This window comes from Pithys albifrons, chromosome 4, assembly GCF_047495875.1.
Source record: "Pithys albifrons albifrons isolate INPA30051 chromosome 4, PitAlb_v1, whole genome shotgun sequence".
Lineage (NCBI taxonomy): Eukaryota > Metazoa > Chordata > Aves > Passeriformes > Thamnophilidae > Pithys > Pithys albifrons.
The window spans coordinates 91,445,002-91,943,586 of NC_092461.1; the positions used below are offsets into that span (position 1 = coordinate 91,445,002).

General features: G+C 40.1%; 7 protein-coding genes across 17 annotated transcripts; 4 read left to right on the top strand and 3 right to left on the bottom strand.

Annotated features, from left to right (window-relative positions):
- The first annotated feature begins 144,921 nt into the window (after positions 1-144,921).
- NR4A3 (nuclear receptor subfamily 4 group A member 3) lies at positions 144,922-174,225 on the top strand. The gene is made up of 8 exons (XM_071554960.1): positions 144,922-145,410; positions 147,895-148,059; positions 150,639-151,525; positions 153,704-153,833; positions 154,835-155,007; positions 160,323-160,522; positions 161,693-161,871; positions 171,240-174,225. Exons 3-8 carry the CDS (start codon positions 150,641-150,643, stop codon positions 171,500-171,502), a joined length of 1,830 nt encoding a protein of 609 aa, XP_071411061.1. The 5' UTR covers positions 144,922-145,410; positions 147,895-148,059; positions 150,639-150,640; the 3' UTR covers positions 171,503-174,225.
- A 28,922-nt stretch (positions 174,226-203,147) lies between these two features.
- Positions 203,148-236,863, top strand: STX17 (syntaxin 17). Of its 5 annotated transcripts, XM_071554962.1 has the most exons (10): positions 203,249-203,482; positions 204,032-204,111; positions 204,496-204,642; positions 210,103-210,284; positions 219,741-219,806; positions 226,271-226,490; positions 231,384-231,502; positions 231,586-231,636; positions 233,589-233,675; positions 234,375-236,863. In XM_071554962.1, the coding sequence occupies exons 4-10, from the start codon at positions 210,162-210,164 to the stop codon at positions 234,612-234,614; spliced, it is 906 nt and encodes a 301-aa protein (XP_071411063.1). In that variant the 5' UTR covers positions 203,249-203,482; positions 204,032-204,111; positions 204,496-204,642; positions 210,103-210,161; the 3' UTR covers positions 234,615-236,863. The 5 variants fall into 5 exon arrangements, with proteins under 5 accessions (XP_071411065.1, XP_071411066.1, XP_071411063.1 ...); XM_071554963.1 differs by lacking the exon at positions 204,496-204,642; XM_071554964.1 differs by lacking the exons at positions 203,249-203,482; positions 204,032-204,111; positions 204,496-204,642 and adding an exon at positions 203,148-203,207.
- A 2,141-nt stretch (positions 236,864-239,004) lies between these two features.
- Positions 239,005-298,426, bottom strand: ERP44 (endoplasmic reticulum protein 44). Its single transcript, XM_071554971.1, has 12 exons — positions 298,157-298,426; positions 276,489-276,561; positions 274,652-274,691; positions 272,370-272,485; positions 261,075-261,259; positions 260,505-260,620; positions 256,195-256,252; positions 254,771-254,887; positions 245,830-245,941; positions 245,228-245,369; positions 241,821-241,923; positions 239,005-239,601 (listed from the first exon to the last, which is right to left on the bottom strand). The coding sequence occupies exons 1-12, from the start codon at positions 298,211-298,213 to the stop codon at positions 239,500-239,502; spliced, it is 1,221 nt and encodes a 406-aa protein (XP_071411072.1). The 5' UTR covers positions 298,214-298,426; the 3' UTR covers positions 239,005-239,499.
- A 27-nt stretch (positions 298,427-298,453) lies between these two features.
- On the top strand, positions 298,454-393,614 carry INVS (inversin). 4 transcript variants are annotated; one of them, XM_071554967.1, is made up of 17 exons: positions 298,454-298,515; positions 302,483-302,653; positions 308,823-308,989; positions 339,445-339,618; positions 344,543-344,710; positions 354,208-354,388; positions 357,927-358,036; positions 362,200-362,371; positions 366,410-366,565; positions 368,000-368,229; positions 369,201-369,307; positions 372,432-372,644; positions 379,600-379,901; positions 382,093-382,894; positions 388,758-388,990; positions 389,947-390,027; positions 392,741-393,614. In XM_071554967.1, the coding sequence occupies exons 2-17, from the start codon at positions 302,548-302,550 to the stop codon at positions 392,854-392,856; spliced, it is 3,318 nt and encodes a 1,105-aa protein (XP_071411068.1). In that variant the 5' UTR covers positions 298,454-298,515; positions 302,483-302,547; the 3' UTR covers positions 392,857-393,614. The 4 variants fall into 4 exon arrangements, with proteins under 4 accessions (XP_071411068.1, XP_071411069.1, XP_071411067.1 ...); XM_071554968.1 differs by having other exon boundaries at positions 298,480-298,520; XM_071554966.1 differs by lacking the exon at positions 298,454-298,515 and adding an exon at positions 298,539-298,910.
- A 232-nt stretch (positions 393,615-393,846) lies between these two features.
- TEX10 (testis expressed 10) lies at positions 393,847-451,457 on the bottom strand. The gene is made up of 16 exons (XM_071554970.1): positions 451,374-451,457; positions 450,701-450,901; positions 447,261-447,449; positions 445,782-446,488; positions 440,121-440,364; positions 437,979-438,091; positions 436,925-437,163; positions 432,972-433,107; positions 429,532-429,707; positions 426,307-426,484; positions 411,338-411,426; positions 410,055-410,188; positions 398,510-398,590; positions 395,937-396,118; positions 394,762-394,972; positions 393,847-394,080 (listed from the first exon to the last, which is right to left on the bottom strand). Exons 3-16 carry the CDS (start codon positions 447,438-447,440, stop codon positions 393,967-393,969), a joined length of 2,784 nt encoding a protein of 927 aa, XP_071411071.1. The 5' UTR covers positions 447,441-447,449; positions 450,701-450,901; positions 451,374-451,457; the 3' UTR covers positions 393,847-393,966.
- A 2,086-nt stretch (positions 451,458-453,543) lies between these two features.
- LOC139671440 (uncharacterized) lies at positions 453,544-478,656 on the bottom strand. The gene is made up of 19 exons (XM_071554268.1): positions 478,584-478,656; positions 477,096-477,515; positions 475,759-475,847; positions 474,820-474,888; positions 474,349-474,379; positions 473,258-473,317; positions 472,853-472,933; positions 472,524-472,660; positions 470,619-470,741; positions 469,080-469,122; positions 466,295-466,414; positions 465,383-465,494; positions 463,372-463,417; positions 463,003-463,062; positions 460,223-460,330; positions 459,133-459,229; positions 457,941-458,141; positions 454,996-455,116; positions 453,544-453,981 (listed from the first exon to the last, which is right to left on the bottom strand). Exons 1-18 carry the CDS (start codon positions 478,654-478,656, stop codon positions 455,037-455,039), a joined length of 1,950 nt encoding a protein of 649 aa, XP_071410369.1. The 3' UTR covers positions 453,544-453,981; positions 454,996-455,036.
- On the top strand, positions 476,681-486,481 carry MSANTD3 (Myb/SANT DNA binding domain containing 3). Of its 4 annotated transcripts, XM_071554976.1 has the most exons (5): positions 477,312-477,589; positions 478,630-478,748; positions 482,930-483,233; positions 483,327-483,375; positions 484,661-486,481. In XM_071554976.1, the coding sequence occupies exons 3-5, from the start codon at positions 482,961-482,963 to the stop codon at positions 485,068-485,070; spliced, it is 732 nt and encodes a 243-aa protein (XP_071411077.1). In that variant the 5' UTR covers positions 477,312-477,589; positions 478,630-478,748; positions 482,930-482,960; the 3' UTR covers positions 485,071-486,481. The 4 variants fall into 4 exon arrangements, with proteins under 4 accessions (XP_071411076.1, XP_071411077.1, XP_071411074.1 ...); XM_071554973.1 differs by having other exon boundaries at positions 482,930-483,375; XM_071554975.1 differs by lacking the exons at positions 477,312-477,589; positions 478,630-478,748 and adding an exon at positions 476,681-477,258 and having other exon boundaries at positions 482,930-483,375.
- The last annotated feature ends 12,104 nt before the right edge of the window (positions 486,482-498,585 follow it).

Here is a 498,585-nt window from a genome sequence, read left to right on the forward strand (position 1 = left end):
GCAACTCCATGTATTAGGAACATGATTTGCCTGATGGTGGAAGGTACAATGTGGACGTTTACACAGGAGTTAATCACTGTAAATTGTTATTGGAGTCAACGGGCACTTAGTCCAATTAACACAAACTATGGAGTTACTTTTCTCTGCCTTGAGCAGATTTTTAAGGTAGTTCAATGAATCCCATGCTAATGGTTCTCATTGCTTTCCACTGCCAGCATGGATGACAAAGACTGCTGTACTGGCGTGAGAGGAACCTGACTCCAGGTACTAAAATGTAAAACATAACAGATAGACCTTCAGCTTCACCTCAGTAAGTGAAATCTTGGGTTTTTGCAACCTTACCTTCTCACTTGCTTTACATCAGGTAAGAAATCAACTCACTTCTCTTTTTGTTACTGATGGGACTCACAAGAGCTGGTAGGCCCTTTACTGAGCTGTGAAACTTTCACATACCAACCCAATTATTTCTGCTATAACATAGGATATAGAATTAATGTCACCTGACCAGACAATACAATATCATGTATAATGACTGTTATGGCTGTCACCTTCAGTGGTCTTGGAGTCACTGCAGAGAAACAGACCTTTCCAAATAATGGTGCACTTGACATATTGTATACACAACATATTTTCCAAAAATGCTTTATTCTCTGTATAAACCCTAAGAACACTAGATATCCAATGGAAACACGGATTTCTGAAATTGATAAACATAAGGAAGGGCAGACTGATTTCACCCACTCTCTCATTGTCTCAAAGATTTGTTGTGACCATTGCAGACCTGGCTGCATAATACTATTATAGAGTCATAGAACAGTTTGAGTTGGAAGGAATCTTTAAAGATCATCTAGTCCAACCCCTCTCCCTGCAATGAGCAGGGCCATTTTCGGCCAGATCAGGTTTTACATAAAGATGTTCATACCAGCCAGTATTTGGGTTGTACTACTCTTCTTCTCCCCTATGCTATCTCTTTTTTCTTTTTGTAATTGTTGTGTTCACAGATTTTAGTAATGGAAAAGACATATCTGTTTACCTCTGAGGTTGCCTTTCCAAGGACAGCAAGAATTACACTGAAGCTGAACTAAATTTCTGACTGTTGTGGTGATGAAAGAACTGAACACAAGAACTTTAATACAGGGACATAATTTCTTGCAAAAAGATCATTCTGCAAGGGAAACTAGTCACATTTTTATATTATTTTTATCTTCTCAGAAATGGGAGCATTGTTTTCAATGAAGATAAAATTCTGAGAAAGTGTAGGAAGTGGATTGGTAACCCTTTCTTCGGTTATGAAGAGTTTCCACAATCTCTACCCAAGACCTCTCTACAAGATGAACAGCTCCTTATAGAACAGAATCTCAGTATAATTTAGGTTGAAATTACCTTTAAGATCATTGAGACCAACTGTGCACACAGTACTGTCAAACCCACCATTAAACCATGTGCCTCAGTGCCACATTTGCACATCTTTTCAATATCTCCAGGGATGGTGACTCAATCATTGCCCTGGGCAGCCTGTTCCAATATTTGACAACCATTTGAGTGTAGAATTTTTTTCTAATATCCAATCTAAACCTCTCCTGTTGCAACTGGAAGCCATTTCCTCTTGTTCTATCCCTTGTTACTTGGGAGAAGAGACCAGAAAAAACAGTCAAGAGGTAAAAGAGGAAGCCAAAAGCTTTTGATAGAGCATAATGCAAAGATCCAAATCCTAAAGGCTGCTGTTTTCCTATAGTTTTGCTGCTATAATATCTGAGCTGGTATATCTTAAAGGATATTGTACTATCTGGTGATACCAGCCCACTTCCTTACACAGAGTATGCTTACCTTATGACAGCTCCACTTAGGACTGATACAATGCCCAGTCAAGATGATGATGAGCCCATAGTGAAGCAAACCAAGTCCAGAGAACTGCTGCAGAGATTTAGGAATCCAAAGGGTTTGCTCAAAGGATTGGTAGTAAATCAGTATTTCTCATTATCCTTCCCAGAATATACTTCCACTTTCAAAAGCCAAAAAGGCATAAATGCTGCTCTGCCTTAGACCTTTTTCAAATTGAAGGTAGAGATGGAGCATGGGCAATATGCCACCATTCCAAGCTCAGTGATAGGTTTTTTGTTTGTTTCATTTTTTTTCACTCCTATTTGTAGACAATACAGGTTGCTAGTAGAGATTTTCCAACATATTTAAATACTCAAGGATAGATAAAAACATATATAGTACTCACAGTAAAACCTTTCAGATACATATTTAAATATTTGGAACCTTACCATAATTAGTTAGGATACCTAGCAGAGGCAACATGACTCAGGTGGGGCAGGTTGCCCTGAGCCAGCAGCAGGACATGTGTGACTCAGCTGTTAACAGATGATAACTCAGTTTCATGTAGAACTTAACACCATGTTGCTGCCCACTACTTTGTTAAAAGAACGGGTCAGTTATTATCCTTTGAATTTCAGAGCAGCAGACTGAGTTTCCATCATTTCACTTGAATGTTTCAAGAGTGAACTGCAACTTGTGCAGAATAAGCCCTGTTTCCCAAGTCAACTACAAGTCTTGATAAGTTTGATGAAGCAACTTCTCTTATCTTTCTCATAATATAACACACAGAATGATTATGAAAAGAAAGATATGGAATTCTTGATTACTTGATATGGGGTCTTAGTATGTATTTGATTGGTGTACAAAAGGACACAAGTATCTTGGTTAAAATTAAATTCTTTAGTTAAACCATTCAAAGGATGGCAAGAACCCAACAATCACCAGTCAACCATGTTTTACAGAAAATGAAAGGCATAAAGTTGTGGCACTTTTATCTTATTGCTGTCACAAAAGTAATATCAAGATACCAGCTACAGGTAAGGTTTCTGTATTGTTTCGTAATGTGTTATATCATATTGAAAGCTGATTAAACAATCAGGAGAAATTACTTCATGCTGCAACACTGAGAACACATTGTAGACAAAACTAGGAATGACTGTGGCAGTGATCAGTTAGTCATGTCTTTGCATGTGTTCTCACACACACACACTTTCCCTCTCTCATAAGTATTGTGGTTTGTCCTAAGATAACACTAGGTAGGTATTTCAGCATGAACTGCCTGGATACTCACATCATCAATGTGTTCCAGAGATGGGGAACTGACATGTCTGTGATTGGCTTTGATGCACATCAGCCTGAACAAGGGTATAAAATGCTGCTGAAGACTGGGCTGGCTGTGCAAGCTGTTCTCCTGAGCCTGCAGACAGCTTCTGGGAGGATTCCCACTCCTGGCAGGGACACCTGCAAGGTATGTATGTCCAGTATGAAGATGGGAAACACTCACTTCTGGATGGGTGACTAAAAAGCACTAAGATCTGGTCACATATGGAGATAAAATCCAAAGTAGCCACATAGGTGTATGGTTGTTTTATAACTGGGAACTGGCAGGCTGAAAAACTTCAAACTTGTATGTTTGTAGCTGAACTTTTGTATATTAGAACCCTTTAGATATAAAGTGTCAATCAAATCTAAGTGGACCTAGCCACATCTAGATACTTCTGAAAGCAAAAGGGTCTCAGTGAAGTTTGTGACACAACAGGAGGGACCATGACCTGCTACTACTATAACCCTTTCTAGCAGGTGATGGAGCTGTTATTTAGATACAGCATTGGAAATATCTAGATACTGTATTAGTAATAAATCTAATCATAAACACTGTGCTCTATTTCTCATGCATGGCCAAGAGCCTTCTCTTCACTATTCTGCCATGATGACAAGATCTTTTACATAAGTATTCTTCTGTGTCAAAAACTGTCATTTCTGAAGAGATTTAAAGCTCTGATTGAGACATTTGTTTTTAAGAAATGATGGACCAGCCAGCCTCAGATGCCTACAGATTAAAACAGCAAAGAACCTCGCAGGCAGATACATGGAAAGAAGCCTGAGTCAGCAGGATTTGGACTACAGCTAGACCTACAAATGTTCTGTCCTGATTGCACTAAGATGTCCTTTGCAATCACTCTAGAATTGTTTTTGCCTTATCTTAATATGTCATAAACCCATAACACAATACATCTTACATAAATCAAAATAGAAGTAATTGCTTTCACATGAAGATTTATGGTCACTAATTCCTGGGAACCAGAACCACAAACAACAATGAACAATTGAAAAATATTCAAATGTTAAAAGGGAGATGATTTGTTTCCCAATTGGATGATAACCAGAGATCCACTCATATTCATTCAAAGCCTTCTCAGAAGTATTTGTACCCTTTTGACTGGACCACACAACTCATCACAAACTGTACAAAATAAGCTTTTTATTGCTTGCCACGTCTCTTCCTGAAGCTGAAAGATCCCAAGAAAGAGACAGAGAAAGTGACTGCTGCATGCAGTGACAGACCTTAGTGTTAATTAAGATCTTCGTCATATGAATCAATGATCTGATGCAGAGGCTGGTCAAGTGATTAAATCAGTAATTACCCCTTGAAGAAATCTAGGAAGATCACTTTCAACACCCTGAGCTGCTCCTTATATCAAAGTCACTCTTCTGAAAGGCCCCACACACAGCTCGTTAGTTGCTGCAGGGAAGGCTCCAGCCCCCCAGGCTCTCCTTTGCTTCCCGAGGTCATTAGCAGTTCCCACTGAATGCTGTGCTTTCCCACCGTGGCTGCACGTGAAGCGAGGCTTGGTCGGGGTGTGCACACACCTCTCTGGTCACAGTGCTTGGAACACAAACCACCTGCATGGACCTTCTCTTTGCCTTAGTGCAGACACAGCAAGTGGGAGGCTGAGCTGAAGGACATGCCTGCCTGCTGTGCAGCCAAAATAAGGAGGCTTGGTCACTTTTGAGGAGGGTTTCTTGATTTACCAAAGTGATGACAAGGAATGATAACCCTGTCTACAGAGCAGTACTGTTGCCATAGTCACTATTGGTGCTGACACTCCTGCAATTGCTATCAGGAGCAGGAACTTCTGGGTATATAAATAACAAAAATATGTGGGGCCTGATCCTCCTGTGGCTTTCACTAAAGGCACTGCCACTGCTGTCATGCATTATTTCAGACTGATGGAAGGCTTAGCAGGAGAATTAGACCTGGAAGCAGACAGTGTGATAAACATGTAGAAAATTTTCAGTCACTTAATCTTTTAGTAATTACTACTAAACAAATATACAGCTCTTAGAAAATCAGTCAGAGAATAACAGAAGTTTGAAGTCAGAAAAGACACTTGGAAGTGCCATCAAAAAAGTGTAACTGAGTGAAACAGCGCATTCTCCAGAAATGGGGCTCCGCCCGTTTATGCTAAAAGAGGACCGAGCCCAGCATTGTGGTCTGTGTTCAGCTCAAGCTTCCCCTCACAAACTGAGCATTCCAGTTGTGTTGAGAGTGTCCCTCTTTTAGAAATCTGATACTTCCCAACCTCTGGAAGGTAGGAGGAGGGACAGGAAATTTGTCAGTCTTTCTTTGGGCTCCCCTAGTTGCATACATTGGTACTTTGCCCTGGAAAGACAAACTTTATGGAAAATTTTACAGAGGTTCCTGCTGCTTGAAAGATCATACAATTCATTTTACTAGCAGCAACCATGAGCACCTAGCACAATTTCCTCCAAGAAGCTGGCAACAGACAATTCCAAAACCAGCAGCCTTTCTTGGGGAGCAATGCAGATAGAAGATCTATCTTAATAGACATATTCTTTGCCTGATTGCAAAATTTAAGAAAAAAAAAAGAAGTCTGTTTAGACAAGTATTGTGCTCAAAGTTGCAGTTTTCAGAAAGACTATCAAGCTACTTCACAGAATTCTGACTGATGTGAAAATTTGTGGCTCCCATGACATATCAAAAGGCAGTTTAGCCATTTGTAGATTTATACTCCTCTAGTCAGTTACAAATCACAAAAGAGCTTTTGTACATTAAAGAAAACATTAAAGCAACGAAGTTAAGTCACTGTAACAAAATTGTGGAATCAGAATCATGAACAGAGTTGTAGAATCAGGATCATGTCAAAGTAGATACTACTTTAATGGACTCTCAAATTTGTCTGATATCATAGTCTTATAAATGAGCTTGACAAAAGTGTACGCAGCAAGTAATTTGGCACAACAGGAGTAGACACAACTAGAGGCCTATGTTCAAAGACATCAAAAGAACCAATCACTAGTTTGGACTCCACCAGTCTATGGACAGATTTGCAGAACTTTCTGTGTATACCTGGAGCCAAAATTCAGATCTAGCTTCATCTCAAAGGAGTCTAGGTCACACAGTCCACAATCTCCTGTGAAACTAAAGCAACACATATAAACAGGCCAAAGATAACCCTGCATCTCTGAATCAGATCATACATGTAGACACCACCAGAGCACTTTGCACACAGACTAGTTGATAATGGTTCACTATCAGCCTGAAGACAGTACTGAAAGGAGAACCATGAAAAGCTGTTCTGGATTTAAAGACATTTGATATATTCATTAACACTTTATATTAAGAAACAGAGAGGAGGTTTCCTTATTAGCCAATGACACAGAGGAAGAGAAGTCTACAAGTATGCCGGATGTCTACAAACTGGAGAATTAATCTGAAAAAATATCCTGAAATTCACAAAGCCCACCTAATTTAATTTTAATGGAGCATGAACCTACCGGCTTCACACTACTACATTAATAAGAATTGTAGGAAGACAATATGTCAGAAGTGTGCCAATTTTGGTAAGAGAGAAAAAATAGAGCTTTCATAATATCTGATGCCATTTGTTTTTGTTGGCCCTTATCTATGACAATCTATTTGAGGGGCTGTGTGGAGCCATAAAATGTGTGAAGAATTGATGCGTAAAATGCCTTACATATCTGAAGCAGAGCTATTAACTATAAAAATACAAGTGAAATGTATATATTAATATCTAGCATACAAATTTGAGTGCTAATGTGACAGCACAGATTCACAAGCTGTGTTCACATTTAAGGGAAGAGGTGCAAGAAGAGATTGTTTTTAAAAGCCAGTTATTCTATTTAAATGGAGGCTTCCTTTGTGAACACTTAAGAGTTTTCATGAGAGATAACATAGGATTTAAGCTGATTTTTAAAAGAAACTGTGAGTGAACTTTTATATAAACAATTCCAGCTTCTTTGTACATAAAAAAAATTTTTTTCCTCCATGCCCTAGCAGACGCCTTTGGTCTGCTGGAACATGAAGAAAATTAATTCAGGTGAATGAAGAGCAAGTTTTAATTGACGGAACACAAGCAACTGTAGGTAAAAAAAAAATGTGGAGTGCAAAATACTAAAATCAACATTCGTGTATCTTGTTAAATTGTGTGGTGCACATCACTAAAATGCTAAAAAATTCTCATGGTTAGGTGATTTATTTAAGAGATAACACTTCATATTTTTTGTATGTCTGCTTTAGCTATGTAATTTTTAGATCCCTAAATTAGACCAGTTTCATTCCATTTAATGTTACTGCTTACCAAGTCTGCATTATGTTACAATTTCAACCATGCAAACTATAATTAATCTTGCAAGCAAAATGCAACAGATCCCTTCCTTGGGCACTTTGAAGGATCAGGATGCAGCAACTACTTGTGGGATCACCCTTTTCATGGCTCCCAAACCAGCACTGGCCACAGAGCATGTTCTGAGCGATGTTGGCCTCCGTGTGCTGAGAAGCAAAGTGCAGCACAAGCACAGGTCTGTACGGAGCACACTGCCCTCTGAAACAAGCCCCCCTCTGCCCAGGGGCTTGGCCCTCTGGGATCAGGGCCAGCTTCAGCAGGTGTTGAACCCAGACAAGAGCTCTTTGAGACTGCTAGGAAGCCTCAGCAGCCACTGTTGCTTTTTCTGACCAGAGCAGCATTGAATCTGAGGGTCTCAGCTTTGGTTAGAGTAGCTGCATTGTAGCTTGCCCAGTCCTGGCCACCATAACCTGGTGATTCACACCTCAACTGTCACCTCCTGAGCTGATTCCCTGGCTTGACCATAAACCTGCCCTATCACTATGACCAACAGATGTATCTGACCCTGACGATCACATCCAAGTACAGATATCCTACCACTGACTTTCTGACCTGCTTGCTTGACTTTGGACCTGCCAGGTCACTGTGGGCTTCTCTGAAAGCCTGGACTCTTTTTTAGCTGAAAAGTTACCATAAAGAATGCTCTGCTTGCCATGTTCAAGTGCTGCAGGATGGCACTCTTGTTGATGAGGATACTTTCTCTCTCTGTGCTTACCATGCTCAGCTCCTGGCTGTTCTTTCTACTGAAGCCTGTGATACTGGTAAAAATGGGGGGCAATTTTTGCATGAAAAGTTTGAGTTTTCAAACTGTCATCTTCAGATGAGCATGAATTCACTTTTAAATGGTCTCTTTTCCAGAAGCAATATTTAATGTGACACAGAATTATGATAGCTATGACTATAGGTATCTCTTAATTTTTCTTCCAGCTTCACTTTTCTCACAATCCCCTCTGGTGCAGGGTAGAAGGACTGCAGCACTGGAAAAAAGATGACACTTTTGATAAGTATATCCCATATGTAGTGTAAAGTGCCACTTGTTTAAAGTCCATTTCTCAGCTGTGGTCTGGAAACCACCAGCCCAGAGAGCTCTCCTGACACTGTACAGAATAGCAGACATTCCATCAAACAGTGAAATGGAAGGTTTTGAAGAAAAATTGAGGACTCCTATGAGGATTTTCCTCTTTGTGTGAAGTGGTTGTCCAGATGAGAGTGCAGATCAGTCAATAGCATTCCTAGAGCTACATTTTCTTTGAACAATACAAGTGGGTGTTGCGTCTCTGTAAGTGGGGAATAAAAAAAAACCAGCTTCCCACAACTCCCTGTCCCTGTCAATGTTGACAAGTCCATTGCATCTCCTGTTGCCCTGTGTACTAATGCTGGGTAAGAATGCACACAATACACCACAGCATGGTTTCTCCCCAAGCTAGTAGCTTCTAGGCTTCTTTGAATTAAAACTTCTGAAAGCTCTTCTGTTCGAAGGTGAGTGAATTATAAGGTATGAATCACTTTTTGTTCTGTTTTCTGAATTCTCACTCTACTCTCAATGAGCCTTCTCCACAAGTCTCACTCATTCAGGCACTTTAGCACATAGAGAATTACAAGGAAACTTCAGACATGTTGATCATTATTTTGTGTCTCCCGAACTACAACTATCTTCAACCTACTTCAACATCGAAACTAGATTTTTATTAAACAATCTGATTTTAAATGTAAGATTTAAAGGTAGTATAGGCAAATGCTTTTGAACAACTAAACAAACACATGTGTCTTATCTGAAGTAAAATACCTAAATATTAAAAGCCTTTCAGGTGTTGCCAGCAAGCTGTGTTAGAAGAGAAAGCAGGCATATAAAGCAACCGAATTTCCTCAAACTGTTAATGGAGCAGTATAAGTTCACTACTCATGGTGTGAGGCTTCTCCATCATTGACTGGGAGCATAAACTTTCAAGGGAAAACTATAGATCAAGGCAGAAATAGATACAGATTTTTGATTCTTTATAGAAATGATTGAGTTTGTAGAGTACATCATCCCTCTGTCTCTTATGGTCCTTTTCTGAAGGAAGTGGCTGAAAAAGGATTTCATAAGATGATCTGTAAGGGATACACATATTTCACATACCTAAAGAATGTCTGAAGACAAAAATGAGTCCTACTATGGAGTTCAGACCCTTCTGTGAGTTGGTAGCAAGTAAGCAGTGGCTTTTTGGATTGCAGTTTTAAATTTGAGCACCTACATCTTTTACCAGATTGAATTCCAAGGCACTAGAAGGAATTAAGGAGACAGAATCCTTCAAGACCTCCCACTCTGACCAGAAGAATTGCACTGTGGGTGAGATGATATTTATTTAGATTTATTTAAATTCCATAAATTTTGGAAAGGCTTCAGTTCTCAAGTCAGTATCTTCCATTTGAGGTTGGTGGGCAGCTACAGCAAACAAGGATAACCCAAGAGAAGTTCCAAGCAAAAGAACATAAACAGTCTTTCTATGGAAATTCAAATCACAGGATTTTTCTCTCTTCCTTGGCCCCTCAAAGTTGTTGATTTATTGCCCTGAATTTCCAATCAAAGTATGCCATTCAAAACCAAGAAGTTAAATAAACATTGAATTAATGATTTGTGTAGGAGAACTTGCATCTAGAAATTATGGCCAAAATGTAGAGTACACTGCAAAAGGAGAAAATAATAACTTTCTAAGAGGAAGGTTTATTAAACTTGAAAAGTTAGTAGAAAAATGAGAATCAAACATGTCTGCCCTGTCCCAGTCGTATTCGTTTCTCCAGATTTTATTAATACCAAACCCATCATTCTTCTTATGTCCTAAAAGACTACACTTTCAAAATAAACACTTTAGTTATTGCTAGAAAACATGTTTAGTTAGAGCTCTGTCCTGAGCCATGCCAAAGGAATCTCCAGGCACCAGTGTTTGCCCAGGCAAAACTCATATTTGTTCATGTAAATGTCCAGCTAGGACACATAAATATTGATTTGTTTGCATAAGGAAGATATTTTTGCTGGCAAAAGTTTTTGAAAGTGTGGCCTGATATCTAGGCCCAGACTATTTAATGGCCTTTAAAAACAGAATGTCAGCTGGTAATTTTTTGGAAGTTTGTAAAAATCTAACAAATTTGAAAAACATACATTCAAATATTCAAGTTCAACCATTATGAATTTTGAATACAGCATTTCATACAGAGTATGTTTCCCCAGAAAGAAAGACAGTCTCTATTTAAATCAGGAGCCTGGGAAAATGAAGACATATGTTCAGTTCCTGTTACTGCAATAAACTTTACTGACAGTGGGCAAGTATCCTAATCACTCAGTGCCTTAGTGCCCAGCTGGAAAAAACAGGAACATAGTGCTTATTTTTCCTGTCTTGCTTCATTTGCCTTGATGGTCTTGGAAACAGGATTGCCCCTAGTTATGTGCAGTTAGTGCTTGCAGGAGTGAGACTCAGATCAGAACTGGAAGCTTCAGGAACTGCAAGAGCAGGACTGGAGGGTGTGCAGTTAAAAGGGTGAAAACTTTCAGCACAGCATTTCTGAACACATTTCCTTAAGTGCTCCTTAGAAAACAGGGAGAAAAAGTTCTAGCTTTCTTTTATTTAAGTTTCAATTAATGAAAATATTTACAGTGTCTTTTGAACACAGAAAAAGAAATACCTGTTAGTATATTGTAAAAAAATGTCAAGTGTTTTAAAATTTAGATTGTGCTTCAGCTATTTTATGTTTTTAGAGAACTACCACAGTAATACCAATTTCTGCTGCTACTCTTCCAACTAGTGGTATTGAAAATTACTTTTTTCACATGAAGATCTGGAAGGTTATGCTAGATGGGGGAAGCAGGTAAAGATACTTTTCTCTTTTGCAAAGATTTGCTTATGAAAACAGGAGAATAGAGCATGATGTAAGACAAAAATTGAAATTATTTTTTATTCCTTTGCAATAAAGATTGAACATTTATCATTTTCTTGGGTGCACAGTCTTCCATAGCAAACCAGCAGTGTCATGTTAGAGATAAAAAAAACCCACTTTTCCTCACAGTTTGAAGTTTGAATACTTATAATTATGCTTCTTTTCCATGATGAAATAAAACAAATTGCACAGTTTGAGGTCATGGATAATATTTAGGTTTTCAGTAAAATTGTGTCATAAAAAAGGAACATCAAACATGCAAATTGTTTTGAATTGTCACCAAACTGAAAAGCAGTTTTTACTGGTGCAGCACAACCCATTGAGTTATGTCATCTGAACATCAGCTACTGGCTACTTTTTTCCACAGTGAAATAAAAGAGTGAAGGCTGTTCCACTTCATATCAAAGTAAACTGTTAAGCTTAGGTGGGTGAGGGTTTTTTATTTGTTGTGGGGTTTTAATTTTTTTAACTTTTAATTTATTTCAGTATTAAATGTAACATTATGTTTTAATAAAAAATAGAATTTCTCTTTGTAAAACATTGATGAGGTGATAACTTTTGACTTAAAACAACCTGTGTTCATAAATATTTTTATTTACTCTGTGTACAAAGAAACAAAGCAATCAAAAATGTTTCACTCAACTTCACTTGGCAACACTAGACATCTTTTAGTTTATGTTACTGGCATAGAAAAGATTTGCCAGTCTTCCAAAGCTCCTGAGATTTACTTCACACCATCAATGCAAATATGTATGGCAAAACTACAACTATTTGAAATCAAGAAAAGCCTGACCATATTCTTCTCGAGAGTGACATAATTTCAGGGTGCCTGAACCTTACAGAATTTTAGTATAAACCTGGACTCACCTAAAGGGAGCTTTGCAAAAACCAACAACTAGAGGGGAGTGAAGACCCACAGTCTACTCAGATATGTTACCTCCTCAGGAGCTGAAGAAGTGGTGACTGAGCAGCACATGCATCACTGTATGGGATAACCAGCATCCTCCATTTTGGCCAATTAAGTGTTCTGATACACCTTTTCAGGTTCAAAAACTTCTCTTTAAGTAGTTGAATCAATATGATACTTACGGAGAAATCATAGTGCTAATGTTGTTTTTTCTTTACAACTCTTCTCTTTCATGGCCTTTATTATTACTGTCATTATCAAAATTAGATGTGGACTTTGAGAAAATAGAAGGGTGCAGTTTGTTTTTTGATATGCATACTCAGAAAACAAATCACTGTTCCAATAAATTGACCACCAGCTTCCATGGCTATTTCACTGCAGAACCAGAGCATTTATGAAACTACTGCTTCCACTTGCCAGCCATAACTCTCCCCTAAATTCATCTGGTGAAAGACCTGTTTTTCTTTAGCAAGTAGTCAATGAAGAGCTGAATTAAGTGCTTCTCAAGTCAGCAAAAGCTTTTGAGACAACCATATCATTCTTTTTCCTTCCTTTCCCCCTTTTCTTCCCCAAAATAGGGCCAAGCAGCACCAATGCCTGAAACATTAAGCAATCAATGGATGTTGTATCAGATCACAAACCAGAAAAGAAAATCTATATGATAACACTCATCCCTTATTTCAGAAGGGACATATTTTGCCTTCTGCAGAAAGATCTGTGCCATTTCCAGCCAGATGTTACAGAAAGTTATACAAACCTCCTGGTTCCACATGTTTTCAGGAAGATTTTACATGACTAGGTTATGCTCATAATTTATTTGTTATTTTATAGGTTTTTTTCCTCTTCAAGCAATTCCTATCATGCTACCCAGCACTTGCTATTGATTCCAGCCAAGCTCAGACATCCCTCGGGTGGAGATACAGAGGCAGAACTGATATATCAGTTTAACGGCACCTACATATCCTTCTTGTCATGAGGATCTATGTGTAACCTATTAGGAGCAGCTCCCTGTCCATTTTTGATAGAGAGCTGCACAGAAGGTCAGAGAAAGAGTGAGCAGGATGTGTCCTGAAAGGTCATTTTCTGATCTTAATTATTCTGATGTAATTCCATTGAATTACAGGTACCATTTTTTGCCTGTGAAAAGATGATCTAAAGCCTGTCCTGAACCCTGACTTTATAAACATGGCTTTCTTAATCTCCCTTTCTATTTGTCTAACAGATGGCTTTATAGAACCTCAAATACCAAGGAAATTTGGTCTGCTATAAGGAGTGGTACAGAATAGAATTAACTTTTGAGTTGTTGTCTTTTTTTCATTGAGTATAGGAAGCAATGCTAGGCCTACTGCTAGCTAGCAATGTTCAAACAGTAAGATGCACTCCAAATCTCATGAATTCAGTTACTCGCTGTGCCTGGTGAATGGTGCTGCACTGTCCACATGGTTATGATGCTTATTGTAACCACAATATAGGGGTTAAGCACAGGGAATAGGATTTTTAGACTCTTTAAGAAAATGCTCAAACAAGTGTAGTAATACCGCATATATAAAAATATATCACTCAGGAAAATACAGATTTAAAATATCATTTGAAATGTAATAGTATATGTGCCATAAATAAAACATTACATTACCAGATAATTTCAAGAATTTAATTTTTTTTCTTTTCAGTGAAAAATGAGTGGATTATTAATTTCAGGTGATATCTTCTAATACCAAAACCAAACAACAAATATTTGCCTGCCAAATAGCTCTTTCAAAAAACAGAAATACATATATTACTTGTTACAGAATTAAACCAGGCAAAGCAGAGAGGGCAGGAAGAATTCTTTTGTACAGAGCTGGTTCCTTCTTTGTTTCATGTACAAACACATTGGCTTCAAATGCTTTCATATAGCTTAATCCTAAGCAGAACTGCATCCATATTCCACTGTCCCCTACAAGTAGATGTTCTTTTAGTCTACAGCAAACATTCTTGGCCACTTGTCATTCCTTATCTCAAGCCATATGAGTCCTTTTTTTCCATAGTCTCCTCCTTCAGATTAATCTGAAATCATACCACAAAATATGCTGTGAGTTTACAGTCAATTAACTCATTTTCAGTGATTGAGAAATCTGATGGTTTGTTTGGCTCAGGTTAACACCTGGAATTGGTACAAATTCACTGGATATTTTTTAATTTTTAAAAAGGAAATAATGGAAATGTAATTCTAGTAGATCTTGTTTCTGTTTGTTTCTGCTCACACAGAAGCAGCTCTGCAGCGCTTCACATCCTGCTTTGCAGAGGCTGCTGAGCTTTACAGGCTGAAGTCAGCTTGCAGAAGACAGAAGTTCTCTACCAACCTGCATCTCAGGAAGTCTTCCATCATCCTCACATCACCATAGGCAATTCAGAGCTTAAGTCAGTCCAGCAGTTCACCTATCTGGGAAGTATCATTTCCTCAGATGGTAAGATTGACAAAGAGATAGACAACAGGCTGGCAAAGGCATACAAAGCCTTCGGAAAACTCCATAAAAGAGTCTGGTTCAATAAACACCTGAAGAAAAGTACAAAGATCAGTGTCTACAGAGCCATTGTTCTGTCTACTCTCTTATATGGGTCTGAATCCTGGGTCATCTACCACCACCACCTGCGGCTTCTCGAACGCTTCCATCAGCGCTGCCTCCGTTCAATCCTAAACATCCACTGGTCTGATTACGTGACCAATGTGTCTGTTCTTGAACAGGCAGGGGTCAGCGGTATCAAGGCCATGCTGATGAGAATGCAGCTGCGCTGGGCAGGGCACGTCTCCGGGATGGAGGATCACCCACTGCCTTCCGAAGATTGTGCTCTATGGTGAACTCGCCACCGGCTGCTGCAAGAGAGGAGCCCCAAAGAGGAAATACAAGGACTCCCTGAAACAGCACCTCAGCCTTGGCCATATTGACTGCCACCAATGGTCCACTCTGGCCTCCAATCACCATTCACGATGCTGCTGCTTCTTCTGAGAATGCACAGAGAGTCAGTCTCAAGGAAAAAGGACAACACAGAAAGAACCGTTCCTCACCAGTATCACCTAAAGAGACGTTCCGCTGTGCCTTTTGTGATCGGACCTGCCTATCCCATATCAGTCTTTTTAGCCACCAGCAGCTTGCAGCAAGCATGGTTAGTGCCCTTCTCAAATCTTCACTCACAAAGCCTAGCCATGATGATGATGATGATGATGTTTCTGTTTGTGCACAGTGGTCCATCAAAAAGATAATATTCAAACACTCATTCTTGTTATATGTGCAATAACAAGAGCTATTTTAAAAGAGGCTTTATGTACAGTTATTACAGTTGTGAATCTTCATTGACCTCTGTAAAATCTTTTTCAGAGTTTTCTTTGTATATATCAGCTGCTCTTCCTCACTAAAAAGCGTGTCTCAACACCAGGAGTTTCTCATCTTTGTTACAGGTGCTTATCATTCATTCACATAAAAAAATGCATAGACTAAGCTACAGAGGTGCAGTATTGCTTCTCTTCAGTGGTTGTTGGTGGCTAAATATGACTAAAAATCATGCTTCTGATGCGCATCTTAAATTCAGCCATCCACAAGGCGTTATTAGCAAGAAATGTTTCCAAGTATTACCTTGTCTGGTTTGCTGGTGGTATGAGATTGTTACTAAGTAAGCTTACTCAGCATCTCCTCATAGTTTTAGATATATATGGGGGTTCTTGACACTTTAAGCACAGCTTTCAAACATTTGTTTATACCCTGGTTTTGTTTATTTCATTGATCATCAGCATATGTCGGCACAAACTAGAAGCCAATAAAGGCCACCTACACCAAAGGCAGAATTTTGCGAATATCACAGTACTTTTCCATTCCCATTTTAGAAATTACTTCCTACCTTATCATAGAATAGAATCATTAATTTTTTTAGATTGGAAAAAGCCCTTAAGATCATGGAGGCCAACTGTTCATCTAGCACTGCCAAGTCCTTGTGCCTCAGTGCCACATCCTACACATCTTTTCAACACTTTCAGGGCTGGTGATTCCACCACTTCCCTGTGGCACCTGTTCTGATGCTTGACAACCCTTTCAGTGAAGAATTTTTTCCTAATACCCAATCCAAACTTTTCCTGTTGCAGCTTGAGGCCATCTCCTCTTGTCCTGTCACTTGTGACTTCAGAGGAGAGACCAACACCCACCTCATTACAACTTCCTTTCAACCTGTTGTAGATTCAGAATAGCATCACTTCTCAACAAATTAGACAGAGATCTCATTATCATTACCCTCTGCAAAGACAAAGCTCAATACTTTTCCTGGGAATCTAAATTTTTCATTGTTCCCACAATACTGTCTTGAGCTGTCTCATGTCATATCTTCTTGTCAAATCATATATTCTTATTGCATTTCCATCTTTTCTCAAGCAACTGACAAACTGAAAATATTTGAGCCACAACATACTTGTTTTTCTGTAATGCCTTCATATTTTCTTACTAAATCCTCTGTGTAATTGTTAAACATATATAAAACTGTAAAATAAGATGGGATCTTGTGAGGGGAGAAGGTCCTTTACCTACAAAAATCCTACTTTGCATTCATTGGAATATTTTGTTTTTCAAAATTCCTGGCATAATAAAGAAGTTGGTAGATCTTTGACTCAACTTACACCTTCCTCTATTTTAGTAGATCATCAGAAATGTTGTTGTTCCTTTATGGTCTGGCTGCTTCCTTATCCTCTTCTAAAAAATATTGCTTTCACAAGTGGGTCAGCTGCCTAGAAAATGTCTCTGAATCTTTGTCTTTATCCACTTCACTACGATGATGCTCATTGAAACAGTCCATCTATTCTCAATATGACTGCACTCCTTATAACAGCTACAGTATCAATACTCTCTGCACATTTCAATCAATTTTTTTTAAAGCCAGCCCTTGGTGACCAACACTATTGTGTGATTCTTGCCTGTTCTTTGGATTGTCTGTTTTAGCTGTGCCTCATCTCTTAACTTATTTAAATATGCATTTTTCTGTCTTGCACAATAGTGGTTTGAAGCACAAGGGGCTTCCCTTAGGCTGAATGTCAGTCTGTTGTCTTAAGTGGATATGCAGTAGTAAATACCTAGTAGTAGTAGATAGTAGTAGTAAATATCTAGTAGATAAGAATTCCATTTGTGAATATTAATATATTCTTGCAAATGCCATTGTGAGTGCAATGAGATGGTATTTAGAACTGTAAAGCTGATTAATCTGATCCCCCTGTAAGCAGCTGTGCTACAGGTATAGCTCCTTCTTGTTTTCCTACTTTAAAACCATAGTTTAAGGAACATGTTACTATCAACACTGGCAGCTGGTATAGGCCCCTTCAAATTCTCTCCAGACTCAATTTACTGTTTCTTCAGTGAGAACACACATGCTGATACCAAGTTTTCTTGCCGCTTGTTTCAAAGGCAGTAACTGCACTGGCAGATTTCCGTACCCAAGGGCTCCATTTCTTTTCCATTCGGCTGAGATTACGATGTACTTTCGAGATAGTTGCTCCACCATATTTGGCTGGGATTTTTGTCTTTGATGAGATCCAGATGTTCCATGTTCTCAGTTCTTAATCTGTTTTCCATACCTGGGTAATTTATATGTATTATCATTTATCTGCAATACTTTTTGGGCATTATATCAAAAGGAGATGAGTGTTCAGACTTTGCCCAAAGGCCAAGCTGAGAAGACCAGATCCTGACTCTGGCCCATCCTCTCCAGCCTGCCCTGCTCAGCAGGCTCTGCTTGCAGCAGAACATGTTTGGCACAGCTCCCAGGGCCGTGGGAACACACAAGAGCTGCCACTATGACTGGAGACTAATTTAGAGTAACAAATATATTCAAGGAAGACCAAAGCAGCTCACAAACAAGCGGCAGGCAGAGACAGAGCTAAATTTGTCAAGCAACACATTCTGTCCACTCATTGCTCATTCATCTCTAACAACTCTGTTTGTGAGCATAATTATGTTCTCCTGCAGTAGTTGTTTGAGAACATTTTTCTGACTATATCATGGAGCAATATTCTAACTACCCCAAAATAAAGCTTGTTTGTTTGTTTGTTTGTTTGAATAATTAAATTCCAGATGAAAGATTTGGCTCCTCCAAGGATGGCATAGAAGATCCTTTATAATATTCATGATAAAGTATTTTAAATCAGATTTGTTCCTAATTTATAACTTGCATAAAATCATTCTTAATGTAATTTTCTGGGGGTTTTAATAATAAAATAAAATTCCAAACAAACTTAAGGTATCTATGAATGATAACTTACTGTAGCAGAAAATAAGCAGGACACTTGACTCCTTTGAAAAGCAGAACCATATTCATTCACCATTTTTATTTATGTCTGCTAAATTACTCTTAAGCCAACCATTATTCCAAAGCCAAGGATAATACTTTACCAGATGTGCTGCAAACAATTTTTTAAAATATTAATTTGTAATATTAGAATTGAATATTTATGGAAAGTAGTAAGTATAACTCAGAAAACCTGAAAAACATGTAACTGTTAACCTAAAAGGGCAAAAAGGAGGAATTGGATACGACTGAATGAAAGCTGAAGTTTTAAGTTGCCAACAAAGTATCATAAGTAGCAAATGAGCAATATTCCACTTACCTTAGCTGTAGAAAAACCTACTCAAAATCTTCTAGACTCACATTAATTTAAAAAAAATCAAAAACAAAACCAAAAAACAAACCAACAAACAGAAAAAACCCCAAAACAAATATAAACTACTTTTAAATAACAGAGAAATATTTTTAAGTGGATCTGTGGTCACACTGCTAGAATTTGATGCACATTTAAAACATTTTGTTCCAAACTATACTTAAAAAAAATCTTGTGCCCTTACTGAAGCTGAGAGCTCTATCTTGTCACAATATAATAACTTTAATTGTGAGAGTCAGGTCCAGAATGTTTATTGGGGAAATTAATCAGCAGAGTATAAAGCCAACTACTATCTTTTACACTGCACTTGAAGGATTTGATTCACTGAAGACACTGACATGTTTGGTCGTGCAAGGCAGTATGTACCAAGCTCATTCTGAAAACTGATGCCTGTTTTGAAAACCAGGGCTTTTGTGAATCTCTTCTAGGCTTTGATAGATGTCATCCTGGGATATCCAGAAGAATGTTTTTCCCTGCAGGGCCTCAGCTGCCCTTGGGTGTCTTTGCTGCTCACCACCACCAAAACTATCAGCTCTGGCTTAAATAAATGGGAATTTATGGAGAGCCAGGCAAACACTGAAACCTCACACTCAGCTCACAACCACTACAATTTGTAGAGCATGCAATGAAATGAATACATTTAGAGCCTTGGTTTTGATTGTGGCTATTTGAGACAATAAGAAAAAACACAATCAGATCTTAGTCTTTTGACTTGATGACCTTTCCACTTTCTTTAACATGCTTCTCATTACAGGGCAATTAGCAAAAAAAGGGGACATCACAAAGTGTTTGGAAAAGAACTTAAGAATTAAACTGCAATTAAAAACATGACAACAAACTATCAACTCACAAAGAAAACAACAGACAGGATTAAATAGCAGCAATATCTTTGAATCACAGCCCTCATGAAGTATTAAAAATAAAAACATGACTCATAAATACCTGTTTGAATTCAGAAGCAAAACTGTATCTGCATTGAGACAGTTACTGGATGAGCAGTGTCCCCTAGAATTTGGATATTCAGTCATGTATTTTGCATGTTATTGCAGATTTAGAGCTTTTGGTGTCTTGTGTGGCCACTCACTCCCTCGTTGTTTAGACTTGCAGATTCTGGTGAAACAGATGTCTAATCCAAGAAAGAATCTTTGAAGGCCAGTAGAAGGCTAACTGGCAAGACATATGAATGGCAAATTCAAATTTGCCTCAAGAACAGTGTTTAGGTACTAAAATGTAGGTAACACCAAAAATATTTTTTCTATATCATGAACCTTTCTTCATGTGGCAGCAGCAGAAAACCTGTTAGAATAGTATCTGGGTTTAATACAAGCCATTTAGAAAAATGGATAAGTAAGAATAAGCAGAATGAAGGGGAAGGAAAGGAAGGGAAGGAAGGGAAGGAAGGGAGGGAAGGGAGGGAAGGAGGGAAGGGAGGAAGGAAGGAAGGAAGTAGAAGGAAGGAAGGAAGGAAGGAAGGAAGGAAGGAAGGAAGGAAGGAAGGAAGGAAGGAAGGAAGGAAGGAAGGAAGGAAGGAAGGAAGGAAGGAAGGAAGGAAGGAAGGAAGGAAGGAAGGAAGGAAGGAAGGAAGGAAGGAAGGAAGGAAGGAAGGGAGGAAGGGAGGAAGGGAGGAAGGGAGGAAGGAGAGGAGGAAGGGAGGAAGGGAGGGAGGGAGGGAGGAGGGAGGGAGGGAGGAGGGAGGGAGGGAGGGAGGGAGGAGGGAGGGAAGGGAGGAAGGGAGGAAGGAAGGAAGGAAGGAAGGAAGGAAGGAAGGAAGGAAGGAAGGAAGGAAGGAAGGAAGGAAGGAAGGAAGGAAGGAAGGAAGGAAGGAAGGAAGGAAGGAAGGAAGGAAGGAAGGAAGGAAGGAAGGAAGGAAGGAAGGAAGGAAGGAAGGAAGGAAGGAAGGAAGGAAGGAAGGAAGGAAGGAAGGAAGGAAGGAAGGAAGGAAGGAAGGAAGGAAGGAAGGAAGGAAGGAAGGAAGGAAGGAAGGGAGGAAGGGAGGGAGGGAGGGAGGGAGGGAGGGAGGGAGGGAGGGAGGAGGGAGGGAGGGAGGGAGGGAGGGAGGGAGGGAGGGAGGGAGGGAGGGAGGGAGGGAGGGAGGGAGGGAGGGAGGGAGGGAGGGAGGAAGGGAGGAAGGGAGGAGGGAGGAAGGGAGGAAGGAGGAAGGAGGAAGGGAGGAAGGGAGGAAGGGAGGAAGGGAGGAAGGGAGGAAGGGAGGAAGGAAGGAAGGAAGGAAGGAAGGAAGGAAGGAAGGAAGGAAGGAAGGAAGGAAGGAAGGAAGGAAGGAAGGAAGGAAGGAAGGAAGGAAGGAAGGAAGGAAGGAAGGAAGGAAGGAAGGAAGGAAGGAAGGAAGGAAGGAAGGAAGGAAGGAAGGAAGGAAGGAAGGAAGGAAGGAAGGAAGGAAGGAAGGAAGGAAGGAAGGAAGGAAGGAAGGAAGGAAGGAAGGAAGGAAGGAAGGAAGGAAGGAAGGAAGGAAGGAAGGAAGGAGAAAATCACTTTCTCCAAAACACCTCCAGAAATTAGAAGAATGGCAAAAAATTCTTTATGTAATGAAGGACAGAGAGCAGTGAAAAATAGCATGAGAAGGGACAGAAGTAAGAAAGTATATAGTACTTCTAAGCATATTGATGTGGTACTGATGGAGAAATAGTAAATTTTTATCAGCTTAATAGGGTCTCAGCAGGCAAGTTTAGAAACATCCTAGATTAGCAACAAAGGATTTCACAAATAGAAAAGAAATAAAGCAAACAATGAGTAAAGGGTTTCAAGAGCTGCTAAACAAACCCACACCATAAAAAAATATTTAAAAAATACTATCTCAGGAAGAGAATTGCAATATATCACATCTCAAAGCAAAAAAGGAGTCAGTAAAAGAAAGTACATCTAAAAATTTTACATTTGAAGAAAATTTTACCAGAGGAAGCTGCAATGTCAGGACAGTGGGGAAAATGTGGAAATCCACCACAGATACACATTTCTTAAAAGAAAATACTTTGGAAAAATGTTGGTATTGAATTAGATGTATTACTAATATGCACTAAGACTTGCCAGAGTTCAACTATTCATTGCTTTTAATGTTATCCATTAAAAAAAAAAAAAGAAAAAGAGAGACAAATTTCAAAGAAAATCCTGAAAGGGAAGCCAGTTGTTGAGACAAAAAACAGAGTTAAGCTAAAGTGTATCTCTGTAAAACAGCACTGAATGGGAGTTTACGGACTTTAAAGCAAGGGCGATGCCAGAGGCAACAACAGAAACAGAGGTGTAACAGGGCCATCTTTTTGCCCCTGGCAATATCATGGAAGCACAGAAAATTTCTATTCCATTTCTTGCATGCTAGAATATTCAGCTGCTGTGTAAATGAAACCTCTATTATCTTTTTGTGCCATGATAGCATTTCTCAAGGGGAAAAAAAAGAGCCTTCCTAACTTCTGCATCTGTTTCGGTGTGTATAAGATAATGATACAAAAGACGCATCATTGAAAAAAATCACCCTACTGAGTCTGAAGTGTGGTGCACTCCTGGAGGTTGAAATCAAACCCTGGAGAACAGGTGGGAGTGGAATCAATGTTTTTCTTCAAAGTCAAATTCAGCTCAGTGTATCACTCTTACTTCTTTTCAGATGCAAAGGTCTAATACTGTGTCACCCTCAGGGATTGGATTTGTTACAAATAGAACATTCTTCTAGTTAACTTCCTGTATTGTGCACTTTACATATGAGATTTGCAATTTTACCTCTTGTCAGAATGTACATGTGTAGAAGCTTTTCCACTTTATATTTGGGTAAAATCTTGTATATTAATGAAACACTGTGTGCATGTGTTAAGTAATGCCCAGAGCACAGTGTTTAGGTGCATACTTGATTTTTACATCATTAAACTTGACTGCCTTCCTTAGTTATTAAATGTTACTGTGTCCAAAGGAACCTGTTGAACTGAAGTCACAAAGAAGGCCGTGCTTGATGGATGAAGATGGTACAAGACAGGTAGGTAGAATTCTTGTTCACTGTGGAATATAAGATTCTGTATGCTGGGTGAGCAAAAGAAAACTTAAGGTAAATTTTCTGTGGTTTTTTTCATTAAATCCTTTCTTTATGTTTGTTTTAGCACATTACATCTTTAATTGTAAATTGTTTTACATTTTTATATTTTTTCTAAAAAAGAAAAAATTGCTTACAAACTTCTGTTTATGGAAACAACATTTTGTATACATATTGGCAAAAATTCATTTTATATGTGTATTGCAGCAGTTGAAGTGATCCACAATAAACACATTATTCTAGGAGGGAAATGGTCACATGGCATTTCAGAATGTGACCTAAAGAACATGACAGGATTAGTTGTCATTCTTCGTAAGTTTAACTGAGGTAAGAAAAAAGAGCCAGTTATTACACATAATATAATATAAATTCTTGCATATAAAGCCTTATGAAAAATGTTTATGTTATGCTACAAGCTGTCAAAAATCTCCATTAGGAGAATAATAAATTTGCAAAGTAAAATTTTATAAGTTGTGTAGTGTTGGAAGTAAAATTTCTGTGTAACTTTAACTGAGTTCCATTGTACTTTCATATAGCAATGAATAAGTGAAGTAATTCATTTTGTACCAACTTTACTTCAGGATTTCTACCTCAGTTCAAAACTGAGTGTGTCAGTCAGTGATGAAAACTGTAACATTTTAAAATTAATTTTCCATAAGCTCACTAATGGCATTCATCACTGCAGCTTCTGTGTGGAAGTTATTTGAAAATGTCAACTGATTTATCTTTGCAGCATTCCTGTGAAGAGACAGAGTTGGCTGTCCCCGGTTTACAGTGCCACGGAAGAAACAAAGAGCAATTAAAGACAAAAACATTCAGTAAATATGGATGTCCATTTTGGGATGCCTTCTACTCGGATTTTTAAGAGCACTCAATGATATATATGCAGCATTTTATGCATCCAACATCAGGATCCTATTGATTCCATCCCATCCACTGACAAGAGTGTAAAGTGGTAGCAGAACATTTTCAAGTGATCATGCATGAAACACTTGATTTAGGGAATTCTCTCATGTCTATAACTAATAGAATTCAATTATCTGAACAGCATCCAGTTCTCTTAGAGGAACCTTTGTTTTTCACACACACACATGCCTGCCAGTGGCCTTGTGCATCTTCCAATTTCTGCAGCTAATGAAGGAGGACTACAGAGAGCAGAATCCATGGCTGTGCAAGCCCTCTTCACTCTGAGAGCACAGTCTGTCCTGTGTGAAAACGGAGAGAGGAGCAAAGAATGGGCACAACATATAATTGGAGACTCTTTCATAATCCACAATGAACACTTTTTCTAACTTGTTTTCTTTTTTCTTTTCTTTTTTTCTTTTTTAATAGTAATTGCATGATTTAGCTTGGAATCCTGCTCTTGTAGATTTTTGAGACTTGAAATAATACAATCAGTTTACTTACCTTTGGAGGACTAGCTTATGATGTTAAACTACATTTACTGGTAGAAATTTGTTAATACAATAAATGTTGGAATAAACACTTTTCAGAAATGTGTCAGCAGATATGAGACATGGCCTTGTCATAACCTGGAAAATAAATTATGCAGAACATCTCTGGTATTGTAAGAAGAAAAGGGCTAATTTATGTTCTTCTGTTTACTCCTAAACTCCTAAATGAGAAAGTTATGTCCTTTCAGTAACAACCCAGGGAGTGGCTGCTGCTTACTGGAAGGAAGGAGAGTCATAGAATATATCCCATCAGAATAGGGGTTTTTGATATCTCAATATATTTTAATAATATTTTAAAACATTTAAGAGTCATTCTTGGATTGTACAAAAATCATACTACATATATAATATATATAATCTAGGATGATAAATAGTGATTTTACAAGTACCTCTTTTCTTTTCTTTTCTTTTCTTTTCTTTTCTTTTCTTTTCTTTTCTTTTCTTTTCTTTTCTTTTCTTTTCTTTTCTTTTCTTTTCTTTTCTTATTTTGTTTTCTTTTATTTTTATTTTCTTTTATTTTTATTTTATTTATTTTTTATTTTATTTTATTTTATTTTTTATTTTATTTTATTTTATCTCTCCTCTCCCTCTCTCCTCTCCCTCTCTTCATGGTTCACTCCTGAGCACCTTCGTTTGAAGACAGAGTTCAGGTCTGTATCACAGAATTAAGATTTCTTCATTATTCTCTTCTGGAGACTGTATAACTGCTCTCCATAAAACCGTTGCTCATGGCTGCTTTTCATACTTTTGGGTTCAGGCTGTGACTTTGAGAAGAAGGTAACAAGAAATCATCCTCTAAAAGGCAAAGGGGATGCTTCTGCCATGTCCCCTCTATTGCTTGTGTTGAGAAAGGAATTGGTAAGGTTACAGACATAATGAGTCCCAAAGGATCAAAGATAGCAAGACTAAGTGAGAATTTCCTTCTATTTCTCCTTCAGCCTCACCTGCAGCTATGTTTTCTGCTTTCTCATTACTTAAAAATATCTGAAAGAGTTTGGGGTGCAAATGTATCATGCAGAGAAGATTCTCATGACCATGCCAAATAAGCAGAAAACTGACTACCTTAGGAAATAAGGTGACGTCTGTGAACTGATGTTAAAAAGCATCTTTCAACCAGTAAGTAAAACAAAACCTGATAGAGTGACCTTTGAGAGACCACAGACATGGAGGTCCTAGATGTCATTCTCACATATTCACTTTAAAGAGCAGAGCTGCACTTCAGTGAACCAAGTTTGAATGTTTGTCATCCAGCAGATGTCCACATATTTAAATTTTCCCCATGGGTAAAAGAACTATGTGGGCTTGAGTACCAGATGAGTAGATCTGGGATATTTTATTATTCTGATCTAGCCTGGTGGTCCCTAGAAAACAACAATTCTATTTTCAGCTTATTTTCCTCTTTCTTAATCCTCCCATAAGCATTTAAATAAAAATTGCCATCGAATTATGTCTCACAGTTACTGGACACATTTCTGAGTTTTGATGGCCTTCTTTTATCTCTACAGTTGTATTCAGACATTTCTTTGGTGCTCTGGTTTTGCGTGTTTACAAGTTCCCATATGAGCAGGAGTTTTCTGCATCTTCATATTGTTTCCTATCCTTGACAAAGACTTCAGTCTCAGACAGATTGCTGACAGATTGGTTCAGAGCCAATGTGTAGGTGAAAGCACTAAGAGAAGCCCTTGATTTTGGGCTTTTTATGTCACTGAGCTGACAGAGCAGATACACTACAGCATATAGCTAAGGTCAGTTTTATTAATATAGCTCTTGAGCCCAACCAGGAAGACAATCCAGGTCAGTTGTAGGCTGGGTCCAGCGTACTTCTTGATCGGGGAAGAAAGAAGCCCTCTTGCTCTCCTTCTCTCGTTTGGAATAAAAATTAAATATTTTCTAGATATACCTCAAAAAGAGAATCAGGGTGAAGAAAAATATTCTTTCAGGGTACTACTGTCTAAGTATTCTGTTTCTTAATCTCCCTACTGCTTTGAGCAGGACTCCACAACAATTGTGTATATGTCAAGGAAATACAGAGCCTTTCTTCTGCATCGGGTAGGGGATTAAATTAATACGGGAACTCTACATGTCTGTTCATGGCAAAGGAGAATATGTGAAAGCAAAGGAAATATGAAAGAAAGCAATCATCACTCCTGTCTTCAAAGAAAACAAATGCAATTTCAAGAAGGACCAGCAGGATAATCTGGAGAACTGCAGCCTGGTTCCCTGTGAATCTGATAGTACCTAATTCTGGAAGCCCTTTCCAAACATACAAAGGACATGAAGGTGATCAGAAATAGTAAACGCAGATTTACAGAGTAGACTTCATGCTTGAGCAGGCAGATACTCTCCTACAACAAAATTACCACCTTACCAGATGATGAGAAGAATAATAAACATTGTTCGCTTCAACTTTCTTGAGGCCTTTGGCACAGTCTTCTGTAACCTTACAGACAAGGTGGCATTTTATGGGTTAGGTAGGTGAGGTAAGTGGACAGCCAGGTGGATGGAATGCGGCTGAACAGCGAAGCCCAGCGGGTGATGATCAATAGCACAAAGTCCAGTTGGAGGCAAGTCACTGGTGGTGTCCCCCAGGGGTCAATATCGAGGCCAGTGTTGTTTAACCTCTTAATTAAAAACGTAGCCAATGGGGTTGAATGCAAGGCAGTAATATACCACAATAGCAAAAGTGACCAACAGCATTTTGGGCTGCATCAGAAAGAGCATTACCAGGAGACTGAAAGGGGTTAGGTTACCCTTTCTTTCTACTCAGTACTGATAAGGCCATATCCAAAATACTGTGTCCACTTCTGGGCTCCCCAGTACTAGAGAGATAGGAACTCACTGAAACAAGCCCAGTGAAGAGCTGTGGAGATGGTTAAGGGACAGAAGCACCTCATATGAGGAGAGCTGAGGCTCTTTTGCCTGGAAAAGAGATGACCCAGGGGAGAATCTCTTAATCTCCTGATGGCAGGGAATGAACATCCAGAAAGGCAGACTGTTCTCAGTATCTCCCAGTGACAGGACTGAAATATTCAAATATTGGTTTGGACATTTGGAAATTTTTTTCAATAAATAAAAGATCCAATTACTTTTTTAACATTTCAAAACTAGGATAAATCCAAAATATTATTTCTAAGAATTTTTCATTCATTTAACTACATGTTTAATTTGTTTTGAGAACTATAAAACTTTCATTTTTAAAACAATGAGTTAGGGACTTCTGTCAGATACTTTTCATGTAACTAGAATTTCAGTTTCCTGAAAAACTCTGACATCTTAACATTTCACCCCTTCTAAATTGAAGCAAAGCAAATGTTTCCCCTAGGACTCTTTTTTTTAAAGTCACCTAGGATAAACTTATATGCAAAGTTTTAATTCTGTTTTTTCCTAATTTATAATTTCAAACACAATCCTGAATGAAATGTGTTCCAAAATGAAACACTCAAATATTCTGTCATGACAAGAGTATAAAAATGTTATTGAAAAGCTTTGTTTTGATTGAAAGCAAAACAAACAAAGTATAGTCAATCCTCACACATTCCCACAGAACATTTACAACTGAATTAATTGGCATTTTCTGAAAAACATTCTGCTCAAAATTTCCGAGCCTCTCCACTGACAAGTGTATAGAGACACTGCTCTGTCCCAGGCAACCCACCACACACGCACATCCTGTTGAAATGAGAGATATCTATTGAGAATGCTGGCCTTTTTAAGGTGTAATTATGTTGCTGTAGTTCTATCACAAAGGTAGAATGAAGAGGAAAAGCAGAGGAACTGTTCACAGAGGGGTGTCTCAGATTAATAGTTTCTCCTTCTGCCTTCCCTCAGACAGCCTTTTATCCATTGGTTTTGCTCCAGACCATATCTAGAAGTAACATCGAGTTCTTTTATAAGTCATTGATTATTATTGCATGATTACAAGGAAGAATTTAAATATTTGTCACTTAATAAAACTAACCTATGAGAGGGGAAAAATCATAATGGAGTTAATGTGGTGCTTTTAAACCACTATCTTTAAAAATGTTCAAAAACAGTCACAAAGTGTGCTACCAGAGGGATATGAATTAGCAACTAAAGCTTGTTGATGCACACCAGACTTCATTTAACCATGGTAAAGCATCACACGTGTTTTACCATGATTTACATGACTTGCTGCTGTCAATTGTCATAATTACATTAGCTTTTGAAAGGTGATCTACGTTTGAAATTTATTGTGTTTGGTTTGTTTCAATAATTTCAGATAATAAAATTTTAGAAAAAGACACGAAAGTAATGCCTTCCATTCCTCTTCATCCAACTCATCAGAGAATTTATAAGGCCAGAAATTTTCTTTTTTTATCCCCTCTTCCTTTTGTAGAGGGACTTGCTGTAAAGAACTCTGCCTTTACCCTTAGACACAAAGGTTCATGCCGAGCACTGTTGAAAACTGAAAGGTAAATATTCACAGGGAATCTCTTCAGCAGACTCACTTCACCGCTGCCTAAGGTCTTAAACGCTTTGTTGATAGTAAATTTTAGATTATTCTATGACCATATTAGAAAAGAGAGTCTCACAGGAGGTGTAAGACTGAAGATACATATACATCATAGATACCACTTACACATAGTGAACAGTAACTGGCACAAGCAGAAAACTTTAGTCACAGTAAAGCAGAATATTGACAAAAGAGCTTTCATTTTCCCCTAATGTCATCTGGTCATGTCATTCATCACAGTTAAATCCAATCTCTAATTGCAACAAGCATTATGAACAGCATTTATGAATTCATTATGTGGTGCTATGCTAAGCCTGCATTTGAGTGAATGCTATAATATTTCTACTTCTACAATTTTCTCTGTCTGCAGTCCTCTTCACCTCAAAAGGACTGAGCTTATTAAAAAATAAAAGTTGTGTGCATTTTTAATGCATAATAACATAAAAAACATAAGCACAAATATTTCCTTGTCTGCATGTGTACCCTCATCTTCATTCTATTATGTTTTACAATTTCATCTGTGGGAAGCATTGAATTTTTGAAACGCAGGAATCTTGCACCTGTTGCTCCATTTACACATGTGGAAGATGACTGCAAAATGCAAGCAAAACACAATATTGTCAATATGAAAATGTTTCACAGCCACATTGCATGAGCAGAGGCAAGTGTAGGAAATGACAGTAAATGAGCTACTGTCTTCTGTTTTGCATCATTCACATATTGGACACTATAAGTCCTTATGAACTCATCAAGGCTGCCATGTCTATGAAAGCCTCTGCCAAATGTGCAGCTTTTTTACACAACCAGACACTTGGAAAGGAACAGAAATATAAATGAGAGTCAGCTCATAATATTTTAGTGCTAAATAATAGGATTGGATGCAATATTGCATATCTGAGACCAGTAAAGACACAAAATGTCTACCAGTCATATGAAATGTACCTTTATTATGATTGTATAGCAGCTGTATTGTTCTGAAACATAAAAACACAGGCTACCAGATGCTGAAGTTCATGTGACTTTTTAATGCTTTTCTTTAATGCTGGCAAAATCAAAACTGAAGAAGTGAATGTTTGTATTTGCAATGATTGGTATCGGCCTAGTTTAAACAATTCAGTTCTAGATCTTTTCTCCATTTGCTCACATTTTTCTACCTAGAAGATATCAAAATCACAAATTAAAATCCATTTTATTGATAATTGCTCAGGAGGTAGAAGATAATAATTTCAATCTCAAATCCCATACACATAATTTGCACACACAAGACTTAGAAGACATTGATTTTAGACACCAAAATGATCTCTGTTTTCCTATTCTTCAAACTCTGTTTCTAGGTGAATCATTCAAAATGTCCAAGGACTACAACACATAGTGAAACCATCTATTAAAATGAAAAAGCAATTTTCAATGCTCCCTAGGTGGTGGGATCTCAACAGAACCCTTTGGAGAAGGGGGAAGAGGGGTGTGAGCACAAGTGATGTTTAGCAGGGCAATTTGGTACAGAACATGAATAGCACTGGTTATGAAGTATCAAGACAATACCATATACATGAGTGCACAACAAACCTAAAACTGCCTAACAACCATATTACAAAATTAAGCATATACAGAAGGTCTTTTACAACACAGAACAGTTACAACATAAAGTGATTGGTACAAGGTGTGGCCTTTGGTGAGGTTTTTGCTCCCTCTCCTCTCTCTCATTGAGTCAGAAGTGTGGCAATTCTGAGGGAAAAAACCCATGCATCTGGAAAATTATATGCACAGGTACATGAAAAGTTACAAAGTCCTTCTAAAGAGCATGGACTTTTCCCCCCCTCTTTTGTAAAGTATGGGAGTTAAATAATTTCAGCTTATTCATATTATCTTTACAAAGGATAACCTAGAGTGTTCTTTTTCATCTAACATTGTCTCTCAAACCTCCATTCTGCAATGCCACTACTATATATCAGTATTAGAAAAATTAAGAAAAAAGTTTGAAATTACAATATCAGAATCTTCTACAGTTCTTATGAATATTTTCCTTTTCTGGAAAAGAAATTTTCTAATCTCCCTACACAATACATATAAAATGTCCATACATACAAGGTCCATACAGACAGGGACTTCTGACTCTTTTCCTTAAGTCATTATTTCTTGTTTTAATTTTCCTTGCTCAGTCAGTCAATATTTCCAGAATAAAGGGGGGGAAATAGAAAATATTTACTAGGGCTTCATTATTTGATCAGCTAATAATTAATAAATGACTGCTGGCAGATTTGGGTGAGTGCATTTTTCAGCTATGTCTTTATCATTCCTACTAAATATCTTCTTAAATTCACCCTACACATATAGAACAAGGATGCAAACAATACTCTCAGGAATATTTTCCAGTACTTTGTTGCTCCCATTAGTCTGTAACTTGGCATGATTTTTTAAGGAATTCCTTATAATTTTAAGGCCTACTCCTCCCATTCATCTTAAAAGGGATGCCTATATTGGTAAAAGTTAGTATTTCAATATATGTTTCTGTCTCAGGATCAAAACCATTACATTCTCTCATAAACATTCACTCCCTCCTTTCAACTCAGTTTCTGGGGTCTTTAGAAATTATTTCTTCCTCATGTCTATGGGGATCCTGCAAGCTGTGAAGAGACTAACTGTGGACAGAAAGAAAGATCTTTGTACAGGGTATATTCTCCACTTCTTTCCTGTCACAGTTCCGTTCAACAGCTCCTTTGACACACACGGTGCTCTGCCTCTTTACACTAGAGCTTGACCTACACTTCAGCTGCCCTTTCTCTCACACTGGATACATCCATTTTATTTTTGATAGGTACTTTCTTAATACTTTTAAGAAACAGGAAGTAATGATGATTTCAACCATACATTCTGAATGTTTCACATGAACATATCCACAGAAATCAAAAGAGAATTTGCATGTTTGCACTTAAGACTGCTCTATAGGCTGCTGAGCTGCTGAAATATCTTAGACAAACAAAACTGAATGAAGTCATAACATCTTAGTCTTTTCAACAACTTCCTTTCAACTCTCAGTTCTGGGCTGCTGTCTTGATATACACCTTGTTCTCCATGTGTTAAATCTTATGACTCTTTATACCTACAAACAAGCTACTTCTCTGCCTTTCTACTAATTTATTATTGGCATTAACTTTTCACTTTCAGCAAGAAAAACAATATGCAATTTCCTTAACTGCATTTAATGCTGATCACTTCCCCATGGCATGCAAGTTGCCACTGCTGGTGTCCCCCTGAGTCCTTTCCTGTGGCAGTGCTTTAGCTTCTTCAGAAAGGTACCCATGACAAAAAAGGCAGAATTTCTCGACACAATTTCTCTTTCTTTTAAAAATCCTTCAGTTTTCCTTGTCAACAGCTCCTACGCTTCAGATACCTCAACCATCCTCCCATTCTTGCTGTAGGTTGCAGTATTTCTTCAGTGACCTCTTTTCCTTGTTACCCTAGGGATGGTTGCCCAGGCTTTTCCAAACAGGGATATAATCATGTTCAGCTGGGTTTTGGTTTTCTTTGTTTAAGACATGGTCTCCCTCAAGTTAAAAAGTATCCATGAGTAGCAAACCGGCTCAGGTCTGACATACCCAGCCAACAGCAGCAGAAATGCAGATTTTAAGATGGTGAAAAGGCACTGTCATCCAAGTTTGGAGGGATATGAGCAGGCACAGAAGCAAAGGGAGCAAGCTCCTCTAGTGCTGCACCACATGTGACTGCTCAGTGCCTCTGCAGCCCAGTAGACTCTGGGCTCAGCTGGACAATGCTGTCAGCTCAGGATGGGGAGAGGCGCTAGCACAGGGCCTCAGGCTCACAGTAGTTTGAAAGCCAGAGAGGGGTGGTGAGAAGCAGGGCAGTAACATGAAGTCCTATCAGTCCACACAGCACACACGGCATGTGGTGAGCCACGTGGTGAACAAGGTAGGAATCTGCAGCTGAGAGCATACAACACAGCTGAACAGTACTGTCCCTGGACTGGCCCCTTCTCACTACCTCCTTCCAACCCATGTATGCCACGTTTCCCTTTGGAAAAGAGCTGCTGTCTAATGTTTTATTGCTTAGAAAGGATTGGCAGTAGACTAGGACATTCTTGTTTTCCCCTGTTTTACTGTCTTTCCATTTTTACTTTGAAACTGATAGATGCTTTCTTCTACTGCTGTGCTGGATCCAGTTTTCCTTTTCTCCTCCACTCTCATCTGAGTTTTTCTACTTCCTTCCCCCTGCTTAAAGTAGAGTCAGTTACAGCAGGTTGCTCACAGGTGTTTCAAGTTAGATTTGTATACCTTCCAAGATGGAGACTACACAACATTTCTGGGCAACTGCTTCGTGTTTTACTATCCTCACATTTTAAATATATATATGTATATGTGCATATGTGTGTATGTGTGTGTATATGTATGTATATATACGTATATGTATATGTGTGCATATGTATATGCGTGTATGTGTGTGTGTGTGTATGTGCATATATATATATATTTATATGAATTTCTTGTATTATGATTTGTGCCCATTGTCTTTTGTCCTTCTACTGGGAACCACTGAGAAGAAGCTGCCCTGAAACTTACAGCCCCAACCAGTTCTTTCTTATTCGGAAGAATGAATTACAGCACAGTGCCTCCCCTTGTCAGCTCCTTAATCAGCTATGTTAGAAAGCTATCATTAATGCACTCCAGAAAACTCCTGGATCACTGGATCATTTGTGCCCATCTCTGTTGTCCCTCCAGCAGATTTTGTGGTGGCTAAACTTCCCCTGTGAGCACCAGCAGCTGTTAACATAAAGTTTCTTCTTGCTTTCTGAAGAAGTCATTATTTACTTCCTCCTCAGAAGTGATCTATAGCAGACATCCCCAGCAACATTGCCTACATATCTCTGCCATCTAACACTAACTCCTAAGCTCTTGACTGGCTCATGCAGAGCCCATGCATTCCCACTGCTCTCTTGCATGAAGTGTACATTTCCCCTCCTCATTTTCTCAATCTGTCCTTGCAAACAGCCAGTATCCAGCCATGGCACCACTCCCTTACCTCAGCCCTTTGCCTGAGCAGAAGGAACAGCAACAGAAGCCAGTTCATTTGCATTTGCTTTACTTCTGGTGCTTAGGTTAGCTGATTCCACTGGTCTAGCTTTACAGCAAGCATTTCTGTGTACGTAACATGTTTATATGTTCCTGAGAAAGGCCAGAGGGAGTAGTTCTCCAGATCAGAAAAAGATAATGCAATATGATATATATGTACACCTATAATCACGAGTAAACAAAAGCAAGGTCCACAGATGGAAACATCTGCAAAAAAACCCACAGGCACACCAGAGAGTGAACTACAGAGGGATGCATGTTCCAACCCTTTGTAAGGTCTCTTCCGATCCATGGCTCCATAGGAGAAGACAGGAAACATAAAATGGTGAGAAAACAAAGGAGAGGGAATACAAGTGGCACCAAGGGTAGATAGGCACAGGCACCACAACAGAAATGCTCTGCCCAGTTTCTAGCCCAATGAGAAACACAGCATATCTGTCAGCAGATAGTCTACGTGTGGAGTCTACAATGAGCTCTTATTATGATAAAATTGCCAAATATATTTGCTCTGCCCCACCCATTTTAGCACCTTCAGTAATGGAGCAGATGTGGTGCATGCCCTGCAGGCCAGACAAATTGTTCACATGTCATGTTTTGTGCAAAGATACAATTTGATTGTCAGTGACTTCTTATGCAAATGTAAAAGCATACAAAACATAATGGCTGTTTGGTTGGGAGGCTGCAGTGAGTGCAGCAGTTTCATTACAACATGACACACTTGTGAAAACTTGCAGCCACACAGTCCCAAAACAGAAATCACAAACCAGGTGAATTTCTCACCTGCAAAAAGCTTCAGTGATGGTTTCTGCAATTTGAACCATGGAATTGGAAGGGGCCTTAAAGAACATCTCATCCGACTTCCTCTGCCATGGGCAGGGACACCTCCTGCTAGACCAGGTTGCTCAGAGCCCCATCCAACATGACCTTGAACTTTTCCAGAGATAGGGCACCCACAATTTCTCTGGATGAGCCAGTAAGGACTTTTTAGGGGTCAAGAACAGGGCAAAAAGGGGCAATTTATATATTGAATGCACTTCTTACAGAAAGCCTACAGGTAGAGTTCTTTCTAAATGCCTTTTAGAGATGTGTAATAATAATGAGTTAAGGAATGTTATCTGGGCTACATCATCCTCTTTGTTCTCATGGTCAAAGAATAGAATGACTGAAATTACAGCTGCATTGTTCCATTTGGTGGACGCATAACTAGTTGAACCATACAATGAATTAGTCATGGCTTTATTTTTAGATCTTCATTTCAGGTAGTCCTGCAACTATCTGCTCTGGCAACACAATGCATGGCTAGGGAAGTCAGACCTCCAAAAATAGTAAGCATTCTACATTTTTAGTGGGAGAGCATATTGGAGAGCACTCATACTGTCATACCCTATATAATCCTGCCTCTCTTGCTGCTCCAGATACCATCTATGAGACTTCTGTCAGCTCCTAAAATGGAACCAAAACTATGATCATCTTCTGTGTAAGAGCAACTCATAACTGGCAGAGGACAGTTAAAGCAGCCTTTAGATTACCAATGCACAGAAGAATCTCTTATTAACTCTTCTCTCTTCTACAAATATTTTTTATTTCTCATCCCCTTTCACTGTAAATAGGTCTTTGTCTCACTGATTGCTTCTGGTTAACTGCTATCCTCAGATTTTTACTGGATACTTTTGGGTAACTAGAGAGATCATGTTGAAGCTATGATGTCAAAAACTATCCTTTAATATTGGCACCTCAGTTACTTGTAAAATCGGTGGCATTTCTGGCATCATTCAAACACTTTCCTAGAAAAATACATTGCCTTTTTATCAGCTCTGGAAAGGAGTAATATATGATGTATGCCTTGCCATGCCATCTGTGCAAACTTACCACAATATATAGCAGTTTTCACATCTGTAGTTCCAACTATCCATTTTAAAACAAATACATTTTCCATTCATTCCAAAACTTTTGTTTTCTCCTATCAGTATTCTTTCTTTGGTAAAGCAAGAAGCACATGCCTAACCAAAGCATGTAAGCAGTTCTACTCCTTTTCAGTGATCTTTACATGTGTGGAAGCTGGAATCTTGGTAACTGGAACTCAAGGGCCAAATTCTCTGCTAGTGCCATCCTGTAAGAACCATGTTCTTCAACTCAGCTCCACTGATTTACATGCCCAAACTGTATAATGAAATTTAGCCAACTGGAAAGTGGGATATAAAAGCATTATGATGTTGTCAGGCTTTACAGTAGAAAGCCTTGTAGCTAGCATTTCTTTGGAAAAATAACAAGCCCTGAAGATGTTGGCTAGATTTCCTTAACAAGTCGTCTTATTAATGTCAATCTTCTGTGTGGAGAACACTGTGTTAGTCCCAGGAGTTTCAACGGAACCAAAATTATATTAATATTATTTTTTATTTGTAAAGGTTTTTTGATTTAAAATTAAGCTCACAATGACAAGACTAGCAAATAGGTGCATGGTTCCCTCACAAGCTGCAGTTCCCCACTGTACTCCCTTGTTCTCATAAAGCCTCAGGATCAAGAGTGTGATACAGCAATTCCTGATTAATTATCCAAGCTTCTAATACTACTGTGCACAGGTAGTGGTTTCAAGGAACACTAGAAGTTCAAAACAACAATTGTCTTGAAAGACTTAGAAAGCAGAAATCACTCTCTGGCTCACTTGCTGGTAGTTTCATTCAGCTGGGTGTTCTGTTTGTTTCCTTTGGCTTCATTTCTTGCTTGTTTTTTTCTGTTGTATAACTTTTGCCCAGTAAAGCTTCAGACTGACTAAAGCTCTGCAATGTCCGCAAGAAGGTGGAAGGACAATGCACTGTAATGTCTGGGCTATGCCAGAAGTGCTGTGTGGAACAGTATTTTGGCTTGCAGTTCCCTGCAGGTTAGGTACAAACATCTATGGCTTGTCTTGTTCCTAAAATCATTCGGCCCTCACACATTTTCCTATACCACAGGTGACTCCAATGTTTAATATAACTCTAACGTAAAGAGTAGCATGGCTAGTTAAACAGACAAGAGTACCACTCCAAAACAAAATCTGTTTGTATTTATATTTGAAAACAGGAGGTGTATCCTCTAGCAGATATTCCAGTCTGCCTGGAAAGCATATATGTGCTATTAAGGGAGGCTTACAAAGGTTTTGACGATTCCTATGGTAACCCAGTAGAAAGGCTGTTTCCATGGGGACTAGCCAAGCCTATATAAACCTTCTGTCTTCATTAGAGTATCTCTGAGACCAAATGCTTTAACAGTTACTGTTCTGGAATAGTTAACAACAATCTCTTCTTTGGGGAAAGAATTAATTCCTTTCTGGTGGAAGTCCAGTTATTTTGTCAGCTTTCACTAATACTCAACAGCCTGAATACCTGTCATGTACCAACATAGCAAACAGGCTAAACAGTGGTATATGCTTTAAAAAGCACTTTGATTTGCCACCCACAGCATTACAGTATACCTACACTGTGTATTTTAAAATGCAGTTAATTTAAGCATAAGGAGAGCATAATTCATACTTCGTAAGTTTCAATTAAGGAACTTGCATCAAAAATATCTGGGTGTATGTGTGGCTGATTATTCGTGAAGGTTCTGATTCCCATACAGATTCCCCTTCTTAGTTATTCACAACTCCTTCTAAAACAAAACAAAAGTATTTCTTTTGAATATAAATGTTGCATGCTTGATCTCAGCCAAATTTGCTTTTCTCCTTACCTTTTTCCTTTTCTTTCCTATAAACTCAACAGTTTTTGAGTCATGCCAGTAGAAATAAAGCTTTGTTTCTTCCATATGCCCTACACAAAATGTTTATATATTCACAACTCAAAAATGCTTGAAGGAAGAAATTTCAAACTTGATCTCATCAATTTCTAAGGCATCATTAGTTTTCCCATCTCTTTCCTATATATTAATTAGACTAGTTTCTCTTTTTTATTCCCTTTTCCTTTGATACAAGTCTTTTTTATCACCTTCTTCCCATATCCTTGGGATATTATTCTGCATGTAAAGACATGCTGTCTAAGCTATAATATGCAGACCTCAGAGTAAATAAATCAGAGGAACAAGCTAACTAAAATCTCTGAATAATCATTAAAGAGTTTAAAAATGTGCCCCAAATTGTCCTTGTCTTCAGTCGCAGCACCACATGTGCCTAAGCAGTGTGAGTTCTTGATTGGAGTCTTAGTGTCAGCTTAAAATAGATTCAAATTATTTCTCTCTACTTTAAAAAAATAAATGTCCAGGTGCCCTTTGCAATAATACTTGAAATCTTGCCTAAAATAATTTAAATAGCTCTGGTTCACTTGAAGTTCATAAAGAAACTAATTTCTCCTCTATTTAATAATGAAAAGTTCTCTTTAGAGTAGGAATTCAGCATTTTTCAGAAAAAGAAAACCAGACAGGACTTGTTTGTGGTATAACTTTGTCCCATGCTTGCAAATTTAAAAACAACAAAGCATATCACAGCAGCCCTCTCTTTTGGATGGGTAATGATACCAATGATGATTGATGCACTCATCCAGGACCACTGTATCTCTGCTCACTTCATGGGCTGTTGATAAGAAGCACCTTCCAGTATGGGATGTTTAGAGAACTCAAAGCTTTTGCATATCTATTTATGACGCCAAACCTTGCTCAGCCTCAGCAGTTGTGCAGGCTTAGGTTCTTCAAATAAGATACTGCTTGGACTAATCTGTCACTTATGCAGCATATGTGATAAAGCCAAAAAGTACCATCACACTTCACGGCTTTACTTTCTGTAAAGATGTTTGGGGTTCCTCCTTGAAGTTCAGTATATGGTGAAGACAGAAATTAAAAAGGATTTTGCCATCTCTCATGTTTATACCTCTTTTCCATGCAGTAGCATGCTCAGAACAGCACTGCACTCACCCCATCTGAAAAACAGATATTTTGCCATTTGATTTTAACTGCTTATTTTCTAGTATGTGTTTAGACACGTTGCCAAAGACAGTATCTGAATGATAAATTTGATTACAAGTAGCACTTGATTAGGGATTACAGGGTGTAAACACACCTTCTGGCATGGTATAGTCTGACACAGCTTCTGGATCACTCACACCGCTTTGGATCACAATGATTTTCTTCTTCATATTAATGCTGAGGTCCAAACTCATCATTAGCTATCCAAACTTAGAGCAAAGTTTCGTGCACTCACTTCAAGTCAGTGCAGCAAACAGGAGGATAAAAAAGGCTTACTTATTTAATAACTTTCTGATTTCAGATATGCAGTGCCTTTTTGAAAATAAATGGCACCTGATTAGGAAAAATTCAATTAAAAAGAGGAAAAAAAGAGAATAATAGGTAGTGTACACAGTAATGCTAGTTTATGTCTCAGTCTATGTGAGGATCCAAGTTCTCAGGCTAGACTGGTTCTCAGAACTGCAATGTGTGTACAATCCAATTTAGGGTGAGTGCTCACTGCTCACTGAATCATTAGGGGCCCTGGCACACAGGCCAGTAGATATATATTCCATCCCTTATGTTTACATTTGATTGCAGTTGTGGATGCACTTATAGCAACTGCACATGCCAGCTGAACACACAGATGCTTATAACATTCTGAAAAATCTGGGTCTTAACATGTTGTGAAACAGGACAGAATACTAACCAGTGTTCAGTGATCCCACAGCACACTGCTGGGCAAGCAGTCTCTGTATTGCGTTGAAGCATTGTCTGTCCCTATCTCCCTGTCACCATACTCTGCAACTTCACAAGCATTCAGAGTAAAATGAAATGATACCCAAAAGGCATTGCAACAGAACCCCTGTGAATCTGAACAATTAAAGCAATTCTTTTGAGGATGAGCTCTACTAAGGAGATGCCACATTTTACAAAGCTCTTAAAATTCCAGTGTTTGCATAATGGCATAGTTTTTTTGTATTGGATAAAGACAATGCATTGAAATTTGCAAGGTGCATGAGATGGGCATCACTTCCCAAATTCTCATTGTATTTGGAGAATCTATGTGGCTTAGTTTAAAGCGTATTTTTAGCTTTTCAGCTCATCTTTTCTACTAAGGGCTCTACAGAGCACTGACACCATGATATCTCTGCTAACTCAAATGGTAACATTTAGACACTGGCAATACTACCAGCACCTCTTTAAGCAGAGCCCAGAGAATGCCCCTGAATCAGCAGTGTATGTGCCAGCTGGACAGAATAAGGTCATTTCTCTCCCTTACATCTCTTTCACAGCAAGTAATTGCTCAAAGGAGCAAGCCTCATTTGATGTTCTTGTAGTCAAGAAATCGCTGCCAATTACTGCAGCTGTGAGTGATCCCTGCCCAGACTGGAGAGGGCTCCTGAAGCCAGTCCCACAGCCAGGACTGATACCAATGGCCTAACAGTATCATTAAGGGAGAAGACTGGGTTGTGAGTGATACGCTCTTTCCTTCTGCGTGGTGAGACTTACAGTTCGAGATGATTCAGTTAGGGAGTATGTCAGCAGAGAGTTTTTAATCTCGTTAAAGAAAGCAGCCTTCCTTCTTATTGGATACCTACCAGCAGTCTCTAGAGAGATGACTTCTTCCCAGTGCTGCACAGGATCCCACCGCTTGCTGTGCTGGGAGGAATGTGTCAGAACTAATCTTACAATAACAAGTTGCACTCACTGCTGACATGAATCTTGGCACTGACGTAAGCCTGAGTTGTTTAATTAGTATTTATGAAAGATGAAGCGATACCACTCTTCAAAAAATGGTAACATTCTGTTATCATAATCTGTTATCATAAACTGATATAAAGATTTCAACTAAACCAAAATTACTTGAGAAGGGGGAAAGTTTTTTTACAGTTTAATAAAGCAGAGAAGGAATTTGGGAGCACATCACTAGACGGACGTAAATACATAAGCTCAGGCTTCATGGTATATATTTCCTATTTAGCTCCTCATTAAAAAATAGTAATTTTGAGATAAAAACTCAGCTTCTTATTATGAATGCATTCTGAAAATAGGTGACCACCACCAATCTTGTAAATGGTGACATTCCAGCAGTGGTGTATTCATTGGTCACATCGGCAAAATAAGGATCACTATTTAGTATCTCCCTAATTAAAAAAGAAACTCTTTCATGATTCATAGGCCACTATTCAAAATGCAGAACTTCATAACAACATAAACTAATAAAAATATCTCCAATTAGTCTTTGGTAGATTTCTTTAAATTGTTTATTAATGCTAAATTCTTATAGATGGATAATAACATGTACACACAAATACAATATATTCTTCCATCTTCAAAGAAAAAGTTCATTAAGGAATTGTTACTATGAAACTCCTGGGGATATTTTCAGGGATTTTTCTACTGGGGTAGCATTTGCTCACGATAAATTCCGCTCAAGGCTTCTAAAATGTTTAATTTCCCACAGTCAGATTGCTTTCTTCCATTGAAAATCCAATGGGAAGTGTTTTGAATAAAGGGATACTCAGCAACATTCCTCCACTGCTGTATTTTTCAAGCCAATTTGTGCATATCTCTAGGGAATGACCAAAGACACAGGGCTACCCTCAAGGGTGGGAAAACATTTGAGCATGAGTACTTAGCTCAGTGTTATTCTGCATTAGCTCTTCTATGAATTTACATTGGGAATGAAGCAGACAGCTCCCAAATGTTAGACTTGCTCCTCTTTCAAACCTCTTTCCCACACACCTGTTTATGTATGACAGAGGGCTGCTGGAGGCCTGGCAGAAAGAAGTCTGATATTATCAAGGTAAATAAGTGACTTTCTTTCCATGCCTCCCATCTTTCTTCCATACAGATAGGGAGAAATCTGTGTTTATCAGGTTTTCAAAAGTCTTTTTCAGGAGACTTTCCTCATGTCTTGACTACCTAGATCAATCTATGTTCTTTGCAGTTAAGCTTCTGTACAATTTTTAAAATACCCATCTCTCTCAATACTATGTTCCTTCCCAGTAGTCACCATTCTCCACACATTTGGTGCAATTTAATCACGTGTTGAATTGTCTCCAGGTGAAGCCTTTATATTCACTAAGAGATTGGTTTTGCTTTAATATGTGTCCACAATAAATGGTATATACATAACATCACTTTGATCTTCTTCTTCTTTTACCTTAACTACATATAACAGTGTAAGGATCATAGAATCATGGAATATTTTGAGTTGGAAAGGACCTTTAAAGGCCATCTACTCCAGTCCCTCTGATATGGGCACAGACACCTTCCACTAGACCAGGTTACTCATCATCCCATCCAACCTGGCCTTGAACATCACATTTTACTTTCCTCTGAGAGCCCATCTGCCTCACCAAGTCTCTTCTACCCCACTACTATGTAGTTGGTTTCTCAATCAAAGTCATTGTCTGCTCTCCAGCTTTCCTGGGTGGGCTGAGAACCACAATGCTCTCATGATTCATCTACTCACCATCTTTTATTCAAGATCCTTCCCTTTCATATAATGCCTCACACTTTCATCCATACTGTCCATTTCATACATTTAGCCTCTTTGTGCTGGTTCCTGGCCTACTCAACCAGTCAGGCGCAGTCCATTTCCATTTCTATTACTGACTTTAAAATGCCTCAGAGTCATATACAGACATATACACACCCACATACACATGTCTTAGACATGGCAGAAACTTGAAGACTTCATATATGAGACCACAATACCACACAGAGTTGAATATCGCCTCTTTATTGAGATCTGCCTGTACCTGAAATGATGTTCAGGTATGAAAAACAGCCCTTTGTCCAAGGAGAGAACACCAAAGGCAGTCATGGGACACTCTTCCCTGCCCCTTACTGTTAGACTGATACCAAGGGAAGCAGTGACAGCACTGAACATGTCACATTAAGATTTTTATCACCAAAAGGTAGAAAATGTTTAAGACAAATGCACAGAGGAAAAGTTTACTTCTCAATGATCACTGAAAGAAACTATTGAGTGCTGCAGCATCAGTAGGAAACAAAACTATGTATTATATGTATTTCTGTCCTGCACTACTTCTTCAGACTCCCTCCCACCTCTGATTCACAGAGGGTACAAATCAATCAGAACCCTGGAATTCATGTCATTTTCTGGCATCTTGAGGGTTTAACCGCCACATCTTATTCAGCTCCAAATGATATGGAAAAGCCTGTACAGAGACAAGGCAATGGATGAGTCCTCTCTAGCTGAGGGGTTAGGAGTCTGTTTCACGTATCTGACAGCCTTACACACCAGATTTGCAGCATCAAGACCCTCTCAAAGTCCTCCTGGGTCAGTACAGCTTTCTGCCACCCCCAAACAGGCGGGTGGTTGTCAGGCACAATCTGGCCTGGACTGTTTTTCATTGTATAAAGTTGCTATGGTATCACCAATTAAAAATTCTAAAAAATAATCTGCATCTGTACAGCATGCTAAAATAACCTACGAAATGACACGTCCTTTCGTAGAAAGCGAGTCTACTAATTGCTGAGGGGCAGATTCCTCCACCCTTCCTCTCGCTGAACAGTGCCTTCAAGCTGCAAATACTCCCACTGCTTTCAGCATTTGCCAAGCCTAAGTTTTCCACAGAAACCATGAGTCAGGCTCCAAAAATCAGGATCTAGGCTTAAAAAATAATGAGATTTAACTGCAGCAGGTGAAGTATTTTGCCCTGACAGTGGATTTGGCAGAGCAGGCATTCAGCATAAGAGACAACCTCACAGCTGAAAGCAGGTGATCAGCAGCTTCAGCACAGTGAGACCAGGCACATCTGAAAAGATATGGTCTAACACTTCAAAAGCTTTTTGTTAGTGTCTAGCAGAAGAAAACTGAGATTCTAGTTTCTCTAATAATTTTCTTCCCTCCCCATTTTAATCTTTCTTCTGTAATCCTTTTTTTTTTCCTTTTTCTGTCTCTCCACCTCATTTCCAAAGGCATATCAGTAGACTGGTCATTGCAGGAAGATGAAAGTCAAGACTCAGATAGCAGGAGGGTTTTGGTAGCCAGGGGTCTGACAAAGCCATGGATGACTGACGTAGCCTGTGAAGGTAGCACTAGGTTCCCTGGGAGAGAAGAACTTGCTGACCAGGAGGCAGAGCCTGGCATACACCAGTGACCCGGTGGACCTGAGCAAGGGGACAATTTCTAGTTTTGCAAAGTTTTGGCTTCCCTTCACTGACCCATTGGCTTAATATCAAGGGCTTGATATCAAACAACCCAAAAAGTAAACTTCAGTCAACAGTACGTGAAGTCACAAACTCATGACCTGTTTTGTCTCTTCCATCTCACAAGCTCCTCCTTCACAGTCAAGGACTCAAGCTCCTGTCCCTGGCTGAGCACTGCACACACATGCTGGGGCCCTGGGCACACCTACAGCCCACAGGGGCCCCGAGTGACCTCCATAGGCCCTCTTCTCATGGCTGAGGGGCTCCGTGAACCCAGGCTATGTCACTTGGTAGGCTTGTCCTTAGCTGCCCTTCTGGCCCTGGAGTGCTGACTGGTCCTCCTCAGTGAGAAGGTCAGAGTCCATCCTCAGTGGTGTCACTATTCCTGCCTTTATGCTGCCCACCTCCAGGTTGGTTGGGGGACAGAAAGGCTCATGTCACAACTTGGAGCAGTCTGAAATTAACCTTGGGTCGATCATGTGTCAGGAGTCCAACAGAGGGTCTGTGGCAGCCATGGACAGCAGAGCTGAGGGCCATCATGCCTTCTATGATGACATGAGTGCAAGTACTACATGCTGAACATGCAGACGAATCAGAGGACAGATTTAGACCTGGTCAGACTTGATGCAATGAGAACCTCCCACTTCATTTTCTTCCTCCCACTTTTCACATCCATATGTATTACCAGCAATCTTTTATGCCTTCCACCAGAATAGTGACCTGGAAAATGGTAGTGCACAGAAAACAAGACCCTGGCACATTTCCTCTTCAACTCAAAAATTTCGTGTTTTCCACACAGAAAAAGCCTGAAAGCTCTGCAGCATCGGCTTGTCAGTGAGGAATGATTTAGCTTCAAGAAATTATCAGCACTGATTAATTTCATGAAGTTTGAAAGCAAAGCCCAGAATCAAGTTTGATCACATGAGTTTTACAAGGTTAAAAGATACAAGCATTTGTATATGTTCAGGCTATAAGCTTCCTACCTATTCATTTAACCAGTTAAATGCATATTTTATTTCATAGGTGTTTATTACACTTTGGTCACAAATATGTCAGTTGTACCCTTTACCCAAGGGAGCAAAAAAGTCCAAAAAGGCACATGGAATTTGGCAAAAAACCCCATGGGTTTGGAAGTTCATAAAATCAGAAAGCTGTTGCTAAGTGTGATGAAACAGAAAGACTTAGGTCATCTTCAATAAGAAAATATTAGTTTGCTTTTTTTCAAAATGGATGTTGAAAAGAGCTAAGTGAAAAAATGTCTGTCTGGGTGCTGTAAGTGGGAACATGTCTAGATGCTATAAATTTAGAGATGAATAATCTTTCTTTATAACAAGTATAAGAAAAGTACAGAAAAGATGCTGCATCTCAAGAAAAGTCCATATAAGCAGAATCAGCTTCCCTATGAGGAAATAATTACTGCAAGCTGCAAAAATAGAAATAAAATCTCTGACGAATGGCTGGTGTATGAATTCCTGTTACAGTTTATTTATGCAGACAATATAGTGTCTGGGATGAAACAGCTCTGTTGGCAGAACAAGCATGAGCCACTGTATGTGGGCTCTCAGAGCACTGCATGGGAGTGTTTACTTCAGCTCTCCTGGAACCATGGAGAAGTGACGTTACCATGCTAGAGCCTGAAATAAGCAGTGGTACTGCCAGCACCAAGAGAAAGCCGAGCCTGTGGCTGAGATATTCGTCATCTAACAAAAAAACTCTCAACCCTAAACAAACTTAAGATGAAAAAGTATTTGAAGCATCTTCCTATACAGATCTCATTGAATTCACAGAGGGGCTGCTAGACTCAGTGACTCCCATTTTGCCACTGTGATGATTTACCTGTAGTGTTTTTTGCAGGACAGGACAAACCATTACTATTTGCCTCTTCATGTCTGTATGTTTATATTGCCTTATGCTTCTAAATTAGAGTTAAAATTGTACTGGATGTTGTCAAAATACCCAGTAATCTTTTTCTAATCTAAAGGATGAGTCTGAAATTAAAATGTAATAAATAGGATCACTTTTACATCTAACAGACATGCTAACCTACTATGTTAGAAGATACCATCAGTAGACCTTTTCATAGCACTATTGCTTGGAACAGTCACAAATGAAAAAGAGGGGGACAGAGCAGACCCTGGAGAGGCTGTCAGCATGTTCCACTTGTTTGTCATCTCCCATCCACAGCACCATCACATGCTGTTGTATAATCCCACTGAGCTCTGCATGCCCTCACTGCACTTGTAGGCTCATGGACAGGCACAGGTTAAGACCAACCTTGGAAGAAAAGTGTGAACACCCACCACAGGGAGACTACAATGTAGCTAGAAAGAGGTAGAGCAAAGAGGGACAGACAGACCACAGGGTGCTGTGAGAGCACAAATGAGCAATGCTGCTCTGTCCTCCCAGGGGAGGAATTCCCCATCAGTCAAAACATAATTCTTAGAAAGCAATGGATCAGGACAAGGACCAAACTCCAACTCATAGCCCACCTGTTTGGTCTTGCATCTCTTGAAGTAAATGACTGTGCTGGTTTAAAGGCGAACCAGCAGGAAAAATGAACTCACCACAAGAGAGAGATTATAAGTCAGACCTAAAATTTAATAACAATATTACAATAAAAACACTGACACAAAAGGGAAATTGCTTTCAACTCACAAAACCCCAGCAGTATAACCCAGTGTCCTGGGGCACAAACCCAAAGGGGTTTGTTCGCCCTTGTGCTGAGACCCCTGTGGCTCCCCCAAGTCCAGAGTAAAAGGAAATGAAAAACCTGTTGGTGCAGGCGAGGGCTGTGGTCTGGGCAAGAGCGGTGATCTCCTGTCGAGGTCCTGCTGCTCCTCTGGATCCAACGAGAAGTTATCAAAGTCTTCTTACCCATCACTTACGTACCCTCGGGGAGCACCCAGTCCCTCCCCCTGGGCGGGGACTCACACAATGGGTGATTAACTCTGGGAGCCAGGGGTTATTGAACTGTTGATGGCCCATTAGCAGCTCTGCCCCCCTCAGGCTGAGTGTGAAGGTGTTAATGACTCCCTGGGCAGCTGCTGCTAATGGCCCATTGTCCTTGGGGAATGAATAGAGGGGGTAGAATACACAGCTTTGATCACCCTTACACAGTGTCAGCTGGTCCCTCCTGCTCAACTAGGACAAGGACAGAAACTTCATTGGCTTCAGGGAAAGAGCATCATACCTTGTCAGTAGGAATGGCACACAGTTGTTTCTTCAGACACTAAGTTTCTGCAAAACCACAATTTTCTTTTGCCCTTAGTGCTCAGTTGTTGGGAGATTTTTCTGTGAGTCACAGTAACATATTTCTGAAGTGCCCCACGCAAAACTTGAGCATGGCCGGAGAATAGCCACTTGTGGATGTGCAAGGCTTCCTGGTGTATCCACAGATGGGCTCAGCAGTGACACAGCTGAAGGAAGAGAGCTATCTGAACTACTTAAATCTTAGAAGTTTGCTGAAGTGATGTTTCACTCCCTTCCACATTTGGGGTCTTCCCGTTGATTGTGTAAAAATAGGACTGATCTTTGGGGTTAGCTTAGACAATATATTTGTCCCTACAAAAGAGATTGATACACCTCAAAATAAATGGTTATTTAAAATGTATTCTAAGGGGCAGGTGACTGAAACAGACACACCTGAGAAGAGCAAATTGCTCCTGCCCATTATTATGACAAAATTATCAGTGTTGGGCAGCACAGTGGAAAATGATCAAAAATTCATGTGTCCGGCTGAGGAGGAAGAAGAAAAGGCATGGAAATAAACATTGTAACACAGAACATGCTTTTTCTGCCTCCAGAAGAAGAAGAAAAAAAAAGGGGGGAGGGGGGACAAGAAAAAAAACCAAAATCAGAAACAAAGAGAAAAAATGGAAAAAAGGGAATACAAGAGGAGAAGTCTATTTCTTCAGGGGGGTGGAAGAGAGAGCGAGAAAAACCCCACAACACCAAAAAAACCCAAGAAGCACCATAAGGAGGAATCATTTCATACATTTTCAAATTCAAATACTCTATGGTTCTGTGTTAGCATCTCTGTGAGTTTTCCAAGCACTGCTTTTGCCTTATATGAATTTTTGGGTTTGTCAATATGTGCAGTGAATATTATTACTTTTAAAATACTCCGATTTGACCTTGTTCAAAACTAGAAAGAAACTTTCCTGGGGTAAAAAATAGGCATTACATTAATCTTCAATTTATCAAGCTTCATTAAAAGAGGAAAACATGCAGAACATTTACTCTATAGCAGGACAATATAAGTTGCTGTATTTTTTAACTGTCTCTTCATTAGTAAGGCAGGAAATTCTAACCCAGTGTCTTCACTGGTAAAAGAGAAAATTCTGAGGCTAGATATTTTGTACATGCTAAAACAGTGACTGCTGTAAAACCCTTTATTTAAGTCTTAGAGATCTAAAATACAGTTATTTTTTGGATAGTGAAAGATCTTTATAACATCTACAACAGGCATAAAAGCAATAGTAGCTGATGGCATCAGCCAAAGCAGACAGAGTAGATGAATGGGTAGTGTCAGTGAGCATTGAATGATAATTCACAGTAATTTACAATAAATTTGGTGCAACTGCAGGCTAAAACCTATAAGAAGGAAAGAAAAGCTGCTCAGTTGTATAGGTACCTATTCTCTTAATTCCATGTAGAGATATCTAATTACCTGCATGCAAATACATGTCAGTTTTAAGATACTGTGCTTATTTCAGAATACGATGTAGAGATTCTTTTCAGGCACTTAACTGTCATTTCTGCTTCTCCAAGTGTTCCTACTGAACAGTATTACTGTTAAAATTTCTCAGGGAGTTTTTAAAAATTCCTGAGTTCATATATCAGCAAAGCATGGAATTTTGAATATATCCATTTTTGAGCCTTTTAATCACGATCTTATTATACGAATATATTTAGTCACTATGCATTAAAGAAAAAATATCTTTTTTGTATAGATATCAATTATAAAACAATCTAGATCTTCAGTAATGCCTTTCCTCTGTATCTTTCATGACATTATAGATGTGTAGTCTCAATTTGTTTACTTATTTTTAATAACTTCTAGTAACAGAAAAGGATGTATTATAATGAGCATGTGAAGGGCTGTATCTAGCAAAAGCTATATCTTTTCACAATAAGAGTAGAATGTTCCTTGAAGCACCCCTTGGTAAATGACATTAGTATTAATACCAAAACCTTTAGACAGGAAGGATGGGTTGATAACTTCTTTTTACTTTTATGTTTATCATAAGAACCCAGTTCATTTCCAAAGGGCTTACCTTAACTATTAAGTAGTTCTACGTTTTTCTAAGACTGTTGTTACAAACGTGTAACATTTGACAGGACCAGTAAGAGAAATGACTGAGGTGGTTCTCAGCTGGCAAGAGATACAATGGGAAAAGGAAGATAAGCTATCCCACAGAAGCACTTTGGAAGCCCATCCAGGGAGGGCTTCAACTGCTTTAGAGCAGTTTGGGGTATTATAAGAAGACACCACAGAATAAGAGGAATGTCAGCATGCCCTTGCCAACAAAAGAGCACCCATGGGAATAGCTAACTTCTCCCATCTTCTATCCCAGCCCAAAACAGATTGTCCATGTACTAGGATTGTGCATTCAGTTACCTGACTTGCACCTAGTCTCTGAAATAAAAGGTTTTAAACTGGCAGTATTCCTAAAAGAGAGCGTATCTGCCTTCCTATGGTGGCTCCTGAGTGCACTCCAAGTCACTTGCTCAGGCCAACAGGCTTTGGATGTTTTGTGGTGCTAAAAAGGCACTGCAATGATATATTTAAAACATTTGGAAACTGGACAAATATAAAAATCTTCAAGACTTATGGAGACTGATTAAGGGATAGGCTTCTATGCTTTGGAAATAGCTCCAGATGACTTAAAAATTAACTAGGAAATCCCAAAACTGTAGACAATTTGTAATACTTGAGATAACTGATAGCTGGTATAACATTATATGTACTTTTACAGATTCCTGTAGTATTATGCTCATGCAGAAAAATCACAAAAGGCAAGATAACACTGTTTTCATCACTGTTGATCTTTTCAGTGGATATTTTGCTTCTTGGGAGCATAGGATTATTGTCCTTCCTCCTGAAAGCTGAGATTGTGTTGCAGTGAGCTGCCACATGGGCTGGATGGGAAGCAAGTCACTACCTGCAGATACACTAAAGGAGTCAAAATCCAGAAGTTGTTTCATCTTCTATTTTTAGGCAACAGTGTATTAAGAGGGACAAATAGTGAAATGTTGTAGGATGCAGCTGGGAGCTAAGACCACACAGTGTGGTTGTACAAATTAGATGAGAAATGAAAATATCAGTTGGAGAGGTAATTTTAAGCACTGACCTCACATAATAGATGGAATGAGAGTAGGAGTTGCAGTCATCTAAAAGAAGAACCTAGCTGAACATAAAAAAAACAAAACCAAAAGTGGTGGGCTTTTGTTTGTTGGTTTATTTTTTTGTCTTAAATGACTTTTTATGTTTTAGGCATAGCAATGTAGACCAGATCAGAGCAATTTGTTGATGATGCTAGTTACTCACTGTGAAAGGAGCAAAATGTCCTTTTAAGGGGTATAAAGATAATTTGGAAGGATCTGGGAGTTTGTCTGCCCTTGTACAGAGGCCTAAATCACCGTGGGGCTGTAGCATAAACTAGAACAGAGATGAGCTTGTATATTCTTTGTGAATGCTTCATGCTTTCCTGCTAGCTGCACGTTCTACGAGATGCCTTGCCATCAGAGCCTTGTTCATGCCATTCATTTAGAGTCTCACAAAGTCCAGCCCAGTTGGCTGAAATCAGAGGTGTCCACGTAAAGGGGTATAAAGTCTAAAGGCTTAGATATGAGTATAGATTAGCTATGGGCAACAATTCTGAGAACTAGAAAAGGGAACACTGCATCACCGGATGAGCTCTGAGTGGAACAAAAGGATTAGCTTAAACACATGCTCAAAATAGAAAACAATTTTAGCAACGCTGTTTGACTAGGAGGCTTTTTTTTTCTCAGAACTGATCTGCAAAGAAAAAACTACAGCAAAGCACCTTCTCTTCCATTGAGCTCTCAGGGCTAAATTCTCTTTCAGTACAAGTTCTACAAACTAATTTAAGAATCTCAGACAATGGACTGGATGATTTGGTACAGTCACATTATCACAAGCATTGTGAATGTTGCCAACTTACTTTGCCATTCACTTGCCACCCAGCGGCCTGGCTGGCCTGTCAAGCAATGACTAAGTCTTTGGGGAAGGTTTAGAATTTGCAAAAGTGAAAGCATAGTTTAACTGCATGTATACCTTTCCTTCTCAGAAGGCATGTTGTAGTCAAGACTATAAAAGTCACATCCGCTCTCTCCGTTCCTGTTAGTGCAGATTTGGGCAAGAGAACAGTTGTGTTTATGGGGACAAATTACAGTCTGATGTGATACATACAGCCCTGGATCAGAAAGGCTGCCCACTACGATATTGGACTGATCCTATTTCTCCTACAGAATTGCTTCACAGTGCTTCTGACTCAGAAAATGACCCAAGCACATGCAATTAGGCAAGGCTTTCTAGAACTACTGTATTTTATCCAAAGCAGGAACAGGACACCTATCACTGGGTGTCAAAAGTATGTACTGCACTGATAACTCCTCACAGCTCCTTTAACAGTTGGAGGTTAGGGAGTAAGTTTAATATAATTAATAAATAAAAAAATAATAATACATTATGATCTTTTCTCACACCTATTCTACCTTGCCTGTCTCCAGGAGATGGACACATCTTCACAACTCAACCCCCTAGCTTCATTTAAACAACTTAGGAAGTCATCTTCCCTTTCCAGACCTTTAATGCCTGTTGAAATATGATTCAAAACTCTTTAATCAAGCCAAATAAATTCCATAAAGGTATACCTAGCAGCAGATGTGCATGTTTGTTACCAGCACTTTATTTGAATGTCTGTGCTACTCAAGTACCTGGCAGTTCAATCAGCCTTTAGAAAGAGATCATTAGTTATTTTCAGCACCTCAGTATGACTTTTTTGATAGCTTTTAAGATGACCACAACTTTTAATGGTCAAATGTGGGAATCCAGTTTTCCTGCAAAAGCCCAGAGTGCATAGGACCGATGTTAAATGATTGGAGAACACACTTCACAAATACTGAAAGCTGATCAGATTTTTAAAGTTCTCACCAGCTTGGCATTTTGTTGCAGTCTTTGTTTGCAATTACTCAACTTAGTTCAGTTTGAAAGGATGTCTGAGAAGTGACACACTAGGTGCCATTCAAATATTTTAGTTCAGAGAACTCTCTGAACTAGGGATGTAAATTCATCCTTTCTGTTTTTCCAAGTAAAACTCAGTCCACCATCACTTCTGGTTTAGTTAGACTTTCCTCTTCTGATTTTATTCTTTGCAGCAGCAGGAAGGATTTTGAAACCAATCCATTTATAGCCTTAACCCATTGAATTACTTTCTGGGGAAGTAGTTAGGAAGATTTTCCTTTGAAAGAACTAGTAACAATGTGTAAGCATTCCAAATCATATTATGTGCACCAACGAGGTGCTGGATTTAAAAATGCCTTCATTTACTTGTGTGCACAAATTAAGTCAGTGGGTTTCAAATTAAATAAAACTTGGCAATTCTTCTCAAAAAGCCATATTTTGTTTTGCTAGATCTGCATAACTCAAAACTCCTTAAGTGAAAGTTTCTTGCAGATAAGAGAGATGAATTTAGCACAAGAAAGAAATTCTGTCCTAATTTAAATCTCCAAGGCAAACAGGTGTTAGTCTGTGAAGAATTTGGCCCTTCGGGCCCTTTTATTCTACCTCTACATTTATGTTCTTTCTAAAACAATTGCACAATTTCAGCATTCACTCCAAGATAAAATATGACTTGTCACTCAGAGACCAAGGCATGGATCTCTCAGCTCTGAACAATGTCAGTCCTGGTAAATGAAAGACACAGAGAATAAATGCAATGTAAAATAACACTCAAGAAAGCCATATTTTCTTATTTTGATTTTTTGGTTTTGCCTAAGATATGAAGAAAACAATGGAAGTATTGCAGACTTTTTTTTTAATCACTGTTCAAATATGTCTAGAAAAAAAAAGCAATAAGGATTAAACACCCTTTTTCCTTACAGTTTTTATCATCCTGAAGTTATTTTGTGATCTCAGAGGTCTCAAACAAGAGCCACCAATGTTTGTAATTACATCATTTATTCCATAAGTTGCAAATAAAGGTTTTATTTGCTTTTACTTTAATATGATGAGTTAAGATTAATTTCAAACTAGGTAAGTAATGACAATACATTTATCACTGAAGTGTATAGAATATAAGTTAGGTTGTAGTACACAGGAACCCCAATACTCCAGCAGTCCTGCTGGAGCATTTAAAGCATAATAGTTTGGGGTCTTTTGAAGGAAGAAAGCAGAAATCTTAGTTCTGGAACACATGAATCTGGAGATGCGTAAGTGTCTTCTGTTGTACAGCAGGAACCAAAGAGTCTCTCTGGCTGTCTCTGTGAAAAGATTGTTGGGAGCAGACGCTCAAACTCAAGGCTCCCCAGGGAGCCACCAATTATTATATTTGAAGAAGTGGGATAAAAATAAATCTTATTTCTTTCCTGTCCTCTATTTCAAGATGAAAGAAAAAAATGGTCTAAATGGAAAGCAAACTCCTTCGAAACAGAAACAGCAAAACCCATTTACCTCATGTTCACTGTTACATCATAAAAGCACCATGTAGATAAGAAGGAAAAGAGGGTATTTCATGAGGAATTTTTTTTTTTTTTTTTTTTTTTTTTGGTGAATTCAAGGGAATATATCCCTAATGTGTTCCGGAAATGCAGAGGAATGGGGTTGGGTCTGGTAGTATCTGACATGCCAAAGAATTGACTCTGTTGCTGCAGGTGGTCAGCAGGAAACAATGTTGCAGTGTTAATAAATCATTATTAATTCCAACTCCTGAATAACAGTGAGCTCTACTAACTACCTAGCTATTCTCTAACAGTGAGTAAAGAAATATAAACCATATTTGAGAGTCTTTAGAAAGGACCAAAGCATAAACAGCATTAAGGTGGGCTTTCTGCTGAGCTGTGCTAGTTTATCTCTCCTACTGCAGATCTAAGCAAATTCCTTTAGTCTTTGGATGCTTTGCAGGAATTTTTACTAATTATATTACAAATATGGCTTCTGTGGATGCTCTTGTGTGTCTGATATCATAAGGTTTGATCATTCTAAGGGAAGGATTTAGAAGGTATTTTCAGACTAATTTTTTGAAGAGATTAGTTTACAAATGGCTTCATAGAGAATTTTATCAGTTTGAATGCAAGAAGAATTTTGATATTCTGTTAATGTACAGAGATGTGACAGATACACCCACAGAGTCTGTGTACAAAGAGCAAGAGGGACAAACACATAGGCACTTTGTTCTGGTGGTGACTCCGTAGCTGCTGTATTGTCCGTGACATGCCAAGTTCAGGAGAGGGCAGTCCAATAGTGATGCTAATCATTGATTAGGAAACCAGGTACACCAAAGACATTCCCTGTTCTTCAAAGAACTTTCAGGAGATGGATTTAACATCTGTATCTTTGGGCTTCATAATCCACAACACTTTTTTTAATAAGACTAGGATTTGATCCAGTGTCTTCAGAATTTTTGTCCGTCCAGTATTTTCCAATTTATGGATCTATGCATAGGACTGGCCATAGAGAACAGTTAACACATAGTCTTATTCTCAATTTTTCCTCTTTGCCATTCCCCCTTATCTTGTGCTATAATGCTGAGACTACATCTAAAGTGTAGGAAACATGAATGAAAAAACTCACTGGGCAGCTCGGAAATGTTTATTTTACACATGCTGGTTTATGCTGTTATAAATCAAAAAAAAAGGGAAGAGGAGGGGGAAAAATAGCTGAGACAAGTTTACAGATGGAAAAATAAGTATCTGGAGCAGTGAATTATGTCTAGATACACCTGGAGTCAGTGGTCACTCCAATCTATGCAAACATCTGCTCACAGAGCCAGTGCGGTGTATGCAGGGAAATAGGAAGGTGGTGGTGGTGGGAGAAGCTACTTAAAATCTACTTAAATCCCTTTCAAGCTGAAGGGTAGTATTGTCTGTCCAAACATGAGAGGTCTGAGCAACAGCTCCATGTGCTGCTCCTTTGCTCTTACTGAGAAGCTGAACTGCTAGCAAAGCTGTGATGGCTGGCTTAAAGTAGTATCAGAGCAAGGAGAATGGAAGTGGTGAGTAGCTAGTGCAGGACAAAAGCAGTTCTGATTAAAAGATCACTGGCAGCTTCAATTAGGCCAACTGACCCATCTGCATCTGACACTTGTCCATCCCACACTGAAAATGAAGTACTAGAAGTACTTCAAGGGCATTGGGAAGCCATGAAGTGACTTATCAAGCAGTCTAAGTAACTGAACAGCTGGACTTCAGGGAAAAAGTCATTGGACACTGCATGTTACTCTGTCAATCTGCCTTCCTATTTCCTTTATTCTTTTGATAAACTTCTGTTTGTTATGTCAGTTGAATCACACATGTCAAGGGGAAACTAGCACCCTGAATAACAGAAAGTTTCATTTAATTTTCATGGGGTGATTTTTTTTGTTTGGTGGAATGGGGACAGAGGCTCAAGCTGGTTTGTTTGTTTTCTTTTTTTAGTATTTCCTCAAATATAAGCCCAGTTCACATTGTGGCTAATCAAGACTTGTCAGAAGGGTTATAACCAAATGAAGAAAAGATGCAAGGAGGACCAAGATGCAAACAGTTTTCCTCCTTTTTTTCCCCCAGTGCAAATCAGAATACAGCCACATTCCTACTCATCCCTCTCAGAAGTCCAGGTCAGAATACCAGATAAACCCAGAACACCACGTTTCAGAGTTTCATAGAGTACAACCATTAAATCAAAAATATGCCTAGAGAATGGGACCTATCAAGGGAAATGCTATCATCCACTCTTCAGAAAGACTCATCTCTCCTGTGATTGAGCATGTCTTTAATAAGAGTCTGTCTGTAGAAGAGGGACACTGGTGCAGCTATTCTTAGAGATCATCCGACAGGACGAATAGGCTTGCATGTCATTCCTGATGGCTCAGGAGGAGTTTGGATACTGAGCTTATCAGTTCTGACAGGGATTCTATGATCTGTGTCAATGTAAGTAGCATTCCTCTTGTATCTGAAGGCAAAGCAAAAGGAAAATGTAACAATAGTTAACTGCTGTTCACAGCTAAGCTGAAGTCACAGACCCTAATCTTTACCTTCAACAAGAAGAGCCTGATTATGGTAGGGAACAGCAAAGCTGGTGTCTACAGAAAGCTATTTAAATTCCAAGACACCTTGTTTTCTTAGTTTTGGTACCTTGTGTTTTATGAAAAAGCAGGCAACAGACAACTCAGAGACTGTGCAAAGCACACGTTTGTTTCTTTGGCTATCCCAAGACTAACCTGGAGAGTCCTCTGCTGCCTTGCACTACAACAATTACATAATCCCTAGCAGAAGCACTTACAGACCCTTTGGCTAAGTAGTGAGCAGTCAGTATTTCTGGATAACTACTTGCTACCTAATAAAATGTCAGCATACTGCATACTTGTTTGCAGAGCAAATCACTGTCATAAAGGGTTACTTGATCCAGCTATAAGTTAACATTTTCAGCAGAGAATGAGAACAAATGTCACAGTTGACATCCAGGTGTGTGTAGTTACATAGCAGCTACTCTGTTTTTTTGCTAGAAAAACATTAATATTTCATCTTTCTTTATCCTGAATCATCAGTGACAGCCACTTTTGGAAAACGATTCATACTTAGGGGACAACAAGTGACAACTCTTGTTAACCAGCATGATCCACATATCTTGTAAACACTACAGTGAAAACAAACTTCAGTCTTCAATAGCTGCACTTTTCAAATTAATAGGTCACCTTACCTCTAAGAAGGAAGAGGGGAATTATGTATATTAAGCTGTGCAATGCTTCACTGAAGAGTAGGACATTCTCCATTAAAAGCAGCTTGGAGAATTTGTCTGGGCAATCATGAGTTAGGCTACATAGAGACTGCTAATGTTTGACCCTGAGCTTCATGTAGCAGTTAATGAAGACAATTAGGGCTTGCTTCATAGATACTGACTTGCTAAGCTCATCTGCGCTAACTGCTATGAGGAACAGTATTATCTTCCAGATTGCATCTTCACCATGTCTCAGGCTTCATTTACTTTTTTTTTTTTGCATGCTGACTAGCTTGTTTTTTATGGTCTCTTCCTCTTTTGCTTTGTACACAGTTGTCTGTGTTCCTTTAGGCACAATCCTTTTTTGGTACCTTAGTGAGTGACACTTCACTTTCTCACTTTGTGCTAAATGATGCTACACTCTGAATCTAAGATATCCTGTCTTGACTTTGCCATGTCCAAGTCCTCAAGATCAGAATATGTTTGTGATCCACAGCTGAGGCCCTTTACTTGGGTGGATTGTCCAGACTCAACACAGAGGATTTTGCTCTCTGTTCATTCAGACTCAAATGCCTAAGGCTATAACCAGCTCATTGGTTAAACAACTTCCTACATCACAGCAGTACATGCCTCAAACCACTTCAAGGGATGAGTACTTACTTGAATAATCTTGCACAGTGATGGAAATATCACAGGATTTCTTACCTACGCTATCAAGTGTTCTGCAATTGGCAACACAGCTGTTAGCACAGTTGACTTTTATAATAATTTGTAGCTCTTTTGTAGTAGTAACAGATTTAATCTGACTAAAAACCAGCCAACTTAAAATCATCTGGATACCGTAAGTTACTCTCAGTAGCTGTCACTATCTGGCCAATGCTTGGAGATCTATGTCATGAAAACAGGCAAGCTCTCACGAGTCAGGTCTGTTTTGCAGCAGCAGGTTTAAGAAAGTGAGGTAGGTTTAAGAGAAGAAGAGCATTTCTTCCCCAGCTGTACAAGTAATTCCACAAGATACAGGAAGACCCTCAAGCAGCTATTACGGTTGCCCAGTTCAGTAACTGAATTCTGAACCGCATCCCTCACCCACTTCTGATCCCAAATGTGGCACTACCTAGCAATAAATGTAGCCTACCATTTTATTTATAAATTCTGCAGTCTTAAGAGAAAATAAAAAGTTTTGTCTCAGATAGGTAAAGCTGCTTTGTGTTTTATTTTCATTTGTCACTCTCTTTAAAGACACAGTAAACAGAAAGCAGTATTTACTGACAGAATTTGAAAATTACTTTGCTGATATCCATGGTCATATGTTAATCTATCATAGATCAAATCTGTCCCTTTTTCGTAGTTCCACTCTCTGTGGGTGAAGGTCAGCCATACAATATCCTTGATTTTTAAGACCACAACTTCTCTATATGTACCTGATCATCCATTATTAGTGTCTGCATAAACTCTCTTTTTGATGCATTATATTGCACTAGAGATGAGCCAAAGGTCAAAGTAGTAGTTCTGTGAGGACAGATGGCAAATCTTGGTTGCAGAAAGTGGTGCTCATGGTGAGAAGACATCTGTACAAGTGATCCTCCTGGTTTGTGTTAAGGAGACAGAAGAGTTATACCTGTAAGTCATAGGACCCCATTCACTAGTATGGGCAGAAAGGCAGGATGACTTAACTCTAAGTGAACTTTTTTTAACTCCTTTGAGTTTTTTAGTTCTTAGAACTGCAGAAAGACCACAGAAAGAATTATGGCATTAGAAACTAAGGAGAGAGCAAACAAGAGTAACATAAGAAACATACAGAATTTATCTGTAGTCTAGTGTCCTAGCTACAGTGGCCGCAACCAGCTTATCTATGTGTTGGCGTAACTAAAACTGTGTATTTTGCACCCGCTATGTCATTTCTCATGAAGTGTTAATAATGGATCATCTGCAGCAGCTGCCCAAGGTACACCTGACCCCTCAGGCTACAGGCTGGGTGTTAAAGAACCCTGTGAGACAGGGGAGTGTTCCTGTCTTTACACCAATGATTCAGCCATGATAACTCCCTTCCGAGGAGTCTTTAGCCCCTTCAGACCCAGACTGAGGGATCATGTCTGCTAATGGGCCATCAGAGACTCCAAAAATACCCCATGACTCACACCCATGGGTTAAATCACCCATTGTGAAACTTCTGGCCCAGGGGGAGGTGCTGGGCATTCCCACCTGAACTTAATCTTCAGGTTTGGGGACTTCAGGTACCACTCATCGGATCCAGAGGAGGAGCAGAACCTCAACAGGACTGTGACTGCCACTCTCAACAAGACTGCGACCATCATCCTCATCAATAAGTTTTCCTTTCCTTCTACTTTGTGCTGAGGGGAACCAAATGAGGCTCAGCACAGAGGCTAATGAACACCATTTTGCTCATGTCCCAGGGTGCTGGGTTATACTTCTGGGGTTTGTGGGTTAAGACCAATTTTTTCTCTGTATCATTGTATTTATTGTAATCTTTTTATTAAATTGTAACTCTGACTTGTAATCTCTCCTGAGTCGAGTTCATTTCTCCCATCAGTTTACCTTTAAACCAGCACAGCTAGCCATGGTCAAAAGAAGAAGTAGTCTACAGAAGGCAAAGAAGAGATGGGAGAGATAAGGAGAGAGGCAGGGAGAAAGTGAAAGAGGTAGTTTGAGTACAAGCCCTGAGATGCAAACCGAGAGGATCCCAGTTGTCCTACAGGACTCATTAAGATGTTATAATCTGATGTGGAAGCTAAGAAATATATGCAGGACATTATTTTTTTTCCAATTCTATAAATCTTTTATGCTTATAACATAAAAAATTAATTGGATTTAGAACCCTTTGCAGTTTCTCATTGCTTGTCTGCTTCTTCCATAACACATCTGAAGACATAAATGTAACGTTCAGACACCCAAATTGGTTAGAGAGATGGAAAAACAGTGAGAAATAAGACAAATGAGAATTTTATTTTGAAGTTCTAAGAAATCTTGGTCTATGAATTATTAGTTCTGTGAAAAAGTGATAGCCAGAGAGAAGCTGAACCATAATGGCGACGGTAAGAGATTCTATGGTTCGCTTTTCCAAACACATGCAGTTCAATTAAGCATGTCCAGCATGATGGCACTCAACCACAGTTATTTGTCACTGTCAACTGGAGGGTTCTCTCCCAGGACTGTATGACAGAATCACCTGCATTAGGAACAACATTGTCAGCAGGTCAGGAAGATGATCCCTCCCCTCTGCTCAGCACTGGTGATGCCAAATTTGCACTACTGCATCCAGCTCTGAGCTTCACAGTACAAAAAAGATACAGACTTACAATAGCAAGTCCAGAAAAAGGCAGAAAAGGTGATAATGGGACTGGAGGCAAAGCTGAGACGGGTAGAATTGTCAAGCCTAGAGAAGGCTCAGGAGAGACCTTATCAGATGTATGGTGAAGGAGTCAGGCAGTTTACAGTACTGCCCAGGGACAGGACAAGAGGCACTGGGACACACACTGAAACACATAATTTTCCATCTGAACACCAGGAAACACTTTTGACCTTGTGGCTTGTACATATCATTTGCTACAGATGAGGCAGAAAACTTAATTCCCAGCTATGTGAAGACTTTGTAGTACAATGGCACATGCCCAAAGCATCCCTGCAGTACTGACTGCCTAGAAACACTAAGGTTTGCAAATCTAGTGTGGTCAGCTGGGAGGAGCAATGCATTCAGCTCTCGCCAGTTGAATGTGCCTGTGGAGAAAGAATACAGGGGAGTCTCTTGGAATATTTGCTCTCAGTTTTGCGGCCTTTTGGTGCTTGGGGCTTGATCTAAGTCGTTTACTGTAATTTACTGCCCAGCAATAACTATTGACCAGAAGTTAGACCTACAAAAATTAACCAACTCTCTACAAAAAGCTGCAATTTATTTATTTAATGAATGCCTAGCTTTACTACTCAAAACAATCAATTCCACAAGATGAGTATGTTCCTGAGTTATAGCTGTTTCACACAAGTGGGTTTTGAGAGAAACACATAAAAAATTTTATTCAGAGCTTTCAATATTGAAGACATTAAATGAGTGGGACAGCAGTGTTGATTGTTGCTCTTAATTATGACTTAATTATGAGTGGATAATTAGAACTGAACCCAGAATTCTTTGTATTGGTTTTGTGCTGAGCAGTATGACTAATCTAAGGCCATTGGGATGCCTGTGTTGTCTTGCAAACACATTTTGACATCATGACTGTGGAACCACATGCTCTCAGCTGCTGCAGATATGCTGCTCCCACTAGAGAGGACAGCCATTGTGTCTGTGCACAGTCCAAGGGCAAGAGCCCACCCTTGTACAGAGGTCAGTGCAGGGATAAAGAAGAAGAAAGAAGTGCGATAGAAAGAAGTGTCATACTACAGTTCTCACCACCAGAGGGAAAAAAAAGAGAGGACACTGGCTACCTTTCTCAAAAAGAAAATATTGTGGCAATGATTACCCTTACACCTGTGCATTGATTACCCAGGCTAGAGTTACTCCTCCTTTGGACTATTCCATATCTGTAACTATTAAACAGAACAATAACTAAAACACTAATGCACTTTATAAGGCAGATCAGTAGCATTGTCTTCATTTAGCAGGGTGGAAATAGGGGCAGAGGAACTCGCCCAAGGTCCTCCAATATTGCCAAGTAGTGGAGAAAAAAATAGAAAGCTTTTTGTTTGAATTCAAGCTTTGTGTTCTCTCTACCGCACCTCAGTCAGGATTCCTCCTACATTTCGGAGACATGTGCAAGTGGAAAACTCAAAAAAGTGAAAATAGTTATTAAAACAGAATAGTATCAGCAGGAGAAGAAACTTTCCCAAAGTCGATAACCTAACTGTTAGTTCAGGTAAGGGAGACAGTAGATGGCAGTGTCCCCCAATACTTCCTAGGGAGACACAGCTCTCACACTCAACAACCCCGCTACAGAGCACGGACCCATACCCCAGCTAATGACAGATGCTAGACAGGACAGAATTCACTCCTCAGTGCTAGTTAAAACCAGGCAGTGTCTGGAAGAGTAGTGCTGTTCAGACTCGTAACTCATTTCTCCTTAGGAAAGCCTTGTAGCTCACTTTTCCTGTCTTGCAAGTTAAACTCCTATAACTGACATCTGTCAGATGACAGTAGAAGACAACGACTATTTCTGGACTGAAGGGAACACTGGTCAGTCAGCTCATCAAATATGTTCTATAGTAATAAATCATGACAGCTTTCCATTTTCTAAAGTCCTGACATCTGGCCTTCAGACACAAGGTATTTAAAGCCAGGAAAAAGTCCTAGGGGAGAACAAAGATCTGGCTTCAAATTATGTGCTTCCACTGGCTTCCTGTGTCACAACGAACAAGACGCTCTGTCTCTCTGCATTCTGGTTCCTGTTGCAATGCAAAAATCTCTGCTTTGGGATATATACTAAACATTAAAAAAATTCTGCGCTCTCCATCAATGAAAGAATTCAGAATAACTCAAATGACTCAGAGAATCAGATTTCTGTGGCAGATATCTGAATAGCTGCTGAAATCTTCTCACAGGAAATTGTCAAGATTATTCCATTAATATTTGTAAGACAACCACTATGTAGAAGCCCTAACAGAAACCTAGAAGAGAGATAAAGAAAATAAATAATGTAAAGAAGGAGCATTTTGAAATGGTTTTCTCAAACCAAAATCAAATCAAAACTGGGAATAGTTGTGGGGCAGATACCTTTCAAATTTCTCTGAAAGAAGAGGAGCATAGTAAATTAAATCAACAGAAAGGTCAAGAATTAAAACAACTACTACTTCCAGTGCTGCTGGATATTCCATTCCCTTGGAAAAATCAACATAACTCTGTCAACCACAATATTGACATGTACAAGCTGGTCATCTGGTATAATTTTGAACTCTGAAGACTTTTATTAGAGCACTTTGCAGCAAACCAACTGGTGTAGAGCACAGTGATGTGAACTTCTAACACCGAAAATGAGACTAGAGCAGGACATAGGACCTCACAACTGGCCTTGGGTTCAGGGATAAAGAAGAATGGCAAACTAAGCCAACCTGACAGGATATGCCACCAGCATTTCAAATTAGCCTTAATGAGTCATCCAGACATGTGCTGGAAGAGCAGATCCCAAACCATCCACGTTCATGGCCTCCTTCCTCTAAAGCTCCAAAGTGATACAAAACTTTTAATTACAGCACGCAAGTGATCTGGTTTAAATATACAAAAGGAGATAGAAAATTATAGCTTTAAATATGCTCAGAATATACTGTGATGCATCTCATGGTAGTGAAGGACAACACACACAAGGCTGAAGAGAGATAAGGGTGGGGGTGGGCTGGAACAGATTTATAAATCAATTTTGATTACTAAATAATTGCAGTGCTCTTTTTTTTCCCAGCATTTTAAGGGAAAATTTCCCTGTAATTACAACAGCACAAAATGAGGAATTTCAACACTTCCACAGGCAGGATGGGGGAAGATTCTTCTGCAGAAACTGGCGAATTGCTGAATTAGCAGCTATGGTCAGTTGGAGGACCACCTCACACGGTGCATCTTACTGTTTTGTTTTCAATAGCCCAGTCAGTGGGGCTATCCTTGTGGGGAGAGGGGAGGAAAGAGAAATAAGGGCCAGGCAGCTGCACCTGAAGCTCTCTTACATGCTGATTTTAGAGTTCTTGCATGGTCTGAGTTGATTCCTCAGCTCTTTCAAAGAGTGAGGAAGATAGACTTCCCCTTTTGTGCTCAGAAAGATTGGTTTATGTGATCTTTGCCAGATACACTCACTTGGTGATATATGGGCATCTCACATTTTGTGGAATTAAAAGCTTGCCTGGTTTGTGTGTCCAGAGCTAGAAGTTTCATGGACTAAGCAAACACTCAGTAAGAATCACTGAAGGACATAAAAAGAAGAGATTGTTCAGCTATTTAGAAAGAAAAGGAAGTATACTTGTACATTAAACCCTAATTTTAGGAGTCTTCATGGTACACAGATACCTTCTAAAAAGGCATTTTGCCACAGACTGAACAAGGTATGAATGGCAGAAGAAAGCCGTGTCACCAGAGAAACTTGAAAAAAGTTGCTTATTTATTAAATTACCTTTGCCTAATGCTTTTAGACCTATAAAGGCATTATATTATAGCTATCCTACATCTCTAAGCATTATTCTTCCTTAAAATCCCAGTACCATATATGAAGTTAGGAAGAGCTTTACATGCTTTATTTAGTAAAAAGTTGTCTAGACCATTACTGTTTTTTTGCACCACCCAGGCACACTGCAGTGTACTGCTCCTCCTGGACTCTCTCCACCCTGAAATGTCCTCAACATGCTTCCTCTTGCTGTGGGTTTAGCATCAGCTTAATGGATGAATAAGCTTTTCTCAATGGCATCAGCGGCAGTATCCCAGGAATGTGCTGGCAGGTGTTCAGCATCATAGATCTTGCATAACTCATCAAGATGGATTGCAAAGTAGTGGCTTGGGCTGAAGTTCAAGAGTTTTTTCTGCTGGCACTTTGAGCTGTGCTACTGGTGACACTAAAGACAGGGAAGGGTTCCAAATTTAAATACCTGACAGGTGTTGGCCAGGAGTTTGAATAACAGGATTTAGAAACCTCTCAGAGTCCTTTAGTTTTCTTTTTAAAAAAGGAAGCCTTGGGTTCATCTTGATGTTACAGAAGCCAGTGACTTTGAAGATTATGACATTGATGGGGAGTCTTTCTGAACACAGGCCATAGGGTAAAGCTTTGAAACAAACCACAAACAAAACTACAAATCCTTGTCTCTTAGATGTGTCTGTGTTTTCTTTTTCTCCCTGAGCTATCAGGAGAACCTAATCACTGCCCACTCTTCTAACCAGTGTGTCCTTCCAAGTCACCCTTCAGCCAGTGTCAAGCCCCTGCAGAGTAAGAGCAGCACATACGACATGACCGCGCAAGGCTCAGCTGTGCCCTCAGGCTTTGATGTTTGCATCGAGCATACCTTGCCATCAGACTGTGTCACATTTTGTCCTAGTCTGTGCAGGCATGCTTGTGTTACATGTCACATATAATAAAGGATTGTCTTATTCTGTAAAGAGTTGCCCCATGTATACAGGTAACAGAAGCTCTTGCTGCCTGCTTTCACTGAAGTCTGTATTGAACAGGGCTATGCCAATGCTTGATAATTTTTTTTAGTTCAGCAATATAAGCAAACAAAAAGAAAGATGAAGTTATACTCTTATTAACCAGGATATAATTTTTTTCCTCAATTCCCCTGCTTTCTTCAACAATTACAAAAGAGTATCACAGAATCACAGAATATTCTGAGTTAGAAGGGATCCACAAGCATCACTGCATTCAACTCTTAAGTATCACACTAATTAGCTACCACACTTCTTTCCCCAAATAGATGATGCCCTAAAAGAACAGACCTCTACAGCTTTTACATTTTCCATCTATTCTTTAAAAGGACATTACATTCTTTTTTTTTACTACATGATGTGCCAGAAAATCCTGAAGAGTGTAAATCACAATTTCAAAGCAATATTCCACAAAATCCATGAGCAGAAAATTTAATTAATTAATTTGGTGATCCAATACTATGGCATCGTTCATCTCATCTTCTGGTTCAAACAGCATCCAATGTTTGCTCTGCTCTTTTATCAGTCTTTTAGAAATTAGTTTAAACATGTTGAGAAAAATAGTTTGGAGTCCTTTCCATCCTTTTTATCTGTTTTCCAAACAGAACTTCAGCATTTACCTTAATTGTTTTGCTTTGCACTTTCAGCTCTAATTAACAAACCAAGCTATTTCAGTAAGAAAACAGCAAGTAATGTCTGTACTGCATAAGGTTCCAGAGGGCCCTCCCAAAAAAATCACAGTTTCACTTCCTACATGTTATAGTAAATCTACTGCCATCCTAGCTAAGGAGTCCTCTGCCCTCACTGGCAGGAGAGAGCAGGACTGGAAAATGAGAACAGTATGAGAGGGATAGAAGACTTTCTGCTATCTCCTATTCTGAGTGCATTCCACAAAGAGTGAAATGCTTATGAAAACATTTATAATGTATTTTTACTGGAAAACTCCCTGCCTGTGGTAGCAGCATGCATTACTTCAACAGCAGCTGTGGCACTGTGCAGTGCAAAAGGAGTTAAGAGACCTGACTGTCATCCCTAGATGACCCCTGACTATCAACAGTTTACAGACTACTCCCTGCAAAAGCATGTACCCCAGCACATAAGTCACAGCAGTACAAAACCCTGACAGGAGCAACGTTTTCCTAGTAATTTAGAAATCTCAAGAAATGTCAGTCTCAGTGTGTTCTGTTTCAGGGAACCTATTAAAACCCATATTAAGATAAATTTACAGACAGGATCCTCATGGTTTAAAACACCCATGTCTCCCCTAGCTTTAATATGCCCAGCAGTTTTAAGTCCTGGCCATACCCTGGCTTTGGTGTTTCAGAACATGAAATTTAACTTGATGACTCGCCTATTAATCTATGCTAAATAAAATCAAAGCTAAAGCTCAAAACCAAAAAAATCTAAACTTTGTGAAGAAGCTGATCTTTTCTGTTTTTTTCCTTTTTGCTTGATAATCATTATACTCTGTTGAATAACCAGTATATTTCTTAATATAGCTGCAAGGGGTTTCACAATAGCATTCATTCATTTTAAAAATGGAGAGAGTCAAAGCTCTTCTGTCTTACATCACTTTCAATGAATGCTTTAGAGCGAAATGGCAATCATGAGACCTCCAGCCTACACGAGGAGGAAGTGGTTTTGCAGGCTTGCCAGATTAAAGAGTGACATCACATTATCTTCGTCAATGCCGATTCCAGCTCTTCGATAATCAGGCATACATGGAAAGTGCTGTTCTCGTATCACATGGTCAAACATCACTTTCCATTCACTAGTGGAGCTAGCACTGCTTGCCTCAGCAGAAGCCCTGCCTCCTCTACTGTAGGAAACTTTCAAAAGCTAAGAAAATGTGGCACAAAGAATGGCCATTTCTACTCCTTCACTGATCTATTCAACATGCACATTACAAAGACACTTGCCACTTGTTTATGTCACAAATGAGAAAAAAAATGGAATCCTATCCCTGCCCAGAAAAGACTGTTATGTACCATCATTTTCAAATAAGTTGTGATTTTTGCGTATAATGTTGAAACCCTCGGAGAGCTTCAGGTTTCCAAATTGCTTATGAAACATGGAGTTAAACAATGACAGGAAACGTTATTGCATCCCCTTTCTGAAAATATGCTAGCACAACCTGCAAATGATGGCCATGGTCCCAACCACCAAGAATTCAAGCAGTGTTCCATGGATTTTTTGGTGACTTGTTTTTTCAGCAGAGTGCCAGTAACTCCCAGACTTTTACTTTGCTATGACGGTTCTGCACCGAAACTTTGCTGAAATGGAAGATACCTTGAATTCACAGCAGACACTTTGGAGACCTTTCCAAGGTTATAAATGTATTGTTTTTGTTAACTGAAATTTGGGCTTAACCTGCAGCCCTTTTGAAGTGAAAAGGCAGGAATGTCTTTCTATAGTCATCTATATAGAGGTTCTGGCATTATTACACAGAACAGCTGATACATGCTCCTGATCTGCCTGGGGAGGAAATGATCTGTCACATATGGTCTCAAAATTACATTCATTACTGTCCCTAAGACTTAATGGTTTTTACCACATAGGACACTGCATAGAGATGGATTTGTTAAATACTTTTCAATTAATTTTCCATGCAACTCAAAAAATCATGCAACATCTTTTAGAGAAGAACAGATGTGGTTGGTGCCCCAGGGATACTCAGAGCTCTTACGCCTCTCACATAAGTAAATGTTCCACAACAGTAACACACAGAGAACACCAGTGGCACAGATGCAAGCACAAGGCTTTCTACAGAAGCCCAAGGTATTCATCCAGAACACAGTACGAGGCAGCAACCAAGGTGAAGGTGAGGCAGCAACCAAGGTGAATGTGAGGCAACAGGTTTCTCTCTTCAGCTCCCCTGTGGACTTTTGCTTTATTCATTTCTACTCTTTGATGTGGAAGGTTGTAATTGAAATTCCTCACTGTGCATCTGGACTTAGAGAAGGGGACAGGCATGGAGTCTAAAGGGTAAGTCTGCAGCTGAGACTGGGCCTTGAGAGAGCACTAGACCATGATGCCATTGCATCAACCCAGAATGAAGAACTCACATTTTCTGCAGATTTATACTTGTCTGATTTTGAAATCCAGTTAGGCAAGAAATTCAGTTGAAACTTTTTTCATGGTTGAGACTTTGATAACATTCCTCTCTTTAACTTTCTGGTGTCCAGAAGGAAATCAGCTCTCCAGAGACAGCACTTTGATAAAGGCACAGGTAAGCTTGTTTGTTTTATGGAGCTTCATGATTTCAGTAGGGAACACATCTCTTTAGGACCTGACCTCAACCTTTTGGTTGTCTGAGAACCTACTGAAGGAGGAAAAGGTATGGAGAAAGGGGGCAAGAACACTGTACAACTGCATAACCAGAATTTTTGTAAAAAAAACCCTAAAGCACCAGTAAAATAGAAACCCTGCAGAAATTCATAGAGTATAAACAGGCCTTCAAGTAAGCACAGAACACACACTCAAATATACATATGCAGCACCACCACAGGCTGCAGTGTTGTTCAACTAACACCTGGCCAGGACATGACTCCCAACTATGAACCACCAACTATGGGACGAATGAGAAATGGCAGGACTCCAGGATGGTTAATTTTCTCCACTTCCCAGGTTTCATATCCTAGTCTTTAGGTGACCAAGACACCACATACAATGAAAAGCCCCAGTGGGGAAGAAAGATAGATGGCACTATATGATTAATCAGAGGTGGGAGATAATCCCCCAAGGTCTCACTTGTATTCTGTTATTCGCTGAGCCTGGAAGCAGTGGTACCTCAGGCCAACTTACCCAATGCCATCTCAGCAGCAACTCCTGTTCTGCTTCCTCCCACAGAACCCCATCTGAGCTCATCCCATACCAGCACAAGTTTGCTGTTGGCCTGAAGAGATCCTACCATGCTCTCTCATGGAAATTGTTCAAAAAACACCTTCAATTGCTCACCCATGCATGGGTTCCAGGCCTAAAATATTTCCACTTTGTATCAAAAGCTTCCTTGATTGCTAAATAACTCATTAACCCCCCCCCAAAAAAAATCTAAAGTGTTCAGTATTACTTTTTAAATGGCAGGATTAAAAGTTCAGCTAATCTGATCTCAGTTTACTCACACTGTTTAATCTCTAGGAACTCTGGGTAAGCTTAGAGGTGAAAGACAGCAAATCTTATCAGAGTAGAAGCAAGTTGTTCCCTGAAGCAAACTGAGTTCCTTTTTCATTTGCACAGCTACGTCATAGGTGGTAGAAGAGGAAATCTCCTGAGCCTGTCAGACCCAAAAGTGGTATCACACGACAACGCCCACAAGGTTAAATAAGCACCATTCTGATAAACCCCTGTCAAGCAAAGGAAAGAATTACTGCTCCCTTTTAAAACTGAAAGTCCCAATCAAGGTTATAATCCCCAGACACTATGCACCAAAAATAAAAATTAAAAATAAAGTATGTATACAAAAGTGTCCATTGAAAAAATCAACCAAGGAAGTTTATCACCAGTATTATTATGTGCACACTCATACAGTTCATCTGAACTGAAGCACTCTACAAATGAGTGCATCTCCCCAGGAGTTTTGATCATAAGAATGAAATTTCTTAGCTCTCAGGAGGCAACCAACGGTAAGTCATTTAGGTTATGAAACCTGGATAGCTAGCAGCAAGTTCAGAGTGCATCTTGTGCAGAAATTCACTTCCTCAAAGTAGTGGCATTTGCACTGAATTTATAAAAATCCATTTTAGCCACTTCTCTTAATCCAGAATCTTGGGTTCATGATATATGAAAATGCTCGGACCACAGACATTTCCTAACTGAAAAGGAATCAGGAAGTGATGACAGCTTCTTCTGTCATTCAAAGGCTTTGGTTAATAAATGTAACTTTAGGTTCATTTGGAAAAAATCACATGTAATCACGAGACATTTACTTATTGCTTTTGTGGATATTCTTTATTTGGAATCTAAAGATCTAAAGGAGAACCAGACCATCATGCTACACAGTATGCATACTACTGTCATAAGCAGATTATTTTCTGAAAAACTTATATTCAATCAGACATTCAGTTAGAGCATTGGTGGAGGAAAGACTGGGCTGTGGACCTTAGGAGAGGTAATAAGAATTACATTAACTAGTTTTGCACAGCTTAGGTCTGAATGTAACTCATCGTGTAGAAGAACAGTCCATAGCCCATATCCTGTGCCAGCACATTATGGGTAGCTTAGATGCCAGGTATGCACTTTTTCTGTACTACTGATCTGACAGATGAAAAGTGTGTCATCTCTACCTGGTTTCTCCTAAAATCCCAATGTCTAAAGAACATGAAAATTGTGAGGCACCTTTACTTATGCATGAAGAGAAAAAAAACACAGTAAAGTAAAACAAAAATATCACAGGGAAAAAGTTAATCTTATTTTCTTAAGACTGTATGAGTGTTACTCTAGATAGGCATCCTTTGGAACACACTATGGCAAATGGTTTCTTCAAGGAGTCTTTTCTTTGTCCATACTGATCTCTTTCTCCCTGACCTTGCCAATGTCAGGGCCTCTCAGACCCTACAGCTAGCATATCAAACAGAAATGAGCTTACCTAGCCAGACCTAGTCTGAGGCAAAGACAGGGAATTTGATTCTCTATGAGGGCAGCGAAACACTTATTCAGGACACTGAGGCATCCTGGACAACCTGATTTTCTGGAGAAACATTTGGGGTAGAGTTAAAACCAAAACAGTAAAAATCTAATCTACTGTGCCCAAGAGAAAAAAAAAAGTCCATGGTCCTTGGCAAGCAACCAGGACAAAGCTCCAGTTCACAGGAAGTCAGCCAGCCCCATCGCCCCCTCCAGAAAAGATGAGTACAAGCATACTATCTGCACAGAGAGTTTCCTCCTCTTGCCGTCACAGTCTGTTAGTGCTGCCTTTTCCTCTTTACAGCTCAATACATAGGCATACCCTACAAGACAAAAAAGAAGAGCCTCATGTTGGCTATATTTGATTGGGAGTAAGGTAGGAGCTTGCCTTTGGCTTCTGAAACCAGAAAGCTCTGTCAAAAAAAGACTAATATGAGGCACCGTTAAGTATGGAAAACGAATCAAAACATTCTAGTCAACAGACAATCCTCTGTCCAAGTGCGAGAGATGACACAGTAAGATGTCATGATTTGTCACTGCCTACTTACAACCTTTACTGCACTGATTTGTCTTCTGATGTGCTATGCACTCCCTACCCTCCTCTGGGCTACTTAAACAGCTCAGCAAAAGACAGGTGCAATGCTGCACTGCTCAGCAACCATTCTTCCCAGTAAGCACATACTGCTGAGGAAATACCACTCCAAACACTTCCAAATTTCATGAGAATAAGGTTTCTTATGAAGATTTCTAACACCTCACTGCTTCAGTGAGTCAGTAATGCTCTAGAAAAAGCATTTCTCATGGCAGGGCAATATTTTCACTAATGGTTGAAACCAGAAATTAGACACATGACCAGAAATTAAGGAAAAAGTTTAAAATGCTGAACCTTCAGAAAGGTCATTTTCCCAAAGATAAATGAAGTCTCTTACCAGAACTTTCATCTGTTTTCTGTGGTCAACAAATAGAAAATTCTCATAAAACCTCCCCCAGAAAATTTTCTTAGCTCACTGTTCTGCCACAAAAAGGCACATGCCCCTAAATTCTGCCTGGTAGAAGACATATTACTGCTCTGACAACCAAAGTGATAAACAAGAGATTCTGCAACCATAAGTATCCATCAAGACCACATAGCTGCATGAAAACAAAACATAACTAAGGACAGTAAACAGAGCCTAACAAGAGTTCTGTGTTTTTCATGACAAAAGTAGTTAGCAACTGGACCAGGTCTGACTCCCTCCCTTCTTTTGTATAAGCAGAGCAATGTTACTTGCTCTTAATATTGGAGCTATGTGCAGAGGCAGGTAACCCACTACAGCTGGACTTTTCTTCTTACAAAAGAGTCTCAGCACACACCAGGTTTATCATTTGCACAAGACTAGGAAAGTGAATGGAGGAAGGTCACTTTCTGATGTGCTGACCTGTGCTCACAGCAACACTAAGACAGCAACCCTACAGCACAGCCAATAGATTAGCAGCTTGCAGTGCCTTTCCTTCAGGCACTGGAATAGCTTCCTTGCTGGGTAGAAAACATTCCCATTAAAAAAGCAAAAAGAAACTTCTGAGTTGTAACAGGAGAAGAAATATAAAAATACTTGTACATTGAGCACAACTCCTTAAGAAATAAAGATCAAAGTTGCCAGCTAGAGTCAACTGCTTTCCAAAATAATGTTTATAGCTGCCAGGAAAACCACAGTAAGCAACGGCCAAAGACTCACCTCTTCTCCATGACATGGAAGTCCACAAACACAGGTGGAGTCAAGAGGGTGCAAATGAAAGGAAGTTCCTCTACATCAGTAGGATGGGCACACCAGGCTGCTGTCTGCTTCCTTACAAATCAGAAAGCCTATTGTGAATCGGGAACTGATAGCTGCTATCAGAGCTAGAGTGCAACTCTTTTCACAGTCCAGGTCCTTGATGTGTGAGGTGATCCTATACTGAAAATTGATACAGGGACTGCTACCGGTCATAGCAAGACATATTCCATCTTTGGTTCTACATATTTGAGGAGGAAATGTAGACAATGCTAAACAGCCCATCCATCAATTAATGACACATACAACAAATTACGAAAGACTGTAGGACTATATATTTGACCAAACAAGCTGTGATGGGACTATAGCACAGAAAAGTAACATCTGAAAATGACCATGGATGTCTGTCAGTCCAGTTTCTCTAACTAAAATGAAGATCTGAAGATGCCTATGTTTGGTGCCCAGAGAGCACAGATGGAAAATTCCCTACTTTTCTGGATGAGATTGCAAAGAAAATGAATGAGTAACCTTCATGTTGCACAAAGTTCAACTTCTTTCCTACCCAGAATTTGGCAGGCTTCTGAAGCAAGAGAAGGGAAACAAAAAATGAGTTACCAGCTGCTCTGGAGCACCATCCGCTTTCTAAGCAATATCATTTCTGCTTCACCTACAGACCAGCCTTGCTCTCTGGTACAAGAAGACCTGGTTCTGAGCTGAACAATGTTCTACCTTGTACAGGGAACAGCCGGCACAAAAAGAAGATGCAGACTTTCCACCTCTCTCCTCTGCTCCACAGTCCACAGAAAAGTATCGTCAATGATTTCTAGTTCCTTACATATGAAACTCCGCCGCTGAAGACACCTACAGTCAGAGCAAAATAGGATTCATGATAGAAGAGAGTCACTGATATTTGGATGTGTATGGAAGAGAGAGAGAGGGTGATGGAAGAGGAGTGACAGAAATCAGGCAGAGCTTTGTGTTTGTACTATGTCCAATTATTTTCAGAGTTTAATGTTCCTAGACTGTTTATTCAGTTTAGGCTCTTTCCATGCCTGAGGTCTTTTGAGTTTTCAGTAACTGAAGACACTAGATCTCTCTAATGTCACATTTGTGCAACTGCTGATCAGTTCCTTTCCTTGCTTGTGTATTCTGGGAGGTCATACCAGATACACCAAAATGGGGTCATTATGCCATATGCTTATTTACTATGTGTATGTTAGAGCTTTTGTGTGCTATTTTTCACTTGTTATCCATCATTATATGTATTTATCTTCAAGTACCATATGGAGCAGTAGGATGGGGTATATATATGGAGTCAACAGATGGTAAGACTGTGTGTGATTAATATGTTCTCATAACTTTTTATTGTCTCTTTCTCTTACATGTTCTACTTTCAAAGTGTCATTACTTTTGTCATCCCTGTTCTCGTTCCTTTATTCCTGTATACTGTTAGACAAAGATAAAAGAACTTAATGTCTGGATTTGAGATTTGTTTTTTTGGTGTACTAGGTGCTACTTTTATTAAGGTGATTCATAGGTTTTTCAGGCCAAAAGGGCCCATGTGTTCTGATATTTTTGTATAACATCAAACACAGAATTTTACCTTGCAGCTTCTTGAGAAAAAGAGTGTTGCTCCCAGCTACTGCAAGAACACCATCAATATTTTATTGTCTATATTTCACAAGGCAGTCATTCTGCAAAATGATAAAAAATCATTTATAAAATTAAACAATAATTCATGCTATGAAATTGCAACTTAAATGCAGACAGAAGGATGTCCATAGAGTTGGACTGGAGGCACTGCAGAAACCTAGTTGAAACATCTGCATGTGCACTGGGACAAATGACAGGGAAGCAATTGTGCACATGCTCTGGTCTGACCCCACATATCACACCTCCCAGACAGCTTCACCCTGTTTCATTTTGACTGTCCTTGCTCAGTAGTACAATGGTTTCACTTTCCAGCTGTGGCACAGGAAGCACAAGTATGTTTCCCCAGTGAATTAATAGTTTCCAAGGAGTCTTTTATATCTCCCTTATCTGAATGGGTGGGCACACTATCAGAAGGTCTCAGCTTAGTTGCATTGCCTTTCCTGCCAGGTATATTACTTCCATTACATGGAAACTATGTGTCCAACACTTGCTAAAATGACTCAGAACAACTGATCCTAATGTCTATTGGTTTTCATTGCCAGGTTAAAATGCTGCTTGAACTGCCTCCTCTCCTTTAAGACATTCTGAAAACAAGGATGACTCTTGATCAAATTCTTTAGGGAGGGGTTTTTCTGTTTTGTTTTTTTTTCTCTTATAGCAGCATGATTAGTTCAGGAAATCTGTATGGCAATAAGTGCAAGCAAAAACTTCCATCTTGATCTGTAGGTATACAAAGCTTCATGTCTTTATTTACCTTTTATTTTACTATTAGGTGAAATGTAAACTGGCTTTCAGGCACTGCTGCTGAAAATGAGATTATTGTGAAAGGTCTAAGCACAGGACGTTCAGAACAGACTATGTCCAGATTGTATAGGAGAGGTGCTGCAATTCTATGCACCCATGATTCCCCTTAAATATGATTTCTAGAAAGTTTTTTATATTATAGTTTTCTCTAGATGCACCACACTTGACACAATATTGTTTAACAGTAAGCTACCAATTAGTAAAAAAGGCGTAAGCAGCTTGCAATTACATACAGGTTTAAGAATATCATCAACAGCCTGCTATTCTCTAATCCAGAAAACTGCTACCGAAGTCAAAGGGGATTTTCAGATATTAATAGTATAGATTTGTGTGAAAACAAGACTTATTTCAATGTGAGGTTCTGCCTATTACTATTATTTTCTTAAGATGATACCATGCCTATTTGTAACCAGACAGATCTCAGACAACAACAGTGACCCAAAAGCTGTTTTGAATACTAACATAATTTCAAAGTCACACAGTCCTGACATCTCAATTACACCCTCTTCAGATCATACAAGGAAGAAACACATGAGTTTCTTAATTAACTGTATTACGTGGACAGGGTGAACACAAACAGCAATCTTAGATGACTGTCAATCGCTGTCAATATTGTCAATGACTATCAAAAGTTAGACTCTAGGAGGTAATCAGAATTTATGGAGGGAAGCAATCGCCTGCAGTTAGTCATTGTGCTGGGGCTTTCATTTTGCAATGGTCTTAAAATTGTGTTATGCTAGTATTGATCATGAATTCATGTTATATTTGACTGATGAAGGAAGATAAGTGGACACAGGACCCAGCCAGTTAGATGTGCAGGTGTGACCCTATGTGTTGCAGAGAGGTTGATATTACATAGCACTCTTAAGCTAAAGCTCAAATAGTTGGTGAATCAGACTGTCAGGCTTTGAGTGAAAACCAAACACCCACGAGCTGAATGAGACAAAGTAAAAAAGGAGACCAGAGATATGTCATCAGAGTTGGTTCTCCTCATCTATGATAGCCTGATGACAGTCACTATTTCATCATCTTTCTACTAGACAAGGCCCTACTAAAATAAAAGGTAAATTTCACAGCAGATTTATAAATATGGAAGACAGTGAGAGAGGACCATGAAATTTTAGTGTATCCGTTACCTATTTGCTGTCTGACGATTGTTCCTTCCCAATAAGTACCCCACACACACACACAAAAAAAAAAAAAAAAAAAGCAAGCAAACATGCTAACTCCTTTTTTGATTAAACTGCTTTAAGAAGAAGAAAATATGCTTTTAGAAATCCAGGACATAGGTTACTGCCTTTGCTGACATCCCAGAAATGTTAACATTTTGAATACAGGGAACACGCTTGTTGTATCCGATAAACTAAAGTGAAGAAAGTAATAATTTTCAAGACCCCTGAATGCATTATCTGCTGAGGATTTCCCCATCAGTCTTCTATATGTCCCCAGTCAAGAAGGATCTGGCAATGGATCCAGATATATTCTGAATGTCTTTCTACTTCTGAAGGCTCATGTTATATAAGCACAGCACAGCATGTTTGCACTGAAGGAGGGGTAGTTATGTCAGAAGAAGAGGTGAGGAGAAGAGAAAGACTGTGTATATATATATGGCATAAATATGTGTTAATGCTGTGCTAAAAATATGCTGTGATGATAACAGATGTTACAGCTGTTACTTTTCATGAACATAATGTATAGGCAGCAGCAGGAGTGTGAGTATGGCAGTATCCTGGATTAAACTTTCTCAGAAATAAACTGCTTTTACACAGCTGTTTTCAAACTATTTGAGAATGCATGCTTTCATTGCTTATGTGATCACTATAAATATTTTCACTGTAAATAATTATTTGGTATCTTTTGTTAAATAATATCTGGTTACCTATATGTAAGACCTGAACTCAGTATTTTAATTTTGTGTATGGAATTTTAGTCTGTTAGGTATCCTAACATATGGTTCAGTTGACACATCTTTTTCTTGCGCTGCAGAAAACATCTAAACAGAAGTAGGAAGAGAAACAATGACTGTACATGCTACATGTTGGTATTCTACTTATACTAAATAACTTCCAAGGCAGAATGTGTTGCACTGATCAACATGCTCCAATTCTAAAGGCTTCTTTATTGTCTATGAACAGCACACTTCATTTTCTGGGACTGCATTTTCAAGATTGTTTTCTGTAAAGAGCTTTGGTTATTCAGCTAGATACTGAAAAAAACTTATCACTTGAATTACTCTTAGTTGTTGATTTAAAAAAAAAAGAAAAAACAAACAATCTGAGATTAGAAGATGTCTCTTCTATGTTCCCTGTTAGACTGATCAGGAACATGGTGCCAAAAGAAAGAGAAGACACAGTTGGAGTAGGCTAATAGAAAGATAGAGGGGAAAAAACCAGTTTTTTGATGCAGAAGCCAAACTTAATTTTGCACCACCTATGTTGACAAAGAGGGACATACACTACACATAACACGTTAAAGAGATCTCCTCACTAATCTTTAATCAAACCCCAGCTGAGCCCTTCTCTAAAGTTTTCCTTGAGGTTTATACCATGTACTAGCCTTCAAACTGCAAGCAGGTTCTTTTTCTTCTTCTATATACGCCCAGTTTGATTATTTCTCCACATTGGTTAGTTTTTAAAGTTTCTTGTTGTTCAGTGTTTTAAATAGCTTTTTCTAAACACTCATTCATAATCTTTTCCAAATACAATTTATTTCTGTTTCATGAATGCTTTATTTTTTCAGAGGAGCACAAATCTTTCTTGTTGCTGACAGTTGACAAGAAAGAATTCCCATCAATCAGTTCTGTGCTCAAGATCAGGTAGGAAATCTCAGTTTTCACTTCAGTATCATACACATACTAGAATATAGACTAATCTGGCCTTTCCTTAGGCAAGACATTGAGAAATCATTGCTTTTAAAGTGCTGGCCAAAATTGCACTTTTGCTTACACTGACGTAACACAAAAACAAAGAAGCTCTCTTAGAGATCCCATGGTCCAGACCAGGTTGCTTATGATCAGCTTATGACCCATTGTTGTTTCATGTCCTGATTCTGGCTTTTTTCTGGAGAAAGGAATGAGTCTTGGGGTTTCAGATACAGAGAGGTTTTGGTTTGCAGCTTATCTTGTCAAGGAACGTCACCACCCTGCGTGGAGTGTACTGAAGCCACAGGGTGAGGAGGTCCATTTGCTGCCTCAACTCAGTCTCACAAACACTCCTGTCATTTCCTCTTCAGACAGACCTCAAGCAGATTCTCTTCACCCTGTGCAGTGCTTTTTTCCACTAAATATCTCCCCAGTGTACTTGGAAGTAAATCCACTGATTTGCATGGGAGTTTCACAGGAATGAAGCACTGCTCACTGTCAGTAAGTGGGACAGACACCTACAAAGGTGCTGGCCTGAACAGGTTATGAATTATGACAATGTATATTTGAAATAAAACCAAAATGGTTGCACAGTATAAGCAGCTTCAAATGCAAAGATGAACACTTGAATTGCAAACGATATCTTGATTCCATTTGGACAGACAGGAGTGTGGTGTTAAAGCAGAAAATTAAAACATTTCCTCCTTTTATTTTAGTTTTGTGCTGGCATGAGACCAGAGCCTTGAATTTTCTAGGCACAATTAGGGAACACATTCATAATGATTCTTAAATATAGCTATAACCATATTTAAATATTTCCTCACTGTTTATTACTTCACGGTCAGCTATAGCTGTTTCCAATTCAAGAGGATTACGACATACAGACGAAAAAGCTGAAGGGGAGGAGGGAACAACTTTTGTTCCTAAACAGCTTACCTCTTCAAAAAAGAACAATGTTTACTGAGATAAATGAAGAGAGGGTGGTTGTTTTAGATCACTATGACTAATGTTAAGAAACAGCTGGTAAGGAATATTAGGTAATCACATACACAGGCTGCACATTGAGAACATTACGCTAACATACCTACTATAATTTTATTCCTTTCCCCACGCATTTATTCAAAGCTGCAGCTGTGATACTGGCTTTTGAACATTAGAAACTATCAGGAAAAGCAGCATGAATCATCATCTTTTGCTTGTGTTATTTAACTTAGTCAAGAGCAGTTCTTCCAAGAGAACAATAATAGAAGGAAAATGATAGTTTCTTTAGAGACTTGTGAAGACTGTCTTTCCTTTCCTTTTCCCCTTCCCTTCCCTTCCCTTCCATTTTTTGTTCCTTACTGGAGATAACCACTAGGTTCTTCAATTAATTCAGAGTTCCACTCCCACACAGCAACTCAGATATTTTGAAAATCTCACCCAGGACCTCAAACATGAAGTTGGGTTCTGCAAAGAAATATTTGTGGTGGTCCTCATTTCTCTACTGTGGGATTAACCTAAATTTTCAAGGCAGTTTATGCCTTTCAGATGGCAACACTTCCGTTCTACTGGTTCACAACAAACCTGCTGAGGAATGAGAGAGACAGAGTTTTATTCGGTACTGATGGTAGGTTGTATCCTCGCTACTTCTGTTCCCAACCTCTTTAGAACAAATCCTGACAAACCAATTCCATCTCATGTCAAGATGTTTCTAGCGGCTTTGTGATTAAACAGACTATTGCTCATGAGGTCATCCATTTAACTAAGGCCAGATGACAATTATTTTTTACACAGCTGAAGGCAGCCCTGCAGCCCTAAGCAAGCTCTTCTTTGCCCATTTCACCAGCCTGCTGTCTCTGTATCAAAACAGCCATTTCCTTGCAGTTTTATGCCTCTGTAAGCATGAGTAGGCCATAGAAGTCCATTCCCTCAGAGAAGTGTCTCTGCTGCTTCTGGGAAAATGCAACTACACCCAAAGAAGCCCCCCTAAAGACTGGAAGGTTCCTGGAAAACTGTGGTTCAGACATCAGGAGTAAGTGCACATACCCACAGACACCAGCACGAGCAACCCCAAGGACCACTGAGTATTGTCAGAGAGGGAGAAGGAAATTACAGGACCAGCACTTGACACCTCAGGTTATTTTGGGTGCTCTGTGACAGTGAAACCACAGTTCAAGATGTCCTTACCTTCACTGTATGGCTAGTAGAGGGCTCCTATCCCAGGTTCTCCCAGTACTTCACACACACACACACACACACACGCAGAGCAGATCTGGCACTGTGTCCTACTTAGAGGAGCCAGAACCAGCTTTTCTCTGTGTGTGTGTGTGTGTGTGTGTGTGTGTGTAAAACCAAAACTTTGTATTCTGCACCTTCTACGTAATTTCTAACAAACTGTTAATAATGGATCATTTGCAGCGGCTGCCCAGGGCACATCTGACCCCTCAGGCTACAAACTGGGTGCTAGAGAACCCTGTGAGATAGGGTCTTCACATCAATGACTCAGCTGTGATAATGCTCCTCCGGAGAGGTATTAGTACCTTCACACCCAGCCTGAGGTCTGCTAATGGGCCATCAAGGATTCCAAAAATATCCCGTGACTCACAGAGTAAATCACCCATTCTGGAACTCCCCACACTGGGGGAGGTACTGGGCATTCCCATTTGAACCTGAGCATATATAATCTTGGGGTTTGGGAACTTCTGGTACCACTTGTTGTATCCCGAGGAGGACCAGAACCATAACAGGACAGTAACTGCCACTCTTGACCAGACTGTGACCATCATCCACACCAATAGGTTTTCCTTTCCATTTACTTTGGACTCAGGGGGACCATGTGGGGTTCAGCAGAGGGACTAACAAACACCATTCTGTTTGTGCTCCAGGGTGCTGGGTTATACCTCTGTTTTTTATGGGTTAAAACCAATTTCTCTTTGTTGCATTGCATTTATTGTAATATTTTTATTATACTGTAACTCTGACTTGTAATCTCTTTTGAGTTGGGTTCATTTCTCCTGCCAGTTTACCTTTAAACCACCACACACCATGTATCACAGTTTAACCTCCAAGCAGGGAGTATTTGAATAATTAAAAGTGTGGTACCATTTCTACTTTCAATTTGCCCAAGAGGACATCGTAGGAACACATGTACACAATATCTGCCCATGCTTTGACATTTTATCAGTAGCCTTTCAAGCCTCTCCCATCCACCATATCTCATTTCCCTAGCTAAGACTTTTCTTCTGGATCACAGGTATTAATGCAAGTTTACTGAGATTCTTGGAACAGCCCTGTGCACTGTCACAACAGGAGGGATAGAAAGCCATAAGGAATAAACAGGCAGTGTCTTACATACAATAATTATGAGTTTGTAGAAATAGGCCTATCTTACGTTTTCAAAGCAAGACACTGAACAGAACAAGACTTTTTCCTACAGAGCTGTGCAGAGCCAAATAGGCCAAGATCCAGCCAGTAATCTCTTTCCAACCTGAAACCTCTGGGATCTGGGAAGGATCATTTCACTTACTCACCTGTCTCTAGTTTTCAGCTTCTAAATCCTCTCTTTGGCATCCAAAAGATGGAATCAGTTTTTGTCCTCACAGAACTTACTATATTTTAAACCTGAGGAACCAGCTTTATCTTCCAGAACTTAATACTGGAACAGCAAGATCCCCACTACACCATTTAGCACTCTACAAGTACTTGGCAGAGCTAAGTAAACCAAAACCAAGCCAGACTTATGGACAAAGGTTATTAGGATTCCACAACTACTTACTTCATGCCACAATAAATACATTAATCTATGAAAAACATGAGGCCTTTCTCCTTTCCACCATCCTATCGGAGCCTTCCTTTAAGCTCAGTTCTTTTGAACCTATACAGAGAATTTCCAGCCAGATCATATTCTTATCCTGGAACATGAAGTATTCCCAAACCATCCTATTTTTTTTATTCCATCCCGCCCATTAGAGAGTCTTACCTGACTCCAATCTTGTTTCTTCCTCAAGACTTTCTGTGTTTCCTCACCTATACATGACTTTTTTTTCTCTCTCGGATAGTTTTCTTTTAATCCAAACAGTCAGTTCAAAGACAAGACAGAGAGAATGATTTGTTCTAAGCTTCAGACAATCCTTGACTCTGATGTTTTCTATTTCAACCACTAGCCACTGTAATTCAGGAACTAACTAATGTCCTTCATTGGAAAAGATGTGACAGTCACACCTACAAAAATGGATGCACATGGGCAAAAAAGCACTTATGATACAAAAGAGGCATAGTCAGAGCCAAAAAAGAACTTCATAATACCAATCAAACTCGGACAGAAGTTTCTCAAATTATGCAGGTCAGTGGGGTAGGGATTTTTAAGAATACCCTGTAACTATTTTAGGAAATTGATACTCTGAAGTATGCCAGGGGTACAGGAGAAACAGAAGTGGTCACCAGCAGGTCACTTTTTACTACCAGGCTCTCCCTTGATTCTACCTCCTCCAAGATGAGTGGCAGACAAATTCTGGAAGCTTTATTTAGCAGAGCTGAAAATATCACTGTAGTTTGTTAAATGCCTCTTTTCTGCACCTCCCTGCCAAAGATTGCCACCTTGATAGTGCAGGCAGTGGTAGAAGATGGGGATCTGCCTGTCAGTCCACTACCTAACACAGTTGTATAAAATGTTATAGAGGTGGAGTTTATGCTGAAATACTGGATAGTGACCTGGGGCAGCCAAGAAACTGATGTGAACCCTGCTTTGCTACCTTTGCAGCAGAAGCAATAACCTCTGGGACATGACACAGCTGGGGACCAGCCATCCCTTCAGACCTCCACAGATAAATCCACCAGGGCTAGCCCGCAAAAACCAAGCGGCAGCTCAGATATTTTTTGGCACAGCTCCCATCTGTTGACCAGTGAACTCTTCAACGTGTAAACCATCTCGTAGCGCTCCCTTCTTGCCCTCAAAACCTGCTCCTGCACAAAATCACTATGGAACCTTACAGATCCCCTAAACTCCAAAAGACAAAATGCTTGCTCTCAAGAAGCAGTATTTCATCAGTCTACTGGGACATCATTTGAGAGCTCACAGGGGATAAGAACAATATTCCTGAGTTCACTGCTCCTCTGAGTTGCCTCCCACCAGCCTACAAACTATTACAGTCTGTCACAACAATGACAGAACAAGATAGGAGGAGGGATAATTCCTCCCCACTACTGTCAAGTTCTTTTAACTTAATGAAATTTTGAAAAGTTCTATAATTGCAGAGAGTGAAAACTACAAACTTTGTTAAAATTAAACACATAATTTTGAACGGTGAAAATTTAGAAATTTTCCATGCATCTAGGTATATCAGCTGGCATATTCAGTGTGGGTACAGGCAAGTAGTACTACCTTCCAAGTCTTGAAAATGTTTCTTTTAGCTAACAAGGCTGTAAATACTTGGTTGTAAATAGCACTTATGAATCCACAGGTGAGTGCAGTCAGGGCTGTCTGGTAACTGCAAACTGGGTTATTTGGAAGGGGGGAGGGGGTAATTATTCTGCTCCATCCACAGGAGAGAAATGTTAACTTTCAAATGATTCACCTGAAACACTAAAATCTTTTTGTGCTCTCTGGTTTAAGTAACTTGTAGCAGAGATATCTCTCACAATATTAACTATTTGAGATTCCAAAGGCAGTTTCTGCCTCACTGCCACCACAATCTCCAGCAATCTCCCCAAAAGTTTAGCTGGGACTACCAGAACAGGATGTTGCTACATTACAAACAGGAGTCTCACCCAGCTGCACCTACTCATCACCATTATTTCCAGATAGGTGAAAAATGCCTTGTTAGCAGTGAGATTTTCAAAGGGCAAATCAATATACAGCTGATAGTTAGACAACATACGCAGAATCTGCTGTGAGATTACAAATGACACTTTGCTTTTCAAAAATACCATCTGGACAGGTGCATAGGTCATAAGGAAGTATTAAATGCATGTTTATGGACACTGGCTGCTGTTACACACACTTCCCCATCCAAGAGACACAGTCATTCCCATAGCAAAAAGCAAAACAATGCATGAGAAGAAATCTCTTACTGGCATCAGTGATAATCTAGTCTCCCAAAGTGAAGGGCTGCCTATTACTTGTCCCACACCAGACCAGATCTGGTTTTTAGAGTCACTGGTTCTCAAACTGTGTCTTTTGGCTTACTGGCAGGACAACACAAGAATGGCTAGATTTGCCTAGGTTGCAGATTAAAAAAAATTTTATTCCCATGTACTCTACCCAGTCATGCAATGGCTTCTGAATTCCCTCAACACTAAACTAGATTAAAGAAAAAAAGCAATAGATTTATTGCAGTAATGCAAAGCTTATTCTTCTACTCATATTTTTCTAAGTCTCACCCTTATCATATACCAGAGTTATCTGAAGGGGTCTTTAGATGAATGTTTTCCAAACATGCTGCATTAATGACCCTTCTTTGTGTTAAGGGAATTATGTTTACCCAAAACTGAAGAACAGATAGCCATCAGAGGTCCCTTCCACTACCTCATATAGTTCCTGAAGTTTGGCCAAAAAAAAAAACCAGTAGTGGGTTTCACTGCACAAGGTTTACACTGGCACCTTTTGACATTGGCAGGAAGTCACTAAGAAGATGCCAGTGCGCTCAGGCACAGGACAGGCATAGTCACAGTGATTCCAGGATGCCTGATCTGGCTCAGGTGTTCCCTGGCTAAGGAAAGCATGCTGCTCTGCTCCTCCTGGTCTTCTTTTCCAAGAAATCAGGTTTGATGCATGTGCTATAGTCAGAACAAGAAGTTTGTTTTACTGCCCTGGTTTAGTTCACAGTGATAAAGTATAGGACTTCCCAGCAGGTATTCCCAGACAGTACAATTAACAACTTGCTACCTCTCATATTCCCTTTTCTCTTTCTCACTCTCCTCTGTTTCACCATTCTCACTCTCTCCCAAATAAACACCAACCACCGCTGCTTACAAAGGTACAAGCTGCAGCTCTTGCCAGCTTCTTACTTCTTCATATCATATTCAGGAATTTCTAATTTGAAGGTCAATAATCTCTCTTCTGCTAGCCCAAGTTCCGGCCAGGACCTACTCAGCGACCTTGTCATTTGCCTGCAGCCCTCATAGTTGTAATGCTCAGGACTAGCGATAGTAAGTGTCTTACTGTGATGGGCTAAATTCCATATGGACACAGGTAGAAGAAACACATCCATATGAGTCAATTTCATACACTTTAATATACAGATGCACATTATTAATGTTGGCATTACACCATCTCCAATTTGTTACTATAGAATATCTTATATAAAAATAAGCCTTGATTTTTTATTCTCCTCTCTTTGTTCTTTGTTATTTATTTCTTTATTTATTTGATTATATATTTTAGAACGTCTTTTCCTGCTAACACTTCTTCTCTCACTCAAATCATTGGAGTTTCTTAACAAGACAGCTAAAACAAATTCCTCTTCCAGGAGCAGTACCAGTTTTACAAATAATATTAGAATCTCATATTTGCACAAATATCATCAATAAGAATAAATTTAAATAGTATCATCTTCTCTTTTTCGTGATTCCTTGACAGCAAAAAATGATCCTACAAAAATACTCCTAGAAATACAATTGCATTGTGCACCATTTCTACCCACTTCTGTCTCTGACTGAATGCAACTTAATGGAACCCACTCAGTCCTGTTTTGCTTTAAAATTGAACAGTTAGAATCTGTGATTGACCACTGTGGGAAGGCCCAACACAATGGAAATGGAAGGCTTAGAGGCAAGGAACCTTTTTTCTGCAACAAACTCATGATAATGTCTATAGTAACAGCACAAGCACAAACCTTACTGTTACAATGAGCTTCCTAGTTCTTCTAGGTGAAACTTTTCCCCAGGATAACATTATCCCTTGTTTGATGCAAAAGGGAAAGAAAAAATTACTTGTCAGGAAACACCAGAACATCATTGGCAGGGTCAGGAAGAGTGTACAGCCAGCTGAGGTCAGCTCAAGACAATAGTCTATGTGCTTATGTTCAATCCCTCATGATAGTCCCATTCCCTTGGCCTGGTATCTCCTTGTTGGTAGGCTTACTGTTGCAAGTGCCCTGGAAGGTCTGAAATAAATGCAGCCTTCTAGCAGAACTTACAGCATAAGTTCTTGAAGGTCAGTCAAGCAGAGCACCTTATGTGAAGCTAATACGGTCACTAACAGAGCACTTGATTTAGCTGCTCATCAATTGCACATATTTGTGGTTTTCTGTTGTGTGGGAAGCACACATTCAAAGCTGGTCATGTCCCTTTCTTCCTCTCATGTGATTTTATGTGGATTCCTTATCTACAACACATACTGCAAAACAAATTACATATATATTGTGGCCTATTGCTTTTTTAGCTCATGAATACTAACGGAGAAAAAAATCACCAACAACAAGTAAACAGAAACTAAGTCTCTCTTCCAGCCAGAGATGCACCTGCAAAAGATTTTTGTGCAGTTAACACAATCAAAAATGGTGCAGTTACACCACTCTTTGTGGAAATTCAGAGATTGTTCTTTCTACAGGGCAGGAGTCTGGCTAGCGGGTGTTATAGGGCCATGCATTTACCTGAGCATCTAGCATAGAGGTCATCTTCTTCCTTTATTCCAGGACAAAACAGCCCTCATTGCTGCTACTATTCAATGAAAACTTTGTGGGTGATCATATTTTACTTACTTAGCTACTAGAACCTGGCATGGTCTCAAGAAAGTGGACAAAGTAACAAATCATACAGTTTCAACAATACCATAAAACCTCTAGAGACACCAGCAATCGTAAAGCAAGCTTCTCCACAAATAGTGTAAGAAAGCAGCTAGAGCACCACATTCTTCTGACAGAGCTTCTGACTAAACCGCAGGCAAGGAAGTCTATACGAGTCTACTCAAGATCCAAACAGACACCTCAGGCCTGTGACAGCTTTGTTAAATTGTACTTCCTTTGTTTTTTCTTAAAACTTGTGCTTAGACTAAAGACAGATTTTGATCTTTCCAAATTGAAGAAAAGCATGCACATGTTGACACCATGGAGGGGCTACTGCAGAAACTCTTTGTGCCATGTCAAACAGCCAGTGATCTCTGGAATTGCCTCCTCAGGCATCCAAATGCCAGACAAGGTACTTACAATCGTACAGGTGGACACTACTCCAACTTGAAGCAGAGATACACAATAGTTAGTGTACAGAAGTGGGTCTTTTTTGTTCTTCTGCTAACTAAGGTGACTTTTTAAAAAACACAAAAGCATGAAATAATAAAATAAGGTTCAGGCTCATGTTCAATTTATTGAAAAAGTATTAAGCCACAGATTAATTCACCGGAAAGGTGAATTTGCCTTAAGCCTACAATTCATTTGATCCCAGCTCTTGTCTTCACCCTTTGGCCACAGGGGACTAAGAGAACAGGAGCCATCATTCCCTAGAGCAACACAACCCTGAAATGTACCACTTGAATGACAGTTTCCCCAAACAGGACTGAAAAAGTTCTTTACACCTAAAGCCTTTATTTTACTTTCAAGATGGTTTTTATCTTTAGTGCAGTTTCCCATTATGGCAAAAAACAGACTACATGCAATGGATGATAATCCATTATTTGTACAGTCAGTAAACATCAGCTATCTGAAAAAATGGACCAGTGCTATTTTGGTGAGTATTAGTAGGGATATTACAGGAAAAAACCCAAAATCATTACTGCAGTCTAGACAGCAGTGACTAGGCCTTAATTGGAATAAAGAAGCTGAATTTGAGTACCACAGCTCTAGAAGCTGATTATTAAAAAAAAAATCCCTCCAAAATAAACCAAAGAACAATCAATTAAAAATATAACCTATAAAGTTCATTAACCTAGATATATTCAGTTGTTCTCCCCACCCACCCAAGTGAAGCTTATGCATATTACTACTTGTCAATATAGCAGAGATAAGACCTGAACAAATAAATGCAATTCATTTATGAGTAGAAGCTTAATAAAGATCAAAAATGTAATATAACAAGCTTCACAGCTGAAAGCTGTGCAAGTTGAAACTACTGTCACTTAATATGGACGCCTATTTATTAGGTGTAGCTTAAAAAGATGAGTTTTGTTGTGGTTAAAGGGCAGACCTGCAGTACAGTTCCCAGAGATCCATATGGGATGCCATATTCTTGACAACGCAGCTTTTAATTGCCTCAGAAGTTGGCTTATCATCTTTCATGAGTGAAAACATAATAGAAAAGGGAAGTATTATTTCTCATCCAATTTCCTCTCACTCAGCATTCCTGTTGCCTTCACTATTTTGCTATCATATTAAATTTTTTGAGATAAATCCAATAATAAATACCTTTTTAACATTTCAATTCTTAAGTGTTTTTTTAAATCAATTTGCATGTCCTTTCACATGTTCAACTGAAATTAACATTAATATGTAGCTTGGGTTTAACAGAACCTATATTGAAAAAATTTCCATACCATCTGTTTCCAAAAGAAAAATATTCTTCAGAGCATGCACCCAAGTTAGCAGAGGGAATGAGAGCTTAAGGATAGAGCCATGGACAATTTGCTTCCACAAAGCTCATGTGACAGGTGTATTATTGACACACTCACCTTCCACCAAATTCATCAGGAAAAGGTTCCTGATACAGACTTGAAAGTTCAGCCTATCTCAAATATCTGTGATTTCCTGAAAATCAACACTTTTTCCACAGGAAGCAAATGGCACAGTTTAAATTTAATTTTGTTTGTTGTGGCTTTAACACAAATTCAGGTATTTGATAGGTGAATGAAATGCTTGGTGTTTTTTCTGCTTTGATACAAAGTGTTTTTAAGAATTAGACTGTGATTCATGAATCAGTTTTCAATTCTTTTCCTAGCTTACCCTTCAGAGAAAGCATGACATCATTAACTCCAGCACACAGACAAGCAGGTTTTTATGATTTTTAAGTGTGTCATTAAAAACTCCTTTAAGTAGTTATTTAGTCATTGAAAGCACCACTCCCATCCTCATCATCCTTAAAGAAGTTATAAATTGCAATTAAACAATCTTCACCTCATGTAGAAAGCTAACTTGTAATAGTGAGAAAACTTTTCAAGACCCCTTCAACTCCATAGTTAACACATTTATCTTAAATTAATGGTGAAGATAATAATTTTGTGGAGTTATGCTTCAGTAGTTCCAAATATTCAAGGCTAATAAAATGAAATATCTCCTGTGTCTCTGGAATTTTTTAGGCCATTGAAGAAAGGTGACTATAAACATCATTGCATTTTTTTTAAAAAATCTGAATAATTACTTCTGTATGACATACCTTGCTGTGTCATGGAATCAGGAACCTACTTGTGTTTCTGGAAAATCAGTATTAGCCTTCTGAGTATAAATGATAATATTGTTTTCAAAAGACAAATCATTTGAATGCACTGTACTTTTCCCATTTGCAACTATTCCTAACGCAGTTTCATTGCTTCTTTTTAATTAATCTATAAACAGAGGGGGTTTGCCTTTTCAAAGTTGTGCTAATGATCAGTTACCAGAAACATTGATATTCTCATCATCTGAGATTGTGGCCAGAAAGACAATATATACTCTTTTCAACCTAATTGTTTTGGGTTTTTTCTCACATGAAAGATGAAATATTATTAGCATGCACATGAAGTTCTATTTCTACCAAGAAGTACTATTTTACTTGTGGTTAAATCTTGGAAGAGAGCATGTTTCAAATTTTTTGTCACATATGAATGGCTCTATATAGTACCAGTATTTCCTCAGGATGAGCTCCACAGTGAAAGAAAGGTTTAATCAACAGTGTGTGTCTTAGCATCACTCTGCAAATGTTTGATTCATGTGACAGACTAAAGAAATAAGGAATCTCCTTTAAAGGACAGAAAAGATGGTCATCCTCTCCAAAAGGGGAACTATTCTCAGGAAGTTTGACATCTGATCTACATCTACCCCACATATCTAATACAAAACCCAAAAAGATTTGTATTCTATTACTAACCTCAAAATTGCACCTGCACAGTGACAATGCAGTCTGTATGTCATTAGAAAAACAAAAATTAGAAGCAGTTTCTGAAAATCACTTTTTCAGGTGAGCCAAGGACTGAACTTCAACTTGGACAGGAACTGTGAGGTACATTTGCTTGAAGTTGCAGGATCAACTTCCCTTTCTCCTTCCAAAAATGGAAGAACTTTTCAAGTTAAAAGCCAGCTTCTATTAAAGGGCAAACAAGAAGAGTTAACTTTATTTAGATATAAATCAAGTGATTAGATAAGACAGAAATGAAATTTTAAAATGGTTTGCAATAGAAGGTCCTCTGCTTATCTTATTCTCCTGAAGTACCTCCTTTCTTTAGCAATCTAGCAACCTATTTCCTTGAGGCTGCAGCTCAACTCTCTGTTGTGCCCTCCTGATACTGAGAATCACTTGGGCCTAGTTGTGTGTTTGCTCCCTGCTCTCCTTAGCCACCTCCTATCTCCTCAGACAGCTTTTAGTCTCAGACATCTCCCCTCTGCCTGGACCATGTGTATCAGAGCTTTTTTCTCCCCCTACACACTCTAATGATCTCCAGGAGTGATTTGGCCCCTCCTCCAGAGATCTCTGTGTGACTCTATCACCCTCTTTTTGTAAAGGAGCTAAACATCATAGCAGCAGAGTAAATATAAGGCACTATCCATCACTGAGCTTCAGCCTAACTGATTATTCAGCCTAACTTCCATTTGTTACTCACATGCATAAAACTGATAGTTTTCAAGCATAAAACTCCTCTTTCTTTCAATCAGTGCACATTTTGTCACAGATCCATAGCCAAGACAGTGAGCACAGTCAGGCCTTTCAAACCTTTGTGTTCATGGAAATACAAAAAGAAAACAGTCCTAAGCAGAGCCACCATCCACTCATATGGATTAGGCACTGCTTAACCAACAGCATAATGGTTTTGAAGCAGCTGTTTGAATGCATGAGGCAGAAAACTCAAAAAGAGCTCAAAATTTGTGTGTTTCTTAAAGGAAGGGAAACTTTGATATGGAGAAGAGACATGTTCACATTGCAAATACAGATTTGATTATTCTAAGTAGGACTACGAGAAGTGTTCAGCATTGATTTCCCTCTGCTTCCACTGGAATCTAATAATCTGAAAATATTTCACCACCATGATAAGGATTTAATCCTCAGGACCCTGTGATCTTTTTCCAGATACAGAATAACACCACAAGGCAGAGATTTTAACAACTGCTGGAAACTATTCTAGTCATACATGTAATATATTCTTAGGTTATCAGCAATTATGAATGGGTAACAGCTCTTTTTCACTAAACAACTGGAATGTCACCAGCACAAACGTTCTGCAAGGTTTTAACTCTGCATCTCACCTAACTGGTACTTTTCCAGGAGCTTATGATTCTTCAGAAATATGGCAGTAGCCTTTGGAGCCTTGTAATAACTGACAGGGGACTTTTGAAAATACAAATGCAGACCACTTAAAATGTTCACATACATGGAGCACACGTGGTCATGCCACACAGGGGTCTTGCCTACCTTTTAGCTGTTCATACACAGATGGCAAGATGGCTAACTGCAATGTACTTCGCGATATATACTCCTACATTCTGGTATTTTACCAAATTTCTGCTACTGGAACATTATAGATAAATGAGGTGACTGAAAACTGAATGAAATGCTGGCTCAAAGGGTTGTCATCTACTGATTTGTATGAAGTCCAGCTGGATGCCATTCACCATCAGTGACTGGCAGGTTGATGCTGGGTCTAATACTGTGTAGCATCTTCAGTAAAGACCTAGGTGATGAGACAGTGCACTCTCAGCATGTTTGCAGTTGATATAAAATTGTGGGAAAGGGCGATAGGTCCAGTGAGTGTGCTGCCATTCAGAGAGACCTTAACAGGCTGGAAAAAGGCAAACAAAAATGTTAGGAAGTACAACAAATGAAATGCAAGGCTCTGCACCTATTGGTACATGCTGAGATCTGACTGACTAGAAAGAATCTTTGCAAAAAAGAACCTGGAGATCCTGGATGACAAGTGGAAAATGAGCCAGCAAGTCACACTTGCAGAAAAGGCAGCCAGCACCACCTTGCTGCACTAGGAAGAGCATCTCCAGCAGGTTAACAGAGGTGATTATTCTGCACTGCTTAGCTCTGATGAGACCTCTGGAGTGTCGTGTAAGACAGGCATGGAGATACTGGACTGAGTCCAACAAAGGGCCATGAACACGGTTAAGCATTTGGAGTGTCTGACATAAGAAGTCAGGCTGGGAGAGCAGTGATTGGTTTCACCTGGAGAAAAAAAGTCTGGGAGGATAAGGGGCACATCTTAGCAATGTGTATAAATGTCTGATGGGAGGCAGTAAAGAAGACAGAGACAAACTCTCATCAGTGATGTCCAGTGAAATGACAAGAGGAAAGGAACACAGACTGAAATTCAGGAAATTCAATTTAAATACATGAAAAAGCTTTCATACTGTAAGGGGTAATAGAACACTGGAGCAGACTGCCCAGGCCAGCTGCAGAGACTAAATCCTTGGAAATATTCAAACTCTGACTGGACACAGTTCTGAGAGATCTGCTCTGGGTGTCCATGATTTGAGCAGGGTGGTTGAACCAGATCTCCACAGGCCCCTTCCAACATCAGCTATTCTGTGACTCTGAGAAAGCTGTGCCCTCCATTATCAGGCTGCTGCTCCTGCCAGCCAGGCACCTGCAGAGCAATAGCTCAAGACAATCAGGAACAAACATTCTCATGGCCAGCCCCTTACATTCCCTCCTGTTAGACAGGACAAGCAAAATCCATATTGCTGACTGCCCATTGGCACAATACAGAAAGTATGACAGGAAAAGGGCTTTGCAAGAGAAAACCTTCTAAAGCAGGGCCTTGGTTTCAGGCTATTTGCCTTATCTGTTACAGTACCCATGGTTCTGAAGATTTACACATACCTACAATTGAGCGTATTTTGATTTTCCATGGCTGACATTGTATTATTCACTCCACGACATGACAGGACAAGGCAATACAAACTTGTTCATTAGAAAGAAGGAAACCTTTCACTACATATCAAGGACTAACATGTCTAGTCCATTAAATATACAACAAAACACTTGTAATTTCCTTAAGTTTAATATAAATTTCTCAACATCACCAGGGGAAGGAAATATCATAAAACTAGAAAATAATACCATGACATATAACTCAGCCCTCAAGTTTTGCATTCTTCTGAGCATGCATGCAATCTTAACTTTGCAGAAAAAAGAAGCAAGTTGTGGAATTTTTCCATAGATCCAAACCCAGCTCTCTTTATGAAGTTGAGAATAAAGATATATTGCTAATAGAAAGAGGGAGGAAAAAGGAACTGTTGTTTCATTCTTCTCATCCCTTTAGCCTTGTTTCTGGCTGCAGAAGCATTTGATCACACAGAAAACACAGTGATCCTATTCTTCCACAAACATCATCAGCAACTAACAGGAGAGTAAAACAGTAGAAAACTTTGATAATCCTCTTCTATCTATGGGATAAATCAAAGTTCCCAAACTTCTCTGGAGCACTGAATCACTCCAGGAATCTTGTGGATCATCCATGTGGGACTTGTCACATGCTGGAGAGGTAATGGTCATGTGAGGTCACACAGCAAGAAAGAAATATTGCAGCAGAAGATACTGGTGGTAGACTACATGTACCACACAGCACTGGTTAGTTCATAAACATTGTATTTCCATGTTGTTCAGCAGATCTGCTTCAGAAAACTTACCATGGCCTTCCAAATCACAAGTGATCAAGTACTAAACACCACCAAATTTCTATCCATTACACTTCATAAGTAACAGCACACAGAGGACCTGTAAATGTGCTGTATATAATACCTAGCAATGATAGTGAGAACCAAAACTCATACCTGAGCTTCATTCCAAATTTTGCCAGATACCCACATTAGCAATTACTTAAATTATCTATGCATCATTTTCTTTGGAAAAACAGGCTGGACTGCATGGTGTTTTCATCATTCACCCATTCCTCCCATTGCGAGTGGAGAAGACTTTTTATTTTTCCAGGGGTATGGAGATGCAAAAGGTCCATAAAAGAAATAACAAAAATAGTATCTCACAGAGGTATTCAAAATTTAGTGAAGTATATACTCCATGACTAGTCCATTGCTGGTACATATAGGTCTGCCAGGCACCATGAGCAGCTGTCATACCCATTAGCCAATTTAGTGATCTATCCAGCTCCATTGTGCCCTCTCCTTCTTTCCTCCTTCACAGAGAGTTATTACTTGGAATAGTATCCAAACATGAACTGCAGACTGGCCCCAGAGGGTTCTGCTGTCATTTCTCTTCACATCCTTGAAGGTCCCTTCTCCCTCCCATCCTCACTGAACAGCTACCTGAAAATGCTGATGAAATTCAGGGCATCTTTAGGGGGTAGCACAATTAATCCTAGAGAGCAGCTACTCCAGTGCTTTGCCAAGACGGACTAAACCTTAATAAGGGGAAAACTCGTGAAGCTGAGAACAAAAATCTTGAAGGCTGAGTTACCTGTATTGCTGTTTTGACTTCAAGATTATCTCAACAGTTTCTTGCTGCAAATAGAGATGCCACTAAAATTATCATTTTTACATGTTACGACATAGCCATGGTTCTTTGTTATAAGCGTAGCTTCTGGGTTTGGCCATTGCAAGACAGCTTTGCCAGTTTTTAACTGATGTCTGACTTGCTCCAGTAAGTTCAAAGTGCATCAGCCCAACTCTTTCAGCCACACCAGTCACTCACCATCCATCATGCTGACTGTCAGCTTGCATCAGAATGAAATGACTCCTCTTTCTTTCACAGTTCTCCATGGGCTTTAGGTTCTCACCTAAAGGAAAAAATTTTCTACTGAAGCTTTCTCAAACAGTGAAATCCACAGCCTCAGTACCTGAAGTGTGCTGACAAGCCAAAGAACAGTCTAGACTGACTTTTGAAGGGCGCCTTGAGAAGTCTCTGTCCCTACAGAGGAACCAGAAGGGGGACACCAGGAATGAATCCAAGAATTCCCAGGGGCTCAGAGTGGCCTAAGCCAGCCTGCTGGTACACCAGGCACAACCAGAGTAGCCAGCTGTAGACTGCCTGCAAGACAGCATTGTGTTCCAAGGGCAAAAGACTTCTGTGCAGCATTCTTAGGGCCACCTACCAAAAGCCATGCAGAACAGTGCTCCTCCAGTGACTGCATCTTTAGAGGGATTCCTCTAGCAGAAAGGCCAAATGAGTGTGAGACCCTGTGGCTTCAAGTTTGAAGGCAAAGCTCCCTTTCTGGCATGCCCTTTGTCATACTAAATCAAAATATTCTTTTTTAAAAACATGGATGTTCTGTACCTGTAATAGAAAATTATCTACATTGCCTGTAGTACTGGAATAACTCACAAACCTATGGGGTAGACATGTAAAAACAATCTTAATATTTTAGTTATCCCTTCTACTTCACAGTAAATCAGTATAATCTGTCTTTTATTAGGTTACTGGATGCTGTGGCAAGGGAAAAAAACCACATTTGGCTTTTAAGCACTTTGAAGTGAGTACTTTGAAGCCTCAGTAAGTGATAATCAAGAAAAATGGCACTAACATCTTATGATAAATCTTCTCTATATATTTAAGTAGGATTACTTGTGAAGCCTCAGAAATTAAAATGATTATATATAGCCTTATTTAAGACTTGAGTTTAATAAAGCATGTGATATTGGATTTCAAAATCTTCTCTGTTTGAGCTAAGGCGGCTATAGCAATGCCAGTCAAACAAGCTCTTCTGTGAGCAATAGAATTGATGAAAGATGGTTCACTTCACCCCACAAAGCTACTTGACACCACCACTTCTTATCATGCCACCCCAACCAGGCAAGAGAGCAAATGCAAAGTGATAGTCCAAAGTTAGACTTAGCCCACTGCTGCCCAGTAAAATAGTGTTTGCTTTCTGCCTAACTTTTCCCCAGCAATATGCTAATTTGAGTCTCTTTCTTCCATACAGCCCCTAACTTTTCATGTGACTTGAAGGGACATAAAGCAAACTAGAACTCTAACAGGCAACTCAGATTTGGTTGAACGTGAACAAGGAATTCAAAAATATTAGTGTCAGAGTGGCAGATGGACAGACAATGCTACAGCATCAGTCTCTTCCAAAAACCTTGAAATCAAGTTAAAAAATAACTTCTTTTAAGCAGTTTCTTCAACTAGATTTGCTACCTGAGGTTTCAGTTTTCTAAAAGAAATTGTCTTTTTTACCATTCCAAAATTCCTCGTCGATTAACAAAAAAAAATTTAAACAGCTCATGAAATCTCAATTCTCTTAGCAGATATAAGATTTTAAATATGTTTGGACAGACATAAGGTTTATTGATTCTTAAACTAACCAATAATTCATAGACTCCGCTTAGTTTCATGGCTGGAATGATCCTGTTAACATCGAACTCTTTTTGTATCTGAAACAGACCTGGACTTGTGTAACAAAACCAAAGCAGTACCCTCTGCTACTTCATCTCTGACAAATTTTTTTCAGATTTTTCAGGAAGTCTTTTTCATGTTGAAGCTCTATATTTATTTTGAGGAACTGCCACTCTGCTTCTAAATTTTAGTGATGTGAGAAAAACACAACCCAGGCAATTTCTTCTCAGGTTATCATAGAATTCAATGGGAAACAGAAAATTACCTAATGACTCTTATATCTTGGCAGATTTGGGACTAACCAATGTGCAATAAAACTACAGGTAGGGGAAAATGTCACTGAGATTTAATTTACGTACATATCCCACTATGCTTAATCACTAGGAGCTGGCAGAAAGTATTATGATGATGGCAATGACAATGAGGATAACAATAACAATGCCATCACCTACCACCACACTAATGACACTAAAACCATCGCCTAGTTGATGCTGACATCAATAATCTTTTCATTTCTGTGTTGATATTACAAATCTTTTCAGCAAAAAATCCTTTTATGCCATATTCATTCTATCTGTAAGTTATAAAAAACTGATATTACCTGGCTCTTAAAATTGATGAAGACTTGTAAACTAGTCCTAAAATAAAATAAGGATTTGAAATTTTAAATCCAATCTAACCAGACTAAAACCCCTGAGCTAATTATGATTGCTGCTTACCAAATACCTTTAACTGATTCTGTCCCAAACTTTGCTAACTCTTACATGTCAATTAACCACTACAGACCTACTAGCAAGACAGATATTATATTACTTCATTTTTTTTCCTAGATTCTGGCCTCGGTCGGGTAGTATTAAATAATTTTTTTCCTAAGCAATGTATGGTTCACTTATCCTACCTACTAGACTCAACTGTACTTCCAGGATGTCTATGTTTTGGAATAATCTCTCTTCTTCATTTACCAAGAAAGAGATCAAAAATTAATATAAAAATTCCTTTTTATACAAAACTCAAGATTGTATACAACTCTTTCTCTCCCATTGCAATCACTATTTGTACACACAGTATATTAGTGGCCTCAAATAGAGCAACACACATCAATTAACCTTTTCTTTCTTTTTATTCCACAGCAAGCTGAATGACTTCAAGGGTGCTGCAAAATCCAGTTAAGTGCACTAACATGAAACAGAATTAAGATGAATCATAAATCTCAAAATATAAAGTCTTGTCTAGACACCCTCTTAGTCTCTTTGTAGGAATTATTTGGCCACCTATTCACCCTTTACCTGTTACATATTGATTTCCAGTTGAAACCATGTATTATTGAAAGACTATAATGGCTTTGTTCCTGTCAGAGATGACCAGTTGCTTAGTTTATAATTCCATGCTTGGTTTCATAAACTCACAATTGTTCCCAGATGCAATCAGGTCAGTGTCAAACACCTTGCTGAAACATATAGCAAAATAACAGCCAAATATTGCTTGACATTATTGCAAAGACATTATTGGTTATTTGGGCTAAGTTTCCATGCTGTGAATGCCAAAATCAAAATTAATAATAAGTACACCAAGTGAAATAATAACAAAATTAAAAGAATTCATGGCTAGCATCATTTGGTTACAGGATAAAAAGTATTACTGGATGCCAAAAGACCAAGTTCTTTTGTCGTAGCAGAACTACAAGCAAAGACAAATTAAATAAATGCATTAGTGGAACTATTAAGTATGGCCAAAATCTACATTATTAAAAAAAAAACCTGCAGAAACTCCCAGTGTTCACTAATAACTGTTCACTAATAATAGTTCACAAAACAGCGAAAGCATCTTGTTTGCTTGTTTCTCTGTTTGTTTGGTTTTACAAGGCTCAATGAGTACAAAATTTCCTCAGTTTTCCTGGCATCCTTCTATGGCTACAATCTGGAAGGAATAATCTTTTTCATTTACTTCCTTAAATTATCTTACTTTTTAAATCGTAACACGGAACATTTATGTTAGTCTATAGTAGTTGCAGGTTTTGTTTCTTTGTCCAACTACTGTGTAAGAGACCAGTCCTCAACATCTGATATCTAAATGCTTTCAAATCACTCACTAATTTTTGTCCCTTTTCACAATCTTTCATTTTCAGTAAAGCTTTAAGGTTTTTGTCTCACATTTGACAACCCTTGGGTTGTTATACAACAATTAACTGTGAGATGAAGGAAATTCCTACCACTTCAGGGAATCACTGTGTAACTGGAACTGAACCAGGTCTCATGTACAAACTTTTCCATTCTGCTACTATGATGTTTGGTTTTTTTTTGATTGTTGCACTGGCTGATACTCACCTGCTGACAGATTTTGCCTTCCCTGCTTCTCTTCTAGCACAGCTCCTTCCAGCAGCTTGGACACAGCTCTGTAGGCACTCAGAGAAGGCAGGCAAGAGGGCATGCAGCACTTAGCAGGCACTGGTTTATAGGCAAGATGCTGTAAAAATGATGTGTAAGTACATGCAAAGTCATGCATAGAGTATATAAACATCACAGAATGGCAACATGAGAAATGAAAGGTCTGATGGGGGAAAAGACAACAACAAAACTTACCTCATGTCATAACATTGTCCTATTTGCAGTAAATGTTCCTCTTGATAAGAAGCAGAAAGGGGTTTTTTTTATAAGTGGCAAATACGTATTAAGCAGGGTGAAAGTATGATATTACTTAATTATACTAAGAAAGAAAGAAGATAAAGAAAGCAATTACATGCTGCCTGTCCAACACAGAAGTAGTAGAAGTTTAGACAAAAACAGAGACAGTTCTATTGCTGAAGAAAGAAAACTATATTGCTCCAGAAACCACTGGCAGAACAAATCTAACTTATTCCTCACACAAAAATAATACGGCAAATAATTTTGGAAGTCAAAATAAATGAACCATAAAGGGGTTACAGAATGCAAAATGATCACATTACCTGTGGGAAGGTGGCTAGAAATCAAGTGCTTGTTGGTTTTCCAAACAGAAGTAGGGGTCATTAATAAAACTAGCAAGAGACAGGTTCAAAGAAATAAAAGGACATGATTCTTCACATAACAGGTGGAATTTGTCCAAAAGCTTTTCTGCTATCAGCACTTAATTACCAGAAAAACAGACAAATTGGATTAAGTTCAAAGAAAAGCTACAATAAGGGGAGACTAAATTAAAAGAAAATAAGAAAAGAGAAATACATGTACAGTGCTGGCTAAGTGGCATCAAATTACATCTACAACAAATATTTAAAATGTGCAAACTACACTGGTTCATTAGCAGAATCATTCAGGGAGTACAAGAGATTATTACACAAATATCAAAGAAAAATTAAGTTATGAACATTGGAGTCCAATAGTAGGGAAAATTTTAATTGACCTCTCAAACTCAATTAATAGGCATAATAGTAGATTTAGGAAACACTAGTATTGATAATAATTTGTGAATGATCCTGAACTGCAGTAGGCAAATCCAGGGAATATGGTAAGAAGAGGTTTCAAGGTTTTTTAATCAGCAATTTAGAAAAAACATTCAAACCAAGTTGATAATTTTTCAATGAAGCTGTCATTTTATTAAAACTTTTTATTTTTGTTAACATTTCAGATTGCCATATTTTGAGAATTTGGGGGGGGATTGCAAAGTATAAAATGGTGGGAATGTATAGAGTATATAGAAAACTGTCTAATTGTTTCAATCCTTCCAAAAATTATTTTGAAAAATAGCAAGTACTCCCTCACCTCTACCATAATATGTTAAAATTCTGTCACTGTCATTTGCAGTTACAACTCCATTTCTAGTTCTCTCCTTCCAGATGTGCTCTTTCCCTGTCCCCTGCCTTTTTCTAGTCATTTACCTCCCTGTTATTGCCCACTCCCTTCTATCACAATCCACTGCAGCAGCACTTCCAACAGGCAGTATGCAAAGGAGAAGTATCTACAGTCACAAAGGTCTCTTTGCCTCTCCCTCCTCAGTATTCTGTCACCAGGGGACAATGAAACAGCTCTTCAGAAAGAGGACCTCATCCATGATTCTCATAATTTGGCATTTCTCCATGTCTGTCAAAAACACAGAGATTGTGCCATCTTAGTGTCAGGCCTTAAGCTTTTGCAGCTTAATTGTCCTTTTTTTGAAGGCAGATGGGGGAGTGAAGAACTCTCCAAGTCTTCAAAATCACCACAATGTGAAAAGGGAGTCTTTTCAAGAAGGTAAAAAGAAGGTAAAGACACCTAGTAAAGTAAGTTCCTCTGCCAGTCACATTCCAGTTTCCTTGGGACTTAAAAAAGCTCCTTTAATGAAACTTCTAGCAGCTGCATCCCCACACATTCAAAACTAAATAGCACTATCCTGGCCATGCTCACTCCAGGCTTCTTGTTCACCTCCTTGTTAGCAGAGCACGGGAAACTGAAAAGTCCTTGACTTAGGGTAAACACTTCTTAGCAACAACTAAAGCATCAGCATGTTATCAACATTATTTTCATACTAAATCCAAAACACAGCACTGTACCAGCTAGTAGGAAGAAAATTAACCCTATCCCAGCTGAAACCAGGACAGTATCCACTCCTTATTCTGTGCCATTTACATCATGCCCAGGTCCTACACTTTCCAATACACCATCACTTTCCCTGTCTTTTGCTATATACACACAGATTCTGCCACATGGGACATGCACACTGGACTTCATCTGGATCTGTGGATGACTGTCCATTGTTCAGGTCATAATAAATTATCTCTAGCATGACTAATTCCCTGGTACTGGATATCTCTCTCCATGGTAGTTCATTTTCCTGGGAGACATATAATGTCCACCTTGAAGGATTAGCCTTCCTTCACCCCTGACAGGAGTTGACTCCAGAGGTTAAGGACTTGCACCCCTTTTCCAACTGCCTTGCCAATGCCCCCTTCCCTAGGAAGTGATTGCAGCTGTTTGGCTTCCCTAGTCTGTAATTCCAGGCTACTAGCCACATCATCCTATAATCAGAGCAGCCAGGCGATAATGTGCTCAACTGACTGGCAGGTAAAATATTTTGTATATCCTGCAGCTCACTAAGGGATAGGTATCAAGTTGTTCTGCCTCTTTCTCATGGTCTTCTGGTGGCTCTGCTTAGTCCTCCTTCACTGAAAGGTCTTTAGTGTTCATTTCTTCTTGTGTATAGGGGCACAAGTTGGTTCTCTGGTTCAGCTGCAGTGCCTGTCACAGGGGTTGGAGCAGTCTATTGTTTTGTTGTCAGACCCAGAGACCTTCTTTTCCCCTTGCAGGCAACAAATATTGTCAAACAGGGCTCAGAAGGCTTGGGCCAGGCGCCAGCACTTGGCAGTGATTTTTGTCTCTCCACCAGGGTGACAGCACACCTTTCCAAATATTTTACTAATTTTTCTGGATTCTGCACTTGTTCAGGGGTGAAGTTCAAAAACACTGGAAGTGCCCATTGTCATAGGTACTTGCCCACACACTCTGCCACTCGTAACTGGCCTCAGGGTAAATCACTGTGGGGTATTCTTAAACAGTTGTTTAATCTTAAACAAGATCTGGAAAACACTCAGAAGACATAGCAATACAAACATGCTGGTTTCAACATCCCAAGGATATTCAGAATTCTCAAGAGCCATTGTCATTAGCCTGGAGGAGAAAAGGAAGATGAAGGGAGGTGTCTCCACCATGGACTGGATTTCTAGGAGAAAAGGTAAAATTATTAACAGTTTCTGATAGATGGCTTCCACAGTATGGAGATGACAACAAGACTGAGTACAAATATCATATTAATTTCAGAGCTAGCAACTCCATCAGATTATAAACCAGAGTTACAAGTACAACAACATAACCTTAGCCCACATCCCATGGGTGACAAACAGCACAATGAGGAACTCATACTGCAAGTAAGGTATCACATAATGCAACTTTAAGAACAAGCACATCAAATTTGAGAGCAAATGGATCACCATTGGGACCAGTGGCTACTAAACAAATATAATGAATGCTTATAACAAACTTGTTCTAGTGCATTTTAGTGAGGTTTGTTGCTATCCCAACCCATCATGCTTACCCTAAGTCAAGGACATTTCAGTGTGCCATGCTCTGCCAGTGAGCAGGTGCACAAGAAGCTGGAGGGCAGCACAGCCAGGACTTCTGATCTGAACTAGCCAAAGGGATATAAACCAGCAGGAGCTGGCTGGGAGGCACCAGTCACTGGCAGGGACAGACTGGGCATCAGTCGGTGGGTAGCGAGCAATGGTATTATGGATCATCCCTTGTTCCTTTGGGTTTTATTTCTCTCTCTTTTCTTGTTGTCTCTGTTTTCTTCAACATCATGATTACTATTATTATTAGTAGCTGCATTATTATATTTCAATTATTAAACTGTTCTTGCCTCAACCTAGGGGTTTTGCCTTATTTTTCTAACTCTCCTCCCCATCCCTCTGTGGTGGGGTGTGAGCAAGCACCTATGTTGTACTTAGTTGACAGCTGAGGTTAAATCATGACAAGCACCTAGTAAAACATGAATCTGAAAGACACAAAATGCAAAGAACACCAAAAAAATCAAAAGTATTGCTGTGTAGTGCTACCACAAGTTTTGGCAATCTAATGAAACAAAAAGAATGCTTAAGAATTATCTGTTGGGAAAAAAATTTCTTAATTGGCTGCAAACACAGAACACAAAATATTAAATAGAAATCCCAGGGCAACAGCTTCTGGCAGATGGGAACAGCAAAATCTGGGCCAGAGGTTCAGCTCTGCCACTGCACTGCCACTGCTGTTTGTGTCACATTTGTATCCTCCCTGTTATGGGTTTAGCCAGGTGGGTCTAAATTTAGGTTTTAAAGTTCAGCTAGGCCTAGGATTGTCAGCTGATTTAAGCTGGGCTGAGCTAGCTAACAGCTGACTTCTTCCAGCCAATAATATTGTATTCCATACCATACTACATCATCTCAAAGGGTGTAAAATCCAGTGTGTGGGAGTGGCTTGGTTAGTTCCATCATGGCTGCACTAAGAGGAGGACACCTAGCAGCTCCTCTACTATGCTAGGCCCTGCTCCTGTTGCCTGTGCTTGCATTTTGTTTGCATTCAGGGAAGTAGAAATATTTTGTTGTTACACTTTCTCTTTCTTGCTGAGTGTCTTTTGGAGTGCTTATGAATTTAGAGTAATGGGCTTTGTATTAATTGGGGAGTGGGGAGTTATTCCTTGTTATATATATGCATAACTTGTGTAAGTGTGTGTTATATTGTAGTTTCCTCTTAATATTCTCTTCTCTGTATAAATACATGTAGTTAGTTTCAGCATAAACCTGATTTTGAGGGTTTTTCTTTTCTCTCTCTCTTCTTTTTCCCTTGGCTGGTTGGGGGGAGGAGGAACCCTTTCACTCTGTCCTGGACAGTTGGCGTTTTGCCAGCTCAACCCAGGACACTCCCTCTTCACCTTTGTAACACATCAGAGTCATCCAGCTAGAAGGTCATCTAGCCAGGGCCAAACCACTATAAACAGCAAAAAGAAATATATCGTAGCAGGACATGGTTAAAAATGGAACCACTTATTGTAATCCATGAACTAAACATAACCAAATTAAGTAGGCAATATGTGACTTCCAACTTTTAAACCTGAGGAGATTCCACAGGAAACCTTATCTGTAGTTTAAAAAGCTTTCTCCTGAAGTACCAAAGTTGTGTGATAAGAATAAGATCAAAATGGCAATAGTTAGTCCATCAGTCTGGGTTTATACCAGTATTGTCTGCATAGACTATCTAATGTGTTTAGTTTCTATGAAGAATTTGATAACAGCAAATGAACATTGTCCTTATTTAATAATATAGCTGCACTCTATCCTGCCAGGTGGAAATAGTCAATTCTGACTTTCAAACATCTTCATTTCAGAGGTCATTTTATCAAATGGGCAGCATTAAATAAAAAACGCCCAAAACAGAGCAAACGCAAAAGTCTATCCGGATTTTGTTTGGTAAGAGAAATACACAGTGATATGTCTTTTGTCATGCAAATGCATCCTGAACACACAGGGTGACAGAGTTGTGTTGCACCACGTTTACCTTGGATTACAGCGATTCCTATTATGGGCCCATTACAGAGACAGAGCCACAGTGTGGAGGGTTGGTCTTCTGAAAGGTGGGCAAGAGCTTCCCTGGAGATGCATCCCAGTGGTGCAAGGATAACGGTGGCAAAATGGCCACAGGGATCAGCCAGCACTACAGGACAGAAGAAAGGCCATAGCTAGACATGCTCCTTCTTAGGCAGGCGACACCCTCTGTCACTGCCCTCTGTCTGGGTCCTGACACAAGCAAGGGACATTTCTGAAACATGGCATGCTTAAGATTCTGTAATTTGTCCCATTAACACATCAGAAAAAGTGTTATCCCACAAAAATGCAAATAAGAAGGTCCTGTATCCAAAACACTCTACTTATGTACTCAAAACTGTTAGATGGAAGACAACAAGAATCTGGATACACCAGATACTTAGCTGTGCACACAGCTACTTTTCACAACTTCACAAGCAGAAAAAGGGGCTAAGAAAATGCCCTTCTTCTCTAGACAACTTGGGTTGACAGCAGAGGGGTTAGTTCTTTGATCTGCCTCTGACCACAGAAATAAAATGAGTACTTTGTCTGTACCAAAACCTGTCTAGAAGTGGTCTAGATCTGGCAAGCGCTTCATTCATCACTTCTAAGGAAAGGAGCCTGTTGCCACCTCTGCCTGCCAACAAAAAGTGGAGAGGATGCTGCTGCTTCAGAGGGAGAACATGATTTCCTGGGACATGCTGGAGCACAGATACCTTCAGCATCAATGACAAGAGCTCAGTACTCCTCACCCCAATCAATCAGGGGCAACTTCTGTCTTTCCATCTCACAAGGCTCCCAGGCTTAACAACATTATGCAGCTTTGCTGGACAAGGCTCAGATGCTCAGTCCTTAGCAGGATCAATCCATAGTGACTTAAAATTGAAATCATGGTTACCACTAACTAAATGGAAATAGTGTTGTTTCCCAGAACACAGTAGATCTTTCACAATGGGCTGGAGTGCATGTTTTTCGTCTCCACTGAGCTATGAACAATAGGCAACTCTCTGCTTTTATTAAAAACTTTGAGGGATTATTATTTTAGTTAAGCCTTTAAGAATTCATACCTATCTGGAAAGGGCAGCTTGTGTAATGTACTTCCTGTTTTCATCATAGCTGGATACTGCTTTTTGCTGTTGCCTGTTATTACCCAGTTAATATGAACTGCTTGAAGTTTATTTTTAACTCACTTGAGCCTATTGTAAGGTCTGTTCAAGAACCTAACTTTCCAACCAGAAAACACAACTCCTGCATCTAATGCTCAATTTAGGAATATATTCTTAAATCCTTTTAAACAGCCAAGACACAAAGTGAAAATAGATAATGAATAGTTGTTGAATATCAGCAATCTGTTCAACTCAAAGATTACATTTTATTTTCAAATTATATCCTTAATTTCTTAAGTAAGTATTTATTTGATAAAGAAGTCATGCTCTGTTCATTTAATTGCCAATTAAAACAGAGGAAATGAATAAATATTTGCCAAAATGAGCAGAGGAGTATTTTTATTTGAGGAAAAATATGTAATTATCTAAACATCTTGAAATTATAGTCAAAAGCTTTAAAGTCTTCTGTGTCAGACACAATTTGTTTCAACTCTATGAAATCACATTTAGCAGAAGTGAGAAGTACTTAAGACTGAAATGAGATTGAATGTAAGCTCTGGAAAGGACATTTTTTAGAACTTCTTAAAGAAAATAATTTTTAAAATATAATAATAATAATTATCATAATCATAGAATATGCTGACTTATGAAGGGACTCAAAGGGATCATCAAAGTCCAACTCCTGATCCAAGGACAACCCAAGAGTCACACCATGTGCCTCAGCATATTGTCCAAACACCTCATGCACTCAGACAGGCTTGGTGCTGTGACCACGTCCCTGGGGAGTCTGTTCCAGCACCCAACAAACCTCTGGGTGAAAAACTTTTTCCTGATATCCAAGTTAAACCTCCCCTGACACAACTTCATGCCATTTCCTCAAGTCCTATCACTGGTCACGAAAGAGAAGAGATCAGTGCCTGCCCCTCCTATTACCCTCAAGAAGTTATAACTGCAGTGAGGTCTCCCCTCAGTCTCCTCTTCTCCAGGCTGAACAGACTAAGTGCCCTCAGCTGCTCCTCATACAGCTTCCCCTCAAGGCCCTTCACCATCTTTATTGCCCTCCTTTGGAAGCTCTCTAAGAGCTTAATATCTTTCCTATATTGTGGTGCCCAACACTGCACACAATATTCCAGGTGAGGCCATCCCAGTGCAGAGCAGAGTGGGACAATCCCCTCCCTTGACCGGCTGGTGATGTTGTGCCTGATGCCCCCAGGACACACTTGGCCCTCCTGGCTGCCAGGGCACTGCCGACTCACATTCAACTTGACATTGACCAGGACCTCGAGGTCCCTTTCCACAGCACCGCTTTCCAGCATCTCATTCCTTAGTTTGTACATACATCCGAGGGTGCCCCATCCCAGGGGCAGAAACCCACACTTTGCTTTGTTAAACATCAGATAATTGGTGATTGCCTCTCACTAATTTGTCAAGGTCTCTCTCTCTCTTCCAATAATAATGTCATCACATAGAATCACAGGATAATTCAAGTTAGAGGAGATCTCAAGTCCAATGTCCTGCTTAAAGCAGAATCAGCCTGGCAGCTCCATTTAATCTGGCCTCAAAATCCTCCAGGGATGGAGAGCACACAACCTTGTCTGGACAACATGTTCCAGTATTTTGAGTCTCCATATAGTGAAAAGGTTTCTCCTCACACCTGCTGTGAACTCTCATTTCAACTTCTGCTTGTTGACTACTGTTCTCCCACACTGTGCCACTGAGAAGTGCCAGGCTTCATCTTCTTCATGACCTTTTCCTGGGTAGGGGAATCCTGCAATCAGGGCCCTCCAACACAGTGTCTTCCTTCTTAGGCTGAACAAACCCTACTGTCCCAGAGTCCCTTCACTGGGCAAGTGTTCCAGCCTCTGACTGTGGTTCTTGTTGTGTTCCAGCGTCTGACTGTGGTTCTTGTCTAATCTCACCCTGGTTTACCACTGTCTTTCTTGTCGAAAACCAAACACAGTATCCAAATATGGTCTAACAGGTGCTGAGTAAATGGGAATAATCACTTTCCTCCACCTACTCACTGCACTTCTGTTGTTACAGTCCAGAGTGCTGGTGGCCTCCTTTGCTGCTGGGACAGATTGCTGGCTCCTGCTCAACCCAGTGTCCATGAGCCCTCCAGATGCCTTCCACAGAGCTGCTCACTCTGTCCTCAGCCTGTGGTCCTCATGGGGTCCCTCTTTATCTGGTGGAGGGTTTGGCATCTGTCTTTCATGAATTTCTATTAACTTCATTATGATGGATAATTCCATGAATGGTTCTTAGACAGGATCTTTTTCCTCCTTTCTGTTTTACTCCACTATTGCAGACTTATTTCACTACAATTTAGCTTAAAGAGGACAATTACATAATTCAGAATAAATTTAAAATCTGATTAGATTAAAATGAGAGATAAAGAAGTCTGTCCTGTTTTTCATGCAGAATTCCTTTTTCACTGTCTTCCACTTGGCATGTGTGTTTTTATGTTTGCTGCTGTAACTACTTTGGCTTTGACAGACTCAGAAGAATTACAGAAGCTCTATACCAAAAAAAATCAACTTTTTGTCCCTTGAGCTAGTCTGATAAACCATGAGTCACAATACTTTCTATAAGTATACATTTTCAACAATTTCAATATTAAACCTTAGCTATGATAATCCTTAAATTATTTACCTTAAATTAATTTTATATTAACAGTAAAAAGTATTTGGAAGGAAAAGCGAATACCAGTTGGAAAACAGATATGTGGAAAAGGATTTACAGGTGAGGGATGCAAGTTTGACAGGTTAATTAATAGTAGTTTCTTTAAGTTTCAATTGATTGCATGTATCAGTGAATCTCAATTTTTTGTTTTGTTGTAAAAATAATTTATTTCTGGCCAACTGCTGCCTGTGAAACTTCACAAAGGATATCACAGTTGTCAAAAAAATGTTCTAAATTACAAAACTGAATACATATTATAAGGCCTATAAGGATACTTTTCTCTGCCCTTTCAAGGACAGTGTGTGCAATCCCAAGTGGCTACATCAAACTTAGTTCAAACATTTTGGAAAAAAATGCAAAAGCTTCAGGATTGAACTATCAAAGCTAGCTATTACAGGCTGTTGAATAAAGGAAACTTATTTTCATTTCTACAGCTTTGAATTATTATTTTTTTTTTTGCTACATGTCACTGACATTTTGATTTTATTTTATTAACTTTAGAAAATTTACCCTGCAGATAAAAGCAAAATTCCAGACACATTCTCATTACAAACTTTACTGGACAATTTTCAGTGAAAGTTACTTGGTGCTTTGTTTGTCATTTGAGTATCTATTCAGTATTACATCTGCTTTCTTGCTCACCTTCTATTTACATCCCCCTCAAAAACAATTACACATCAAAAACCTCATCATCAGGAGTAACACACCAGGTATTTAATTGAATTAGAACATTCATAGTCCCCACACATAACAATATAAAATAAATTTATGGTGGGCTGACCTTGGCACGGTGCTAGATGCCCACCCAGCAGCTGTCTTACTCCCTTCAGCAGGACAATGGGAGAAAATAAGATGAGAAAGGATTAGGACAGGGAGATCAGCCATCAGTTACTGTCATAGGCAAAACAGACTCAACTTGGGGGAAATTAATTCATTTTTACTGACAATTAAGGCTAGAATAGGATGTGGAGTAACAAAGACAAAAGCAAAACTGCTTTCTGCTCGCCTCTCTCTTCTTCCTAGGCTCACCTTCACCCCTGACTCCTCTACCTCCTCCTCCACAAATGGTGTAAGGGATGAGGAATGGAGTCTGAGGTCATACCGTAACAGCTTCTCTCTGCTGCTACTTCCCCCTCATCCTGTTCCCTTCTCCAGTCTTGATCTTCTTCATGGGCTGCAGTCCTTCAGGAACTGGTCTTGACATGTCTATCCTCACTTGTTACAGCCAAAAACAATAGATGCACTGTTGTTCTTCCACTGTCTCTGGTCCAAATACTAATTCCCACACACCAGAAGACACTTGCTCAAATGCAGAAGCTGTGTCCCGGGACAAATTAGAAAACACATAAAAATTATATGGTCAAAGTCAGAATTTGTCTATCATGCTGATGCTAGCAAGTCTTCTTCACTCGTCCTGCCACAGGATATTTAATGTCAAGAAGAAAGCATGGAAATAATTTAACTTCACCTTCTATATCAGTTTAACTCAGTGAGATCATCTAGGGCAGAAGATAACCCGCCATGAGAGGTCATAGCACTGAAATGCTTTATTTACAGGATGAGGAGACAAGAAATCAAGAACTGTGTGAAAGCCTATGATGCCCTTCTTCCAGCAGGGCAGAGGGAATCCTGGGTCATTACAAAATACTTTTTCTTTGATATTCTGATGTATAATCTGTTATGCCCAAATATGACACCATGTTACATTAGCCAAAGAAAATATATCCCACACTGGACTCGAATACAATAATCAAACAGCTTTAGATGTTCACTAAATTGACAACTATGCACCACAATTCTGGTACGTCAAACCCCAAACTCCATAAAACTGCAATATTTATCTCCAAAACCATAACTGTCTAAACATTTACATCAAGTTTCTTCCATAAAACACACATTGAAAGTTTAGAAATGTAGACTGAATCATTTCCTGTGACTCAGTGATTTGCTATTGCATCTGTGCAGAACACCAGGAGAGCTGTTTTTAGCTTGACAATTTTACAATTCAATGGAATGTTAATGGCCTCTTAAATTTTATATAAAACAGCTTCTTATCACGTCCTTAATCTCGTATCAGATATTATCTAGAGTAAAGTAACTCAAGGCCAGATTATAACCATGGAGAGAAGAAGCAAGGAAATTCTCTCATGCAGCTGATCTCAGATTAAAGATTAGCAAGACTGTGTGCCAGCTATTTCCTGTGATTGATCAGATACCTAGAGAACCTTACTCTGTTCCCCTGCTGTATGTTACCCAGCATATAGGATGAGAAGAGGGGTGTGCTGCTGGACTTTAAAGTTGTAAACCTGCTCCCAGTAGCAGCTAGAAGTACTTTATCATGGTCTGGAGTCACCCTTAGAGCAGTTCATAGATGTACAGTCTGTGGCATTTCTTCAAAGGGACTACATCACATTGAAATCTAACCAAAGTTGGTTTGAAACAGGGCAAATCCCACATCTGCCCTTAAATCTCTTGGGATATTTGCTGTGGTTTTACAGTACGGATCCTCTGCTTTCTTAATAGGCTTCACATCCCCCACGAACACAGGCAATAATCACAGAAATAAAAAAAAGTGCATGTCTGTATAAAACTCTTACCAAAAGAGTGAAACTGAATACCCACACTGTGCTGGCACATGGACAGAGTAAACAAGCTGGAGAGAGAGAAAGAAATAGAGATCCTTTTCCTCACTCTCTCTTTCCAACTCTTCTATTTACTTGAAATTTAAAGTAAGTTTAAAAAGTAGGTTAAAAAATATTGGCAACTTGATGCCTTTTCATTTACCCTTCTCCATTAACACCTTTATAAAGATACTCAGGTTTTAGAATGCACTGTTTGTATTAGGAGAAGCTCTTGCTGAGCGATTGCTTAGAGCAGATAGGATTGAGCGAACTGCGTGGCTTTTGTTGAGCCTGTATTTTAGAGCAAATATCTTTGAAGTACAGCCTACTGAGAAGAACAGCTTTTCACAGGAAACAGAAGAAACTACTGTGTGCTCAAGACAAATGGGATTTTCCCAAGGCAAGAAAGACGTAATAAACATCTCAATACAAAATTAGTTAAGAAATATGAAAGGTTGCCGGTTGATCTTTGCTTTTACAAGGAGAAAGGATGAAAACATCCATGCTAAAGGACATACAAATTCCTCTAGAGCAGATTTCAGATATAAATAAAAAATTTAAATAAATGCTCTAATATATGCCCGCAAACCAGCCAATATGACAAGAATGTGCAAGGAACGGCAGAAATGTGGATCCCATTCCTTCTCTATCATATCACACTGACAGATTAAAGCAGTACAACTGCTGTAGCATGTTGCATTCCCATTCCCCCCCTTTTCTCATGCTCCTCGTTTTCCATGTGCACCTTATACCTGCATTTCCCCTTCCTCTCTGGTTATTGTTCTGGATGACCACATCTTTGTTTCCCTGCTCCTGAGATGGAGGTCTTTGACTCTGCAGGTTGCACTTTCACTGACCCCAAGTCACAGTCTAGCCCCTTCCCTGCCAGTGGGTCTGTCTCTCCCTTGTCCCTTCTTGCTGCCAGCTGTTTCAGTGTCCACTGGTCACTACAACTAACAACAATTTAAAGACAAAGAGTCTAGTCCCATCCAGAGAGCAAACATAGTTTTGAGTTAGCATGTAGGGGAAAAGGAACCCTGAAATACCTGCACCAAAGCTCTGTGCAAAACACCTAGGGCCACTGGTGAAGGTATGCAGCCAAGGTCTGAGCTGGCTGCAAAGATATGTTATTCTGAACACTTTTTTTCCCATCTCTCTTTTTTGTACTTAGTGCCATGGTAAAGAGAACCACTCCCTGACAGCTATTCTAAAGTCTAAATATAGGATCCCTGCATCGATAATGCTGATACCACTTAAAAGGATACTGCTAAAAAGGATTCTTGTTGGTTTTGTATTTTATTATCATTTGACAAATACAATTTTTAAAAGAACAGAAGTATAATAGCCCCAAATGTAAAACTTAAGCTTTCCCAGATTTCTATTATGAAGAGAAGAATCTTCAGTGGTGAAGAATCAGCTACAGTCACCCGTGAAAGGGACAAGGTTTTTTCTGGTCAACAGAATGCTGAAGTTGCCAGTCATTCAAGTCAGTTTTTTCACTGAAAACAAGAACTCAGACTTATATGACTTTTGACTTTGCTTTTCCTAGTGGGCTCTGAACCACATAAAATTCTCTCTGTCCTTAATTATTTTGTCTAAATTTAGGACAATGCTTCTATATTTAGCTGTTTGTGTATAGTACTCATGAGTCTGAGGCTAAAATTGGTGGTTGATATTTGACCTGCCTTTCCCTATTAGTCATTGCTTCTAAAGACAATTGTATTTATGGCCCATCTCTTCTTGCTCTAATCTGAATGTCCACAGGAACAAAGCAAGCAGTAAAGCAGTGAAGCTTACTCCACATTTTAAATCTGAGTTCCATGTGGCTGATACTCAGTGTTCTGTTACTGTTTGACTTCTATTTGTCTCTTTTTCCTTTAGCTGAGGACTTTATTAGATAGTAAATGATTCATGTGAAAAAAAAAATTACAGAACACATGGAACATACCTCATAAAACAAGAGAAGACCAACATCTAGGTCATGGAATTCAACAAAGTTCAGAAACATTCAGGCACGTGAAGACCTAAAAGTGCAGTTTAACTATCAGTTCCTCATGCAAGCAAAAAAAAAATAATTGAAAAAACAGCATTTACAAAAATTAGCAAGGAAAACTTCAGTTTTAATTGGAAAAATTGTTTTAAGTGGTATAAAGACACGAAAAAGTTTGATGGGTAGATAAACCAAATAAATTGTTCCCTGCAGCTGAAAATATGAAGCCTGTCTTCCTTTTTCTTCTTCTCCTGCTTCTCTCTGTGAGTCAGCTCCTACCTTCCTATTCCCCTTCTCAAAGCCACCCATAGTCCACTATCACATCTTATGGCTGAAATTTCAGAAAACTATCCACAACAAAAATACCACAAATGGTGTTCCATTTAAGTGAATTAAATCAGTTCTTGGAGAAATGCAAGTGTCAGAGAAAACACTAAGTATATGATAGGAAAAGAAAGGGAGAGAAAGGGAGAGGATCTCATTTTTTTGGTAGCAGTGAGCTGGTATGTCTGCTCATTCTGTCTCTCAAGACTGTCCCCTAAAAAGATACCAGTTGAGAGAATGTGGTTTTGTCCTACACATTCCACAACTGATGTAGACCCACAATTGATCTCTGTGACACCGTAGCTATCCTGGAATTCCATCAAAAAGTACCTTATTTACTCAGGAATCAGACATCCTCCTATGGCTTCAGAGCACTCCACTCTGCTTTTCTCCATAAAAGAGTGTTTCGGTTTTTTCTCCATAATTCAGTGGAGCTTCTTTTCATAACAAGGATGGAAAACCTTCTGTCTTGGGTTCAAAAGCTCTTTTTCTGGTTTTGGAGTAACAAGAATCACCTACACTTAGACGGTCACACAATATCACCCTCCAAAGAAGCTTCTGTCCAATATTCTTCAGGTCTCATGGCAGAGGAGATGCACACAGTTCTTCAGCTACCTCTCGGCTCAGAAAGGGTTCTATACTCAGCTCCATGTTTCCAAAAGAGATCTGGAAAAAATGTTCTTTGTCTGAATGTTATTGTTCCTTGGGGGTGGCAGAGCATGCTCCTTCTGCAAGGACTCCAAGACCCCCCATGGCACACAGCAGCTTCCAGGAAATCTGTGATAGGCCAATACCCCCCGTAAGCCTCTAAACCATCCACAATCCCCGACAGCCACCATGTCAAATGACAATAGTGCAGAATCCCCAAAAGATTTTCAGTCTTCTGACAATGAATTCAGAACTTTATTACAATAAGTAGACTAGAATTCCCCTTAGGAAGGCACTCCCAAAGTATGGTGCACCAGGCCAGGCTAAAGGCTCTAAGGCTGGCCTGCACAAGTCTATGAAAACAGTGTTTTCAACACTGTCTCTTAAAGGTTTGACGAAACAGCCCAGTGGTGGTACCAGAGAAAGAATGAGGCTAACAAGCATCCATCACTCAGAAACTTTGACAACTACCACCCTAAACTGCTTTTTCCCCCTATCCTACTACTCCTGGCAGATTTTTTCAGTCCCCTTCTACCAGCCATCCCTCAGCAAAATTAAAGATACAGCATGTGTGCACCCTCACCAGGGTTCCCCTTCTCCATCAAGGCTCTAGCTCTTCTGAGAGCAGCAGATTCCAGAGCCACACCAATGTTCAGCTTGATGACAATCCTGCTGACATGAACATCCCTGCCTAGACAAACTGCCTTTTCAGTTCTTTCGGGTATCAAATGTCACAGAGGTGGACCTCTTTCAAGAGACCTTTTTCTAGGGTTCCAGCACGACTAACCTTAACCTTGGCAGCACACCACAGCTCAGTAAAGTTTACATACTTAGTTAAAGGCAGTCACATACAGTCTGTCTAGCAATACTGATGTCAACAGGTATTGCCCAATATTTTCCCTACTCAGTTTTACTGGCTCTAGATTGCCTGATTTTGTCTTGCGTAAGATTTCTGTGGTTAAGAAAGAGAATGATGGATTTTTGACACCTACCAGTCTCCTGTTATTTACAGGAGGGCACTTGAAATGAAAGTGGTGGTGTCTCCCACTGCTGACTATGCAGCATGCCTGACTATATGATTGTCCTTTAACCAAGAGGAGGTCACACCAAACAATGTTGCTACAGATGTCTGTCCTCTTTCTTACCAGTCTGCTCCCTCATAGAAGGAGTGACCAGAATGTTCTGTGCTTGAAACCACGCTGTGGTTTCCACAATGCCTGGGTCATCACCTAAGAAACTGCTCTTAATCATGGCTATTCCTTCCAAGTACCAGAAGACAAAAGATGCCTTTCTAAGATACATCATTGTGGTTTTAAGATAGAAGTGTGTCTAAAACTCTAGATCAGACGGTAGTTGCGACACAGGTAGATCAGAGAAATTTATTGTCATTCAGCACATAGTGCTCAAACTTGAGTGCAAATCTCACAGCTGGTATGATTCTAACCTCTGCTCTCAATCTAGCCTGCACTTATGGACAAGTTCAAAAACTACTCTCATAAAAGTCATATTTCTTCCTGCCACATGCTGCAGTATTTTCTATCAATTTCTTGTACCAATATGGGGACATTTTACATAGTTTATTCATTCATTAAATGAAAAAAACCCACGTGATTATGGAATAACAAATACTGTGTGATTTGTCTGCCAGGATATGTAGGATCTTTCATGTTCATTTTGGGTATTTTTTGAGATGGAGATACTCTAGGTTGTAATTTTTGTGCAACAATTAGCATCCAATTTGGATGCCTGTCTCATGGTGTTACAAATTCCACGATACCTGTCATTAACATCTCTAAAAAAACTAACTTTCTAAGATTCTTTCCTTGACATGCAGATAGAGAACATACCAGCTTTTTGGTCAGTACAACACTTAAATCTGACCTTGACCATATCTCCAAGTATCTCCTGTTTAGAACCAAAACAAAGCAAAGCTGCTCCTGAAGTATTAGAATTTGGTTTGCTCCTTCTCTGAGAACTATCATCATACCTCAGAACTAGACTTGCTGTCATTATACTTCCTTGCTTATTTCAAATTTTGCCCTAGTACTCATAAAATATGATAAGGGACATATTAGAAACTTACCAATATGAGAAAACTAGGGACAAATCAGGTATTGAGAAGCTAAATCACTGAATGTGCTTTGAAACATCAAAAAGTATTAGCTTTTCTTAACAGATTCAGTTTCCTATCCTTTTCCTGTCCTTGGCACTACTATATTCACCTTTCTGCCTTTTCCTGTACTCACCAGAATGACTGACATGTCAGCAAGAAGCACGAAAAATGTGAAGTACTTGTCCTATATTCTGTGAATTGTCAATAGTTTCAAAGAATATCACTGTTGAAAACTACTCCATCAGAGCTCCTAAACACCCTTAGAACAGCCTCTTTCCTTAGCACAGTGTAAGAATCCCATAAATACTGTTTAGGCATATTAGTCCCACCAGCAGTGCTCAGCAGTGCAGTCAACAGCAGAGAGCAGAGAATCAGAAGCAGCTGTAATAGGTGTTGTAAAAACTGTGGACAAACATATACATAGGGGTTTTTTCTCCAGCTGATATGACCACTGCAACCAAAAGTGCAGGACAACCTCAGCTGTAAGCAAGTACAACACTGTTAATATCGAAGAAACTGCATCATGCATGGTTTGGGGTTTTTTTCTTATAAGACCTATTATCATAAATAAAAACTACACCTGCTGGTAGCTCCTCATTACCTCAAAATCCCCTTCAGAGACCTTGCACAGTTTCTTCTTCATTTTATTGCTTGCTACCTTTATAACATTTCATTTATGGCAGAGGAGTTAATTTCAATATGTGACACAAAGACAGTAATAGATTTCATTGCACTAATAAATTTCATGAGGGAATTGCCTGTGAAGCAAGATGTCATTAAAAATAGTCTCTTTATACTGAAATGATTGTGAAATCTTTTCAGCAAAGGTTATGCAATATATACGTTTTTGCAATGCTTTTTGAAAAGAACAAATATATATGTATTAATGAAATAAGAAAAAGCTCTCTAAACTACAGTCATTCTGAAATACACCATTCTCCCAGTCATGAGTCTTGATGTGCCAAGGCAACTCCATCTGCTTCTGCTAAACAAGTAAACTTGCAATAGCCTGTAAGTAGGTATGAAGCTTTCCTTTTCAGAACATTCATGTTCCCCACAGGGTCCTGCCACAGATGCTGTAAGAAGTCTGTTAGAGATTAAAACAAATTCAAGTTGTAAAATATTTTTCACTTCCTTTCCTGAGTCTCTCTTTGCAAATTGCAAGCCAGAAACAAAACCAATACACAGTCAAACAAGGATTAAGACACCTTTTAAATATTTGTATTGAACAGGTAAAAATAAGTATTTATACTGTTTATTCTAATGTATTTATTATGAGTAGCCTACACTATTTAAAAAGAAAATGTATTCTGACTTACTATATTAATTTATTTACCAGTCAAGAGAAACGTTACTGAGAAACCACATAAATACTCGCCTATATATTTTTGTTGTTGTTTTTTCTAGCCACATAAAGATTTCAGTAAAGGATGTGACGTTTTTAGCAAAACTGTTAGGAGATATAGACCCTCCAGCACAGACATACCAGTCTGGATTCATGACACTGGCACAGCTTATAGCTAAAATGCAGCACTGCATAGCAATACTTGTGTTTGGAGAATGGGAAGCTGTAGTCTTTTTCCCATACTGATATAAATTGAAGCCGTAGCACTCTGAGTAAGAATGAGCTCTTCTGCACGTATGTACCCTCTTTCAGGTCTAGCGCAGGATGAAGCTGCTACCCCTCCTGGTTGGTCTCCATAGTCCATTAGTTCCAGGTTAATGCTTGCAGAGACCTGCTAACCAAAGAGATCATATAGGGCCCTTCCTCGTACACATTAGTCCAGCCTGCAAGGTTGTCACCTGGTTTAATCAAACCCCCTAGATGGGCCTGTAGTGGATAAAGTAAGCAGGCTTATTTCCATTACAAGATTTACCAGGGTGATACACTTCAGCAGCAAGACTGGCAATGAGGAGGTATTTTAACATTCTCATCCAGTCCAGCTATTTGCAAAGTCAGCAGCTGCCAACACAGCGCAAAGCAGAGTGACTGTGACTCAGAAGAAAACAATGCCTGGCGGGATTCAGTATTTAGCCCTGCTCAGCCTGCAAGGCATCCCCTCCAGGTTGAACCATTAAAGTCTGAAGATAATGACTGATAACCTCACACCCACATACTTCTACAAGGATAGGTAATATCCCCTACCATAAATATACAGATACATATAAATCATTATTTGCATTACTGATTGAAATCTAGTTTCTGACTCCAACAGGGACATACTGTTACCCTGTCTTCTTAGGACAGAAATACACCCTCATGTTCTGTGGTAACAGCCTCAAAAATAAGAGGGTGTCAGTGAAAGCTTGACTATTCCATTATTCTGCAATTGCATCGTGGCACCACAGTAGGAAAGTGATGTCATATGCAAACAGGTAAGAAATCATTCAGTCGCATCAATGATGAACCTAAAGGCAAAACTACCATCACCTTTAGTTTTCAAGGTATCCATAAAATACTTAGTCAAACTTCTCCAGTCACCCTATTGTTTGGTTTGAAATGTTAGTAGCTTCTATGATGTCATTCAAATTCTCTGCTAACACTGAAGTTTTAGCATCAGAAGTAGAGTTCATTAAGTGAAACCCATGAAAAGTAAGTTGCTTTTTCACATCTTTGCCATTGTGATTTTTGAGCTAATGATTCTCCCCCAAGCACATAATATGGCACTCATTACTAAAGATGGCCAATCTTGGGTAGAGCTTTTGTGAGCATTTTAGAGTATAATGAGGCACTACATTGCAAGGCCTAATACTTTGACTTGAATCCTGCAGTAACAAAGCAAGTGGTTAAAACAAGGCAAATCTTATGTATGTATGCTGGTTTGAGTAATTTATTTCTTCAAGTTACTGGACTGAATTTATTTTGTCTGTGCACATAATGTCACACATCTCCTGTAAACAGGTCTTTGCTGAGGATTTTGCCTGTTCATGCTACAGTTAAGACAAGTGATTTTCAGCCTTTCAGTTTGAAGACCCAGAAAAGTGTGCAGGGGTGGAAGGAAGAGCAAATTTAAGCCTGTGCGATTTCTCTTTGTGTTTTTTAGGTCCCTGAGTCCACCAGTGCTTTGAGGGTCTTCAGAATTTGAAACAACTTAGACTCTTAATGCTTATGAAATAAATAAATAAAAGCTCCAAACCCCTTCTCTGTATGGCCGTTAACAATTTATCCCCGAGAATGTTGCTGACTTTGCCAATAGCTTGTTCTGCATATTTACTCATGCATCGACTGGAGACAAGAGTTTTTCTTTCAAGAAACTTGCTGGTGTATGTGTGACAGGTGATGAAAGACAGTCTGGTCTTCCTGTGAGTCCTCCCCACACGCCCTCCCCCCTTCTCCCTTGTGATTGTCTCTGATGGGCAATATGATTTGTCCTAAGATAAAATATCCCATGGAAATTGGAGGAGGAACTCTCTGGATGCTCTCATTAGGGAATACATTTATTTTTGGGTGGGTGAGTAGAAGTGCTAAAACATAGTCTCATATGGAGATAAACCTAAAGTAGCCCCATAGGTGCTTTGCAATTTTGTGTTCTGCAAGGTCAGAGACTGTAAACCTGTATGTTTCTAGATGGACCTTTTTATAGTATAACCCTTTAGACCTGCCTATATTCTGTACTGCATTGGCAATATTCAAATACTGTCTTAGCAATAAATCTAATCATAACCATCCATGTAATCAGTGTCAAATTTATCACGTCTGACCAAGAGTCTTCTTTCTACTACTCTGCTGCAATATATTTGATCAAATTTAATTATTCTGGACTAATAGAATCCGTTTAAGTTTTCCTTTCTGCAATGCTAAGGAAGTTATGAGCTGTTAAGAAAGCTGCTATTCTCTTCAAATATTACTCCATAAATTCTTCATTATTAAAACATATAAACTACCTCTGTAGGCTAGTCCTCTCTTTCCCCTTTCCCCTTTTCCTTTTCCTTCTTTGAGAATTTAGTCAGTTACCTTCTACTGGAGGCCTTTACTGGTTTGGGCAGCAGATCAGATGTACTGGTCTTTGGCTTCTAGAATTCCTTTTCAAGCCATTAAAAATTCATTTGCGTTCTGTCATTTCCAGAGGCTGAAACAGACTGAAGTGGTAAGGTAGTGACAGACATGGAAGTTTTTATGACTTAGAGAGAAGTATCTTTACATCTTTGGTTTTGTCCTAACCTGTTACAAGACAGGATTTAGCTGTCTCCAGGTTTCTGTCCTAGTGTTCAAATTCCCCTGGCCTTATAAAGAGCTTTGTCCCTGATAGCAATGACTTCTGACTATAACTGCATTACGTTGTAATTAATATAGTGTAAAACCTCCACAACTTAAACCAAAATCCAAAAGGTAGACAGCTCATAAGAAAAGACCCTTTTCCTCGACCTCATTCTGGTAGTCAGCCTGTTAAAGGAGAATTCTTATTAACGTCATTGCATTTTGAACTTCTCTGTAAAATTGATTTCTTTAGTAAACACTGTCTTTGCTGGTCCTTCACATGCAACTCTGCCACTCTTGTTTTAATTTTAAATCCGAAGCATGAAGGAACATGAAGTTGCCATGTCCTTTCCACGGGGGGACTATGCACTTAGCGTCCCTATTTCTAACACTTTCTTTCTCTTTGATCTGCTTGCTCCATTATGGTTTTTTTCCATTCTGAGCGGGAATCAAGAGGGCAGGAAGGTAGAGGAGGAATGTGTTGAGGAGAATTGGTTTCCCTTGATACTTTCCTAAACAGGTTTTCTGGAAAAGAAACACACCGTTTCAGGCCATGCATTAATAATGTGATGTCCAGCCTCCACATTTGGAGGATACCCATTTGGCTTTGTGGTTTTTGCAGGGAGCTTTTGTACAGAAACAACTTGTCCAATGAAGTAGTCGCATCATGTGTGAAACTAAACTGGGCCAAATAGAGAAATTTTGCCAGCTAGGTGGAGCTCCCCCACTAAATTTCTTCCTGTCTTGAGTTTGTACAGCCTTAATCACTATTGCTGAATCTGTAAATTCCATTTTAAAGATGACCAGTTTACAAAGAAACTAAAATCAAAATGTGGGAGAAGCTCTCTCCTCTGTAGACTTTGCCACAGGCAGAGATGAACTCACCGTAATCCAGGATTGTATGGATCCATGCTGTTCTTGAGCCTGTATCTCTGGGATGTTTTTATTCAGTGCAATTCTGGAAGTGCTGATAATACTCTAAGTAGTTTTCTTCTTGGATAATAGAATTGTAAAAATACTGTGTGATTACTAAAATATAGCCCATAGGTTGCTGTAAGATAAACTTACCACGTAGCCATAATAAACATCTGTTCATGGCAAGACTTACTCTTCCCCCTGAAATCAAATAGTAATTCTCCATGCTTGGCATCCTTTGTTTCTGTACTTTCTAGGACTCCAGAGAGCCCAAAATCAGGTGATTTCTACCTATATATGACAAGGATGTAACCTTTCACTGCAGCCTGAGATGTGAGTATCTGATGAAATTCATCATTCATTCTTATTCTGAATCCACAGTAAAAAAATTGCAGAACATTTTAGGCATTGATGCAAGAACATAAATTTTCTATAGGCCTTTAGTGATGCTGAGGACACTTAGTCTTTAGTAATTTTCAGTAAATACATGAAGTGAAGCTTAGTACATGGTTCTACTGATAGTTCAGGAAGAAATACCAAATCTAGATTGCTGTCTTACAGCAAGTTTTTATTGTGAAAAAACATGGTTGCTTTGTTGTGGCTGCGAGAAGAGCCTAATGCATATCCTCCTCAGTGTTCAAAAGTGATGATTTTGTTGAAAGCACACGTGGGGTCAGTTCCTGTTGCTCAGCTGCTGAACAGTAATCATTATACTACAGTAATATGTTTATTATTTGCTGTGATATCCAAAGTCAGGGTTCTGGATTTGAAATGTAATAAAATACAGCTAGCAAGAAACTAATTTTTTTTCCACAGAACTACTTTTTGTAGTATATGTGAAACTTTAAGGACCATACTGAAGTATAATTAAGTCAAGCTTTTTGGGATAAAAAAAAAGAAATAGTGAACAAATAACTCTCTATGCCAATAATCAAAGACATTTGTTTGAAACCAAATTTCTCCAACAGAAATAAGTATATGTGTTCCAACTGCAATATGACACTAGATTGCAGACTTGTGTGATCATGTAAGAAATACATTGAACCACCATTACTTAATTCACCAAATAACCAATGAAAAGGAGAAAAAAAGTATCACATTGTAGTATTAATCATGGCAAGTCTTTTTTTTCTGAGAATATGCATACATTAATCCAATGTCAAAATTAGTATTTTCACCCTCAGTGTGTGGGAAAAGTTTAAAGAGTTTGAAGAATCCCTTTAGTTCAGATGAAGGCATTCTCTGAGATGCCCACTGACTGATTTTTGAAAAACTGTGTTCTAAGGAGCAGCAACCTTCTATCAGTTAGTGTCTCACATTTTAATATCTAATGGTGGCACGATAACTCATTTTGTCACAACTTGGGTGTAACATAGAAGATGAGACACCAGAAGGTAGGAATTTGGGGAAAACATCAGAAAGTCATTTGCACATGCCTGATGAGAGTGGTAACTACATTTATGATGTTGTGGAAAGAAAGATATTTAAATGCAATGCTAATTTAATTTTATAAATACCAAATTGTATCATGAAGCCAAAATCTATTTTTATATCTTTCTTATTCCAAAAACACTGGAAAGTTGTTGACCCTAAAATGTAAATAATTGTTAAAGATTAGCAGTCTGTGTATTCATTTACAATTGCAATTCCATTCACTTACTAACAAAAGATACTTTTTATTAAGAATTAAAAACCACTTAGCATTGTTCATTAATTGTAGAAAGTAGTATCCTTGCATGGAGCATCTTTGTTCTTCATATGGTGCATTCCCCTAGTTATCTAATTATTGTTCCTTTTCTAAAGTTGGGAGTTGGAACACCAATACACAGAACTGGGTCATAGGCAGAAATTTTTGGCCACAGAATCTCTCGTACTGCCTTCAGCCTGATTCAGGAGACACTTTTCATCGGGGCAACTTCTTGATATTTTCTAACAGATGCTGAGCAGACTGTCACTAGAAAACATGTATTCCAGCATTATCTCACTTGTTTCTTATTGTTAAAAAAATCAACCTAACAAAAACAAATAAAAAACCTAAACCCAACCAACCAAAGAAAGAACACTTTAGCAAGAGTAGAGTAAATTCCAGTGTGAGTGATTAAGTCTTGAATAGGCAAGAAACAGTAACTTTTTTAGTTTCATTTTCTCTTTTTATTATTAGGCTGTGATCCAGTAAATGCATCTGACATACATGTATTCACACGACTATCTTCATTGCTACGATTTTCCCCAAGTCCACAAAGTTAACAAATCCAAAAAAGTTCAGTAAAAACAACTTTTTCGTGCCTGCCTACCTTGCTTTTTAAAGGCTTCAGAGTTGAAAACAGGTACATCAGCACTACAAAGATACAGCTGAGACTGTGTGGCCTTGGACCATCCACAGAATCACAGACTATTCTGAGTTGGAAGGGACCCAACCAATCATCTTCCACAGCCTACTAAAAGCTCATAAACATTTTGATATTATAATCACTCATCAAACCACTGTGTGGCATGTAACAAACCATGCCATGGTCTTCTGTATGATTTTACACTGAATTTCAATCATTTCCATCTTTTTATATTCAGAAACAAAGCATTCCTTTCCTCAGCGGTTACATGCACACACCACATCCTGTGAACAAGGTGTTTCCTCCACTACAGGCCATGCTGCAGAGCATCACACCACTACCCCTGATGTCAGGGCTCAGAACACAAGGCACATTCCCCGCAACAGACTCAATTTCACCAACTGCCATCCCTGAGAGTGGCCAACACTGACGACTCTGGGAAAAGCACAGCACCGTCCCCCTTTAGTCAGTCAGTTAAAGATCCTTCTGAACCAGAAGTGACATCACTACCTTTGTTTGTGGAGGTTTTTTTTCTTTAGTACCTTCTCTTGCTTATTCTCAAGCTTGCATTCCGAAGATTTCATCTTTCTTCATGATTTATTACTGAGAAACTAATTATTTCCTCTGTATCCTCCCATCCACTATTTATCTCTCTGCAAAGAACTATCACATGCAACCCCTTTTCCTTGAAATCTATTATTTAAACGGAAAAACTTTTCTGTCCTTATATGAAAACTGTTCCAATGATCCTTCATCGTTTGTTGAGGGTTTTTTTTCCAAATTCCACTCTACCTTCCCTTTGATAAGGTGGCCCAAAACACATGCAGTTTTCAAGATCTCCAGGAATTCATATACCAATATGATGGGATTTTCCTTTTTTTTCCCACTTTTTGTTCTTTCTACCTCTTCCTAACATTGTACTGCTTCTCTTTTTGACCCCTGTTGAGTATTGAGCTGACATTTTCACAGGACTATTCACAATGAGTCCAGGATCCCTCCTGAGCGATAACAGGTAATGTAGAGCACATCGCTGAGTGTATAAGAGTGCATGTGTATTATTTTGCATTTATCAGTTCTGAATTTCCTCTGTTATTTTCTCACCAAGTCATGCAGAACTGCAAGATCTTCTGCACTGTTTTACAGCCAGCTTTACATTTGACATCTCCATAAGCTTTGTCATTCCCCTGATTCTCCTTGGACTGTTTTTGAACATAAAAATATAGACAGCTGCACTGTGCCAGACCAGTGATCCCCCTGACCAAGCATTCTGTGCAATATTGATTTAAAAAAAAGAATCTCAAGCAACAAGATCAGAACACAACCCTGGAACACCTTCCACTCTCAACCCCTCATGAGCTTGCATGCTGTGTCTTTACAGCTTTGGCTTGTTTTCCACACTGCTGCCTCTTTGGACACAGGCAAACCCCTAGTATTTGTCATGTCCTCGGGTGTGGAATTTCAGAGCTTAGTGACACATTGTACAAATAACCACCTCCTCTTGTTCTGAACCTGACACCCACCAGCTTCCTTTGGCACTGCAGACACTCGGGCCCCAGTCACCCTCTCACAACACCCATGATTCGGTGGACTTCTGTTTATGAAGACTGAGCCATTTGTTAGCTATTTCAGAATAGATTCACAGTTTCTCTAGGCTCAGGCTCAAAACTGAACTATCAAGCAAAAGGACTGTGACATCAACATTGTCCAGTGCTTTTCTGGAAAAAATTGTCATGGGTATTTTCTCCCTCCAATTTGATCTGCTTACTCTCACTCAAATGCTGCTTACAACAGATTAGCAAGGTTCTTGTTCCAAGAGCAGTTGAAACGCTCCTGCAACAGTTAATAAACTTGACTCTTGCATTTTAACAATCAATAACACATCCATAAATAAAAAGTATAGTAAGAATAGTTGTGAAGAGGAATAAGGGAAACAGAAAAAGTTAACCTAAAATTTTTAGAAACATTCTTCTGTATTGCTTTTCTGCTTGACTTTCTATTGTCCCTCTTTGGGATATTTCCTCACCCAAAAAACAGAGTCTACTGCGGGCCAGTAAAGTGAAAAGCATTGAGAGCAGGAGTCATAAGGTAGACTACCAAAAACTGCACAGGAAGAACAGATAAAATATACCCTATTTTTTCTATAATTTTGTATACAGTTATTTGGGCTTTTTCAAAAGAAACCGAGATCATCTTTGTCTACACCCTAGAGATTTTTTTTCCTGGTCATTGTGGAAAGTCGAGGTAGAAGCAAGTGAATTTTACGCTTAATTCCGAGGACAGCGAGGTTTATAGTCACCCTGATGTGTTCCAGGAATCAATTCCTCAGTTGTGGGCTAGCTGCAGAAGCAGTTTGTCTCTCCCATTCATTCCCCATTTTGCCAACAATGCCATTGTTCCAGTGGAATGCAGCTGTCATGAGCGGCCGTGACTGCAGAAGGTGCTCCCTCAGGCTGCCTGGGCCACCGCCATCAAGCATTGTAAAGTCTAAGACCAAAACCAAAACCTTGAACTCGCTTTGGTACTCAGCAGGGTTACAGTGCAATGAGCAGAGCTTCAGGGCCATATGCTTTCAGCAGCCTGTATTAGGGAGGAGATGAATTGCTCCATTTTGCGTCAGCTTTGCAAATCTATACCATATGACTGGCTACTAAAAGTCAGTGGCCAACCAGAGCGCAAGGATTTGTAGCTTCTAAAGTTATTGTGAAACTATGGAGGGAGGGAGTGGGTCAGTATTTATACAAGTGAGAGGCACAATCTGAATTCAGGAAATTGTTTAAATATAAATAAATCTGTACAATTATGGATCCATGCCTCTACTGTATCCCACACATTGTTCAGACAAGAATTTACTTTAGCTTAGTGCGTAACTCCTTTCTCCAGTTTTAAAAAACAATTAGGACAGTTTTCAAAAAGCAAACATTTACTATTCTTGTGAAAGCGTACATCCAAGTGCAAATCTTTACATCTGTACAATTATTACAAGATGCACAAACTGATTTTATGAGAGCAATTCAAGCATCATTCAGAAGCAGTAGTTAAACATCAAGTTTTGCAAAATTTCACAAAAAAGAGGCTCTAAATCAAAGTCTTTTTTCAAGTTGTAGAACTTTGGCATGACGTTTCCCTTAGTTTTCTCCTGGTTCATAGGAAAAAAAAAATCTTCTAATGCACTTTCTCCAGCCTTTACAACCTGTAAGAGATCTTTCCCAATATTACTGAGACTTCTTACCTGCTATTCCTCCTGTTTTGTTACTCCTACCAAGTTCCACCAACAATGACTTTTCAAATAATTTCTCTTGTTCATCCACCCTTCCCCTACCCAACCATCTCCACTAATAATAGACCCAATGTCTGAATGATCACAGCCAAGAACAATCATTTAAATCCCCAATTACCCATTTTCTAGCTTTTCCCCCACCACTGACTGAGGAAATTCAAATGAAATTACAACATATTGCAGATGGCTGAACTGGTTATTTCTACCTTTCTTTATTTTTGTAGAACTTTTTCCACAACTAAGCACTAGCACTTAATTAAGCACATCATGCACTTTCTACATACCAAATTTACTACAAGAGACCAACCAACTTACCCAAGCATATTTCTGTAAACAAATTACTGAGAATGCATAGAATACCAAATCACTTTGACACACAGAAATAAATGAGCCAGTGTGATAGTAACCAGTGCCCCTCACACAAAGAATGACCACACTGCCTCTCCTCACATAGGAGGAGTTAGGGGATTAGTCTTTCTCCAAATCAGCTTGGGGGAATGGGAAATGGAAAGCAGTCACCACTCCTTTGTGACTACTTGTTGCTCTATGGCTCTAAAAGCCTTAAGAATAATAAAGAAGAGAAGAAACACCTCAGACTCACGTCTTCTTCCCAGTGCAAAAGTCTTTACTTTGCCACAAAAGACCGAGCAAGTTGCAGACCTAATAAATGGAGGAGGAAAGATCTACTCGCTAGTAGGAAAGGCCGTCGTGAGTAAAGGCATGTGGAAATCTCACCATTCATGAGTAGTTCTGTCTCTGTTACATGCCAGATCTCAGAACAGAACTCATTTCTGGTTTTGATTCATGGCTGAAGTCAGTTCTGAACGGCCAAGTCAGTAGAAGAGTATATAATGAAAGCCAAATGTAAAAAAAATTTAGAAAAAGGCTGAATGTAGGAAAGTAAAAAACACACATGCTTTAGACATCAACGGGTTTCATTAGCACTTCTCCCACAAGGCAATCAGATTGGAAAAAAGGTAAATATAAGTGTCATTAAACCCCTAAAAAGCTAACATGAAATCACTTCTTAATTTTAATACATAAACAAAAAAAAATTAGTCAATTGAGGATATGTGAAGCAGGAAAGTCCACAACTGGCCTAGTGTGGAAGGAAAGAGACCCAAAACAGAGACTGGAAACTCTAGAGTTACGAGGCAGAAGAGAGAGTAGACTGAAAAGAAGAACAGAAAGCAGAGAAATTGAGAAGGGCATTTTAAAGTGTGACCACAAACATAAGCTGAAGGCTGACATTAACAAACCACATTATCTTGTGCTCGTCTGCCTACAACATCCCACTCTATCCCCTTTTTGCTTCTCATTAAATGAAAAACAAGGGAACAAGGAAAACAAGGCCAATTAAAACTTTTTTAGAACATGGAACCTTTGCACACAGTATTACTGCAATCATATTCAAGAACTCTACCAAGCCACACTTTTTAGTAACTCGAATACCAAACTAGATTTTAATACAATCATGAGCATTGTTATATTCCATCCAAACATGTTTTTCTTAACTTCATTTTCTTCACTTCAACAAATGAAACATTTCTGGAAAAGAAGCAACAAGAATTTGCTCAAGATAAAAGTCAGCAAATCTGCTCCTAGACATATATCACAGAAGGAATAGAATGCTTTTCTTTTTCAGATTAAAAAAGTGTATCTGACTCATTGAATTCTGTAAAACAAACTGGAATGTCTTCACATAAGTATCCCAGTCTACCTGAAGTTAGATAGCAAAACTTTGGAAAGAATAGTTATTTAATTTTTTTTAACAAATAATAAAATAAAAACAACAAAAAATCCTCACCACACTTCATCTGAGATACTCAAAGAATGTATAATATCATCACACCAATATCTGATTTTCTTGTGATCAAACGTTACTGCAAAATATATTTTTACTCTTTACCATTTGTAATGACAGAAACACAATCAATCAGCCTGATCACAAGCAGCACCACTGTAAAGGACATTTACTCCCAGTAAACTTCAGTAAATTAAGAGGAGACAGCTATAAAGGAGACAAGCTTTTTGCTGCATTACCATACACTAAAAAGCCATTATGACTTTGTGTCATACTCATCTTTCTCTGCTTTCCCCTAAGCTCCATCTTTGTTTGGTTTGTCTTCAATTCAAAGAAGTCACTATACCAGTAGAATTACTGTCTACGAATGTGAACTGAAAGAGATGCTACGTTTGTGGTTTGGGGTGAGCCCTGCCAAGATCACCTCTAAATTACCACCTTTTTCACCCTCCTTAATTCAAGGCCTTGGGACCCAGCATTGAGAAGTGACACGGTATTAAAGGCAGCTTTTCTCGGTCCACTGTCAAGTGTTCCAACTCTAGACTTTCCGCAGGCATAGAGTTCACTGCACACCCAAGTGCTTTTGCCTTCAAAAACCTTAAAAGCAGCCAACTAGTAAAGCACCTGAACCTTGTGGGAGACCTTTAGACAACAAATGGCACAAGGCCAAATAACAAAAAGCTTGAGATGAGTTTAAGGAAAGCTTGCTAACAGTGTTTTTGGGCAAGCACATCTAAAGATCCCATTTTGTCCACTAGTGGCACTGTAAGAATAGATCTCAGCAATGTTCTCTTTGAAATATCACAGAGCAGAGATATCAAGTCAGCTTTTCCTGGAAGGAGTGCTCCACTCAACTCCACCATTTTCAGAAAGTAGGTTAGTGTGCAGCGTTGTTCATAACTAGATTCTTTCATCTTTTTCATTCACCTCTAGAAAGCTGCCAAAGGCTTGGAATTCATACTTCAGGGATGACTAGGTAAAGACACCATCTATCCCACTGATGATGTCACAGGAAATCTACCCTATTGCAACGGTGGAAAACATCAGAGGGAATCTGCCACAGAAAACTGAGCTGTTCCTAGTTTCAGCTCATCTGTGCAGCCCTGTGTCCAGCTTAGGAAAATTCTCCTCCTTACAAATACATCAACTGCAGAACCACTGAGTTTCTCTCTATGAATGCAATTAGTGAATTAACCATTTTCTTTGAGAACTGAAGCTGATATCATCAGAGATGATGGTAGAAGGTTGACATCGTCTCTGCATGATGTTCCAACAGACCATGTACCTCAGGGAAGGGTATACATCAAAAAAACTCTGAGATTTAAAAATGTTTCAACTTTTGCAAGAAATTACTATGTCAAATACACCCTAGAAAGAGGACTAGCAATTAGAAGTCACAAGTATCACTATTCAACACACTGCTAGTTGCAAAATACTTTATCTACACAAAGAATTAATTTGTTTACTCTACCAGGGCTAGAAAACACATACAAAACTCCCCAGGTGAACAGAACTCAGTGGAAGCCCTGAGTCACTGAAATGGCTAATTCTCTTAGTGGGAGAAATTGCTTTTCTAAACTCCACTGATACAAAAGCACAAGACAAGAAAAATGCAACCTAGTACTTTGCAACTTATAATTTCAGCAAACTAATCAAGTTTTAGATGTTGACCTACAAAACGAAACACAAAAAGACTATGCACTACAAAACAATTAAAATGGCTTGATTTCCTGAACCCCCAAGCATAGAAGAGTCATATTAAGTAGATCTGCTATTTACATTTTCTTTGTTACTGCTTTGCAAAGACTCTCTGAAATAAACACACACTGGGGTGCAAGCAACAAGGGGCATGAGACAGACTGTGATGCTCCCGTACCCAAAAAGCTTGTAATAAAAACCAGGTAAATGTTTAATTATCATGCTGTTTACTAACAGTTTAAGTATTAGAATTGGATTTTTTCCCCATAATTGCTTTTTCAATAGGTTGTTCAGCTCTGCCTGTCTTTGAACCCAGCCCTACACACTTAGGATGTAACCGAGATACCCAAACAGGAAGGCCAAACACGCTGCCCATGCCCATGCTCTCACCCAGGGAAGGTTACCTGGCACACAGCCCTGCTGGGAACACACACAGAGGTGCTACCAACCAGACTGACCTGCAGATTTGTCTACCCACCCTAAATCACAGGCTTCCCATATACTCACAAGAAAGTTGTCCCAATGCCTAAAGCAACAGGCAGGTATCTTCTTTCAAATACTACTGCAACAGGTAAATGTATTATTGCCATATAATGCTGCCAGCATAGACTGGCAGAGACAACCAAGTCCAAACCTTCCTCAGCAAGACAGAGTGCAGGAATCCTCCCTAGGGCGCCTCAGGCAATATTAGTGCAGTCCATCCAGCTGCTTATCCAACATCAGCTCAAGAGCTGTGGGGGCGGGAACTCTGGCAGAGGAAAGGCAGCAAATCGCTGGGGGAAAGTTGCATCTTCAGCCAGCACAGCTGCTTGCAAAATGAGCTCTCTTGCTACACTCCTAGCCCTGAAGGGTCCAGTGCACAGAGACCAGCACCACAGCCACTTCCACACAGCAGACCACCAGCTGGAGCGCTTGCCTAGACTGTGAGAAGCTGACATCCACTTCCTCCCTGGACACAAAGAGATCCAAAAAAACTATTGGCTACCTTGTGGGAGACGGCTGCAGCCAAGCCTATGAGACACCCATGGTATAGCAGGGAATAGACCACCTGTAACAACCAGCTAAAATATACACAGATTCCTTGTAGCCCTGCCTGGGATCTGAGACTAAAAGGAGTACAGCAACATCACCAAAGTTACCACTTCTGCTGTGCATCCCCCTCTCGGCTGCACATGGACTCGGGCCGACTGCAGAGCAACTACTGAGTCACTAACTCACAGGCAACACTTAAACACACGGTGATTTATGCACCTACAAAGACAGGCTGAGAAAGCTGTTCAGCGCGGAGAAGAGAATACTGCGTGGAGATCTCACAGTAACCTCCCGATGTCCCAAGGGGACTACAGAGAAGCCAGAGATGGACTCATTGAGAGCTGTAGCGAGAGGACAAGGAGTAATGGGTGCAAGCTGAAAGAGGGGAAATACAGGTTACAGATTAGAAAGAAATCCTTTGCTGTGAGGGCAGCAAGACACTGGAACAGGTTGTTCAGAGAAGATGTGGATGCCTCATCCCTGCAAGTGTTCAAAGCCAGACTGGTTGGGGCTCAGAGCAATCTGGCCTGATAGAAGGTGTCACTGCCCATGGCAGGGGTTTTGGGATTAGGTGATCTTTAGGGTCCCTTCCAACCGGTTACCATTCCACGATTCTGTGACTCAGAGCACACGGCTGCGAGCTGCCGCCGCTCAGGACGCGCTGTGCCGCGGGGCAAAGGCACAGTCAGCATCACCTGCTCCCCAACACGCAGTTCGGCCCTCCCAGGAGGGGTGAGCTGCGCGCCCGGAGCCCCCCGAGGCCGCCAGGACCTGCTGTTCCCGCGGGAAGCGGCCCCGGGAACGGCCGCGCGCGCCGCTGGCACCGGCCGCCGGAAGGGTATTTATAGCTTGGCCCGGATACGCGCTGACGTCACGGAGCGCACCGCCCCCGTGCGTCAGCGTAAGGCGCACGTAATGGGAACGTGACACACGCACGGCGCGCGGGGGCTATTTATAGCCGGGAGAAGGCGGAGAGGGGAAAGGGAAAAAAATTACCAAAAAAAAAAAAAAATAAGGAAAAGGAAAGGGGCTCCTGTTCGCCGTCCGCCCGCGGAGGGACGGGGGCGGGGGGAGGGCGCGGGCGCCGTCAGGTGACGGGCCCGGGCGGGGGGAGCCGCGCGTGACGGGGGCGGGAGGCGGCGGCGCGTGGGGGATTCCCCATCCTCCTCCTCCTCCTCCTCCTCCTCCTCCTCCTCCTCCTCCTCCTCCTCCTCCTCCTCCCTCCGCCGCGACCCGCCGGGAAAACCCACCCCGCGGAAAATAAATAGCGTGAAAGAGCCGGTGCTCGGGTTTCCGGGAAGCGGAGCCGCTCCCGCCCGAGCCTGGCGGGGCCGCTCCGCCGCCGCCGCTGCTGCCGCAGCCGGCATGGGACGAGCGGCGGGGCCCGGCAGCCCCGCGGCAGCTCCAGAACGCCTCCCACCGCCGCGTCCCCGCGGGGAGGGAGCGGGACTGCCGAGGGGCCACGGACCCCCCGTGGGGAGGGTGCTGAGGGGGTGCCGTGCTGGGGACGAGAGTGCCCCGGAGCGGGGGTGCAGACAGCCCCGACTCTCGTTGCAGCTTCCCGAAGTTGCCAAGAGGCTTCTCGGAGTTTGTCCCTACCCCGAGAACAGACCAGAGGGGTCTGGAGCACCTCTCTTGGGAGGAGAGAGTGCGGGAGCTGGGCCTGTTTAGTCCGGAGAGGACTGAGCGGGGATCTCGTCAGTGCACTTAAGCATCTCCCAGGCGGGTGGCAGGAGGATGGTGTCAGAATACAACTATTATTGGGACACATTTTCAGGTTCTAGCACGTTTGTTGGTAATGAATAGTGATGTAATAGACAAGGGATGCTCTCCAATATCCCTTCATTAAAAAAGGATTTCCATTTTTATTTGTTATACTTTACTAGAAATTCTTCTTATTTCTTAAATATTCATTATTCAGTCTCGCAGTATGGTAGAAATGGAAGATTTTTCAACACAACTTTGTCTTCTACACTGGAGAAACAAGTAAGGCTTTTCTACTCTGAAAACCAGCTTTTTCTTAAAACTTGTCTGACAAATGGCCAACTAGCAGTAAATCCAATATTTGAACTTGTAATAGAGTGTTGTGTCCTATCAGCCACCTCCACGGGAGATTTTTCCTTTGTGCCTTTATGCCTTTTTAGAATTGGGATAGGTAAGACTAAACTTTTTTTTAAAACTTGCTTGAAGTTATTGGTTATGTAAAGATGGTTTTCTTTGGATTATGGTATAATTTTCATCTAATGGTGTGCAAATGAAGAATAAGGCAGCATGTGTTTAGTGAGTATGTGGCCAAACTTCGCGCATGAAGATTTGGGCAGGGCTTTCCCCAGGTGCGTGTGCCCTTCCAGCCTGTGCAGTGGATTTTTAGGTGAGGCTCAGCGTGCGCAGAACTGACCCCACCGTTTCAGTCCCAAGGTCCATCTGCCACGGCCGAGCGAGCTTGGACAGTGACAGTGAAGTCCTCGGGACTGTCACAGCAGCCGGTACTAACCGGGGCTGACCCTGCTGAGCATCCGAAGTCTGATGGAATCGGATGGCAGGGAGGCATTGAACTGCCCGGTACGGTCTCCACTGAGACTCGAACTCACGACCTTGTGATCAGAGTCCGGAGTGCTCTCCATTACACCACGGGACCGCCCATTGTTTAGTGAGTACTGTTCAAAAATTCTGTCACATAGAAATGAGTCTCAGATTAAAAATAATTCCCACCATAACAAATGTCGGCCACAAACTAACGCCACAGGTTCCACCTCAACATGAGGGAGAGCTTCTTTACGCTGAGGGTGGAGGCGCAATGGCCATAAACCAAAACACAAGAAGTTCCACCCCAACATGAGGAAGAGCTTCCTTATGCTGAGGGCGGCAGAGCAGTGAACAGCTGCCCAGGGAGGCCGCGGAGTCTCCCTGTCTGGAGACATTCCAACCCCCCTCCGGACGCGTTCCTGCGCACCCTGCCCTGGTTGCCCCTGCCTTGACGGGGGGGTTGGCCTCGCTGATGTCCCGGCCGTGCCTCCCCGGCCGGGAGCGCCGCGGGTGTCCCGGGAAGCGCCGCGGGTTCACCTGCGGGCGCCGCCGCCGCCGTCACGCGCCGCTCAGCCGGGCGCGCGCGTCACGGGACCGGGCGCGCGTGCCGTGCCGCCGTCACCTGCCGCGCGCGCGGGGACGCGGCGGGAGAGAAGGGGGAGCCCCCGGGAACGCGGGAAGCGGAGCGGCCTCCCCGGGAGCGTGGGGGGAAAGAACAGGGACAGCGAACATTCCCGGCCGGCGCGTCCTGCGGCCGCTCTGCCTGAGCCCTGCCGGCGCTGCCCCGCTCGGCAAAGGGCGGCGTGCGGATGGATGGGATGCGTCCGGGGAAGCGGCTCCGCCGGCGCGGTTTGAAAACAATAAATAAATAGGAACACAGCGCGTGAGCAGAAGTGAGATATTAACGAGGCTTAACGGAGAGCGGTGGTGTGACACAGAACCTGCAGGTAGCGTGGGACCCTCCAGAAAAGTTTGTAACACGGAGAAGTGATTAAAGAGCCAGTTGGACAGCCAGAAAGGGACTGGAACATAAGTCCTATGGGGAGAGGCTGAGGGAGCTGGGGTTGTTTAGCCTGGAGAAGAGGAGGCTCAGAGGTGACCTCATCACTGTCTAGAACTACCTGAAGGGAAGTTCTAGCCAGATGGGGGTTGGTCTCTTCTCCCAGGCACTCAGCAATAGGACAAGGGGGCACGGGCTCAAGCTCTGCCAGGGGAAATTTAAATTGGATATCCAAAAAAATTTCTTTCCAGAAAGAGTAATCAGGCATTGGAATGGGCTGCCCAGAGAGGAGGTGGATTCACCATCCCTGGAGGTTTTTAAACAGATTGGAGTGGTGCTGAGTGCCATGATCTGGTAAATGGACTGGAGTTGGACCAAGGGTTGGACTTGATGATCTCGGAGTTCTTTTCCAACCCAATCGATTCTATGATTCTATGAAAAGATGGGATCGTGAAATGGCACAAATTTTAATAAAAGCCTATTTACTATAGTGTTCCAGGTTCTTGTCATTATTAAATACCATGCTAGGAAATGGTATAATGAATGATAAGAAGGTGAAGCTCAGTGGTGTTACCTATCTATTAAAACACAATACCATGGCTTAATTTAAGAGCAGCAGCGTGGAAAATAAAGGGAATTGCCTAAACTCTTTAAGAGGTAGGAATACTGAAAATTCAGCTTACTACTTCATTGGCAACAAAAACAATAAAGCAGAGAAATATAATAGGAAAAGATTCCTAACTTAGTACCGATGGCAGGAAGCTTCCCCTCCCCCCCCTCCCCCCCCACCTTGCATGGAGCCACAACTTCACAGAATGATCGGTGGGGAATTTTGGTATAGGTTGAAAATACTGGAGTTATCTTAGCACTCAGCACATGGAAGATTGGTGAAGGAAAGAGAAAATTGGAATGAAATTCACTTTTTAAATTGCCCAGAACTTCTAATTATTTTCTCTTGCCAGTTATAACTGCAACATGACAAAGCGTTTGCCTCATCATCCCCAACAAACTTATTATAAAATACAAAACATATGGTACCGAAAAACAGAAGACTATTCAAACATTAATTCTCTTGCTGTGTGATGTGAGGTTCCGTTCCCTTCCTGTAAGGCAGAGAATTGAGGCTGGCCAAAACTATCCAGGATGATGTTGACTTGAAGTAGTCTTCGCAAAGACCTTTACTGGTCTTCTCTGTCAGAGTCACAGAAATTAGAGAGAATCTATTACTATTTCACTGCTTCTCAAACGGGGAGGTCCTTTTACTCGAGAAACACATAGAATTGTAAAATCAGAGTGGTTTGGGTTGGAAGGGACCTTAAAGATTCTCTAGTTTCAACCCCCTTGCCATGGGCAGAGACACCTCCCACTAGACCAGGTTGCTCAGAGCCCCATCCAGGCCAGTCTTGGACACTGCCTGAGCTGGGGCGTCTGTGCAACCGCAAGCAGCTCCACTGATTTTCAGTTCCACTGCAATGCGTCCTGTTTGCCTTTGCAAAGCTCAAACACTCAAAAGAGGATAACGAGCAAGAAGAAGATGAGGCATGGAATCTCTCTTCTCTGCCATTCTCCCTCTCATCTCTGTCACTGAGGCATGCATCCTTTCTGTAATTTTGGATCTCTGCTCTAGGTAACGCAGAAGCAATGATGGTTGTTTTCTAAAACTGTGTTTAGATGGGTTTGACTTCCACTTGTTGGTATTTCAAATTTTTTGCTTTTTGAACATCACTGTCTCATACAGCACTCCACCTGTAAGTTTTTGCATGGCATACAATTAATGACAGTGTAAGACTGTCAAGTTCCTTGCCTCCTCAAAATGGGAGGAAACAGTCAGGAATTGAGCTTCTCTTTTGGTTTAACTTTCAAGATTGACTTTCCAAGACATTTCAAAGCTCAGATGTTTTCCTGAAGAGTGTGAGGTAATAGCATGCTCCTATACCTTTCTCACAGCATTTTCTGCAGAAATGGCAGCAGGCTCCTCCTCTTTGGTAGAAGAGCCAAGCTTCCCTAATTACCTGATTTTGGCTGGGAAGAAGTTAGTTTTCTTCCCAGTAGCTGGCATAGTTCTGAGATTTGGATTTGAGATGAGAATAATGTTGATAACCCACTGATGTTTTGGTTGTTGCTGAGCAGTGTATACACTAAGTTATGGACTTTTCAGTTTCTTGCACCAAGCCAGCAATCAGTGGACTGGGGATGCACAAGGAGTTGGGAGGTGACACAGCCAGGACAGCTGGCCCCAACTGACCCAACAGACATTCCATACCATATGGCATCGTGCTCAGCATATAGAGCTGGGGGAAAGCTGGTTGGGGTGCACTGCTTGGGAATAGGCTGAGCCTGGGTCAGCAGGTGGTGAGCAATTGCACTGTGTATTGCTTGTTTTGTGTATTCTAATTAGTGGCAGTGGTAGTAGCAGTACTTTCCCTTCCATTTCTGTCATATTAAACTGTCTTTACCTCAACCCACTAATTTTAGGGTTTTTTCCCCCAATTCTCTTCCCCATCCTGCTGGGGGGGAGTGTGAGCCAGTGGCTGTGTGGTGTTTAGCTACCTGCCAAGTTAAACCACAACACCAAAGCAGCACACCTGTGCTCAGCGCACTTTGCTCCTTTTGTTTGTAAGTTTGTTTTGGCACTCCTCACTCCCAGCACCTCCAGAGGCTGAACAGAGGAGCATGTGTAACACAGTTCCAGGGATGACATTTCCAGCCCGCTACAGGCTGCGGCAACATGACTTGCCAGTTTCATTCAAGTTTAGATTTCAAGATGATTTTCACAACCCCAAGGACTAGACTCTGAGCTCATCACCCTATTCCTAGAGCCAGGGCTCTAAGTTCAGGCCTAGAGTGCATACACCACGATTTGGTCTTTCACATTAGTGCAGGGGGGAGGAAAATGGAACTGATTTCATCAGCTCACTCTAACAGTGTAACTCAGCTGATTCAGAGATGCCAGAAGGTTTAGACATGATTGAAGAAAGCTGATGCTTAAACTCTCTTAACCTGTGACGTGATACTAGTGCCCACTTCTGATCTTTAAGATATGATAAGCCTGAAAGAAATAGTCCAGATCACCTCAGGTAAATGATTCATTTCTTTATATAAGAGAAAAAAAGGGATCATTGCTATTGAGGAGTCTGAGGCCTTGTGTGTAAGACATAAACAATAATAGCAATTAGTTTTCATTTCTGTGCCTTTATTTCCTAAACCCCCTGTTGTAAGTTTACAGATGGGGAAATGGAGCAGGCAGAGGAAGATGGCACAAAGGAACAAAGCAGGACAGAGATGAAGCAAAAAACAAACCTGGACAGTCGGTTGCTGTGGCAGCTGGGATGTCCCACTCCTCTCCTCAGACCCCTCATCCTACCGCAGCAGAAGAGCTGGTACCCCTTGGTTCTTGGATATGGGCAGTTCAAATAGCACAGTAGTGAGAATGCAAAGAGACAGACAGGGGAACAGTATGAAAGAGAGAAAATGCAGTCCAGGAAGAGGGAGAGAGACAGTAAATGAAATGCAATGCTTGGTAACATAGGTAACTGGTTTGGAGATCATTAGGAGGAAAACAAACAAGGTAATCGGAAAGATGATGTATTGAAAAGCAGATGAAATTTAAAGGTTCTGTTCACAGAAAGATGTTAGAAAAAGTAAATAAATAACAAGTTGATGTTTTTGAGGAGCCATCCTTTGTCAACACAAGGTCTGCCAAAAAGACAATGCCTGCTGAACAAGCCTGAATTATTATCTGGTATAAATTATTATTTTTTTTACAGTTGTGTTTGTGCAGTACTCCATGTAGGTAAGTAAAGAGATTTCTTCTTAGGAATAGAGATTGACAATCCAGTCAAGAATTAAATTTAGAAATGAAGGGCCTCAAAAAGAAACCATGATAATAAATAATAATAATAATAATAATAATAATAATAATAATAATAATAATAATAATAATAATAATAGCTATTATTCTATTGCTTATAAGATGGATGAAAAACATTAAATATTAATTTAAAATATTAACGAACTTACATAATTTTATAATATTTACTAAATATTATAAACCAGCTCCCATGGCCTTGATCCTTTATTAAAATCCATCTCTGTAATAAACGTTACAGTCTTTGAGATATTTGCCTATGATAAGATGAACTTGAGCTTTTTTATTTTCTCCCCCCCCCCATTATTTTAAGTGAGCACAATCAAGTAAGATTGTCTTTTTCAAAGTATCAAGGCCAATTCGAAATGTGGCTCTTTTGTGTCCATTATAAATCCAGTTTAAAGCTGCTTCATTATTACATAATTACTGTACTTAATTTAAGATCCCTCTGAATGCTCCTTCATCTCCTTATTTAATAATCTGCTATGCTTGCATGTCTGAACCTTGTCTGGTCCTGGCTTCTCCCATTCCTAATCAGCTCTTACGTGGGCAGCAGGAATTATACTCTCAGCAGCCCCTCTGTTTAATATGATCACAGTTCAGTCTGTGGGTTTGTCTAAAAGGCAGTCGTTCCATTTGTTAATATGTGACTTCCTTTACTCCTATTTTTCTATCTCCACCAGCAAGAAAGAAACATCTATTGTCTTACAAGCGAGGCAAAGTGAACAGGCTGAGTCAGTCCAGGAATATTCAAGCCTCCCTATCTGTGGTATTGCAGAATTCCAGGGCAATTCCACCAGTTGGTGGAGCTTCTGTCTGGGAAAACAGAGCTATTGTGAACAAAGCATACTGTGCATATTTCTAACATTCATAAAAGACTGGGTTTGAATCATTTGAATCTTTCTCAAAATTTCTTCCTTGGGGCAAAAATTTCCAATGCGTGGCCTCAATCCAGTTATAGTCATTTGGAAAATCTGAGCGTCAAGCACACAACCCTTTCTTCAGCTAGTTGGGAAAAGAACTTTTGACTGTAAACGTGTGACAGCAAGCTAGATTAGATTGAGACTTCGTTTAGTCAAGACTACAACTCAATTTTGGCATAGGGTAGGCTAAAACAGGCCTTCTCTTCCCCATGATGACCCCTCTATGACAAGGACTCCTTTCAAGCAAAGGAGCTGGAATGAGTTCCTCTTCCAGTTTGGAAACACAGCAGTGTATCCTGACAACCTATTGTTGTAGCATGCTACCTTGCATCTAGAAACTTGCTGGTCTAACCATGTAAGGCAGCTGAGGCAGAGCTGCTGTTCTAGGCTCTTGGTTCTGTTCTAACTCAGCTAAATGTCATTTTGACCAGGATCATGTCCTGTTTTCAAGACTTTATTCACTTTGATCAGTGCCAGAACCTGTTACTTTTATTTTCTGAACTTACCTCTGAAGGGCAGGATTCTGACTCAGACCTAAATCCAGCAATGTTTTGGTAACCAGATTATAAACTGTAGTGTTTTTTCTAGTGCCCCATCCCCACAAATTCAGAAATCAAATAAATCATCTAACTCCACATGGTTGCAGGGTTAGAAAAGGGTACGAAACAGACTAAATGCAACAAGTTGATAGGGGGCATATCCCAGATCCCACACCTCTGGAGTATGGACATGTAGCTTAGGACTGCAGGAAGTTTCAGAGTATTAGAACCCTACCTCCAAGATGCTCATTTATGAGCTTTTTCAAAGACAGAGTTGGAAGGAGACAGGTGCTATCTTCTGTTGACTCTGTAGCTTTTTCAAGCACAGCACTCCCTAGAAAACAGGAGATCTGTGATTCAGCTCCTTTCTCTCCTTAAGGAGACTCATATTCACACTGACCTTTAGTATCTGAGAGAATGGCCTCATCACCAGGTTATTGGTTGTCTAGGAAGGTATGGAGGGGAAAAGGAGCTTTTACATAGAAATTGTGCTCAGTCAAGCAAGAAAGTTTGCTTAAGGCCTATTTTTATACTATAGATGTGTGATATGAAATAACACAAGCTATACTTGGAGCAGTAATGGATGGGCAGATCTCCATCCCGGCAGACAGCCTGAAGCACTAGACTAAAGTGCTCGCACACAAACCTGAAAGTTGCTTCACCACTTCAGACAGGTGGGTGAGATACCACTCACAATGATGCAGGGATTACAGTAATCTCATGGGAGGTGGGGAATGTATGTTGAGTTTCCCCATCCCCACCCTCGCCCTCCTGCCCCAGACAAACTATGTGAATCTGGATGTCCTATCCAAGTGCTGAAACTACTGAGCTATCACACAATTTGGATGCACCAACTTGACTCCTGTTTTGGAGTTTTCCTAGAAGGTGGCATTTAGGCAGAGGAACAATTAGTTTCTACATCCTGGAGGAAGATAGGAAATTAAAAAGAAAAACAAAAACAAAAAAACAAACCAAAACCCAGAGGATAGTCTTTGCATTAGACTAGGTGCCATTTCTATGGTACTACTGAATCTATCAGAGAATGGTTTGGGTTGGAAGGGACCCTAAAGATCATCCAGTTCCAACCCCCTTGTCATGGGCAGGAAACCTTCCACTGGACCAGATTGCCCAAAGCCCCATCCAGGCTAGTCTTAAACATCTTCTGGGATGGGGAGTTCACAACCTCTCTGTCTGAGCTTTTACAGTGCCTCAGTGTGCTCAAAGGAAACAATTTCTTCCTACTATCTAATCTAAACCTGTCCTCCTGCAGCTTAAGGACATGCCCCCTTCTCCTGTCACTGTTCAATTTAGGTGCCTCCAGATAGATGGCAGCCGATCAGAATTTCTGGATTGTGATTTTTGACTTGAGTATCTTATGGTAAAAGCCTAAAAATAGTGACATTTTCATTGCCTTGGTCCCAGAAATTTGCATCCTAAAGACTAGCCTGGACTGTACAAGCTTTGGTCTTGGGGAAGCCAACTGCAAATTCTGATAAGGAGTTATCATCAAGTTATTTGGCCATAAATGCAAATACATGGGTGGGCACTGGAAGCGAACCCCTCAGCCTCTCCACATTGTCTGCTCCCAGTGCCCCTGTGCAACCCTCAGTGTCCCCAACCCTGGCAGCACCCAGCAAATGTCCCTCGACAATCTTCCCCACTTCCTGGAGCTTCATTTCTCCCAAGGGCTCCTTCACACACTGCCACCTCCTGCGGATCCAGCTGTGTACACACCAGTTGGACAATTTGCCTTGTGTTGTTCCTGGCCCCTTATCTCTCTCTGCCTTGGTGTTTATGCTTATTAATTTGGAGTTCCTTGCACAAAGAACGTCCTTTTCTCTGCTTGGGAGGCACATGGCACATAGTGAGTGACCTCTCACGTCATAAATAACTGCGGGACAGCAGACCGTGCTCTCCCCAGAGGGAATTGCTGCCGTGGGTCGGGCGCTGAGCGAGCTCCGTGCTCCCTGCACTACACCCGCATCTCCCCAAGCGCGTAGATTTCTCGACGCCACTTTCTAATCATTCTCTCCAAATATCCCGTTTCCTGTGTAGCAGTTCTTTAAATAGAAACCTCCAAGATTATTTTAAAGGCTTTCAAAACACTCTTGCCACCGGTTTTGGGTTTGGAGTGGGTTTTGTTGGCTGGGTATTTTTTTTAGCCTTCTTGCATGACGATATTTTCACGTCGTGGGAGACAGGAACAGCTCGAGGAAGCTGCGAAGTTGAATGGAGTACCCGGGGGAGGAAAAGCGGATGGGGGGGAGGAAAAGGGGGGGTACGGGCAATACGGTTTCTAGGACCATCCACCCTGGCACCGACGTTTTGCTCTCTCACACGCTCTCTGTGCGAAGCTGCAAGTTTCGGGATGGCAGTGGGACCTTAGACCCCCGGGGGTAGCCTGCCTGGAGTGGGGCGAGGGGCAGAGACGCTCCGCGGAGTCCCTTTCCCAGCAGAGAGGCCGAGATGCAAAGGAGAAATGACAGCATGGAAAGCGGAGTATTTTTATCAGGGCCGGTGCCCGGGTGAGCGGTGGGCGGAAAGTGCCACCCTCTCTCTCTCCCCTCCCTTGCCCTCAGCCGCCCACGCCGGCAGCGGCATCAAAGGGAATCTCCCTTGTCGCGGCATGTCAGCACCGAGGATGAGCGCACCGGCCCGTCATGGCATTTTCGCTTCTCCCGGCGCTTACTCAACAGGCGGGAGGGGAGGGAGGGCTGGTCCGGGGGGGCGGCGGGGGGAGGACTCCCAACCAGCGTCTCTGCTGCCATGAGGTCACCGCGGCGCTATGCGCCGTGCCCGCCGCCGCCCCTGCTCCGCTCCGTTGCGTCAGGCAGGGGGTATCCCCGGCGCGGCGGCCGAGCGGGGCATCCCCGCCGCGGAAACACCCCGCGCAGCCACGCGTGTCCCTCGCCGGCGGGGTGGGGGGGCCATCCCGCCTCTGTCGCCCCCCGCCCTCCCCCTCCGCTGCAGCGGGCGCTTGGCCGCCGCTCGGGAATGTCAACAGTGGTTCGCCGGTGGGGCGGGCAGGGATGGGATGCGATGGGACGGGGAGGGAAAACAGCAGCCTGTAGCGCGGGAATCGCCCCGCGGAGGGGGAGCCCAGCCGCCTAAACGCGGCCCGACGCTGCTTGTTTTTTCCTTTTTTGAGTGGTGGGAGTGCCGGGTCTGACGCCCCCCGCCAGCGTCCGACTGCGGCTCTCCCCGTCCGGAGGGGCCGCGGGCGGTGCGGGTGCGCGGCGGGTCCCCGCGCTGTGCCCCGCACTCCCCCCTCGGTGCAGAGGAAGCCGCGCGGGGGCGTGGCCCCGCGACAATGGGACTCGCCGGCGCTATAAATACGCGCCCGCATCTATATTTGGTTTGGCCGCATCACGGCGCGGGGGGGGGGGGGGTGTCCCAAAAATAGCGGCGCGCGCCCTCCCGCCGCCGCCGCGCGCTCAATGGGCCCGGCCCCGCCCCCGCCCCCGCGCGCGATCCCGCGCGCCCCGCGCGCCCCGCGCCGCTAAATTTAGCAACGCCGCTTGCGTCAATGACGCGGCCGCCGTGCGTCAGCCGCGCGCGCCCCGCCCCGCGCAACGGGGCCCGCCGCGTCCTGTGCGTGGATTGGCCGCGGCGCCGGCACGAGGGCGTGACGTGGGGGCGCGGGCGGGCCCGGCGGGGCCGGAGCGGCAGCGGGGGGAGCGAGCCCGGCCGGGAGGGGAGCCCGGCGGGTTCCCCGGGGGGAGCGGCCTGGCAGCGCCCCGGCAGGCAGCGAGGGACGCCCCGGCGCCCGCGGGGGGACGGCGAGCTCCGCCCCGGGAAGGGGATCCCGGGCTCGAACGTGGCCGCTGCTCCGCGGCATCCGCCGAATCCTGCGCCAGCCCCGGCTTCGCCTCCCAGGGAGGGAGCGCTCCGCCGCCGTGCCCGTGGAGCGCTGGCACAGCCAGAGGAAAAGCGAAAGTGCCGTCGCCGCCGGTTCCTTCTCCGAGGGGCGGCGGGCGCCTTGCCCGCCCCCGACCCCCGTCCGTCGGGAGAGCTCGCCTGGCGGACCCCCTCTGTGCGAGGCACCGGTCGGCACGGCCGCCGGGACAGCCGCACACATCCCGGCTGCGGCAGCGCATGTAAACACGGCACCGGGCACGGCGGCGGAGCGCCCCATCCGCCCCAAGCACGGCTCCCCGAACAGACACACGGACACAGACAGACACCCACAGACTCTCACAGACGCACGGAGACAGAATGACAGACACATGGACACAGACTGACAGACACAGACTCTGACAGACGCACGGACACTGACTGACAGACACATGGACACAGACTGACACAGACTCTGACAGACACACGGACACAGACTGACAGACACATGGACACAGACAGACACAGGCTCTGACAGACACACGGACACAGACTGACAGACACATGGACACAGACAGACACAGTCTCTGACAGACACACGGACACAGACAGACAGACACAGGCACACGGGCGGCAGCACGGACGCTCTCAGGGGCCGCTCGCACGAGTGCCCGCTCTGTGAACGGCACCTCCCCGCAACCTGCTCCTTGCTCCTGCGCACTGAAAAGTTTCGAAAGAAAAGAAAAAGAGTGAAAAAAAAAGTATAGAGGAGAAAAGAATAGAAAAAATTTAAAGGCAAAAAGAAAAACGTAAAAAAAGAAAAACCGTGAAAAAGAAAAAAGCGAAAGAACTTTTAATAATTAATCCTGAAAGTGCCACTAAGTAACAAAGCAAAGTTCTTCTCATTTGAGCCACTCCAGTAAAGAGATATTTGTGTTGTTACTCGTATTATCATGATCATGAAAATAATTAACAGTATCTGACTTGGGAACGACTCGCCAGGCTGCCGCGAGCTGCCGGCCCCGGGCCGCTCGCCCACCCCGTCCCGCTGCCGGCGGCTGTGCCGGCGGCTCGGCACGGCTCCGCACTCTCGGGCGGCTGTGCGCGGCTCGGCTCGGCACGGCTCGGCTCGGCGCGGTACGGCGGGAGCGCGGCGCACACACTGGGGCGGGGGGGGTCAGTAGCGTCAGGCTCCCATGGCGTCACTATTGACGTTTCGCATTCCAGCCGCTCTATGGAGAGGCCGCTAGGGCTCCTCTCACATAAATGACGTTCAGAGAGAGGGAGCGGGAGAGCAGCGCAGAGAGGCGCCTCCGTCCCCTCTCTCCGGCGCAGGCACACGCGCACCCCGGGGCACTCGCACCGGGACACGGGCACAGGTCCCGGCCCGGCTCCCGCCGCACACACACAAAGGCACATCGCAGCGGCGGCGGCGGCCGCTCGGCATCCCTCGCCCGCCCGCCTGCTCACTCCCTCTCTTCGCCCGGGGACGGGCTCCTGGCTTCTCAGTCTTTTGCAATCCTTTTCCATGCCTCGGGATAACGCACCCTCTGGACCTGCAGCTACCGGGAGTCTGAGGGATTTTGTGTCTCGGGTCCTGCCGCTGGACAGCGCCTACACGCGCCTTTAAGGAAGCGGGCACCTACAAACTAGATGTAAAGACGGAACCTCCACAGCAACCGAGTACGTATGCGAGTGAGCGGGAGCGGCTGAGGGAGAGGGACAACGCGACGTGTCCCCACTCCGTGAAAGTTGTGCCGCCGGGGTAGATAGATCCTGGGGAGATGCCGGCGACGGGCAATACAGCTCAAGCCGACGCGCTGCCGTGCCGGGCTCTCGCTGAAACTTTTCCCTCACCTTCCCCCCCGCCTCCCCCATCCTCCCTGTGGATGCTCATTTGTGTCTCGGCTTCCGAGACTCCCTGCCGGCTCGGCAACCCCCGCCGTGGCCAGGGTATGTCTGCCCCTCGCAAACGGGAGGGCAGTAGTTGAGAGGAGCGGGAGCCGGAGCCGGTGGTACTAAGGTATTTCTGCTAGTTGTTGTCATGGAAATGATGCTGCCGCCGGCGGCGGGGAGTTTACAGCGCCGGTGATGAATGGCAGCAATTTGTCTCCTTCCTTTAGTAGCCGCGCTTGGGAAATCGGTGGTTATGTTTGCACAAGTTCAGCTGTCTAATAGGCAGGTTGAGCTCATCTCACTTTGGGAGACAGCAGCCCCCCTCGGCAGCCCAAAGTGCTCGCCCGAGAGGTAATTGCTGGAATGTGACATATTCTATTGAAATTAGTTGGGATGTTTGCTCGGCACGTCTGCCGGGCATCTGCTCCTCGGAAATGTGCACTTTTCCCTTCGGAGGTCAGAAGTGGTAACGAGGGGCCGCGGTGCCCCGGCACGGGCGGTACCGTGCGGGGAGACTGGGCTCCGCCGCCGCTGCCCCGCTCCCTGCCCCCGCGGCGCCTCTCGCCTTTGCCTTCTCGCCTTAATAGCTGCGAAAGAAGTTTCAGTCTTGGAAAGAGGCGACAAAGCGCGGGCGCTGGGTTGTGCTGTTATGTCGGGGGACGGTTATCGGGGCAGCATTATCGCGATACTCTGTCCCGGGCAGAGATGCGGCTCACCTTAGCGCGGCTAGTTAAGAACGCTGTTACTTAACTCGCAATTTTTGGATACGATGGATTCTGTGCGAGGATGTTTCCCAGGGAAAAGGCGGAAAATGCTGTTTTATGTAGGGGAGTTGGTGTGTTGGGATAGGATTTTTTCTCCAAGAAAAAAAAAGTTTGGGAATGAATCACTAACTTTTATCCAAGCCGCTTCACTCGATTACATTCTTCGCCCTATTTTTCTCCCCTCCGTGGAGACCGTTGTATGCTGGAGTCAAGCCCCGGTAAAAAACAATGGACTAAACTAGACCAGACGGTTTCTTCGGAGGTGAATCTCACGCGATCTCGTGGATATTTGCTGGAGTGACCGTGCGCCTCAGGGCGATCCCTCCCCCCTCAAAAAAAAAAAAATTGCCAGCTAACCGGCGGTGGAAATCGAGCTCGAAACTTTTTAATTGAATGGAGCTTCCCCCTCCGCGGTCCCTCCCGGGTAAATGAAGGTTTCGAAACTCGCTTGAAGAAGTCACAATCACAATGGAGTATTTCACGGTTTCCTCCTCATATTACAGGGTGGGGAGGGGTGTCACTCGGGGCTGAATGTAAAGTGCACAGAGGAAGAAAAGAGCTTTGACAAGGGTAGTTATTTCCTCCTAATTTACAGCCCTTACGGCCCTGCGCTCCTGGCTCGGGCGGCAGCCCGGAGGGGTGCTGCGTGGTTAAAAGCGCAGCGAGTGTCTCTAGGTAACCGGCAGCTCAGGGGGGGAGCAGAGCAGCCCTAGGGCGCTCCGCGCCGAGCGGGAAGCCACCTCGCAGGGGCTCGGGGAGCAACGAAACGCTCGGAAGAGAAAGGGATGAGCTGACAGGCACTTAACATCCCGGGAGCTGGCGGGGGTTCAAAGGCGAGGGGCGCGGGGAAGGGAAAAGAAAGACAAGGAGTGGGAAAAAGAGTCGCCGGTGAGCGGCTCCCGCAGGCAGAGGTCGGCGCGGCCGTGCATCCCCCGCACTGCCGCCGAGCCCCGACCGGTCTCGCAGCGCCCGGAGGGTCGGGAGGAGGCGGCGGGGCTGCGCTCCCTCCCCCGCGCCCGCAATGGTGGAGCGGGACGCGAAAACACCGCAGGCTAGCCGGGATGTCAGGATACCCAAGTCTGGCCGGTACCTTGCTTAGAAACTTCCAGCCGCTCCCTGTCCCCAAAAAAGAGAAAGTTCTCGCGGGAAAGTGGACACTCGGAGATGCTGCCCCGGTTGTTGTAGTCACCCCGCCCGGGGTTGCCCTCTTGCCTTCCCCAAGCTCCTCTCTCGGAGAACAACCCGTCGACTCCGTTGTCCCAGCCCGGTGCTCTCTGCCTTTTGTGTGATGAGGGAGTGGGAGCCGGCAGGAATGAGTGCGCTCTCCGTGTGGCTCCCGCTTCCCACCCGCGGGGCGAGGCGGGGGGTTGCCGTGCGGGCGGGGGGGAAGGTCCCCCCACGTTTCCCCGAGGTGGTCCGCAGGGGGGGGAGGCGGGGGGCGCCCCTCTGCCCCGCGGGGCTCCGCCGCCCCCTGACTGTGCCTTGTCTCCCCGCCGCCGGCGGACAGAGCCCGGGTCGGAAGAGCGCCCCCCGCCCAGGCCAGGCCCCGGGCCCGCCTCCGCAGAGAGGTCCCAACCGGCACCCACCCCGCCGCCGCCGCCGCCGCCGCCGCCCGCCGCCGCCTCCGCCCGCACCTCCAGCCCCACCATTCAGCGCGCAAGATACCCGCCAGGTAAGCTGCGGCTCCGCGAGAGGGGCAGCAGGATGGGGAGGAGGGAGAGCGTGAGACAGCCCCTGCCGCGGCCCCTGCGCTTCCCAGATCCCTTTGGCATCATCGGTCCCCGATGGCCCGGGGCGTTTAAATCCCAAAAGGATCAGGGCAGAGCCTGCGTTTGGCACAGCGCTTTTGGCGATGCCGTGCCTGGTCGCACGGGGGTTGCAAGCCCCCCGCCAAAGACGTGCCAGATTTAAGGGGAAGATGGGTGGGATTGCTGGTGTCCCTGTGAGGAGCCCAACTTGCCTGGCGTTCAACTAGGTACCCCTTACGTCAAGTTCTCGCAAAGGTAGCAGAATACTGGGATACTAATTCCCAATGTCCCTATCTTGATTCTTTTACCCATTCATTTGGGCTTAGATGACAGGTTGCTTTTTAATGCATCTCCCCGTGGGGCTTTTTTTTCCATTTTTTTAAATATTCTTGGATAAAGAAGAAAAATTCCCTGGTTATTTGCTTTGCAGGGGAATTAATACTGGTGCCCTAAGTGGAAAAGTAGAGGTTAGAATTAGTCAAGTGCGCTGGCAAAGGGTGAGGTAGGAGGAGTCCCACAGAGACAGGAGAGACCAGACCTTTAGGTTAGGGATATTTTTTCAGTCCTCAGGTCAGAGTTATTTTAGACTTCTGGTTTTTTTTACTCCAGTTTGCACAGAATTCAGTGACATAACCCTCTTATGCTCAGAAAAATGCAGGATAAAAAGGGCATAATGATCTGTTTCCCTGAACTCCTGCTCATTTTGTGAGCTAGCAAAAAAGCTTTTTTCCTTTATAAAGCTGTGTGTCAACATGTCCATTTGTCACATTATCTCTCCAGTTACTCAGCTGTGTTCCTCAGTCAGTTTTTAGTGGAGGTGTGTGGAAAGAATTTCTTTCTTTCCCTTTTTATTTGATTAAGCACTGATCAGTATATTTTAACAGACGGTCCTTAAACTAACAAATGATAGTGATACGATTTGCCTGGAAATGTGTGTGCATGGAATGGAATGGACAGGAATTGACAGGGAAAAAAAGAGAATGGTAGAATGATATATAAATAACATTTGGAGGCAAGGCTTGGGAAAGGGTTGTCCTGCTTTTTCTTCAAGCTTTTGGATTTACAAGCAGGAAGATCTTTATTTCAGGAAACAACAACATTTTTTTTCTCAGTTTTTAATGTTTTCTCGAGAAGAAAGATCTGAATAGTTTGTGACAGCATGATAATTGAAATCTAATGCTTAGTTTACATATGTTTATCTGCAAAGCAGACAGGAAAGAATTGAAAGTTGATTTAATACCAATTATTTGGATTCCTGCATGCCAAACTCAAGTGAATATTTTAAACTTGTAAGTGAAAGGAGTTCTTAAAATAATGAGGAAATAACCTCATTATTTTTGAGGCAGTTTTAGGGGGGTTTTTAGCATGAATTATCTCAAGTGCTTTTGGAATATAAATAACCATGATTAAGAAGAGATGAACTGCACTTAATTTTGATATACATTTAATCCATATTTACTTTTCTCTTTATGAGAAAATTTATACTAATTGATGCATTTTATTCCTCTGCTGTGGAACCAAAATACATCATACACTTTTAGTTTGGGTTACAAATACTGGGCTACAATCTCACAGTGTTTAGGCAGGCAAACCTCAATGAATTGCACAACTGGGTCCATTATTTCCTGTGACCAGCAAATGAAGCAGCAGACTAGTAGGAAATGTAAAGGGTAAAACAATCAGATCATTAGAGCCAGGCACTGTGTTGCTTCAGCTATCCCAGCTATCAGTGAACTGCATTAACTTTTATGATTGATGGATAAAAACAACTGTATTAGGGGCCTCAACCTTGCTTTCCCATAAATACAGAAATACCACATACTTTTTATCTTACATTTTTGGAAATTTAAGGATATATTGTACCCTCCGCTTTTTTAAGGAGAATGTTCTATCACAGACAAGCTTTAAAATGAAAAAATTAGACAACAACCTGCAATTATTAGGTGACCAGAAATATCCTTCAGAAGTCCAGAGCTGAGTAAATAAAATTGATACTTGCAAGTCCTAAGTAGCAAACCCTGTGATTTGAGTAATTCCTCTGACCCATGCTACAGATGCTTCTTCTTTTAAAATAAATACAATTTTCAATATTATGCATTTGATAATCTCATTTGCCCTTCATGAAAATTTTACAGCATGATTGCACGCATACAGAGTTAGAGTCATAAACTCTTCTCATTCTACTTATCTAATTCTCATTGACAACTATGTATATTACACAGCAGATGTAGGGCAGCTTGAGATGGATTCTTCCCTCTCTGACACTGGTATAAATGTGAGTTTCTCCTGTGACTGGATAAGAGCAGGCTCTCTAATACTTAATGCTTAGTCGATCCCTGATGCATATTTCTTGTTGAAAGGCAATGTGCTCTGTCCAGGCAAGAATGGGTGTCTAACTGAGCTCTGAAATGTGGGAAAGCTTTCAGGAAAAAAGTGTGTGAGGGCCTGGGCCATGGCCTTGGTGCACTGGGCTTGTTGTTAATGTGCCCCTTTGCCCTTGCAGATATGCCCTGTGTGCAAGCGCAGTATAGCCCTTCACCACCCGGTTCAAATTATGCATCTCAGACCTACGCATATGGCTCGGAGTACAGCTCAGACATCATGAACCCTGACTATGGCAAGCTGACCATGGACCTGAGCAGTACCGAGATCACTGCCACTGCCACCACTTCCCTTCCCAGCTTCAGCACCTTTATGGAGGGTTACTCTGGCAGCTATGAGCTCAAGCCTTCCTGCCTCTACCAAATGCAATCTGCCTCCTCTGGCCAGAGGCCCCTCATAAAGATGGAAGACACCCGGCTGTCCCCATACCAGCCTTCACTGCCCCCCTCCACAGATGAGGGGATGCCCAGCACTTCCATGTACTTCAAGCAATCTCCACCCTCCACTCCCACCACACCTGGCTTCCCTGCTCACCAGAGCCTGTGGGATGAGCCCCCACTACAGCCCACGCAGCCCTGCCTGCCTCCCAGCCACCTGATGGACACCACCCCCATGAAGACCGTGCCTCCACGCTTCCCTCTCTTCCACTTCAAGCACTCCCCTCCGCACACGCCGTCCACGGCCACCCACATGTGCTACGATCCTGCCTCCCTGAGCCTGCCCCTGGGCTCCGACAGACCTGCCGCCAGCCAGGCTCCCATGGAGGGCCATTCCTACGGGCTCCACCTGGCCAAAAGACCAGCCACCTTAGCCTTTTCACCGCTCGGCCTCAACCCAGCCGCCTCCAGCCTGATGGGTGAGAGCAGTGGAAGTGGCAGCAGTGGCCTCCCATCTCCGCCCAGCAGGAGCTCTTCATCTGGGGAAGGCACCTGCGCTGTCTGTGGAGATAATGCCGCCTGCCAGCACTACGGGGTGCGGACATGCGAGGGCTGCAAGGGCTTTTTCAAGGTGAGAGCTCTGTGGTTTGCTCCCCTCCCCACTTCCCTCCAACTCACTTCCCTCCCCACCTGCATGTTCCTGGTCCTGACCCCGCGGTTCAGGGGCATGGTTTGTTAAAACTCGGGCCCCCCATCAGGACAGGATGGACACCTACCCAGAGTTGTTGAAGAAAGCCCAAGCAAGCCCTCTGTAAGATCAGCCAGTTTTGGTTGAGATAAGGCCATGGCAGTGAACTGGGCAAACCACATCTCTGGTTTGCCAGCATTCCTCAGTGGAGCTTGGGTCACCCCTGTCTGAGCTATAAACTTCATTTATTCTGTAGTGAAACTCTCCTGGAATACATTCCAATTGGACCTTGCATTTAAGTGAGAAAAGCAACCCTGAAGTCGTAAAATTCACTTGATATTTTAGGTGATGGCAGCGGTGCTGTTTGTTGCCCTGGGCTGGCTGGGGCGAGGAGGGCTGCAGGGTGGTTGCATCAGGAAGAAACTGTTTTCACACATGAGACAAACCCAAGCACTTCTACTTGCATTTGCTTGCTGCTTTATTGTTACCCTTCAGTTCAGGAGCCCAGGGAGTCCTTATCAGTGGAAAGCTGTTTGCAGAGCAGTGACTAGGAACCACACAGGGTCCTGGTGTCTACTCTGCAGCCAGGGCAGCTTTGCAGCTGAATAGCAACACAAATAACTTATACACAGCAGTTTCTCCATGGAAACTTTGTGCTTATATTTTTAAGAATTGAAAACACTCTTTTCCTCATAGATTTGAGTGCTTTTTAATTCCCATTCATCAGGCTGAGTTCAGATTCCAGTATTATTTTCAGAAATAGCTTGTTTGAGTGAAGAGGTTGGGATAGACTTTTAGTAGGATGGTTCTGGGCAGCAGGTTTAAGATTTGATACATTTAGGGTTGATTTGGTATATTCCTTCCTGCTAAGATAGCAGTCATGCCCCTGTTCTGGTAAAAGATACAATGTGAGCAAAACCAGTCCCAAAATATTTGTGGGGAGGGCTTACAACATTTTTTTTATTGTAGGTGGAGCTGGCAATGTTACTTAATAATAATCCTTTGACAACATGGTAACATACACAACTCCTATAAAACTAATTTGTTATTTAAATATAACTAGAAGGCGGAACACAAATAACCTGGAAATAGCAGCTTTTATGAGCCCAAACCTGCCTCTGTGGAAATTAATAGCATATCCTTGATTTGTAACAGTACCTAGAGCTTATTCTGAAAAATTGAACTGTTTATAGCTCCAAATCACAATGAATAATATTTGCTGTGTTTCTTATATTTAGTAAATTGAGGCAGTTATTTGATAACAAACACAAATTATGAAATAACATTTTATCCATTCGTTTAATTAGAGGGAAAATTTATTATTGCATGTTGAGTTGATAAATTTGTTCCTGATGTCTTTCCTGTTAATGTCTTTTTTGATGTTATTTATTGATGTATCTTTGATTTTAAGTATGGAAACACATTACATTTTTGGATCAATATTTGTTACATTCTTACAAAGCTTATCAGGTTTTCACAAATTTAAAATTTATTGTATTATTTTTCAAGATAATTTTAGAGTTCATTAAATGTACATAACTGTAGTATAATTCTGTCTGGTTTTTTGGTTTTTTTTCCCAGGTCAGGTTAGCTTTCCCAGAATATTTAGCTAAACACTAAACACATTTTGTAATGGTTTCTGGTATTTTTTTCTCCCTGATGATTTTAATGGCTAACCAAACCACTTATTGTGGTATTTGACTAACAATAGTGATAGCAAGAGAAGTACATTGCAGATAATTTTGATTTTATTTTAATAAGGTCAGCAATAATCAAGGGAATGAACCAAGTAGAAAATTGTTCCCAAAGGGATATTAAAAGTGGAGATAATCTAATCCCCAAAGGTAGATGTGATGACCTGGTAATTTCAGATATGATTTTATCATTCAAAGTTGCCTGTCTCCAGAGACTTGCTTCAGAACAATCCTAGATGATTTTCATTGTCAGCAGCTAACACTAATAAAATTGTTTTTCCTGCAGGCTAGTGTGTTAGGAAATTAATTTTATCTAATTATATGAATTGCACTGTCACTTTTCATGTTGTAATTAAAACACATTTTGTCAGGTTCTAAGTTGCTCAGAAAACAATCAGTTTACTATATTTGTGTTGCATTTTCACAGAGAACAGTTCAGAAAAATGCAAAGTATGTTTGTCTGGCAAATAAAAACTGTCCAGTGGACAAGAGACGTCGTAACAGATGCCAATACTGCCGGTTTCAGAAGTGTCTCAGCGTTGGCATGGTTAAAGAAGGTAAGGACTATGGCTGGATAATCCCAGAAACTGAAATAGAATGTTTAATGAATCTGTGTGTGTGTGTGTGTGTGTGTGTGTGTGTGTGTGTGTGTGTATGTGTGTGTGTGTGTATGTGTGTGTGTGTGTGTTTGTGTGTGCACGTGTAAACATGGATATATTTACAATGAATTCGACAGTGCTGGGATTCTTACCCCAATTGTGCTTTTATGTAATACTGTATTGTATTTCTGCTTTTCACCCTTATTATCATATTTAGACTATAGACCCCAGAGTTCAAGAACAGCAGGGTCACAAGAGGATAATTTGACACTGGCCAAAATGTCTCCTTTATTAACTTTGAATGTCGCTCGATAATGCTGTTGGCTTCCCCCTGTCACCTCACTGGGGGCTGCACTGAATTGTGTGCATTTTGACATAGGATCTTGTTTCATTCCCATAAGCTGATTGTAAATTTACAATTAATTTAAATGGAAACAGGATCAACTCATTAGTTCCAATTCTGCAAATATTTAAGTATGTGAGTAATATTGTGTGAGCAGTCCCATTGCAAATACTGACATGGATAATATAACCTATATAGCAAGACCGAATTCAAATGCTTCAAGAAAACTAAAATTACTTTGAATGAACAACTCTGCCATTTAAAAGGGACACCAGGAGTAGGAACACTAAAATTTGTCTTTCGCATTGAGGTTTCTTTCAGTAGTGGAATGTCACGGGCACACATACACGAGCACACAGACGTGCTGCAAGCAAAGCACGGACACAAGGAACACAGCTGGGCTCTCAGTAAGGAGCTACATTGCTGCTTATGGTCATAGGTCTGGCATGGTTTTGGTGTCATTTGTGTTCCTTTGCAATCAAAGGCATCAAGAGCATGTGCTGAAACTGGAGAACACTTTTACTTTTGCTGTGCTGGCCACCATAAAGCATAGTGTCCATTCTGATACATCATTTGTTTGCTGGTATTTTCCCAACTTGGGTTTTTTTCCCTCTAGTCGTCCGTACCGACAGCCTGAAAGGGAGAAGAGGTCGGCTGCCTTCCAAACCAAAGAGCCCCTTACAGCAAGAACCCTCTCAGCCCTCCCCGCCTTCTCCTCCCATCAGCATGATGAATGCCCTTGTACGAGCTTTAACAGATTCCACGCCCAGGGAGCTTGACTATTCAAGAGTATGTCTCACTTTTCTTTCACTATTTGCTTTCTGCATAGAAATGATTTGAGAAATGCATTTCTACTTACCAGCCAGTTTTGCTAAAATGAAATGGTGAAATTTGGATGAGGGTAGAAATTGGTCCAGCCAGCCATTGCCTTTCTGTGACAGGTGGACAATGAGAGGAAAGGAAGTGCAGTAGAAATTAGTCTTAGTAACTGTTCACTGTGAGGATCTCAATCACAAAATTATCTGTAGTATATTCTATGGGTGAGTGAAAGCAAAAATATGTGGATAAGTAGAGCAGTCTTGTTGCAAAAAGGCTGTGCCAAAACATGAACAATTATAGTGAGATTGATTAACCTACCAAACTCAGGAGTAGTACTCATTGTCCAATACCCTGACTTCCAGGTACTGAAGGCTAAAATTTAATAACACTTCCTTTATACTCAGATATAAAGTTTGCTGGATGGATAGGAAAATTTCTGTTGAAATCAATAGGAATTTTGCCATTATTTAAATGGGACCAGAATTGGCTTAGGATACCCTAGCATGAATATTTCTTAAGTTAAATTCACATTTTTGAAAGAAACATTTTAAAATCAAAATTCTGAAAAAATTATCTTAGCAAAGCTTTACTAGAGTTTATATATTTTTGTATCCTTGTTCTTTAATGTATCATAGTCACCATTTAAATAATCATGGAGTATTTTGAAAGCTGGAAAAATGTTCTATGGTTATTAAAATACAGCATTGAAATGGCCTGTTAAATATATTTTTTGGCATATTGATAATAGGAAAAGAAAAAATACAGCTGAGGAAAAATAACTCAAATTCTTTCCCCTTAATAAAATATGATTAAATCTGAGATTGTAAAAAATAGCAGCTGTACTCAGACAATATCTGCATTGGCCATTTATCACTTGTTGCTAAGTAATATGTAATCCTAAAACATATTTGATCATAATTATATAAAAATTACATTATTCTATTTTAGACTATACTTAAATATATAATTTAGCAATTATAAACATGCTGTAACATATTTCCTTCAAGCTAATCTGTAAGTGCTAAATCATATAATTTTCCAAGTTACTATTAAGGATCTAGCTGTTCAGTATCTGACAGCCTTCTAGGAACAGAATGCATTAGCCATATTTCCACATACCTTCACTGACCTAGAATGTCTCAGGGGTCATTCTGCAAATACCAAGGTGTGTGATGAGTGCTCTTTGACAGAAATCTGATGGGTTCTACAGAATTATAGACATTTATTAGGCCAGGCCATGAAAGCAATACCTAACCTTAGGTTTTTATTTAATTATTGATAGAAAGTTCTTTTGCATTTACAAAAATTGAATGAAAACTACATGCTTTTATGTGACTTTTTTCTTTGTCCTGCAGTAATAATTTCTCTTTTAATGAAAACAGCCTGTAGATTGAATTGTTGAACAATTCTGTTGGACATTACCGGAAGCATATGATTGACAGTAAATTAATTTAGTCTTTGTAGCTTAAGATTAAGTATGATTGTCTGTTAGAACATATTAATATCTAAGTTTTTCTTTACAACAAAATATGTAATTGTCTGGTATGCCCAGAGATACTGAAAACATAAAAATATTCTACAAGAAATTAATAGATTCTTATATTTTTCATAAACCCTTATACTTATTTTGATAAGTTAGGGAAAATCAAAAACAAATGCTGTGTGAAGAACAAGACTAGCTAAATAAAACATGCCATAAACACACTGCAATGCTAAAAAATTCACTTGAAGAGTAGTCGTGTACCTGTAGAGACCAACTTACGGCAGTTCAGTTAGGCTGTGACCCTGCTGAGCACCACAAATAGGCAGATCTGGAAGCCTGGCTTTGGAATCACTCCTGACACTTCTGCAGATGTGACCTTAATGTTTAGCATGGTCTTCATGTTTACGAAGCTGTAGTGTCTGGACCGTCTTAAAAATACTGATAAAAGTTTCAGAGAGAAACATGTATCCCTTCCATCTCAAAAAACCCACAGATACAGGCACAGCCACATATGAAAAACCAAAAAACCCAAAACCAAAAGTAAATTTCATAAGCTACAAAATTTCACCAAACATATTGGAAGCAGCTTTGTTCAGAACATGGCTGCTTTTCATCTGAGCGCTGGTTTTAATTTACCAGTCCACAGCAGTTGGTATATTTAGGTACTTGGTTTCAAAAAGCAATTGCCAAGGGCCGTAGCCCGGTCTCACGCCTGTTTACTGGTACAATTCCCTGTTTACACTTTTAAGTCGGTGACATGAGAAACAGACCCTATATCTTGCTGTCCTTATTCATGCAGAGTAGCCACCAACTTAAATAGAAATGTTGCCTTTTGAAAGGGGGAGTGCAACATTTAGGCAATAATGCCCCCCTTCCCCAGCCACAAAATTAAGCACATGCTGTGGCTTTTGGAAGAATGAGCATAGCTTCTCCTCTGTGCAGAGAAGTTACTGCTGGGCTTTCGCAGCTGCAGCCGTTGATGAAGGACTGATGAAAGCAGGCAAAGGGTAGAGCTAGGTTGTGTTACTGGGCTTCCCAACATCAGGCTTTTCAAAATCTCTTTAGATGTAACATGCAAGTTAATGTTAGTTGCTACGCATGCAGCCCCCTCCTTAAGTAACAGTTGGATTTCATTTAATTCCCAAAGGACGTCTGAGGAGGGGAGTGAGGCAGAGCTTTGACTTTTGGCTTTCTCCCCGTTTTTGTCTCCAGTTTGCATGGGGCAGGTTTAGAAATACAGATAGGACCCCTTCCGTACCATGGCCTCCTGACCAAGGGTGAGCTTACCATCTGTCTCGGTCACAACTTAGGTGAAATATCACCTCTTCTCTGAAGTAATCATGGAAAAAACCCACAGATTTTGCTGCATAAAATAGAACCGTGCATATTGTTCGTGGATATTTATATCCTCATAAGTCTGTTACAAGTAAATAACACTTTAACTTCCTTTAAAGTGCTAACTCTTTGAACTGAGTGGTGACATATTGCAGCAGCTACAAATGATACAATTTCATATAATTTTTCACCTTTATTCTAAAATTGCTCTCATGCGATAGACTATAATAACAAATACAAATTATAATTTTTCCAGATGCTTTTAATTTAATTCAGTGCCCTATGTGGGCTATACCATACTGTAGCATTCACAGTTATGTGACATAATACAGCATTCAGCTTCATTAACAAATGTTAAAACTTTGCCTTACTTTTGCCAAAGGAATGTTTTATAAATATTGGGAACAAATTAACACCTGCCATAATTACACTGAGTTGTGATGAGTTATATTTAGAATGAACCCATTCGAAATGGGTAGTATCGCTTTTTCTTTTATGTTTCTTTTCCTTTCTCATTACTGCTCAAAGGATCAAGGATGTGTCTTGCCTTAGGAGTACCTTTGGTGAGTCAGGAATTTCCATCAGCCTGTTTGGTTTCCCTGTGTAGAAAGAAGGAGGCATAGGTCAGCCCTGTGCAGCAATGCACATCTCCCAGAGTCAAAATGCACACTGTTGTGGCTTGCTTTGCAGCTTCACTTTAAGGGAGCCCAGAACAAGCATAGTCTCTGAAAAATTATCTTTTTCTACTCACTAATTATCTCAGTTCATCTTGCTGCAGTCCAGTGCCACAAGTAGTTGGTTCATGCTGCTTGAGCATTCTCAACTGCTCCATTCAGGTGAGGGATTGAACACATAAAAGATGCAGCATACAGATTTTTCTACCACTGCTCCACATCTCCTCTGTAGTGTGCCCTCTACATGCCTCACTGCCACAGGATCCTTTGGAGTAGCTGGGGCAGAATTTGTTACCACATGTATTTTAGAAGAAGGGTCTCACATGTTTCACTAGTTGACTAGGCATGTGAGCTGGAGCTTACCATGAGAAAGTCATGCTGTTAGTGCTGGGTAAGCAGAACAGAGTCATTAAGGGCTTGTACAGGTACTTCAGATACAGCCAGAGGTCTCTAGGATTGCTGTGGTTCTCCAGTCAGTCAGCAGCTCTGACACTGTGCCCTTCATCCCTCATCTGCCAACAGCAACCAGCTCCAAGTAGGAAAGGCAGAGAACAGGACAGCTACCCAAGAAGTTCTGCTTGCTGCCCCCAGCTCTCTGTCCCACACAGAGGTGACTTTTGGGTTGCAGTTAGCAACTTGAGTGATACCTGCAGCCCAAGCGGCATGGGTGTAATAGGGTCCTCCCAGGCTGCCAGCCCACTGTTATTGGAAAAGGGTTCTGGCTCTTTCTGCTTCCACTCTGGCTTGGGGAGTTGCTAGAGCGACCTTCAGGCTGATGGACTGAAGCCCTAACTGCACATGGGAAGTTGTTTCCAAAGGGTGTGCACAGTTCTTTTAGCCATGGAGGCTACCCCAACCTTTTTTTGGCTGAATCTCTACAAGACTATAGATATTAAGTCTCTCCCAGAAATAACCCACCAGATGTCTGATGGTGAGGATGTTGTTAAAACAAATGCCACGCTATTATTCAGCACCTGCTCAGAAAACCAACAGTGCTTTTCAAGCACAGAATCTGACTAAGCCATGAAAGCTCCCCTTGTGTTTTCTGTCGAGAGACAGCAGTGTCACCGGGGTGACAGGGATCCACTGGTGACAAAGAAGGAGATAGTTGGGAGGGAACTGTCAGAGGGTCCCAGGGAAGTTGAACAAGCTGAAACTGCCAAATGGTGGCCTGGAAGAGTTGTGGCCATATAAGCAGGATAATAGGTTCTGCTGAACCTCAAATGCTCCTATTTGAAGGATAAGAAGTGATGCAGGGCAGCTGGTTTACTTTGAACCAATTCTGTATTCAAACGAAGCAATGCTGCATGTGTCAGATAAAACATGATTTATCCTATGTGTTGCTATCACTGTCACATAAAATGCACTTTGAGAGGTTTTGGAAGAAATCTGCATTTTTGACATACTGAGGCAAATTCATCAATGGGAAAAGTGTTTAATTGTAGTAAGCCACATAGTGTTCCTCTTCTACTGTGATGAAAATTATCCTACCCACCAGGTTTTTATTTCTGTTTACTAATAGCATGTAGGTACTTGTAAAATGTGATACTATATTTTAGTTATAAATTTGAAAATATTTCTACACATATGGAAATATTTTTGCAATATATATCTGAATAGCAAAATGCCTGTAGATAGCCAAGTAAGTAGATAGATGCAGACCTACTTTTTATGTCTATGTTAATAATACCAGCTTTGCCACAGAAGGAAATGTTGTCAGGCAAATAATGCTGTATGTTGCACAGAATGCCCTTAAATGCATGTAACGTTGCTTTCTGTGGCTTTCATTTTAGTACTGTTCCACTGATCAGGCTGCTGCAGGCACAGATGCAGAACATGTACAACAGTTCTATAATCTTCTGACTGCCTCCATTGACATAACTAGAGGCTGGGCAGAAAAAATCCCAGGATTTACTGACCTCCCAAAAGAAGATCAGACATTACTCATAGAATCAGCTTTTTTGGAGCTGTTTGTACTAAGACTCTCCATCAGGTAACTATTTATTTCATTTCCTCTTAAGATGATGTGAAAAAATCATCCATCTAAATATTTTTAAGTAATAAATACGGCACTATCTTTGAACATTGTCAATTGTACCAAAAAAAGCACAAAAAATCAGCAAAGTTTGCATCCAAAGGATGTGGTGTTTGTTTTACACTGCAGAAAAAACCAAGAAGGTGATTTAAAAAGAGAGCATAGGTCTTGCTAATCTGCTTCTTTTCATTTGATCTACCCCATATTCTTCTTACATAGTAATCAAAATTGTTCCTCGGGTGCTATTTGAGCAAGTTTGGTTCATATTCATAAGCATGAACTATAGAAAAGCACCTTCATTATGAAAGTCTTTTGCTTTTCCCCATTCTTTTACACATGCACAACTCTGTCATCTGTTTTTGAAAGGAATGAAGATGATTTAAAATCTTGTTCAGATTGTTTTTCTTCTTAATGCCAAGTCATTTAATAGAGTGAGATGCTATTTGTCAGTCTAGCACTAGTTAAGACACTATCCAGAAACAGTCTCAGGCACTGGTAAAATTGCAGACTGGTGATTTGAGTTATGCCCATGTTTCTTTAGGTTGAAAATAACCTTTGCATGTGTTTTTTAATGGGGATATTGGCAATGGGGAAGGGAAGGAGAGGAGATCTTGGCTGTAATTTCTGTCTTACACACGTGTTTTTATGTGTATTGTGGTGCATTATTGCATGCATTTCCATTGGTTTTTTCCTTACCAATTTTTACAATCTGAAAAATACAGATGATACTAAGTAAATGCTGAGAGCTGCAGAATCTCTCCTTTTATTAGTTTTGTATTTCAAAATGCACTCACTTGGTATTCCTTTGGTTCAAACATACAGTATTTAATGTAAAATGTCTTCTCTGTTTATGCCTTTGGGCAGGACCAAAATCTTAACTAATTAGACAGTCTACACCACATGCTACAGCTAACCTCAGGCTTATAACTCTACGAAGTAAGCAATCATAGAAGCTTGTTTGTTGTACTTTGGCCCCAAGGGAGAAACATATTGTCAAACGTGAATGCCCACATATGTCTCAGGATAATATGCCTTGGATTTTAAATGACAGACGCTTCAATGCTGGTTATGCATTTTGCTGTAAAGTAGAAGACGCATTTATAATTTTTTCAATTGTTTTTATTTGAGGTCTGATACTGCTGAGGATAAGTTTGTATTCTGCAATGGACTTGTGCTTCATAGACTTCAGTGCCTTCGTGGATTTGGGGAGTGGCTCGACTCTATTAAAGACTTTTCCTTAAACTTAAAGAGCCTTAACCTTGATATCCCAGCCTTAGCAAGTCTATCAGCTCTAACTATGATTACAGGTAAGTGCTCCTTTGTTAACTGAAAGCTTTAGACTCTAGTGCTTTGCTTTAATGTGCATTCAAGCAACTGCAGTTAATTTAGCTATGATCAGGGTAAAGTGACTATGATTTTTAAGTATTGGAATGACCACACTGAAACTGAGGGTTAACATTAGGCTGTCAGACACCCCTACTAAAATGTAATCTATTTCTTTGCGATTTATTTTTTTTTCTTGGAATAGTCTCTAAAAAGCAAACGGCTTCCAAGCAAATTGTATAGCACCTACAAAAATATTCAAAACACTTGCTAAATTCCCCAAAAACCCTAATGAAATGACCAGAGCTAGGTCTTCTGTGTGGGAATATTAATATCAAGGCACCCTGTGAGCTAGAAGCTATACAGTTAGTATAGCTCATCTCTCAGCAAGGATAGCTAGACCAGAACGAGTGCTTCATGCAGCAGGCAGGCTGCTTTTGGTAGCCAGGCTACCCTAGGTATTCCACATACTGCTTTCCTGAGAGAGAAAAATCAGAGAATAGTGGGAGAAATGTCATATTGTGCAGCTGTACAAGAGCTTTTGGATGTGCATGTGACCATATCAGCCCCTCTGCCTGCTGGGATGAACAGCAGGAAACTAATGTCAGAATCTGCCAAATCTGGCCAGTAAGTACAAAACAGGGGGGCATAACCTTTTAACATTCCTGAAACAACTAATTCTCTCGAAGTACACACTGCATGTCTTGGGCTTCTTGCAATTGAAGAGGTATAGCTGATGGCAGCAGGAGGACCTGGGAGTAAGGGTGTCTAATAACCACACAGCAGAAGCTGGAGCAGCAGTTGTCTCTACACATTTCAGGAAAGCTGGTAGTATAGCAGTGCAAGTGTGTCATCAGTGTGAGACAGAACTTCAGTGTGCCCTGAGCTGGATCTTCCCAGGGATGCTATAAGCTCCACTGGGATAGATACTGATTTCCTTCTGCATTTCAGGCATCCACCACTTTGCAGGCAGTGGGCTCAACAATACCAGCTGCAGTCTTCATTTTACTCAGAGCAAGATGATGTTAGGGAAACACTGAGATAAAACACTCAATGACAAATACAAAACCTAAAGTTGGCCAATTCCTGCTGACATTTGTGGGGCCAAGATTTTGGCTTCAGAATTTGCATGGTACACTTCCTTCCTACATTTTGGTGAAGGGTTTGCATATGTATGTAACTCTTTGTTTCTTAGGAAAAGCATTTTCAATTTTTTTGATTAATTTCTGTTCATTTCTTCTGGAAAGGGTACTTTAAGGTCCAGATTGTAGTTTCTTTGTTAACACATGTAAGACCAGAATAACTCACTGGAGTTGGCTTTACTCTCTATAAAAAATTTCCAAAATGAGTAGTATGTTAAAGTGAGAAAGAACATTCCCAATTTATTTTTTTACTCCTGTATATAAGCATCCACTGAACATATGCTCACATCTACTTACATATATGTATTATAAATATATACATATATTTGTATATGTATACATACTTATATACATGTATTTAGGTATGTGTATGCATTTAGGTACCTCTAAATCAAGGACAGGTGCTGTCCCTCTCCATATATGCTCACATGTATATAGCACAGATCAGTGAGTTAGACCATTTGCTATATATTAGATATGTCTTTTTCAGATAGACATAGGCAGTGTGTTCTTGCTTATCTTCCTGGAGGTCAAGCGGATGCAGGTCAATAAACAGGATTCCATGCAAGCCAAGTGAATGTAGAAAAAGCTAATGTGCAGGAAGAAAACTTACTTTCCTTAGAAACCCATGCCCTGTTTTAACATGATAATTTCTTCAGTTAGACACTGCTTGTTTGCCCCCACATAAAGAGTCAAAGTTGTCCAGGGGCTGGCTTAGGTCACCCTAAGATAATTAGAAACAGGTTTTAATTGGTAACACCGCGTGTTTCTTCCTTTCCTTCACCATAATCTTTCCTGGAGTTTGCTGTTTTGTGCTGGTCTTCCCAAAGTTTCTAACAAATGGAAGCAACTGCTGCCTTTAAAAGGAGGCTCTTGTTTTTCTCACCTCTATGAGATGGTGTTTAAAATGAACGGAGTTTTCTGCTTATTCTTTTGTTTCCTGAGGCTGGTGTATCTCTGTTGATTTGCTCTTAAGGACAGAGTATACTTTCATGTGATCTAAATTAGACCAAAGCTCTAGTGACTATCCACAGGTTTCAGATGTCCAAGGGCAGTTAGCAAACTTAGGGGCTCAGCCAGAAATTTGGTCATGTGAAAACAGATGGTACTGGGTTATGATGGACAATATTAAAAAAATAATGTAAGAGGATATTAGGTGATTGTGGCTAAGAGAACACTACAGCACAAAATGCTGGTGGTCAGGGTTCTTTTGAGACTTTCTCAGTGATAGTGTGTTGAAAGATTTTATTCAGGAAAGCCTTGAGGTTTGCATCTGGTGTGGTGTCCCAGAATGAGAAATTGCTTCTTGTCTCCTCCCTGCAGTCTGAGTATGACAAGTCATGTGCTGGTTTTCAGCTAGTCACACCAAAAGAGAAAAAATAATAAAGAAAAAATTTGGAAATCTGAAACTTGATAAAATCTGCAATGTTCAACATTTTAAGCATTGTTTTGAGGTTTGGCTTAGATTTGGATGGGTGTTTCAGGTGCCATTTTTTAGCTCTGGGGAAGGTACTCTTTTCTCCTGTAATGAACTCTTAGAGGCAATGGGTAGTTAGTGAACCCTGGCTCAAGCCCTTTCTGTGAGTCAGACCAAGAGAGAGTGATGTTTTCGAGGAATGTAGGATGTCTGACTACTGAGTATCACTGTCTTTTGTCTTAAGACTACCTGATATATTTCACAGGCTGCAGAATAGCTGTTGTGTCTGATGATCTGGGGACAAGCTGGTGGTCAGAGCGACACTTCAGGCCCAATCTCTGGTCTGATTCCAACAGGAAGGCAATCTGACCATGGATCTCCCATGTTTTGGGTGGATATCAATGTCATTAGACTTCAAAATACGAAGGAGCAGGAAAGCTCTGTTTTGTCAATCTAGTTGTTTGCCTTTAGTAACAATTCTGCAAAACCAAAATGCTGACTTGAACAGGATTTTTGTGATTATTACACAGCTTTCTCCAGTTCTTATTTTGCATTAGACAACTGTTCTTGACTTGATGTTTTAACAAAAAAAAAAAAAGGAAAAGACAATAACCCCATGATCTATAATAGTCATAGCCTGTTTTAATACTGTACGGCATCTTAGGTAGCATCAACTTCAAGAATTGTCTCTCCAGGTAAAAAGAAATTGCTTGTGGGAATAATTTTTCTTGATTTCATTAGTGCTGTCCATAGTCCAAACAAAGCTGTGGTCTTAGAAAACAAACCTTCTAGTATACTAGTCAGTTTCATTGAGGGAGAAAAGTAAGAGAAGTCACCACTCTCATATTCTCTCTCTTGTTTTGCAAGAGTGGTAGAACTAACATCTGTCTCCCAGTGAAAGAAGAGAGAATAAATGCAAAATTCAGTTCTGGAGACTAAAAGACTTTCTACTGTTCCCAGTGTCCCAAGATATACTGAAGGCAGTTCTCTCATTTTGGGATGTCAGATCGTCTCTCCAGTAACAGCCCCAGTAGTTGCAGTGACCTTTAACTAACCCTGCTGACTTACATGGAGCTGCAAAGCTTCATGTCCTATCACACAGCTGCAGATGACAGCATAGGATGCATGGTTATAGGCATGTATGGTCATTTGTTCTGTTTAGTAATTTTGAAGAGAACAAGAGATCTTGTGAGTATCACAGTACTCACTAGTTCACTACACTGCTTGCTTTGAGCAAAACTAAAGGTGTGCAAAATATTTTGCATTATATAATCCATCATAAAGTCCATATATTTGTGCTTTTTTCTATTTATTTTATTTTTCCTGGTCATTGCCTAAAAGGAAAAGAGTTTTGTCAGATTGCTGCTGAATTTTCAAGTGTTTTCAGATAAGACACCAGTTTGAAAGAGCACCCAAAATGAAAGAAACGACATCTGGTTTATGGTGGTGGCTTGTAAACAGTTAACTTAAAACTCTGTAGTGCCAAAACGCATCTTTTTACTTTAAGGTATTCCTTTAGTATCTTCCTCTCTCTGTCTCTCTTCTCTTTTTTTACTTCCTTCAGTTGGTTAAGAAAGGCTGGACAGAACTTCCTCCAGAGCACATCAGTGTCGCTCTAAGCATCACCCAGAAGAAGGTAGTTAGGAAACAACACATGATGCTCACCCCACACCTCCATGAAAACAAAACCCCCAGTTCTGTCATGTTCTTTTTCTTTGGATCACTTATTATGTTGGTATGTAGGATCTAATGAGCTAAAGAAGGGTGCCAACATGGAAAGAAAATGCTGGGCATCTTGGGACAAGTTCTGTCCTTAGTTCTGCATGGACAATTTTATCAGTTTAGTGTGTTTATGATCACAAGTGTTCCTGCACAACCACTCCATGCTGGACTGTATAGTATTGAAGATGACCAGATACTAGCTCAGCCTGTGCTTGAAAATGCTTCCTTAACTTTCCAAATCACCATTTATAATGCTCTGGTTTATGGTTTTTTTCTAATAGTGTGAAAATATAGACTTGAGGGTCCAGTGCAGATCATCTCAAGGGCACACTATAATTTAGCCCCAAATTTCTGCCTGCTAGAACTGCAAGTGGTTTTTTTCTGTCTTTCTCTTGTCAATTCACTTTTTCTCTCTGTCTCTTCCTTTCCCTATCCACATCAGACTATTATTGTTTTGCCCACTTGACACTCTCAGTGGGATGCTGCTGAGTACGGAGCATTCTAGCTCTCATTCAGCCAAACTCTTTCAGCATATGTTTTATTTTAAGTGTGTTACAGACCAGCCCAGAACTATTGTATATATTGGACTTATTCACACTCTTAATGCTTTGTTAGCCTGGCACGAGACCATTGAAGAGTATTGTGAGGTTTCAATTAATTATGCGTTTGTGTTTGTCTTCCTGCTGTTGGGCTTTCCATTCCAGTTTATAAACACAGTTTTTAGCACCATCAGTCATACCAGAAAATAGTAATGAGTCCAGTCTGGTTAAAAGGAGTCTGGCTACTGAACATGACTTTGTCCAACCTCCCTATGGAAGGGACTCTTACCTACTCCTCAGCAGCAAATATCCTTCAGTCCTCTTGCCAGGATATCCTCTGCTGTGGGTGCTTCGTGTGCTGGGTCTACATACAAGCAGGTGGCAGACTGGAGGAGTGTAGGAGAGCTAGTTATAAAAAACCCCCTCCAGATTGCATTGTCTGCCTTCCCCCTGCCACTTAGCTGAGGGAAATACTGTCAGCGTCAAAGTGAAGTACTCACTCCTCCTTTTTCACTCCCACCTTTTTGCTGAGGCAAGAACTCTTTCCTCTACAGCAACCAGCAGTCTCCGTGTTACATTGTGGTTTTCCCAAAGGAGAGAGCAAACTATGGTGTTCAGGGTGGTCACTCAGCTTACCTGACCTTCAGTACCTTGCAGAGCTGATGAAAAATACAAGGTCATTCATTCACCTAAAACCGTAATAATCTAAAAATGCCCATCCTTCCACTGATGTTAGGAGGAGCTTGAGAAGTGTGTGCATCTAGGTTGGGGATCCTTGCAAAGTAGTGGAGAGTTAGGCAGGACAAATAAGGGCCAGATTGCAACAGGAAAGGAGACTCTTGGATGTGCCGAGTTGCAATCTTTGTGTGTAACAGCGTGTGCATGAGACAACCAGAAAGCTGTAGGCAACTGAGCCTTGTATTTATTTGAGTTACAGAAAGGAAAGAGAACTGTGCAGGGGGAAGAGAAAATCATATAACTACATTGAAACCGAAACAACCAAGAGGCCTATTTTGAGTCTGCAGTGTTAATCTGTTGCGTTTCTGGTCAGACTGACACCTCAAAATTAATTAAAGCTAAAAGTGACCCACCCTGACACAGAGCATAAAGCCCAGGAGTCTTTGAAGTACTTGCACTCTTTGAGAGACATATCCCAATAAAGGTAGTGCTCAGTCTGCCTAACCCTGGCATGATCTACGTTGTGTCAGAGGTTAGGGAAAGAGGGATTAGCACAGATGGTGATACATTTTCCTGCTTTTTTGCTTTCTACCTATTGAGTTTTTGCTGATCAGCATAACGATGGCACAGAATTGCATTGAGCTTCCTGGGGAAAGGAGACTCATATTAAAAACTTGCTGGGTTCAGTTTTCCAGAATGAGCTAAGTTTGCAGAGCTTTAGAGGCAAAACTTTTGACAGGCCATTTTGACAGCATCTTTGCCATAAATCACCATTTTTCTTGCAAAAATCCTAAAACTCAAGGCTGAGAAATCCTTTACATGTGCCTTTTTAATTGTCATTATAAGAAAGTCTGAATATAGTAATATTTACATACTTTCCCAAATAGTTAGAGAAAAACTATTCATCTAGATCAGCTGTCCTGGGGATAAATCTTGGCCTTATTATTCCCATGTGAATAAGAACATCCTATAGAAGATCATGAGTGATTAGAGGCCATTGGCTTCAGTGCCACTGCACGCACACACCGCAGGTGCCATGTGCTGCTCCCTCTAGGTTGTGTAGGAAAGAATGTGGGTCTTGCTTTGTGCAATCAGGACTGGACGTGTGAAAAAGGCAAAAAATTGTGTTATTTGAGCCCTATTAAATTTAGATCTTTGAGTAAATTAGGCCCAACACTCCTCAAGTCTACCAAGGAGAGGAGGTATTTCTTAGATGAGTACATACTTCAGAAATTAGTTGGATGCCAATACCAGAGACTGCAGTGGCAGCAGAAGCGCTTCCACATAGATGGCTTTGGCTTTCTGTGAGACTTCAGCCTTAGGGGCTGAAGACTGAAACCCCTGAGGCAGTTCCAATCATGAGAAATTAACCTTTGTAGAGATTTGCAGGTAGAAAAGGCCATTGTATGGCAATTCACTCAGGAGAAGGCAGTTTGGTATCTCAGTGACTGCTTTAATACTGTGGCACCAGAAAGCAGTGTGTCTTGAGTCAGAGTATCTCTTACTTCTGAATTTCCATGCTTAAGGACAGAGTATCTGTTAATTCTGAATTCCCATGATTTTGTTATGTAAGGTAAGGCTACTAATATGACAATCTTTGCTTGTGTATTGTTTTGCATTGGGGTTTCATGGCTATTCACCAAAGACACAATTTGTTCATGACACCTGCTGAAATTGTCAGTGGAAGACAGACTGTTTAGTTCTGGCTGTAAATGTCAATAAAGTTGTGCATGCTCCAGAGCCAGAGATAATTTTCCATACTCAGCAGCAAGGTACACACCTACTGAGGCAGTAGTTTAAAAATGTGCACTGCTAATTTGTAGTCAGGTTTGGGATCCATTCTAGTATTTCAGCTCCCCAGATCTATAAAAATATCTTCACTTACACAGCTAGGACACAAAACAGATTAAAAGATAGGAACTCTTCAAAGACTGCAAGATTAATTTAATGTCCTGCAGATTGTCACAGTAGGCTAGTGGTTAAAAAAAAAATAAGCCCTACAGCTTTTCCAACCTGTATAAAATATTTATCTACCCAGATTTTTAATGGCAGAATCTGCCTAAGTATTTACTCTCAGTGACCTGTATAGTTAAGGCTTACATAATTACACTGTACACCATTTACTGGAAAGGCTTTAAATATTCATTTACTTCTCCTGTTTTAATGTAAACAAGGCACTTAGAATACCTAGGGTTTTTAATTGCTGCAAGGTGAAAAGGATGTCTGAAGCAGATGTTACTGCTTGGGCCAGTGTTGCTCTGAAACAACAGGGCAGATTGATTGTACTTAAAGGATAGAGCACAGAAACTCCTGGGCAAAGACATTCATGTCTGCACGTTTCTGATTCTGATCCCAAATCAGTATCATTCAGGAGCTAACTCTGCCTAAGTAAATACAGTTGGAAAAAAGTGTAACATGGGGGAATATCAGTGGAAAAACAGACCTTTACGTTTCTACCTTCATTGAATCTGGTCTGTTTTATTGGTTTTTCAAGAGCATCTAGCCAAAACAGGTGGGGAGTGGAGGCAGCAAGGAGTTTATATACACAGGCCTGGGCAAGGCACCACTGCCTCTGGTGCGGAAGGAAAGAAAAATGTACTCTTTTCACTGTTCCTTAGGGGACAGGTAGAGAACATACCTATTGCTTGCTCCTCCTGGCACAGAGAACAAGGCTTGGGGACAATGGGCACAATATGGCCAGTGGCTGTCAGGGATTGGGCCAGGGGCCAGGGAAGGAGATGACTTCAAATGCATCAAATACAAGAATGGCCACAATTACTGCCATTGTTTTATATGTCTAATTGATTTAAATTAAGGTAACCTGCATTTTCTTGGATTCCCCCATTTGGCATAATTCTATTTCCTCTGTCATTTTTTATGACTTTGCTATGAAGCCAGTTCTTACTTACCTGTGACTTTCAAAGTCAAAGGCAAATCAAACACCACAGATATGAGATTTTTGTTCTGAACTTTTTTGTTGTTATTTTAATTTACCCACTAAATCTTGATAGCAACAACACAGAATTCTTTCCCCAGTAAAAAGCCTGCTTTTAATGAATCACAAATCTGATTTGTTATGCTTAAAGAACTATGAATGCATTTAACATCATTGTAGTATTTTAAAAAGGTATTTGAAGGGGTACAAACCCCAGCTCCCCTTCCTTTTAGGAGTGCTGAGTTCTTTGTGATGGGTAACACAGCAGCCATTCACTTTAGGCATTGCTCACTCAAAGCAAAATAGTTAACTTCCAGGCTTCTTTTATCTTAGAGCTTTTAAAGATGAATAAACTAAAAAGCAGCAGCTGATCAAAATAACAAAGGGCAGTAAGGTGCCTTTAGTTTCTTATAAGAGTGTCTGCAAATTCCTGGTGGAATTCTAGGCCGGGCACTGATGGAGCTGGCTAAGGATATTGATCGCCACTTGAATTCACTGAATAAATAATGGTTGCCATAGTTATTGAGCATTCACAACTGGTGGGGAAGCACGGAAATCTCCAAAACACCTCCTGTGATAGTTTTGCTGGAAAATCACCCAATTAATTCTGTCTCATATCACAAAAATTATGTCAGATATGCAGGATGCTTGGACTCCTTGTTCTAGAATTGCAATCATAACTGAGCATCTCTGTTGCCTATTTTAGCAGCTAAAGAGAAAAAGACACTTGCTGTCTCTTATTTTGTGTGGCAGAAAGGTTCACTGACATCGTATAACCCCAGCTGTTCTGAGAAATCTTAAACTGCCAGAGCACTTTTTGCCTTGGGTTTCAGAGTATGGATCTGGGTTATTCTGAAGAGAAGAGGTTCTTGCCATTTGTGGCAGGGATGCTGATGGGGTTTTTAATCTCGCTTTGCAGAACGGCATGGATTAAAAGAACCAAAGAAAGTGGAAGAGCTATGCAACAAGATCACAAGCAGTCTGAAAGATCACTTAACTTTCAGTTGCCAAAACAAAGGACAACCGCTTGAGTCTGCAGAGCCGAAGGTACTGGGTGTTCTGGCTGACTTGCGTTCCCTCTGCACACTGGGACTGCAGCGCATCTTTTACCTGAAACTGGAAGATTTGGTGCCAGCCCCTTCCATTATCGACAGGCTGTTTCTGGACACCTTACCCTTCTGAGTCAAACCACCCTCGTGAAAGGCAAACGCCCACCAGAGCAGGCAAATGGATTGTGACTTACAGCTAACATTTCTGCCCTCACTTAACAGAAAAGCAGCTCCAAGTCTAATATGAGGTCTTTTCTGGCGCTTTGTCCTTACAACCTGAGGCCTGAAACTTACTGGCTTACTGGTTTGGGGTTGTGTTCTTTGTTTTCTTTTGTGTGATTTGGGTTTTTTAAATGGCTAATAAGGCACTTTTGGACAATGCTATCCCAGCAGCAGTAAGAGGTTAACATGACTGTTTTAAATCTGTTTAACACCTCATGCTCTATGAGGAATAAAATTGTAGAAGCTGTGTTTGAAAACAAGAACAGCAAATAGTTGTTTGCCAGGGTAGTATGTGTTTTGTTAGGATACCTTTAGCATACTTCCTGCATCAAGGGCACATACATCAGCACAATCTAAACAAAAATTCACTTTTTTAGCAAAGTACGTTCAATTAAACATTTCATACAAATCAAATATAGCAAAATGACAATGGCTGTTAGCTCCCATGTTCAAGTGCAATTTTTTAAAGTGCTGTCTTACTAAGTCTCGTTTATTAACTAATTTATTTTACTAGGAAAACAAATGGAAAAAATCAAGTGAGAAAATTACATGCACTAACTTACCTGACAGAGTTTTCCAAACTTGATTCCATGTCGCGTGACTTATTGACAAATGTATGTGGAAGACACGGGAGCAATTGTGGCTCAGTTGTTCCTTAGCTAAGGAAATCCGAGTAAGTAGTGACTGGAGCATACAGGGTCAGCATCAGGGATAGTTCAGTTTCAGACTTCTAACCTAAGCAACTAGTTAGTAAACAGACAGAAGATGGTTTTCAAGAACAAGCAAGTCTTGTAAAATAGTATGAATGTAAGTGCTAGGAAGGATATAGTGGGCTGCGTTTAAACATTCCGTGTTCGTACTCCTTTTTGTATGTTTATACTGTTGATGCCATATTAATATGAGATAATTTGTTGCATAGTGTCTTTATTTGTATAAATGTTTGTATGCATGGTATATTGTAATGGCTTTGCCTGTATTTATTGCAATGACTGCCAGCTCATGGGAGCCCTGTTACACATGGTAACTAAATGGGGTGTTCACACTGACTCAGATACACCAGTTGGAAAACTATATACATATATATAATGTGTATATATATATATGTATATACCTATATTTGTGTGCGTGTGTGTGCGCGCGTGTCTTTTTATTAACCATTTGTATATAAAATATCTGTCAAATCACAAGCAGAGTTATTTTACAGTTTATTTGCAGTGACTTCTAAGGCAGTACTGTTTAGCACTTTGATATTAATATCTTGCTCATGTTTTGCTAAATTCAAATAATATTTAAAAATTTTAGTTCTAAAAAACTTTATATGCACTGTATTAAGTCAAAATTTTGTTGGTCATTTTGCTAAGGAGATTTTTGAATGTCAACCTGATGTCACTGTATCTTTTGTTAGCTTTAAACATTCTAGCTTTTGTCTTTTTTTAAACTATGCTGTTTATATGGAAATTAAATTATACAATCAAACAGATGCCAAATGAATTGCCTAATTGCTGCAAAGGATAACCCAGATATCGAGTCACTGTATGGTTTTCAAATAGTAATCTGGTATTTTATCACTTACTATGTTTGGATGTGCTTTTATGAAAAAATTATTCTTATATCAAGATTTATAGTAGTGTCAATAGGGAAACAGACTTCTAATCACTATAGTTAATATTTCTGGTTTACCTGCAGATAATATTTGGAAAAGTATTGCTTTTTGTATTGACTTTTAAGCTTATGTGCAAACATAATAGCATAATTAAATATCAGAGAAGCTAATGTTTCTTGTAGGTTGCTGTAACAAGCCTGACCAGCAAGACAAATATATTTTGACTGAATTTGCTTTTGTATATACTAGATATATATATATATACACACACACTCACACACATGTGCGCATACAAAAACATACAGACACAAACCCTGAAAAAAGTATGTTTGCTTTTGTCTCCTTGTGTAAGACACAAGGTCCCTTGAGAAACTACTTTTATCTAAGGACAAATCCTGCTGGGTGCTGAGCACCAGCCAGATCAGGGCTTGCAGGAGCTTTTTGTGAGTGGGCCCTTACCAAGGATTTTCAGGCAAATCAGCATAGTACAGTAAAATTTCTTTTTTGTTGAGCAAGGTTTATTTATTAAGTGGAATGTGAGTGGGAGGTAGCAGGTTCAGAGCCCCGTGTGAGATTTCACGTAGTCTGTGTCCTCCAGTCTTCCATAGATAGTCTTAGCTGTGATACTCTCCCAAATCCCATCATGTGTGGAATTGTCCTTCATGTCAACGTCAATACACTGATTCATCCTAGAGTACAACCAGTGACAGGTCACAGTGGTCAAAGAAAGAGTTAATGCAGAATAAATCTACTACTATTCTTAGAGCTCTCTCAGTGTGAACATGCCTTTGTCTAGGCAGAATTCAGGAATATATCAGGTGTTAAAGGGAGAGTGCCTTGCTTTTATTTCAGACAACAGTGTCTCAAAAGTTTCTTCACTCCGTTAACCAGAATACTTTTTTCCTTTCTTTTTCTTCTTCCTTTTTTTTTTTTTTTTTTTTGTGGTGTTAACCTGTGGGTTGAAAGAAATGGTCATGTACATATACAATGTAAATTAAAATTATTAAATTGAATAACATTTTTGCAGAGGCCCCATGTGTGTTGAATAAGTATGCTTAATTCTGTTAAAATCTGATGTGAATTTTTTATCATTTATAAAACATTAAAAAAATTGTCTACTTGAGTCTTAAAAGTGGAAAAATTGGTGAAGCATGCTTAAGAACACTGGCAATTTAATGGCTAGTCTTTTGATTAAAATAGCTTTTATATAAATACATGCCTGCAGTATCTGGTTATGCAATCTCAGTTAGATATTGAGAGTTGGACCATGGTTGTCCCAGAGGCTGAACTACAGGCTGAACTGCAGAGAGACTATTCGCCCCTCACTGAATTTCTCCTCCATGACATAAAGGGACTGTTATTAACTCCCAGCTGATGAGGCCACAAGGAAGAGTGGGGATGGCTACAGGGCTCATAGTGCATAGTCTGGCTAGAAAGAGGACAGAGCTTCAATGCTGCCTTCTGCCCCCTTGTTTCACTAAGTCCTGGTGAGACATCACTCCAGCAGGCACCTGCATCACTTCCTTTAAATGTACATCCAGTTCTTTTCCTTACCATGCCTTTGCTTTGCAGAAGGGATCACTTATCCCCTGCCAGACAAAACTGTTTGGCTACAAATGCATTTTGCACAAGAGCAGTTTTGAGAGTCATCTGCTGCTATTCCAGGTGTTGCCACATGTGCCGATGGCTCTGGCTCACCTCCACAAGGGCTGTTCTGCAGAACTGCTTGGCTGGTGGTTACATCAAATGATGTGCTGGGCTGGGCTGCAGGATTGGCAGCTGCGGGATTGGCAGCTCCTTCCTTGGAGATGTGGCAAAAAAAAGGTTGTGCAAACTCTTCCAAATTATTTTCTGGGTTTTTGTCTATGCCTGATTTTTAAAATGAAACTATGAAATTTAAAATTGATAATGACAACGAGTTTTGCATTCTGGTCCCCTATTAAGCAAAACATACAGACCTTGAGAGGAACCCACCTCAGGGCCTGAATTTTCACCCTCCAAGACAAAGTTTATCCTTACTAAACTCACAGGTATCTCAATTTGTAATTATTTTAGGGCCTTAAGTTCTGTCATTACACATGAGAACAAACCTATGTCCTGATTTAAATCACCTGCACTTGTGTCTTTATGTGTGCCTTGTGTGCTTATACTCCTAAACCACACCAGTGGCACAGCCCTTGCAAAGGGATGTGATGCCCAGTGGTTAATTCGGGCAGTGGAAAGTTGGGCTAACTCTGGGATATAATAGAGGTTTCCTCTAGTAGAGACCATCCTTGGATACAAGGCTAGCACCAAGGCACCAAAAAGTGAGAAAATTTGACTAGAGGTGAGTCAAATCTCTTTCTACATCTTTCATATTTTAGTTTTCACGTTCAGGTTTATTTGTCCAATATTCAAAGGTAAAATTTCAGTTATGCTGCTGAGAGGAGGGGAAGAGGGGTTCAACTGCATAAAATTAAGCATGGTTTTGGAAAAACTCTCTCTATGGGCACTGAAACATGTCTTTTGATTAATTATTTGTATTATAGCAACACCTAGAGGCCACAGCAGAGATCAGGACCCCATTTTGTTTGCTACCCTAATTAGCACCTCCAGTACCCACCCAGGAGAAGCTCCAGTCCAAACAGACAAAATAAAAAGAAAGAGGAGAATGCCACGTCCAAGGGCATACAGCATCTCAGTCACAGAGTTGGGAAAAAAACCTTCTGTTTGCTGAGCTGGTGTACAGTGAATGCTCTAATTCTGATTTCCTTTTCTTTGCATTGTGCTGCCACTGTATTGAATTATGTGCAAACATGATAAAAGCATTGAAAAATTCAAAATAAACCAGGTATTCGAGCTGACCTTGTTTACACTGCTTATAAAAGTCATCCATCAGACTATTCAAAGTCATTGTTAATCACATGTTTTGTGATACTAACTAGATAGTATTTAGAAAAGAGATATTTAGCTGTTCTTTATTAAATTAATGAAACCAACCATTAGGAATATTGCAAGATATGGATTAAACAATAATTACTAATGGACAAAAAATATTAACTTTCAAAAATGCCAAAATATTGCTGTAATTGAATAATTGGAGTGTCAATTAACCAAATTCTTTGCAGAAAATTACATATTTGAGAGTTGTATTTAAGACCTAGGTTAGTGAGAACTACCAATGTGGTGATTTGTTAAATAAAAGAATCTTGTTTGCTACATGGAAACACAGCAATTTTTATTCTGTTTTCTTTTTTAACATCAGACACCCTTACGTTTATAATATTAAATGTTCTGGCTGCATTTGATTATGGAAGTTTGAATACTTAAAATTGCGACATGACTGTGAACGGCAAACAAGATCAAGATTCTGACCTAAACCCACAAACCCAAGGATTTTCTTTAAAGAGAAGGGTGAGATTCCAGCTTGTGCTGGTTTTGGCTGGGGTAGAGTTAATTTTCTTCACAGTAGCTAGTATGGGACTGTGTTTTGGGGTTGTGCTGGAAACAGTGTTGGTTATACAGGGATGTTTTTGTTACTGTTGAGCAGTGCTCACACAGAGCCAAGGCTTTTCTTTTTGCTCCTCACCCCACCCTGCCAGCGAGGAGGTTGGGGATGCATAAGAAGTTGGGAGGGGTCACAGCCAAGACAGTTGACTCCAAATGACCCAAGGGATTTTCCATGCCATATGACATGCTCAGCAATAAAAATGGGGGAAGAAAAAGAAAGCTGGGGACATTTACAGTGATGACCTTTGTCTTCCCAAGTCACCCTTAGTGATGGAGCCCTGCTTTCCTGGTGATGGCTGAACACCTGCCTGCCCATGGGAAGCAGTGAATGAATTCCTTGTTTTGCTTTGCTTGTGTATGTGGCTTTTGCTTTCCCTGTTAACCTTCCCTTATCTCAACCCACGAGTTTTCTCCCTTTTACTGTTCTGATTCTCTCTCCCATCACACAGCAGGGAGGGAGTGAGTGAGTGAGTGAGTGAGTGAGTGAGTGAGTGAGTGAGTGAGTGAGTGAGTGAGTGAGTGGCTGTGTGGGGCTGAGTTGACAGCTGGGGTTAAACCATGACACAGTTGTAATAGCTGTTCTGTATATGGCAAGATACTTAGCATAATGAAGCTAATCAAGTAGTGCAATGACTTCAAAGTCAATGCAAGAGATGAGACCACGAGCAAAGAAAAAAGAAAGCATTTTTTTCACATTGCTTAATATTTTCATAGAATCATTGAATCCTTTAGATTATAAAAGACCTTTAAGATCAACCACTCTGATCCTTAACCCAGCACTGCCAAGTCCATGACTAAGCCATGTCCCCAGGTGCCACATCTACACATCTTTTAAATGCCCCCAGAGATGGTAACTCCACCACTTCTCTGGGCAGCCTGTTCCAATCTTTGACAACCCTACCAGTGAATAAAGTTTTCCTAATAACCAATCTAAACCTCCTCTGGTGCACTTTGAGGCCATTTCCTCTTGTCCGTCACTTGTTACCTGGGGGAAGAGACCAACACTCCAGTCTACAACCTTCTTTCAGGTAGTTGTAGAGAGTAGTAAGTTCCTCCTTGAGCCTCCTCCAGGCTAAACACCCCCAGCTCCCTCAGCAGCCTCTCACAGGACTTTCACTCCAGACTCTTCACCAGCTCCATTGCCTTTCTCTGGACATGCTCCAGAACCTCAATGTTTTTCTTGTGGTGAAGGGCCCAAAAGTGAACACAGGATTTGAGGTGTGGCCTCACCAGTGCTGAGTACAGGAAGACAGTCACTGCCCTGGTTCTGCTGATCACACTATTTCTGATACAGGCTTGGGCCTTCCTGGCCACCTGGGCACACTGTTGGCTCGTGTTCAGCTGCTGTTGACCAGCACACCCAGGTTGTTTTCTGTGGAGCAGCTTTCCAGCCATTCTGACCCCAGCCTGTAGAATTGCCTGCGGTTGTTGTGACCCATGTGCAGGACCCAGCACTTCATCTTGTTAAGCCAGTTGGCCTTGGCCCATCTATCCAGCCTGTCCAGAGCCCTCTGTAGAGCCTTGCTGCCTCCAGCAGATTGACACTCCCATGCAGTTTGGTGGGAGTCTGTCAGCTTGTTGAAGGTGCACTTGATCCTCTTGTCCAGATTGTCATAGAATCATAGAATCATAGAATCAATTGGGTTGGAAAAGAACTCTGAGATCATCAAGTCCAACCCTTGGTCCAACTCCAGTCCATTTACCAGATCATGGCACTCAGTGCCACGTCCAATCTCAGTTTAAAAACCTCCAGGGATGGGGAATCCACCACCTCTCTGGGCAGCCCATTCCAATGCCTGATTACTCTCTCTGGAAAGAATTTTTTTCGGATATCCAACTTAAATTTCCCCTGGCAGAGCTTGGGCCCGTGCCCCCTTGACCTATTGCTGAGTGCCTGGGAGAAGAGACCAACCCCACCTGGCTATAACTTCCCTTCAGGTAGTTATAGAGATGAAGATTAAAGAGGACTGGCCCAACACTGAGCCCTGGGGAACACCCCCTTGTGACTGGCTGGCAGCTGGATGTAGCTCCATTCACCACCACTCTCTGGGCCTGACCATCCAGCCAGCCTTGTACCCAGCAGAGAGTACACACTTTCAAGCCATGGGAAATGGGTTTCTTCAGGGCAATATTGTGGGTGTCAAAGGTTATGTAGACAGCATCCACAGCCTTTCCCTCATCCACTAAGTGGGAAACCTTGTCATAGAAGGAGATCAGTGATTACCTGCCTTTCATAAACCCCTGCTGGCTATACCTGATCCCCTGGCTGTCCTGCATGTGCTGTGTGATCACACTGAAGTTGATCTGCTCCATTTTGGATTGTTTATCTGTTTTTTTTAAAGAACAGAGAACTCTGGATCTTGGTAAAGTGGAGTTTAATTTTAAATAAATAAATAAATAAATAAATAAATAAATAAATAAATAAATAAGCAAGCAAGCAAGCAAGCAAGCAAGCAAGCAAGCAAGCAAGCTAAGAGTCATTTAAAGGAAGAAATGTGCTTAGGTAGCTCAAATAAATAGCTGAAATAATCCAAAGTCTTTAACCTGCTAAGTAATGCATTAAAAAACTCTCTCCATGATAACTTCCACTGTGGTCTGTGATAAAACATTACTGTAGAGTGAAAGTGAATTACAGAGATGCTTAATACTGGGGAAACTTTCAAATAAAGCAGAGAGAAAACAGAAATTATTTTACCTTTCATGGGGTTTTATAATTTATCTTGCTGTGTTTCCTAATTAATTGACGATATTGATGTTTACACAGGGATTTGCTGCTTTCCAACTTTGCTTGATCCTGTGAAGAAGTCAGAATGCTGCATTTGTAGTATCACATTTATTGCCATGGCAACAGTCAGGGATTTCAAAAACTCTAATTAGTGTTGGCAGCTTGGAATGTTTTCAGTACGGTCCCATATAATTTTCCCTCTTTTATCCATTTCTCATTATACCTTACTTCAACTATTGACTTCTTCAGCATGTGTATGGGCTTTTTCCCCCCAACCTCAGGATTCGGTTAATACCTTCTCTGATTTACAGCCACCTTTCTTACACCTCCACACACACCTAGTTAAGAAGCAACTGCAGTCCTACCTGCATTCGTGTTAAGCTCCATTTCTTACACTTTAAATTAATCCAAGTTTCGGTACAACCAGATGGCTTCTACACCAGCATGTGCAAAAGTAGTAAGAAAGGTATAGAGGCTTAGCTTCATCTTCCAAGTTACTTTTAAAGGTAGATGCTAAATCTTGCTCAAGGCGCAGTACAAGCCTTCTGTTCACAGAAGCTCAAGTTCTGTGAACGTCCGAAGATCATATTAACATTTTAATTCAAGCATATCAAAAGAATGCACAAACATTTAATTTACTATGTAATAATATGAAGACCTGGGTAGAAACCTCATGAAGTTCAACAAGGCCAAATGCAAAGTCTTGCAGCCCTGTGGAGTATTGGTGGGTGAAAAACTGAATATGAGGCTGCAGTGTGTGCTCACAGCCCAGAATGACAATTGTATCCTGCTGTGCATCAAAGCAAGCGTAGCCAGCAGGTTAAGAGAGGTGATCCTTTCACTCCACCCTCATGAGACCCCACCTGGAGTGCTGTGTTCAGGATAGGGCCCCCAACATAAGAAGGACATGGACCTGCTTGAGTGGGTCCAGAAGAGGCCCAGAAAAATGATCAAGGGCTGGAGCAGCTGTCCTGTTAGTACAGGCTGAGAGACCTGGGGTTGTTCAGCGTGGAGGAGAGAATGCCTCGGGGACACCTTGTTATGGCCTTCCAGAACTTTAAGGAGGCCTAAGAAGAAAGGATGAGGAGGGACACTTTATCAGGGAGTGCAGTGATAGGACAAGGGGTAATGGTTTTAAACTGATAGAGGGTAAATTTATATTAGAGATTTGGAAGAAATTCCTTACTCTGAAGGTGATGAGATACTGGAACGGGTTGCCCAGAGAACCTGTGGATGCCCCATCTCTGGAGGTGCTCTAGATCAGGTTGGATGGGGCTTTGAGCAATCTGGTCTAGTGGAAGGTGTCCCTGTCCATGGCAGGGGGGTTGGAACTAGGTGATCTTTAAGGTCTTTTCCAACCCAAACCATTCTATGATTGCATGACTAATCATGTATTACAGTATTCCAACTGAGTTACTGTCCTCATTTACTCAAAAGTCTTATCAAATCCTATGTTGGGAATGAAGTTTTGAGCATTTCAAGAAGCAAAGCATATTCATTTGTTAAAAAAGAAAGCAGGTAAGTTTCTGATGACATCACCAGCAAGAGGGGAGGCTTTACTTCATCATGCATGCTCAGTGTAAAAAAGAGATGTGCAAAGTAAAAGATTCCCATTCTGCAGCTCACTTGAGAACAAGTCCCAGCTGGTTGTCAAACTGGTTTCACAATAACAAAGATACCCAAACAAAACCAAGGAGACAAAATATGCCAAAATTGTCCTAATTTGGAAAGGAAGATGATACATCACATTGGTTAGAGTATATTTATACTCCAAGCCACTAAAAATGACTAGAAGCAAGAAAAAATAATGGAACCATCTGACCCATCTTCATTAGGCTAGAGATGAAATCGTAAAATTTGTTTCTAGTACAAGAAAGGACTTTGTACATTATTAACAGAAAATGAGTGTTCAAAGAATAAATTCTAAATCTGAACACCATCTTCTTTTCGTATGTGATGGGGAGGAAAAACCCTTTAGATCATGGAAAAATGTGTCGCAAGGTGTAAAGAAACCAAGAGTTGGTCTTGATGGTGAATTACTGAATCTTTTTCGATTATAGTTGAAACCAGAGAAGAATTACTATACTGGATAAGGAGATATTAATGAAATAAACAGTACAGTATATTAAACAAGCAAACAAAATGTTTAGATTGGACATTCCAGTCAAAAGTGAACCATTGTAAGAAGCCCTGTATTCCAACAGACACTGAAACAAACTAACAAAAGCATCTAAAGAAAGCCTTTAACTGGAAAAAAGCCTGTTGTCTCAGAAGTTTATGTTTGGCCTCCCTGTTTTTGAGGAAAGACTGGACTGTGCCAGCTTGCCTGCTGCTGTTCACTGCAAAGATCAGTTTTAAAACCTAGTCCTAATGCTTTTGAGAAATTTGAACCCAGAGCCCTCCAGTCTTTGAGACTTTATTTTCATTACTTAACTTTGTTCCCTCTACCCTTAATTTCAAAGGGCATGATAAAACTCATGGCAGGGTTCTTTGTAAGCTTTGTGAACTGGGCCACAGTCAAGAGTTTCCACACTGAGTAATTTTATTACATTAAGATTCCCGCCTGCTATACAGAGCCTTGCAATATTCAGCATGAACATCTGCTTTTCATCGGATTACTAAGGAAAGCCTGGTGGACCACTGCCCCTTTGAAATTAAGGAGTTAAGGAACAAAATTAAGTTGTGAAAATAAAATGCCAAAGCTGGAGGGCTCTGAGTTTAAATTTTACAGAAGTACCAATGCTCTGTTTTAAACTGATCTCTTGAGGGAAGCACAGTGGAAAGTATTTCCATCAACTGGACAAGCTGACACGGTCCAGTCTTTTGGAAAGAGAATCAGGATCTAGTGCATGTTCAGATGCAGAACTATACCCACTTTAGATCTAAGTGATAGCATTTGGTGAAAGACTTTTCAAAGTAAGTTATCAAGGATGGCTGAACCTGAGAAACTTAAAAATAGACATCATGAACGTAACTGAAATCTTCAAATTCTCTTACAAAACATATTTTTAAAAAAGCTTATTTTACTCCATGCTTCCAAATCAGTCTCTCTTCCCACAATATGAAGTTGTTAACCCAACACAAAAAGGCTTCAGAATCATGCTGCTGGCCTCTCGGGGGCAGAAAAAAAAATCACAGAAATCCAATAAATATGGTGGAAAATGCTATTTGGTGTTGTCATTTTCCACTTTTCCATATTGCATTATCCTTACAGCTCAAGTAGAAGCCTGGTTCAGTCTGGGCTGCCATGTCCTTTAGGTTGCAGCTTTGCAAACATGAATAGCTGGCATATGGCAGAACTTCTGTCAGCAGCAGACGCACCATGCCCACCCAAATCTTCCCTCTGCAGTGCCTTCCCTTCCTTAGGCTGGTGGCAGGGATCATGTTAATGGGAGCAGAAACAGCAAGAAACTCATCTGGGTTAAAACTAACCTGTTTTTCCCAGGTGGGAGTCTTGTCTGTGCTCACAGTACTCACCTGAAGTACTGTGTCCAGCTGTGGGGTATAAGAAGGACATGGACCTGTTGGATAAGGTTTAGAGAAGAGCCATGAAAATGATCAGGGGGGATGGAGCATGTCTCCTGTAAAGACAGACAGAGAGGGCTGGAGCTGTTCAGCCTGGAGAGGAGAAGGCTCTGGGGAGACCTTATTGCAGACGTTCAGTATAGAAAGAAGGCTTAGAAGAAAGACAGAGAGGGACTTTGTAATAAGACCTGTAGTGACAGAACAAGGGGCAATGCTTTTAAACTGAAAGAGGGTAAATACATTGGACTCTACAACGAGCATGGTGAGACACTGGAACAGGTTGCCCAGAGAAGCTGTGGATGCTCCATCCCTGCAAGTGTTCAAGGCCAGGCTGGATGGGACTTTGAGCAATCTGGTCCAGTGGAAGGTGTCCCTGCCCATGGCAGGGGAGTTGGATTAGATGATCTTTAAAGATCCCATCCAACTCCAAACCATTCTGCGGCTCTGCAATTCCTGCCCTTTCCTTACAGGTCTGCAATGCTATTATTAGGCACTTACTTACCCATTTACTGTCAGGATACTCTGGCCTAATTTTTAGATCTGTTGCATACCCATAGCATCAAATAGAAGCAAGAATAGCCAGGGGTACATTTTTTGAATCTTCCTGCCATACATTATTTGCATGGGAGTAGCCTGCAGATCTCTCAGTTGCAATAAGGGGCTCATTGTGCCAAGTTCTCTTTACATGCATAATTGGAGACATCCATAGACATCTGCTCCAAAGATATTTACAATAAATGAAACGAGGCAGAGGAAACAAATATTAGAGTTGCTGTATGGATATAACTTTTATGGATAGAAGCATTTAGAGATTTGTTCTGTCACATGGCAATTTTGGAAAAGTTAAGAAGTTAATCCAGGTCCTACCATACTAGCTTATTGCTTTGAAAAATCCTTCCTCTCTCATGCCATGAGTCAGCATACTTTTCCAAAATGGTGCTTTCAGACTAGCAATTGTCAGATTGCTTGGGGAGACTTAACTTGACATATTTAGTACGCTCTTCCCACATCCCTCACAGAAGCCCATAGGTGTCAGCTTCAATCAGACTCAGCCAGGACTGCAAAACCCATCAGGTCTGCAGGGCTAGAAGACATGTTACGATGGTCTAAACAGGAAATCCTCCAAAAATTACTGTGTCTTCTGCACTTAGAGAGAGACACATGAAGATGCAAAGGACAGTATTCCTATCATGCTGCCCTAAAATAACAGCCTAGTTATTGGTCCAATATTGGTTTTAAACCTAGACATTTCTAGACAGTAGGAGCTCTTTCAGGAGTGGATTACTGATTTGAATTTCAAATTGTAGACCACCCCCCATTGTGAAGAGCTGTGTCACCATCAAGTCAGTGGAGTCCAAAGCAGTCATGCAAACCTGCATGGCATAACACATAAAGCAAAGGATGTTGCTGTAACTGTCTGTATATTTATTACAAGCAGAGTGGGTGGTAAAGAAAAAAAATACCATAAAAGAGGTTTGTTTTCAAAACTGTTAGAAGAGTGATTTGTGACTGGATAATTTAAAAAATGGTAATTCAGTAGGGAAAAAGGGGGGGGGAAGTTTAAATCAAAACCTCTATATTGTTAGAAAGCTGAAGACTATTCACAATTGCAGAAGGTTTTAATTTTATGGCTTAAGGGCTCATGTGACAGTTCCAAGTGGAGGTCCCTCTAGCCCAGCATCCTGACAATGGCCAGGACAAACCAGAAATGGGGTGTGCAGGCTGATCATGACTTTAGCATCATTGAAGCCTAACACTGTACTCATCAAGCAGTGATCTCTAAAACTTCTCATTTATGAGCCCCTATCATACAATACTTTTGAGCATGCACTCACAGTACACATACATTTATTTATTTATAAATCACATACCTGTACTAGTGAAGTTCTGTGTTTTTTTCATGCATCCCAGTGGATTCTTGCCTTCATGGCATTTTGCAGCCAATACAGACACATTAGTTACTGGAACTCATTCCGATGGTAAGGACCTGTCTATTTGACTACCTGTAATCACAACCCTCCAGAATTTACTTCACCCACATTGAATGTGATACAAGTTAAAAAAACCAGAAAGGGACAATTTGTTCAACCTTGGGAAACCCTGTTGCTTTAACATGCTTGGAACATCAATTTAATGTGGGAAATATTAATAGGAACTGGAAATTATTCAAGAACAATCTACTGGGTATTAGGGAAAAAAAAGCCACAAGTTAGCAAGTAGAAAAGAATTCACGCTGGGGAAGAAAGAATTTGTGAAATATAGAAGATGCAGAACTTCTAGTCAAATATTAGCACAGAGAATGCAAAAAGAAGGGATAATAGTAGTAAATTGAAAATTAAAAATATTGACTCTGCTAAAACCAGCTATATCAAAAAAGACCAACGGCTGACATAGTTAGAAGGAACATGAGAGAAACAGAGTAAAACACCTCTTCACTAAATATTGGCCCATTGCTAGAAACAGGTATTACAATTTTGAACAAAGGCTCAGAAAAAACAGATGTGTTCATCACTATTTCTCTTCTGACTTCAGAAGGAATCAGGACAGTAAATATGCCCAATCAAACATTGTAGGTGGACCAGAAAGCCTGGCATCTCGAATAAAGAAAAATATGATGCAGAGTCAGCTGCAATTACAGATGTACAAATCAAGCAGCCTAGAGAGAAACATGCAGCATGGAAAACAGGACAAATCTCAAAGAACTTTGCATTGCCAGCGTATTCCAAATATTTCAAAAGAGCAGAGAGATGACCCATGGATAGATACGTTCTTTAGATGCTGAACCTGGACACATAATGAGAAGTTTCATTTAGAAGCCCACAACAATGAATTGAAAATTTAAGGTGCCATTAACAATAATCAATATAGTTTAATAGAATGCAGATCTTGTGAAGCAAACCTTCTGTAATTTATCTTCTACGGCTTTATTTTGGAAAACAGCTATTGCTCTGGTTGATGATGATAGCTATGCTTGTAGAGTATATTCACAGTCCTGTGCCTTCAAATCATTTGACCACGGATTTTGAACATCACATTACATGGAACTAAAAGGATGTAACCTGGGATTGGTTCCTTTCAGTCTATTAGTGACTTACTTTGTCATTGCTACAGTTTCCACTGATTAAATTTGCACAAAACAAAAACAAGTAGGTTGGTAAGCAAAGAGAAAAGACAATTTGCAGAGTGACCTGAACTGCCTGATTAAAAAAGCACATTAAAACAATCGCATGGAGGAGATGTATTGCAGAGTGAAAAGTACAATCTCATGGTACTGAAAACTCACTTCAGAGTAGGAACTCACAGAAGCACATGTGGACCATCATAAATTAATCTGACCCTTGTGTAGCTAATTACTTCCTAATGATGGCAGAGGGAGGTAAGCCTTGGTGGAACCAAACAACTGAATGCCCCAGTGTGTCTGAAGTTGTAGAGCTCAGTTCAGGGATGAGCTTTCATGACCTTCATGCACAAGGTCAGACTGAGTTGCCTGACAGGGTTTTTCTGCCTCTGAATGACAGGGAGCTATATTTTCCTGACAACTTTGTAGCTCAGTCTGAAAATATAAGTCCAGTCTAGGAAGGGCATTCCAGAGCTCCTAAATACATTGATCACAAAGCAAAATTTAGAAGCTGACAAGTGATGTAAAAGAAAGTTTATGGAATTGTATTAAAATTCTGGATGTAACTTTCCTTTCCAAATTAATTTTCCTTTTTTTTTCCCTTATCTCTGATTTTTGTAGGCTAAATGTGTTGGGAATGTCTGTTTTCAGGTGAGTTCTCAGATACGAACATGACTATTGATACCTAATTAATTTAGTGTTCTGTTCACTAAAAACTGGTAATCATGCATTTACGTGTCTAAACTCCAATAATTAATCATGGAGTAGGAAAACTGCAATGTAATTGAAGTGACCAATTATGTGTCACAAGCAGCAAATAGTCAACGTTAACAACTCAGAGGCATAGACAATAATTTCATTCTAAATCTCCAGGTCAGGTCTTTGAAAAATGAATCTATTAAGAAGAATCAAGATCAGTTCATGAATGATTTGTGAACAACCAGAAAAAGGGCTAAATGGTTCATCCAGTCCTAGTAACATCCATGCTAATTCTGCATCACTGACCCAGCCAGGTACTCTATTTTTTAAGTAGCAGCAGAGGTATCTCTTCACACACCACCTTGATAAACACTTGTGCAATCAGACAAGACCCAATTCTCCTGCAGGTGCAAATTGCTGTTTCCATTAGTTTTGACAGAACTATTCCAGTTTCAGCAACTCAAATCTAGAGTTGAGCAATAACATTGATAGCCACAGTAATAATAAAATATCATGGCTTGTTTGTTTTCTGAAGGACACAGGTATATTAGCTTTTAATAGGTTTAATGGGCTTTGTGAACAGCTTTTATATACAGTCATGCAGCTTATTGTACATATTTATATTGTGATTTCTGCACTGTTTCCCACTTGTTGCTCCAAGGTTTCTCTTTTGTTCCTGTAAGGCTTTCTTGAGCAACTTTCCCCTGTGTTACTTTGTCTTTCCAGCTGTTCCCCACCTAGTTGAGCACTAAGTGTTTTGCTCTGTTTCATTGCCAGTGGTCTGTATCAGTTAGTACATATGAACAGTTCTCCCTCCTAGGGTTATCCCATGCTGTGCCTGTGCCTGGTGTTATCACAGGTTTCCCTTCATGTCTGACACCTGCACCTCAGTCACGATTAACTTTTTAACTTGTTGTTGTTTCTACTCTATCCTGCATCCAACTTTGGGCACTCAGTCTAGTCTTCCTCTGTGTTCTGGTGGAGATCCATGGATCAGCTATGGCTGACTGGCACCACTGTGCTTCCAAAGCACTTGGTAAAAATTGCATTATCTATACTCCATTTCGAGCTCATGAAGACCCAGCTGTCCAGTCTCCATGTAAGCCTTGCTATTTTTAGTTAGGTGCCTCCTACATTTTACCTCTTGCGGATTTTCTGACATTTTATTTCATTTTCTTAGTGAAAACATATGGCAAACAGATGCCTAAGCAGGGCCCCAGGCACTCATCTCTTTTTCTAGACTTTTCAGAATATCTGGGAAAGTTCTGAGGTTTATCCTGATATGCATCACACTTGCAATTTATTTCCAGTGCTACCTTTTCACTGACAGGCATCCTAAATACCATCCGTTTTGGAGATAAGTCATTCTAAAATCAAATTTCTGAAATTTCTGTCTCTACCTCTTCATCTACAAACATCAGTTTGCCAGTCTCTCCCTAAACTTTCAGTAATGTTTTCCACACAAAGGCATGCTCACAGCTCTGTCTGAGATAAAAGGGAAATGATCTGAAGGCTTGTAAAAGCTCAAGCTTGCTCTGCTTAGAAATTGCCAGTACTCTCCAAGACTGGGATTTAGCTGTTTTGCATAAATTATGAATGTGTTGAGCTTGGGCAGCAACCCCTCACTTGCTGTGGCCAAGACAACTATTCCATGGGAGAGAGTGTCTTCCAAACCAACAAGACAATGGGAAAATCTTCAGCAGAGCAATTCATCTCTGTCATATACCTTTTCCCCTGGTACTTCTCTTCCCTTTCCCATGCCTCACCCTTTGTTATACTATCCTAGGGTAATGCATTTAAAATTAATATTTGAATATGTTGAAATTATTTCTTAATTTTAATAGTGTATGTGTATTCTGGAGAAAGTTTATTTTTGTAAGGGGACTATACGTGGATATTGGCATTCTTTCTTAAGGCTGCTTTGTAATTAATAGCTCACATGGGACCTAAAAGCCAAGAAATAGCATATCTGTTTTCCTTCTGCTCTGTCTCCTTCCCAGGATTCATTCATTCCAGAAACATGAAATATTGAGCACAGAATTTAGGATGCAATCATATGTTGAGAAGAAAGTACCAAGAGCCAGATGTGTGGAAGGTGGCAGATTTACCCTTATAACTGGATCTATCTCCAAAACATCAGTATAACCAAGGTATGTCAAGATTTGCTCCAGATATTAGACATCAGGATGTAGATTTATTGACAAAGAACAAATGTTTCATTTAGAGGCTATTCAAATGAGCAGCCTCTTGAATTTATTGTCATTAAAAATGTTGCTTTTTCTGTTTTCACAAAGGATGAGAACGTTGCAATGCATTGTTTTCTGTATTGATACGCAGCAATCAAATAATGCTGAATCAGATGATTTTAGCATTCCTAGGACATTCAGTGGAAGCTGATATAAAGGCTGAATGAAAGTGCTCTGAAAGGCAGTGCACACGGTAAGGAAAGACTACCAGCTCTGAGGCCATAGAACTTTTCAGAAGTGGTTTACTGGAATCTTGTTTCGTATTTTATATCAAAATTACTCAAAAAAAAAAAAAAGCAACTAAATCCAACTAAATCAATGGCAAACCAATTGTTGTATGTGGTTTTCTTTTTCCCCCAGATAACTTATGTCAACACAAAATGTTCCTGACAAATGAAAGATCCTCTTTTTTTGCCAAAGGAAGTAAGTGCTAGAGAAAATAATGGAAATAATGGTAGAGCAGCCATCATGGGTAATTCCCATGGGATGTTTACTTTTTCTATATCAACACATAATGTTCTTACAGATAAAGGAGCCATTTTTGGTGTTTTTACCAAAGAAGTCCTAGAGAGCACAGAAAATTTCACCACACCAGGTCACAAATATGACTGCTGGAAAGAAGTAAAGTTCTGTAGTCCTCCCAGCAGATGACTTTTTAGTATCTATGGGGCATCTTCTTCCCCAAACTCCAGCTGGTTAGCTGGGCAACAGGGGCAGCAGCTGCCTGGCCAACAGTGATAGACCAGATGGAGCTGCTCCCTCCTGGGCACACTCCTGCTGGCAGGACTGACAGATGCTTTTGGACCAGCCATTCTTTTGCAGGGGAATGGGGCAGAAGACTCGAGCTTCACCCTCTTCTCTGTAACCTCAGAGGCCTTGCAGGTCTCCTTCCATTCTGTGACTGAGGCTCCCCAATGCAGGCTGCTGGACCATTGCCACAGTACTCTCCTGGTAACGCTCTTCTTTATTTGTCTCAGACCTCCTAGTCATCATTTTACTATTAATTACCAAATGAGTGTGAGCAAAGCATTTGATAGCTTGTCTTCTGTAGCTGCGTGGGGCAGCTGCAGAGCAAAGGTGCTGGACTCCACTGGGTGTGGAATGAATTGCATGTTGCCCTGGCAGTGAGTTCTGCTGGCAGTGCTTCCAAACTGTGCCAGGTCCTGGTCCATCACTGCCTACGGCACCACAGGGGCCACAGGAGAAATGGGACTGGAAAATAACGGGATTTCTGCTTTAATTAAATGAAACACTTGTATTCGTTTTGGAAATGTACAGACATTCTTTCCCCCTCCTGGAATCACAGTTTTCAGAGAAAACTGATTGCAATCGCATGCATTAAAAATGGTACTTAACAGTGACTTTATCAAATGTATAGGAATATCTACATTATGTGCATAAATGTAACATGTTTTACCTTCTCTATCTAATCCAAAAGCTTCTTATTTTCCATACACCCACTGGGGCACACAGTTATTCATTAGGTACAAAAATGAACTGCATGCCTGAAATATATTCAGATTATTGTAAAACTGCTTCCACCTTGCTACCAGAATTGTCAAGGTAAAAATATCCACCTCTTTCTTAAAAGATAGATGGTGATAATATAGAAATGTTTCTACTTCCATAGTGCCTATACTAATACATGGAGTCAATTCTATTTAAAAATAAATTCACACTTGAACAGTTGCTGTACTCTATACATGTATTTCACACACACAGAAAAAAAATGTTTAAAAAGTTATGTAGCTGTAGTCAAGCATTTAGAAGTTAGGAAATATAAGAGTGAAGAATCTTCTGTGCTTGAAGAAACTTTTTTCCTCCCCCTTCTCGTGTAAATATTCTGATATAGTCTGTAATTATGTGAAAATGTGCTTTTTTACCACAGGAGTACATCTTGTTTAATCCAAAGAACACCTTTTTCTTTTCTTTTCTTTTCTCTTCTTTTCTCTTGTCTTCTCTTGTCTTCTCTTGTCTTCTCTTGTCTTCTCTTGTCTTCTCTTGTCTTCTCTTGTCTTGTCTTGTCTTTTCTCTTCTCTTCTCTTCTCTTCTCTTCTCTTCTCTTCTCTTCTCTTCTCTTCTCTTCTCTTCTCTTCTCTTCTCTTCTCTTCTCTTCTCTTCTCTTCTCTTCTCTTCTCTTCTCTTCTCTTCTCTTCTCTTCTCTTCTCTTCTCTTCTCTTCTCTTCTCTTCTCATTGTTCCACCTCAGCCACCTGTGCCATGAACATCTGTAATATTATTTCTGACACCCTCTGGTCTACTTTTCTAGGCAATCAAATCTTACATTATGCTATTTGTCCCTCAGACCCTGCTGGGAATTTCTGAACGCACTGGGTGGTTTCAAACAAATAAAATGGAAATGTCAAGGTTTTAAAGAAGAAAATCTTATCCAAGTTTCAGGACAACCAAGGAAAATGAAAAGCCAATGGGTCCATCAAAGTAAAGGCTGAAGGAGAACCCTGCTCTGCTGCCAGCACTCTGGTGTCCAGATCTGAGACCCTGCACTTCAGGAAACCTGCCCTCACCTGTGCTGCTGCACCAGGGATACCCACATACCTGTGCAGCCCTCACTTGACCTCTCTTTTCTGAGCATGTACTTTTTGTTGAAAATCATTTCAACCCTAAAAATGCTCCAAATGTGTTACCTTATAGCCTGGGATGATGGGGATTATGCTCTAAGACCTACATCCAAAAATGTGGTTTTGTTCTTTTCCTTGGTACTCTCATTACCCTCAGTCTCTTGCTTTTGTCTGGCTAATGGTGTTTTGGCTCTAGAGTTCTCCCTCACCTTGCATGCTCAGTTTGTCATTAAAACTCTCCCTCTCAAGCTGAATGTCTGGGGTGTGCTATTTAGGCTTGCAGCCTGGAAATCTGTGGTAAAAATTCTACACACAAGGCATGTCAGGGCAACTTCAGTATTAGGTGATAAAATTCCCCTTCTTTCTCTGCACACAAGTCACCCCTCAGTCAATGTTTCCAACAACTGCCCAGTCTCTGATACCCTTTAGTGTAACTGAGATGCAACTGGGTCACAGATCACAGCAACAATGCCTGTCAGGAAAAAAAAAATGAGATCCAAAAAAATCAGCACACTACTCAAGGGTTCATCAGCCATCTCTGCCAAACATGGATCTTGGACAACATACTGTAATTTTACTAAAGACTGTCAATACAGATGTTTGCACATTGGCAGGAAATTGATTAAATCCCACTTTTTATTTAAACTCGGCTTCCATTTTCTCTCATAAGACAGAAATGTAAGAGTAGATGATGGATAACCTCTGGTGTATTCATAGTTGCCATGCAATACATATATACATATTATCACATTGATTTTCTTGTATGTGCCTTTACTGTCAGTCCTCATTGCTGCAAATGATTAAATGAAGTAGCAGGCAATGAAAAACTACAAAACCTTTCAGTTTGGCACTATCTGTAACATGCCCCAGCTGCTCTGTTTGTGTCCATGAATATCCAACCCATCTACTAAAAATTGCCATGTCCCCATTTTGTAAAGGTCCCAGTGTTAACTGCCTCATACAGAACAATCACCTTTATTCTCTCTCTGTTGCTTTTTCGAGTCCTGATCTGAGGATTCATTTTGTATCACCATACAACACTCTGCCTTAGCAGAAAATGACTACTGAAGGGCTGCTGAGAGACTGGACATCAATCTAGGGAAGAAACACTTCAAAAACTACAGTACCAACCTGCAGTGTACAGCAAAAAAACCCCCAGCTTAAACTCGGAAGTACAACTCTATGCCTCATAATCATGCTAAGATACTTTGCTTGAGTTCCAGTATGCCAACATTGAAACAGGACATTTTTTATCTTAAATGAGTCAAATACTGGTGACACTGAAATCAGTGGCAAAATTCTCACTTACTCTGATAAACATGAACATTATCTAAGAAATTTACATTAGAAAATAGGACTCTAAAACCATAAGATCTGCATTCTTCATGCTTTATGCTAAAAAAATATATAATACATTGTTAAAAATGCAAACAGTCATTCTATGGCTTTCAATTTCTGTTATCCAAAACAATAAAATAAACAAAAAAACAAACAAATAAATAATTACATAATTCTAAGCAAGATCTAACATTCAACAACAAAATTTTAACTTTTCATCAAATTTTTTTCCTGAAATATTATTATTTCTTGCAGTACAGAGTCTATTGCCTGGTCTTTGGAAATTGTTTCAGCCACATGTCGATAGAACACAACAGCTGAAGAGTGGCAGTGAAAATGTGTCTTTGAGATTTCTTCCTCTCCTTACCGTGCTACTTATTGTTAGGAATGCTTTTAGCACTGCTGTAGTGCTTCCAGGTCTGCGCTACTGCAGTGCAGACCCGTGGCACTGGGACAGTGGGAAAGATAAAGAGCTTTTGGGATGACTCAGACATAGAGGAACAGAGCTGGGGAAGGAACAAGAAGGACAGAGGGAAAAGACTAGTGGCAGAGTACTCTGAGGGTGGCAATGCAAAGAACAAGGCTATTAATAACAAGAAACACATGTAGGGTGTGGGCTGGAAGATGGCAGATCCCAGCATCCCAATCAGCAAGCTCATCCTACTGCTCCCTTAAAGCCTCCTTCCTTATCCAAAGGATGCAGAGCCAAACTACCATCCCACTTATGTTCTTTCTTCACAGAACTACCTGTAAAGACAGACTTCCATGGGAAACACAAGTTATTTATTGCTCCTCCACTTGTATGTGCATGGAGCCTTTTTCCTAGGACCCACTATTGGTAGAGATTCTGCAGCTGGAAATGGGTGTTGAATGAAGAGCATCAGTTGGTGGGACAGCTTTTTGTGCTCAGTGCTTGCATTCCTACCACCTGGAGGGGAAGTCATAGAGGACAGAGAGCTGCAATGAGGAAGTTCAGGAAGGACTAACTTGTTCTCCTGAAACACATGTGTTAAATATATGTATGTGTTAACATAAGTGTTCCAGAGTAATTGGAGCCTAAAGTAGTTGACAGGAATCTTGCTTATTGCATTTGAACATCAAGTTCTGCTGTGAGTCCATTAACCTGAATGGTAAGACTGAGGTTCAACTACCCCAGGAAATTTCTTCAGTCATCAGCTCTGAAACAGTCCTGAGAAGCAAAAGCACTTTTGAATTCCAGGCAAACTTTCATCTGATTCACTAAAGTGCTAAGAATTATGGTTAGAAGGGCCAAACTCTAATTTGACAACCCCCTGAGTCACATTCCCAAAATCAGAAGTGTAACCCACACACTCTATCTTGGTTTTTGAAGTTCTTTCCTCCCACATGTCTGCTAAACTTTCCAGACAAACAAATTGAATCGGGAATCACTCTAACTTCACTGTAGTCCTTTCTGCACACTGTTCAGGTGTATTCTGCTCTCATCCACTCACTCCATCACTTCTGCCCTGTTTCTTGTCAGCCCCCACATCTAGACACCCTCCATATCAAGTTTATCCTGGTCTTACCTCTAAATTTTCCAGTACTAGAAGTGAAAGTATTGGCAGATTCTCCATTTGCTTCCAAGGCCTGATGCTGAGGAGTGAAGGGGAGAAGTGAAGGGAACCTGATTATTTTTCACAAGAGAAACCAAAAAGAATAACAGTGGTGATCTCTTGAGGCGCTGGATCCTCTCTCCCTCCAAATTTTTGGTGCATTGCTTGGGAAAATGATGACAACTACTCCTGTTGAGCCGTAGCTCTGCTCCAGACGTAGCAAGAGACTGGACAGGTTGATAACATTAGAGCAGCTGAGCAGTAAAACTCACAAGAGAACCCTAAGATATTCACAGCCACATTAAAAATTACAATTTAGAGTAACAACTAAGAAACCTAAGAAGTTAATGGGAAAAGATAAGTAACAGACTTTGTGCTTGGCTCCACAGAAATGTTGTCTTGGTTTATTTTGAGGCCTGGGGCTCATAAAAGCTGTTTTGTGCTCATCACCTCTGTCCTGTTCACTTTGGGACTGCTGTTCATCTCAGAGATAACCCTCAGCACAAAGAAATCAGATAGACTGAAAATAAGATCCAATCATGTTACTCAGACTAAGCAATCAATATGCAATATTGCCAACACAGTCATACAACAATCTGAGGGTTTTGGTGGTCCCAGTGTTTTACCTGTCTGCAGCTGATGTAGAAGAGAACCACTCACAAAAGATGGAAATTCATCCTGTGGACAGTATTTGTCACCACATATAAAACTGCTGAAATAACTCACTCTCTGTACCACTCAAGAATTAAGCTAATGCTCCTCTTATGCTTCTCTGAAACTCAGAACTTTTGCACACAAAGAAAATTATTTACATTCACAATGCCCAAAGAACACTAATCCAATCTACTATTTCTGAGGTGAGAAATGAAACAATTTTAGTCACAATTTAGGGTATAATTCAAACAGTAATAATACTATCTTTTAAATAGCATTAAATGTCTTTTACTACAAATTATCTTTATTGCATGTTTATGCTTTTCTATTTTGTATTACAGATGACTGTAACAGTGAGAAACGAGTATTATCATGGCTCATCTAAATACTAAATAAAGATGTAAATATTCAGCATGGTGTGCAGAGAATTAGTAGTACCATTAGCAGTAATGGGACTTGCACAGCTAATTCTCCACATAGCTGGCTGAACATGTATCCTAAAGTACTTACCAAGAAAAGCAAACTTTCAACTACATTTTAAACTAAAACAGGCTTTAAAGGCTTTCTTTCTCTGAGACAAAACTTTAAAGTAGGTTTATCTCTACAAGACTGAATTTTAGGACTTCATAGTGTTACTGCCATACTAAAAGTAAATAGAATAAGATTCAAACATTTACAAAAACAATCCTTACTATGGAATGAAGTCTCTTTGGATCATGCATATGTGTTTATGCAACATCTCTACACTTATTGAACTTGAGCACTTCACAGTTTTAGTGCATACACTACATTAATCAGGTAATGAAAAGGTCTACCTGACTTGATAACTGAGATGATACCCTGCAGCTTTGCATCTTTAGTGCTAGTCCACCAATTTTCTTTTTTCAAGAAGTGCTGATGAGCACCTCTGCAGTAAAACTGTCTAGCAGGGAAGAAAGAAAAATCTTTGAAATGTGAACTTAAGCCATTTGTCTTATGCCAACCTCCCCCCCCTCATGGCTTAGATATATTTATGACCTACGAGGAAGTAAGAGACAGTGAGAGAGTCAATTCTAAGTGACTTTCTTCTCATTTTGCATCTCTCAGAAGCGACTTAAACTTTTCAAGATAATGCCAGCAAGCATCACAGTAAAGATCTAGGTCATGAGGGGTTCCCTACCTACAAAGAAATTGATGGATACTGGGAAATGTGCAAGACAGAAAGAATCAAACAGCACAGGACCACAGAAGGTTCTGATTTGAGAAGATATATTTTATGATTTACCTAGGTAATGTTTCAGTTACATTTAAAATTGTACACCACTTGGCACGTATTAGAAATGACAGATACTTTCTAGCAATAGATGTTGAAGTGTATTTCAGCTATTCCTCCTCTTCCCTTCTGATTCATCCTCACTTTCTTGTGAGTGAAAGTATTTCTCTGTACAATTGCCTTATTTATTATGTTGCCTTAAATCATTTTCAGTCCAATTGTATGGCCCATTCCTAAGCTAAGGAGCCAATAATTTTGTAGGTCATTACCACTCAAAACAATACTTTGAGGTTAGAGTGAAGATTTGAAGAAAAACTTATCAGAGATGCTTAAAAAAGGGGGGGGGGGGGGAGGGGGGATGGACATAACAAATGCCAGGAATTGCTAGCACAGTAATAGACAACAAAACAAAAAATACAAATATAACCTTGTATAAATCTGTATTTACCCACAAAATTAATACTCTGCAGCTCTAGCCTCCTCACCTCAAAAACAACAACCATCAAACAAAAAAGAAAAACCTAAGCAAGCAACCAAAACAAACAAACAAAAAATCAGAAATGGAAAAGGCAACAAGGATAAGCAAAGTTATTGAGTAAATTGACCACAAGGAGTGGTTGAGACTAAGACAAGGCAATGCAGGGCAGAAATGAGGTCAACAGGGCAATGAGTAGCATGGGGAAGTTGGACAGCAATGAACTGTCAGAAGAACATGGTTCTGTATACAGACAGTAGCAGATCTGTGAAAATAATTGCCTACAGACTTTCTGCCTGAAGGAGCCTTACTCTGTGCAGGAGGCTGGGTGAGCATTTGAAAGAGAGATCCACTGAGGTCACTGAGAAAACAAACCAAATCTGGTTCAGGAAACCCCCAATGTAAAAAAAGGTGAAGGCAGGGAGAACATGAAGGAGGAACAAGCATATATGGTTGCCCAATTCTTCCTCTGACCTCACTGTGCTCTTGTGGCCACTGCTGGAGACAATCCAAGGCTACATGGCATACAAGGCCTTTGAAACAGAGGTGTGATTAATACAGACAGCTAAATCCCTGATTAATGTGATATTAGCATAATGGCCTTAAGCTGAAGGAGGGCAGGTTTAGATTAGATATTTTGAAAAAATTCTATACTGTGAAGGTTGTGAGGCACTGGAATAGGTTGCCTAGAGAGGCTGCAGATGTCCCATTCCTGATGGTGTTCAAGACCATGTTGGATGAACCTCTGAGTAACCTGGTCTGGTGAGAGGTTCCCTGCCCATGGCAGGGAGGTTGGAACTGCATTTTAATTTCTTTCTAAAATTCCCTGTAGGTTTTATTGAACAGGCATTTGCTCATGATCTGCATGTGTTAGGGAAACAGCAGAACCAGAATCATCTTCCTAACTAAGCAAGAAAAACTAAAAATGGTTTTTAAAAATATTTTAATACAAACTGATGAATACAAGCTGATGATATTACACCTCTGGTCTGCAATTAAAAGACATTCTGAATCCTTCTTTCAAGGCTGAATGATTTTACAAAAGGAATGTTTACTGGTAAGTGTGGTGGCTGAACTGGATGAATGACAGTTGATCTGCCATTTTCTATTTTTTTCTTCATGAGTACAGTTTGGTTTTTCTTGTCTTGGGAAGCATTGGAACCTGGACAAAGAATGAAAACCTCACCTCAGTAATTTTAATGGAAATTTTATCACTGACTTGGCACTAAGATTTATAGAATTTCTAAGGCCTTATATAAAAGAAAAAAAAAAACCAGAAAAAAATAAAAATTGATCAACTTCCTTCAGCTGTTAAAACTTCCCTGTATGGAAACTCTTCTTTTTTTAAGTTGGAGTATCTTGTTGGGATTTAGCTTAAGGTGATGACAATGCAATTCAGTCTTAAAACATGAGACAAATGTGAATAAAAGGCACTACCACTAAAAGTTTTTTAACAGAGTTAGATCAACATTTTTCTCAAATAAAACTGTTCAGGTCACCTTACACACAAAACTGAGAATACCACATATCTCGTTGCTACAGCACATACTGAAAGCTGATCAGTAGTTCTGAGTGGGAAAAATCCTCTTTAACTCCAGTGGGAACAAAAAGAGGTCAGGAAAAAAACCCCATGGATCTTGATGGAATTCCAGTCATGGGTAAGTTCCCAGGTAGGACCACAACCCTGGCAACACTCATTTTTATGTTTTACCTCCTTTGGTTACACCAGCAGTGGACAGCTAAGGCTCCCGAGGCAGAGTGCCACAGGTGCACATTCCCTGAGTGCCAGCAATGACCTCCCACCAGTTAGTGATGCTTGTTTCACCCTGTTCTAGTCATTAGGGAAGTCCTGCTGTGGCCCAAGGGCTGTAGACAATTCTGTACCTACCACCCTCTCTGCACAGGCTCTCCTGAGGGACTGTAGCAGGGGTAGATCAATGGTAGATGCTGAAAACCATTCCTGCATCAAGGTCACAGTGTGAGACTCGTGAATATGCTGGAAAAGACACAAATAACCAGTGCAACCAGTGAGGAAGCATTTATTTTAAAATAGAACCTGCTTTGCCCTAATGGCTTTCTCTTCTACTTTTACACCCTATTCAGTATTACTGCTACTGCAAATATGTCAATGTACAATAAGTCTCCTCTGTTTCTTTACTACTTGAGAGCCCTACTTTCTACAATACTGTGGAAATTATCCTCATCCAAATCTGAGCTGGTTTTGCCTCAAATTGCACTAAAAGGGCTTTGGATCAGAATTCTGGAAACCATCAAAAGCTACAGCACAAGTTTTGCCAACAGTAGCAAACAGTTTCCCCCCCAAACCAACCTTCAGTATTTTACTTACACCAAGAGTACAGTTTCAGAAAATGCTGCCACATATTCCAGAGAATGCCCCTCAGTCAGGAATTACTGAAATAGTTTAATTTTTTTTTTCAGGGTTATGTGTTAAAAGGGGATCTCATTTTGAATAACCTTGTGCTCCTGAAAGACTGTGAGAAAGAGCAACGCTCACTGCAACACAGTAATGGCTGTTTTCCATGACACAGTGGAAACTTTATTACTCATTCTTGCCAGCACAAGCCTTTTGACAGTAAAATCAGCATATCTGTAATAATAATGTACTGAAAAAGGCGACAGAATTTTGAAATACTCCACTGGAAAAAGATACATCTCTGGGAACATAATGTAAGTATCTATAAAGTTTTGTGTCTATTGAGCAACACTCACTGAACTATGCCCAGCATGAGTTATGTAAAAGTCTGTGTGTAAGGAAGGATGGATGACTAGAGCTGAGCATGTTAAATTAATTGCACATCTGGATCTTGGTTCTGAATCCATGCATCTGAAAACTATGAATGATCTTGTATGAAAAAAGAAACTGCTGCAACATTTTCCTTAGTCAGATGCACAACAGTTTTGTGCCTTTCTAGGACCCTCCATGATTTTCTTCTACATTATTGATTACTAATACAGAACAATTTCTATGATAGCTGTATAGGAATGCACTTGGTCATCAGATCTGTAGGAGACCACTCAAAGCTGATTATAGACTTGCAATATAAACCTGAGTCTGTGTGTAATTCATGAAGTCCAACTCTATCTGCACGTATTTTTTTTTTCTGAGATATCTTTTGCCATCAGAGGTAGTATTTTCCCAGACCTGAAGGTGGAACTCTTGTTCCTTTGATGATCTTTACATGAGTGACATAGCATTCTGCATTGTCATTTTCATCTTGAGGAGATCTGGAGTTCTCTGAAGTCACTGCTGGGTTGTCTGGAAGATCACATTAGCACTGGTAGCAGAACTGGACAGGCAGGCATGAACATCATGTTCACAAGGAAATGTGCCAGGAGCTCTTCAGATGTTATCTGTTAGAACTCAAAAAAACCCAAAAACCCCCTTTCCTTTGGGAAATATCATTGTGATCCTGTTTCTTTTTTGTTGCCATATAAGTAGACTTCTTGGTGTTTTTCTGGAGTCATCAAGCTTAAAGAAAGGAAAGATTGAGCATAATGTTGTGGTTGTACTACCTCCATATTGGACTACACAGACACTCTGCCAATGTGATCTGCTTGTAAGCTTGAGCTACAGTGCATCTTTGAAAAAAATCTATTTTTTACTGAAAACTTTGTACTGTTTCAAAAAGATTCACAGACAACGTAATCCTATAACCAACGAAAATATGCCATATTTCTAGTCTCACTTTTTACTTTAGTTTTGCTTTCAGAATTTTGCCATTTTCTGCAAACCAACGCTTCTACTCCTCAAACATCCCTCACCCAGATAAGTACTACTATGCTTATGATGAAGGTACCTCTTCACCTGCATTGGATTATGCTTTTAAAATGTTTCACAGTAATCCACATTTTCCACACCTTTCATAACTTTCTTCTGGACTCTTTTCAATACTAAACACCCCTTTGAAGTGTTCATGCTCAAAACAAATGCATTATTTTGATACTGGCTTCATAAATTCTATAAAAAGGGGAAATATCCATTCAAATTGTACTTGCTGTTACTCTGGTTTTGCTTCAGGGTATTAGTTACCAAAAGTTTTTCTCTGAGAGTTCATGTTCGACTGCTTAAGTCCAGGTCCTCTTGAGCATTGTCTCATGCCAGTGATTTTCCCTCAGATTCCAGGTGTGACTTTGAGGCTTTATCTTGAATGTACAACCTCCAATTTGACCGGCTTCAGAGGAGTATTTTTCAAGTAAGAAGAGCTTACAAAGCAATTTAAAGGAGTTTATCTAAATGAATTGCCCTTATCTTTATTTACAACAGCAAAGTAGTCATTTGGTATTTTTGTCTAGGTGATTTCTCATAGCACCAGGCCAAGAATAACACCAAGACAACCTCATGACAGATCTTCACTTACAATTACTGCTCTTGAGCACTGTCACCTGAATCACTCACTATGAACTACACAGAATTCACATTCCACATTGTCAGAATAGCATACTGCTCTGCCTCAGACAGAAGCTATTGCATCAGCATTACCCCCTTTATCAACCAAACTTAACTTCAAATGTGTTTAATCAAGTATTTTTCACACAAATGTGTTAACTGGCATTGAGTTAATGGACTGTATCCCAGATCAGCACGTCCATGTTTCTACTCCATATCTATGTCAAACTGTCAGTGCTGGGCTAGCCTATGTCATCCTCTTTGCTCTTTCTAAATGTATGTTCCATGTAACAGTATACGTATTATAGTACTCTGGCATTCCTTAGGACTCCACTGCTATTCCAGAGGCTGTACTGTGAACAACAGAACCAGTGAAGGCATGGGATCCTATGGATTTGAATCCTTTAGCCCATAAGAACCATAATTATAGTAATGAAAATTTATTCTCCATTAGCCCTATGAAAATCTCATCTAGCAGTGTAGAACTATATACATGTAAAGTGGATAGCTAAAGTGGATGGCTAATAAATACTGACTGGCTGGCTGTTTGCTGCTAACAAGCATGTGTAAGAGCTGAGCTTTCTGTTTGCTATTTTGTGCTAAAGAAGAAAATTTAAGTTTGGTTCCTCAGTGACACACCAATTTCCTCAAAACTTTAAGGACTATAATGACTTCCTTCAAATTAGATTGGAACTGTCCAAAAGGCCATGGAGTGACACAGGAAGAGAGAACGTAAGTCTCATTCAGAACATCAAAATCAACATACATTGGAGATCTTGTTTGTTCTATTATTGCTGCTGAGTTTAGTTAAAAAATGGTCTAATAGTGACATAGGCTTGGAGGTGACCTCATCCCTGTCTATAATTACCTGAAGGGAAGTTCTAGCCAGGTGGGGGTTGGTCTCTTCTCCCAGACAGTCAGCAATAGGACAAGGATGAACGGACTTAAGCTCTGCCAGGGGAAATTTAAGTTGGATATCAGAAAAAAATTCTTTCCAGAGAGAGTAATCAGGCATTGGAATGGCCTGCCCGGAGAGGTGGTGGATTCACCATCCCTGGAGGTTTTTAAACTGAGATTGAATGTGGCACTGAGTGCCATGATCTGGTAAATGGACTGGAGTTGGAGCAAGGGTTGGACTTGATGATCTTGGAGGTCTTTTCCAACCCAATCGATTCTATGATTCTATGATTCTACAACATAGTTGCTCTACTGATTTTGTCAGGCAGACAGACAGTTTTACACTTCTATTCAGAGGTGGCAAAACGATCAGAAGTGACACCAGGCCACCCCTGGGGGTCCCGCCCTACCTGTCACAGGTGTGGGCACTCCTGCTGGGACAGATGCCCTGCCAGGCTGGGGCTGTGGAGTCGGAGGGGATCACGGGCAGTGTCACACACAAACAGGTCACACTCATTTTCAAAACATGCTGAGGGGAGGGCATGAAGTTGTGCCAGGGGAGGTTTAGGCTGGATATCAGGGAAAGGTTCTTCACCCAGAGGTGGTTGGGCACTGAACAGGCTCCCCAGGGAAGTGGTCACAGCACCGACCCTGACAGAGCTCAAGCAGCGTTTGGACAGTGCTCTGGGGCACAGGGTGTGACTCTTGGGCATGGTCCTGTGCAGGGCTAAGGGCTGAACTCGGTGATCCTCGTGGGTCCTTCCAACTGAGAAAATCTTATGATTCCACTAAAAGTTCTTAAAATTATGGCTGGAATCCCTGGCTCTCTTTCAGAAGAGTAAGTTAAACTTCCCCGTGCTTACAAGCTCTCACCCCAGTCTCCCGGTTACTCCCCTCCTGGCCAGGGCAGCTTCTCCTCCTCCTCCCTCCCCCTCCTCTCCCGCTCCGGCCGCTCTGGCCGCTCTCCGCCCGCGCCCTGCAGAGCTCCCGAGGGGACACCCACGCGAGGCGGATGTCCCGACAGAGGCCGAAGGGGTGTGTGCGGTGTGCGGTGTGCGGTGTATGTACGGGGCGGGCGGGGCTGGGTCGGTCCCCGCAGCCGGGGGCAGCGCTGCTTGCCGGCTGCGGCCCCGCCTGGCCCACGGCCGGCCCGGGGGAGGCACGGCGGGCGGGCAGACGGGCGGGGGCAGCGGGGGCCGGGGCGGCTCCGGTTTCGCTTTCGCTTTCGCTCCCCGCGCCGGAGAGGCGAGGGAAGGACGGGTCGGGGCCTGGCGGGCCCTGCCGGGCGCCGAGCGGAGCAGACGTGCCCGGTAAGAGCCGCGGAGCGGAGCATCGGGACCGTCGAGACTCCCGGTCCCCGGGGGGCCGGGGCTGGGGCCGGGGCTAGGGCCGGCACAGACACAGGCACAGCGGCGGGGGCTCGTCCGCCGCCCGGCGCAGGGCAGGGCAGGGCGGGCTCCCCGCGGGTGCCCAGGCCTGGCGCCCAGCCCGGCGGAGGGAAGGGGCAGGGGCAGGGCAGGGCAGGGTAGGGGTCTCGCCGAGGGTGCCCCCGCAGCGGCTGGGCCGGAGGGGCTTCCCCGGCGGTGCGGGCATGGGAGCGGATCCGGGGCATGGGACCTGATCCGGGACATGGGACCTGATCCGGGACAGAAAGTGGCACACGCCCTTGGGTGGTCTTCTCTTCTTACTAATTTGTTTGGGTGTTTTTTCGGAGTAGAAGTGCAGTGTGACGAATTGTTTAGTCCAGCATTCCCCAGGCTTGAGTCAGGGAAAAAACCCAACTTGTATAGTCCACTCGAAGCCTTAATACAAGACTTAAAGCTTTTCTTTATTCCTATGCTCCTGCTCTCTGCACGCAGTCCTGGCATTTTAGGAGCCTGATTCAGCAGGACAGTCCTTTGGAACCTGTTGCTCTGAAGCTGCACCGGTGGAGGTTCAGGTTGGATCTCATGTCTCTTCCCAGAATGGGTGATTAGATATTGGAATGGATGCCCAGGAAGGTGGACCATCCCGCGTGGTGTTTAAGGAAAGACTGAATGTGGCACTTAGTGCCGTGATCTAGTTGAAATGGTAGTGTTTGGTCATAGTTTTGTACTCGTTGGTCTCTCGTCGGTTTGTTTCCAACCTAATTGATGCAGGGGCGAGACTGGAGGCATCGTTCAGTAATGCATAAAATTCAGTATTAGGGCTGTGGTTGCAGGCTGAGCTGTGTTGTGGCCTCCTATGGCAGGTGTCAGCCCACTGCAGACTCGCTCTACCAGTTCAGCTTTGTGCAGAAGGGTGTTCATGTGTTAGTCATTAGGTATTTTCTGCCCTTCTGCAGATGGCTTAAACATGTAAATCCGACACAAAATGCTTGTCGCCTGCTCTGATTTCTCAAAGTGCAGTCATGTGCCCTTGCCTTGCCTGGATCAAGTCTGTGTTGCGAGGTGAGCCCCAAGTGCACAGATCTGCAGGGAACCACAGCCAGGTACGTAGGGCTGCTAATTCTGGATGTTCTGGGGAGGTCCCACATGTGAGGCTCTTTATCCCACTAAGCAGTTTCGTGTCGCTTTGTGAACACGCTGGGACTGATGACTGTGCCTTGTTTCAGCCTATCAGAGCTGTTTTCCTTTGGTTCCTTTTACAGACAAAAGGAGAAAGGTGTAATTCAGTCACAGAGTGCAGTTTGGCTGTAGCCTGCCACTGGAGCATGTTCCACACTAACTACAGGGCTCAGCCAAGTGAGCAATAGTGAACATGCTGTCACTGCAATTTTGGGGTCAGTACCAGTCAAAGAAGCATTTCAGGTCACCTTAGTGAGAAAGCTGTTGTAAGTCCTTATATTCTAGCATTCATATTCTAATTAATTTTATTTACAGTGAGAAAAGGGAAAAACTTTTTGGCCTTACAACCCTTAATGGCAAGGCTGGAAGTACTTTTTCTGGTGGCAGTGGTTGTCTGAACAGTTGTGAGCGAATTAAAATCCAGTCAGCGTTTTACATTGCGTTTCCCTGGGCAAGCAGAACTCCTGAGGTTTGCTGTGCATTGTTCTGCTGTGCTTGAGTGGACAACAGTGCAGTTTAACACAAGTTCATGAGTGTTAGATTTGATGTGTATTAACAGCATTTACTGAAATTTGTAATAACAATTCACAACTGTGTTACCATACATAGGAAGAGTTTTAACTCTGATTGACTGCAGCTTTGTGACTCTGTGCTTTCTATACACCACCACATTGTAAGTGAAGATTTCTGTGTTAGTGTCGGAATTAAATTCACACTTTCACCATTTGAAATGGGATGCCTTAGGAGCCTTTTGCCCGTTAGAATTGTTTGTTTCAAACAAAGAACTAAGATAGCACACGCTGGTTCAGAAGCTGAAATGGGAAATGATCTGTTTCAGAAAAATTTTGTTTGCTTTATACACCCATTTATTTGGTAAAGCAAAGATCAAAGTTGTGCAACTCCTGAGGTTCTTTTGCACTGTTTCTTAGTAACAAGACCATGTGGACTAATTCTTTATGGGAGATACACTTAAATAATTTCAAGGTAATGGGTTGAACAAAGTGGATAAGGAATGTTCTCCTGTCTTGGGTAGTAAGATTCATAGATGATTTTCATATTAAGTGCAGATGTTGGGTTAATGGTATTCTTTTCTGCTAATTTTACTTCACAATTACAGTTTCACTTTGGGTCTGGTCTCCAGCAAACATAAATATTAAGAATGGAGATAAATATAATTTTTATAACAGCCTAATACTTTGATAATGCTGCTACAGTGCGTTTTGGATGTCTTCTTTTTTATTGACACAGTTGACTGAAAATTATTCTGCATTTTAGTCAATCACTTCTGGATAAGTTTTATTTCTGTCACTGAAATATAACTGAATTTTAGTGCATGAAGTTTTGTATATTAAATTGAATGTTTTACTTAGAAGGTAACTTCTAGCAGGCCTCTAATATCAGCATTTGAAAAGACAAAATTCTGTAATTTCTTTGTTTATCAAAATATCTTCCCCAGTGAATAGAGTAATGGACAGTTACAAATGGTTTTATCTAGCTCTTTTAATTACTGATTTAGTGATGTGGTATATTCTCTTGGGCTTTTCTTCTGAAACTAGAATTTATTTTAGAGAATCAGAGCCATGTATTTCTGTCTTGGAGAGTTTGAGGTTTTGTTTGGACCTTGCTAAGTGCCTGTAGGAAGGACAGCCCAGGTACGTGTTCATGTCATAGTCCTGTGCAAAGAGGTCAGAAAGGGCTGGTGGTCTGTCACACAACTGTGTGGTGTCTGAGTGGCACCCTCGGAGGGTGGCTCAGGAGTTCTGCATGTTTGTGTACATGCTGACTGCAATTCAGATCCAAGGACAGAGGCAAAATGACCACCTTACAAGGCTGAAATTGAGAGCAGTGTTTCTACTTGACTGCCGAGTGTGGTTCCTAGGCCAGACTGGGCTGCTGCTCACAGGGATCTTGGCATGATGGGGAAATGGCCAGACAGAAACCTCAAAAGTTACAGCAAAGGCAACAAGAAAGCCCTACTCCTAGAACAGGCTGTGGGAAGACTTGATGGGGAGCAGCCTTGCTGAACAGGAGCCCTGTGTTCTGGTGGGCCACATGCTGAGTATGGGTCTGAGTGCACTGCTGGACAACCACACCGTGGGCTGTGTGAGGGAATGCAGCTGAGGAACAGACAGGTCAAGGTAGTGACTTCCCCTCCATTCAGCACCTGTGAGGTGCTTAGGGGGCTGAAGCACATGGTATTCCAGGAGAAACAGAGGGGGATTTGTTCAGAGAACGTGAAGGAATGGGAGATCTTACTGTTGTTATTGGAAGCTGTAGAGCCACCTTGCCCTTGGAGATGCATGACAGTGGGGAAAGATGCAATGGACACAAGCTACAAGAAAGGTATTTTTAGTCCTGGTTTTAGTTGGTTTGTTTCTTTGTTTTTAACCTGGAGAATAGTTGGACACTGAAGGAGGGGTCTAGTGAGTGTGTGGAGTGTCCATCCATGGAGGTGTTAGAACTGCACTGCCCATGCAATCACATCTAACTCAGCTTGTACTGGATGACTTGTGAAAATCCCTCCCAACCTAGATAGTCCTGCTATTCTGTGATTACTCAGAGAACAGGCATTAGTACTTTAGAAATGAATTGTTAAAGTTATCCTTAGGAAAACACAAGCCAAATAAAGTATACAAGGTTTCCTTGAGATTGCATCTCAGCAACAACAAAAAAAATTGTGATGTTAGTTTTATCATACTGTATGAATTTTTTAAAAAGTAAGACATTGCATATTGTCGTATTGGTAATTTATGACTTAGAATTTTTGTTACTAAAGCTACTATACTGTTTGAGACAACATTAAGTGTGAGACCTGATGGAAGTGTAAGGAGTTCCTGTATTTCTTTCTCAGTTTCTCAGACTTGCTGTGCAGTAGATTTTAGACATCAGTGCCTTAAATAGATTTGTAAACACTACCATGAAAGGTAGTTCACTGAATTTTTAAGGAGAAGAAAATGACTGTCCAGAGCCCTGCATGCAGCCAAATCTTTGAATCTGAAACTGTTGCATGTTCAGATCAGCCACTCAAGGCACATGGCCATTACATTACATTAACTCTGCTTTTTCCACTGGACGGTGGTCCAGTTTGTAAGTCATCTAATCTGTCAGTTTGGACTCTTAACAATCTCTAGATGTCATTAAAGGTTAAGGACACAGTTATGGTAGATTTAGCTTAGTCTGCTGTATTTTTTCTAAGACAGAATGGGTTGTGGGTTTCTTTGAGTTCATGTTGTGCAACAAGTTTTGAAGAATTTGTGTCATCGCTCCTTCAAGATGATTCAGTATTGAAGAAAAGCATGACATGGTTACTAAATATCTTGGAGGAACCAATTTTTAATTAATTCTAGCTCATAAACTCATGGATTAGTGTATAAGCTGTCAGCAAATTAAATGTGTGTTCAAAGAGGAAGTACTGCAGTTTGGAGTGTGGTGCTTTTTATGTTTTGCTCATTACAAAAAAAAATCAGTTCTAGGCTCAAAATTGACTTCAATTGTGATATGAGTGGTTCTTTCAAAGGTTAGGGACTGTAGTGACCAAGGTATAGTACAAGAATCCATGTATTTTTTATCATCTTGTATTTAAACCACTGTTTTTAGAGTGGTGAAAAGAGCAAATCAACACAAAAGGATTTAAGTTATTTTTGCAACCTGAAAAAATGTGACATCACCCACCCACTGCATGTTTAGTTGAAGGTTTACAAAGGACTGTTAGTATTAAATGCCTTGGGTTAGGAGGTCATTTGTAAGACTGCTTGATAGTGTGTCTATAATTTGAAGTGGGGGTGAGCTAATAATGACTGCAAAGTCAGTTGATGAAAAAATTTCCTTCTGAGGTTCTGAGAAAGGAAAAGGTGCATCAGTGAAACCTTAAAGATTGATTTCCCCTACCTTGGCCTAATCTCAGTAAACACTGAGTTTTCTACAGTTCTCAGTTTCTTTATTGGGTGGGACAGATAGAGGAGGAGAGTCCTGTGTCAGCATTCTGTGCTTTTGAAAAACACAGCATTGCTTTATTTGCAACTGTGTTGGAAAAGTTGGGAACTATTTTCCTGCCTATACAAGATGTGCTTTCCCTTCCTTACTAGCCCAGTGGGAGATTCTTGGCTCCTTTGAGGCTGGGGAGGTTTGTGGGGATCCTCCCTGCAGCCTGAAGGTAAGGGCTGGGACTGAACATTGAGGGCTTCAGTCAGAGACCCAGTGCCATCAGCTTGGCTTCGAGTTCTCTCTGCCTGCAGCAATCACAGGTCTCAGAAAAACCTCAACATCCTCCCTCTGCATTTTCACACTGTAGGTAGATGGGGGAAAAATAATGTCTGATTTCACTGTTAATAGTACATTTGGTTGTGTGAAAAATAGGATGTTTTTTTAACCTACTATATCCTGCTGTGCCTCGTCTGTACCAAGAGGATTATGGTAGGTTAATTATTTTAAATTAGTTTAGTTACTAAAAGGAGAAAATCAGGGAAAGTCTTCTGATGCAGTTGCTGTTGTAGTACAGTGAGTGTGGATCTCTTTACTTGTGACAAAACTTCCTCATACATGTCTGCAAATCAACATCTCTATGTGTTTTGAAATACAAGGAGCATACAGAAAGAAAATCTTATTTAAATAACTTCTGTTCACACACTTTTGAAACTACAAAGTTACCTCACAGTTTTTTTTCTTTCCCCTTGTGTGCATTCAGCATAATGGAATTCCTTTATATTATTCATATACTCTGTAGATAAGTGTTATTATATACAATACTAAATATCTTTCTCTTAGAGAAGTGAGACTCAAAAGTTATGTTTCATGATTATGCATAAATAGAATTCAGGCTGCTTAGTCCATACAGGTCCTGCGAATATGTCAGCGGGCTGTTTATTGCTCCTTGCTCGGTGATGCCTTAATTGTTTTCTGTAGGGGACATTTGCAATTTGGAGTGCAAATCTTCATTCAGAAGCTCTTAATCTTTTCAGGAAATGGAATTCCAAAATTATTTTAATCTTGATGTCTTTTCAGGACTCGTTTTACAATTTTTAAGATGACTCTGAATGTGAATTAGCAAAACTTGAACTCTGATTAATGAAAGCATCTAATTGGAAGTTTTTTCCAAACCTTTTCGTGTATCGTGCTGCAAAGCATGTTTGTCTCTGCCTTAGTTATTTAGCAGTTTTTTTCTTGTTAGTGTTAAGTTGTATCTGTGGAAAATGATCCACAAAGCCTGCAAATAATTGGAAATAATACATTTAAATGCAAATACAGAATCCAGATTTGAAGTATTAATACCCCTCAAATGTGGTTTGAAAGATACGTGAAAGACTGATTTACCTTATTTTGCTTTCTTTTAAAAAGTGATTCAAGATTGCTACATTTTTGTAAGCATGTAATTTTTTGTTCCTTAGGAATTTCTGCCTTGGTGAAGGTGTACTGCACAAGTGTTGACTTGAGAGCTGCTTTTAGGATGTCTGAAGATGAAGAAAAAGTCAAACTCCGTCGAATTGAACCTGCAATTCAGAAATTCATTAAAGTGGCAATTCCAACAGATTTGGAAAGGTTGAGAAAACACCAAATAAATATTGAGAAGGTTAGTGTTTACTTTTACTAATAAAGTTCTTTTTACAGTATAGAATCATAGAACTGATTGGGTTGGAAAAGACCTCCGAGATCATCAAGTCCAACCCTTGGTCCAACTCCAGTCCATTTACCAGATCATGGCACTCAGTGCCACGTCCAGTCTCAGTTTAAAAACCTCCAGGGATGGTGAATCCACCACCTCTCTGGGCAGGCCATTCCAATGCCTGATTACTCTCTCTGGAAAGAATTTTTTCTGACATCCAACTTAAATTTACCCTTTCCTGCTGGAAAGTTCTATAGAGATTTTGATGAAAAGGTGATCATGAAATACAAATTTGGCTAAAGATGTAACTTCTGTATTGTCTGGTAATTCAGTGTGTACAAAGGCCTTTACATTTGTAGTAAACATCAGGCTACAGAGTGAGACACATTGCTCTTGTGTTAAAAAGTTACTGTAAGGATAGCAGCCTAATATTCTTACTTTACTTTGAGAAGTCACAGTGGTTTGCTGCCAACTGTTCTGGGCAACTTACTTGTGTATACCTATCTTTTTTTCTACATATTGTCAAACTGAGTTGAGAGAAATAGAGAGACTGAATTATTTGAGTGAATGAAAAAAGCACTATATCACAGTTGTAGTATGTTTGTGTGCTGCTTGTTGACATGAGCTCACACTTGACAGTGAACCTGAATACGCTTCCCATAAGTTAAATTCCTGCATGCACTGTGGCAGTGCCTGTGCAGGTAAAATACACCTGCCTAGAACAGTTGTCTGGCATGAAATGGCCTATGTCAGTGTTACTAAATCCTCATATTCTGCAAAACAGGGTGACTGCATCTACACTGCTAAGGGGAAATAACCTCTGCTCTTTGTTTATGACTCCTTAGCCATTCTCAGGAACTCATCATGTGAGAGAGTTGTTGGGCATGGCCAGGGACAGTTCTCACAATTTAGCAGCACAGATGGTCAGATTCCAGACTTGAAACATTCTCAAACTCTGTTTATTAGTATATATGTAGTGATGCCATGAGAGACCCCATAAACAGGACTCTGAGCCAAGTTAGTGTGGGTAAGATAGAAAGGTAGATTCTTTGATCTCCAGGCTTAGGGCTTTTAGGAATACATGATGACATGCCCCCTGAACACTGATTTCCATGGTCTTTATAATAATGTCCACCCAATCCCCAGTTTACACATCATCAGTAGCCTATGGAAACAGGGAAACTGATTTGTTGAGGAAGGTGCTAAGAGAGTTGCCAAAACAGGTGACAACAACAAAAAAGGTAAGAGAGCGAGTGACGCACTTAGTCATAACATCAGCATTGCAGTTGAAGTTTTGAAATGACCATACAAGATGTATTTGTTTAGAAAAGGTTTTATTTACCACCACAGAAAAGTCAGTGACAGTGAGTGTCTGTAATTCTGCATATTTCTGAAAAATCATTCATTGTGTTAATTTGACTCAGCTGATTCACAGTGTATAGAATCATAGAATCGATTGGGTTGGAAAAAACCTCCGAGATCATCGAGTCCAACCCATGGTGCAACTCCAGTCCATTTACCAGATCATGGCACTCAGTGCCATGGCCAATCTCGGTTTAAAAACCTCCAGGAATGGTGAATCCACCACCTCTCTGGGCAGGCCATTCCAATGCCTGAGCACTCTCTCAGGAAAGACTTAGTATATAGTCAAGAATTAGTATAAGGTCAAGTGTGCATATAAACCTGGATGGTGTAGCACAAGCATCTACGTTTTTTAACATCCTGGGAAGGAATTAAAAAAATGGAAGAAAATAGGTTAACATGACTTTGATTTCCTGAAAGATACATTCTGAAGGGATCATATAATCTATTTTTGGAACTGTTCTGCATTTTGCTGCTGTAATTTTTTCACAACTTTTACTGTAACTTTATTGTAACTTTACCAAGTGGGTAACCTTTTGGATGAAATTTTCCATGCCAGGTTTCTGTCTTGGCACTGGGGGAGGAGGCAAAATAAATCCTTATGTTTGTTTCTGAGAACATAGTAAAAAAATAATTTGTTACTCAAGTGACAATTATTTCTTTTAATACAAAATGCTTAATTTAAGTGATAGTGATTGATGGCTTAGGGATAATTTCTTTTCAGAGTAGTCATGTGTTAGAACACTTCAAGTATTTTTGTGGGGTGGTCTTTGTCTAGATTGTACATTTTTTGGTGCCTTTAAAAATCTTCTGGGTTTTTGGCCAAGAGTTATGATTCTGAAAAAAGTGATTTGCAGGTATTCAGTAGATGAACTGTTTAAACTTCAACAGCTGAAGATTGCTAAAGATTTACTCCACATTAAGGCATGTTCCTGTGCATGGAAATCAGCAGAACTCATTCCTGGAGTTGCTAATTTGGTTGTTCCCGAATCTGAGAATGAAAAGAGGTAGATGATTTTTCTGTGTTTCCGCTATCTCGTTTTCTTACTTTCCCTTACTTGTGTGCAAGAGAAAATTCTTCCTGCCTCATGTAAGCAAAGGATAAAGAATTGGGTAGAGGGAGCTTGTGAAGTACCTCAGATGGGAGGTGGAAGTGCTGAAATGGTGTCTGACCATGGGATGAGAAACTAGGATAGAGGAAGACCTGGGCTGCTGGGACTAAGGATGGCAGGTAATCATTTGACTCTTTACTGTTAAGGGTATAATAAGGATATAGTAAGGATGTGAACTGCAATGCCCACAAACCAAGAAGTGCCTTAGTATAATTGCCTGAAGCAATAACTTCTACATGAGATGAACCTGTATTTCAGTCACAGTGCTTGTTTCCTCTTTCTTATTCCATATTTGGATAACTTGTTACAGTACCTAGATATCAGCTGATGTAGCTTTTTTCTTTTTTTACCTTGGAATTGGCCAGCTTGCAGCAGCTCCATTTTGTAGTGTCCAGGAGTTGCTCCAGGGGGAGCAAGGAACCTTGGCTGGTAATTGCCCTGGAAAGGTGTACAGTGTGTGTGTCTCAGTGTGCACGACCTCCGCTCAGCAGTGACCACAGAGCTCAGGGCAACCGGTGAAGCAGAATGTGGAATTCGGTAGGATTCAGAGGTGCAATAACAGCTATACTGTGCAAGCTGTTTCATTCAAATAGTGAGAGTCTTGATAGGTAGGTTGTTTCCTTCTTTCTCTAACCAGAAATTGCACAGCTGCTCGTGAAAGAAACGTATTTGCCGTAACCCACCAAGAGGGACTCGTTAGTTGCGATGAGGTAGTTTTTGGTCTGGAATTGGCCTATGTTAAAGCTGCATTAAAAATTGTATCTTCAGGGCAGCACTTCTGTTAACACCAACAGCATCAATGAGCGTGGAGCAGTGAAGCTCAGCATTCTTCAGAGTCTTGAGGAAGGCATCCAGAAATGAGGGGATGCACTTCATAAATACCTGTAAAAGGGTGGCATGAACGCAACAGCATTGCCTGGAAGGAGCAAACGGGGTCACTGGAAACAGGGAGTCTGTTGGTGGGAGAGGGGAGCTGACCTGCCATTACAGAATGGGAAATGACTAGCAGGGCACATTAGCAGTACACAAATGGTTCTGCTGCCCTTTGAAGGTAAAGATAAACTTTTGATATTTGTAAGGTCATAAGAGGGTAGAGACAGTGTAGGGGATAGGTGTAACTGTTGCACTGCTTGGGTGGTTTTTTTTGGTTTTTTTTTGAAGAGTATTACTTTGCACAGCTGAGGAGATTCTTTGGTAAGTATTGTCATTATATGTAAGACCTCTCATCTAGGGTATATAAACACCTTATCAGGAAGCTTCAAAAGACATTGGGTGCTGCAGTGAGAAACAGAGACATGATCAGTTATTACATTATGTAGTACTTAACAGTGTGAGAGGTGATGGGGAGTTGCCACATTTTGTAGAACCTGGCCAGTGAGGAGGGAGGGGTAGCCAGTTACAGGTTGATCCTGCTGAAAATCTTTTCATATTTAGACAAAGAACAATTAATGCTCTGTCTAGCCAGATAGTGTTACCATGGTGTCAGGGAAGGGATGAAATATGTTTCATTTAATTCAGCCATGAGTTGGTCAGCCAAAGTCTTTATTGGCCTCGCAACTCACTTGCATCCAGCACTCCTGTTTTGCAGGTGAGAGGGGAGATCTTTGCAAGAATAGTTTTCTGTGTGTGGGAGAACATACAGAAAACATTAGCACTTGGGATAAAATGAGTCTTTAGGTTCGTTGTGATCTAACACATTGCTCAAAGCACTGTCAGAGAAACTCCTGCTTAGCTGGGGTTTTATTACAGGCAATATTCTCTGCAGTGTTTCTGTAATGGCATTCAGGGACCCCATTGAGGTATCGAGATGCTTTTTTGAGTAGCTGAATTTCTACAAAAAAATCTGGTGCAATCTAAAAGTATCTAGTTTGGACATTTCATAAGATTTTCAGGGTGTTGATGGTATCAGAGTGAAGGAGCTTTTCACTCAACATAATAAAATTTGCATATCAGAAAAATCCTTTAATTGTAAGTATAGTTCTTACAATGTTAATGTCTCTTCCTCTAGAACAACACTTCTATGAAGCAGAAAGTGGTTGCAATGTTTAATATAGGTTTGTCTTTCTAATTCTGGAATACTGTTAAAAATTTCTGCATGCCTAGACTGTGTAAGTCCTGGTAGAGTTTATTATTTAATTAATAATTCATAGAATTGTTAGAAACAGACAATGGACAAAACTTTAAATAAACCTTTGGTAACTATTCCAGAAGTTAGTTGGCTATACTGAAGATGACAGAACCTCTGTGTATTAAAAAAGAAAAAAGACATAGATATATATGAGAAGTAATATATCTGAATATGAAAATAGTCCCTTAGTGCCAGATTCTTAAAAAAGTTTACACTTGTTGTAGTGTTCTTAAAATCAGAAAGTTTCTCTTTTTTTTTTTCCTAAATATTTTTCTGGCTATAAGAATTATAAATATTATAAAATTTACTCTATTGCTGGATTTATGAGAAAGAATAAAAATATGGCAAAATAGGTCTTGAAAACTGTCACTGGATGGTTTCAGATTAGCAGAACGTTAGCAGTAGTTTGATTGAAATACTCCTCTGATAATCTGCATTTTATGTCTTTTACATGCATTTTAGCCATAATGAATGTGTTACTTTGTGAGTTGTCAGCATCAGCAGCTTAAATAGTTTTCTCTAAAATACTTTTTGTAAAATTAACTTTCAGCCATGTAAACCAAACATCCCTGGGGGTAATAGGATAATTTTATAAAAGCTAATCCTGTTTATTTTACAGGCTACTTTTAAGCAAAAATCACTAATTGTGTCAAATTGCTTATAGCAGCAACATTATTTACTTACGATGAAGCCAATATCTCTAACCTCATTTCATGAATATTGATTTAAACTTTAGGTTCCAGAGATAGTCCAAACAATTAATCTACTAAATCACTGTTTGAAGAAACTATAAAATCAATATATAATGAAATTTGACCTTGAATACACCTTTGGTGTCTACCATAAATCCATCATTACTTCTCACCTATTTGAGAGTCCAACTTTCTATATGACAGTTTCTGAAGGCTTAAAAGCTACATCCTTAAGAAATCAGTTTTCTAGACTTTTTCTTTTCTTTCCATGTTTTCCCCATGAAAATTCTTGTTTTCTAGAGTATATTCCATAGATTGGATGGTCTTTCCCTTCAAGGGGGAATAAAATGCATTTGTACCCAAAAGAGTTACAACTTTCTGTGAGTTGAAAGGAATTGTCACGGTAGTACGGGAAGGTGGAGGTTTTGTTTGGCATCCTTCCCTAAGCTTTGTTGGTGAAATGCAACAATCCTAAAAAAAAAAATAAATTCCTATAAGAGACTGTTTTTCTCTGTTGCCTTCAGTTCTAATTTCATTTCCTGTCACTGTGCCAAAGCTAAAGGGTGTTGCATGAAACCCTTTTTACCTTTGTCAGGGGATCATCGTTGTGGTGGGAAGATGCGTAAAGGTGATTCAGAATGAGAAATTAAGATATCTGAGTCTTACTGCTGTCTTCAGCCAAGTGTATACATTTGTGTAAAACATTTATTGAAGAGCTTTTAGCAGGAGATACTATGAGAAGCTTTTGAGTTCTCTCCATGCCCAATGGATACTTTCAAGGAGAAGTGGAGGGATTGCAGAGCATAAGCATGAAGGTTTCTTTGTAAAGAGAGCTCTCAAAAGAGAATGGGACAATGAGGAAAAGAGATTGAGTGTCTGAGAGTAGCCTAATGTTCTATATTTCTGATGTGGAATAAAAACTATTTGGGTACAGCATGGTTATGATTAAATATCGCAGAACTGTGGAACCACAGAACCACAGAGTGAGTTGGGTTGGGAGGGAATTTTAAAGATCATCTAGTCTCACCCCCTTGCTGTGGGCAGGCATCCCTTCCATTACATAGGGCTGCTCAAATCCCCACCAAGCCTGGCCTGGAAACACTTCCAGGGCTGAGGCATCCGCAGCTTCTCTGGGCAGGCTGTTTTGGTGCCTCACCACCCTCATTAAAAAAAATTTCTTTATGTCCGATCTGAACCTCTAGACATTTAAAAGCATTGACCTCATCCTGTCACTACAGGCCTCAGTAAAAAGTCTCTGTCATTCTTCTAAGCCCTCTTTTGTTTATGGAAAAGCTCCAACAGGGTCTTTCAAAAGTCTTCTCCAAGCTGAGCAATCCCAACTCTCTCAGCTGTTCTTCACAGGAGAGGTGTTCCAACACTTGGACCATTTTTGTGGCCCTCCTCTGGTCCTGCTGTAACTCATTAGAATTCCATAGATGCTTTTACTTCATGGACATCCCTTAGTTTTACATGTATTTGTTCATGATAGAATCATGAATGTTAAGGAGTTGGAATGGACCTTAAAGGTCATCTCGTCCCAGCCCCACCTGCCATGCCCACTGGACTCCAGGCCTTCTCCAGACTGGCTTTGAACACTGCCAGGGTTGGGTCATCCACAGCCTCCCTGGGCAACCTGTTCCAGTGTCTCTCACAATGAAGAATTGCTTCCTAATTCTAATCCTTCAAGCTAGCCTGAATTTCCCTCCTAAATTAATCCTTATCCTATCCCTGCAGTTCCTGATGGAGAGTCTCTCCAGCTTCCATTTAAATCATAGAATCATAGAATCAATTGGGTTGGAAAAGACCTCTGAGATCGTCAAGTCCAACCCTTGCTCCAAGTCCAGTCCATTTACCAGATCATGGCACTCAGTGCCACGTCCAGTCTCAGTTTAAAAACCTCCAGGGATGGTGAATCCACCACCTCTCTGGGCAGCCCATTCCAATGCCTGATTCCTCTCTCTGCAAAGAATTTTTTTCTGATATCCAACTTAAATTTCCCCTGGCAGAGCTTAAGTCCGTGCCCCCTTGTCCTATTGCTGAGTGCCTGGGAGAAGAGACCAGCCCCCACCTGGCCAGAACTTCCCTTCAGGTAGTTCTAGACAGTGATGAGGTCACCTCGGAGCCTCCTCTTCTCCAGGCTGAACAACCCCAGCTCCCTCAGCCTCTCCCCACAGGACTTGTGCTCCAGTCCCTTCACCAGCCTTGTTGCTCTTCTCTGGACTCGTTCCAGCACCTCAATATCCTTTCTGAACTGAGGGGCCCAGAACTGAACACAACACTCAAGGTGTGGCCTCCCCAAGGCAGATTCCAGGGGAAGGATCACTGCCCTGGTCCTGCTGGCCACGCTATTTTTGATCCAGGCCAGGATCCCATTGGCCTTCTTGGCCACCTGGGCACACTGTTGACTCATGTTGAGCTTCCTGTCAATTAGTACCCCCAGATCCCTTTCTGCCTGTCTGCAGATACTGGAAGGTTGCTATGAGGTCTCCATGCAACCTTCTCTTCTCCAGGCTGAACAGTTCCAACTTTCATTATAAAAAATGTCAATACCATCCCTTCCCAAGCTTTTCTGTCCTTGAGATGTCCAGAGTGACCATTTTCTAGGAGTGTGGTCTACTTTGGGTTGGGTGACAAACAGAAGTCAATAAGAAGGAATTCGCTGACCACAGGAATGTCATTGCTTTGAGTGTATTAAGTCATTGGATTCTTTGGGCTCATCACTTGCCTACCAGGAAATGTGTAGCAAACTAGTAATCTCTAAATATATAAAGCAGTAAATGTGCTGAGCATTTCTAGTAGAAATTATAAAGAGCAGTAAAGGTTTTCTGAGGCATTCTTCTTATTCTTCTTAACTGCAAAACAGGATTTTTTTATTATTAGTTATTTGGACAATGTATTACAGTGAGTTGAAATTGAATAGGTGATTTTTCTCTAAAACCTCTCTGTTACGACCTCAGAAACTCCTGTTTCAGTTCTCTTTCAGAGATGACTAAATTGTAAGATCTCCTGGGTGATACAGGAGTTTTGTCTGTTTTATTTTAAAGAACAGTGGCAGCAATTTTAATGGCATAGTAATTTATGCAGAAGTTTCTAGTTTCCTAGAAAAAGGACATTAATCTGATTTAGTTGAACATTAAACCTTTTGTCTTCCATAGCACTACAAAATGCTAACATAAAAGAACTTTTTTCTCTGAAAATAAGTAATAGCTTTAGATTTCTCATTGTAGATAAAATTTTTTATTGGTAACAAAGTAAATTAAGAAATTGAGGAATTAAGCTTTCCCTAAAAACACTTCACAAGTCATGGTAAAAGTTTTGTCTTGTTATTTAAACAATTAAATAAATATTCTAACACTTTTTAGTATTGTAGATGTTTCTGTTGTACATTTGAGTTTCAGCACACACTCCACAAATCACAGATCCTACTTCTATTATTTTACAACTCTTCTTCAGGATAAAGTTCCTATATTATTGATGTCAACTGCTTATAGCAGGGATTGATTTATTTTAATGATGAAAAGGTTTATAAGTGATAATACAAAGTTCTTTTGCAGAACTTGCTCTCTGCTAATGGAATAATTACTCCGGTCTCTATTCTGTGGGAAGTTCTGTATGGATAGTTAGTGGAGCCTCATGCAGGTTTCAAATCTGCCCTGATGGTTCTTGTGGCTGTGTTTGTAACTGTGTAGAAATAGGAAGTGTAAGTGTTGACAGTAGCATTGTGTAATGAATGCCATTTTCTCTGTGAGTAGTATCAGATACCTCGTTGTCCTGTATGATCAGTGCTGCTTACCCACTACTCCACCATTCCTTTTTTCCTTTTCTGCTGTTTTACTGCCCACCAAGTGATTTATGCCCACAGCAATATCAGGATGCAATATGTCTTTGCTGTTAAAAACTGACACTGAAACCCTGGTTACCTGCAGTTCAGTAAAATACGTTGTACAAAATTTTTCACAAAACACATTGCTATTTACCTCTCCAATTTTGCAGCAGAATAGTTTGTGACTCAGCTTCTTTACTGTCAATTTTGTAAAATTAAAGTGATTATTTACCAAAGGTGCCTTTTTTTCTTCAGAGCCAGCTGGTGAAAATAGCAATTATATGGAGTATTTTTCCTCTGTTGTAGTATCAGAGATGCAGGCTCTGGGACAGATTGCACGAGGAGCACATCAACGCAGGACGGACGGTTCAGGTAAGGATATTAAAGTGACTGTGATATTAATGGAATTAAATTACCTACATGATTCCAGTTGTCTCAGGGAAAGATCTTCAGAGAGACATATTTGCCAGGTGGATTTGACAAGTCCACCATTTTGCTTTATTTCATTTAAAAGGTAGGACTTTCCTGATTATGAGGCAAATACAGTCAGAGATGTTTCAGGATTGTTGAACAAACAAAAATTTGAGTCTCTGGTATTTTGCAAACTATCCTCTTCCATTATTAAATTAGAAGACAAGTATTGCAATAAGGGCTACCAGTAATGTTAAAACATGATTTTGGATAAACAGAACATCTGGATTACTAGTTTGGTGTGCGTATCTTTTGTTAGATGCACAATGTCATCAAAGGAGGAAATACCAGACACATTTGTCAGCCTGGGCATCATCCCAGTGACCTCGTGCACAGTCACCTGTAACTCAGCACACAGGGAATCTCACAGCTGTTCCTAAAAATACGCATGTCTTGATGAAAATGATGCAGAAGCTCATGCCAAACATCCGCCTTCACAAAGAAGCCAAAGAAGATTATCGATACAGAACGTCACAAAGAGCAGCTCTGCACTGCAGAGTTTGCTGGGACAGTTACAGCAGGCAGGGTGTGTATTGTGCTGTACTGCCAGTATTCTGAGACAGACATGTGTGGGCCAGCAGGAGAGGCATCTTTGTTGGATTCATAGATGTGGACCTGTCTTTGCTATTTGTGCTGGTTTAAATGTAAACTGGCAGGAGAAACAAACTCAACGCAAAAGAGATTGTAGGTTAGAGCTGCAATTTAATAACAATATTACAATAAATGCCGTGGCACAAAGAGAAAATGGTTTGAATGCACAAAACCCAGAAATATGACCCAGCACCCTGGGGCACAAACCCCACGTGGCTCCCCTAAGTCCCAAATAAAAGGAAGCGAGAAACCTGTTGGTGCAGATGATGGTCCCAGTCTAGTCGAGAGTGGTGGTCTCCTCCTATCAGGGTCCTGCTCCTCCTCTGGATCCAACGAGTGGTTCCCCGAGGTCTTCAAACCCCAAGATTATGTACCCTCAGGTCCAGGTGGGAGCACCCAGTCCCTCCCCCAGGGTGGGTAGTTCCACAATGGGTCGTCTGACTCTGTGAGTCATGGGGTGTTTTGGAATTGTTGCTGGCTCATTAGCAGACTTGCCCCCTCAGGCTGGGTGTGGAGGTGCTAATGACTCCCTGGAGTGGAGTTATCACAGCACTTATCTCACAGGTGTCTTCCACACCCAGCTCACGCCCTGAGGGGTTGGGTGTGCCCTGGGCAGCCGCTGCAAATGGTCCATTGTTCTTGGGAAATGAATAGAGGGGGTGGAATACACTCCCACACACTGATAAACTGGTCCCACCTGCTGAACTAGGACACCATTAGAGCAAACCTCCTGTGATCTGCACTGCACCTGCAGGCTTTCCCAGCACAGGTAGCAGAGTCCTAAACCACTGCATTTCACAGTTCTAATACTGTACATTCCTGTGTTTGTTTCAGTGCATTACTGACTCCTGTGGGAAATTAGACCAGACTAAAAATAAAAAAAACCAAACAAACCCCAGTGACTCACCTCAGAAAGAAGAACTTAATTCTTATTGAACAACAGAATTAAGATAGTAGGCAGAGCTGGATTTACATGTCTTTTTTGAGGAATGGAAGGTTAATAAGCTTTTTTTAATGTAGATGATAGAAGTTATGCATGAAATTCGTTTGATTTTTCTGTTAATTGGAGATTTCAATGTTTATTTTGATTTTTCACCAAATATTTTTGAAATTTGAATATATGTTTATTCTTAATATTCAAAGAGTCTTCCAAAGGTGGACATTTTGTTAAAACAATGGCATTTTAACATATGTGGCCTAGTAAGCATCTCTTTTCTTATGTCTGTTCTCTAATCTGTTTTCACATATGAGGGGTGGAAAAGGCTTCTCTTGGAACTTTTAGTTATCAATACCATTTGTTTAGCAAGACAAAATCTATCAATAATTAGTGAAAAATAATTGTGCTGAAGATGATATTTTTAGATATGTTAAATGCTTTAATAAGAAACTGCTTATTTGCCCCTAGAAACATTTATTTTTGTCTTGAATCTAAAGCATGCCATTTTTGCTTTCAGCCAAAATAAATTTTCTTGTATTTTATTTAATTCTTACTGCTTTTAGATGTAGGTACAAGTTATGCCTTGAAGTGTTTCACATTCTGATACCCAAAAAGCAGAATGAGTATCTTGGTCCATGCAAGAAGAGTAGACTAGCTCTTTGTTTTAATTAAATAGTTAGGAGTCTGAAGGACTTGATAATAAATTATATGACATGTAGAATGTGTTTGCTGTGAGCTGTTTAAATGTTTACCGATGGACTTGTGATCTGTTTGTTTGCAAAGAAATCAGATTAATTATTGTGATACCAAATGTTCTCTGCAGCACACACTTTGCTCTCAGAATTAGATGTTGTAAAAATACATTAGGAATCCCTAAGTCAATATTGACCCAAGGCATCCACCACAGGTTTTAGACAAATATATGCACAGCCATTCTACATTTAATCCATGTGCACATAATTAGCCATTTTTCTGAATTTTCAGTTTACCCAGAATAATTACTTCTATTGTACTTTTGATGATGGTCAAAATTATAATAGAAGTATAGATGAGTGTAAATCTGTATCTCTTCTTTCTGGTGACTGGATGCCCCATTAAAAACTTCTGTAAAGGAAAGCAGAGAAAACAGAGAAATCTTTGCATAGGGCATGATGACACCCTTTCAAAAATAGTGAGGAAATAGCTCTTGTATATCTTGTATTGGTTTTCATGAACGTGTGTTTGTGTATTTTCATTTTTAGGGACGGTCTGTGAGTTTCTTAAACCATTAGGGCCTCACTCAGAATGCGGTTTTGCCCACATACATGCTGACTGTAACATGCAATTAATAATTACTGCAGGGTTTAAGGTAGTTTCAATGAAACAGCAGTACTTTGCTGCAACATCTGAGACTGCCTTGATCATTTCCATAGTGAGACGAAGGAAAATGCTGCAGTTACTAGAGAGGATGTAAGACATTGAACAGAAAGAAAAAATACTGTGGATGAACAGTCTGGCTTTAGCCTTTATTCAGCCCACAAAACATACATAGGCAAGAGAGACTTCTGTGAGGAAACTGCCATAGCAATTAGGATAGTAAATTCTTGCAGTGTAGTATCAAGGAGGTTGTAGTTCTTCATAAAGAAGTCCTTTAAGATCAGATTAGAAAAGCAACTGACAGAAATAATGCAGATCATGGGCTGAAGGGGTGACTTCACAAGGTTTTCCCCAGTTTTGTTTTCTTACAGATTTTGTGAGAAAGCCATTTGAAACAAAATGGTTGTATGGTTTTGACAGTTAACAGACCGAAATTGCAGGTATTAGAAAGAAAAATTCTGTGTCTTTCATGTTGAATTTGGCAAGTTTGAAACTCAGGAGTTCCCAGAAATGAAAAGAGAATTTTTGTATTACCTTCCTTGCTAAGTAAGCTTGGTTTTAAAAGTGGAAACAGTTGGGACAAGGGTGATAAACTTTAATGCTTTACCCAGAAATTAAACTCTATTCCATTAAAATTGTTACGGAAAGAAGTCACAGTCATTTGCATATCGTAACATTTATGATGGTAAACCCTGGTGTGCTCCTAAGATATGTCCCCTCTCAGGAGGGCTGAGCTTTTTTGCTGAGCTGAATCCATTTAGCTTCTGTTTAGTTGACAGTAAAAGGAACAAGAGTCCTCTCTCCAAAAAAGAAGAGCTATTATAATTAAATTTCACCAAATAGGCAAATACCATCATCTGATTCCTCCACCTTTCTCACAAATACTTCTCTTTGGTCAGCAAAGTAATAATAAGTGGAAGGGAGGATCTGATTTAGCCATTCCTTGGAATGGATGAGTGGTTCACATCTCCTGAAGCTTCTGTTCAGGATTTGTGAAGATGCCCACCAGCAAGTTAGTGTTGTGTTGGTCACTGCACAGGACTTGTGTGTTGGCTCTCCTGGCAGTCTGCACAGCTGCAGCTGCTGCAGAGGTACAGACCCCTTGCAGGCTACATTATAACTTTATTTCAACTGCAAAAGTTTCTTTTCTTTAAAAGAACCTGCTGTGGAATCATTATTAGCTCATCCCAAACTCACTGTTGTTGCTGCTTCACAAGGTTTTATTTGACGTGTCTTTTTTTGAGGTCTCCATTATGACTAAAGACAGGATAATAATAATAATTTTGTTTCCTGAAACAAAATAGCAAGATCAGCCTCAGTCCCCTGCATATAGTTCTAACAAAAATACTTAAGTGTCGTGTTTAGTTAGTCCCATTTTGTTTCTTAAGTGAAATTCCAAGATTCTATAAAGCAAGAACTTTGGCATGTCTCTGACAGGGATGACATTCTCCTTTTTTCATACTTAGGGGCAGACCATGGGGGCAAGGTAACAGGAAGAGCAAAGTAGATTAAGATGGGAAATGTCTGAGGAAAGTTACTGGTTACCATGTTTTCTAATTTAACTCAGTATCTTGCAAAGTTATTTTTGTCTCTCCTTTTTTTCGTAATTGCCAATCAGTGTTTTTACCTGAGGCTAGTCTTAAATAATACAGCTTAATTTAGCTAGCAGTATTCTTAATTTAAGCATACAGTCTAATACAATATAATCTTGGTGATTTACCATGATTTTTACAAATCACTGGTACTGTCTTTGGATGTCTAATATCACCTGAGCAACGTTACTTCAACATGTTGTTGAATTAATTTCCTTCTTCTCTAGTAATGTTTTCTACTACTTTTTTCATAAATGTTAAAACAATTAATTCTACTTGTATATATAAATAAAAAGAGTTCTATCTAGTTCCTGCTTTTCCAGGTAAGCAATATTGCCTTTCTAAGGCATTACCTGTACCTGGTTTGTATTATGGAAGGAGATCTTTCTGTTCTGTTTCTGTTCTGCTTCTTGTTCTATTGTGGGAAAATATTGAAAGCAATTAGTAATAGTGTGATAAAGAAGAGAATTTATTATATCAATTTGTATTGCACTGTAATGAATAATTTTTATTAGTCTTATTTTCTTATAATTAGATAAAAACTTTGTCCTAAAACAGTAAGTGTTACAACTTAAACTATAAATTTCTTTTCACTTGTAGGAAGAGAAAATTTGTGTGCATTTTTAGATTTTAGAAGACTAGGCAATAAAACTCCCTCTATTTTTGCTATAGACAGGAGTGTATCTCATGGGACTGCACACAGTCTCTTCTTGCTATTTGTGAACAATTGTTATCTTCTCAAAACTCTTGTAGCTAAAGTAATATTTCTATGTTTTATTATACTTGGTATTTCAGTCAATTTTATCTGAAAAAAAAATTTTTAAAAAAAGTAATCCTTCTGCTTTGCCCCTGCAGTTGTGTTTACAAAATGAAAGTGATAGTTTTGGGATAGTTGGGGATTGTGAATGACTGTATCCCAAAGTCCTGCATCACCACAGCCACTTTTTGTTACAAAAAAAAGCAAATTTTGAGAAGCAATCACTTTATTTGGATATTATTGCAACTTGTTGTGTAAATATTTTGGCAAAGGCCTAAATTGATCACAGAAACAGAAATATCTTCAGTAATTACATTGTGAATTAATTAGTTCAATACTTTAATTGAAATCCAAACCAAAACAAACTGACTTGGAGGAGTAGATAAAGTACAAGATTTGACAGCCAGAAAATGGAAGTACTGATAGGGATGGCTTCAAAAGTATTTCTCCCTTTTTTTTGCAGTTGGCTGATAAAATGGATAAGTTCACTAGATAAGATAACAGATACCATCTCTTTCTTGATGTTTGGTTCTTCTCTAGGGGCTTTCCCTTATGGAAAGCAGGCCAGGTCGGGAAAGATGCAGCACTGCCCCCAGCGATGCCCCACTGAGCTGTTCAGGGATGGCTGTGCTGGGAGCTGCCACTCCCACTTAGTTTTTTACAGATGGAGAACTGAGTGAACTCAAGCAGAAGCAAACACTAAAAAGACAACAGACTTAGTGAGCCGGTTATGATGTAGTGACACCTCCAAAAAAGAAGTGCTAGAAAGTACAAATGCCTTCCTTCCAGAATCACAACTAACCCAGGATGGGCTCAAGGGGAGGATTCACTGTGTTACTGTAGGGATGGGGTTTTGCAGCACCTGGAGGCATCTTGGACAGACAAACCAGCTGCAGTCACAAAGTGCAGTCTGGAAAAGAAGATGGATGTATAGGAATGATGACCTGGAACACAGGGATTCCTTGAAACCTGGGAGTTCTGAGGGGTTTTTTGGTCTTAGTTTGTTAAAACTTAGGAATGGCACTTGTAAAGATTATTTCAATATCATAAAGATGATAGTTGCTTCCCAAGCACTGAAGATGTCTGGTACACAAAGTAGTGAGCTACAGAATAACTCTCAATACTGTTACAGCAACTCCGTGCCAATATAAGAGAGATGGAGAAACTCTGTTTGCGAGTCCGACAGGAAGACATCCCGGGTCTGCAGAGAATGATAAATCCCCTTAAAGAGGAAGCTTCATTTGCCATTAAAGACTTCCTGCAGCTGCATTCTGAGTCTGCAGAAGAACTTAAAAGGCAACTCCAAGGACAGGAGGATGCCTCTTTAACCAGATCTGCAACTGTAGGAGGAGGTACTACAATTTCATTTCTATATTTATTGTAGCTCTGTAATGTATCCAGTATGCAGTTTCTCTGACCAAATATAAGTGAAGTAAACAAATGAGATTTCAGCTGAATGATAGCTATTAATGAAGAAGTAGATTTCTTTCCCTACATGACACTTTTGTTATGACCTGTGACTGAATCTTGATAAGCAGAAAATGCTCAAGTATCTGAAGAATTCAATAGCTGTGGCCTTCCATGAGAAAGATAATGTAGCCTTAGATCCTGAAATAGAGCACTGTTCACAGAAAGCAGAATACTTAAATTCATGTTTAATGGGAGCTTGACGTATTTTTCCCTCCTGCAAATCACTTGATCATGTGCAAGTAATCATTTAGGCCATTTTCACTGAATTAGTGATTGAGGAAACATCACAAAGAAAACAGTTTTTACATGACAGGCAGCATAATGAGGCACTACTGAAATACATGGAAAAGGAGCAAATCTCTGGGTAAAGGAGAACATCTCTTCCTGTAGCATTTTAACTGGGTAACTGACAAGAAAAGAGAAAAGAGTTTAAATTCAGTTAAATAAAACATTTTGAAAACACACAAGTGAGACATGTTTGCTGTTCTTCCTTTTTTCTGTACAAAAAGTCTTTCTCTTCTTGTTTTGCCATTCTGTCGTCAGGACAAGCTTTTATTATGCCCTGGTACTGGCTGATGTTCTCCTGGTGATCTGTGAGAAAGTTGGTTCCATCAGGATTAAATCCTTCCACATAACAGTAATTAGTTTGATTGCTGCAGTAGCAGTACTGTTCAAAATTGTTTGAACATTTCATGTGTCTTAAAATCTAAAGAGTATTCTCAGTAAATGGCATTATAGAAGAACCTGCCATCAGATTTGATTTCATGACCCTTCTTGTTGCTACATAAAGAACTGCAAGAACTCTTTGAAATGTGATTAACGAGCTAGCAAGTCTTGTGGTTGAGCAGGGAGAAAAGTACATCTGAAGACTGGGCTTTATTTCAAGAATGTCATGGGCAGTATTATCAAAAACCCCTTGGGAAAATCAAGATGCATTGAATAGAGAATCATAGAATGGTTTGGTTAGAAGGGAACTTTAGAGGTCATCTAGTTCCAAGCCCCCTGCCATGGGCAGGGCACCTCCCACCAGACAAGAGTGCTCAGAGCTCCATCCAACCTGTCCTTGAACAGGGATGGGGCACCCCCAGCTTCTCTGGGCAGTCTGTGCCAGTGCCTCGCCACCCTCGGTGTAAAAATTCTGTCTGCTTGCAGGGCCATCAAAACAGAGTGCGAGGCTCCCAACATAGGGATTGTGACCTCTTCAACACCTGCAGCATCTTGGTGGTGGTTCAGTATTTGTGCTAATTTCTTTGTGGATTTCACAGTCTGACTATATGCTGCATTCTGCTGACTCAGATAACTGAATCTTTCTGGCACCATCTTACTCAAGTTCTCGAAAATATGATTGAACTTTCACAGGCAGTTTCTGAAATCATAATGTTCTAGAGTGAATTTCATTAAACTTTCAGGCCCTAAATAGGCCTAGCTCATCTAAATATTTTTGATGTGTTCTCTTTACATTCCAGTCTATCATGATCTTTTTTTTCTTTCTTGTTTAAATTAATTGCATCACATACTTGATTACAGCTGCCTGTTTGTATAAAGACTGACTTAATCTTTCTTTGGATCATCTGTCATTTTCTTTCTCTATCTGGCAATGCACTTACACTTCATTTATCTTCCTCTAACTTCAAAAGCATTCATAGAAACTTCCTTGCTACCATTTATGTCCCTTGGTATCTGCAACTTCTTTATGTCCTAGTCTTTCTGATACTAACTTTCCATGCTTATATTATTGCTTATGTTCATATTGTGTGTCAAATTCTTGACATCCAGGGCACTGAAAGCTCTTGCTGAAGCCATAAACATATTCCTCTGCATCAGGATAATTTGATGTCATCTTTAGGGCAGCCTATTTTGTTAGTGTCTCTCAGCAATTCTGCAGTCTTTTATCCTTTAGGAACCTCTTCCACATAGTTTCTGTTAGTAATTTAGCCAAATTTGTTGACATCTCTTTTGGGGAGAGCTCATTGTCTTCAGTATTCAGTGATCTCCTTCATACATATTAAGTCATTGCCTTCAGTCTCTTTGTGAGCTCTTCTCTGTTATGATCAGAACTGAATTCAAGATACCTCTTCCTTTGGTAGGTTGCTGCAGTTGTCCTCTATACATTCCAGTATTTCATTGGAAAGGCCTTGTCCTGGCTTACGTTGCTTTTCCAACAGGTCCACTGGTGGCAAATGGGAACTAGAGGTTAATTTCAAAGGACAGGGCTGTTGTTGAAATTTGAAATACCCTTGAAGTATGGGGGACATTGAACATTGCAGCACTTCAGAAAGATAAGGAATTGATCAGAAAGATTGGGATGAGAAGAACAGAAATGAATATAGAAATAATTCACCCCATTTAAAGTGAAACAGACAGACAGGCAGACAACTAAATACAATTTAACAGGTATTTCTTTCAAGTTTGCCTGCCTGTGAAAGTAGCTGTGCTGAATTGCTAACACAGACACAGTATATTGCCTATTCTTTTGTGCTTGGAGGCTGCAGTCCTGAAAGCAAATCTTGCCTCTTGATCTTAATCAAAGGAGCTTCAGTGTAGCCATTCTTTGTAATGTTGCTTCCCATCTGGTAGAGGAGGAAGGAGTTTACAAATTCAAATCTCCCACATAGAAGGCATGTCAGTGATATGATACAGTCCCTTCGCCCATTCACTACCCTCAGCTGAGGGCCAATAGAAGTGGAATTTAATTGCATATTAAACAAATATTAACAAAAGGTGAGACTACACTCTTAAAATTACTAAAATCTTTTAAGCAATATTGAATCTTGCAGAGCATTAGATTTTTATCTCAAGTGTAATGAGGTGCAAAGCTCCTCTGTGAAATCTGCAGAGGTGTTTTCTATTACTGCATTTCTGTGGAGATGCTGTAAGTGAACTGGTGGAGCCACTTCCATTCTCAATTCTATTAAAATTGGTTAGACTTGATAAAAAGTGAACTAGTGAATATAAATTTCTTAACCCATACTTGCAGTCCAAATGTGGCCACCTCTTACCCTTCTTGTTCTTTACCTTAGTTTTTTGAAGTGAGTGAAGAATTTTCTTGAGGAATTTTTCGCCACTAGTTTTTAGTTACTAGAAAATAACATGTAAACCAAATTAAAATTTTAATTTTTCTTGAATGTGTGGGATTGAAATAGAATACTCATAACCAATGATAAATGTCAGAGTATGTAGCAGAACTGTTTTTTCAAAAAATGCACACATTTGAATATATGATTAATTATATTGAAAAGGAGAAAGCAGTATTTTAGAACTGAGTGTAAAACATTAATTAATATGAGGTTATAAATCAAAATATGTTCTGGAAGAACAGGTGATGATTGTAGAATGTGAAGGGCTTTCCACGTCTGGATTCTTAAAGGAAAAGGGGTAGAAATAATTGGAAAGCAAAACAAGCCCAAATTAACCCCCCAAATTGCTTACTGCAGTTTTTACTCTGCTTGCTTAGTAGTTATAGCTGAATATCCATTTCATGGATGTCAGACTTCTATGGATCTGAGAACAGGAAAATGGGTCCTTAATGTATTTTGAGATACTGGGATAAAAAGGTTGAGAAATGGACAAATCCTATGAAAACGTATAATTTTTATTTTATCTTAAATTAATCCCATGAACAAGCATGCACTGTTACTGATTTTTTTATGAGTGTGATTATATTTTGTTTTCCATTGTTCGTATCTGTTACTGTTGTATAATATTATTATACCTTTACACATTCATTGTTTGTAACGATTTTAATACAATATTTACACTTTAGTATTGTTAGACATATCTAACCAGCCTTCCCCAAAATAAGCTCTCTCTTCAGACTACCCTTTCCAAGGAAGGAAACCCATGTCCTACTAAAGCCAGAAAGTGAAGTTGTCTGAATTAACATGGTCTTTGCAGTGTGTTTACATACATTCTCCAGTCTGCCTTTAAGACTGTCAAGCTCTTTCTTAATCCTTGTTACAACAAGCCAAACTTGTTTGTTACTATTCTTTATTACCACTTAATCCCTTGTCCACAATTACACACGTCCATTACATCTGTAGTGGCTCAAGAGTGGGCTCTGACTGGAGGAGGTACCTGTGTGTCTGTTCATTGCATCTGCTCTCCCCCATGCCACCTCACTGTCTCTCATTCCCCGGTTTTTCCACTTTGTACTTCATCCTAAACTCTTCTGCATTCAGTCCAGGTGATTTAGAAAGGGACATACTTGAAAATATCTTGTGTACAACTCTGAGCTGCAAATGTTTGTTGTCCTCACTGTACCATTACCCAACCAGATCTAGCACTGAATGCTGAGCACGTTACTTGTTTTTTACTGCTTTTACTTTGGAAGTCTTTTCCTCCAGATTCTTTTAGCCACAAGTGGCTGAAATTCAAACCAGTGGAATGATAATCATACAGTGAATAACTGTCTGTTCAGTTTTGGAAGTGCAGTGTTTTTATGTGTCATATGTAAATGAAAAGCTTTTGTCCCAGGCTCAGTTTTCTTAGCCCAATCTATACAACATTAATTAAATGACCTTGAATTCAGGAGTATAATTTAATATCACTCTCAGGACTCATTATGAAACTCTGCTGATAGAAATGAATCTATTTCTTTGTCAGTAACATCCTTTTAAGAAACTGCCTAGTGCTGTAAGACTTCTCCCTATAGGATCATTTTCAGGGCTGTTGCTTGGCTTGAATTAGGTTACGTACCAGGTTACCCTTGAAAAAATTTCAAGAGTGAGAAAGTTTGCACATCACCTGCATTCTGATTCAGTGAATTTCTCATTCAGAAACTTTATATAACACAGAAGTGAAGGATGGCTCCCAAAGTTTAATCCAGATCTACTCCCGTCTTCCGGAAATACCTCAAGAGGAAAATGCAGCCGAATCCTGGGAAAGTTTAGAAGAGGTATGTTGGAACTCCCTTACTGCCACATTGGTGCTCTTGTTTTTAGCAACTATTACAAAATAACATTTGTTTTCTCTTTGTAGGACTTGATTGAGCTCAGCCAGTTGGTGACTGATTTTTCTGTCTTAGTCAGCGTGAGTATTAATTCTGTGTTCTATCCATGTAGAGTCTTGTGCAAAAAGAGAGTGAATGGGTTACTGTTACTCTTAGGTGGGCACAGAAAAAGGATGAGCAACACTTCTGCCCGTAACCTGCTCAGTCTGGGCTAATGTCACTTGATCAAAGCAACAGAACAGCAAAATAACATTAACTGAATTTATTCCAATATTAAAGGCTACAAAACTCTAGTCACTGTTGGGAACTTCAGGAAGGTGCCAGTAGAGGCAGAGCAGTTTCCCCACGGTGAGCCGAGATGCCTGTACAAAAGTGCTGTCTTTGCTTCTTGGGACCTATGGTAAATACACCCATAGTTTGAAAGAGGGACATTAGACACTGTCCAAGCCATAGGTGATGCATGTAATGTTTACAAGAAGAATGGTCAAAAGCATTAGTTTAACTACTCTGCTGCTCTGTCTGGTTACAAAACTAACAGCTCTTCCTTCCCTACATTGGTGAGTCATTGACGCAGGTGATTCTGTGGCTCTCCTGTGGATTCAGGCTCTGCCCAGGTAACTTTTTGAGGAGCCAGTTGTCTTCTGCTTCAGCACTAGTGCTGGTAGTTGCTCCTGAGTTTTGTGACTAGAACAACTACAGTCTTCTAGGCAGTGGCCACAAGCTGAACTTAGTAGAAGCTCTAGTGTTAACTGCAGACTTCTACCCATTAACTGTTACAGTTTCTAACTAATGGTGGCAACAGCCGTCACTGCACAAGGTGGGTGGTTCTCAGGTACTTTTTCTAACTTAATCAGAGGTACCAGAAAAATCCCTCACTTTTATCATGCTCGTTGTCTGCTCTCACAACACTGCCAAAAAGTCTTCATCATCCACACCCTGTTCCCAGTGTTTAGTACTTCCTTTGCCACGGGGTATTTAAATGCACAGTTCCCATCTTCTAGGAGAGTTCTTTAATCTCCTTGATAGGGATAGTAGGGATAAATAAGGTAGATTTTATCCTCTCTGTCAAGTATGTGCTGCTTCACCTATACAAATAAACTAAGAACCGTGAGGCTGGGGAGGGACTGCAAAAAATTTCATTTAGTCTCCTAAAGGTTAAAGCAAGAGGTCCTGTTCCCAGGACTTTCTGGAGTTTACGTGTAACCACCATTAGATATAATACCAAGCATCTAAAGTGTGTGGACCACATAGTAGATGAAGATACCAGAGCTGGTGGACTCAGCAGTTTCTGAATTAGAAGAAGGCAAAGTTCAGAATGCCTTTTATTTTAATGCTGAACATCAGCTGTCTCATTATTTTGTGACATAAAACAGCCTGGGTACTGCTGAGAATAAAATAAGAACAAACAAATCCACAGACCCCTTTATCTTCCGCTCCAGTGTTCCCTGAGAGAGACTGCAGGGGAATCTGCCTGCATTTGGAGAAAGGATGAAATGTTTTTGTAAAATCAAACAGTAAAATACAGAGCAACATCAAGTGTATTTTCAATGCAAAGTTAAGTCACTTAATGTTGCAATTAAACGCTTCTGCTTAGATTTCTTGATGCAGCTTTGTATATTGGAGTTTGTACTGATCTTATAAATGCTCTTTATAGAATATTTTTTGAACATGAAAGTCAGCAGGAAACAAAAAGGCTAGTTTGGATTATTTTTCCCTTTGGAATGCGAATTCATCTATTCACAGAGAAGATTTGGAAATCACAGGGTTTGGGTTATTTTCTCTAACTGCAGCAAGACATTGTCTAATTCTCACACCATATTATTAGTTAATAGTTTAGATTTTTGTAAAGTAAGTCTGTAGTTTCAGCAGAGGTTATCAGATGCTAATCATGAGGCACCATTAGGGCTGCTGGATGCAGTGGGTAGCAGATGAAAGTGGCTGTGGGGCCCTGATTACAGGCATTAAAATGGTGTGTATTGGCTCACTGCTGCTTCCCAGCAGGTTACCTCACTCATAATTCCTTTGCATCTAGTCTCAGCAGGAGAAGATTGACAGGATTGAAGACCATGTCAACAGTGCTGCTGCGAATGTTGAAGAGGGAACCAAAAACCTGGGGAAGGTAGGGCTGTGCTCCTGCTGGCCAATCAATGGTACTCTGCCTCCCAGCAATCCTCTATTAACCCAATTGATCTGCCGTCTTTAATGCTGAGGGAACCAGCAATTAAGAAAATAAGGAAGAAATGACCCACAGGTAGCAGAGAAAAAAAATAAATCAATCTGTCTTGTAATTTTCTGTCACATCCAGGCTACTAGGAAATACAATTATTTAATTTTGGGGGGGCTTTTGTTAGTGCTGTTCTGAGGCTGCTTTGGTTTACTTGCAAAGACAAGTGCATTTGGTGACTGAATCACATAGACATAAACCAAGAGGTTGATGATGTCATTTCCATACCCTTCCATGTAGATGTCAGTTGCTAAATAAGCCCCAAGCCTCGAGTCAGACATGTTACTGAAAAGTGTGACCATTTTCTCAGTTTCTTATTTGATTTAATGATGCAACCAGCTCATACCCAGTGTACATTAAAGCCAGAACCATGTCAAAGGACCTGGTTCACAACTGCATACAGGAGACAGCTCAATTTTGAATTGTTTTTAGTACATTTTGTCATACATGTGTGATAGTTGAGCATCTTTTTTAAAATACTAATTTGTAAAGTTTATTTATCACTGAGCATTCAAGTAATTGCCAAGAGCAGTGAGGGGAAAATGCACATCACCACAGGCAAGTATTCTAACTGTATTTTTTTTCCCGTTACAGGCTGCGAAATACAAGCTGGCAGCTCTGCCTGTGGCAGGTGCAGTCATTGGTGGAGTGGTGGGGGGTCCTATTGGTCTCCTTGCAGGCTTCAAAGTGGCAGGAATTGCAGCTGCACTTGGTGGTGGGATTTTGGGCTTCACAGGTGGAAAATTGATACAAAGGAAAAAACAAAAAATGATTGAGCAGGTCTCTTCCAGCTGTCCAGAGCTTTCTCACCAAAGTGCCAAGAAATCCAGCTGAAGTGTAGATTCATTATGGCCAGGAACAACAGTGTAGTAGCCACGCTAATGACAGACTTGCAGCCTTATGCTTTAAATACAAGGCTGAGTTGTGTGAGTTTTGATGACATTACTGTTCGTGGGAGGGCTGAAACAGTCATGTCAGAATTTCTCTTTTCAGACATGGTGACATCAGTCCTTTGAAAATTACATGGATAACTTTTAATTATAAAATCCTTAAATGAGCTATATGCACATCTGTAATGATGGGTGACAGGTGCTTCATGCCAATTTTGCACAAAGTGTCTTGCAGATGATATAAAAAGAGATACTTGGAAAACCCTTGTGCTTTCCCGTGAATGCCTTGACAAGCTGGAGCTTTTATGGTAGTGCTCCAAAGGAAAGGAAATAAACGCCATCAGTCTTTCATAGTCATAGTATTTTAAATTTACTTTCATTTATCCGGATTCCCAAACTTCCTGTGTAAATCTCTGGGATATGACTATGTGCACTTAGTAATGCACGGGAAAGTGTCAGTTGTCATAAGAGAAGGTGAAAATGTTGGGTGAGCAATGTGGAAAAAAAGTCATGTATATATCATATATATCACACCTGCCTCCACCAGCCATATCAGATCAGCACTGGAACCAGCTTTTCCTCTTTTTCAGGTACCTTATTTTTAATTTGTAAGTACACTTTCACCTTGCTCAAAGTGTAGTTGTGAATTAAACAGTCTAAGCAGCAACCCTGCAGGAACTGCTTCTGGAGGATAGTAATTTTCCATAGTTGTTCAGCTCCTTGGCTTGTCCTGAGAACACCATGTAGAGTGAAGAGCCAAGCTCTGACATTCTGAACCTGAAGCCTCATCTTGCTTAAGTTGCACTTACTGCAAGGTGTTGCCCTTGCTTCTTGTCTCCTGGAACCCACAGCACTCTGGTGGGAGAGCTAAACAGCTTCCCTGGAAGGCAGTGCTGCAGCATCTTACCATCCTTATGAAGCCTTTTGCTTCTGAAGCAGCCATTCTTAAATAGAGAAGTGTCAATGTGTTCTTATTGTCACATACTTGTACTATTGTCACAAAATCTGCTGTTTGGCACATGGTCCTACCTCCGTCTTTTCACAACAGTTCCCACACTACTGCTGCTACTGTTTTTGGTGGGGGAGGGGGGGGAATGGAGACTGAGGTTGTGAAGCCACTTCTTAGATTGGTCAATTCATCCCGAGCTCTGCTTGAGTCCAGTTTTATGAGGTGCACACTGGAGTCAGTGTTGGGATAAGGCTCCCTAGCAGGGAACACTGTCCAAGGAAGCATACTGTAGAAAGAGCTCGTTTTGAATAACCAGTACTTTGATATCATCACTGGAAATCACTGTCTGCAAATGACAGATGATGGGGTTTTGTGCCTACAGACACTGTAAGCAACTGTTAGTTACAGCACAAATAACTTCTGAGCAGTTCTTCCTTATTACTTTTAAATTACTATCAGCCAGAGCATTATGTCTATTTTAAGTAGGTCTGAGGCTCAGGGAAGCAATGTGTGCAAGAACAGTTTTCACCAGTAATTGCATGTGTTAAAGCCATGGTGCCTCCATTGGTGAAATCAGCTGGAGTGGAAAACATGACCCGAGTAATTCAGCTCATTGCTCCTGACAGGGAAAAAGCGCTTTTCTTTAAACGCATCTACTTCGGATCTAAACAGAGTTAATGAGCTTGTGACAACTTCATAGGCTGTTCATTCTGTTGATATTTATTTTCTATATTTAGAGGAAGACACTAAGGAAAAAAAGTGGTTTTAATCAAAAACTGTGGTAGATTCTTTGTATCATTTTAAACTACTGTATCTGCTTTCCTCCTGTATGTTGTGAAACCTCCTGCATTTAAATGACAGCAGCCACATCAGTGATGTGACTCCATCCTCTCCCCCCAACCTACATTAATGCCACGACAATCTAAATTCATAAGACTGAATTCCTGCCCCAGCTTACACAAATTCAGCTTGGTATGCACTCATTTTATGAAATGTCTAGCATGAAAACTATTCTTCCCCTTGTGTCTTTAAGGAAGCAATTTCAAAGCATTGTGTACACACGAGATGTGGGAGACTGTTATTTAAGCTATGATTTTTTAAAATAGGTGGGTTATTTACATATGTGAAGAAACATCAGCATCTGAGTAACCAAACTAGCATTTAAATTGCTAGGCATGTTAGTCAGAAGAATTGTAAAATATAAATAATTCTTTCAGACCAAATAAAAGCTTTTTCGTATGAGACTGGTTGTAGCATTTACTGAGCATGTTGGGGCTTGTTTCCTTTCAGCATCTAAAAGATTAATCCCGCCCAGATTTTATATTACTGAAATAATTGCCTTACCAAGATTGAAGAATCCTGTATTGAATTACCAAACACATGCTTTGGCTGTTGAAATATTTGCATTGACTAAAATTAATACAAGTTCCTGAAGGGCCACATGCATCTAGTACCTTGTACACTCATGCCAGCTCAGAAATGAACTCTGCAATTTCAATTAAAGAGTTTGGAGTGGTTTCATTCCATATAGGATAATACTAATACTTTTGACAATTTCCCTTGGAATCTTTGAGAAGTGTTAATAAAGGGAGTGGTAAGCTGAGCACCAAATAGTTAAAATACAGATGATCAGAGTCCAAGGGCTCAATTTGAAATACAGCTTAGATTTTTGTCCAGTACTTGCTCTCTCCAGGCAATTAAATTTTCTGTATCACCAGACATATAAAAGCTCAAGTGACACTCAGCAGCATGTTAGGCAAGCACAGCTTGACTTCAGCTGTTCAACCTTCTGCTTGCAAATAGAAAGGTCACTTGAACACAGCTATAGCCAGGTCAGTGGGCATCAAGAACCCAGGAGAATCAGGTCCAATTCCAGTGAATACACACTGAAGTGTGTAATTGTCATGAAACTTTACAGCTAAGTGTCCACCTAGTGCTGGGATGCCAAAGCTCTGGGAACAAGTCCTTACTCTGAAACACAAACCTGGATTTAGGAATGGCAGAGGGTCTTCACCTTTTTCACTTTCTAGCTGAAAGCACCGGCCACTGGGTGGGTGGATGATGAGGAAGCAATCTTTCTCCAGAAAGAGAAGTTTAGAGATCTTCCACTGAACAGCATTTATAAATAAGAATCCCAAGGAAAAACAGGAACCTCAGAGAAACAAGATGAGTACTTGCAGGCACCATGCAGGAATTGACTAAAATTTCAGGTGCCAGAGTTGTATAGAACCACCTGTAGATAACAAGTGGCAGCCTTAAAACCACACCCTGCTCGGATCTTCAGATTCCAACTGGAAGGCAGTATGACTCAGCTGTCAAAAATGCTTGGTTTGGCACAAGGTGGAGAATGGAACAGGAGAAGGCCAAAACCACAGATTCACAAAACCAGCAAAAAGTATACCTGTAAACAAAACCCTGCAATGCTCTTTTCAGCTCTCAAATCTGCAGCTGCTCAGTTTGCTGTGGCTCAGTGTGGGTGGGCACTAGTGACTCTGTCCTTGGAATTGCCCCCTAGAAAGCTCCTGTTGCTGGTGCTGCAGGGGCTTTACGCAGGAGGCTGTCCTGGGATCAGCTTCTGCCACAGCTGCACTGGACCCGTAAGTCTGTCGGTAGCTCAGCAGGCAGCACCCACAGCTGAGGCAAAAGGAAACCTGAACAGTGACTGCACAAGGTGGGGTGCTCTGCTCAGTAAACCTGAACCCAGGGTTCCACCTGTCCAGAGAACAACCTCGCTTCTAAGGACACTGAACCTTGGGGGCCCAAGTCATTCTTTGTAGTAAGTGTACTGTACAAATCCAGTAGTAATTAGTCTCCAGCAATTCACCACAAATTAACGGATATTGTTCATCTTGGAGCTTCTGTAAGTTCATCTCACCCAGCAGCTTGAAGATTAGTTGGGAAAAGCCCATACTCTGCTGGTGTTCCTAACAGAAAAGCCCACATGGAAAGTAGCAATTCCTTCTTCAGAGCAGAATTCAAAGATTTTGCAGTAAGGCACAAGCCAGAAAAAGAGACTAACAGAAAATTTGCAGTGACTGTTTGAACAATGTCTGCCAGAAAGGCAGGGAGCCAGAGGGAAAAACCTCAAGTAACAAAAATGCCCCGAGATAATCCCAACATACATACAGATACTTATTTGGAACTGACAAAACTCAAATGCCAGTCCAGCCCCAGTTCTCTCTTACTGTGAAGGGTTTCCAACATTCATATTCTTTTAACACAACCATGTGGGTAACACTCCTAATTCCAAGGAATCGGAGTAGGTCAATACAGTCCCTTCATTCAAAGTACAGCCATTATCATTAAACCTTTCCTTTCCTCCTCCTCACAAGGTATTCAGGGTGGTTTAATCGCTTGGACATTTACAGCCAGTAAAAGCACCACACAAGATTCTGTAAAACTTTAATTTATTCCCCTCCCAAGTATCCAGAATAGAAGACCCTCTTAAGTTGGAGAAAGATGTGACAAAGAAATAGATTACCAGGATAGCTGTTCACATGAAGAAGAAAAAGCACATACTACCAAGGTTACACAGAAAACAACCCAGAAATCCTATTTAATGGGGTAGTGCAAGTTAACAGCATGTCTCTGGCAAGGATACCTTCATTTGGATTATAAAAGTTTTACAGAACAGAGTTAGATCAAGAGTCTGGATGGGTCTCTGATATTTTACTATAGCATTAAGAATGTACTGTTTGAAAGATGCTGTACAGAATGACCCACCAAACAAATGTATTTACAAGCCTGGGGAGAAAAAAATTATTTTTCAGTTTATTCAAAATAAAAATACACATAGAATTATGAAAATATAGGTTTACTATTTCCACCACACAGAAGTCAACGCTGCTGTCTGAAAGGCTTGCAAGATCATTTCAAGTTTTTAAAGTTCATCTTTTTCCCTCAATAAGGTGTACCTATGTTCACTGGGTGCCAGTTTCTGGAATGAGCTCTCTGGTGGGCTGCTTGCTAAATCCTGAATTGGCTGAAAAACAGAACAAACGGTAACATTGTTTGTTAGACTAATTTTAATAATCATTCACTTCCATTAAATCAGTTTCTAGCATTAATTATGGGAGTGTATGAATGTCCAGGATTCCCACAAACTGAGTTGTTTTTTTCTTTTTGGAAGTCATGTTGTGAGTCCCAAGTAGGCGGAACACACACACAGACACACTAAGAAAGCACTTTCATTTAAGGATATTTCTCTTTTTGGCTCATATCAAAGGTAAAGGTCATCACACCAGTTACTTACAAATCATTTAGAAGTATTTCAAATGTACCCCACTGTATATTTGCATGAGTCTGTCTACCACTTGCTTCAAGGGCATTCTAGTTTGTGTTGTGTGTATTACGAGATGCACCAGGGCAAAAGTGACATCGCTGACAAAGTATTTTAGAATTAGTTTTCTATGGAAACTTAAGAAAAAACAACCCCCAACACAAACCCCATGCAATTCAAGGTATGTAGGTGAGCAAAGATGGCAGCCTCCAGTTTACCAAGGCCAGACTTCCATCACATGCACATCCACAAGATGGCAGGATGCCATATGGAGATGGAATGCAAACATCCCAGGCTGAGTGTGCATTTCTCAAGGCAGAATAGATTCGAGCAAGCCTGCAGCTCGAGGCTACATGTCTGTGCCCAGAGAAGCAGGCAGCAGGATCCAAGAGCTCAGCAGGCAACAGAATCCAAGAGCTCAGCAGGCAACAGAATCCAAGAGCTCAGCAGGCTTCCTCTCTCTGGCCAAGCCTCCTCCTCACAGCAAGTGCCTCAGAGCGTCTCTTCCTCAGGCACACCTGTCCACCTCCAAGCTGACAGACTGCCTGGCCTGTGCCTCAGTCTCCAGCCCTGGTTTCTGCACCTCCTCCTGTTGACTGGAATTCTGGTTGCTCAATGAATACCAGAGAAAAACAGGTAACTAGTAGTTAAATGAGTAACTGTTGAGACAATTCAGCCCACGTGTTTTCTCGGTCAGTCATGCCAACATTCAAAAGCAGTCATTCTCCTGGCCAAGGCAAGACCTCCAAACTTTTCATGCTTTTAAATGTTAGCTTTGAGCAGGGCAACAGGAGGCTGCATTCACAGGGCTTACCTCAGTGCCACCCTTACACATCCCACAGAGCAGCAGGAACATGACCCTGTAGCTATAGTTTGTGTCCCTCACCCCTGGGTTCTCAGATGGCCCAAGGCATCCCAACACAAGGGCACTGGGTCTCCTCTGGGACCAAAGGGCTCTTTGAGCCCAGACAATGCAACGTGTAACTTGGAAGAAGTTTTTAAAAGTGGTTATTTCTTTAAACAGTGCTCGAGGTAATGACAATGTTCCCTGACAGGCTGTTACATTTGCACCTTTCAGCATGACACCAAGCACAGGAGCTGAGTGGTGTATAAAGAAGATACAAGGCTGCTCAAGACACAGAAGACTGGGCTGAGCAGAGGGAATCAGGGCTGCTCATGTCCTTTCTTTCCTGACACTGAGGTGCTCCTGAGTTTTGTCCAGAAAACAATCTAGTAGTTGTGTTCCTGAAGAGATCCCAGGAGTGACTTCAAGGCACGTAATTACACAACATGACAACCTTTGAGCAGAACCACGAGGAATCCAAAGTGTCAAGTGCAGCCTTTGAGCACAACTAATGCCATTTGTTAACTGCATGGATAAAAGCAGTAAGGCCTATTACTGCTTATCCATCTTTTCTTAATGCTCTAAGAATCTGCCTCCGTCTCCTGCTTGGATTGCCAACTTTCTATACAAAACATTCAATCAATTGTTCTTTCCCCTCAGAAGCACCCTGTAATAGTGTGGGTTTTGGGAAATAATGCAGCTGTGATGTACTATCAGCCTTTGCACTGAAGTCATACAAAAATCACATAAGTCACATAAGAGCAGCTCGATGAGGTCAGAATGGTCATCTAGCCCAAGATCTTCAGTTCAAGTGGAGAACATATTCTTAGATATTCTATACTCCTCCCTTGTTCAAGGCAAACAGGTACCACAGTACCCCTAATACTCTCCTTGCGTTTACTCAAAGACAGTTAAAGGAAGTGCCAAGCAGAAGTGGCAATGTTGCACTTCTGTAAACAGATTTCTCCTTCAGGAGACAGAAATTAAAAGTACAAACATATTAGAAAATACAGCTCTGACAAGTAAAAAGAACACCTTTAATAAATGGCCAAATTAAATGTGTTTCTTGTAACCTTACCTGACCAGGTGCTACATCAGTTGGATCAGGGCCATGATGAAACTCTCTATGCAATTTTCCAGAATGCAAGTCTAATACAAATTGCTTCAGTTTACCCGGAATTCTGGAACAAATTCAACAGAAACACCCACATGTTTATTACAAGTGAAGTCCAAACACAGCAGATTTGAAAGTGCACTGTTTAGAGTAGCCAACTTTTGTTTATCTAGCACACTATGCCCACTTTGAGGTAACGAAGAGAGGACAGGAAGCCAAATGCTAAGGTATCCTACCAGCTTCTTTTTCTTTCCACTGTCTCTTGAGAACACAGCAAGTATTTCATCTTTTCAATAACTCCCACAGAGTTGTACCAGCCGGTAACTTCATTGTGTACTCACTTCAGCTCCCCACTAACCATAATGTAAGAGGGAACAGCAGGTTCCAAATGCACAGTTTACAGATACAAATGACAGTTGGGTACCAGTATTGACAAAACATCTTTGAAAGGCTCTCTACTGCCTCAGCAACTGCATATACACCAGAGATAAGAACTAGGAGGATATCAATGTAAATCTAATCTGAGATCATCTACTGTCACCCACAGCAAACACGCTAAACTACAGCATCCAGTTTTATTTGTGAAATGCCAGATAGACTAAAAAGCTCAAAGTGAAGAGTTGATCTAGTAAATATTAAGGATGAGATAAAAAAATTATAACCATAAGCACTATGCATGTAATCAAAAGGTAATGTCTGAATGGAGACAGGTTTTGTGGGCAGTCTTTCATCAAACCATTTAGGAAAGAGGAAAAAAGTGTGGTCAGAGGCTATCAGCAACATTTCACAGTCAGAAAACTCTATGGATAAAATGCAGCATAATATAGAGTCAGAGGGTATCACTACAGCAATGTCTGTTACTAATCAGTATTACAGTGGTACTTTAAAGGGGTGTCATCTCTTCCCTTCCTGGATAAGATGAGGAATTAGTACTGATGGAGAGAAGAAGGTTCATTCTAGCCTATTTAGAGGGAGCAGCAGAATCACTGCTCCCTGCTTTACCCTGGGCTCCTGCCCTGTTCTAGGGCAGGCACCTTGCTGGAGATATTCTGCTCTCCTAATTCAACACGGGCACTTGGTGCCTACAGCCTTGTGTGGCTCAGCCTTTTCTCAGTCAAAAGCTACAACTGATCTCTTGGCTGGCTTTGCCAGCCACCATTTCCAGCCTGGAACAGCAGGATGAACAGGGACAGGTGGCCAAAGTACAAGGATAAAACACTGAGTGATGGTGTCATTTGCCTATGAAGTGCCACTTCTCCAAAAGGACAATGATTTCCCTAAAGAGAGAAGAAATCTTTTAGTAGGCCAGTTGTGAAAGTGCCATATCCAAACCCTATTGGCTGGTGGCAGCACTGAGATTGCAAGAGGCAGCCCGAGGCCAGTTTCTAAGAGTCCAGCAAATGTACTTACGTGGCAGAAATCCTTGCAGGTAGATCAAAGTCTCAGAATTAAGACTTTACCTATTATTAAAAACCAAACACACACTCCGCCCCCCCCCCCCCCAAAGCGACAAAGAACAACAGACAAACCAAACCAAAAATTCACATACACACAAACGAGGATGTCAGACCCAGGCGCTCCAAGCTCTCCTGGTTTCCAAACTGTTTGTTAGGTATTTCTATGTGTCAGCTCAACCTCCTAGAGTGAGGTTGAATAATTATTTATCATTAGGCAACTGTCTACAATCCTGACAGGCAGTTAAATGCCTCCCTGACATCCAATCCCGTCAGATCTCGGAAGCTCAGCAGGGTCAGCCCCGGATTAGTACTTGGATGGGAGACCTCCTGGGAAATGCCGGGTGCTGTAGGTTCTAGTCCTGAGGACTTCACTGTCACTGTCCAAGCTCGCTCGGCCGTGGCAGATGAACCTCAGGACTTAAATGGTGGGGCCAGTTCTGCGCACGCTGAGCCTCACCTAAAATCCACTGCGCAGGCTGGAAGGGCACACCCACGTGGGGAGAGCCCTTCCCAAATCTTCGTTCGCGAAGCCGAGCCACACACACACACAATCCTGACATCTCTTTCAGCTTCATTTGTATGTAACAACTGGCACACATCGAGCAAGTAGCTCTTATTATTCTGATAGTGTTTCACAGAAACAGAACACATAAGAAACATAAAATGAAAGTCTAAACTAAACATGTCTATTGCCACTGTAAGAGATATTAATTTGTTTTAGAGCTGTTTAAAAAGTGACAATAATAAGAGTGTTTTTAAAATGCAAATATCCTGTTATTTTTTTGCTGGCATGTGCGGTGAACACAAATCTTTCAAAGGAACAGGAACTACAAGGAGAACAATAGTCACACTCAGAGTTTCAACATACACAGCTTCAGATATCTGAAAAGCACTATTTGAGATACATCAAACAGAGACCACATTTAATAAGCCTTTGGAGAATTACAGACAGAAGTTAAGTTCAAACCCTCCTTCCAAATGTCAGCATTTCAGATAGAAAAATGCCTCCTGGAATGGCAGAATCAGACATGGGATTACGTTGATATTGCATGCTAAATCTGGCTTTGACAAAAACAAAATACCCAGCCTAGGGATCCAACCAGGATTTAACAAGCAGTGTATGTGCAGGTGCCTCCTTTGAGACAGAAACTAGTTTAACACCCAACCAGAAGACAAAGACAGAGCTTTTGTCTGGGACTGAGAGCCCCTAAAGAGAATTGTTTCCACATCTTCATTCCTCAGGAGAGACAGAACATCTGCTTCCAAGGCAGTGCAACCTAAAGAGACAGCTGATGTGATGAGGATTATCAGTGGTATTTCACCTGAGCACTCTGACACTCTGCTCTCATGTACTTCATCTAGATCCACATGACAGTGATCGGCCACTTTCCAAGTTGCACTTGGAAGATTTCAGAAATCCACACAGCAGGGATTTCTCTGCCAGCTTTTCAGAGTTAGACTAATGTGGTAAGGCTGGAACTTCACAACAGGAAAAACCAAACCAGGAGGCTGGGAATTCTTACATGCTGCATTTTACAGTAATCCCTGAATAAGAGCACTTACACATTCCATGTAGTCTTTTAAATCTTTTAAAATAATTGATACATCTAGATCACTCCTTGAAATACCATACCAGGCTCCAAATCCCTAACTGTGATGGAAAATAGCAAAACTTTGAAATAAAAGAGCAGCATCTAAAACCAACATGAGATTGATTTCTTGTAATACAACCCCATTTCAACAGTGACTTCACACCAATGTGTGTTCCTTTTAGACTTTGACACTGAATCACACACTGACAGCCTTATCTATCCCAGATTTACACACCTTCCTACCATACTACTGATTAAAGTATAAGCACACACCTTTTCCTTTATTCTTCTCAAAATAAAATGCAGAAATTAAAATACTTACGACAAGTCGGCGAAGTCTGGAAAGACATACATGTGCCTAAAGCTGTCGATGGCAATAACAGGGCAGTCTTCTGGAGTCTTCTGAATGTGGAGGAGTGGGTGCCTGAATTTGTCACAGTCAGCATGGAGGAAGTTTATTGTACCTGAACATTGTAAGCAGGCAAAAATCCATGTTAAGATTTTTTTTAGTATTATCTTGATACCCTAACCACTTTTGTAACTATTACAAAGGTGGAGATATTAGAGAGATACAACATGCAAAACTTGAAAATACATCTAAATAACTAACACAACCAAAATAACAGGTTTTCTTAAAGTGGAGGGTTTTTTCCATATTACAGACTGAAGCTTTGTTTAATGCCCTCTCAAACCACATAAAGTCATTTAGACAAGCAGGGTTTCTGACACTGTTGCTTAATAAATTGTCTATCTATTTTAATACTTTCCAAAGGAATGAGTCCTCACTGTCAGAACTGCATAAAGCCCTTCAGGCTCAAGAGTTTTAGAGCTAGAATTCTGTTTAGCCTTTGCTTCCACTCTACAGAGTTGCCTGAAAAAAAATTATACCAGTAAACTCAAAAAGTATTAGGAGTGACTACAAACCTTTTTCACCTATTAACTGTCGTGCAACCTCCTGCTGGAATTTCTCTAAACTCTCCAAGTCATCTTTCATGTGGAAAAGTATGAGGAAAGGAAGGCCTTCTTCTGTCAGTTCCTGCGCAGAAAACAAAGGACAAATCCCATTACTTCCATTTCTTAAGTAAGTGATTTCAAATTCAGTGAGATCTCTACTTTAAAAAACAGACTAAAGAACAAGACAAAGCTGTTAACTGCTGACCTTTCCTCTAAAATACCCAAGTGATAGTTAACATGCCTCCTTCCTCTTATCATGAACAGCAGATAACAAATGATGCTATTTCATTATCAGCATTTCAGGAAGGGATACACTTTCACTGGAATACTTGCCTGAAAGAAGTAACCTGATTCTGAGAAAACATCTTCATAGAAACCAAAGTAAGGCCTGAGCAGCATGGTACTAAATGCTATGCAAGGCTGAGGGTGTATTCTAGATCCAGTCCTAGCTTGTTCACATAGTAAGGTGGTGCTTTCTTACCATAATACAATGAATATCTTTAAATAACCTTATCCCCTTCCCCCAGTAAAGAAAAAATCAGAAGCCAGTGATAAAGCCGTACCAGTTATGATCAAGTACTGCTCTTCCTGGCAGTGTGCTCTGACTGGTCATCTGTGTAACACTATTGCTAAATTCACACACTAATTTATTATTAAAATTGATGAAAAAAATTAAAACCTTTTTAGACAGGCAAACTTTAATTCCTCATAGGAATGTGTCATTACAGACCAAGTGCCTTTTAAAGATCTCTGTGCCCAGGGACAGATAAATACAGGGATTCCTTGAGTAATTTATTCAGGATTTTTCTTTTACTCAAGCCCAAAACACAATATCCACTTGCCTGCTTCAAAAGTGCTTTGTAAGCACTTAGGGGCACCAACTCAACTTGCTACAGTCTGATTGAAGAAATCATCATTTATCATCTAAGAAGTGCCTAGAGCTGTCTATTTTTCATTTGCACAACTGCCAGAAGGCTGCCAGTTACACAGTGCACAGGAAATGGCTGTCCTTCTCTCTTCAGCCAAATCCATCAGGCAAGTTGAAGCTTGGGCTTTTAACAGCACATTGCAAAGATCCCCATAACTTCAGTGCTCTTGAAACTGAAGCTTCCCAATCCACCTCTAAACCAATGACTAATCATATTTGCTCATTCTCATTTTTACACATACAAATTCAGCTGGGTCTCAGCCTCCTCTCCTGTTACAGGATGGTAAAAAGTCTGTTTTGTACATCATCACCATCATGGCTAGGCTGCGCGAACGAAGATTTGGGAAGGGCACTACCCACGCTTGCTGCAAGCTGCTGGTGGCTAAAAAGGCCGATACGGGATAGGCAGGTCTGGTCACAAAAGGCACAGCGGAACGTCTCCCTGGGTGACACTGGCAGGGAACGGTTCTTTCTGCGTTGTCTTTTCCCTCAAGACTGACTCTCCGTGCATTCTCAAAGGAAGCAGCAGCACCGTGAATGGTGTGTCTCCATGAATCCCGATTGGAGGCCAGAGTGGACCATTGGTGGCAGTCAATATGGCCAAGGCTGAGGTGTTGTTTCAGGGAGTCCTTGTGTCTCTTCTTCGGGGCTCCTCTCTTGCGGCAGCCGGTGGCGAGTTCACCATAGAGCACAATCTTCGGAAGGCAGTGGGTGATCCTCCATCCTGGAGACGTGCCCTGCCCAGTGCAGCTGTGTTCTCGTCAGCATGGCCTCGATACTGCTGACCCCTGCCTGTTCAAGAACAGACACATTGGTCATGTAATCAGACCAGTGGATGTTTAGGATTGAATGGAGGCAGCGCTGATGGAAGCATTCGAGAAGCCGCAGGTGGTGGCGGTAGATGACCCATGATTCAGACCCATATAAAAGAGTAGACAGTACAATGGCTCTGTAGACACTAATCTTTGTACTTTTCTTCAGGTGTTTATTGGACCAGACTCTTTTATGGAGTTTTCCAAAGGCTCTGTATGCCTTTGCCAGCCTGTTGTCTATCTCTTTGTCAATCTTACCGTCTGAGGAAATGATACTTCCCAGATAGGTGAACTGCTGGACTGACTTAAGCTCTGAATTGCCTATGGTGATGTGAGGATGATGGAAGACTTCTTGAGGTGCAGGTTGGTAGAGAACTTCTGTCTTCTTCAGGCTGACTTCCAGCCCAAAAAGCTCAGCAGCCTCTGCAAAGCAGGATGTTAAGCGCTGCAGAGCTGCTTCTGTGTGAGCAACGAGGGCGGCATCATCAGCAAAAAGCAGCTCATGGACAAGGTGATTCAGGGTCTTGGTGTGGGCCTTCAGTCGCCTTAGGTTGAATAGGCTTCCATCGGTACGATATCGGATGTAGATGCTGTTTTCTTCATCGAGGTCTGCTATAGCTCTTTGGAGCATCATGCTGAAGAAGATTGTGAATAGAGCTGGTGCAAGAACGCAACCTTGTTTCACACCACTGGTTATTGGAAAGGGCTCAGAGAGTGCATCGCCATATCTGACTTGTCCACGCTGATCCTCATGTAGCAGGATGATCATTTTGAGGAACTTGGGGGGACATCCTAAACATTCCAAGATCTGCCACAGGCCTTTTCTGCTCACAGTGTCGAAAGCTTTGGTGAGGTCAACGAAGGTTACATAGAGACCTTTGTTCCGTTCCCTACACTTCTCTTGCAGTTGTCTGAGAACAAACACCATGTCTGTGGTGCTCCTATTGGCGCTGAAACCACACTGGCTTTCAGGTAGAAGATCTTCTGCAATAGTGGGTACTAATCTGTTCAGAAGTATTCTTGCAAGGATTTTACCAGCAATGGAGAGCAAAGTAATACCTCGGTAATTTGAGCAGTCTGATTTTTCTCCTTTCTTCTTGTACAGGGTGATGATGATTGTGTCATGGAGATCTGATGGTAGTTCACCTGGTTCCCAGCTACGCACAACAAGCTCGTGGAATTTGGCATGAAGTGCTTGACCTCCATGCTTCCAGATTTCAGGTGGAATTCCATCAACCCCAGTTACCTTGCCAGTTTTCACCTGTTGTATGGCCTTAAGTGTCTCTCCCATAGTAGGGGCTGCATCCAATTAATTTTTTGCCAGTTGTTGTGTAATGTGATGAATTGCTGAGCCTTGAACTACACGGTTGGCACTGAAGAGAGTCTGAAAGTGCTCAGACCATCAGTTCAGGATGAAGGTTTTATCTGTTAGAAGCATTTGACCATCTGCACTGAGTAGGGGGCTTTGAAGCTGGTGTGTGGGTCCATACACTGCTTTCAGGGCCTCATAGAATCCTCTTTGGTCACCCACATCTGCGCATAGTTGTATCTTTTCTGCTAGGTCGAGCCACCATTTGTTCTGGATGTCTCGAAGTTTCTGTTGGAGCTTGCTGCATGCAAGACGAAAGGCGGCTTTTTTTATATGGCAAAATGGCTGAGCAAGGTGTGCTTGGTGAGCAGTTCTCTTCTTCTTCAGCAATTCCTGGATCTCTTGACTGTTCTCATCAAACCAGTCTTTGTTTTTCTTGCAGGAGAACTCTAGGGACTCTTCAGAGGACTGCAGGATGCAACTTTTAATATGTTGCCAAAGCGCTTTAGGAGAGGGATCTAGTCTAGTTTGAAGGTTTCCCTGGAAGCTGTCTCTCATTGTGGCTGTTGGAAGATTGCTGACTTGGAGCCTCCTCCTTGGAATGCCGCCTCTCTTAGTTTTGGGCTTGAAGTGGAGGTTAAGTTTGCAGCACACAAGGCATTGGTCTGTTTGACATTCTGCACTCGGCATCACTCGAGTATGACGGACATCACTGACATTTCTCTGTTGTACTAAGATATAGTCAATGAGGTGCCAGTGCTTGGATCGAGGATGCATCCAGGTTGTCTTCAGGCTGTCTTTCTGTTGAAAGACAGTGTTGGTGATGGTGAGCTGCCGTTCTGCACAAAATTCTAGCAGGAGGTGTCCGTTGTCGTTGCAGTTTCCAACGCCATGCTTGCCCAGGACTCCTTTCCAGGCTTCAGCATTCTTACCTACTCTGGCGTTGAAGTCACCAAGGATTATGATCTTATCATTTGCAGGAACATTTTGGGTGAGGCGGCGCAGGTCTGTGTAGAATTTGTCTTTTTCCGCTGGGTCAGCTTGGAGAGTTGGGGCATATACGCTAAAAAGAACAACATGTTGCTTGTTGTGTAGTGGGAGGCGTAAGGACATAATGCGATGGGAGTGACCTGTCGGCAGATTTTCAAGTTTGGAGGCAATGGAGTTTTTAATCAAGAAGCCAACTCCTGAAAGGTGTCTTTCGGTTTTGTGTTTGCCTGACCAGTAGAGTGTGTAGCCGGCACCATGTTCTTTAAGGCTGCCTTCCTCATGAAGACGAACTTCACTGAGAGCAGCAATGTCAATGTTGAGCCGTGACAGTTCGTGGGCAATTAGAGCAGAACGACGCTCAGGACGTCCACTATCCCCAGTATCAAGCATGGTTCTGATGTTCCAACATGCGAGTGTTAGTTTGAGCACACCTTTGCAGGCAGGTGTATGCCTTTGAAATCTCTTTGTTTTTGTTTGACCGCATGGAAGATGCCGGTTGGCCACGGTTATCCAACCGGGTGTGGAGATGAGCTTTGTTTTAGGCCACCTTTGCTAGGCCCCTCTCCATGTGGAGCAAGCAGTGCTGTCCCTAGAAAAGGCTGCTTGGTCATTCAGGATGCTGCCGCAAGAGACTGTCATCTCCGGGGTCAAGTCTGTAATGACCCATATCCTGAACCGCCTGCATGCAGGGTTGGGTCTGCGGCTTCCAGCTGCTTCCTATCACCTGCCGTTTTCGACCCTCACCTGTCGCTACAGAGCTTTGCAATGTGGGTGAACCCTTCCAGCCTGCGCAATGGACCTTTCAGGCGAGGCACAGCGTGCGCAGAACTGGCCCCACCCCTTACTCCTAAGGTTCATCTGTCACGGCCTAGCGAGCTTGGACGGTGACAGCGAATACCTCAGGACATAGGTTTGGTTACAGTATCCTTCTCTTAGATGGATGGCCTTACAGGGCTAAACGAGCTCCATCTGCCCGGGTTTGAGGTTGGAGTTGTCCTTCTCCTAGGATGGTTGCCAGATGGCTAGCGAGCCCATCCTGCCAGTGGACACACTTTGTCTGACCCTTCAGCTGAGACCTGTCTGGCATGGGAGACCCTACCAGCGGCACAAACCACCTCCAGCATAGCTCTCAACCTCATGAGGGCACGCAAGCTTCTCCCCCGCGACAAGGGGATGTCCCTGGAGAAGGTTTTGTACAACTATGGCTCCATTCCCCCACTCGTTTCACCAGGTACATTTCTGAAGGGAGAACTTGGTATTCCGGCTCTCGATTGCAAGCAGCTAAACAACAACCTTGGCAAGTTGTTAGCACAACTCAGCAAGCACATCAACAAGATCTATTTATCTCCAAACAGGTTGTTTCAATTGCTTAAACTGCTCCCTCAAAAGTTACTGTTTTGTTTGGCACTGAGAAAATCAAAAGATTTTTCATTAGATCTGAGCTTCTCATTCCTGTATGCCTTTGAGAAATTTTCTACCCTTTCAAAAACTTAAAGAGTTCAGCAGATCATTAGACCACATAGGTTCATTTTAGTCATAGAATCGCAGAATGGTTTGCACTGGGGACCTTGAATCATCTAGTTCTAACCCCACTGCTATGGGCAGGGACACCTTCCCCTAAGGCAGGTTGCTCAGAGCTCCATCCAAAGTGGCCCTGAATATCTTCAGGGATGGGGTATCCACAACTTTTCTGGGCAATCTGTTCCAGTACCTCTGCACCTTCACAGTAAAAATGTTTTTCTTAATATCTAATCTAAACCTCCTCTCCTTCAATTTGACTTAATTTCCCTTGTCCTGTAACTACATGCTCTTGTCTTGCCCCATCTTTTCTCTAAGTTCCCTGTAAGGTACAGGCAGGCTGCAAGTAGGTCACCCTGCAGCGTTCTCTTGTTCAGCCTGGAAAATCCCAATTCTCTCAGCCTTTCCTTGTGGAAGAGGTGCTACAGCCCTCTGATCATATTGGTGGCCCTCTGGACTCCCTCCAACAGGTCGATGTCCTTCCTGTGCTGGGGAGCCCCACTCCAGCTGAGGTCTCCAGATGACAGAGGGGCCGAATCCTCTTCCTTGACCCGCTGGTCAAGCTGCTTTTGGCACAGCCCAGGACATGACTGGCTTTTTGGGCTGTGGGCTCATGTCCAGCCTCTCATCCACCAGCACCCCCAAGTCCTTCTCAGCAGGGCTGCTCTCGATTCATTTAACACAGAACTAGAGAGTCTGATTCTCTTCTGAATGATATTACTGGTCTCAACAGCCTGTTCTTGTCAGGTACAGGAACTCTCTTGAATGGACAGTCTCCTCAAGCAGAAGACCTTGCTTCAGATTTCAATCACTCTGTGTTGTCAAAAATCACAATGAACTCTGGTGCAGATTGGGCATCTTCCTGGTTAGTCTGCCCATGTTGCTCATCAGATTATTAACGAAAGCATTAAGAAAATGAGGGGAAAACCTACCAGCAGCTTACAGAGACCAATTTTTATTTTAAAAATGAATTTAAAATCTGTGGAAGAAATCTTATTTATACTGTGTTTATACCATTTACACAGCTTAACAGTCACAGCACTTCCTATTTTCACCCTGTACTACTATGCAGTACACACAATAAATAAGAGCCCATTTAAATAACTGTGCAATCCGAGCAAGTAGAAATATCTTAATTTTGGCATGTTTAAATTTGTTTGAGTACTGGCAGCACTGAAATTTTTTAGTAAGTGTTGCTAGGCAAAATGTCACATTGGAATTATTACTACCTGCCTAAGTAAACAGGAATCAATGGTTAAGAGAACAGCCAGAAGAACCACCACACATTGTGGAACCAGCTGCCAGGGATGAACCTTGGCTTTAAGGCTCAGGATCCTCTTTCACCATGGGAAACGTTCACTGAAAATCTACCACACACTTCTAACGATGTTAACATGTGGCATTCTTTGCACATTGAGTTGCAAATGATGAACTAAGATTTGCTAATTATCAGAACTTTGCAATAAAAGATGGTGAGACTGACTAGAAGACAGTCAAGCCAAATGGCTTCAGTAATAAAACCACCCTGTCCCTCCCTCTGCTGCGAAACCTGAAGCACTGCCTGTGCCCAGAACAGCAGTGTCAGATGCACTGCAGGCTCAGGATCAAAAGATTAAGTGTGCAAACTGAGAATGAATCACAATCGATTCTCTGGCTTCTCATCCAGTGTGGACAACACACTGCAATTTGCTGCAAACTGCAGCAGAGTTTCTAGCAGATCCTGTGGCTGTGTCAAAATACGCTTTTTAACATACTACAAACTTGATAATCTTCTAAAAACTTCTCCCCTGTTGTTTATTTTACAAAAATATTATAATACAGAGTTGGAAACAGAGGAAAGAAGACTAAGTTACAAAAGAAAAGAGAAAAGCATTGAAAGAAAGCAATGATAATGGTAAGAAAAGAGATGGTTAAAAGGAAACTGCCAAATTCCACCTGATGAATTACAGCCAAAAGAAGAAAAGCAAGGGAAACAGCACATGAAGCTAAAAAGATTAAGAAAGTATCAGTGCTTAAATGCAGATTGAAGAAAAAAGAAAACCAAAAGCAAAAATCAGGCTTTATTACCATTCCCAGAAGATTGCTAGTTCCATGGTCAGCCACCATTTACTGTGCTTATTTATTAGATAACACTTAGGAAGTGGTTAATACAGTAATATTTTTCTACCACTGACATTAACATTAAACTTTAAAAGCCAGTTATAACTAAAGGATAGTTCACAAGCATTTTATTCTTTCAAACTGTCACGGACATGCTGACATGGATATTTTCTACCCCGACGAGAGGCATTTTTCCCAAGGTCTGGATCTTAAACTATCATTTAGTCTTAACATCTTACTTTAGTAAGTAATAAGTACTTACTTTAGATGAGTAATTCAACCTACCCTACATATCCACACATACTTACACACACATTCTCAGCTTCCAAGTATCCACATTCCACAATTCACCAGACATTTCCTATTGGATGTATATGCATAAAGGCTGGTCCTGCACTTGGGTCACAACAACCTCATGCAACGCCATCAGGCTCAGGACAGAGTGGCTGGAAAGCTGCCAGATGGAAGAGGATCTGGAGGACCAGCAGGACCAGGGCAGCGATTGTTCCCCTTGACTCAGTACTGGTGAGGCCAACCCTTGAATCCTGTGTTCAGTTTTGGGCCTCTCATGACAAGACACTGAGGTGATGGAGTGTGTCCAGAGAAGGGCAATGGAGCTGGTGGAGAGTCTGGGGCACAAGTTCTATCAGCTGAGGGAGCTGAGGATTTAGCCTGCAGAACAGGAAGCTCAGGGGGATCTTATTGCTCTCTACAACTACCTGAAAGGAGGTCATAAGGAGGTGGGTTTCAGTTTCATGTCCCAGGTAACAAGCAATAAGACAAAAGGCAATGGCCTGAAGTTGTACCAGGGAAGGTCTGGATTGGATATTGGGAAGAATTTCTTCATTGAAAGGGTAGTCAGGCATTGGAACAGGCTTACCAAGGAAGTGGTAGAATCACCATCCCTGAAAGTGTTAAAAAAACATGTGGATGTGACAGTTGGGGACATGCTTTAGTGGTGAACACAGCAGTGACGGGTTAACAGTTGGACTTGATCTCAGGTCTGTTCCAACTGTAACAGTTACATAATTATATCCTCCTGCTTTAGTGGTGTTTGAAATTACAACAATCTGTCTCCAGTGCATTTCACGTCTAAACAAAAAGCTTCAAAGAATGACAAAACATCACGTGACAGCTATTTTCTGCCTAAAACAAAACACACAGAGTTCTTTGACATTGATTAGGGACCTTGAAAGAGACATTTTGGTTTTGAGACAGAAACCCCAAAACTAGAATTGTAGCAAAAATTCTTACCTCCCCATTTTCAAATGTAATTTCTCTAACTAGTGGTACACACTTATCTTGTGTCCATGCATAAATCAAATCAAAATTGGTTAGCGAGCCTAAATACACCATGTCTGGAGCACTTTCCTGTTGGAAAGAAAAATACACCAGATGAAAAACAGTAAGAATAACACTGCTACCTACAGAGATTACCTGCTCAATATAAAACAACAATATTCATACAAATACTGAAAGTAAATCTTATACCAATGTACCCTAGTGCATGCAAGATTTCTATTATCTATGTGATAGAAGTACAAATGGAAAATAAATATTAGATATTATAATGTATACAGCCAATGCCACTTTTTAAGAGAAGTTATAAAGAACTGAAAAGATACTTTGTTTCCAAACTGGGGATGCTTCAAATAAAGGCTATTTAGACTTCTGCCACATCAAGAAATAGTATCTCCAGACCTAAAAGCCCCATTCAGATACACACTAAGTGCAGACACTGCTTCATGCTGAGAGTTACAAAGACTCACCAAAAACCCCTTTTAATGTCTTACAGTACTGGAAAATGGTATTTTACATTTGCTTTGCCAAAGAGATATGAATAAATAATTATTTTCCTTTATTTGCTAGTAGTTTTAACCTCTAATTCAGAGTTGGCATCCTTTAATTTAATTACAATTTTGGTTAACATGAAGTGAAGCATGACTTCGCAAGCTGTGGCCATGATTAAACACACCTTAATTCAGAAATTCCATATAAATTAGGAAACATAATAAATTCTGTTTTGCAGGGGGAAAAAAAAAGGCTTGAAACTCCCTTCCCCCTGAGGTCTTTTTCCATCTATTTCCTCTTTTGTAAGCAGTTCTTTTCATACAGAAAATTAGCAGGTTTTGAGATAGTATATCTCTAAAAAGAAATTTTTACAGATTTTCTTCTTTACTGAATTTCTCCTGAAGTGAAACTATGTTCATGAGAGTTTGTTAATATATAGTTAATTTTATTACTTTTTTTAAAATTCAGAGGAAAGCTCTTAACCCTTGTGGACTAAGGCACACAAGACAGGCAAGTGACAGAAAAATAGATAGTTATTGTCACTTGCTTTGGACAACTGAAGTGCACCAGCTTCACAGATTTTTAAGAATTCTACAGAACACAGAGTTTCTACACACATGATGTGTTGACTGTCTCAGAAAAAAAAAATACTTCTGGACATGGATATTTCAAATGACAGATTTAGGTTTTGTGCATTAAATGGCAACACATGAGATGGAGATGTTTCTCACTGACTCAGAAACCTTAGTTTCTATGATCCTATTTCTCATGCTATTTAGTGATGAAATAGAAGTTGAGAAGCAGTAACATATTGAAGGATATAGTCTTCATTGTTCATACTCACACAAAGCGACAATAATCAGAATAAAATACATAGTTACACTTACCCCTGGTGGCTTGTAGATTACATTGTCTCCGCTAAATCTCTCTGCTTTTGAAATAGCCCTACAACAAACCAACCAGTAAGCATGTCTTGGAAGAGATAAATAAAATAACTGCCATACCAAAAGTCTTATTTTAATTTGCTATCCTTTCTTTACCTCTTTTTTTCCCCCCTTCACAATTTGAGATTTAAACCCCTTCGTTTTTAAAGCAAACTGTAAAGTGACTCCACAGAAACTTGGCCTGGCCAGATAAGAGATCATTAAGGGCATCAGCAAAATGTATCCCTAAAATCAGAAGTGTGGACTAAAGGCACCGAAGTGCAAGTGATGAATGCCAGTACAATTTTGGATAAGAGACTGTCAGAGAAATAAAGAGGTGAATTAAAATAAAATACCTTAAAGAAGGAAAGGAGAGAAAGGTGGATCCTTGTTTGCATTTACTCTTCCTGTTCCATTGTTTACACTAAGAATTTACATCTTATCTACCCTGATAAAGAAGGGCTTTGAGGTGTTCTATCAGCACAAGCAATGAGAAAATGGATGGCAAGCAAGTCCATACTGTCCATTTTACCCTCAAAACAGATTTAGATTGCAGACACAGCATGCAGTTTCTGGCCACTGATGATATAGTATGTGTGTACCCAGAAGACACGCAGTTTCTCCTTGGTATTCAGCTTACTGTGTCACCTTAGTATGTTCCTGTCTTGCCTCTGGAATATTTTCTGGTTCCTTAGTGCCAGTCACAACAGTGTGCTCTGAAAGTTGTTAGCTTGTACCCCAAAATTATCACCTTTTATTCAAGCAAGTTGTGACAGCGGTGAATCCAACAGAGGAGACAGAAAAGTAAAAGGAAAGAAAGCTCCCAACAAAAGCAAACCGTTTAGTAACCTTCAGATAGTAGAGAGGCCTCCTCTCTCTCCTCTCCCATACCTTGCTGCTCCAGCCTAGCTCAGGCTGGCAAAACGGAACTGACTCACTGCGTACACCACAAAGGAGAAAAAGTACCTATTTCTTTTCCCTTTAGCACAGGCTAAAGAGAAGGCATGTCAGCCTTTGGAAAACAGTAGGTAACTGTACTACATTCTCAGATTATCTCTCCTCTGGATGCAATATAAACATTGGTGGAGACTGATTAAGAAATGTAATGGTGAGGAAAAAAAGGAAGTCAAAATATCTCTATTTATCTCACTGCAAAATTAGCTGAATCTTCCAGGGGTCCAAACGATTTGGAGTGCCAAGAAAAGACACACAGCATAAGGCTTAACTTGAAGTACCTATGATTTATTTTCCCTCATTTGATCTGATTATCTGTTTCTTATCACATACAAAGGATGCCTTGCATAGTATGTTACACCTATCAGTATTTGCATCAGTTTAGAGATGTGTATTTTAAAATACTTTTTTATATTCCAGAAAAGACTCACCCTATAATGTGAAATTAGGCTTCCTAGTGACCATCATCACTGACTCACAGCCCAAATAAGCCTCACTGAGTAAGGAGAAAGGGAAGACACAGAAGCCACCTGTGCATTCCCTGTTTGCTAAACTGATGATAATCTATAATGAAATATGTGCTCTAGGGTAACTCTGTGGTAGAACCCAAAATGTCCTCTCCTGTGCTCTTCCACTTCAGTAGCTGCACTTGGGAGGGATTTTTTTCAGATAACTCAGATAAAGTGGGGACATGATGTGAAAATCCCAAATGCCTGAAGATACACCTTTTTAAAACAACTACTAAAATGGAAATATTTCTGTTTGCATTTTATCTCTTCTTGAAGCAGCAATGTAGAAAGTGAACCTCTTGGAACCACAGAATCCCCCCACCCTCCTCTGCCATATTTACTTGCTAACACAAAATTAAAACAGTTCCTCAATTCATCACTCTCTTCCATGAACTACTTACAGTTTATTTTTTTGTTGGACATTCTCTTCCACTTTCACAAACATTTCAGATACATCTCTCTATAAAATCTATCTAATCTAATAATCTCAATCAGATTCCTCAGCTATCTCCTTCTGCCCACAAGTCTTCTTCTATTAATCCTGTTCTATGGTCACCTCATATCTTTACAGAACTGTAAGGATTAGTTGATTTAAGGATCATTTTAAGCATCAAGATGATCTGCAACTAAGTACCATTAAAACAGTTTAAAAATAAGCTATGACAACTACCTAAAACCAGAGGAATTTTGGCATAATGGGAGAGTTCTGCCTTGACAGAAATCTGCAATTGTTGATACTTGAAAAAAATGGTTTTTTTTCCTGTCAAATTGCTTGTTTTATTTTAGCTTATTAGAAATTTGAACATGACTGCTCATGTTACTATACACCTCCCAAGCCATGGAGCTGTTGAACTCTGTCCACAGCAAACCCAAAAATACCTCCCAGGGGCTGTTGGATTCTCAGTCAGGAGAATCTGACTGGTCAATGCTTCCCATGAAGCATTTTGCTACCTACAATTTGAAAAGAAAACACTGATATGTAGCCAATATCCCTTGGGAGTCTTTTCACATATAATTTTTTTAGGAAGCTTAAGAGCCACAGCCACTCAGAGAGGAAAACATTTAGTTCCCAAGATTTGTTGTTGGGAAGGCTGCACTTTAAAACACCAACAGCTCCAGGCTAGAAAGGGAATGGGAGTCTGGAGGTAAGAATAATGACAAGCCTGCTGTGCAATCTGTAGTTACATGGGAAAGTTTCAAATAATCAAATTCTGATCCATTCCATTATGTCTGACATTGCTTATATCTGAACAGAAAAATATAAAATAAAATCCCCATAGTAACTATTTCAAGAACAGTGCCCAACCACCAAATGCTAACACTGAGTGGTGGAAACTATTTCTTATTATATGAAAATGACAAACAGCAAACCAAAGATAAACAGACCCAAACAACAGGATAGAGAATCTTAAAAGTATTGCTATCTAACAAATAATTGTTAAAGGTATTTCTGAAAAGACTAAAAAGTCGTATGAGTGTACAAAAAATAACTTAACAACCTAGTAGCAGCTCAGCCTGGCTGTCCTGAGAACAAGCATGGATGCTCATCAGAAAACACTTGAGATAACGGCCACTCTTTGGGGATAAGAGAGACAGACCTTCAGGCCACAGATTTACCTGCGTGCACAGTCATACCATTATCTAATTGGGAACTGAAGGAAAGGCCTATGCACTCCCACACACTGCAAATACTCTCCCACGCCCCAAAACTGTTTTTGGAGACATATTAGAAGAGGCATCAGTGACTGACTACAGACTTTGTTCAAACAGAGGAAACCTCTTCTACCTTGATACATCCTCTCAGTTTCTCTGCCGTTCTTCACTACATCCAGTTCAAAACATTGGAGGAAACTCTAAGCAGTATAAAAGCTTAACCCATGCAAGTTTCTGATCTTGCAGCTGTGGGCAAACCAGGTAACACTGCATTCATGTTACTGCCCAGCCACTTCAAACTGGCAATTGGCGGTGGCACATTGAACATTGCAGAAAGAACCTATAATATCATTTTAATTATGCTACTTATAAAGGGAATCACTCGCTCCCCATTTGTTCTTCTTCCAGTATCTTTTAACACTCTGAAGTATCACTATAACTCTGTATAACAAAGAGAAATTTGAATTTCTGTAGGTTTTTCGTATAGGCTTACACTGTATCTCAGCAATGCAATTGTCTTTCTAAACTGTTGCATTGACCAGTGACATGGAACTTGCATGGAAAAAACCCAGGAACAGAAATTAGGCATTTTTGGAACTAGGTCCACTACCCCAACATCAAGAGGAAACAAGGAAGCAACTACATTCTTTACAAGAAAAAAAAAGAAAGGAAAAAAGAAAAGAAAAGTTACGAAAAAGAAAGGAAAAACCACTTTCAAAAATGGCCTTATTTTTAAAGAAAAAAAAAATCTAAGAGGTTGCAAAAAAGTTACTCAGTCTGCAAAGCTAACGAATTTTTTTCCAAAACACTTTCAAGCTTTTCCCTACTTGTTCTCTCCCTCTAAAAAGCAGATTTTCAGGACACAACTGTCTTTCACTGCCCCTCTCCCCTAGGCCCCCCCAATTACATTTAAACTAAACTGACAAAGAGTGGAAAAAAAAGAAAAAGGAAGCTAAAAATAAGAGTTGAATTTCACAGCAAACATTAAGGCTAAGAAGAGTTTTCCTCCTATCCTGTGTTTTTATCTATTAAGATCTGATCTCTTCAGTTATGCCACACTGAAAATATTAAAGAAGTCCATTCATTTAAATTATATACAACTCATTAACAGAATCTCAATAATGAAATCACATGCAATTAACAAGTTTTAAAACTCACCCAAAGGCAGAGAGGAACACACAATCATCATGCAAAATATTCGCTACTCTTTCAAAGGTTCTGTAATTGTCTGAGTCCTTTTGTTCAAAGTATCCAATGATATTTCTTCTGCTGCGCTGTAAAGACAAAGGCAAAATTATAACCTGCATCAAATTATCAAAAACTATCATTATGCCCTATGGATATCAAATACAGAGATGCCATTCATTCAGCAGTCATTAAATGCAGGAATTATTTCTTTTCTGCCTTGTCAATATTCAGAAGCATCCCTGCAAGTATTTTTTCAATGAAAAATATTATACATATCTTGTCAAATACAACATATGATTCTTTTCACATTATTCAAAGCAAAGTAAGTCATTTGGTCTTTGACTAAACGTGGCTGGAAGTGGTATCTTGGAATAATTTTTAATATTGCAAAAGATCCAGTTTTTCACTCAGTTTCAAAAAGAAAAAAGTACTGAACATTTCTGAATGAAAAAAAAGAAGAAAATATGTACTTTAAATACATTATGTTCCACCAGTTCAACATTAAAAAAGAAATAGAAGGAATAAAATTGAAATACTTACATCAAGAGAAGTAATTTCTTCCAAATCCTGGACCTCCCGAATAGGGTTACTCTTCTGCTGCCTGATGTAATCTGCTATTGCTGTTACAGACCTCTGGCCTCTGTATTCCCTCTTCATCATCATGCCATTCCGGAAGAGTTTCAGAGTTGGGTATTTGCTTATCCTGTATCTCTGAGCTATATCCGCTAAAAAGAAATTCAGAAAATAAAACCAAAGCCCTACAAAAACAGAAATACACTGAAAATGGTGTCTTACACATGTATGTACGTATGGCCAGACTTTGGGAATGAAGCTTTGGGCAGGGCTCTCCCCACGTGGGTGTGCCCTTCCAGCCTGTGCAGTGGATTTTTTAGGTGAGGCACAGCGTGCGCAGCCCCACCGTTTCAGTCCTGAGGTCCCTCTGCCACGGCCGAGCGAGCTTGGACAGTGACAGTGAAGTCCTTGGGACTGTCACAGCACCCAGTACTGACCGGGGCTGACCCTGCTGAGCATCCGAGATCTGATGGGATCGGATGGCAGGGAGGCATTGAACTGCCAGGGGACGGTCCCCACTGAGACTGGAACTCGGGTCCTTGGGATTCGGAGTCCAGAGTTCTCTACATTACACTACAAGACTGCCCCTACACATGTGTAGGTTGGCATATAAGTAGAATCTGAATCAGCAGTTTAACATCTTTAAACAAGAACAAAACAAAATGGAAAGAAAACTCAATAAAACCCGAAACAACAAAAGACAAACCCAAAAATCAACCACCACCATAGCGCAGAGAAGAGATGGCAGCTACATTATTTCACATGTGTACTGATCTTCAGAAAGATAAAACTTACCAAAACTGGGATATGTAAAGACTCAACAGCAGGTGCTGCCACTAGTTCCCAGCTGGGCACTGACAGGGAAGCTTACACGAAACCAGCAAGTGGATCATGGCACACTGCGCAGGATCCAGAAGCCGTGAGGTTTTACAGCAACCTTTGCTACAGTGCAGAAATTGAATTTGGGAATCTCCAGTATCCAGCAAGTGCTTTAATCAAAGTTTCTAAGTGCTTAATAGCTTTGAATGTTCTTCCCTCATTCAGTTGTGGTTGAAGTTCAGCAAAAAGCTTCAAGTTTTTATGAGGAAGAACTGAAGAAAGAAGGTAACCGGATACCCTTTGGGTTCTTAGGAAAACAAGACTGAAAACAATAGCAGCAAAGTGTGTAATGCCAGGTGGATTTCCAAAAGCACTCTCCTTTTGCTTTTGCTTTGTTTAATTATGCCCTTATGTTCCCTCATCCCTTGGAAATAGATCTAGAAACAAAAAAAATCTCACAGCCCCTGTAAAAACTGTGGGCCCTCTACTACAGAGTGGGCAATGCATTTTACTTAAAACCCCTGTACCTAAACCCAACTAAATCCCCAAATCTGAGCAGTCTGTCCACTTTCCTGAGCTGCTTAAGCCTTTGAGGTGACTCATTCCAGTCAGCCACACCCATTTGGCTTTCCCTTCTCCCTTTCTCAAGGAAAGAGAGAGTTGGTGAACTTCAACAGGTCCATTTATTCTTTGGAGACAAAGAAATTTCATTCCATCAGCAGAAATGATGGCACTGAAAATGTGGGCTGAATGCATGTCCCTCTTACTTTTCACAGAGTCCTTAAGAAGTCACAGGATACACTTCAGGTGACCTGGATTAGCCCACAGAAGGAAAGCAAACAAATGCAGGACTATTAAGCATGTGTAGCACAGCAATAAATGATGTGAAAACTAATCCTTTTTGACAAAAAATGTCCCTCCTTCTCAGTTACACATTTACCACAAAGCAGATTTGCTTTCCACCTTACTCTTAGTCTGAAGTCTGAAATCTCTGCTGCCTGGAGAACTCTCAGGGAAACCATCAGTAGTTTCAATGGCTGCTAGAACACTACTTATCCTACTTGCAGCTTTAGTTACTGAAAGAGTCTTTGTACCAGTTGCACAACTTAGACAAGCCTGAGAACTGAAAACAAAACATGCACAGCAAAGTAGTGTTCTTTAACGTTTCTCAAAGCAGTAAAATTAAAAGCCTTACCACCTAAAAAGCTTTGCATCACTATAAAATAACACAGAATTCAGCCTATCAGTTTTGACTACGAGAAAGGCTTTGACCCGTTTCCTAAATATCCCAGAAGTGCATTTCTTAATGCATTAGTTACAGATAAGATTTTGGGCAGTCCCGTGGTGTAATGGAGAGCACTCCGGACTCTGATCACAAGGTCGTGAGTTCGAGTCTCAGTGGGACCGTTCCCTGGCAGTTCAATGCCTCCCTGCCACCCCATCCCGTCACATCTCGGATGCTCAGCAGGGTCAGCCCCGGTTAGTTCCGGGTGCTGTGACAGTCCCGAGGACTTCACTGTCGCTGTCCAAGCTCGCTCGGCCGTGGCAGAGGGACCTTGGGACTTAAACGGTGGGGCCAGTTCTGCGCACGCTGAGCCTCACCTAAAAAATCCTCTGCACAGGCTGGAAGGGCACACCCCCACCTGGGGAGAGCCCTTCCCAAATCTTCATTCGTGAAGTTTGGCCATACATACATACAGTTACAGATAAAATTAAGGGTAAAATATTTTATGTCCTCAATTTAGAGGGCTTTTATTTCAAATTAATATAAATTTCTCAAGGGAAGATGCCAATATATTCAGCATTAATGAGTATTAGATCAGTAATGTTTTCTTCCTTTATGTTCCACCACTGTTCAGTTAAAGTACCTAAGAGCTGCCTGCAAGAAGCTGGCAGATACAGCAGGGAAGACAAACAACATCTGCAAAGCAGGCATTTGCTGCTCTTCTCTCTGGCTGACAGAAGGGACCTTTGGTCTAACGTACGTCAATCGATCAAAACTTGACCAGGGTCTGATAAGGGACAAGGAGCAGCCACATATCAGGAACACACTGAGGTTAAAGACTGGTACTGTTAGAGAACTACACTGCAAGAGAACACAATGACACTTCTGGATAGACTTGAGAGATGGGCTGATTCCAATGGGATGAAGTTCAATAAGGCCAAGTGCCGGGTCCTGCCCTTTGGCCACAACAACCCCCTGCAGCGCTACAGGCTGGGCACAGAGTGGCTGGAGAGCAGCCAGGCAGAAAGGGACCTGGGGGTACTAATTGACAGGAAGCTCAACATGAGCCAACAGTGTGCCCAGGTGGCCAAGAAGGCCAATGGGATCCTGCCCTGGATCAAAAATAGCGTGGCCAGCAGGACCAGGGCAGTGATCCTTCCTCTGTACTCTGCGTTGGTGAGGCCACACCTTGAGTACTGTGTTCAGTTCTGGGCCCCTCAGGTCAGGAAAGAGATTAAGGGGCTGGAGCGAGTCCAGAGAAGAGCAACAAGGCTGGTGAAGGGACTGGAGCACAAGCCCTGTGGGGAGAGACTGAGGGAGCTGGGGTTGTTTAGCCTGGAGAAGAGGAGGCTCAGAGGTGACCTCAGCACTGTCTAGAACTACCTGAAGGGAAGTTCTTAGCCAGGTGAGGGCTGGTCTCTTCTCCCAGGCACTCAGCAATAGGACAAGGGGGCACAGGCTCAAGCTCTGCCAGGGGAAATTTAAATTGGATATCCAAAAAAATTTCTTTCCAGAAAGAGTAATCAGGCATTGGAATGGCCTGCCCAGAGAGGTGGTGGATTCACCATCCCTGGAGATTTTTAAACTGAGATTGGATGTGGCACTGAGTGCCATGATCTGGTAAATGGACTGGAGTTGGAGCAAGGGTTGCACTTGATGATCTCGGAGGTCTTTTCCAACCCAATCAGTTCTACGATTCTGATTCTTCATCTCTCAACGTGGATTTTTGCTTCAGGTTATTGCCACAGTTGTAGGAAGATGCAGGGGTTGCAGAATGGGCATTTGGGGGATCATGAATGTTCTCCAACATGGAGATTGTAGTCTCTAGGGATGTGGATCCTCATCAAGGACTGAAGTTGTGTAAAAAAATTAATGGTAATAAAATCCCCACTGTCAAAACTGAATTCAAACAGTATTTCATAAGTCAGAACTTGCATGATCTTTACAAATTACATTGAGATTCCATGAATGCTGGTGTTTGAACTAGAACAGAGAAATTACACTCCTACCCAAGTAAGTATTTGAAAACCATCATTTTACAAAATATAAAATGCAAGTACATGAAAAATTGTTTGAATTAATTCAAAAGTCAAATAGAGTAAACCTTAAATGCTTCATTAAGCTCTGGCATTTGATACAGGTAGAGTTAGCATAAGCAGAGCAACTACAAAATTATATTCCTTATAAAATTGGAAATACACAATGCAAATACATGGAATATTGTTTGAACTCATTCATAGATTGCATTAGTTATAGTAAATCCTAAATTAAATTTAAAAATATTTCCAGACATTCCCACTACCATTTTCTGATGAAAAGAGGTATTTGAAACAGATAAGGGCAATCTACCTAAAAAAAAAACCCCAAAAACAAAACCAACTCTCCCAGCTACGACTTTATGACTATTTATTCTCTTCAGGTACTAAGGTTCCTAAAAGGAACAAATCTTTTGCTGAATTAATCATTAAATTACAAGCCCAGTGACTGTGCTTACCAGAGTGGTTTCACATTACTTCTAATAGGAAGCTACTGACACACTTGATCATCTTTTCTCCTACAAATAAGAAATCTCAAGAACAGCAATAACTTGGACTCAGATTCTCTCTTCCCCATTTTGCATGTACACCTGTTGACATGCAAGCATTTTAAACTGGCTGGGCTTTTTTCTACTGTTCATTCAACCAACTCCAACAGGAATGTCTTACTCATTTCTCTTCACAGGAGGACTGTTTTGATAGTTCTCCTGAGCAAAGCTGATTCTTACAACAGGGAAGAGACAGCAGCTTTTATTGTTGTTTTCAAAGAAGCCTTTATGTGAAACCTGACATTTACTCTCGTGTTTTCTAAGACAGTCTCCCATGTCATCTGATAGAGATCCTCTAGGAAAACATGCCCTGTGAGCCATCATTTGTGATCCATATATTTGTCATGTCTCTTGTACTGTCAGCCATTTCTCCACTGTCTGAGCATCGTGTGTTCCTCTATTCAAAGGAATGCCAAACCCTGGATTTTTGGGACTGTCAGGCTCTTCACACAGTGTGTACACACAGTACCCCATCTACAGCTTCAAGCAGGCACACAGCCACTGACATGTTTCCCAGGATGCTTCAGATTCCATTGTTCTACGTTAACAGCACAACACACTGTACAAAGCTCAGCTAATATATCAGACCACGCCACCAAGAATCTCAATTCCACTGCAACCAAACTAAAATTAAATGTACACACGAGAATATGTTGAAAAATGACACCAAGACACACTGTATTGAAGAAGGATTCCACCCACAATGTACTTAGGAAGGTCGTTCCCACTGAAGGAACAGCAATATTTACAAGGGTCAGGGTATCACTCCACCATTAAATCAGTTTTAATCTTTCAGGGTCGTAATTCATACCACTACCAAACAAGTATTTAGATTTTAAATTTACAGGGCTGGCTCCCAAAAAACATGTCCATGAGGATTTGAACAATACTGATAATTATCCTCAGGATCCACCTCATAATATAAGGCACCACCTGAAGAATTCACATGTTGAACAGAGGACCACAACAGCCCGAAAAGTTATCTGGAAGAAAATCAAAGTTTCAAAACTCAAACCCTGTAAAAATAATTTCTGAAAATAATCAGTGTCCCTTCTTCTGAGGGGGAGGTGGAGATGGAGATGTGGGGAGATGTCTTCGTGTTGTCTAAGGAAGAGCAAGCACAAACTGCATTTCCTAACTTTGGTTTTACAAGATGATTACAGGAGTTGCATAGCTGCATACATGGAGAGCTTGAATTTACTGGATCCAACACTAATCTTTTTTGTGTGTGCCAAATCATCTAAAGTCTTCCTTACCCTTCAGCAATACCTTCCATCTCAAAACTAACAAATTCCTTCAGCTGTATATTTGAAGCTGGGACTATCAAATGAGTATTCTGCTTGCTCACCTGAGATCAATCAGCATCTTTTGAAGTGCCTTGGGCTACCTGCCAGGGCACACTACAGAGGAGAAATGAAATCTGTCTTTCATATATACTTTTTTACTTTTTATTCTGCAATGTTTTTTCTCTCAAGTTCACTTCAAAGGCCTTTTTGCCTCCTACTTCCCTGCATACAGCACTACTATCACCTTATTTTTAAGTATTTTATGATACACCATTAATCCTCTCCAGTTAAACTACACTTCTCATGACACTTGCACAGAAGTCAGAAGACCTGGGAATACTCATAGGAAGCAGAATTAGAAAGGAACTTGGGAAACCATCCAAACTAGGCATCCTTCTCCAGTGCCTGTGATAGTGGTGACCTGGATCACTCGGTATGATGGACCAAAACAGGTACAAGAAGAGCAATCAGTGCTGAGTATCAACTGCAGGTAACAGCAGATCCAGAGCACCTTCTGCTGCAGAGGAGCACTCACGACAGCCAGGCCTGCTCTGAGCAGGGCCCCACCAGCAGGCAGCCCATAACCCTTTCTGACAGGCTAATAAAATGGCTCTCCTGAGCAGTGCCATCAACAACCCCTTTGAATCACTTCCACTTTTTATTTTATCCAAGGTAACTCTTTCAGACTGATATTTTTTTTTCCCCAAGCAAAGTGACAGGAATGCAATGAAATCCTCAGCTTGTTTAGAGTTCCATTTATAGTTAATTTATGAACTTCCAAATTTTCTATCCTACTGAGTTATTTTGCTTACCAAAGGCATGGTACCAATACAGTCTAATTTCTGAAGACTAACATTGGCACACAGTGCAGGGATGGCCAGACCAGAGGGATCAGCAGCTCACAGCAGTGGATGAAAACACCACTCATGGACACGTTTTGAAGGGAACAACAATATTCCCTCAACTGTCTGTCCAGCAAAGCACCTCTTTACATCCCATCAATGAGAACTTGGTTTCTGTTTGGAGGCACAAAGATTTATTCAAACTAGCTATTATTTTTTTAATTAACTGAGAAACCAAAGAAAATAATGGTGGAGTAGAATTAAAACCCCAATATATATACACTTTAATTTACAAGAATTCTGTACCACAGCTACTATGTTGAATTCAGAGAAGCTGTCCAAAATGTAAAATCTCCTTCAGAAACATGAGGTCTGTATTGCAACACTCACAAAGAACAGAAACACATGAAAACTATTGTACCAACTGAGTTTCCAATGTTGTTACAAAAAGGATTAAAAAACCCCACAAAAAATACAAAAAGTGAAAAAAATATAAAAATCCCCAAACAAACAAAAACTGCACCAAAACCACCAAACAAAACCTTCTTAACATATATGCAGAAAGGTCTTCTGTAATTTTATATTAGCTATTATAATCAGAAGTGCATAATTTTTATGGTAAGCGAATTACTAATTTGAATCTACCTAAACTACCAGAGATTTTAAGACCACACAATGTAGTGGAACTAGACTGTTTTAAGTTATGAAGGGACAAGGTCTTGGAAGCTGAAAGAGCACCTGTTTCAACTACCTGTTTCATCAATTACCTTGGTGTACATTCCACACCAGGAAGGGCACACCCACGTGGGGAGAGCCCTTCCCAAATCTTCGTTCGTGAAGCTGAGCCACACACACACACAAATACAGCCTGATGGCTTAACTTCACATTTCAGTTATAATTATCTTCCACCATATAATAAACTGGTGCAAAACATAACACATCAGGGGCTTAATGTAGTGTTAATATTCAGATTTTGTATTTAGTCTGATAAGGGTCTAGTGCCTTCCGAAAAACATCTTGGTATTATTGGCTCTAAGAGCAGACAGAATGATGGTTTTGTCATTAAGCATCAAACATTTGGCAGTGCATCAATAATTCTCTTTAATTTGCTGCACCCTCAGAAGGTGGTGTGAGCTGCTGGGCCCTGCAGTGTGCTGCAATAATAGTACATTAAATGGAAAGTATCCGTGCTTGGCTGACCATTCTCAAAGATGTTTCTGAGTGGCCCAAAATTAGCTATTTGAATTCCCTACAGAGTCTTGGCCTCAAAGAGAAACAGAACATTTGCAATGCAAATAATCCACCATCTCCAGAACATCTTTCTAATAGTGAGCTATCAGTGGTATGAAATCTGCAGGTGTAACAAAACCCCACAATATTGACATAAACCTTACAGTGTTGCTAAAATATGAAAGCACATAAAAAATATAAACCTTGTGGGAAAACCCCAAAGCTCTGAAAATCTTGACTCCAAAAATTTTGTAAAATACTACAGCAGGCTAAAGCTGGATAATAGAATAATATTCTCTCTCTTACTATAAAGCTGCCATTACATACATTAACATCAAAGTTTAAATACTTAAAAGTTCAGGACATACTCAATAATTGTATGCCATGAAATGTACCATCGTTTACAACCCAGCAAATAAACACCAGAAACTAAGAATGACATGTACAGCTTTGCTATTTTAATGCAAAAAGGTAAATTGCCTGTCATTAAAAGATTTTATTTTTAATTCTCACATTGTACAGCTTCTGCAGCAGAAGCCATGCTCATCTTCTTCTTAAAGTAAAAACAGAAAGAGTAAATACAGAGAAAAAGCCCTCAGCAACACAGGCAGATTTTACCAGAGTCTTTTGTGAGAAATTTATAGAAAGTTTCATGGTCAATACCTTGACTCAGTGAAAAGATAAAGATGAGCCAACCAGACTGTTACACACCAAGATAAGATTTATTAAGGACAATCATACAAAGCAAGGAAACTGAAAGCATGAATGTTCTTAATTCCCCCTTCTCCTCAAAATGATTCAAGTTAGTTTCAGAAACTACCACTGAGAAAGTGATGGAATATATAAAAAAGTACATACAAAAGTAATTTCAATATTATTTGTGTAGATCCTGCAGTAGATCTCAGAGCAAAGACAGACAAAAAATTCAGTAAGAAAACCAGCAAAGACTACATATCAGGCTTTGCTTTCAATATACTACTCCAGAGGATTTCCTTGCCTTTTAGGGAATGACTTTTAAGGATGACAAATTGGAATTACTTAATGCTATGCTTTTGGTTAAGACCTTCCCAAGTATACACCACAGAAACAGCTGATTGGAAGCAGAAGAAAACATGAGTGAAAAAGAAAGAAGCTAAAAGTATACTGAAGTATTTGAGATCTGGGAAGGTATTACATATCAAAACCACCTGGAAATAAGCCCCCCACAAACAAGCAACCAAAACAAACAAACAATCTCACCCCCCCCTTCAAAAACTAGAAAACAAACAAAAAGCCCCAACCAAAAACTCCATGAGTCGAGAAAAGGCTGTTCAGAAAGGCCATAGGAAAACATTCACTTAACAGACAACATTATAATGACAAAGAAAAAAGTACTATGAGACTCCTAAGTCAAGGAGACTAAAGCATATGTTGTAAAGCACACCGAGTGCAGCCATTCATCTGCTGCTCTGGAAACGCTCCAGGCAGTTACAGCAGTGCATTGTTCCACACAAGGTACATGGTCTGCTCAGAGGAGGAGATTCTGCAGCCCTTGGTTAATAAAGTGCTCTTCGGGAACACCTGTGTTAAAACCTTTGTATCAGTTCCTCAACACATCACAACCATTCCAACACAGGAAGGCAGCTGAAAGCTCCAAGGCTGCTCACATACCTTGGTGAACACTGTCGTGCCTCTTTTCCAGCTGAGGTTATAAAGAGGGTCTTGCATCTGAGTAAGCCAAAGATTAAACCCCAGAGGCCTTTTGGTTTCTGGTGGTTATGAATCAGTCTTACTGATATTTGGCAAGGGACAGAACAGAATCTTTTTTGGCCACTCCTGACAGTTTGAAAAATCAGTGTATTTTACATGTTAGATACCAAGTTGATACTATTTGTTCCCTTAGAGGTTTTTGATTTTTTGATACTTGAAATCTCTTTCAAGATCACAAGTCAGGTGCTTTTAATGTTGGGCAACTATGTTCATGCATACAAAACAGAGCAGAAAACAGTACCAGTGAAAGATGCCCAAGTGGACTTAGTGACTTAAATCTGCAAATAATAACCAAGACACGAGTCAAGAATTCTCATTGCAGGGAAAATCCTTTCCAACATCAAAAAGTTAGATAGTCTAAATGGGAAAGACAAATGTCAATCAAAGCAGCTACTTTGCATAGATATGCACTTGACCTTTTTTCCTGTCCTATTAAATTCTCTCTTCAGATTTTTTGTAACAGAGCACTAAAACACAACTAGTAGGTCAACAGTGAGTCTCAGGGATATGTGTTTCTGGGCATGTGAAAAGCCCAAAGAGGCAACCATTTGCTGGCACGTGTATGAACAGCAAAGCAAAGCTCTGCCCCCTACCTGGTTCTGCCAGAGGGAACTCACAGCCCACCAAGACTCTTGGGCAGAATGAAGACCTGATGTGGTAGTTCTGACCTTGGCAAAATGCCAAGTATTCACCTAGTCAACAGCAGCAGCTCCCCACTTTCCCAGAGGGAGGGAAGGAAGGAAAGAAAAAAAACCCCAAACCACAAACCTGCAATTTACAATAAGGCAGCTCATATTTACACAGAAAAGAAGAAATAAAAATGGGAAAAACCCCAATACACACACATACACCAGAGTAAAGCTAACAGAAAAATATCTACTTCCCCACAAAAGCAGCGATGAGGAATCTCCAGATCTCCCAGCTCAAGGCAGCAATGTCTGTCCTCAAAGACTGCTACCATAATGAGAGGCAGAGCAATTCCTCCTGTCTCTATTTTATATTTGGTTTGGCATCATATGAAATACCTCTTTGGTTAAAGTCAGCTGACAGCCCATATCCCCTTCTATATCTACCAATACAGAAACATGGGGCCTACTGTGAGAAACTAAAGTTTGGCCTAACCAAACCCATCACACCTGAGCAGAACATACTCCTGATTCTGACAAAAGAAGGTTACCCCTTCCTCTTCTTGATTGTGAAGACCTCCATCGTTTGATGCACTGGTGCTTCTCTGACACCACTATGAGCCAGTTCACTTTATAATCCCAGCCACTTTTTTTCCTCATTAAACGAGATAGGCTGAACTGATTTTAAAAAGCATGTTATGGACACTGTGAGAAAGCAGCATTGGAGTTTGCTCTGACAAATTTGGAAGACGAGGTTCACTGATGTAATAAAAGCAGGTCTGGGCCAAATGATGGGGCAGGTACAGATACATTTTAGATTGCTATATAGTATATTCTTCAATACAGTTAATAACTTAGCAGCAGGTTAGCACAGAAAAGCCTAAATCAGGATTTACTTACAATGCTGATCACAGTCTACTCTCGCAAACACCACTTGATTCTTATCTGGATACTCTTCTTTAATTACATTAGAAGCTTCCTCAAAAATAGGATGCAGCATTTGGCTGAAGCGGCACCTGTAAATAGAACATAAAATCAGAACTTCGAAATACTAATTTGAAACATTTTGCTGACTAATGGAATATTTCAATCTTTGAAGGAAAAAGTTAAAAAAAAGAATGAAAAGTTATTGGAAAAAAAAGCACATCTACTTGTAACCATCCCAGTAAATGACTGGATAAATACAGATTCAAAGGAACTTGAGTAATTCAGGTGTGGAAAAAAAGTAATTCTAAATGAATACATAGTTCAAGATATGCTCCTCTGCTTTATCTGCCTGGGAAATACCATTAATCAATTACAAGCCTTTAGGAAATATATTCTGTTTAGAAAGTATATTGTTCTTTTTTTCCTACCTGAATTAGCCATGGGAAAGTAACTATAAAAATGTAGTAAAAGAAGATATTTAAGACTGTTGAGATTCAAATATTCACCATCACCTTCAAGAAATATCACAAAGGGAACTTTCTACAGGTCAACAATACAAGTAGTAGGTATTGTGTATTATATTATTGCTCAAGTTTGGTAGAGTTTGAGCAGTCTGCTTTTACAGCACCAAGAACAAAGAGAACCCTATGGGTCCCTTCTTCCAGTCACATCAGATTTTGAAGCAAATTCTCCTTCTGCCCAAGCTATAGGATTGTAAAGGTGCTTTGGTGGTTTAGGGTCATAATAATGCACAAGCCCATTTTTAATATGTCAATAGAATAATTTTATATTCTGTCCTTCTAAACATATGGCAAAATTTCAAATTGAAGGCAGACAATGGCACTGTAGAAGTTGTCAGAATGAGGCCCCATGGGGCAGACTTGCAGTCAGGCAACCTGCACTGACACCCACCCCAAACCTCACAGCAGCATCTGGGGATGCTGCCACGCCTGACACAGCAAACTGCAAAGTGAAAAGCCAAGCTTTGCTCTTGAAATACAAACAGGCATTAAGTTGATGCTCTGAAAAGGCCTGAGCAGCACACCTGTATGTTACACATCTATGCAGCATCTACATGTTCCATGTGGCTTCCCCGACCCTCATGCCTCTCCACACACCTGGCAGAGCACATGACAGAAACTCATCTGTTCCCATTCAGAGGTCAAGTTGCATCACAGACTGGAGTCTGCTTTGGTGGGGGGTTACTACAGAATGCCCACATGGGATGAGCATAATTAAGGCTGTAAGGTTTTAAAATTATAGCCACTCTAATGTGAATCCACTTGCAAGCACACACAAATCTTTACATTCCCAGTGCATCTGTTCTACAGAGGATCTGGTAAGAGTGAGGATTGCCCTGAAACAGCACACAGTTATCTGGCTGTATCGACTTTTAAAATGTTCCCTTTATGACACACGTATCAGAACATGGATATTTAGCTACCTTTCTGCAGTTTATCATTTGCAAATCCAAAAATGGTTTTACAATGGCAAAACAGACCTCAAATTTCAGTATATTAAATTTACTCTCCATAGGTTTGCTTTCCTTGCTTATCTTTAATATACCCTTTTGAAGTAGTCCATGATCCACCTGCAGATCACAAGCTAAAAATAACCATATTAAGTTTCATTTATTTACTTATTTTAAAAGACAGCCTTAATAGGGTAATTCCATCCAAAACAGGTAAGAGATTAGACCTAGTTTCTTACTTAACTAGTTTTTAGTTTACTGTGATTAAAAAAGAGACATTTCAAAGGGGTATATTGCCTAAATTAATTCTAGCAATGATTCAGTATGCAAGCTGGGTTTTTTTAAATATAATTTCAAGTAAACAGTTCCCTCTAAGTATGTCTTTCACTATGTCTAACCAATTCAGGCCCAAATTCCTTCCTTTTCCAGTTGCTCAGATTTCATCTCTCAATTATTTCTCCAGATCTCCACTCAAAAGGTCTTACAAATTAGAGAAAGAATTTATTTTTTGCGTAATTTCTTTTTTTTCTAGCACATACATATGGGACTAACACAGAAGAAAACCCAGAGTAGAAAATATTCCATTCTTTTTCCTCTGACAGGAGCCTGAGTGAAACACAGGATGGCAGAACTGCAGAAGGGAAAGTAATCAGGATATAAACCAGGAAATAAGTGGTTTGAAAGCAACACACTATGGTATTTTCAACGAGAGAACTACAGCCAAATATGACCGTTTTCAGTAGAGAAAAGTTTAAACACAGAAAAAACAGCGTGAATAACTTACCAATCAGCATAAAAATTAACTAAAGCAACATCTGCATTATCTGAGGGGAAAGAAAAAGAAAAAACCCAATGTCACACTGAGAGGCAACTTCTTAGTTCTTTTATCTGAGATTAGAAAAATAGGCACAAAGAAACTCTAAAAGTGAGTATTTCTACATTATTCAGCATAGAGCTTAGTCTGATTGCTGCAAGACTGCTAGGATAAATCTTATCTGAAATACAATCTGTAACAAATGGGAGAGTGAAGAAAGAGGACTTCAGTCAGGTGTTCTGGTGACTTTACTGATATATTAAAAATGCAAATTCTTAAGGTATTAAGATACAGAAATATTTAAGTGACACACAAAATAAAAAGTAATTCTGGATTTAAAATTAAGGCACTCACATCCATAAATTGTAGTCTAGTGTATCTCTTAAGCATTAACTCTTATTATTTGTAAGTGTTACAAAACAATTAAAAGCTGAAATTCCAACTCTTGGGGTCAGAAGGCTCCCCAACAGGCAGCCTGCCCGTGCAACTCACTCCAGTCAGCTCTTACCTGCCTTATTTAACAAGGAGCTGGATACTAAGGCAAAAGCTAGCAAAGAAATCTTCAGTCCCCCCAAAATGAAAAATACTAAGAGACACTCAAAAAAAGTGCAGTGCTATAGGGATACATGTGATGAGGTAGTGAAATAATGTTCCTATATATTACTTTTCACGTACCATAAAAAACCATAAAATACATCAAAAAAGGGTAAATCTCATGCTCAAAAATAAACTATGATCTTCACAAAATATAACAACCATACTTTAAATTGATTTTAGGAGTAGTAGTGGCCTAAACATGGAAAAAAAAGAAACATATACTGAAATATAGAATATCATCCACAGCTTTGCAAAGGAGAAATGCTGACAAAGCAGAAAATTGACAAGGTGGCAGAGCAGTCACGTGGGAAGACGAAGATGTTAAAAGCCTGGGGATGACACTATGCTGGTAAAGACACTCTTGAGAAGGCTGGGGAACACCACAGTTCTGATTAAAATTACGGCATTAAGGTTTTCATTATCAGAAAGGAAAGCAGGTGGTGAATAGGTAATTAACAAGCACTGAGAAGTTTAGGGTTACATGCAAGACAAAGTATTTATTGAAAGCAATCAGATAAATTTTAAAAATACTTACACTTGGCATATATTTCCTTTTATCAGTAACATTTTATAAAATTATTTAATATTTTCCACTGTATAAAATGTATTTACAAACAGATCTCAGAGCATTCCCATAACATTTGGCAAATTATAGTAGAGACTTTAATAAAAGAGAATAAAGAGATTTTTTCCCCTTCAGTGTATTTGAAACAACATCATAACTTTTTTTTCCTGCAAAGACATGCAAAGGTAAGTTGTGTATTTTTCAGAGGAAAATGGTTCAGACAAGGAATACACATCTTTGTAATGTGCAGATCTCCCTTTTGTGAGTCACCAGAATAAGGGCAGTGCTCTACTTGAAGAAAAGCACAGCTGAATAAGCAAGATAGTTAAGGCCATCACCATGGGTTTCACTTGCTGCTGGTTTTTGGGGGAACTTTTAAAATGCCCTCTGGACAGGTTTTGGTTATGTCATCAAGCATTCCCATCTGCAAACAGGACACCAGTTATTTTTCTTAGACACTTCCAACTCTCACTGCAATACATTAGTTCAGACAGCTAATTTTGACCACAGGCATTTAATATTTCTAAGCCAATTACAATTCATATATTCAAAGCTAGGGTATGCATATTCATTTAATAACACTGCAATACTCACACAGATAAGTAACTGCAGTCATACAAAGAAAAAATTATTCAAAGTACTCACTTAAAATGTCATCTATATTTCCACTATCTAGACTTGTTATTTCACTTCTTGCTGGATTAAAAAGCCAAGACACCTAAAAAAAGAAATTAAACCAGTAAGGTATGCAAAATTTCAGCAATAAAGTAGTAACTTATGGATGATTTTGAAGTGTTGCTGTTCAAAAGCTGAAGAACAACAGTAAAAGAACTGTAATTCAGTCCATGCATTTCAGATGATAGCAGTACAACAAATATACAATTTACAGATACAATGCACTTCCACATTTGAAGCAAAATTAGCTATCTCTTAACATGATTCCTTATTGTGTAGGTAGAAATGTTATAGGTAAATTTTGCACCTTTAAGAATAATATAAGTTCACTCAGAAGAAAGAAACAAACCCCCATTTTAGCCACCTAACAACCTCATGCAGCCCAGAGGCACCTGGGCACGGAGCTGAACCCAGCAATTGTCCCCATCACTCACAGAGCTTGTCTGGCTAAAACCTTCTCATTAAGTAAAGCCTTAGTTGCCTGCATTTTTATTGCTGTTTTAGGAAACGGTTTCAGGATATATAACTCAGCTAACTACAGTGTTACCTCCTTCTGTATTTTTACTTGACACAGCTTTAGTCCCAGCATGCTACAGTCACAACAGACTAAAAAAACTGAGGTAGGACATCAGCCAAATAATTCCATTACAAAGCAGCACATGTATTACTCTTAATCCAGCTTTCACAGCAACACACAGTTTCACTGAAGAGCACTCTCATATTCGCTGCAACAGGCCCAGTTATTCTTTTCCCAAAATGCAGTGAAGGAAGAGAGGTGGGGGGGAAGGAAAAAAGAGTTACTCTTCTATCCCAGATGAGAGAGGTATCAGTGAATTACAACTTATTTTTGCTTTGAGAGAGAAAAGCATGCAAATTTTTGAGGGGGACAATACAGATTCTGGTCTTGGCCATGAATGTTTTCATCCTGAGCAACCTGGTCAGAAAGTCATCGCTTCCCTAAGCAGGGCCAGGGCTTGGACCAGATGCTGTGTCTGCTGTGATGCCTTTTCAGCTTCGTGTATGGTTCCTCAGCTGACAGAGATAAGGAGAAAGGAAAAGGCAGGTTTTGGCATAGAACTGACAGGAAGGCACAGGTCAAGGAGGCAGAGACCAGAGATTCCCAGGGACACCTGCAAGGATTGAGTCCTCACACTGAGATGTGGCAGCACAGACATACAGAGACTATTGATGTTCCTGCAGACTCAGTTTACTCCTTGCAGAGGCAAAGAAAATCTGCTTACGGCTAAAGAGAGAGAGCTCACAAAAGTCCCCAAGAGAAAACATAGCTGGAACCATGAAGACCATCCAAATAAAACCACACAGAGCAGCTGGATACAAGGAACCAGTGATACAAGGATGTGTGTCTATGGAGGAGTCTGAGACCTATTCTGAACCTTTCCTAGAGCTGTGAGTACAGAGAGAAGCCTCCAGGATATGCCTGCCTTCAACACTGTTTACAATTGATCAAAAGACTCCTGCAATGTCACACATCAAGTTTCCTAACAATTGCTGCAAGTGTATATCAAATATTTGCCTAAAAAAAAAAAAAGGTGCCAAGCTAGATCTCTGCCTTTCTTAAGATCAGCTTCAAAAATGGTGGGAAATTTCTACAGCAAGAGACTGCCAATAGCTCTCAAACTATCCCTGTAAACGGCACACAGGTGAGATCTGCAGCTATCATTTTCAATTCCTTCTCAGTTGTGGATCACCAGCCATTTCTGGATACTGATCCATTTGTATTTCCCATGTAGAGGCCCCTGGGTAGCCCATCCAAGCCATCTAACATTACAGGCTGAAAAACACACCAGCTGTTGCAATACAAAATATATACCAGTGGTCCTAATTGAACAAGATACTGGTCTTAAATGCAAGTCTCAGATTTGTGGTGGAGTCTCCAGTGTCTTCCCATGGCACTCTTAACAGCCTGAGACAATTGCCTGAACTGTGGCTTTAAGCAGACTGGAGAGAAACGAAACTTATGGTTGAGCTGTGAGGTCCGTAGATGAAACAGGCAGTGTAACAACACAATCAGCCAAAAAAAAGTCTGATTAAGCCAGCTTTGCAATGCACAAGATGCAGCAGGCCAGTATTAGGGAAGTTCCTTTGAAGACGCTGGCATTGCGGAATACTGAGCAGCAAGAAGGTAGGACTCTGCCTTCAGTCTTTGCTACATGTATCTGCATCCACACCTGCGAAATTATCCCTAGAGGGGCAACTGGTGATGGCCACCATCACTGCAGACAGCTCCCCATCACCCCTTGTTTGGTGCATGGGGTGACAATTCCCATGGTGTTGCTATGGGAGGTGTTGGTAGCAGCAGTGATGTTTGCAGTGAGCAGTGGGTCAGGTCAGCACGGGCAGGAGCTGGCACAGTTTTTGCTTGCACGCACAGGCTGTTTTGCTGCAAATGTCAGGATAGACCTGACAATCGAAACAGTAGCTATGATTAACAGTAACAGCTGGAATATTGCTCTAGGTAATAAAGGGTAGGATAACCCAACACTGATTTTGTTGGTTGTCATCTGATCCTACCACAGGTGACTTTGTAAACCAGCGTTCCAAGGCTTCAATGGGATGAAGTTCAATAAGGCCAAGTGCCGGGTCCTGCCCTTTGGCCACAACAACCACTGCAGTGCTACAGGCTGGGCACAGAGTGGCTGGAGAGCAGCCAGGCAGAAAGGGACCTTGGGGTACTAATTGACAGGAAGCTCAACATGAGCCAACAGTGTGCCCAGGTGGCCAAGAAGGCCAATGGGATCCTGGCCTGGATCAAAAATAGCGTGGCCAGCAGGACCAGGGCAGTGACCCTTCCCCTGTACTCTGCATTGGTGAGGCCACACCTTGAGTGTTGTGTTCAGTTCTGGGCCCCTCAGTTCAGAAAGGATATTGAGGTGCTGGAGCGAGTCCAGAGAAGAGCAACAAGGCTGGTGAAAGGACTTGAGCACAACTCCTATGAGGAAAGGCTGAAGGACCTGGGATTGTTTAGCCTGGAGAAGAGAAGGCTCAGGGGAGGCCTTGTCACTCTCTACAACTACCTGAAAGGAGGTTGTAGCCAGATTGGCCTCTTAGGCATCCAGCAGTAGGACAAGAGGGCATGGGTTTAAGCTCTGCCAGGGGAGGTTTAGTTTGGGCATCAGGAAGAAGTTCCTTACAGAGAGAGATGTCAGGCATTGGAATGGCCTGCCCAGGGAGGTGGTGGATTCTCCGACCCTGGAGGTTTTTAAGGTGAGAGTGGACGTGGCAGTGAGTGCCATGATCTGGTAATCAAAGTGGGGTTGGATTAAGGGTTGGACTTGATAATCTCAGAGGTCTCTTCCAACCCAACTGATTCTATGATTCTATTCAGCTGCCCTGCAAGGCCTCAATCTCTCATTACCTTGAAGACCAGAGTTACTTATCCTGCTTATAATCTTGGACAATGCTTGTTTACACAGAAAATCCACACGAGCCTCTAGAAAGCAGGAACTTCTCAGCTGCTGCACACAGCTCTGCATTACCATTCACTTGGAAATAATTTCCACAGTGGGTTTTGGTGAAACTGTTTTCATGGGAGTTCAGCAGTTTGTGTTGTCTAAAAACACACAAAAGGCAAGGTATCTACTTCTTAAATCCACATGGCCTTTTCTAGAATAGCTTTCCAGCAGAAACACAAATCTTATCTAATAGGATAAATTACACATAAATTAAACACAGGATAGATAAGCATATTATTTGCAGTCGGGAAATCGGCTGCATTACTGAGCAGATACACTTAAACGGATCAGGAACTGCAGCCACATTTGTACATTGCAACAACACACTTCACTTGCAATGCAAATATTTACCTGCACCATGAAAGGACACCCCCTACTAACTAGTGAGATCTTAGTTAGAAAAAAGGAACCAAAACTACTACTACTTTACAGCACAAATGAAGATTGTGATTGCTTTTTCAACCCTTATTGTGGAAAAATGCAGTGCAAGCTGCAGGTATTAAGACAATAATACTAAAACAAATACCCTGAACATCTTCATATACTGAAAGTGAAAAAGAAATTAAGCCATGTATCCTATCTCCCCTTGATATTACTGTAGTGCAATAATGCTGAAACAAAGAGCATCTTTCCCCAAAGGTCGCACAAAATCTGAGATAATTGAAATACTTTTCCACTAGAAGTATGAAATTCTGTTTTGTCAAATATATTCATAATCACCATCTTGAACATTTTATACTGACTAAATAATAGTAGGTGCCAAACTCTTCATAAGTTGATAAGACTCAGGGAAAAAAGCATTCCCTGAAGAAATGTCAATAAATATGCAAGACCCCCTTCAGCAGAAGCCTTCGTTAAGGTATAATGCCTGTAAGGAAGAAAACACATCCTTCTGACCCAGCAATCTTGCTGTTCCATGAGAGGCAAGAGGGTTTAAATATTACCCCTATTAATATTGAACATGAAGGAATACAAATTCATATTTAATTACTAAGAAGTTATGCTGTTTTGATACTGTTTTTGACCTTTTTTGGGGCCTGTGCTTTATACCCATAGGCAGAAAACCAGACATTTTTGAGCAAATAAATTCTGAATATCAGCAACACACTTTATAAAATAGGTATTGACCACATGTTCTGGAAACACACTGGCTAAAAAAAGTATTCAGAATTTTTTACTTTTAAATGCAGATTTTGCATTCCACTGACCTATGGCAGAAGGACACACGAATGACTGTTCATGTTTGTACCTGAAGAAATAAAATAATTTTCAAACTGACGTCAAAAGATAGCTACAAACTCACTGAAGCAAGCATCTTGAAAAAAATAATTCAGAAGGAAAACTGGTTATGTAAGTACACCTGAAAACAACTGAGGTTGCTGCCTTTACACTGGATAAAATTAGGTGTGTAGATAGATAGATAGATAGATAGATAGATAGATAGATAGATAGTTGGTATATACATATTTCTATTTTAAAATATTTAAACTATGCAAATCTAAAGGTAAAACTAAAGAGTTGTGAAATAAAAATATTTTGAAAAATAGAGCAGAATATTAAAATAGTAAATACTTAAGTGAAATTGCACAAGTTATATTAGCAAGTTTATAATCTACTCAGAGACATTTAACACTAAGAAAAGGGACAAGATAAACTATAGACTAAACCAAACGAATGCAGAAAGCTTTATGCACTTACAGAATACATTGCTGGAGGGAAAAAGTCAAGAACTGCACTATGTCTTCACAAAGATAACATTTAGCTCATATGAGGGGAGGGAATAAGAGGAGATGACATGTATTTCTGCTCTTCTGGTTCTCAGAAACACTGGCAAATAAAGCAGGAACATCATGGCTCAGGTTCCTGGAAGTTTCTGAAGATAACACTTGCTATGTTTTTACTGGGAAGTTTAATTAATACAGAAATGTTAGTATTCTGATCAAATTTTGATCCTCACAAAGTTAGCCAATGACTTGGAACACTTCTCAGAGCCAATACCAGTCACGTCTGAAGAGTAACTACAAATTATCTGAGATTTACTCTGATTGTTTCTAATGAAAGACCTGAAAGCTCTTACCATCCTTCCCTGACACTACGCAATGCCACACAAGCCTGGACAAAACCTACTCAGGTCACCCCCAACAGCAACCTCTGCCAGGTTTCACATCTGTTTCCCAAAGAGCAAATTAAAGCACACCCAGTTTCAACTCACTTTCTACTGACAGTGTCGCTGTTCAATTGCCACTCCACACATCCAATTAATAAAGCCCACAGGTTATTCAGGAGATTCAGGTCAAACTTTTATCAACATTTTACTCTTAACAGTTAGTGCTGATCTTTAATTGCTAACTGGACACAAGACACAGGCCTATGGGTTTAGTAGTATTTGTTTTTCAGGTTTATCCTACTTTACATGCCACTTTCTTGCAGAAGAGTTTAACAGCTTAAATCTTGAAACTACAAGAAAAGGAAAATAAAAACAGGTCTGTTACATTTTAGTCCATGGTTTTACTTTTTAATGCACATAAAGAAACAGAGGTCCTCATTTCCAAAGCAAACTGTCCAAAGAATACAGAAATGCATTCTTGGAGCGTTATGATTTCTAAAGAGTGGCCCCGTGGTGTAAAGGAGAGCACTCTGGACTCTGAATCCTGGGTCCTGAGTTCGAGTCTCAGTGGGGACCATCCCCTGGCAGTTCAATGTCTCCCTGCCATCCCATCCCGTCACATCTTGGATGCTCAGCAGGGTCAGCCCCGCTTAGTACCGGGTGTTGTGACAGTCCTGAGGACTTCACTGTCACTGTCCAAGCTCGCTCAGCCGTGGCAGTAGGACCTCAGGAGTTAAACGGTGGGGCCAGTTCTGCACACGCTGTGCCTCTCCTAAAAAATCCCCTGCGCAGGCTGGAAGGGCACACCCACGTGGGGAGAGCCCTGCCCAAAGCTTCGTTCCCAAAGTCTGGCCATACATACATGATTTCTAATTAGTACTACACCTGCAAGGCAGCCAACAAGAGCAGCCTTCATTTTCAGTTGCTAAACTTCCCATTTACCTTTTCCTGCTGCTGGGAAATCTCAAAGGCACACAACTAAACTGTCTTTCTCCTCTAACACAAAACCATTTTACATTCTCCAGCCAGCTCCAGCCCACTTCTAATCCAGACTGACATGCTGAAGTTCCTGCCTGAAGTCCCAGCCCCACAGGACTCTGTGGCTGACTCTCAGTCCCTAAGTGCCTCTTTCTTTATTCATGCCCCTGATCTGCTGCTGCTCTGAGGTCTGCATTAAACTGCTGGACAACAGGAAGCAGACGGTTTTACAGCCTGCTCTAGGATGATACAAATTGAAAGCAATCCCAGGAGGCAGCAATGCCAATGCTGGCAGACATTGTGAGAGCCCCTGAGTTTTGGCTTCAGAACATCAATCAGGAGCATCTCGCTGGCAGCATTCCCAAAAGCCCTACCTACAATGAACCCCAAAGTTCAGAGCAGAGAGAGATAACAGTAAATAGAGATCGGTGAGGAAAAATTAAAAGGGACATTTTTCACCCTCTCAGTGAGAGCAGTTCAGCTCTTGCCACCACTTGATTCCAGGCTGTGCCCAAACATTTTCCTAACTCTGACTGCTGCCATCCCTGTTGATTATGCAGCATTTTCATTAGTAATGGAAGCTGCTTTCATGACAGGGCTATGAGACAGAGCTGTATTAGATCAAAACACTAACTAACAATCACTTCTGCTTTATGTTTTAGCTTTCAGAGCAATGTTTAAATGTGTAACAAAGAATCATCTTCCTATTATTCTTGACTCAAAAACCATATATTAATCAGGGAAACAAAATGCTCAAGGGAAGCTCCTTAAAATAGATTTAAAGAGTGCAGTTACTAACTTTCGTAAGAACAGAAAAAATATCTAACTAAAGATAATATATATTAGAAAAGTAAACTTACTTCTTTAGCCTTGACAGACAATTCACTTTTATACTGATTTAACCAAGCAGTGCTACAATTGCACAGAACTAGGCAGAGAACACCACATTAAAAAGTGGTAACGTGATTTTTTTTCTCCACATATCTTGTCATCTACTCTGATTTTAAGTGTCTGGAAGGAATATTGGTGTAGCTACATGTCTTATTAATACCAAAGAACTTTATTCCCAATGAAAATACTGGAAACAAAACCAAAAACCACTACCACCAAAAATCACAATTTATAATGATATCTTTGAAAATCCAAATTACATTGCTTTGAAACTCCAAATCAGGACAAAGAACTTAGAGCTGATGGTTCCTACAACTGAACTTAACACAGAAGCAAAGGAGTTGTAGGAGTGTCATGTACAACTGGGAATGATTCACAGCCACAGAGATCTCTCAATGGCCTGAAGCACTGAAGATTCCCAGAGAAATGGGTAAATTAACCTCTCAACAGTTTCTGAACTATTCTTAGAAGACACAAGATGTTAATTCAAAAACTCCATTGCAGAGATGAAAATTCAACCTCAGTATCACAAAGTGCCATTCAATGCTCCGCATTTTCCCATGAAGCTGTTATAGCAGAATCATGACCCAAGCACAATTCCAAAGCTTAAATCTCTGGGCACAAACCTATGGATCACTGTCTCTCATAGAAATCTTTAAGGTAGGGCTCAAGAAATGACATGAGGTGTGCCTAAAAGTGTTACGGAGATAAGACCTGCAATTGATTTTCAGGTTCATCTGTAATTTTTAGTTATTCCTCTTGGTCTGGAGGGAAAAGGGTAATCTCCACTGGTTCCCATGTCTTAAATGTCCACTTAGAGGCAACACAGTCCATACACTACAGGAGATGTAAACAGATGTCTGAACAACTGCATTACTTTGTGAATGATGTTCAGAGTGCTCCACATCCTCAGAAACAGGAATCTCCCTTGAAGCCTGTTTCACAGCTTTACAGCCATGAATTCTGCTCCCCAGGACACTAAACTCTGAACCTTTAGATATTTTACATACCAAACTTCATCTTTCACACAAGCAGCAAGAATTCCCCTGAAAGAAAAGATCTAATTTGCGCAGCTTTCTAAGAAATAACCACAACCTCATGTTCTGATAACTTTTTTTTCCATGTCTACCAACTGCTCTGATTATTTGGCAACAGTGCAAAGATGCACTTTCAAAAAGGAATAAAGCACATAAAATACAAATGCAATCTTTAAAATGATAAGCACAAATTAAACAGCTGCTGCTGTATATGAAAACCAGCACCCTCAAGGTTCTCAACCTGTTAAAGTGTGATCCAGCACTATGAAATAAAGGGCAGCTCAGTCTTGTCAAGACTCTGGAAGGCCAGAAGAGCAGAATAGTTTGCTGCCCCTTTTTCACCAAAAAAATTAAAAAGACCCTGTTCTGTATTTGGGCCATTGCTATCACATGTAAAACCCATTACCAAAAACATTTATTGTAGACAGTTTAAACCTTGGACTTGAAATATTTTGGAAATTATTTTGATGTGTAACAATAGAGAAGAAATTGTGAGTCCTTTCATATAAACAGTCGAGTGCAAATAGAAGGCTTATTAATAACTGTGTTTTGAGAGGTACATGGACCATTACAGAAAGCAACACACTACCCTCTTACTCATTATGATCCTCTACAGTCTTTCCTGGGGCCTTTATTACAGTCTTTACATACAGGGATGTTGCAGAACAAGAAATTAGACACTTTCTTTTTTAATAACATGTATGTATGGTTTGTTCACTCCTTGACTGCTGATGAAACTACTTATTAAAATGAAACAAGAACTTCCATGGAACTCCTTCTGTGGAAGGAGTGGCCACGGAATTCAGAATCTCTCCTTCAAAGCATAATCTTGGAGAGAAAACCAAAAGTAGATGCAGTGTTTCAACAAGAAACCATATTTCCCATGTCACATGAATGTTGGATACCTTGGAATAATCTGAAGGACTGAACATATTACTGGTTAATTGAATTTTCCATACTTGGTGCCTACATACACTCTACTGCTTCAAAAATAACACAAATTCTATTTTGGTAGATTCTAATACATACTGAGTTTATTCTTCAAAACAAAACCAACTCATTTCAAGTGAAATGATCAATGTCAACACTCACTTCCAGCCACTTATCTTTTTATTAATTACACAACATAATTGCAATGCAGATACATTTTTACTCCTCTGCTACAAAGCATAAAGTTCTCAGATCTTGGCATTATCAAGAGAAGTGTGAACTTTTAGCAAAGACAACACTGTACAGCTTTACCTTTCAGGCTGGAACTTGCTTTAAATGTAGGAATGAATTACCAAAACCAACTGCTCAACTGCCAAAATAAGGGCTACTGTAAACACACATCAATTAGCCCTTCAGGATAAAAATACCTAAGAATCAATTTAGATAAAATAGCAGTCAGGTGGCATAATAAAAATGCAGTGCTGGAGAAATCTGCATTTCATGTATTCTTCCGATTTATAGCTGAAATACCACAATCCTGCAGCTCTGGATGCTGGCCCCGCACTGCTTTAAACCATGCAGCTGAGGTACTGGGGTTAATGAGGGGGGAAGAGGGCAGTAAAAGTGACAAACAGGCAAACAAAACAAAACGCTTAAATGAAAAATACAGCTGGGGTCATACTCCTCACCCAGCCCACCCAAAAGAATGGAAAACATACTGGTTTAACTTGTACGCTAAAGACAAATTAAGGAAAAAGAAGTGGACAAACCAGTGTCTGATAACACTGCTTTAATTGTACCATTCCCCTCAGTGCTGCTGCCAATTTGTACTTCCAGACAACAAAACCCTTTTGAAAGTACAGAATCACAGCCACCTTGATTCGGGTCATTCTTATTTGACACTAAAGACAATGACGATTAGAACTAAACAAAGGAGCAACACCCCTAAGGCAGAGCAGCAAACACAGGGATGATTCCATGACAATCAGCCATTCAGGTTAAACTCTCGCCCTCTTCCAGTTTTAGCATGACACGATCATATTACACCCTGCAATCTCCTCCAGAATTAACCTGCACATGAACACAGACACAACCACCCCTGTTTATTAATCTCAGATCCAGAGCTTTTAGCAATAATACTTCCAATATCTGAAGAGAAAAAAATCATAGAATCGATTGGGTTGGAAAAAACCTCCGAGATCATCAAGTGCAACCCTTGCTCCAACTCCAGTCCATTTACCAGATCATGGCACTCAGTGCCACAGCCAATCTCACCTTAAAAACCTCCAGGGATGGTGAATCCACCACCTCTCTGGGCAGCCCATTCCAATGCCTGATTACTCTCTGGAAAGAATTTTTTTTCTGATCTCCAACTTAAATTTCCCCTGGCAGAGCTTGAGCCTGTGCCCCCTTGTCCTATTGCTGAGTGCCTGGGAGAAGAGACCAGCCCCCACCTGGCCAGAACTTCCCTTCAGGTAGTTCTAGACAGTGATGTGAGGTCACCTCTGAGCCTCCTCTTCTCCAGGCTAAACAACCCCAGCTCCCTCAGCCTCTCCCCACAGCACTTGTGCTCCAGTCCTTTCACCAGCCTTGTAGCTCTTCTCTGGACCCGCTCCAGCACCTCAATATCCTTTCTGAACTGAGGGGCCCAGAATTGAACACAACACTCAAGGTGTGGCCTCACCAACGCAGAGTACAGGGGAAGGATCACTGCCCTGGTCCTGCTGGCCACGCTATTTTTGATCCAGGCCAGGATCCCATTGGCCTTCTTGGCCACCTGGGCACACTGTTGGCTCATGTTGAGCTTCCTATCAATTAGTACCCCCGGGTCCCTTTCTGCCTGGCTGCTTTCCAGCCACTCTGTGCCCAGCCTGTAGATCCATCTTGTGCCACAGATTTTTGTTTTCCTTCAACATGATTGAGATGCCAGTTTCCCTCAGATTATCTCCTAATATTTCAGCAGGAACTTAAGGTTTTGTTTGTGCTCTATCAAAAGCGAGCTCCAGTTCTTTGTGATGCAGCTGTTGGTAGCGTGTGAAGTGTTTGCCCATCCCGTAAAGCCATTGAGAAATACAACTCCATAGCTGCATTCTCACTGACAACTTGGCATTGGAAAAATCTTCCAAATTAAATGAGGAAAGAAAAGATACCTGTTAAATTAATTCCCTGGCTTTCTTCCATTGAAGACCATTGATTAAAGCAACGCTACTTGAACCTGAAGAGAAAAATTCACCTTTGGCACCACAGCCGGACGTACCTTGAGGAATGAGTGGCTAATTCAGGCTGCATAGGAGCTGTTTTCTTTCTACCCTGAACAGCTGCTAAAGGGCCTGCACACACGCAGCCAATTTATCCTAGATGACTCTGGACAGCAGAAGAGTAAAGAATGCAGAGGACAAGACACATGCCATGAATATTTTGAAATGCACAAATCATACAGAGATAGTCCATTGCTGGTTTATCCTCCCTCAACCAATATTAAACCTGCCAGCTTCAAGCTGACTCCCACAAAAATATTCAAGCAGGTATTCCGGACTGGTCCTAAAAATAGTATGAACACATTAGCAGGGTGCAGTGCTTGAACTGGGAACAAGTATTGGACATCCGGGCTCTGCAGTGAACCAACTTGGTGTAGCAAACATGGAGAAACTGCTGCGACCAAAACTGTCACCAAAACCCTCAGCAAGGGATTTATTGTAATATAATGTTCAACAGCTATATAATACTAACTGTATGTGTGTATTTGCCCCGGTTTAGCAAATTCTGCTAGCCTATGTCGACAGAAAAAAAATGCTAAAAAGGAAAAGACCTCCCTCCCCTGCAATTTTACCTTTTTAACCAGAGCAGTTTTACATGACATTCAAAGGCAATTCCAGAGAGGCCTGCACACTCCTGAGCTTCCTTCACTAATTAACAGATCATTAGTAGGAGAGAACCCCTAACTGTTCACCCCCTGCACCACATACTCTCTTAATTACATTTGTGAGGCAAACACTTTTTCTTTCAGTCGTTCAGTCCAAAATCCCAAGTGAATTGACTCAATGAGGAGAAGGAAGAAAAAAAAAGAAAAAAGGAAAAAAAGTTTTTTCATATACATGTTTATGAAGATTCATAACTTTTAAGACTGGCAAAGAATACAGGAGCTAAGTGCTTTCAGGATTTCAATGAAAAGGGATTTCAATAAACTATAAGAGTCAGAAGTGATAGACTGACTAAAGGAACAAAAAACTTCTGGGATTACAAATATGGATACATCAATGAAAAGCTTTCCCTTTGTGAAGCTTTTGAGAAAGTTAATTATATCATCACTTCATAATCATGACAGCCATGGGAAACAGCAAAACACTATCACAGCTGTTGTTTTCTTTTTTTGAGACCATTGGAACAGGCACCTATTCCTTGCCTTTCAAAATACTTCCTTGCAGAGTTCCTAATGAACAAGTTCTCTCCATGTTTATGTCCAATTGCCACACACATCCACTTGGAGATAAAATATAAGCTTTACTGCCAGTTATCTTACAACAGAGATTAAACTGCTCTTCTTTTCTCATTTTCACAAATCTATGAAAATAAAACTCAGAAAACTTGACAGCCTTACAGACTTTTTTTTTTGGATGCACCTCAATGAAACACAGACAAGAACCACCGATGCCAGACAAGACAGAAGACATACTGGCTGCAAAAAGTATGTGAAGGAACCAGGTCATTTACTTAACTCTCTAGATCCCTACCTTCTCCTCAGGTTCATTTTTATGAATACAAAGTTTCAGTCACTACAGAAATCTAAGCCACAGAGAAGTACATTCCTTTGAAACTGAATGCAGCAAAACACATAGCTGCAATCTCCCAGTGGGTTAGCCTATCATTCATTTTGGTCCCAAAGTGAAGCAGCTGCGAGACTCCAACACATAGAATGGGGTAATTTATGTCTTCCAGGAAGGAAGCCATTGGGCTTCCAGTGTTTCACTTCATGGCTGCTGCTGAAACTGTCACATACAGGTCACCAACAACCGGGGCTCACACTAAATCCCATCTATAATCTACTATGATAGTTACTTTTAATAAAGAGTATCTTACAGAACCACTGAATAAAGCAACAAGACCTGAAGGCACTCAGGTCTTAATAACAATTCAGGCCACTCATAGAACATGGCTCTGAAGGCCAAAAGGGCCCACGAGAGCCTGTCCATCTTCAAGGACTAGCTCTTTGCAGTACAAACCCAATTCACTTCACTGTGCAAGAACTGGTGTGGCAGAAGACAGAATTTCTGGATGAGTTTAAAAAAAAAAAAGAAAAAAAGGAAGCACACAGAGGTAGAGGTAAGCAAATAAATACTTTGTAGGAGTAGAAAAACAGTGCTTGAACAGGCAGCAGTCCAAGCTCAGCTGGAGCTGAGAGAAGGAACTTAAGGGTAATGCAGAAGGTTTCTACGGGTACGCTGGCAACAAAATGAAGAGTAAGAAAATTGCAGGCCTGCTGCTCAACTAGCAGGGGACATAATGACAAAGTACATGGAAAAGGCTTAGACACTCAGTGTTGTCTTTGATTTTCTAGTGATGAGTCCTGAGGCTTCTGGTAGAGAACTAGGGAACAGCAGCATTACCCACATGAGCAGGAGACCAAGTTAGAAAGCTCTCAGGCAAATGGGATGTACGGAGAGCCACAGACCCAGACCAAATGTATTTTCCTGGGTCACCAGGAGAGTTATTGTTATGGATTTGGCCAGGTGGGCCTAAATTTAGGTTTTAAAGTTGAGCTAGGCCTAGGATTGTCAGCTGATTTAAACTGGGTTGAGCTAGCTCACAGCTGACTTCTTCCAGCCAATAATATTGTATTCCATACCATACCACATCATCTCAAAGGGTGTAAAATCCAGTGTGTGGGAGTGGCTTGTTCAGCTGCCTCACAGCTGTGGTGCCAGCAAGACACTCTGCCGTCCCAGGAGTGATGGGGAGGCCCAAGCCCGGAGCACCAGCTTACCATCATGTTATCTTAGGGAAGTAAAATGTTTGTTCTTAGCTTTTCTCTCTGCTTAAGTCTGTCTCTGAAGAATTGACTTCTCTAGAATGATTTGTAGTTTACTGAGAAGTGGGAAATTATTTCTTGTTATACATAACTTGTGTAAGTGTGTGTTATATTGTATTTTCCTCTTAATTTTCTCTTTTCTGTATAAATACATGTAGTTAGTTTCAGCATAAACCTGGTTTGAAGGTTTTTTCTTTTCCTCTCCCTCTTCTTTTTCCCTTAGCTGGTTGGGGGGGAGGAGGAACCCTTTTCACTCTGTCCTGAACAAGTTGGCATTTTGCCAGTTCAACCCAGGACAGTTACAGAGACTAATTTTCATTCCAAAAGCCACATCTATCCAGTGCATATGTGGAATAAGTAAATCAATCTGACTGTTTTCTGTAGTGAGGCATTTAGCTCTGTAAATGAGAGGAATACTCTAAATTGCTTGCCTTGACCTTAGCAAGCTTTGAACACAGTGTCTCAAAGTATGCTTAGACCAAATCAGTCATACATGAACTAAATAAGTGAACTATAACGTGAGTGATGCAGCAGCTGAACTGCTGAGCTCAAAGGGCTGTAACCAAAGATACCATGTCCAAGTGGCCTCTAATGGAGTTTTTCCAGATCAATACTGAGCGTAAGGTTTGTCTTTACTCATGACAGAACCATGAAACAGACTGCCCTCTCAGCAGCTTCCCAAGGATATGGAACTGGGTGAAGCAGTTTAGAAGCTAGAGGGGAGACCTGCTATTCAGAGAGATCCCACAACTGTCTGGAGAAATGTCAACTCCAGCAAAGGCAAGTCCTGCATCTCAGGTGGAATAATCACACACAGGCTGGGAGCCATCCAGATAGAAAAACAATTTTGCAGAAAAGGTATTGAGAAGCAAGTGGAAGAGGAGTCAGCAGCATGACCCTTGAAGGAAAGACAACTGCACACTGGGCTGTGTTTGCAAAAGTGTAGCCAGCAGACCAAGGAAAGTGACTCTTCCCCTCCATTTGGCACTTGTGTGACCACATCTGAAGGATTCAGCCCAGCTTTTGGACGGTCTGTACAGGACATTAACATGAGAGTGAAGTCCAGCAGATGGTCATGAAGCTGAGTAGTGACTGGAGAACAGGTTATACAAGGAGAGGCATTTACTCTTTCTTCAGAAGAGGAAGTTATTACTGCTGCTACCAGTGACCTAATCGGAGATTACAGAGAAGGCAGAGCCAGACTCTTCTCAAAGATGCAGTGACAGGACTAGAGGCATTGTACCCAATCTACACCTCCAGACAGATTTTCTCAGAGAAAACTTTCAACAACGTTTTGATCCAACACTAAAATGGGTACCCAGGGAAGTTACAAAACTTCCACCTTGGATATATAGGATGACTGGAAAAATTCCCTCTTAGTCTGGCATTGAGCAGGGAGTAAGACCAGATGATTTTCAGAGGTCCCTTCCCATTTAAATGATCAAACTTCCAGTGCAAATCAAAAACCAGAACTCTACAACTCGATCCTATCAGGTGTATATGGTGAAACTCAACACCACTGTATTAAAGCTTCCTTGCTAAAGCCAGACTAATAGGTCAAGAAAAAAAAGGAAGGAAGAAAACTAGAACACTTTACTACACTAAAAATAGATGAACAGAAGATTTACTGTGTTCAGCAGAAACCTTGTGCTGCATATACAGCTACCTGAGAACCAATTATTGCTGAAGGCATGCACAGAGCACCTCCCTTTAGAGAACCACATATGATGCTGTGTCCTCACTGCTGTCACTATTCCAACCACTATGTGGCCTAAGATACAGACCTCTGCACTTTCCATCTTGCTTTGTGCTGTGGCAGCCAACGAGATAACATTTATGTTCTACCAGCAACACAAAAAGCAGATCTTGTGGACCACTACCAGATTAAAGGGGGTTGTGCAGGCATTTCAAAGCGCTTCCAGGTTTGGGTCATTCCCAGGAAGAGGCGTCAAGTCACAAGAGTTTTTCTGGAGGACACAGTACTGTGACTTTGAACATGCTTTAATGGCATGAATGGCTCTCAGCTTTAAAGGGTGTATTATCAAGGTAGTCAGTTTCTCGTTAAATGCCTCCCTGACATCCGATCCCGTCAGATCTCGGAAGCTCAGCAGGGTCAGCCCCGGATTAGTACTTGGATGGGAGACCTCCTGGGAAATGCCGGGTGCTGTAGGTTCTAGTCCTGAGGACTTCCCTGTCACTGTCCAAGCTCGCTCGGCCGTGGCAGATGAACCTCAGGACTTAAACGGTGGGGCCAGTTCTGCGCACGCTGAGCCTCACCTAAAATCCACTGCGCAGGCTGGAAGGGCACACCCACGTGGGGACAGCCCTTCCCAAATCTTCGTTCGCAAAGCCGAGCCACACACACACACACACAGTTTCTCAGTAGTAGCACATATGAAAATAAGAAAAAATATGGAATTCTTTTACAATATACTTTGTTGCTTTTTGAAAGGCACTTTTTGTAATCACCAGTACATAATTTAATACGGACACAGTCCTACAGCTGGTTTGGAGAAACAAAGCATCCTCAACCAGCAGTGAAAAAAAACATTCTGATGTAGAATTTAGTATAATCATAACTTCACAGAGTAATTCTTAACAATGTAAAAAGAAATATCTGAGAGGCAGTGAATTTAAAAATAAAATTACAGTTAATCAAAATTCTAAAATCTCATTTATTTGTTTTTAATTACACTACATGAAGGGTTGACATTACTAACTGTTTTGAAAAAGAAAATTCCATGTGTTTCTACCAACAGTTAGGATGCTTCCAATGAAGGAAGACATATCAAGGGAGAAAAGGAGGGTAAAAGTAGAACTCTCAGGAGGAATTTTGATCTCACTTCCCTTCCTAATTCTTTATAATGCACTTGTCCTCCTCTACTTCTCAGGGGGCATTTTCTCCAGTTTGGAGAAAATATTCCTTATGCTCTGTTATCTACACCCTATGTTGCTTCTGTTTACATTTCCAAGTGTTCCTGTGTTTCCTCCTCTACATCACTAGAGAAATCACTCTTAAATGGGGTGGAGGAAAACAATGAACAAGTTATTGCTAATGCATCCAAACCCACTCCATTACTGAAGTACTTACTCTTGAATGTACCTCCAGACTCTCTTAAAGAGTTTTTGAAGAAGGGCTGGTCTAAAATTTACAGCATGTCTGTACACTTGCCTTTTGCACGAGACAATTCCCTCCCTTTAAGCAAACAAGTATCTGGAAGCTGTACAAGTGAGGCTTACAAAAGAGCTTGCAAAGTAAACAATTGATCCTCCTGAATAGCATCTTATGATCCTTAAGTCTTTCAAAAGAAATATGTCTGATTAAAACACACAGGATGTGGTAATTCTGCTTTCTTAAAAAGAAATATGAGGACCAGCCTTTTGCTGAAGAAAGCTGTCCTACTAAAAAGCCCAGAAAAAAGCAGCCAACCAAAAAGCAAGGCAGGTTATGGAGGAGGACAGTAAGGATATCAAAAGATACCAAAGAAGTGTGTCACCACAGTGTTCTTCAGCCAGCGGCAACTGCGTCTGACTTCTTACTGTCAATAACTCATTTATACATTTTTCAGCATTGTCCAAGTCTTGTATGAAGAAACAGTTTGGTTTCTTCTCTCTTCCCTTCTGAGCACTTCAAAAAGGAAAATTGCCCATGACATGGCATAGCAAGAAGAATGCAAGACTCCCCTGCTTCCTCTCACCAACCCAGGGCAAGTTCCTCAGTTAACTATCATTTCACTCTTTAGAGACCATGACTGATGACAACTCAGAAGTGCCATGCTACTCTTGGGGGAAACTCCTTTCATTGTATAAGATTGATTAGTCTAAACTTTGCCTGTAACTACAATTTTTGACTAATGCTCAAATTCAGAATAGAATATTTTGAGCAGGATTCCCAATTGTAAGATTTGGGTTTTAACATAAACATGGAGAGAGGCAAATGCACAGAAATATGCTCTGTACATAAATTGTGCAGACTGTTAAACTTCTCTTTGGGCAACTTACTACACATTTAACATTATGCTAAAAGATGTAATTTTATTGTATTTTACTTTCACTGTTTGGGTACTTGGTGTCATATTAGCAAGACATGAAAGGTAGAGGCAGTAAAACAAGAAACAGAAACATTACCCTACAGATTTTTACCCTGTTAGAGAACTTCTCCCTTAATTCCCTTCCCTATCCGTTGGTGGTTTCCTCTTGTCACAGCTGTTGCTCAGGGACACTGTGCATGAGCCTCCCAGGGAAGCAGTGAGCAATACAACGAATGTCTTTCAAACACAGGCAGAAGTACCATGTGCAACAGTGTCTTGTTCCAGAATTTTCTTTATAGGAAGAGTATACCCGACTGCAACTACAGTAAAGCTACAGAATGACTGGTTAGAGCAAAGGCAAGGAACCACACCTTGCCTTAGGGGAGAATGTGATGAGCCACTCTCCCATCAGCATTTATTCCACTGTCTTGAGTTCACCTTAAAGGCCTGTCCTACCCAGCATTAAGCAACATACCTACACAGCAGAAACATCTCAATCATCTACAAGGGCCCCCATGACATTACTATGCATCTCTTATTCTAGTCTTGGAAACAGCTGCACTGTGCCCTGCTGGCCCCTGCACTCAGGCCGTGAGGAAGGGGTCCTGCCAGCCTATACCTCCCCTGTCCCCTCTCCAGTCTCTTTTCACCTTCCAGCAGCCCAGTGTAATGACAAAAGGCTGAAAAGTGGGAAGGACAATGGTTGTGCTGGGACTGGCAGGTATCCCTTTGCACTGCAATCTTCATCCTGTCAACCCAATCTTCAGTGAGACCAGGGAAGAAGAATATTAGTGAGACCCAAGGCCCTTCAAAATTTTAGTGATCTCCTACTGTCAAACTTTCATAGACAAGAGAAATTCTTTTGATACTCATATTGTATCTTTTCTTTTGCAGCATAGAAATATGCTTATCCAAAAGTCTGGAAACGTAAAGAAAATCTGTTGACATCACTATTACTAAGCAAGGCCAGCTTAGTTAGCTGTTTTCACAGCTACATATCATTGTGTATTCTGTTCTAGGAAGCACTGATGTAACACTAACAAGCTCACTATCCACAAAGTATGCCATGCTCAAAGAGGCTCAGCTAGATGGTATATCCTTTGGGTGCAGACCAGAAGGCCAAGATCACAGCTGCACTGCTGGACTGAAGCAACCAGGAACAGTTGGTTAAAAGAAAAACAATGTTATCAAAACTTTAAAGGTAATTTGATACACTTTATCAAAGTCTCCGATAGCAAGATGAAACCAAACAGCAACTTCTACCAAGTTTTTCAGGCATTTTAAAGGAAATGGGTCCTCTCCCACTGCCAGTCTGCTCAGGACAACTTTTCCAAAACTCTTAGTAAGTTTGTTAAAAGGAATGACTCCCTGGCTTGATTCATGTAATCAGACACCTTACAACACAGGGCCATGGCTGATGTGATGCTGAATAGTTATACAGGTAACATTATGAATAATTGCATTTTTTAAAAAACCAACTCTGATCTGTATTCTTAAGGTTTTATGCATACAGTTCTTTTAAGTCACATTAGAAATGGGTTTGAATGGCTCACACACAAAGAAACAGCAAATAACACATGGGTAAGGTTCAGAGCACAGCCATTTCCTACTTTTTATGTTGGCAAACATATCTCTAAGTGATGCATATTATATTAGCATTGATTAACTGTGCTACAAAGAAAGAAAAATGCTTTCATTAACTCATGCCTGCTTTTTCAGACTTGTACTTGCCTTTTTAAATAGCATTTTTAAACAGTACACACTCCTTGGTTTTGCTCATTAGTCTCTGTATTTAAAATAGTGTTGAAAACCAATCTACCACATAAGCAACAATGTCTGAACACACAGATGTCACTAAAAAGTATTAGATTCTTCCTTTAGTCTCTCATATAGTCATATAGTGAGTTTACACACTATAAATAATCATCTATATATAAACGTTTCAAATGTGTTCTTTTCAAACCCTACCAACACATATATTTACTAAGCCTGAAACGACAGCACATTTGTAATAATCTAACCAGAGCTTATCCAGGTAGAAGTTCACATTTCAAAGGGATAATGAGTACTTGTACTGCTCATTAAGTACTTGTCCTCACATTTCTAACCAATTCATACATTAGCAGCTATGTACTCCTCTTGGGACCCCCAAAGCTCTATCTACTTTTATCTCAATTTATTCCTTCATTTTCTGGCCAATTTTTTTCTCTCAAATGCTTAAAATAGCTTGATTAAACACATTAGTATCCTAAGAGAAAAATCCTATTCAAATTTAATCACACAAGTCCCCTGCAGTTCTGCAAGTCACTTGTGCTATGAAAGGCCCAGAATCTGGCCCAATACAACTCTGGAAAAGCAAGGATTAAAAAAAAAAAAAAAAAAAAAAGAGAGAGCACAACACAGCCAACTTATCTCCACAGAGCACACACATCAGTGATTGCGTTTGTGTATGTGCAAAGCCGGAAGGTGGCTTAGGTCATGCATGTAAAGTCAGCCAAAAAAAAATTATATATATATATAAAAAGAAATGCTGTAGTCTGACAACCAAAGATCACAGAATCAATTGGGTTGGAAAGGACCTCTGAGACCATTGAGTTCGACCTATGACCGAACAACAGCATGAGAACCAGACACCGAGTGCCACGTCCAGTCTTTCCTTAAACACCTCTAGGGACGGTGACTCCATCACCTCTCTGGGCAGCTCATTGCAATGTCTAATCACCCCTTCTGTGAAGGAATTCCTCCTGGTGTCCAGCCTGGACCTCCCCTGGCGCAACTCAGGGCTGTGTCCTGCCGTCCTGTCGCTCGCTGCCCGGGAGCAGCGGCCGATCGCGCCTGGCCACAGCCTGTTTTCAGGTGTTGGCAGAGGCTCCGTGACGGCCCTGCCCTCGGGGATCCGGCCCCGATCAGCCGGGGAGGCCGCACCGCCCGCCCGGCCCCTGCCCCGGCCCGGCCCCACCCGGGCGCGCAGCCCATCCCATCGGCCTGGACCACAGCGCCGGGCCTGGCCGGGGCCGCTCCCCGCCCTCCCCGCCGAGCAGGTGCCGCTGGCCGGGGAGCAGCGAGGGCAGAGCCCGAGCCGGGCCCGCCGGCCGCCCCCGCGCCCCATCCCGACCCGGCGCGGGGAAGGGAAGGGCAGGGCAGCGCGGGGCCCGCGGCTCTCACCAGCAGCAGCAGGAGGCAGCCGGGGTCAGGCAGCAGCGGGAAGATGGCGGGTCTCATGGTAGATCGGGAGGGAGCGGGGAGAAGCGCGGCTCCCACTGCCCGCGGCGGCGCCTCCACTTCCCCCCGTCGCCAGGAAACACCCGGGCAAGTTCCACCGCGGGGCCCCGCGCTCCGCCGCGCTCCCGGGGCACGCCGGGACCCGTAGTTCCGGGAAGGGAGGGCGGGAGGAGGGACGGGAGGGAAGGGAGAGGGAAAGGCGAGAGGGAGGAGGGGCAAATCCCAGAACGCACCGGGGCGGCCCGAGGGGCGGAACCGGGGAGGAGGCGGCGGCGGCGCGATGAGAGGCGGGCGGGGAGGAGGTGAGGTAGGGGCGCAGCTGCGGTGCGGGCAGGACCAGGACAGCGGGGCGGGCAGGGAGGGGGGGAGGACAGGACAGGAGGCTGTCACTGCCCGGGCGAGGCAGGGTTAGCGCTTCCCGGCCGAGCGCGGGGGTGTCCCGACACCGCACCCCCTTCCGCTCCGGATGGGATGCTGCGACTCCTTATGTGGCTCCGCTGCCCCGTCCCCGCCTGCCCCGTCCCTGCCAGCCCCCGGCGCTTCCCTGGGATCCCGCCGTGCACCTTCAGCCGCCGGGACTGGTGGCGTGGGTTTGGCCGCAGGGAATTCGAGGAGGGGTGTTCGGGCGCCGTGCGCGCTGTGGTGTTCGTGTCCTCGGAGTTTGGGAAGCAACTTTCCTCCTTTTGGAAGTCTGTGTGTGAGTCGGCAGGGGGCTGGTGGGAGGGATGGGAAACTTCAGCTAAAGTGGAGCGTCATTGTTGGTGATTATCCTTTGGCGCTTCAACACGTTTGCGCTGTCAATTCTAAAGGCTGAAAGTTGAGAACGCTCTAAATTCGGGGCTTTGCCCTCTTCCAGTAAAACTTTAGTCCTTACAGAATACACACATGCTCTGGGACCTTGCAGAGCTGTCTCAGAACGATCATGGAAAGCTTTGCATTTGTCATATTTCCAGTACATTCACGAGTGTAAGGAGGGAAACGAGGCGGAACGCCATTGCAAAGAGAGCCCTTTGCATCAGCTTTTTCCAAGTCAAGCCTGGCTCTGTTTCAGAGAAAGCCTGACAGGCTCCGGCTTTATGCGTGACCCTGCAAAAACCTTGTGGCCAGTCAGTTTTGTGAGCTGACCCGCCCCCACCCCATATATATTATATTTGTATAAACCCACAGATCATGTAGGGTTTTTACAGTCTGAAGTTGAAACTTGGCTTTTATCATTTCTGCTATGTGTTGTGTATTGTATGGCCAGACTTCGCGAACGAAGCTTTGGGCAGGGCTCTCCCCACGTGGGTGTGCCCTTCCAGCCTGCACAGTGGATTTTTTAGGTCAGGCACAGAGTGCGCAGAACTGGCCCCACCGTTTAACTCCTAAGGATCCATTTGCCACGGGCGAGCAAACTTGGAGAGTGACAGTGAAGTCCTCGGGACTGTCACAACACCCGGTACTAACCGGGGCTGACCCTGCTGAGCATCCGAGATCTGACGGGATCGGATGGCAGGGAGACATTGAACTGCCAGGGGACGGTCCCCACTGAGACTAGAACTCAAGTCCTTGGGATTCGGAGTCCAGAGTGCTCTCCTTTACACCACGGGACCGCCCCCTATTTCTGCTATGACTACCTTAAGAATTTGTGCTCTTCAATCATTAGAATGAGTGTCTTATCTTCTGAATTAACTCACATCTGAAAGATCTTTGATATTTTTTCACAGCTTTTTCTTCACGTGGAAACTGTATCAATAAAATTTGATGGAGTGATTGTGTTTAAATTTTAACAACTTTTTCTTTTGCTGAATAGAAAAATTATGTAATTCTAATTATCTGTGTAATGCAAAGTAAACTTCCTGTATTTTGGTGTGAAATTTCCCATACCTGAAAAAGTCTTGGTGTCCGTATGAATGTCCTTTCATTTCACGTGACTTGACAAGGCTAATACTTTTCTACATGTTAGCTTAAAGAAGAAAAGTAAATTATTTACCTGATTCTGGTAATATGATATATATTACAGATAATGTAAGTCATGTAACTTTTTATGAGCAGATCTTGTACTTATTTCTTGATTTTTATTGAATAAATGCCTCATTTTTTGTTAATGAGGATCTTTATAAAACAAGTCTTCGAGATAGCAATTAATTTGTTTCTCATATACATGAGAGAAATATCTGAGGAAATTCACACATTTCCCTTTTATAGTTTCTCTTAGTATTTCAGAACTTCTCTGATGCAGAATTAGCTCTTTCAATGGAGTTATGATGCTGTACTGGGAATTGCTGCAGAGATAATAGATGGCTTCTCTTATCTTTATGATTACTGTCACTTTATGCAGATGCAGCTGTTGTTTGCATCTGAAAACTGTGAACATCTTTTGTTACCAATTTTTTTCTGCATGCAGTCTATGTTATGTAAAAGTTACTGTTGATATAAACAGGATGCTTTTGGTGTTTTACTAAGTTCATTGGCATTTTCTGAATTTTACACTGCTGCCCCTGGATGTCTCATATTTTAGTTTATTTGTTTGTGGAAAGGTAAAATGTAAAGAATATGTAGGAACTAGTTAGTAAAGTCCCCTGGAAAAGGCTCTTGAAGGTGCTGAGGTCCATCGGTGCTGGTCACTTTTTAAGAGCCATCTTAGAGCATGTGATTCCAAAATGTTGGAAATGAAGCAGATGAGGCTGAAGGCTGGCTTGGCTAAGCAGGAATCTTTTTGTGGAGCTAAGGCATAAAAAGAAGTGGAAGCAAAGTCAGGTGGCACAGAAGAAATTCAGAAATGCTCCTTGCCACTGTAGGACAAAATTTACGTGGCCAAAGCTCAACTGAAGTTGAAGCTGGCCAGAAATGTGGAGGGCAATAGGAGGAATTTTTTTAAATACATGAATAGCAAAAGGTGGCGCAAGAAACAAAATCAGCCCATTACAGGATGAAGATGGTCACCTCACAGTTGGGGACAGAGACAAGACAGGGATGTTGAACACTTCCTTTGTTGTTCAGCACCAATGACAGGCTAAGAGGGATTGGAAGGGATACTAAGCAAGTTTGCTGACGATGCTAAATTGAGAGGAGCTGTTGACTCCCTTGAATGCAGGGAGTCCCTGCAGAGAGACTCAACAGATTAGAGGACTGGGCAATCACCAGCTGTATGAAGTTCAAGAAGGGGAAGTGCTGGATTCTGTACGAGGGATGGGACAACCTTGGATGTACATACGGACTGGGGAATGAGATGTTAGAAGGCAGAGCCATGGAAAGGGCCCTGGGAGTCATGATCGATGGCAAGTTGAATATGAGTCGGCAGTGCCCTGGCAGCCAGGAGGGACACCCGTGTCCTGGGGGCATCAGGCACAGCATCGCCCGGGGGATTGTCCTGCTCTGCTCTGCACTGGGGCAGCCTCACCTTGAATATTGTGTGCAGTGTTGGGCACCACAATATAGGAAAGGTATTAAGCTGTTAGAGAGTGTCCAAAGGAGGGCAGTGAAGATGGTGAAGGGCCTTGAGGGGAAGCCGTATGAGGAGCAGATGAGGGCACTTGGTGTGTTCAGCCTGGAGGAGACTGAGGGGAGACCTCATTGCAGACCAACTGCCTCGTGAGGGGAGGAGGAGGGGAAGGCACTGATCTCTTCTCTGTGGTGACCAGTGACAGAACTCAAGGAAATGGCCTGAAGTTGTGTCAGAAGAAGTTTAGGTTGGCTGTTAGAAAAAGGTTCTTCATCCCCAGGGTGATTGGGCACTGAACAGGCTCCCCAGGGAAATGGTCGCAATACCAAACCTGACAGAGTTCAAGAAGTGTTTGCACAATACTCTCAGGCGCATGGTGTGATTCTTAGGGATGCTCCTGTACAAAGCCAGGAGCTGCGCTTCAAAGATCCCAACTTCCAGGTCAGCATATTCTGTGTTCTATACTGGAGCATTGTAACAAGTTGATACATGATAACAAACTTCATTGGGTACTGAATTGAAGCGTTAAGTGGCAATACTCTGAAGAACAGTCTCTTGGGTTTGTAGTTAAGCATTACCCTATTTGCAGACTTTTGCAAAGCTTATTGACTGAAATTGATGTTTAAAACAATGAAACTGCAATATATATGTGTGTATGTTCTTAATGTATCTTTTTTTCCTGGTGAATTTTAGCTAGAGTTAGATTTAATCCACAGATAAGTAACATGTTTGTTCTTTTTGGTTTTAACTGAACAGTTTATTCTCTTTAGCATTGTTTGAGTCATTTTAATGGCTCATTGTAAAATTAATTCTGTTTTATTGTTGTGGTTTTGGTTTTTTCCTAGAACTGAATTCCTGCAAAAGATGGTGGTGGTGCAGTTCTGACCTATGGTTAATACCTTGAAAGAGTATGAATATTTCAGCAAACTGCCTCTTCAGTGGTTCCTCATTAGCTTCTGAAGTGCATGCTGCTGCTGTTAATGGAGATAAGAGTACCCTCCAAAAGCTAATAGCAGGTAAATGTTTTCATTGTAGGTATGTTTGGATTACTTTAGAACTGAAGCTTTTTGGTTTTGACTTACAGCTCTGATCTTTAAGATATGTTCTAATTTCTTGATTATATGTATTTCTAGAATAAATGTAGTCCTCAAAATAGGACTGATTTTTCTTACTTCTTATTACCTATTGCCTTTGATTGCTACTTCTGTGTGAAGTCAAATAGAAAGTTGGTGATACAACTAGAAGAGTTATTCAGAACTCTTCTTTCGGGGAATTTGAAATTTTGGAAATGTGCTTTGTGCTGAAATTTGGCTGCACATCCTTATTTTTGTCATTGTTTTTGTGGGAAATTTAATAAACTTGTGTATATAGGTAATTTATTATGGTTAGTGAAGTCTTGTCAATGCAGAGTATTTCTGAACAAAATAAGCCAGCCCTTTTCATTACCTTGATTTTGATGGTCTGACAATATTTCTCAACACCAACTAAAGGCAGAGAGATTGTCTAGTCTTATTGAACCTGAAGTAAAAAAAAAAAATCCATCCATAAAAAAGTCCAGGATTTTGCCTTACCTGTCCAGGAATGGTATGTCCAGATTAATAGTTTTCAAAAGCAGTATATATACCATGTTCCAAAAACACTCTTGCATATGTTTGGAAGACTGCCATGTGATAGGTGAAGAATTTAATTTTTCAGAGTTTCTGATTAAATGCAATTCCACCTGATACTGTAGAAGTTTTATTTGCTCAGCCTTTTTTGGAAAATCCTATTCCTTGAGCTTGGTAAGGGCAAAGGTCTGAGTCTGTATTTATGCAATTAGCTGTCAGTTTTAATGGTTGTAAAGAATTTAATGGTAATTGCATTAAATCAGCAGCTAAGTTTCTTTATGTGTCTTCTGCTGATCTGTGTTGAAGGCATGATAGTAAGCTGTGTGGATCTGTTATCTAAACTGTATAGAAAGCAGTAAGTGACTTTCCTTAACAAGTTCTATCTAATTTTCTCAAGTGATAACTAGAAGTGATTTGACTCAAACGTGAGCAAATTTGAGGGAACTGACTTTACAGGAGCTCCACTGGTGGAAACAGATATTTTTGTTGGGCCTTCAACTTGATTTTGTCATATGATGGCTCAAACATGTGCTGTTTGCATTTAATACTATCTATTCATTCTTTCGTAGGACATTTTATAAACAGCAGATGAGCAGCTGATATGGAGATGCTTCTAGAAATCTGTGGGATCCAACCACAAAGTAGCTTTAAATACCTGGGTTTAAAAAAAACCCCTTCTGCCTGCATGTGGAGGTGGGAAAAAAATCTGAGCTTTCAAGTCTTGGCTAACACTCAGAAGCAACAGAGAGTTTTTGCTAACTTCAGTTTCTTTTTATTAATCTCACAGCCAAAAGATGTATTTTTCAAAACACAGAGGAAAATAAGTACCTTTTTTGTGTTGGTGGTACATCTTGTCAAATATACCACAAACCAACCACTAGAATCAGATAAGAAAATCACTCTTATGATGATCATGCAGCAACAAAGTGAAAATGCTGTGTTTTATTTTTACATGGGAGGGAGAACTGCAGAATCCTTGCAGCCTTTGCTATAATAGCAAAATTTGGCTTTTCTGCTTTGCTGTGTTTTGACAGGATATGACACAGACCTTACTTTTGCCAGAATAGGACCAAAAAAAAAAGTAAAAAATATTGCCTAGCAGAAGAAGAATGCATCAGAGTAATATTTTTAGCTGTTTACCAGTCACTGTTGGAAGTATAACTTGATGCCAGAAGCAAATTGAGCAATTGGTGCTATTCACTGAATTTTATGACTGCACTTAACAGCAGCAACTAGTTCAGGACAGTACTTCAGTGTTATGTGTGCTGTATATTCTTGATTGCTTAACAGCATTTTCCTAACAGAGCCAAGCATTGCATCTTGGTTATGTAGGAGTGGTATATGCAGCAACATAAAGTCTAGCTTTCTCCTTTTTTTAGGGAGGGCTTTTTAATCTCTAGATTTGCTATTACTTTCTTCTTTGTGTTTTCCCTATTCAGTTATTGACATAGGAGGGGCCTGGAGGCTTGGCTAAACAGTCTCTTAGAGCAGCCCCTCTCACCTGTTATGCAATTTTTCTGTCTCCCATCTGTAGCTTGATGGACTGTGTGTGACTGTATAGAAACATGTACATTGTATTCCTGTATAATTATAAGTATGGATGGATTTTAAAGGAACAGGTGTTTGAAATAATACTGAGTGTTCTGGGTACTGTGTTCCTTTTGGCATCCTGTGCTGGGAAGAGGCACAGACAGAATCAAAGGTAAGTAGAAAATTTCTTTAGATAAAGAGGGCTTTGGAACAAAGTGTCTCCATGTGTTAACCCCTGCTGGTGCTAAATTACAGGACTTTTTAAACAGCCAGTGAGTTAAATGACACGAAGTACACTACATGCCAAGTGTTAATGGTATAACAAGTATAATAAAAGTGTGCTAATTGTTTGCATTGCATTGCCTGAATTATCTCATACTGTATCACATTGCTTCAGAATTGTATGTTGTCAGGCTCTGGGGAATGCTCACAGTATTTTCTTTCCTGTGTTTTATCCAACACCAAACATGTCTTTAATTAACAGTTCTTCAGTGCTAAAACCCATTTGTGTGATTTTAATCCTAGGAAAAAAAGGAGCAAAAGTTAATTTTGTGTTTGGAGGATCATTTTCCATTTAACACTTCTATGCAGAGTTTTGGTTAGATGCCTCTCATTGTTTTAATTGTTTATAAGAACACAATTATGTTTATAATAGTCATTATACTGAAGTGTCTATTCAGTCCAACTCCTCGTTCTAAAACCCTTATCATGCATTTCTTGCATACAAATGCTTCTAAATCTCTGATGTGATGTTTCATTGTAAATGTTAACTAAATTATGAGTTGCAAATATTCACGTGCATGCTATTGTTTAATTCTCCTCTCTGATTCTCTCTTCCCTATTCTGCAATATGGGAGGTTGAATAAAACTCAGATCAGATATTGCAGAAAGCAAGATACTTGCAAGTGACAAGCGATGGTTTGTCTTTTAATAATAAAACATCCTCCTGCTGCCCTTTCTCTAATATGATTGCTTGCACAGAGGGCAAGAAAATGATGAGGCATGAATATGAGAGTTAAATTTTGGAACTGGACCACCTGATTCCATCGTGTTCATGACCTCAGTTGGCAACAAGCTTATGGAATGCATATTCTAGTGGTATTGGGACTTTGATTCTGAAAGGGGAGGTATCAAACAAAATTCCTGTCTTTAGGTATGTGAAGAGAGTTTATTTTTACCAAAGCACATTTTATGTACAATAATCTGTACCTAAACTTTCGAAGGCTACCTGTGCTTTCTTAACTGCAGAAAATAATAATCTGTTGCAGCTGTGAAGTCCACAAGAGATTGTGGTTAGTGAATTTCGTAAGCTTAATCCCCCTTAGCACCTGATAGTGATAGAGTAGCTCCTGGTCCTTGTTCTGTCTCTCAGCCTGAGCACAGAGATACCCTATTAGGGAAATGGCCACAGGACTTTAACCATTCTACGGGCCTTACAGTGTCTTGTAAGCAAAAGGAATAATGACAAGAAAAAACCTACTGCTAGCTGAAAACGGTTTCTTTACCTTAAAAACCAGAGCAGGAGCTTCAGGCAAATTACTGGCAGCAAGTTTTGAAGGTCTTGATCATTTTTCACTCAAACCGTGTGTAGTCATGAAAACTTCTTGTCATCAGCTACATCACTTTTTAGGAGTTGTAGATGTTTGTTGCTCTATTTAGTTGAGTTGTATTTGAGTTTTAGGCCAGTTTTGCTTGTCTAGACTTTACTAATTTCTTTCTTTTGGTATCTACATTTTTTATATGCTCTAACATAGAAAGGGAACTGAAATTTTAGGGAGAGGTTCTGTTTTTGCATGCTGCAGATTTAAGAACAAATGTTACCTGAGCATGAGCAATGTGCATGTGTCTTGTTGGGAGAAATGAATGCTACTGTATTTCTTTTAAAATTCTATTCGAGTGTGCAAGTCAGCTTCAACAAATTTAAGACACTGTTGAGGCTCTGTTAACACTGAGCAGTGAAATGTGCTTTATTGATGTCTAAATTGCCATGTTGAACTAATACTGAAAGAGCACCTGACTGTACTTAGCTAATTAGAGAAACTGGCTTGTAGGCTGAGAGCAGTGACATGTTAAATTGTGCTTTGGACTTCAGTATCTGTGTGTTGCTTCACAGGGCTGCAGGGTTGATCATAACCAGCTTTGATTTTTCTGTACTGTGCTCTGTTGAATGGAAAAAGCATTTATTCTTAGCTAAAATACTGAGGTGTAAGGCAGCTTCATGATGGGTACCTATAACTTTTTTAATACTTTTTTATGATAGTAGAGGAAAGAATTATCTTGAAACTGCATCCAATTTGCAATGAAATTTTAATACTGTGGAATGCAAGTCTAGCAAATGGTTTTACAAGGTAAGGAAAATAAACAATTTTGGATTCCCCTGTTTAACTTAATGTTGCATTTTGAATTATTTCCTAATGAGCATGGAATTAACTATTAAGTAGAATGAAAACAGTTCCTATGAAGAATCTAAAAATATGTTAAAGTCCTTGCTTGCAGCGTGAAGTGAATGCAAAACCTTTTCTTAACAAAAGAAAAGGTCTAGGGAAGCCAAAAGGAAGCAAGCAGGCTAAATAGCAGCATGAAGGTGGATATTAAAAAGCAAAATGTCCAAAAAGCAGCCTGTGTCTGAGGAAGGTACATGCAGGCCAGTAAAACTTCATTCTGTTTGGGGTTTTTTTAAAGTAATTTGCTCAAGACATGGAAGTTAGTGATAAAATTAGTAAAACTAGTGGATTGGCAAGGTGAAGTAACAGTCACAGAAGACAAGGCCATGGGTGAAGAACAAAAAGGATTTTTCCATACTTATGCCACAGAGGAGTTTAAAAATGTTCTTAATCTGCTTTTTTGCAGAGCAGAAAGAATTTTCTCAATGTAAAACACAATTTCAAGGCAAGAGAAACTGTTACAGAATGAATCATGTGATTGACATGGCATTCACTCTAGTTTTAAAAGAACTAAGAAATGGAGCGAGTGAATGATTGCTCCAACTGGCAATGTCCTACTTAACAGTGTTTTTTGTTAGAAGCTTGATTGGTAGGGAATGAATTTTAATTCTTGATATTTCCCTTGATTCATATTTAATCTGCTGGATTCTTTTGCGGGGTAAATCAATAGAAATTATAATTAAGACTACAATTACTGGATATGTAGATAAGTATAATAAGCTGGGGGAGAGCAAAGACTGTGCTTGTAAAGAAGTATTCCTTTGCTGGAGTGCTTATGAAACATCAACAGTCATGCAGACAAAGGAATAATTAAAAAGCAAGACTACCTGTAAAATTCAATATTGCTTGAGTCATTGTAGACAACATTGCTATGTGGGAAATCTGGAGAGTTGAGATGGATAAGATAATTGATATACATGAAGTTAAAGGTGCAAGTCTTTGTGTGGTGACTTGATAGAAATAGGAAACTTTATAATGAAACTGGTTCGTTTGGGGTTTTTTTGACCGTGAATAATAATAGTGGTAGGATGTCAGACTTCTTATTCAGCTTAATTATTGCCTTACTAACCTTATCAATTCAAGAAAGCTTGTGAAGTATTTTAGTAGTTTCCATATTGTAAGGCACCATGAAGTAAATAATGGTATTGAGGTAATATTGACGTTTATGCTTTTAAAATAAACATTGCTTTGAGTAGACTTCAAGGCTTGTTTTAGTTACAGTCGTTACAGGTTTCAGAGGGACTTTTTTGGTTATGTCCTGTTGATATTTTTTAAACATATCTTTGCAGCCAAGATCTCTGAAATGATTTAAAAATTATTTATAACTATGCCACTGCAGAATGCTAATGGTGGTAGGTGTATTTATGACACTAATGTTTTCTAAATGTACTTTTTTCTGTGAATACATTTTGCAATGTTCTGCAAATGTCAGTAACTGAGTTTATCAAGTACTCCATTGTTTAGTTCACCTTGATCATATTGTAATAAGATACCTCCTGGTCATATATAATAAGCTACTTTTTTAATAATAAAGTACTACTTCTAGTTAGATACTAATAGACTTAACTGTTTTAAGTCAACTTTTGGTTTGTTTTTGGCTTTAGGAAACTCTGAGCTGAAGGATAAAGAGGACCAGTTTGGAAGGACTCCCCTTATGTACTGTGTGCTGGCTGACAGGCTGGACTGTGCAGAGGCACTGCTGAAGGCTGGGGCTGATGTGAACAGAGCGGATCGGAGCCGGAGAACTGCTCTCCATCTTGCTGCACAGAAGGTAATTTCCTCAGAAGTGCTCAGCCATTATGTAAACTTACAGCTTTCCCAACAGGTGTGAGGTGGGTTAACCCTGGCTGGACACTAGATACCTATCAAAGCCACTCTACCATTCCCCTCCTCAGCTCAACAGGAGAGAGAAAATATAACAAAAGACCAATGGGCTGAGATAAGGGCAGGGAGAAATCCCTCTCCAGTTATTGTCATGCGGAAAACAAACTCGACTTGAGAAAAATGGATTTAATTTATTACCAATTAAATGAGAGTAGCATAATGAGAAAAAACCCCAAATCTTAAAAATATCTTCCCCGCACCCTTCCCTTTTTTCTGGGCTAACTTCACTCCTGAATTCTCTACCTCATCCTGCAACTGGCAGTGTGGGGGGACCGGGAATAGGGTTTGTGGTCAGTTCATCACATGTTATAAATCTCTGGAGGGTTATTTTGTATTTTTAATGGCCTTACTCAGTGTGTTTGTAGATGTCTGTGGAGACAGTATAAGGCATTGCTGTTTTAAGAATTTGTGCTTTCTAGGAAAAGTAGTCCTTGTCTATTTTGGGATAGCCAGTTGTAAGTAAAGACTAAATTTTGTACACTGATAGTCTTTAGGATGTTACCATTATTTTCAGTGGATATAAGACCAAACACTGTTAATTATTAGTGTTGTGTTTGAGAATTTGTATATTCTTGGGATATGGATATGGAATACCAAGTAATTTTCAGGTTCAGAAGGGAGATACATTACTGTCTATTTTTCCTTCTATAAGCTTGGTCTATAACACTATTCCGTTACATTGCTCCAGTGAAGAAGTGCTCAACGAATTGTGCAACAATAAAATAAAAGGTAGTTTAAAGTATAGCTTCAGAGCTGCAACAACTTTGTGTTTGTTTAGGGAGAGGGGAAGTGTCTGCAGTCATAGGAGAATGAGCAAACTGCTGATGGGAGAAGATAAAACAAAAAAAAGGGGAGGGTGAGTTTGGCTAGCTAACCAAGACATTTGAGGTCATAAACTGTGAAAAAGACTCCCCAGAGAAGGTTAAAAAGTCAAACTGAAAAGAACAGGCTTTTATTTACTATTTAGTTTGTATAGTATGTTTAAAGCTGTAACTGCTCAAAAATTAGAGTTATTTTGGCTGTGTAAGCTATGTCACTTGGTACCAGTCAGGGTGCCTGCCATGATTTTTGTAGCAAACCATTTCAGTTTATAATATCTTGTCACCTGTTCATAATTGTAAGGGAGCAATTAAATAAAGAACCGCTTGGGAAGATGATAATAAGGTGATATTCTCCAGGAAGTCTGTTATGGGAGTCCATAGGGGCTGTGTGGTCTGTTACTGCATCCATTTTTGGCAGATGAAGAGTTCATGTAATATTTTAAACCTACAAGTTCCTTAGGTAAAAATGTTGAAATACTATTGTTTAACATACTAATGTTAAAAATTATTAAAAACTAGTGTGAATGCATTCTTGAAATGTGTAATAACACACAACATTACTTGTCTGACATCATCATTAGCTACATATAGTAGGTTGTAGTTGACTTGAAATAGGCAAATTCATCTATGTGGTTACATGCACTACACCCTGATGAAATATTTCAGTCATCATCATAACCTTGTTCCCACTGTACCAGGGTTAACTTTGTGTTTCTAAGTGACCAACTTACTGTGAATGTTGCTGTTTCAAAGATAGGTATTTCATAAACATGGCAGTGTCAGAGGCTTTAAAAATTGCTGTAACATACTCTGCTTGCCTGGTGCTCATACAGGCTTTTTGATTTTATGATGTGATAGACACTAGAACATTTTAATCACATTAAAAACTTTGTATTAAAAATTTCATTTTCTCCACGTTTTTAAAATACATGTTAGTATATTAAAACAGTATCAATTTTTCTTTAAATCTTTGACTGTTCATGTTGTGGATATTTATACTGCAGAAGTTCAAGGCAAGAGATGTTTTGCCTTTAGCATAATATCCATTGACTGCACATGCTCTCCTTTTCCTTTATGCCTTGGTGCAGTCCTGAAAGTGCAGTTTGTAGCATGGGCTACTTGGACTATCTTAGATGTATTTTCAGTTGACAGTGCAGATGAAAAAGAAGGTACTGCTGTTTTAGCAGTAGATTTTATGTAGTCACATGCTTACTGTGTAATGTACTAGATAGATGTGATTCACCCCACAGCCTGGTAAGTGCTTGTAGCATCGTAGTACTGGGGGGCAGAAATTGGTCTGGAAACACTCCTTGCAACAGCTTTTAATTTGCCTCACTTAGCTGTACTGTAAAATTGTGTTCTGTGGCTTCTGAGCAGTTACTTGCTCTTGATATCAGCCTATGAAATTAGCATTTCATGTGTGTAAAATTTTGTCTTTAGTCTTTCCATTTTAACATATTAAGATCTGCATTTCTGTCATGAATGCCTTCTGCACGATAGATAAAATTAAAATTCCAAACAACTTCATGATTCATGACATTTTGGATATTTAAATGTTTTTGATGTTTGGGATCCTGGCCTGTATCAAAAATAGCATGGCCAGCAGGACCAGGGCAGTGACCCTTCCCCTGTACTCTGCATTGGTGAGGCCACACCTTGAGTATTGTGTTCAATTCTGGGCCCCTCAGTTCAGAAAGGATATTGAGGTGCTGGAGCGGGTCCAGAGAAGAGCAACAAGGCTGGTGAAGGGACTGGAGCACAAGCCCTATGGGGAGAGGCTGAGGGAGCTGGGGTTGTTTAGCCTGGAGAAGAGGAGGCTCAGAGGTGACCTCATCACTGTCTATAACTACCTGAAGGGAAGTTCTAGCCAGGTGGGGGTTGGTCTCTTCTCCCAGGCACTCAGCAATAGGACAAGGGGGCACGGGCCCAAGCTCTGCCAGGGGAAATTTAAGTTGGAGATCAGAAAAAAATTCTTTCCAGAGAGAGCAATCAGGCATTGGAATGGGCTGCCCAGAGAGGTGGTGGATTCACCATCCCTGGAGATTTTTAAACTGAGATTGGCCGTGGCACTGAGTGCCATGATCTAGTAAATGGACTGGAGTTGGAGCAAGGGTTGGACTTGATGATCTCGGAGTTCTTTTCCAACCCAATCGATTCTATGATTCTATAACACTTTTGGTTTATATTGTAATTTTTTTTTCCCAAAGTAAAAGAAAAATTCCTCAGTAACCAGTACTGACTTTCAGATAAAAAAAGAAGCATGCTGAGAACACCCATTTCCAAAGTTGTGTGGTCAGTGTTGGTTAATCATGAATCTACATATTTACCAGGGCCACTGTATAGATTTGGTTGTCTTCAAGCTTGTTGGTCAGTTACTGTCCTTTGCTTCATCAAAAACATATTCACATGACTTTATAAACTTCCATTAAGTTGTAGTCACAAACATATGTTGTTTAGAAGGACAGTGCCTGGAGATTCAGATTCCTAAATTGCTCTTCCATTGCATCCCAGTTTTCATTTTCATTGGACAGAGAAGATTTACAGACCTTTACATGCAGCCAGTGAAGAGGTGGGAAAGACATGATGTTCCTTTCCACAGATGATGATAGTAAAGCAGATGGAGGTAAAATGAAGTAAGGTTTCCTGAGTCAAAAATTTCCTCTCGGTACTAGGATTGCTTTTGCCATTTTTTGCTGTCTCTTGAGAGAGCTTTTGGAACACCTTACTCATCAGATCACAGCAGACAGACATCCTGAGGGCTAGAGTTTGTTGACAGAATATTTGAGACTTTAGGTCATCATTCTACAGGCTCCCTTTACATGTCCCTTTGCACTTGTTCCTCTGAAACAGTCTTGCAATGGATTTGACAAAAAATGATCTCTGTTGTCTTTGTGAGCCACAGAACTGTCTCAGAGACAAAGAATTTGTGAGCAAATACTCTTCTAATGCCAAACAGAAACATGATTTAGCCATCTTGGACTGAAGGAAGCTGAATGTCTTCATTCATGTGATTGGATTCAAGATGGTGTCTCTCCCATGAGTAAACTTGGTTATCATAAGAAAAATTTGTTTCATTCTTTACAGGGTGAGCTGAAACTGTTCCTATATTTCTGTCTGGAGACTTCACTGTAAGAGAACTGTCAGTTCATGTCTTTTAAGTCCTAGTAAAATAGCTTGTGGGGTTTTTTAATCCCTATAATAGAACAAACATTCAGAAATGTGACATTGACCTGAATTCAGTCATAAATCATCACTGTTAAGTAAAATGAATTAGAACTCCAATTTCCTTTCTTCTCTAGGATGGATTTATGATTGGATAGGACTTAACTGTAACCTCATTCCATTAACACTTGCATCACTAGTTTCTGACTACACCTGTGAGTTAAAACCTTGGTGAGTGTGTGTGTATACATACACATATGTATGTACCAGCTCTCTGTTATATTTTATTTTTATTTTTAACTTCCACTTCTCTACAGGTTTTATACTTACAGGTATTGTCTACAGAACAGCAGGCAGCTTTTGCTTCTGCCATGTTTGTTAGTACTGTTTGCCTGAGGAGTTTATGCTGTAAAAGCAATTCTTACAGTCCTTCAAAATACTAACAATTGCATCCAGTGTTCAAGATGCAAATTCTTATTTTTTCATAACAGTTTTCTTCCTAAATGATAGGTAAAGATTTCAGCACTACCCATATGGTCATACAAGACATTATCTGATGTGGTAATCCCGCAGTAGTTCCTTCAGCCCTCTTTTTTTCCCAATGGCAGATCTATCACTTTTTAAGTAGTTACTTTATTACTTTAATTTGTTGTTATTTAAGTTGTTACTTTGTGTAGTTGATCTCTGGGGTATTCTTATATTCTCTACCAAAAAAATTTCTGATAGCACAGCTAGACAGACTGACCCATGCTATTTATGTTGCTTCAGTTCCAAGGGTTTCAGTGTTGGGTAAGAGCTGAAGGAGATATGAAGATCTCAGTACCCTGGTCTAGTGCAGTTGAATAACCAGGTCATATTTACCAGTTAATGAGGCAACTTAAGGAAACACAAAGTTGCTGTGTCATCCTTGTGTTGCCATGATTCCTTGAGATGGCTTGTGTCACTGGGGCATGTCTGCAAAGCAGTCATTGCCTGCAAAGCTGTGTCAGGGTCTCATCTGTTCTCATCTTAACAAAAGGTCCTTGTAATCTCCCTGTCTCAGACTTCATTAATGACATTCTGGACTATTTACAATAAGTAGGGCTGAGGAGGTTCCCTTACTTATTGGTCCATTTGAACATTGGTAAACCTGAGCATTCTCACACCTTTCTTTGAAATTAGTAAGGTGTGGTCAAAAATTTCAGCTTGAAATAGCAATGCTTTTGGAAAAAAAATCTGTGGTTATATGTGGTCATATTAATGTGATAACTTTTGATAAGTGGTTGCTTAATGCTAATAATCATGTTCTTAATGATAAGTCTTCTGTTTAATGATAGGCATCCTTTGTATTACAGCTTTTAAGCTTTATGCATCTCTTGGTGTAAAAAAGATTTTAAGCATGAATGAAGAGCTAGAAGTGGAACTGTTTGCTTAAATGTAACAAATACATCTTTATCTTGATGGAAAATACTCAACATATAGCACAATGCAATGTGAGATGATAGGCTGAGAGTAATCTTATGTAACTGAAAATTTACCTTAGACATCAACATCTAAGCTAGTCATTGCTTAGACAGATAACAAACTTAATGCAATTGAAGGTTCAGTCCATTCACCCTAGAGATGAGTACCTTAGAATACACTAACTAGCTCATTCTTCCTTTTACACATCTGACTAATGTAGGTTTTCATGTTGTCAGTGTCTAAATTGTGAAAAATTAATCTCACAAGGCATACATTTTTTAGCAACTCATCATTTTCCAATTGTCCTTGACAAGATCTTTCATAGCCTGTCTTTTTCCTTGTCAGCCTTATGATGGAGATGCTTCAGTCTTTGTAGGCAGAAGGCCATGTAAGTGAAGTTAGCTGGCTTTTCTTTTTGGATTTTCTTCTGTTACACTGTTTTACTCTCTTTTCAAGTGGACAGGTCTCCCGAGCAACTTTGAAAGGGTGCACACCCTTAAAAAAAAGAAAAGAAAAGAAGGAGAGGTCAAGTCATTAACTCCAGGAAAATTTAGATTAAAAAGCAATTAAACTAAAAAGACCTCAAAAATCCAAACCCACCAGAAAATGACACAAATTATTGCAGTACTGCCCTGTGAAAATTACCATGGGAGTTTTAGAGGATGGTTGTGACTTCCTGAACACAGATATAATTTACTGGGAGCTGAAACAGTGACTGATTGCAACAGAAGTAGAATCATTAGCATAATTTACTAGTGATTTCACATTGAGGAATTGCCGTGCTATGTGGGTACAGATTGTTTAAACTGGTAGAACTTAGATTATTGTGGAATAACCATACTGTGGAGACAGATATGAGTACTGGGATCACAGTTGAACTATAGGCATTCATTTCCACTTGTAAGCATTCTGGTAGCAATTTGCTTCTAGTGTTAAATTGCAAGTTGCTCAAACACCCACATGTGATACTTGTGAATGGAAATGTTGCTACATACTCAAATTACCTGTATATGTTTTGTCATTTATTTTTCATGGTGTAATTCCAGTTTAATTTAAGGAAAAACAACACACCTGCTTCTTTCAGAGTTCCTCACAGAAGTTGCTCACTTATTAGCAATCTGTTTATTCTGAGGAGTAATCTACCTGAATCTCCCTGAATACCTGAGGCACAGCATTTTGTGTTAATAGGGATAGAAGTAAAAATCAGGTGGGTTTTTTTGTTGGATTCTAATAATATTCACTTAAATATATCTATCAGGATGTTTAACTGTCAGGAAGATATTAATACTGGCTTCAGGAAGATTAATACAACCCCAGTGGGAAAATGTGACTTTAAATGCATTAAATATTGTGTAGCTTATATTATTTATTTGCTGACATGGTTGTTGATGAATAACAATACATCCAGGATGCAGTAAGGAATTCTGTGTAAAGTAGGAGGGTATATTTTAAATTATCTTCAATTTTTATTAAACTAGAAAGAATGGTTGTTCCTGTATACTCCCCAGTAACCATGAAAGTAAAGAGGGAAGTGAGAAAAGACAGCCTGTGGCAAGCATAAGACATGGTAGAAAATTAGAAACAGAAGGTAGTTTTTAGTTCATTTATTTTATGAAACTTTATTCCCAAATCTTATCTAATGAGTACAGTCAGGATAGTCCAAGAACCCCAAAACAAGAATGTTATTTCCCTTTTCTTGAGCAAGGAAAAGATGTTTGTTTTAAAACCTCCTGAATTAACTTGCCTGGGAGCAAGCTTATGCATTTTTCCCTCACTGCCTTTTTCAAGATGTATTTCCTGAAGCTGTAGTCTCTCAAATCTTTCATAATGGTGTGTTTATTTTATCTGCATAAATGAGCACATGTCCTTCTAACTTTTTTTCCCCAATCTCTGTAATGAAAATAAATAATCAAGGTGCCTTTCAGGGACAACAGTGCTCACTTATGCTCTTTTTTTCCTCAGGTTGGTAACCTTTTGTGATGTTCTGCCTTAAGTGAGTGTTCATAATCAGTAATATTATCTATGCATGTAGGTTCATGTAATGTGAATGTGCTTTACATTCATTCTGTGACTTCCATGTGAACATACAATTTGATTAAATATGAAAAATCTGAACAAACCAGAGTGTGAAATCTGAATGTTTGCTAACCAGCCAGAAGAGGCGATTTTTTTACATGTAGAAATATAGTTTCCTCTGTATTTAAATATGCTACAGATAATAAACATGATGGAAATGTTTTCTTAGCTTTCCTGAACAAAGAGTTTTCTCTAGTGAATGCAGCCTGAGTTGCTTAAGGGCAGAAGGCACAGTTCCTTGCAAGTGATTTGTATGTGATATATTACAGATAAGCTGATGTAGCTACCAATGGGTTGGTCTCATCGATGCATGGCCTTCCTCTGATGCCTTTTCACAACTGTGGAACTGCTCACTGGTCAGTGAGTTGAAAGAGAATGAACTCTACAAAAGAATAATAATTTTCTGCCTGTTTAGCACAAATCCTCATGCTCTCAAATGCTTTTCACTATTGCTTGTTTCAATACTACCTTTCGTCTGTGCTGTAAGTCCTATTGAAATGGTTGAAAAATATCGACAGGAAAAGTTTAAAATAAAGCTCACATTGTTACAGAGATCTGATTCACTGTATAGTTCCTTAGAAAGTTGTGCTGTCACTCCTGAGTAAGAATGATAAAACAGAATTTGCAAGGCTGGAATTTCCTAAATAAACACTGACATAATGAAAAATATTCTCAAAATTTTAGTTAAGAATGTAGCAGTGTCGTATTTGGGCTCATAAAGGAAAGGAACTATTTAAAGTTGGGTTTTTTTAACCTCTGTGTGATAGACAGCAGCTGTGACTCTCTTTCAGGGTCTCTTATATCTGTCCTAATTTTCTTTTTGACTGCTCTTTAGATTTCATGAATAGTTCCATTTACCTCTGCATTGACTTGGCTTGATTGAGTGCAAAATATTAAAGTACGACAATGTGATCTTGAGATCAAAATATCGGTCTCTTTTTACAAAACTCAGCACTCCAGTGTAGCTCCAAAGCATCATAAATTTTACTGTTTCTCCACTGAAACGTTCAGGGTGGCTTGGAACATATTTGTACCCAAGAAATACCACATGATAGAAGCATCTTGTGGAGACCAGTGTTAGGTAAGTTCTTTTGCATGTAGCTAAAGAGAGAATTTATTGGTCTGAAAAGGTTCTGGGAAATCAAGCAACACTGAATATTATGAGAATGGTCAGAACACTTCTTGTATGTTCTTCAGCTGCAGATATTCTGTATCTTGATTCATTAGTGCATCACAGGTGTGGAGAAGGAAGGCTTGCCAATTCACTTGGAGTGAGCATTACAGAGCAGCAGCATCGAAACAGAAAGCTTGACAACAGTTTTGTTGGCACAGACCTTAAGTTGGACTTAAATTGCTACTTTGCAAGACCAATATGTGATTCTCATATATTCTCATATTTTCATCTTGCACACTTTGTCTTGCGTTGTAACAAGGCAAGAACATGCATATTGTTGGTTCCTCATTAAGTGTTAAGTCCCTGTAATCATATGGTATCCAGCAATCATTTGTCTCTGCTGTCAGACTGTGGGTTAAAATTCTGCAGAAGATAAAACTGTGGAAATGCTGTTCTACATGTCAGGTTTCAGTTGCACAGCAGACACTAAGGCATCTGAATCTGATTTCTAACTGGTTTTGTGTTAGCATGAAATCACATTTTAAGACAAGGTTATGCAAAAATTTATATGCCAAAGTAGTTCTTTTGACTTCAAGATCAGAATTTCAGCATAGCTAAAGATCAAACCCTGTCTCCGTATAGACTTCACTGATAAGTATGGCATGAATGTGTATAGCCTGTAACACTTGTAAAATTGACTTTTAAATGATTTTTGTAACTGTTGGTTACTGAACTAACTTACTCTAGTAAAACATGTTTGAAAATATTGCTTGCAATTTGTGGCTACCTCCATACCTATAGCTACTTCCCAGCAGACATTTGGCATGGCTAACCAAAAAACATAGCATCTATTACTGTCTTTGGGTAGGACTGGACTGTGAAAGAAAACAAATAAAGCTGGCTGAGGCACTAAAATGAATTGTATGTATGGCCAAACTTCACGAATGAAGATTTGGGAAGGGCTCTCCAGCCTGTGCAGTGGATTTTTTAGGTCAGGCACAGCGTGTGCAGAACTGGCCCTACCCTTTAACTCCTCAGGTTCATCTGCCACGGCCGAGCAAGCTTGGACAGTGCCAGTGAAGTCCTCAGGACTGTCACAGCACCCGGTACTAACCGGGGCTGACTGTTGGGATTTCATATGCTCTTAGAGCTAAAGTGTGAGTTGTGTATTGAACTTGTTTCTGTACTTAGCGTGTTGTAGCTTCAAGGACTATTTAATGAGGTCAGCGGCTCCTGCCACCTTCTCAACAGATGTGTGTAATTGGCCAATTAGAGCAGGCTTTGTCATGCAAACAGCATTGTTAACCAATTATCAGTGCCAAGGTGGCGGAGCTGCGGAGGAATTCAGCTTTTGAAGTGTATAAGAGTTTTGTGAGCGGATGAATAAAGTTGCCTGTTGCAGTAACTTCTGTGAAGTCGTCTCAGCAGGTCACAAACCCGTCTCCCTCGGTTACTGCTGACCCTGCTGAGCATCCGAGATCTGACGGAATGGCATGGCAGGGAGGCATTGAACTGCCAGGGGATGGTCCCCACTGAGACTCGAACTCAGGTCCTTGGGATTCAGAGACCAGAGTGCTCTCCATTACACCACGGGACCTATTCTATAAATATCTGACACGTTTGCTTTATAGCCTGCTATAGACAGAATGCTTCTACTTCCACTCCCAATATAGTATTTTTCCCCATTTAGAATAGTAGAAGCAAAAGCTGAAGGTGGTTGAAGGATGTTTAAAGAGAAGGTTTGCTGTAGGAGCACTTGTGGAATTCTGTGGCAAATACTGCATAGCAGAGTATATTTGCATGGAAAGGGATGGACTAAGTGCAGTGGCTTCCCTTTGACATGCAGATAAATTGTTGATCTCCAGTTGCCTGAGGTGGTTCCTGGCTCGCAGCCTTCACTGTAGCACCCATATTTGGAAGGACTTTTTTTTAATTGTGAGGTTTGCAAGCCTAATTTAAAAGTAGAACAAAGAATAAATACATTTAAGGGTTGGGTGAAGATGAATGGATTAGTTCTTTCTCTTTGTAAGGGATGTTCAAATATGATTCTCAGGGAGGCACATCTGGAACACAACTTGAAAAATATGGTGGGGTATATAATTTCTGATTCTGACCTGTAATTATGGAAAAGATTCTTGCCTATCAAGAATAGTGATCTTAAACCAAATATTATAAATAAGTCTTGCAGCAGACAACAGGAATAATAACGGGGAGGTAACTCATTAGGTTGTTAAGTGTAAAACTTGAAGACATTTGCAGATTTTGCTGGTAGGACTAGATATTAAGAACAGTAATTTTTCTTCACTATTTGGCACCAGGTAGAGCTCTAGCATAACATTGTTGGTTGTTCATATTTTAATTGCTTTTTTTTAATAGAAGCTCTTCATATAAAAAAGGAGTAAAAAGCCCAAATGAGAATAAAGAAGTAGATAAAACCAAATTGGGAGAATGATTATATCACAGAATATTCTGAGTTGGGATCCACAAGGATCATTGAGTCCAGCTCTTAAATGAATGGCCCATAGGATCAAAGCCACACCCTTGGTGTTATTTGACCATGCTCTGACCAACTGAGCTAATCTCAGAGTCATATGTGTTCCATAGTAGTAAGGATAACCTGGGATAAGTAGGAAGTTTGAAATATAAACCGTAATGCAGTTTTTGATTCTGGAAACCCCAAACAGCTCCCAGGAATACTGTGGACTCACTGTCAGCAGTCACCAGCATAGGCATAAATGCCTTTACGTGACTAAGAGTTCAGAATGAGTTTGTTTAGTCCTCCCTGGTGTGAAGGGTTGGGCCAGGCCAGGTACCCCTCTGTAGATCTCCTTCAGCACAGGTGCTTCTCTCAGGCTTTGCATTAAGAATTTTGAACTGGTCTCCTTTTGGAAAGGATGGAAGGCTATTAAAATGTGGTTTTATCACTGTAAAACTACTAAATTATACTCTTATTTGAAAATTACAATATTTGTCTCCTCTTTGCAGTGAATTATTATATTTGGAGTACATTTTAGATCACAATAGTAATAATTAAAATTTACTCATAGAAATGTTTTACATTTTTTCAACTTTTATTTACCAGTTTGCTTGGATTTTGTGAGACCCAACTTACATAAATGTCCTGTAGGTTCAGTTTTTCTTCAGGCAGTAGTTGTCTTAAGGAATCCATTTGCCAAACTGCTCATTTAAATATTAGTATTTTGTGATCATACTGTACTGTACTCATCTTTAAAGTGTTTAATTATCTGTGTCTGGTTGAAACAAGAATATCGTGTAAACCTAAGGACTTAAACAATATGAGGACAAACCCTATGCAATTCAATTTTTTTTTTAACTGAATAAATCTTTTTACAATGTTAAGGTTTTTAAAAATAATATTAAGTTGCACTTGCATGTAGTTTCCTTTATCTGTGCATTGTACAGGAACATTTTCCTCACTTAAATTGTAGATTCTTCCAGAGCAGATATTCATGTTTTATGTCTTTAATTAAGACAGCTTAATTCAAGTTTAAATTAAGTTTTCATGTACTTTGATTTTATACTATTTTTTGTTAGTAAGTAATTTCAGAAGCATAGGAATTTCTTGCTGGAAAATATATTCATTTTGGCATAGTTGAGAAATCAGCTAATTAATTATGGCAGAGCAGTACTAATTGCTTTATAACTGTTTAAGTTGTGGTTTTTTACTCACATTATTCTTGATTGACTGATCTTAACAATGTTCCTCTGGTTGTGGTGTTCTGATTTGGATTTTTTTTTAGTGTTCTATTCTGTTATTTGTTGTAATAAACAGCCTCAGTTTAGGGACTGTGCCTCTGATTTTGCAGTTTCTGGTTTTGGATAGTACCACTCTAAGAATAATAAATATTGTTGCTGCTTTTCAGTTTGCCTCAGAGTGATGTGACTTGTGAGGTCCTGTGTCACTAGATACTGCATATTATCCTAGAATCAGAAGTTTTTCTTCCTTGAGAAACAATTGAAGCAAATTTATAGTGCTAAATTCAAATTACTTAGTCCTTGTTTATATCAATCTGCTAAAAAGAAAGAAAAAATTGCACATATTAAATGGAATAACAACATTAGCATCTCTCTGTCGTGGCTCGGTGTTGGGATTCCTTTTTCAGTCATGCGAATCCTTGCCTCCTGTTTCCCACCTCAGGCTTGGTTTCCTGGGGTTAATTTTCACGGAGTTTCTGCCTGGGCTTGAGAGGAGCTCTGTACAAAGGGAGTCAGTACAGCCTAGTGGAGAGCAGAGTCATGAGCATTTGCATCTGTGGAATGTTTTTATTGACAAACGGGAGTCTGCTATTGACATTCGTGTCCCTTGATGATACTTCTATCCGAGCTTATCTTTGCTGGTCAAATGCCTTAATTGTTCTGGCCTTTAATTCAGTCAAAGTTGGTGCACGAGTGGAAGGGAAAAGAGAAGGAACAGGTCTAACAGAGCATCAAGCTTGAGCTGTGAAGCTGCTGGCAACGATCAACCTGTCATAATGTTATGATTTGTTCGTTTTTATACCATTTATTAGCCTTTACTTCTTGTGCCATTTGGCCTCCAGGGCAGATAAAGTGCTGTCTAATTTGGTAGGTTTGCTTCTGTCAGAGTGGCCTCGACAGAGAAGGTGTTAGCTGTAGTGACAAATAATCAATAGCTGTCGTTGTCATGAGGAACGTGAGTAGTTGGGCCTTTCATCTGGAGGATTAGAGGTCTAATTGGATTGAGAATAGGGAGGGTGAGCTGCTGGGTAACCCTGTCAGCTATGTTAAGCTGTCAAATGTCAGCCTTCCTGAAAGGAAGAAGGAATGGTTAGCTTTCAGAAACAAGGAAGAAGACGACATAGGAAAGCTTTTTAAAAAGTAATAGAAAAGTGGAATAGGCCAACATACGCTTTAACCCTTTCTTGTTTAATTATATATCTTACTAGTTAATGAGCACGTGTGGTGTGCGCTCCTGCTTTCTCTCTGAGACAGGCAGAATTTGTGTGAAACACATTTGGCAGTGTGATACCAAATCAGGCTGGGTTTGTCTCGAGGTAAAAGCCAGTTAACTACTCAGATGGGGAATATAAATGCAAAGGTTATGACATGGCAGAGAAAAATATCCACCAATGGAAGGAATCACTTGGCAGAAGCTGCAAAGAAACCAAATATTTTATTTTAATATTTTGCTGTAGAGATTTGTCAGTCTGATAGTACCAGTATATTTTTGAGATACAAGCAGTTGTTTCAAAGTTGCTGTAAGTAGAGTAAGTATTACCATCCAGTCCTGCATTGGATTTTATAATTGTCAGCTGAATTTTGTCTGCATTTTCTTACCATTGCTTTTGATCCTTTGCTCACCTCCTATTTCCTGAAGAGATTCTTGTTCTAAATAAAAGAAATCCAGTAAAAGAGCCATTACAGTAGAACAAAAAATCTAATGTCTCAGAATGCTTACACTACTATTTACCTTATCAGAATAAATAATAGGACTAGAGTTTAGGGAAGGATTTGTTTATAAAATTACTAAAATAGTGGTTTCTTTATTTATCACCTTATTTTGTCAATCTCTTCAAAGCAAGTCTTAACCGTAGCCATACCCTGATATCCATAGTCCTTGTCCATAGTTATCCATATAACTGGCCACCTCTTACCAGCAGCTACATCCTTTACTGTTGATGACCTTGAAATAGTAAGGTTTTTAGGGGGGACAAAAAGCTCTTTACTTTGTATCAGCTATGTAAACAAAAGACATTTTTATATATTTTTTTCTTTCATGGACTTGTAGATATTTTAAATATCTTAGATTATTTTTTTCTGTGTTTGATCATTTATTCCAAACTAGTGATTTTACCCTTGGTGTTTCTGTTTGGATTGATTCCCGTGCTGCTCCCCTCTCTTCTGCAGCACTTACTGATGATCATTTGGACTCACAGCATTGTTTTTACTGGTGGTCTGCTGTAATATTGGCAAGCCCATCCTTAATTTCAGGTTTATCTTTGTAGTTTAGTACAGTGGTGTAAGTATTCCAGAAGACGAAATGTTGAACAGATTGTCTGTTATGCCTTATGTGTCAGAAATCAAGCTTTTCTCCCCTTTGATACTGAGTGCCTACTCATCTTTGTGTGAGAGTCTGGATTCATGTGTGTTGAATAATTTTGGGGTGTGCAATTAGTTATCTGATGGGCATCATACCTGTGTCATTTATTTTCTCATACTGCAGTTCTCCTGCCTCATCTTTCTCTGTTTTGTTTCATTGCTTCCCCAGCTCTGACTTTATGACCTTGATATTTATTTTTGAGTCTGTGTAATCTGATTTAAGCACATTTAACCTTCTGATGTGAGCTACAGGAAGGAGAGATGAAGAACTGACATCATGGCCTGCTCTTGCAGCTTTAGGTGTGTTGAAGGCAGCAGAGATTGCTGAGCTACAAGAGAAATATTTTGCTGCTGTGGCTTGGTTGGCTTCTGTATCCATGAAGCTGACCCAGTATTTCTACATTGTGTTGTAGACTGAACTACAGACACACTGTGATAAAATGAGCTGGTAATAAAATAAGCCCAGACCTATTTCTTAGTAGAATAATTTTTAACTATGTATTTAGCTTATTGAAAAACTATTCATTCTTCTGAAAAAATACCCTTTTTTAAGTTCTGTCTTAAGTTTTATTCATTGTGATAAAAAGTGTGATTAATTCAGTATCTTAATTTCCAGACCTTTCCCTAACACTTGCTACTAAAATCCTTGCCCTATATTTTTTCCCAGGGAACTTCCTTGCCATGACAGTGATCTGTGGTTTCCCAGTTTTCTCCCAAAAATTTGACTAGCTCTAACATCACTATTGGTGATGTTTTCATTCTCTTTTCCTCCAGCAATGTCACATTTATTTTCATTAACCTAATTGATTTATTTTCATTGTACAAACATTTTCAAGCATGATGTAATTGTACTTCTCTGCATCTCTGTTCCGCTTCTTGTTCTGCTAACTCTCCCATTTTCCTCCCTTTGGATTTATATTTCTTTCTATATGTTTTCTGTGCTTAAAATAATCCAAGGAAGATATTGTCAGGCCCAAAATATAAACTCTATTGCCGTCCTAGTGCCTGTGTTGAGCAGCCAAGCTTAAGATCTCAAGAGCTTGAAATTTGAACTTGAAATTGCATTAAAAATAATAAGAAAAGAAATGTCTCCAGCTGCAGTGTTTTTTCTAAAGGCTTTTGCATTTATGAATCAAGTGCAAACTATGGTGGCAGAACATTGAGAAGCTCTGCTTGTGTTGTGTTTCTCAGTGGAAAGGAACTAATTCTACATAGCATATGGAATGATATCTAAAATATCTGTACAGCCAGCTGGTAGAATTACTTTATTTTCATCTCTTGAATTCACCATGTACTTTTGTGAGTAAAATTTGAAAGAACTTCTGGGCTATTGACTTACCAATTGTTACTTTTTCTGATCTTTTCTGAGTCCCCTTCCATAGCAATAATTTTTCAGGCTGCTATCAATGAATAAAATAATTTGTATTAGTTTATGAAAAATATCAGTTACCAAGAATCAGTAGGTAAAGTGATCCTGTCCAAAAAAAAAAAATCTTAACTGAGTATTTAAGGCTGATAAAGATTATTGGTGTTTTAAGTTGACTTAATTATCCTGTTTTCAGCTGCTGTCTTGTACATCCTGTTATCAAACACCTGTCACCTCTCTCATTTTGCTTTATTCAAAGGATGGGTGGAAATTTTTCTAGCGTTTGATCTTAAAAATAATAATTTCATCTTAAAAATGGTGTTGTTCATAAACATGATGCTTACTGTGCTAGGAGTGTTATGGTAGATTTCCTTGTGTTTTGCTGATTGCTGTTCCTTGAGCATGTCTAGCATTGTGGCATCCCTCTGTGCACAAGAGACTTGCCAGGCTCTTCTCCCAGGACAGTGATGTCTGCTGCCAAGTCTGTACCTAAGAAGTACCTTTGCAGTCAAAGACATCTCCCTGTTTGAGTGGCCTTTCTGTAACATCGTTCTTGCATTAATTGCCCCTCTGCATCTGACCTCACAACTGATCCTTAATGGTTCAAAAAGAAATATTGTTGTTGGGACTGAGAAACAACTTACTTGTTTGTGTCTGGATTTGGCACTGACAAATTAAAACAGGACTATCTCTAGTATTAGCTCATCAGTCTGGCTTAGTTCAGTTTTGTGAACTATAGGGTGATTTCTGTTTGAATAAGGTGACTTTTGCAAGCTGTTCTGTGGTAAAAAGTGAAGGTATTTGTTTTCACTGATTATAAATGTTATTTTAATTTTAAGAGAATTAGTTTTGTGCTAAATGTTTCCACATATGCTTCACTAAATGTAGTGCCAGCAATAGATCATTTTGAAACAGCACACCTTCCTGTTGAAATCTCCAGGAATCTTCTATCAGGTGTCTGACACGTCCTTAATCTGATGCTCAGGCTTGTCATTTGAATCAATAGTGTACTAGATAGGATGTCTTCAGCATGCAAGGCTACTGCTATAGAAAGTATTTGAAAAATAAATTCAGATCTTATGGGCAGCCACAAGTTCCAGGAGCACTAATCTTTCATTTGTCTCTCTCTTTGTCTGTAAACAGTTGGTTAAATTGTTGATTAAAGAGAATTAAGTGAATTGCCCTCAAGTCAAAACGGGTATGTATGAACTACATAAGCAAATGATGTTGTTGCCTGAAAAGCAACAGCTAATGTCAGCATTTCATAAAATAGAAAACTAATTTAACTTACCCATTAAGATTATACATTTTCTGTCTCTTTGTAGAGCAGTTTAGAACCCTTCTTTTGTTACACTTTTTTTACTAATGAAGAATTAATGGCGAATGCTACCAGTTTTTATTAACAAGGAGTAATTTCTACTGAAATATTAACTGATTCATTTTACAAATATTATCTGTATATGTTCAGCCTTCTAATGGGAACATTTAAACAAAGAGATATACACCATGTTTCTTCAACATTGTTAGTATGGTATATAGATTTGGGAAGGCTTTGCAGCACCAGCCTTGAATTGTTATTTTGTCTGCCTGTAGTCTGAACAAAGAGAAATAAATCTAGTACTTCTATTACTGCTGGGATGTAGTTTGAGTAGCTTATGAAGGCTTTGATTTATTTACCAATATTGTAAGTAGATTATGGCTTCATTTTAAATCTCAAACATCACTATAACATCTATAGAAGCTAAAATATTGCCTTATGTAAAAGTAGCCTGAAGTGTCTTAATAATTATTCAAATTAAGAGTACACCTACCTTTATTGCTGGGTTTTTTTCAATATGGATTGTTCGTCTACTTCTGTAATAGTTCTGGAGACTTCGCTGTGTCTGGAGGACTGTTCTCATCAAATAGAATTCGATAGATAGTTTTGCAATTATTTCACATAATGATTTGTTATTTGAAATATATGTAAGACACATAAGACAGATAAAACAGCAGATAAAATGGTAACAAAAAACCCATGGGAACATATATGCAAAGTTTTCATTTTGTAAGCATTGTTGCTTCCAGCAGTCCATAAAGATGAAGAAAACGAAGGTAGTAAATATTTTGTAGTACCCATATTTTTGGGGACAACGGAGTCAGTACTTTCTGACAAATCTTTCAAATTGGTATATTTTGAAATACAGTATGTTTTGAAAGCCTAGTCTTTGATTGCCTATGAAGAGGTGGGCAGTGATCCTGTAAATACGGATGGTGCGTCTCAGGCTTTGTCGTAAATCCCCAGAGATGGTGTGTTGTGGGTGCTTCTGCCTGAATGACTTCAAAAGAACACTACAGGAAAACAAGTGCAACAACAGTGGAAGAGATCAACTGGAAATGAGAATGCTAATTGCATTTTCATTCTTGAAGTGTTTTTTACATGGAAGCCCCTCGTTTGTATAGGTATTCTGTAACATTTGGATCTGAAGAACTGAGAACACTACACAGAAACAACATATACAGGCCCATGGATAAATGAGGGCAAAGGGTGTAAGAGACTAGCACCTATTTTCTTTTGACTTATACTGGGAAACAGTTTTACCTTGGCTTTTACAGCATTGGACAGTTGTCTATTGTGTTCTTTAACTGTGTGCCAGCTGATAGTTCTGTCTATTCCTATGGAAACCAAGATATTGAAGCCAATCTTGCAAGAGGCTTTAGGGAAAAGTGCTCTTAGCTGAGACACTGCCTTGCTTTCACTCAGAATGTCTGATAGTCAGAACTGGCCTCAAGTCATGCTGATGTATTACCTCAGATGCTTTGCCAGACAGATGAGCATGTTCAGCTTGGAAACTGGTAAATAAAGTTTCTGTTCAGCTGTCCGAGAGGTTTTTCTCCACTTGAGTGTTTTACTTTCAAGTCTAGAATGCTGCTAACAAAGGTTGCTTAAAGGGTACTTTGTGAGATTAAACCCAATGTCAAAAATCAGTGATGTTTTTGTCGTGGTTGACTTGAAAGGATTAGCAAAACATCACATTTTTAAGCACACCAGTGGTTTGTTAGATAGAAGGCCTGGCATCATCCTTGCCCATGCAGAGGTAATAGAGAGCTTATGGTCTGTTTGGGGTTTTTTCAAAACTATAGTTCAATGAAAGATTGCTAATGGTTACGTATAAAACAATACATAAAGTTTTATGTAAAGTTTTTCTTTTTTAGTTTTTTTAATTTTCCATCCTAAAGTTTTTCTTTTACTTATTTTTATTTTTCAGTTACATTGTTAATCAAGGAGTTAACTCTTCATTTTTGTGGAATCATAGAATGGTTTGGATGGGAAGGGACCTTAAAGATTATCTAGTGATGACCTTTAATTTTTACTCAAAACTACCTAAATACTTAATTTCAAGTTTTCTTTAATTAAACTGGTTGAACTGTGACTAAATTGGTTTTGGAGTTAGAATGAATACTTGGTTTATCTCCTTATAATTAATAACATTTACATTGTTGTATTTTATCTGTGTGTTCAGGGAGTGGTTGTTCACATTCATCCCAAAGAACCTTTACTGTGGATTGAAAGGTGGAAATCCAGTCTTCTGACTGTTGTCTGCCCCTTGGTATGGGGGTGCAGAGAGCAGTTTCTCTACTACCTCTGCAGAGTTTGTTCATGATGTGGTAAATAGTATACAGAAAAAATGAACTAAGAATTATGACCTTCAGCATCTAAGTCTTCTTCAAGTGTACCACATGTATGTCCCAAAGGGTGAAAGGAGTATTCAAAAGGATTAAGAATGTCCTTATAACTGTCACATTTAATAGAAACACTTCAGTGTATTTATCAAACCTCTCTATCAAATCGATTAATATGATCATCTTCCTTTATTAAATAGTTCGATTTATTCACCCTTTCTCTTGGTGTGGTTTCATTGAACAGTGACAACATTTTTGCTGTTGTGTTTTAATGAAGAATGATTAATCAAACTGGTAATATTTATGGATAAAATAGAATTCTTTTTCTTATTGATGGTTTACACATCAAAATAAATTTATTATGGCAGAGTTGGGGAAGAAAAAGTTACTGGGATCTTGTCCCTGATTCTAATTTCTTTGTATTCATGAGATAACATTTGAAATTTAAAAGATATTAAAATGTATTAATATTTATATATATTCAAAATTTATATGAAACGTCGTCACAAACTTATTTGCTCAAATTAGAATATTCTGTGTGTTGAAGTTGTATGGCAAAATAGCATGTGATAACCAGAGAAACAGCCTGATACTTTGATGGAGACTTTACTCATTTTAGCTGGAAATTTGGGATCTAAGTAGCTATATTGACTTCGTTTTTTTTCAGGAGCTGTTAAAAATAGTTTACTGATATTCAAGGAGTGTAAGAATGATGCAGTCATATATGTTAAAAGGCTTATAGCTGTTGTCACCAGGCAATATTAATTCAGTTTCAGTGTATTAGAAATTAAGCTTTCACTATTTAATGCATAGATATTTCAAATCACAAGTGTTAATTTACAAATTGAAATAGTTCTTATTTGCAATTAAATTCATGTATTTACTTGCTGGCTTCTCCTTTAATAACTTCTCTTCTGAAGAATCCTTGTGAGATTTCTGGTAGTTAACTGATAATACAAGCATATCAAAATGTTCCTTTTGATATTTCAGTTGCTTTTGGAACTCTGTGTGTGTGTGTGTATGTATATATAAAATTAGAAGTATGGTAGAACAGCTTTTGCTTCTGTAGGTGCTTAATTTGTTCCCTGAAAAGCTACTAAACTTGGTAGGTGTTGGTGACAAAGTCCTTCATATGCTCCATGTCATTCTAAGTTGTTTCTGATGTTCTTAGAATGCGCTTCTTCTCTAAGGGATGCTAAAAGATGAAACAACTTCTAAAGAAACCACATGTACAGATCCTTTTCTTTCCAATGTTTTTAAAATTTCTGGCTTTTGAAAATTTGTGACCAAGTCTGTTTGTGGGGTGAAGCATCCTCTGTTGAGCAGCTCCTCACTAGAGAGAGAGAGTGAATGTGTATGTGTATATAGAGTAAAAGTATCTCCTGTAAGATCAAGTAGGTCAGAGACAGCAGTGTCTACTCTATGGAGATAAGCAGGTTACTTATTAAAGAGAAACCTCGTGGATGTGTTTATCTGTTAAAGGCCTAGCTAGTAACTAAGGAGTTCAAGGTTTTTGAATTTCACTGCTTCTTGAAAGTATCTGAGCCAAAGAGCTGTTCTCAACTTCAGCTGTAGCACCTGTGCTACTCTGTTGGCAAAGTGTGCTAATGCAGTGCAAAGTGCTGCTGTGTTCTGCTTGGGTTTTAAGCTCAAATCTAAATTACTTTTGTCTTGCACATATTTTTCCTCAGTGAGTGTCTGAGTGCACAATATGATTTAGTATTTGTCAATATATAGATTTCTACTGACTTTAGAAACTCGTATGCTGCTACGAAGAAGTATAGACAGTTCTGTGTTGCAGACATAAGTAAGAAGTCTTGACTCCAGCTTTTGAGGAGTCCTAGGTTTGAAAGGTTTAACATCTAATCTGACTGTTAAAAGATCATGCCATTCTGGTTTGGCTTTTTTTGTTGTTGTTGTTCAGGGTATTCTTTATCTTAGAATAAGAACTAGTATATTTGGGGCAGAATGTGCTTCTCTGGAAAAGGAGATGAGTGCCTGGTATGGTAGATTTCAATGTACCTTTCCAGCTCTTATTCTGGGTCTAAGCCAAAGGATCAGTGAATATGTGTGTAATAACCTATGGTATAATTAGTGTTCCTGTTCTCAAGATAATGTTATGTATCCAGCTATACTTTATTAAATACTATTTAAGAGTTTAAAAAGGAAAATTAAACCAGTAATAATATTTAAAGACAATAAAAGTATAATCACTGCCCATGCAATGATTGGTGTAGTATTAGAACAGCAGATGTTTTATCTTTGCAATTAATTCAACTGTAGTAGTTTTATGCTATTCTGTTTATGAAAGAGTAAAAGTAACTGAATTATGTATTATATTCCTCTGAAGAGGATTTATTGATTGTTAAATAGTCTCTCTTTCCACTAAAGAATATTGAGAAAATTTTGCTAAAATGTCTCATCCAAGTGCTGCTTAATTAATAATGAATATATTTCAAAAATCAAAATTTAATAGCCTAATAAATTATTAACTGTGGTGGGATGTATAATTATCCGATCTCTCAAATTCTTTCTGTCATGGATGGTGGACTTGGTGCATTGTTGCTCTTTCTCTGCTGTCTAAAAGTGCACCCCTTTAAACAGGGTGACCTTTGCGCTTCTGATTTTGTGGGAACTTTCATTTTACCACTTGCCTGCACTTTTCTGTGCACTTGCTGACCAGCCTTAGTTGCTTCAGTGTTCTCTGTTAGGGACTGTGGTCAGTAGTTAGTGCCTAATTTTGATAAATCTCATCCTAATAGTACAGAAACAGCAAGGGACAAGGTGCAAAAGAGTTTTAATGAATGAACCACTCTTTGGGAATTGTAACATTGCAGGATTTAGGGTATTCAATAACATTTTTGAATACCCATGAGTAATGTTTTAACTAGGAAGAAAAGCAGCTGAGAGAAGTAGTGTATTTTGAATCAGAAGCATATAAGAATTTAAAATTATATGGAGATAAATATGCAAACATAAATAGCAAATTGGGTAAAATGTGCCCCACCCTGTCAGCAGTAAATTCTTTGAGACTAACCGGATATATATCCAGCTGATTTTGTAGAAAATATTAACTTAGTGCTAGGAGGAAAATTGCAAGCCTAATGGGAAATACGGACACGAAATGTAAGGGTATGGTAAATTATCATTTGAAAATTAAGTGAAAACAAATAGAATTGAAATATGAACTCTAAGATCACAAAGCAGTATTAGAATTTCTCAACAGTGGCACCTGAATCTAATATCAGCCAATATTTTTCATAACAAACTTAGCATCACAAGTAGTATTTTTTTTTAAGGATACGGAAGAGTTTCACAGTGTTAAGCATTATTGTCAAAGATGATGGTGGCTAAAATGCCAGAAGAATGAGAATACTGAAAGCAATTGAAATGGTTAAAAATGCTGTAGTCCAAAATGTGAGTCAGGGGAGCAAGGGAGGGACAGAACAGTTTGTTCTATGTATTACAAATTTATTGTTTGAAAATTACTAAGAAGGATGTCAGTGTTCTAATTGATGTAGGAAGTGCCTTTTTTTGTATATTCTGACAAGATTTATGCACTAGCAGTAGACAAGTATCATTGTGATTCAGTAGAGTACTTGGGGGGACCTCTTCTAGTACGCCCTGTAATGTCTGCTTGCCTGTGTTCAAAACAGAAGAGTTCCAAATGGAATGAGTGCAGAGAGGTGATGATATTTTGTGGGTGATGTAGGGTTTATTCTTTGTTACTGAGATAAAAGGACCAATGCTTATTTAGATTTTAAAAACCGCACTGGATTTTCATGAGTAGAAGAATGAAGTGTGTGCTCGTCTGTGTTGTCTTAAAAAAACCCCAACACACCAAACTTAAAAGCCCCAGCCCAAAACTTAGAGAAATGGGATTAAAAAATATCTCAAACTCTGTAATTCCACTTAAAAGAAATCTCTGGGACTTTTTGAAAAGGATTAGATGTTCTTACTCCCCATGGTGCTGGAGGATGGATTTACTAATCCAGAGGGTCAGGTTTAGCCTTCAGTTCTAATTTGTGGTTTATCTGTAAATATTTCTAAGGCTTTCTATTCTGCTTGAAGTATATGCTCTGATTGCATCTTCAGTGCTTATGATTGTCAGCAATGAAGAGTCCTTAGAAACCATCTCTTTTGTAAGAGTTTATGTTCTTTTAGTCTGTGTGTTCCCACTACTGAGGAAGCAGATACGTAATTTTGAATTGGAGCCAAAGTAGCATCTTCACGGTTTAACAGCTTGGCATTCTCTTTAATGGCCCCTACCATGTTTACCAAGAGGTTGTATAGAGATGCTGGGCTGCCTGTTCCCTAGTTCTCTAGCAACCCTTACAGTCCACTAAATTCTCACAGGCCTATTGTAGGTATTCTGAAAATCAAGCATAGCTGTGCTGTGACAGTAGTCAGTTTGTGTGCACTACATTATAAATTATTTCAAATCAGTCTTTCAAGTCACATTAAATATTTCACATGGATTAGAATTGTTACGGGTTTTTTAACATGTGTTCTTGACAATTAATAGTGAAATAAGCAATTTATCTGCATGCATTGGCCCCTTTGAGCCCACTGGTGACAAGGTGATGGTGGCCTATCTATGGATGTGCTTTTGGTGTTTGGGGAGAAGCACATATTCCTCTGATTCCTAGGTTTGCCTTGCACAGCTCAGTTTATCCCTTTATAAAAGATGTTATATTTGCCCAAGTAGTATGCTTTTAAAATACAAAGATTGAGAGTGTAACGTTGGACATATATCCACAGTACAGGGCAGGAGAACTGGTTAGTCAGAGTTGGGAAGCACATGGTTATAAAATGACCAAGTTAACTCACCAAGAAATAGTGGGATGAGAAGGGAAATAGATTTTCACAGAGCTCTGTTGCACATCAGCAGAACATTTCTAGAACCCTTTAACTGTTTAAAGCAAGTTTGTCTGTGTCTGAAATACTAAAAGTTTGCTGTGAAAAGTACTTAAGTGTCATTCATCATTCTGAATGCCCAGCAGAATTTTATTGGGATTCTGCAAAATATTCCTGATTGTTGGTGCATAATAAATGGCAGTCTAGACTACAGTGAAACTGATATGCTGACATTCATTTAGTATTTAGATTAAATAGTTCAATTTTCCCCTTTAATCTTTCCCCATTTCTTCTAGAACTGCAGCTGGTACAGGGATGGGATATTGATTTACTGAGGGTTTAGACATACAAAATGAAAGTAATATAAGGAGAAAGAATATTAAAAGTTTGAGTGTTGGTTCCTGCTCTATCAATGTGTATGCTTGTCTATTGTCTTTTAGTGTTAGCTGTGGTGTGGAAAAGTGTGTGCACCCTTCTCTACTTAATGACTCTTCAGGAGACAACTGTGGTTTCATTCAATATGTGCCCACTTGACATCAGTGTGATAACGACTCTTCCACTTCATATGGTGTTTTATTTTATATAACAACACTCAGAAATCCAGGCTTTTACATTTGTGTATTTTATATGATGTTTAAATGTCCCTATTGCTGTTACAGACTTTGACTTTCAGTTCACAGAAAGAAGTTTCCTTTCAATTCTGGATCAGAAACCCGTCACTTTTTAGTCAGCTAAGAGGAGAGGAAGTCAAATGTTCCTCATACTTAATTGTAGCTGTTCTTTCATTTCCTGATGGCTGAGAGGTGATCTCAACTGCCACAGCTGGCATTGCCACCTGCTGCCAGATGCAGCACAGCACTGTACCTGACCTCTGTGCTGGCAAGTTCAGCGCTCTGGGTGTCAGAGGGAACAGGCATGATATCTCTCAGCTGAGCAGAGAACAACCTGTCACTTGTTAAGTAGGTTAACACTTGTATATGCTAAGAAATTTCTGGAGGAATTTTGCTTACATGAAGAATAAAACTGTCCGCTTGAAACAGAATTAGCTGCAGCAATTTTTGTTAGCTCTGTGTTAACATGACTTTCAGGCTTTGGCACTGTGTCTTAGTATGTATTAAATTATCTACATATATTGAAAAGGTAAATTAAAAAAATCCATTAACAACTCTGAATCTTTATTATACTGCTAGATACCAGGTGGGGAACAAAAACTGCCAAATCCTCTTTTTCGTTTTGGGTGCTGAAATATTTGCATAGCTGTGGTTTTATGGTAGCATTTTTGGGTTAGGTTGGTTGGTCTCTTCTGCTCCCTGTTGCCAGAAAGCTAGCTAGTGCAGGTGGTTAACCTTATTTAAACCTTCCCAACAGTAATACAAAAATATGATTGCTCTAACTGTTGCACTACTATTGAACTGTTTTAGACAGCAGACCAATAGGAACCTGTGTCTGTTTGTTTGGGGAAGGGCTGAAACCTGACCCAGAACAGGCTTTAGCTATTGGGAGTTGCTTTGCAGTGATGCTGGAATCACTGTCTTTCCTGATACCCATATGGCCATGTTAGGCTCAGTCACACAGCAGATCTCTTGTTCCTCATTAGTTTGCTGGGGAAAAGGACTGCTGTTGATCCAAGAAAAGGAAAATGAAATGTTCTTTCCCTAGTCTTCCCATTGCTGAGTGAAGGTACCATGGGCCAAGTTCTGAGGAAGCGTTTGAAACAGACAGGTGGGGACTGGGTGACTTAGAGCAGGACTCTGTGGACTGTACAGAGTAGCATGATGTGAAGAGTGAAGTTGATGGTTTTAGTACATTGGTAATACAGCCAGTAATTTCAGTATCAGCCTAATCATAATACCACTGTTATCAGAACAGAGCTGTTGTTTTGCTTTAGTCTTTCACTTAGGTGACCATATGGGATGACCTGACTGTGGCTGGTTGGCAGATGCCCACCCAGCTGCTCTCTCACTACCCTTTCTCAACAAGCCTGGTAGATAAATAGATTGAAAAAGTTGTTTAAGACTAATGAAGAAATAACCACATTATCTTGTAGGTCCAGAAAAAGTTTACTGGCAATTTCCCTCTAGAATCAGTTCCTTCCAATAGAATCATATTGAATTCTGGCAAATTCATCAATTCTGCCTGAGATGGTTTTTTTTCAGCAGTGTTTTCTCTATTGAAACATTCAGGAAAGTTTTTCTGACTGCTTAGTGGTTAAGCTTGAGGTCCAGAACTTTTTTCAAAGTCATTGCTTGATGACAGAGCACTGATTGCTCATTGAACTGTCTGTCTGCTGAAAACTGTGTTATACTCCATTGCAGTTGGTATATGTGGCTGAAATTTTGAAATAGCAGGACTATTTCTTTTGATTATGCTGAAGTTAGTTATCAGGGGTTCTCTGAAACTGTGCTGTAGTTTGCATACAGAGTTGAGTCTTTTGGCTAAAATACGATTTTAACAGAATCTAAAGGAATCGGCATTGGAATGGTAAATTTTGGCTACTAGGAACTGACTTTTCTGTACCAGTATTTAATCCTGTTTGCTCAGAATGTTTTCACTGTATAACTGAATCATTTTTGAGACACTATGAATGATAAGAGACCATAGACTGGTTCAAAGTGCTTTATGCTGCCTGGGAATGTGTAGGTCAATCAAGTGCAATGTTTGAGTAAGACCTTGCAAGATTGAAGACTTTTTATACACAAGAATTTCATAAAAATGAAGGAACTGGCTTTTGAGATTAGGCATACATTTTCTCTCCCACCACCTAGCAAGACCTAAATCAAATCTGCCTTCAAGACATGTTGATACATTGCATATTTACAAACTTAAGCAGTAATCAATTGAAGGTGGGGAACTTTTCCCTTGTCATTGAAAAGGATGGTATAATTTTCTAACAAATAAAAGAAACACAACAATGTTCATGGTATTACTAAGGAAAAGACCAGCAGTCAGAAGTAAGAGCAGAAGTAAGTCAGAATAAGACAATTCAAATAAGTAATGTAAGTACAGGTGTTTTTGTGGTGGTGTTTTTAAAAAAAATCATTTGGAAGAAACAGAATCTTTTGTGTTTCAGAATGAAGAGATTTATTACAGATTCATTTGCTAAAGAGAAGGATTTGTTGGTGTTTAAGCATGGAAGAGAATAATGTAGTAGTAACTGGTGGAAAAATGTGTAACAGCAAAAGTAAAATACAGTATATGGAAAGAAATTCTTATAATAAAAAGGCATGTTTCATTAGTCTTATGAATTATTTCAGCTTTTTAAAGTCCCCTTTACACTGGAATTCATTAAAAAAGTAGAATATACTTGTAAATCTTCCAGTAAGTATCCATCAACAAGAGAAAATAATTTTTTTTTTCATTCATGGGTATGCATGCACTTTGAGAAGGAAATACTGAAAACAAACCAAATGCATTATCCTCTGTGATGGAGAGAAGCAGCTGTATTTCTTCCAAGACTAATATTCTTCCAAGTTATTTAATGTTGTATTCCTCCAGTCTAATTGCCAACCACATCATGATACATTGAGATTTTTTGCTCGCTTTTGTTTTTTTAATGAGTTTTGTAAATTCTTCTTCTATTTACCTATAAAATATAATGGTGGTAATGAGGAATTTTCTCATGCCTGGCTCATTCCCAAATTTGTCTTGAATTCGTTTTGAGCGTGTTCTCTGTGGATTAGTAGCTCTGCAGTCATTTTGCTGTTCTGCCCCTGTAGTTCAGTGTATGCCTTGATGTGTGTCTGTGCATTAAAGGCACAAAGTCCTCAGGCTGTGCTTTCCCTGACACCCAACAGAAGAAAGAGATTTATTGGGTCACTTCTGTCTCTCTGAATGCTGCCGTGGCCATTCTGTCTCTGGCAAGAGAAGTTTGCATTTTCAGACAGGTTTGTGGTAAGTTTTTTGGCAGACTTTTCTTGTAGGCTTTCATTGAAGAGCAAGGTCTAATGATGACAATAAATGGTAGAAGAAGGAAGAGGTTAATTTGTCTGAGCTCATTCATGATTTGCTTTCCCTGTTTTGCATTTTAAAATAAAATGGTGTAGAAGGGGGAAAAGACAACATTTATTTATTTTGGCTGTACTTGGTGAAATCCATTCTGCATACATAAAGCTCCAGTCTTACATTTCTATTAGACAAAAACCAGAACAGTAATATATGTAAAATATGCCCTTCCAGTGTTTAAGGCTGCTTTGAAAAAGGAAACTTGAATGTTTCCATGCCCTGGCACTGGATACTGTGGGGGCCTCTGGAATCCTTTGGCCTGTCTCCACCCCAGCATTCTGCTGGCAAAGCAATTTGCAATTCTGAGTCTTATGAGATACAGAAGTGCCCCCGTTCATTAGCACTGGTTGCCCTTGTCTACTTGGTTATCCTTTTTCCATTGTTTTTCTAAAGACAGCCTAAAGGGACTAAGTTAACATACAGGATTTATAAAAGAATTGCAGCAGACTGAAGTATGTTAATTTGCAGGTGGTTCCATAAGCAGAAAACTCCAAAGACATGACTTTATTGATTTGAGTGTCACCTTTCCTGTGTACATTGTCTAATAATGCTTCATCAAATGTTCCAGCTTTTCCCTGATTGCGGGGGAATTTGTGCAATTTATCTTCTCTTCTGAGCTCTCCATTTTCATTATATTTATAGGTAATTGTCTATATGTGAAATTGGCAAAAACCAATATTCTGAGAAACTTTGGAAGGCAGTGAGCAAAATCAGGAGACAATACACTCCTCACTTTAGGAAAGGTTAGAAGTTAGTAGTGGGGAAAGAAAAGGGGTGTTTAAAATCTGATCACCCAAGGTAGGTCTACATGTTTTGTTGGATTGAGTTATTGCTCCAGCTGTTGCTGGTCCTCCACTCAAAATTAACTACTGAAGGTAATTTGAGAAACCCAATAGACTTTGTGAAGTGAAGGCATCAAAATGTTGTACAGGGCATCTCTGTTATATGGAAAATAACCTCCAAGTAAGGAGCAGTAGCAAGTCAAGCCTGGCTATACTACTAAATCACCACAGCTTCTTCATGACTGCATGATCATACATTAAATTTTTGACTGGCTTCTTCAGTGACTTGAGAAATAAAGCCAGATTGGTTTCTTTGGGATCCACCCTCATTTATTGGTCACAGGAGCATTTCTACATTATTTCTTTTGAAAACATAGTGGAAGTCCAGAGTGCATCTTGGATGTGTTGCAAAGCTAGCTGTCCCATCCATTTATCATGCATACTGTACATCAAAGCTCATACAGTTCCCAATTTAAAAATGTAAGAAACAATCTCTTTTCCATATATTTGCTACTTACTCAGATGAGTACATTTTATTTTTCTGAATCCTTCTCTGTTATTTTTCTTACTTTCATTTTGAAAGTAGTATTCTTTCTTCATGTTTTTTCACATAGTTTTATTTCTCATCTGAAAACTGTTTCCCTTAATGAAACCAGCATGTAGTGGTCTTATTTCAGTTTTTACATGATGATTACTGATGTTAAACAGTTAAGAAACTCTGATATTACTGCAGAAGTTTTGGTATTACTGAGCTGTCTTACACACTCTGCTGATGGAATATACTTACCTCATACCAAGTAGCACAACAGGCTTAAAAATGAAGGGTTCATGTTTTTTAACAAGGAAATTGTATTGGATGATTTTAGAGCTTTGTTGATGCAGCGGTTGGCACTGCAATACAACAGTAAATATATCTAAACAGTATCATCATTTGATTTGATAAATTGAAATAAATTTCTGATACTTTTCTTTACCCAGGGAAATTACCGCTTCATGAAACTTTTACTGGCTCGTAGAGGGAACTGGATGCAGAAGGACTTGGAGGATATGACACCACTACACTTAACTACACGGCACAAGAGCCCAAAATGTTTAGCTTTGTTGTTAAAACATATGGCACCTGGAGAAGTGGATACCCAGGACAAAAATAAGGTAAAAATTTTGCTCATTTTAAGACAACATTTGTAGCAACTTTAGAAATTGCTTTTACGTCAAACAGTTGTGTGTGAGAAATTATGAGTCTAGGTCTTCAAAATAGAAATACTAATATTTTCCATGTTAATGATGTCAAAGTTCATTCCCTGAGTTCATTGACATTTTTCTTGAGAATAGAATCATAGAATCAATCATAGAATCGATTGGGTTGGAAAAGACCTCCAAGATCATAGAGTCCAACCCTTGGTCCAACTCCAGTCCCTTTACCAGATCATGGCACTCAGTGCCACATCCAACCTGCGTTTAAAAATCTCCAGGGATGGTGAATCCACCACCTCTCTGGGCAGCCCATTCCAATGCCTGATTACTCTCTCTGGAATGAATTTTTTGCTGATCTCCAACTTAAATTTCCCCTGGCAGAGCTTGAGCCCGTGCCCCCTTGTCCTATTGCTGAGTGCCTGGGAGAAGAGACCAACCCCCACCTGGCTAGAACTTCCCTTCAGGTAGTTATAGTTTCATCACAAGAGGATTCAAAAACCCTCTTGCTTTTCTTCCTAGGAAAAATCTTATATTTAGAATCACTTAATGATAAGAGTAATTAGAAAACTTTGTACAGAAGACCTTCAAAGCATTTGTCAATACCAGAGGTGAGTTGAATGCGAGTTTCCTGTTGGCAGACATCCTTCCTAACACTGGGTCATTGATTTTGCTCTGCACTGTGGCCACTACAATGGTGATATTATTGATACAGTTCTCAATAGGTGTTACTACCTTTTAGAAGTGTATGGTGGTTTAGCTTTGGCAAGTAGCCAAATGACCACTCAGCTGCTCTCTCCCTCCCCCTCCTCAATGGGACAGATGGGAAAAATAGTTTGAAGATCTCAGGAGCTGAGATAAAAACAGGAATACTGATCACTGGTTACTCTCATGGGCAAAATACTCAACGTAAAGAAAATCAGTTTCATTTGTTGGCAATTAAAATTGGTTTGTATAGTGAGAAACTAACAAAAAAATTAGAACACTTTCACACCACCACTCCCAGCTCCTTTTTTTCTGGCTCAGATTTACTACTTCACTTCCACTCCTTCTCATCTGTCCACAGGAATGGTCAAACACTAATATCTGTTCACTAAATCTGTCTGGTTGACTGTTGTTTTTTCTCTATCTCTGCAAGTAAAAATAGGCAAATTTGAGAGCCTCCTAATCATACATATTTTTTTTTGACTTGGGATAAAATGTGATGCCCTTCGTCCAGAAGATTTTCTAACAGGGTTAATTAAAGGCATCTGGCTGTTGTGGTTATTATTATTATCATCATCAAATGGATCATTTGGCAGCAGAAGGTCTGCTTTCAGTGCTCATGTACTGTTGCTTCCATGAGTGTGTCATTTAGTGAGAGGGATGTGATGATGAAGTTGATTGACATTCTGGCATGAGCCTTACAACTGAAGTGGAACACTAGTTAGTCACTTTGACATTTGTTTTGTGAAATTGCAGACTTCCTTGGGAGAAAGTGTAATCTTACTTATATTACTATGTTAGAATAAAGCCCTTCAGACTTATTTTTTGCATCTGTAGTGATAACAGTTGCTTGAAAGGCCAGGAATCCTCCAGATGACTTTCCAGGTGTATCATATAGTACCTGTAGTGTCATGAGTTGTGTCATGTCCCTTTGTAAAGTCAAGTCATGCTCTACATCAATAAAATTACCAGCCTGCTTTGGAACCACACTGACTTCTAAGAGCCTCTGGAAATAATCTACTGATGTTTGTTAAAAAGGACTGTCATTAGAATGACCAGCCATAAGGGAGGATGTGTCATAGAAAGAAAGTGGTACCATTCTTAAAACAACAGATTTACTATCACTCTTCATATAGTGAGGTACTGCCAGTCCACAGTAATAGTATAGTAACTCATTTTAAAAGAAGGAATAGTTATTTAGTGTATACTCACTCTTATTTTTGAGGTGCTCAGATTAATGGTTCTTAAGTCTGTGTGCATAGCAATGCTTGATTTAAAACTGATGTGAAATGGTTGCCTCCATTAGCACTAATAGTAGGGTATGAGAAGGCATCAGACTTTCTCACAGTCCTGACAGGCATTCTAGGTAAAGGATTTCTTGTGTTTCCATATACATTTGAACAAAGCAGATTCATCATTTTTGTTGGTATGCTTGATCCACTGCCTTTAGTAGACAGATTTCTAGTAATTATTGTGGACTTGTGTTTATCTGTGAATATGTGGTTTAAATTTCATGTGCCTGAGCAATTTGTGTATCTTGAAATGTAAGAGACTTCTTTCAAAGAATGCAGAGGTATGAATATTCCCTGAGCCCATTCTTTTTCTGCAAGGTTATAATAACAAAAAATGAGACACTGTGAATGTAGATGGCAAAAGAAAGACCAAAACCAAATTATGTAACTACCATTGGAAGAGTAAGCATGGTATTGAATAGAACTGGAACTGTTCTGATGGTGGAGGCTTTATAAGTGTTGTCCAGGAAAGGCTCTTTCTTAGAGTTTATAAGTGATCTTGGACTATCTGCCACTGATTCACATGTGATTTCCCAGATCAAGTTATTTGGATCAGCTGATAACATACTAGCTTGGCAGGTCTGGGCATAGTGGAAATCATCATTCCAAACCTCGCATTCTACCACAAGAGGACATCCATAGTATCAGAAGGGGGCTGGACTTTCTAGTGATGTATCTGGTTAAAGCCTCAAATCCTTTTCTGATTTTATCATCTAGGAAGCAGAGTAAGGCAGCTGCACTCCAAATTTCCCACAAATGAATATTCTGTTCCTTCTGGGCAATGGAGTTGAACTAGCCTGTGTCCTGGCAATCAGCTGTTTGCCTTCCAGGATATTCTAACATGTATCATGGAAACCCTGGCTATAATTACAGCATTCATTCTGGAGAGATCGTGCTGACTTCCTGGACCATGTTAATTAATTCACAAAGGTATACAATTAATTCACAAAGCAGCCAAAACCTTTTAGGAACCTTGCCTGTTGTTTAGCAGATTTCCAAGGCAGTATTGAAATCACTGCCAGAATCCCCACAAAACGTAGAGGACTCTTCTCCCAATTCATGTCATGAGTAGTCACAGTAGCAAAAATGGAATTCAGGTTAGTGAAAGGGGCCATCTCAGGGACAGAGTCCAGCATGGTTGACCCTGTTGGGCACATGGCTTGCTCAGTTTCCTTGCTGCAACTGTGTGCATCGAGATTGTCAATTCCTGAACATGAGAGAGAACAGGTGTCTTTTTTACATCTACTTCTGTGTAGGCAACTGGCTGTAACTGGCTGTAGTGAGAGAAGCCAGTGAACCAAGGCTACATTGGCCTTTTGGTAACCAAAAGTTTCTGCTTTCAGTCAATTTCTAGGGATAGTGATGGGCTCCACTTAATAAATAACATTCATTAATTTATTACAAATTTCTACTGCTACAAGTTTTTTCAATTCAAATCCCAGCAGGCCCTGGTGGCACTTTATGGTGCTAAGCTGTATGTCTTTGTATGTGGTGTCAGTTATCAGATGTTTCCTTGTAGGCCCACTAGTTGTGTCTTAGAGTGAGCTCTTCTGCAGAGAATTACCAAGTAGACAACTATTGTTACCATTGTACTAAACTAACAGCTTAAAGAAACAAACACACCAAAAAAAGGCTCCTTTTTGCCTTCTTCCTTTACAGGGGACAGTGAGGATGTGATGGTGAATTCACACATTCTATGTCACTGTTTAAGATGCTAATCCAGGTTATTGTACTTCTATACACAAATATCCCACGGCAGTTACTTCTCTCAGTTTCTAAACCAAAGTGCTGTGTCATATTTAGCAGGGGTGAAGGGGGTAGGAGAGATGGCAAAATTAATTCTGTATCTTAAAACTCTCTGTTACTTGGCCATTGGGAGGGGTGTGTCTGATAAATAAAATACTTGTTAATATGCCAATATTTTGCTGTTTACAAAATCCACACACATTGGTTTGCTTATGTAATTATGAACATCAGTAAGGTCCATTAAAAAGCCACTGGCAGTCAGGAATTGGCAATATGAGCATGGATTGCCTTTTGATGTTTTGTTGGACTGGCATGGGTCATTGGGCATTAGACTCACTAATATACATCCTCAGAATTCTGAGTTATCACAGAGAGTGCAGAAAGTCTAAAGCTTTGCTCAAGATGGATCCAAGTCCAGTGTCAACATTCAGTGCCATCTTCCTCTAGCGAACAGTAGTCTTGTTATACACTTCTCCATCAATTTGTGTTATTCCAACAGGTTTTCACATATCTGTTGTTTAAAGTGGCTTTTACTGTGGCCTTGGCCCTCTGCTTAACACTGGTGGTACCACAAATGGAATTCTTTGCCTTCTTTGCAGTTCTCTAGTATAATAAAGTCATAGACATACTGGAGAGCCAAAAAGATGCTTAGGAGATTGGAGCACCTAACATCAAGGAGAAGCTGAGACATCTGCAAGTGTTTAGCCTGAGGAAGGGACAATTTGAGGTGCTTTTACTGATGTGTATAAAGACCTGATGGGAGGCAGTGAAGAAGAGGGAGCCAGGCTCTTCTGAGTGGCCTCCAGTGAACAAACAATGCAATGGGCACAAATTGAAAGGTAATAAATTCTGTTTAAACCTGAGAAAATACTTTTTTACTCTGGAGTAGGTCAAACACTGAAACAGGTGGTCCAGAGAGGTTGTTAAGTCTCTGTCTGTGGAGATAACTAAAAATATGACTACACAGTGTCCTCATCAACCTGTTCTGGTTGACCTTGCTTTGAGCAGAGAAGTTGGACTAGGTGATCTCTTTTGTTCTGTGAAAATATAATGAAATCATATTTCAGGTTCTAACCAACTTTAATTTTCATATCACAATGGTATTTCAATGTGTTTTTAAAACTTGTAAAATTGTATTCCAGCAAACTGCATTGCATTGGAGTGCCTACTACAACAACCCAGAGCATGTGAAACTTCTCATAAAACATGATTCAAACATCGGAATCCCTGATATTGAAGGAAAAATCCCCCTTCACTGGGCAGCTAACAACAAGGACCCTAGTGCAATTCACACAGTGAAATGTATTCTGGTAAGACAGCCTCTTATATATGTGTACAACTCTCTCTTTATTTACTCCTTGGAGAGAAATACTTCTTATTGTCTTGAAACTTTGCATTTTAATCCACCATCTCTTTGAGAATAAAATAATTTGCTTTTTCTAATATGTGGAATTTTGTAAAAAATAATCTTAAATATTTTTGCACTCTTGAAAGGGGTTTGAGTTCTAGGGGTGAATGTCTTTGCTATAACTCGTGGACTATATATGTAATTATTCATTTGGAGAGTAAGGGAGGGAGGAGGGGCTTACAAACTGACATAGTTAAAATGGCCAGTATTTAGTTTCCTCTTACACAGTAATTTCTTTATTTTGTGTCATTTCTTCATTATTTGAAAGTTTATTTCTAGTTAACTGTGTTGAAAAGTCTAGTTTAATTTCATCTTTTGAGTCAGAATTCTGGGAAATAGTTCATCAATTATCAGTCAGCCCACAATCAGTTTGTTGAGAGACTTTCTGCATATTTTTGTTTATGGTTTTAATACTTTCTTTCCTTGATGGCCTATTTTCTTCAGTATTTCAGTTTCATTTTCTACAATGACAGATAAAATGGGTAGAATGAAATCATATGCTTAACTTGATTTTTACCTTGGTTTTTATTCTGTGAAAGTCTCTGAGCTTCACCAACATGGAAAGATAAAGAAGTCTCAGTTGAAATTTTCTCTCCTATTACAACAGTCTTCCTGTATTTCAAAGCTCTTTCAGAACTAGACACATAGTGATTGTACACTAACTACAAGGACTTACATGTCTGTCTGCCTGATTAGTTTGCAAGTTGAGAACTTAAGTGTGGTATATGAAAACTTGCTTTGTTTTTTTCCAAATTGCATTGACAACCTTACAGTTACTGTTACTTTTTTTGCTATAAAAATAGTTCTTGAGAAGTTTCCAGTGTTAAAGCAATTTTATTTCTATATTACTTCTGTTTATTCAAGATATATGTAATTTGTACTTAGTTGTGAAACAATTTGTTATGAACAACATTTTGTCCACACTAGAGAAATAAATTTGCTGAAAAGTATGTAAGGATCTCTTTATTCAAATAGACACATTTTCATATGTTCAGTAGTCAAAGCAAATGTTAAAAGTTGTGGTGTGTTGGCCTCAGCCAACAGCCTAACACCTGCACAGCCACTCACTTACTTCCTCTCTTGGAAAACAGAGAAAATAGAAGAATTGTGAATGAAGATAATGACAGTGCAGTATAGAAAGCAAATGCTGTGTACAAAAAAAGGAAATTTATTCACTGCTTCCCATCAGCAGGCAGATATTAGCCACTCCCAGGAAAGGAGAAGAAGAGTTTCATGAAGCACACTAAATTGTACTTGGGAAGGCAAATGGTGTAGCCACGATCACCCTCCCTGCTCTGCCCCTGGCCCTGAGCTTTTTTCTGAGCATATGACATGGTATGGAATATTGCTTGGGTCAGTTTGTGTCAACTGTCCGATCTATTGCCCACCCCCAGCCCACTCACTAGGGGAAGCAGGGGACCAAGACAGGGCAGGGCATGAAAAAGGGAAATCCTTAATGTTGTGCACACTGTGCAGTAATAGCCAAAACATGAGTGTGTTATCAACAGTTTTAATCACAAATATAAAGACCTACACCATACCTACTGCCACTAGGAAAATTAACTCCCTCTCAGCCAGATACACTACAAAAAGTCAAAAATAGCTGTCTCTCTACTGAAGGTGTTTTCAGAGGTTTTCTTTAGGTAATACAGAATCATGATCATGTTCAGCTGCTTTGGTTTTTTGAATTCTGACCATTAAAAGAATCACAGAAAAGTTTGAGTTGCAAGGAAACTTTTAAAGGTCGTCTAGTCCAACCTCCCTGCCATGGACAGGGACATCTTCAACTAGATCAGGTTGCTCAGGGTCTCATTCCACCCTTTGAACACTTCCAGGAATGGGACATCCACCACTTCTCTGAGCAACCTGGTCCAGTGCCTGACCACCCTCACAGTAAAGAATTTCTTCCTAATATCCAATCTAAACCTACTCTCTTTCAGTTTAGAATCATTCCCCCTTGTGCTATCTCCACCTGCCCTTGTAAAAGGTCTGTCTCCAGCTTTCTTGTAGACTGAAAGGTACTTCAGGTACTGAAAGGCTGCTATAAGGTCTCTGTAGAACCTTTTCTTCTCCAGGCTGAACAACCTCAGCTGTCTCAGCCTTTCCTCGTAGAGATGCTCCAGCCCTCTGATCATCTTTATGGTCTTCCTCAGGACTCACTTTAACAGTTGATATCCTTCCTGTGCTGGGGACCCCAGAGCTGGATGAAGTACGCCACGTGGAGTCTCAGGGGGAGAGAATAGAGGAGCAGAATCACCTCCCTTGACCTGCTGGCCACACTGCTTTTGATGCAGCCCAGAACACGATTGGCTTTCTGGTCTGAAAGTGCACATTGCTGGGGTCATGTCCAGCCTTTCAGAACCCTACCAGAACCCTCAAATTTAGAGCTGCTTTAGATCTGTTCATCAATGTTATAGTTTGAGCTGGCAAAATGCCAACTGCCTGGTACCCAGTCAAAAAGTCCACTCCCAGAGCCAGGAGAGTGAGGGAAAACAGCAGAAACGAGGCTTTAAACACAGTGAGGTTTTTATATTTATACAGAGAAGAGGAGAGCTTAACACAGAATATGAAATAGCACATAGTGACAGGAAACAACAACAGGCTCACCGAGGTCGCCCCAGCTAACAGGTGAAACTCCAAACCAACCAAACCCCCTCCCCAGAGGAAACCTCCCAGCAAGAGGGAAAGAGGAATTAACAGGAATGTGCTTGCGTCCCCAGCTAAGCAGATGTGCCGACTGGCAGGAGGGCCTGATATCAGCAGTCAGGGAGCGGGAACCGTCCTGGTCAGAAGCATGGACCGAAGAGCCCAGAGACTCCTCCCACCTTGCTTGTTATACTCCCCGACACTTCCTGATGATGTCAGATGATATGAAATACCTCTATGGCTGCTTAAGTCAGATGATGCCTGTCCCCTCTAATCTGTGTCACAACCTTTGAGGCCTGCTAAAAACTGAGGCCTAAATGGGGACCTATGCTGACTAAAGCCAAAACTACTACAACGTCCACCCCTTATTTCATATCATATGACATCAACGGCCCATATCCCACAGTAATCATTTTTTTTTTCCGCGCTTATATGCATATATGTATAGTCCATATGCAGTCTTTCGAGGCAGGTGGCCTTTCATCAAGGATCAGCCCCAGCATCAGTTCAGCTTGGGTCCTTCGCCTTTTGGTTAAAGTCACAGTTCCAAGTTCAGGACTGGTTCACAGGTTAGGGCTGCCTTATCGTTGGACGTCATGGGATACCAGTATCAGCTTTGTTTGGGTCTTTCTCATCCGGTGTCTGGTTTCCTGCAAAACACAACTCAAGGCACACAATTAGGTTTTCCCCAAGGCTAGGTTGCCTTGGGGCACGCACTGGATCTCAGCATCTTGTCTCATCACCCACCAGGTATTCCCAGGCCCTTGGGCAAAAACAATCCCACGAATGGGATTCGTGCCTATTCTAGCCTATATTGATACAAGGGATTGCCCCAACCCAGGTGCAGCATCTTCCACTTGGTCTTGTTAAACCTCATGAGATTCCCATGGACAAACTTCTTGAGCTTGGCTGGATCCCTCTGTGTAGTATCCCATCCCTCAGGCTTGTCAGCTGTGCTGCTCAGTGTTGCCTGCAGACTTGCTGAGGGTGCACTCAATCCCTTTAACTGTGTCACTGATGAATATGTTAAATATCACTGGTCCCATTGTAGCCTCCTGAGGGACACCTCTTGTCATAGATACCCATTGGGACATTGAGAAGGTGACTACTACTCTGGATGCAACTGCACAACTAATTCCTTATCCACCTAAAAGTCCACCCATCAGTTAATTCCAGGAGTCTCCTGGACTGCCTACAGCTCACCGTGCTGCTCCTCTGACAGATGTCAAGGTGGTTGAAGTCTGCCAGTAGGACAAGAGCCAGTGAGCATGATGTCTCCTGTTGTTGGAGCAAGAAGCCTTCATCAGTAGGCTCCCCTTGATCAGGGAGCCTGTAGTAGGCACTGACCACAAGGTTCCCTTTGTTGCCTCAGCCTCTGATTCTTACCCACAGACTTTTGACCTGCTCATGGCTGTTATTCAAGGACGGCACCTTGCACTCTATCCATCTATTGATATAGAGGGCCACCCCTCTGAACCTCTTTCCTTTCCTGTCCCTTCTGAACTGCCTGTAGCTGCACTCCAATCATGAGTTCATCCTACCAAGTTCCAGTAGTGGCAAATGGGTCATAGCTTTCTTGTGGAGGCTTCCAGCTCCTTCTGTTTGTTGCCCATGCTGCGTGCAGCAGCAAAGAGACACTTCAGCTGTGCTGAAGAGTGTGTTCTTGATTCCATCTAGGCTTTTTCTGCATCAACTTAATTGCCTATATTGCAATTAGTTATGTCTATATATGCTTATGGATGGAGTAAATTAGTAACAAGATTAAATGAAAAAGTAATTTAACTGTGCTGTGAAAGCTGATGATACAGAAACATTGCTACTAGGTAATCAATCTGTTGATTGAATGTGTTGTTGGGTATAAATACCTTTTTTTGGTGGTCATGGTACCTCTGAGTTTAATCCTTTAGTAAGATCTTGTCTTCTTTCCAAATGAAGCTGTGTTTCTTACTTATCTTGATAGAAATTCACCTAGCAGAGCTCATAGTCTTTCCACTCTTTCTTAGCTGATTTTTGTCATATTACCCAGTTCCAGGTCTATTGTCCAAGCATCACGATCGATTCTCGTTCTTGTCTAGGTCTTCATATCTGAGATAACTTCGTTATTTTTCACATTCTTTCTGCAATGTATTTCTACTGCACATACCGATGAGTTTAAACTTCTGTCATCTCATGTCTTAACTTATATAATTCCATTTTTAAGTTCTCTTAAAGTAATAGCAGTACAAAAAGTGTATGTCTGTGTCACCGTTAACTTGCCGGTTTTTAATGATATCCAACACAACCGTTTTGGCTTTGCTTTCAGGATACAGTGCTGTCAGCAGAGCATTGCACAGGTAGCAGTGAGATATTCATGTCTACTGCTGGTCAGCCTGCATTGGCAGCCTCTGTTGCCTGCTGCCTGAGTTGTGGAACTCTAGTGTCCTACTTGGAATTCTGCAGTGCTGCTTTACAAAAACTTGACAAAAATTTAGCTGCTTTAGCTTTGAGACCACAGTCTCTGGTACTGAAAAATACTGTCTTGTTTTATATCTAATATTGAATCCCATGAAATACAGTGAAAATGAAACTCAGTATATGTAGAAAGTAAACATGAAGTAGAGAGTAACTCTAATCTAGAGATCCTCTCATGGTCAACTTCCTTTTCCACCTTTCCAGATTCAGCAGTGCTTGATTACTGGAAAAAGGTTGGGAAGATTTAAGGAGAAAAGAACAGAATAAGGTTCTATTAATATGATGGAAGCAACTGCTTAGTAGTTTCTGTGTATTTTGTATCTCCTCTCTTTATTTATTCTTCATGGTAAGAGACATGACATTTATTTATACCACACTTTCCATTATTGCCCACAATTCCATTGTTCTAAATGCTGCGGGAAAATGCTTGGCTTCTGTTCCTTCTGTGTATTTTGCTCAAAATATTAGTACAGTAGGACAGTGTAATTACAGTTAGTTTCACACCAAACCCACTTAAATTCCAAAGAAATTATACTCTTGAATGTAGGCTGAAAGAGGCCTAGTAGATGTTAGTTTAAGTGGCCAAAGACTTGAAGGTACACAAGTACTTTTAGACTAGAATATAAATAGTGGCTCTGTCATTAGAAGATTCTTAAGCATTTTGCAGAAGTAGCCCTTTTTATAATGGGGGATATATTCTCAACAACATCAGTGACTTCAAGCAAAGAGTTTTAGGAATCATTTATTTAAAATGTTTTTGTGCTTCTGGACGGCTTGAAAATTAGCTGTCAGGATCACATCAATAAATTATGGGTAAAGGGAAGAAGCACTTGTTTCCTTGTTTGTCCCTTTTGTTCAAACATGTTTTCCTCTCAGTAATAACTTCTGTGCATATCGTCGTTTATATTTAGTCATTCTTAAAAGCGATTCTCGGAAACAGAGTTTTTGCAGTGGGCTCTATACTCCCCCTACTGATCTCTATGAATAGACAAAAAGTGAGCATATTATCAGTTAACTTTCTCTTGAAAATTATTAAGGCTGTGGAAGGAACATACAGTCTTTTCACTGTAGTGATTCAAGTAAACACATTTGAATGCTTATTAAAGGAAGTGTTATACATGCTTTGATTATTGTGGTTTGTGCACATAACAATGTTGATTTCACGTGTATTTTTAGTTGAGAGCCACTTTTAACAATTTTTTAATGTTTTTAATAGATTATCTGTCATTGTACTAGGGACTAGATATATTAATAAACTCCAGTATGTTCCAAGTATGTTTGTTTTTTTTCTCTAGGAAAATGTAGCTAACAGTACTTATAACTAATCTAACTGATAAAGTTTTTTTAATATGTGAGACAGACAACTTAATTAGCATTTAATTAGCATTGGCAGATGTTATTGCTAAGCCACTCTCCATCATCTTTGAAATGTTGTGGGGAACAGGAGAGCTGCTTGAGGACTGCAGGAGTGCCAGTATCACTCCAGTGTCTTCAGAAAGGGCAAGAAGGAGGACCCAGGAAACTACAGGCCATTCAACATCACCTCAGTCCCTGGAAAGGTGATGGAACAGCTCGTTCTGAATGTCATCTCTAAGCATGTGGAGGGGAAAAAAGAGGTTGTCAGTAGTCAACATGGATTCACCAAGGGGAAATCATGCTCACCAATATGGTAGCCTTCTGTGGTGGCGTGACTGGCAGGGTAAATGAGGGGAGTTGTGGGTGTTGTTTTCCTTGACTTCAGCAAGGTTTTTGAGACTGTCCCTGTAACATTCTCCCATGTGAGCTCAAGCAGCATGGGTTAGGTGAGTGGACAGTGAGGTGGTTTGAGAACTGGCTGAATGGCAGAGCTCAGAGGGTTGTGATCAGTGATGTGGAGTCCACCTAGAGGCCTGTATCTAGCAATGTTCCCCAGGGGTCAGGACTGGGCCCAGTCTTCTTCAGTTTATTCATCAGTGACAGGCTGTACCCTCAGCATGTTTGCTGATGATACAAAACTGGAAGGAATGGCTGATACACCTGAAGGCTGTCCTGCCACTTAGCAGAAGGTGGACCAGTTGGAGAGACAGGCAGAGAAGAGTCCAGTGAGGTTCAGCTAAGGCAAGTGTAGAGTCCTGCACCTGGGGAGGACTAACTCCATGCACCAGTACAGATTAGGGGTTGAGCTGCTAGAAAGCAGCTCTACAGTAAAGGCCCTGGAGGTCCTGATGGAAAACAAGCTGTCCATGAATCAAGAGTTCCCTGGGGGCTAAGAAAGCCAATGGGATCCTGCGGCGCATTAGGAAGAGCATTGACAGCAGGTTGCTGGAGGAGATTCTGCCCCTCTGCTCAGCCCTGATGAGGTGGCATCTGGAATCCTGTGTCCAGTTCTGGGCTCCCCAGTTCAGGAAAGTCCAGGAGCTACTGGAGAGGGTCCAGCTAAGTGCTATGAAGATGATGAGGTGACTGTAGCATCTCTTTTAGGAGGAAAGGCTGAAATAGCTGGAACTGTTCGGCCTGGGGAAGAGATGACTGAGAGGGGATCTTATCAATACATACAAATATCTCAAGTGTGGGTGACAGTATAGAGCCAGACACTTTTCAATTGTGCCCAACAACAGGATAAGAGGCAACAGGCACAAACTGAGGCATGGGAGGTTCTATCAGAATGTAAACTTCTTTACAGTGGGCGTGGCTGAGCGCTGGAACAGGATGTCCAGAGAGGTTGTGGAGTCATCTTCCCTGGAGATATTCAAAACTTTCCTGGACGTGATTCTGTGCAACCTGCTCCAGGTGAACCTGCTTTGGCAGGGGGTTGGACTCGGTGTTCTCCAGAGGTCCATTCCAAAGCAAATCATTCTGTGATTTACATACAATATGCAAAGTATGTAAATGTTTAGCTCTAGAAAACTTACATTACTCAATTAGGAGGTTTAAGTTGACACTGTAAGAAAGGAAAACAGTAAGACACAAAGAACCAGGACACTGCAGAGTTAATACTACCACAGTATTGACTTTGCCAGATTGCATTTAGAAAACATGGTGAAATCTCCTCTAAACATATTCCTGTTTTTATACATTACATAGAAAATACAGAATGTACAACTTTGGTCAAGTAATATTTGGATAGAAACCCTAACTCTGGAATTTGCTTACTTTCTTCTTCTTGATTTATCGCCCTCAATGTTAGTTGTTTGTTTTCTATGTAATAGTTACTACACATCAAGTAATGCAAATGCAAGTGATTTTACAGCATATTTGTGTACCTAGTGAAGTCAGTAGAAACAATTGCAATTAGTTTAGTGAGAAAGGGATCAGGGACTTGCTTTAGCTGTAAACAAGGTGCATTGATCACAATCTCTTGTTCCTCATTTTTGTAAGTATAGTGTAATGTATAATGTGGCTCTGTATTTTCAGGAGGATTGCTTTTCTCAGTTATAATGGGTTAAAATCCACTCTAGCATTGGAAGTTCAAAATCTCAGGACTGCACTCCTTTTTTCTTTTGCACGGTGTTCCCATGACTTGAGTGAATAGTTAGGCTTACTCCCTCTATTTTATTTAAACTCTTGTGCTGACATTCTTCTTCTGCTCTAGATGTTTAGTATCCTGCATCCTGAGTTTCTATTGTATTATTTTTTGCCATTTTCTTTAATGATGCCTCTTTTCTTTGGGAAAACGGAGTTTAAAATTTGTGGGCCTTTATGATATTTGCCATTTGGAGATCTCTGCAAGACTAAGACAATATTAATGTCTACCTGTTCTGTTCTTCTGCCTGAGAAAGTCATGAAGAGAACTCTGTATAGAAAAATGTTTATGAGAGAGGAGATTATCCTAACACCAAACCATGTATCTGGGAGCTTTATGTGAAAGTAATTTAGCTTACTTTTTAAGGAAAGGTGATGAAAAGTCAAGTTATATCTATTAATGTCCATGTCATGATGAAGTGACTAATCATGATACTTTAAAAGATTTTTTTAAATTCAAAATTAAACCCATTAAAAGTAGGTGCATTCATTAGAAGTACTATCTAACTTACTTCTATCCTGTTTGCTAGAGACCTTGACAGCTCCTGTAAGAAACCCTTTTGAGGGTTTTAAGTGCTAGAAAAGTATTATGATGAAAAAAAATTCCCTGGGAAATACATGAAAGTAACCTATATGGTAACAAAAGCATTTGGTTGTAGAGAGCTGTAGTCTGTTGAACAAGGATAGTTTATCTCCTTAATAAGGCTAAAAAAAATTTGTAAAGAGTATGTAGTTCTTCTCTTCAATTTAAATATTTTTTAAATTTTGGGGGTTTCTGTTTTGCTTTGTTTTTTTTTAAAGGAAGCTGCACCTACAGAATCTCTGCTTAACTGGCAGGACTACGAAGGACGAACTCCCCTCCACTTTGCCGTTGCGGATGGGAATGTCGCAGTTGTTGATGTCCTGACCTCCTACGAAGGCTGCAACGTAACATCTTACGACAACTTGTTCCGAACTCCCCTTCACTGGGCAGCCTTACTTGGTAAACTGGACAATGCTGAAATCATTTATTCATTAATTGACTGTAGTGTTTAGTCTCTGTCTCTGATTTTTATTGAATTCCAGCATGGCATTATGCAAATTAATCTCTTAGAACAATAATAGTTTCTGCTAGACCAGGAGTAGATGTTTGCGTGTCAACTGTTTGTTTTGGCTTTAGATTCTCCAAAGCACTGTAAAATGCTTTACTTCAACAGGCTATATATGCCCATGGTTTAAGAACAGTTAGGGCATATTGAGATGTTCTTGCATATGTGACTTTGATCATAGGTTAAACTGATACTCTGGAACAGTGGTGTCCAAAATGGGGTGTACACATCCCAGCGTGATTGCAAGATGATCTAGTGGAAGGCATGAAGAAAATATCAGAACTTGTTTATTTTTTTATCTGAAAAAAAAATAGAAATTTACTAATATTTCCTGTACAGATTTATGCTGGGGCCTCACTTAGTCCATATATAAGATAGTCAAATAAAATTTGTGAGATGCCTGAGGCAGGTGAGTCGCTCCACAATGCAGGGTGCTTAACAGTGGCATCATCAGTCGTGTTCACTTACAGCCTATTGTGATGTATTGCAGTTTATGTGTGCCCAGTTAAGTGGATTTATGATTATATTATTTAGTTTTTATTAAACTACCCCTTACAAAATAAGCAAATGACTTAAAAAGATTTCCACAAAGAAACGGCAGATAATCGGGTAATACCAGTACAAGTAAACAACAAAAAGGTGGCAGAGCTGACACGTGTCCTATTCCTAGTACAAACTCTTCATCAGGCATGTTATGACAATCTAATCAGATCTGACAACAAGTTTTATTCAGATAAAGGTTTTTTTCTGTTTAGATTGTTACCCTGAGGCTCAGATGCTCTGTAAATTGTAACCTTGCATATGTGAATTCTGCACTGTTTGATTTTACAGGTTACAAAGCTGGATCTTTTCAGAACTAGCTAAAACCTGATTAAATATGAATAGTCTAAATGCAGGGAAACACAACCCATAAAATGACAACCACAAAAATAATATGATTTAGAAAATTGATCTCCTATTTTCATTCTCCTGTGTGCAGGAGGAAAATATAACCACCGTGTACTAGATAAAAGAATCTTCAAACAGTCTCTCTCCCCTTTTAACAGGCTTCGTCCCAATGACCCTTTGGGACACTGCAGACAGAGAATGCCAATAAAAGAATCAAATTGCTCACTGGAGCAAGTTACTGCAACTCCAATGACAATATATCCTTGGTTTGGTTATGTTTATTTAGGAAAAAAGAAAGGATATTCTCAAATTCGTATTTAAGAAGGGACATTGGTGTTTTACAGAGAAATTTTGAAGCATTTTAAGTGTCATAGGATCAGTCTCCCAGAGAAATAGTCATTATCACTTGGATCTGCCCAAGAAGCAAAATTTATTGTGTTTTGAAATTGAATGTATTTAAGAGAGAAGTTTATGCTGGAAAAATGGGTTGTCTAATCAATGAAGAATAAAGGGAGACGATGTGCCAAGACCTCCAGAGTACTTTGTGAACTGAATGAGGTCTCTAGGTGGCATGTGCCCTCAGGGAACTTTTAGTTGGTAAATCTGTTAATTTTTAGCATTCTGGTTTTAAGCTGAATACTAAATGTTGTATGTAGATCTCAGAGAGACTAAGATGTTGCTCTATGGGTTAACAGTAGGCAGTTTAAAGCAGTGCGGGGTTGCAGCCACAAGTATTCTGTAGAGGTGATGGATTGCATGTGGCTGCATCTTAGGGCATGGTTACTCCTGTTACCTTTTCTTATGTGTAGATAAAAGTCTCAGCCAAGTTACATCTCTTCTAAATAAAAGTGCTACGTAAACAACAATTCTTCACCTCAAGAAATGAGTTTTAATGCTTACAGTAGTGTCCAAGTAAGAGCTGTCTTTGCACCAATTTATTTACTGTTGCACCCAATACAATTTTTTTTAACTCCTTCAAGTCTTCTTTCTCATAGATAATTTAACTGGGCCTCCTGTCACAGCGACAGAATTAAGTTCCCTTTTTCCAGTTGTGTGGCCTGAAAGTTCAGGCAACTTTTTTTTTTCAGGCGCAGTACTCCTATGGTTTTCCTGCTAGAATTGCACTCCAAACCAGCTTCTCTGAGTGCACCTCAATTTAATTCTTACAGTCTTGAGGTGGGAAGAGCATACCAACATTGCATCTCTTCTTTTTATGCTTTCAAGCAAGCATATGAATGGATCAGATGACTTTAGTGACAATATACTATATTATGTCTTTGTTTTCTGTCTGTGAAGTGAATATAAATTTTAGCTATCCCCCCCCAAAATGTTGTGATTTTAATATGAAAATATTCTAATCTGTTTTGACAGAAGGAGTTGTGTGTGTGTTTGTTGTTTTATGCTAGCTGGTAGTAGACTCATCTCCAGATTCTGATATGCATTTTCAGTTGAAATTTTGGTTAGGCAAAACCTAAGTAAAGAATTTACACTTGATTTCTGTAAAACAGTGTGACCTGTGATGAAATTGTCAGTGTTAGTTTAGCCTGTCTTTTAATGCAGATGGACAAATGCCCATCATGATCAGTCTATCCTCACTTTGCTGTTTCTGATTGACCTGTCACCCAAACACAGTGTCTCAAATGAATTTTCATAAGCTTTTTCTGGAAAAACTAAACTAACTGCAAAGTTAATATCACAGTCGTGTGGCCAGTTGCTGCTGGTTTCTTATTTACAGATGCCCCCCAGAGATAAGAATACAGAGTATGGCACTATTGGGAAGAAAGTGCCTGCCAGGCTTAATAGTTCAGATATCCAGTGTTATGTTTCTCTCTTGTGTTTGGACTGATGCTGGTGAGGTTTTTGATTTTCCAATTTTTCATATTTTGTAAGATTTTAGGAACACAGTAAATGTAACGCTGGAGATTTTAGTGGATTAATATTTAGCAGCTTATAGTATAAGGTCCTTCTACCTCTACCCCTGCTCCAGAACAGGCAGCTAAGATCTGCCAGCTATTTAGTCTCTTTCTCAAGGTTCAAGATTGGAGGATATCAGAGGGAAACATAAACATAGAGCAGGGTGACCCGAAGCCCTGGAGAGCATCCAAAGGACCTTTGTGTGCTGAGGAGGAGGAGGTGGATGAAGACAGAGGGTCCCGATGACCCCAGCCCCAATTCAGATGGGAGTGGGAACTGGGAGGGGACAGAGGTGGAACTGGACATGTGGACAGTAGTGATTGGATAGATTATATTATAAAAGCTGTAGAAATCAGAGCTTGCACACACGCGCGTCTGTGAATTCCTGGATGGGCGGGGTTGCTCATTAAAGTGACTGCCCTTTATCTTATCTCCTACAAAAACTTGGCTCGGAGTCTTTTTTACAGACTTTTACGGCAACAGGACTATAATGGCTACAACACAAACACACTATTATTTATTGAGGTCTGTTCATTTTCCTGTTTTGTTTGGGCTTGTTTTGTTGTTTGTTTGTTTCTTTAATATTGAAGATTTGATACTTACCTGGTTTTATTATACTATTTTCCTCAGGTCATGCACAGATTGTCCATCTCTTATTAGAAAGAAATAAGTTTGGAACCATCCCATCTGATAGTCAAGGTGCAACACCCCTGCATTATGCAGCACAGAGCAACTTTGCTGTAAGTAGCACATACCCTAAATATGAAGTAAATGTATTTTGCCAAAATGTTTAGTTTAACAAAGAGTTTGAGTTGGTTTTGAAATGATATAAACACATTGTTGTTGGCATGAGTTTAATTCAGACTTTTTCCTGTGTTATGTGATATAAATGTGCTTAATTTCAAACTGTTAAAAACAGATTTTCAGGACGAATTTGCTGTCCAAAGAAAGGCCCTTTGAGCGAATGTTTCCATCAGAACACACAATAGTCATTCGGGTACTTCAAGAGAAAGCAGAATGGCACATACTATTCTACAGTGCTTTCACTTGTTAAGGCTCATTATAGCAACATGTAAGCAGTTATAAGGTATCTAGAGTAAGATGACCTGAGTATTAGCACAGCTGCTGCAGTACCAGTCAAACCAGTCTTTGCATTCAAGAAGGTGATTACCTTATGAATATTTGGTATTATGAATGAGCCATTGTCTCATAAAGTATGGCTGAAGAGTTGAGTAAATTTTGTCATAATTCTTCAGAACATTATATTTTTAAAGGTTTTTAAAATGTTTTTTTTAATTCAAACAACAAAAACATTGCTTTCTCAGACAACCTAATTCTTCCTTTGGTATAATAGGTATTTTTTTCCCAGAGCTAAATAAGATATAGTACAGCTAAATGCAAAACTCAGCAGTTTAATGTTTGCTGGTCGTAGATGTTACAGAAGTAGTTCTCAAGTGCTGGAACTTAAACCTTTTCTCAAGCTCCTCTGCCTCTCATAGCTTTCATAACTTCTTTTGTAAAAAGGGTTATTTAATGTCTAATAAATGTAATTATGTAGTCCATATTGCAACATTTTTGTAACAGGGATACTCGTTTGGATCTTTCTTGCATACCTGCATGTTAATTTTCATAAAACAAGGAAAATTTCAATGCCCTCGAGAACAATTCAAGTTAACAAATCCAGAAGTACTGAAAGAGGGAACTGACCAGTGTCTGTTAATATTACAGCTGACACCTCATCCTTCCTTGTGAGAGTGAGTTTTGGTGGGGTATTTTTGGATGTGATCTTTAGTAAGACCATCTAGGTATTTTTTATTTTCAGACTTTTGTTGAGGCATGCCTCTGTGTATAATTTTTACTTTTTTAGAAAATTGCTTGTTGATGCTGGTTGTTGTCTGTTATGGGGTGTGTACAATTTGAGTCTAACTCACATGCCTAAAATATTTGTGTTGTAAATGCCTTTCTTTCAAGTTGAGTTAGACTCATAGAAAAGAATAGAATGTTTTTATTTACCATCTGGTTATTATCTCTGTATTCTTTTTTTTTCTTTTCTATATTGACACATTCCTAAAAAATGATTTTTTGTATTGGCTTTATTTCTCTGGGCCTGATGCAGTTGAATGAAACATCTTCAGTATGTTGCTGCCTTTTGACCCCATCAGCAAGCCAAACTCTAATATCATTTAGGTTTTTTTATGGGGAAATAGACTACATGGTGGAATCAGACATCCTTTTATAATTTTGTGTACTTACAATGAATGTACTGTTTCCCATCTTACATGAAGAATCAAACAGGTGAGTTTCCGTAAGATCTGTAAGCCTCTTTTAGCTGGAGATGCATGCAAGAGCCCCTGCCTAAATTGTATCTGGAACCTCTGTTTTTACCAGTGCAGTTGTTTCTGAGCACCATTGTTTGCTTTTTTTTTCTCCATTACATACATATCATTGAGTATTCCCACCACTGCATTCCATGTACATTGTCACACAACCGAGTGGGGACACATCCATGATTGTTCTGACAGTGGCATCTCTATATTTGCAGTTTGAGATTCTCATTGCTGTTCTATTCAGTTTGCCCAAGTTTGGATACGTGTGGTATGTTTCTTAGGCCCTAACAAGAAGAAAATTTGTTCTTTTGTGTTTTGGTAAATATTTGCAAGGTTTTAGTTTTATTTACTTTAATATCGTGTTCTTTGTGTGGTTTTTGTGCAAGTTACATATTATAGTATGACATTTTTGGGGTTTTTTAAAGACTGGAGGGATTTAGCCAGCTGTTAATTTATGTAAAGAATTTGCTCTCTAAGACTAACTTATCCCCACTTAGGATAGACAGGAAAAGTTGTAGAAGAAGAGAGGTTACCTACTATAACCACACAAATAGGTTGCCTGAAATTTAGATGATGTAGGTATCCAACTGAAGGCCCAAATAAACATCTCTTTTTTAAATATATATGTGAGGGAAGATGCTCCATTGGTATTGATTGTAATATGCAGAATGCAGGAGTAATTTTTTTTTATTTTTCCAGAAATGTCCAAAACATTGTACTTTCACATACTCATATAGATAGATCTAGTAAATGAAATGTGGATACCCCATCTTATTTTTAAATATTCAAAAGAAACATTTAGTATTTTTCTGAGTTTCTTGATAGTGCAGAATGAAATAATCCGTTTACCTTTCTCCTTTAAAGTTACTTTTCAGCTTAGTTGTTTTTTTATATTGGTTTTTTTCAACTTTTTTTAATAGTCTTAAAATACGTGTGATCTCTCATAACAAAATACATGTAGGATTAAACAGGTCGAAACTTCTGATTTCTTAATCATCCTCTTTAATTTCATTTTGTTTTCAAGTTGTGTTAACTTCAGTTTGGAAAACAGCACTTACAGCACTATGGGATTTTCTTCCACTGTTTTCAATTAAAAACTGTAGAAAAGAAAAAGTGGTTGAAAGAAATGCTGCACTGCTAAAACTTAATGGAAAAATAAAATCACTTATTTGTATTTTTTCAAACATGTGCCTTAGTATTGAGGCAGTGCAGCCTTTGTGGTGCTTTTTGCTTAGCAGGGTTTCAAGCAGTGCAGAGTGTTGGCAGGGGGCTGAGTTGCTGCCCTAATGAGAAGCCATTTGTGTCTGAGGTGTAGGGTGGGCAGTGTGAGTGCACAGAGCTATGAGCACATGCTGGTTTGTGTGGAAGGCTTAGTGCTTCCATTTCTCGTTGTTCTTGGCTGGACCTTTTCACAATAAATTGATGGTTCAGACCTAAATTCACAAAGCTGAAAGGATCTTAGATCATATTAATGTAAGATAAATGAGACATTTCCTATTTCTTTAAAAAGATGAAATAATAAGTAGTAGTGAAAAAAAAACTGAAGTAATCAATAGCATTGAGGCATTTAAACACCTAATTGATTATAAGCATTTAATTCTTTATAGCCAAGAAATTCTCATCCTATTGAGAGGTGATAAAGGGGTCACAGAGGGGAAAAGCTAAAATAGTGTTAGTACTAAAATATAAATATAAAATAAAATCAAGAAACCTGTGTTGTTTTTCAATTTTTATTGGCTAGCCTATCACTGACTCTTAAAAGGTGTTTTCCAGCTGTTAAACCCACAGCCTTTAAAGGCATTAGATAGAAGAGGGGGAAATTGCAGTTATCCTTTTCCTAGTAGTTGTGATTTTCTCTCCCTTCCCTTCCTGTGTGACGTATCAAGAATCTAGCAGCAGGTTAAACAAGCAGACTTGTTTGATGACAGCTTAACACAAACACAGTGGCGTTTGAAGAAATACACTTCTTTGGTTTGATTTAAATAGAGATTTTAGTGTAACAGTTGCAGTGGAAAGACTGGACCCAGGTGTAAATATTTTCTTAATCTTTTATGATTTATAGTATTTCAGCAATAATGAAGATGATTAAACATTGCAATGGGCTGCCCAGGGAGGTGTTGGAGTCACCATCCCTGAAGGTGTTTAAGGAAGGATTGAACGTGGCACTCAGTGCCATGGTCCAGTTGACAGAGTGGTGTTTGGTCACAGATTGGACTTGAGGATCTCGGAGGTCTTTTCCAACCTACTTGATTCTGTGATTTTGTCATCTTTTTGTTACAGTAATGTTTCAATAAGCCAATAGTATTTTTCCCATTGCTTTCTTCTCAGTGACCTGCAGTGCCTTTTGCTTCCTTAGGATGAACACATGATGTTAAACTCCTAGTTAAGGATGCACTATTATCATTGGTGATGAAAAAGGCACAGCAGAATATGCAGTACTCCTGTTGAGCTATTACTCTTTATAAACATGAAAAGGAAGCTTTGGTTTGTTTTATAAACAGCTAAATGAGAGAAACAGTAGTTTCTTGTTGTTACAGATTCCTTTTAATGTTAATTTCAACAGTATTTCGTTTCAGGAAACTGTTGAAGTATTTTTGAAACATCCTTCTGTAAAAGATGACTCAGATCTCGAGGGAAGAACATCCTTCATGTGGGCAGCTGGCAAAGGCAGTGATGATGTCATTAGGACTATGCTGACTTTAAAATTGGATATTGATATCAATATGACAGACAAGTATGCTGGCACAGGTAAGATGCTTTACAGTGAAGAGCCACTGGACATTTCCAGTCAGTGTGATTTCCATCAAATAAAAACACTGTGAGTCTTTTCTGGGATGTGTGCTTTAATCCTGAAAAATATTTCTGCAATAGTTTAATCACGTGTGAGAGTCAATTCTTTGCCTTATTGTGGGAAAGAAACAAACCTTTTCTGCATGGATTGGATCAGTTCATTTGAAATATAGTGAGAAGAAGAAATGTACTGTTACTACATTGCTTAGTTAGATCTGGAATCCTGGGAAAAGAAGAGCTGTTCTTTGTTTTGAAGAATAAATACAATATCATAAAAAGTCTTCCTGAAAAAACCTGTTAAAAAACGTGTCTGTAAGTACATACTTTGAAACAATATACAGCAAACTAAGGAGTGAAGTGAATTATCATAATGAAAATCATAGTTCCATAGTTATTTTTAAAGATAGTCTAATAAAGATTAGAGCTACTGCACATCTGTTGTCCAAACAATAAGTCAGACTTGATATCCTACAGGTTTATCATCCCATTGTGTGCCCAGAGCAAAATATAGGTATGCAACACCGTGATTCGGCATTCAAGAATGCAAGTCACGAAATTCAAAATGCCCTATATAATCTATGAATTTATTTACTTTCATGAGAAAAGTAGAAGAATTGTGGTAGAAATATTGTACTTCTGTAGTGCTTTCAACAAAATCAGGAAAATGGTTCAAACAGATAGGTGTTGAAATGTTTATGTATTCAACAGTGTTGGTAAGGTGGGTAAAAGCAGTAGAATTGTATAGTGTGCTGATGGCATCTGAATTAAAAAAGAGGAGAATGGGGGTATATTGGGTGTAAATTGGAGGGGTTTGATGGGAGGTGGGGGGTGAGGAGTCTTGAAACAGTGAGCTGTGTGGGAAGAGGTCAGGAACTACCAGAGCCACACACAGCCAGGTCACTAAGTTAGAAATTAAGTGCAAAGGTGTATACCTACCTATAATAAGTAGTTCAGTGACAGCCAAGCTGATAGTCAGACCACACACCCGTGAATAATACACTAAGGGGCATTTCTCCTGAAAACTGTGTTGTTTTTAACAGACAAGAATGTATATTGCAATGTTTGTTCATATAAATTTTAATGCATTTGTTTTACAGTATGCTGAAGCATTATCTTTTGGCTGCACTTACATGCAAATCAGCCTAAGCTTCATGGTTAGGTTTAGGGAACTTGCAGTGCAGATTTATCCCAACCAAGAAACAAAGATATGACTTGAACAGCTTTTCTCTTTTCAGAGCGCATTTTGAATAACATAAAAATGCTAAATGAATGCAATGTCAGGGTTATGTGTTCAGGATTTGAAATGTAGTATGTATGAATCTTATTTTCATATTAACATTTGAATTTTTTAAACTTCCTTTGGTGGTATGCTGGGTCTCAACAAAAAGTAAAATACAGTTAACATAGCATTCTATTTAGCTATCTAAAGTCTTGCTTTTCTTACAATTTAGCACACACAATTTGACATTTATAGAAGAAAATCAGTCTTTCCAAGTTGTGGTAGTTTGTAACTTTTGAGTTTAAGAAATAGTGCAACAAATAAAATATCAGGCTTCATGTTTGTTGACTTTACAAACTACATACTGCACAATTGTACTCTTGTTTCATCTTTTATCAGTCTCACCTACATTTGCTACTTCCTGACAGTTCCGTTTTAAGTACCTACAGTGCTTGTTTCAGACTTAAAGGTGGAGTAATGTTGTAGTTCCTGTGCAAACCTTACAAAGGGTTTTCTTCTTTGCCGACACTAATCACGTGCTGTGCTCTGAATTACTCAGGTGTGGCTTTCATACTTGAATAATTCAGGTGGTTGGGTTAATTATCTTTCAGTCTTAAACCTTTCGTAGCAGAGATATGTAATCACCTTTTAATTTTGATTTTGTTGTAGGGCTTTTAATCCAAGGAAATTAATGGATTTTCCATTTACTTGAAAGTGCCGTTGTGTAGAACTCACAAGTAGTGTTAAAGTGGGGAACTCGCTGTGGAGCAGTCTGAACTAAACCATTGTGCAAAGAAGTGCACTAGCAAGGGTTTTATTACAGCAGGCTGTAAACTTAAAAGGAAGCCCCCCAGTAAATCACTGTCAGTTTTTTATTTTTACAAAGGTTCTTAACCATTGCCAAGTTTTGGGCAGGGAAAAGCAGTGTTGCATTTGTGCAGGAGACTATGCTCCTGTAGGAAATCGTGCACATGCCACCGTGCCTGGGATGCAGTTGCTGAGCAGAGTTCAAGGTTGTGTTTTTCTGACTTTTGTGTGCGAGCTCAGTTAAGCTCAGTTATAGTGTTGCGTTAAAGCAGCCTTTTTGCATTTACTTAAAAAAGAGCAAGCTCTCCATTCAGCTTTGCTAGAACATCGAGACTCTCAGTATTGTGTAGGGGAATGACACCAAGGGAAAGGAATTTCCCTCTTCGCAGAGATCAGCGCTGCAGGAGCAGTACAGGGGCAGCTTTATAGCTCTGCCGTCACTGCGCACAATGGAGAGGGCTCTGTCTGTCGGCTTAACAAAGGCGCTATTGTGACCAGCTGGCTGAAGAATCTCTTCAGTCACCGTGACTCCATCATAGAAAATTCGGCTTACAAGAAAATATTGAGCACAAAGTGCGAAACAAGATGCCTGCGTCAGAATGAGTGATAGGGTGGAAAAGCCGGCCAAGCTGACACAGCAGCTCTTTTTCTATTGTATTGTTACACACACCCCATGTGTCATCTGATGGAGTGGTTTACTGCCTTTGGTTTCATCAGAAATTCAGGACAAAAAACAGAACCTAGAGTTTACTGTGAGGTCAGACCATGAAAACCAGGCCCTTCCCAAAGTACGAAGTGGCAGAGAACTCATTCCCATCGAATTCCTGCTGACAGCCCCCACTCTGATGGCTGCTGCAGATGCAGTGGTGTTTCATGGGCTCCAGGAGCGCGGCTCTGCCTTTGAGCTCTGCATTTATGCTCTGCATTTATGCTCTGCAATGTTTTGTGGTTTTATTCTAAATTATTTTGATTTTTGTCACCTGTAAAAGATCCCACATGTAAGGCAGTACGAGAATGTAGATTGTCTGATTTAATTGCTGACTATAGGAAGTAGTCCAAAGCATTTTGAAGTCAAATTGGAAGTGAAATCAGCAATATATGTATCTTCCATTGGTTTGAAATCTTAACTGCTGTGGGTAGTTCTCCTTTCCTTCAAAAAGAATAATGAACTCGTCAGACTGGTATTCCAATGTTTTTCTCAACTCCGGCTAAAAGTGCCTGCAGGATGGCAATAGCAGCTCCAGTTACAGGACACCACATCTTTAACTCTGAGTTCTAGAGTATCTGAAGTAGCATAGTTTTCATACAACTGAGCATCATAAACTGTAGGGATGAGTCAAAATGCAGTATCTGGTCTGTAATATTTTTCTTTTTCCTGAAGAAACCAGGGAGCTGGAGGTACTGTGGAAGATATGATGGCCTTGGTACATAATTTTGTGTAAAATTTTTTTCAAGTAAGTCTGAAAAAAAAAGTTGAGGGATGGGGAACAGGAACAGCTAGGTAGTTATCTGGAGTTAGTTTTAATTGAGACAACTTTGTTTATCTGAAAGGGGAAAAAAGGTATTTTCAGAAAAACATTAAAGGAATAAGGAAAGTCTCTTCCACTGGTTATGGGCAGTCTCAGAAATGCCACAAAACAGAGGCAGAAGTAAATAATGTAGTAGTCTCTTAATCAAAAGCTGCTAAACTCCCACAAATCCTCGATATAAGCCAGTCTTGGTAGTGTTAATATTCCTATTTGTGCAAGTTAAAAACATGTTTCAGGGCTAACAGTTATTCTGCTTACTGCTTGTGTGGCAAGAAAATGTTGTTACATGATCACTTGCTAGGATTCTTCAGTTGCTTGTAGTTGAAAAGTACCTTTTCCACCAAAATGATTGAAATTAATTTTCATTTTGACTATTCTAATTGTGAACCCCCAAAGCTGATGGTATTGTTGTTTCTTCTTCCTACGTGTTAATTCTTCCAGCGTTACACGCTGCTGCCCTTTCTGGCCATGTCAGCACAGTGAAATTGCTGTTGGAGCATCATGCACAGGTAGATGCTTTGGATGTCATGAAACACACTCCGCTTTTCCGAGCCTGTGAGATGGGACACAAAGAAGTGATACAGACACTCATTAAAGGTCAGCTCTGACAACTTTACAAACCTGCCCAGAATTATGGTGCCTTTCTGGGAGACTGGGAAATAAACAGATGATGGGGTAGGAAATTGCTTCCCTAAAGCAAGTTTTGTCTGTAACTACCCTTTGTGAAACAGCACTAGTAAATGTAAAGGATTATCAGATTGTTGTGCAAAATAAGTGTTAAATATAAAACTTTCAAATTTGGGATAGTTCTTTTCACAACTCATTTCTACTCAGGCCTTTGCAAGTACATTCTAGTCTCTCAAACCAGCACTTTCCCCAGCATGCTATTGTTTTTCTTTCTTTTTTTTTAACCAGTAAATAAGACCAAATTAAGCTTTCTTCACTTCTGTGAGAGAGGATTTTTAGGTTTCTTTGAAGATTTTTTGACTGTGGAAATGAATCTTTATTTTTTAATGCAGACAGCTATCAAAATCCTACATCATTAATATTTTCCTCTGGTTGGTTTTTATAAGCAGTATTTTATTTGTAGACAGAAATAGGATTTAGCAATGTACACAGTGTTAGATAATTGTAAAATGTCTGCTGAAGTGTAAGAAGTATGGTGAAAGAACAGTGTCTTAGAAGCAAAATTTTGTCATTTTAGCTTCCAAGAAACATCTCCCTCCTGCTTCAGGCATGATCCCATTTATGGACAGATGAAATATCCAGACCAAAAAGTTGCAAGTTTTCCATCAACCAGCCTTTCCTAAAAGTGTGCTTCCCCTTGTGATCTGCTGGGTGTATTTTAACCTCCTGTTAAGCTCTTCCTTCCACTCCCTATGCCATTTAGCTTCTGTAGATGCAAGAAGCTTGGCTATCAGAGTCCAAGTTTTGTTTAATTTTGTATTTTATGATATAGACAGTCGTCGTTTGCTTCATGTTTCTGTATTTATGGAGTATTATTTTTGTACAGAATTTTTACATCTTGCAAGGACACTTAGAGAAATTAATTATCTGCATTAAAGAATCTTACCATACTTGAATTAAAAAAATAAGTTTTTTCAAAAGTTATTTTTCACTTGCGAATATTTTGTCTTGTCTGCATTAGATTTTAAAATAGATTTGATTCATGTCTAGTGTTTAAAAGTTATTTTCTTGTTAAGAAATAATGGTTTTCCTGATAATTAATAGACCTGAAACAAGTAAAGACTAGGTTTTTCAAGGGCATTTGATAAATCTGGAGATTCTAAGGCATCTGAGAGGTTACTCAGAAGCTTGTAAAATAATTAGATGCCTGACCTTATTGAAACTTTTTCATTCCCATTGAATTTTGGTTTAAGTTTTAGGATTTGAGTAACAAAATTGAAGTTTCTTTCAGAAATACTTGTCTGAATTGTCAGTTTACCAATTCTAGTTGGACATGAACTTACTCTTTTCTTAACACTCAAAGTATTTTCTTTTTATGCTCAAAAAATGTGTTTGTTGTTTCAGGAGGAGCAAGAGTAGATTTGGTTGACCAAGATGGCCATTCTCCCCTCCACTGGGCAGCCCTGGGAGGAAATGCTGACGTGTGTCAAATCCTGATAGAAAATAAAATCAACCCCAATGTGCAGGATTATGCTGGTCGAACACCTCTGCAATGTGCTGCCTATGGAGGGTACATTAACTGCATGGTGGTGTTACTGGAAAACAATGCAGATCCAAATATCCAGGATAAAGAGGTATGTTGTTCTTCACTGAGGTATCTAATTAACTTTAGAATAACCATAAATCCAAACACATTCCTTTTATTCAAGGTCATTCTTTTTTCCAGGACATAGAAGGATCTTTGCTGCCTTCATTTCTAAAATCTTGAATCAAAAGTAGTATTTTAATACGCTGCATGATTTAAGTCATATTTTTCCATATAATTTGCTTTTTCTTTATCAAACTGTGATTATATGAGGAGTCATGTTAAGAATCCTATTTCTTATCTTATTCCTTATTAACAGCTGACATAGGAATGTGGTTTTATAATCTGTAATGAGTTTCTTCAACATAGAGACAGAGCAAGTAAGAAAGTAAAATATTGCAAGTGAGATGGTTGCTAGAATTGCTTCAATTACTTATCCACTTAAGTATCCATATATGTATCACTCTTACAGGTGAAAAAACCAGGAACATTGAGTAGGGTTTGTGCTATTTTGTGTCATTGTCTGAGCAGTAAGTGAAATTAGGAGCCAGAGTAATTGTGCAACCTCCACCAGATTTCTTTTGTATATGACATAATTTCTCAGAATTTGGTAGAACCTCATCCATCAAAAGAGTCTCACCCAATTTGTTAAACTTCTCTGTAGGTATTCGTTGTAGAGCACAGATAATTCCAAGTAATGGAAGAGTGGTTTTTATTATGAGTTCTACAGAGCATGCTGTAGCTCTTTTGCAAAGAAAGCAGCTCTAGAGCTGGTGTCCTAATGTTGTTTTTCAGCTGCTTTAGGTGAAAAAGCACTTGTGTTTTAATCTTGTTTTTAAAAAAATTAATTCACTTGTTAGTGCTGTATTCTTCTTATTTTACAAGGATGTTTATTTAGAAGAACTAGTTAGTCCTTCATGTCCAGAAAAGTATTGAATTACACTATGATTTATGACTTTTATTGTGGGGTGACGGAGTTTGAGGATAATGCTTATTTTTGTTCCATTCTGTTGTTTACAGGGAAGAACTGCCTTGCACTGGCTCTGTAACAATGGCTACCTTGATGCTATAAAGTTGCTGCTCGGTTTTGATGCTTTTCCTAATCATATGGAGAACAGCGAGGAGAGGTATTGCTTCTCTGAACGTGTTATTTTGTAATTTAGCAGGAGCCCTACCTACGATTTAAATGCTAAGTGTTCAGATACTGCAAGAGAATCCTAATCTTGGATCTCAAAGGAGTGCTGTAACCTTGGGCTCCAGTGTCAGCAGCTTTTCTAATGTGAAATTTCTCTTCTTTAACTAAGATATCGCAACTTCAGTGTTTATAATTTTGAAACTTGAACTTAGAGATTTCTGTCAGTATTTACTCAGTCTAGTCTTGTTTGAAATATTAAAGATCTTTCTTATTTTTATGAAGTTCATAGTAGGTATGTATGGACAAAAAGGGAAGAGGCATTTCTGCTGCTGTTGGAGTAGATGGGAATTTTTCTATTTGCTAGTAATACAGTGAGAAGAAAGAAATGGGAGAAATGTAATGTTGTGGTTTAGAATAGTGACTACAAAGTACCTGTATTCTAAAGGCCTAGTTTAAAAAAAGTCTCTTATAATCGTAACGAGACAGCACATTTGCATCTCTTTTCTTTGTTTTTCATTGACATATAAATAGTAGTTTTTTAAAAGTGATTTGGGTTGTGGAGTTCGAATTAGTTACCTGACCGTGAAGATAATTACTATTAGCAGAAATTTATAAGGCCTTTTTTTAGAGTAGATGACCTCCTCATAATTATAACTAAAATTATGAACAGTATGCCCATATAAATTTGAATATTTAAATATTTTATGTAACTTAAGAGGTTTGAAACCCCATATTTCAGTGCTAAATTTGATACTTCCATACTTATCCCAGTTTTTAATTGCTTTATTCCTCCGTGATTTCTCTTTTGTTCTCTAAACTACTCAGATCTCTCTTCCTTTTCTGTTCTTATTTTTTGTTGAGGAACACAAATGAAAGTATAACTAGTTTCTAATGAAGTAGTGCCAATGCTCTCTTAAGTAATTTTTGATGGAAAATTAAATAAACAGTTGTAATTAAATTACTCTTAATAATCAAGATTAAAAATCAGTATTTTGCCAGAAAGGAGGCTGCTGTTATCCTCACTTTGTACAAATGTCAGGAAAAGACCTTAGTTGTACTTTACCACAGTCATTCAGATAGTTATTTTTGTTTCCCTTCTAGCACTAATACCTGTTCTCATGTATAATCCATAATATAATTAGCAGTGTTCCAAAAGTCTGGCATTAAGCACTAGTTCATGTGTGGAACAAAGGAGATCTCCAGTATTTCTAGATCAGTCAGTCTTTTAATATAATGCTCCTAATATATATGTAGTATATAAAAATTGCACAGTTGTGTCTTAATAAACATCTACAAATCTTGCTTAATTATTAAGAGATTGGAAGTTTGGAAAGTAGAAAAATCAAACTGAGTGTTGTAAGAGTAAAAACTTCAGGGATCTAGTTAATTTGTAATTTTTTTCCAATATACCTATGGAAAGAGGCTTCCCATCTTTACTTTCTTAGACTGTAATATGAGATAACAGTTAAAAATTCAAACATAGTGGTTACAGCTGATTAGATTAGTGAAAAGAGGAAGCTGAGATGGCATCTAGGATTTTAAGCTGCCCACTTGCTTGCTAGATATGTGATCAAGTGCTAGTCTGGAGGGTGCTGGCCTTGTTCTTTGCAAATTCGTTTTGTAACCCAACTGACCATCTTGGGTGCATCTGCTTGACCACCCTCATGCTAAATTACATATAAAAGCTGATGGCTGGTGTCTTCTTCATGGGTTTTCCTGTGAAGCCAGCTTGATCTAAAAGTTCTCTGTTTTAGAAAGAACCAGTGGGGAAAAAAATTTTACAGGCTTTGAATTGACACAACTGAAGAGTGTATGTGAGCAGCCTTGAATGGGTAGTGTCCAGTCATACAAACCCCTGTTCAGATTCAATTTGAGTGATTTTGTTACTTCCAAAGGTAGCTCCAAGGGAGTTAGAGAATCCATGTATAAAAGAATGGATCTTCATCACTGGGATCTGTAATAGAATACATTGTCTTGGTAGACACATGGCAGTAGCATCAAGTTTACTTTAGTATCTTTTGTGCCTTTAAAATACTCAAAATTAGGTATACTTTAAAAAGCGTATTTTTCTGTATGTTCCTTCTGAAGTTCCCATTTCTGGATTATCAAAAATCTGTATCTCTTTAAATGCTATCAGCAACACACCTTGACATACAAATTTTCATGTTATGTCATTGTCTTCATTCCTGCAGACACTTGAGTTCAGATTCTGTTAATCCTTCCATCAAATCATTGCTGTGTGGCAAGTCCAATTGTGCTTTCTGTCTGTTTGTCCTTGCTCACCAGCACTGCGTCCGAGCAATTTACCATCAAGAAGAGCACTAATTTTCACAATCACATGCATTGACACTTGTTATTTGATAGTCTTATGTTATATGGTCTTGGTTATGGTTTGTGACTGATAATTTTCAGGCACTAAATGTTTTTGCCTAATGTTTCAGTGTTGGTGAAGGAGATAGGCACATTTTTATCCTGTGTTGACAGTGGTAAATTTGGGAATTATTTTTAAAAGGGTTTAGCATCTTTTTGACACCATTAAAAACCAAAGCAATTTAATATTTTTAATACCTGTGTCCATTTGAAAACAGACCTAAGTCTTCCTAGTACTTCAGAAAGGGAAATTATCCCTTGATACTGATTTAATCCTGCTGCTTGCTCAGTCATACTGTCCTCAGTTGTTGTTATAGAAGTTAAGCCAAATTTGACAGTAAATCTCTAAAATTTAAATTAATATGGAAATAACTCAAAAATGTTTTAAATTACTTTTTCTTTATAGATTTCTATATGAAAATTTCAATAACATCTTTTAAAGACTGCTTGCCTAAAACAGTTAATTCTGTGGATGGGGCTTTGGGAGATTTTGGCCAAGCACTTCATATAGTCTGGTCCCCCCACATTTCCATATGAGGAGAATAAAGTAAGCCTTAAACATAGTCACAGTGTGTAGAATCAGTAAGATAAGGAAAGCAATACCTAGAAATGAGTAAAACAGGCTACTGAGAACAGTGTTTAACCTGTCTTTGTACTAGAGGTTGCCTTATTATGAAATGAGGTGAAGTAAATGCACATTATAGTTAGAATCAATAATAATCCTTGTGGGTTTTGGGTTTTTTTAGATACACTCCACTTGATTATGCCTTGCTTGGTGAACACCATGAAGTGATTCAGTTCATGTTAGAACATGGGGCTCTGTCTATTGCTGCCATTCAGGATATTGCTGCTTTCAAAATCCAGGCTGTCTACAAAGGATACAAAGTTAGAAAAGCTTTTCAAGAGAGGAAGAATCTTCTAATGAAACATGAACAGCTGAGGAAAGATGCTGCTGCCAAGTAAGTCTGAGACTTGAAATCTACTCCAGCAAATAGATACTTGTTGTAAGTTTGTATTTATTAGTGTATGACTTTATCTGTTATTCATCCTCATTTATTGTTCCTCTTAGTAAAATTCATAAAACCGAAGGAAGCATCTAACTTCCATATCCTGATAGACAGATGGAAATGATCTTCCATATAATCTAAATTTAAATAACAAATTTTATATCATGTACAAGAAGGCAAAATGCCAGAATTTGAGAAACTAGCACGTTAGCATCCATGAATCTTGGCCTGATATTCCGTATGATGATTCAAAGGCTTGGAAAACATTTATCAGTTTAATGTAATGAAAGTAATTATTGACCTATCAAGTCTTGATATCAGTTATGGAAAGAAATCAATATGTTGCTGAAGGAAAATTAAAAACAAACCAGGGAAATCCTGGTTTGGTAAAGCTTAACAATGTGTCACAGGGGAGGTTGTGTTTTTCTAGCAAACTGAACTCCTGAATTTATTTGCAATTTCAGTTTTGGCAGTGTCATTTTCTGCACTTACATTTTCTGGTCTTGAATTGGAGAGTTCCTGTGAACTGGTTATATTGGGTTATAGATAACTAACATACACAATTCAAATAGTTATCAGCAAGATGTGTGTGTTCTGACTGAGTTTCTACCACTTAAAGGAGGTAATGGTAACACAGTAGTTAAATTCAAAAATCAGAAGATACATAAGTGGTTATCAAACTACTTTGCTTGCTTGGCCTTTATCCTTAAGATTCATAGTATGAAATAAAACAAATTAGCACCTGGTTTCTCTTGAAGAAATCTGATTCTTTAATTAAAAAAAATAACAGTCTGAAAAGATTTCTGCATGATTTTGTAGTATTATTTCTGTAAAGAGAGGTTACATGAAGAAATCAGACAACATAGTTATTGCACTTAGAGGTATTTTTACTCCATCTGAGTACCACAGACAAATTCAGCTGCACTCTGCGCTGTCTCAGATTTGGTAGTTTGATGTTCTGCATAACTGGCCAGTCTGACCTTCACAGGGTTTGATTGCTGCTCCTGTACTGGATAACAATTGTTACTCCCCAGCAAGAACTAAAGCTGGAAGTACCAGAAAACTAATCTCTTTCTCACTTCTTTAGATCCTCAAGTTGTAACATGTAGCCCTCCTACTACTTGCCTTTTCTGCTGAGGTCAGTAGAAGTCAAAACCGTGCATGGAGAAGCTGCCTTTGAAAATATACCAAAAATCTCACATTTTTTTTAATGTGGAGAACTGTTTGTATTTTTTTAATGTGGAGAACTCTTGTATTGTGTGGTCACAACTGACTTTACCAAATGAGATTGTTTAATCCTTTGTGATTACAATCATTTTTAGAAGAATCTATGATACCCTATCTAGAAGATTAAATGGAAAAGAATTGCCTCATGGAAATTTGGGGGTATTTTTGTGATAGTTTTCCTTCGTGAGTTTCTGATATACTTTCTGAGACTTATTTAGCTGTTGTTGATTTGTTTGAAAACAATAGAAACAAAGTCTGTGTACCAAATACCATGAAACCAGCATTACAATGCAATTGGACTGTACAAGCAAATCAGGTTGTCACATAACAAATTTTATTTAATTGCAGTTTTATGATCTGTAATAAACTGAAGGGGACATTATGTTGTCATCATTCTGTGTACCCATCTGTGCATTCCACAGCTAAAATTGGCTGGGATGTTGCTGCATACAAAAAACTAATATCCCTACTGATGTTTAAAAATCTGCTCTCTAAATAAAAGTAGACATTATGTGGGAATCCAGAATGATGGTGAACTCCCAGACTGAACCCCCTTCCCCCAGATATTTCAGTGTATGTATTTAAAACTTGTTTTGAAATATGTTATTTTAGAGAGTCTCACTAAGATAAATCACTCCTAAATCTGCATGTTTTTAATTAGTCCGTTCTTTTTCTCCTTTTTTACCCTAACTAAAAGTCAACCAGCATCTCATACCTGTATTATTTCTGGTAAAGTTACAGTCACTCTATTCAAAGCCTGTGAATTATTTCTACATGAATATCCTCTCCCCTCTTCTCTCCTTTGTCAAAGAAATGGTAATGTAGAAAATGAAGATGCAGACCAAAACAACATGCACACTGTTAGATCATTGAGCAAAGAGACATACCAGAAGACCAATTTGGATTAGCAGGGAAGCCATGGCAGAGCTCAAATGCAAAAAGGCAGCATGCAGGAGGTAGAAGCAGGGACAAGCTGCAAAGGAAGAGTGTGAAAGCATTGCTTGGGCATGCAAAGATGGTGTCATAAACACCAGAACTCAAATGGAGTTGAGGTTTTAAAGGGATGTTGCAGGTAATGAGGTGGATTTCTGCTTCTACATTAATAAAAGTAGTAATACATTACTAAAAGGCTGAGCAGGAAATTGCGGGCCTGTTGCAGAATGGTGCATTTAGTGCCAACAGACCCCAGTGTGGCAGAAGTACTCAATGCCACCTTCTCCTCAGTCTTCCAGAAGAAGGTCTCCCAGGCCTTCGTTCTTAGAGAAGTGGTTCAAGGAGGAAGAGAACTACTGGATCTGAATGACAATTAAAGCAGTGATGGCTCAGCCTAGACAAGTCCATGGGACCAGATTGGCTGCATCCAGGGCTACCACAAGAACTAACTGATGCCCTTAAAAGGCCACTTTCCAACATCTTTGAAAGGTCACAGAGACGTGGGAAGGTTCCTTATGACTGTGGGAAAGCTGATGTTGCTCCCATCTTCAAAAAGGGCCAAAAGAACAATCTAGGAACCTGTAGTCTGGCTGGTGTCACTTTGGTCCCTTGGAAACTTAGAACAGGCAAAAGTTGAAGTGAGAGATTTTGTCTGGAAATAAAGAGAAATTCTTCCACCCTTGGGACAACTGAGCAGTGAAATGGGTAGCCCAAGGAGGTTGTATGGTCTCTATCCATAAAAGTTTCAAGACACAATTAGATAAAAACCTGAGCCACATTATCTGACCCTTTTCTGAGCACCATGTTAGTCTTGATGACTTCCTGAGATCCCTTCAATATGCGTTACCTTGTGAACTTATGGTCTTTCAAAAGGGGGATGGGATATATGAGCATTAAACATTTTAACAACCATAAATGTGTGAATATAATAGGTGTTCTTGAGTGAGAGTGAAAGTAACTGCTTATTAATAGGTGGGAGGGAGAACCCGGCAGAAGGGGGCAGTGCTTGGGAGAGCCGCACAGAATTGATCTGGTACAAAGGCATTCAAGAAACAGTCAGGCTACATACAAGTAAATCCTACAAAGAGGATTTTGGTTTACTTATTACAAACCTAGATATTTAGGAAAATAATATTTAAGGATTTAAAGAATATTCAGAGAAAACTGGTGCCCAATATGTTGGATTTTGAAAGGGCTGCAGAACTCAGTCCTCGCTTGTTCCCCTTCCCATTCAGTTTCTCAGAATGAGTTCCTGATACCAGAGTTCTGTTTTTCCTTCTGACCAGTTGGAGAAAACTGATTGAGAATGTGGTTGTGAAAGGCAAATGGATGAAAGTGAGTAAGAGTAAACAACTCCTGATATTAAGGAAGAGAAGAACAGTAAGAAAATAAACAGTTCAAATAAATAGCCTTCACTAGATTTAGAAAAATGTTCAAGAACTAAAAGAGAACAAATTGATTATGAGTTTTTTCTAAAATGGGGGAATAAGGCCTGAATGCTGAGAAAAGATAGGGGAGTGTAACAACAGAGAAAATAATGAGCTCTTCAGTGACCTGAAAAGGAAAAGCACGTAGTGTAAATTTGATGTTATTACTAAAATTGAGGGTTATAAGAACATACAGTGATAAAGTTAAACAAGCTGAGGTGCAGAATAAGAAGAACCAGCAAGAGATGCGATTTATCACAATAAACCATTGTAAACATACTCATTGTAAAAGGAAGAGGAAAGAAAGAGTTGGTCCACAAGTGATAGTAAGAAGGCTAAAGTGTTTCATGTCTTTTTTTTTTTTTTTGAAGAAAAAAAAAAATTCAGATCAACTCAACTTTTGTTTGTGCCAGAATAACAAGTTTTGTGGCCATGGAAAAACAGTAGCTGTCATTCAGACTTGCCTGAAGTGTTCATGCTTTCTCTTGGAAAATTTTTCATTTCTCACCTTTAAACTGGAAGTGTGTATTGATGAGAATTTCACTTAAATGCATCCCAAATCTGTATTTCCATTTAAGAAGTAAAATGTTAAATTTGAGAACAGCACCAAGATGCAGAAGACTGTAAGCACATTTAAGACTTAAATTTGAAATCAGAATAGTGTTAAAATACATATGAGAAATGTCTGAAGGAAAAAGAAGTAGTCAGGTAAGGACAAATGGACTGCTCTGCATATTTGGGAAGACCAGTCGATATAGGAATGCCGGATGGAAATAAACTGTTGTCTTAACATTTTTATTAAGCACTATTTCTTTAAAAGATTGTAGTAGATGAACATGTCATGAGTCAGCAGTGTCATGCTTTTAAAAACCATCATCTTTCTAGGTTGTGTGGCTGTTGATACAACAAGAAATACAACCTCTCTTAGTCCAGATAAAGCTTCACCAGTAGTAGGAACATACCTAGAGATCTATTTTCAGTTGTGACTTTTTAAGTAATTTTTTTTTTTGGCAAGGATAACTTTAAAAATGCTCTCCATGTATGTGGACATGTTCTAAATTTAAAACATCCTCCAGTGGGTAAATAAAAAAGTAAGTGTTTGTAATGGAATAGAAATGGTTGAATTCACATTAGCAGGATCAAAACAAAGCGTGTCTATGACTTCACAAATGTGTAAGGCTGAAACTGTTCTTTCCATCTGCTAAAGGCTCAGTTTTCATTCTTTTACTTTTGCAACAAAATACAAATTTGTGGCCATTCAGGACAAAATTCTGTTGCATTTACAGTGGAAAATGTTGGCCTGCCAGCTCTGCTATCACTGTTGAGCTGTAGATGTCTAACTTTAGAGCCCAAATTTGGATCCTGCTGAGTCACCAGAACCTCCTGAGAAAAACTGAGAGCCCTTAAGTTAGGAACTTGTCTACTTCCCTTACTTGTTTATGAAATGTAGTCTGTCAACTTAGACCACAGAGATTTTAATTTCAAATATATCCTTCATTGTAATACAAACTGAATTTTTGATTAAATAAAGCAAAACACAAAGGGAGGCACTTATGTATTCAGGAGTCTGTTAATCGACTAAGCTGTACTGTGACAATTAGGATGATGGTCTATGAATACAGAGCTTTGAAATCCCTTCCTTTATTATTCTTCAGTTTAATCTGAAAAATGTTAGCACACAAACAGAACCTTTTAAAAAAATCCCCTTTTACTTCTTCCCAGTTTCTGGTCCTCTATCATTTCAATGACTACGATTGGTGTGTTGCTGAAGTTGTTGTTTTGAGTTGATCTGCTCATCAAAGGAGTGCAGGCCACTCTGGCTTGGTTGTGTATCATAAAACCCATTTCACACTTCCTTTTCTAATTGCCTGCATGGAGGACAGGCAGCTTCATTCTTGTGAAGAAAAGAAAATTACTATTCTGTGAATAGGAAGATCCGATTTATCCGCTCCAATGGCAGCGGGATCCATACTGTGCACAATCCCCACATCCCCACATAGTCCGGGTGTGGAATGCCAATATTGTCTGAAACCAGCCACTTTTTTTCTGTGCCAGAGAGAATACTGAACCTCAGGCTGCTAGGAGTGTATCGTTTTAGATCAATTAGCAGCTCTTCAGGTGCAGAGTTCAATCTGCTGCTTCTGCAGAGCATCCTTGATAAGCTGGTACTGACAGATGAAGTTAAGTGTTCTCCTGGCAGCTCGGCTGTGGTGACACGCGCTGGCATTGACGCGGCTCCCGGGAACCGGGGCTGGCACGCGGCATAACTAACCTGTCACACACCCTGCCCAGAGAGAACGTGCCAACTCTGCAGGCTGTGTCAGAGCATCGGAAGCAAGTTAGGATATCAGGCAGCTACATGATACAACATTTACCGCCTGTCCATTCCAACAGGGAAAGTGTCACTTCCTCCAACAACCAGTGCTTAATTTATAAAAACAAATTCAGTGGTACGTAGGTGTGTAACCTTTGCTGTGTGCTGTTGGGTTTATTCTGGTTGGTAGGATAAAGAAATTAAGAGATAAAGTGCAGTGATGACCCACTTGTCAAAATAAGCTGCAAAACTTTATTCAAAATATGTGTCTTTTGTTACTTTGTCCAAAATTCTGTTTTATGTCTACGCTATTTAAAAGATGTGTGATTTATTTCATTTTTGAAATACAAATGTCATAAGTGGCATACTGTGTGCTCACAAGTTTTTAATTCAGATCTCGTATTTTCAGTGTTTATCATTGGTATGGCATATGTTTATGTAAAATAAATTCGTTATTGACGAATTATAAATATATAGCAGCAAGTAAGTACTAGTAGCTGGTTAGAAGTTGGTTTAAAATTGTCTGTATTAATTGTGACAGTTAAGTGTGAAAAAATTGTTTTGAAAGAGGCTGTCTTTTATTTTCAAATACAGTACATTGCCTTACTACTTATATGAAAACATTGTTTGTTCCTAATTAAAAACATAGTTATTAGTATCATAATTCTTTTCAAAATTCCACTTTTAATTTTTGTATATTTGTAAAAACCCCTCAATTTACTTGTTTTCAACAAGCGACTGTTTTAAAATCAGTTAAAGCCACTGTGAACTGAATGGGCAGCTGGCTGAGAAGGACTTAACCTTCATTAGGCTGTAGCTGCAAGTCAGTTGTTTTGGATCAAACAAAGCCATTTCAGTGCAATAGAGGTCCTTTTCTCATGAGAAAGATGTTACAGTCAAGGTTTTATTGTGGCAGTGTCAGAGATTTTGAAAGGAATGTGTTCGAGTTAAATATGATCCCAAGATTTTGTCTTTGAAATTCTTACGATGTTGACTATAATTACAGGAAACGTGAAGAGGAAAGTAAAAGAAAAGAAGCCAAGCTACAAAAAGCGATGCAGAACATGGAACAAAACAAGGTTCGAGCACAACAGAATCCTGCAAATCGAGAGAAGACCACCAGTGTCCCACAGTCACCCAGCAAACCAGCTGATACTCAGAGTAAGAGACTCCTGCCACTCAATGCTTCACAAGTTCAACCAGGGAGAAACAGCAGAGGTTCACCTAAGGCTTGTCACAACAAAGGGACCCCAAAGGAGAGTTGTCCACCAGTGGAGCCTCAGAGTGAAGGTCATAAAATTGGGCAAGGTTTGTGAACTTTTATTAGTTGTTCTGATTATCCATTTTGTCCACATCTGGTGGTATTTTATATATAGGACCTGTGTTGTCTTTCTATAATTTCTTATTCTTTCATTACTGAAATAATTCATGCGGGACAGAGTTAGATACAGATTCTTTTACTCTATGTGAAGTAGCCTAAAACATCAGCATATACAGTGTCTGTAAAAATACCTAAAATATGTGAGAACAAGTTGTTAGCAGTTGTTCAATTAGTTACACTCTTTGGAGAAAATAAGATTAAAGCTATTTCACATATCTGTGGTATACTTGAAGAATATCAATGGAGAAATGGTACCTTTTGGCTTTAAACAAGGTTAAAATGAGTATAAAATTGTTCTGAGTGACATTTCTGGTACACACAGGGAGCTGTTCAGTCAACTTCATTCTCCATGGCAGTGTTCTCCTATGATTTGTCTCTGAAGTCCTCTTGTTGAGAACACTCATGGATATTTTTTCCATGTTGATGGTTATACAAGTAAAGTTTTAAAACCAATTAGGCTATTGCCTAAATATTTTTTTTGCTCTTTAATATATCTTTAAAAGCAGAATATAATTTCTGCAAAAGATAAATTTTAATTGAAAAATTCCCTGCTATTGTTGATCATCTTTCTTTACCATGAGCGTTGAACATTAAGAGAATAAAAGTCTTCACTCAAGGTTCTTCTGAAAATCTGTGACATGTACTTCTTGCTATAGCAGGACTGTTTTACCTTCAGAGATTTTAAAGAAAACCCCCTCTTGCCCAATCCAAATCGTGTTTGAAATAATGCTGTGTCTTTTTTAGTTATGAGTTCTCCATTTGTTATTGAAGTGATTCCGGGAAAGTTGATGCAACAAGGATCAAATCATGCAGTCCTGTAATCAGTTCCTATTAGGTGTTTTAACCAATTCTCATGTGACCTAGACTTTAATGGACTTCACTGGTCGTTTTATTAGAATGTTATCCAGTCAAAACAGTATCCTGTAAAGGCATTACAATGTGAAGAAGGGTAGCATGATTTCACCAGGTTTTGGATGACTCAGAAGATATTCTGGTATTCCAGTGTCTCAAAGAGCTGTTTCTTTTCTTTTCCCCCTCCTATCCACCCTGTAACATCCTGTTTGTTTGTTGCATTTCATCCCGTCTGGTCTATTTTCTCATTCTCATGTTAAGTTTCCAAACAGAATGGAAGGTGGATGTTGTTACATTAAAATCAAAAGTGAGCAATTCAGATCTATAGAAAACCCTGTGAGACTGAGCTATCAGCCAGAAGCAGCAAAGAGCTCAGCTGCTGCTGGCTGATAGGGAGGAGGCTACTCCCCAAGAATTCACATAGTAGGAATTCACAGGACTCTGCAGGTGCACAAAAACAGCCAGAATGAAATAATATAAACATGGGACTTGTGAGAGATAGGCTTTAACCAATTGAAGTATCTGGCGTGGTGGTGTGTAACTCTTTTAGCCAATAAGCTGTAGTCCTAACCCTATATAAACTGTGTGCTTTGTGTAATAAAATGTCTTCACTATAAACTTCATAAGCTTGTTGGTGAAGTCCTTTCTCTCCACCGAAAATTGTTTACTTTAGGTGGATGGACCATGGGAGAGTTTCAGTTTTGCACTCCACTCTGTCTTCTGAGTCCTCCTCATGAGAGTGTTTAGAAGCAGGGAGGAATTGGAAGGACCTCATAGTTTCATTCAGGATGGCAAGGGAAGTACTGAGAAACCCAGTGCTTTGTGTTCCCTGTGTTGGCATCATATGCTGAAAAACAGTGTGGCTAGAGCAGGAATTTAGCAAAAAAGGTTGAAACTGTCAGTCAGTTATGGCATCTTCACTGAAATGAACAGGTGAGGTCAGGGGGCTGCATTCCTGTGTCATATGGTAAACTGGTTTCTTGGGAAAACATCTGTATAATCAGGTTGTTCTCCCTATGAACACTTTTTTAGCTCCAGTGTAATGTGAGAAAGAAAACCATTTGTAAAACAGTAAGCAAATGAAGAAGTTTGTGACTGCTGTTACAGGCAATCATATCCTCTTCTGATTCTTCCTGCTTAATTTTTTTTCTTCATTTAAGTAAATCCTTATATGTCTCAAAGGTAACAGAGCAAAAGAACTAGAGATACAAACTACGTTTTGCTGGATCAGAGACTAAAACTTGGCTTCCATTTCTCTGTCTAAAGATTCATCGAGGAAACAGATCAAAAGTAAGTTAAGTTGTGTCCATTTCCACTGTGACAAAGCAAAAGAGGGAACAAAAGTGAAACATCAGATTGCAGCTGCTACAGAACTGAATGGAGAAAAGCCCAAGGAACACACTGTGGACACAACAGGTACCTGTGCCCGGAGGAGTAGGAGGGTTCCTACTTCTACTTGTAGGACTGCCAGTGTTGGGGAAAAATTAAAGGATCCAAGTCAGCTTTCATCTGGCAAGAGGGAGCATTGTGAGGGAACGGGTGTGTTCTTCTGTGATGTCAGTTGTGCTGGTGGAACTGTGAGAAACTCAAAACAGTGCGAAGCTCCTTCCAAGGGCAAAAGACATCAGCAGAAATCCAGGAGTAAAGAGGTAAATGATAAGCGATGTTCACCAGCTGGTTCTAGTAGACCAGGAAGTGCCAAAACAGTATTTGTACACACCAGAAGTGACAGCCTGCATGCTGTGGAACAGACTGACAAAGTGGGAAATAATGAATTAGTGAAAAAGACTTCCTCACTGTTGTCTGCTAGGGCAGAACCTTCCGGAACTGTGGCAAGAAACCCCACAGCATGTTCTGCTCCTGGTGACAGTTTGAACTTGGAAAAAACGGGTGTGATTGGATCCAGGAATGCAGATGATCAATTGTGTTCTGTCTCATGGCACAGTACAAATATTGAACTGATCCCTTTAGAGATTCGAATGCAGGTCATCGAAAAAGAAAGAAAAAGGAAAGAGCTCTTCCGGAAGAAGAACTATGCTGCTACTGTCATACAGAGGACGTGGAGAAGGTAAGGCTGCTGTTTTAATAGCTACAGAAGGGTGATACACAAGTAGATGTAAATTAAATTAGGCTTGTTGGCAATGCCCTTTATTTGGGCCTTTTGCTTACTTTGTTGGTAGCACTAAATGAGACATTTAATAATTTTTCACCAAACAAGGAGAAAGTGGGTTCCAGTTGCCTGGAATTACATTAGTAAGTTCACAGAATGTGCAAGGTAAGTGATGACTTTTAATAATTGGAAGTTATTAAACTTGTTTCAAGCACTGATATTATAATTTATTTCTTTCACGCTGTTGTTGTGTTCATTAGCAAACTTACACATGTAGGGGTACAGGGTTTTCCTGAAAAGGAATCAGAGCCTTTACCACCAGTTACTTGAAACTGTACTCTGACCTGACTTTTAACTGGATAACCAAACCACAAGATGTCGGGAAGCTTAGAATATTAATTGCCAAAACTTGAAGCTAGCTTGAATACCTTGATGAAAGTGTCTCAGAAATACAGTCATTGTTAATGTGCACACTCCTTAATATTTAATTTCTTATCAAAATGGTCAGGAAGAGTGTGACAGCTGTAAGTGAATATATAATATGTGCATGATTTATATTTACTGTTTTTATTGAAACTTCAGTTTTTACTAGACGCAGAAAACTATAAATTGCTGATGTTTACTAATATTCTTCCCACGTCTCTCACTAGTTTAACAGTTTATTATATACTATAATATTTCTTAGTATTCAATTAAAGAAAAAATAACAGGTAAGTTACTTTCAGAGCTTAATTGTGACACTCTATGATGTAGTTTAGCAGTGATGCAAAAGTTGTTCCCCCAACACAAACTGTATCAAAGGGAGCAGCTGTTGGGAGCATGCAGAGGGTAGTAACATCTTTTATCCCAGTCCCTGGGAAACTTGCAAGTTTACTGCAATAGCAGAATCAGGTCTTAATGCCCAAGTGCCTGCAGAATGAATCCTGATTACTGGGAGACCTCCCTTCTGGGTCATGCTGGAAGCTTTGCTTCCCTTGCAGAGTTGTTCAGAGGGGCTGTTCAGTACTGGCTGTCTTCCCAGTGCAGGGCAGCATCAGTATCCAACAGCATGCCACAGCATGGAGCAGAAAGGAAGCAGCACTCAGCAGCTGGAGCATCAGGGTCTGCTCCCTTTGTCACCTCACCCAGCCTGGGCTTTTCAGCCACTCAGTAATGTGTCCTCTGGGCCTCCCTGAGCAGGCCCAGCACTAAAAGTTAAGAGAGAAAAGTTCTGAATACTTATTGTACCAGTCTGCTGTTTTGAAAAGGAAAGATTTTTTTTGCCAAGTACTACATAGCTCTGAAAAACTATGAAAGAGTCATGGGATTGTGCTGCCTGCTTTCAGTAGTGCTTCCAGGCTTAAAAAATGTCCCATTTCCTATTTTGCAAGTGAAGTGTTACCTGTGTTTCCCTGTTTTAAGAAACACCAGGGAGTGAAGAGACAAGCATTGCTAGCCACTTGTCTGAAGGGTTTTGAGAACTGGTATCTCTCCCATTGCTTTTTCAGTTCACTTACAAAGTCTGAAGTCTTGTCTTTCTCAGAAAGAGCTGACACTGCCATTAATAGGGAGGAGACACCAGACCAGACACCCCGTGATCTGAGCTGGCAGTCCATTTGTTCCTAAACTGAAATGTGGCCCTTCAGAGATTTGTGTTGGCTCAGCGATACTTCTGTTTGCTCCAGCTCTTTTACTGATCAGTCCAAGTATTTTCAAGCATAAGGTTGGATTTAGTGTCCAGGAATATTCCAAGTTATCTCTTCACTCTTTTTGGAATATACAAGTTACACTGACTTTTACAAGTACATGCCAATTCCAGTGAAAAGTTAAGGTTTTGAAATTAATTTTTGACTGAATTTTTGGTGGATGACTTTTTTTTTTGTGAGAATTCTGAGTTGCACAATATCACCTATTTCTGCACTTCTATCATCTTTACTCCCTGCTATTTATACATCCAGTTCTGGGATCCCCAGTATAAGAAAGACGTGGGCCTGTGGCAACAGGTCAAGAGGAGGGCCACAAAAATGGTCAGAGGGATGAAACACCTCTCCTGTGAAGACAAGCAAAGAGAGTTTAGGTTGTTCAGTCTGGAGAAGACTCCTGGGACATTTGATTGCAGCCTTTGAATATGTAAGGGGAGCTTGTAAGAAAAAGACTTTTTAACTAAGACTTGTAGTGACAGGATAAGGGGCAAAATTTCTAAACTGACAGAGAGATTAGGATTAGATTGAACATGAGGAGGAAGTTTTTTATGATGGGGATTGTGAGGTACTGGAATAGGTTGCCCAGAGAAGTGGTGGCTGCCTTATCCCTGGAAATGGTCAAGTCTGGTTAGACAGGACTCTGAGTTGAAGGTGTCCCTGCCCATGGGAGGAAGAGTGGAAGAGATGATCTTTCTAAGTCCCTTCCAACACAAACCATTCTATGGTTCTGTGATTCTGTACCACATTCTTCATGCCCACTCTAAGCTGCAAAGCAAAACAGCCACTTCTTGTCCCAGTGTTTCCCCACTCCTGCCCATTTGCTCTCTATGCTGCTTCCAGACACTATTTAAGCAGCTCAGCATTGGCAATGCCCACCTTGGCCTTCCTCTCTGATGTAGATCCTGACTTCTTATGTGCTAAAATCCTTTAGATAAAAAAGCTAAAGTAAGTCAGGAGTAGGTTGGGAGAGTGTATCTGCAAGTGATACTACTGCTACTGGAGGCTCTGCTCTTTCCACTTAACACTGATTTAAAGGGGTAGGCACATGCTATAGCTTTTAGTGAAAGCAAAATGGTGTGTAGGGAGTGCTTGTGCACATTTCCTCTCAACTGGGATGTAAAGCCTTGCATTAAGCTGAATTACGTGCACAGAAATCTGTATTGCATTTATACTTTCGACTGTAAAGATTTTGCCTGTATCTTTCTAAACTAGTCCACCTGCCCAAACAGTGCTACCTTTCCAAGAAGTGCATGCACTTTACTAACACTTTGTACTTTGGAAATTGTGGGAATTAAAGATTGTTTAAAATTACGTTTGTTATTTAAAGGATTAATAATGAAAGCAGAGTTCATATATATCAAAAAAGAGGCAGTGTGGGTATTTTAGGATGTGGATCCCAAGTCAAATGGTGACACATTCCTGCAAAGGACTCATGGTTAGCATTTCCTGCTAGCTTATACTAGGCAGCTGTATGTGCTGACTTCTAATATGCCATTATTTGGAAATACCCAATATCCTCTTCACTGCACACCAAATTACACTTTTTAATCAGGTACCTACTGCATGGCTGTGGCTCCCACTCAGTCCTGTGTTTTTCTCTTGGTCCAAGCTTTCACTGTAGCATTTACTTGTAAACAGCAAGAGAATTACACGTTGTCAATGTGTAATTCTACATTAGAAACATAAGAAGGACGTGCTTGAGTGCTGGAATTTCTCTAAATTAAAATCAAATGCACTTGTCTCACTCTGTAAATTTTATAGTCCCAATTTACTTATTGAAAATAAACACACAACATAATGGTAGTGGTCTACTTAAGTATATTAACTTGCCATTCTTAGGAGAATGTTTCAATTCCCATATCTGCAAACTTCATAAATACAGTACTCAGAAGTGTATTCCAAGGTGTGTGGCTTGCCAAAGGTTAATTGCCTATCCTGCTCGTTGAGGCTTACAGATCCTGTGTCTGTCTTGCTCTCTCCTGGGGGACACTGAGGCCTCTGCCATTCTCCAGGGTCCTCAGTGAGTCGACAGAAGCTGGAAATAAGTTGGTTGTTGTCACTGTTGTTCTCCCGCTGAAGTCAAGTTGTACTTTTTTATATATTATTGCTATGTGCATACTCTGACCAGCAATAGTTTTTCTGAGCTTCTGTAATAGTGACTGTGAATACCACTGGCCAGCTTTGTCCCTCTGCAGGTATATTCCATGTTTCTTTTGTGTGCAGTAGTTTTGTTGACTGAGCACTGGGCAATTTTTAAGGCAAAATGTCAGGTTCATATTGCATCAAACTTAGTCCCATTCTTCATTTTTTCTCAGTAGGATCAGAATGATCTGTTATGGGAGAGCTGAATTAAAAAACTGTGCACTTGCTCGAAAGACACCTGCCCACATCTTCCCAGTGTCAGTGCCTCCCTTTTTTCTTGTTGCTAAAAACTGGCAGCAGTTCTCTACAGACACAAAATCACAGCTGGGTGCAAAGGTGGACTGCCTGTGAATGGGTCATTTCCCGTATCAGCAAAGGCTTCTGGCAGTAATTACTGAATTCCAAGAGAGTAGCTTAGTATTCTTTTCTGCTCAAGTATAAAGGGGTTCCCTAGTTGCTTTTCCTGCAGTGGGATTCACTTAACCCGTCCTTAGCTCCAGTTATGTTAGCAAGTCACTGTGACTGTGCTCCCCCTTCACTTTCTCTTCCTCTCTTACCCCCACTGAAAATTTAGAAGTGATGTATTACCTCACAAAACTGGATCGTTTTTTGCTTCCGTGTCTCAGTAATGCTCCTGTTCTGAATTCATACAGTGCCTTGCAACGTGCAGGCACTGGTGAGGTGCAGTTGCTGCCTGCATTTGTTATGTACTTTAATGAGCTGCATAACAGTACATGCCTGGATTCTGAGGCTTCACTAAATTGAGATTAAATATGTTTGCCTCACCCAGCAAATTTCACAGAGGTAATTTACTAAGCTTATTGAAAGTTTAAAATTATTTGGACTGTAACTGAGCATATCATCCTCCTTTGGCATTCTATTGTGCTTTTATGTACTCATTTTTTTATATGGCTGCTGTTTTGTTTGAATTATGTAGTTCATTGGCTTATAACATATATTTAAATAACTTGTATTTAGTTGTGTTGTCTTTTGCTTTAATTTAAAACTTGTTGCAGATGGAGCAACAGAACAAAATCACCTCTGTATCTCTCCTGCCTCATTTTCTTTAATGGGGCATCCAGTAGAAGCCTTTCTGAATGGCAGAGTGGATGATGATCCATGTGGTTTGGCCTGATACCAAACACAATTAATATTTTACAAGTGTTACTCAATGTTCATTTGTACTGGGAAGATTCAGAGTTAACTGCTAGGGCAGCTAATTGATTTGTGAGTGTGAAATGCCAATATCCGATTGAATACTTACCTCTGCAACAGCTCCTTGTTGCTGGTGCCATTTGCCACCGGGGTGTGAGGGGAGTGTGAAGAAGGACAGATCATCTGCTGCTGCCACTTGGCAGAGGGCTGTGACTGTGTGTGAGATCAAAGCAGCCTGCAGGGTTCAGAGGCAGTTCAGGTCAGAGGACAGGGAGCCTTTGAAGGGAAGGTTAAAAACACTGATTGCTGAAAACAAGGTGAGGGGAGCATCTTCAGAGGAGGCAAGGCAAGCAGCTCAGTTTTCTGTGGAGGAAATGTGCAGCTGAACCCATGGAGGTAGCTTTGGTTTGTCTCTTGTACTGGTTGGCTGAGAACACAGTGGTAAGGCACATGAGAAAGTCTGGCATTATTAAGCTATGAATGTAGTGAAAATGAGCAAGCTGTATTGATTGTACTGTTATCATAAACATGTATGGTTTCCTCTTCTGCTCATTTCCTATTTATAAAGCAGTTAATAAGCTTATGTTGAAGCATTATAACTTTTGATACCTGTAATGCCGGATCTTTATGAACCGTGTGAAATAATGGAAGCATCCAAAATTGAACCCAACTCCTACTTTTTCTTCTGAGCAAACATTTCTCATCCAAATGACTTAGCACATCAGTGGGAGTTCTGTTTTCCCAGTTACTCATGTAATCCACCATGTGAACTGATGCGTGGAACCCACGGAAGTTAAAGCAGGTCACCTAAAACAAGCGCTCTTCTCTTTTCTGCTCTCTAGTTACCAGCTAAGACAGGAGTGGGTTCAGCTTCTTGGTGCTAAGCGGCAGTGCAAGGAGGATGAAGACAAATGGAGACAAGAGGCAGCTGCCTTCTTCATTCAGGTTGCTTGGAAGAAACAGCTGAACCATGGCCCTCTGAAATCAGTTCCTTCATGTAAAAATCTGAAATCTGTAAACAAAACCAACTCAGCCATCAAACCCAGCAAGCAGTCTGTCCTAAAGCAGATATATGGTAATTTACTCTTCACTATACTTCAGTTTAAATAACTAAGCTTTTATTTTTGTAACGATGTATTCATCTACTCGCTTCTTACCTAATTGTTAGGGGTTTCAACTATTTAGAAAAATTAGTCTTAATCTCAGGAGTTCTGGATAATTTTGTTCCTGTTTCAGGTTAAAATTGAAACAAGAAGTCTGTGATTTAAAATGGCTGCTCCTGAAGCTGTTTGAATTCCCACATAGCATTATTCCAGCGCGGGTCTTGAGCAACCAAGTAATTCTGTTGCCAGAGCTGCTCACCTCTATCAATGTGGAAAGAGAACAGAGCAGTTAAACAGGATAGTTGGCTGTGTCCATGCAGAGTGGCTATCTGGGTCCTGGTTTAAATTTTTTTAAGCATTGTTTTAAACTTCTGTTTTGTATTCTAAAATATTTTCATTTGAACAATACGTTCCATGTTAATAACTTTTTCGTTGGAAGGTAAGTGTTCTTTATGGAAAGAGCAAGATCATCTTTTATACTCTGCACTGCTTTGCACTGTGCCGGAGTGTGCACGGTGCAAGGAATGCCTCTTGGAGAAAGGGTAGAGGAAAAGCATTGCTTTTAGCCCTGGAGTTCCTTTACAGTGTGGATGACTGATGGAGTAAAGATATGGTAACTATAGGTACTTTACCAGGTGTTAAGTCACTTGAATCATAGCACTGTTGCTTAGATAACCAAAAAGGGTAAAATAAATAAAGCTAATAAATTCATTTTCCTTCTTTTTTTTTAATAGCAACCCCAAGAGGTATTTTAACTTTAGTTAAATTTCAGTTGTGGTTGTCACAACTGTGTATTATATAAAATGTCTCATGAGTTTTCTCATAAAAAATAATTTTTAGGACAAAATATTGCTGTAGCTAATTGGTTTGTAGCTATACATAACCATTATGTGAATAAACACAGAGTTGTTCATATTTTTTGTTAAAGGGCGTTCTCAGGAAGGCCAAGTGTGTCAGTCAACAAGATCTCCTTCTAAGCTGAAATTTTCTGATGTGCAGCTGGTCTCAGGTAGGACATTTTAGTACTTTAATACTTGCATACACAAGATTGGCTTCTCCTTAGAAAAGTGTGTTCAAGGACTGGATTCTCCTATCAAAATATGACCACTCTGTTGTGATTGCATGCTCTTTCCTCCACTGCTTTTGGACTTAGTTGAGCACTGCACTTTCATCCTTATGTTGAAACACTGAGATGAATTTTCATTGGGCTGTTAGTAGGAAGGACGTTAAAATAATGGACTTGTACAGTGCTAAGGCAGATAATATTCACCTGTGGTTAAAAATGCTGACAGATATTTATGCTTGGGTTCAGCAGCACAAATATTTACTAGTCCTGTAGAACTAAGGATTGCTACATGTACCAAGAATTTACATACCTCTTTGCTAGAAATACACATTTTAATGCAGAGAGGACACCTTGAAAATCTGAATTTACTCATCTGATCTCTGCCCCTTCTTTTAAAATCATGTAATGGGGTTTCTGTGCTGGACATGGTGCCTCGGTCTTTTCATAGCATTTTGCTTGCAGTAAGTTTTAAGGCTCTAAAAAATCATGCATTTATTTTTCTTTTTAATTCAGAGGCCGTGTTGTCATTAGGAGGTCTGTTTGCAACTGAAATGTTATTCATCTCTGGAACTGGTATCAGGCACAGTCAGGCAGACAGATGGGGCTGCACTGTACAAACAGAAAAAGTGTCAAAGAATTGAGACTGTAAAGGTATTATCGGGATCATTAAAGGCTGGAACTTCCATGCATGTAGCATTAATTGATGGCTAGCTTAAAACTTAAGTTACATGGCCATCTTTCCTACTACTTCTTTACTAAATGCCATTTTTAAGACTTTTTCCATGTGCTTACTTGGGTTTGGGAGCTGTAGTCATGTTAGCCCTTCACCACGTGAAGGTTCAGTGCCTCGTTGGGCATTTGGTCTCAGGGCTGTACTCCACGTGGCTCACAGGCAGGACACAGATAGACAGGAACTAAGCAACTGCTTCAAGGGGACAGTAGTTCAGGTAATTTGCAAAGAGAAGTAAAATACATTTTCCAACTAGTTTAACAAAACTCTGAAGTCCGAAGGAAATCCAGCAGCGGACCTATCCTTGAGTTTGTTAGAATTGCAGGTGAGTTTCTGACTAAGAGACAGAGGCTTTTTTCTTTCACTGTCTGAGAACTGTTTTAATTAAGAGGCATGACCAGACAGGTGTTTGATTGCCACCTCTTTGTGCAGATATGAATCTAAATTTTAAAAGAGCTTTAGCAAATAATGCTTCTTTTCATCTACCTTTTCAGGACAACAGATCTCCCTTTCTTCTGAAATAAAAAGGCTTTCTTTTGAGGTTTGAGCGTCCTTTGCTTTCATAACTTGGTGACGAATAGGATAGTGATAGGAACTTTGCCCAGCTTCTTTAGAACACTATCTACTTTTATTCACCTAACAGGAGCTCAGGGAACTTTAGCCCTTACTTAAAAGACAATAACATGTTTTTCATCTGACTGCCTTTGTGCATGACAACATTACGTTTGTTGGAAAAGTTCAGAGCTGTCAGTGGCTAATGCCAGATACTCCATTTCTGATGTGGGTGCCTGGAGTAGGTCAGAATGGACTGCTCAGTTTGATTCTCTTGCAGAAGGTACATCTGGGAAGGTGAACACTGACTGTCAGCCCCAGTTTTAATGTTCATACAGGTAGTGGAAAAAGTGTGCAGTGACAAATCTGCAATGGGGACTGACAACGGACTCAGTCCAACACTTTGGAAGGGGGAATACGCAAAGGTATTCAAAGCAACTGTACAAATAAGTAAGGCAGGCAGCAGGTGATGGGGAAAAGGAGCATGCCAGGGGATATACAGAGGTTGGGTGGGTGCTTCAGACTATTCTGGCCACTAAGGCCTTTTAGATTGTTACCATTAAAACATTTCAGAACTAGAATTTGTTCTCCCCCTTTTTTTTTAATTTTATTAAACAGATGCGTTTTTTCTCAATTCAGTAAATGGTAATGAAGGAGACTCTCCACAGCACACCAGACAGCCTGCTTTTTTTTGTATCACTGTGGAAATTAAAGCATGTTCAGAGTTGTAAAGAAGGACATTTCACAACTCTTGGTATTAGAAAGAAGTCCTCAAAATGCGCTGGGTTCACACTCTTAATGAAACACTCAGATTTGGGAGGACTGTGGCTAGAAGGGGATAAAGCACTGAAATGTTTGTGGCTAATCTTTACAAAACTGAGAAAAGGAAAACATGCATATTATTTGAAGCAGATTACAGGAAATAAGAATATTGCGTGAGCCCAGACATTCAGCCAGACTCAAACCTGAGGAGAAGGGTCAGATGATACTCACTCTTGCTTTCTAACAATTCAGAGTACTCACTTCAACCCTGGCCTGGTTTCCCCTGCTTTCTACAAATGGCCACCTATTGTTGCTGAATATTGCTCAACAAAATCTCTTGCTGCTCTTCAGCAAAGTCAGCCAAGAGCTGAAAACCTTCATTCGTTTATGAGGGTAAAACCCACTACAGGCTCCTGAAGTCCAGCACGTGCAGCAGCAGAGCTCTATGCGAGCTGTGCCACAGAAACCAAACCAGTTACAGGTCAGCAGCAGTGAGATCCAGGGAAAAAGGCATGTTCAGTAGATTCATTTCTTATGAAATCTAGAATGCAGGGTGGATGAAGCTTTTCATCCACTGGAGTCACTCATCAAAACCATTTTGTTCTTTTACAGTAAACAACCTACAGTGTGTTAATTTGCTGGAGAACATGGAAAAATCAAAGCAATTTTCATACAACATGAGATCAACCACTGCTGCAAAATCAAAAAGTACAAGACTCAAGCACTAAGCAAAACCAAATGTTTGGAATTAAAAAACCATTCCAGTACAACTGTTACCTTTCATAATGTATAAGCCATCCACGACATATTAAACTTGAACACATTTTCACTTTTGTATTATCTCAGTATTACATGCCAAGTGGACTTCTAAGGAGTTGGACTCATTTTGTGTACAAATTAGTTTTTAAATGCAACTTTTAATTTCTTTACCAACACAGGATGAAATCTGAATTGCATTTGGAAACAGAAAATGAAGCACTAAGCCCAGCATTACAATGGCATCACAGGGGCTACCAAAGCTTTCCATTATAAAAAAGTAGGAACGTTGAATATGTTCAAACAGTTTCAAAGGAGAGGGAAAATGTGCTGAAGATGTAGCAGTTCTGACAGACTGCTGTAGTACTTCATATCAAATTTATTAAATTAATTTCAAAATCCAAACAAGAATGGAAGAGCGGCCTTTGTGCTCCACTTCTGTACTAAAGAAACAATTGTTTTTGCTAACTATGAATTTGGAAGAAAAAGTAGAGATGTTGACAAACAACAGTACATAAATTGCTTTCATAACCTATGGAAACTATTAGGGTGTGTTTTCTACTGTTTTGACATTATCACCAATTTTTTTAATAACTATTTTTCTATATGTACAAAGAGTTTCTACAGAAAGCAAAGCCAGCCTGTTCTAGGAAAAATCAGTTCCTTTAATAGTTTTGGAGCTGCCACAGTGTACAGTATTTACCTTGCACAAATAAAAAATGTTACTCTAGTTTCAAAGTATATTGTTTTCTATTTTTTCTTCTAGGAGTATTACCTAACCTTGATTTCTTTTAATATGATGCTTCAAAATAACAGATGAGCAGATTCAATATGTCTGTTTCTCTGCAAACTCTTAAGCTTCAAGGAGACTGGATTTTCTTTTACACCCCTCACTGTGGGCACCACATCTATTAAAACACCTTTCAGTAACATCTTGCTTGAAAAGACAGGCAAGAGAGGGATGCAATTCTCTGTAAAATTTTTATTGTTTCACTTACAAAAAAATTGACAAGGTTTGTTCCAACATCTTCCATTCAAAACTAAATAGAAGTAAATGCTTTACAATAAATGCAGTTCGACCTCTAATACACGGCGTTCATAGGGCCAGGTGCCTGGGGGTGAGAGGCAAGGTAGATGTTGAAACAGTAATGGAGGTCTGTGAGCCACTGCTCTTGGACTTCACCGCTCTTCAGTGTCTAGAAAGGAGGAGAAAAAAAAGCAAGCTCAATTTCTACAGCAGCACTTGCAAACCTTTGTTTTTGCAGTTAATCAGGTGCACTGCTACAGGTACAAGCCAGCCTTGTTCCCCTGCACACAGTGACACTGTTCTCATTTAAACATTCCAACACCGTACATCTGTTAAAGCCCAAATAATACAGTGTGACAACTGGGTACACTAAGTCAGTGTTACATTATCAAGTGTGTGAATTACACCAGATGTGCTTTCCTTACTCTTGATTGCAGTGACTTCCTTACTCTCTCATTCCGCAATTTATAGGCAATTAAAATGCAAATAAGCACGATCTACTGAAGCAGAGAGCTCACTAACCCAGCCTACAGCAGAACTACTACCCACAGACCAACACGGCCCATGGCCCAGGAACTGACTCTTCTCAGCATTTGTAGGTGGTTAAAAATACCCAACAGCAAATCCAACCCAGACGTGGTGGAACATCACAAGATCTGGCTGTGGCATTTTCAACACTAAAGGACACCAACCACCTCCTAACTTGCAAGTTAGAGAACTTGCACCATAATCTCTTACATCTGCTTTTACCACCACTGCTTTGCTAAACCTTTCTTCTTCAAAGTTTGCAGTGATTTTAAAAAATAAACATGATGTATATGTGGTCTCTGGGAAACGAGACATTTCATACCATGATGTCCTTGATAATCTGTTGCACCAGAAACTCGTTTGTGATCATATGGCTCCTGAGCTGGCCATGCTGCATCAGTAGGCGAAGCAACTGAGCAACAACGGGCAGCTCTTCCCGACAGATCCTGCTCACTTGCAGGCTCTGCAGCATCAGCCTCAGTAACCGTGGCAGGAGTGCTAATGCAGAAATACAGGATCCCCACAGCATATCCCTGAGAGGAAAACACAACATTGAAATGATTGAGGACACAGATTTCAAGGATGCTGCTGTGAACTGTCCGCGTGGCTGTACATGGAAATGTGCCGCTGTGAGTTCAACCGTGCCAGCTGCCCTCACCATAATGAGTGGCAAAGCAGAAAATTTGCACCAGAAAATGGTAAATGTGAAAATATTCCAAAATTATGTACAGCACTGGAAACAAAAAGTCTGGCCCCAGAGCTACAAATGTTGCTGAAGCTCTTCCACAGAGCAATTTGTGCTTGATGCAGCTGGGAAGAGGTTTTTGTTTCAGTCATAGTTCAGGTACACTTGAATCTTTGTTTAAGATTCAGAACAAATTAAACAAAGGAACCAGCTGTCTGTGATATGCAAGTCATTAAATACAGTAAGTGAAGGAGGATTCTGACTTTAAAAACAAGCCTTAAATTTGCAGGAAAAATTAAACAATTTTCCTGCATATGGAAAAAGCCTGAACTTTAAAGACATAACTGCTTTTCAGGTAAACTAACTTCAATCTGTTATCTATAGCTTTTGGGGTTTTTTAAGTCAAATGGATTTGCAGTCTATGTAATGATGCCCGAGAAGTTTTGTTAAAGCTGAAACATCAGGAAATTAAAGAGCCCAAGCTTATAAAGCCAGATCCTTTGCATGGTGCTTTTTATTGTATCTAATGAAACTAAGGCTAAAGATTAAGGTATAAATGTCCACCCTTCTAAAGTCAGGATAGTTCTGACATCTAAACAGAACAATTTGAGATTAAATCTTCTTCAGTTATGGTTTTAAGTAATTCCAGCTAATTTGCAGCTGTTTTTCTTAAATCTAAGTACTGTTTTGAAGTCAGCAAAATCACAGGAAAATAGGCTGGTGGGTGGTGGGCAGTATCCTTTCATTTTACATCTTTAAATACTTGTGGCTGATAAGACAGGGAATTAACATGGTAACATGAGCAGCTTTACCTTTTCTGTAGATGTTCTGCATCCTCTTTGTCTAGTGTTAGCAGAAAGTACAGAAGACTGTAACAACAAGAGGCCAAGAACTTGTGCAGATTTTCACTTATAATGCAGGCTTGATCCAAGAGCTTATTTATGGCACACAGAACAGATCCAGCTGTGCTATCGGGTATGACAACCAATCCAACCTGTATTAAACAAAAAAACAACAACCCCAAGTTCATCACTTTTTTTGCAGGGATACAAACAAGCTGAATGAACCTCTTTTCTATCATGATGTGTATTGCTTGGTTTCTGTTCAAGTTGTACATACCTCCATCTTTTCAAATCCCTGTTTCCCCAAGAAATTGCCACCCATACCAACAGAAGGTTAAACTGACATCTTCATTGCATCCCCTCTAAACAAACATCTCAAGCATATTTCAAAACCACAGCATTGCTTTGAGCCTTGCTCTGAATGACAGTGCAGGCACAAACAATCTCCTGGGCAGAACAGGCCTTTCCTTTTAAGTGCATATCTTGGGACAGGGCAGCCCTTCTGTGTCTTGAAATGGCAGCGAGCAGCCACTCTGGTAGAAGGAAACTGACTGATGCCACAGAAATAAAAGCTTCTACCAGATTGTCATCAGGGTGAGTCTCCTTTGAAATCCAACAGGAGCGTTGTGAGCTGAGGTAAATTAAAGCTACTGAAATACACAGTGAGCACACGGCAGGGGTGATGCTCTTCTGTGGTTAAAAAGAGAACATCATCTTGAGTAAGGATTTCATAGGCATGATAAATAATTTAGAAATAATAATTTAGAAAAAAATCTTTTTAGGTAGAGGTAGTGAATTAGCAGTTTAAATTTTGAAGTACCCTTCATTTTTGTCCTGTAAAGCCATTAAAAAAAAATCATGCACTGCTAGTGTGGCATCATTTTTCTTTAAAAAACTGTTTAGGGAATTTTAGAGTAGTTTAATTTGCTCACCTGCAAGTATACCATTTTAAGCTGACAGAGGCAGTTGGTTCACTTAACAAGGTCAGCTGTTTCTTTTAGAAATGTTTAGGAAAAAGATCAAAGTACAAGCTACAGAAATGTGACCTGTATTTCAGTCATACAAATACTTGTAAAAGATAAAGAACAACTACGGGTTCAAAGTTTTAAATCCTTCCAACATAAGACACTGGGTATATTTCAAGGCCATGAGTGCAGGTGACTGTCCTAACCTGACCCTGCTCCAGCCAGGCACAGAGGCAGGAGAAGGATGGTATTTCTGCGTGGCAGAAGGTGGACCACAGCTGTCACCAAGACCCTGCTAAATACTACAGGACATTGAGGCACTAAACAATAAAAAGTAGTAACAATGTTGCTGGCCAACCACAATGGGAAACAATGACAGTGAGCTAGACCGGTGGTCTGCATGTAAAGCAGCATCCTGAAGATCAAAAGAGCCAACACTGCTGATGAAATGTGTTGGGCAGCCAGTCTGAAAGATAATGTTCCAATGTATACAAATCCAGTACATGAGGCTGCTCAAGTAAGTTCTCATAGAGGATGAGTTGCCTACATGGTGCCTTTCCTCCCTGATAGGTGTCAGCAGCCAGTTAAGAGACCTTGGGCAGCAGTCTTGTCAACTATGAAAACCCACTGCTCTCAAAGGGACAGAGCAGTAGAACACATAAGCCTATGTAAAAGTTGGTTTTAAACCCCCCAAATAGGTAAACCACTCCCTGTGGAAGCTTTGGTCTAATTACTTCCCAGTAGGGCTCCACATAGGGAAGTGCCAACACTTCTTGGGTCACAGAACCACCCTGGCAGGAGGGCGGAGGCAGCCCCTGTGGTCCTCCCTCTCCTCAGGCAGCATCACAGGGAACTGCAAATTCTGTCACCCAGTTTTGCCATCCCATCCTCAGCTCAGGGAGTGTCAGGATTAGAAGCAGAAGAGAGACTGTAAAGTTCACAGAATAGGTCAGGTTGGGAAGGACCACACTGGGTCATCTGGTCCAACCTGCCTGCTCAAGTGGAGTCAACCTTAAGCATGTGGCACAAGGATTGAGCACAGATGGTTCTTGAATATCTCCAGTGAGGAGACTCCACAACCTCTCTGGGCAACCTGTTCCAGGGCATGGTCACCTGCATAGTAAAGAAGTTTTTCCTCATGTTCTGGTGGCAATCCCTATGCATCAGTTTCTGCCTGTTGCCTTTTGTCCTGTTGCTCTGCACCACCAAAAAGAGCCTGGCTCCATCCCCGTGGCACCTCCCCTTTAGATACTTATATACATCAATGAGGTAAAAAATTCATCTGAAGCTGCTAAGTTGATCTCTTGAAAAGCAAACCAAATGAAGAAGCATTTAATTTATGACTGAACTGCCTTGAAAACAAGCTGAAATATTCAGAAATCTGAGTGAAAACATCCATATAAGTTTGGATACCAACAGTTACTAGATATTTTTTAAACTCCCTAATCTTGTTGAAAACTTTTGAAAATGCTGAAATTAAACATAAAATATATGGAATAAGCAGATTGAAGGGCTAAAGAGACTGTTAGCAAACTCATAACAAGGAAGTTTTAGCCTAGAAGACAAAATGCTACTTACCAGGTATTTACAGATGCCAGTCTGGAGAATGTCAAAACACTGACTTTGTGAAGGTACAGTGGACAAGCTGTGGCAGATCATCTGTTTTCATAAAACAAAATTATATTGAAGCACTAAATGCAACAAGCAATCATTCACTCTGCAGTCATACTTCGTTAACAGACTTCAATCCAAAGTACCTACAGGGACACGCAGCAGCTTTGTCTCAAAGTACTGATTCTGTAGCACTGTCAGCATAAATTGTTCAAAGAGATCATTGCCATTGGTTTTGGGAGAGGCTTTTTGCATTTTACCTATGTGACAGAAGGCAAAAAAAATTCCATCCAGCTACAGTGCCACACAAAGCCTCCAAATGCCTTTCCTTGGAGCTGAAGAATTTCAGAAAACAACTTCCCAAGTAACTTTATGAAGCATTTAACGGGAATCACAGTGAAACAGGATGAAAGAAATGATATAGCAAAGATCCACTTCCAACTTATTATCCACTACACTGCCAAAAATGTCACGTTCAGAAAAGGATACAAAATGTAACACTGCAAAGGGAAATCTTGTTTTATAAACTGCCAACAACTTTCTAATGCTTATATAATCAGGTATTAGCATCTACTATAAAATGCTGTCTGTCTCTGGACAGGGTAAAGAAATCAGAGCTCTAGCAGAACTACTATTAAGTTGTATTGCAGTTCTTGGCAGATGGCATTTGCTGTTCCTCTTTTCTGTCCCATTTATTCCAAAACTTTGGAAATTTGGCAGAGAGCCTGGATGTCCCCTCTGTTCACACTCACTGCTTATCCCACAGTGTCAACTGCAGCCTCCAGAGAGCCACAGTGCACAGCACGAGTGTGTTACTGGGCCATTAGCAATCAGGAGTCCTGCTAAGGACAAGGGAGATGGAAGAGTCAGCACATGAGGAATGGAGTCTTCTGTTTGTGCTTACAGGAATCTGAAAATAGCAAGATCAGATGTTTGAGGGATGGAAGAATTGAAGTCCATGAGTTTTACGAATATCTTGACTAAGCAAAACACATTCCTGTTGCACACCTCACTGACTGAAGGAAGACCCAAAGAACTTTCACAAAATTATCCAACCCAAGAGATTAAATTCTGTGATAGTGTTCTGGTTTTCAGGCTTAAGTTGATCCAGGACAGGTCAAGACACTGAAGCAAGAGATGATGACAAATCAGAAAACATCACCCATGTTGTGTCAAAAATAATAGTCCACAACATTTCCAGCTGAAGGAAAGGAAAGGTTAGGGAAAGGTCCTGCAATAATGTGAATGCCAGTGGTGGTTTAATCAGAAATGGCCAAGCAGTATTTGTGGTGACAGAAAAACACACTCAGCTTTTTTCAAAATGACATGCCAAATCTGCTTTTAGCCCTGCTTAAGCTGGCCAAATTCAAGAGATCCTCAACACATCTGCATGGTGGAACTGTAGGGCTGTCAGGACATCGCTCACATTGGTGAATATTAAAGGTGTAGTGCAACTGTTTTGTTTGACTAGTAGGACTGTTCAAAAGACAATTTTATAGATAGCCTTGCACTGAATACCCTTGCTATACATTTATTTTGTAATGAAATAGTATTATTAAAACTGAGTGTCCATTTTAAATATAGTAGGGCTTCTGTACACTGCAATCTGAAAGTGACAAATATTAAATACCCTGAAATATTCCCAAGAAATGCACTCAAAACATCTGTGTATTAACAACATCAAGGAATAAAGTCAAGCTGTGACAGAGGTGACTACTGGGGATTGTCGTGTCAAGGACAACCTCTGATGCCAATCTGACCTAGCACTTTAGTGAGCAACACTTACACGAAAGGGAGAGCTGCACTGATGGAACCTGTCGGCTGACAGCTCCAAGCTGAGAAACTGCCCAGGCAGGGGCACTGCACTAACCTACAGAAAAGATCACAGGGGCTTGAAGAGTAACAGCTACAGAAAAAAAATTCAGTGAAACAAAAGTGGGGGGATCATGTGCTTGGAAACTAATAAAAACTTCTGCATACAGCTCTGAGTTTTAACACTTGGAAGAGAGGAGAAAAATCTGTGAGTAACAACTGACCACAAGGTGGTTGTCATACAACTATGCAATGAGCAAAGGTGACTTCAGGATGTAAAAATAAAGATAACCCCAACAGAAGTGATCAGACAGAATAAGGATCATCTGTTCAATATCACTCTGTAACACCCTCCTTAGAATTAGATAATTTCTGACATACTGTGCAAAACAGGAGTCACTCACTTTCAAGAAAAGCAAATTCAAACGAAACAGACATAGAAAAGTTGCACAAAAAGAGATCCCATCTTACAAGTGTGGATAGGAAGAACTTGACCTGCCTAGGCTGGCAAAATTATATGCAAGAGGAGATAATGTTGTCACAAGTACAACAAAGTGGTGAAACCACTGCAGGAAAACAAACAACTATAACCAAACAGTAGCAAACATAATGATCATTGCTGGCTGGGAATGCAGATGAGATGGGAACTGAAGAGGAATGGCTATGAAAGGGGAAAATACGGGAGGCATTTGTTGCTCCTAAGACAGAGCTTAAGCATTTTACAAATGGGGTTTGCCACATTAAGCATGTCACACTAGACACAGTACACTAGAGAGATCCCTTTTCATTCAAGACCAACCCATAAGAGGTCAACAAACTAAAGACCTTGAAGACAAATCCACCAGGCTCACCAAGCAAACTACAGTTTTGCTATTAATAAAACCATTATTAATATTTCACACTTAGGACGACATCCCTAGAATAATCCTACCAATCCACTGAGGTTCTACCTGAGATGACAAATTGTAGGAGCATTTCATTACAGGTAAAATTCACTGACAGTGAAGATTATTCCAGAATTGGCAAGGAAAATGGGCATCATACCACTGAAGAGCAGCATACTTGTTTAGAAGGGCTGTGGTAAAGCCCAAGTTAGTTTTTAACCTTTGGTATCTTTCTGACCCTCAAACTAGTACCACCATTCCCTACATCCAGTTCTGTTTTCCTGTGATTACATGGGAGTGGCAATTCAATTCCATAAATTAAATCCTGCTTGAAATGGCTTTCACACCAAATGCCTTGTAGAAAACTGAAACTGAAACATTTTTAGACATGGAAATGAAAATAAAACTTAATTATCACATGAAAATTAGTATTTTTCTTGACAATTTATTTTCCTTAGGCAAGGTTTTGCATGATGTTTAATCTCCATAATAAAATGTCACAGCTGATTCATTATAATACATTTGATTAGCATTTATCACATTTTTGGTGCCTGCATAGATTGGTTTTGGACCAAAGCCAGAGCAGTTTTGTTTCAGAGCATTGCTGAAGTGAATGGACCGAGAACAAGGATCTCTGATCAGGGAAAGGTGGGTTATTTCTTTTTGAGGCAAGTACTTTGTAACAGGTTTGGCTTAGGTTTAGATATTTTGGTTTGGGTTTTTTTTTTTTTGTTTTTTTTTTTTTGTTTGTTTGTTTGTTTTGTTTTGGTTTTTTTTAATTTTTAATTTTGTTTGAATATCCACTTGACTAGATTAAGCCAAAGTAAAGCATTCCCTTGAATACAGGGATTATCTGTCAGCATTATGCAGCAAATGCTACAGGCTCCATAATCCACTGGCAGGTTTTCAACCCAACCCTGTTGATCAGACAAGCCCAACTACCCAGCACCTTTGTGAACCCATAACAACCACCCAACTACAACAGCCTGTTTCCTACCAGTGCTCTGGGCAATCATCACTACGGGGGCCTCCTGGCCTGCCACACCAAAGACAGACGCCAACAGCAGCCAACTAAAATAGGGAATTTAAAAAAAAAAGGCTGGAAAGGCAGCCCAGGAGCACAGCATGCCTTGGCCTTTTTGGAGATTCTACCTATGATTTCTGCCACTTGCTGCCACCTTAACTGACTGTTAATCCAGTCTAAAACAAGCTTTTTTCATAGCTGTAATGTGGAATCAGGGGAGTTCATCAGTAAGATGCTCTCAACTCCAAAAGACAGAGTTGGGATGGCCCAAGGACTCCCAGTCTCAATCAGAGCCCTCACGCAACAGGGCCAATGAACCAAGGCTAATGTTTTGTTCATTGTTGAACTGTTCCCATTCCTTCAGTGCTTCCTCTAAGATGACAGAATCTTGATTCATAAAGTCTCAAGAGAACTATTTACCAGTAACTCTCCAGGGAAAATCTGTGTATTATTTCAGCTTAATCATACTGCAAAGTACTGTTTTTTCAAAGAAAAATACTCACTTTCCTCTGAAGACAGACACAATGAGCACAGAGTGGAACCCAAGCAAGCAGGAAAGATACTGGATCAAGTATTTTAGCCAGCCACAGTGAAGAGTCAGACCAAAGACAGTTCGGACTCCCAGAGAAGTGATTTTATTAAAGAAGAAAGTTGGCACATAGTAGACACTATAACCTAACATGAACTTTAAAATATATTTTTCAATTCACTCTGACATGCACCTCCAACATGGGTAAGTAAAATGTAACAGGCTGTTCTTCAGTGAATTCCCAAGCCCTTGTGAAATGCCTGTTTGGAGCAGGACTCGATCCAGTGTAACATGTTACTGCGGAGCGTGGAAAACGAGAAGTTTTCAGGTGATGGGGCAGGCAATGAAGCTTGTTGTCTGAAGCTTGGCCTGCTTCCCCCGAAGCACCCCAGCTTATCAGACAGTGTACTCCCTTGACAGGTGCTGCTTCTCTTTTTGAAATAAATTGATTTGACAGGGCAATATTAACAGTGCCCTGAGTTGTTGAGAAAGCTGCGTACAACAAGAGATCTTTGTTCATCTGCCTTGGGTAAGCTCATAGGGGCGGATGTGAAAGGTATTCCTGATTCACTGACTCCAGAAAAAAGAAGTAAAAAAAAAACAACAAAACTCCACATGAAAGCCCCAAACATTCCCAATAAAACAAAACAAAACCTGAGTTAAAAAAAGAAAAAGCCAAAAAGAAAGAACTGAGTCTGCAGGAGAACATTACATAGGTGAACAACAGAAAAAAAAAACCCAAAACACTACGGTGCTAATTTTACATTCAGGGCAGCAAAAGGGAATACAAAAACTTACTTAAGGATCACAAATGCTTAAGAATATGTATGGCACCCCTCATGTTGATAAACACTTATTTCCAAAGACTTAGAAGGATTATGAGACAGTTCATGTCCTACTGCTGGCTCAGAAACAGGGTAACTGCAGCACTCATCTTGGATCTGTTGAACAGTGTCCTTGCCTGTCTGCAGGCTCCTTGGCTGTGGCACATGGTCTGATGTCAAATCTGTATTAAGAGTCAATTAAACCAAGTGAAGTCACCTTTGTTTGCCACTGGACACAAATACACAAGTCGCAATCACCACTGCTCACCTCTTGTGTTTAAATCTGGGTCCCAGCAGGATTTGGTGGCAGGAGAAGAGCACTGTGGGTTAGAGACAATCCCACAGGCTCATGAGGTAAGGGGCATTCCTGAAAATACTGTTACCAGCAAACCCAGGTTTTATGCTCAACAGCTAATGTGCTATCCAGTAGAGACAAAGACACTCCTGAAAAACAACACAGGTCTGGTTCTCTTCTCAGAGTCATCTTCCTAACAAAACTCAAAGAAAGGACACCACAAAACAGCAGCCATAATAAGCTCTTCTTTCACAGCTCTGCAGTTTCCTCACAGCTATAAAATGTCACTGTGTTTCTCCTCTGGATGCCTCTTTGTCAGACCATGTGCAGGACAATTAAAGGGACATGTGATGTACAAGTCTCCAAATTCACGTACCTCCCCTTCTCCAAACAAAAGGGCTTGAGAACATGGAAAACCCTACACTTGGCTCTTGTCCCACAGAGCCTGTCTGTTTGAGCCAATGTAGTTTAGGTATCACAAGCCAGGATGTGAATACAAAACACAGTGCACAGTAACTGTGCAGATGTTAATTCACATTAGTTACATGCAGTAACATGTGAGCTCCCAGCTCTAAGAGACTACAAGACATGTTGGATGTATGTGGTGCAGGTGGCACTGCAGCACTGGCCTGAAGATCAAGGTAGATTTCCAGGGAGTTTTTGTTTTACTGTTTGGGTTTTATTGGTGGTTTTTGTTTGCTTTTGGTTTAAGTTTTATGTCTTAAGAAAACTATGGAACACACCTTTGAAAAAGAGCTTTATTAATTTAATTTATTAATTTTTACTTAAATAATTTCTGTTTCTTTGGAGTTTGCATTATTTTTCAAGAAAAAATTATTTTCATTTCTAAACATTAAACTTGGGAGAGGATGTAGCTTTTAGAAAACACTACCAGCCTTATACAGAATTTTATCCTCCTTAAAGAGGTTTAAAATTACAGCACATTCCTAGTTTAGAAGGAATTTTATTTAGAAGGATTATTATTATTTATGTATTTGCGCTCAGTGCTTACCCCCTCCAAACATAACTCTAACCTGGAAATCTCAATAAAGACAACAATCTGAAATCTTTCAGGAACTTCAACTCAACATCTAACAATTTTACGTGGGTTTTTTGAAGCATTAATCTCTTCTTGAAAGTCAAGCTACAGCACTGCAACACCACCATTCACTTCAAGACAAATATCCTTGCAGGACTTTTAATTTACATGCATTGACTTGCTACCATTATTGATTTGCTGTAATTTTTCATAGCATGTCAGTGCAGATAGAGCCTTCCCAACTGTATTTCTCAAGACTTGGCCATTTCTGACATGGATTAGTATATTACACTACATGCATCCCAAGGCTTTTCAAAGCAGCTGACATTCCCCAGTGTTTGCTCTTAAACGTTTTAAACATTTGGTTGAATATTTTATTTCAAGCCAGCTCTGTGCTCGATACAGCTCTAGAATCTCCCCTTCAAGCAAACCTTCAAATTATCATTTGCTTTACCCTTCCAAAATGTTCAGCCATCACAAACATCAAATATTACAACAGAAATTACCATGTACACACGGTTCTCTTGTTAAACTCTTCATTTCTGTGGGCACTATCTCATTTGATACTGGCAGAGCAATTCAATTACAGGGGAGTGAACAACATTACCAACAAACACTATGGGCACAGTTAAAATGAGCTAAGACTGAAAGTCTCTTCCCTCAGGCTGCAAACCATTTATTCTGGAGTCCCATTTATTTCAGCTGTGGTGGTATGCTTTTAAATAATTGGCTTTTAACAAGACAGAAGTAATTTTAAGTAGAAGTTGCTCCAGAAAAGGAACCAAAGTCCTCACATTTAACATATCTTTTAGACAAATCACAAAGACTAACCTTTACAGCTACGCAGAATAGCATTTAAAGGTGTGCTTTTCTTAAGCATTGCTCCTTAAGTGAAAATTACGCTACTTAAAAGCTTCCACAAAAAGTAATGTGGCTTTGGATTTCCTCTATATCAATTACCACTCTCAAGACGAAAAAAAAAGTTACAAACAGTATCCATCTCAAAACAGATTTTGTTACAAACCACTTAAAAGCATTAGTTCCTATCAGAAGTGCATTTGTTTGGCCCTTTTACCAATTACTGGTATCCACATGCTATGAAGTGCACCGGCTATAACAACACTCCAAAAGTCCAAACTGCTGTTTGAAAATGCCTCAAGTTATTCTTTTCCTTTACAGAACTTGCTCTTTCTCCACAGGCACACCTTTTCCTCTTCCACATCTCTGGCATGTGTCTCTTACACATTAAATTCCCTCTTACAGTTCTTTACCATGAGAAACACAGACCACTCACTGCACACCTAGAGACAGAAAGTGGGACTGCCTTCCTCTGGATTTGGGAACAAAGTGGAGTAGTGAGCAATAAAGCCAAGAAGCCACAGCCTCTTACACCCTCCCAGCTGGGACCCTTCCTCAGCAGCAGAACCTGCAGCACAACCCCCTGATGCTCCTGTGGGCCAAGCAACAGCTCCTGCTGAACCCGGGCTGGAGAGATGCTCCTGCAGGTTGGCAGCCACCAAGCATGATGCTCAAACTGCCTTGTGCTACCTTGTGCTCATCTAGAGGGGGGCTTTTCATCCAATAAAAGTTATGGGTAATTGGTATTTCCAACTTTATTTGTTTTAGCAGAGAGCCAAAAACTAGCCAGTGTTTTCAACAAAACAAGAGGTGTAAAAGAAGAAAGAGGAAGATGGAAGGACTAACAGGAATCTGATTGCTAGTCTCATTTATTGATAGGAAACCAGGCCACCAAATCCTAATTCCATGAGAGTTTCTTATTTATTTTCGTGCACAATAAAATACTCTTCCATTACGAGGAAACCCTGAATTACAACTACACAATGAGAACCCTTAAATGAACAATTATGAGCCCAGAGTAGCAGCCTGTATGCTCCCTGCCCTGCAGCCAACGAGCACTGTCCTCACTTACCAGGTATTTTAAATCACTAGAAACACTTTGCCTAACATTACAGCATCACCACAAACGTCCTTCTCCAGCAAGGGAAAGCACGAAAGGTTCAGCATTCAGAAGCTCTGCACTCTACCCAGTTCCACACAAATCATGACTAATTCAAGCTGGGGCTTGTTATTTCCTGTAGCACTGCTTTATCTCAATACATTTGTTTTCTGTCACAGCTAAAATATTTTGATTCTGAAATTGTATCAGCTTGAACTATGACCACTTGAAACAAAGAACTCTCCAAACCTATCTCCCTCAAACTGGATGCACACAGAACCATCATATCACACTGTCTTTCAAGACACCCTAGAAGAGCCTCATGATTTGCTGGCAATTTTCTTCTCCCCAGTTTCTTCCCCTAGTTCTCTGGGGTTTGTTTTGTTGTTGTTGTTGCTGTTTAGCTTATTTTGAGAGCAGAGTAGCTCATTCACTACCAAGTGGAAATTACTTCCTTGACAGAACATATACCCGTGCAGCTTGTGGGAAATCTTGAACTGAAAAGTTTTTCCCAAGCCCGGCCTTTTTCTTTCTTTCCTTTTTTTTCCCTTTTCCTTCCCTTCCTTGGTTTTAAATATTGTCCAGCCTCCAAATCCCAAAGTATTTATGGACTACAGTCCCCAGAGTATTGTCTTCACAAGTTGAGCACTAAATACCCCCAAAACTTAAAGAAAACCCCAAAAACTTAAAGAACACAGTGCTGTATTATATATTTGAACACAGAGAAAAGAGTAATCTAAAAACTGAAGTGGCAACTTCAGCACAGTTGTTTGTGTATCAATATCTATGACTGCCTCTGAAATCAAAAGCAGACAGGAGAAAAGTGAATGGAATTTTGTGATTTATAAAAGGAAATGATTGTCTTAATACTAATGATCACTTCTCATTGTAACACAAACAGATATACCAGAGAGGTAAGAGGCAAGAGGAAAGAGTATCTTAATTTTTGTCCGGTCACAAAGCAAGCTACTGAAGAGGTGCCCCTACATTTTTGTTTAAAAAAATGTGAGGAAAAAATAGCAAATGTAGGGGGAACACCCCAAACAGCATTGCAAAGCTGGCAAGCATTTAACAGGAGCAGTTTAACTTTCAGATCAAATACAAGTGTAATAAACCTACCTAATAAAAGAAAAAAACCCCTCCCCATATTGTGAATTTCATTATGCTCTAAAAGCAAAAATAATGAAGAGATTTGTTGATGGTGAAACAAAAGTTCTGGGTTTTTTCTAAAGGGAGGAGTTTTCAAACAATCACTGGATGACTGAAGTTGGAAGGAAAATCCTTGAGTTTCTCTAATCCAAGGCTTCTGCTCAAGCACAGGCTGCTAGAGGAGGTCACCCCACAAGGTGCCCAGCCTGGTTTTGAGCATCTCTATAGATGGGAGCCATGATGTCTCCAGGCTACTTATTCCAGTGTCTGACCACCCTCACTGGGAGAAGCAACAGTTCAGAATTCCCTTTGGTTGAGAGCCTGCAAAACCAGGTGTGTCTAGAAGGTCTCATCCTTCTTCACACGGATTTTTGATGTGTGGGATTTTCATTCCTATTCTCTCTTTCATAAATTAAGTCTCCAGAAAAGACTTCAGGCCAGTTCATAACTGCAGAAGTAGCACAGTGCTCCACAGGATGTCCAAATAATTCTCATTACTAGCCAAGGATATCCAGCTCTTTGTTTAATGAGTGCCATCCACTTCTGAGAAACTGAGAGAGCACCTTGTAACTTTCTTAAGAAAAGGTACTTTAACAAAAGCAAGTCTCAAGTTTCTGAAAGTATCAACTCTCCTTGATGGCACTAAAACACTGAAAAGAGTGTGATAGAAGTAGTAACTCAAACTCATAACCAAGAACCCAAAGGCAAAAACAGAAATCAAACTATTTCCCTCTTCCCTATGTGAAAATAGTCCTATGGCACAGTTTCACAACCAACTTTGACACACTTGTGGAATAGAAGCAAAAAGAGGAAGAAGAAGACACAAGAGGTGACATTTTCAGAAACATGTATGGTGTACATATAAATCCTTCAGATGTTGTACAGGATTATATCAACTCTTTGACACATAAGTACAGGGAGAGGGAGCATTCTGGTCTTTCAAAATTGGTGAAAGGTATTTTGGCAAGAAAATGCTGTACTACTGTCCAGGAGAGACAAAGCAAAACAAATTAGAAAGTTTAGCTGCTCACACAGGCCAAATGACTGAAGGCAGGAAATGAAAAAATGTGTGCCAGTGGTGGTACCAAACAACCACCCTGCTCAAAATCCTTCTCAGTAGACAGCAGCAGACATTCAGTGCATGTCTCGGGCTATCACTGGTTTCAGTACATTATCACTTAAACATTATGAATTAGAAAACATCAACTGTTCTGCTTCCTTGAACCAAAAAGACTGCTACAAAAAACATACAGCTGAAACATTTTTTCCCTGTTTCTGAATTCATGACCATGATTTCATAAATACTGTCAAACTGTCATGTCATTAAAACATGATTTCACACCTTAAAGTGGTTTCTAATGAGCTAAACAATAAAAAAATACTTGAGTCAGAAAGATGATTAATGCACCTGTTTTAAATAAAATCTGGTGGCTCAAATACCTTTCAAACTAACAATAAAATTAAGCTTTCAGGTTTTACAGTCTTAGACACAGGTACAGAATTCACAGTGAAGTTTCTAACACCAGTAAATTCTGATTAACTGAGCATCAGAAGTTATCCTGAGTAATCACCAATGCCAACTTAATATTACTTCCAAGTTGAAATCTTATTTAATGCAAGTACTTCTAATTAACAGTGGCATTTACTCTCCAAAAAACCTCTTTATATTAGTATTTTTGCAATTAATTTGCTTTTGAAAGCCAAAACATATTGCTGGTCCTCATCTTATTAAGTGTTTAAGAATTTCCACCAAAGCTTCCACCAATTTTTCCCATAAGTATCACTTTGCATACTACCTATCTGAACATTCAACTTTTAAAGCAGCTTCCTTCAAAATATTATCTGATGGCTGTAGAAAAATGTTGGCTGTTTGACAGCTATTATGTTTTTCATTCTTTTTTCAACTCAAATCACAACAGGATTTAGGCATCTGTGGAAAAGGGATGGAGAGCACTCTGAGATTTTATGCTGTCATTTAGAATTAGTGTTGATGAATTACCTCTGTCACAGCCCAGTGGTGTAAAAACTGGTCCAGGTCAGTTAGGTAAAGACGGATAGGTGAAAGCTGTGTCTGGCTAATGTGTGGCTTTCCTCTAATGCCCTGGAGACTCGTCAGCTCCTCTCTGGAAAACCCTAGGGAAAGAGAAGCAGGAAAACAGTATCACAAAACAAGCCAAGTAGTGTTCTACTTCAACAGCATCACTGAAAAACACTGTCTTTTAAATTATCTCAGCATAACAATATTTGTATTGAAAGCTCTTGCTTGGTATTTTAAGTATATCAAAGTAAAAATTTTGGCTTCTGAAAGAAAACAGAAATAACTGAAAAATCAATGGCATACCCATTTAAACTGAAATGTAATATAAAAAAATAACAAGAGACTCAAGTTATGCTTTTTTCAATATATGTATCTTAAAAAAACCACATGTATAATGCAAAATACTTTACATGTGTTCACAATAACTTAGTAACCTCAAGGTAAAAAATAATAAAATCATTTGGCTTATTACTTCTAGCCATGTATCAGATCTTTTAGTAAAACAGGATGACTGCTCCACAACAGCCACTTTGGTTTTTCTTCCATTTTCTCTGTTACTAGTACAGCATTCTTTTCACTGTTTTAGGAACCAAATGGTAATTCTTGAAAATGAAGTGGTTGAACATTATAAATAACAGAGGTGATGAAGAAAAGCCACTTTATTTTTTACCACAGCACAAGTTACTGGAAATTATTTCTTAGTGATATTACACCTTTTTAACCACTGTTATTTCCCAAGGTTGCATCATCACAGAATACAACTATTTTTATAGCTGAGTAAGAATAGAGGAGCAGAATTAATTCTGCTCACATGCTGACCTTGGGCAGCTCACTTGGATTACGTTATTCTGATAAAATGTTTTCAATAGCATAAGTATGTTCACAGGAAATCCCAAAGGCATTCATTTATATTGTTAGGAGCCAATAAAAGGCATTTACTTCAAACTAGAAAAAAAAAATCTTGTTCATGTCATATGCTGAATTTAGGTTTTCCTTCTACTTTCCAAAGGAAGTTGCTTGAATGAAGAAAAGATACCCAAATATTCAGCCCAAATGGAAGAGTGTGAATATAGGGTATCAAAAATCAAACCAAGAGAAAAAAGGACATCTCATACCAAAAACATGTAACAAGATTAATTTCAGAAGTATTTACTACACCATTTATGCTGAATGAAATTCAGTAATTTACTATCAAAACAATTTCCATTTTGTTAATTCTGAATTATTGCATTCATATGGATTACCTATAAGGGTTGAAAACAAGAAGCTGAAATAGTCCACATCATTCATTGAATTTTCCTGCACTTGGCACTTCCAGCCTGCAAAGGATGATCTACACAAAACCAATAGCAGACAGTTTGTTAAAAACCATGTAATTAAGAATTCACAACCTACCTGCACAATACAATCAATTAGCATGCCTAAATTGTTAATTTTAGCATTCCTGTTTCTAACTGCTCTCGTTAGAATGGCATTTTAAATAGCTTCAAAACCAGAAGACAAGCAATACTGAACTTTGTACCCCTGCATTGGCTTAGGTCGTTAAGATGATTAAATTAGAGATAGCAACTTTTCAGAAAGAGTGGTATAACCTTTAATACAGTGACAACAGCCAATACACTGTAAATTAAAGTAGTTTTATTTCACTTACTTGGTAAAAGTCATTATATTACAAAAACTGGGCTGTATTTTTCATTATATTCACTACTTTTAATGCAGCTCTTTACATAAACAACAGACCCATAAAAGCAGCCTCACCATCTATTTCACAATTAGCTGAAGGTACTAAACACACAAGTTAAAAACTTGGCTGGAGATTCAGAACACAGAAAGGAGCAATATGCAAAACCAGGAGCAAACCCCTTATCAGAGCTGCCTGACACTTCCCTGCCTGTGGTCAGTCTGGAACAAGCAGAGCACCAGCCTATACTTGTGTGTCTCAAATTAGAAGCTTGTGGAAACTTGGAGCAGACACCACTGACCACCCAATGGCAGAGTCTTGCCTATGTTATCAGTGCTGAACCATGGAAGAGCCGGGATCTGGGAACAAGCACACCTCACACATTGCTTTCTTCAAAAGGCTGCATCTCAGACATACATCCTATTATGCGAAAAATGCATATTATTCAAATTGACTTGTATGCTGCTTTTGGCACTGCAGACTATGGATCTTCACTGTAAAAGATTGCTGCTTTCTCCTCTTACAATCTTGTGAAATTTCAGGGCTTCTGAATGCAATTTTCCAAGCCAACTATCTGCCTCAGATCATTTTTTCCCCCTTAAATTCTCTCTGCTAACAGCCAAAATGGCTTAGCTCATGGGTAACAAAATTCTGGAAAGCTTGTTTTGCAGAATTTTTTTACAGCTCCATACTTTGGGAGCAAAAATAAAAAATTTGGAATACCTTTGTGCCAGGCATATACATTTTGCCACCCATGAAAATCCATCCACAATATCTCAGCATCCACAAAAATGACAGCTAGAATATGCACGTCTGGAGTTACTTGGGAGGGAAAAAGAAAGTTCAGAATTTCTTTAAAGAAAAAATTGAGGATTCCATCAGACTACCATGTAGGATAGTTAATTCTAGAGAAAAAAGCATTCACAGCTAGGTGAGAAAGCACAAAGTAAGGCTCTATCAAACAAAGCTCCCACTTCTCATTGTACCCTTGATGTCTGGATGTCAGGATTTGCTGTGTTTCGGGTGACACACTGAGGACCCCAGAGGAGGACCAAAGGCCTCAGGAACTAGAAGGGACCATGCAGAGCTGCCTGCAAAGTCACTATTTCCTTTTCTTAAACTGCATTCATTCAGAAGGCTGCCACTTGGTTGCCTACACTGCTTCTCCCTAGTCAAACCCCTTGTCCGTGGCCAGCAGACTTCTTCCAGGAGAATCTTTCCTGTCCTTCCAAGGAGGTCCCAGTCCCATTCATTGCAGCATCAGAGATCTCACACGTACTCAACTAAATCAGCAAGAGCTCCTCCCATTTGTTTCCCTACAGAAGGTATTCACACAAGAAGTAGATCCACAGATGAGAGAGAATGAAGCCCATGTCCTGTTCAGCACAGCAGAAGAAACTGCCTGAATCCAATGCAGAGGGATCATGAGTCAGAAATGAGGCCACTCATCATACCAAAAATAAGCACTGGGGAGCATGAGGAGAGATTAAAGAGAATTCAGGACTTACTGGACACAGAAATTCAAACTGTGATGCAACCACTGAGCAAAATGGTGGGAATGCAGAAGGTTGGAGGAGATGTCATATGACAAGCTGCAAAGGGAATTGGGGAAATGTGAAAACAAAAAAAAATCTTGGACAGAAAGAGAGACAACATGGAAAGAAACTGTGATAAACCTGAATTCAGGGAGTAGGGACTTACATGGTCAATCTACTCAGCCTCTGGTTTAAAATAATAAGATAAAAAATATTTTTCTATTGCAACAGTGAGCAGATGCACTGAATTCCTCCTAAAGGATGAGTGGATGCAAGAATTTTACATGAACTCCAGAAGAGATTGAACAAAGACTCACTGCAAGATAGCAAACACAAACTGAAACTGGTTCAGGAAATCCCTGGACAGGAAAAATTATTCTGAAGCTTATTGCTGAAGATCTGGAAATCAAGCACTTCATCAGTTTTGTTTCCCTACCCACATTTGACTACCTGCACACTTGAAAACAACATAAGCATGTTAAGCCTCCTAAGAGCATGTCAGGCTAAGTGCCACTGTTGTAGGTGTAAAGAGGAAGCAGAGACAATCCCTGCAGTTCTGCCCCGGGAACACGGAGGCAGCATAAGGCGCAAACCCTTGACAGAGACGGTAAATGGTTTAAAGACTCAGCTACAAGCAGAGTTACACCGAATTACACACAAAACCAAGACCCCAAATTTCAACTGCAGTTTACTTTTTTAGAAAGTTAAAGTTATTACGGGCATAGAAGAAACCTCAAAGTTAAAAGAGCATTAAGGTTAAAATAATCTAGCATTAAATTTAGAAAGTGACACAGAAGGTTGCCTAAAATCTTCAGCTTGGCCTCTCTGTGCACACACCTTAGAGTATGATAATACTGTGTCACATTTTCCCTAAAAAAATACATCTATGCCTCATTCAAAGCATGGATGAATGGACCAATCAGGATTACGCAATCAAGGATAACAGTCTGATCTCTCCCTGCCTGATTTATTGCATCATCTGTAACGTGCACAGCGTATGAGGCATGAGATGGTTAAAAACAGCAGAAGGAAGAATTAGCTCATGAGTTCAGGTGAACAAAGAGGTTTCGGCATTATACTGGATCAACCTCCCATCTGTACTGCAGAGGTTCTATGAGATGCTAGAGAAATACTTTTTAAAATTGGAGAAGAGGAAGTGAGTGGTAAAACAGTTCTCCAGGTATCATCAGATTTTTATTTACTTTTAGAGTAGAATAACCTACATTATTCATAGTGGAGGCTTCTCTCATCCCTTATTTTATGCTGGTTATCCCTAGCCCTTCAACAGTTCAACAGTGAGTAAAAGACTAAAAGAGCCACTAATAGCTGTGGAGTGATACAGCTTCAAGTACCTTTAAGAGCATCACACAGATCTATCTAATCTCTACTGCTCCACTTGCAACTACAGTGAATTTGTTTTCAACATGGAAAATGCTAAATATTCTGAAAAATCAGAATCCAAATGTTTCATGCTGAGTTCCTGAAGTTATCAGGTATTTCCATGTACTTTTGTCTACACCTTTTCCTTGCCTCAGTTTTTCACCTTTAAACTGGGAAGAAAGATCACCTCCCCATCTCCTGCAGCTGTGAAAATTACTTCAGCATAACAAAAAATAACAATAGAGAAAATATGGAGCCTTCTACTGAAGAAAGGGCAAAGTGTAACATTAAGTAAACACTCCTTTGGTGCTCCATACAGAATGTAGGATGGAAAAATAACATGAAATCATGTCATTAAAGGCTACATGAGAATCTCAAAGATACAATAAATTAAGACCAAGATACTTTTAATACAAACAGAAGCAGAGCAGCATAGGAGAAGTTTGTTTAAATACAAGTCTAACCACTTGTCATCATCCCAACTGCCTCAGAACCCAAATGTCTATAATGCAGTTAAAACTGCTCAACTTTGAGGTTCGAACTAAAGGAAATCAAAAATAAGATAAAGAACACAGAACAAGAGAGATTTCATTCTAGAACAGATATTGATGTACTACAAATACATTACAAATTATTTCCCAAATCTTAGTTTAATACATTAAGATTACCATGAATAATTAGGAACTGCATGCACTTTTCAAATGCATTTTCAAGATGCTTGTAAATTACACGTTAAGACATTTGACTAAAGAAATTACCTGCTTTATATGTGGAAGAGAGCTAATAAGCATATCATAACTTCCCCTTTTTGAATAAATTATTACTGACAATGGGAACTTGTTATCAAATTGCATATGAGTGAGACCTCTCCAGTCAAACTAGTCCAAACCCACATTAACTATGATGAATTACATGTTGTAATTTCCACAAGGTCACCTGCTCCCCATGAGAACCTCTACAGTGAGATTCTGAATTGCACCTTTAGGTAACCTGCTCTGTACAAAGAATGGTTTTAAAAGAAAAGCTGAATCTAATTAACTTAAAAATAACTGCTCCTCTTGCCATTAGCATAGCAAATATTTCTCAGTCACACCAAGTGTGCAGTGCATTCCTTTTATCACTTACTGCAAGCTTTAACTCCAGATGGACCTCACTACTTTTGTTCACACTTATTTTTGAGTTGGCTACATCACACAGCTGCAAAATAAAAACAGCCAGTTTGTGTACAAGTGGTTATTTCTCAACCACGGACTATTATTTCTGTACTTCCTGACCTAAACTAGCTGCCAAATGACTTATGGTTTGGCTTCAAGGTGTTGGGTTTGGCTTATGTGGTCATAAGGAGTCTTTGGGTAATTTAGAGGTCTCCAGCACAATAATTCTGAAGAACCATGCTGCAGTCACTTTAGAAATTATCCTTCCACTTGTCCTCCTGCAAAACACCACTGCTCAAACTCCAGCTCAGACAGCAATGCACCTTTCAAGCACTTGCTAAGCAAGTTCTGCTTAGGATTAGGCTGGGGTTTCATCTTTTTGTTTGTTTGTGGGTTTTTTGTTTGACAGTAAAAGTGAAATAAATGTGATTAATCTCAAGCCTGTGAGGTTCAGTCTTCAAATATTTTTAAAGTAAAACATGAAAAAGCAAATGCAAGATTTACAGTTCTGAGGCATTGACACTTATCCCCCCTTTGTTTTTAAAGAAGAGGGTTATAAAACTCAAGAAGTGCAAGGTCAAGGCTCTGGGTTTTCTGTTGAAGGAAACTAAAATCCAATTCTTTCACCTTCCAGGAAAATGTTCCCACCACCATAAGTGAGAATATGTAGTGCAGGGTGTTGTTGAAGCTTTACAGAATTATTTACATACTGGCAATACAATAGCCTGAGAAGCCTAACTCATACTACGATAAGTGATCCCATTTTAAATTTAGTGTATCAACTACTGATCAAAGAGTTAAACCAAGGCCTCTCACAATTGTTTCTTTAATTCTAGATTATAAAATCATTCTAAAAAGGAGTTTCCCCTCTATTTCTTCCACTGATACCTGCACAGCCAGCATCTGATTCACTCATTTCCTGAAAAAAAGCTAACTTCATTTGAGCTAACTTCAACTCTGTGAAAATTAAATGAAATTATTAAGTACACCTACTCAAAATAGTTCAATGACTAAGTCACTCTGTTAGGAAATAGGAAATCAATCTCCCCTTTAAGATGAAGATATTGAGTAGAGATTTTCTGCAACCTTGACAAGTGCTTTAACCACCGAGATACTATTATTAATTTATTATTAAACTGTCTTTCAAACACATCAGGAGCAGAAAACTTCTCAAGATTCTCTACACCCAGCAGACAACCCTGCACAAGAGTGACATTCAATAAAGGTAAGGCTACAGGACAGAAGCTACAGGAACTCTGCTCATCTCTGATCACAAGAGAACAAACAAACTGTGCTGGTTCCCACCCCAGAATGACTCTCTAAGAATACCTGTTGCAACTTCAAGCAGCTGCACAACATACTATGGAACACAACAAACGGGAGGGAATTACCAGGATGTGGCACTCATCATGCAAAGAGAAGCTCCAAGGGAAAGCAAGGATGAACTGAACCAGCAGCTGTGAGCTGTGATAACCGAGAACTTCCCTGACACCTACAAGGCTGTGGAGTAACAAATGCGATGACCTTTTTGGTGAGTTTTCATTGGTTTTAGGTTTGCTTTTGTTGTTGGTCAGTTGGTTTGCTTTTAGTAACAGGTTCCAGGTAACTAAGGCCTGTAACTTCAATGCCTGCCCTAAGCAAATGTCCACTAGCAATGATGACAGAAGTCCACAGACCTTCGCATTATTTAGTGTATCAAAGTACTTAGTATAGCAACGTGCAGCTAATCAAGGCTACCCGGTCATTTGTTTGTTTCCTTACAAAGCAGTTTGGTCAGTTTATCTGCCTAACAGTGAAGATGACACGACACCACCTTCCACATTCTGCTGTTCTGCAGCTCATCAAGGTACAGCCGAGCAGCTTTTTGTGCCTATCCAGGAGATTAGTTAAGGTCTTTGAAATATGTGAAGCCGAGTCCAAAGGAGGGCAATGAAGATGAAGGGCCTTGAGGGGAAGCTGTATGAGGAGTAGCTGAGGGCACTTGGTGTGTTCAGCCTGGAGGAGACTGAGGGGAGACCTCACTGCAGTTACAACTTCCTTGTGAGGGGAAGAGCAGGAGCAGGCACCAATCTCTTCTCTGTGGTGACCAGTGACAGGACCTGAGGGAATGAACTGCAGTTGTGTCAGGAATGGGATATTAGAAAAAGGTTCTTCATCAAGAGGGAGGCTGGGCACTGGAACCCAGGGAAGTGGTCACAGCACCCAGACTGACAGAGTTCAAGAAGGGTTTGGACAGTGCTCTCAGGCACAGGGTGTGGCTCTTAGGGATGGTCCTGTGCAGGGTCAGGAGCTGGACTTGATGACCTTTGTGGGTCCTTTCCAACTTGGCATATTCTGTGATAGTCACACTGCAATGCAACCAAGGATCAGAAAGAAGTTGTTTCCATTGCATGAGAAACAAGGCTAAGTTTTCCTTCACAACCCAGGACCACAGACATGGAGGACAACATCCCTTTATCACTTGTGAATCTTTCAGTGTGATCAACCAGACACTGTGCTGACAGAGTCATTACTGATCCACAGTCAGGTGTAGAGGAAAGACTTACTTCTTTCTTCCAGCTTCCTATTTTTATGACCTGTGCCACCCATGACCTCTCAACACAGCAACTCAAACATCAGCTCAGAGTTTAGCTATCCAGCCAAAACTGTTCAGCTGCTGATCAGTACTAATCAGGAGCAGGAGAATTCCACAGAGATAGTGCAGCATCCTTCTCTAGGCGCAGGAGGACTCCATCCAAATTCTTCAGCACCCTGCTGAGGGATCACTGTCTGAACCCAGAAACACTCTGCTGAACCACACTGTACAGGACAACACTGTACAGGTGTGCCTTCTACCCAGAGTTCTCACAGGACTGTTAGGAATGCTTCATCTTTTGCAGACACCCATCTGCATAACTGGTAGCAGCAAAGTCTGACAGCCACTTGAAACAGTGCTTATATGTAAAAACACCTGTCAAATATGAGGTAATGGGTTACTCATGGAATTAGCATGGAAAGTATGTTACAATGCATCTCAAACACTCCCATGCTCGTTCTTAAGAACTGTGCAGGTATAAAAAACAATATACACTGAAAGGAGCAAAACCACATGCAAGTACCACTGGAACTGTTGTACCTTTATGGAAGAAAAACACCACATTTCCCCCACTGTAGGCAAGAACTCGCACTACTGTAAAACATGTTCCTTTAAAACATTAAAAAGCCCTGTGCCAATATTTATCTCAGCTTTAGCATCATTTATTCCTGTTCAGCTTCAACAGAAAATAATTTATGTCAAATTGAAATGCAACTGCAATAAAGTATAAACTCAGGTCCCTTCATCAACTCAATCAAATCAGTTTTGTGTTTTACTGCTAATGAGGATCACCATTCTCAGTTTTCGTATCAGTTCTTGAAAAGACAGGAAACCATGACTGTCACAGATGCTGAAATTGCTAACAAAACAAAACAAACAAACCCCCCGTCTGCAAAAAAAACCCAAAAAACATGGAACCAAACAATCCACAAAAAAACCCAAACAAACAAACAAAAATGAAAGAAAAACTGAAACTCTGAATACTTCTCCAACCGTGTACCCATCTCATCATTTGGACCAAATTAGCTCCAGGCAGCACAGGTTCTGAACACAAACTCAGAGCATGTAAAGAGTTTTTATCTTCTTTTTCCTCTAACAGGTTATCACATGTAGGCATTAGTTTGATAGTGTGAGTTTTTTGGTTTAACTCTCATTATCTCTTTGCAAGGATCAAATGTTTCCATTTAAAAATGTGGCAAAATACAACAAACATCTGCAAGGAATTACTAGGGATTTGAGGAAAAATATGACGCCTATTTTAAGAAAACAAAAATTTGAGCTATGCATTGTTAAAAGTAAGCCTGACAGCTACTCATTTGCTGCATGGCTGCAGAGGTTGTGTGAAGAACACGGTTCACACATTGTAAATGAGAGCACAAATCAGAAGAAACATTCTCTAATGAGCAAATGGTGCAATTGTAGTGTAGGAACATAATTCTTTTTCCTTTGATGAGGAGTATCACACTACAACCGCCCGGGGGAAAACGTAGAGGGCTGTGTCCTTACACACAATCTTCAGACTCTCCCTCTCACAAGTACTCAACCTTTACATAACAGCGAGCAAAGAAAAGGAAATTTGCTGACCAGATGTGCATAAAGGAATACAGTAACCCATAACCCACCCCACAATATGATTCTTAAGAACTTTTTCATGGTGCAGCAAGGAAAACAGATCATTTTTTTACTATTCATCCTCAGTGGTACACACAGACAGGGAAGCACACTCTTATATTTTCTACAGTTCATTTGCATAAGAATGACTGTATTCAGTTGCTCCATCAGTGTTGCTAACCACAATAATGGGTTACAATACCCTCTCCAAGTCCTCTCCAGGTTGCAAATACTTTTGGGAAATATGCTGGTTTTATTGTCTACACTAACACATTCAGTAATTCTTTAATCAAGTAGCATAGAGTTTTTGTTAGCTGCATTTTGCATTTTCACTGTCCCTTCTCATGCTACACTGGCAAATAAAGATAAAATAATTAGGATGGCTAAATACAGTAGAAGTAGTATTTACTAACAAAGGAAATACCTATAGAAAACTTTAAACTCTACTATGACCCTAAAACACCTCTAGGTAATATATCTGAAGACAGAATTTTACACCTCATACCAAACAAATGTTGAAGTCCACCCCAGTTCTTTCTAAGCACCAGATTCCTGTGGACAGCAGGAGCCAACAGGCATCCCTGGCTGCTTGATGAGACACCATCTGAGCTCCCTCATTATTGTCTGGAAAGCAGCAGAATATTTTAAAGGCAGTACCTCTTCAGCAAAGAGCCCATTTACACTTGTCAGGCAGAACACCAGGTACCCCAGAGCTATCTCAAACTCGGGAAGCCCAAGAACTCCCACACAATTTATGCGAGTGAGCACTCAGCTTTTATTTATATGGTCCTCACCCTTCTTTTCTACAGCAACAGAAACAACTCTTGGCGAGACCCCAGCAGGGAAAGAGTCCCAAAAGAATAAGAAATGGCTGTTTGAAGCCATTGGAGATCTCATTTATGGACACTACTTCAAGAGAGAAATGCCATAAATTAACTGCCATTGTTTTTTATCTAGACAGTGAAATATTACCCGTCCAATTCTTTATTACAGTGAAAATAATTTCCAGACACATTGTTCCAATGGATAAAAAGTTGTAAAACCACCATAACTGTTATGCATAAGACACATAAATATATTGCATTTCAGTAATTACACTGAATGTTTTTTTTATTTGTACTTATAGACAAGTTAAGAGGAGACAGTGAACTTTTCCTGTAAAGTCAATAATCTGACTTCCTAGTTTATATTTCTGGTCACATCTCAATCTGCATTTCGTAATCCATTTTTAATAGCATAAAATACACAACAGTAAGTACTCAGATTACATATTAATCAGTTTACATATACCAGCTAATACAAACAGCAAGAAGAAAAGAGTATCTGGCAGTTAATCACCACAAAGTCACTAAGTAGCAACCAAAAACACAGCCTGACAAATGCCTTTCTCTCCAACTGTTAACACTACAGACTTGGTATGTAAACAGACCTCCCCTTTGTCAAGTAAAGAGGCAATTACCATACACAAGAAGGTGCATTTACAACATTTAATAAATTTACATATTTGACAAAAATATTTCCGTCAAAGTCAGTCTTCCAAAAAGTGCTCAAAAAATAGGGATACGCCTCACTAGCTCTTTAAAGCCATTCTGAAGTAGCCCCTCTGCAATATTAATCTAGAAAGCCGGCATATAGAGATTAAACCAAAAATTTTTCCAGCTCTACCTACCATACCACTAGCTCATAATCTTAATCCTGACCAGACCATCAATAATTTATAAATTCTTCACTTCCTGGAGAGAACTGTCAACCTGTCCATACCCAGAAGCCTCCAGGAACAACGAGAACACTACTGGCAAGATGAAACTAAGACTGGAATGTCAAAACCAAGGTCTACTCATGACAAATATTATTTACATGTTCCAAATCAACATTTAAACCATTCATCTTTAACTAGAAGAGAACTACGCTTTGATTATTTACCAGTTAGTCCAATAAATCATGAATGAAAAACATAGAAGTTAATTCTGAAAATGTATCACACTGCATCAAGATAAATGGCTTGTCCCAATATATCACAGTAGCACCTAAAGATCACAGAAAAATCCATCCAGTAGATCTGATGCAAAAACTTTCCAAAATACTCCCTTGACCCTTCAAATTTTTTCCATAAATTTAAGGTCATCAGAGGCTTAAATCAGAGGCCCACTCAGAGAACTTGTCTCCTTCCAAGAAGCTGCTCTCTCCCATTTTTCAGTCTGAAGTCAGAGACTGTTCACTCATGTTGCTCCACACCTTTCCTCACCTGTTTACATATGACTTCTACCCCCAAACCCTGGCACACTTCCACCTCTCAGACCTCTGCCTGCCTGGATTTATTGAAGTTACACACAACTCAGGTCCCACACAGTAGACCCAAGGCAGGCATTGGAGGAGAACAGTGGCAAAATTAAGCCATGACAACACTTTCCGTCCTTCAGTTTAACCTGAAACTCAGCGACCCAAAAAGCAGCACTGGCACAGAGATCAATTAGTGTAAATCTGGCCATGTTCACCCCAGCATCCAGAATGGGGTGGCTGCATTTCACCTTTCTTTTTCAGAGCAGTCCTTGGCCTGTGCCAACTGGTAAAACTTCAGCAAATATAGACCAAAAGCATGACAGAAACTACTCTAATAATTTAACAGTAGAGGTAACCAACCTCCCAGGCCCAGAAACCCTCCAGTTATGTGTGGAAACACTGTCAACATGATCTTAATTCTCAGCACACAGAGCCAACCATGACTCACCTAATGGGTCCTTGCAGACCACCTGGCTATTCATTTCACCTTTGCAAAAATAATAAGTAGAAACTATTATTCACTTCTGATCAACAAAAAACTCTTAAAAGTTAACACACAATAATTATAACAAAGTTACCACGTGATATCATCACAGGGCTGTGGTTTGAGCCATGTGGATCATTTACTATCAGTTTTGTAGCATACACACCTTAAAAAAAAAGGTACAAGTTCCTTTCCTTCAGTTTTAAGGACTGTTTCTGAAATGACTGCAAGTGTTATTATCACCTATAGGTACTCTCAGCGAATCCACCTCACAGCTCCCGGCTGACAGATGCGCATGGGGTGCGTGTGTGCTCTCTCGGATGTGCGTGAGCACATCCATCCTCTGCCACTCAAAATAACACGGGAATAAAGGCTGGAAAAGAAACTAAGAACAAGTACCAAGCCCTCCGACTCTCCCGAACGCCCCCTATTTAAAGCCTGACAGACAAGCAGGTGGCACAGGAGCACAGGAATTTACGGAGTGCCGTTCCCAGGGAGAGCAGGGTCGCTGCGGAAGGGGAACAGCGCCACCCACTGACGGCAGCGGGGCACGCAGCGCGGCACCTCCCGCCGGAATGACCGGGGCAGCTTCTCCACCCAACAGGCTTAATTTAAAAGCACACAAACTGTTCCACGAGCATTTCTGTGTTCTGTGGCACAGAAGTGGGGAGTTAAATACATTTTGTCATAGTACCATTCGTTTCACAAACTTGAAATTTTAAGTCCAAGCATCTCAAGAGCTGTAAAAGATGGCCAGTACTTACCGAGTCCCTCTACTACTCCCTTCAAGGCTTTACCCTCGGCCATCCATGTCCAACCTGATTACCCATTTTAAGTATCTCCAGTGACATATATTTATAACCCCTTCCCATATAACCTATTCCAGTATGTATCTCTGCTTTTATAAATTTTTGCTAGCTCTCAAACCAAATATTCTCCTGACATTCAAGGCCCGTTTTCTAATCCTGCTAAAACTGCATTCTCCCATTCCTTTTCAACAGCCTGTTACACACGCTGCTTCCACTCCTTCCCAGTTTTATTTGCCTAACAATACTAATTTGCTTGTCATTTCCCATTATCACAATTTACAGACTATCATTCTTTGCTCTTCTTTAAACTTGATCTTGTTTGTTGATGGCATTATCTAAAAAAAACCCCACAAACTTGAATAAAACAGTTCAGCTTGGCCTTTCTAATAAGAGACAGACCATTAGTTCATTTACACTGTATGAAATAACAGGTTATGAAGCTTATAAAGCCTAGATAACGTTCATATCCAGAAAACAGACTGTTGTTTCCTTGAGTGTACAACTTCTCTTCCCATGAAAACCAAGTATCAGACTCTGCTGCTTTTGAGAAGTTAATATTTACTGTTACCTGTCTCCCTATCTTTGCATGTCTAAGTAGACAAAGCAACATTTTTTTGGACATGCCCCTCAGGAGGCACAAACATTTCTATCATCTTGGTTCTCTAATTCTTTAAGGCACCCTAGGATGAAGCTTTTAGCATAAAATGTTTACAGTCATGATGATTAGAAAAAAATAAGAGCAGTCTTTTACAAAATACATTTAATCTAAGCCACAGGTAAGAACTCTGCCATCTCTAAGCGCTTTAAAACCTATACAAGTTTGTAACTTGGCTATATAGATGAGAATGTATTTTCAATGGTCTTGCATTTACTTTGACTATAAAAAAATCACTTTAATGTTTTCACGTACTTTTATTATTTTCAGATGTGTTTCTAAAGAAAACTGATCAAGTTCCTGTCTTTAACACTGATTCCTCTCAATGGAGTAAGAACAGCCTTATCAAATAAAAACAGTGCTCAATCAAGATTAGTATCTCTTTTTCAAGTTTCACCAAAACTTGTAGGCTTCCAGAAAGGAAGACTGTCAGGCACTATCAACACAGGAAACTGCACTAATATAACTACAGCAGTGTATTTTTCTAATCTAGTTATTTCAGATGGATTTCTTGGGTTAATTATGTATAATCTTTGAATCCCACTTAATTTTAAAACATATCCCAAATACCCTAAATTATTTTATTTGCATTTCTGAAAAACAAGAATTTACTACTCCTCCTCTGTTGTCAGAATGTAACCTACTTTTAGAAGTACACTGCACTCAGTCTACCACTTGCATCTTCTGCCAAAAGGATTAAATGCCCACCTGCAGCTTTCTGATAATCTTTAGAAATCAGATGTATTATTAGCATGAAAAATCTCCCACACTGAAGATTCACTAAGATCCAGCAGCAAAATAAGACCTGAGTGCTTATTACTGACTTTAGTTCTTCAGTGACTGTCTCTGAGTTGGTTACAGTTTGCCACTGAGTTTCCAGTATATGGCAGAGAACTTTTCTTTTTTAAAAACAAAGTTTGATGTCCACCTTTCCAAAACAAGGCAGATTTTCACTTTTATCGTGGTAATGAATTATATACAGGATACAGATTCCATCACCAGCACTTCATGTTATTGACCTTACTCACATGTTACACAGCTAATACAAGCAGGTCTGCATTTGACACTGTCTTGTGTCATAATTTAATTAAGAATGTTTAAGTTCCAAAAAGCATTACAAATCACTTTGAACATAATTCATAAAAGCTTAATTCATGCTCATTTATCCAAGGTTCAGCAATATTGACCAATGGAGAAAAACAAGTATATTTTTTCCCAGAAGCAGCAAAGCAAAACACGCCTGTGAAATCTCGGCAAGCCCTTCACTCACTTCAGCGGAACAGCAGCCTTTCTTCCTGACTTGACAGGCAAACTTACCCTCTCTCAACCGAGGATAAAAAAAAGAAAAAAAATAAAAATCAAGAGCATGAATAATCTCATACACTACACTTGCCAAGCAACTATGATTTGGCTATTTAGGTGTGATAATTGGAGACAAAGTGAGTTTTAAGAAATAGAAAGGAGAAAACAAACTGGCAGAGTCCTTTTCACTATCAGCTGTTTCAGGTTAAAGTATTTACAAAGAAAAGCTGCAATCAGTGGCAGAACAAAGACCACTGATGATGACTTCTGGGTAGAAGGTGCTCAATACTGCATAGCCTTACAGGTCTTAACCAGAGATAAACTGCTGCTCTTTTGCATCCTTACTGAAAGGGCTAAATATTACAAACACTAATGTTTGTATTCAGAGATGAAATACACAAAGACGACAAAATAAAATGGATAGTTGAAATATAGTATTAAGTCCATGGTTCAGAGGTAGACTTGGCAGTGCTGGGTTAATGGTTGGACTCGGTCTTAAAGATCTTTTCCAACCTAAACGATTCTATGATTTTCTTATCAAGTACTGGAGAAAGTCGATCAGCGTAAAGACAAAGTAAAAGGCTAGGAGTAAAGCCTGACTGAAGGCTAACTTTGCTCATGACATCAATTCCTGCACATTATATTGATTTTCTGTGTGTGAACCGGTAACAAGGTTCACACTTACACTTTATGAATAGATATTCACACTCGGGGTTTTTTAGGTTAGAGCCAAGCAGAGAGTGGTACCTCATGTGCAGGATGCCGATGAGGGTGGTGGCGAGGTCGGAGGACATCCTGCCCATGATGCAGCAGCGGCTCAGGCAGACGAGCAGGCTGGCGGGTAGGCAGGGCAGGAAGTACACCAGCTGCACCAGCCGCCGCTGCGCCTCGGCTGGCAGCAGCACCAGCGTGCCCTCGAGCGGATCTGCGGGCACACAACACACACAGAGTCAGCACCGTGCGGGCACACCGCACACACACAGAGTCAGCACCGCCCGGGCACACAGCACATACACAGTCAGCAATGTGTGAGCACACAGCACATACACAAGAGTCAGCACTGCCCGGGCACACAGCACATACAGAGAGTCAGCACCATCCTGGCACACCGCACACACACAGAGTCAGCACTGCCCGGGCACACAGCACATACAGAGAGTCAGCACCATCCTGGCACACCGCACACACACAGAGTCAGCACTGCCCGGGCACACAGCACATACAGAGAGTCAGCACCATCCTGGCACACCGCACACACACAGAGTCAGCACTGCCCGGGCACACAGCACATACAGAGAGTCAGCACCATCCTGGCACACCGCACACACACAGAGTCAGCACTGCCCGGGCACACAGCACACACAGAGAGTCAGCACCGCCCGGGCACACAGCACACACAGAGAGTCAGCACCATCCTGGCACACCGCACACACACAGAGTCAGCACAGTGCGGGCACACAGCACATACAGAGAGTCAGCACCATCCTGGCACACCGCACACACACAGAGTCAGCACAGTGCGGGCACACAGCACATACACACAGAGTCAGCACAGTGCGGGCACACAGCACATACACACAGAGTCAGCACAGTGCGGGCACACAGCACATACACACAGAGTCAGCACAGTGCGGGCACACAGCACATACACACAGAGTCAGCACAGTGCGGGCACACAGCACATACACACAGAGTCAGCACAGTGCGGGCACACAGCACATACACACAGAGTCAGCACAGTGCGGGCACACAGCACATACACACAGAGTCAGGACTGCAATGGCACACAGCACATACACACAGAGTCAGGACTGCAATGGCACACAGCACATACACACAGAGTCAGGACTGCAATGGCACACAGCACATACACACAGAGTCAGCACAGTGCGGGCACACAGCACATAGACACAGAGTCAGGACTGCAATGGCACACAGCACATACACACAGAGTCAGGACTGCAATGGCACACAGCACATACACACAGAGTCAGGACTGCAATGGCACACAGCACATACACACAGAGTCAGGACTGCAATGGCACACAGCACATACACACAGAGTCAGGACTGCAATGGCACACAGCACATACACACAGAGTCAGCACAGTGCGGGCACACAGCACATAGACACAGAGTCAGGACTGCAATGGCACACAGCACATACACACAGAGTCAGGACTGCAATGGCACACAGCACATACACACAGAGTCAGCACAGTGCGGGCACACAGCACATAGACACAGAGTCAGCACTGCAATGGCACACAGCACATACACACAGAGTCAGGACTGCAATGGCACACAGCACATACACACAGAGTCAGCACAGTGCGGGCACACAGCACATAGACACAGAGTCAGCACTGCAATGGCACACAGCACATACACACAGAGTCAGCACAGTGCGGGCACACAGCACATAGACACAGAGTCAGCACTGCAATGGCACACAGCACATACACACAGAGTCAGCACAGTGCGGGCACACAGCACATAGACACAGAGTCAGCACTGCAATGGCACACAGCACATACACACAGAGTCAGCACAGTGCGGGCACACAGCACATACACACAGAGTCAGGACTGCAATGGCACACAGCACATACACACAGAGTCAGCACAGTGCGGGCACACAGCACATACACACAGAGTCAGGACTGCAATGGCACACAGCACATACACACAGAGTCAGCACAGTGCGGGCACACAGCACATACACACAGAGTCAGGACTGCAATGGCACACAGCACATACACACAGAGTCAGCACAGTGCGGGCACACAGCACATACACACAGAGTCAGGACTGCAATGGCACACAGCACATACACACAGAGTCAGCACAGTGCGGGCACACAGCACATACACACAGAGTCAGGACTGCAATGGCACACAGCACATACACACAGAGTCAGCACAGTGCGGGCACACAGCACATACACACAGAGTCAGGACTGCAATGGCACACAGCACATACACACAGAGTCAGCACAGTGCGGGCACACAGCACATACACACAGAGTCAGGACTGCAATGGCACACAGCACATACACACAGAGTCAGCACAGTGCGGGCACACAGCACATACACACAGAGTCAGCACAGTGCGGGCACACAGCACATACACACAGAGTCAGCACAGTGCGGGCACACAGCACATACACACAGAGTCAGGACTGCAATGGCACACAGCACATACACACAGAGTCAGCACAGTGCGGGCACACAGCACATACACACAGAGTCAGGACTGCAATGGCACACAGCACATACACACAGAGTCAGCACAGTGCGGGCACACAGCACATACACAGTCAGCAACGGGCTGGCACGCACCGCCACAGCCCCATGCAACTACTCTGAGGTACTTGCTGAAGGGACAACAATATAACCAGACCGAAGAGGAGGGAAAAATAAAAAGGTAATACTAGAAAAAAAGGAGGCTGTGGTCAGCCACCTTCTTCTCCTCCCAGGTAACAAATCAGAGGACAAGAGGAAATGGCCTTAAGTTGTGCCAGGGATGGTTTGGATTGGATATCAGGAAAGCTTTCTTCACTGAAAGTTGCTGGTCAGGCTTTGGAACAAACTGTCCAAGTAAGTGGTGGAATCACCATCCCTCCAAGTGTTCAAAATATATGGCACTTAGGGACTTGGTTCCATGGTAGACTTGGTAGTGCTGGGTTACCACTTGGACTCTATGACTTAAATGATTCTATGATTCTCTAATACATGGGAAACCTTAGTTTTTGTCTACCAGATTAAAGTCCTGCTGACTTGAACGATAAAGATCTCAATCTTTTTACTAAAATGATAGTTCATTTTGACCTTTATTACAGGGGACTGAACCCATCTCAAATCCCCACTCACAGTCTTTATATTCACCTAGGAAACAGCAGGATTTTCCACATATTTCAACCTCCCACCAAGCGAGGGACAAAATTCATTACACTGTAGTGTAAAACCCTTACCGTATATTTGAGCAGCAGTGGCTTGTAAACTTTGCAATAATTCCTTATTTGAACGAGAAGCAGCAGAATGAATGATATCAATGAGCTGATTGGAAAGCTCAGGGTTTCTCAAGCCAAGCAGAGCCAGTTGCTGAGGTAAGCCAGCCAACCAACGAGACAAAACTTTACTTCGACTTCTAAAGAAAGAAAGGGGAAAAAGTAAGGCAAAACAACAAAAACTTCTCTTTACAGTCTTGAACAAACTGCTGTTATTTAACCCCTCTGGCTCAAACTGATACAATCTTACAGACCAACACTATCTTTCATGGACTACAATTTCTATGCCACCCTGGCTTATCAAATGAAGCACCATTCATAAACCAAAAGCATGTAATCAGCTTATTACTAATGGGATAATTACAAGAAAGAAAGCAGCCAAGCATAAATGAAGAACTTCAAAGTAGGTCTTTGAAGATGTCAACAAGAGTAGCATGATGATGATGATACAGATGATTTCACTTTCAAAAGACCTGACAAAATCCCTCATAAAAATTTTCAAGGAAATTAAGTATCCACGACATAAGATGGAATGGCCTTGCATACAGATATGAACTGTTCAACAGTAGGGAAAGCCTGGAGAGCAAACAACTGAAGCACATAAGCTGGAGGTGGGCTCAAAGATCTTAAATAACTTGATATGCAAATAAGGGAAGGGAATAAAACGTTTGCTTTCTGCTCCCACAGAACAAAGCAGGTGTTGGTATCAAATGAAACTAGAAGGAGACAGTTTCAAAATAAACAAAAGGAAGTCAATATTCAGACAGCTGAGCTTTGTCACACCTTGCCAGAGGATGCTGCAGTTGCTCTTTATTTAGACCAGTCCAAGGAATGATCAGAAAAGCTCATGAAACAGACATCCAGTGAGTGATACCAAACACAGAGAAGTTCTGCACAGCATGATTGGAAGCTTAAGAGAGCGAAGAAAAAGTAATTCTTGTCTTCTTCCTATAGCATTTCACATAGATCAGTGTTGAAGGCAGGCTGAGAGGCCAAGCAGCCTTTTAAAGACACTACAAATATGTCTGTGTATATATATATCTAAATACATACGTGCTGACATACACACACTGCGTACATACATACACACAGTGACTACACATATGTGTGCAGTGATTAGGGGTGAAGATAACTAAAACATCAAGACAAAACTTAATTCTGAACTTTGTAATAAATTAATGAAGTTTTATTTTTCACAAGGCAACAAAAGGTCAAAAGCTCCTACCAAGCCTCTGAAACAGATACACCGAAAAAATAAACAGATTCACATAAACGTTCTTGTAAAATGCTCCAACATAAACTCTGTTCCTCTCAGACTGCTCTCAACAAGCTTCTGAGAAAAAAAAAAGAAAAAAGATAATGAGAACAGTCACAGAAGGGGTGAAGGAGTTGTATCAAACTGAATGGAAAAACATGAACGTCATCCAGGATCTACAGAATACTCCACATTTTGAAGAAATTAAAAAAAGCCCACTTGTTTCTAGAGGAAAGAAATGGATCAATGCAGTACACAAATATTACGTTGTCTTAAAATGTTTTGTCAGACGTAAGTGTAATTATACTGTTTTGCAAACAATTTTTGAGTTCATTCTCCTGTTACTAAAAACATCCCAGTTCCATGTAGAAGACTGAGAGGAACAGCAGGAAAACTACTGCTATTTGCGATGTCTGAAGATAGAAAGTTAGAGCTATCTAGACAGTTAGATGACCACATGAAACTGAACGAGATGCTCAAGACTTCCAGTTAAGTACAGAAAACAGTGGTTATGCAAACTCATGAAAATTAATCAGTATGAAAAAGATCTCTTTTTCACTCTGGGTGAAAAGAGGAGGAAAATGGGATATTCTAAAGCTTTTTTCCCTGTCTTTTGCATTTCCCATGTTTTTATGTAATGTCCAGAGCATAGCAGTAGATATTTCTGGCTGCAGATCTAATTGCATGTATTCAGGCATTACCACAACATAAGATTTAACAAAGCAAAGGAGCTGCAGAAGGGAACAGTTTTCCCAAAGCTTGCCTGTGCTAGTGGATGCCAGGACTTCTGGGAGTCCTGAGGTTCAATTTTTTTACCTAGTAAGCAGAAACAGGTATCATTGGTATGATTTTACCACGTCCCCCAGAAAGGCAACTGTGTCCTGGGCTGCATCAAAAGCAGCGTGGCCAGCAGGACGAGGGAGGTGATTCTGATCCTCTACTCCACTCTAGTGAGACCTCCAACTGGGAATACTTCATCCAGCTCTGGGAGCCCTAGCAAAAGGAGGACGTGAATCTGTTGGAGTGCATCCAAGGAGGCTATGAAGACCATTAGAGGGCTGGAGCACCTCTCCTATGAAGACAGGCTGAGAGAGCTGGGGTTGGTCAGCTTGGAGAAGGTTCTGGGGACACCTTATAGCAGCTTCCCACTACCTAAAGGGCAGTGCAAGAAGGCTGGAGGGAAAAGTTTTGCAAGGGCCTGTAGTGATACGGCAAGGGGTGATGGCTTCAAGAGGGCAAGTTTAGATTATCTATTAGAAAGAAATTTTTGACTGTGAGGGTGGTGAGGCACTGGATCAGGTTGCCCAGAGAAGTTGGGGATGCACCATCCCTGAAGTGTTCAAGGCCAGCTTGGATAGGCTTTGAACAACCTGGTCTAGTGAAAGGTGTCCCTGCCCATGGCAAGGGGGTGGATCTAAATGAACTTTAAAGTTCTTTCCAACCCAAACCATCCCTTTGGAGTTCCCACACAAGCTTGGATTGATGCAGCCTGATTTGTGTTTTTTACATAGCTGGAACTAGATGACTTGACTAAAAAATACCTTCTGGAAAAGTTAAGATTTGAAGACAATCTGGACACATCTGATGATGAAAAACAATGACAACAGCATCACAGAAAATGATCTCTTCTTACCTGAAGCAAGTCAGATACCTAACAGATGCATAAAACTGGAAGGCCAGAATGGCAAGAACACCTTCTTAAACCCAGTCTCTTTGGAACCACAGACCACAAAGATCAGAATACTTTTCTTGAAGAAAGTAAGTACAAAAGGCTAGACAGGCACTACCAGAACCACCAAAGGCACTGAGTCACAAGTCCATGACCTTGGGCAGGAGTAATGGAAATGTTCCATGGCTTCAGATGCACAATCTCGACACGTCTGACTACCACACAGTCAGTGACAATGAGCTTGCAGCTGTGTACTTCAAGTTATATCTTCATCATGATCTACCTAGTGCTTAAGCTAAAAAGACAGACAACTAAGATAATACACATCTCCATCTCACAGAGAACCCAAACTTTCAAATTTCAGTGACACAGTGACAAAATAGATTCAGAATGAAGTTTTATAACATCTACACACAAATTCAGTATTCTCACTTCTGAAATCAACATACTATTAAAAGAAACATGCAACTTCTTGTTTACCTGATTCTTTGACTCCTCAAATCTTCTTTCTGGTAAACTCTGCTAAAAAATTTCAAAAGCAATGTACGAACTGGAAAGAGGAGATTCCTTTGCTGGTATAGTGTATATACTGCTTTTATCAAAGGTTCTGTTGCCACTGGAAAAAAAGGTATAAAAATCTGAAGTAACACTACTTCATATATATACATATACAGGAGAGCTATCATCTTTATCTAAAATTGACTACACTGAACTCCAGAGGAAAGCACCAAAATGTTTTAACTACTGGACTTCTAAACCATTGAAACAACACCTTGTGTAGCTTGTGAAAGAGCCAGACAAAAGAGGGACAACATGCAAGTGAAAACTTCGGAACTTCTTGAAGACAGAACAGTCCACAGGTTGCAAGGTAGCTGAGCACCAATAAATTCCTGCTTTCCAGGGCTGTCTTCCACATCCTTTTCCCCTGCTGCAGTTAACCTCACACCCATCTTCTCTTTACTCCTCACCTATGCTCCCCCAAACCTCAGTGTCAAAGGGCCTTCAGCTCTCTCCATACTATCCCTTTCTCCCTGCCATACACACTAAGCTGATCAGCTCTCCCTGTCTCTGAACCAGCTGGATCAAAGTTACACTGGCTAATTAACCAGAAAATACATACCTCAAGAGTATGGCAAGACCAGCTCTGCAAGGAGAACTGCTAAATTCCACTGCAACCTCTCCTTCTCCAAAGCTCTCGTCAACTATGCGCTATCACCAGACTTAAAACAAAATATGAAAGCTCTACTATCATGACCAAATTGGCTAAAACCAGACAGCAAATGCAGAGCTTATTGCAACAGATTGAGAAATAGATAAAATATTTCCTTTGGAAACCAGAGTAAACCACTGGATGTAAAAATTAACAAAGGATGGAAAAATATGTATAAAAATAAATTAATATTTTAGGTGTGTAGAATGTTAAGTTACCTTTCAATAATTCTCTGTGGCACGTTAAGTGAAACAGGTCCTACGATTTGAATTGTTTCATACAAACTTGGTCCATATGAACAGGGCAAGTTTAAAATGGGAAGCAATTTTAAGTACTACTCTTAAAAAGTAATACTTAAAAGGTCATTATAGAGACTTCCCAAACGCAGCTGAAGTCCTCAGGTTTTAAAGTATTTCAGTTTTAACTAGCATATGTCAAGCCTCCTTCTGAAGTGGCCAAGTGTGCTCTTTTCATTACATGAAGAAAATTTATCAAAAATACAACAAGCAGGGAAGCTGCTGCTGAAGTCACACTGGAGAAATGCAAGATAGGAGCAAATATCCTAATTAGAGAACAGACCCAGAGTCTGATCTGAAGGAATGGAGAGAAATCTTCACAAAACGCAGCTCCAAGCTCTTCTAGATTTCCACAGAAAAAGCTGGATACGTGCATTTCATCACAGAATAAATACCTACTCAAAACAGGCAATCTGGAAAAATGCAACCACGCTTGTGCAGCATAAGGCATAGGAGGCTGACCTCTTTTTCATTAGCTCTCTGGGTTTTTTCTATCTAAACTTCTTCTCTTTTGATTTCCATTGTGCTCTATTTTTTTTTATTGTATCAGCTCATTTTTAATTTTGCATTGTCTTGTAAAGAACACATATCCTTCCAGCCCCTTAATCTCAATGTCAGACAGGTTTTTAAACAAGTAAGAGTTAATTTCTTTGCAGTACCCCCTGATACAATATAGAGTACAGAATTTGTAGAGCAGCATCAAAAAATAAAGAATTCAAAGAAGCTTTTCTTTGACATAATCACGTAACGGTTGAAGTGGTAATGAACCCTGAGGTCATGTGATTCGACAGCCCTGCTGAAGCAGGATCAGCTAGATCTGGCTGCCCACAACCATATCCAGATGTCTTCTGAATATCTCCAAGAATGGAGAGTTCACAATCTCTCCGGGCAACCCGTGCCACTGTTTAGTCACCCTCACAGTACGAAGGGTATTCCCAATTCTCAGACAGCATCTCCCATGTTTCAGTTTGTGCCCACTGCTGCTTGTTCTATCACTGGACACCACTGAAAAGAGGCTGGCTCCCTCTGCTTTGCACCCTCCCTTCAGATACCTACATATGTCAATGAGAATCTGAACCTTCTCCTCTCCAGGCTGAACAGTCCCAGCTTCCTCAGCCTTCCCTTCCTCACAGGAGAGATGCTGCAGTGTGTCTTCATCATCTTCACAGCCCTTTGCTAGAATCTTTCCAGTATGTCCATGCCTCTCTTATACTAGGGAGCCCAAAACTGGACATTTCAGGAGTGCCCTCACCAGTGCAGAACAGAGGGGCAGGATCATCTTGCTGTCAACACTCCTAAAGCAGCCCAGGACACCACTGGCCTTCTTTGCTGCACAGCCCATTGCTGGCTCCACTTGGACCCCCAGTCCTTTACTGCCAAGCCACTTTCTCTGGTCAGCCCCCAGCATGTACAGGTACATGCTTGTTCCTCCCCAAGTGTGGGACTTCACACTTCTTGTTGAACCGTCAGCCCATTTCTCCAGCACGTCAAGGCTGTATTTCCTCTACCACTAGCATATCAGTTAAATCTGACATGTTGTCATGATTTTAGAACTGCATAAGGATTATCCTGAATGGATGAGAGAAACCATCCACATAAATACACACAGATTTGTGAGAGAACCAATTTCTCACTGGACCTTTACAGGATCAGCAGACAAGATCCATACATACTAATCTTTCACAATTTCATTCAAACCTTTTTAAGAGTTTATTTATTTTCTGGATTCCAGAGGAAAATTATTGCACTAAAATGGCCACTTTGGGTAGAAAAACACAAACCATTATCTACTACCTGGCAAAGGTTTGGTAGACAAAACTAAAAAAAAAAAAATCGTTTAATTAAGAGGAAAAGCCTGAAGTATCTGACTTAATAGTCTAACAATAGTCTGGAAACTGCTTTCCTGAACTCCTCTGCTTCAGCTCAGCTAGTGAGACGGGCTCTGACTCTGGATTATTATTTGCCTTCAACACAAAACTAAATCTGAAGTGCAGACAGGAATGATTAGTTATTAACTTTGTCACCAGGGACACAGGAATAGACAGAGTTCCATTAAAAATGGATTTGGAAGGACTAATTGCCAAAATGTATTTGAGGGACATTTGACACCTTTTCATCTTACAACTCTAACAATGACATCTGTTGCTAAGGGCAAACCATTTTCTATAAACTACTTGGGTTGCGTGGCTGTGGAATTCACTTCTATCAGACTGGTAAGACACAAAAGACTACTGTCACTTTTAGATTTACTGAAAAATTCCTCTCTTAAAGAAGTCCTATTTCAATCACTTATTAGAAGCATCAGCTAAGGCCTCATCTGGAATATAACTAAAAAGTAGTAGTAGTAGTACTGAAAAGTAGTACTAAAAAAGAAAGGAAGAGGTAAGCCAAAATACTGTACTGGTCCCGAAGTCACAGCTGGAAATATTTCTCTTGGAAAAGGATGCAAATCAAAGATCCTGGAAAATATTCAACAGCAGTGTACATCAACCTATCTTGGCATTTCATATCATCACAGAACTAAATGGTCATCTGACAGTACTCAAGAGAGTCTACCAGTTATGATAAATGATTTTAAAACAGGACTGGAACATAAAAGTATCATGCACCTCTACTTTCTAGTAATTACTTCTTCAATATAAAGCTCATCTTCCCATTATAAGAGTATCTTAAGAAGTGAAGACAAAAAACAGGCATAAAAATATATTTGTATTTTGCATATCAACAGTATGAAATTAAGATCATTCCTAAAAATAAAGTTTTCAATGCTACACAGTGGGATATTGCCATGAAATTCAATTTACCTCTATGACAAAATACACTACAATATGACAACTGAGGACAAGCTGCAGCAAGCTGAAAGTGCTAGAATAACTCAAGCTCTTTGTCAGTGCATAATTTTGCTTTTCAGAAACTATTAATCTTACCTTTGTTTTGCTGTATTTGCATTAGTCTCCAAGTCACACCAAGCAGTCTGTTCACCTGTTTGCTACTCAGCTTGCTGCCATCCTGAAGGCTGTCTGTCACAAACTTCCTGATCATGTCCAGCCAGCCAGAGTCTGTCTGAAGTGTTGAAGTGCTTGCTAGTGAAACCATTATGTCACACAAGGTTAAGTTCAGCAAAAGATGGTCTACGTTGTTTGAGGATGTCATACAGTTCTTGTTGCTAAAGGGAAGGGAGGCGGTGAACAGAAAGATTCAAAAAAAATTTTTTAAATTAAAATGGACACTACTTCATACCCCTTGCACATACACCAGTGTTCTACATAGACTGCAAAGGAGCAGAATGATTTCAGAACACACTAAGCATGAACACAGCCTCACATCTGGGAGCTCAGAGGGGACACAACCTGCCACTGGTCTGTACTAAAACAGAATCAGTGCATCCACTCTGACAGCTCAATAGTGAAGAAAAGTGTAAGAGTTTGGCTTCTCCTGCCCCAGCAGTGCTTTACCATACAGGACAGACACAGTGTGTCCATCTCCCCTCCCAGCTGTGCTTACCCAGCCCTGCAATACAACTCTGGAAGATTGTCTGTAGATGAAACAAAAACGTTTGAACTACGTTTTGATGTAACTGTGCAGTCAACTGAAGAAAACATGCAGAAATATGAAACCAGTGAAACTAACACAATCACCATTTAGTAATATGCAAATTCCAGATCAAGAGTTCAATTAAAGAAAAAGTTCAAGAAAAAACCAAGGACCTCAGTAAAATAATTTCTCTGAGGCAGCATTTCAGTTTCCACTGGAGACTATCCAGACAACTTCCTACACAATACATTTATAAAAAACAACCAAAACTTTTCAGTTGAAAGCAATGGCACCTTCCCATAACAACTTTTCTACGATCTTCAGGCAATACACAATAAAGTTTTCTTTTCCAACATTAAAAACTTAATCCTGAATAAAGCATATGACTCATGTCTCACTTCTTTTATGAAATTAAAAGCTGTGACATGACACTGATTTTATTCTTACCCTTTGAATGAATCTTTCTTTTTGTGTTTTACTGTTTCTTGTACAGAATATGGAAAATGACGCATGAAGTGGTGCTTGAAATCAACAAGGTAATTCATTCGAAGCCACAGTTCCTGTTAAGGAAAAGAGACCATAGACAGAAAACATGGTACTAAGTGAAATACATCAACACAATCATCTTCCAAAATCCATTATTGGAATGAATGACAAACAGGAACTTCAGCTTCTGTTTCCAAGTTTTTTATATATATTTACTTTTAGATGTAAATGTGAAGTCCTGTGCATGAACCTGAAGGTCCACAAAACAAGGGAGTAATATGATGATATAAGTTAAGGCTAAGCAACATTTAATCCCAACTGGATCAGCACATTTTCTTATCACATATTAATGTAGATATATGCAATCTTAAACTCAGTTACAGATTTGAATTGAAAGTGCTTTTATATCAATTTATCAGTACTTAAAATCAGAGTGAAATCTGATTAACTTTCAGTGCCTATCCTGAGTTTTCCATTAAGACATATTCCAATACTACTTTCATCTTTCCCTATAATTTATGCACTTGGAGTTGAAAGCCCACAGGTAAAACATTTTTTAGTAGAAAGGCCATCCTTACAGAAAAAAGGATTCAATATTTTAAAATAATTTTACTTTGTGAGTTAGCAGATAGTCACCATTCTACAAAGCATTCAACAGAACTCATCACTTTAAAAAAAAGCCTGCATTGCTATCAAATTGATCAGGCAGAAGAATCTCTTTGATATCCAACTATTCAGAACAGAGAATAGCCATTAAACAATTTCAAAGATCAATAGCTTTCCACTAAGCATATTCAGAGTGGTTTTCCACAGTGTCTATAATAACCACTTTGGCTTGTAAGGCCAAAGGCTATTTAATAAGCAAAGCTTTCATTTCCAAACGGAGCCACTTGAATGCATTTTGTCTAGAGAGGTAACTATAAAGACAAAATAAACCATTTATCTTACCTAAAATGAAATATGCTCCACAAAACCCAAATTGTATGAACCTCAGAATTTTTCTACCCTCATCAAACAACCCAAGGTGGTAACACAGCTGTGTGCACCCAAAGCAGTTTGTATCCTTTCCCAGGAGCAGGCTTTATGTGACCAGAATGCAGGCCCCCTATGGCCAGGGGCAGCAACTCCACAGTATCCTTAAGAAAAAGGTGAGGGGCAGGAGGCTGCCAAGTGTCTGCTTTTTGCCTGCCTCCAAGAGGCCCTCTAGGAAAGAGGAACAAGGGGAAAAGCATGTTTTGTTCAGACACACTGAATCTGTCCCTCAGGCTGTGTATGCTGGGTAACTTTGGTCTAATATAATGATTCCACAGATGTTTTCCAATAGTCTTTGTGTAGCTTTCTGTTTAGCAAAGGGACCCACGATCCCACACACAGGTAAAGCAAAGAGTTGTCAAGACACTCCTTCCAACTACTCTCAAAAGCCAAAAAGGAAATCATGTTCTGTTTCTAATTTGCAAAACCTTTGGAAGAACAGCAAAAGTTACAATAAACAAACAAAAAGCAATGCATTTATTCAGGGTAAAAGACAGAAAATAATTAGGTAGAAAAAAAAACCAAGGAAATTTTCCAAAATGCTTATTGGCGTTTTGATTCCATGACTTATGATCCTACCAATCATGACATAGCAACACAGACTGCACCAAGCAATTACAGGATCTCTCATACCACCTTTCTCTCTTACCTTTCCAAACATTTAGGGTTTGTTCATTTCCACCCACCCCTACAAAATTTTTTTACACACAGAAATGAGGAACAAACAACTCCATTCTATGCTTTGCTCAAATTTATATTCTAGAGGTTATCTGGGAGACAAAATGCTCCCCTTCCCCAATATCACTTTCAGTTTCAAAAGCTTTTGGGCTGCAGGCTGTCAAGGAGGATTTCTGGAGACTGTAAGTGAACTCATTGCTCAGTTCAGCAGATTCTTTTCTACAGTAAAAGAGACTTAATAAAATCCAAATTTAAATTCTACTCAACGCCTGGGCTTTTTCTTTCTTAATAAAATATTTCCACTACTTCCAATCACCAAATCACTAGTTCCTCACTCCTCAAAACAAAGTGAATGAACTGTCATCATTATGCCACGGATCATTTCTCCCTTACCATTTTGTATGTTTCGTCATGTCGCTTTGTGAGCTTCCACAACAAATGTATTATACTAAGCACTTGCTGCATAAGCTGCTGAGATTCTGGTTCCAAAAGGTTTCCAAGAATGGGAGCTGACTGTGCAGGAGATGCTTCAATCCAGCACTCAATCAGTAATGGAACTATTATCTCAATAAAACCTTTTAAGTTTTCAGCCGAGGACAGGCCTTTTTCTGCACTGTCCAATACACTTGTCAGAGACCTAAACAACAAAAGCAAAAAAAGATAAAAGATAAAGATCACACCTTTAAAAACAAGATTACAGTAATACCTCTTTCCTGCTTTCTCAATACCAGGAAAAACTAGTTTTTAACACATTCAATGTTTTGCTGGCTCTCTTGCTAGATATTTCAGTGTGGACAAAAGCAAGTTCAAACCACGTACAACAAACCTGCTCCCGAGTCTCCCTGAAAGTTTGTGGCTTCTGTAACAACTTCTTAGATGTCAGTATTTCATTCCCCATTGTTATATGTAAAGTCTATTAAGGGAAGAAATAGGATTTGCAACATCATATCATCTTCAGTCAACAGGCAGGAATTCACTGTACTCAGCACAACAAAATACAAAAAAATCTTTTAGCTTTAAGCATCTTAAAGCAAAATGACAAAACTGACTACATGTTATTGTCAAATGCATGAGGTTTATTACTGTCAATAATCGTCTCCAGCTACAAAGAAACACAATGGCTTTCATAATAATGGGGGGGGGAAATTTCTGCAAAAATATAACTGGTTCCCATCTGATGTTTAGCTATAATGCTCTCAAAAGCAACTACATGGAAAATTATTAAAATGATCTGATAATGAAGTTAAACCAAAATTATTAAAAAATTAAGATACAGTTAAATGAAAATAACATCTACCAGAAATCAAGAAAACCAAGAACTCTCCCTCTCCCCCCACCTTAAAACACACTTTCTTTGTGTCTCCAAGGGGATTATCAACAGATAAGACCAAATCCTCCTCCTGGATAAGTTCAGGCAACTTGTATCCATTTCAAAAAGACGATTCTTGAAGGAAATAAACCCCTGAATAAATCCTGCTAATTTTAAGCAATACAGAGCCATTAAAAAATAAGTGCAACATTAATTTCAAGTCATGATTTCTGAAATTGCTTTTTATGATGATTTTTTTCTAATTCAGAGCAGGGAATTCCCATCATAACATACATAAAATTGGTACAGTGAACCTCATGGTAAACTCCTTTCTATTTCAGCATTCTCCAAGTGATTTTTCTTTACATACACACTCAAAATAGGATCTGAAAAACTATTTGCTTTCCTTCCACAGACATGCTGGGAAGTTCTGTTTACAAGTAAAGCACTTTTCCAAAGTCATCCTGACATTTTTAAATTATCCAGTTAGTTATATCCTTCTATGAAGCCACATTTCATGTTTTTGCAATCATCTACAAAATGCATGTAAGAGAAAATTTTATTCAGTCATTTCCCTCTGGTTGAAATTGGTATCTCAAGTGACTAAAACAAACAAAAAAATCCTACGGGTATTAAAAAACCGTAAAAAGTACAGGAAAAAGGAATAAAGTGTGAAACAAATACAAGCTCCTTTTCAATGAAGGCAATATGGGAGAGAAAATTTAAATGTCCACAAAATAAAATGGGTGAGTAGAAACATAACTGGTCATAAGAAAGAAAAATAATCTTTAGTACTTACAGTAACTATCAGATATCTTAAATTGTATCAAGCTTAGCATTAACTGCAGCAACCAACATATCCAGTAAATTTAATTTGGTTTACCTGTCCCTTTTTTGTTGCTTTATGTCCCTTCTATGCTGCAGACACTGCAATAGACACCAGTTTCTTACAGACTATAAAGAGTTTAGGGTGAATGCTTCTATCTTAAGACTTTTTAACTCTCAGTCATTGCAAGACACAGTAGACCAATCCCATCTTCCAATTATAACCACAGTGAATTCTAAAGTATCACTGGACAAGCCAAGACTATGATACCAAGACTATGATCTCATTGAAAAAGCAAGGCTGTCCTGTAAATGCTGTGCCATGACAGGATTACACACTCAGCTGAGAGTCTGAAATGTCAATAAATGGCTGTCTTAGTAGTTTCTCCAACAAGAATACCTGATATTACTGTAGAACTCTGGAATTCAAGTACTGTATTCCTGGAACACAAAAATCTCCCCATTGAAGAGTGAACAGTGCCTGAAACCTAAGAAGTTGGCAACACACACCTGAAGGTGTTTCAGTACATTCTGAAACAAGAAATGGAAAAAGGAAGAATTCATGCCAAAAGGGATACTCCCTTCCAGCTGCTGAAAGCATTTGGGTAAGAATACTTAGCAAAGCTTTCATGAACCCTTGAAAAAGAAGCCCCTATCTCTCAAGATAAGACTACACCACACATTCAAGGTTACCATGAAAGTGGTTAACAAAATCTAGAAGTCAGTAACAGATGATGACAAAGTCTTATAGTAATCTGCCCAGTGTTTATTTGATTAGTACAATATCATTAGAAATACAGGTTCACTGGAACTGGGAAGGTTTGACGTCAATTACTCTTTGTGTCACAGATCTGTTATCACTGTTCTTTAATGGTAAGGTGACTCTTGGAAACACTGCAAACCATAACACCTTCCTATCAGTATGAGATACTACTGAGGGGAGATGCAAGGTATTTATGTATCCCTTAAACTGTCACTTTACTTTAAAATGCCAGTATTTTTATAAAGCAGGACCAAACAAACAAAAAATTTGTAAAATATCTGCCATTTGACACTAAGAAGACCATAGAAATTCAGAAAGTGTAAAAGAAACAGAAAATAAAGAAACAACTTGTTCCTTAAAAGAGGAAAAGTCATTGGAAGTTTTAAGTTTTTATGGCTTGCAGTCTAAGCCAGGTTACTGTCCTCCTTTTCTGTGTGTACTGCCAATTGCAGCCAACAGTACACCAAGTGCATTTTCCGCTTCATCTGATGCACATGTCACCCCATATATGTATTCATGGACTGTGCTTCATCTTCCATTCTGGTCTCTCAAGCCTTCCTTGCTTTTCTCTGCAGCTTCATTTTGTCCTTTCTCAGCAGAGTCTGAAGGTCAACTGTTTCTCTTCAGTAGCGCTTCCAACACAAAAAGTTGTGAGACCTTTCCATTCTTCCACACCTGAAATGAGTTTGATGCAAAAAACAGCACAGTCAGCACATAATGCAGAGGATACAATCTAAAAATCTCCTAATTCACTGCAATCTTTAATTTATACACAGTAAGAAGATCTAGCACACACCACAAGATAATTCTAAGACTTGCATTATTGACTCATTCAGCATCTGAAGCTCGGAATCCATCCTTTTTATTAACACGAATACTGCAAACTGATTCTGAAAATCTCTTTCCATAATCATGAGATTATCAATGAGGTGTCACCCCTACCCGATGCACTTACAAGACTACAAAGATACAGGAACTTTAAAAATTTAGCATACTACTATGGTGTTTGGAAGCCTACTTTATAAAAAACAAAGTTAAAACTTACTTGCAGCATTAGTGATGAGGCATTCAATACACACACAACACTGCAAATAGTTACTTATGATTTGGTCAACTCATGAACTATAGGAAGGACTTGATTATTTGTGACTTCTTTAAACACACACACAGTCTCAGTATTGCACCTCTTATTAGAACAGGCCACAGCAGGGGCCTGGGAATACCCATAAAAAACCACAACTGGGATTGTACAGAATTAAACACCTTTATATTATTAGAAAATATTTCAGTGGCAAATACAAAAACCACCACAGCAACTTTTCACCATTGGAATTTCACACATAACCACTAAAACAAGCTGTACTGTCCCTTTGTGAAAAACCAATATACCAAAACCACACAAATGCAATAAAATGACAACATTTTAGTACCTTCTGCAGATTTCCTTCTCTTTTCTCTTCTTCTGTTCTGCTGCCATCCACTCGCTTTGCCAATCTCGCCTTGGATTCCAGCCATGTTTCCTTCTATTCTTCTGGCTCCTCCCCATGCTTGCAAACATCTTTTTGAAAGTATTTATAACCAGAAGTGGATCACGATGTTTCACCAAAATCTAGCTCCTCAGAAAAGCGGAATCCAGTTCAGATGACACCAGATGTAAAGTTTATTTTCCTAGACCTTGGATACAATGCTGTTACAGGGCACAGTATATCACACACTGCATATCACTCAGAGCACAATACAAGAACCCTCTGATATACAGTGGTCTACAATTGGGTGCTTCTGAACACAAAGATGAAGTCAATAGACCATTTTGGGCTCAACACTGAACCTCACCCGTGGCTCAAATAGGCTTCACCAGTCTAGTTTCCAGATGAATTTTACCTGCAGCAGATATTGTTGGTCATGGCTAAACACCAATGCTACCAATCACTTTTATGAGAATAAGCTGCACATTTTACTTAGCTTAGTATGTTGCCTATACCTACCACAACTAATGCTACCTACAGAGAGGAAGCCTAGGAAAACAGTAACAGGTGGTCTCGTCTGTCTCTCCATGGCAGAGATGGAAAACACCTGCTAATTCAGGCCAACACCTGTGGCATTCAAAGAGAACACCTCTTCTTCTGCGCTTCATTTATTCAAAGATAGGATGGACACAGCAATGGAATAGGCAGTAGGTTTTATACCCTTTTGTGCCACTGACCTCCTAGATGAATTTGGTGCAACCTCTTGTTCAGTCTTCTCCAGCAGTCAAACAAGAATTGTGGTTTGTCTTCAAACCACCTTGGTATGTACAGGTATGTAACAGCTTAAGTGCTTCCATTTTTCAAGTCATTATTCCACATGTCCTACCAACAGGTATGTAACATCCCTAGTAATGCATTACATGGGGATGCCAAGGTTTAAAAAGCACCATAAAGAGTGGTGGGAGGTACCTCTCTAGCAGGTGAATCAGAAAGGAAGAAGAGAAATAAAAGTAGTTGTTTATTTCTCCCTCAACTTCAGCTCACATCTGTTTAGAGTAGTACTAAAACCCACATGAACCCTTCTGTGACTAAGCACACTACACTTTCTTCCATATTCATCAGCATGTCTCAGACGAGACATCTTTTATCCACAGTGAAGATACAAACCCGTGATGTGATTAAGAATATCTAGACTTGGAAATTCAGCAGAACTTCATACCACCAGACACTTCTTACCATGCTGTACTTTTTAAAAGGAGCAATTTTCAAAGAAAACAGACTTCTAATCTTATGATAGACTCTTGAAGGTAAAAGCACAAAACATCAGTAAAATTCATTATCACAAACAAGCTTACATTTAATTTAAAGTAATTTGCCTGCCTGCCCCTAGGCCTGTCTGATATCCTGCAAAAACCTGCAAGTTGTCAGTTTTCATTGCAAAAACACCTTAATAGAGTTGGTCATCCAAAATTGTTATGAATAGCATAAAATAAAGTCTATGTAACAGGAAAGTTCATGACAGACACATAGCAGTTACCTGCTAAGTACTTCCGTATTTTCAAGCCTGTGCAGGAAGACCACACATTACATTAAGTGTCCTAAGACACAGCTAAGGGACAATCCCACAACAAAAAATTAAACTGTGATCACACAGCTGACATTAATTCCCCAATTAGCTAACATTTTCTCACCTCAGTCTAAATGATGAGTTGATCTTTGGTCGTAAGCCACCATTTTCAAACAGTTGTATATGTTGCTGATTATTTGCATGGAGCTTCCAACTTATACATATTGGGTTCCTCAAAGAATGAGGGCTGTCCTTTTGCTCTTGAAGCCCTTCATCCTCTGCTTCACTGGATCCATCTACCACTGCTTGGAGAAACTTTTTGAGCCTGGTAAGTACATTCAACCTCCACTGCTGAGAAGTTACTCTGCGATTTGGGTTAACCGAGAGCATCCAGGAAAGTTTATCCCTGCTTTTCAGTCTTTTTGAAAGTTGCTGGTGAGAAATAAGCTCTACAAAATTCTTCAACAATATAACGCTGCGGTCTGTAAGAAGAGCTGGGTATGCTTCCAATAAAACGTCCAAGACTTTCAATGAATCTTCCTGAATTCCCTCACTGATATGAGTCATGGCACTAGAGAGATGGGCACTTACCAAAGGAAAAAATGGAGCAATCTGTTCCGCTCTTATTTTTGAAGCCAAGAACTGCAGCAGGTGAACAGCTGCTCTTCTGACACCAGAATCTTTGTCTGTAAACACAGCAGCCACCTCACTGATAATGTTTGAAAGGTGTGCATCAACTAACACTGGGTACTGAGACAGGAGCTCTTTGAGTCCAAGAAGTGCATTATGCTTAACCCCAGGACTGTAGTGATGCATCTGTGAAAGCAGGTCCTAAAAGGAAACAAACATATATACTTGCTATCATTATTATTTGAAGCTCTTTGAACTTCCCCCATCTATTTCAAGCATATTTCTCTTTAACACTCAAAAATACAGAATCTACTCTTACGATGTACTTCTGTTTCTAACAGAAAAATATCTTCAGAACAAACACAGCAGTAGTTTAGAGCACAACAATGAACAAATCATCAGAATTCAATTACAGGAAAAACAAGATACTATGACTTGTCCTTCAGGTGATTAAATACTCCTCATTCAGAAGTTTATGCACAACCCTACTGACCCAACAGAGAAATGACCAAAACTCTTGTTCTCGGAAGTAGAAATACAAAATCTCAGCCTCAACAGCTTTCGTCAGTTTAAGTAGAGAGCTGCAAGAGACAGAAGACAACACAAAGGAAGGAAAACGAACCCACCCCTTAAAAAAAATAAGATTCTTTAAAAACATCACTTCAGGATGTCTGCTTCTTAAAATCTTGTCTTCAAGCTATGATCCAAGGCTTTCAAAAAATGGAACGTTGATCACAGATACTTAAATCAATGTGCAATTGGTTTTTCATACTGATGAAAACCTTCCCCTTGGGTTACACCCAGCAAACTGAGTCATTAAATTTGTGGGTCAGATTATTGACAAGGAGGACTGTATTCAGATACCCTGCTGGAGTTTTTTTAAATATTTTTTCCTAATCTCTGGTAAACACAGTAAACCCAGATGAATGACAAGTAATGTTGTGTAATTTCAGAATGCAGTGTCACACTATACCTTTATGTTAAGTTTCCTATTTTGCGTAGGAAGCACTCCATCTTCTTTAAGCTGCTCGGGAATTTGTATGGCCTTTGTTTTGAAGGTAGTATCAGTTGCATTCTCTAGTTTAGGCTTTTTTTTCCCAACTTTAAATTTCACTTTCTGGAAATCTTCCTGATGTTTCCTTTTTTTAGTCATTCTGATTCTCTGCAAAAATAAATTCAAAGTTTTAATTTGATTAAATGCATAACAAAAAAACCGTTTCCACCAAAGAGCACCAACTTCCCAACAAAGGCTACTGCTTTTATTCTTTTTTCTATGCACAAACTCGTATCCACTCTTGAGGCCAGATGGTAGACTAAACAGTCATGCAGACTGATTCTGTGCAGCTGTTCTAGCGTCCAGAAAACATTCTGCTTGCTCCTCTGGCTGTCTTTGCTTTGAGAACTGTTTTACTGAAAAAACATCACCAAAATACCTGCACCTGCCACTGCCTTATCAGATTTGTTAGTTTTGTTTTAAAAAGTTCCTGCCAACAAAGCAGCTTTTTACACAACTGACTCTTGTCAGGCCAAGAAGCTCAGCAAGCTGCTTCATTTCATTTGTCTGTTGCTTACCCAGTCCATCACTAACAGTGCACAGACTGCACAGGGACAATCACAGCTTTAATCAAGCCTTCACCTGTAACAGCAGCACACAGGAAACTTGAGGAAATCTCCACTACACGCTGAAAAATCCATTCTGTGCATTTAAAAACGATAACTGTGGGGCGGGGGGTGAAGGAAGAGGCTAAATGGGCACACGTAAAGAGTAAATAGAGGCTAAAAAACAAAGTCGTATTTAATAAGGTAAAAGAAATAAGGTAGTATCAGTCACTATACTTACAAGCTGCAGACATACCAGAATAGAGATACAATAACCAAAGCAAATTAAAACCCATACAAGTTTCTAAATGGCTTTTTGGCTTTATCTCCTTGGATAGTGAAGCACTCTTACTTCTACCAGGTTAAAAAACCCCTCCATCAACACACCAAAAATCCCCAACAAACAGTACATCACAGGATCCCTTATTAAACCTTCTGGGAAAAAACCCAAAACCCTAACAAAAAACACTCCAAATCAAATCCCCAACAATACAGCTGACCAAACTTCAGAAATTTCAAAATTACATATGCAGACAATTATTCTTTTCTCATGGATGTAATCATCATTCCCTCTAGAATTCTAGAAAATAGAATTCTACAGCCCATTTCCCAATGGACTTCAAGCTGAAATTTGTGCTGTACTTGAGTATTTCACATCATCAAGATAATAATTCAATGTTTTAAATAAAACTGTCATTTTCTATTCTTTGAAAACAATATAAACAACTGATCACACAAACACTTGACTGCAACTGAATTTCTGCTTTTCACATGCTAGCTTAAAAGGTTATATGAAAGACCACTTCAATTGAAGTATAAATGTAGCATAAGTAACCTATCAACTCAAGAGGCTTTTAAAACACTTGGGGTTTGGTGCCAAAAAAAGGTCCTTTAGTGTCCAAGTATAACAACCACGGGCTTATGAGCTTTTCATTTTTACCACATGCAACTTTCAGAAAAGAACTACATTTTTTACTGCTTTATATATAGAAATGGCTAGAAGGTTATGACATGAAGCTTTTCTCTGCTTACAAGGCTTGCTTTAATGGACACATCTGGGAAGCCTCACTCTATATGATGAAACATTTGGCTTCCCATTAGCGTTAATACCTTCACAATACAGGTGTGCACACACCTGAACAAAATCAGTCTTTTAAAGGATGAGGCTTCTAAAATATCCTTTCTCCTACTAAAACAAAGCAGCAAGTTTACCTTGCAGTACAAATTCGGGAAATAATTTATTGGTAATTTAAGCCCATCCATTTACAATGCACAGGTAATATGCTAAATCAAGATATAAAAGTTATAAAACATAAGCCCGGGAAACACCACACATTATGTAATAAGACATCTGGTAAACTCTTTACAGATTATGAAATTACCCAACTATTATAATTGAACTTTTTACTGAAAAAACTGTTGCTTTTTACTTCAGCTGCATCTCACGAGGAGAGACTGGGAGCTGGACCTGTTTAGTCTGAAGAAAAGACTGAACAGGGAACTCACTAATGAATACAAATATCTCAAAGGCAGATGCCAAGAGGATGGTTCCAGGCTCTTTTCAGTGCTGCCCAGTGACAGGATAAGGAGCAACGGCCATAAACTAAACTACAAGAAGCTTCACCTCAACATGAGGAAGTTTAAGTTGGATATCAGAAAAAAATTTTTTACAGAGAGAGTAATCAGGCATTGGAATGGGCTGCCCGGAGAGGTGGTGGATTCACCATCCCTAGAGATCTTTAAATGCAGATTGGACGTGGCGCTGGGTGCCATGATCTAGTAAATGAGCTAGAGTTGGACCAAGGGTTGGACTCGATGATCTTGGAGGTCTTTTCCAACCCAATCGATTCTATGATTCTATGATTCTATGATTCTATGAAGAACTTTACACTGAGGGTGGCAGAGCACTCAAACAGGCTGTCTGGGGAGGTTGTAAAGTCTCCCTCTCTGGAGGTATTCCAAACCCACCTGGACATGTTCCTCTGTAACCTGCTCTGGAAAAGGGGTTGTACATGATCTCCACACATCCCTTCCAACTTTAATCTGTGATTGTGTGTATTTTCACTTGGCTCTCCTCCAGCAGGACTGAGCTAAGTGCACCTAACAGTTTATGCACTAACACGGATTTTACAACCCAAATCATTAAAACAACCTCAAAGTGATGCAAACTTCCTCTAACACAAAGCTGCACGCCACACTTTTTAGAAGCCACTTGAGGTGTCATTCAGTCACCCAGGGAAACAGAGAACCAAAAGGAGCAACCGTTTCACCTGTAATTTCACTGTAGTGAAGGGCCTGGAGAAAAGGCAGCTCAGGGGTGACCCCACTGTCCTCACAGCTACCTGAAGGGAGGCTGCCAGGTGGGGGTTGGCCTCTTCTCCCAGGCAACCAGTGACAGCACATGAGGCTTAAGCTGTGCCAGGGGGAGTTTAGGTTGGACATCTGGAGAAATTTCCCCACAGAAAGGGTGATTAGACATTGCAATGGGCTGACCAGGGAGATGCTGGAGTCACTGTTCCTGGTGTTTAACGAAAGACTGGACGTGGCACTCAGTGCCATAGTCTAGTTCATTTACAGGTTGGACTGGATGGTCTCAGAGGTCTTTTCCAACCTAACTGATTCTGTAATTACTTCCTCGCAGGTCTGAGGCCGTATCCTCAGGGAACCTCACTACCTTGCTCAAGCAGCCTGGAAAATCCGGAGAAACCCGAAGGCAAGGCACACGCCCTAACTAACTCCCCTGCCCTGACAGAGATTTCCCCGCGGGCGCTCTCTCTCTCTGTGTCTGTCCCGGCGCAGGCCATTGGTACTCACGGGCGCTCAGGTCACTCCGCGCGGCTCCCGCGCATCCCCCGCGCCGGGGCCGCTCCGCCCGCCCGGCCGCGCCGCGCACGCCGGACCCGAGCGCCGGCTGCTCCCGCGGGTCTAGGCGGGCACGCAGCGCTCCTCGCCGTCCCGGGACATCCTCCGGCTTCTTCCCCGAGCGCCGCTCCCGTCCGCGCCGCTTCGGCCGCTCTGCAGGCGTTCAAATAAAGGCGCGTCAGTGCCCGTCCGGCGCCGGGGAGGCCGCGGGTTGGGCTGCCGGGAACTGCCGGGGCTGCGCGGGGGAAGGTGAGGCGGGAGCCGGGGGGAAGCCGCCGTGCGAGCTTGGGCGGGGGCGGCAGCACAGATGCCGCTGGTTTCCCCGAGAGCGGCACCCAGCCCGCGGCGGCCGCGCCCGCCTTTCCCCGGCACCGGGATGCGCGGAGAGGGCAGGGAAGGGAGGGTGTGCGGCAGGCAGGCACAAAAGGCGGGCGGCCCTTGGCGCAGGGGCCGGGCGAGCGCGGCGGCCCCGCGGCAGGGCCGGGCCGGGCAGTTCCCCGCCAGGACCGGGCAGCTCCCCCGCCGGGATCGGGCACCTCCGCCCTGACCCTCCGCCCTGACCACCCCCCCCCCCCTCCCGCTCCTTCCCGCCCCGCCGGGCCCCGCAAGCCCCACGCACGCTCACCGGCCACACGCGCGCCCGCGCCGGCCCCGCTTCCGCCCCCGCCGAGAGCCGCGGCCGGAAACGGCCGCCCACGTGAGCGGCGCCGCCCCCGGTGCGCGCCCCCCGCCCCGCGCGGGAAGGAGCCGCGCGCTTCCGCCGCGGCCGCGCGCGCTGGCGCCGCCTGGGGGCGGGGCGGGCACGGGGCAGCCCGCGCGGGAACCCGCGACACGGCGACACAGCGACACGGGCGACACGGGCAGCGCCTGCTGCTGCTCGGGTTTTGTAAGTATGGAGCTCTTTTCGTATACAACTTCCTCGCCAGGGAAAGGGAAAAAGCAGGCACCAGTCTCTGTGGTGACCAGTGACGGGACCCGAGGGAATGGCCTGGAGATTGTGCCGGGGAGGTTGAGATTGGATATCAGGGAAAGGTTCTTCACCCAGCGGTGGTTGGGCACTGAACAGTCTCCCCAGGGAAGGGATCACAGCACCGACCCTGACAGAGCTCAAGCAGCGTTTGGACAGTGCTCTGGGGCACAGGGTATGACTCTTGGGCATGGTCCTGTGCAGATTTAAGGGCTGAACTCGGTGATCCTTGTGGGTCCTTCCAACTCGGGAAATTCTATGATTTTGGGACGATGTATTTCCTTCCCATGCAGTGGGGCACTCTCCGGTGCGGCTCTGGCACTACAGCCGGCGGCGACCAGGAAGTAACAACCAGTACTGAGATAAGCGCAGGTCCTGTGAGGAGCAGTGCGGTAGCTGCGGCTGTTCGGCCCGGAGGAGGCTCAGGGAGGAACTCACCGCTCTCTGCAACTACCTGAGAGGAGGTTGTAGCCAGGTGGGGGGCGATCTCTTCTCCCAGTCAACCAATGACGGGATGAGAGGAGGGACAGAGTCTTAAGCTGTGCCAGGGAAGGTTCAGGTTAGAGGTCAGGAGGAATTCCTTTACAGAAAGGGTGATTAGACATTGCAATGAACTGCCCAGAGAGGTGGTGGAGTCAATGTCCCTGGAGTTAAGGAAAGGCTGGACGTGGCACTCGGTGCTGTGGTCTGGCTGACAGGGTGGTGTTCAGTCATAGGTTGGACTCCATGATCTCAGAGGTCTTTTCTAACCTCACTGATTCTGTGACTCTTTCAGTGAAGGCATGGCAGAGCCAGCATTAGCACTTAAGGCTTGACACATAAACCACCAGGCATTCTACGCACTTTTGTACACTCAGATGAAGTTTGCTGCTCCAGAGGGGTAATGAATTCCCAAGTTCAAAGGAGTGCACAACCCTAGGAGACCCAGGAAGCAACACAAGAGAGGGATGTTTCCATACCTGCCTCGAGCAGAGACAGTCACAACTCACACCTGACAGTTACTCTGCAGTTGCATGCTTTAAACTGTTCCTTTCATGTCAACTGACCTGTCAACACTCCCTTCCCCTTTATGCCTTCTGTGAGGAGTAGGAGTTCTGCACTTTTTTGTTAAAAATCACTTCTTCAAAGCTTTCTGGTTTCTAATTAAAATGTAAAAAACCAAGGTAAAGCTTACAGAAAAATTAATTCACTCTTGGTTACATTTTTCTTGATACTGGCTAACTTTTAACTCCATTAATTCTCCTGTTACTCCAGATGTCTGCCTTGTTGTTACTATGAGAAACCAAAATGTATAATGTAAAATACAGTCAACAGCATTGCTTAAGCATCATCACTAAAGGTAATGCCTTTTTCCTTACTCTACAATACTGGCACAAGGAAAACATTAAAATCTATTTTCCATTAGCATAAGAATATACAAAGCCATCACAAAACAGGCAGACACAGAACAAAATAATACAATGTTTTTTCAACCTCTACTTGTGTAAGGAAAAAAAGGGGGGAAAAAAGGAAAATAATTCTACAACTGCATAGACTATGTTGGACTGTGTTCTCTGAAAACATTTCCAGAAGCAAACCCTTCCTGACTCTTCCACAGTTCAGGTTTCTCATCTGTCTCTGAGAAGTACAGCAGCACCCTGCAACACACCATGCAAACCATATATCACTGTGCTACAGATTCAGGGGTCTTTTTCACCATGCTCCTCATGCACCCAAGGGAAATAACACCTCAATTCCAAGTTATTTCAACTTAATTTTAACTTTATTTTCACTAGGAATGATTCCACAGTAAGAGGAAAAAAAAGCTGTCCCAGAGATGGCCACTTACAACAGCTGAACATTCCAATTTTATTATTTTAGTTCATAGAATATTCTGCACTTTGAAAACAAACAAAAAAGATGTTTCTATTTTTATTTTCAGCATTTTTACGGATCAAGTTCACCTTCATTAAGCAGGTATTAACACTGTCCCTAGATATAGAAAGTAAATGAACTGTAAGAACTCTGGTTCCATCTCTGCTTCTGACAAGAACAGATTTAGTTGCATTCCAGAAATTCTTCACAGTTTCTTTAAAACAGTGTTTTGTGCTTTAATTTCTTTGTCAGTGAACAGTTTTCCTTCCTGTGTCCGTTCACAGAATAAAACTAATAAATTTTGTTGCTGCTTTCTTTGTTACCTTAGTTGCATTGCACCTTGCATTCCATGGCATAAAGATGTGAAACCATCAGGATGAGGATTCTCAATTCCATCCAGACCTCCAAAAAACTGAAAGTTAACATTAAAAGGTTCATTTACCATCTGGCCCCAGCATGTCTGTATTATACCAGCATTTGGCTGCAAAGCTGAAGAGCTTTAATTAGAACCACTGAATGCTGCCCAACATCACAAGCAGGAAGCAAATTTTAATTACACAATTTAGGTTGAGAAAAATATTTTTTCCAAAGCACACTACTTTACAACCATCCAAAACTTTTTTTCACCACTCTACAAAAGTAGAAGTCATTACTGTATAGACCTTTACATTCAGTCAAAATCACTAGTACTTTATTTGGGGAAAAGCTCATGTTAAAAGAGCCTGAAGGGCAGTATAAGCCAGCTTTCATTTCATTCTCATACTGGTGGTATAAGAGAAGACAAAAGATACTTTTGCTACCACATCAGTGCCTGTGGTTTAACCAGAGTCTAGTTAGATCTCTTGGGACATATGCCTAAATTTGCAAGCATAGCCAACTTCTACTGACTTTGTTAAAGCTTCCAGGCCTTATCTAGGCTGCTTAAATTGGCTATAATCCAGGCACTTCTCAACTTGGAACTAGACTGACAGCACTGACTTTTTATTATTATTTTTAATCTTTATTTTAAAAAACTGTGGAGACCTATTAACAACCCTTATAGGGGAGAGGGGTTTTGATTGCAAAAGATTTTGAGGCTCAGCAGTCACAGGGAATAACTTCCAAGCATTTGTTGTAGGATTAATTGGTACTGCTGACTGCAGTAGTTCATTCTACTGATAACTTTTTGTGAAAGAATCAATAATAAGGTACATAATATATTTAATGATATTTAAAACACAAGTTTCCTGGTTTAAAAGTATGTTTTACATGGAAAGAAAGCACATGAGCTTTACAACCTTTTCATAATATAGAAATTTCAGCCAGATGGAGAAATGAATAACAAGAATCTCAAACCCAAGTTATTCATTTAATTAACACTTTACAAAACCTAAACATAACACAATCAACTCTGTTGAGCTCGTATTAAGTAAAACAACATACTTACAGAAAGTCAGCATTGCTGTATTAGCTCTGTTAAGCACCATGTCACTGTGTGCTGCCATTGCGTGCTCTCCTCAAAGTTCCACTTTCAGCCAGGATCCTTATAACATTCGGAATATCAATTCCTTAGTCAAAGGCAAAAAAACAAACAAAACCAGAAAGTAAGCAATTTTATCATAAAACTTTAAAACACAATTTATACTGAAACACTTGGATGCTGAGGTGAGTTTGGATCTTTCCTTATTAAATGAAGAATACCGTAACTGTTAGCAATCAGAATGTGCCTGGAAACTGTAACAGTAGATTGCTGTGAAGAGCTGTACTGGCTCAGTTAAAGTCTGTCTTGCCCCTCTGCCCCAAGTTTGAAAGATCTGCAGCTGATAATCAGGAAACCACAACTTGGTTTTATCACTGATTTTATCACTGTAACAGTAAGTTAGTGTCCGTGTCTGAACACAAGCAAGAAGGCCATGTTGCTTTGATGAAACTAATGCCCATGACTTCAGGAGACTGAGGGGAGAAGTAGAAGAAAGGTGGGGATGTTTAAGTGGCAATAATAAACATTCAACACACATAACCAAACACTAAGGGAAGAATAAAAGCAGGGCAAGTGTGCCTGAGGCTTGGTGGGGTGTGGGAATCCCTGTTTTCCTCAGCTCATCTTCCACTCAGGAAACTTTCTGAGGACAGTCTGATGTGGTAAACTTTTCCGTTGTGCTCTGCCAAACAGCTGCCCAGTCTGGGCCAGGGGGCAGAGACAAGGAAACATGTAACATTTTTATATCCACAGTATCCTTTTGCTAGGAGTGCCCACCCACCTACTACTGTATTAAGAACCATCTCTTTTTGTCCATTTTGGACTCCCACACTACTCCAAGTTTATGTAGGAAAGAACAGAATCCTGTAAGGATAAAGTTTTTGAGTTAGAAAAAGTTTTGGAGCTGCAAACAGATTCTAAGGCCTACTAGCTGATAATTAGTTCTGTGAGAAAAACTAGCAAGCTAGCAAAAACAAAAATGAGATAAGGAAGTTTTAGAACAAGCTGCCTATGAGAAAGGAATGTTAGGTTTCTTACAGTAAAGACAACATCTGTGCAGAAAGTCATATCCAATTAGAAGCTGTAATGGAGTTTACAGACACTGTGATACAACTTACAGAACTTAGCTATGGGTGGGATTTTACAATATATATTGTGTAATTTGGAGTTAGAGTTAGCTTTTACCTTTACCTATTTTTTTCTTTTTCCTTTCTTCATGGAGTGATTTAACAAACTATCTTGTGTGTGACACCTGTGAACTGTGCCCTCTTTGTTATTTTGGCCACCACGACCTACTGCTACAGAATCCTGTCTGTCATCTCTATCCACTCATGTTTTTACAAATCTGTTGCAACATCTTAGTCATCTCCTTTCCAGGCCAAAAAGAGTCTTAGCTCTCTATTGCATCTGCTTGTATGGAAGATATTCCCATGTTTTATCGCTGTCTCTAAACCTTTTGCAGCAGCAAAGTCCTTTATCTGAAATAAGAGAAAGCCTTTAGTCTGTGTCAGATACAGGCAAAGCATGAGTTTATACAACAGCAAAAGTACTTCTTCCATCTTTATTTTCATTCTTTCCTTAATTTCCTGTATTCAACATATTCTGACTGACAAGTTGGTACTTTCAAAGATCTGATGAGGAGCTTTTGAAATTTTTTCAGGTCAACCTACACTATTTTGTGGCCAGAACAGTGTTGATAACATACCCCTGCCTTGACTATTGCAAAGGGTACTTCTACAACATCAAGGGTTTCTTTTTTCCATCTCTGCGCTTCTCCAGTGATTTGTCTGGGAATTGGGAAAAGGCTAGTAAGGGGACAGCTTGGACTCTGACCCAAACTGGCCAAAGGGATTCTATGCATCATACTCAGCAACAAAACCTGGGGAGGCAAGAGGGTTGGCTTGGACCCCATGGTGGCTGTTGGTCAGAGACTGGCTGGGCATCAGTGTGCCTGTGGGAAGTGCTGACTTACTGTCTTTGCATCACTTGTTTCCTATGACCTCTTCCCTTTCTTAAACTGTTATCATGACTGTTATCACGACCTATGAGTTTTCTCACTTTTGTTCCTCCTGGTCTCTTCCCCGTGCAGCTGCAGAGGAGTGATGGGGGAGAGTGAGCAATCAGCTCTGTTCAACACACAAAAAACCCTTAAAAATAAACAAATCTACAAGAGAGAACCACGTTTGCCACCTGCAAATTCTCAGGTTACGAAGAAAGCTTTATGGGAGAAGTCATTATCACCAGTATCTTAACCATTTTGATCTGGAGGAGAAGAGTTCTAGCAGTTTACTACTTCCATGGGTTTATGTTGTCAGTTTGTTCCAAAACTTCCATTCCAAACAGGTACTGTGCTGAGTTGTGTGCACACACATGCCCTGTGAGCAGTTATGGCACGGACTGCAGTCTCTCCAGTTCCTTCCACAGTCAGCACTCAGGCAAAGTGTATGTTAAGCTTCCTAGCATGTACTCATCTCCACTGTTTTTTCTTTTTAAATTTTGTGATTCTAAACACACTTCAGGAACCAGTAAGTAAAAATTTCTTTGCTGTTGCTATTCACAACACCAGCATTTCTCTACTTATAGCACAGACAAATTATTCTGCTTTTTTCTAGTAACAACATGCTTGGGTTTAGTTTACTGTCTCTCACCATGTAATTGCTACTATGCCCAAATGAGGATAGAGTTTTCAAAAAATCTGGAAATTATTAATGACTTTATGGGAAGGCAGCCATTTGGAATAACCATTCCTAAACTGGAACCTGCAAAAATTAAAGGGTGGAAAAATGAAGTCTCTTAGCCCTCCTTAATACCTCGAAGTTCTTTGACGTATAGAAGACCCTGTTATGTCCCAGAGCTAACAAAATATGTATATTTTATGTACATGTGTGGGTATGCATGCATTTGTGAATTACCTCTGAAAGCTGGATTTGCTGCTGCTATTTTGTGTAGAGTAGCAGTAACTTCCTCAACACTCATGTTTCTTACACTGTTCAAAAATTCAGTCATGACGTTGTTCTCGTATGCTGTGTCTGAGGAGCCAGTTGAAGGGTTCTGGGGTTCATCTTCTCCATTTACTGATAAGGACTTCTTAGCTGATCGGCTGCTTGAATAGTCTTAAAGAAGAGAAATACTGTTTCTCAGTAAGAGAAGTTTCTGAAAAATCTTCATTACATGTTTCTCTAAATGGGGCTTTTCACAACAAGCATTTCCAGTCTGGCACAGCAGTATTGCTGGTAAGGTTCACATCTAACTGCTACATTTTCAAACAACCAAGAGTCAGGAATGCTTTCCATTTACAGAAAATCCTGAAGAAACAAGGGTGGAGAGGTAAGTGAAAGCTATTTACATTATGCTTACAAAAAGGGAATAGAAGTTTAAAATCTCATCTATTATAAGTCATTGTGTGATTTTTGTTGTTAGCATTGTATTAATTAAAGTTTTCAAAAGCTAAACTTCCTAGAAAAACCAGAAAATTGACATCACACGGAAAAAAAAATCATACAAAATAACTTCACTAGTATCATAGCTATCTTGCCTTTCCAAGCATATGAGTATACTTCCTGTGTTTGAGAAAAAAAGCCATTTGTTTATATAAGAGGGAATTGACCTCAGAGAAATCAAGGATTCTTTGAAAAAATTAATCAGAAGTACTGAGGCCAAGCAGCTGCAGTAGTCAGGTATTATCCATCTTATACAACATAACTTTCTTTCCACTAACATCTCAATTTGACTAGACCTGCAGTAAGCATCTTCTCCAACAAGAAAGGAAAGAAATTTTGGGACAGAAAGGAAAAAAACACCAGAGAAACTTCAAAAGTCTCCTTAAAAACAATTGCCTCTGAACAGAAGAAAGTTGGAGATGACACTAACTCAATTTCTCCCCAAATCCCACAGTTAAGTAGGATCAAGGTTTTTTAATAGTCTTCCCTCTCTATAAAGGATGGGGAAAAAATGCCAAACCATGAATTTATGCTGCTTGACTCTGGCTTTATTCTGCTCTTAAGCTCTGCTTTTAGAGAAGGAGGAAAAAAAGGCTGAGTACAATTTTATGCAAAGTTCACTGTTAAGATCAAAGCACAGTAAAGACTGCAAAGCCAACAGTACCAGTATCAGAATCACTAACATCTGCTGACGTCGGGTCAGACCGTTCTGTGGAGCATTCCAATGTTGTTTCTCCATTATATTCAACATCTACGAGGTCCTACAAGAATTAAAAAGGATGTGTTCAAAATGTCATCTGGACAACCTCTTGTAATTATGAACTATTATGATCACAAACCAAATTAAAGACTAGTATTTCTGCCACCAAATCTGAAAAATCAAGTATTTCTTTGAAATCATAGGGCTGATAATGGACTTCTGTGTATACACTGCCCATGGTACCTCTTTACATCTGAAAAACTGTTTTAGGCAACAAAGGGATGCTTATTAACCTAATACTCAACATATCAGGTCTAAAAAGATAGTATAAAGGTTTAGTTCAAAAACTACCAGTTGAAAGATCACAGTTTACAATACTAACAAGGCCTAATGTGGGAAAACATTTTGGTTTTCTACAACTAGTAAGTTAGAAATTACTTCAGTTAGAATTTGATTGTTTTGCAACATGTCAGCAGCCTCAAAGTAGTACTCGAAACACCTCCATATGTACCACCTATGTAAAGACAAGCCAGTCAAAAATAATAGCAGAGAGGATTTCTAATAGTGGAAGAAGAGACCTGAAAGAGAACAGTCCAAAGAGTAGGACCAAAAGTTGCATAAGAAAGTCAGTATCAAAGATGCTTGATTACGTGGTGCATGAAGTCAAGGCCAGGAACAAAAACAGGACATAGAACAAGAGTGTCAGGAAAGCTTAAGTTAGAATTGAAAGGGGGCATAAATAGCAGAAAACCTTAGATGTAAGAAAAAGCATGGGGAAACATGAGACAAGATGATTTTTAGTTGCTATTAACAAAAAAAGTGCAAGCACCTTTGAACAAAAATTATTAAGACTCATCAACAGAAAAGCTAAAATTTTATCCTATCATCACTACAAAAATTCACATATTTAATAGGCAAAACTTACAATACAGTCTCCACAACAATTTTCTTTCATTATTTATAATAATAAATAATTTATTTATAATAATAAAAATGCATAATCACAGGAACCTACAGATTTATAGAATAAAATCAAAACAAAGTCTGCACTTACTTTGTTTGATGCAGCCTGCTGACGATACTCCACCAGTGCATCTGTAAGAGTCTGTGTAACTTTCAGGATAAATGAAGCATCATCTTCATTCAGTATCTCAAAACTTTGCTAGGAAAAAAAACCAAAACAAAACAGCATGCAGTAAAACATTTCCCCTCTGAAAGACTGAAGTATCACAATTTATCAACGAGCCTGCAGGAACCTCATTTTCTTTGTCTCTATCGTTCTGTCAGATGTAACTGAAATTATAAAGCAAATACAGTTTTTATTCTTAATGCCATAAACTGGGGGTAGGGAAGTGGAATGAAAGAGCATCCTAACAGAAGAAAGCCGCAGCTACCCAATACAATCCTTCAGAAAGGAACAACCCAAGAGTATGTCTGGAAATACAGAGAAGATAATGCCTTTCCATAAGTATTTTGATCTCTTCCCAAGGTACCTGCATACAAATGAACATGTACACATTCCCTGAGGCAATGGAGTCATAACCCATTTCTCTAGAAAGTAGCAAAAAGCCAGCATGCTATTGAATTTAAAAATGCCTGCTGCCTTGCCCTACACTAACCTTCTTCACCAAAAGCCTAAGGAAAAAGCAGACTTGAAGCTGTGAAGCTTCAGTAAGGGACCAAGCTGTAGTCCCAATAGCCCTCACAGAGAGGGCTACATGTCATCCCCTTCTCTGCCCTAAGAAAGTCCTGCTGAAAACTGTTGCATTGTGACCAATGCAAGTGAACTGCAGGTCTGTCCTAACAATCCAACCTTCTGGGCACTCTAAACAATGGAAAAAGTAATAAAAACCTAGCATTAAGCTTGTATGTGACAGCATAACACTGGTTATCTTGTGATTTAACACTAACGGTATTTATCTCCTGGTTCACACAATGTATATTTAATGAAAATATTGTCATAAGCTAGGTGGAAAAAGAAGACTACATTTGGGCAATGATGTCTTTGCTATGAGATTATATAAGAAATATGATTATTTTAATGACACATCACATACTACTTTCATAGTATGCTCCGCATACAGATTTTCACAATTAAAAAAATGCACAGTATGGATAATTATTGAAAACTTATTACAGTATGAACAGCAGGGCCAAAAAAATGAGTCCGAAAAGACCACTTGCATCTTTTTTGTATCCACATGTAAGAAACCTTTTGAATCCAACAACAACAGAGACATATAATGCAGTGTATAACTGTAGATGCTAATATTAAACATTTTAAAAAAAAACAACTTTACAAAACAGAATGGTGTTCCAATCACATTCCCAATAGTCCTTTTTTATTCTTGGATGACAATCATACTAAGCAAAAATATGCCTCAAAACTAACTCAAGTTTTATTAACAAGGTGCAACCTTTACTCCTAATAATTCCCTAGGAAGAAAGAATTTATGATAGTCAGTAGTGCTTCAATTACCATGCAAGTAGCTCAGTCACAGCAACTACCAGTAAACATTTTCATGCAGTTTGTCACTGGTGCTTTTATTAAAATCACCACTTCTGTATGCAGGACCCAAATGTTGTTGATAGACATCTAAAACTGGCAACTGCTGGTTTTCCACTCTTACTGAGTGGGTCACTGCTGTGAATGTGTACATAATACATGTTTTCAATAACTGAACAGAATTCTGTTTTCTGCCACTTTACAGAGGGATAGGCAGGTTTTTTGTAGTTTATGGGGTTCTGCGGAAGGCTTGGTTTAAATACACAACTTGCATTTTATTTCTTAAAAATTGCTGTTTTCCTTTCTGCATATCTCAGATATTTGTCTTCATTCTGCTTCCTCCCGTTATTGAATTACATCTTTCCAAATTCCTCATTTGAAAATCATAGACCAGTTATAAAAAAAGGAGAAAAAATTTTAAAAAGCCATTTTACCAAAGCATGTGTTACAGTTTCAAAATCTTTCATGGAATTTTTTACTTTTTGTGTCTCTTACCAACACAGCGGTTTGAGGGGTGGAAGCCAGAATGAGATGGCCCAGCTCTTTCACTACCAGTTAGTTCACTGTCTAAAGCCTGAACAAAGGGACGGCTGATTCCCATGTGATGGCTGGGGAGAGGATTGAGGGAAGTGGGAGGAGAGAGGTTTACTGGTGCTAGCAACACTTTGATTCTCCTCCATCTGCTTGGGTGCCTAGCCACCATTTCACTGGGCTGGTGGAAGCACTGGGAGGGAGTTTCCTGGCTTGTCTTCATCACCTCCCACTGTTGGTAAATAGAACTGCTCCAAAGGGGCAGAGGTAGCACTTGATTTGTTTGAAAGTTTTAGTTACAGTGTTGCTGTTTGTTCTGTTCTGGTTTTGGTTATACGCTTATGTATTTGTAGTGAAGACCTGCTATGCTTTTCTCTACATTTTATAATTAAAGACTCTTAATTTCAAAGGTTGTGGTGGTTTTGAGGAGAGAGAGATCCCCTTCCTAGTCCAGAAGGACTCCTCATTTCCATTGATAGACATCTTGGTTTCTTTTTAAACAGCACGTAGTTAAGGAATTAAGTTAAGCTGCAGTTGAGAAAAATGCAATAATTTTCAATGCAAGTCATTGCCCTGACAGCAAACCAGTATTTTGGCAGAAATAATGTCTAGAAACTTGAGAATTAGTAGATATATAATAAATTCAGTGACATTAATCCTATTCTGATTTCTACCTTCTGACAAAATACGTTGCTGGATTACCAGACTGCCTACATTTCATATTTAGCAAAATTTAGCAAAATTTTATTTTTAATTTTTTTCCAAAACTACATGGCAAGGTAAGATTTAATACTCACCAAATAACCCAAAAGTTCTTCCTGACTAGTGAACTCTTCAGGATTTGCTGTATGTTCTTGCTGTTTAACATTAAAAAAAAGGTCCAGAGATCTATTATGTGCAGTAAATATAATTGAACAGTAACAATTATGGTTACTCTAAAATTGTTGCTCTTAATTTTTGTACTTTTATGAAATGTATACATAAGTTTTCATAACAAAGTTGGAAAAAACCTTGTTGTTAATAGTTTTGCCTTAGTAACTTGTAGTTATTTATTGTCAATAATACTATTAATTTGAATAAGCAAACACCACTACCAAACATATATTAAAGTAATTATTTTCCCAACTATTGCCAATGGAGCAGCCCGTTAACAAAAAAATATTCACCTCAACTCCCTTGTTTTCTTCCTGCAATTGTTTACTGGTCTCGCACCTTAAAATAAAATAAGTAAAACATTCAGTTGATTGATCCATCAAAAAAATGTGTAGCCAGCCAATAACTGATAATCAGTTTAAACTCCTGACACACTACTACGATAGTAGTTCTGACACACTCTGAAAGAAAGGTCACATACTATTTCCTTTGAGAAATCCCAGTGGTCACAAATATCATCATAAAAATTATTTATGCATTTCTGGTTTGGGTTTTTTTTGTGTGTGGGATTATCTAGCACATAAGTTTTAAAAGTCAAAGTTAATAAAATGTTTGACATTGTAGTAATAGCTGTAAGATTTCTGTATACATTGCAGAAAGACAAGGCTCCTACTTACAGTCTGATTTTTTCAGCACTTCACAAACTTTCCTTTACAAAAATTCATCTATAAAAAGAAGCATTTTACAATGTAGCCACACAAATACTGGGCACACAAAGATATATATGGCTGAATGTTATTAAGCCATATTTGTGCTGTTCTGCAATTACAACTGCTATAGATACGTTCCATTCCTTTGTGAGCTCAGGAACCAAGGTGACTGACTGGGTGTTTCTTACATTAACCAAAACCTTATGACTGCCAAGCCTAAGCTTTCCTCTTCTTTGAAATCTTTCTTAGGAATCAAATGCATAGTAAAAGTAGATGATGATAAAATAATTTAATGACTGTTTATTCAGAACTGATACAAGAAGTCATAGAAATTCTCAGAAAGGTATTGCAGAATCTTTAAGTGCGAGCCATCATGGGACAACTTGCTGTCAATGAGAATCTGATCTTATTCCTATGAAGAAACTACATACAGAGTTCATATCCTTCAGTAGTTTCACAAAAGTAAACAGTAAAGGAACAAGCTGAAATCCTAATTTAGTAACTAACTTTCAAATCAGTCTCTCACTGAAACACCTGGCTTCTCACAGTTACCCAGGATCTATATGAACCAGATTAAAAGAATAACATTAAATGATTTTCCAAAGTATACTGTTCTTAAAATTTAAAGTACAGAACTGCACAATGAGGATCAGTATCCGGTAGAAATAGACGGCAGCACTTCCAGATGTGGATAGTTGAGCTTTTATTAGTTCCCTGGTTTTAAAGTTTTCATAAATCAGTTTACATTCCAGATTCAGAGCTGTTACAGTTATTTGAAAGCCAAATTAATAAACACAAAGATTCATAAACCTGGACTCGAATTTGGTTTCAATTGATCCTTTTCAGTAACAGTAAGCAAACAGAAGGTGTTAGTCCTACATGTCTAGGAGAGATATTACTGGTTTAAAGTTAAAAAAAATTCCAAAAGATGTAATTAAGAGCAAAACCAAAGAACTGTTGGAACAGAAATCTCATGTCTGTGTTGATGCATGTATATCCCTTATTAAATGCTTTCCTGTGCTTCCTGGTCTTACACAAAGATGACTGATGTTAGAAATATTCTTCTCACACAAAGGCTTATGGTTCAAACTGAACTCACAATACTGTTATTAATAAGATGCTTACAAGCAGCAACCACAGTTTGGCCATTTTAGAACACAATATTTCTTATTGCCCCTCCATGAAATTTTTTGTAAAGACGAACCCAAATTGTTACAGCTATCTATGGATTATCTTTCCCTTCCCAAATCAGTTCATATACCACCCTAATTATCTGACATAAACCCATAAGAAAGGTGGTTTTAATAAACCGTGAGGTTTGTGAACATTTTGAGCAGCGCAGCACATGATGATTACACCTTGAGGATAACACAGTTAAATACAAAACCCAGCTGCATCCAGAGCAAAATCTGAGGGCACTTTACATGCATCAGGTTGTCTGTTGATGGGAGAGGTTTACAGCTGGGCAAAATTTCAGAAGACAAGTATTTTACTATTATGCTAATCCAATGTAGACAGTTACCATCTACAACATTTTTCTTTAAGTAAACCCTTTAAAGGGTTTTAGAGGTGGTGGATTTTTTATTTCTTTTACCTTTCTGAGTTATCTTTGCTGCTTTCAATAGCCTTATTAGGTTCAACCTTCTCATCTGGTTTTGCCTGTTCTTTCTGACATTTTCCCTTCTCCTCTTGAACACTCTTTTCATCTAAAACAATAAAAACAGTATATTAAGTAATGTTTTTTTCTAATATTTTTAATTTAAAAGTAGTATTTGTTTAGAATATTTTTAAAAATAACATGAATAAAACCTGAAGGTGGAAGTAAGGTATCTTGTGAAGAAATAAAATAAAAATTGAACCTAAAAATCAAAGATTTGGTTCAGCCATGAACCACAAGTTTGTATTTCTGATCAGAAATATTCTGAGAGCAATTGTAATGCAGTTGGATGGAATCCTAATCTCACCTTTGACTTTAAGTCTACAACCAAGCAGCAAGCTCTGATGTTTCTTCAATTACATGCTGTTCACTGATTTTTATATTTAATTCTGGCTTTGACTTCAAGAAAATAAGCATTAATCAAAAATTTTAGATGTCACTCAAAAAAAGAGAAAATCTATTGAATTATTTCCTTTTTATTCATCTTGTTCTCTAAACAGTCTGGCATGCAGCTGTTCCCATTATTTTCCTGACATTGAAAAACAGCTTATATGCCCAAAAAGAGTCTGTGCCCATTCTCCAAAAATACGCATAGTAAACATTTCTAATTGTGAATCTGGTCTTGTTTCTGTTCTAAAGTATCCAGCAACATTCAGTAAAACAGGACTGTTTTCTTTGCAGATGCTGGGATTATTCTTTTCTCTGCCACAGACCCCAAGCCCATCCACACACTGCGCAAATCCACCTTCTATGACTCAACAGTGGAAGTTATAAACAGGCATATACAGAGTAATTCACACATTGGTGAAAGTTAAAAAAATTAATTAAAAAAATAATTTTTCCTCTTACCTTGAACCAGGTCTGGCAGTTCCCCATCTTTATTTTTACTGTCTGCTTTTTCTGCATTACTAAGCAACGCATCCACATGCTGAACTTTAGCTTTTGAAGGGCTGTCATCTGCATTAAAAGCTAAACAAACATGCATAGTGGATGTTATCTTGATGATAGAAGATAGTTCTAAAACTGCACTTCAATTTGAACTAGCTCTGTTGCTGTGCAATGGTAGTTACAAAGGCAAAGAATCATTTTATAAGCATTATTGTGTGACAGCATGTTAAATACAAACTACAAATTAGTAAAAAAGCTTTAAATATTTTATACCCTGGGTTATAATTACACACATACATTTCTTAAAATATGTAAATATTATAAATGTATAATGCCACAGTCACATGCAAAAGTAGACACACAAACCAACAGGTTACAGTCAAGAAATGTAGTTTGGATAGGTCTCAACGTATTTCAAAGCCCTTTCCCAAATTCAAAATTGCTATTTTATCTCTTCAGAGAGTGACACTGCTAACCTAGATCATCTCATTACTCCTACTGAGCTATTTTAAGGTACTACTTACACATTAATACACATTATAATTGAGTACATTAGTTTTAATTCAAATCTTTAGTTTTCATCCAGGTCTGAGAATGAGGGTCTGGTAGCAATTTTTAGCCATTTCCTGAAGTGGCACAGAATTGTACTGTCTGTCCATATGGACAACATTGTACTACAGTGAGCATTAAAAGATTAAACTCAGTGGGGAAGTCTCACAGATACCACATTGCTACAATTTTGTATCAATGGCTAGGAAAACAGCAAGTTTTCTTCCACAGATGACATCTATAGCTGTGCTTTAAGAGTTCTGTGTGGCTTTCTGTACTGCAAATCAAATAGACACATAGAGCTCCACCTGGTCCTTTTGCCCAGTTTACCAACTGCTGGTGAGTAGCAACACTGCAGAGACCACATCAGCTACCAGACAAAAAGAAATCATAGGTAAAGGATCCTGGCAAGCAAGGGGGACTGGAATGGGGAAAAAGAGGGAGAGAACAAAGCCATATAAAACAGGCCTCTCCAGTTATGCTGAGCATGAAAGAACTTCTTAATCCTCACAAGTCTATGGGACCAGACGGGATCCATCCCAGGGTGATGAGGGAGCTGGCAGAAGAGCTTACCAAACTGCTCTCCATCATCTTCCAACAGTCCTGGCTCTCTGGGGAGGTCCCAGGTGATTGGAAGTTGGCAAATGTCACCCCAATCCACAAAAAGGGCTGCAAGCAGGACCCTGGCAACTACAGGCCTGTCAGCCTGACCTCCGTGCCTGGCAGGGTTATGGAGCAGTTCATCCTGAGTGCAATCACACAGCACCTTCAGGGTGGACAAAGGATTAGACCCAGCCAGCATGGGTTTAGGAGGGGCAGTCCTGTCTGACCAACCTGATCTCTTTTTACGATCAGGTGACCCATCTGGTGGATGAGGGGAAGGCTGTGGATGTGTCTATCTGGACTTCAGCAAGGCCTTTGACACTGTCTCCCATAATATACTCCTGGAAAAGCTGGTAGCCCATGGCCTGGACAAGTGTACCCTCTCCTGGATTAAGAGCTGGCTGGAGGGTTGGGCCCAGAGAGTGCTGGTGAACGGAGCTGCATCCAGCTGGCGGCCAGTCACTAGTGGTGTTCCCCAGGGGTCTGTATTGGGTCCAGTCCTGTTTAACATCTTTGTTGATGATTTAGATGAGGGGATTGAGTCCATCATCAGCAAATTTGCTGATGACACCAAGCTGGGAGGGAGTGTTGATCTGCTGGAAGGCAGGAGGGCTCTGCAGAGGGATCTGGATAGACTTGAGAGATGGGCTGATTCCAATGGGATGAAGTTCAACAAGGGCAAGTGCCGGGTCCTGCACTTTGGCCACAACAACCCCCTGCAGCGCTACAGGCTGGGCACAGAGTGGCTGGAGAGCAGCCAGGCAGAGGGACCTGGGGGTACTAATTGACAGGAAGCTCAACATGAGCTAACAGTGTGCCCAGGTGGCCAAGAAGGCCAATGGGATCCTGTCCTGTATCAAAAATAGCGTGGCCAGCAGGGCCAGGGCAGTGATCCTTCCCCTGTACTCTGCATTGGTGAGGCCACACCTTGAGTGTTGTGTTCAGTTCTGGGCCCCACAGTTCAGAAAGGATATTGAGGTGCTGGAGCAAGTCCAGAGAAGAGCAACAAGGCTGGTGAAGGGACTGGAGCACAAGCCCTATGGGGAGAGGCTGAGGGAGCTGGGGTTGTTTAGCCTGGAGAAGAGGAGGCTCAGAGGTGACCTCATCACTGTCTAGAACTACCTGAAGGGAAGTTCTAGCCAGGTGGGGGTTGGTCTCTTCTCCCAGGCACTCAGCAATAGGACAAGGGGGCACAGGCTCAAGCTCTGCCAGGGGAAATTTAAGTTGGAGATCAGAAAAAAATTCTTTCCAGAGAGAGTAATCAGGCATTGAAATGGGCTGCCCAGAGAGGTGGTGGATTCACCATCCCTGGAGGTTTTTAACTGAGATTGGACATGGCACTGAGTCCATGATCTGGTAAATGGACTGGAGTTGGACCAAGGGTTGGACTCGATGATCTCGGAGGTCTTTTCCAACCCAATCGATTCTATGATTCTATGATTTTCAGTAGAACCTGTACAAAATGCAGCTTAGAACATTAGTGCACACAATTGCTGACCAAATACTTCAATTTGTCCTTAAATCAAGCTGATTTAGATCAAAGGAGTTTACCCAAATGAAAAATGACTATTTACATCCCACTGAGTACACTTACATTCTTGCCATCTCTTTCTCATTGTTGGAGCTTCTGTAACAACCTGAAAATAAAGCCCAATTATATGTTAGTTGTTCTGTAGATGAAATTATTGCATTAGAGTTAATTTTTTTAAAAGAATATATAACCAGTAGTATAAAACACCTATGTGTAAATCCCTTAATGGATATTCAAAAAGTAGTAAGTCAGTTACCTGAACACTTATTTACACAATTAAATTGCTGTTAGATCTTTAAAAAGTCAAATAGCTGGTTTCAGAAGATACAGCAGTAAAATTAAACCAAGTTGCACATGCTCTGTTTAAAAGTCCCTTAAATCAAGAATGGATTTGCTATGGATGTAATGAAACTACCTAGAAAAACAGAAAAGTCTACAAAATATAGATGGAACTAATTACTTCTATATCCTTGAACATAAATCTCAAGTAAAATAAACAGTCTAAACTCAAGAAGAAATTTAAGTAGGTCAAATGAAAAAGTTCCTGCCAATAGTCAGTTTGGTTTTCTTTTTAAGCAGAGATTAAAAATGAAGGGTATGCAGACAGAAAGGATTTAACAATCTGAAATCTCTCCTTTCTACAGCATTGACTTGATCTTCCAATATTTCCATACTTGTTTGTCATCAAAAGAGTAGGATCAGTGCAGGTTCTTATCCTTAAGCCTAGGAGTGATAGTATCACACAGAAGGAAACACAGGTCTCTTTTCAGATTTAACACAGGAACCTTGTGAACTCCACTTTGAAAGGAGACATCTATGCACATTAAATAGCATTTGCAAGGGATCTTGTCAAGAAATGCTGCTTAACAAGCAGGATGCTGACAGACATTGACGTTGATGGAGAAAAATTCAATGTATATCACAAAGAACACTGAGCACCTCAATAAGCTTGCCATGAATCAGCGTGGCAAGGTACACCTCAAGAAGTAACTTTGCCTGCCCAGATAAGGGTGTTACAAATACTACTGTGGTGTGAATATCAACAGAAAGCAGTGTGAAGGTATCTTCACATGAACATGCTTCTAAGGTTGCAGTTCCCCAAGAATTGAAGCTTATGGTGTTCCTGTGATCCCACAGCTGGTAACCTCTTAATTGACCTGCAAATTCCCACACTTTGCTCTGTACTATCAGAAATTTGACATGGCTACCCCAAAAATTGCCACGAAGAGCTAATAAAAAAGAAACCGATTGAGAAAAGTCACAAAGGTGGTTTCCAAGCAACAATGAAACAAGTTATTTTACACACACACGGAGCTGAGGATTAAATATTAGTATATATATTTTTCATTATTTGTGCACTCTGGAATCATATTATTATAAACTCAGCATAAGTACTATTTCAAACAAGAGAAATACTTATGATGGGAGCAACCAATGGGAAATTGTGTCCAGAATAATCCTGGAAGAATTACTAAAACGACTAAAAGCACCTGTAATAAAGGTTAAAAAGGCAAGATTTTCCTACCGTCCAAAGCAAATCTTCTCACCATAGCAGAAATTACCTTCTTTGTTTATTAAATATGAAGCTTCAGAGAAATGTACCTTTATTTGCTTTCTTCCTTCTTTCTTCTCAATTGTTAATGCAACTTGCCTAACTTTTCTGTTCAGTTCAGAGCCTTTACCCTTAACTTCATCAGATTCTGCTATCTCAGGATAATGGTGTTTCTAGAAAACACAAATCCTTAAGTCACACAACTCCTTCCAGACCTAGACAGTTAATAACCATGGGAGATAAGTCAACATTTACATACAGACAGTAGAACTTACTAAAATGATTATGCATAGAATCACAGAATAATTTAGGGGACTGATGCCAAATCTTCAGCTCAAAACAACACTAATTGCTGAACTGGTTGCACAAGGGTTTATCCACTTGGGTCTTAAAAATCTCTGAAAACAGATTCCTTCACCTCTCTGCACAACCTGCTCCAATGCTTGACCCCACAGCGACAAATTTCTAGTCAAGTAGGAAAATCGTGTTTGAATTTATTTTCCTGCCAAGCAGCTCCATAAAGGATCTGGTTCTGCCTTTTCAATAATCTCTCCTGAGGTATTAGAGTGCTACTAATAGATCCTCTGACACTTTTTCTTCTCCAGCCTGAACGAGGCCAATTACCTTAACTTCTCACAGTACCAATGTGCTTCAGCCCCCTGACCATCTTGGCAGCTCTCCAGTGGACTTGCTCAAGCTCATCAATAGCTTTCTGTCGGCAGTAGCACAAAACTGGACACAATAGTCTGAATATGGCCTAGCAAGTATCAAGGGCAGGAATAATCACTTCCTTTGACCTGCTGGCTAGACCCTCATTAATAGAGCTCAGCTTGCTGTTAGCCTTCATTGATGCCACAGTACACTACTTATCTTCAGCTTATTATCCACCAGGACCCCCAGCTCCTTTTCAGCAGAGCAAATTCCAGTCATTTACTCTCCTGCCTTTTCCACTGTCTAGAGTTAAATCCATCTTAGGTGCATGACTTACAAGTTATCCTTGTTGAATTATTATATTTTTATAGTATTTAAGAATATACTAGAAATGCAGTTAACAAAAGATTCAGAATTGCAGGAAAACAGTTCAAAGTAAACAAGAAATACAAAAGCTGAGAACCTCAAACCTCAGCATGTACATCAGAATTAATGACCAGAAACAGCATGATGTCTGTGAAAGACATCACTGCAGATTCACCACACTACATCCAATAACATTAGCTCTAGAACTGCCTCAAAATGCTCTATGAACTCAGCTGTCTATGACTTTAAGATACGTGGGATATAATGCAAACTTTGGGCAACTTTTATGGTAAGTATCAAAATACCTTTCAGAATACTGCTTTCTCAGTTTTGTTAAAGCTCATCCTAGCAAATATGCTCAAGTAAACATTCAAAGACTGGACAGCCTCATTGCTCTAAATGTGCTGAAAAAATAGCGTGTTTGAACATTTGTGGGCTAACACGAACTGTAAGAGCTTTGTAAATTGTCATATAACAGGCATTAGAACTCACAGGACTTGTCCAGCCTTGAAACTAAATATACAATACTTATTACAAGTCACAGCCTCTATCTAACATGTATCATATTCATTTATAATTATGTTCCTTTTAAAGCATCTAAAAGATGCAACAGTTTCTTCCTTGATTCAGTTTTTATAGATAATACAAAAATGAGTAAAAAACCTACTTCTAGTCTATTTTAGCTATAGATTTCATTATTTGCATTACTGGTTCACCAAAACAGAATCAACTAAAAACTCAGTGTCAAGCAGTGGACAGGCATGCACATTATTGATGAGAAGAAATTTAAGTCTGTTTATCACAGTTGCACCGTTGCAATACAACCACAAACATTTTCACAAAAACTTATGTAACACTTTTTTTTAAAAATCAAAATATGACCAGCAAATTCTCCCCTTAAATCTTTACATTAAATCAAACAAACAAAAAGAACTTACCAGGTATGCCAGTCTATGCTTGGAACCACATACATGCATGAACATGCTATTCAGTCCTGTTTTACAGCAGCATAGCTGGCATTCATAGAGAGAAGGAACATTGTCTCTGGATCGGTATTCTATTATATAATTAAGGCCTGTATTAAAAAAAAAAACCAAAACACAATTTAGGAAACAAATCATCAGTGCAAGTTGGAAAAGAAACATTTAAGGAAAAGATTACTCAGTGTAACCATCAGATTTTATTACACATTACCTAATTTTACATTTTAAAAAACTAACCTGTAAACATCACACAAACAAGCAATTACAGTAGTAAAAGGCCTCACCAAGTGCAGGTTCTGAATCTTTGCATGTATTAAGCTGTTCTTCCAAGGTCTGTCCATGAAGCCTCTCTGGCTCAATTTGCACTGCAAGAAATTCACATACGACTGAATCCCTGCTCAGACATGGTCCCACATCACAAATTCTAAAACATTATTATAAAAGTTGTTATAAAACATGACACCCCCAATCCTATTTTCACTCTGTTTAAAACATACAGTTTGTAAATAGTGTTTCAAGTATTACTACGAAATATTACTTCTGATGGAAAGTACAATGAACAAAAATGAATTCCCAATGCCCTGCTAAGGCCTAGACATCACTTATAATATTGAACCTCAATTTTTTTTATTTCTTGCACCTTTTTTTTTTGTGGGCAGGGTGGGGAGGTGGGTATTGAACATTCTTACCATAATCAGGAAGTTTTACGGGTGTTTTCACTTGATCCCCTGGGCCACTGGCTGTTTTAACTAAAAAAAAAAAAACAAAGGAAAAAACAAACAACCACCCCAGAAATGGAAATAAAATTGTTAGTACAAAAAAATCAATTTGGTATGATAACAGACTTTTCTTAAGGAAAACTATTTGAGCTTTTGTTGACATGAGAAAACTAAGCTGTTTAGTTTTGAATGTGCTATGAGATTTTTTTGGCAAAAGATGGACAAAAAACATTCAAACCAAACAATAACAAAGTTATTTCATGTTAGGCAATTCAACAAATCAGGCAGAGAGGAAGGTCAATCAAGTTCAGTGTCTCTGAACATTTCAGGGCATCCAGTAATTTCAGGGCATTAATTTCAGCAGCATCCAACTGCTAAATATTTAATCACTTGAATTTCCTTTGCAGTCCAAACAAAAATTCCCAGATTAGGTAGGTGCAAGGACTATGTATAACTTGGACAATGAATTTCAAGGCAAATTCTAGAAAGAGTGCTCTGCAGAAACCTGTAAATACATTTTGGTGCATCATGAAACTAAAGAAAGAAAACAATTGTGAACATGGTTAGACCTTCATTCCTTCTGGAACTGGACCAGTTCATAACAACACAGGGAAGGTTTAACGATATATTAAACCTATTAAAATACTGTGCTTCAGCTAATTAAGATGTTTATTAAATAATAAATTTTTGATAATCTCTTTTAAAGAACAAATATAAAGTATATACATTTCTACATGCTTTAAGAAGCACAGTTTTTTTAAATATATTTTAAATCTTGAAGGTTTCTAAGGTCTGGAATTCTTTAAGGTTTCTCAAAAATTTAATATAGGTGATTATTAGTATTGTAGCTAGTGCTTATTAATCAGCTTTGCATACCTCCTGCTCATATTATTGATTGATTTATGTAGAATTAGATAGTTATGTCACTAAAGAACACAAGACAGGTCTTAAAGCACAGTCTTGAGAAAGTCTTTCTTGTTTGCTTCATAAACAACTACCCTAGGGTGGGGAGAAAGATGCCAGTATAGAACACAGCAGGAAGTAAAAAAGCTTTCACTTACCAATGCCATGAGATTTCAATGCTTCTTCAAGCTAAGTTACCAAGCCATCAACCAACAAGGAAGAAAGACACTTAAGATTCAAAACCCAACAATGCAAAGGTTTCATTACTTTATAAAATAAGTTAGATTAACACCAGCACCACAGACTATCCCAGGTGAACAGAGAATTACATGAAACTTCAAAAAGACAAACTGTTTTTATCTGAGATTAAGTAATTCCATTCTGCATTATTTAACAGCCATGTACTCTCATGTATGGTCTTTACTAGACACAAAGTTATAACAACATTTTCTGACAGAACTAACAAAACCAAGTTCTACTTTATCACAGTAAACACAACAGTAAAGCAGAAAGCCTAGTTATAAATACCTGAAACTGTATGTTTGACCACTACATTAAAAACTAGATTACAAAGCCATATTCTCTGCTAAATCTGTAAAATCTGACAAAAGATGCAATCAAAAACTTACCATCTTGTGTTTGAATCCATGGAAGTGAGTCTGCAAGTTTAATGCAGAAGCACACCAGACTTTGCAGATCTAGATCAAAGAGAAGTACCTCTTGCATTGCACACAAACCAAGAGAAATACAATATCACTGGTATCAAAACAGACTTACTGTCAAACTGTCAGTATGGGTAAGTTCTACAAGAGTACAAATTAAAGCAGGCCCCCAGAACTTTTCTTTATGAGGCTTCAAGACAGTGGAATTAATAGCAACCTCCACATCACATTAAAATTTCAGATGTCTCCAGAATTCTGCAGCTACCTCAAAACATTTCCTCTGTATGTGTGGATAAGTACAGACAGATCCAAGGTCTTCCTCATACACTCAAGCAACTCTGAGCCAGAGGCACAGCGTCATTGTAACAAGCCAGTCCATCTGTCTAAGATGAGCCAGTTCTCCTCAGTGTTGCATCCAGACCACCTTAGTTACTCTGATCAGTTAGGGCCTGCCTCACGCACTTAGGAAGTTTTCCACATAGCTGGTTTATGCCTGGGCCAGTTCAGAATGGGAGCAGACTAGGTTTAAATGCATGTAAACGAACAATGGCAGTCCAAATTATTTTCTTTTCCTCTAAAAACCCCAAGATGCATAAAAACAACAGCAATAAACCTGACAGCCAGAGAAATTAAGATTTCTTTTCTGAAGAGGAGCTGCAATTTCATCTTCCACTTTATTTAGAAACATAATTTTATTAAAAATAGTAATTTTACTAAGTTGGTTTTTAACACACTTCCAAATCAAACATGACAAAGAGAGCAAAATAAGTTCAACTCCAAATCTATTTATGAATTTTGATTCAGAGAGAAAAAACCCAAACCCAAACGTTCACACTTGGTTTAGTACAAGTTTGTTCCACCCAAATTATTTTGTAACAGTTACAATTTTCAGTAAGGAATACTTACATAGCAGAAAAAAGGGTTTACTTGCTTCTTTATCTCAGTTTCAGGGTCCATATTCAGTCTTTCGGTGATTAAAAATAAATCTAGGAAAACTGCAGAAAGATTGCAAACTATTGTTTTCGCATCACAGAATATTTTTTATTTTTGTTCCGCCTATGTAAGGAATTTGTGCCTCGCCTTCAGGTCTGTATTCAACTCTTAAATCACCAGGCTAATGATCCTATTTTTAACTCGGGAGCAAAAGTACAGCGCAGAAAGAAACAACTGTTCTCCAAGAGTTTCCCTGGGGAAACATCAACGCCACCACAAGATTACGCACACCCTGAGACAGAACTAATCTGGCCCATGTTAAGCTTCCCCTCCTTTCCTGGGATAGAACTGCGCGCACGGGCCGGGACAGATGGGGAACACACCGTGGGACAACCAGCACCCAGCGCCCTGAGCGTGTCCCTGGAATGGCACGGGGGCCACGTAGGATTCTGGGAAGAGAGGCACGGTCCCACCTGGACCGCGGGGGCGCGGGAGGGAGGCGAGGAGAGAGGGCAAGAGGGTGGGAAGGAGGGTGAGAAAGAGGAGGGAGCGAGGGCCCGAAGCTCCAAACCCCACGCGAACTGCAGCGCCAGGCTGGAGCGTGTCCTTGCCTGCCAGCACTTCCAGCGTCGCCGGCGGGGACGGGCAGACCTGCTCCCGCCGGAGGCGGGGAAGCCGCCGGGCTCACCGCGGCGGTCCGGGAGCGGCAGCGCCCGAAGGAGCCGAGCCGCGCTCCCCGCGCCGCACCCGCGGGTGACTCCTCGCCCTGCCCGCGGACAAGAGCCCCGTCACCCCGGGCGGGCTGGGCCGCGATGCCGCGGCAGGGCTCGGGCGGTGCCGGGGCAGGAGCAGGGGCAGGGGCAGGGGCAGGGGCAGGGGCAGGGGCAGGGGCAGGTCCCGGGACGGTGGCGGGAGCGGCAGCGCCGCCGGGGGGGGACGGGACGGGGCGCGGCTGAGGAGCCGGAGCGGGCGCGGCCCCGGCGGCGCTCCCGGCCCGCTGGGGGCGCTGGTGCGCAGGCGCTGCCGCGCCGGGCGCTGTCGGAGGTAAAGCCCGAGCTGGGTCCGCGGCCGCCGCACCGGGGAGGAGATCCCCATCCCGCTCCGCTCCGCTCCGGGGCGCGGGAGGGTGTGTGAGATGCGCCATGGGCACGGAGACGCCGCGCTAGGGACGTGCGTCCCGGGAACTCCGCCCGCGTCCGGTGCAGGCGGGGCTGCCACCCCCTTCCTGGCCGCCGTTGGTGTTCGCACGCCGCTGCCCGGGACACACACACACACACACCCCGCACCCGCCTCCCGCAGCGCCGCCGCACCTGCAGGCGCCGGGTCCCCCGGGCCGGGTCCCCCGTGTAGGAGAGGCGGTGTTTCCGCGGGAGACGACGGGGCCGCGCCGCCCGCGCTGCGGCGGGTCAGGAATCCAGCGCGGGGTTTGCGGGGAGCTGGAGGCAGCGGTGGCGGCGACCTGCGGGCGGGGAGGTGAGGGAGGCGGGGAAGGAGCGAGCAAGGGAGGGCGGGAGGGAGCGGGGAGAGGCGCTTTGTTGCGCGGAGGGACGAGCGGGGCCGCAGGGAGGGCTGTTCCCGGCTCCGGTGCCGGTCCCCGCGGGCGCGGTGACAGCAGCGCCCGCAGCAGATGCGCCCGCATCCCACCGCAGCCCCCGCGCCCGCCCTGGGTGGAGCGGCCGCCTTTGTGGAGCCGGGACCTGCTCGCCTTTCTCCTTCCAGCAGAAGAGGAGCTAGCGAGATTAAAAAAAAAACCCAACCACAAGCTCGAGTTAATGTTTGAGAAGTTCGGGTGCGGGAGAGTCTGGTAGGATTCCTGTATTATGCCTATTTTTTGTGGATTTCAGGCAATCGTTTGGAATAACAACCTGCATCCATTACCTTGCGTGCACAAAGTGCTTTAGATGTCCTCCATAGGTAGCGGGATGACCCGCTTAAAATCCATCTCTGTATATATATATATATATATATAGTCTAATGGCCTGTTTTTGTTTTTGTTTTTAAATACATTTCCGTGTACTGGTACATAAAATTTGACAGGAGAAAATTCGGCAAAGTACTGTGAATTTTTACTAATAGATTGTTTTGTTCATTTGCTGGATGATCCATGATAACTTCATTTTTATTAAAATGTGGGGGGAACACCCTAAGAGGTAGGATTTCTAAAATCCGATTAAAACACAATTTTCATAAAGATCTCATTCATATTTGGAATATGCACCTAATTACCTGGTGATTTCAAGTCTCAGGATAGACAGGCTCAGGCCTGGAACAGTGATGGAAGCTCAGTGAGGAAAACCAAACATTTGAAGAAGAAGAAGAACACTGTTTACTGCTGATTCTGTCATTCAAATGAAATATAAACCTGTTGTTGTGACTAGTTTGGGGCATTTCCGTGCCTTTCTTTCACCGTCAAATGTTGACTGAAAAGGACAGAATTATGATTGATTTCTCCTGCTCTTAATTACTGACTATGCTTGAAGCTTCACCTGCAATTTAAGTTGGATACATAAATTTTCTTTTCTTCAGTCCTTGACTATTTATGGTAGTAATTCTGTTGGCATTGGTAAATTAACTTCATTTTCGCACTATGACCATAGTTTGCTGTTTTCTTTGGGTTTGGTTAGTGCTACCTTAACATTTGGATCACCATAACTTATTCTCTGCATTTTCTTATGCCTAAAAAATATTTTGTGGACTGAAAATGCTCATATTTGCCAACCTGAAGAGCCTCTTTGCAACTGATTAGTGTTCTGGTGTCTGTTTAGGTGTGCAAGCAAAATAATATATATAGAACATACCTACGAACTTATGCGCACTTCTTAACTTGTGTAATTTTTTTTCAAGATATTCTTCCAGCAGATCACAGCACATGCCTTATAATCTTTACAAGAAGAATGCTGCACAACATTTCAAAGTAAAGATGAGGAGCTGAGAGAGATTTCCGTTATCTTAAAGCTATAAAGGTTTGTGTGAGAGGACAAGTACTTAGAACACTGATTTATTTTAAGGCAAGTTGTGAATTGAATGGTGCCAGGAGAAGATACTTAGGATAAGGTGTTTCCTTACTGCATGTGTCTTGGAGCCTAGGCACCTGTAAGAGTGGGAGAAGCTTTCCATTCTTTGCTTCTTAGAATTTACTCTACAGCTTTCCTCATGCACCCACACAAATCAATCCTGTTTACTGGATGAGCTATAGACAGTAAACTCATTTCAACACAGATTTCTACCTACTAAATTATATCCTGGGCATATGTCCTGGAAAGATATCTTAGCCTTGAAATGGAAATTCTGTGGGCTTGTGAGAGTCCTTCTCATATTCTTCAGAGGAGCCAGTGGGCTGCCAGAAGGTGATTAATATGCATAAAGAAAAAGAGGTGAATATAAATGTAAATACATGGTGGTGATTTGCTGCAACTTCTCCGTATTCTAAGTTCTGTGACATCTCAGAGTGCTTTCTGTTCATCTAGTTGCAAATGGGCTTTAGTATATTGAAGCAAGCAGGATAAACAAGTAAGAGCTTGAGAAGACTCTTCAAGAACTCTTCTGGATAGTAAGTGCATGAGACTGCTGACACCAGTTCTTGAGTTCTTTTATGCATCCTGGATCATAATCCTGGCTTCTTCATAGAAAGGATATAGGTACAGTGTGTGTGTGTAGGAAAAAAATATTAGGAATGTTATAAGAGAAAGGGAAGACTAATATTTTCTTCTCCCTGTAAGACCTGTGTTTCCATACTTCAACGTACAGTGTTTGAACTTACAACTGGGGAATCTCAGATGCTACCACAGTAAAAATAATAGAAATAAATGATAGTGTGGTATGAGAGTGATAGTTAGGTTTGCTCTGACTCCATCCATGAAAAATGAGCTTTTTTATTCTAGTACATAACTTGTTATTATATCTGAAGTCATGTTTGGAAATGTTTTAGATATTTACTGTCACGTCAGTTAATCTCTGCCAACCTATACTTAGCACCTGGAATCCAGAAGTCCTAGTAACATTGTTTAACTTTTTGAACTTGATCTACCAAGTATCCAGTTTTCCTAATCAAAGGGATTCTCTACACAGAAAGATGTAACGATTTTTTGTCTTGAGGTTCTCACACCTTTTCAAATCCAGAAGTGAGATTTACATACATCAGCAGAAGATAGAATCAGCCATTTTGAATCACACAGAGTCTCTGATCCTGGCTTTTTAGTGTCATAAGCTACTGGATCTTATGACTTGCTGGTGGGACTACATTTCATCCCATTCCTTGGTGGAATTGAGGCTAAGACAGAGCACCAGTATCTAGTCCCAAGAATTTCATTTCAGCAGCTGTCCAAAGCAGCTTAACAGTTTGGAATGGTACAATAAATATGTCAGTAAAATAGATGCTTTCAGAGTGATTTTGTAGAGCAAAGTTGCCAGTTTTCAGTATCTTTGTCAGGATGTCGATTTCCTGACTTCTTTTTTTCTTAATTTATGTTTTCCTTAAGGAACTTCTGAAGCAGCTGTTCTCTTCTATTAGACCTAGACATTATAATGATTGGTAGGCAATGAAAGAAGCTTGTTTGCTTCTGCTTAGTTTGTTCTGTGCAATTATAGCTGTTTAAGAATTCCTGTCACCAACATATGGGGTGACTTAAGTTTTCACAGACCATGAAAAAATCACTTGTTATAGTATGATGTAGGAAATACTGGATCAGGAAACTGTATTCCTTAAGTTCAACTACTCAGCTCTCTTCCTTCCACCGTTCTCTTTCATGTAAAATAAACAAGCTGTTCTGTGAACAGTAGCACTGTTAAAGTCTGGTTTCCTATGGATCTTTCTCCTAGTCCTCTAAATCCTGTCTGCTGCAAAAACTCCAGCTCTCCCATGTCCTCATGACACCAGCTTTTGGTCAGAGAGTGGAACTGTGCCTGGCCAGGAGCTGCATAGGTGCCAGCTGCACAGTCAGTGCCTGCCCGGCAATTACCCAGTCGAGCAGCGACAAAAAGTACAAACCAAGTGTTGCCTTTTTCAGTAGGGGTACAGCTTAGCTGCTGACATAACTTAGGCTTAGACTACTACTTATTTCTATTTGCTTTGCTTCAGTTTTGCTATTCCAGGCTTTGTTCTACTGCCTTCTCTCTTCTTTGATTCCTCTTCTTTGTTTTGCTGGTGTCGTGGTTTAACCCTAACCAGCAGCTGAGTACCACGCAGCTGCTCACTCACTCCTTGCTCCCAGTGGGGTGAGGAGAATCAGAATAAAAAGTAAAACTTGTGGGTTGAGATAAGAACAGTTTAATAATTGAAACAACACAAAATATAATACTTGTAATGAAAAGGAGAGAGAGAGGAACAAAACTCAAGAGAAACAAGTGAGGCACAATACAATTGCCCACCACCTGCTGACCAACTTCCTCCTCATTTATACAATGAACATGACATTTTGTGGTGTTGGGGTATCCTTTGGCCAGTTCAGGTCAGCTGTCCTGGCTGTGTTTGTTCATAGCCTCTTGCTCTTCTGGTCACTGGCAGAACACTGAAAAGTTCTTGTCTTAGAGTAAGCACTACTGAGGAACAGCTAAAGCATCAGTGTGTTATCAACGTTATTCTCATACTAAATCCAAAACACAGCATTCACCAGTGACTAAGAGCAAAATGAATTTTCTCCCAGCTGAAACCAGGACAGTTAGGTTTTGTCATAAAAATATGGGCTACCTGATGAAGCTTGTGTTCTCATTTTGATATTGGCTTGTCTGTTAGCTTTCTTTATAAATATAAGTAGTTACCTTTAATGAAAGAGGTGAGAATAACTATACTAAGTTGTTTGGAGGAAAGGAATTACAGGAATGGTACAAATTAAGTCCTAGTGAAGTGTAACTCCACTAGATACATTGAAAAGAGGAAACCTGGTGGTGATATCTAGTGCATCGTTGAGTAATTTTATGAGAGAAGTAATGGAACTGATGGGCAAAATACCAGAAAATTCATTTTGGGAGAGTCCTAAACTGCTAGGAATATGAACCAATAATCTTATATATGTTCTATCTCTGAGTTTTATGATTAAAACCAAAAGAAATATGAGTTAAGGCAGCATTGCTGCTCCTTTTTTACTTAATTATCCTGAAGTTTCTGCCCAAAATGTAAAGTAATTTGAGCTACACAGTTATGGTGAAAAGGAATAGGGGGAAAAAGCATGAAAAGATAAAAATACTACATTTTGAAGCATGGTCATGCATTGCTAATTCAAGGCAACACTGATTTATTCCTTTTTTTTTAATTGGCTAAGAATTCCCTGGTATCAGCAACTGCTTTCCTATTGAATACATAAGCCCTAGGCTTGAGAAGAGAGACAGCTGTTGATGTGGTGTGAGTGTATAGCAGTAGCTGTATTGAGTGAGGCCAAAACTCTTTTTAGCCTGGCCATTTGCTCCTGAGAATGATGAGCATGGCAAGCAAAAGGAAGTGCCACACACACAGGGTCAGAAGTAAACAGTGAAGGACCTGTACCTTCCAAGCACTTAGTCTCCGTAATTCCTTCATGTCTTCTTGCAACCCTTGGCTGGTTCTCAGCATTGTAATACAGGATTGGATCCTGCTGCCCATTGGGTGTCAGACAAGGGCAGATAGGTCTTTAAAAAGAAAACTTCTTACTACCATTTCTCATACAACTTGCAAATACTGTAGAGAGAGGGGAGAAAAGAGTTACATACAATCAGCAAGGGCAGAAAAGGGTATTTTGTGTACCAAAGGAAAACAAAACCTAATGAGGATGCCTTTAGACTTAAGCCTGTACTTATTGAGGGCTGGATTTTAGAACTTGGTCACAGTTCAGACCTTTGAAAACTTTCTGCGTGTAAAAAAATGCAGTGAAAGGGAAAACAAGATATTGAAAACAAGCTACTAAGTAAATTTAAAAGCAAGTATTTTGTATCAAGACAAACTGTAACAAAGACAACTCCTCCTATGGTCCACTTCTGGAACTGTGTACCCCCTAAAGAGGCAACATGAAACAGCATGGAATTACACTATATATTACGTGATTGTTCCATTATGTATTCTAGAACTACTCACAAACTATTCTAGAAAATAAAATTAACCAGAAGTTATGCTATAACTACTTCTAATTTGTGTTTGGTTTTTTAATTTGTTTTTCTTTCTATATTGTTTTCATAGGAAGTTTGGCTTCTTGGAGAAACAGTAGAAGATGCAAAACGAAATAATAAAGCCTGCTAAATACTTCTCAGAAGTGGAGAAGAGTGTTCTGCTTGCATTAGTTGAAAAATACAAATATGTGCTTGAATGTAAAAAAAGTGATGCAAGAACTATTGCTCTGAAACAACGTACCTGGCAAGCACTGGCTCATGAATATAATTCCCAGCCCAGTGTATCACTGCGAGACTTCAAACAGTTAAAGAAATGCTGGGAGAATATCAAGGCACGGACAAAAAAGATAATGGCACATGAAAGGCGGGAGAAGGTAAAAAGAAGTATTAGTCCACTTATAAATACTCACATCGTAGGGAAAGAGAAGATTGCCAGCATAATGCCTGAGCAAATGTACTTTTTGCAGAGCCCACCAGAAGAAGATTCTGAATATCAGCCTGATGCTTCCAGTCAAGGTATAAATGTTACTGTAATGATGCAAGTGGTATTGTTTTTATGTGATTTTACCAGTGATTCTCTTTCAGCAGTTTAAATCTCTCCACTTAGCTGTGACTGCTGGTTATGGAAAGGTAATTTAGGGACTATGATATTACAAGAGTGTGTATTTCCCTAGGCCTTTGGGAGTTAAACTGAGGTTCTTCACAATTTTTTTCATCAGTTTCTGATGCATCTGCTGCTTTGTGGCAAGCCTCACAGTAGCTATCATGCTGGCTTTCCTGAGAACCATCCCAAGGATGTCCTTATCCTTTATAAAGTAGTATTTTGCTGGTTAAAAAAACCAAACCCAAACAAAACCAAATTGATACACAATTGTCTGCTGCAAGAGTTCCCTGTAGGTCTTTCCTCCTTTGTTTTCAAGGACTAAAAAGGCTGTGTAGAGCCATATTTCACACTGCAGTCCACATTTGAGAATAGCCTTTCTGGGAAAGTTCAGCACTATTATCTTTGTTTCGCAAGCGTACACAGAAGAAATAATACAAAAACAGAAGGGAGGGTGACTGCAATGATTTCTTGCAAATTTTCTTATGTCAGGATCTCACACAGGAGACTGTCCTTGCTCAAAAGACAGCAGTAGCTATGTCATTAGATAACATTCTTTAAATGTCTCTTTCATAATTGTATTTACCGTAATTAGTCATCAAGATTTGTAAAGGAATGTATTGTGACACCCTTGTTTGCAGTGGTAACTATTCTGTTCCATGAGTAGTCTCTTTTATTTCAGAAGAATTGGTAGAGCCTTCTCAAGGTTAGAATAATGTAATTTTTTTTCCTGAAAATATACACTACTGCGTTTACAATACCTACAGTAGTGATAATGAATAAAAAGTATACTTCCTATTATTCCCTCACTCTCTCTGTATTTATGTTGATACAGCTCTTCCTCTGACACTGAGATCTTCATAAAAATATTGCAAGTCACATATGGATTTAGCTTAAACAGCTGCATTAAGGTTTAGCTCCAGGTTCAGCCACCTAAACTAGGTATCTACTTATAAGTGTCTACATTCACTTTAGTGTTCTGAACTCCCATTATAGCCATGGAGATCTATCAACAGAGCCCAAAGTGGTTCAGTTGAAACCATTATGCCCTTAATATTCTGTAACAGATCTGCATTAGGTAGTGGCTGCTGTACCTTGGTACAGAAGTGCAAGGTTTAGATGCATGTGTCAGTAACTTATCACATTTGTGTTTCTTAAATGAGGGGAAGGGAATACTATAATACTTCTTTTGTTTTGCAGAGTCATTTGTTGTCTCAAATAGAGAACTTTGTGACGAAGACAAAGAGCTGGTACATTTTTCAGTATGTGAAGGTACCTCCCAAGCTGAGCCTTCGTGTTCTGATGTCAGAATTGCAGCAGATAAGAACTACAGAAGTAAAGCATCTCAGGAAAGTGCTCTGAAAAAGATGCATGAGGAAGAACATCATCAGCAAATGTCAATTTTACAACTGCAGTTAATCCAAATGAATGAAGTTCATGTGGCAAAAATACAGCAAATAGAAAGAGAGTGTGAGATGGCTGAAGAAGAACACAGGATAAAAATGGAAGTGCTAAATAAAAAGAAAATGTATTGGGAGAGAAAACTGCAGACCATCACAAAAGAATGGCCTGTGTCATCCTATAACAGACCCTTTCCTAATTCACCTTAGAACATAAAGGGGCAGAGAGTCAGTCTGATTCAGCACATTTCTGAGTAACGTGCACTGGAAAGAAGGTTTTTTAATGTGAATGTACAGTGACAGGATAGGTGTCCAGCTGATAGTGAACACACTATGACTCTTAATGTTTAGAGAAACAGTGGTATAGTCTACCAGGGGAAAACAGTATTGTTCATTTGTAGGTAGTTCTGATTTGTTTAACTCAGACATGCACAGTGTTCTAAAATGTGAACGTATTTTCCCCTATCAGAACGCCCTTGCATCCTTGTGAAATTTAAGGTTCTCCAGGTGTTCTTACATTGGGTATTATTAAGAAAACAGCTTTAAACATCAGGCTGTAGTGTTTATTTTGATTTCTATCTCTTCCTGTCTACCATTTCCCAAATGAGGGCAAGGGTTGGAGTTTCTCTCTTCTACTGAAACAAAAGTTGACTGACAGGTATCAGTTGGATCATTATGCTGGGGCTTAGTAAAAAATATACTTATCTCTAGTTAATATAGTCCATTACTTATTCTCCATAGAAGATGTGAAAAATAAGGAAGTAGCAAAAGGACCACTGTAGTAACTGAGCTTTTTCCTTCTGAAAACAGTAATATTTCCCAGCTGGCTGGCTAATTGAGAGAATGGTTGTGGACTGTCACTCTGTTCTTTGAGCTTTGACCCTTAAGAAGTTAAAAAAGTGGCTTCTTCCACAAAAGCCATTGTGCTTGTTCCTTCTTTTCCAGGCCCATCATATCTTGAAGTAGAATACCAAAATAGGAGGGTAAAATGCTGCTGCCAGCGCTGTGTGCTGTTGACCTGGAGTCATTCTGAGGGGAAGAGCTTTTTAACAATTCATAAAGCTCTTAAAATGCAGTGACCTACCCAGTCTGTCTCCCTATGCAATACTCAATTGGTGTAGCAACTGGCTTGAGTATCTCAATGTCTCCTTAGCTACAAGAAAAGACTTAAACCTCACGCTCTTTTCCTTCACATAGGGTGGGAGCAGTTCAAGGGAATCATTCCTGTCTGGAAGCACTGTTCTGTTTTGTTCTGTCCTGTGCATTATGGTGGTGTGTTTCTTGAATTTGCTGTCAGTGAGAGGTGATGGACCTGATTTGTATGAAAGCATTCACACCAAGGTCCCCACAGAGTTTGGGTGTCCAGAATAATAGATGGTAGGAAAGCACAAATAAAGGTAATCCTTACCCAGGCAATCATTTATTCTAGTGGGGCAAGGGTTAAGAAAATGTGAAATGCAGAACCCCGCAAAGATTCATAGGAACTTCTGATGTGTGAAAACCTGTTTTACAGGAAGGTGTACAACCATCATTTGAAGCAGTGAGAAAAAGGAACAAACCCTAAATTTTCATGGAAAAATCTGAGTATCACATTATTCAATAAAGTATTTTCCGATCATGATTCATGAGGGCAAGTCCATACTATGAGCAATGTATTCAAATTAGAGTATTTTCCAAAGCATACATTCCCAGTTACACTCCTCTCTTTCCCTGGATGTTCTCTCTGGTGGAATGAGTTCATTTGGTTTGGTTTTGCTTTGTTTTGGTTTGGGTTGGGATTTTTGTGTGTGTGTGTGTGTTTTTTCTTGAACTGCGTTTGCTGCTGGTGATTCACCTCTGCAAGCACTGCCATTACCAACCACAGTACTCACTGTGGTTAACACTGCTTTGTACATGCCTTAGTTCCTTCAACCTGCTAACACCAGCAATCACAATGGGAGCTATTTATTACTAGTTATTTTATATGACAGAGAAACAAAATTTGCAGAGCCGCTGCAACATAAAAGATAGACCATGTATGAAATCTGAAGACAGATCTTTTTGACTGCAAACTCAATTTTCTTATAAATTGGCTATATGAAGGAAACACGGGAATTCCAAAGAAGAAAATTGTTATGGACACTTTTTTCTGCTGAATGGAAACACTACTGGAAGGTATAATAACAGTAGAGGCAAAAGAAAGAAGTAAACAGAAGTGAGGGCTTTTTTGTTCTGAGATTGCATTCCATGGTCTGGAGGATGAGTCAGTTATTTGAGTGGTTATGACAATTCTTCAGGCACCATCCAGAAAAAAAGAATAGGGAAGGCACTTGTCTTAGCCAATGATAAGATTCCTTCCACACTGATTCTAAGCAAAAATAATTTGAAACTATGAAATGGAAACCTGGCATTAAAAGGTGATAAATGGAGATGACTTCAACACTGCAAATAGGACAAGAATAGAGAAACAATCCAGGTCTAGAAAAGGTATGAAACAGTCCAGGAAGAATCTCATGAAATATGAGATAAGGGTAACTTGGACTCCTGGAAGTTATACCATGGCTCATGAAAGATTGTTTTGTTTTTGTATTTAAACATCCTTTAAAATATACATGTTTTCAAACTGTACTAAGTGGGCAATGCCTTCCTTTTTGGCACATTTTCTTATTCCAAGACTTTTAATTTAGTTTCTATTTAAAAGAAAGAAGATCACAAAAGAATGATTAGAAAGAGCCAAGAGGAAGATAGGAAAGAAAGAATGATCAGTATGTTTTTTGCATAGTGGAAAAATGGGAATGTTACAGCTAACACAAATTATACAAGATGGTTTTGTGGTACACATAGTAGATGGTTCACAGCTGACACTGGCTCTTGTTTTCCCATTTGTAGTCAACTGTTGGTTGCTGTAAGATTGGATAATAGACATAGAAAAATGTAAAATATCAACAAGATGAAGTAATGTATCTCCTTGCCAGGCTTCGGCTTCACCATATGAAGGCTTTAGAAAGTGGTTGATGTGGTGGAGTTGAAATTACTTGAGAAATGTGACTTTTAGCTTTTTTTGGTTTTGTTGTCTTTGCAATTACTTCCTCTGGTATTAGGGTTTACATTTTCTATTGCTTGACTTTTCTTATATGTAATATAGCCATCTCAGACAGTATGTCCATTTGTTCCTCTCCCTTTTTTTTTTTTTTCTAGATTACATCATTGAAATACTTTCATATAATGGTGTTTTCCCGTTAACCATTTGGCCAAACCATGTATGAATTTTCACAAGGCTTTTCCACAGATAAAATGGAGGAGTATTTTAAGAAGAGCATGCCTGTTCTTCTTTGAGTTTGCTATACAAGCTTTTGTCAAGAATGAACTTAAAAGACACACTGGGCAAAGTGATCCCTGCTTAACTCTATTATGAAGAAGTGTGTACCAGACATGTAGTGGCCATTGTTCTCAGCCTCTGTTCTTATGAAGAAAAACAATGACCTTCGAGACAAAGAGTGGTGAATTCCTTTATGCTCCCCAAATTGACATGAGCCTGGCTCCAGGTGTCCCTACTTGGAGGTCATCTAATTTGTTGCCTGGTATAAAGTTTTCCACTTGTTGATTTTTTTTCTCCTGCATTTATTCCTTATGTCTCTGTTCCCATTTAGCTTTTTAACCAGCAATATGAGCAGGGAATTTTATTCAGAGCTATATGTTTTGCTCTTTCCTTTCTCTTGCCCAGACTGCTTGTATCACAATATTTGAACATGAAATGGGTGTTCCTCTGTTGTCACCTTCCACTTCCACAGAAAGCATGGTTAGCATTGTATACACAGCTGCCCATACATTCTGGTTTCTGCACAGAGATAACATACTAGAGGATTTTGGAGGAGGTTAGTATTGCGAAAGGGCTGTATAGAGATCACTTTCTCCACATCAGCTCCATGTAATTCTGGGAGAACCCTCTGTGGCTACAAAGTCGTTCATCAGGATCAGAGCTAATGAAGGGTGCTGAAGCTGTGCGAGTGGTGCTGATACTTCATAAATCCTTGGGTTTCCAGAAGTTGGATTTGAGGTTTCCTGATAACAAAGGTCCTTCTTTCTGGGTAGCTGAAGAGTCCCAGTGGAAGGCTTTCACAGACACTTCCTCAAATCGAAGCTCTTACCTTGACAAAGAAACTCCACATCCTGCTATTTGTTATGCTACTTCTTCAGTGCCCAGGCTGCTCTATTACAGGAGCAAGGGATCTTGCTGCTTGCCACAAATCTTCTGTCTGATGCTCCTTCCTTCCTGCACTGCAGAGATGAAAACACAGCCCTCCCCAGCCACTGCTCAGAGAAGGCATCCCTACAGAGCAGGTGCTCCTAATGTGGTTGAGCTCAGCACCCAGATTTTGGGCTCAGCATTTGGACTCAGAACTATTGCAGGTCCGAGTTGCAATGTTCCTACTGCAGCCCAGTGACCAGGAAGTTTCAGGGCTACACTTTTCTGAGCCTGTAGTGCAGCTGAGGATGTTGTGCTGAATTTTAATGTTCATTCATCTTTGTGTGTTTCCAATAACAAATTTTAGCAGTCTCCCAAGGATTGTAAGATTATATAGGTATTTTTCAATGATCTTTTGGAGATAGGTTTTTTGGGTTTCTGAGCATAGTTACAGTAGCTTTTAGAATGTGTCCTTTACCTTCTTCCCCACTTGCATTATAATGCTTCCAGTCTTGTTCTGAGTCTCTGTGGTTACAGTCTGTACAACCACACATTTGTGCAGTATCACACTTTCAGGTACATTTCTCATTATGACACTGAAACAATAAACTGCTACACATTTATATATTGTTACTCTCTGGGCAGAGGATTTGCATGTAAATCTTAAAATAACATTTAATTGATTTTTTTTCCAGAAAAGTCCCTCACAAGTAGTCCCATGATTTCATATTTTGAGCTGGCTTGCTCAAAGCTATTCTTATAGGACTGATGCACCTTAGTTTCTTTCATGAGATAATTACCTGTCTTTTCACATTATTTTGCTGTTTCTTCTCAAAGCAGCTGACTGTAAATTCACAAATTGTCACTCTTCTTGAACTTTGTTTCTAATTAGATATTCAAAAGTATTTCTGTGTGAATTAAATACTAATGCATACTACAATTCATACTTTTAGGCTAATAAAGCAAGTACCAAGATGATATGATAATATGCAGCAACTGTTAATATAATTTAAAAATATTAGAGAGGGCAGATCTGTACCTTTGATAAAAAGAGAGAAGAGAGTTTGTTGCTATCTATAAGATATTTTTACAGTGAAAGCAAGCAGTAGTCTGTGTTTCTGGTATCAGAGACTGACTTCTGTGTTGCTGGTCAGCTTGATTGTCTTACATCTAAGGAAGGTGCACATAGAGATGTGACAGATTTCTGGACCTAAAATGAGTGTTATTGAATGGAAATGTGCTAGCTGTGGCTCTGAACATTTTACTGTTCTGGTAGTGAAGGGATTAGCCATCCCACATCATCAGTCATGTTAATAAGAAATTTTAAACTTACAAAGGGAAAGAAAAAGGGCTGGTATGGTTTTCAGAACGAGTCAGAAGTGAAGACAGCTCTTAGTTGTCCCAAGAGGTAACATTGTCATTTATATCTGTTTCCCCACATGGTCCTTTTCTATTTCTTTTGAGACTCTGGACACCTTTATCATGGAATTCACAGCTCCAAGTGTTTGAAAATAAGAAAAGCACCCACATTCAAATGGGAATCCTGCAGGAGTTATTAGACCTCACTCTTTACTAAACTGAAGTTGGATAGTTTTCCGAGACTCCATTATCCAGACATGCATGCTATGTGCTGTGGAAAGGCACATGAACTCTGTCCAGCACATAGTCTGCCAAATGGCATAGGTTATACAGCAAGAAAAGGTTGTCCACTGCATAGCTGTGGGTTATAAAACTGTTATACTCACGAGGGTGTGTGGATGGATAGCCCCAGATGATCAACCTCTCTAAGAATCAAGAAGTTTATTTGCCAAGTCTTCTAATCTGTCAAAACAGCCACAGGGGGAAAAAAAAGGGGGGGGGGGGGGAAACCAAATGGGGGAAAAAAGAAAAAGAATTAAGCAGTCAAAATAGCTAGAAAAAATCTGTTGTGTTCTTGATGAAGAGCTGGCTGGATACAAAGCCTCCACTACACATTCACAGTTATACAGATATATAGGGAAATAACTCTCTAATTTAACAGAAATAAACCAGGTAGATTTGTAGGTTGTCCTTAGTTAATTTAAGTGAGCTTTTTAAATGTTGATTGAGTTTGGTTTTTTTTCCTTTTGTGGTTCAGTCCAGCTTCAGAAGAGTTGTGTGCTTCGGTCTCTAACCAGTTGTTAGAGCCCTTCATTAATCAAAGTGGTTTGGCAAGAGGGTAGAAGTAGGTTTGTATTCAGCATAACTTGAGTTTGATTGTATTCCACAAATCTTCAGATATTTCTTCTCTGCTACAAGAGGCTGTTCTTCGACAGCCCTGAATCCAAAGCTGGAATTATACACCAATTTCATACCAATTTATTATTTATATGGCACTAACAAGTTGACATAAAGGTGCTGAAGTTCTGCTCATTATTTGTTTGTATACAAAGCCCTTTTCATTTCTTAGAATTATGCCCTGAAATTATGTACTAAGCCACAAATGAACCAGCTGAATTCCACATATAAATTCGTGCCACACATTCTGTGTCACACTATAATGTGGGGAGGTAAAAAGGTTCTGCTTCTCTTTAATTGTGGAGTTTTGAAATTTTGACTTGTTGCTCTCAACAAAGGTTTGCTAAAAATTGTTTTGTTCTGTTAGACATCTGTGTGTTCCCACTGACCCATCCTTCAACCCAATGTACTGCCTGACTTTGTAACTTTTGAATTCCAGTCCCATGGACTGTACCAAGTCTGAACTCACACACACAAGATGAATTCCATTAATCTGAAAAATATGTTGTAAATACTGAGATTTTGAAAAGTACAGACTCACGAGGTGATGTGATGGATTTGGCATTTAAACCAGGGCAGAAATTTTCACAGGCTAGGATTTATCAGTTCTGACCTATTAGAAAGGTTCAACCTCTGCTTAGGGAACAATAATGTCCAATTCAAATATTGCCTTGCCTCCAACTTTCCATCTAAAATGAGGCATAATAAGAAGTCCTTGCCAAATAAAGCAACATCAGTTTCCAAAATGCACTTAATTCACTTTCAATTGCTGGCTTGCATGAGGGCTCTGGGGCTAAACTGGGCTTCTTTTTTTGCACTTTTTTGGTGTCTGATAGCATTTGAGGACTTCCCATACTGATTTTATCCTCTTCCCCTTGAATGCAGTACTCCTACTGAGATATACTTAGCCATGTGGTGGTGCCAGTTGAACCATGGCAAGATGCTCACATTCTCAAGTTGTCTGGGATCTTTTCCAAATACCAAATCAGTGCTGGTGGATGTATGTGAATTAAAAATAAGGGGCTTAGCCAGCAGGAGCAACCATCATTGCTAACTATGTCACTGAGGTGCCTTGTAACATTGGCAAGGTGGCAAATTTAGAGGTATAATCAAAAAGTGATCATGATGGTGCTTTGTCTCAGCCAGTTAAAACACTGTCTTCTGGGGTAAGTCTTGCTCTTACTCCTCTTGTAGACTGATGAATAAATTGCATGCTTCCAATTTATACTTTCACAATCCCACTGAAGCCAACACATTTCTTTACATGGTGTCATGGGCTCGGAGTTGATCTCTGCTCTCATTCTGGTCCAAATGCCATAGCTACCAACTCTGCTTCCGTAAACCCAGCCAAGGAGCCAGGCTGGGGAGATCAGACATGGGAAAAGATTGGTTTAAACTTAAGCTTCCCTTACACACAGCATGGACATGGCTGGCTCAAGTCTCATGGTACAGCACACTTCAGCCCACATCCTGTCACAACTGAAAACACAAGGACATAGTTACAACAGTGGGTTACTTCAGTGATCTGCAAAAATGGCTTTGAGTGGTAAGCAGTTGATTTTTTAAATTGTTGTTCATTAAAACCTTCCACATCATGGCAAAACTTAAAATTATGCCCTGTCAGTGTTCAACTACCAAGAGCAATAAATTAACACAGCTCCAGTGTGTTAAACTGACAGAAGTAGTTTTCTCTTAGGATTTAGTTAACTGGTATGGTTGATAAATCATACACGTATGCTCTCACCTTTCTTCCTTTAAAATCTTCACTACTTCCATCAAATTATTTCATATTGTTAAATTAAATAAAAAAGAAATAGTAAAACCAACTGTGCTAATCCATCACCACTTAGATATATACATAAAGTCAACCACATATACAATATCTTTTAATAATATTTTATATTTTAACCATATGTGGACTTCTGTGTTTGTTTATGCTTTGCACCTTTTTTTTTCTGAACAGTCTAAGATTACATAATGAGAGACCTGATCTTCAACTTCTCACGATGCATATCTTATGATATTTTAAAGCAGTATCTGAAAAAAGTTCTGGTAATCTGTGATTGCAAATATAGAGATATTCCAGTCTGTCCTGCTTCACATAGAACTAGAAGGGATAGCCCTAATCATGCCTTTCTTTTTCTGATTGCATTTTTGAACTTCAAGCCACAAGATGTACGAGCTGCTTTACCACCAACTACCATCCAGCAGCACTCATGTACCTACAGGGCTTGTTTTTCAGAGGTGCAGTTCTGCTGAATTTTTGAGTGACTTATAACGCTGAGTAAGAACTTCTCTTTTCCAAAAAATCATGCAGTTTAACAGAATTATTTTTACAATACCTAAGAAGTGGAAATGGTTGAGGAGATAATATGTTTCCAAATGTGTTATTGCCATCTCTGCTAGTACTACTATCTTGTGATGGTACATTATGTTAGTCCAGATTTGAGAAGTCTTAACTCTCCAAGGGGAAAAAAGAAACTTTCACTTTAATTTGAGTTTATTCTGTGAGATTGTCTCTCCACCATCACTTTTTCTTATCCTGCAGAATCTTCACCTATTTTGCATGTATATTCCACCAGTGCTGAAATTGCACCTGAATTCTTGTGATCAAGGAGACTGTGGAGATACTCTGAAAGTGGTAATCTTTCCATGTGTGTTCAGGAGGTTCAATATCACTTGAGAGGCACTGAAAACTGGACCTCTAAAACATTGCCAGCACAGCAGCTTGAGAATCTCAAGGAGAAATTTGAATCTAGGCACTTCTCATTGTCATTTTTGTATAAGTGGTCAAATAATCAAGAGACCACTGGTTTTTACAGTGTGTTGTATTTATTATGTGGCACTGGATTCTGTTGAATTTTAGCAATATGTTAAATTACATTTACCATGTTTGTGCTTATAGTTGGTGAGGATCTAAAACAGAGTGAGCACTTAAGTACTTGGATATTTGTCATAAGATACTTGAAAATGCATACACTTCTTATACTAAATATTTTAATGAAGTATTAGATGGTATTTCTTGTGGTCTCTGCCTTTTATTAGCCAGAGTTTTGGGGGTTTGCTTTTTAAATTACACTAAAAACTCCACATTATTGAAGTCCTCTTTTTAGACAAATGGCAGCCACTAGGCTAATCTGATTTTCCCACCATGGTGTCAGCTCAGTCATCTCATCTGTTGTAAAGTGTTGGTTTAGTCTTTCAGTGCCTCAAACACCACCATGGCTGGTTCTACCCTGCACAGAAGTAGCTTCTGTAATTGCACCTTTAAACAAATCTTTTTTGTACTGTTATTTTTAATTAATAAAGAATACCCACATTCTAATTTGACTCACTGAAAACCCCATAGTGTGTTGGAATGCTTGGAAATGTGAGAAATGGAGTTTTCATTATCTTTATTGTGTGGCTAATTTTCATAGCAAATTCTTTGTTTTTCCTACAGAAACAGGGAGTGAAAGGAGTCAAAAGTAGAGCCTAAAATGTATACTTTCTAATGGCTGGAGATGTATGAAATGCAACAAAAAGCACCAATGGAGAAAGAGTTTCAATAATAGTATAAGTGAGGGGAATCTACTATATGTCTGAAACTCACAGTGTAAGTAATAAGGATGACAAACTGTACATTGTAGTGCCTTGTTTCTTGTAGACTGCTTAATCATAAATTATTAAACATAAATAATTATGAATTTATGAGAATACACATATAAATATTGCTAATAGAAACTATATGTTCATTGAAAAGCCAATAAATCATCAACTATTGTTACACATTAATTAGACACGGTTTTTAGTCTCCATTCTTTCAGAGTTGTTTTAAAATAATGTCATTTAATTTACACACAACTGTGCTATTTCTGTCTCTTAAACTAAACTCCACTCAACTGCATGGAACAGAGAAACTTTTTTAGCTGCACTATCAAATTTGGTGGGAGAAAACCTGTTGTACATATTCACCACAGAACTTTGTCTTTGGATTGATTAAATGCTGATACAGTCATAGATTCCTCTCAAATGTTCAGACTGTAGACCTACTGGCAGATCAGGTTTGAACTCGAGTTAAGCACCAGCAGTTTGCTTTGGGACAGCCTGTGTTGGGCACTGATGGGCAGGAAAAATAGTGGAATTCTTATTAACAGCACCTTAATGGTATCAATTCAAAGCCTACACTGAATTTCAGGAAACTTAACCATGCTGTGACACATCCCACTCATTAGCAGTGAGATGAACAGTGAAGTTTGAAAACCCACAAGGCTGAGTCTGTAGGAGCAAAGAGAGGAACAGGAGAGCAATGAGTGCATAAGGATAACCTGAGCTTTCTCCCTGCTTCTCTAGGTCTTTCTGCACAGACCAAATGTGCTGAATACCACGTTGGCACAGGACAATTGCCCAATGGTGTCTCATCTATGCCACATGTACAACTTGGCAGTGAGTATTAAGATTTCCATTGTAAGTGGGGCATGACCTTAGAGACAGTTGGATTTGTGCGCATAAGACAATGTAAAAGCTGTCCCGGGTCAGGCCACAGCTCCATCCAATCCAGTATCCTGCCTACAAAAGAGACTAGTAGCATCTGTCCAGCAGAAAGAAAAAATAAATGCGAGTTTGCACAATGTTTTCATAGCGTGCACTGTTCCTTGAGGCAGGTACTCCATGACATTGTAGCGGAATCTTTGCATATAATCACAGACTATCACAGGCTATTCTGAGTTGGAAGGGACCCACAAGGATCATCAAGTCCAACTCTTAAGTCAATGGCCCATATAGGGATTGAACTCATGACCTTGGCATTATTACAACCAAGTTTTAACCAACTGAGCTATTCTCAGGGTCAATGATCTGTAACGGTTTTTCTTGAAATCCGTCCAAGAAGTTTCTGAATGTATGTAAACTATCAGTAACCATGTATTCCAAGGCTGAAACATAAGACCTTCCTTTATTAGCTCTGAAGCCAATTTCTGCTACTTCAGCTTGCAGACCCATCTCTCCATGTAGAACCTTGAGTTAGGAACTCACAGGTCTTAAGACCAGTTCAAATAAGATAAGAATAGCTCATTCAGTTGGTTTCTCTTACATCAATGCAGGGTTGGTTTTTAACTGCTACAGAAAAATACCAGCAACTCTCTTCCAGTACATTTGATCAGAAGACAACAAATAATTCCATGAAATCTGATAGAAAAGAGAAAGGGCAGAATAATTACATATAAAAGTAAGGACAGAATTTCACATATACTTTTCAAGGAAGCACTCTTCACTTAAAAATAAGGTTGCTCCTTTCCTTTGCTAACTCATTTTCAATAGGAAAGAATAGCTCCACTCTGTTAAAAAAGCCTTTGTGCTAGATGAATGCTTTGGCCAGCAGGGTGCTCCTCAAATCATTTCATCTTACTGAAGATTTCTGGAATGTGACCACACAACAGCAAAAGACAGGTCTGAAGGCTTCTATCTTAGCCCTTTTGATTTCTTAACAGAAGTAGCCAGGTTTGTGGCTGATTACACTACCAAAATTAACAGGTTTTCCTTGTAATCAAATTGATAAAATTCAGTACATTATGCCATAATCAGGATTTTGTTTTTCAGCTAATTTGAGTGTTCTGTGAAAAAGGTAAAACCATGAATTGAAGGATCTCACATGACAAATGATTACAAACCTGGCTGGTTTCCCGGAGTGGCAATCCATGCTGCCACTATACCCCTTTAGTTTCTAAATCAGATGGGTTGGGAATTGAACACTTCACATTCTTGGTGGCAAGGTGAAGAGAACAACACAGGCACCATCTGCTTCAAAGGGGAAATAAATGTACCTGCTGGCAGTAAGGGTAGGATTATCAAACAGAAGAAAATGAAAATAGATACTAGTAAATATAGACAAGAAGTTAATAAGATTCAATAGTAATAAACAAAACTAAACTCAGTGGGAAAAGAAGTCTTGACCAGCAGACCTAAACACAAGAAGAGAGTTTCTGAGATGTACAAGACAGAGAACAAAACGACTTAAACTGTATATTCCTGTTACTATATGCCAATGGTCAACTGGTTTTGATACAGAAAAGGCAAATATTAAAATTAATAGTGCCTTATATATTTAGGAAGCAGGAAGATACTGGTTTATGGGTGATGGTTGGTTTGTCATGTGAGGATGGTAAAGAACCTCATAGTCCTTTCTGCAAGTAGATAGTAACAGATTTTTGCTAGAGGGAAAGATCAAGTTTGGAGGATTGGGGGGTTTTCATTAAAATATGCAAAAGTCCCAGTAGGGTGCTCCTCAAAGGTGCACTAGCAGAGTAATCCTGAGAGTGAGAAGTGATGGGCAGCCAATCGCCGAGGGAAAAACCTCGGCAGGTAACCGGGGCTGCTCCTCGTTCCGATGCCATCCCGCTGAGACCAGATGCCTTTCCAGGGGATGCGACAGCTCCAGAAGCAGCGGATGGCAGGGGGCGAAACGCCGGGCCCGGGGGACGCGCAGAGCGATGGAGCCGCGGTGGGAACCCTCGGCCCTGCGCGCTCCCTCCGGCGGGAGGCACCCGCGGGCCGGCGCCGCAGCCGCTCTCCCGGGGCAAGGAGCTACTCCCCGAGGAACGGGAGGGTCCCCGGCATCGCCGGGCTCTCGGGAAGCGCCGGGCTGCTCCAAAACCTGTTCCCTGTGGGCAGCGCCCAGACGTGGCGGCAGGAGCTGCGGGAGCCCCCCAGTCATCCCGGACGTGGCGGCGGGAGCCGGGGGAAAGCTGGGGGACCCCCCCGGCCATCCCGGACCCGGCGGCGGGAGCTGGGCGAGCCCCCTGGCCATCCCGGGCAGCGGCGGCGACCCCCGAGCTGCCCCCGGGTAGAGTGGGGCCAGGATGCTGCGGTGGGCTCGGCGGTGCTGCTGTCAGGGATCGCGCTGTTTTAAAATTAATTTTCTCGCCGGTGCTGGAAGCCAAGCCAGCATCTTCATTTCGTTTCGGGCTAAGCCGGGGAGGGACGGGTTTACACTGAAAGAAAATCAATCACTTCCCTAGAGAAATCAGCATTATACACACGGCCTATATATAGCTCGCTGTACTTTGCTTGCAAGCTGAGTGAGAGTAAGCAAGGCTTTCCAAATCCTTTGGCTATTCCCACTTCACTAAATTCTAGGCTTTTGTGGGTTTGACGCAAAAGCAGAACACATTGCAGGTAAAATCCTCCAATTTTTCAACCTGTGGAAGTGTTCCCATTGATACTGGGCTCCAGGAAATCCTCCAGAAGGGTCAGGGAAGGATCCTAACCTGCAGGAGATTTTGGCAGCCTCCTCATTGCTTCCTCGCCAGAAAGAGAAATTCCCTAAA

Bases quoted from the DNA above. Each gene is read 5' to 3' on its own strand.
- STX17 (XM_071554964.1), top strand. From the start codon at position 210,162: ATGTCTGAAGATGAAGAAAAAGTCAAACTCCGTCGAATTGAACCTGCA. The intron at 210,285-219,740 runs GTTAGTGTTTAC...CCTCTGTTGTAG, and splicing joins ACCAAATAAATATTGAGAAG to TATCAGAGATGCAGGCTCTG. The intron at 226,491-231,383 runs GTACTACAATTT...TTTCTCATTCAG, and splicing joins ATCTGCAACTGTAGGAGGAG to AAACTTTATATAACACAGAA.
- LOC139671440 (XM_071554268.1), bottom strand. From the start codon at position 478,656: ATGTGCTGTGATCTGCTGGAAGAATATCTTGAAAAAAAATTACACAAG. The intron at 474,380-474,819 runs GTAAGTTTTTGA...TTGGTAACTTAG, and splicing joins ATGGATTCAAACACAAGATG to CTTGAAGAAGCATTGAAATC. The intron at 463,418-465,382 runs GTAAAAGAAATA...TTTTATTTTAAG, and splicing joins AGCAAAGATAACTCAGAAAG to GTGCGAGACCAGTAAACAAT.
- ERP44 (XM_071554971.1), bottom strand. From the start codon at position 298,213: ATGAGACCCGCCATCTTCCCGCTGCTGCCTGACCCCGGCTGCCTCCTG. The intron at 276,562-298,156 runs GTGAGAGCCGCG...TTCTTTTTTTAG, and splicing joins GCTGCCTCCTGCTGCTGCTG to GTGTCTTGGCTTTTTAATCC. The intron at 272,486-274,651 runs GTAAGTTATTCA...TTCTATTTACAG, and splicing joins GTTAATTTTTATGCTGATTG to GTGCCGCTTCAGCCAAATGC.
- INVS (XM_071554967.1), top strand. From the start codon at position 302,548: ATGAATATTTCAGCAAACTGCCTCTTCAGTGGTTCCTCATTAGCTTCT. The intron at 308,990-339,444 runs GTAATTTCCTCA...TTCTTTACCCAG, and splicing joins TCCATCTTGCTGCACAGAAG to GGAAATTACCGCTTCATGAA. The intron at 354,389-357,926 runs GTAAACTGGACA...TATTTTCCTCAG, and splicing joins TCACTGGGCAGCCTTACTTG to GTCATGCACAGATTGTCCAT.
- TEX10 (XM_071554970.1), bottom strand. From the start codon at position 447,440: ATGACTAAAAAAAGGAAACATCAGGAAGATTTCCAGAAAGTGAAATTT. The intron at 438,092-440,120 runs GTAAGGGAGAAA...TTTCCTTAACAG, and splicing joins ATGACGAAACATACAAAATG to GAACTGTGGCTTCGAATGAA. The intron at 411,427-426,306 runs GTACCACTCTCT...GGTTTTGTGTAG, and splicing joins ATCGGCATCCTGCACATGAG to ATCATCCTTTGCAGGCTGGA.
- MSANTD3 (XM_071554975.1), top strand. From the start codon at position 482,961: ATGCAAAACGAAATAATAAAGCCTGCTAAATACTTCTCAGAAGTGGAG. The intron at 483,376-484,660 runs GTATAAATGTTA...TTTGTTTTGCAG, and splicing joins GCCTGATGCTTCCAGTCAAG to AGTCATTTGTTGTCTCAAAT.
- NR4A3 (XM_071554960.1), top strand. From the start codon at position 150,641: ATGCCCTGTGTGCAAGCGCAGTATAGCCCTTCACCACCCGGTTCAAAT. The intron at 151,526-153,703 runs GTGAGAGCTCTG...GCATTTTCACAG, and splicing joins GCTGCAAGGGCTTTTTCAAG to AGAACAGTTCAGAAAAATGC. The intron at 161,872-171,239 runs GTAAGTGCTCCT...CTCGCTTTGCAG, and splicing joins AGCTCTAACTATGATTACAG to AACGGCATGGATTAAAAGAA.